Source organism: Taudactylus pleione, unplaced genomic scaffold (genome assembly GCF_031769625.1).
Source record: "Taudactylus pleione unplaced genomic scaffold, aTauple2 ptg000832l, whole genome shotgun sequence".
NCBI classification, from domain to species: Eukaryota; Metazoa; Chordata; class Amphibia; order Anura; family Myobatrachidae; genus Taudactylus; species Taudactylus pleione.
Window position 1 is genome coordinate 711 of NW_028285234.1, and position 576,716 is coordinate 577,426.

The following is a 576,716-nucleotide window of genomic DNA, read 5'->3' on the forward strand; positions in this document are numbered from 1 at the left end:
AGAAGAAGCTGAGGGTGAGCGTACGGGAGAGCAGAGAAGAAGCTGAGGGTGAGCGTACGGGAGAGCAGAGAAGAAGCTGAGGGTGAGCGTACGGGAGAGCAGAGAAGAAGCTGAGGGTGAGCGTACGGGAGAGCAGAGAAGAAGCTGAGGGTGAGCGTACGGGAGAGCAGAGAAGAAGCTGAGGGTGAGCGTACGGGAGAGCAGAGAAGAAGCTGAGGGTGAGCGTACGGGAGAGCAGAGAAGAAGCTGAGGGTGAGCGTACGGGAGAGCAGAGAAGAAGCTGAGGGGTGAGCGTACGGGAGAGCAGAGAAGAAGCTGAGGGTGAGCGTACGGGAGAGCAGAGAAGAAGCTGAGGGTGAGCGTACGGGAGAGCAGAGAAGAAGCTGAGGGGTGAGCGTACGGGAGAGCAGAGAAGAAGCTGAGGGGTGAGCGTACGGGAGAGCAGAGAAGAAGCTGAGGGTGAGCGTACGGGAGAGCAGAGAAGAAGCTGAGGGTGAGCGTACGGGAGAGCAGAGAAGAAGCTGAGGGTGAGCGTACGGGAGAGCAGAGAAGAAGCTGAGGGTGAGCGTACGGGAGAGCAGAGAAGAAGCTGAGGGTGAGCGTACGGGAGAGCAGAGAAGAAGCTGAGGGTGAGCGTACGGGAGAGCAGAGAAGAAGCTGAGGGTGAGCGTACGGGAGAGCAGAGAAGAAGCTGAGGGTGAGCGTACGGGAGAGCAGAGAAGAAGCTGAGGGTGAGCGTACGGGAGAGCAGAGAAGAAGCTGAGGGGTGAGCGTACGGGAGAGCAGAGAAGAAGCTGAGGGTGAGCGTACGGGAGAGCAGAGAAGAAGCTGAGGGGTGAGCGTACGGGAGAGCAGAGAAGAAGCTGAGGGTGAGCGTACGGGAGAGCAGAGAAGAAGCTGAGGGTGAGCGTACGGGAGAGCAGAGAAGAAGCTGAGGGTGAGCGTACGGGAGAGCAGAGAAGAAGCTGAGGGTGAGCGTACGGGGAGAGCAGAGAAGAAGCTGAGGGTGAGCGTACGGGAGAGCAGAGAAGAAGCTGAGGGTGAGCGTACGGGAGAGCAGAGAAGAAGCTGAGGGTGAGCGTACGGGAGAGCAGAGAAGAAGCTGAGGGTGAGCGTACGGGAGAGCAGAGAAGAAGCTGAGGGTGAGCGTACGGGAGAGCAGAGAAGAAGCTGAGGGTGAGCGTACGGGAGAGCAGAGAAGAAGCTGAGGGTGAGCGTACGGGAGAGCAGAGAAGAAGCTGAGGGGTGAGCGTACGGGAGAGCAGAGAAGAAGCTGAGGGTGAGCGTACGGGAGAGCAGAGAAGAAGCTGAGGGTGAGCGTACGGGAGAGCAGAGAAGAAGCTGAGGGTGAGCGTACGGGAGAGCAGAGAAGAAGCTGAGGGTGAGCGTACGGGAGAGCAGAGAAGAAGCTGAGGGGTGAGCGTACGGGAGAGCAGAGAAGAAGCTGAGGGGTGAGCGTACGGGAGAGCAGAGAAGAAGCTGAGGGTGAGCGTACGGGAGAGCAGAGAAGAAGCTGAGGGTGAGCGTACGGGAGAGCAGAGAAGAAGCTGAGGGTGAGCGTACGGGAGAGCAGAGAAGAAGCTGAGGGGTGAGCGTACGGGAGAGCAGAGAAGAAGCTGAGGGTGAGCGTACGGGAGAGCAGAGAAGAAGCTGAGGGTGAGCGTACGGGAGAGCAGAGAAGAAGCTGAGGGTGAGCGTACGGGAGAGCAGAGAAGAAGCTGAGGGTGAGCGTACGGGAGAGCAGAGAAGAAGCTGAGGGTGAGCGTACGGGAGAGCAGAGAAGAAGCTGAGGGTGAGCGTACGGGAGAGCAGAGAAGAAGCTGAGGGTGAGCGTACGGGAGAGCAGAGAAGAAGCTGAGGGTGAGCGTACGGGAGAGCAGAGAAGAAGCTGAGGGGTGAGCGTACGGGAGAGCAGAGAAGAAGCTGAGGGGTGAGCGTACGGGAGAGCAGAGAAGAAGCTGAGGGTGAGCGTACGGGAGAGCAGAGAAGAAGCTGAGGGTGAGCGTACGGGAGAGCAGAGAAGAAGCTGAGGGTGAGCGTACGGGAGAGCAGAGAAGAAGCTGAGGGTGAGCGTACGGGAGAGCAGAGAAGAAGCTGAGGGTGAGCGTACGGGGAGAGCAGAGAAGAAGCTGAGGGTGAGCGTACGGGAGAGCAGAGAAGAAGCTGAGGGTGAGCGTACGGGAGAGCAGAGAAGAAGCTGAGGGTGAGCGTACGGGAGAGCAGAGAAGAAGCTGAGGGTGAGCGTACGGGAGAGCAGAGAAGAAGCTGAGGGTGAGCGTACGGGAGAGCAGAGAAGAAGCTGAGGGTGAGCGTACGGGAGAGCAGAGAAGAAGCTGAGGGTGAGCGTACGGGAGAGCAGAGAAGAAGCTGAGGGTGAGCGTACGGGAGAGCAGAGAAGAAGCTGAGGGTGAGCGTACGGGAGAGCAGAGAAGAAGCTGAGGGTGAGCGTACGGGAGAGCAGAGAAGAAGCTGAGGGTGAGCGTACGGGAGAGCAGAGAAGAAGCTGAGGGTGAGCGTACGGGAGAGCAGAGAAGAAGCTGAGGGTGAGCGTACGGGAGAGCAGAGAAGAAGCTGAGGGTGAGCGTACGGGAGAGCAGAGAAGAAGCTGAGGGTGAGCGTACGGGAGAGCAGAGAAGAAGCTGAGGGTGAGCGTACGGGAGAGCAGAGAAGAAGCTGAGGGTGAGCGTACGGGAGAGCAGAGAAGAAGCTGAGGGTGAGCGTACGGGAGAGCAGAGAAGAAGCTGAGGGTGAGCGTACGGGAGAGCAGAGAAGAAGCTGAGGGTGAGCGTACGGGAGAGCAGAGAAGAAGCTGAGGGTGAGCGTACGGGAGAGCAGAGAAGAAGCTGAGGGTGAGCGTACGGGAGAGCAGAGAAGAAGCTGAGGGTGAGCGTACGGGAGAGCAGAGAAGAAGCTGAGGGTGAGCGTACGGGAGAGCAGAGAAGAAGCTGAGGGTGAGCGTACGGGAGAGCAGAGAAGAAGCTGAGGGTGAGCGTACGGGAGAGCAGAGAAGAAGCTGAGGGTGAGCGTACGGGAGAGCAGAGAAGAAGCTGAGGGTGAGCGTACGGGAGAGCAGAGAAGAAGCTGAGGGTGAGCGTACGGGAGAGCAGAGAAGAAGCTGAGGGTGAGCGTACGGGAGAGCAGAGAAGAAGCTGAGGGTGAGCGTACGGGAGAGCAGAGAAGAAGCTGAGGGTGAGCGTACGGGAGAGCAGAGAAGAAGCTGAGGGTGAGCGTACGGGAGAGCAGAGAAGAAGCTGAGGGTGAGCGTACGGGAGAGCAGAGAAGAAGCTGAGGGTGAGCGTACGGGAGAGCAGAGAAGAAGCTGAGGGTGAGCGTACGGGAGAGCAGAGAAGAAGCTGAGGGTGAGCGTACGGGAGAGCAGAGAAGAAGCTGAGGGTGAGCGTACGGGAGAGCAGAGAAGAAGCTGAGGGTGAGCGTACGGGAGAGCAGAGAAGAAGCTGAGGGTGAGCGTACGGGAGAGCAGAGAAGAAGCTGAGGGTGAGCGTACGGGAGAGCAGAGAAGAAGCTGAGGGTGAGCGTACGGGAGAGCAGAGAAGAAGCTGAGGGTGAGCGTACGGGAGAGCAGAGAAGAAGCTGAGGGTGAGCGTACGAGGAGAGCAGAGAAGAAGCTGAGGGTGAGCGTACGGAGAGAGCAGAGAAGAAGCTGAGGGTGAGCGTACGGGAGAGCAGAGAAGAAGCTGAGGGTGAGCGTACGGGAGAGCAGAGAAGAAGCTGAGGGTGAGCGTACAGGGAGAGCAGAGAAGAAGCTGAGGGTGAGCGTACGGGAGAGCAGAGAAGAAGCTGAGGGTGAGCGTACGGGAGAGCAGAGAAGAAGCTGAGGGTGAGCGTACGGGAGAGCAGAGAAGAAGCTGAGGGTGAGCGTACGGGAGAGCAGAGAAGAAGCTGAGGGTGAGCGTACGGGAGAGCAGAGAAGAAGCTGAGGGTGAGCGTACGGGAGAGCAGAGAAGAAGCTGAGGGTGAGCGTACGGGAGAGCAGAGAAGAAGCTGAGGGTGAGCGTACGGGAGAGCAGAGAAGAAGCTGAGGGTGAGCGTACGGGAGAGCAGAGAAGAAGCTGAGGGTGAGCGTACAGGGAGAGCAGAGAAGAAGCTGAGGGTGAGCGTACAGGGAGAGCAGAGAAGAAGCTGAGGGTGAGCGTACGGGAGAGCAGAGAAGAAGCTGAGGGTGAGCGTACGGGAGAGCAGAGAAGAAGCTGAGGGTGAGCGTACGGGAGAGCAGAGAAGAAGCTGAGGGTGAGCGTACGGGAGAGCAGAGAAGAAGCTGAGGGTGAGCGTACGGGAGAGCAGAGAAGAAGCTGAGGGTGAGCGTACGGGAGAGCAGAGAAGAAGCTGAGGGTGAGCGTACGGGAGAGCAGAGAAGAAGCTGAGGGTGAGCGTACGGGAGAGCAGAGAAGAAGCTGAGGGTGAGCGTACGGGAGAGCAGAGAAGAAGCTGAGGGTGAGCGTACAGGGAGAGCAGAGAAGAAGCTGAGGGTGAGAGTACGGGAGAGCAGAGAAGAAGCTGAGGGTGAGCGTACGGGAGAGCAGAGAAGAAGCTGAGGGTGAGCGTACAGGAGAGCAGAGAAGAAGCTGAGGGTGAGCGTACGGGAGAGCAGAGAAGAAGCTGAGGGTGAGCGTACGGGAGAGCAGAGAAGAAGCTGAGGGTGAGCGTACGGGAGAGCAGAGAAGAAGCTGAGGGTGAGAGTACGGGAGAGCAGAGAAGAAGCTGAGGGTGAGCGTACGGGAGAGCAGAGAAGAAGCTGAGGGTGAGCGTACAGGAGAGCAGAGAAGAAGCTGAGGGTGAGAGTACGGGAGAGCAGAGAAGAAGCTGAGGGTGAGCGTACGGGAGAGCAGAGAAGAAGCTGAGGGGTGAGCGTACAGGGAGAGCAGAGAAGAAGCTGAGGGGAGAGCGTACGGGAGAGCAGAGAAGAAGCTGAGGGTGAGCGTACAGGAGAGCAGAGAAGAAGCTGAGGGTGAGGTACGGGAGAGCAGAGAAGAAGCTGAGGGTGAGCGGTACGGGAGAGCAGAGAAGAAGCTGAGGGTGAGGGTACGGGAGAGCAGAGAAGAAGCTGAGGGTGAGCGTACGGGAGAGCAGAGAAGAAGCTGAGGGTGAGCGTACAGGAGAGCAGAGAAGAAGCTGAGGGTGAGGGTACAGGAGAGCAGAGAAGAAGCTGAGGGTGAGAGTACGGGAGAGCAGAGAAGAAGCTGAGGGTGAGCGTACGGGAGAGCAGAGAAGAAGCTGAGGGTGAGCGTACGGGAGAGCAGAGAAGAAGCTGAGGGTGAGCGTACGGGAGAGCAGAGAAGAAGCTGAGGGTGAGCGTACAGGAGAGCAGAGAAGAAGCTGAGGGTGAGCGTACGGGAGAGCAGAGAAGAAGCTGAGGGTGAGCGTACGGGAGAGCAGAGAAGAAGCTGAGGGTGAGGGTACGGGAGAGCAGAGAAGAAGCTGAGGGTGAGCGTACGGGAGAGCAGAGAAGAAGCTGAGGGTGAGCGTACGGGAGAGCAGAGAAGAAGCTGAGGGTGAGCGTACAGGAGAGCAGAGAAGAAGCTGAGGGTGAGCGTACAGGAGAGCAGAGAAGAAGCTGAGGGTGAGGGTACGGGAGAGCAGAGAAGAAGCTGAGGGTGAGCGTACAGGAGAGCAGAGAAGAAGCTGAGGGTGAGCGTACAGGAGAGCAGAGAAGAAGCTGAGGGTGAGCGTACAGGAGAGCAGAGAAGAAGCTGAGGGTGAGCGTACGGGAGAGCAGAGAAGAAGCTGAGGGTGAGAGTACGGGAGAGCAGAGAAGAAGCTGAGGGTGAGCGTACAGGAGAGCAGAGAAGAAGCTGAGGGTGAGCGTACAGGAGAGCAGAGAAGAAGCTGAGGGTGAGCGTACAGGAGAGCAGAGAAGAAGCTGATGAGGGTGAGCGTACAGGAGAGCAGAGAAGAAGCTGAGGGTGAGCGTACAGGAGAGCAGAGAAGAAGCTGAGGGGTGAGCGTACGGGAGAGCAGAGAAGAAGCTGAGGGTGAGGGTACAGGAGAGCAGAGAAGAAGCTGAGGGTGAGCGTACGGGAGAGCAGAGAAGAAGCTGAGGGTGAGCGTACGGGAGAGCAGAGAAGAAGCTGAGGGTGAGAGTACGGGAGAGCAGAGAAGAAGCTGAGGGTGAGCGTACAGGAGAGCAGAGAAGAAGCTGAGGGTGAGAGTACAGGAGAGCAGAGAAGAAGCTGAGGGTGAGCGTACAGGAGAGCAGAGAAGAAGCTGAGGGTGAGCGTACGGGAGAGCAGAGAAGAAGCTGAGGGTGAGAGTACGGGAGAGCAGAGAAGAAGCTGAGGGTGAGCGTACAGGAGAGCAGAGAAGAAGCTGAGGGTGAGCGTACGGGAGAGCAGAGAAGAAGCTGAGGGTGAGCGTACGGGAGAGCAGAGAAGAAGCTGAGGGTGAGCGTACGGGAGAGCAGAGAAGAAGCTGAGGGTGAGCGTACGGGAGAGCAGAGAAGAAGCTGAGGGTGAGCGTATGGGAGAGCAGAGAAGAAGCTGAGGGTGAGCGTACCGGAGAGCAGAGAAGAAGCTGAGGGTGAGCGTACAGGAGAGCAGAGAAGAAGCTGAGGGTGAGCGTACCGGAGAGCAGAGAAGAAGCTGAGGGTGAGAGTACGGGAGAGCAGAGAAGAAGCTGAGGGTGAGCGTACAGGAGAGCAGAGAAGAAGCTGAGGGTGAGCGTACGGGAGAGCAGAGAAGAAGCTGAGGGTGAGCGTACAGGAGAGCAGAGAAGAAGCTGAGGGTGAGCGTACGGGAGAGCAGAGAAGAAGCTGAGGGTGAGCGTACGGGAGAGCAGAGAAGAAGCTGAGGGTGAGCGTACGGGAGAGCAGAGAAGAAGCTGAGGGTGAGCGTACCGGAGAGCAGAGAAGAAGCTGAGGGTGAGAGTACGGGAGAGCAGAGAAGAAGCTGAGGGTGAGAGTACGGGAGAGCAGAGAAGAAGCTGAGGGTGAGCGTACAGGAGAGCAGAGAAGAAGCTGAGGGTGAGCGTACAGGAGAGCAGAGAAGAAGCTGAGGGTGAGCGTACGGGAGAGCAGAGAAGAAGCTGAGGGTGAGGGTACAGGAGAGCAGAGAAGAAGCTGAGGGTGAGCGTACAGGAGAGCAGAGAAGAAGTTATAGTGATGTATATAGAGTTCTCCTCCAGCTCTTATATGATGAATGTATAATGTGTCTGTCACCTGTCACTCTGTGACTCAGCCCCAGTCATTGGGACACGTGCAATGTCCTCATCTCACAGACAATGCTGGGATTCAGGATGTGGCTGTGAGAACTGGCAGCGAGGACATTCCCAGTCCCCAGCCCTCTGGATTCCACAGGGGAGGGAGACATCCAGCCAGAGAGGCTCAGCAACACAGGCGTAATAGTGAGGTAAGAGGCACTGCATGCAATATAGGGGTGTAATACAGAAGAAACAAGTGCTGTGTGTAATATAACAGTGTAATATAGGGGTAAGAAGTGCTGTGTGTAATATAACAGTGTAATATAGGGGTAAGAAGTGCTGTGTGTAATATAACAGTGTATAATAGGGGTAAGAAGTGCTGTGTGTAATGTAACAGTGTAATATAGGGGTAAGAAGTGCTGTGTGTAATGTAACAGTGTAATATAGGGGTAAGAAGTGCTGTGTGTAATATAACAGTGTAATATAGGGGTAAGAAGTGCTGTGTGTAATATAACAGTGTAATATAGGGGTAAGAAGTGCTGTGTGTAATATAACAGTGTAATATAGGGGTAAGAAGTGCTGTGTGTAATATAACAGTGTAATATAGGGGTAAGAAGTGCTGTGTGTAATGTAACAGTGTAATATAGGGGTAAGAAGTGCTGTGTGTAATATAACAGTGTAATATAGGGGTAAGAAGTGCTGTGTGTAATATAACAGTGTAATATAGGAGTAAGAAGTGCTGTGTGTAATATAACAGTGTAATATAGGGGTAAGAAGTGCTGTGTGTAATATAACAGTGTAATATAGGGGTAAGAAGTGCTGTGTGTAATGTAACAGTGTAATATAATGGTAAGAAGTGCTGTGTGTAATATAACAGTGTAATATAGGGGTAAGAAGTGCTGTGTGTAATGTAACAGTGTAATATAGGGGCAAGAAGTGCTGTGTGTAATGTAACAGTGTAATATAGGGGTAAGAAGTGCTGTGTGTAATGTAACAGTGTAATATAGGGGCAAGAAGTGCTGTGTGTAATATAACAGTGTAATATAGGGGCAAGAAGTGCTGTGTGTAATATAACAGTGTAATATAGGGGCAAGAAGTGCTGTGTGTAATATAACAGTGTAATATAGGGGCAAGAAGTGCTGTGTGTAATATAACAGTGTAATATAGGGGCAAGAAGTGCTGTGTGTAATATAACAGTGTAATATAGGGGTAAGAAGTGCTGTGTGTAATATAGGGGTAAGAAGTGCTGTGTGTAATATAGGGGTAAGAAGTGCTGTGTGTAATGTAACAGTGTAATATAGATGTAAGAAGTGCTGTGTGTAATGTAACAGTGTAATATAGGGGCAAGAAGTGCTGTGTGTAATGTAACAGTGTAATATAGGGGCAAGAAGTGCTGTGTGTAATGTAACAGTGTTATATAGGGGCAAGAAGTGCTGTGTGTAATATAACAGTGTAATATAGATGTGGAAGTGCTGTGTGTAATATAACAGTGTAATATAATGGTAAGAAGTGCTGTGTATAATATAACAGTGTAATATAGGGGCAAGAAGTGCTGTGTGTAATATAACAGTGTAATATAGGGGTAAGAAGTGCTGTGTGTAATATAACAGTGTAATATAGGGGTAAGAAGTGCTGTGTGTAATGTAACAGTGTAATATAGGGGTAAGAAGTGCTGTGTGTAATATAACAGTGTAATATAGGGGTAAGAAGTGCTGTGTATAATATAACAGTGTAATATAGGGGCAAGAAGTGCTGTGTGTAATGTAACAGTGTAATATAGGGGTAAGAAGTGCTGTGTGTAATGTAACAGTGTAATATAGGGGTAAGAAGTGCTGTGTATAATATAACAGTGTAATATAGGGGTAAGAAGTGCTGTGTATAATATAACAGTGTAATATAGATGTGGAAGTGCTGTGTGTAATATAACAGTGTAATATAGTGGGAAGTGCTGTGTGTAATATAACAGTGTAATATAGGGGTAAGAAGTGCTGTGTGTAATGTAACAGTGTTATATAATGGTAAGAAGTGCTGTGTATAATATAACAGTGTAATATAGATGTGGAAGTGCTGTGTGTAATATAACAGTGTAATATAGTGGGAAGTGCTGTGTGTAATATAACAGTGTAATATAGGGGTAAGAAGTGCTGTGTGTAATGTAACAGTGTTATATAATGGTAAGAAGTGCTGTGTGTAATATAACAGTGTAATATAGGGGTAAGAAGTGCTGTGTGTAATGTAACAGTGTAATATAGGGGCAAGAAGTGCTGTGTGTAATATAACAGTGTAATATAGGGGTAAGAAGTGCTGTGTGTAATATAACAGTGTAATATAGGGGTAAGAAGTGCTGTGTATAATATAACAGTGTAATATAGGGGCAAGAAGTGCTGTGTGTAATGTAACAGTGTAATATAGGGGTAAGAAGTGCTGTGTGTAATATAACAGTGTAATATAGTGGTAAGAAGTGCTGTGTATAATATAACAGTGTAATATAGGGGCAAGAAGTGCTGTGTGTAATGTAACAGTGTAATATAGGGGCAAGAAGTGCTGTGTGTAATGTAACAGTGTAATATAGGGGTAAGAAGTGCTGTGTGTAATATAACAGTGTAATATAGTGGTAAGAAGTGCTGTGTGTAATATAACAGTGTAATATAGGGGCAAGAAGTGCTGTGTGTAATGTAACAGTGTAATATAGGGGCAAGAAGTGCTGTGTGTAATATAACAGTGTAATACAGAAGAAACAAGTGCTGTGTGTAATGTAACAGTGTAATATAGTGGTAAGAAGTGCTGTGTATAATATAACAGTGTAATATAGGGGTAAGAAGTGCTGTGTATAATATAACAGTGTAATATAGGGGTAAGAAGTGCTGTGTATAATATAACAGTGTAATATAGGGGTAAGAAGTGCTGTGTATAATATAACAGTGTAATATAGGGGTAAGAAGTGCTGTGTATAATATAACAGTGTAATATAGATGTGGAAGTGCTGTGTGTAATATAACAGTGTAATATAGGGGTAAGAAGTGCTGTGTATAATATAACAGTGTAATATAGGGGTAAGAAGTGCTGTGTATAATGTAACAGTGTTATATAGGGGCAAGAAGTGCTGTGTGTAATATAGGGGTAAGAAGTGCTGTGTATAATATAACAGTGTAATATAGATGTGGAAGTGCTGTGTGTAATATAACAGTGTAATATAGGGGTAAGAAGTGCTGTGTGTAATATAACAGTGTAATATAGGGGTAAGAAGTGCTGTGTGTAATATAACAGTGTAATATAGGGGTAAGAAGTGCTGTGTGTAATATAACAGTGTAATATAGGGGTAAGAAGTGCTGTGTATAATATAACAGTGTAATATAGGGGCAAGAAGTGCTGTGTGTAATATAACAGTGTAATATAGGGGTAAGAAGTGCTGTGTATAATATAAGAGTGTAATATAGACGTGGAAGTGCTGTGTATAATATAACAGTGTAATATAGGGGTAAGAAGTGCTGTGTGTAATATAACAGTGTAATATAGTGGTAAGAAGTGCTGTGTGTAATATAACAGTGTAATATAGGGGTAAGAAGTTCTGTGTATAATATAACAGTGTAATATAGGGGTAAGGAGTGCTGTGTATAATATAACAGTGTAATATAGGGGTAAGGAGTGCTGTGTATAATATAACAGTAATATAGGGGTAAGAAGTGCTGTGTATAATATAAGAGTGTAATATAGATGTGGAAGTGCTGTGTATAATATAACAGTGTAATATAGGGGTAAGAAGTGCTGTGTAAAATATAACAGTGTAATATAGGGGTAAGAAGTGCTGTGTATAATATAACAGTGTAATATAGGGGTAAGAAGTGCTGTGTATAATATAACAGTGTAATATAGGGGTAAGAAGTGCTGTGTGTGATATAACAGTGTAATATAGATGGGATTCAGTGCTGTGTATAATATAAGTGTAATATAGATGTAGAAGTGCTGTGTATAATATAACAGTGTAATATAACAGTGTTATATGTAATATAGGGGAAATGAGTGCTGTGTGTAATATGCCAGTGTAATATAGGGGTAAAATTTGCTATGTACAATATAACAGTGTGATTACCCCTATATTACTCTGGCATATTACACAGAGCACTCATTTACCCTATATTACACTGGCATATTACACTGTTCTATTACACTGGCATATGAGTGCTGTGCGTAATAGAACAGGGTAATATGTCAGTGTAATATAGGGGTAATGAGTGCTGTGTGTAATTTAATATAACAGTGTAATATGCCAGTATAATAAAGGGGTAAGAACTGATATGTAAAATACAAGCGTGTAATGTGTCAGTGTAATACAGAGGTAAGAAGTGATGCGTGTAATACATGGGTGACAGCGTCAGTGTACAGGGTGTCGCATGTACTATACCAGTGTAATACAGAGGTAAGTAGTGATGCGTGTAATACATGGGTGACAGCGTCAGTGTACAGGGTGTCGCATGTACTATACCAGTGTAATACAGAGATAAGTAGTGATGTGTAATACATGGGTGACAGCGTCAGTGTACAGGGTGCCGCATGTACTATACCAGTGTAATACAGAGGTAAGTAGTGATGCGTGTAATACATGGGTGACAGCGTCAGTGTACAGGGTGCCGCATGTACTATACCAGTGTAATACAGAGGTAAGTAGTGATAGGTGTAATACATGGGTGAGTGTGTCAGTGTACAGGGTGCCGCATGTACTATACCAGTGTAATACAGAGGTAAGTAGTGATACGTGTAATACATGGGTGACAGCGTCGGTGTACAGGGTGCCGCATGTACTATACCAGTGTAATACAGAGGTAAGAAGTGATGCGTGTAATACATGGGTGAGTGTGTCAGTGTACAGGGTGCCGCATGTACTATACCAGTGTAATACAGAGGTAAGTAGTGATGCGTGTAATACATGGGTGACAGCGTCGGTGTACAGGGTGCGGCATGTACTATACCAGTGTAATACAGAGGTAAGTAGTGATGCGTGTAATACATGGGTGACAGCGTCAGTGTACAGGGTGCCGCATGTACTATACCAGTGTAATACAGAGGTAAGTAGTGATGCGTGTAATACATGGGTGACAGCGTCAGTGTACAGGGTGCCGCATGTACTATACCAGTGTAAAACAGAGGTAAGTAGTGATGCGTGTAATACATGGGTGACAGCGTCAGTGTACAGGGTGCCGCATGTACTATACCAGTGTAATACAGAGGTAAGTAGTGATGCGTGTAATACATGGGTGACAGAGTCAGTGTACAGGGTGCTGCATGTACTATACAAGTGTAATACAGAGGTAAGTAGTGATGCGTAATACATGGTTGACAGCGTCGGTGTACAGGGTGCGGCATGTACTATACCAGTGTAATACAGAGGTAAGTAGTGATGCGTAATACATGGGTGACAGCGTCGGTGTACAGGGTGCGGCATGTACTATACCAGTGTAATACAGAGGTAAGAAGTGATGCGTAATACATGGGTGACAGCGTCAGTGTACAGGGTGCCGCATGTACTATACCAGTGTAATACAGAGGTAAGTAGTGATGCGTGTAATACATGGGTGACAGCGTCAGTGTACAGGGTGCCGCATGTACTATACCAGTGTAATACAGAGGTAAGTAGTGATGCGTGTAATACATGGGTGACAGCGTCAGTGTACAGGGTGCCGCATGTACTATACCAGTGTAATACAGAGGTAAGTAGTGATACGTGTAATACATGGGTGACAGCGTCGGTGTACAGGGTGCCGCATGTACTATACCAGTGTAATACAGAGATAAGTAGTGATGTGTAATACATGGGTGACAGCGTCAGTGTACAGGGTGCCGCATGTACTATACCAGTGTAATACAGAGGTAAGTAGTGATGTGTAATACATGGGTGACAGCGTCAGTGTACAGGGTGCCGCATGTACTATACCAGTGTAATACAGAGGTAAGTAGTGATGTGTAATACATGGGTGACAGCGTCAGTGTACAGGGTGCCGCATGTACTATACCAGAGGAGACTACGCTGTAAGGGGCCATTTTATTATTACATGTTTGCAGCATTTCCCTGCTAATATTAAATATCCCCTAAATTTACTATGGAGGGATCAGAGCAGATATCACAGCAGGTCCCTCCATCCCCCCCAGGGAGATGTCCCAAGCCTGGGAGAGAGGGGGCGATGTCCCAAGCCTGGGAGAGAGGGGGCGATGTCCCAAGCCTGGGAGAGAGGGGGCGATGTCCCAAGCCTGGGAGAGAGGAGGCGATGTCCCAAGCCTGGGAGAGAGGGGGCGATGTCCCAAGCCCTATAGTGATATAAATCCCCTATACTAGTGATACATCCCGCCCCCTATACTAGTGATACATCCCGCCCCCTATGCTAGTGATACATCCCCCTATACTAGTAATACATCCCGCCCCCTATACTAGTGATACATCCCGCCACCTATGCTAGTGATACATCTCCCCTATACTAGTGATACATCCCGCCCCCTATACTAGTGATACATCCCGCCCCCTATACTAGTGATACATCTCCCCTATACTAGTGATACATCCCGCCCCCTATGCTAGTGATACATCCCGCCCCCTATGCTAGTGATACATCCCGCCCCCTATGCTAGTGATACATCCCGCCCCCTATGCTAGTGATACATCCCGCCCCCAATGCTAGTGATACATCCTGCGTGCTAGTGATACATCTCCCCTATACTAGTGATACATCCCGCCCCCTATACTAGTGATACATCCCGCCCCCTATACTAGTGATACATCTCCCCTATACTAGTGATACATCCCGCCCCCTATACTAGTGATACATCCCGCCCCCTATGCTAGTGATACATCCCGCCCCCTATGCTAGTGATACATCCCGCCCCCTATGCTAGTGATACATCCCGCCCCCTATGCTAGTGATACATCCCGCCCCCTATGCTAGTGATACATCCCGCCCCCTATGCTAGTGATACATCCTGCCCCCTGTGCTAGTGATACATCCCACCCCCAGTGCTAGTGATACATCCTGCGTGCTAGTGATACATCTCCCCCCCTATACTAGTGATACATCTCCCCTATACTAGTGATACATCCCGCCCCCTATGCTAGTGATACATCCCGCCCCCTATGCTAGTGATACATCCCGCCCCCTATGCTAGTGATAAATCTCCCCTATACTAGTGATACATCCCGCCCCCTATACTAGTGATACATCCCGCCACCTATGCTAGTGATACATCTCCCCTATACTAGTGATAAATCCCGCCCCCTATACTAGTGATACATCCCGCCCCCTATACTAGTGATACATCTCCCCTATACTAGTGATACATCCCGCCCCCTATACTAGTGATACATCCCGCCCCCTATACTAGTGATACATCCCGCCCCCTATACTAGTGATACATCTCCCCTATACTAGTGATACAATCCGCCCCCTATACTAGTGATACATCTCCCCTATACTAGTGATACATCCCGCCCCCTATGCTAGTGATACATCCCGCCCCCTATGCTAGTGATACATCCCGCCCCCTATACTAGTGATACATCCCGCCCCCTATACTAGTGATACATCCCGCCCCCTATACTAGTGATACATCTCCCCTATACTAGTGATACATCCCGCCCCCTATGCTAGTGATACATCCCGCCCCCTATGCTAGTGATACATCCCGCCCCCTATGCTAGTGATACATCCCGCCCCCTATGCTAGTGATACATCCTGCCCCCTGTGCTAGTGATACATCCCGCCCCCAATGCTAGTGATACATCCTGCGTGCTAGTGATACATCTCCCCTATACTAGTGATACATCCCGCCCCCTATACTAGTGATACATCCCGCCCCCTATACTAGTGATACATCTCCCCTATACTAGTGATACATCCCGCCCCCTATACTAGTGATACATCCCGCCCCCTATGCTAGTGATACATCCCGCCCCCTATGCTAGTGATACATCCCGCCCCCTATGCTAGTGATACATCCCGCCCCCTATGCTAGTGATACATCCCACCCCCTATGCTAGTGATACATCCCGCCCCCTGTGCTAGTGATACATCCCACCCCCAGTGCTAGTGATACATCCCACCCCCAGTGCTAGTGATACATCCTGCGTGCTAGTGATACATCTCCCCCCCTATACTAGTGATACATCTCCCCTATACTAGTGATACATCCCGCCCCCTATGCTAGTGATACATCCCGCCCCCTATGCTAGTGATACATCCCGCCCCCTATGCTAGTGATAAATCTCCCCTATACTAGTGATACATCCCGCCCCCTATACTAGTGATACATCCCGCCACCTATGCTAGTGATACATCTCCCCTATACTAGTGATAAATCCCGCCCCCTATACTAGTGATACATCCCGCCCCCTATACTAGTGATACATCTCCCCTATACTAGTGATACATCCCGCCCCCTATACTAGTGATACATCCCGCCCCCTATACTAGTGATACATCCCGCCCCCTATACTAGTGATACATCTCCCCTATACTAGTGATACAATCCGCCCCCTATACTAGTGATACATCTCCCCTATACTAGTGATACATCCCGCCCCCTATGCTAGTGATACATCCCGCCCCCTATGCTAGTGATACATCCTGCCCCCTATGCTAGTGATACATCCCGCCCCCTATACTAGTGATACATCCCGCCCCCTATACTAGTGATACATCTCCCCTATACTAGTGATACATTCCGCCCCCTATACTAGTGATACATCTCCCCTATACTAGTGATACATCCCGCCCCCTATGCTAGTGATACATCCCGCCCCCTATGCTAGTGATACATCCTGCCCCCTATGCTAGTGATACATCCCACCCCCTATGCTAGTGATACATCCCGCCCCCTATGCTAGTGATACATCCCGCCCCCTATGCTAGTGATACATCCCGCCCCCTATGCTAGTGATACATCCCGCCCCCTATACTAGTGATACATCCCGCCCCCTATACTAGTGATACATCCCGCCCATGGTGTGTTTGTGTTACAGTGAGTAAAGTGTATTTAGCATTATGGAGACCCAGAACAGGTTCCATTATTAGCACCGTACTAGACCTGAGGACCTGAGCGCCCTCCACAAGGCAGGAGTCACACGTGGATCAGTCTTAGCAAAGGGAATTTCCCCGACAGCCTCCGGTCTGTCATCTGCTCTGTCTGTGATAGGGATCCATGTGCCTGGGGGTGAGGAATGTGGTACAGAGGTGTGACTGACATTCACCTGGGGGGACGTGGACGAGACGAGACTTCCTGAAATAGTAACATCTCCCTGATTGCACCTATCCCCCATTATAATATATATATATATATATATATATATATATATATATACACACATATACACATACACACACATACATACACATACATATATACACACATATATACACACACACACATATACAATTGGGATCATCTCTATGGCGCCATGCAATCTCTATTTGCTATACTGCCTTTTTTCTGCTATACTCTGACATACTAAGATATTGGGGGTTCACTGTACCTCACATCTGCTATTTAAGTGTGAGGACGATCACATACTATATAGCACGGTTGCACACTACACACTGCCATATATAGTGAGGTTACATACTAAGCCTACTAAACGTACGATGATATCTCAGAATCAGATAACTGTGTGGGTCAGGAAGATATCATCTGGGGAAGCAGATCTCTCTCACTCCGACTCAGGAGGTATCCGGTCATTAGGTCTACATTGTGTCGACCTTTAGTGTGTCGACCTACAGTTCGTGTCGACCTTGTTACATGTAGACCTTGTTACGTGTTGACCTTCAGACCCTGTCTATCTATTGCCTGTCCATCTTCCATTGTCTACCGAAACATTGTCTATCTAGACAATGTAGACCCAGAGGCACCGAGAGGGGGGGAGCGGGTACAGATTACCCGGGCCCAGGCTTTCTGAGGGGCCCGGCAGGGGCCCAGGTCCGGCGCCGCCCCCCCAGCGCAGCCACAGCAGTCTCCTATGCCTGTGCGGGGGAGCGATCACACTGATCACGCCACCCCTTTGTCTTCCGCCAGGCTGAGGGGACTCAGAGCGACCCCCCTCTCTATAGCACACAGCGCCGCTGCGCGGCGCTGCAAATTTTATTTTTTGTCTATCGGCAAGGGGGCATGGCCACGCCTCCCGCTATTAGGCCATGACCCCCTATTACCGTAGACCTAATGATCCCCACCCGTCTCAGGAGATGAGGAGCCCCCTCTACACTAAATATACCTGCACTTGTGAGAGCTGTAATATCTGTATTACTAATAGAAGAGAGAGAACCCGCTCCTAAGATAAAACACGCACTGTTTAACCGATAAAAGGTCATTTTACCAGAATTCCCTCACTCTGACCAGCTGTCTGATCACATCAGTGACGCATGGAATATGCCCGGTAATAGGTTTCAGGTACCAAAACGTTAAGTTCCTTTTACCCTCTCCCGGAAAGTGATTGTACTAAACGGGAAGTTCCCCCAGCAGTGGATTCACACGTGACACGCCTAGTTAAGAACGCTACCTTACCCATTCACACTAAACCTCCTTGAAGGAGACTACAGATAGATGGATAGAAGCTTGTCATAAATCTATATACTCTCTTACAGGAGCTATTACTCATCCTGCTAGGGCTACGGCCTGGGTGGCAAAAGCCATTGAGAGTTGGGCAGAGGCCCTAGAAGAGACCTTTCCCCCTGATGCTTTCATGGAACAGCTGTCCTACATATCTCACATTAGAGATGCAGCCTCCTCCTTAGGTGAAGCAGTTCTGGATACAGCTCTCCTGGCCTCCAGGATATCTGCCACTTCGGTAGTGGCCCGCCATATTCTTTGGCTACGTTCCTGGAAAGCAGATTCAGAATCAAAACGGGCTTTAGAGTCTCTGCCTTATGCAGGAGACATCCTATTTGGTCCAGAATTAGATAAAATTATGACTACTTTGGCGACTAACAAGACGGCGTTCCTGCCCTCTGCATATAATACAAATCCGCAGACGTCATCCTTTCGCCCTCAAGGCAAATCCAAGGATCAGTCCTTTCCATGGCAACAGACATCAGCCAAGGCCTCCAAGCCTAGGGGCAAACAGACCTGGGCTACTACTAGACGTCCATCTGCCAAGTCGGAGGACAAGCCTACAGCCTGACAGGACAGGGCTCTCCCTGGGAGCTCCCAAGGTGGTAGGCCGACTTCAATTCGCCCAAGTTTGGCATCAAACTACGTCACATGCCTGGGGAAGAGAAGTGGTCTCCCACGGATATGCCCTCTACTTCCTGAGGCGACCCCAGTTCTTTTGTACAGGACCTCCATCGGACTCAACCAAGACTCTGCTGCTCCAAAAAGCCATTCAGCCCTTACAGAATTCAGGAGTAATAATTCAGGTCCCCTCATAACGAGGCAAGGGCTATTATTCTACCCTTTTCTTAGTTCAGAAGCCCAATGGGTCTCATCGGCCTATCCTCAACCTCAAGTCTCTGAACAAGTTTATCCTAGCTATGGAACCTGGGGATTTTATGGTGTCTCTGGACATTCAGGACAGTTACCTACATGTACCTATAGCACCTTCTCATCAACAATATCTCCGGTTTGCTATGCTACAGCAACATTACCAATTTCAGGCTCTGCCGTTGGCCTTTCAACGCCCCCCCGGGTGTTTACCAAGATCATGGCAGTTATGGTGGGCCTATCTTCGTCGTCAAGAGATCAGACTGCTCCCATACTTGGATGATCTCTTGCTGTTGGCCAGCTCCCCAGAAACTCTTCACCGCCATCTGCAGGTAGCAGTTGCCTTTCTACAAATGCACGGTTGGCTGATCAACTGGAAAGTGTCTTCCCTGACACATTCTCAAAGGATGGTACATTTGGGATCCCTCCTGGACTCTCAAGTTCAAAGAATCTTCCTAACGGCGGACAATATTTCAGCACCACAGCACAGACTACGCAGACTGCTTCACAATTGCATAGTGTCGATTCACTCCTCAATTCAGGCCTTGGAATCAATGGTCTCCACCTTCGACATTGTGGAGTTAGCCCAGTTTCACTCCAGGCCCCTCCAACACCTGATCCTTTCCAGATGGAACTGCTACCCCATCTGCTGAAATCCCAGATAATGAGCCTCCCCCAGAGGTTCGCCTGTCCCTAGCCTGGTGGCTACAGACTTCCCATTTGAACCAGGGTTGTCCCTTTTGGATCCCGGACTGGGCTCTCCTAACCACGGACACAAGCCTCCGAAAGTGAGGTGCAGTAAGTGGCCAGCACTCCTTCCAGGGCCGATGGTCCTCAGTCGAGGCAGTGTTGCCAATCAACATCCTGGAACTTCGAGCCATCTACACAGCGCTCAGTCTGGCTCTGAATATTCTGAAAAACAGGTCAGTACAAGTACAGTCAGACAACGCCAAGGCTGTGGCCTGCCTCAGTCACCTAGGGGGAACTCGAAGTCAGTCAGCAATGACAGAAGTGTCCCGCATTCTCACCTGGGTCGAACACAATCTCCCAGACAACTCTGCAGTGTTCATCCCGGTGATTCTCATTTGGGAGGCAGATTTCCTCAACTGTCACGACGTGCATGCAGGAGAATGGGCTCTACATCCAGAAGTCTTTCAGCTTTTGGTGGACAAATGGAGTCTTCCGGAGGTGGATCTTATGGCCTTCAGACACAACAACACACTTCCAATTTATGTAGCCAGAACAAAGGGCCCTGACGTCACTGATACTCTGATCTTCCTTCCCAAGGTGGTTTATCGCTTCCACCTGAATGAGGAAATTGTGGTTCCGGCCTTTCAATCACCAGACCTCTCGGCAGGTGAGGCCTCTTTGGATGTGGTCTGAAGATCTACATGGACCGTACTACTTCCATCAGGAAATCGGACTCCCTATTTGTCCTATATGGATTCCACAAGAAGGGATGAGCAGCTAACAAACAGACTCTGGCCAGATGGATTCACATGACTATCTCACAGGCTTACCCGCAGTCTGGCCTTCCTGTGCCAGATAAAGTGTCTGCTCATTCTACTCACTCTGTGGGTCCCTCATGGGCAGCACGGCGTGGTGCCTCAGCCTACCAACTCCAAGGCGGCTACATGGTCTTCTGTCCACACCATTTGCCTCTCAGGAGAACCCTATGCCCGAAGGAAGCATCCTATCAGCTCAGGAGCGTCCCCGTCCTTGAACAACTGCTTTGGGACATCCCCATTGTCTCCCCTGTGGAGCCCTATGGACTTTGAGGAAAGAGTTAGCCAAAGTAGGTTTTACCATAACTCTCCACACATACATAATACAAATAATATAAATATATACAAATTATATACACACACACGCGAAACAGTCGGGAAGCCGATGGACGGAATCCTGACTGCCGGCTTCCCGACTGTATAATCGCAGCAAGGGTAAAATGAGAGGCATCGAAATCCCGACGCCTGTCATTTTCCCTACACTGGGAGCCCGACACCCGGCTTACCGATCGAAGGTAGGTTGGGCGACGGGCGCAGACAGCCGTGCGGGGGGGGGGGAGGTTAGGTTTAGGGTTCCCGGGGGACTTGGGGTTAGACACCCCCCCGGGAAGTTAGGTTTAGGCTAGGGGAAGGGGGGGGTTAGGGTTAGGCACCCCTAAGGGAGGGTTAGGGGGTAGAATAGGTTAGAGAATACTTATCTGGGGACGATCGGGATTGTCAGTGCTGTTGGGATTTGAACCGCCGGCCGCATCATACTGAATACACACACATATACATATATACACACATCTATACACATACACACACACACACACACACGTGCAAAAGTTGGTCAGATCAGTTGTACGATTTCCCGTCAGATACAGGACGATTTGTATTTAAAATGCAACTATATCCATACTGTAGGACCATACGATTTGATCAATCGCATCACATAATGTGTGTCAGTTCCTACACGATCAGTTGAGATCTCTCTGCAAAACCATCTGATCTGCGATCCAACTAGACAGCGGGGACGCGCATCAGGGTCGCAGAAGACTCAAAATACAACTATTTCAAGTGATTGGTCTGTCCAACCTCTAGTAACTGCCCAAATCGTGTTACAAATCGTCCCGTGTATGGCCAGCATTAGAATGCCTTCAGAAATAGACGTGTTGATGTTAAAAGTTTATTTTTATCAATTAACAAAATGCAAAGTGAATGAACAGAAGAGAAAGCTAAATCAAATCAATATGTGGTGTGACCACAATCTGCCTTCAAACAGCACCAATTCTCCTAGGTACACTTGTACACAGTTTTTGAAGGAACACGTCAGGGAAGTTGTTCCAAACATGTTGGAGAACTATTTACAGATCTTCTGTGAATGTATAGGTCTGTGCGGGGGGTGCGTATACGCCTGTGCGGGGGGGTGCGTATACGCCTGTGCGGGGGGGGGTGCGTATACGCCTGTGCGGGGGGGGGGTGCATACGCCTGTGCGGGGGAGGGTGCGTATACACCTGTGCGGGGGAGGGTGCGTATACGCCTGTGCGGGGGAGGGTGCGTATACGCCTGTGCGGGGGAGGGTGCGTATACGCCTGTGCGGGGGAGGGTGCGTATATGCCTGCGCGGGGGGGTGCGTATACGCCTGCGCGGGGGGGGTGCGTATACGCCTGTGTGTTGCGCGAGTATATATCATACTTGCCAACTTTCCTGGAACAGCCAGGAGGCCCTTCAGAGGAGCTGCCACCGTGAAAATGTAAATGAACCACCCCTCAGCACACTGAACAACCACCGGGGATGTCAAAGTCGGGACGATCGCGATGTATCGATCATCAATAGTCACATATATTTTTGATATAATAAAAATCGATGTTAATGTTATGGGTTTCAAATTATTATTATAAAAGATAGATAGAGATTATATATATATATACACACACACACATACAGTCAGGTGCATAAATATTGGGACATTGACAGAATTGTCATATTTTGGCCTCTATTCACCACCACAATGGCTTTGAAATGAAACAAACAAGATGTGATTTACCTGCAGACTTTCAGATTTAATTTGAGGGTAATTACATCCAAATCAGGTGAACGGTGTAGGAATTACAACGGTTTCTATATGTGCCTCCCACTTTTTAAGGGGCCAAAAGTAATGGGACAAACTAAACAATCCGAAATCTAACTTTCACTTTTTAATACTTTGTTGCAAATCCTTTGCAGGCAATTACAGCCTGAAGTCTGGAACGCATAGACATCACCAGACGCTGGGTTTCATCCCTGGTGATGCTCTGCCAGGCCTCTACTGCAAATGTCTTCAGTTCCTGCTTGTTCTTGGGGCATTCTCCCTTCAGTTTTGTCTTCATCAAGTGAAATGCATGCTCAATCAGATTCAGGTCAGGGGATTGACTTGGCCATTGCATAACATTCCACTTTTCAGCCTTAAAAAACTCTCTGGTTGCTTTTGCAGTATGCTTTGGGTCATTGTCCATCTGCACTGTGAAGCGCCGTCCAATGAGTTCTGAAGCATTTGACTGAATATGAGCATATAATATTGCCCGAAACACTTCAGAATTCATTCTGCTGCTTTTGTCAGCAGTCACATCATCAATAAATACAAGGGAACCAGTTCCATTGGCAGCCATACATGCCCACGCCATGACATTACCACCACCATGCTTCACTGATGAGGTGGTATGTTCTGGATCATGAGCAGTTCCTTTCCTTCTCCGTGCTCTTCTCTTCCCATCACTCTGGTACAAGTTGATCTTTGTCTCATCTGTCCATAGGATGTTGTTCCAGAACTGTAATGGCTTTTTTAGATGTTGTTTGGCAAACTCTAATCTGGTCTTCCTGTTTTTGAGGCTCACCAATGGTTTACATCTTGTGGTGAACCCTCTATATTCACTCTTGTGAAGTCTTCTCTTGATTGTTGACTTGGACACATATACACCTACCTCCTGGAGAGTCTTCTTGATTTGGCCAACTGTTGTGAAGGGGTTTTTCTTCACCAGGGAAATAATTCTTCTGTCATCCACCACAGTTGTTTTCCGTGGTCTTCCGGGTGTTGCTGAGCTCTCCGGTGCGTTCTTTCTTTTTAAGAATGTTCCAAACAGTTGATCTGGCCACACCTAATGTTTTTGCTATCTCTCTGATGGGTTTGCTTTGATTTTTCAGCCTAATGATGGCTTGCTTCACTGATAGTGACAGCTCTTTGGATCTCTTATTGAGAGTCGACAGCAACTGATTCCAAATGCAAATGTCACACCTAGAATCAACTCCAGACCTTTTACCTGCTTAATTGATAATGAAATAATGAGGGAATAGCCCACACCTGTCCATGAAATAGCTTTTGAGTTGATAGTCCCATTACTTTTGGCCCCTTAAAAAGTGGGAGGCACATATAGAAACCATTGTAATTCCTACACCGTTCACCTGATTTGGATGTAATTACCCTCAAATTAAATCTGAAAGTCTGCAGGTAAAGCTCATCTTGTTTGTTTCATTTCAAAGCCATTGTGGTGGTGACTAGAGGCCAAAATATTAAAATTCTGTCAATGTCCCAATATTTATGCACCTGACTGTGTATATATATCTCTATATATTTATCTATCTGTCTCATGTTGGATAATGTATAAATTGACGTTCTTGACCTAATTCAATCATAAAAAACCTGACAATTTCTGAGCGATTTTCAGAAACGTAGCCGGTTTAGTTAAATCTAATTGGGAATTTGAGGAAAACCGGCTGCTAGCACAGAAAGCGCAGGCTACTGCATGTGTGCCTCATTCTTTCCAAGCATGTACAGAGCCAGCGCACTGTAGGGAATACTAGAGTATAAAGGGAATGGGAGAGTGGTTACTGCGGAGGTCTGCCGGCCCACCCATGTCTATCCCAATACCTCAGTGTAATATGTCATCCCCACATACAGTGCTAGATGGCAGCAGTAACACACAGCTATGTCCCATGTTTATACCATCCAAGGTCACGGGTTCTGCTGTAATCATATACCAGGGGTAATAATGTTGTGTCTTGGAGTTGTAATACTAAGTACAAGGTCCTAAACTTTCCTCTGCAATGTACACTAACAGTATTGCAGCAGAAAGAACACACTGCTACTGTATACCGTATATCAGCATTCAGTGTATCAATACCTGTACCTAGCATTATAGGACATAATATGTATAATAAAGATACACAAACATCACACTGAAGCTCTGCATTATATATGTATGTTTATGGAAAAGAAATATTAATGCACTGAGCATCTGTCAGAGATGCTCTAGGTAATGCTCACTGTATTGTATAGAAGTCAATAGAATGCTCACTGTATTGTATAGAAGTCAATAGAATGCTCACTGCATTGTATAGAGATAACTAGAATGTTTTCTGAATTGTATAGAGGCACTAGAATGTTCTGTCCCTTGTAGTGGTCACTAGAATGCTCTCTGTATTGCATAAAGGTCACAAGAATACTACCAGTAGTGTATAGATGTAGCTAGAATGCTCTCTGCATTGTATAGGAGGTCACTAGAATGTTCTCTGCATTGTATAGGAGGTCACTAGAATGCTCTCTGCATTGTATAATGTCATATACTCGTAGACAGTCTGATGGTTTTACAAAACATACTTGAGGATAAGCAGAGTGGTGATTTAGGATAAGCCTGGAATAAAGGATTTGGGGGTCCCAGCGCAGATGGTAGGTGGGATGTTATTGGTTTACATTATGTGCCATGTTAGGTGGAGCCGCAATCTACAAAGCTGGGCACAAGCTGGGCTCCGGGGGGCCCCTGAGGACACTTTGCAATTAGAGCTCAGGCGCAGAACGGAAATGTAACCACAAGGTTTATCTCCTAATACAGTGTAATAATACATATAGTAACCAATACCCTGACCACAGTCAACACTATCTGTCATGCCTTGGGTCCTCTCGCCGACAGCCATGCTCTCTATAAACCACCCAGAGACGCTCTGTGGTAACGCTACACAGGAAGGCAGCACAGCGCACCAACCAACCACGGTTACACTAGTATAACACTACATTAATGAGCACCTTACACTTGTATGTACAGGTAACGCAGGTATCATGTAGTATATAGAGGCCTCTGAGCGCACACACCTCACACTCTAAGCCAAAGTCCTCTTCTGTTATTACACCCCCTCCATCCACGACTTCTACAAAGCAATGCGCTTTAGTGTGTAGCTGTGTAAGTGACTGTGTGTGTGTATGTGACTGTGTGTAGCTGTGTATGTGACTGTGTGTGTAGCTGTGTATGTGACTGTGTAGCTGTGTATGTGACTGTGTGTAGCTGTGTATGTGACTGTGTGTGTAGCTATGTGACTGTGTGTGTAGCTATGTAAGTGACTGTGTGTGACTGTGTGTGTGTACTGTAGCTGTGTATGTGACTGTGTAGCTGTGTATGTGACTGTGTGTAGCTGTGTATGTGACTGTGTAGCTGTGTATGTATGTGTAGCTGTGTATGTGACTGTGTGTGGCTGTGTATGTGACTGTGTGTAGCTGTGTATGTGACTGTGTGTAGCTGTGTATGTGACTGTGTGTAGCTGTGTATGTGTGTGTAGCTGTGTATGACTGTGTGTAGCTATGTATGAGTGTGTAGCTGTATATGTGAATGTGTTTGTGTAGCTGTGTATGTGTGTGTAGCTGTGTATGTGACTGTGTGTTTGTGTAGCTATGTATGTGTGTGTAGCTGTATATGTGACTGTGTGTGTAGCTATGTATGTGTGTAGCTGTGTGTGGCTGTGTATGTGACTGTGTGTTTGTGTAGCTATTTATGTGTGTGTAGCTGTGTATGTGACTGTGTGTAGCTATGTATGTGTGTGTAGCTGTGTATGTGACTGTGTGTAGCTATGTATGTGTGTGTAGCTGTGTATGTGACTGTGTGTAGCTGTGTATGTGACGGTGTGTAGCTGTGTATGTGACGGTGTGTTTGTGTAGCTATTTATGTGTGTGTAGCTGTGTATGTGACTGTGTGTAGCTGTATATGTGACTGTGTGTTTGAGTAGCTATGTATGTGTGTGTAGCTGTGTATGTGACTGTTTGTGTAGCTATTTATGTGTGTGTAGCTGTGTATGTGACTGTGTGTAGCTATGTATGTGTGTGTAGCTGTGTATGTGACTGTGTGTAGCTGTGTATGTGACGGTGTGTAGCTGTGTATGTGACGGTATGTTTGTGGAGCTATTTATGTGTGTGTAGCTGTGTATGTGACTGTGTGTAGCTGTATATGTGACTGTGTGTTTGAGTAGCTATGTATGTGTGTGTAGCTGTGTATGTGACTGTGTGCTTATGTAGCTATGTATGTGTAGCTGTGTATGTGACTGTGTGTTTGTGTAGCTATGCATGTGTGTGTATCTGTGTATGTGACTGTGTGTGTAGCTGTATATGTGACTGTTTGTGTAGCTATGTATGTGTGTGTAGCTGTGTATGTGACTGTGTGTAGCTGTGTATGTGACTGTGTGTAGCTGTGTATGTGACTGTGTATGTAGCTATATATGTGACTGTGTGTTTGTGTAGCTGTGTATGTGACTGTGTGTAGCTGTATATGTGACTGTGTGTTTGTGTAGCTATGTGTGTAGCTGTGTGACTGTGTTTGTGTAGCTATGTGTGTAGCTGTGTGACTGTTTGTGTAGCTATGCATGTGTGTGTAGCTGTGTATGTGATTGTGTGTAGCTGTGTATGTGACTGTGTGTGTAGCTGTGTATGTGACTGTGTAGCTGTGTATGTGACTGTGTGTAGCTGTGTATGTGACTGTGTGTGTAGCTGTGTATGTGACTGTTTGTGTAGCTATGTATGTGTGTGTAGCTGTGTATGTGACTGTGTGTAGATATGTATGTGTGTGTAGCTGTGTATGTGACTGTGTGTAGCTGTGTATGTGTGTAGCTGTGTATGTAACTGTGTGTAGCTATTTAAGTGTGTGTAGCTGTGTATGTGACTGTTTGTGTAGCTATGTATGTGTGTGTAGATATGTATGTGACTGTAGCTGTGTATGTGACTGTGTGTAGCTGTGTATGTGACTGTTTGTGTAGCTATGTATGTGTGTGTAGCTGTGTATGTGACTGTGTGTAGATATGTATGTGACTGTAGCTGTGTATGTGACTGTGTGTAGCTGTGTATGTGACTGTTTGTGTAGCTATTTATGTGTGTGTAGCTGTGTATGTGACTGTGTGTTTATGTAGCCATGTATGTGTAGCTGTGTATGTGACTGTGTGTGTAGCTATATATGTGACTGTGTTTGTGTAGCTATGCATGTGTGTGTAGCTGTGTATGTGACTGTGTGTAGCTGTGTGTAGCTGTGTATGTGACTGTGTGTGTAGCTGTGTATGTGACTGTGTGTAGCTGTGTATGTGACTGTGTGTGTAGCTATATATGTGACTGTGTTTGTGTAGCTATGTATGTGTGTGTGACTGTGTATGTGACTGTGTGTAGCTGTGTATGTGTGTGTAGCTATTTATGTGTGTGTAGCTGTGTGTGTAGCTATATATGTGACTGTTTGTGTAGCTATTTATGTGTGTGTAGCTGTGTATGTGACTGTGTGTCGCTGTGCATGTGACTGTGTGTTTATGTAGCTATGTATGTGTAACTGTGTATGTGACTGTGTGTGTAGCTATATATGTGACTGTTTGTGTTGCTATGTATGTGTGTGTAGCTGTGTATGTGACTGTGTGTAGCTATGTATGTGTGTGTAGCTGTGTATGTGACTGTGTGTAGCTGTGTATGTGACTGTGTTTGTGTAGCTATTTATGTGTGTGTAGCTGTGTATGTGACTGTGTGTAGCTGTGTATGTAACTGTGTGTAGCTATTTAAGTGTGTGTAGCTGTGTATGTGACTGTAGCTGTGTATGTGACTGTGTGTAGCTGTGTATGTGACTGTTTGTGTAGCTATTTATGTGTTTGTAGCTGTGTATGTGACTGTGTGTAGCTGTGTATGTGACTGTGTGTGTAGCTATATATGTGACTGTTTGTGTAGCTATGTATGTGTGTGTAGCTGTGTATGTGACTGTGTGTAGCTATTTATGTGTGTGTAGCTGTGTATGTGACTGTGTGTAGCTGTGTATGTGTGTAGCTGTGTATGTAACTGTGTGTAGCTATATATGTGACTGTGTGTTTATGTAGCTATGTATGTGTGTGTAGCTGTGTATGTGACTGTGTGTAGCTATGTATGTGTAGCTGTGTATGTGACTGTGTGTAGCTGTGTATGTGACTGTGTGTAGCTTTGTATGTAACTATGTGTAGCTATTTGTGTGTAGCTGTGTATGTGATTGTGTGTAGCTGTATATGTGACTGTGTGTGTAGCTATGTATGTGTGTGTAGCTGTGTATGTGACTGTAGCTGTGTATGTGACTGTGTGTAGCCATGTATGTGTGTGTAGCTGTGTATGTGACTGTGTGTAGCCATGTATGTGTGTGTAGCTGTGTATGTGACTGTGTTTGTGTAGCTGTGTATGTGTGTGTAGCTGTGTATGTGACTGTTTGTGTAGCTGTGTGTGTAGCTGTGTAGCTATTTGTTTGTGTAGCTATGTGTGTGTAGCTGTGTATGTGACTGTGTGTTTGTGTAGCTATGTATGTGTGTGTAGCTGTGTATGTGACTGTTTGTGTAGCTATTTATATTTGTGTAGCTGTGTATGTGACTGTGTGTGTAGCTGTGTATGTGACTGTGTAGCTATGTGTGTGTGTAGCGGTGTATGTGACTGTGTGTGTAGCTATTTATATGTGTGTACTGTGTAGCTGTGTATGTTACTGTGTGTTTGTGTAGCTATTTATGTGTGTGTAGCTGTGTATGTGACTGTGTGTAGCTATGTATGTGTGTGTAGCTGTGTATGTGACTGTGTGTAGCTGTGTATGTGACTGTGTGTGGCTATGTATGTGACTATGTGTAGCTATGTATGTGTGTGTAGCTGTGTATGTGACTGTGTGTAGCTGTGTATGTGACTGTGTGTAGCTGTGTATGTGACTATGTGTGTAGCTGTGTATGTGACTGTGTGTAGCTGTGTATGTGACTGTGTGTGTAGCTGTGTATGTGACTGTGTGTAGCTGTGTATGTGACTGTGTATGTGACTGTGTGTAGCTGTGTATGTGACTGTGTGTAGCTGTGTATGTGGTTGTGTGTGTAGCTGTGTATGTGACTGTGTGTGTGTAGCTGTGTATGTGACTGTGTGTGTAGCTGTGTATGTGACTGTGTGTGTGTAGCTGTGTATGTGACTGTGTGTGTGTAGCTGTGTATGTGACTGTGTGTAGCTGTGTATGTGACTGTGTGTGTGTGTAGCTGTGTATGTGACTGTGTGTGTGTGTAGCTGTGTATGTGACTGTGTGTGTAGCTGTGTATGTGACTGTGTGTGTGTGTAGCTGTGTATGTGACTGTGTGTGTGTGTAGCTGTGTATGTGACTGTGTGTGTAGCTGTGTGTGTAGCTGTGTATAGCTGTGAATGTGTGCGTGTGGCCAGGTGTGGGGTAGGGGGTCGGGTAGGGGGGTCAGGCGTGGAGTAGTGCGGGGGGCCAGACATGGGGTAGTGCGGGGGACCAGGCATGGGGTGTGCAGGATGACGGCTCGGGCCTGTGCTGGGGCTGTAGGGTCACTGGCGTTCTCTCATCACTAGGAATGATCTGCATGTGGTGTGTGGGATGTGCTGCAGGTTGGGGCAATGGTATAATGAATGGATGGGGGCTGGGAAGCAGAGAGTGTCCTGGGGCACTGGCTCCGACCCCCTAATCTCATAGTGATCCGTCATGTGTCAGCGTTTGTGGGGCAGTAACTATGGGGCAGAGCTGGGCAACCGGTGACTTCATCAATTGTGGAACCGCAAGTCCCAGCATTACCGGCACGCGTTACTCAGCACCAGTTCCAGCCGTTGTGTTTGTATTACAGGGCTGTGAATAAGTGCAGCTATCTGCCCCATCTGTTAATGCCCCAATAATTCTCCATCCTCTGTACAGCAACGTAAGTGACAGGACAGGAATGAGCCGGCGCGGTGCAGGAACACTACAAGCTGCTGTATTATATACTTTTATATTAAAATCTACTCTTCTGCCTTTATTTACATTTCTCCATGTTACTCCGGGATCTGGGATATAAGGAGAACGGTCTCACGCCACTGGGTCTCTATGCGGCGGTGGCGGGATGTAGTGATGTCATCATCTGCTCCTCTTCTGTCACAGCTGCTACTGCGTCTTTATGTTGTGCTTCCTATTGAGAGGCCCTCCGTCAGCGGCACAAATGCGCGGACCATCGCCCTGACCATAAAACATTGCAGGCACAGACTGTCCGAAGGGTCATGGCTGCCAGTGTCAGTGGGCGCAAACAGTGACCGACGTGACACACCCACAGCACGATGCCACAGAGCTACAATATTACCCTGCACTGTAACTATAAGGGGCCCAGGCCAAACCATTCTCTGATGGGCCTCGCTTTGTGCCCCGGGGGCATTGTCATGCTGATACAGGAGGGACCTTCCCCAAACTGATACCACAGAGCTGTAATCTCACCATTATACTGTCACTGTAATATTACCCCGCACTGTAACTATAAGGGGCCCAGGCCAAACCATTCTCTGATGGCCTCGCTTTGTGCCCCGGGGGCATTGTCATGCTGATACAGGAGGGACCTTCCCCAAACTGATACCACAGAGCTGTAATCTCACCATTATACTGTCACTGTAATATTATCCCGCACTGTAACTATAAGGGGCCCAGGCCAAACCATTCTCTGATGGCCTCGCTTTGTGCCCCGGGGGCATTGTCATGCTGATACAGGAGGGGCCTTCCCCAAACTGATACCACAGAGCTGTAATCTCACCATTATACTGTCACTGTAATATTACCCTGCACTGTAACTATAAGGGGCCCAGGCCAAACCATTCTCTGATGGGCCTCGCTTTGTGCCCCGGGGGCATTGTCATGCTGATACAGGAGGGACCTTCCCCAAACTGATACCACAGAGCTGTAATCTCACCATTATACTGTCACTGTAATATTACCCTGCACTGTAACTATAAGGGGCCCAGGCCATACCATTCTCTGATGGCCTCGCTTTGTGCCTCGGGGGCATTGTCATGCTGATACAGGAGGGGCCTTCCCCAAACTGATACCACAGAGCTGTAATCTCACCATTATACTGTCACTGTAATATTACGCTGCACTGTAACTATAAGGGGCCCAGGCCAAACCATTCTCTGATGGGCCTCGCTTTGTGCCCCGGGGGCATTGTCATGCTGATACAGGAGGGACCTTCCCCAAACTGATACCACAGAGCTGTAATCTCACCATTATACTGTGACTGTAATATTACCCTGCACTGTAACTATAAGGGGCCCAGGCCATACCATTCTCTGATGGCCTCGCTTTGTGCCTCGGGGGCATTGTCATGCTGATACAGGAGGGGCCTTCCCCAAACTGATACCACAGAGCTGTAATCTCACCATTATACTGTCACTGTAATATTACCCTGCACTGTAACTATATGGGGCCCAGGCCATACCATTCTCTGATGGCCTCGCTATGTGTCCCGGGGGCATTGTCATGCTGATACAGGAGGAGCCTTCCCCAAACTGATCCCACGGAGCTGTAATCTCACCATTATACTGTCACTGTAATATTACCCTGCACTGTAACTATAAGGGGCCCAGGCCAAACCATTCTCTGATGGCCTCGCTTTGTACCCCGAGGGCATTGTCATGCTGATACAGGAGGAGCCTTCCCCAAACTGATACCACAGAGCTGTAATCTCACCATTATACTGTCACTGTAATGTTACCCTGCACTGTAAGGGGCCCAGGCCATACCATTCTCTGATGGCCTCGCTATGTGTCCCGGGGGCATTGTCATGCTGATACAGGAGGGACCTTCCCCAAACTGATACCACAGAGCTGTAATCTCACCATTATACTGTCACTGTAATATTACCCTGCACTGTAACTATAAGGGGCCCAGGCCAAACCATTCTCTGATGGCCTCGCTTTGTACCCCGGGGGCATTGTCATGCTGATACAGGAGGGACCTTCCCCAAACTGATACCACAGAGCTGTAATCTCACCATTATACTGTCACTGTAATACTACCCTGCACTGTAACTATAAGGGGCCCAGGCCATACCATTCTCTGATGGCCTCGCTTTGTGCCCCGGGGGCATTGTCATGCTGATACAGGAGGGGCCTTCCCCAATCTGATACCACAGAGCTGTAATCTCACCATTATACTGTCATTGTAATATTACCCTGCACTGTAACTATAAGGGGCCCAGGCCAAACCATTCTCTGATGGCCTCGCTTTGTGGCCCGGGGGCATTGTCATGCTGATACAGGAGGGACCTTCCCCAAACTGATACCACAGAGCTGTAATCTCACCATTATACTGTCACTGTAATATTACCCTGCACTGGAACTATAAGGGGCCCAGGCCAAACCATTGTCTGATGGCCTCGCTTTGTACCCCGGGGGCATTGTCATGCTGATACAGGAGGAGCCTTCCCCAAACTGATCCCACGGAGCTGTAATCTCACCATTATACTGTCACTGTAATATTACCCTGCACTGTAACTATAAGGGGCCCAGGCCAAACCATTCTCTGATGGCCTCGCTTTGTACCCCGGGGGCATTGTCATGCTGATACAGGAGGAGCCTTCCCCAAACTGATACCACAGAGCTGTAATCTCACCATTATTCTGTCACTGTAATATTACCCTGCACTGTAACTATAAGGGGCCCAGGCCAAACCATTCTCTGATGGGCCTCGCTTTGTGCCCCGGGGGCATTGTCATGCTGATACAGGAGGGGCCTTCCCCAAACTGATACCACAGAGCTGTAATCTCACCATTATACTGTCACTGTAATATTACCCCGCACTGTAACTATAAGGGGCCCAGGCCAAACCATTCTCTGATGGCCTCGCTTTGTGGCCCGCTGGCATTGTCATGCTGATACAGGAGGGACCTTCCCCAAACTGATACCACAGAGCTGTAATCTCACCATTATACTGTCACTGTAATATTACCCTGCACTGGAACTATAAGGGGCCCAGGCCAAACCATTGTCTGATGGCCTCGCTTTGTACCCCGGGGGCATTGTCATGCTGATACAGGAGGAGCCTTCCCCAAACTGATACCACAGAGCTGTAATCTCACCATTATTCTGTCACTGTAATATTACCCTGCACTGTAACTATAAGGGGCCCAGGCCAAACCATTCTCTGATGGGCCTCGCTTTGTGCCCCGGGGGCATTGTCATGCTGATACAGGAGGGGCCTTCCCCAAACTGATACCACAGAGCTGTAATCTCACCATTATACTGTCACTGTAATATTACCCCGCACTGTAACTATAAGGGGCCCAGGCCAAACCATTCTCTGATGGCCTCGCTTTGTGGCCCGCTGGCATTGTCATGCTGATACAGGAGGGACCTTCCCCAAACTGATACCACAGAGCTGTAATCTCACCATTATACTGTCACTGTAATATTACCCTGCACTGGAACTATAAGGGGCCCAGGCCAAACCATTGTCTGATGGCCTCGCTTTGTACCCCGGGGGCATTGTCATGCTGATACAGGAGGAGCCTTCCCCAAACTGATCCCACGGAGCTGTAATCTCACCATTATACTGTCACTGTAATATTACCCTGCACTGTAACTATAAGGGGCCCAGGCCAAACCATTCTCTGATGGCCTCGCTTTGTACCCCGGGGGCATTGTCATGCTGATACAGGAGGAGCCTTCCCCAAACTGATACCACAGAGCTGTAATCTCACCATTATACTGTCACTGTAATATTACCCTGCACTGTAACTATAAGGGGCCCAGGCCAAACCATTCTCTGATGGCCTCGCTTTGTACCCCGGGGGCATTGTCATGCTGATACAGGAGGAGCCTTCCCCAAACTGATACCACAGAGCTGTAATATCACCATTATACTGTCACTGTAATGTTACCCTGCACTGTAACTATAAGGGGCCCAGGCCAAACCATTCTCTGATGGCCTCGCTTTGTGCCCCGGGGGCATTGTCATGCTGATACAGGAGGGGCCTTCCCCAAACTAATACCACAGAGCTGTAATCTCACCATTATACTGTCACTGTAATATTACCCTGCACTGTATATAACGCTGTATCTAATAGCGCAATTACATACAGCATTATATGTAGCGCAGTCTATAATGCTGTATATAATTGCACTGTATATAATACTGTATATAATGCTGTATCTAATTGCAGTGTATACAATGCTGTATCTAATTGCAGTGTATATAATACAGGAAACCTAATTTATTCCCAGTTATTGCAAATGTGAAAGCAGAAGATACTAAAAACCAGCGTGAAGCTTAGTATCCTCATGTCCTATATTATATTATATTATATGTGACTGCTCCCAGACATCTGTATACAGGAATTATTATTATTTATGGGGCCCAGGGGCACTTTCATCTGGGAGGATCATGGGATTAGGACATGAAAGCTGGAATTACCTGTAACACACCTGAGGGGGCGGATCCCTCTCCGGAACCTGCCGAGACAATAGCAAACAATGTCTGCACTCCTGGCCTGACAGGTAACACAATCCCCACATTGTACCTCACAGGGGCAAAGACAAGGCAACACAACCTGCACCACACAGCGCAGCACCAGAGGCGATAGTACTGCCCAGCCCGACCCCAGCCTCATGTGAGGTACCCCTATATCTAACCCCTTCCCAGCCTGACCCCAGCCTCATGTGAGGTACCCCTATATCTAACCCCTTCCCAGCCTGACCCCAGCCTCATGTGAGGTACCCCTATATCTAACCCCTTCCCAGCCTGACCCCAGCCTCATGTGAGGTACCCCTATATCTAACCCCTTCCCAGCCTGACCCCAGCCTCATGTGAGGTACCCCTATATCTAACCCCTTCCCAGCCTGACCCCAGCCTCATGTGAGGTACCCCTATATCTAACCCCTTCCCAGCCTGACCCCAGCCTCATGTGAGGTACCCCTATATCTAACCCCTTCCCAGCCTGACCCCAGCCTCATGTGAGGTACCCCTATATCTAACCCCTTCCCAGCCTGACCCCAGCCTCATGTGAGGTACCCCTATATCTAACCCCTTCCCAGCCTGACCCCAGCCTCATGTGAGGTACCCCTATATCTAACCCCTTCCCAGCCTGACCCCAGCCTCATGTGAGGTACCCCTATATCTAACCCCTTCCCAGCCTGACCCCAGCCTCATGTGAGGTACCCCTATATCTAACCCCTTCCCAGCCTGACCCCAGCCTCATGTGAGGTACCCCTATATCTAACCCCTTCCCAGCCTGACCCCAGCCTCATGTGAGGTACCCCTATATCTAACCCCTTCCCAGCCTGACCCCAGCCTCATGTGAGGTACCCCTATATCTAACCCCTTCCCAGCCTGACCCCAGCCTCATGTGAGGTACCCCTATATCTAACCCCTTCCCAGCCTAAAGTGAGGTACCCCCCCCCCCCATTCCCTGTGTCACCCCCCCCCCCCCCATTCCCAGTGTCACCCCCCCCCATTCCCTGTGTCACCCCCCCCCATTCCCTGGCAGGGGGAGCAGTAGCAGGTGATCTGTGTGTGGCATCTGCTGTATTTCTACTTCTCAACTTCTTTCAGCAAATTGTGTCTGTCAGTGTTGGAGGCAGACACCCCCCCCCCCCATCTCCTCCCTCAGTAAACATTAACAAAGGTTCTCTCTTCTCCTCAGACACAGACACAGCCGGTTACTCCGGAGGATCAGTCACCATGTCCCCGCTACTACTACTACTGCTAGGTATGTATCCTCCTCTACCCGCCCTTCAGTGTACCCCTATTACTGCTGTCTCCCCCTAATACACCTGTACCCCTATTACTGCTGTCTCCCCCTAATACACCTGTACCCCCATTACTGCTGCTCTCATCCTTCCTACACCCCCATTACTGCTGCTCTCCTCCTTCCCACACCTGTACCCCCATTACTGCTGCGCTCCTCCTTCCCACACCTGTACCCCCATTACTGCTGCTCTCCTCCTTCCTACACCTGTACCCCCATTACTGCTGCTCTCCTCCTTCCCACACCTGTACCCCCATTACTGCTGCTCTCCTCCTTCCCACACCTGTACCCCCAATACTGCTGCTCTCATCCTTCCTACACCCCTATTACAGCTGCGCTCCTCCTTCCCACACCTGTACCCCCATTACTGCTGCTCTCATCCATCTTACACCCCTATTACTGCTGCTCTCCTCCTTCCCACACCTGTACCCCCATTACTGCTGTCTCCCCCTAATACACCTGTACCCCTATTACTGCTGTCTCCCCCTAATACACCTGTACCCCTATTACTGCTGCGCTCCTCCTTCCTACACCCTTATTACTGCTGCTCTCCTCCTTCCCACACCTGTACCCCCATTACTGCTGTCTCCCCCTAATACACCTGTACCCCTATTACTGCTGTCTCCCCCTAATACACCTGTACCCCCATTACTGCTGCGCTCCTCCTTCCTACACCCTTATTACTGCTGCTCTCCTCCTTCCCACACCTGTACCCCCATTACTGCTGCTCTCCTCCTTCCTACACCCTTATTACTGCTGCTCTCCTCCTTCCCACACCTGTACCCCCATTACTGCTGCGCTCCTCCTTCACACACCTGTACCCCCATTACTGCTGCTCTCCTCCTTCCCACACTTGTACCCCCATTACTGCTGCTCTCCTCCTTCCTACACCTGTACCCCCATTACTGCTGCTCTCCTCCTTCCTACACCCTTATTACTGCTGCTCTCCTCCTTCCCACACCTGTACCCCCATTACTGCTGCTCTCCTCCTTCCTACACCCCTATTACTGCTGCTCTCCTCCTTCCTACACCACTATTACAGCTGCGCTCCTCCTTCCCACACCTGTACCCCCATTACTGCTGCTCTCATCCTTCTTACACCCCTATTACTGCTGCTCTCCTCCTTCCTACACCCCTATTACTGCTGCTCTCCTCCTTCCTACACCCCTATTACAGCTGCGCTCCTCCTTCCCACACCTGTACCCCCATTACTGCTGCTCTCATCCTTCTTACACCCCTATTACTGCTGCTCTCCTCCTTCCCACACCTGTACCCCCATTACTGCTGTCTCCCCCTAATACACCTGTACCCCTATTACTGCTGTCTCCCCCTAATACACCTGTACCCCTATTACTGCTGTCTCCCCCTAATACACCTGTACCCCCATTACTGCTGCTCTCATCCTTCCTACACCCCTATTACTGCTGCTCTCCTCCTTCCCACACCTGTACCCCTATTACTGCTGTCTCCCCCTAATACACCTGTACCCCTATTACTGCTGTCTCCCCCTAATACACCTGTACCCCTATTACTGCTGTCTCCCCCTAATACACCTGTACCCCCATTACTGCTGCTCTCATCCTTCCTACACCCCCATTACTGCTGCTCTCCTCCTTCCCACACCTGTACCCCCATTACTACTGCTCTCCTCCTTCCCACACCTGTACCCCCATTACTGCTGCTCTCCTCCTTCCCACACCTGTACCCCCATTACTGCTGCTCTCCTCCTTCCCACAACTGTACCCCCATTACTGCTGCTCTCCTCCTTCCCACACCTGTACCCCCAATACTGCTGCTCTCATCCTTCCTACACCCCTATTACTGCTGCTCTCCTCCTTCCTACACCTGTACCCCCATTACTGCTGCTCTCCTCCTTCCTACACCTGTACCCCCATTACTGCTGCGCTTCTCCTTCCTACACCCTTATTACTGCTGCTCTCCTCCTTCCTACACCCTTATTACTGCTGCTCTCCTCCTTCCCACACCTGTACCCCCATTACTGCTGCTCTCCTCCTTCCTACACCCTTATTACTGCTGCTCTCATCCTTCCTACACCCTTATTACTGCTGCTCTCCTCCTTCCCACACCTGTACCCCCATTACTGCTGCGCTCCTCCTTCCCACACCTGTACCCCCATTACTGCTGCTCTCCTCCTTCCCACACCTGTACCCCCATTACTGCTGCTCTCCTCCTTCCCACACCTGTACCCCCATTACTGCTGCTCTCCTCCTTCCTACACCCCTATTACTGCTGCTCTCCTCCTTCCCACACCTGTACCCCCATTACTGCTGCTCTCCTCCTTCCTACACCCCCATTACTGCTGCTCTCCTCCTTCCTACACCCCTATTACTGCTGCTCTCCTCCTTCCTACACCTTTATTACTGCTGCTCTCCTCCTTCCCACACCTGTACCCCCATTACTGCTGCTCTCCTCCTTCCCACACCTGTACCCCCATTACTGCTGTCTCCCCCTAATACACCTGTACCCCTATTACTGCTGTCTCCCCCTAATACACCTGTACCCCTATTACTGCTGTCTCCCCCTAATACACCTGTACCCCCATTACTGCTGCTCTCATCCTTCCTACACCCCTATTACTGCTGCTCTCCTCCTTCCCACACCTGTACCCCTATTACTGCTGTCTCCCCCTAATACACCTGTACCCCTATTACTGCTGTCTCCCCCTAATACACCTGTACCCCTATTACTGCTGTCTCCCCCTAATACACCTGTACCCCCATTACTGCTGCTCTCATCCTTCCTACACCCCCATTACTGCTGCTCTCCTCCTTCCCACACCTGTACCCCCATTACTGCTGCTCTCCTCCTTCCCACACCTGTACCCCCATTACTGCTGCTCTCCTCCTTCCCACACCTGTACCCCCATTACTGCTGCTCTCCTCCTTCCCACAACTGTACCCCCATTACTGCTGCTCTCCTCCTTCCCACACCTGTACCCCCAATACTGCTGCTCTCATCCTTCCTACACCCCTATTACTGCTGCTCTCCTCCTTCCTACACCTGTACCCCCATTACTGCTGCTCTCCTCCTTCCTACACCTGTACCCCCATTACTGCTGCGCTTCTCCTTCCTACACCCTTATTACTGCTGCTCTCCTCCTTCCTACACCCTTATTACTGCTGCTCTCCTCCTTCCCACACCTGTACCCCCATTACTGCTGCTCTCCTCCTTCCTACACCCTTATTACTGCTGCTCTCATCCTTCCTACACCCTTATTACTGCTGCTCTCCTCCTTCCCACACCTGTACCCCCATTACTGCTGCGCTCCTCCTTCCCACACCTGTACCCCCATTACTGCTGCTCTCCTCCTTCCCACACCTGTACCCCCATTACTGCTGCTCTCCTCCTTCCCACACCTGTACCCCCATTACTGCTGCTCTCCTCCTTCCTACACCCCTATTACTGCTGCTCTCCTCCTTCCCACACCTGTACCCCCATTACTGCTGCTCTCCTCCTTCCTACACCCCTATTACTGCTGCTCTCCTCCTTCCTACACCTTTATTACTGCTGCTCTCCTCCTTCCCACACCTGTACCCCCATTACTGCTGCTCTCATCCTTCCTACACCCTTATTACTGCTGCTCTCCTCCTTCCCACACCTGTACCCCCATTACTGCTGCTCTCCTCCTTCCTACACCCCCATTACTGCTGCTCTCCTCCTTCCTACACCCCTATTACTGCTGCTCTCCTCCTTCCTACACCCCTATTACAGCTGCGCTCCTCCTTCCCACACCTGTACCCCCATTACTGCTGCTCTCATCCTTCTTACACCCCTATTACTGCTGCTCTCCTCCTTCCCACACCTGTACCCCCATTACTGCTGCGCTCCTCCTTCCCACACCTGTACCCCCATTATTGCTGCTCTCCTCCTTCCCACACCTGTACCCCCATTACTGCTGCTCTCCTCCTTCCCACACCTGTACCCCCATTACTGCTGCTCTCCTCCTTCCCACACCTGTACCCCCATTACTGCTGCTCTCCTCCTTCCTACACCCTTATTACTGCTGCTCTCATCCTTCTTACACCCCTATTACTGCTGCTCTCCTCCTTCCCACACCTGTACCCCCATTACTGCTGCGCTCCTCCTTCCCACACCTGTACCCCCATTACTGCTGCTCTCCTCCTTCCCACACCTGTACCCCCATTACTGCTGCTCTCCTCCTTCCCACACCTGTACCCCCATTACTGCTGCTCTCCTCCTTCCCACACCTGTACCCCCATTACTGCTGCTCTCCTTCCCACACCTGTACCCCCATTACTGCTGCTCTCCTCCTTCCTACACCCTTATTACTGCTGCTCTCCTCCTTCCCACACCTGTACCCCCATTACTGCTGCTCTCCTCCTTCCTACACCCCCATTACTGCTGCTCTCCTCCTTCCTACACCCCTATTACAGCTGCGCTCCTCCTTCCCACACCTGTACCCCCATTACTGCTGCTCTCATCCTTCTTACACCCCCATTACTGCTGCTCTCCTCCTTCCCACACCTGTACCCCCATTACTGCTGCGCTCCTCCTTCCCACACCTGTACCCCCATTATTGCTGCTCTCCTCCTTCCCACACCTGTACCCCCATTACTGCTGCTCTCCTCCTTCCTACACCCCTATTACTGCTGCTCTCCTCCTTCCTACACCTGTACCCCCATTACTGCTGCTCTCCTCCTTCCGACACCTGTACCCCCATTACTGCTGCTCTCCTCTTCTTCCCACATCTGTACCCCCATTACTGCTGCTCTCCTCCTTCCTACACCTGTACCCCCATTACTGCTGCTCTCCTCCTTCCTACACCTGTACCCCCATTACTGCTGCTCTCCTCTTCTTCCCACACCTGTACCCCCATTACTGCTGCTCTCCTCCTTCCCACATCTGTACCCCCATTACTGCTGCTCTCCTCCTTCCTACACCTGTACCCCCATTACTGCTGCTCTCCTCCTTCCTACACCTGTACCCCCAATACTGCTGCTCTCCTCTTCTTCCCACACCTGTACCCCCATTACTGCTGGCTCCCCCTCCTTCCTACACCTGTACCCCCATTACTGCTGCTCTCCTCCTTCCTACACCCCCCTTACTGCTGGCTCCCCCTCCTTCCTACACCTGTACCCCCATTACTGCTGCTCTCCTCCTTCCTACACCTGTACCCCCAATACTGCTGCTCTCCTCTTCTTCCCACATCTGTACCCCCATTACTGCTGCTCTCCTCCTTCCAACACCTGTACCCCCATTACTGCTGCTCTCCTCCTTCCTACACCCCCATTACTGCTGCTCTCATCCTTCCTACACCTTTACCCCCATTACTGCTGCTCTCTTCTTCCCACATCTGTACCCCCAATACTGCTGCTCTCATCCTTCCTACACCTGTACCCCCATTACTGCTGCTCTCATCCTTCCTACACCTGTACCCCCATTACTGCTGCTCTCTTCTTCCCACATCTGTACCCCCAATACTGCTGCTCTCCTCCTTCCTACACCTGTACCCCCATTACTGCTGCTCTTCTCCTTCCTACACCCCTATTACTGCAGCTCTCCTCTTCTTCCCACACCTGTACCCCCATTACTGCTGCTCTCCTCCTTCCTACACCTGTACCCCCATTACTGCTGCTCTCCTCCTTCCTACACCTGTACCCCCATTACTGCTGCTCTCCTCCTTCCTACACCCCCATTACTGCTGCTCTCCTCTTCTTCCCACACCTGTACCCCCATTACTGCTGCTCTCCTCCTTCCTACACCTGTACCCCCAATACTGCTGCTCTCCTCCTTCCTACACCCCCATTACTGCTGCTCTCCTCTTCTTCCCACACCTGTACCCCCATTACTGCTGCTCTCCTCCTTCCTACACCCCCATTACTGCTGCTCTCCTCCTTCCTACACCCCCATTACTGCTGCTCTCCTCCTTCCTACACCCCCATTACTGCTGCTCTCCTCTTCTTCCCACACCTGTACCCCCATTACTGCTGCTCTCCTCCTTCCTACACCTGTACCCCCAATACTGCTGCTCTCCTCCTTCCTACACCCCCATTACTGCTGCTCTCCTCTTCTTCCCACACCTGTACCCCCATTACTGCTGCTCTCCTCCTTCCTACACCCCCAATACTGCTGCTCTCCTCTTCTTCCCACATATATATATATAAGCACATTAGCTGGCCGCAGACAGAAAACCCAACATTGTCACAATTTTCACGCTACAGTTTCACAATGAGTGGCTCAGGGTTTCTTACACAACACAGTAGTGAATCCGCCTGGTTAGTGCAGAACAGATGTTGGTACAGATAATAGGGGGGTTGGTACCAGGCTGTTAGTACAGATAATAGGGGGGTTGGTACCAGGCTGTTAGTACAGATAATAGGGGGGTTGGTACCAGGCTGTTAGTACAGATAATAGGGGGGTTGGCACCAGGCTGTTAGTACAGATAATAGGGGGGTTGGCACCAGGCTGTTAGTACAGATAATAGGGGGGTTGGCACCAGGCTGTTAATACAGATAATAGGGGGGTTGGCACCAGGAAGGCAGTGGGCTGGTTATTCTGTTCCCTCATTACTTCCATCTTGTCCTCCATATAACACTGTAGTAGTGAGATAAGAGTGTACAGCCCCCGTCCTGGGGGAGAGGTTTCCGGGAGGGGCCGTGTGTAATGTCTGTGGGAAGCGATAGTGTCATATTTATATTATTGTACTACAGTGTAAGATGCAATGACTTTTATATTGATGCAATGACTTTTATATTGATACAGACTATCAGCGGCTCTCTGATACTTACACTGGTTATTTATTTGATTGATTTAGAATTTCCCAGATAATTGATCTGATACAATATACACAGACCCTCCAACATGACCCGTTCCATTAGGTACACAATGCTCTGCTCCTGGAATTCCCACCTAAAGTATGATTGCAGACACCTGTGCTGGAACACCTGTATCATCTATTACCTAGCTCAACACAGGTGGCTGCAGCCATACATTAAGAGGGAAGTCCAGGAGCAGAGCACGGTGTACGAGTGGTCATGTTGGAGGGGAGCAGAGCACGGTGTACCAGTGGTCATGTTGGAGGGGAGCAGAGCACGGTGTACCAGTGGTCATGTTGGAGGGGAGCAGAGCACGGTGTACCAGTGGTCATGTTGGAGGGGAGCAGAGCACGGTGTACCAGTGGTCATGTTGGAGGGGAGCAGAGCACGGTGTACCAGTGGTCATGTTGGAGGGGAGCAGAGCATGGTGTACCAGTGGTCATGTTGGAGGGGAGCAGAGCATGGTGTACCAGTGGTCATGTTGGAGGGGAGCAGAGCATGGTGTACCAGTGGTCATGTTGGAGGGTAGCAGAGCATTGTGTACAAGTGGTCATGTTGGAGGGTAGCAGAGCATTGTGTACCAGTGGTCATGTTGGAGGGTAGCAGAGCATTGTGTACCAGTGGTCATGTTGGAGGGTAGCAGAGCATGGTGTACGAGTGGTCATGTTGGAGGGTAGCAGAGCATGGTGTAAGAGTGGTCATGTTGGAGGGTAGCAGAGCATTGTGTACAGGAAGAGTGATGCTGTCAGTGTTATCATCTATGGTATAATGTAGTGGTGGTGTTAGTGTCTATATATAATATGCAGGAAGAGGGATGCTGTCGGTGTTATAATCTATGGTATAATGTAGTGGTGGTGTTAGTGTCTATATATAATATGCAGGAAGAGGGATGCTGTCGGTGTTATAATCTATGGTATAATGTAGTGGTGGTGTTAGTGTCTATATATAATATGCAGGAAGAGGGATGCGGTCAGTGTTATCATCTATAATATAATGTAGTGGTGGTGTTAGTGTCTATATATAATATGCAGGAAGAGGGATGCTGTCAGTGTTATCTATGATATAATGTAGTAGTGGTGGTGTTAGTGCCTATATATAGTATGCAGGAAGAGGGATGCTGTCAGTGTTATGATCTATGGTATAATGTAGTGGTGGTGTTAGTGTCTATATATAGTATGCTGTAATAAAGTGTCAGGAAGAGGGATGCTGTCAGTGTTATGATCTGTGATATAATGTAGTAATGGTGGTGTTAGTGTCTATATATAGTATGCTGTAATAAAGTGTCAGGAAGAGGGATGCTGTCAGTGTTATGATCTGTGATATAATGTAGTAATGGTGGTGTTAGTGTCTATATATAGTATGCTGTAATAAAGTGTCAGGAAGAGGGATGCTGTCAGTGTTATGATCTGTGATATAATGTAGTAATGGTGGTGTTAGTGTCTATATATAGTATGCTGTAATAAAGTGTCAGGAAGAGGGATGCTGTCAGTGTTATCTATGATATAATGTAGTAATGGTGGTGTTAGTGTCTATATATAGTATGCTGTAATAAAGTGTCAGGAAGAGGGATGCTGTCAGTGTTATGATCTGTGATATAATGTAGTAATGGTGGTGTTAGTGTCTATATATAGTATGCTGTAATAAAGTGTCAGGAAGAGGGATGCTGTCAGTGTTATGATCTGTGATATAATGTAGTAATGGTGGTGTTAGTGTCTATATATAGTATGCTGTAATAAAGTGTCAGGAAGAGGGATGCTGTCAGTGTTATGATCTGTGATATAATGTAGTAATGGTGGTGTTAGTGTCTATATATAGTATGCTGTAATAAAGTGTCAGGAAGAGGGATGCTGTCAGTGTTATGATCTGTGATATAATGTAGTAATGGTGGTGTTAGTGTCTATATATAGTATGCTGTAATAAAGTGTCAGGAAGAGGGATGCTGTCAGTGTTATCTATGATATAATGTAGTAATGGTGGTGTTAGTGTCTATATATAGTATGCTGTAATAAAGTGTCAGGAAGAGGGATGCTGTCAGTGTTATGATCTGTGATATAATGTAGTAATGGTGGTGTTAGTGTCTATATATAGTATGCTGTAATAAAGTGTCAGGAAGAGGGATGCTGTCAGTGTTATGATCTGTGATATAATGTAGTAATGGTGGTGTTAGTGTCTATATATAGTATGCTGTAATAAAGTGTCAGGAAGAGGGATGCTGTCAGTGTTATGATCTGTGATATAATGTAGTAATGGTGGTGTTAGTGTCTATATATAGTATGCTGTAATAAAGTGTCAGGAAGAGGGATGCTGTCAGTGTTATGATCTGTGATATAATGTAGTAATGGTGGTGTTAGTGTCTATATATAGTATGCTGTAATAAAGTGTCAGGAAGAGGGATGCTGTCAGTGTTATGATCTGTGATATAATGTAGTAATGGTGGTGTTAGTGTCTATATATAGTATGCTGTAATAAAGTGTCAGGAAGAGGGATGCTGTCAGTGTTATCTATGATATAATGTAGTAATGGTGGTGTTAGTGTCTATATATAGTATGCTGTAATAAAGTGTCAGGAAGAGGGATGCTGTCAGTGTTATCTATGATATAATGTAGTAATGGTGGTGTTAGTGTCTATATATAGTATGCTGTAATAAAGTGTCAGGAAGAGGGATGCTGTCAGTGTTATGATCTGTGATATAATGTAGTAATGGTGGTGTTAGTGTCTATATATAGTATGCTGTAATAAAGTGTCAGGAAGAGGGATGCTGTCAGTGTTATGATCTGTGATATAATGTAGTAATGGTGGTGTTAGTGTCTATATATAGTATGCTGTAATAAAGTGTCAGGAAGAGGGATGCTGTCAGTGTTATGATCTGTGATATAATGTAGTAATGGTGGTGTTAGTGTCTATATATAGTATGCTGTAATAAAGTGTCAGGAAGAGGGATGCTGTCAGTGTTATGATCTGTGATATAATGTAGTAATGGTGGTGTTAGTGTCTATATATAGTATGCTGTAATAAAGTGTCAGGAAGAGGGATGCTGTCAGTGTTATCTATGATATAATGTAGTAATGGTGGTGTTAGTGTCTATATATAGTATGCTGTAATAAAGTGTCAGGAAGAGGGATGCTGTCAGTGTTATGATCTGTGATATAATGTAGTAATGGTGGTGTTAGTGTCTATATATAGTATGCTGTAATAAAGTGTCAGGAAGAGGGATGCTGTCAGTGTTATGATCTGTGATATAATGTAGTAATGGTGGTGTTAGTGTCTATATATAGTATGCTGTAATAAAGTGTCAGGAAGAGGGATGCTGTCAGTGTTATGATCTGTGATATAATGTAGTAATGGTGGTGTTAGTGTCTATATATAGTATGCTGTAATAAAGTGTCAGGAAGAGGGATGCTGTCAGTGTTATGATCTGTGATATAATGTAGTAATGGTGGTGTTAGTGTCTATATATAGTATGCTGTAATAAAGTGTCAGGAAGAGGGATGCTGTCAGTGTTATCTATGATATAATGTAGTAATGGTGGTGTTAGTGTCTATATATAGTATGCTGTAATAAAGTGTCAGGAAGAGGGATGCTGTCAGTGTTATCTATGATATAATGTAGTAATGGTGGTGTTAGTGTCTATATATAGTATGCTGTAATAAAGTGTCAGGAAGAGGGATGCTGTCAGTGTTATGATCTGTGATATAATGTAGTAATGGTGGTGTTAGTGTCTATATATAGTATGCTGTAATAAAGTGTCAGGAAGAGGGATGCTGTCAGTGTTATGATCTATGATATAATGTAGTAATGGTGGTGTTAGTGTCTATATATAGTATGCTGTAATAAAGTGTCAGGAAGAGGGATGCTGTCAGTGTTATCTATGATATAATGTAGTAATGGTGGTGTTAGTGTCTATATATAGTATGCTGTAATAAAGTGTCAGGAAGAGGGATGCTGTCAGTGTTATGATCTGTGATATAATGTAGTAATGGTGGTGTTAGTGTCTATATATAGTATGCTGTAATAAAGTGTCAGGAAGAGGGATGCTGTCAGTGTTATGATCTATGATATAATGTAGTAATGGTGGTGTTAGTGTCTATATATAGTATGCTGTAATAAAGTGTCAGGAAGAGGGATGCTGTCAGTGTTATGATCTGTGATATAATGTAGTAATGGTGGTGTTAGTGTCTATATATAGTATGCTGTAATAAAGTGTCAGGAAGAGGGATGCTGTCAGTGTTATGATCTGTGATATAATGTAGTAATGGTGGTGTTAGTGTCTATATATAGTATGCTGTAATAAAGTGTCAGGAAGAGGGATGCTGTCAGTGTTATGATCTGTGATATAATGTAGTAATGGTGGTGTTAGTGTCTATATATAGTATGCTGTAATAAAGTGTCAGGAAGAGGGATGCTGTCAGTGTTATCTATGATATAATGTAGTAATGGTGGTGTTAGTGTCTATATATAGTATGCTGTAATAAAGTGTCAGGAAGAGGGATGCTGTCAGTGTTATGATCTGTGATATAATGTAGTAATGGTGGTGTTAGTGTCTATATATAGTATGCTGTAATAAAGTGTCAGGAAGAGGGATGCTGTCAGTGTTATGATCTGTGATATAATGTAGTAATGGTGGTGTTAGTGTCTATATATAGTATGCTGTAATAAAGTGTCAGGAAGAGGGATGCTGTCAGTGTTATGATCTGTGATATAATGTAGTAATGGTGGTGTTAGTGTCTATATATAGTATGCTGTAATAAAGTGTCAGGAAGAGGGATGCTGTCAGTGTTATGATCTGTGATATAATGTAGTAATGGTGGTGTTAGTGTCTATATATAGTATGCTGTAATAAAGTGTCAGGAAGAGGGATGCTGTCAGTGTTATCTATGATATAATGTAGTAATGGTGGTGTTAGTGTCTATATATAGTATGCTGTAATAAAGTGTCAGGAAGAGGGATGCTGTCAGTGTTATCTATGATATAATGTAGTAATGGTGGTGTTAGTGTCTATATATAGTATGCTGTAATAAAGTGTCAGGAAGAGGGATGCTGTCAGTGTTATGATCTGTGATATAATGTAGTAATGGTGGTGTTAGTGTCTATATATAGTATGCTGTAATAAAGTGTCAGGAAGAGGGATGCTGTCAGTGTTATGATCTGTGATATAATGTAGTAATGGTGGTGTTAGTGTCTATATATAGTATGCTGTAATAAAGTGTCAGGAAGAGGGATGCTGTCAGTGTTATGATCTGTGATATAATGTAGTAATGGTGGTGTTAGTGTCTATATATAGTATGCTGTAATAAAGTGTCAGGAAGAGGGATGCTGTCAGTGTTATGATCTGTGATATAATGTAGTAATGGTGGTGTTAGTGTCTATATATAGTATGCTGTAATAAAGTGTCAGGAAGAGGGATGCTGTCAGTGTTATCTATGATATAATGTAGTAATGGTGGTGTTAGTGTCTATATATAGTATGCTGTAATAAAGTGTCAGGAAGAGGGATGCTGTCAGTGTTATGATCTGTGATATAATGTAGTAATGGTGGTGTTAGTGTCTATATATAGTATGCTGTAATAAAGTGTCAGGAAGAGGGATGCTGTCAGTGTTATGATCTGTGATATAATGTAGTAATGGTGGTGTTAGTGTCTATATATAGTATGCTGTAATAAAGTGTCAGGAAGAGGGATGCTGTCAGTGTTATGATCTGTGATATAATGTAGTAATGGTGGTGTTAGTGTCTATATATAGTATGCTGTAATAAAGTGTCAGGAAGAGGGATGCTGTCAGTGTTATGATCTGTGATATAATGTAGTAATGGTGGTGTTAGTGTCTATATATAGTATGCTGTAATAAAGTGTCAGGAAGAGGGATGCTGTCAGTGTTATCTATGATATAATGTAGTAATGGTGGTGTTAGTGTCTATATATAGTATGCTGTAATAAAGTGTCAGGAAGAGGGATGCTGTCAGTGTTATCTATGATATAATGTAGTAATGGTGGTGTTAGTGTCTATATATAGTATGCTGTAATAAAGTGTCAGGAAGAGGGATGCTGTCAGTGTTATGATCTGTGATATAATGTAGTAATGGTGGTGTTAGTGTCTATATATAGTATGCTGTAATAAAGTGTCAGGAAGAGGGATGCTGTCAGTGTTATGATCTATGATATAATGTAGTAATGGTGGTGTTAGTGTCTATATATAGTATGCTGTAATAAAGTGTCAGGAAGAGGGATGCTGTCAGTGTTATCTATGATATAATGTAGTAATGGTGGTGTTAGTGTCTATATATAGTATGCTGTAATAAAGTGTCAGGAAGAGGGATGCTGTCAGTGTTATGATCTGTGATATAATGTAGTAATGGTGGTGTTAGTGTCTATATATAGTATGCTGTAATAAAGTGTCAGGAAGAGGGATGCTGTCAGTGTTATGATCTATGATATAATGTAGTAATGGTGGTGTTAGTGTCTATATATAGTATGCTGTAATAAAGTGTCAGGAAGAGGGATGCTGTCAGTGTTATGATCTGTGATATAATGTAGTAATGGTGGTGTTAGTGTCTATATATAGTATGCTGTAATAAAGTGTCAGGAAGAGGGATGCTGTCAGTGTTATGATCTGTGATATAATGTAGTAATGGTGGTGTTAGTGTCTATATATAGTATGCTGTAATAAAGTGTCAGGAAGAGGGATGCTGTCAGTGTTATGATCTGTGATATAATGTAGTAATGGTGGTGTTAGTGTCTATATATAGTATGCTGTAATAAAGTGTCAGGAAGAGGGATGCTGTCAGTGTTATCTATGATATAATGTAGTAATGGTGGTGTTAGTGTCTATATATAGTATGCTGTAATAAAGTGTCAGGAAGAGGGATGCTGTCAGTGTTATGATCTGTGATATAATGTAGTAATGGTGGTGTTAGTGTCTATATATAGTATGCTGTAATAAAGTGTCAGGAAGAGGGATGCTGTCAGTGTTATCTATGATATAATGTAGTAATGGTGGTGTTAGTGTCTATATATAGTATGCTGTAATAAAGTGTCAGGAAGAGGGATGCTGTCAGTGTTATGATCTGTGATATAATGTAGTAATGGTGGTGTTAGTGTCTATATATAGTATGCTGTAATAAAGTGTCAGGAAGAGGGATGCTGTCAGTGTTATGATCTGTGATATAATGTAGTAATGGTGGTGTTAGTGTCTATATATAGTATGCTGTAATAAAGTGTCAGGAAGAGGGATGCTGTCAGTGTTATGATCTGTGATATAATGTAGTAATGGTGGTGTTAGTGTCTATATATAGTATGCTGTAATAAAGTGTCAGGAAGAGGGATGCTGTCAGTGTTATGATCTGTGATATAATGTAGTAATGGTGGTGTTAGTGTCTATATATAGTATGCTGTAATAAAGTGTCAGGAAGAGGGATGCTGTCAGTGTTATCTATGATATAATGTAGTAATGGTGGTGTTAGTGTCTATATATAGTATGCTGTAATAAAGTGTCAGGAAGAGGGATGCTGTCAGTGTTATCTATGATATAATGTAGTAATGGTGGTGTTAGTGTCTATATATAGTATGCTGTAATAAAGTGTCAGGAAGAGGGATGCTGTCAGTGTTATGATCTGTGATATAATGTAGTAATGGTGGTGTTAGTGTCTATATATAGTATGCTGTAATAAAGTGTCAGGAAGAGGGATGCTGTCAGTGTTATGATCTGTGATATAATGTAGTAATGGTGGTGTTAGTGTCTATATATAGTATGCTGTAATAAAGTGTCAGGAAGAGGGATGCTGTCAGTGTTATGATCTGTGATATAATGTAGTAATGGTGGTGTTAGTGTCTATATATAGTATGCTGTAATAAAGTGTCAGGAAGAGGGATGCTGTCAGTGTTATGATCTGTGATATAATGTAGTAATGGTGGTGTTAGTGTCTATATATAGTATGCTGTAATAAAGTGTCAGGAAGAGGGATGCTGTCAGTGTTATCTATGATATAATGTAGTAATGGTGGTGTTAGTGTCTATATATAGTATGCTGTAATAAAGTGTCAGGAAGAGGGATGCTGTCAGTGTTATGATCTGTGATATAATGTAGTAATGGTGGTGTTAGTGTCTATATATAGTATGCTGTAATAAAGTGTCAGGAAGAGGGATGCTGTCAGTGTTATGATCTGTGATATAATGTAGTAATGGTGGTGTTAGTGTCTATATATAGTATGCTGTAATAAAGTGTCAGGAAGAGGGATGCTGTCAGTGTTATGATCTGTGATATAATGTAGTAATGGTGGTGTTAGTGTCTATATATAGTATGCTGTAATAAAGTGTCAGGAAGAGGGATGCTGTCAGTGTTATGATCTGTGATATAATGTAGTAATGGTGGTGTTAGTGTCTATATATAGTATGCTGTAATAAAGTGTCAGGAAGAGGGATGCTGTCAGTGTTATCTATGATATAATGTAGTAATGGTGGTGTTAGTGTCTATATATAGTATGCTGTAATAAAGTGTCAGGAAGAGGGATGCTGTCAGTGTTATCTATGATATAATGTAGTAATGGTGGTGTTAGTGTCTATATATAGTATGCTGTAATAAAGTGTCAGGAAGAGGGATGCTGTCAGTGTTATGATCTGTGATATAATGTAGTAATGGTGGTGTTAGTGTCTATATATAGTATGCTGTAATAAAGTGTCAGGAAGAGGGATGCTGTCAGTGTTATGATCTATGATATAATGTAGTAATGGTGGTGTTAGTGTCTATATATAGTATGCTGTAATAAAGTGTCAGGAAGAGGGATGCTGTCAGTGTTATCTATGATATAATGTAGTAATGGTGGTGTTAGTGTCTATATATAGTATGCTGTAATAAAGTGTCAGGAAGAGGGATGCTGTCAGTGTTATGATCTGTGATATAATGTAGTAATGGTGGTGTTAGTGTCTATATATAGTATGCTGTAATAAAGTGTCAGGAAGAGGGATGCTGTCAGTGTTATGATCTGTGATATAATGTAGTAATGGTGGTGTTAGTGTCTATATATAGTATGCTGTAATAAAGTGTCAGGAAGAGGGATGCTGTCAGTGTTATGATCTGTGATATAATGTAGTAATGGTGGTGTTAGTGTCTATATATAGTATGCTGTAATAAAGTGTCAGGAAGAGGGATGCTGTCAGTGTTATGATCTGTGATATAATGTAGTAATGGTGGTGTTAGTGTCTATATATAGTATGCTGTAATAAAGTGTCAGGAAGAGGGATGCTGTCAGTGTTATGATCTGTGATATAATGTAGTAATGGTGGTGTTAGTGTCTATATATAGTATGCTGTAATAAAGTGTCAGGAAGAGGGATGCTGTCAGTGTTATGATCTGTGATATAATGTAGTAATGGTGGTGTTAGTGTCTATATATAGTATGCTGTAATAAAGTGTCAGGAAGAGGGATGCTGTCAGTGTTATGATCTATGATATAATGTAGTAATGGTGGTGTTAGTGTCTATATATAGTATGCTGTAATAAAGTGTCAGGGTGCCACAGTTCTGGTATCCTGTAGATCTTACAATGTACATGAGGCTTCCAGCAGCTCAGACATCCGGAGAATGCCCGTCTGAGTGTAGGGGGAACGGACTGAACACCAAACAGGGAGCACTGCCCGAAATTCCACCCCTACACCCCGCCAGCTCCAGTAATTATTTAGTAACAGTTACTTATATAGCGTAGCATATTCCATTGCGCTTTACAATTGGAATCAACATTAATCGAACAAGACTGGGTTGTAAAAGACAGACATAAAGGTAAGAGGGTCCTGCTCACAAGCTTACACCCTATCGGGCAGGGGTTCCCAACCACGGTCCTCAAGGCACACTAACAGTCCAGGTTTTAGGGATAGCCATACTTGAGCACAGGTGACTTAATTAGTACCTATGCTATTTTGATTTGACCATCTGGTGACAATCATGGATATCCCTAAAACCAGGACTGTTACTGTGTCTTGAAGACCTAGTTTGGGAGTCGCTGTTATAGGGCCAAGCTTACACCCTACAGGGCCAAGCTTACACCCTACAGGGCCAAGCTTACACCCTACAGGGCCAAGCTTACACTCTATAGGTTTAGGCCACAAAACGAGACGGTCTTTTTCCACCACACTGCAATACTGGGCCCCTAATCTGCTGAGTAAGGAGACCCCGATGGGCAGAGATCTGCGCCCTGTAGATGCTGCCATCTTGGCTTGCCGATCCATGCCCAGATGCATGGAAGCAGGTGTGTCTGGAACGCGATGGCGTGTAGTTTAATCTGATGTAACATACCTGAGGGCCAGGCGCTAGAGCATTATATTGTGTGGTGACGATAATGTGCTTCTCTCCAGGGATTGTGCCAGGCGTACACGGGTTCTCAATGTGCGGATGGAGGACGCAGCTGGCTGGTGGAAATACCCTGCGCCACTACAGCGGTTCCAGAGACAATACGGTGACTGTGGTGAACACGGCAGACGCTCTGATAGTCATCTCACCGTTTGCGCCCTCTGATAACCTGACCCTGCAGAGCCATCCTGGGAAGTACAGCTTCTGCGTACACTGGGTTCCCGCTCTGCGCATATTCAATATTACCTATGGGGTAACCAAGTCATGGGAGGTCTCATCCAGGCCGGATATGGAGGTCTTCCCAGTGCCCACCCCACTGACCAGCTGTGACCCCCAGTACCCCCTGATCAACGTGACCATCAATGGGCAACAACAGGGAAATTCATGTCTCTTCAACTACTCCGTCCAGGCCCTGAGCTCCGGTAAGGCCCCTGTATATATCTCATATATACCCGGTATGTACTATAGCACATTACATCAGTATGGTCAGCGAGACTTGATTATAGGCCTAGAGTTATATTATGCAGCCAGAGATTCCTATAATGCTGCACCGATACTGGGGTGTGAGTGGTATACTGGGAGTACAGGTGTAGAGGGAGGTGATACTGGGGTGTGAGTGGTATACTAGATGTACAGGTGTAGAGGGGATACTGGGATGAGTGGTATACTGGGGGTACAGGTGTAGAGGGAGGGGATACTGGGGTGTGAGTGGTATACTAGAGGTACAGATGTAGAGGGGATACTGGGATGAGCGGTATACTGGGGGTACAGGTGTAGAGAGGATACTGGGATGAGTGGTATACTGGGGGTACAGGTGTAGAGAGGATACTGGGATGAGTGGTATACTGGGGGTACAGGTGTAGAGAGGATACTGGGGTGAGTGGTATACTAGGGTACTGGTGTAGAGGGGATACTGGGGTGTGAGTGGTATACTGGGGGTAGAGGGGATACAGGTGTAGAGAGGATACTGGGGTGTGAGTGGCATACTGGGGGTACAGGTGTAGAGGGAGGGAATACTGGGGGACATCACAGCAGCGTATGTGTTTCCTGGGAGCCCCATTGGGTGATGTGAGGAGCGCAGAGGCTCGGTGGGTAAGACGTGTCTGGCAGTGTCAGCCTCTGTACATTACCCCACAGCAGTTTCCTGCCCACAGGGCAGCTGTAGTAACAGATGTGGGCTCAGGAAGCCACAGGGTCACACAGATGGGAACTTCTCACCCCACCGCTACATACATCAACATCTCCCCAGTAATGAGGGAAGCCGCACGTCAGCCATAGCTGGGGAGAGGTTACAGCCAGGTGACTCCTGTGTTACTCCTATATAACCCCAGTAATGAGAGGGAAGCCGCACATCAGCCATAGCTGGGGAGAGGTTACAGCCAGGTGACTCCTGTGTTACTCCTATATAACCCAAGTAATGAGAGGGAAGCCGCACATCAGTCATAGCTGGGGAGAGGTTACAGCCAGGTGACTCCTGTGTTACTCCTATATAACCCCAGTAATGAGAGGGAAGCCGCACATCGGCCATAGCTGGGGAGAGGTTACAGCCAGGTGACTCCTATATAACCCCAGTAATGAGAGGGAAGCCGCACATCGGCCATAGCTGGGGAGAGGTTACAGCCAGGTGACTCCTATATAACCCCAGTAATGAGAGGGAAGCCGCACATCGGCCATAGCTGGGGAGAGGTTACAGCCAGGTGACTCCTGTGTTACTCCTATATAACCCCAGTAATCAGAGGGAAGCCGCACATCAGCCATAGCTGGGAAGAGGTTACAGCCAGGTGACTCCTATATAACCCCAGTAATGAGAGGGAAGCCGCACATCGGCCATAGCTGGGGAGAGGTTACAGCCAGGTGACTCCTGTGTTACTCCTATATAACCCCAGTAATGAGAGGGAAGCCGCACATCAGCCATAGCTGGGGAGAGGTTACAGCCAGGTGACTCCTGTGTTACTCCTATATAACCCCAGTAATGAGAGGGAAGCCGCACATCGGCCATAGCTGGGGAGAGGTTACAGCCAGGTGACTCCTGTGTTACTCCTATATAACCGCAGTAATGAGAGGGAAGCCGCACAGCAGCCATAGCTGGGGAGAGGTTACAGCCAGGTGACTCCTATATAACCCCAGTAATGAGAGGGAAGCCGCACATCAGCCATAGTTGGGGAGAGGTTACAGCCAGGTGACTCCTGTGTTACTCCTATATAACCCCAGTAATGAGAGGGAAGCCGCACATCAGCCATAGCTGGGGAGAGGTTACAGCCAGGTGACTCCTATATAACCCCAATAATGAGAGGGAAGCCGCACATCAGCCATAGTTGGGGAGAGGTTACAGCCAGGTGACTCCTGTTTTACTCCTATATAACCCCAGTAATGAGAGGGAAGCCGCACATCAGCCATAGCTGGGGAGAGGTTACAGCCAGGTGACTCCTGTGTTACTTCTATATAACCCCAGTAATGAGAGGGAAGCCGCACATCGGCCATAGCTGGGGAGAGGTTACAGCCAGGTGACTCCTGTGTTACTCCTATATAACCCCAGAAATGAGAGGGAAGCCGCACATCAGCCATAGCTGGGGAGAGGTTACAGCCAGGTGACTCCTGTGTTACTTCTATATAACCCCAGTAATGAGAGGGAAGCCGCACATCGGCCATAGCTGGGGAGAGGTTACAGCCAGGTGACTCCTGTGTTACTCCTAAATAACCCCAGTAATGAGAGGGAATCCGCACATCAGCCATAGCTGGGGAGAGGTTACAGCCAGGTGACTCCTATATAACCCCAGTAATGAGAGGGAAGCCACACATCAGCCATAGCTGGGGAGAGGTTACAGCCAGGTGACTCCTGTGTTACTCCTATATAACCCCAGTAATGAGAGGGAAGCCGCACATCGGCCATAGCTGGGGAGAGGGTACAGCCAGGTGACTCCTATATAACCCCAGTAATGAGAGGGAAGCCGCACATCAGCCATAGCTGGGGAGAGGTTACAGCCAGGTGATCCTATATAACCCCAGTAATGAGAGGGAAGCCGCACATCGCCCATAGCTGGGGAGAGGTTACAGCCAGGTGACTCCTGTGTTACTCCTATATAACCCCAGTAATGAGAGGGAAGCCGCACATCAGCCATAGCTGGGGAGAGGTTACAGACAGGTGACTCCTGTGTTACTCCTATATAACCCCAGTAATGAGAGGGAAGCCGCACATTGGCCATAGCTGGGGAGTGGTTACAGCCAGGTGACTCCTATATAACCCCAGTAATGAGAGGGAAGCCACACATCAGCCATAGCTGGGGAGAGGTTACAGCCAGGTGACTCCTATATAACCCCAGTAATGAGAGGGAAGCCACACATCGGCCATAGCTGGGGAGAGGTTACAGCCAGGTGACTCCTGTGTTACTTCTATATAACCCCAGTAATGAGAGGGAAGCCGCACATCGGCCATAGCTGGGGAGAGGGTACAGCCAGGTGACTCCTATATAACCCCAGTAATGAGAGGGAAGCCGCACATCGCCCATAGCTGGGGAGAGGTTACAGCCAGGTGACTCCTGTGTTACTTCTATATAACCCTAGTAATGAGAGGGAAGCCGCACATTGGCCATAGCTGGGGAGTGGTTACAGCCAGGTGACTCCTATATAACCCCAGTAATGAGAGGGAAGCCGCACATCGGACATAGCTGGGGAGAGGTTACAGACAGGTGACTCCTGTGTTAATCCTATATAACCCCAGTAATGAGAGGGAAGCCGCACATTGGCCATAGCTGGGGAGTGGTTACAGCCAGGTGACTCCTATATAACCCCAGTAATGAGAGGGAAGCCACACATCAGCCATAGCTGGGGAGAGGTTACAGACAGGTGACTCCTGTGTTACTCCTATATAACCCCAGTAATGAGAGGGAAGCCGCACACTGGCCATAGCTGGGGAGTGGTTATAGCCAGGTGACTCCTATATAACCCCAGTAATGAGAGGGAAGCCACACATCAGCCGTAGCTGGGGAGAGGTTACAGCCAGGTGACTCCTGTGTTACTTCTATATAACCCCAGTAATGAGAGGGAAGCCGCACATCGGCCATAGCTGGGGAGAGGTTACAGCCAGGTGACTCCTGTGTTACTCCTATATAACCCCAGTAATGAGAGGGAAGCCGCACATCGGCCATAGCTGGGGAGTGGTTACACCCAGGTGACTCCTATATAACCCCAGTAATGAGAGGGAAGCCGCACATCGGACATAGCTGGGGAGAGGTTACAGCCAGGTGACTCCTATATAACCCCAGTAATGAGAGGGAAGCCGCACATCGGCCATAGCTGGGGAGAGGTTACAGCCAGGTGACTCCTATATAACCCCAGTAATGAGAGGGAAGCCGCACATCGGCCATAGCTGGGGAGAGGTTACAGCCAGGTGACTCCTATATAACCCCAGTAATGAGAGGGAAGCCGCACATCAGCCATAGCTGGGGAGAGGTTACAGCCAGGTGACTCCTATATAACCCCAGTAATGAGAGGGAAGCCGCACATCGGCCATAGCTGGGGAGAGGTTACAGCCAGGTGACTCCTATATAACCCCAGTAATGAGACGGAAGCCGCACATCAGCCATAGTTGGGGAGAGGTTACAGCCAGGTGACTCCTGTGTTACTCCTATATAACCCCAGTAATGAGAGGGAAGCCGCACATCAGCCATAGCTGGGGAGAGGTTACAGCCAGGTGACTCCTGTGTTACTCCTATATAACGCCAGTAATGAGAGGGAAGCCGCACATCGGTCATAGCTGGGGAGAGGTTACAGCCAGGTGACTCCTGTGTTACTCCTATATAACCCCAGTAATGAGAGGGAAGCCGCACATCAGCCATAGCTGGGGAGAGGTTACAGCCAGGTGACTCCTATATAACCCCAGTAATAAGAGGGAAGCCGCACATCGGCCATAGCTGGGGAGAGGTTACAGTCAGGTGACTCCTGTGTTACTCCTATATAACCCCAGTAATCAGAGGGAAGCCGCACATCAGCAATAGCTGGGGAGAGGTTACAGCCAGGTGACTCCTATATAACCCCAGTAATGAGAGGGAAGCCGCACATTGGCCATAGCTGGGGAGAGGTTACAGCCAGGTGACTCTGTGTTACTCCTATATAACCCCAGTAATGAGAGGGAAGCCGCACATCAGCCATAGCTGGGGAGAGGTTACAGCCAGGTGACTCCTGTGTTACTCCTATATAACCCCAGTAATGAGAGGGAAGCCGCACATCAGTCATAGCTGGGGAGAGGTTACAGCCAGGTGACTCCTGTGTTACTCCTATATAACCCCAGTAATGAGAGGGAAGCCGCACATCGGCCACAGCTGGGGAGAGGTTACAGCCAGGTGACTCCTATATAACCCCAGTAATGAGAGGGAAGCCGCACATCGGCCATAGCTGGGGAGAGGTTACAGCCAGGTGACTCCTATATAACCCCAGTAATGAGAGGGAAGCCGCACATCGGCCATAGCTGGGGAGAGGTTACAGCCAGGTGACTCCTGTGTTACTCCTATATAACCCCAGTAATCAGAGGGAAGCCGCACATCAGCCATAGCTGGGGAGAGGTTACAGCCAGGTGACTCCTATATAACCCCAGTAATGAGAGGGAAGCCGCACATCGGCCATAGCTGGGGAGAGGTTACAGCCAGGTGACTCCTGTGTTACTCCTATATAACCCCAGTAATGAGAGGGAAGCCGCACATCAGCCATAGCTGGGGAGAGGTTACAGCCAGGTGACTCCTGTGTTACTCCTATATAACCCCAGTAATGAGAGGGAAGCCGCACATCAGCCATAGCTGGGGAGAGGTTACAGCCAGGTGACTCCTGTGTTACTCCTATATAACCCCAGTAATGAGAGGGAAGCCGCACATCGGCCATAGCTGGGGAGAGGTTACAGCCAGGTGACTCCTATATAACCCCAGTAATGAGAGGGAAGCCGCACATCAGCCATAGCTGGGGAAAGGTTACAGCCAGGTGACTCCTGTGTTACTCCTATATAACCCCAGTAATGAGAGGGAAGCCGCACATCGCCCATAGCTGGGGAGAGGTTACAGCCAGGTGACTCCTGTGTTACTCCTATATAACCCCAGTAATGAGAGGGAAGCCGCACAGCAGCCATAGCTGGGGAGAGGTTATAGCCAGGTGACTCCTGTGTTACTCCTATATAACCCCAGTAATCAGAGGGAAGCCGCACATCAGCCATAGCTGGGGAGAGGTTACAGCCAGGTGACTCCTATATAATCCCAGTAATGAGAGGGAAGCCGCACATCAGCCATAGCTGGGGAGAGGTTACAGCCAGGTGACTCCTATATAACCCCAGTAATGAGAGGGAAGCTGCACATCAGCCATAGTTGGGGAGAGGTTACAGCCAGGTGACTCCTGTGTTACTCCTATATAACCCCAGTAATGAGAGGGAAGCCGCACATCAGCCATAGCTGGGGAGAGGTTACAGCCAGGTGACTCCTATATAACCCCAGTAATGAGAGGGAAGCCGCACATCAGCCATAGTTGGGGAGAGGTTACAGCCAGGTGAACCCTGTGTTACTCCTATATAACCCCAGTAATGAGAGGGAAGCCGCACATCAGCCATAGCTGGGGAGAGGTTACAGCCAGGTGACTCCTGTGTAACTTCTATATAACCCCAGTAATGAGAGGGAAGCCGCACATCGGCCATAGCTGGGGAGAGGTTACAGCCAGGTGACTCCTGTGTTACTCCTATATAACCCCAGAATTTAGAGGGAAGCCGCACATCAGCCATAGCTGGGGAGAGGTTACAGCCAGGTGACTCCTGTGTTACTCCTATATAACCCCAGTAATGAGAGGGAAGCCGCACATCAGCCATAGCTGGGGAGTGGTTACAGCCAGGTGACTCCTATATAACCCCAGTAATGAGAGGGAAGCCACACATCAGCCATAGCTGGGGAGAGGTTACAGCCAGGTGACTCCTATATAACCCCAGTAATGAGAGGGAAGCCACACATCGGCCATAGCTGGGGAGAGGTTACAGCCAGGTGACTCCTGTGTTACTTCTATATAACCCCAGTAATGAGAGGGAAGCCGCACATCGGCCATAGCTGGGGAGAGGGTACAGCAAGGTGACTCCTATATAACCCCAGTAAAGAGAGGGCAGCCGCACATCGCCCATAGCTGGGGAGAGGTTACAGCCAGGTGACTCCTGTGTTACTTCTATATAACCCCAGTAATGAGAGGGAAGCCGCACATCAGCCATAGCTGGGGAGAGGTTACAGCCATGTGATCCTATATAACCCCAGTAATGAGAGGGAAGCCGCACATCGCCCATAGCTGGGGAGAGGTTACAGCCAGGTGACTCCTGTGTTACTCCTATATAACCCCAGTAATGAGAGGGAAGCCGCACATCAGCCATAGCTGGGGAGAGGTTACAGACAGGTGACTCCTGTGTTACTCCTATATAACCCCAGTAATGAGAGGGAAGCCGCACATTGGCCATAGCTGGGGAGTGGTTACAGCCAGGTGACTCCTATATAACCCCAGTAATGAGAGGGAAGCCACACATCAGCCATAGCTGGGGAGAGGTTACAGACAGGTGACTCCTGTGTTACTCCTATATAACCCCAGTAATGAGAGGGAAGCCGCACATTGGCCATAGCTGGGGAGAGGTTATAGCCAGGTGACTCCTATATAACCCCAGTAATGAGAGGGAAGCCACACATCAGCCATAGCTGGGGAAAGGTTACAGCCAGGTGACTCCTGTGTTACTTCTATATAACCCCAGTAATGAGAGGGAAGCCGCACATCGGCCATAGCTGGGGAGAGGTTACAGCCAGGTGACTCCTATATAACCCCAGTAATGAGAGGGAAGCCGCACATCGGCCATAGCTGGGGAGAGGTTACAGCCAGGTGACTCCTTTATAACCCCAGTAATGAGAGGGAAGCCGCACATCGGCCATAGCTGGGGAGAGGTTACAGCCAGGTGACTCCTATATAACCCCAGTAATGAGAGGGAAGCCGCACATCGGCCATAGCTGGGGAGAGGTTACAGCCAGGTGACTCCTATATAACCCCAGTAATGAGAGGGAAGCCGCACATCAGCCATAGTTGGGGAGAGGTTACAGCCAGGTGACTCCTGTGTTACTCCTATATAACCCCAGTAATGAGAGGGAAGCCGCACATCAGCCATAGCTGGGGAGAGGTTACAGCCAGGTGACTCCTGTGTTACTCCTATATAACCCCAGTAATGAGAGGGAAGCCGCACAGCAGCCATAGCTGGGGAGAGGTTACAGCCAGGTGACTCCTGTGTTACTTCTATATAACCCCAGTAATGAGAGGGAAGCCGCACATCAGCCATAGCTGGGGAGAGGTTACAGCCAGGTGACTCCTGTGTTACTCCTATATAACCCCAGTAATGAGAGGGAAGCCGAACATCAGCCATAGCTGGGGAGAGGTTACAGCCAGGTGACTCCTATATAACCCCAGTAATGAGAGGGAAGCCGCACATCGGACATAGCTGGGGAGAGGTTACAGCCAGGTGACTCCTATATAACCCCAGTAATGAGAGGGAAGCCGCACATCGGCCATAGCTGGGGAGAGGTTACAGCCAGGTGACTCCTATATAACCCCAGTAATGAGAGGGAATCCGCACATCGGCCATAGCTGGGGAGAGGTTACAGCCAGGTGACTCCTATATAACCCCAGTAATGAGAGGGAAGCCGCACATCAGCCATAGCTTGGGAGAGGTTACAGCCAGGTGACTCCTATATATCCCCAGTAATGAGAGGGAAGCCGCACATCGGCCATAGCTGGGGAGAGGTTACAGCCAGGTGACTCCTATATAACCCCAGTAATGAGACGGAAGCCGCACATCAGCCATAGTTGGGGAGAGGTTACAGCCAGGTGACTCCTGTGTTACTCCTATATAACCCCAGTAATGAGAGGGAAGCCGCACATCAGCCATAGCTGGGGAGAGGTTACAGCCAGGTGACTCCTGTGTTACTCCTATATAACGCCAGTAATGAGAGGGAAGCCGCACATCGGTCATAGCTGGGGAGAGGTTACAGCCAGGTGACTCCTGTGTTACTCCTATATAACCCCAGTAATGAGAGGGAAGCCGCACATCAGCCATAGCTGGGGAGAGGTTACAGCCAGGTGACTCCTATATAACCCCAGTAATAAGAGGGAAGCCGCACATCGGCCATAGCTGGGGAGAGGTTACAGTCAGGTGACTCCTGTGTTACTCCTATATAACCCCAGTAATCAGAGGGAAGCCGCACATCAGCAATAGCTGGGGAGAGGTTACAGCCAGGTGACTCCTATATAACCCCAGTAATGAGAGGGAAGCCGCACATCGGCCATAGCTGGGGAGAGGTTACAGCCAGGTGACTCTGTGTTACTCCTATATAACCCCAGTAATGAGAGGGAAGCCGCACATCAGCCATAGCTGGGGAGAGGTTACAGCCAGGTGACTCCTGTGTTACTCCTATATAACCCCAGTAATGAGAGGGAAGCCGCACATCAGTCATAGCTGGGGAGAGGTTACAGCCAGGTGACTCCTGTGTTACTCCTATATAACCCCAGTAATGAGAGGGAAGCCGCACATCGGCCATAGCTGGGGAGAGGTTACAGCCAGGTGACTCCTATATAACCCCAGTAATGAGAGGGAAGCCGCACATCGGCCATAGCTGGGGAGAGGTTACAGCCAGGTGACTCCTATATAACCCCAGTAATGAGAGGGAAGCCGCACATCGGCCATAGCTGGGGAGAGGTTACAGCCAGATGACTCCTGTGTTACTCCTATATAACCCCAGTAATCAGAGGGAAGCCGCACATCAGCCATAGCTGGGGAGAGGTTACAGCCAGGTGACTCCTATATAACCCCAGTAATGAGAGGGAAGCCGCACATCGGCCATAGCTGGGGAGAGGTTACAGCCAGGTGACTCCTGTGTTACTCCTATATAACCCCAGTAATGAGAGGGAAGCCGCACATCAGCCATAGCTGGGGAGAGGTTACAGCCAGGTGACTCCTGTGTTACTCCTATATAACCCCAGTAATGAGAGGGAAGCCGCACATCAGCCATAGCTGGGGAGAGGTTACAGCCAGGTGACTCCTGTGTTACTCCTATATAACCCCAGTAATGAGAGGGAAGCCGCACATCGGCCATAGCTGGGGAGAGGTTACAGCCAGGTGACTCCTATATAACCCCAGTAATGAGAGGGAAGCCGCACATCAGCCATAGCTGGGGAAAGGTTACAGCCAGGTGACTCCTGTGTTACTCCTATATAACCCCAGTAATGAGAGGGAAGCCGCACATCGCCCATAGCTGGGGAGAGGTTACAGCCAGGTAACTCCTGTGTTACTCCTATATAACCCCAGTAATGAGAGGGAAGCCGCACAGCAGCCATAGCTGGGGAGAGGTTATAGCCAGGTGACTCCTGTGTTACTCCTATATAACCCCAGTAATCAGAGGGAAGCCGCACATCAGCCATAGCTGGGGAGAGGTTACAGCCAGGTGACTCCTATATAATCCCAGTAATGAGAGGGAAGCCGCACATCAGCCATAGCTGTGGAGAGGTTACAGCCAGGTGACTCCTATATAACCCCAGTAATGAGAGGGAAGCTGCACATCAGCCATAGTTGGGGAGAGGTTACAGCCAGGTGACTCCTGTGTTACTCCTATATAACCCCAGTAATGAGAGGGAAGCCGCACATCAGCCATAGCTGGGGAGAGGTTACAGCCAGGTGACTCCTATATAACCCCAGTAATGAGAGGGAAGCCGCACATCAGCCATAGTTGGGGAGAGGTTACAGCCAGGTGACTCCTGTGTTACTCCTATATAACCCCAGTAATGAGAGGGAAGCCGCACATCAGCCATAGCTGGGGAGAGGTTACAGCCAGGTGACGCCTGTGTAACTTCTATATAACCCCAGTAATGAGAGGGAAGCCGCACATCGGCCATAGCTGGGGAGAGGTTACAGCCAGGTGACTCCTGTGTTACTCCTATATAACCCCAGAAATTAGAGGGAAGCCGCACATCAGCCATAGCTGGGGAGAGGTTACAGCCAGGTGACTCCTGTGTTACTCCTATATAACCCCAGTAATGAGAGGGAAGCCGCACATCAGCCATAGCTGGGGAGAGGTTACAGCCAGGTGACTCCTATATAACCCCAGTAATGAGAGGGAAGCCACACATCAGCCATAGCTGGGGAGAGGTTACAGCCAGGTGACTCCTGTGTTACTCCTATATAACCCCAGTAATGAGAAGGAAGCCGCACATCGGCCATAGCTGGGGAGAGGGTACAGCCAGGTGACTCCTATATAACCCCAGTAATGAGAGGGAAGCCGCACATCGCCCATAGCTGGGGAGAGGTTACAGCCAGGTGACTCCTGTGTTACTTCTATATAACCCCAGTAATGAGAGGGAAGCCGCACATCAGCCATAGCTGGGGAGAGGTTACAGCCAGGTGATCCTATATAACCCCAGTAATGAGAGGGAAGCCGCACATCGCCCATAGCTGGGGAGAGGTTACAGCCAGCTGACTCCTGTGTTACTCCTATGTAACCCCAGTAATGAGAGGGAAGCCGCACATCAGCCATAGCTGGGGAGAGGTTACAGACAGGTGACTCCTGTGTTACTCCTATATAACCCCAGTAATGAGAGGGAAGCCGCACATTGGCCATAGCTGGGGAGTGGTTACAGCCAGTTGACTCCTATATAACCGCAGTAATGAGAGGGAAGCCACACATCAGCCATAGCTGGGGAGAGGTTACAGCCAGGTGACTCCTATATAACCCCAGTAATGAGAGGGAAGCCACACATCGGCCATAGCTGGGGAGAGGTTACAGCCAGGTGACTCCTGTGTTACTTCTATATAACCCCAGTAATGAGAGGGAAGCCGCACATCGGCCATAGCTGGGGAGAGGGTACAGCAAGGTGACTCCTATATAACCCCAGTAATGAGAGGGAAGCCGCACATCGCCCATAGCTGGGGAGAGGTTACAGCCAGGTGACTCCTGTGTTACTCCTATATAACCCCAGTAATGAGAGGGAAGCCGCACATTGGCCATAGCTGGGGAGTGGTTACAGCCAGGTGACTCCTATATAACCGCAGTAATGAGAGGGAAGCCACACATCAGCCATAGCTGGGGAGAGGTTACAGCCAGGTGACTCCTATATAACCCCAGTAATGAGAGGGAAGCCACACATCGGCCATAGCTGGGGAGAGGTTACAGCCAGGTGACTCCTGTGTTACTTCTATATAACCCCAGTAATGAGAGGGAAGCCGCACATCGGCCATAGCTGGGGAGAGGTTACAGCCATGTGATCCTATATAACCCCAGTAATGAGAGGGAAGCCGCACTTCGCCCATAGCTGGGGAGAGGTTACAGCCAGGTGACTCCTGTGTTACTCCTATATAACCCCAGTAATGAGAGGGAAGCCGCACATCAGCCATAGCTGGGGAGAGGTTACAGACAGGTGACTCCTGTGTTACTCCTATATAACCCCAGTAATGAGAGGGAAGCCGCACATTGGCCATAGCTGGGGAGTGGTTACAGCCAGGTGACTCCTATATAACCCCAGTAATGAGAGGGAAGCCACACATCAGCCATAGCTGGGGAGAGGTTACAGACAGGTGACTCCTGTGTTACTCCTATATAACCCCAGTAATGAGAGGGAAGCCGCACATTGGCCATAGCTGGGGAGTGGTTATAGCCAGGTGACTCCTATATAACCCCAGTAATGAGAGGGAAGCCACACATCAGCCATAGCTGGGGAAAGGTTACAGCCAGGTGACTCCTGTGTTACTTCTATATAACCCCAGTAATGAGAGGGAATCCGCACATCGGCCATAGCTGGGGAGAGGTTACAGCCAGGTGACTCCTGTGTTACTCCTATATAACCCCAGTAATGAGAGGGAAGCCGCACATCGGCCATAGCTGGGGAGTGGTTACAGCCAGGTGACTCCTATATAACCCCAGTAATGAGAGGGAAGCCGCACATCGGACATAGCTGGGGAGAGGTTACAGCCAGGTGACTCCTATATAACCCCAGTAATGAGAGGGAAGCCGCACATCGGCCATAGCTGGGGAGAGGTTACAGCCAGGTGACTCCTATATAACCCCAGTAATGAGAGGGAAGCCGCACATCGGCCATAGCTGGGGAGAGGTTACAGCCAGGTGACTCCTTTATAACCCCAGTAATGAGAGGGAAGCCGCACATCGGCCATAGCTGGGGAGAGGTTACAGCCAGGTGACTCCTATATAACCCCAGTAATGAGAGGGAAGCCGCACATCGGCCATAGCTGGGGAGAGGTTACAGCCAGGTGACTCCTATATAACCCCAGTAATGAGAGGGAAGCCGCACATCAGCCATAGTTGGGGAGAGGTTACAGCCAGGTGACTCCTGTGTTACTCCTATATAACCCCAGTAATGAGAGGGAAGCCGCACATCAGCCATAGCTGGGGAGAGGTTACAGCCAGGTGACTCCTGTGTTACTCCTATATAACCCCAGTAATGAGAGGGAAGCCGCACAGCAGCCATAGCTGGGGAGAGGTTACAGCCAGGTGACTCCTGTGTTACTTCTATATAACCCCAGTAATGAGAGGGAAGCCGCACATCAGCCATAGCTGGGGAGAGGTTACAGCCAGGTGACTCCTGTGTTACTCCTATATAACCCCAGTAATGAGAGGGAAGCCGCACATCAGCCATAGCTGGGGAGAGGTTACAGCCAGGTGACTCCTATATAACCCCAGTAATGAGAGGGAAGCCGCACATCGGCCATAGCTGGGGAGAGGTTACAGCCAGGTGACTCCTGTGTTACTCCTATATAACCCCAGTAATGAGAGGGAAGCCGCACATCAGCCATAGCTGGGGAGAGGTTACAGCCAGGTGACTCCTGTGTTACTCCTATATAACCCCAGTAATGAGAGGGAAGGCGCACATCAGTCATAGCTGGGGAGAGGTTACAGCCAGGTGACTCCTGTGTTACTCCTATATAACCCCAGTAATAAGAGGGAAGCCGCACATCGGCCATAGCTGGGGAGAGGTTACAGCCAGGTGACTCCTATATAACCCCAGTAATGAGAGGGAAGCCGCACATCGGCCATAGCTGGGGAGAGGTTACAGTCAGGTGACTCCTGTGTTACTCCTATATAACCCCAGTAATAAGAGGGAAGCCGCACATCAGCCATAGCTGGGGAGAGGTTACAGCCAGGTGACTCCTATATAACCTCAGTAATGAGAGGGAAGCCGCACATCGGCCATAGCTGGGGAGAGGTTACAGCCAGGTGACTCCTGTTTTACTCCTATATAACCCCAGTAATGAGAGGGAAGCCGCACATCAGCCATAGCTGGGGAGAGGTTACAGCCAGGTGACTCCTGTGTTACTCCTATATAACCCAGTAATGAGAGGGAAGCCGCACAGCAGCCATAGCTGGGGAGAGGTTACAGCCAGGTGACTCCTGTGTTACTTCTATATAACCCCAGTAATGAGAGGGAAGCCGCACATCAGCCATAGCTGGGGAGAGGTTACAGCCAGGTGACTCCTGTGTTTCTCCTATATAACCCCAGTAATGAGAGGGAAGCTGCACATCAGTCATAGCTGGGGAGAGGTGACAGCCAGGTGACTCCTGTGTTACTCCTATATAACCCCAGTAATGAGAGGGAAGCCGCACATCGGCCATAGCTGGGGAGAAGTTACAGCCAGGTGACTCCTATATAACCCCAGTAATGAGAGGGAAGCCGCACATCGGCCATAGCTGGGGAGAGGTTACAGCCAGGTGACTCCTATATAACCCCAGTAATGAGAGGGAAGCAGCACATCGGCCATAGCTGGGGAGAGGTTACAGCCAGGTGACTCCTGTGTTACTCCTATATAACCCCAGTAATGAGAGGGAAGCCGCACATCAGCCATAGCTGGGGAGAGGTTACAGCCAGGTGACTCCTGTGTTACTCCTATATAACCCCAGTAATGAGAGGGAAGCCGCACATCAGCCATAGCTGGGGAGAGGTTACAGCCAGGTGACTCCTGTGTTACTCCTATATAACCCCAGTAATGAGAGGGAAGCCGCACATCGGCCATAGCTGGGGAGAGGTTACAGCCAGGTGACTCCTGTGTTACTCCTATATAACCCCAGTAATGAGAAGGAAGCCGCACAGCAGCCATAGCTGGGGAGAGGTTATAGCCAGGTGACTCCTGTGTTACTCCTATATAACCCCAGTAATCAGAGGGAAGCCGCACATCAGCCATAGCTGGGGAGAGGTTACAGCCAGGTGACTCCTATATAATCCCAGTAATGAGAGGGAAGCCGCACATCAGCCATAGCTGGGGAGAGGTTACAGCCAGGTTACTCCTATATAACCCCAGTAATGAGATGGAAGCCGCACATCAGCCATAGTTGGGGAGAGGTTACAGCCAGGTGACTCCTGTGTTACTCCTATATAACCCCAGTAATGAGAGGGAAGCCGCACATCAGCCATAGCTGGGGAGAGGTTACAGCCAGGTGACTCCTATATAACCCCAGTAATGAGAAGGAAGCCGCACATCAGCCATAGTTGGGGAGAGATTACAGCCAGGTGACTCCTGTGTTACTCCTATATAACCCCAGTAATGAGAGGGAAGCCGCACATTAGCCATAGCTGGGGAGAGGTTACAGCCAGGTGACTCCTGTGTTACTTCTATATAACCCCAGTAATGAGAGGGAAGCCGCACATTGGCCATAGCTGGGGAGTGGTTACAGCCAGTTGACTCCTATATAACCGCAGTAATGAGAGGGAAGCCACACATCAGCCATAGCTGGGGAGAGGTTACAGCCAGGTGACTCCTATATAACCCCAGTAATGAGAGGGAAGCCACACATCGGCCATAGCTGGGGAGAGGTTACAGCCAGGTGACTCCTGTGTTACTTCTATATAACCCCAGTAATGAGAGGGAAGCCGCACATCGGCCATAGCTGGGGAGAGGGTACAGCAAGGTGACTCCTATATAACCCCAGTAATGAGAGGGAAGCCGCACATCGCCCATAGCTGGGGAGAGGTTACAGCCAGGTGACTCCTGTGTTACTCCTATATAACCCCAGTAATGAGAGGGAAGCCGCACATTGGCCATAGCTGGGGAGTGGTTACAGCCAGGTGACTCCTATATAACCGCAGTAATGAGAGGGAAGCCACACATCAGCCATAGCTGGGGAGAGGTTACAGCCAGGTGACTCCTATATAACCCCAGTAATGAGAGGGAAGCCACACATCGGCCATAGCTGGGGAGAGGTTACAGCCAGGTGACTCCTGTGTTACTTCTATATAACCCCAGTAATGAGAGGGAAGCCGCACATCGGCCATAGCTGGGGAGAGGTTACAGCCATGTGATCCTATATAACCCCAGTAATGAGAGGGAAGCCGCACTTCGCCCATAGCTGGGGAGAGGTTACAGCCAGGTGACTCCTGTGTTACTCCTATATAACCCCAGTAATGAGAGGGAAGCCGCACATCAGCCATAGCTGGGGAGAGGTTACAGACAGGTGACTCCTGTGTTACTCCTATATAACCCCAGTAATGAGAGGGAAGCCGCACATTGGCCATAGCTGGGGAGTGGTTACAGCCAGGTGACTCCTATATAACCCCAGTAATGAGAGGGAAGCCACACATCAGCCATAGCTGGGGAGAGGTTACAGACAGGTGACTCCTGTGTTACTCCTATATAACCCCAGTAATGAGAGGGAAGCCGCACATTGGCCATAGCTGGGGAGTGGTTATAGCCAGGTGACTCCTATATAACCCCAGTAATGAGAGGGAAGCCACACATCAGCCATAGCTGGGGAAAGGTTACAGCCAGGTGACTCCTGTGTTACTTCTATATAACCCCAGTAATGAGAGGGAATCCGCACATCGGCCATAGCTGGGGAGAGGTTACAGCCAGGTGACTCCTGTGTTACTCCTATATAACCCCAGTAATGAGAGGGAAGCCGCACATCGGCCATAGCTGGGGAGTGGTTACAGCCAGGTGACTCCTATATAACCCCAGTAATGAGAGGGAAGCCGCACATCGGACATAGCTGGGGAGAGGTTACAGCCAGGTGACTCCTATATAACCCCAGTAATGAGAGGGAAGCCGCACATCGGCCATAGCTGGGGAGAGGTTACAGCCAGGTGACTCCTATATAACCCCAGTAATGAGAGGGAAGCCGCACATCGGCCATAGCTGGGGAGAGGTTACAGCCAGGTGACTCCTTTATAACCCCAGTAATGAGAGGGAAGCCGCACATCGGCCATAGCTGGGGAGAGGTTACAGCCAGGTGACTCCTATATAACCCCAGTAATGAGAGGGAAGCCGCACATCGGCCATAGCTGGGGAGAGGTTACAGCCAGGTGACTCCTATATAACCCCAGTAATGAGAGGGAAGCCGCACATCAGCCATAGTTGGGGAGAGGTTACAGCCAGGTGACTCCTGTGTTACTCCTATATAACCCCAGTAATGAGAGGGAAGCCGCACATCAGCCATAGCTGGGGAGAGGTTACAGCCAGGTGACTCCTGTGTTACTCCTATATAACCCCAGTAATGAGAGGGAAGCCGCACAGCAGCCATAGCTGGGGAGAGGTTACAGCCAGGTGACTCCTGTGTTACTTCTATATAACCCCAGTAATGAGAGGGAAGCCGCACATCAGCCATAGCTGGGGAGAGGTTACAGCCAGGTGACTCCTGTGTTACTCCTATATAACCCCAGTAATGAGAGGGAAGCCGCACATCAGCCATAGCTGGGGAGAGGTTACAGCCAGGTGACTCCTATATAACCCCAGTAATGAGAGGGAAGCCGCACATCGGCCATAGCTGGGGAGAGGTTACAGCCAGGTGACTCCTGTGTTACTCCTATATAACCCCAGTAATGAGAGGGAAGCCGCACATCAGCCATAGCTGGGGAGAGGTTACAGCCAGGTGACTCCTGTGTTACTCCTATATAACCCCAGTAATGAGAGGGAAGGCGCACATCAGTCATAGCTGGGGAGAGGTTACAGCCAGGTGACTCCTGTGTTACTCCTATATAACCCCAGTAATAAGAGGGAAGCCGCACATCGGCCATAGCTGGGGAGAGGTTACAGCCAGGTGACTCCTATATAACCCCAGTAATGAGAGGGAAGCCGCACATCGGCCATAGCTGGGGAGAGGTTACAGTCAGGTGACTCCTGTGTTACTCCTATATAACCCCAGTAATAAGAGGGAAGCCGCACATCAGCCATAGCTGGGGAGAGGTTACAGCCAGGTGACTCCTATATAACCTCAGTAATGAGAGGGAAGCCGCACATCGGCCATAGCTGGGGAGAGGTTACAGCCAGGTGACTCCTGTTTTACTCCTATATAACCCCAGTAATGAGAGGGAAGCCGCACATCAGCCATAGCTGGGGAGAGGTTACAGCCAGGTGACTCCTGTGTTACTCCTATATAACCCAGTAATGAGAGGGAAGCCGCACAGCAGCCATAGCTGGGGAGAGGTTACAGCCAGGTGACTCCTGTGTTACTTCTATATAACCCCAGTAATGAGAGGGAAGCCGCACATCAGCCATAGCTGGGGAGAGGTTACAGCCAGGTGACTCCTGTGTTTCTCCTATATAACCCCAGTAATGAGAGGGAAGCTGCACATCAGTCATAGCTGGGGAGAGGTGACAGCCAGGTGACTCCTGTGTTACTCCTATATAACCCCAGTAATGAGAGGGAAGCCGCACATCGGCCATAGCTGGGGAGAAGTTACAGCCAGGTGACTCCTATATAACCCCAGTAATGAGAGGGAAGCCGCACATCGGCCATAGCTGGGGAGAGGTTACAGCCAGGTGACTCCTATATAACCCCAGTAATGAGAGGGAAGCAGCACATCGGCCATAGCTGGGGAGAGGTTACAGCCAGGTGACTCCTGTGTTACTCCTATATAACCCCAGTAATGAGAGGGAAGCCGCACATCAGCCATAGCTGGGGAGAGGTTACAGCCAGGTGACTCCTGTGTTACTCCTATATAACCCCAGTAATGAGAGGGAAGCCGCACATCAGCCATAGCTGGGGAGAGGTTACAGCCAGGTGACTCCTGTGTTACTCCTATATAACCCCAGTAATGAGAGGGAAGCCGCACATCGGCCATAGCTGGGGAGAGGTTACAGCCAGGTGACTCCTGTGTTACTCCTATATAACCCCAGTAATGAGAAGGAAGCCGCACAGCAGCCATAGCTGGGGAGAGGTTATAGCCAGGTGACTCCTGTGTTACTCCTATATAACCCCAGTAATCAGAGGGAAGCCGCACATCAGCCATAGCTGGGGAGAGGTTACAGCCAGGTGACTCCTATATAATCCCAGTAATGAGAGGGAAGCCGCACATCAGCCATAGCTGGGGAGAGGTTACAGCCAGGTTACTCCTATATAACCCCAGTAATGAGATGGAAGCCGCACATCAGCCATAGTTGGGGAGAGGTTACAGCCAGGTGACTCCTGTGTTACTCCTATATAACCCCAGTAATGAGAGGGAAGCCGCACATCAGCCATAGCTGGGGAGAGGTTACAGCCAGGTGACTCCTATATAACCCCAGTAATGAGAAGGAAGCCGCACATCAGCCATAGTTGGGGAGAGATTACAGCCAGGTGACTCCTGTGTTACTCCTATATAACCCCAGTAATGAGAGGGAAGCCGCACATTAGCCATAGCTGGGGAGAGGTTACAGCCAGGTGACTCCTGTGTTACTTCTATATAACCCCAGTAATGAGAGGGAAGCCGCACATCGGCCATAGGTGGGGAGAGGTTACAGCCAGGTGACTCCTGTGTTACTCCTATATAACCCCAGTAATGAGAGGGAAGCCGCACATCAGCCATAGCTGGGGAGAGGTTACAGCCAGGTGACTCCTGTGTTACTTCTATATAACCCCAGTAATGAGAGGGAAGCCGCACATCGGCCATAGCTGGGGAGAGGTTACAGCCAGGTGACTCCTGTGTTACTCCTATATAACCCCAGTAATGAGAGGGAAGCCGCACATCAGCCATAGCTGGGGAGAGGTTACAGCCAGGTGACTCCTATATAACCCCAGTAATGAGAGGGAAGCCACACATCAGCCATAGCTGGGGAGAGGTTACAGCCAGGTGACTCTGTGTTACTCCTATATAACCCCAGTAATGAGAGGGAAGCCGCACATCAGCCATAGCTGGGGAGAGGTTACAGCCAGGTGACTCCTGTGTTACTCCTATATAACCCCAGTAATGAGAGGGAAGCCGCACATCAGTCATAGCTGGGGAGAGGTTACAGCCAGGTGACTCCTGTGTTACTCCTATATAACCCCAGTAATGAGAGGGAAGCCGCACATCGGCCACAGCTGGGGAGAGGTTACAGCCAGGTGACTCCTATATAACCCCAGTAATGAGAGGGAAGCCGCACATCGGCCATAGCTGGGGAGAGGTTACAGCCAGGTGACTCCTATATAACCCCAGTAATGAGAGGGAAGCCGCACATCGGCCATAGCTGGGGAGAGGTTACAGCCAGGTGACTCCTGTGTTACTCCTATATAACCCCAGTAATCAGAGGGAAGCCGCACATCAGCCATAGCTGGGGAGAGGTTACAGCCAGGTGACTCCTATATAACCCCAGTAATGAGAGGGAAGCCGCACATCGGCCATAGCTGGGGAGAGGTTACAGCCAGGTGACTCCTGTGTTACTCCTATATAACCCCAGTAATGAGAGGGAAGCCGCACATCAGCCATAGCTGGGGAGAGGTTACAGCCAGGTGACTCCTGTGTTACTCCTATATAACCCCAGTAATGAGAGGGAAGCCGCACATCAGCCATAGCTGGGGAGAGGTTACAGCCAGGTGACTCCTGTGTTACTCCTATATAACCCCAGTAATGAGAGGGAAGCCGCACATCGGCCATAGCTGGGGAGAGGTTACAGCCAGGTGACTCCTATATAACCCCAGTAATGAGAGGGAAGCCGCACATCAGCCATAGCTGGGGAAAGGTTACAGCCAGGTGACTCCTGTGTTACTCCTATATAACCCCAGTAATGAGAGGGAAGCCGCACATCGCCCATAGCTGGGGAGAGGTTACAGCCAGGTGACTCCTGTGTTACTCCTATATAACCCCAGTAATGAGAGGGAAGCCGCACAGCAGCCATAGCTGGGGAGAGGTTATAGCCAGGTGACTCCTGTGTTACTCCTATATAACCCCAGTAATCAGAGGGAAGCCGCACATCAGCCATAGCTGGGGAGAGGTTACAGCCAGGTGACTCCTATATAATCCCAGTAATGAGAGGGAAGCCGCACATCAGCCATAGCTGGGGAGAGGTTACAGCCAGGTGACTCCTATATAACCCCAGTAATGAGAGGGAAGCTGCACATCAGCCATAGTTGGGGAGAGGTTACAGCCAGGTGACTCCTGTGTTACTCCTATATAACCCCAGTAATGAGAGGGAAGCCGCACATCAGCCATAGCTGGGGAGAGGTTACAGCCAGGTGACTCCTATATAACCCCAGTAATGAGAGGGAAGCCGCACATCAGCCATAGTTGGGGAGAGGTTACAGCCAGGTGAACCCTGTGTTACTCCTATATAACCCCAGTAATGAGAGGGAAGCCGCACATCAGCCATAGCTGGGGAGAGGTTACAGCCAGGTGACTCCTGTGTAACTTCTATATAACCCCAGTAATGAGAGGGAAGCCGCACATCGGCCATAGCTGGGGAGAGGTTACAGCCAGGTGACTCCTGTGTTACTCCTATATAACCCCAGAAATTAGAGGGAAGCCGCACATCAGCCATAGCTGGGGAGAGGTTACAGCCAGGTGACTCCTGTGTTACTCCTATATAACCCCAGTAATGAGAGGGAAGCCGCACATCAGCCATAGCTGGGGAGTGGTTACAGCCAGGTGACTCCTATATAACCCCAGTAATGAGAGGGAAGCCACACATCAGCCATAGCTGGGGAGAGGTTACAGCCAGGTGACTCCTATATAACCCCAGTAATGAGAGGGAAGCCACACATCGGCCATAGCTGGGGAGAGGTTACAGCCAGGTGACTCCTGTGTTACTTCTATATAACCCCAGTAATGAGAGGGAAGCCGCACATCGGCCATAGCTGGGGAGAGGGTACAGCAAGGTGACTCCTATATAACCCCAGTAAAGAGAGGGCAGCCGCACATCGCCCATAGCTGGGGAGAGGTTACAGCCAGGTGACTCCTGTGTTACTTCTATATAACCCCAGTAATGAGAGGGAAGCCGCACATCAGCCATAGCTGGGGAGAGGTTACAGCCATGTGATCCTATATAACCCCAGTAATGAGAGGGAAGCCGCACATCGCCCATAGCTGGGGAGAGGTTACAGCCAGGTGACTCCTGTGTTACTCCTATATAACCCCAGTAATGAGAGGGAAGCCGCACATCAGCCATAGCTGGGGAGAGGTTACAGACAGGTGACTCCTGTGTTACTCCTATATAACCCCAGTAATGAGAGGGAAGCCGCACATTGGCCATAGCTGGGGAGTGGTTACAGCCAGGTGACTCCTATATAACCCCAGTAATGAGAGGGAAGCCACACATCAGCCATAGCTGGGGAGAGGTTACAGACAGGTGACTCCTGTGTTACTCCTATATAACCCCAGTAATGAGAGGGAAGCCGCACATTGGCCATAGCTGGGGAGAGGTTATAGCCAGGTGACTCCTATATAACCCCAGTAATGAGAGGGAAGCCACACATCAGCCATAGCTGGGGAAAGGTTACAGCCAGGTGACTCCTGTGTTACTTCTATATAACCCCAGTAATGAGAGGGAAGCCGCACATCGGCCATAGCTGGGGAGAGGTTACAGCCAGGTGACTCCTATATAACCCCAGTAATGAGAGGGAAGCCGCACATCGGCCATAGCTGGGGAGAGGTTACAGCCAGGTGACTCCTTTATAACCCCAGTAATGAGAGGGAAGCCGCACATCGGCCATAGCTGGGGAGATGTTACAGCCAGGTGACTCCTATATAACCCCAGTAATGAGAGGGAAGCCGCACATCGGCCATAGCTGGGGAGAGGTTACAGCCAGGTGACTCCTATATAACCCCAGTAATGAGAGGGAAGCCGCACATCAGCCATAGTTGGGGAGAGGTTACAGCCAGGTGACTCCTGTGTTACTCCTATATAACCCCAGTAATGAGAGGGAAGCCGCACATCAGCCATAGCTGGGGAGAGGTTACAGCCAGGTGACTCCTGTGTTACTCCTATATAACCCCAGTAATGAGAGGGAAGCCGCACAGCAGCCATAGCTGGGGAGAGGTTACAGCCAGGTGACTCCTGTGTTACTTCTATATAACCCCAGTAATGAGAGGGAAGCCGCACATCAGCCATAGCTGGGGAGAGGTTACAGCCAGGTGACTCCTGTGTTACTCCTATATAACCCCAGTAATGAGAGGGAAGCCGAACATCAGCCATAGCTGGGGAGAGGTTACAGCCAGGTGACTCCTATATAACCCCAGTAATGAGAGGGAAGCCGCACATCGGACATAGCTGGGGAGAGGTTACAGCCAGGTGACTCCTATATAACCCCAGTAATGAGAGGGAAGCCGCACATCGGCCATAGCTGGGGAGAGGTTACAGCCAGGTGACTCCTATATAACCCCAGTAATGAGAGGGAATCCGCACATCGGCCATAGCTGGGGAGAGGTTACAGCCAGGTGACTCCTATATAACCCCAGTAATGAGAGGGAAGCCGCACATCAGCCATAGCTTGGGAGAGGTTACAGCCAGGTGACTCCTATATATCCCCAGTAATGAGAGGGAAGCCGCACATCGGCCATAGCTGGGGAGAGGTTACAGCCAGGTGACTCCTATATAACCCCAGTAATGAGACGGAAGCCGCACATCAGCCATAGTTGGGGAGAGGTTACAGCCAGGTGACTCCTGTGTTACTCCTATATAACCCCAGTAATGAGAGGGAAGCCGCACATCAGCCATAGCTGGGGAGAGGTTACAGCCAGGTGACTCCTGTGTTACTCCTATATAACGCCAGTAATGAGAGGGAAGCCGCACATCGGTCATAGCTGGGGAGAGGTTACAGCCAGGTGACTCCTGTGTTACTCCTATATAACCCCAGTAATGAGAGGGAAGCCGCACATCAGCCATAGCTGGGGAGAGGTTACAGCCAGGTGACTCCTATATAACCCCAGTAATAAGAGGGAAGCCGCACATCGGCCATAGCTGGGGAGAGGTTACAGTCAGGTGACTCCTGTGTTACTCCTATATAACCCCAGTAATCAGAGGGAAGCCGCACATCAGCAATAGCTGGGGAGAGGTTACAGCCAGGTGACTCCTATATAACCCCAGTAATGAGAGGGAAGCCGCACATCGGCCATAGCTGGGGAGAGGTTACAGCCAGGTGACTCTGTGTTACTCCTATATAACCCCAGTAATGAGAGGGAAGCCGCACATCAGCCATAGCTGGGGAGAGGTTACAGCCAGGTGACTCCTGTGTTACTCCTATATAACCCCAGTAATGAGAGGGAAGCCGCACATCAGTCATAGCTGGGGAGAGGTTACAGCCAGGTGACTCCTGTGTTACTCCTATATAACCCCAGTAATGAGAGGGAAGCCGCACATCGGCCATAGCTGGGGAGAGGTTACAGCCAGGTGACTCCTATATAACCCCAGTAATGAGAGGGAAGCCGCACATCGGCCATAGCTGGGGAGAGGTTACAGCCAGGTGACTCCTATATAACCCCAGTAATGAGAGGGAAGCCGCACATCGGCCATAGCTGGGGAGAGGTTACAGCCAGGTGACTCCTGTGTTACTCCTATATAACCCCAGTAATCAGAGGGAAGCCGCACATCAGCCATAGCTGGGGAGAGGTTACAGCCAGGTGACTCCTATATAACCCCAGTAATGAGAGGGAAGCCGCACATCGGCCATAGCTGGGGAGAGGTTACAGCCAGGTGACTCCTGTGTTACTCCTATATAACCCCAGTAATGAGAGGGAAGCCGCACATCAGCCATAGCTGGGGAGAGGTTACAGCCAGGTGACTCCTGTGTTACTCCTATATAACCCCAGTAATGAGAGGGAAGCCGCACATCAGCCATAGCTGGGGAGAGGTTACAGCCAGGTGACTCCTGTGTTACTCCTATATAACCCCAGTAATGAGAGGGAAGCCGCACATCGGCCATAGCTGGGGAGAGGTTACAGCCAGGTGACTCCTATATAACCCCAGTAATGAGAGGGAAGCCGCACATCAGCCATAGCTGGGGAAAGGTTACAGCCAGGTGACTCCTGTGTTACTCCTATATAACCCCAGTAATGAGAGGGAAGCCGCACATCGCCCATAGCTGGGGAGAGGTTACAGCCAGGTGACTCCTGTGTTACTCCTATATAACCCCAGTAATGAGAGGGAAGCCGCACAGCAGCCATAGCTGGGGAGAGGTTATAGCCAGGTGACTCCTGTGTTACTCCTATATAACCCCAGTAATCAGAGGGAAGCCGCACATCAGCCATAGCTGGGGAGAGGTTACAGCCAGGTGACTCCTATATAATCCCAGTAATGAGAGGGAAGCCGCACATCAGCCATAGCTGTGGAGAGGTTACAGCCAGGTGACTCCTATATAACCCCAGTAATGAGAGGGAAGCTGCACATCAGCCATAGTTGGGGAGAGGTTACAGCCAGGTGACTCCTGTGTTACTCCTATATAACCCCAGTAATGAGAGGGAAGCCGCACATCAGCCATAGCTGGGGAGAGGTTACAGCCAGGTGACTCCTATATAACCCCAGTAATGAGAGGGAAGCCGCACATCAGCCATAGTTGGGGAGAGGTTACAGCCAGGTGACTCCTGTGTTACTCCTATATAACCCCAGTAATGAGAGGGAAGCCGCACATCAGCCATAGCTGGGGAGAGGTTACAGCCAGGTGACGCCTGTGTAACTTCTATATAACCCCAGTAATGAGAGGGAAGCCGCACATCGGCCATAGCTGGGGAGAGGTTACAGCCAGGTGACTCCTGTGTTACTCCTATATAACCCCAGAAATTAGAGGGAAGCCGCACATCAGCCATAGCTGGGGAGAGGTTACAGCCAGGTGACTCCTGTGTTACTCCTATATAACCCCAGTAATGAGAGGGAAGCCGCACATCAGCCATAGCTGGGGAGAGGTTACAGCCAGGTGACTCCTATATAACCCCAGTAATGAGAGGGAAGCCACACATCAGCCATAGCTGGGGAGAGGTTACAGCCAGGTGACTCCTGTGTTACTCCTATATAACCCCAGTAATGAGAAGGAAGCCGCACATCGGCCATAGCTGGGGAGAGGGTACAGCCAGGTGACTCCTATATAACCCCAGTAATGAGAGGGAAGCCGCACATCGCCCATAGCTGGGGAGAGGTTACAGCCAGGTGACTCCTGTGTTACTTCTATATAACCCCAGTAATGAGAGGGAAGCCGCACATCAGCCATAGCTGGGGAGAGGTTACAGCCAGGTGATCCTATATAACCCCAGTAATGAGAGGGAAGCCGCACATCGCCCATAGCTGGGGAGAGGTTACAGCCAGCTGACTCCTGTGTTACTCCTATGTAACCCCAGTAATGAGAGGGAAGCCGCACATCAGCCATAGCTGGGGAGAGGTTACAGACAGGTGACTCCTGTGTTACTCCTATATAACCCCAGTAATGAGAGGGAAGCCGCACATTGGCCATAGCTGGGGAGTGGTTACAGCCAGGTGACTCCTATATAACCGCAGTAATGAGAGGGAAGCCACACATCAGCCATAGCTGGGGAGAGGTTACAGCCAGGTGACTCCTATATAACCCCTGTAATGAGAGGGAAGCCACACATCGGCCATAGCTGGGGAGAGGTTACAGCCAGGTGACTCCTGTGTTACTTCTATATAACCCCAGTAATGAGAGGGAAGCCGCACATCGGCCATAGCTGGGGAGAGGGTACAGCAAGGTGACTCCTATATAACCCCAGTAATGAGAGGGAAGCCGCACATCGCCCATAGCTGGGGAGAGGTTACAGCCAGGTGACTCCTGTGTTACTCCTATATAACCCCAGTAATGAGAGGGAAGCCGCACATTGGCCATAGCTGGGGAGTGGTTACAGCCAGGTGACTCCTATATAACCGCAGTAATGAGAGGGAAGCCACACATCAGCCATAGCTGGGGAGAGGTTACAGCCAGGTGACTCCTATATAACCCCAGTAATGAGAGGGAAGCCACACATCGGCCATAGCTGGGGAGAGGTTACAGCCATGTGATCCTATATAACCCCAGTAATGAGAGGGAAGCCGCACTTCGCCCATAGCTGGGGAGAGGTTACAGCCAGGTGACTCCTGTGTTACTCCTATATAACCCCAGTAATGAGAGGGAAGCCGCACATCAGCCATAGCTGGGGAGAGGTTACAGACAGGTGACTCCTGTGTTACTCCTATATAACCCCAGTAATGAGAGGGAAGCCGCATATTGGCCATAGCTGGGGAGTGGTTACAGCCAGGTGACTCCTATATAACCCCAGTAATGAGAGGGAAGCCACACATCAGCCATAGCTGGGGAGAGGTTACAGACAGGTGACTCCTGTGTTACTCCTATATAACCCCAGTAATGAGAGGGAAGCCGCACATTGGCCATAGCTGGGGAGTGGTTATAGCCAGGTGACTCCTATATAACCCCAGTAATGAGAGGGAAGCCACACATCAGCCATAGCTGGGGAAAGGTTACAGCCAGGTGACTCCTGTGTTACTTCTATATAACCCCAGTAATGAGAGGGAATCCGCACATCGGCCATAGCTGGGGAGAGGTTACAGCCAGGTGACTCCTGTGTTACTCCTATATAACCCCAGTAATGAGAGGGAAGCCGCACATCGGCCATAGCTGGGGAGTGGTTACAGCCAGGTGACTCCTATATAACCCCAGTAATGAGAGGGAAGCCGCACATCGGACATAGCTGGGGAGAGGTTACAGCCAGGTGACTCCTATATAACCCCAGTAATGAGAGGGAAGCCGCACATCGGCCATAGCTGGGGAGAGGTTACAGCCAGGTGACTCCTATATAACCCCAGTAATGAGAGGGAAGCCGCACATCGGCCATAGCTGGGGAGAGGTTACAGCCAGGTGACTCCTTTATAACCCCAGTAATGAGAGGGAAGCCGCACATCGGCCATAGCTGGGGAGAGGTTACAGCCAGGTGACTCCTATATAACCCCAGTAATGAGAGGGAAGCCGCACATCGGCCATAGCTGGGGAGAGGTTACAGCCAGGTGACTCCTATATAACCCCAGTAATGAGAGGGAAGCCGCACATCAGCCATAGTTGGGGAGAGGTTACAGCCAGGTGACTCCTGTGTTACTCCTATATAACCCCAGTAATGAGAGGGAAGCCGCACATCGGCCATAGCTGGGGAGAGGTTACAGCCAGGTGACTCCTGTGTTACTCCTATATAACCCCAGTAATGAGAGGGAAGCCGCACATCAGCCATAGCTGGGGAGAGGTTACAGCCAGGTGACTCCTGTGTTACTCCTATATAACCCCAGTAATGAGAGGGAAGCCGCACAGCAGCCATAGCTGGGGAGAGGTTACAGCCAGGTGACTCCTGTGTTACTTCTATATAACCCCAGTAATGAGAGGGAAGCCGCACATCAGCCATAGCTGGGGAGAGGTTACAGCCAGGTGACTCCTGTGTTACTCCTATATAACCCCAGTAATGAGAGGGAAGCCGCACATCAGCCATAGCTGGGGAGAGGTTACAGCCAGGTGACTCCTATATAACCCCAGTAATGAGAGGGAAGCCGCACATCGGCCATAGCTGGGGAGAGGTTACAGCCAGGTGACTCCTGTGTTACTCCTATATAACCCCAGTAATGAGAGGGAAGCCGCACATCAGCCATAGCTGGGGAGAGGTTACAGCCAGGTGACTCCTGTGTTACTCCTATATAACCCCAGTAATGAGAGGGAAGGCGCACATCAGTCATAGCTGGGGAGAGGTTACAGCCAGGTGACTCCTGTGTTACTCCTATATAACCCCAGTAATAAGAGGGAAGCCGCACATCGGCCATAGCTGGGGAGAGGTTACAGCCAGGTGACTCCTATATAACCCCAGTAATGAGAGGGAAGCCGCACATCGGCCATAGCTGGGGAGAGGTTACAGTCAGGTGACTCCTGTGTTACTCCTATATAACCCCAGTAATAAGAGGGAAGCCGCACATCAGCCATAGCTGGGGAGAGGTTACAGCCAGGTGACTCCTATATAACCTCAGTAATGAGAGGGAAGCCGCACATCGGCCATAGCTGGGGAGAGGTTACAGCCAGGTGACTCCTGTTTTACTCCTATATAACCCCAGTAATGAGAGGGAAGCCGCACATCAGCCATAGCTGGGGAGAGGTTACAGCCAGGTGACTCCTGTGTTACTCCTATTTAACCCAGTAATGAGAGGGAAGCCGCACAGCAGCCATAGCTGGGGAGAGGTTACAGCCAGGTGACTCCTGTGTTACTTCTATATAACCCCAGTAATGAGAGGGAAGCCGCACATCAGCCATAGCTGGGGAGAGGTTACAGCCAGGTGACTCCTGTGTTTCTCCTATATAACCCCAGTAATGAGAGGGAAGCTGCACATCAGTCATAGCTGGGGAGAGGTTACAGCCAGGTGACTCCTGTGTTACTCCTATATAACCCCAGTAATGAGAGGGAAGCCGCACATCGGCCATAGCTGGGGAGAAGTTACAGCCAGGTGACTCCTATATAACCCCAGTAATGAGAGGGAAGCCGCACATCGGCCATAGCTGGGGAGAGGTTACAGCCAGGTGACTCCTATATAACCCCAGTAATGAGAGGGAAGCAGCACATCGGCCATAGCTGGGGAGAGGTTACAGCCAGGTGACTCCTGTGTTACTCCTATATAACCCCAGTAATGAGAGGGAAGCCGCACATCAGCCATAGCTGGGGAGAGGTTACAGCCAGGTGACTCCTGTGTTACTCCTATATAACCCCAGTAATGAGAGGGAAGCCGCACATCAGCCATAGCTGGGGAGAGGTTACAGCCAGGTGACTCCTGTGTTACTCCTATATAACCCCAGTAATGAGAGGGAAGCCGCACATCGGCCATAGCTGGGGAGAGGTTACAGCCAGGTGACTCCTGTGTTACTCCTATATAACCCCAGTAATGAGAAGGAAGCCGCACAGCAGCCATAGCTGGGGAGAGGTTATAGCCAGGTGACTCCTGTGTTACTCCTATATAACCCCAGTAATCAGAGGGAAGCCGCACATCAGCCATAGCTGGGGAGAGGTTACAGCCAGGTGACTCCTATATAATCCCAGTAATGAGAGGGAAGCCGCACATCAGCCATAGCTGGGGAGAGGTTACAGCCAGGTTACTCCTATATAACCCCAGTAATGAGATGGAAGCCGCACATCAGCCATAGTTGGGGAGAGGTTACAGCCAGGTGACTCCTGTGTTACTCCTATATAACCCCAGTAATGAGAGGGAAGCCGCACATCAGCCATAGCTGGGGAGAGGTTACAGCCAGGTGACTCCTATATAACCCCAGTAATGAGAAGGAAGCCGCACATCAGCCATAGTTGGGGAGAGGTTACAGCCAGGTGACTCCTGTGTTACTCCTATATAACCCCAGTAATGAGAGGGAAGCCGCACATTAGCCATAGCTGGGGAGAGGTTACAGCCAGGTGACTCCTGTGTTACTTCTATATAACCCCAGTAATGAGAGGGAAGCCGCACATCGGCCATAGGTGGGGAGAGGTTACAGCCAGGTGACTCCTGTGTTACTCCTATATAACCCCAGTAATGAGAGGGAAGCCGCACATCAGCCATAGCTGGGGAGAGGTTACAGCCAGGTGACTCCTGTGTTACTTCTATATAACCCCAGTAATGAGAGGGAAGCCGCACATCGGCCATAGCTGGGGAGAGGTTACAGCCAGGTGACTCCTGTGTTACTCCTATATAACCCCAGTAATGAGAGGGAAGCCGCACATCAGCCATAGCTGGGGAGAGGTTACAGCCAGGTGACTCCTATATAACCCCAGTAATGAGAGGGAAGCCACACATCAGCCATAGCTGGGGAGAGGTTACAGCCAGGTGACTCCTGTGTTACTCCTATATAACCCCAGTAATGAGAGGGAAGCCGCACATCGGCCATAGCTGGGGAGAGGGTACGGTACAGCCAGGTGACTCCTATATAACCCAAGTAATGAGAGGGAAGCCGCACATCGCCCATAGCTGGGGAGAGGTTACAGCCAGGTGACTCCTGTGTTACTTCTATATAACCCCAGTAATGAGAGGGAAGCCGCACATCAGCCATAGCTGGGGAGAGGTTACAGCCAGGTGATCCTATATAACCCCAGTAATGAGAGGGAAGCCGCACATCGCCCATAGCTGGGGAGAGGTTACAGCCAGGTGACTCCTGTGTTACTCCTATATAACCCCAGTAATGAGAGGGAAGTCGCACATCAGCTATAGCTGGGGAGAGGTTACAGACAGGTGACTCCTGTGTTACTCCTATATAACCCCAGTAATGAGAGGGAAGCCGCACATTGGCCATAGCTGGGGAGTGGTTACAGCCAGGTAACTCCTATATAACCCCAGTAATGAGAGGGAAGCCACACATCAGCCATAGCTGGGGAGAGGTTACATACAGGTGACTCCTGTGTTACTCCTATATAACCCCAGTAATGAGAGGGAAGCCGCACATTGGCCATAGCTGGGGAGTGGTTATAGCCAGGTGACTCCTATATAACCCCAGTAATGAGAGGGAAGCCACACATCAGCCATAGCTGGGGAGAGGTTACAGCCAGGTGACTCCTATATAACCCCAGTAATGAGAGGGAAGCCGCACATCGGACATAGCTGGGGAGAGGTTACAGCCAGGTGACTCCTATATAACCCCAGTAATGAGAGGGAAGCCGCACATCGGCCATAGCTGGGGAGAGGTTACAGCCAGGTGACTCCTGTGTTACTCCTATATAACCCCAGTAATGAGAGGGAAGCCACACATCAGCCATAGCTGGGGAGAGGTTACAGCCAGGTGACTCCTGTGTTACTCCTATATAACCCCAGTAATGAGAGGGAAGCCGCACATCAGTCATAGCTGGGGAGAGGTTACAGCCAGGTGACTCCTGTGTTACTCCTATATAACCCCAGTAATGAGAGGGAAGCCGCACATCGGCCATAGCTGGGGAGAGGTTACAGCCAGGTGACTCCTATATAACCCCAGTAATGAGAGGGAAGCCGCACATCGGCCATAGCTGGGGAGAGGTTACAGCCAGGTGACTCCTATATAACCCCAGTAATGAGAGGGAAGCCGCACATCGGCCATAGCTGGGGAGAGGTTACAGCCAGGTGACTCCTGTGTTACTCCTATATAACCCCAGTAATGAGAGGGAAGCCGCACATCAGCCATAGCTGGGGAGAGGTTACAGCCAGGTGACTCCTATATAACCCCAGTAATGAGAGGGAAGCCACACATCAGCCATAGCTGGGGAGAGGTTACAGCCAGGTGACTCCTGTGTTACTCCTATATAACCCCAGTAATGAGAAGGAAGCCGCACATCGGCCATAGCTGGGGAGAGGGTACAGCCAGGTGACTCCTATATAACCCCAGTAATGAGAGGGAAGCCGCACATCGCCCATAGCTGGGGAGAGGTTACAGCCAGGTGACTCCTGTGTTACTTCTATATAACCCCAGTAATGAGAGGGAAGCCGCACATCAGCCATAGCTGGGGAGAGGTTACAGCCAGGTGATCCTATATAACCCCAGTAATGAGAGGGAAGCCGCACATCGCCCATAGCTGGGGAGAGGTTACAGCCAGGTGACTCCTGTGTTACTCCTATATAACCCCAGTAATGAGAGGGAAGCCGCACATTGGCCATAGCTGGGGAGTGGTTACAGCCAGGTAACTCCTATATAACCCCAGTAATGAGAGGGAAGCCACACATCAGCCATAGCTGGGGAGAGGTTACAGACAGGTGACTCCTGTGTTACTCCTATATAACCCCAGTAATGAGAGGGAAGCCGCACATTGGCCATAGCTGGGGAGTGGTTATAGCCAGGTGACTCCTATATAACCCCAGTAATGAGAGGGAAGCCACACATCAGCCATAGCTGGGGAGAGGTTACAGCCAGGTGACTCCTATATAACCCCAGTAATGAGAGTGAAGCCGCACATCGGACATAGCTGGGGAGAGGTTACAGCCAGGTGACTCCTATATAACCCCAGTAATGAGAGGGAAGCCGCACATCGGCCATAGCTGGGGAGAGGTTACAGCCAGGTGACTCCTGTGTTACTCCTATATAACCCCAGTAATGAGAGGGAAGCCGCACATCGGCCATAGCTGGGGAGAGGTTACAGCCAGGTGACTCCTATATAACCCCAGTAATGAGAGGGAAGCCGCACATCGGCCATAGCTGGGGAGAGGTTACAGCCAGGTGACTCCTATATAACCCCAGTAATGAGAGGGAAGCCGCACATCGGCCATACCTGGGGAGAGGTTACAGCCAGGTGACTCCTGTGTTACTCCTATATAACCCCAGTAATCAGAGGGAAGCCGCACATCAGCCATAGCTGGGGAGAGGTTACAGCCAGGTGACTCCTATATAACCCCAGTAATGAGAGGGAAGCCGCCCATCGGCCATATCTGGGGAGAGGTTACAGCCAGGTGACTCCTGTGTTACTCCTATATAACCCCAGTAATGAGAGGGAAGCCGCACATCAGCCATAGCTGGGGAGAGGTTACAGCCAGGTGACTCCTGTGTTACTCCTATATAACCCCAGTAATGAGAGGGAAGCCGCACATCAGCCATAGCTGGGGAGAGGTTACAGCCAGGTGTCTCCTGTGTTACTTCTATATAACCCCAGTAATGAGAGGGAAGCCGCACATCGGCCATCGCTGGGGAGAGGGTACAGCCAGGTGACTCCTATATAACCCCAGTAATGAGAGGGAAGCCGCACATCGCCCATAGCTGGGGAGAGGTTACAGCCTGGTGACTCCTGTGTTACTTCTATATAACCCCAGTAATGAGAGGGAAGCCGCACATCAGCCATAGCTGGGGAGAGGTTACAGCCAGGTGATCCTATATATCCCCAGTAATGAGAGGGAAGCCGCACATCGCCCATAGCTGGGGAGAGGTTACAGCCAGGTGACTCCTGTGTTACTCCTATATAACCCCAGTAATGAGAGGGTAGCCGCACATCAGCCATAGCTGGGGAGAGGTTACAGACAGGTGACTCCTGTGTTACTCCTATATAACCCCAGTAATGAGAGGGAAGCCGCACAGCAGCCATAGCTGGGGAGAGGTTATAGCCAGGTGACTCCTGTGTTACTCCTATATAACCCCAGTAATGAGAGGGAAGCCGCACATCGGCCATAGCTGGGGAGAGGTTACAGCCAGGTGACTCCTGTGTTACTCCTATATAACCCCAGTAATGAGAGGGAAGCCGCACATTGGCCATAGCTGGGGAGTGGTTACAGCCAGGTGACTCCTATATAACCCCAGTAATGAGAGGGAAGCCACACATCAGCCATAGCTGGGGAGAGGTTACAGACAGGTGACTCCTGTGTTACTCCTATATAACCCCAGTAATGAGAGGGAAGCCGCACATTGGCCATAGCTGGGGAGTGGTTACAGCCAGGTGACTCCTATATAACCCCAGTAATGAGAGGGAAGCCACACATCAGCCATAGCTGGGGAGAGGTTACAGCAAGGTGACTCCTGTGTTACTTCTATATAACCCCAGTAATGAGAGGGAAGCCGCAAATCGGCCATAGCTGGGGAGAGGTTACAGCCAGGTGACTCCTGTGTTACTCCTATATAACCCAAGTAATGAGAGGGAAGCCGCACATCGGCCATAGCTGGGGAGAGGTTACAGCCAGGTGACTCCTGTGTTACTCCTATATAACCCCAGTAATGAGAGGGAAGCCGCACATCGGCCATAGCTGGGGAGTGGTTACAGCCAGGTGACTCCTATATAACCCCAGTAATGAGAGGGAAGCCGCACATCGGACATAGCTGGGGAGAGGTTACAGCCAGGTGACTCCTATATAACCCCAGTAATGAGAGGGAAGCCGCACATCGGCCATAGCTGGGGAGAGGTTACAGCCAGGTGACTCCTATATAACCCCAGTAATGAGAGGGAAGCCGCACATCAGCCATAGTTGGGGAGAGGTTACAGCCAGGTGACTCCTGTGTTACTCCTATATAACCCCAGTAATGAGAGGGAAGCCGCACATCAGCCATAGCTGGGGAGAGGTTACAGCCAGGTGACTCCTGTGTTACTCCTATATAACGCCAGTAATGAGAGGGAAGCCGCACATCGGTCATAGCTGGGGAGAGGTTACAGCCAGGTGACTCCTGTGTTACTCCTATATAACCCCAGTAATGAGAGGGAGGCCGCACATCGGCCATAGCTGGGGAGAGGTTACAGCCAGGTGACTCCTGTGTGACTTCTATATAACCCCAGTCATGAGAGGGAAGCCGTACATCGGCCATAGCTGGGGAGAGGTTACAGCCAGGTGACTCCTGTGTTACTCCTATATAACCCCAGTAATGAGAGGGAAGCCGCACATCAGCCATAGCTGGGGAGAGGTTACAGCCAGGTGACTCCTGTGTTACTCCTATATAACCCCAGTAATGAGAGGGAAGCCGCACAGCAGCCATAGCTGGGGAGAGGTTACAGCCAGGTGACTCCTGTGTTACTTCTATATAACCCCAGTAATGAGAGGGAAGCCGCACATCAGCCATAGCTGGGGAGAGATTACAGCCAGGTGACTCCTGTGTTACTCCTATATAACCCCAGTAATGAGAGGGAAGCCGCACATCGGTCATAGCTGGGGAGAGGTTACAGCCAGGTGACTCCCGTGTGACTCCTATATAACCCCAGTAATGAGAGGGAAGCTGTACATCAGCCATAGCTGGGGAGAGGTTACAGCCAGGTGACTCCCGTGTTACTCCTATATATCCCAAGTAATGAGAGGGAAGCCGCACATCAGCCATAGCTGGGGAGAGGTTACAGCCAGGTGACTCCCGTGTTACTCCTATATAACCCCAGTAATGAGAGGGAAGCCGCACATCAGCCATAGCTGGGGAGAGGTTACAGCCAGGTGACTCCTATATAACCCCAGTAATGAGAGGGAAGCAGCACATCGGCCATAGCTGGGGAGAGGTTACAGCCAGGTGACTCCTGTGTTACTCCTATATAACCCCAGTAATGAGAGGGAAGCCGCACATCAGCCATAGCTGGGGAGAGGTTACAGCCAGGTGACTCCTGTGTTACTCCTATATAACCCCAGTAATGAGAGGGAAGCCGCACATCAGCCATAGCTGGGGAGAGGTTACAGCCAGGTGACTCCTGTGTTACTCCTATATAACCCCAGTAATGAGAGGGAAGCCGCACATCGGCCATAGCTGGGGAGAGGTTACAGCCAGGTGACTCCTGTGTTACTCCTATATAACCCCAGTAATGAGAAGGAAGCCGCACAGCAGCCATAGCTGGGGAGAGGTTATAGCCAGGTGACTCCTGTGTTACTCCTATATAACCCCAGTAATCAGAGGGAAGCCGCACATCAGCCATAGCTGGGGAGAGGTTACAGCCAGGTGACTCCTATATAATCCCAGTAATGAGAGGGAAGCCGCACATCAGCCATAGCTGGGGAGAGGTTACAGCCAGGTTACTCCTATATAACCCCAGTAATGAGATGGAAGCCGCACATCAGCCATAGTTGGGGAGAGGTTACAGCCAGGTGACTCCTGTGTTACTCCTATATAACCCCAGTAATGAGAGGGAAGCCGCACATCAGCCATAGCTGGGGAGAGGTTACAGCCAGGTGACTCCTATATAACCCCAGTAATGAGAAGGAAGCGGCACATCAGCCATAGTTGGGGAGAGGTTACAGCCAGGTGACTCCTGTGTTACTCCTATATAACCCCAGTAATGAGAGGGAAGCCGCACATTAGCCATAGCTGGGGAGAGGTTACAGCCAGGTGACTCCTGTGTTACTTCTATATAACCCCAGTAATGAGAGGGAAGCCGCACATCGGCCATAGGTGGGGAGAGGTTACAGCCAGGTGACTCCTGTGTTACTCCTATATAACCCCAGTAATGAGAGGGAAGCCGCACATCAGCCATAGCTGGGGAGAGGTTACAGCCAGGTGACTCCTGTGTTACTTCTATATAACCCCAGTAATGAGAGGGAAGCCACACATCGGCCATAGCTGGGGAGAGGTTACAGCCAGGTGACTCCTGTGTTACTCCTATATAACCCCAGTAATGAGAGGGAAGCCGCACATCAGCCATAGCTGGGGAGAGGTTACAGCCAGGTGACTCCTATATAACCCCAGTAATGAGAGGGAAGCCACACATCAGCCATAGCTGGGGAGAGGTTACAGCCAGGTGACTCCTGTGTTACTCCTATATAACCCCAGTAATGAGAGGGAAGCCGCACATCGGCCATAGCTGGGGAGAGGGTACGGTACAGCCAGGTGACTCCTATATAACCCCAGTAATGAGAGGGAAGCCGCACATCGCCCATAGCTGGGGAGAGGTTACAGCCAGGTGACTCCTGTGTTACTTCTATATAACCCCAGTAATGAGAGGGAAGCCGCACATCAGCCATAGCTGGGGAGAGGTTACAGCCAGGTGATCCTATATAACCCCAGTAATGAGAGGGAAGCCGCACATCGCCCATAGCTGGGGAGAGGTTACAGCCAGGTGACTCCTGTGTTACTCCTATATAACCCCAGTAATGAGAGGGAAGCCGCACATCAGCTATAGCTGGGGAGAGGTTACAGACAGGTGACTCCTGTGTTACTCCTATATAACCCCAGTAATGAGAGGGAAGCCGCACATTGGCCATAGCTGGGGAGTGGTTACAGCCAGGTAACTCCTATATAACCCCAGTAATGAGAGGGAAGCCACACATCAGCCATAGCTGGGGAGAGGTTACATACAGGTGACTCCTGTGTTACTCCTATATAACCCCAGTAATGAGAGGGAAGCCGCACATTGGCCATAGCTGGGGAGTGGTTATAGCCAGGTGACTCCTATATAACCCCAGTAATGAGAGGGAAGCCACACATCAGCCATAGCTGGGGAGAGGTTACAGCCAGGTGACTCCTATATAACCCCAGTAATGAGAGGGAAGCCGCACATCGGACATAGCTGGGGAGAGGTTACAGCCAGGTGACTCCTATTTAACCCCAGTAATGAGAGGGAAGCCGCACATCGGCCATAGCTGGGGAGAGGTTACAGCCAGGTGACTCCTGTGTTACTCCTATATAACCCCAGTAATGAGAGGGAAGCCACACATCAGCCATAGCTGGGGAGAGGTTACAGCCAGGTGACTCCTGTGTTACTCCTATATAACCCCAGTAATGAGAGGGAAGCCGCACATCAGTCATAGCTGGGGAGAGGTTACAGCCAGGTGACTCCTGTGTTACTCCTATATAACCCCAGTAATGAGAGGGAAGCCGCACATCGGCCATAGCTGGGGAGAGGTTACAGCCAGGTGACTCCTATATAACCCCAGTAATGAGAGGGAAGCCGCACATCGGCCATAGCTGGGGAGAGGTTACAGCCAGGTGACTCCTATATAACCCCAGTAATGAGAGGGAAGCCGCACATCGGCCATAGCTGGGGAGAGGTTACAGCCAGGTGACTCTGTGTTACTCCTATATAACCCCAGTAATGAGAGGGAAGCCGCACATCAGCCATAGCTGGGGAGAGGTTACAGCCAGGTGACTCCTATATAACCCCAGTAATGAGAGGGGAAGCCACACATCAGCCATAGCTGGGGAGAGGTTACAGCCAGGTGACTCCTGTGTTACTCCTATATAACCCCAGTAATGAGAAGGAAGCCGCACATCGGCCATAGCTGGGGAGAGGGTACAGCCAGGTGACTCCTATATAACCCCAGTAATGAGAGGGAAGCCGCACATCGCCCATAGCTGGGGAGAGGTTACAGCCAGGTGACTCCTGTTTTACTTCTATATAACCCCAGTAATGAGAGGGAAGCCGCACATCAGCCATAGCTGGGGAGAGGTTACAGCCAGGTGATCCTATATAACCCCAGTAATGAGAGGGAAGCCGCACATCGCCCATAGCTGGGGAGAGGTTACAGCCAGGTGACTCCTGTGTTACTCCTATATAACCCCAGTAATGAGAGGGAAGCCGCACATTGGCCATAGCTGGGGAGTGGTTACAGCCAGGTAACTCCTATATAACCCCAGTAATGAGAGGGAAGCCACACATCAGCCATAGCTGGGGAGAGGTTACAGACAGGTGACTCCTGTGTTACTCCTATATAACCCCAGTAATGAGAGGGAAGCCGCACATTGGCCATAGCTGGGGGAGTGGTTATAGCCAGGTGACTCCTATATAACCCCAGTAATGAGAGGGAAGCCACACATCAGCCATAGCTGGGGAGAGGTTACAGCCAGGTGACTCCTATATAACCCCAGTAATGAGAGTGAAGCCGCACATCGGACATAGCTGGGGAGAGGTTACAGCCAGGTGACTCCTATATAACCCCAGTAATGAGAGGGAAGCCGCACATCGGCCATAGCTGGGGAGAGGTTACAGCCAGGTGACTCCTGTGTTACTCCTATATAACCCCAGTAATGAGAGGGAAGCCACACATCAGCCATAGCTGGGGAGAGGTTACAGCCAGGTGACTCCTGTGTTACTCCTATATAACCCTAGTAATGAGAGGGAAGCCGCACATCAGTCATAGCTGGGGAGAGGTTACAGCCAGGTGACTCCTGTGTTACTCCTATATAACCCCAGTAATGAGAGGGAAGCCGCACATCAGCCATAGCTGGGGAGAGGTTACAGCCAGGTGACTCCTGTGTTACTCCTATATAACCCCAGTAATGAGAGGGAAGCCCGCACATCAGCCATAGCTGGGGAGAGGTTACAGCCAGGTGTCTCCTGTGTTACTTCTATATAACCCCAGTAATGAGAGGGAAGCCGCACATCGGCCATCGCTGGGGAGAGGGTACAGCCAGGTGACTCCTATATAACCCCAGTAATGAGAGGGAAGCCGCACATCGCCCATAGCTGGGGAGAGGTTACAGCCTGGTGACTCCTGTGTTACTTCTATATAACCCCAGTAATGAGAGGGAAGCCGCACATCAGCCATAGCTGGGGAGAGGTTACAGCCAGGTGATCCTATATATCCCCAGTAATGAGAGGGAAGCCGCACATCGCCCATAGCTGGGGAGAGGTTACAGCCAGGTGACTCCTGTGTTACTCCTATATAACCCCAGTAATGAGAGGGAAGCCGCACATCAGCCATAGCTGGGGAGAGGTTACAGACAGGTGACTCCTGTGTTACTCCTATATAACCCCAGTAATGAGAGGGAAGCCGCACAGCAGCCATAGCTGGGGAGAGGTTATAGCCAGGTGACTCCTGTGTTACTCCTATATAACCCCAGTAATGAGAGGGAAGCCGCACATCGGCCATAGCTGGGGAGAGGTTACAGCCAGGTGACTCCTGTGTTACTCCTATATATAACCCCAGTAATGAGAGGGAAGCCGCACATTGGCCATAGCTGGGGAGTGGTTACAGCCAGGTGACTCCTATATAACCCCAGTAATGAGAGGGAAGCCACACATCAGCCATAGCTGGGGAGAGGTTACAGACAGGTGACTCCTGTGTTACTCCTATATAACCCCAGTAATGAGAGGGAAGCCGCACATTGGCCATAGCTGGGGAGTGGTTACAGCCAGGTGACTCCTATATAACCCCAGTAATGAGAGGGAAGCCACACATCAGCCATAGCTGGGGAGAGGTTACAGCAAGGTGACTCCTGTGTTACTTCTATATAACCCCAGTAATGAGAGGGAAGCCGCAAATCGGCCATAGCTGGGGAGAGGTTACAGCCCAGGTGACTCCTGTGTTACTCCTATATAACCCAAGTAATGAGAGGGAAGCCGCACATCGGCCATAGCTGGGGAGAGGTTACAGCCAGGTGACTCCTGTGTTACTCCTATATAACCCCAGTAATGAGAGGGAAGCCGCACAATCGGCCATAGCTGGGGAGTGGTTACAGCCAGGTGACTCCTATATAACCCCAGTAATGAGAGGGAAGCCGCACATCGGACATAGCTGGGGAGAGGTTACAGCCAGGTGACTCCTATATAACCCCAGTGATGAGAGGGAAGCCGCACATCGGCCATAGCTGGGGAGAGGTTACAGCCAGGTGACTCCTATATAACCCCAGTAATGAGAGGGAAGCCGCACATCAGCCATAGTTGGGGAGAGGTTACAGCCAGGTGACTCCTGTGTTACTCCTATATAACCCCAGTAATGAGAGGGAAGCCGCACATCAGCCATAGCTGGGGAGAGGTTACAGCCAGGTGACTCCTGTGTTACTCCTATATAACGCCAGTAATGAGAGGGAAGCCGCACATCGGTCATAGCTGGGGAGAGGTTACAGCCAGGTGACTCCTGTGTTACTCCTATATAACCCCAGTAATGAGAGGGAGGCCGCACATCGGCCATAGCTGGGGAGAGGTTACAGCCAGGTGACTCCTGTGTGACTTCTATATAACCCCAGTCATGAGAGGGAAGCCGTACATCGGCCATAGCTGGGGAGAGGTTACAGCCAGGTGACTCCTGTGTTACTCCTATATAACCCCAGTAATGAGAGGGAAGCCGCACATCAGCCATAGCTGGGGAGAGGTTACAGACAGGTGACTCCTGTGTTACTCCTATATAACCCCAGTAATGAGAGGGAAGCCGCACATTGGCCATAGCTGGGGAGTGGTTACAGCCAGGTGACTCCTATATAACCCCAGTAATGAGAGGGAAGCCACACATCAGCCATAGCTGGGGAGAGGTTTACAGCAAGGTGACTCCTGTGTTACTTCTATATAACCCCAGTAATGAGAGGGAAGCCGCAAATCGGCCATAGCTGGTGGGGAGAGGTTACAGCCAGGTGACTCCTGTGTTACTCCTATATAACCCAAGTAATGAGAGGGAAGCCGCACATCGGCCATAGCTGGGGAGAGGTTACAGCCAGGTGACTCCTGTGTTACTCCTATATAACCCCAGTAATGAGAGGGAAGCCGCACATCGGCCATAGCTGGGGAGTGGTTACAGCCAGGTGACTCCTATATAACCCCAGTAATGAGAGGGAAGCCGCACATCGGACATAGCTGGGGAGAGGTTACAGCCAGGTGACTCCTATATAACCCCAGTAATGAGAGGGAAGCCGCACATCGGCCATAGCTGGGGAGAGGTTACAGCCAGGTGACTCCTATATAACCCCAGTAATGAGAGGGAAGCCGCACATCAGCCATAGTTGGGGAGAGGTTACAGCCAGGTGACTCCTGTGTTACTCCTATATAACCCCAGTAATGAGAGGGAAGCCGCACATCAGCCATAGCTGGGGAGAGGTTACAGCCAGGTGACTCCTGTGTTACTCCTATATAACGCCAGTAATGAGAGGGAAGCCGCACATCGGTCATAGCTGGGGAGAGGTTACAGCCAGGTGACTCCTGTGTTACTCCTATATAACCCCAGTAATGAGAGGGAGGCCGCACATCGGCCATAGCTGGGGAGAGGTTACAGCCAGGTGACTCCTGTGTGACTTCTATATAACCCCAGTCATGAGAGGGAAGCCGTACATCGGCCATAGCTGGGGAGAGGTTACAGCCAGGTGACTCCTGTGTTACTCCTATATAACCCCAGTAATGAGAGGGAAGCCGCACAGCAGCCATAGCTGGGGAGAGGTTACAGCCAGGTGACTCCTGTGTTACTTCTATATAACCCCAGTAATGAGAGGGAAGCCGCACATCAGCCATAGCTGGGGAGAGATTACAGCCAGGTGACTCCTGTGTTACTCCTATATAACCCCAGTAATGAGAGGGAAGCCGCACATCGGTCATAGCTGGGGAGAGGTTACAGCCAGGTGACTCCCGTGTGACTCCTATATAACCCCAGTAATGAGAGGGAAGCTGCACATCAGCCATAGCTGGGAGAGGTTACAGCCAGGTGACTCCCGTGTTACTCCTATATATCCCAAGTAATGAGAGGGAAGCCGCACATCAGCCATAGCTGGGGAGAGGTTACAGCCAGGTGACTCCCGTGTTACTCCTATATAACCCCAGTAATGAGAGGGAAGCCGCACATCAGCCATAGCTGGGGAGAGGTTACAGCCAGGTGACTCCTGTGTTACTCCTATATAACCCCAGTAATGAGAGGGAAGCCGCACATCAGTCATAGCTGGGGAGAGGTTACAGCCAGGTGACTCCTGTGTTACTCCTATATAACCCCAGTAATGAGAGGGAAGCCGCACATCGGCCATAGCTGGGGAGAGGTTACAGCCAGGTGACTCCTATATAACCCCAGTAATGAGAGGGAAGCCGCACATCGGCCATAGCTGGGGAAAGGTTACAGTCAGGTGACTCCTGTGTTACTCCTCTATAACCCCAGTAATCAGAGGGAAGCCGCACATCAGCCATAGCTGGGGAGAGGTTACAGCCAGGTGACTCCTATATAACCCCAGTAATGAGAGGGAAGCCGCACATCGGCCATAGCTGGGGAGAGGTTACAGCCAGGTGACTCCTGTGTTACTCCTATATAACCCCAGTAATGAGAGGGAAGCCGCACATCAGCCATAGCTGGGGAGAGGTTACAACCAGGTGACTCCTGTGTTACTCCTATATAACCCCAGTAATGAGAGGGAAGCCGCACATCAGTCATAGCTGGGGAGAGGTTACAGCCAGGTGACTCCTGTGTTACTCCTATATAACCCCAGTAATGAGAGGGAAGCCGCACATCGGCCATAGCTGGGGAGAGGTTACAGCCAGGTGACTCCTATATAACCCCAGTAATGAGAGGGAAGCCGCACATCGGCCATAGCTGGGGAGAGGTTACAGCCAGGTGACTCCTATATAACCCCAGTAATGAGAGGGAAGCCGCACATCAGCCATAGCTGGGGAGAGGTTACAGCCAGGTGACTCCTGTGTTACTCCTATATAACCCCAGTAATCAGAGGGAAGCCGCACATCAGCCATAGCTGGGGAGAGGTTACAGCCAGGTGACTCCTATATAACCCCAGTAATGAGAGGGAAGCCGCACATCGGCCATAGCTGGGGAGAGGTTACAGCCAGGTGACTCCTGTGTTACTCCTATATAACCCCAGTAATGAGAGGGAAGCCGCACATCAGCCATAGCTGGGGAGAGGTTACAGCCAGGTGACTCCTGTGTTACTCCTATATAACCCCAGTAATGAGAGGGAAGCCGCCCATCAGCCATAGCTGGGGAGAGGTTACAGCCAGGTGACTCCTGTGTTACTCCTATATAACCCCAGTAATGAGAGGGAAGCCGCACATCGGCCATAGCTGGGGAGAGGTTACAGCCAGGTGACTCCTGTGTTACTCCTATATAACCCCAGTAATGAGAGGGAAGCCGCACAGCAGCCATAGCTGGGGAGAGGTTATAGCCAGGTGACTCCTGTGTTACTCATATATAACCCCAGTAATCAGAGGGAAGCCGCACATCAGCCATAGCTGGGGAGAGGTTACAGCCAGGTGACTCCTATATAATCCCAGTAATGAGAGGGACGCCGCACAGCAGCCATAGCTGGGGAGAGGTTATAGCCTGGTGACTCCTGTGTTACTCCTATATAACCCCAGTAATGAGAGGGAAGCTGCACATCAGCCATAGCTGGGGAGAGGTTACAGCCAGGTGACTCCTATATAACCCCAGTAATGAGAGGGAAGCCGCACATCAGCCATAGTTGGGGAGAGGTTACAGCCAGGTGACTCCTGTGTTACTCCTATATAACCCCAGTAATGAGAGGGAAGCCGCACATCAGCCATAGCTGGGGAGAGGTTACAGCCAGGTGACTCCTATATAACCCCAGTAATGAGAGGGAAGCCGCACATCAGCCATAGTTGGGGAGAGGTTACAGCCAGGTGACTCCTGTGTTACTCCTATATAACCCCAGTAATGAGAGGGAAGCCGCACATCAGCCATAGCTGGTGAGAGGTTACAGCCAGGTGACTCCTGTGTTACTTCTATATAATCCCAGTAATGAGAGGGAAGCCGCACATCAGCCATAGCTGGGGAGAGGTTGCAGCCAGGTGACTCCTGTGTTACTCCTATATAACCCCAGTAATGAGAGGGAAGCCGCACATCAGCCATAGCTGGGGAGAGGTTACAGCCAGGTGACTCCTGTGTTACTTCTATATAACCCCAGTAATGAGAGGGAAGCCGCACATCAGCCATAGCTGGGGAGAGGTTACAGCCAGGTGACTCCTGTGTTACTCCTATATAACCCCAGTAATGAGAGGGAAGCCGCACATCAGCCATAGCTGGGGAGAGGTTACAGCCAGGTGACTCCTATATAACCCCAGTAATGAGAGGGAAGCCACACATCAGCCATAGCTGGGGAGAGGTTACAGCCAGGTGACTCCTGTGTTACTCCTATATAACCCCAGTAATGAGAGGGAAGCCACACATCGGCCATAGCTGGGGAGAGGGTACAGCCAGGTGACTCCTATATAACCCCAGTAATGAGAGGGAAGCCGCACATCGCCCATAGCTGGGGAGAGGTTACAGCCAGGTGACTCCTGTGTTACTTCTATATAACCCCAGTAATGAGAGGGAAGCCGCACATCAGCCATAGCTGGGGAGAGGTTACAGCCAGGTGATCCTATATAACCCCAGTAATGAGAGGGAAGCCGCACATCGGCCATAGCTGGGGAGAGGTTACAGCCAGGTGACTCCTGTGTTACTCCTATATAACCCCAGTAATGAGAGGGAAGCCGCACATCAGCCATAGCTGGGGAGAGGTTACAACCAGGTGACTCCTGTGTTACTCCTATATAACACCAGTAATGAGAGGGAAGCCGCACATCGCCCATAGCTGGGGAGAGGTTACAGCCAGGTGACTCCTGTGTTACTCCTATATAACCCCAGTAATGAGAGGGAAGCCGCACATCAGCCATAGCTGGGGAGAGGTTACAGACAGGTGACTCCTGTGTTACTCCTATATAACCCCAGTAATGAGAGGGAAGCCGCACAGCAGCCATAGCTGGGGAGAGGTTATAGCCAGGTGACTCCTGTGTTACTCCTATATAACCCCAGTAATGAGAGGGAAGCCGCACATCGGCCATAGCTGGGGAGAGGTTACAGCCAGGTGACTCCTGTGTTACTCCTATATAACCCCAGTAATGAGAGGGAAGCCGCACATTGGCCATAGCTGGGGAGTGGTTACAGCCAGGTGACTCCTATATAACCCCAGTAATGAGAGGGAAGCCACACATCAGCCATAGCTGGGGAGAGGTTACAGACAGGTGACTCCTGTGTTACTCCTATATAACCCCAGTAATGAGAGGGAAGCCGCACATTGGCCATAGCTGGGGAGTGGTTATAGCCAGGTGACTCCTATATAACCCCAGTAATGAGAGGGAAGCCACACATCAGCCATAGCTGGGGAGAGGTTACAGCAAGGTGACTCCTGTGTTACTTCTATATAACCCCAGTAATGAGAGGGAAGCCGCAAATCGGCCATAGCTGGGGAGAGGTTACAGCCAGGTGACTCCTGTGTTACTCCTATATAACCCAAGTAATGAGAGGGAAGCCGCACATCGGCCATAGCTGGGGAGAGGTTACAGCCAGGTGACTCCTGTGTTACTCCTATATAACCCCAGTAATGAGAGGGAAGCCGCACATCGGCCATAGCTGGGGAGTGGTTACAGCCAGGTGACTCCTATATAACCCCAGTAATGAGAGGGAAGCCGCACATCGGACATAGCTGGGGAGAGGTTACAGCCAGGTGACTCCTATATAACCCCAGTAATGAGAGGGAAGCCGCACATCGGCCATAGCTGGGGAGAGGTTACAGCCAGGTGACTCCTATATAACCCCAGTAATGAGAGGGAAGCCGCACATCAGCCATAGTTGGGGAGAGGTTACAGCCAGGTGACTCCTGTGTTACTCCTATATAACCCCAGTAATGAGAGGGAAGCCGCACATCAGCCATAGCTGGGGAGAGGTTACAGCCAGGTGACTCCTGTGTTACTCCTATATAACGCCAGTAATGAGAGGGAAGCCGCACATCGGTCATAGCTGGGGAGAGGTTACAGCCAGGTGACTCCTGTGTTACTCCTATATAACCCCAGTAATGAGAGGGAGGCCGCACATCGGCCATAGCTGGGGAGAGGTTACAGCCAGGTGACTCCTGTGTGACTTCTATATAACCCCAGTCATGAGAGGGAAGCCGTACATCGGCCATAGCTGGGGAGAGGTTACAGCCAGGTGACTCCTGTGTTACTCCTATATAACCCCAGTAATGAGAGGGAAGCCGCACATCAGCCATAGCTGGGGAGAGGTTACAGCCAGGTGACTCCTGTGTTACTCCTATATAACCCCAGTAATGAGAGGGAAGCCGCACAGCAGCCATAGCTGGGGAGAGGTTACAGCCACGTGACTCCTGTGTTACTTCTATATAACCCCAGTAATGAGAGGGAAGCCGCACATCAGCCATAGCTGGGGAGAGATTACAGCCAGGTGACTCCTGTGTTACTCCTATATAACCCCAGTAATGAGAGGGAAGCCGCACATCGGTCATAGCTGGGGAGAGGTTACAGCCAGGTGACTCCCGTGTGACTCCTATATAACCCCAGTAATGAGAGGGAAGCTGCACATCAGCCATAGCTGGGGAGAGGTTACAGCCAGGTGACTCCCGTGTTACTCCTATATATCCCAAGTAATGAGAGGGAAGCCGCACATCAGCCATAGCTGGGGAGAGGTTACAGCCAGGTGACTCCCGTGTTACTCCTATATAACCCCAGTAATGAGAGGGAAGCCGCACATCAGCCATAGCTGGGGAGAGGTTACAGCCAGGTGACTCCTGTGTTACTCCTATATAACCCCAGTAATGAGAGGGAAGCCGCACATCAGTCATAGCTGGGGAGAGGTTACAGCCAGGTGACTCCTGTGTTACTCCTATATAACCCCAGTAATGAGAGGGAAGCCGGACATCGGCCATAGCTGGGGAGAGGTTACAGCCAGGTGACTCCTATATAACCCCAGTAATGAGAGGGAAGCCGCACATCGGCCATAGCTGGGGAAAGGTTACAGTCAGGTGACTCCTGTGTTACTCCTCTATAACCCCAGTAATCAGAGGGAAGCCGCACATCAGCCATAGCTGGGGAGAGGTTACAGCCAGGTGACTCCTATATAACCCCAGTAATGAGAGGGAAGCCGCACATCGGCCATAGCTGGGGAGAGGTTACAGCCAGGTGACTCCTGTGTTACTCCTATATAACCCCAGTAATGAGAGGGAAGCCGCACATCAGCCATAGCTGGGGAGAGGTTACAACCAGGTGACTCCTGTGTTACTCCTATATAACCCCAGTAATGAGAGGGAAGCCGCACATCAGTCATAGCTGGGGAGAGGTTACAGCCAGGTGACTCCTGTGTTACTCCTATATAACCCCAGTAATGAGAGGGAAGCCGCACATCGGCCATAGCTGAGGAGAGGTTACAGCCAGGTGACTCCTATATAACCCCAGTAATGAGAGGGAAGCCGCACATCGGCCATAGCTGGGGAGAGGTTACAGCCAGGTGACTCCTATATAACCCCAGTAATGAGAGGGAAGCCGCACATCAGCCATAGCTGGGGAGAGGTTACAGCCAGGTGACTCCTGTGTTACTCCTATATAACCCCAGTAATCAGAGGGAAGCCGCACATCAGCCATAGCTGGGGAGAGGTTACAGCCAGGTGACTCCTATATAACCCCAGTAATGAGAGGGAAGCCGCACATCGGCCATAGCTGGGGAGAGGTTACAGCCAGGTGACTCCTGTGTTACTCCTATATAACCCCAGTAATGAGAGGGAAGCCGCACATCAGCCATAGCTGGGGAGAGGTTACAGCCATGTGACTCCTGTGTTACTCCTATATAACCCCAGTAATGAGAGGGAAGCCGCCCATCAGCCATAGCTGGGGAGAGGTTACAGCCAGGTGACTCCTGTGTTACTCCTATATAACCCCAGTAATGAGAGGGAAGCCGCACATCGGCCATAGCTGGGGAGAGGTTACAGCCAGGTGACTCCTGTGTTACTCCTATATAACCCCAGTAATGAGAGGGAAGCCGCACAGCAGCCATAGCTGGGGAGAGGTTATAGCCAGGTGACTCCTGTGTTACTCATATATAACCCCAGTAATCAGAGGGAAGCCGCACATCAGCCATAGCTGGGGAGAGGTTACAGCCAGGTGACTCCTATATAATCCCAGTAATGAGAGGGATGCCGCACAGCAGCCATAGCTGGGGAGAGGTTATAGCCTGGTGACTCCTGTGTTACTCCTATATAACCCCAGTAATGAGAGGGAAGCTGCACATCAGCCATAGCTGGGGAGAGGTTACAGCCAGGTGACTCCTATATAACCCCAGTAATGAGAGGGAAGCCGCACATCAGCCATAGTTAGGGAGAGGTTACAGTCAGGTGACTCCTGTGTTACTCCTATATAACCCCAGTAATGAGAGGGAAGCCGCACATCAGCCATAGCTGGGGAGAGGTTACAGCCAGGTGACTCCTATATAACCCCAGTAATGAGAGGGAAGCCGCACATCAGCCATAGTTGGGGAGAGGTTACAGCCAGGTGACTCCTGTGTTACTCCTATATAACCCCAGTAATGAGAGGGAAGCCGCACATCAGCCATAGCTGGTGAGAGGTTACAGCCAGGTGACTCCTGTGTTACTTCTATATAACCCCAGTAATGAGAGGGAAGCCGCACATCAGCCATAGCTGGGGAGAGGTTGCAGCCAGGTGACTCCTGTGTTACTCCTATATAACCCCAGTAATGAGAGGGAAGCCGCACATCAGCCATAGCTGGGGAGAGGTTACAGCCAGGTGACTCCTGTGTTACTTCTATATAACCCCAGTAATGAGAGGGAAGCCGCACATCAGCCATAGCTGGGGAGAGGTTACAGCCAGGTGACTCCTGTGTTACTCCTATATAACCCCAGTAATGAGAGGGAAGCCGCACATCAGCCATAGCTGGGGAGAGGTTACAGCCAGGTGACTCCTATATAACCCCAGTAATGAGAGGGAAGCCACACATCAGCCATAGCTGGGGAGAGGTTACAGCCAGGTGACTCCTGTGTTACTCCTATATAACCCCAGTAATGAGAGGGAAGCCACACATCGGCCATAGCTGGGGAGAGGGTACAGCCAGGTGACTCCTATATAACCCCAGTAATGAGAGGGAAGCCGCACATCGCCCATAGCTGGGGAGAGGTTACAGCCAGGTGACTCCTGTGTTACTTCTATATAACCCCAGTAATGAGAGGGAAGCCGCACATCAGCCATAGCTGGGGAGAGGTTACAGCCAGGTGATCCTATATAACCCCAGTAATGAGAGGGAAGCCGCACATCGGCCATAGCTGGGGAGAGGTTACAGCCAGGTGACTCCTGTGTTACTCCTATATAACCCCAGTAATGAGAGGGAAGCCACACATCAGCCATAGCTGGGGAGAGGTTACAACCAGGTGACTCCTGTGTTACTCCTATATAACCCCAGTAATGAGAGGGAAGCCGCACATCGGCCATAGCTGGGGAGAGGTTACAGCCAGGTGACTCCTATATAACCCCAGTAATGAGAGGGAAGCCGCACATCGGCCATAGCTGGGGAGAGGTTACAGCCAGGCGACTCCTATATAACCCCAGTAATGAGAGGGAAGCCGCACATCAGCCATAGCTGGGGAGAGGTTACAGCCAGGTGACTCCTGTGTTACTCCTATATAACCCCAGTAATCAGAGGGAAGCCGCACATCAGCCATAGCTGGGGAGAGGTTACAGCCAGGTGACTCCTATATAACCCCAGTAATGAGAGGGAAGCCGCACATCGGCCATAGCTGGGGAGAGGTTACAGCCAGGTGACTCCTGTGTTACTCCTATATAACCCCAGTAATGAGAGGGAAGCCGCACATCAGCCATAGCTGGGGAGAGGTTACAGCCAGGTGACTCCTGTGTTACTCCTATATAACCCCAGAAATGAGAGGGAAGCCGCCCATCAGCCATAGCTGGGGAGAGGTTACAGCCAGGTGACTCCTGTGTTACTCCTATATAACCCCAGTAATGAGAGGGAAGCCGCACATCGGCCATAGCTGGGGAGAGGTTACAGCCAGGTGACTCCTGTGTTACTCCTATATAACCCCAGTAATGAGAGGGAAGCCGCACAGCAGCCATAGCTGGGGAGAGGTTATAGCCAGGTGACTCCTGTGTTACTCCTATATAACCCCAGTAATGAGAGGGAAGCTGCACATCAGCCATAGCTGGGGAGAGGTTACAGCCAGGTGACTCCTATATAACCCCAGTAATGAGAGGGAAGCCGCACATCAGCCATAGTTGGGGAGAGGTTACAGCCAGGTGACTCCTGTGTTACTCCTATATAACCCCAGTAATCAGAGGGAAGCCGCACATCAGCCATAGCTGGGGAGAGGTTACAGCCAGGTGACTCCTATATAATCCCAGTAATGAGAGGGACGCCGCACAGCAGCCATAGCTGGGGAGAGGTTATAGCCTGGTGACTCCTGTGTTACTCCTATATAACCCCAGTAATGAGAGGGAAGCTGCACATCAGCCATAGCTGGGGAGAGGTTACAGCCAGGTGACTCCTATATAACCCCAGTAATGAGAGGGAAGCCGCACATCAGCCATAGTTGGGGAGAGGTTACAGCCAGGTGACTCCTGTGTTACTCCTATATAACCCCAGTAATGAGAGGGAAGCCGCACATCAGCCATAGCTGGGGAGAGGTTACAGCCAGGTGACTCCTATATAACCCCAGTAATGAGAGGGAAGCCGCACATCAGCCATAGTTGGGGAGAGGTTACAGCCAGGTGACTCCTGTGTTACTCCTATATAACCCCAGTAATGAGAGGGAAGCCGCACATCAGCCATAGCTGGGGAGAGGTTACAGCCAGGTGACTCCTGTGTTACTTCTATATAACCCCAGTAATGAGAGGGAAGCCGCACATCAGCCATAGCTGGGGAGAGGTTACAGCCAGGTGACTCCTGTGTTACTTCTATATAACCCCAGTAATGAGAGGGAAGCCGCACATCAGCCATAGCTGGGGAGAGGTTACAGCCAGGTGACTCCTGTGTTACTCCTATATAACCCCAGTAATGAGAGGGAAGCCGCACATCAGCCATAGCTGGGGAGAGGTTACAGCCAGGTGACTCCTATATAACCCCAGTAATGAGAGGGAAGCCACACATCAGCCATAGCTGGGGAGAGGTTACAGCCAGGTGACTCCTGTGTTACTCCTATATAACCCCAGTAATGAGAGGGAAGCCACACATCGGCCATAGCGGGGGAGAGGGTACAGCCAGGTGACTCCTATATAACCCCAGTAATGAGAGGGAAGCCGCACATCGCCCATAGCTGGGGAGAGGTTACAGCCAGGTGACTCCTGTGTTACTTCTATATAACCCCAGTAATGAGAGGGATGCCGCACATCAGCCATAGCTGGGGAGAGGTTACAGCCAGGTGATCCTATATAACCCCAGTAATGAGAGGGAAGCCGCACATCGGCCATAGCTGGGGAGAGGTTACAGCCAGGTGACTCCTGTGTTACTCCTATATAACCCCAGTAATGAGAGGGAAGCCGCACATCAGCCATAGCTGGGGAGAGTTTACAACCAGGTGACTCCTGTGTTACTCCTATATAACCCCAGTAATGAGAGGGAAGCCGCACATCGGCCATAGCTGGGGAGAGGTTACAGCCAGGTGACTCCTATATAACCCCAGTAATGAGAGGGAAGCCGCACATCGGCCATAGCTGGGGAGAGGTTACAGCCAGGCGACTCCTATATAACCCCAGTAATGAGAGGGAAGCCGCACATCAGCCATAGCTGGGGAGAGGTTACAGCCAGGTGACTCCAGTGTTACTCCTATATAACCCCAGTAATCAGAGGGAAGCCGCACATCAGCCATAGCTGGGGAGAGGTTACAGCCAGGTGACTCCTATATAACCCCAGTAATGAGAGGGAAGCCGCACATCGGCCATAGCTGGGGAGAGGTTACAGCCAGGTGACTCCTGTGTTACTCCTATATAACCCCAGTAATGAGAGGGAAGCCGCACATCAGCCATAGCTGGGGAGAGGTTACAGCCAGGTGACTCCTGTGTTACTCCTATATAACCCCAGTAATGAGAGGGAAGCCGCCCATCAGCCATAGCTGGGGAGAGGTTACAGCCAGGTGACTCCTGTATTACTCCTATATAACCCCAGTAATGAGAGGGAAGCCGCACATCGGCCATAGCTGGGGAGAGGTTACAGCCAGGTGACTCCTGTGTTACTCCTATATAACCCCAGTAATGAGAGGGAAGCCGCACAGCAGCCATAGCTGGGGAGAGGTTATAGCCAGGTGACTCCTGTGTTACTCCTATATAACCCCAGTAATGAGAGGGAAGCTGCACATCAGCCATAGCTGGGGAGAGGTTACAGCCAGGTGACTCCTATATAACCCCAGTAATGAGAGGGAAGCCGCACATCAGCCATAGTTGGGGAGAGGTTACAGCCAGGTGACTCCTGTGTTACTCCTATATAACCCCAGTAATCAGAGGGGAGCCGCACATCAGCCATAGCTGGGGAGAGGTTACAGCCAGGTGACTCCTATATAATCCCAGTAATGAGAGGGACGCCGCACAGCAGCCATAGCTGGGGAGAGGTTATAGCCTGGTGACTCCTGTGTTACTCCTATATAACCCCAGTAATGAGAGGGAAGCTGCACATCAGCCATAGCTGGGGAGAGGTTACAGCCAGGTGACTCCTATATAACCCCAGTAATGAGAGGGAAGCCGCACATCAGCCATAGTTGGGGAGAGGTTACAGCCAGGTGACTCCTGTGTTACTCCTATATAACCCCAGTAATGAGAGGGAAGCCGCACATCAGCCATAGCTGGGGAGAGGTTACAGCCAGGTGACTCCTATATAACCCCAGTAATGAGAGGGAAGCCGCACATCAGCCATAGTTGGGGAGAGGTTACAGCCAGGTGACTCCTGTGTTACTCCTATATAACCCCAGTAATGAGAGGGAAGCCGCACATCAGCCATAGCTGGGGAGAGGTTACAGCCAGGTGACTCCTGTGTTACTTCTATATAACCCCAGTAATGAGAGGGAAGCCGCACATCAGCCATAGCTGGGGAGAGGTTGCAGCCAGGTGACTCCTGTGTTACTCCTATATAACCCCAGTAATGAGAGGGAAGCCGCACATCAGCCATAGCTGGGGAGAGGTTACAGCCAGGTGACTCCTGTGTTACTTCTATATAACCCCAGTAATGAGAGGGAAGCCGCACATCAGCCATAGCTGGGGAGAGGTTACAGCCAGGTGACTCCTGTGTTACTCCTATATAACCCCAGTAATGAGAGGGAAGCCGCACATCAGCCATAGCTGGGGAGAGGTTACAGCCAGGTGACTCCTATATAACCCCAGTAATGAGAGGGAAGCCACACATCAGCCATAGCTGGGGAGAGGTTACAGCCAGGTGACTCCTGTGTTACTCCTATATAACCCCAGTAATGAGAGGGAAGCCACACATCGGCCATAGCTGGGGAGAGGGTACAGCCAGGTGACTCCTATATAACCCCAGTAATGAGAGGGAAGCCGCACATCGCCCATAGCTGGGGAGAGGTTACAGCCAGGTGACTCCTGTGTTACTTCTATATAACCCCAGTAATGAGAGGGAAGCCGCACATCAGCCATAGCTGGGGAGAGGTTACAGCCAGGTGATCCTATATAACCCCAGTAATGAGAGGGAAGCCGCACATCGCCCATAGCTGGGGAGAGGTTACAGCCAGGTGACTCCTGTGTTACTCCTATATAACCCCAGTAATGAGAGGGGAGCCACACATCAGCCATAGCTGGGGAGTGGTTACAGACAGGTGACTCCTGTGTTACTCCTATATAACCCCAGTAATGAGAGGGAAGCCACACATCAGCCATAGCTGGGGAGAGGTTACAGCCAGGTGACTCCTATATAACCCCAGTAATGAGAGGGACGCCACACATCGGCCATAGCTGGGGAGAGGTTACAGCCAGGTGACTCCTGTGTTACTTCTATATAACCCCAGTAATGAGAGGGAAGCCGCACATCGGCCATAGCTGGGGAGAGGGTACAGCCAGGTGACTCCTATATAACCCCAGTAGTGAGAGGGAAGCCGCACATCGCCCATAGCTGGGGAGAGGTTACAGCCAGGTGACTCCTGTGTTACTTCTATATAACCCCAGTAACGAGAGGGAAGCCGCACATCAGCCATAGCTGGGGAGAGGTTACAGCCAGGTGATCCTATATAACCCCAGTAATGAGAGGGAAGCCGCACATTGGCCATAGCTGGGGAGTGGTTACAGCCAGGTGACTCCTATATAACCCCAGTAATGAGAGGGAAGCCACACATCAGCCATAGCTGGGGAGAGGTTACAGACAGGTGACTCCTGTGTTACTCCTATATAACCCCAGTAATGATAGGGAAGCCGCACATTGGCCATAGCTGGGGAGTGGTTATAGCCAGGTGACTCCTATATAACCCCAGTAATGAGAGGGAAGCCACACATCAGCCATAGCTGGGGAGAGGTTACAGCCAGGTGACTCCTATATAACCCCAGTAAAGAGAGGGAAGCCGCACATCGGACATAGCTGGGGAGAGGTTACAGCCAGGTGACTCCTATATAACCCCAGTAATGAGAGGGAAGCCGCACATCGGCCATAGCTGGGGAGAGGTTACAGCCAGGTGACTCCTATATAACCCCAGTAATGAGAGGGAAGCCGCACATCGGCCACAGCTGGGGAGAGGTTACAGCCAGGTGACTCATATATAACCCCAGTAATGAGAGGGAAGCCGCACATCAGCCACAGCTGGGGAGAGGTTACAGCCAGGTGACTCCTATATAACCCCAGTAATGAGAGGGAAGCCGCACATCGGCCATAGCTGGGGAGAGGTTACAGCCAGGTGACTCCTATATAACCCCAGTAATGAGAGGGAAGCCGCACATCAGCCACAGCTGGGGAGAGGTTACAGCCAGGTGACTCCTATATAACCCCAGTAATGAGAGGGAAGCCGCACATCAGCCATAGCTGGGGAGAGGTTACAGCCAGGTGACTCCTGTGTGACTCCTATATAACCCCAGTAATGAGAGGGAAGCCGCACATCAGCCATAGCTGGGGAGAGGTTACAGCCAGGTGACTCCCGTGTTACTCCTATATAACCCCAGTAATGAGAGGGAAGCCGCACATCAGCCATAGCTGGGGAGAGGTTACAGCCAGGTGACTCCTGTGTTACTCCTATATAACCCCAGTAATGAGAGGGAAGCCGCACATCAGCCATAGCTGGGGAGAGGTTACAGCCAGGTGACTCCTATATAACCCCAGTAATGAGAGGGAAGCCGCACATCAGCCATAGCTGGGGAGAGGTTACAGCCAGGTGACTCCTATATAACCCCAGTAATGAAAGGGAAGCCGCACATCGGCCATAGCTGGGGAGAGGTTACAGCCAGGTGACTCCTGTGTTACTCCTATATAACCCCAGTAATGAGAGGGAAGCCGCACATCAGCCATAGCTGGGGAGAGGTTACAGCCAGGTGACTCCTGTGTTACTCCTATATAACCCCAGTAATGAGAGGGAAGCCGCACATCAGCCATAGCTGGGGAGAGGTTACAGACAGGTGACTCCTGTGTTACTCCTATATAACCCCAGTAATGAGAGGGAAGCCGCACATCGGCCATAACTGGGGAGAGGTTACAGCCAGGTGACTCCTATATAACCCCAGTAATGAGAGGGAAGCCGCACATCGGCCATAGCTGGGGAGAGGTTACAGCCAGGTGACTCCTATATAACCCCAGTAATGAGAGGGAAGCTGCACATCGGCCATAGCTGGGGAGAGGTTACAGCCAGATGACTCCTGTGTTACTCCTATATAACCCCAGTAATCAGAGGGAAGCCGCACATCAGCCATAGCTGGGGAGAGGTTACAGCCAGGTGACTCCTATATAACCCCAGTAATGAGAGGGAAGCCGCACATCGGCCATAGCTGGGGAGAGGTTACAGCCAGGTGACTCCTGTGTTACTCCTATATAACCCCAGTAATGAGAGGGAAGCCGCACATCAGCCATAGCTGGGGAGAGGTTACAGCCAGGTGACTCCTGTGTTACTCCTATATAACCCCAGTAATGAGAGGGAAGCCGCACATCAGCCATAGCTGGGGAGAGGTTACAGCCAGGTGACTCCTGTGTTACTCCTATATAACCCCAGTAATGAGAGGGAAGCCGCACAGCAGCCATAGCTGGGGAGAGGTTATAGCCAGGTGACTCCTGTGTTACTCCTATATAACCCTAGTAATCAGAGGGAAGCCGCACATCAGCCATAGCTGGGGAGAGGTTACAGCCAGGTGACTCCTATATAATCCCAGTAATGAGAGGGAAGCCGCACATCAGCCATAGCTGGGGAGAGGTTACAGCCAGGTGACTCCTATATAACCCCAGTAATGAGAAGGAAGCCGCACATCAGCCATAGTTGGGGAGAGGTTACAGCCAGGTGACTCCTGTGTTACTCCTATATAACCCCAGTAATGAGAGGGAAGCCGCACATCAGCCATAGCTGGGGAGAGGTTACAGCCAGGTGACTCCTATATAACCCCAGTAATGAGAGGGAAGCCGCACATCAGCCATAGTTGGGGAGAGGTTACAGCCAGGTGACTCCTGTGTTACTCCTATATAACCCCAGTAATGAGAGGGAAGCCGCACATCAGCCATAGCTGGGGAGAGGTTACAGCCAGGTGACTCCTGTGTTACTTCTATATAACCCCAGTAATGAGAGGGAAGCCGCACATCGGCCTTAGCTGGGGAGAGGTTACAGCCAGGTGACTCCTGTGTTACTCCTATATAACCCCAGAAATGAGAGGGAAGCCGCACATCAGCCATAGCTGGGGAGAGGTTACAGCCAGGTGACGCCTATATAACCCCAGTAATGAGAGGGAAGCCACACATCGGCCATAGCTGGGGAGAGGTTACAGCCAGGTGACTCCTGTGTTACTCCTATATAACCCCAGTAATGAGAGGGAAGCCGCACATCGGCCATAGCTGGGGAGAGGGTACAGCCAGGTGACTCCTATATAACCCCAGTAATGAGAGGGAAGCCGCACATCGCCCATAGCTGGGGAGAGGTTACAGCCAGGTGTCTCCTGTGTTACTTCTATATAACCCCAGTAATGAGAGGGAAGCCGCACATCAGCCATAGCTGGGGAGAGGTTACAGCCAGGTGATCCTATATAACCCCAGTAATGAGAGGGAAGCCGCACATCGCCCATAGCTGGGGAGAGGTTACAGCCAGGTGACTCCTGTGTTACTCCTATATAACCCCAGTAATGAGAGGGAAGCCGCACATCAGCCATAGCTGGGGAGAGGTTACAGACAGGTGACTCCTGTGTTACTCCTATATAACCCCAGTAATGAGAGGGAAGCCGCACATTGGCCATAGCTGGGGAGTGGTTACAGCCAGGTGACTCCTATATAACCCCAGTAATGAGAGGGAAGCCACACATCAGCCATAGCTGGGGAGAGGATACAGCCAGGTGACTCCTATATAACCCCAGTAATGAGAGGGAAGCCACACATCGGCCATAGCTGGGGAGAGGTTACAGCCAGGTGACTCCTGTGTTACTTCTATATAACCCCATTAATGAGAGGGAAGCCGCACATCGGCCATAGCTGCGGAGAGGGTACAGCCAGGTGACTCCTATATAACCCCAGTAATGAGAGGGAAGCCGCACATCGCCCATAGCTGGGGAGAGGTTACAGCCAGGTGACTCCTGTGTTACTTCTATATAACCCCAGTAATGAGAGGGAAGCCGCACATCAGCCATAGCTGGGGAGAGGTTACAGCCAGGTGATCCTATATAACCCCAGTAATGAGAGGGAAGCCGCACATCGCCCATAGCTGGGGAGAGGTTACAGCCAGGTGACTCCTGTGTTACTCCTATATAACCCCAGTAATGAGAGGGAAGCCGCACATCAGCCATAGCTGGGGAGAGGTTACAGACAGGTGACTCCTGTGTTACTCCTATATAACCCCAGTAATGAGAGGGAAGCCGCACAGCAGCCATAGCTGGGGAGAGGTTATAGCCAGGTGACTCCTGTGTTACTCCTATATAACCCCAGTAATGAGAGGGAAGCCGCACATCGGCCATAGCTGGGGAGAGGTTACAGCCAGGTGACTCCTGTGTTACTCCTATATAACCCCAGTAATGAGAGGGAAGCCGCACATTGGCCATAGCTGGGGAGTGGTTACAGCCAGGTGACTCCTATATAACCCCAGTAATGAGAGGGAAGCCACACATCAGCCATAGCTGGGGAGAGGTTACAGACAGGTGACTCCTGTGTTACTCCTATATAACCCCAGTAATGAGAGGGAAGCCGCACATTGGCCATAGCTGGGGAGTGGTTATAGCCAGGTGACTCCTATATAACCCCAGTAATGAGAGGGAAGCCACACATCAGCCATAGCTGGGGAGAGGTTACAGCCAGGTGACTCCTGTGTTACTTCTATATAACCCCAGTAATGAGAGGGAAGCCGCAAATCGGCCATAGCTGGGGAGAGGTTACAGCCAGGTTACTCCTGTGTTACTCCTATATAACCCCAGTAATGAGAGGGAAGCCGCACATCGGCCATAGCTGGGGAGAGGTTACAGCCAGGTGACTCCTGTGTTACTCCTATATAACCCCAGTAATGAGAGGGAAGCCGCACATCGGCCATAGCTGGGGAGTGGTTACAGCCAGGTGACTCCTATATAACCCCAGTAATGAGAGGGAAGCCGCACATCGGACATAGCTGGGGAGAGGTTACAGCCAGGTGACTCCTATATAACCCCAGTAATGAGAGGGAAGCCGCACATCGGCCATAGCTGGGGAGAGGTTACAGCCAGGTGACTCCTATATAACCCCAGTAATGAGAGGGAAGCCGCACATCAGCCATAGTTGGGGAGAGGTTACAGCCAGGTGACTCCTGTGTTACTCCTATATAACCCCAGTAATGAGAGGGAAGCCGCACATCAGCCATAGCTGGGGAGAGGTTACAGCCAGGTGACTCCTGTGTTACTCCTATATAACGCCAGTAATGAGAGGGAAGCCGCACATCGGTCATAGCTGGGGAGAGGTTACAGCCAGGTGACTCCTGTGTTACTCCTATATAACCCCAGTAATGAGAGGGAGGCCGCACATCGGCCATAGCTGGGGAGAGGTTACAGCCAGGTGACTCCTGTGTGACTTCTATATAACCCCAGTCATGAGAGGGAAGCCGTACATCGGCCATAGCTGGGGAGAGGTTACAGCCAGGTGACTCCTGTGTTACTCCTATATAACCCCAGTAATGAGAGGGAAGCCGCACATTGGCCATAGCTGGGGAGTGGTTACAGCCAGGTGACTCCTATATAACCCCAGTAATGAGAGGGAAGCCACACATCAGCCATAGCTGGGGAGAGGATACAGCCAGGTGACTCCTATATAACCCCAGTAATGAGAGGGAAGCCACACATCGGCCATAGCTGGGGAGAGGTTACAGCCAGGTGACTCCTGTGTTACTTCTATATAACCCCAGTAATGAGAGGGAAGCCGCACATCGGCCATAGCTGCGGAGAGGGTACAGCCAGGTGACTCCTATATAACCCCAGTAATGAGAGGGAAGCCGCACATCGCCCATAGCTGGGGAGAGGTTACAGCCAGGTGACTCCTGTGTTACTTCTATATAACCCCAGTAATGAGAGGGAAGCCGCACATCAGCCATAGCTGGGGAGAGGTTACAGCCAGGTGATCCTATATAACCCCAGTAATGAGAGGGAAGCCGCACATCGCCCATAGCTGGGGAGAGGTTACAGCCAGGTGACTCCTGTGTTACTCCTATATAACCCCAGTAATGAGAGGGAAGCCGCACATCAGCCATAGCTGGGGAGAGGTTACAGACAGGTGACTCCTGTGTTACTCCTATATAACCCCAGTAATGAGAGGGAAGCCGCACAGCAGCCATAGCTGGGGAGAGGTTATAGCCAGGTGACTCCTGTGTTACTCCTATATAACCCCAGTAATGAGAGGGAAGCCGCACATCGGCCATAGCTGGGGAGAGGTTACAGCCAGGTGACTCCTGTGTTACTCCTATATAACCCCAGTAATGAGAGGGAAGCCGCACATCAGCCATAGCTGGGGAGAGGTTACAGACAGGTGACTCCTGTGTTACTCCTATATAACCCCAGTAATGAGAGGGAAGCCGCACAGCAGCCATAGCTGGGGAGAGGTTATAGCCAGGTGACTCCTGTGTTACTCCTATATAACCCCAGTAATGAGAGGGAAGCCGCACATTGGCCATAGCTGGGGAGTGGTTACAGCCAGGTGACTCCTATATAACCCCAGTAATGAGAGGGAAGCCACACATCAGCCATAGCTGGGGAGAGGTTACAGACAGGTGACTCCTGTGTTACTCCTATATAACCCCAGTAATGAGAGGGAAGCCGCACATTGGCCATAGCTGGGGAGTGGTTATAGCCAGGTGACTCCTATATAACCCCAGTAATGAGAGGGAAGCCACACATCAGCCATAGCTGGGGAGAGGTTACAGCCAGGTGACTCCTGTGTTACTTCTATATAACCCCAGTAATGAGAGGGAAGCCGCAAATCGGCCATAGCTGGGGAGAGGTTACAGCCAGGTGACTCCTGTGTTTCTCCTATATAACCCCAGTAATGAGAGGGAAGCCGCACATCGGCCATAGCTGGGGAGAGGTTACAGCCAGGTGACTCCTGTGTTACTCCTATATAACCCCAGTAATGAGAGGGAAGCCGCACATCGGCCATAGCTGGGGAGTGGTTACAGCCAGGTGACTCCTATATAACCCCAGTAATGAGAGGGAAGCCGCACATCGGACATAGCTGGGGAGAGGTTACAGCCAGGTGACTCCTATATAACCCCAGTAATGAGAGGGAAGCCGCACATCGGCCATAGCTGGGGAGAGGTTACAGCCAGGTGACTCCTATATAACCCCAGTAATGAGAGGGAAGCCGCACATCAGCCATAGTTGGGGAGAGGTTACAGCCAGGTGACTCCTGTGTTACTCCTATATAACCCCAGTAATGAGAGGGAAGCCGCACATCAGCCATAGCTGGGGAGAGGTTACAGCCAGGTGACTCCTGTGTTACTCCTATATAACGCCAGTAATGAGAGGGAAGCCGCACATCGGTCATAGCTGGGGAGAGGTTACAGCCAGGTGACTCCTGTGTTACTCCTATATAACCCCAGTAATGAGAGGGAGGCCGCACATCGGCCATAGCTGGGGAGAGGTTACAGCCAGGTGACTCCTGTGTGACTTCTATATATAACCCCAGTCATGAGAGGGAAGCCGTACATCGGCCATAGCTGGGGAGAGGTTACAGCCAGGTGACTCCTGTGTTACTCCTATATAACCCCAGTAAGGAGAAGGAAGCCGCACATCAGCCATAGCTGGGGAGAGGTTACAGCCAGGTGACTCCTGTGTTACTCCTATATAACCCCAGTAATGAGAGGGAAGCCGCACAGCAGCCATAGCTGGGGAGAGGTTACAGCCAGGTGACTCCTGTGTTACTTCTATATAACCCCAGTAATGAGAGGGAAGCCGCACATCAGCCATAGCTGGGGAGAGGTTACAGCCAGGTGACTCCCGTGTTACTCCTATATAACCCCAGTAATGAGAGGGAAGCCGCACATCAGCCATAGCTGGGGAGAGTTTACAGCCAGGTGACTCCTGTGTTACTCCTATATAACCCCAGTAATGAGAGGGAAGCCGCACATCGGTCATAGCTGGGGAGAGGTTACAGCCAGGTGACTCCTGTGTGCCTCCTATATAACCCCAGTAATGAGAGGGAAGCCGCACATCAGCCATAGCTGGGGAGAGGTTACAGCCAGGTGACTCCTGTGTTACTCCTATATAACCCCAGTAATGAGAGGGAAGCCGCACATCAGTCATAGCTGGGGAGAGGTTACAGCCAGGTGACTCCTGTGTTACTCCTATATAACCCCAGTAATGAGAAGGAAGCCGCACATCGGCCATAGCTGGGGAGAGGTTACAGCCAGGTGACTCCTATATAACCCCAGTAATGAGAGGGAAGCCGCACATCGGCCATAGCTGGGGAGAGGTTACAGTCTGGTGACTCCTGTGTTACTCCTCTATAACCCCAGTAATCAGAGGGAAGCCGCACATCAGCCATAGCTGGGGAGAGGTTACAGCCAGGTGACTCCTATATAACCCCAGTAATGAGAGGGAAGCCGCACATCGGCCATAGCTGGGGAGAGGTTACAGCCAGGTGACTCCTGTGTTACTCCTATATAACCCCAGTAATGAGAGGGAAGCCGCACATCAGCCATAGCTGGGGAGAGGTTACAGCCAGGTGACTCCTGTGTTACTCCTATATAACCCCAGTAATGAGAGGGAAGCCACACATCGGCCATAGCTGGGGAGAGGTTACAGCCAGGTGACTACTATATAACCCCAGTAATGAGAGGGAAGCCGCACATCGGCCATAGCTGGGGAGAGGTTACATCCAGGTGACTCCTATATAACCCCAGTAATGAGAGGGAAGCCGCACATCAGCCATAGCTGGGGAGAGGTTACAGCCAGGTGACTCCTGTGTTACTCCTATATAACCCCAGTAATCAGAGGGAAGCCGCACATCAGCCATAGCTGGGGAGAGGTTACAGCCAGGTGACTCCTATATAACCCCAGTAATGAGAGGGAAGCCGCACATCGGCCATAGCTGGGGAGAGGTTACAGCCAGGTGACTCCTGTGTTACTCCTATATAACCCCAGTAATGTGAGGGAAGCCACACATCAGCCATAGCTGGGGAGAGGTTACAGCCAGGTGCTCCTGTGTTACTCCTATATAACCCCAGTAATGAGAGGGAAGCCGCACATCAGCCATAGCTGGGGAGAGGTTACAGCCAGGTGACTCCTGTGTTACTCCTATATAACCCCAGTAATGAGAGGGAAGCCGCACATCGGCCATAGCTGGGGAGAGGTTACAGCCAGGTGACTCCTGTGTTACTCCTATATAACCCCAGTAATGAGAGGGAAGCCGCACAGCAGCCATAGCTGGGGAGAGGTTATAGCCAGGTGACTCCTGTGTTACTCATATATAACCCCAGTAATCAGAGGGAAGCCGCACATCAGCCATAGCTGGGGAGAGGTTACAGCCAGGTGACTCCTATATAATCCCAGTAATGAGAGGGAAGCCGCACAGCAGCCATAGCTGGGGAGAGGTTATAGCCAGGTGACTCCTGTGTTACTCCTATATAACCCCAGTAATCAGAGGGAAGCCGCACATCAGCCATAGCTGGGGAGAGGTTACAGCCAGGTGACTCCTATATAATCCCAGTAATGAGAGGGAAGCTGCACATCAGCCATAGCTGGGGAGAGGTTACAGCCAGGTGACTCCTATATAACCCCAGTAATGAGAGGGAAGCCGCACATCAGCCATAGTTGGGGAGAGGTTACAGCCAGGTGACTCCTATATAACCCCAGTAATGAGAGGGAAGCCGCACATCAGCCATAGTTGGGGAGAGGTTACAGCCAGGTGACTCCTGTGTTACTCCTATATAACCCCAGTAATGAGAGGGAAGCCGCACATCAGCCATAGCTGGGGAGAGGTTACAGCCAGGTGACTCCTGTGTTACTCCTATATAACCCCAGTAATGAGAGGGAAGCCGCACATCGGCCATAGCTGGGGAGAGGTTACAGCCAGGTGACTCCTATATAACCCCAGTAATGAGAGGGAAGCCGCACATCGGCCATAGCTGGGGAGAGGTTACAGCCAGGTGACTCCTGTGTTACTCCTATATAATCCCAGTAATGAGAGGGAAGCCGCACATCAGCCATAGCTGGGGAGAGGTTACAGCCAGGTGACTCCTATATAACCCCAGTAATGCGAGGGAAGCCGCACATCGGCCATAGCTGGAGAGAGGTTACAGCCAGGTGACTCCTGTGTTACTCCTATATAACCCCAGTAATGAGAGGGAAGCCGCACATCAGCCATAGCTGGGGAGAGGTTACAGCCAGGTGACTCCTGTGTTACTCCTATATAACCCCAGTAATGAGAGGGAAGCCGCACATCAGTCATAGCTGGGGAGAGGTTACAGCCAGGTGACTCCTGTGTTACTCCTATATAACCCCAGTAATGAGAAGGAAGCCGCACATCGGCCATAGCTGGGGAGAGGTTACAGCCAGGTGACTCCTATATAACCCCAGTAATGAGAGGGAAGCCGCACATCGGCCATAGCTGGGGAGAGGTTACAGTCTGGTGACTCCTGTGTTACTCCTATATAACCCCAGTAATGAGAGGGAAGCCGCACATCGGCCATAGCTGGGGAGAGGTTACAGCCAGGTGACTCCTGTGTTACTCCTATATAACCCCAGTAATGAGAGGGAAGCCGCACATCAGCCATAGCTGGGGAGAGGTTACAGCCAGGTGACTCCTGTGTTACTTCTATATAACCCCAGTAATGAGAGGGAAGCCGCACATCGGCCATAGCTGGGGAGAGGTTACAGCCAGGTGACTCCTATATAACCCCAGTAATGAGAGGGAAGCCGCACATCAGCCATAGCTGGGGAGAGGTTACAGCCAGGTGACTCCTGTGTTACTCCTATATAACCCCAGTAATCAGAGGGAAGCCGCACATCAGCCATAGCTAGGGAGAGGTTACAGCCAGGTGACTCCTATATAACCCCAGTAATGAGAGGGAAGCCGCACATCGGCCATAGCTGGGGAGAGGTTACAGCCAGGTGACTCCTGTGTTACTCCTATATAACCCCAGTAATGAGAGGGAAGCCGCACATCAGCCATAGCTGGGGAGAGGTTACAGCCAGGTGCTCCTGTGTTACTCCTATATAACCCCAGTAATGAGAGGGAAGCCGCACATCAGTCATAGCTGGGGAGAGGTTACAGCCAGGTGACTCCTGTGTTACTCCTATATAACCCCAGTAATGAGAGGGAAGCCGCACATCGGCCATAGCTGGGGAGAGGTTACAGCCAGGTGACTCCTGTGTTACTCCTATATAACCCCAGTAATGAGAGGGAAGCCGCACAGCAGCCATAGCTGGGGAGAGGTTACAGCCAGGTGACTCCTATATAATCCCAGTAATGAGAGGGAAGCCGCACAGCAGCCATAGCTGGGGAGAGGTTATAGCCAGGTGACTCCTGTGTTACTCCTATATAACCCCAGTAATCAGAGGGAAGCCGCACATCAGCCATAGCTGGGGAGAGGTTACAGCCAGGTGACTCCTATATAATCCCAGTAATGAGAGGGAAGCCGCACAGCAGCCATAGCTGGGGAGAGGTTATAGCCAGGTGACTCCTGTGTTACTCCTATATAACCCCAATAATCAGAGGGAAGCCGCACATCAGCCATAGCTGGGGAGAGGTTACAGCCAGGTGACTCCTATATAATCCCAGTAATGAGAGGGAAGCTGCACATCAGCCATAGCTGGGGAGAGGTTACAGCCAGGTGACTCCTATATAACCCCAGTAATGAGAGGGAAGCCGCACATCAGCCATAGTTGGGGAGAGGTTACAGCCAGGTGACTCCTATATAACCCCAGTAATGAGAGGGAAGCCGCACATCAGCCATAGTTGGGGAGAGGTTACAGCCAGGTGACTCCTGTGTTACTCCTATATAACCCCAGTAATGAGAGGGAAGCCGCACATCAGCCATAGCTGGGGAGAGGTTACAGCCAGGTGACTCCTGTGTTACTCCTATATAACCCCAGTAATGAGAGGGAAGCCGCACATCGGCCATAGCTGGGGAGAGGTTACAGCCAGGTGACTCCTATATAACCCCAGTAATGAGAGGGAAGCCGCACATCGGCCATAGCTGGGGAGAGGTTACAGCCAGGTGACTCCTATATAACCCCAGTAATGAGAGGGAAGCCGCACATCAGCCATAGCTGGGGAGAGGTTACAGCCAGGTGACTCCTGTGTTACTCCTATATAACCCCAGTAATGAGAGGGAAGCCGCACATCAGCCATAGCTGGGGAGAGGTTACAGCCAGGTGCTCCTGTGTTACTCCTATATAACCCCAGTAATGAGAGGGAAGCCGCATATCAGCCATAGCTGGGGAGAGGTTACAGCCAGGTGACTCCTGTGTTACTCCTATATAACCCCAGTAATGAGAGGGAAGCCGCACATCGGCCATAGCTGGGGAGAGGTTACAGCCAGGTGACTCCTGTGTTACTCCTATATAACCCCAGTAATGAGAGGGAAGCCGCACATCGGCCATAGCTGGGGAGAGGTTACAGCCAGGTGACTCCTGTGTTACTTCTATATAACCCCAGTAATGAGAGGGAAGCCGCACATCGGCCATAGCTGGGGAGAGGTTACAGCCAGGTGACTCCTGTGTTACTCCTATATAACCCCAGTAATGAGAGGGAAGCTGCACATCAGCCATAGCTGGGGAGAGGTTACACCCAGGTGACTCCTATATAACCCCAGTAATGAGAGGGAAGCCACACATCAGCCATAGCTGGGGAGAGGTTACAGCCAGGTGACTCCTGTGTTACTCCTATATAACCCCAGTAATGAGAGGGAAGCCGCACATTGGCCATAGCTGGGGAGAGGGTACAGCCAGGTGACTCCTATATATCCCCAGTAATGAGAGGGAAGCCGCACATCGCCCATAGCTGGGGAGAGGTTACAGCCAGGTGACTCCTGTGTTACTTCTATATAACACCAGTAATGAGAGGGAAGCCGCACATCAGCCATAGCTGGGGAGAGGTTACAGCCAGGTGATCCTATATAACCCCAGTAATGAGAGGGAAGCCGCACATCGCCCATAGCTGGGGAGAGGTTACAGCCAGGTGACTCCTGTGTTACTCCTATATAACCCCAGTAATGAGAGGGAAGCCGCACATCAGCCATAGCTGGGGAGTGGTTACAGACAGGTGACTCCTGTGTTACTCCTATATAACCCCAGTAATGAGAGGGAAGCCACACATCAGCCATAGCTGGGGAGAGGTTACAGCCAGGTGACTCCTAGATAACCACCAGTAATGAGAGGGACGCCACACATCGGCCATAGCTGGGGAGAGGTTACAGCCAGGTGACTCCTGTGTTACTTCTATATAACCCCAGTAATGAGAGGGAAGCCGCACATCGGCCATAGCTGGGGAGAGGGTACAGCCAGGTGACTCCTATATAACCCCAGTAATGAGAGGGAAGCCGCACATCGCCCATAGCTGGGGAGAGGTTACAGCCAGGTGACTCCTGTGTTACTTCTATATAACCCCAGTAATGAGAGGGAAGCCGCACATCAGCCATAGCTGGGGAGAGGTTACAGCCAGGTGATCCTATATAACCCCAGTAATGAGAGTGAAGCCGCACATTGGCCATAGCTGGGGAGTGGTTACAGCCAGGTGACTCCTATATAACCCCAGTAATGAGAGGGAAGCCACACATCAGCCATAGCTGGGGAGAGGTTACAGACAGGTGACTCCTGTGTTACTCCTATATAACCCCAGTAATGAGAGGGAAGCCGCACATTGGCCATAGCTGGGGAGTGGGTATAGCCAGGTGACTCCTATATAACCCCAGTAATGAGAGGGAAGCCACACATCAGCCATAGCTGGGGAGAGGTTACAGCCAGGTGACTCCTATATAACCCCAGTAATGAGAGGGAAGCCGCACATCGGACATAGCTGGGGAGAGGTTACAGCCAGGTGACTCCTATATAACCCCATTAATGAGAGGGAAGCCGCACATCGGCCATAGCTGGGGAGAGGTTACAGCCAGGTGACTCCTATATAACCCCAGTAATGAGAGGGAAGCCGCACATCGGCCATAGCTGGGGAGAGGTTACAGCCAGGTGACTCCTATATAACCCCAGTAATGAGAGGGAAGCCGCACATCAGCCATAGCTGGGGAGAGGTTACAGCCAGGTGACTCCTATATAACCCCAGTAATGAGAGGGAAGCCGCACATCGGCCATAGCTGGGGAGAGGTTACAGCCAGGTGACTCCTGTGTTACTCCTATATAACCCCAGTAATGAGAGGGAAGCCGCACATCAGCCATAGCTGGGGAGAGGTTACAGCCAGGTGACTCCTGTGTTACTCCTATATAACACCTGTAATGAGAGGGAAGCCGCACATCAGCCATAGCTGGGGAGAGGTTACAGCCAGGTGACTCCTGTGTTACTCCTATATAACCCCAGTAATGAGAGGGAAGCCGCACATCGGCCATAGCTGGGGAGAGGTTACAGCCAGGTGACTCCTGTGTTACTCCTATATAACCCCAGTAATGAGAGGGAAGCCGCACAGCAGCCATAGCTGGGGAGAGGTTATAGCCAGGTGACTCCTGTGTTACTCATATATAACCCCAGTAATCAGAGGAAAGCCGCACATCAGCCATAGCTGGGGAGAGGTTACAGCCAGGTGACTCCTATATAATCCCAGTAATGAGAGGGAAGCCGCACAGCAGCCATAGCTGGGGAGAGGTTATAGCCAGGTGACTCCTGTGTTACTCCTATATAACCCCAGTAATCAGAGGGAAGCTGCACATCAGCCATAGCTGGGGAGAGGTTACAGCCAGGTGACTCCTATATAATCCCAGTAATGAGAGGGAAGCTGCACATCAGCCATAGCTGGGGAGAGGTTACAGCCAGGTGACTCCTATATAACCCCAGTAATGAGAGGGAAGCCGCACATCAGCCATAGTTGGGGAGAGGTTACAGCCAGGTGACTCCTGTGTTACTCCTATATAACCCCAGTAATGAGAGGGAAGCCGCACATCAGCCATAGTTGGGGAGAGGTTACAGCCAGGTGACTCCTGTGTTACTTCTATATAACCCCAGTAATGAGAGGGAAGCCGCACATCGGCCATAGCTGGGGAGAGGTTGCAGCCAGGTCACTCCTGTGTTACTCCTATATAACCCCAGTAATGAGAGGGAAGCCGCACATCAGCCATAGCTGGGGAGAGGTTACAGCCAGGTGACTCCTGTGTTACTTCTATATAACCCCAGTAATGAGAGGGAAGCCGCACATCGGCCTTAGCTGGGGAGAGGTTACAGCCAGGTGACTCCTGTGTTACTCCTATATAACCCCAGTAATGAGAGGGAAGCCGCACATCAGCCATAGCTGGGGAGAGGTTACAGCCAGGTGACTCCTATATAACCCCAGTAATGAGAGGGAAGCCACACATCAGCCATAGCTGGGGAGAGGTTACAGCCAGGTGACTCCTGTGTTACTCCTATATAACCCCAGTAATGAGAGGGAAGCCGCACATCGGCCATAGCTGGGGAGAGGGTTCAGCCAGGTGACTCCTATATAACCCCAGTAATGAGAGGGAAGCCGCACATCGCCCATAGCTGGGGAGAGGTTACAGCCAGGTGACTCCTGTGTTACTTCTATATAACCCCAGTAATGAGAGGGAAGCCGCACATCAGCCATAGCTGGGGAGAGGTTACAGCCAGGTGATCCTATATAACCCCAGTAATGAGAGGGAAGCCGCACATCGCCCATAGCTGGGGAGAGGTTACAGCCAGGTGACTCCTGTGTTACTCCTATATAACCCCAGTAATGAGAGGGAAGCCGCACATCAGCCATAGCTGGGGAGTGGTTACAGACAGGTGACTCCTGTGTTACTCCTATATAACCTCAGTAATGAGAGGGAAGCCACACATCAGCCATAGCTGGGGAGAGGTTACAGCCAGGTGACTCCTAGATAACCCCAGTAATGAGAGGGACGCCACACATCGGCCATAGCTGGGGAGAGGTTACAGCCAGGTGACTCCTGTGTTACTTCTATAAAACCCCAGTAATGAGAGGGAAGCCGCACATCGGCCATAGCTGGGGAGAGGGTACAGCCAGGTGACTCCTATATAACCCCAGTAATGAGAGGGAAGCCGCACATCGCCCATAGCTGGGGAGAGGTTACAGCCAGGTGACTCCTGTGTTACTTCTATATAACCCCAGTAATGAGAGGGAAGCCGCACATCAGCCATAGCTGGGGAGAGGTTACAGCCAGGTGATCCTATATAACCCCAGTAATGAGAGTGAAGCCGCACATTGGCCATAGCTGGGGAGTGGTTACAGCCAGGTGACTCCTATATAACCCAAGTAATGAGAGGGAAGCCACACATCAGCCATAGCTGGGGAGAGGTTACAGACAGGTGACTCCTGTGTTACTCCTATATAACCCCAGTAATGAGAGGGAAGCCGCACATTGGCCATAGCTGGGGAGTGGGTATAGCCAGGTGACTCCTATATAACCCCAGTAATGAGAGGGAAGCCACACATCAGCCATAGCTGGGGAGAGGTTACAGCCAGGTGACTCCTATATAACCCCAGTAATGAGAGGGAAGCCGCACATCGGACATAGCTGGGGAGAGGTTACAGCCAGGTGACTCCTATATAACCCCAGTAATGAGAGGGAAGCCGCACATCGGCCATAGCTGGGGAGAGGTTACAGCCAGGTGACTCCTATATAACCCCAGTAATGAGAGGGAAGCCGCACATCGGCCATAGCTGGGGAGAGGTTACAGCCAGGTGACTCCTATATAACCCCAGTAATGAGAGGGAAGCCGCACATCAGCCATAGCTGGGGAGAGGTTACAGCCAGGTGACTCCTATATAACCCCAGTAATGAGAGGGAAGCCGCACATCGGCCATAGCTGGGGAGAGGTTACAGCCAGGTGACTCCTATATAACCCCAGTAATGAGAGGGAAGCCGCACATCAGCCATAGTTGGGGAGAGGTTACAGCCAGGTGACTCCTGTGTTACTCCTATATAACCCCAGTAATGAGAGGGAAGCCGCACATCAGCCATAGCTGGGGAGAGGTTACAGCCAGGTGGCTCCTGTGTTACTCCTATATAACGCCAGTAATGAGAGGGAAGCCGCACATCGGTCATAGCTGGGGAGAGGTTACAGCCAGGTGACTCCTGTGTTACTCCTATATAACCCCAGTAATGAGAGGGAAGCCGCACATCGGCCATAGCTGGGGAGAGGTTACAGCCAGGTGACTCCTGTGTGACTTCTTTATAACCCCAGTCATGAGAGGGAAGCCGTACATCGGCCATAGCTGGGGAGAGGTTACAGCCAGGTGACTCCTGTATTACTCCTATATAACCCCAGTAATGAGAGGGAAGCCGCACATCAGCCATAGCTGGGGAGAGGTTACAGCCAGGTGACTCCTGTGTTACTCCTATATAACCCCAGTAATGAGAGGGAAGCCGCACAGCAGCCATAGCTGGGGAGAGGTTACAGCCAGGTGACTCCTGTGTTACTTCTATATAACCCCAGTAATGAGAGGGAAGCCGCACATCAGCCATAGCTGGGGAGAGGTTACAGCCAGGTGACTCCCGTGTTACTCCTATATAACCCCAGTAATGAGAGGGAAGCCGCACATCGGCCATAGCTGGGGAGAGTTTACAGCCAGGTGACTCCCGTGTTACTCCTATATAACCCCAGTAATGAGAGGGAAGCCGCACATCGGTCATAGCTGGGGAGAGGTTACAGCCAGGTGACTCCCGTGTGACTCCTATATAACCCCAGTAATGAGAGGGAAGCCGCACATCGGCCATAGCTGGGGAGAGGTTACAGCCAGGTGACTCCTGTGTTACTCCTATATAACCCCAGTAATGAGAGGGAAGCCGCACATCGGCCATAGCTGGGGAGAGGTTACAGCCAGGTGACTCCTGTGTTACTCCTATATAACCCCAGTAATGAGAGGGAAGCCGCACATCAGCCATAGCTGGGGAGAGGTTACAGCCAGGTGACTCCTGTGTGACTCCTATATAACCCCAGTAATGAGAGGGAAGCCGCACATCAGCCATAGCTGAGGAGAGGTTACAGCCAGGTGACTCCCGTGTTACTCCTATATAACCCCAGTAATGAGAGGGAAGCCGCACATCAGCCATAGCTGGGGAGAGGTTACAGCCAGGTGACTCCTGTGTTACTCCTATATAACCCCAGTAATGAGAGGGAAGCCGCACATCAGCCATAGCTGGGGAGAGGTTACAGCCAGGTGACTCCTATATAACCCCAGTAATGAGAGGGAAGCCGCACATCGCCCATAGCTGGGGAGAGGTTATAGCCAGGTGACTCCTGTGTTACTCCTATATAACCCCAGTAATGAGAGGGAAGCCGCACATCAGCCATAGCTGGGGAGAGGTTACAGCCAGGTGACTCCTATATAACCCCAGTAATGAGAGGGAAGCCGCACATCAGCCATAGCTGGGGAGAGGTTACAGCCAGGTGTCTCCTGTGTTACTTCTATATAACCCCAGTAATGAGAGGGAAGCCGCACATCAGCCATAGCTGGGGAGAGGTTACAGCCAGGTGACTCCTATATAACCCCAGTAATGAGAGGGAAGCCGCACATCGCCCATAGCTGGGGAGAGGTTATAGCCAGGTGACTCCTGTGTTACTCCTATATAACCCCAGTAATGAGAGGGAAGCCGCACATCAGCCATAGCTGGGGAGAGGTTACAGCCAGGTGACTCCTATATAACCCCAGTAATGAGAGGGAAGCCGCACATCAGCCATAGCTGGGGAGAGGTTACAGCCAGGTGACTTCTATGTAACTGGGGGATGAGGAAGTGGCTGATGGAATCGCTGATTAATCTGTGACATACTAAGCTTGTGTCATCACCCGCTGTCAGGCTATCTTCTGTCCACTGTCTGACACCAATATTAAGACGCGTATGTCAGTGTCTATAGTATGTAATCGATAGATATGTATCTATCTCATATTTATCTATTTCTCCCTCCCCCTCCTATTATTGTAGATTGTCAGGGCAGAGTTAACATTATAAAAGATCAGAGAGCTGTTCCTTTAACCCCTGAGGTGCCAATAAATGTAGATGAAAAATCCATTTTGCTTCACAGCTCAGCAATTTATTCTCCGATCACCGGGGGGCACCTGGTCCATGGTCATGTACTGTACTAGATGGACTATTTTTCGCACAGTGGTCAGTGACCGATCGGTCATAGTAAAGTGTCTTGCACTCATGTCATGTCCTCTCAGTTACATATTCCGCAGCGCTTTACAGATAATATTTACCCATTCACATTAGTTCCTGCCCCAGTGGAGCTTACAATCAAATAGGTTATATTTTGTTAGTAGCCAATTAACCTACAGTATATTATTGGATTCTAGGAGAGAACAGGCGTACGCGCAGGAAACCCACACAGACCCAGGGAGAACATACAAACTTCACAGTTAGGACTGGTTGAAATTGAACCCACAACCTCAGTGCTGAGACAGTAATGCTAACCACTACACCATCTGTGCTGCCAGGGGTGCATTTTTATAATGGGAGCAGGATGTGCGGGCAACAGGGGCCCCTGCGGGACATGCACCGCACTCCCTGCACCAATATTATATTTGCCTCTTCAGAGTCCCACATTGGCACAAGTGTCTGCGCAGTAATAAATGGCTGGAAAGTGACCGCCGAGGCTATTGTCCCGGTGGCCTGCACAATAGACACTGGGCACACACTAGCGTCCCTGTGTGATTGGTGGCAGGTGCTCTACAGCATAATGTACCAAGCTTAGCGTCCCTGTGTGATTGGTGGCAGGGGCTCTACAGCATCATGTACAGAGCTTAGCGTCCCTGTGTGATTGGTGGCAGGGGCTCTACAGCATAATGTACCGAGCTTAGCGTCCCTGTGTGATAGGTGGCAGGGGCTCTACAGCATAATGTACCAAGCTTAGCGTCCCTGTGTGATTGGTGGCAGGTGCTCTACAGCATAATGTACCAAGCTTAGCGTCCCTGTGTGATTGGTGGCAGGTGCTCTACAGCATAATGTACAGGGCTTAGCGTCCCTGTGTGATTGGTGGCAGGGGCTCTACAGCTTAATGTACAGAGCTTAGCGTCCCTGTGTGATTGGTGGCAGGTGCTCTACAGCATAATGTACAGAGCTTAGCGTCCCTGTGTGATTGGTGGCAGGGGCTCTACAGCATAATGTACAGAGCTTAGCGTCCCTGTGTGATAGGTGGCAGGGGCTCTACAGCATAATGTACAGAGCTTAGCGTCCCTGTGTGATAGGTGGCAGGGGCTCTACAGCATCATGTACAGAGCTTAGCGTCCCTGTGTGATAGGTGGCAGGGGCTCTACAGCATCATGTACAGAGCTTAGCGTCCCTGTGTGATAGGTGGCAGGGGCTCTACAGCATCATGTACAGAGCTTAGCGTCCCTGTGTGATTGGTGGCAGGGGCTCTACAGCATCATGTACAGAGCTTAGCGTCCCTGTGTGATTGGTGGCAGGGGCTCTACAGCATAATGTACCAAGCTTAGCGTCCCTGTGTGATTGGTGGCAGGGGCTCTACAGCATAATGTACAGAGCTTAGCGTCCCTGTGTGATAGGTGGCAGGGGCTCTACAGCATAATGTACAGAGCTTAGCGTCCCTGTGTGATAGGTGGCAGGGGCTCTACAGCATAATGTACAGAGCTTAGCGTCCCTGTGTGATTGGTAGCAGGGGCTCTACAGCATCATGTACAGGGCTTAGCGTCCCTGTGTGATTGGTGGCAGGTGCTCTACAGCATAATGTACCAAGCTTAGCGTCCCTGTGTGATTGGTGGCAGGGGCTCTACAGCATCATGTACCAAGCTTAGCGTCCCTGTGTGATTGGTGGCAGGTGCTCTACAGCATAATGTACCAAGCTTAGCGTCCCTGTGTGATTGGTGGCAGGTGCTCTACAGCATATTATACAGAGCTTAGCGTCCCTGTGTGATTGGTGGCAGGGGCTCTACAGCATCATGTACAGGGCTTAGCGTCCCTGTGTGATTGGTGGCAGGTGCTCTACAGCATCATGTACAGAGCTTAGCATCCCTGTGTGATTGGTGGCAGGGGATCTACAGCATAATGTACAGAACTTAGCGTCCCTGTGTGATTGGTGGCAGGGGCTCTACAGCATAATGTACCGAGCTTAGCGTCCCTGTGTGATTGGTGGCAGGTGCTCTACAGCATAATGTACAGAGCTTAGTGTCCATGTGTGATTGGTGGCAGGTGCTCTACAGCATAATGTACAGACCTTAGCGTCCCTGTGTGATTGGTGGCAGGTGCTCTACAGCATAATGTACCAAGCTTAGCGTCCCTCTGTGATTGGTGGCAGGTGCTCTACAGCATAATGTACCAAGCTTAGCGTCCCTGTGTGATTGGTGGCAGGGGCTCTACAGCATCATGTACCGAGCTTAGCGTCCCTGTGTGACTAGACCTAAAAGATTTTCATGTTAAGTCCACATTTCTAACTCACTAAGGGCTCACTACAGGGAAGTGTAGAATTCGGATCATTCTTGTTTGGTTAGTGGTTATTACTTACATATGGCGGCTGCAGCAGTCTTGGTATTAATAGAGAATTTGGTAATAATGGGGAAACAATGCTGCTTCTTTTTGTCAGTTGCTTTTGGAGCAAGAAGAGAGGCTCTAGAAATTTGCTTGTCAGTTTAGAAGAGTAATCCCGATCAATAAAATCCTTGCCCAGTGACGGCATAGTCTCCAGGGCTTCACCAGAATTTGCTGCAATGACGCTGAAGAGTGACTGTGGTAATCCAGCCTCCACAGAAGACAGATGGAAAGTTCAGACATACAAGGTGTTATCCACATCAGTGGGTTTGATAAATAAACTGCATTCATTTGTTTCATTAGAATGTGTCAGAAGTACATCTAAACTATTGATAGTCACGATTCATGTTGAGTCATCTTAACGACTGAGGCTGGGGTATTGATGAGATTAATCAGCTCCACCAAGGTCTCTACATTACCTGTCCACAGCATGAGGACATCATCTATATACAGCTTATGATAGGGCAAAATCAAAGGAACATAAAAGAAGGCTCAAATTCAACCATGTAACTTTTGACATAAGCTGGGCCCAGGGAAGACCCCATCGCAGTGCCTTGCAGCTATAGGAAAAACTCACCTCTAAAAAAAAAACAAAAAAAACAAAATTAATTGATGGTGAGAGGCAATATTAGCAGATTACAGTGAGGAAACAAATAATAATTTGTCTCCTCACTGTAAAGGAGAGAAGATTAGAAATACTGTGCAATTACAAAATAAAATAAAAAGATACAGTTAAACCTCCAGGACACCATATAATTTTGGGGTGCAATTAAATCCTCTAACCCATCTATGTCTCTATTAATCATCATTTATAACCTTGTGTAAACTTGAGATACCATGGACTTGTTTAATTGTCTTTCAAAAGGAGTAATGACATACCTTCATAGTTAGGCTCTGCACCTGTATACCACATGAGGAGGAGGACATAGAATCAGACACATGGTTACACTAGATGTAGTTAGGCTCCTGTATACCACATGGTTACACTAGATGTAGTTAGGCTCTTGTATACCACATGAGGAGGAGGATATAGAATCAGACACATGGTTACACTAGATGTAGTTAGGCTCCTGTATATCACATGAGGAGGAGGACATAGAATCAGACACATGGTTACACTAGATGTAGTTAGGCTCCTGTATACCACACGGTTACACTAGATGTAGTTAGGCTCCTGTATAACATGAGGAGGATATAGAATCAGACACACGGTTATACTAGATGTAGTTAGGCTCCTGTATAACATGAGGAGGATATAGAATCAGACACATGGTTACACTAGATGTAGTTAGGCTCCTGTATACCACATGGTTACACTAGATGTAGTTAGGCTCCTGTATACCACATGGTTACACTAGATGTAGTTAGGCTCCTGTATACCACATGGTTACACTAGATGTAGTTAGGCTCCTGTATACCACATGGTTACACTAGATGTAGTTTGGCTCCTGTATAACATGAGGAGGAGGACATAGAATCAGACACATGGTTACACTAGATGTAGTTTGGCTCCTGTATACCACATGAGGAGGAGGACATAGAATCAGACACCTGGTTACACTAGATGTAGTTTGGCTCCTGTATACCACATGAGGAGGAGGACATAGAATCAGACACATGGTTACACTAGATGTAGTTAGGCTCCTGTATACCACATGAGGAGGAGGACATAGAATCAGACACATGGTTACACTAGATGTAGTTAGGCTCCTGTATAACATGAGGAGGAGGACATAGAATCAGACACATGGTTACACTAGATGTAGTTAGGCTCCTGTATACCACATGAGTAGGAGGACATAGAATCAGACACATGGTTACACTAGATGTAGTTAGGCTCCTGTATACCACATGAGGAGGAGGACATAGAATCAGACACATGGTTACACTAGATGTAGTTAGGCTCCTGTATAACATGAGGAGGAGGACATAGAATCAGACACATGGTTACACTAGATGTAGTTAGGCTCCTGTATAACATGAGGAGGAGGACATAGAATCAGACACATGGTTACACTAGATGTAGTTAGGCTCCTGTATAACATGAGGAGGAGGACATAGAATCAGACACACGGTTACACTAGATGTAGTTAGGCTCCTGTATACCACATGAGTAGGAAGACATAGAATCAGACACACGGTTACACTAGATGTAGTTAGGCTCCTGTATAACATGAGGAGGAGGACATAGAATCAGACACACGGTTACACTAGATGTAGTTAGGCTCCTGTATACCACATGAGGAGGAGGACATAGAATCAGACACATGGTTACACTAGATGTAGTTAGGCTCCTGTATAACATGAGGAGGAGGACATAGAATCAGACACATGGTTACACTAGATGTAGTTAGGCTCCTGTATAACATGAGGAGGAGGACATAGAATCAGACACATGGTTACACTAGATGTAGTTAGGCTCCTGTATACCACATGAGGAGGAGGACATAGAATCAGACACATGGTTACACTAGATGTAGTTAGGCTCCTGTATAACATGAGGAGGAGGACATAGAATCAGACACATGGTTACACTAGATGTAGTTAGGCTCCTGTATAACATGAGGAGGAGGACATAGAATCAGACACATGGTTACACTAGATGTAGTTAGGCTCCTGTATAACATGAGGAGGAGGACATAGAATCAGACACATGGTTACACTAGATGTAGTTAGGCTCCTGTATAACATGAGGAGGAGGACATAGAATCAGACACACGGTTACACTAGATGTAGTTAGGCTCCTGTATAACATGAGGAGGAGGACATAGAATCAGACACATGGTTACACTAGATGTAGTTAGGCTCCTGTATAACATGAGGAGGAGGACATAGAATCAGACACACGGTTACACTAGATGTAGTTAGGCTCCTGTATAACATGAGGAGGATATAGAATCAGAAACATGGTTACACTAGATGTAGTTAGGCTCCTGTATAACATGAGGAGGACATAGAATCAGACACACGGTTACACTAGATGTAGTTAGGCTCTTGTATCAGGCCTGTGGACGCCCATGAGTGACGCTTACTATGTATAGGGCAATAAGGAAACAATGGGCCTCAGGTGTGTAGCGAGTGACTATTAACCCTAGGGAATATGGTTGCTCGAGAAAATAAATGCCCAAATCAAGGATTCCATAGACCGTGAGATAGGCCCTAAATCATCTGACAGCAGCGCTATTGGTGGGATGTATTCACAGGTGCACTTACTCACTGCGCCATGAGATAAGCCCCAATTCATCTCACAACAGAATTAGATGGATATATATATATATATATATATATATATATATATATATCACAGTGTAATGCTGATAGACACCACTGAGACATGCGATAACTGACTCTCACACCATATTACACAGCTGTAAATTGCATATAGCACAGCCACAGAGGAACACTGATAGAGACATGTAATAACTGTGCTTGGAACATTTTATAACCTCCAACTTTCCCTTATTCCGGTTATGTGAACCCCATTATATTCATATGCTGCCCTCACAGAGGAACTGAGGTGTCTGGGAATTGCACTGTACATGAGGGATGACGGTTCTAATGGAGAAAGTATAATATTAGCCTAATGAGGAGCTCCCAGTAGGGGCTTTACCCTCCAGGCCAAACACCAGGGTCTGCCCCAGACCTCTCCCCGCACAGCAGCAATGGAATTCCAGCTGTCCAGAGACTTTGCTAAAACTGGGGACCTCCCACATCCCCCCAGGGTGCCAGGACATAGTGTGTGTGGTGAATGCGATGAAGGGCCTCGGGGGGGGGGGGGGGTCTGTGGTCTCAGGGCCGGGGGAGGGGGGGGGGGAGAAGAGGTCTCAGGGCCAGGGGGGGGAGGGAGAAGAGGTCTCAGGGCCAGGGGGGGGGGGGGGGGGGGAAGAGGTCTCTGCTCTGTGCCAGCAGCAGGCAGTAGCGTTAGTACCTGCAGCTCTCCCTGGCTGAGGGGTGTTGTTCTGTGTTAGTGGCCCCAGCTAACTGCAGGCTATGTGGGGACCATCTATATGTCATCCTTATTTATGGTCTCTACATGTTGTAATGATCCCTACTAGTTGAGGACCATTATTGATGATAGAGGTCCTATATTTATATTTATTTATATCCCCTTCTGGTTAAAATCCGTTATCTCTGGACCCCACTAATTAGATGTGCAGAGGGTGCACTATCCTTACATGGTGACCTGATTATACTGTACAGATATATTAAGAAAAATATTCTCCTTTGGATTTTTTCCTCTAAATTAAGAAAAAAATGACAATTTATCCCAATTCACTAAACAAAAAGGTTTGTAAGAGAAAAAATCTGATTGTCACACTAGCATTATACTAAGGGCCGTATTCAATTAGAGGCAAAGTCCTAATCTGCGGAAAAGTAACACGGATGACGTTATTTTGCCAGGTGGAAAGTTCACGCCATATTCAATTGCATACGCGAAAAGTCAATGTAATCGGCGGAAAAGTTTCGCCTATGAACAGCACGCAGCAAAAAGTGCAGAGTTACGGTTTTGGGGTTAAAACTGTGGGAACCCCCCCCCCCCCCGCTGCCTTGGGACAGTCCCCCAAAGATAAAGACTGTCAAAAAAAAAACACCCCCCCCACACACACACACTAACACCCCCCCCCCCCCCCCAACACCCCCCACACACACACTTTGGAACACCCTTAAAAAGTACATTCATTTTGGGGGTGAAAGTCTAAAGTTGGGGGACAAAGTTAAAAACTAGCGAAATAGACTTCTGGGGGGTCCCCAAGTATAAGACAAGTTATTTTTTACAATTTTAAACTTCACTTTAGCAACTTAAAAATATGCTAGCACCCATTTTCATGTACCCCAAATTTGCTGGGAGTAGTTATTTTCACATTACAATACTGCTTAATGCTATTCTTCTGCACTAGTGTTAATGCTATTCTTCTGCACTAGTGTTAATGCTATTCCTCAGCACTAGTGTTAATGCTATTCCTCAGCACTAGTGTTAATGCTATTCCTCAGCACTAGTGTTAATGCTATTCCTCAGCACTAGTGTTAATGCTATTCCTCAGCACTAGTGTTAATGCTTTTCCTCAGCACTAGTGTTAATGCTTTTCCTCAGCACTAGTGTTAATGCTATTCCTCAGCACTAGTGTTAATGCTATTCTTCTGCACTAGTGTTAATGCTTTTCCTCAGCACTAGTGTTAATGCTATTCCTCAGCACTAGTGTTAATGCTATTCCTCAGCACTAGTGTTAATGCTATTCTTCTGCACTAGTGTTAATGCTATTCCTGAGCACTAGTGTTAATGCACTAATTGGCACAACTGAAGCACCCCAAATACCTTCATTAGGGCTAATCGGGGGCATCTATAGTGATCCCCAACGTTAATGCATCTTTTGGGGGGTGTCAGACGGAGTTACCCATTTTTGACAGGACTTATCGCTTATATCAGTATCGCCGGGTGCCGTTTTCACCTCCTTTATAATTGACTACAGCGAATCGCGGGAGCACGCCCGATACTTTTCCGCATGCAAAACAAGTGATGTAGGCGAGAAGTCCGGCATGCGAAAAAGTATCGCGGGTGCAAAACTAATTGAATACGTCCCTGACTGGTATTTCTAGTGTAACTGTCAGACTAGTGTTTGTTTGTGAGCCCGATGTCTGATATACGTCTGTGTCGGTGTCTGGAGTCGGGTACAGAAAGCTGGCCGGCCTAAGGAGACCTCCTGGCATGTAGTGAAGAACACTTCCCTGACCGGGAATCTAACCCGGGTCTCGGTGGAGAGATGCCGGATCGTACCCACTAGACCAGCAGGGACATCGGTGTTGGAGACACAGAGTTGTTATGTGCAATCAGAGGAGAGAGTGGCAGTAGTGTGACCAGGCCGATACCAGATTAATACTGTAGATATAATAAAACACTTATTACTATAACCGGAATGCTGGATCTTGGCAACGTATTCACCAGGCTGGCACTGGGTTGTCGCTGTAGTCCAGGATCCAGGAGCACACAGATGGTAGCAGGAGCGGATGCAGACAAAACACCGGAATGGGTAGTAGGTGATGATACCAGGAATGGCACCAATGGAGCAGGAACCAGGAACACTCACCATGCAATGAGAATATTATACACAGGCGAGTGGCAGGTTAGGATATCAGGAACAGGCTGAGAGTCTCCGTGCAGCCAGTGGAATAGCTGCCCCAGGTGTAGATCACATGCAGGAATCCATATAACAAAAGGACGTAAAACTGCACAAACGGGATACACATAAGCAACAGGCGCTCAATAGGAACTGAGGTCAGACATTGTACTGGCAACTAGGCAGAGTCAGCAGCTGGGATATATACCCCTGGGTTACCTGGGATAGGCTGAGCAGAGACAGGTGGTGCGGTGAGGCTCAGGCTATCACCTGATTGGCTGTTGCAGACAGGTGATCTGGACTTGTCACTGCAGTACTCTGTAGCAGGCTTAGATCTTGCTTGAGGCCTAGCAGGCCGAGAAACACTGAAGCCTGTGCGTCTGGCATGTAATAGAGAACGATGGCAGAATCGGTGAGTGACGCGGCGGCAGGGGAATCAGACCCGGGTTATAACAGAAACATGCTACTAAATGGTATATACAGTGTAATATGTTCCTAAATGGTATATACAGTGTAACATGCTACTAATGGTATATACAGTGTAATATACTACTAAATGGTATATACAGTGTAATATGTTCCTAAATGGTATATACAGTGTAACATGCTACTAATGGTATATACAGTGTAATATGCTACTAAATGGTATATACAGTGTAACATGCTACTAATGGTATATACAGTGTAATATTCTACTAAATGGTATATACAGTGTAACATTCTACTAAATGGTATATACAGTGTAACATTCTACTAAATGGTATATACAGTGTAACATTCTACTAAATGGTATATACAGTGTAACATTCTACTAAATGGTATATACAGTGTAACATTCTACTAAATGGTATATGCAGTGTAACATGCTACTAAATGGTATATGCAGTGTAACATGTTACTAAGTGGTATATACAGTGTAACATGCTACTAATGGTATATACAGTGTAATATGTTACTAAATGGTATATACAGTGTAATATGTTACTAAATGGTATATGCAGTGTAATGTGCTACTAAATGGTATATACAGTGTAATATGCTACTAAATGGTATATACAGTGTAACATGCTACTAAATGGTATATACATTGTAACATGCTACTAAATGGTATTTACAGTGTAACATGCTACTAATGGTATATACAGTGTAACATGCTACTAATGGTATATACAGTGTAATATGCTACTAAATGGTATATACAGTGTAACATGCTACTAAATGGTATATACAATGTAACATGCTACTAAATGGTATATGCAGTGTAATATGTTACTAAGTGGTATATACAGTGTAACATGCTACTAATGGTATATACAGTGTAACATGCTACTAAATGGTATATACAGTGTAACATGTTACTAAGTGGTATATACAGTGTAACATGTTACTAAATGGTATATACAGTGTAACATGCTACTAAATGGTATATACAGTGTAACATGCTACTAAATGGTATTTACGGTGTAACATGCTACTAAATGGTATATACAGTGTAACATGTTACTAAGTGGTATATACAGTGTAACATGCTACTAAATGGTATATACAGTGTAACATGCTACTAATGGTATATACAGTGTAACATGCTACTAATGGTATATACAGTGTAACATGCTACTAATGGTATATACAGTGTAACATGTTACTAAGTGGTATATACAGTGTAACATGCTACTAATGGTATATACAGTGTAACATGCTACTAAATGGTATATACAGTGTAACATGCTACTAATGGTATATACAGTGTAACATGCTACTAATGGTATATACAGTGTAACATGTAACTAAATGGTATATACAGTGTAACATGCTACTAATGGTATATACAGTGTAACATGCTACTAAATGGTATATACAGTGTAACATGCTACTAAATGGTATATACAGTGTAACATGTAACTAAATGGTATATACAGTGTAACATGCTACTAATGGTATATACAGTGTAACATGCTACTAAATGGTATTTACAGTGTAACATGCTACTAAATGGTATATGCAGTGTAACATGTTACTAAGTGGTATATACAGTGTAACATGCTACTACATGGTATATACAGTGTAACATGCTACTAAATGGTATATACAGTGTAACATGCTACTAAATGGTATATACAGTGTAACATGCTACTAAATGGTATATACAGTGTAACATGTTACTAATGGTATATACAGTGTAACATGCTACTAATGGTATATACAGTGTAACATGCTACTAAATGGTATATACAGTGTAACATGCTACTAATGGTATATACAGTGTAACATGCTACTAAATGGTATATACAGTGTAACATGCTACTAAATGGTATATACAGTGTAACATGTTACTAAATGGTATATACAGTGTAACATGCTACTAATGGTATATACAGTGTAACATGCTACTAAATGGTATATACAGTGTAACATGTTACTAAGTGGTATATACAGTGTAACATGCTACTAAATGGTATATACAGTGTAACATGTTACTAAGTGGTATATACAGTGTAACATGCTACTAATGGTATATACAGTGTAACATGCTACTAAATGGTATATACAGTGTAACATGCTACTAATGGTATATACAGTGTAACATGCTACTAATGGTATATACAGTGTAACATGTAACTAAATGGTATATACAGTGTAACATGCTACTAATGGTATATACAGTGTAACATGCTACTAATGGTATATACAATGTAACATGTTACTAAATGGTATATACAGTGTAACATGCTACTAATGGTATATACAATGTAACATGCTACTAAATGGTATATACAGTGTAACATGCTACTAATGGTATATACAGTGTAACATGCTACTAATGGTATATACAGTGTAACATGCTACTAAATGGTATATACAGTGTAACATGCTACTAAATGGTATATACAGTGTAACATGTTACTAAATGGTATATGCAGTGTAATGTGCTACTAAATGGTATATACAGTGTAATATGTTCATAAATGGTATATACAGTGTAACATGCTACTAATGGTATATACAGTGTAATATGCTACTAAATGGTATATACAGTGTAACATGTTACTAAATGGTATATACAGTGTAACATTCTACTAAATGGTATATACAGTGTAACATGTTACTAAATGGTATATGCAGTGTAACATGTTACTAAGTGGTATATACAGTGTAACATGCTACTAATGGTATATACAGTGTAATATGCTACTAAATGGTATATACAGTGTAACATGCTACTAAATGGTATATACAGTGTAACATGCTACTAAATGGTATATGCAGTGTAACATGTTACTAAGTGGTATATACAGTGTAACATGCTACTAAATGGTATATACAGTGTAACATGCTACTAAATGGTATATGCAGTGTAACATGTTACTAAGTGGTATATACAGTGTAACATGCTACTAATGGTATATACAGTGTAACATGCTACTAAATGGTATATACAGTGTAACATGTTACTAAGTGGTATATACAGTGTAACATGCTATTAAATGGTATATACAGTGTAACATGTTACTAAGTGGTATATACAGTGTAACATGCTACTAATGGTATATACAGTGTAACATGCTACTAAATGGTATATACAGTGTAACATGCTACTAATGGTATATACAGTGTAACATGCTACTAATGGTATATACAGTGTAACATGTAACTAAATGGTATATACAGTGTAACATGCTACTAATGGTATATACAGTGTAACATGCTACTAAATGGTATATGCAGTGTAACATGCTACTAATGGTATATACAGTGTAACATGCTACTAAATGGTATATACAGTGTAACATGCTACTAAATGGTATATGCAGTGTAACATGTTACTAAGTGGTATATACAGTGTAACATGCTACTAATGGTATATACAGTGTAATATGCTACTAAATGGTATATACAGTGTAACATGCTACTAAATGGTATATACAGTGTAACATGCTACTAAATGGTATATGCAGTGTAACATGTTACTAAGTGGTATATACAGTGTAACATGCTACTAATGGTATATACAGTGTAACATGCTACTAAATGGTATATACAGTGTAACATGTTACTAAGTGGTATATACAGTGTAACATGCTACTAAATGGTATATACAGTGTAACATGCTACTAAATGGTATATACAGTGTAACATGCTACTAAATGGTATTTACAGTGTAACATGCTACTAAATGGTATATACAGTGTAACATGTTACTAAGTGGTATATACAGTGTAACATGCTACTAAATGGTATATACAGTGTAACATGCTACTAATGGTATATACAGTGTAACATGCTACTAATGGTATATACAGTGTAACATGTTACTAAGTGGTATATACAGTGTAACATGCTACTAATGGTATATACAGTGTAACATGCTACTAAATGGTATATACAGTGTAACATGCTACTAAATGGTATATACAGTGTAACATGCTACTAATGGTATATACAGTGTAAAATGTAACTAAATGGTATATACAGTGTAACATGCTACTAATGGTATATACAGTGTAACATGCTACTAAATGGTATATACAGTGTAACATGCTACTAAATGGTATATACAGTGTAACATGTAACTAAATGGTATATACAGTGTAACATGCTACTAATGGTATATACAGTGTAACATGCTACTAAATGGTATTTACAGTGTAACATGCTACTAAATGGTATATGCAGTGTAACATGTTACTAAGTGGTATATACAGTGTAACATGCTACTACATGGTATATACAGTGTAACATGCTACTAAATGGTATATACAGTGTAACATGCTACTAAATGGTATATACAGTGTAACATGCTACTAAATGGTATATACAGTGTAACATGTTACTAATGGTATATACAGTGTAACATGCTACTAATGGTATATACAGTGTAACATGCTACTAAATGGTATATACAGTGTAACATGCTACTAATGGTATATACAGTGTAACATGCTACTAAATGGTATATACAGTGTAACATGCTACTAAATGGTATATACAGTGTAACATGTTACTAAATGGTATATACAGTGTAACATGCTACTAATGGTATATACAGTGTAACATGCTACTAAATGGTATATACAGTGTAACATGTTACTAAGTGGTATATACAGTGTAACATGCTACTAAATGGTATATACAGTGTAACATGTTACTAAGTGGTATATACAGTGTAACATGCTACTAATGGTATATACAGTGTAACATGCTACTAAATGGTATATACAGTGTAACATGCTACTAATGGTATATACAGTGTAACATGCTACTAATGGTATATACAGTGTAACATGTAACTAAATGGTATATACAGTGTAACATGCTACTAATGGTATATACAGTGTAACATGCTACTAATGGTATATACAATGTAACATGTTACTAAATGGTATATACAGTGTAACATGCTACTAATGGTATATACAATGTAACATGCTACTAAATGGTATATACAGTGTAACATGCTACTAATGGTATATACAGTGTAACATGCTACTAATGGTATATACAGTGTAACATGCTACTAAATGGTATATACAGTGTAACATGCTACTAAATGGTATATACAGTGTAACATGTTACTAAATGGTATATGCAGTGTAATGTGCTACTAAATGGTATATACAGTGTAATATGTTCATAAATGGTATATACAGTGTAACATGCTACTAATGGTATATACAGTGTAATATGCTACTAAATGGTATATACAGTGTAACATGTTACTAAATGGTATATACAGTGTAACATTCTACTAAATGGTATATACAGTGTAACATGTTACTAAATGGTATATGCAGTGTAACATGTTACTAAGTGGTATATACAGTGTAACATGCTACTAATGGTATATACAGTGTAATATGCTACTAAATGGTATATACAGTGTAACATGCTACTAAATGGTATATACAGTGTAACATGCTACTAAATGGTATATGCAGTGTAACATGTTACTAAGTGGTATATACAGTGTAACATGCTACTAAATGGTATATACAGTGTAACATGCTACTAAATGGTATATGCAGTGTAACATGTTACTAAGTGGTATATACAGTGTAACATGCTACTAATGGTATATACAGTGTAACATGCTACTAAATGGTATATACAGTGTAACATGTTACTAAGTGGTATATACAGTGTAACATGCTACTAAATGGTATATACAGTGTAACATGTTACTAAGTGGTATATACAGTGTAACATGCTACTAATGGTATATACAGTGTAACATGCTACTAAATGGTATATACAGTGTAACATGCTACTAATGGTATATACAGTGTAACATGCTACTAATGGTATATACAGTGTAACATGTAACTAAATGGTATATACAGTGTAACATGCTACTAATGGTATATACAGTGTAACATGCTACTAAATGGTATATGCAGTGTAACATGCTACTAATGGTATATACAGTGTAACATGCTACTAAATGGTATATACAGTGTAACATGCTACTAAATGGTATATGCAGTGTAACATGTTACTAAGTGGTATATACAGTGTAACATGCTACTAATGGTATATACAGTGTAATATGCTACTAAATGGTATATACAGTGTAACATGCTACTAAATGGTATATACAGTGTAACATGCTACTAAATGGTATATGCAGTGTAACATGTTACTAAGTGGTATATACAGTGTAACATGCTACTAATGGTATATACAGTGTAACATGCTACTAAATGGTATATACAGTGTAACATGTTACTAAGTGGTATATACAGTGTAACATGCTACTAAATGGTATATACAGTGTAACATGCTACTAAATGGTATATACAGTGTAACATGCTACTAAATGGTATTTACAGTGTAACATGCTACTAAATGGTATATACAGTGTAACATGTTACTAAGTGGTATATACAGTGTAACATGCTACTAAATGGTATATACAGTGTAACATGCTACTAATGGTATATACAGTGTAACATGCTACTAATGGTATATACAGTGTAACATGTTACTAAGTGGTATATACAGTGTAACATGCTACTAATGGTATATACAGTGTAACATGCTACTAAATGGTATATACAGTGTAACATGCTACTAAATGGTATATACAGTGTAACATGCTACTAATGGTATATACAGTGTAAAATGTAACTAAATGGTATATACAGTGTAACATGCTACTAATGGTATATACAGTGTAACATGCTACTAAATGGTATATACAGTGTAACATGCTACTAAATGGTATATACAGTGTAACATGTAACTAAATGGTATATACAGTGTAACATGCTACTAATGGTATATACAGTGTAACATGCTACTAAATGGTATTTACAGTGTAACATGCTACTAAATGGTATATGCAGTGTAACATGTTACTAAGTGGTATATACAGTGTAACATGCTACTAAATGGTATATACAGTGTAACATGCTACTAAATGGTATATACAGTGTAACATGCTACTAAATGGTATATACAGTGTAACATGCTACTAATGGTATATACAGTGTAACATGCTACTAAATGGTATATACAGTGTAACATGCTACTAATGGTATATACAGTGTAACATGCTACTAATGGTATATACAGTGTAACATGTAACTAAATGGTATATACAGTGTAACATGCTACTAATGGTATATACAGTGTAACATGCTACTAATGGTATATACAATGTAACATGTTACTAAATGGTATATACAGTGTAACATGCTACTTATGGTATATACAATGTAACATGCTACAAAATGGTATATACAGTGTAACATGCTACTAATGGTATATACAGTGTAACATGCTACTAAATGGTATATACAGTGTAACATGCTACTAAATGGTATATACAGTGTAACATGTTACTAAATGGTATATGCAGTGTAATGTGCTACTAAATGGTATATACAGTGTAATATGTTCATAAATGGTATATACAGTGTAAGATGCTACTAATGGTATATACAGTGTAATATGCTACTAAATGGTATATACAGTGTAACATGTTACTAAATGGTATATACAGTGTAACATTCTACTAAATGGTATATACAGTGTAACATGTTACTAAATGGTATATGCAGTGTAACATGTTACTAAGTGGTATATACAGTGTAACATGCTACTAATGGTATATACAGTGTAATATGCTACTAAATGGTATATACAGTGTAACATGCTACTAAATGGTATATACAGTGTAACATGCTACTAAATGGTATATGCAGTGTAACATGTTACTAAGTGGTATATACAGTGTAACATGCTACTAAATGGTATATACAGTGTAACATGCTACTAAATGGTATATGCAGTGTAACATGTTACTAAGTGGTATATACAGTGTAACATGCTACTAATGGTATATACAGTGTAACATGCTACTAAATGGTATATACATTGTAACATGTTACTAAGTGGTATATACAGTGTAACATGCTACTAAATGGTATATACAGTGTAACATGTTACTAAGTGGTATATACAGTGTAACATGCTACTAATGGTATATACAGTGTAACATGCTAATAAATGGTATATACAGTGTAACATGCTACTAATGGTATATACAGTGTAACATGCTACTAATGGTATATACAGTGTAACATGTAACTAAATGGTATATACAGTGTAACATGCTACTAATGGTATATACAGTGTAACATGCTACTAATGGTATTTACAGTGTAACATGCTACTAAATGGTATATGCAGTGTAACATGTTACTAAGTGGTATATACAGTGTAACATGCTACTAAATGGTATATACAGTGTAACATGCTACTAAATGGTATATACAGTGTAACATGCTTCTAAATGGTATATACAGTGTAACATGTTACTAATGGTATATACAGTGTAACATGCTACTAATGGTATATACAGTGTAACATGCTACTAAATGGTATATACAGTGTAACATGCTACTATTGGTATATACAGTGTAACATGCTACTAAATGGTATATACAGTGTAACATGCTACTAAATGGTATATACAGTGTAACATGTTACTAAATGGTATATACAGTGTAACATGTTACTAAATGGTATATACAGTGTAACATGCTACTAATGGTATATACAGTGTAACATGCTACTAAATGGTATATACAGTGTAACATGTTACTAAGTGGTATATACAGTGTAACATGCTACTAAATGGTATATACAGTGTAACATGTTACTAAGTGGTATATACAGTGTAACATGCTACTAATGGTATATACAGTGTAACATGCTACTAAATGGTATATACAGTGTAACATGCTACTAATGGTATATACAGTGTAACATGCTACTAATGGTATATACAGTGTAACATGTAACTAAATGGTATATACAGTGTAACATGCTACTAATGGTATATACAGTGTAACATGCTACTAATGGTATATACAATGTAACATGTTACTAAATGGTATATACAGTGTAACATGCTACTTATGGTATATACAATGTAACATGCTACAAAATGGTATATACAGTGTAACATGCTACTAATGGTATATACAGTGTAACATGCTACTAAATGATATATACAGTGTAACATGCTACTAAATGGTATATACAGTGTAACATGTTACTAAATGGTATATGCAGTGTAATGTGCTACTAAATGGTATATACAGTGTAATATGTTCATAAATGGTATATACAGTGTAACATGCTACTAATGGTATATACAGTGTAATATGCTACTAAATGGTATATACAGTGTAACATGTTACTAAATGGTATATACAGTGTAACATTCTACTAAATGGTATATACAGTGTAACATGTTACTAAATGGTATATGCAGTGTAACATGTTACTAAGTGGTATATACAGTGTAACATGCTACTAATGGTATATACAGTGTAATATGCTACTAAATGGTATATACAGTGTAACATGCTACTAAATTGTATATACAGTGTAACATGCTACTAAATGGTATATGCAGTGTAACATGTTACTAAGTGGTATATACAGTGTAACATGCTACTAAATGGTATATACAGTGTAACATGCTACTAAATGGTATATGCAGTGTAACATGTTACTAAGTGGTATATACAGTGTAACATGCTACTAATGGTATATACAGTGTAACATGCTACTAAATGGTATATACAGTGTAACATGTTACTAAGTGGTATATACAGTGTAACATGCTACTAAATGGTATATACAGTGTAACATGTTACTAAGTGGTATATACAGTGTAACATGCTACTAATGGTATATACAGTGTAACATGCTACTAAATGGTATATACAGTGTAACATGCTACTAATGGTATATACAGTGTAACATGCTACTAATGGTATATACAGTGTAACATGTTACTAAATGGTATATACAGTGTAACATGCTACTAATGGTATATACAGTGTAACATGCTACTAATGGTATATACAGTGTAACATGCTACTAAATGGTATATACAGTGTAACATGCTACTAAATGGTATATGCAGTGTAACATGTTACTAAGTGGTATATACAGTGTAACATGCTACTAATGGTATATACAGTGTAACATGCTACTAAATGGTATATACAGTGTAACATGCTACTAATGGTATATACAGTGTAACATGCTACTAAATGGTATATACAGTGTAACATGCTACTAAATGGTATATACAGTGTAACATGTTACTAAATGGTATATACAGTGTAACATGCTACTAATGGTATATACAGTGTAACATGCTACTAAATGGTATATACAGTGTAACATGTTACTAAGTGGTATATACAGTGTAACATGCTACTAAATGGTATATACAGTGTAACAAGTTACTAAGTGGTATATACAGTGTAACATGCTACTAATGGTATATACAGTGTAACATGCTACTAAATGGTATATACAGTGTAACATGCTACTAATGGTATATACAGTGTAACATGCTACTAATGGTATATACAGTGTAACATGTAACTAAATGGTATATACAGTGTAACATGCTACTAATGGTATATACAGTGTAACATGCTACTAATGGTATATACAATGTAACATGTTACTAAATGGTATATACAGTGTAACATGCTACTAATGGTATATACAGTGTAACATGCTACTAAATGGTATATACAGTGTAACATGCTACTAATGGTATATACAGTGTAACATGCTACTAAATGGTATATACAGTGTAACATGTTACTAAATGGTATATACAGTGTAACATGCTACTAAATGGTATATACAGTGTAACATGCTACTAAATGGTATATACAGTGTAACATGCTACTAATGGTATATACAGTGTAATATGCTACTAAATGGTATATACAGTGTAACATGCTACTAAATGGTATATACAGTGTAATATATTACTAAATGGTATATACAGTGTAATATTTTACTAAATGGTATAAACAGTGTAACATGCTACTAAATGGTATATACAGTGTAACATGCTACTAAATGGTATATACAGTGTAATATTCTACTAAATGGTATATACAGTGTAACATGCTACTAAATGGTATATACAGTGTAACATGCTACTAATGGTATATACAGTGTAACATGTTACTAAATGTTATATACAGTGTAACATGCAACTAAATGGTATATACAGTGTAACATGCTGCTAAATGGTATATACAGTGTAATATGCTACTAAATGGTATATACAGTGTAATATGCTACTAAATGGTATATACAGTGTAATATGCTACTAAATGGTATATACAGTGTAACATGCTACTAAATGGTATATACAGTGTAACATGTTACTAAATGGTATATACAGTGTAACATGTTACTAATGGTATATACAGTGTAACATGTTACTAAATGGTATATACAGTGTAACATGTTACTAATGGTATATGCAGTGTAACATGTTACTAAGTGGTATATACAGTGTAACATGCTACTAATGGTATATACAGTGTAACATGCTACTAAATGGTATATACAGTGTAACATGTTACTAATGGTATATGCAGTGTAACATGTTACTAAGTGGTATATACAGTGTAACATGTTACTAATGGTATATGCAGTGTAACATGTTACTAAGTGGTATATACAGTGTAACATGCTACTAATGGTATATACAGTGTAACATGCTACTAAATGGTATATACTGTGTAACATGTTACTAAGTGGTATATACAGTGTAACATGCTACTAAATGGTATATACAGTGTAACATGCTACTAAATGGTATATACAGTGTAAAATGCTACTAATGGTATATACAGTGTAACATGTAACTAAATGGTATATACAGTGTAACATGCTACTAATGGTATATACAGTGTAACATGTTACTAAATGGTATATACAGTGTAATATTCTACTAAATGGTATAAACAGTGTAACATGCTACTAAATGGTATATACAGTGTAATATATTACTAAATGGTATATACAGTGTAACATGCTACTAAATGGTATATACAGTGTAACATGCTACTAAATGGTATATACAGTGTAATATTCTACTAAATGGTATATACAGTGTAACATGCTACTAAATGGTATATACAGTGTAACATGCTACTAAATGGTATATACAGTGTAACATGCTACTAATGGTATATACAGTGTAACATGTTACTAAATGTTATATACAGTGTAACATGCTACTAAATGGTATATACAGTGTAACATGCTGCTAAATGGTATATACAGTGTAATATGCTACTAAATGGTATATACAGTGTAATATGCTACTAAATGGTATATACAGTGTAACATGCTACTAATGGTATATACAGTGTAACATGTTACTAAATGGTATATACAGTGTAACATGCTACTAAATGGTATATACAGTGTAACATGCTACTAAATGGTATATACAGTGTAACATGCTACTAAATGGTATATACAGTGTAACATGTTACTAATGGTATATGCAGTGTAACATGTTACTAAGTGGTATATACAGTGTAACATGCTACTAATGGTATATACAGTGTAACATGCTACTAAATGGTATATACAGTGTAACATGTTACTAAGTGGTATATACAGTGTAACATGCTACTAAATGGTATATACAGTGTAACATGTTACTAAGTGGTATATACAGTGTAACATGCTACTAATGGTATATACAGTGTAACATGCTACTAATGGTATATACAGTGTAACATGTAACTAAATGGTATATACAGTGTAACATGCTACTAATGGTATATACAGTGTAACATGTTACTAAATGGTATATACAGTGTAACATGCTACTAATGGTATATACAATGTAACATGCTACTAAATGGTATATACAGTGTAACATGCTACTAATGGTATATACAGTGTAACATGCTACTAAATGGTATATACAGTGTGACATGTTACTAAATGGTATATACAGTGTAACATGCTACGAAATGGTATATACAGTGTAACATGCTACTAAATGGTATATACAGTGTAACATGTTACTAAGTGGTATATACAGAGTAACATGCTACTAAATGGTATATACAGTGTAACATGCTACTAAATGGTATATACAGTGTAACATGTTACTAAATGGTATTTGCAGTGTAACATGCTACTAAATGGTATATACAGTGTAACATGCTACTAAATGGTATATACATTGTAATATTCTACTAAATGGTATATACAGTGTAATATTCTACTAATGGTATATACAGTGTAACATGCTACTAAATGGTATTTACAGTGTAATATTCTACTAAATGGTATTTACAGTGTAATATCCTACTAAATGTTATTTACAGTGTAACATGCTACTAAATGGTATATACAGTGTAACATGTTACAAAATGGTATATACAGTGTAACATGCTACTAAATGTTACATACAGTGTAACATGTTACTAAATAGTATTTACAGTGTAACATGCTACTAAATGTTACATACAGTGTAACATGTTACTAAATGGTATTTACAGTATAACATTCTACTAAATGGTATATACAGTGTAACATGTTACTAATGGTATTTACAGTGTAATATGCTACTAAATGTTATTTACAGTGTAACATGTTACTAATGGTATATACAGTGTAACATGTTACTAATGGTATTTACAGTGTAATATGCTATTAAATGTTATTTACAGTGTAACATGCTACTAATGGTATATACAGTGTAACATGTTACTAAATGGTATTTACAGTATAACATTCTACTAAATGGTATATACAGTGTAACATGCTACTAAATGGTATATACAGTGTAACATGCTACTAAATGGTATTTACAGTATAACATTCTACTAAATGGTATGTACAGTATAACATGCTGCTAATGGTATTTACAGTGTAACATGCTACTAATGGTATTTACAGTGTAATATGCTACTAAATGTTATTTACAGTGTAACATGCTACTAATGGTATATACAGTGTAACATGGTACTAATGTTATATACAGTGTAACATGTTACAAAATGGTATTTACAGTGTAACATTCTACTAAATGGTATATACAGTGTAACATGTTACTAAATGGTATATACAGTGTAACATGTTACTATATTGTATTTACAGTATAACATTCTACTAAATGGTATATACAGTGTAACATGTTACTAAATGGTATTTACAGTGTAACATGCTACTAAATGGTATATACAGTGTAACATTCTACTAAATGGTATATACAGTGTAACATGCTACTAAATGGTATATACAGTGTAATATTCTACTAAATGGTATATACAGTGTAACATGTTACTAAATGGTATATACAGTGTAACATGTTACTAAATGGTATTTACAGTGTAACATTCTACTAAATGGTATATACAGTGTAACATGTTACTAAATGGTATATACAGTGTAACATGTTACTAAATGGTATTTACAGTATAACATTCTTCTAAATGGTATATACAGTGTAACATGTTACTAAATGGTATTTACAGTGTAACATGTTACTAAATGGTATTTACAGTATAACATTCTTCTAAATGGTATATACAATGTAACATTCTACTAAATGGTATTTGCGGTGTAACATGCTACTAATGGTATATACAGTGTAATGTGCTACTAAATGGTATATACGGTGTAATGTGCTACTAAATGGTATATACAGTGTAATGTGCTACTAAATGGTATATACGGTGTAATGTGCTACTAAATGGTATATACAGTGTAACATGCTACTAAATGGTATTTACAGTGTAACATGTTACTAAATGGTATATACAGTGTAACATGCTACTAAATGGTATTTACAGTGTAACATGTTACTAAATGGTATATACGGTGTAACATGCTACTAATGGTATTTGCAGTGTAACATGCTACTAAATGGTATATACAGTGTAACATGCTACTAATGGTATTTGCAGTGTAATATGCTACTAAATGGTATATACAGTGTAACATGCTACTAAATGGTATTTACAGTGTAACATGCTACTAAATGGTATATACAGTGTAACATTCTACTAAATGGTATATACAGTGTAATGTGCTACTAAATGGTATATACAGTGTAATGTGCTACTAAATGATATATACAGTGTAACATGCTACTAAATGGTATATACAGTGTAACATTCTACTAATGGTATTTACAGTGTAACATGCTACTAAATGGTATATACAGTGTAACATGCTACTAATGGTATTTACAGTGTAACATGTTACTAAATGGTATATACAGTGGAACATGCTACTAAATGGTATTTACAGTGTAACATGCTACTAAATGGTATATACAGTGTAACATTCTACTAATGGTATTTACAGTGTAACATGCTACTAAATGGTATTTACAGTGTAATATGCTACTAAATGGTATATACAGTGTAACATGCTACTAAATGGTATATACAGTGTACCATGCTACTAAATGGTATTTACAGTGTAACATGTTACTAAATGGTATATACAGTGTAACATGCTACTAATGGTATATACAATGTAACATGCTACTAAATGGTATATACAGTGTAACATGCTACTAATGGTATATACAGTGTAACATGCTACTAAATGGTATATACAGTGTAACATGTTACTAAATGGTATATACAGTGTAACATGCTACTAAATGGTATATACAGTGTAACATGCTACTAAATGGTATATACAGTGTAACATGCTACTAATGGTATATACAGTTTAATATGCTACTAAATGGTATATACAGTGTAACATGCTACTAAATGGTATATACAGTGTAATATATTACTAAATGGTATATACAGTGTAATATTCTACTAAATGGTATAAACAGTGTAACATGCTACTAAATGGTATATACAGTGTAATATATTACTAAATGGTATATACAGTGTAACATGCTACTAAATGGTATATACAGTGTAACATGCTACTAAATGGTATATACAGTGTAATATTCTACTAAATGGTATATACAGTGTAACATGCTACTAAATGGTATATACAGTGTAACATGCTACTAATGGTATATACAGTGTAACATGTTACTAAATGTTATATACAGTGTAACATGCAACTAAATGATATATACAGTGTAACATGCTGCTAAATGGTATATACAGTGTAATATGCTACTAAATGGTATATACAGTGTAATATGCTACTAAATGGTATATACAGTGTAATATGCTACTAAATGGTATATACAGTGTAACATGCTACTAAATGGTATATACAGTGTAACATGTTACTAAATGGTATATACAGTGTAACATGTTACTAATGGTATATACAGTGTAACATGTTACTAAATGGTATATACAGTGTAACATGTTACTAATGGTATATGCAGTGTAACATGTTACTAAGTGGTATATACAGTGTAACATGCTACTAATGGTATATACAGTGTAACATGCTACTAAATGGTATATACAGTGTAACATGTTACTAATGGTATATGCAGTGTAACATGTTACTAAGTGGTATATACAGTGTAACATGTTACTAATGGTATATACAGTGTAACATGTTACTAATGGTATATACAGTGCAACATGCTACTAAATGGTATATACAGTGTAACATGTTACTAATGGTATATGCAGTGTAACATGTTACTAAGTGGTATATACAGTGTAACATGCTACTAATGGTATATACAGTGTAACATGCTACTAAATGGTATATACTGTGTAACATGTTACTAAGTGGTATATACAGTGTAACATGCTACTAAATGGTATATACAGTGTAACATGCTACTAAATGGTATATACAGTGTAAAATGCTACTAATGGTATATACAGTGTAACATGTAACTAAATGGTATAAACAGTGTAACATGCTACTAAATGGTATATACAGTGTAATATATTACTAAATGGTATATACAGTGTAACATGCTACTAAATGGTATATACAGTGTAACATGCTACTAAATGGTATATACAGTGTAATATTCTACAAAATGGTATATACAGTGTAACATGCTACTAAATGGTATATACAGTGTAACATGCTACTAAATGGTATATACAGTGTAACATGCTACTAATGGTATATACAGTGTAACATGCTACTAAATGGTATATACAGTGTAACATGCTACTAAATGTTATATACAGTGTAACATGCTACTAAATGGTATATACAGTGTAACATGCTGCTAAATGGTATATACAGTGTAATATGCTACTAAATGGTATATACAGTGTAATATGCTACTAAATGGTATATATAGTGTAACATGCTACTAATGGTATATACAGTGTAACATGTTACTAAATGGTATATACAGTGTAACATGCTACTAAATGGTATATACAGTGTAACATGCTACTAAATGGTATATACAGTGTAACATGTTACTAATGGTATATGCAGTGTAACATGTTACTAAGTGGTATATACAGTGTAACATGCTACTAATGGTATATACAGTGTAACATGCTACTACATGGTATATACAGTGTAACATGTTACTAAGTGGTATATACAGTGTAACATGCTACTAAATGGTATATACAGTGTAACATGTTACTAAGTGGTATATACAGTGTAACATGCTACTAATGGTATATACAGTGTAACATGCTACTAATGGTATATACAGTGTAACATGTAACTAAATGGTATATACAGTGTAACATGCTACTAATGGTATATACAGTGTAACATGTTACTAAATGGTATATACAGTGTAACATGCTACTAATGGTATATACAATGTAACATGCTACTAAATGGTATATACAGTGTAACATGCTACTAATGGTATATACAGTGTAACATGCTACTAAATGGTATATACAGTGTGACATGTTACTAAATGGTATATACAGTGTAACATGCTACGAAATGGTATATACAGTGTAACATGCTACTAAATGGTATATACAGTGTAACATGTTACTAAGTGGTATATACAGAGTAACATGCTACTAAATGGTATATACAGTGTAACATGCTACTAAATGGTATATACAGTGTAACATGTTACTAAATGGTATTTGCAGTGTAACATGCTACTAAATGGTATATACAGTGTAATATTCTACTAAATGGTATATACAGTGTAATATTCTACTAATGGTATATACAGTGTAACATGCTACTAAATGGTATTTACAGTGTAATATTCTACTAAATGGTATTTACAGTGTAATATCCTACTAAATGTTATTTACAGTGTAACATGCTACTAATGGTATATACAGTGTAACATGGTACTAATGTTATATACAGTGTAACATGTTACAAAATGGTATATACAGTGTAACATGCTACTAAATGTTACATACAGTGTAACATGTTACTAAATAGTATTTACAGTGTAACATGCTACTAAATGTTACATACAGTGTAACATGTTACTAAATGGTATTTACAGTATAACATTCTACTAAATGGTATATACAGTGTAACATGTTACTAATGGTATATACAGTGTAACATGTTACTAATGGTATTTACAGTGTAATATGCTATTAAATGTTATTTACAGTGTAACATGCTACTAATGGTATATACAGTGTAACATGTTACTAAATGGTATTTACAGTATAACATTCTACTAAATGGTATATACAGTGTAACATGCTACTAAATGGTATATACGGTGTAATGTGCTACTAAATGGTATATACAGTGTAACATGCTACTAAATGGTATTTACAGTATAACATTCTACTAAATGGTATGTACAGTATAACATGCTGCTAATGGTATTTACAGTGTAACATGCTACTAATGGTATTTACAGTGTAATATGCTACTAAATGTTATTTACAGTGTAACATGCTACTAATGGTATATACAGTGTAACATGGTACTAATGTTATATACAGTGTAACATGTTACAAAATGGTATTTACAGTGTAACATTCTACTAAATGGTATATACAGTGTAACATGTTACTAAATGGTATATACAGTGTAACATGTTACTAAATTGTATTTACAGTATAACATTCTACTAAATGGTATATACAGTGTAACATGTTACTAAATGGTATTTACAGTGTAACATGCTACTAAATGGTATATACAGTGTAACATTCTACTAAATGGTATATACAGTGTAACATGTTACTAAATGGTATATACAGTGTAACATGTTACTAAATGGTATATACAGTGTAACATGTTACTAAATGGTATTTACAGTGTAACATTCTACTAAATGGTATATACAGTGTAACATGTTACTAAATGGTATATACAGTGTAACATGTTACTAAATGGTATTTACAGTATAACATTCTACTAAATGGTATATACAGTGTAACATGTTACTAAATGGTATTTACAGTGTAACATTCTACTAAATGGTATATACAGTGTAACATGTTACTAAATGGTATTTACAGTGTAACATGCTACTAAATGGTATATACAATGTAACATTCTACTAAATGGTATTTGCGGTGTAACATGCTACTAATGGTATATACAGTGTAATGTGCTACTAAATGGTATATACGGTGTAATGTGCTACTAAATGGTATATACGGTGTAATGTGCTACTAAATGGTATATACAGTGTAATGTGCTACTAAATGGTATATACGGTGTAATGTGCTACTAAATGGTATATACAGTGTAACATGCTACTAAATGGTATTTACAGTGTAACATGTTACTAAATGGTATATACAGTGTAACATGCTACTAAATGGTATTTACAGTGTAACATGTTACTAAATGGTATTTACAGTGTAACATGCTACTAATGGTATTTGCAGTGTAACATGCTACTAAATGGTATATACAGTGTAACATGCTACTAATGGTATTTGCAGTGTAATATGCTACTAAATGGTATATACAGTGTAACATGTTACTAAATGGTATATACAGTGTAACATGCTACTAAATGATATTTACAGTGTAACATGCTACTAAATGGTATATACAGTGTAACATTCTACTAAATGGTATATACAGTGTAATGTGCTACTAAATGGTATATACTGTGTAATGTGCTACTAAATGATATATACAGTGTAACATGCTACTAAATGGTATATACAGTGTAACATTCTACTAATGGTATTTACAGTGTAACATGCTACTAAATGGTATATACAGTGTAACATGCTACTAATGGTATTTACAGTGTAACATGTTACTAAATGGTATATACAGTGGAACATGCTACTAAATGGTATATACAGTGTAACATTCTACTAATGGTATTTACAGTGGAACATGCTACTAAATGGTAATTACAGTGTAACATGTTACTAAATGGTATATACAGTGTAACATGCTACTAAATGGTATTTACAGTGTAATATGCTACTAAATGGTATATACAGTGTAACATGCTACTAAATGGTATATACAGTGTACCATGCTACTAAATGGTATTTACAGTGTAACATGTTACTAAATGGTATATACAGTGTAACATGCTACTAAATGGTATTTACAGTGTAACATGTTACTAAATGGTATATACGGTGTAACATGCTACTAATGGTATTTGCAGTGTAACATGCTACTAAATGGTGTATACAGTGTAACATTCTACTAAATGGTATATACAGTGTAACATTCTACTAATGGTATTTACAGTGTAACATGCTACTAAATGGTATTTACAGTGTAATTTGCTACTAAATGGTATATACAGTGTAACATGTTACTAAATGGTATATACAGTGTAACAAGCTACTAAATGGTATTTACAGTGTTATATGCTACTAAATGGAATTTACAGTGTAACATGTTACTAAATGGTATTTACAGTGTAAAATGCTACTAATGGTATATACAGTGTAACATGTTACTAAATGGTATATACAGTGTAACATGTTACTAAATGGTATATACAGTGTAACATGTTACTAATGGTATTTACAGTGTAACATGCTACTAATGGTATATACAGTGTAACATGTTACTAAGTGGTATATACAGTGTAACATGCTACTAATGGTATATACAGTGTAACATGCTACTAAATGGTATATACAGTGTAAGATGCTACTAATGGTATTTGCAGTGTAATATGCTACTAAATGGTATATACAGTGTAACATGTTACTAAATGGTATATACAGTGTAACATGCTACTAAATGGTATATACAGTGTAACATTCTACTAAATGGTATATACAGTGTAATGTGCTACTAAATGGTATATACAGTGTAATGTGCTACTAATTGGTATATACAGTGTAACATGCTACTAAATGGTATATACAGTGTAACATTCTACTAATGGTATATACAGTGTAACATGCTACTAAGTGGTATATACAGTGTAACATGCTACTAAATGGTATTTACAGTGTAACATGTTACTAAATGGTATATACAGTGTAACATGTTACTAATGGTATATACAGTGTAACATGTTACTAAGTGGTATATACAGTGTAACATGCTACTAAATGGTATATACAGTGTAACATGCTACTAAATGGTATATACAGTGTAACATGCTACTAATAGTATATACAGTGTAATATGCTACTAAATGGTATATACAGTGTAACATTCTACTAATTGTATTTACAGTGTAACATGCTACTAAATGGTATTTACAGTGTAACATGCTACTAAATGGTATATACAGTGTAACATTCTACTAATGGTATATACAGTGTAACATTCTACTAATGGTATATACAGTGTAACATGTTACTAAATGGTATATACAGTGTAACATTCTACTAATGGTATATACAGTGTAACATTCTACTAATAGTATATACAGTGTAACATGTTACTAAATGGTATTTACAGTGTAACATGCTACTAAATGGTATATACAGTGTAACATGCTACTAAATGGTATATACAGTGTAACATTCTACTAATGGTATTTACAGTGTAACATGCTACTAAATGGTATTTACAGTGTAACATGCTCCTAAATGGTATATACAGTGTAATATGCTACTAAGTGGTATATACGGTGTAACATGCTACTAATGGTATATACAGTGTAACATGCTACTAATGGTGTTTACAGTGTAACATGTTACTAAATGGTATATATAGTGTAACATTCTACTAATGGTATATACAGTGTAACATGTTACTAAATGGTATATACAGTGTAACATGCTACTAAATGGTATATACAGTGTAACATTCTACTAATGGTATTTACAGTGTAACATGCTACTAATGGTATATACAGTGTAACATGTTACTAAATGGTATATATAGTGTAACATTCTACTAATGGTATATACAGTGTAACATGCTACTAAATGGTATATACAGTGTAACATTCTACTAATGGTATATACAGTGTAACATGCTACTAAATGGTATATACAGTGTAACATGCTACTAAATGGTATTTACAGTGTAACATGTTACTAAATGGTATATACAGTGTAACATTCTACTAAATGGTATATACAGTGTAATGTGCTACTAAATGGTATATACAGTGTAATGTGCTACTAAATGGTATATACAGTGTAACATGCTACTAAATGGTATATACAGTGTAACATTCTACTAATGGTATTTACAGTGTAACATGCTACTAAATGGTATATACAGTGTAACATGCTACTAATGGTATTTACAGTGTAACATGTTACTAAATGGTATTTACAGTGTAGCATGCTACTAAGTGGTATATACAGTGTAACATGCTACTAAATGGTATTTACAGTGTAACATGTTACTAAATGGTATATACAGTGTAACATTTTACTAATGGTATATACAGTGTAACATGTTACTAAGTGGTATATACAGTGTAACATGGTACTAAATGGTATATACAGTGTAACATGCTACTAAATGGTATTTACAGTGTAACATGCTACTAATAGTATATACAGTGTAATATGCTACTAAATGGTATATACAGTGTAACATGTTACTAAATGGTATATACAGTGTAACATGTTACTAAGTGGTATATACAGTGTAACATGCTACTAATGGTATATACAGTGTAACATGCTACTAATGGTATATACAGTGTAACATGCTACTAAATGGTATTTACAGTGTAACATTCTACTAATGGTATATACAGTGTAATATTCTACTAAAAGGTATATACAGTGTAACATGCTACTAAATGGTATATACAGTGTAACATGCTACTAAATGGTATATACAGTGTAACATGCTACTAATGGTATTTGCAGTGTAATATGCTACTAAATGGTATATACAGTGTAACATGTTACTAAATGGTATATACAGTGTAACATGCTACTAAATGGTATTTACAGTGTAACATGCTACTAAATGGTATATACAGTGTAACATGCTACTAATGGTATATACAGTGTAACATGCTACTAATGGTATTTGAAGTGTAACATGCTACTAATGGTATATACAGTGTAACATGCTACTAAATGGTATATACAGTGTAACATGCTACTAATGGTATTTGCAGTGTAATATGCTACTAAATGGTATATACAGTGTAACATGTTACTAAATGGTATATACAGTGTAACATGTTACTAAATGGTATATACAGTGTAATATTCTACTAAATGGTATATACAGTGTAACATGCTACTAAATGGTATATACAGTGTAACGTGCTACTAAATGGTATATACGGTGTAATGTGCTACTAAATGGTATATACGGTGTAATGTGCTACTAAATGGTATATACAGTGTACCATGCTAATAAATGGTATATACAGTGTAACATGCTACTAAATGGTATATACAGTGTAATGTGCTACTAAATGGTATATACAGTGTAATGTGCTACTAAATGGTATATACGGTGTTATGTGCTACTAAATGGTATATACAGTGTAATGTGCTACTAAATGGTATATACGGTCTAATGTGCTACTAAATGGTATATACAGTGTAACATGCTACTAATGGTATTTACAGTGTAATATGCTACTAAATGGTATATACAGTGTAACATGCTACTAAATGGTATTTACAGTGTAACATGTTACTAAATGGTATATACAGTGTAACATGCTACTAAATGGTATTTACAGTGTAACATGCTACTAAATGGTATTTACAGTGTAACATGTTACTAAATGGTATATACGGTATAACATGCTACTAATTGTATTTGCAGTGTAACATGCTACTAAATGGTATATACAGTGTAACATGCTACTAATGGTATTTGCAGTGTAATATGCTACTAAATGGTATATACAGTGTAACATGTTACTAAATGGTATATACAGTGTAACATGCTACTAAATGGTATTTACAGTGTAACATGCTACTAAATGGTATTTACAGTGTAACATGCTACTAAATGGTATTTACAGTGTAACATTCTACTAATGGTATTTACAGTGGAACATGCTACTAAAAGGTATTTACAGTGTAATATGCTACTAAATGGTATATACAGTGTAACATGCTACTAAATGGTATTTACAGTGTAACATGTTACTAAATGGTATATACGGTGTAACATGCTACTAATGGTATTTGCAGTGTAACATGCTACTAAATGGTATATACAGTGTAACATTCTACTAAATGGTATATACAGTGTAACATTCTACTAATGGTATTTACAGTGTAACATGCTACTAAATGGTATTTACAGTGTAATATGCTACTAAATGGTATATACAGTGTAACATGTTACTAAATGGTATATACAGTGTAACATGCTACTAAATGGTATTTACAGTGTTATATGCTACTAAATGGTATTTACAGTGTAACATGTTACTAAATGGTATATACAGTGTAACATGCTACTAAATGGTATTTACAGTGTAACATGTTACTAAATGGTATATACAGTGTAACATGCTACTAAATGGTATATACAGTGTAACATGCTACTAATAGTATATACAGTGTAATATGCTACTAAATGGTATATACAGTGTAACATGTTACTAAATGGTATATACAGTGTAATATTCTACTAAATGGTATGTACAGTGTAACATGCTACTAATGGTATATACAGTGTAACATGTTACTAAATGGTATTTACAGTGTAACATTCTACTAATGGTATTTACAGTGTAACATGCTACTAAATGGTATTTACAGTGTAACATGCTACTAAATGGTATATACAGTGTAACATTCTACTAATGGTATATACAGTGTAACATTCTACTAATGGTATGTACAGTGTAACATGTTACTAAATGGTATATACAGTGTAATATTCTACTAAATGGTATGTACAGTGTAACATGCTACTAATGGTATATACAGTGTAATATTCTACTAAATGGTATGTACAGTGTAACATGTTACTAAATGGTATATACAGTGTAATATTCTACTAAATGGTATGTACAGTGTAACATGCTACTAATGGTATATACAGTGTAACATGTTACTAAATGGTATTTACAGTGTAACATTCTACTAATGGTATTTACAGTGTAACATGCTACTAAATGGTATTTACAGTGTAACATGCTACTAAATGGTATATACAGTGTAACATTCTACTAATGGTATATACAGTGTAACATTCTACTAATGGTATTTACAGTGTAACATTCTACTAATGGTATATACAGTGTAACATGCTACTAAATGGTATATACAGTGTAACATGCTACTACTGGTATATACAGTGTAACATGTTACTAAATGGTATTTACAGTGTAACATTCTACTAAATGGTATTTACAGTGTAACATTCTACTAATGGTATTTACAGTGTAACATGCTACTAAATGGTATATACAGTGTAATATCCTACTAAATGGTATATACTGTGTAACATGCTACTAATGGTATATACAGTGTAACATGTTACTAAATGGTATATACAGTGTAACATTCTACTAATGGTATATACAGTGTAACATGCTACTAAATGGTATATAAAGTGTAACATTCTACTAATGGTATATACAGTGTAACATTCTACTAATGGTATATACAGTGTAACATGCTACTAAATGGTATATAAAGTGTAACATTCTACTAATGGTATATACAGTGTAACATGCTACTAATGGTATATACAGTGTAACATTCTACTAAATATTGTGTATGTTTACTGATGGGTGTGGTTATATTGGTGGGTGTGTCTTTATTAATGCTATGCGACAATACATTTAATGATTGGATTTTTTTACTGATGGGTGTGGTTATATTGGTGGGTGGGTCTTTATTAATGCTATGCGACAATACATTTAATGATTGGATTTTTTTACTGATGGGTGTGGTTATATTGGTGAGTGGGTCTTTATTAATGCTATACGTCAATACATTTAATGATTTGATTTTCTTACTGATGGGTGTGGTTATATTGGTGGGTGGGTCTTTATTAATGCTATGCGACAATACATTTAATGATTGGATTTTCTTACTGATGGGTGTGGTTATATTGGTGGGTGGGTCTTTGTTAAAGGTTTGCATGGATACTTGTAATGGTTGGTAATTGATGATGGGTTTGGTTATATTGGTGGAGGTTTGCAGTCCTTGACGTTGATGGCACTGTGGCATGGTCCTTCCGGCAAGGGAGCTGGCGCGTGGAGACTGGCATTGTGTGTGTGCGGGGGTCTGCTAGCGTTGGGCTATCCTGGCAAGGGTAAGTCTAGCGGCGTTTCAGTACCACAGATTCATGGGCGCGGCCATCTTGCCTCAGGTCTTGTGATATAGTGGGCCTATCCAGATGCATCAGGTGATCTCTCTAGCCACTCACGTTCCGTTACTGGGTACTTAAGGGTGTTTTAGCGCCCTGTAGTTGCCAGTGCAATGTGTTCACAGCGTAGTTGTGGGAGAGAGGTCTCTGCGCTCCCGAACCTTAGACTTGTGCTCCGGTGCTTGTCCTAGCTCCTTGTCAGCCTCCGGCTCCCTGCATAGCCTGCACCTTCCACCAGACCCACTCCTGCCTGAACCTTGCTCCTCAGTATAACCCATTCCTGCCCAGTCATCCCTCAGCATTTCTGGATTCCCTTCAACCATTATCACAGCATTACTGGATTTCCCTCTCAGTCACTGTTCAGCATACCTGGATATTCACTTTCACAGCCTAATTGGACTCACCTGATCCATCTGTCACTGATCTGGACACTTGTTACTCCCATCCACCTCCGTCTCCTTCAGTCACATATTACTCTGTCATTACTCCCATCCACCTCCGTCTCCTTCAGTCACGTATTACTCTGTCATTACTCCCATCCACCTCCGTCTCCTTCAGTCACGTATTACTCTGTCATTACTCCCATCCACCTCCGTCTCCTTCAGTCACGTATTACTCTGTCATTACTCCCATCCACCTCCCTCTCCTTCAGTCACGTATTACTCTGTCATTACTCCCATCCACCTCCGTCTCCTTCAGTCACGTATTACTCTGTCATTACTCCCATCCACCTCCGTCTCCTTCAGTCACGTATTACTCTGTCATTACTCCCATCCACCTCCCTCTCCTTCAGTCACGTATTACTCTGTCATTACTCCCATCCACCTCCGTCTCCTTCAGTCACGTATTACTCTGTCATTACTCCCATCCACCTCCGTCTCCTTCAGTCACGTATTACTCTGTCATTACTCCCATCCACCTCCGTCTCCTTCAGTCACGTATTACTCTGTCATTACTCCCATCCACCTCCGTCTCCTTCAGTCACGTATTACTCTGTCATTACTCCCATCCACCGCCGTCTCCTTCAGTCACATATTACTCTGTCATTACTACCATCCACCTCCGTCTCCTTCAGTCACATATTACTCTGTCATTACTCCCATCCACCTCCGTCTCCTTCAGTCACGTATTACTCTGTCATTACTCCCATCCACCGCCGTCTCCTTCAGTCACGTATTACTCTGTCATTACTCCCGTCCACCATCATCTCCTTCAGTCGCGTATTACTCTGTCATTACTCCCATCCACCTCCGTCTCCTTCAGTCACATATTACTCTGTCATTACTCCCATCCACCTCCGTCTCCTTCAGTCACGTATTACTCTGTCATTACTCCCATCCACCTCCGTCTCCTTCAGTCACATATTACTCTGTCATTACTCCCATCCACCTCCGTCTCCTTCAGTCACATATTACTCTGTCATTACTCCCATCCACCTCCGTCTCCTTCAGTCACGTATTACTCTGTCATTACTCCCATCCACCTCCGTCTCCTTCAGTCACGTATTACTCTGTCATTACTCCCATCCACCGCCGTCTCCTTCAGTCACGTATTACTCTGTCATTACTCCCATCCACCTCCGTCTCCTTCAGTCACGTATTACTCTGTCATTACTCCCATCCACCTCCGTCTCCTTCAGTCACATATTACTCTGTCATTACTCCCATCCACCTCCCTCTCCATCAGTCACATATTACTCTGTCATTACTGGACTTTAGTTATATTAGTGTTCATGTCTCCCAACATTCACATTAAACATCCCAACTTTCCAACCCGGGTCCACAACAAACACAGGTCCTAACACATACATTTAATGGTTGGTAATTCTTAATGATGGGAGTGGTTATGTTTTGTGGGTGTGGCTTTGTTAATGGTAGGCGTGGATACATTTAATTATTGGTGGGTGTGGCTTTGTTAATTGTCGACATGTATATATTTAATGGTGGGTGTGACTTTGTAGGCATGGATATATTTAATGGTGGGTGTGACTTTGTAGGCATGGATATATTGGTGGGTGTGGCTTAAATGTAGGCGTGGATATATTTAATGGTGGGTGTGACTTTGTAGGCATGGATATATTGGTGGGTGTGGCTTAAATGTAGGCGTGGATATATTTAATGGTGGGTGTGACTGTTAAATGTAGGCATGGATATATTTAATGGTCGGTGTGACTTTAATTGTAGGCGTGGATATATTTAATGGTGGGTGTGACTTTAATTGTAGGCAAGGATATATTTAATGGTGGGTGTGACTTTGTTAAATGTAGGCATGGATATATTTAATGGTGGGTGTGACTTTGTAGGCGTGGATATATTGGTGGGTGTGGCTTTGTTGTATTCGTGGATATATTTAATGGTGGGTGTGACTTTTTAGGCGTGGATATATTGGTGGGTGTGGCTTTGTTGTATTCGTGGATATATTTAATGGTGGGTGTGGCTTTGTTAATTGTAGGCGTGGATATATTTAATGGTGGGTGTGGCTTTGTTAATTGTAGGCGTGGATATATTTAATGGTGGGTGTTGCTTTTGTTAATTGTAGGCGTGGATATATTTAATGGTGGGTGTGGTTTTGTTAATGGCTGTGAATTTTCCTTCCATTATGGTGGAGTGTAGAAATATTATTTTTAATGTGAAAGCTATGAGCCCAAAGGCAGATTTCCTGTATACTGCTACACTAATCGCTGAGTTCCAGGAATCCATATTGTGCCTAATGTACGGTAATAATTTTGTAAAATCCGTGGTTGATATCACAATATTTAAATTTTGTTGTGTAATAATTGTAAAATTATATAAATATCAGCAACACAGTGATTACTTGTTTCTGTGATTTTACGAAGTCCCCCCATTATTAAACTGCGTCTGCCTGTCCCCCCACAGACACGGCCTTTCTGGAACACGAGATCTCGCAGGTCGGCGATTACCTGGACAAGTCAGGGCTCAGCGGTGACAGACGAGAGTAAGTGTCACTGATTATTGTCACCGTAAATCCGCATAGATGAGGAATAACCCGCGTCACTAATTCCCGCACTAGCTCTGCAGTATAATAATAATCCTGATTTTCTAAAAAATAATCTAATCCCTTAAGGACAGCTCCAAGTTGTAAACCCAACTATTTATTTGTACTGGAAAGAGAAGATAAAATCTATTACCTACCGGGCGCTACAAAGGGTTATACTTTCCAAATAGCAGCAGCTGGGGGTAGGAGACCGTCCTCCTTCAGTAAAACAATAACGACTATTAATTTGTCCCTGAATATTGTTCATTAGTGATTTACTGCCCGATATAATGCAGATAATGCCCGATATAATGCCCGATATAATGCAGATAATGCCCGATATAATGCCCGATATACTGCAGATAATGCCCGATATACTGCCTGATATAATGCAGATAATGCCCGATATAATGCCCGATATAATGCAGATAATGCCATGTATTGAATGGAATTCTCATTAATCTGATTTTACTTTCTGAAGCTTTTATCATGTAATGTATATCGACCAAGAATATTAGAAATGCAGAACGCTACATCATAACTACATTCAATAGGCGCATATAATATACACGGAGTTCGGCAGGGACTGTGCTAAGTGTGTGACAGTCAGTGGCGGCTCTAGAGGTGGGGCTGCAGCGCTATCTAAAATTCAAATAGGGAAAACCTCACCAACTGCCACCCCAAATGCTGGCATCACACCAACTGCCACCCCAAATTCTGCCAAACATCGCCGGCCGGGACTCACTAGTAGTTGGTGTGGCGCTTTAGTGTGATGGAAAAGGTCAACAATAAAAAGGTTGACACTAATTTGGTTGACACCAAAAGTCGACCTGGAAGGAGGTTGACACAATAAAAGGTCGACAGTACAGAAAGACAAAAGGTTGACATGGAAATGGTCAACACAGCAATGGTCGACACTTTTTTTTTTCTGACCCTAAACTTCACCCTAACCCTCCCCTTTGTGTAATTACCCTAACCGCCCCTCCTAGTGCCAAACCCTAATACTAATCCTATCCCTAACCCTCCCCTTTGTGTAATTACCCTAACCGCCCCTCCCAGTGCTAATCCTAATACTAATCCTATCCCTAACCCTCCCCTTTGTGTAATTACCCTAACCGCCCCTCCTAGTGCTAATCCTAATACTAATCCTATCCCTAACCCTCCCCTTTGTGTAATTACCCTAACCGCCCCTCCTAGTGCCAAACCCTAATACTAAACCTATCCCTAACCCTCCCCTTTGTGTAATTACCCTAATCGCCCCTCCTAGTGCTAACCCTAATACTAATCCTATCCCTAACCCTCCCCTTTGTGTAATTACCCAAACCGCCCCTCCTAGTGCCTAATCCTAATAGTAAACCTATCCCTAACCCTCCCCTTTGTGTAATTACCCTAACCGCCCCTCCTAGTGCCAAACCCTAATCCTAAACCTATCCCTAACCCTCCCCTTTGTGTAATTACCCTAACCGCCCCTCCTAGTGCCTAATCCTAATACTAAACCTATCCCAAACCCTCCCCTTTGTGCAATTAACCTATCCACCCCTCCTAGTGCCTAATCCTAATAGTAAACCTATCCCTAACCCTCCCCTTTGTGTAATTACCCTAACCGCCCCTCCTAGTGCTAATCCTAATACTAAACCTATCCCTAACCCTCCCCTTTGTGTAATTACCCTAACCGCCCCTCCTAGTGTCTAATCCTAATACTAATCCTATCCCTAACCCTCCCCTTTGTGTAATTACCCTAACCGCCCCTCCCAGTGCTAATCCTAATACTAATCCTATCCCTAACCCTCCCCTTTGTGTAATTACCCTAACCGCCCCTCCTAGTGCTAATCCTAATACTAATCCTATCCCTAACCCTCCCCTTTGTGTAATTACCCTAACCGCCCCTCCTAGTGCTAATCCTAATACTAAACCTATCCCTTACCCTCCCCTTTGTGTAATTACCCTAACCGCCCCTCCTAGTGCCAAACCCTAATACTAAACCTATCCCTAACCCTCCACTTTGTGTAATTACCCTAACCGCCCCTCCTAGTGCCTAATCCTAATACTAAACCTATCCCTTACCCTCCCCTTTGTGTAATTACCCTAACCGCCCCTCCTAGTGCCTAATCCTAATACTAAACCTATCCCTAACCCTCCCCTTTGTGTAATTACCCTAACCACCCCTCCTAGTGCCAAACCCTAATACTAAACCTATCCGTAACCCTCCCCTTTGTGTAATTACCCTAACCGCCCCTCCTAGTGCTAATCCTAATACTAATCCTATCCCTAACCCTCCCCTTTGTGTAATTACCCTAACCGCCCCTCCTAGTGCCTAATCCTAATACTAAACCTATCCCTAACCCTCCCCTTTGTGTAATTACCCTAACCGCCCCTCCTAGTGCCTAATCCTAATACTAATCCTATCCCTAACCCTCCCCTTTGTGTAATTACCCTAACCGCCCCTCCTAGTGCTAATCCTAATACTAAACCTATCCCTAACCCTCCCCTTTGTGTAATTACCCTAACCGCCCCTCCTAGTGCTAATCCTAATACTAAACCTATCCCTAACCCTCCCCTTTGTGTAATTACCCTAACCGCCCCTCCTAGTGCCTAATCCTAATACTAATCCTATCCCTAACCCTCCCCTTTGTGTAATTACCCTAACCGCCCCTCCTAGTGCTAATCCCTAATACTAAACCTATCCATAACCCTCCCCTTTGTGTAATTACCCTAACCGCCCCTCCTAGTGCCTAATCCTAATAATAAACCTATCCCTAACCCTCCCCTTTGTGTAATTACCCTAACCGCCCCTCCTAGTGCTAATCCTAATACTAAACCTAACCCTAACCCTCCCCTTTGTGTAATTACCTAACCGCCCCTCCTAGTGCTAATCCTAATACTAATCCTATCCCTAACCCTCCCCTTTGTGTAATTACCCTAACCGCCCCTCCTAGTGCTAATCCCTAATACTAAACCTATCCATAACCCTCCCCTTTGTGTAATTACCCTAACCGCCCCTCCTAGTGCCTAATCCTAATAATAAACCTATCCCTAACCCTCCCCTTTGTGTAATTACCCTAACCGCCCCTCCTAGTGCTAATCCCTAATACTAAACCTATCCCTAACCCTCCCCTTTGTGTAATTACCCTAACCGCCCCTCCTAGTGCTAATCCTAATACTAAACCTATCCCTAACCCTCCCCTTTGTGTAATTACCCTAACCGCCCCTCCTAGTGCCAATCCTAATGCTAAACATATCCCTAACCCTCCCCTTTGTGTAATTACCCTAACCGCCCCTCCTAGTGCTAATCCTAATACTAAACCTAACCCTAACCCTCCCCTTTGTGTAATTACCCTAACCGCCCCTCCAAGTGCTAATCCTAATACTAAACCTATCCCTAACCCTCCCCTTTGTGTAATTACCCTAACCGCCCCTCGTAGTGCTAATCCCTAATACTAAACCTATCCATAACCCTCCCCTTTGTGTAATTACCCTAACCACCCCTCCTAGTGCTAATCCTAATACTAAACCTATCCCTAACCCTCCCCTTTGTGTAATTACCCTAACCGCCCCTCCTAGTGCCTAATACTAATACTAAACCTATCCCTTACCCTCCCCTTTGTGTAATTACCCTAACCGCCCCTCCTAGTGCTAATCCTAATACTAAACCTATCCCTAACCCTCCCCTTTGTGTAATTACCCTAACCGCCCCTCCTAGTGCTAATCCTAATACTAAACCTATCCCTAACCCTCCCCTTTGTGTAATTACCCTAACCGCCCCTCCTAGTGCTAATCCTAATACTAAACCTATCCCTAACCCTCCCCTTTGTGTAATTACCCTAACCGCCCCTCCTAGTGCTAATCCTAATACTAAACCTAACCCTAACCCTCCCCTTTGTGTAATTACCCTAACCGCCCCTCCTAGTGCCTAATACTAATACTAAACCTATCCCTAACCCTCCCCTTTGTGTAATTACCCTAACCGCCCCTCCTAGTGCTAATCCTAATACTAAACCTATCCCTAACCCTCCCCTTTGTGTAATTACCCTAACCGCCCCTCCTAGTGCTAATCCCTAATACTAAACCTATCCCTAACCCTCCCCTTTGTGTAATTACCTAACCGCCCCTCCTAGTGCTAATCCTAATACTAAACCTATCCCTAACCCTCCCCTTTGTGTAATTACCCTAACCGCCCCTCCTAGTGCTAATCCCTAATACAAAACCTATCCCTAACCCTCCCCTTTGTGTAATTACCCTAACCGCCCCTCCTAGTGCTAATCCCTAATACTAAACCTATCCCTAACCCTCCCCTTTGTGTAATTACCCTAACCGCCCCTCCTAGTGCCTAATCCTAATACTAATCCTATCCCTAACCCTCCCCTTTGTGTACTTACCCTAACCGCCCCTCCTAGTGCTAATCCTAATACTAAACCTATCCCTAACCCTCCCCTTTGTGTAATTACCCTAACCGCCCCTCCTAGTGCCTAATACTAAACCTAACCCTAACCCTCGCCTTTGTGTAATTACCCTAACCGCCCCTCGTAGTGCTAATCCCTAATACTAAACCTATCCATAACCCTCCCCTTTGTGTAATTACCCTAACCACCCCTCCTAGTGCTAATCCTAATACTAAACCTATCCCTAACCCTCCCCTTTGTGTAATTACCCTAACCGCCCCTCCTAGTGCCTAATACTAATACTAAACCTATCCCTTACCCTCCCCTTTGTGTAATTACCCTAACCGCCCCTCCTAGTGCCTAATCCTAATACTAAACCTATCCCTAACCCTCCTCTTTGTGTAATTACCCTAATCGCCCCTCCTAGTGCTAATCCTAATTCTAATCCTATCCCTAACCCTCCCCTTTGTGTAATTACCCTAACCCCCCCTCCTAGTGCTAATCCTAATACTAAACCTATCCCTAACCCTCCCCTTTGTGTAATTACCCTAACCGCCCCTCCTAGTGCTAATCCTAATACTAAACCTAACCCTAACCCTCCGCTTTGTGTAATTTCCCTAACCGCCCCTCCTAGTGCTAATCCTAATACTAATCCTATCCCTAACCCTCCCCTTTGTGTAATTACCCTAACCGCCCCTCCTAGTGCTAATCCTAATACTAAACCGATCCCTAACCCTCCCCTTTGTGTAATTACCCTAACCGCCCCTCCTAGTGCCTAATCCTAATACTAATCCTATCCCTAACCCTCGCCTTTGTGTAATTACCCTAACCGCCCCTCCTAGTGCTAATCCTAATACTAATCCTATCCCTAACCCTCCCCTTTGTGTAATTACCCTAACCGCCCCTCCTAGTGCTATTCCTAATACTAAACCTATCCCTAACCCTCCCCTTTGTGTAATTACCCTAACCGCCCCTCCTAGTGCTAATCCTAATACTAAAACTATCCCTAACCCTCCCCTTTGTGTAATTACCCTAACCGCCCCTCCTAGTGCTAATCCTAATAATAAACCTATCCCTAACCCTCCCCTTTGTGTAATTACCCTAACCGCCCCTCCTAGTGCTAATCCTAATACTAATCCTATCCCTAACCCTCCCCTTTGTGTAATTACCCTAACCGCCCCTCCTAGTGCTAATCCTAATACTAAACCTATCCCTAACCCTCCCCTTTGTGTAATTACCCTAACCGCCCCTCCTAGTGCCTAATCCTAATACTAAACCTATCCCTAACCCTCCCCTTTGTGTAATTACCCTAACCGCCCCTCCTAGTGCCTAATCCTAATACTAAACCTATCCCTAACCCTCCCCTTTGTGTAATTACCCTAACCGCCCCTCCTAGTGCTAATCCTAATACTAAACCTATCCCTAACCCTCCCCTTTGTGTAATTACCCTAACCGCCCCTCCTAGTGTCTAATCCTAATACTAATCCTATCCCTAACCCTCCCCTTTGTGTAATTACCCTAACCGCCCCTCCCAGTGCTAATCCTAATACTAATCCTATCCCTAACCCTCCCCTTTGTGTAATTACCCTAACCGCCCCTCCTAGTGCTAATCCTAATACTAATCCTATCCCTAACCCTCCCCTTTGTGTAATTACCCTAACCGCCCCTCCTAGTGCTAATCCTAATACTAAACCTATCCCTTACCCTCCCCTTTGTGTAATTACCCTAACCGCCCCTCCTAGTGCTAATCCTAATACTAAACCTATCCCTAACCCTCCCCTTTGTGTAATTACCCTAACCGCCCCTCCTAGTGCCTAATCCTAATACTAAACCTATCCCTTACCCTCCCCTTTGTGTAATTACCCTAACCGCCCCTCCTAGTGCCTAATCCTAATACTAAACCTATCCCTAACCCTCCCCTTTGTGTAATTACCCTAACCACCCCTCCTAGTGCCAAACCCTAATACTAAACCTATCCGTAACCCTCCCCTTTGTGTAATTACCCTAACCGCCCCTCCTAGTGCTAATCCTAATACTAATCCTATCCCTAACCCTCCCCTTTGTGTAATTACCCTAACCGCCCCTCCTAGTGCCTAATCCTAATACTAAACCTATCCCTAACCCTCCCCTTTGTGTAATTACCCTAACCGCCCCTCCTAGTGCCTAATCCTAATACTAATCCTATCCCTAACCCTCCCCTTTGTGTAATTACCCTAACCGCCCCTCCTAGTGCTAATCCTAATACTAAACCTATCCCTAACCCTCCCCTTTGTGTAATTACCCTAACCGCCCCTCCTAGTGCTAATCCTAATACTAAACCTATCCCTAACCCTCCCCTTTGTGTAATTACCCTAACCGCCCCTCCTAGTGCCTAATCCTAATACTAATCCTATCCCTAACCCTCCCCTTTGTGTAATTACCCTAACCGCCCCTCCTAGTGCTAATCCCTAATACTAAACCTATCCATAACCCTCCCCTTTGTGTAATTACCCTAACCGCCCCTCCTAGTGCCTAATCCTAATAATAAACCTATCCCTAACCCTCCCCTTTGTGTAATTACCCTAACCGCCCCTCCTAGTGCTAATCCTAATACTAAACCTAACCCTAACCCTCCCCTTTGTGTAATTACCTAACCGCCCCTCCTAGTGCTAATCCTAATACTAATCCTATCCCTAACCCTCCCCTTTGTGTAATTACCCTAACCGCCCCTCCTAGTGCTAATCCCTAATACTAAACCTATCCATAACCCTCCCCTTTGTGTAATTACCCTAACCGCCCCTCCTAGTGCCTAATCCTAATAATAAACCTATCCCTAACCCTCCCCTTTGTGTAATTACCCTAACCGCCCCTCCTAGTGCTAATCCCTAATACTAAACCTATCCCTAACCCTCCCCTTTGTGTAATTACCCTAACCGCCCCTCCTAGTGCTAATCCTAATACTAAACCTATCCCTAACCCTCCCCTTTGTGTAATTACCCTAACCGCCCCTCCTAGTGCCAATCCTAATGCTAAACATATCCCTAACCCTCCCCTTTGTGTAATTACCCTAACCGCCCCTCCTAGTGCTAATCCTAATACTAAACCTAACCCTAACCCTCCCCTTTGTGTAATTACCCTAACCGCCCCTCCAAGTGCTAATCCTAATACTAAACCTATCCCTAACCCTCCCCTTTGTGTAATTACCCTAACCGCCCCTCGTAGTGCTAATCCCTAATACTAAACCTATCCATAACCCTCCCCTTTGTGTAATTACCCTAACCACCCCTCCTAGTGCTAATCCTAATACTAAACCTATCCCTAACCCTCCCCTTTGTGTAATTACCCTAACCGCCCCTCCTAGTGCCTAATACTAATACTAAACCTATCCCTTACCCTCCCCTTTGTGTAATTACCCTAACCGCCCCTCCTAGTGCTAATCCTAATACTAAACCTATCCCTAACCCTCCCCTTTGTGTAATTACCCTAACCGCCCCTCCTAGTGCCTAATCCTAATACTAATCCTATCCCTAACCCTCCCCTTTGTGTACTTACCCTAACCGCCCCTCCTAGTGCTAATCCTAATACTAAACCTATCCCTAACCCTCCCCTTTGTGTAATTACCCTAACCGCCCCTCCTAGTGCCTAATACTAAACCTAACCCTAACCCTCGCCTTTGTGTAATTACCCTAACCGCCCCTCGTAGTGCTAATCCCTAATACTAAACCTATCCATAACCCTCCCCTTTGTGTAATTACCCTAACCACCCCTCCTAGTGCTAATCCTAATACTAAACCTATCCCTAACCCTCCCCTTTGTGTAATTACCCTAACCGCCCCTCCTAGTGCCTAATACTAATACTAAACCTATCCCTTACCCTCCCCTTTGTGTAATTACCCTAACCGCCCCTCCTAGTGCCTAATCCTAATACTAAACCTATCCCTAACCCTCCTCTTTGTGTAATTACCCTAACCGCCCCTCCTAGTGCTAATCCTAATTCTAATCCTATCCCTAACCCTCCCCTTTGTGTAATTACCCTAACCCCCCCTCCTAGTGCTAATCCTAATACTAAACCTATCCCTAACCCTCCCCTTTGTGTAATTACCCTAACCGCCCCTCCTAGTGCTAATCCTAATACTAAACCTAACCCTAACCCTCCGCTTTGTGTAATTTCCCTAACCGCCCCTCCTAGTGCTAATCCTAATACTAATCCTATCCCTAACCCTCCCCTTTGTGTAATTACCCTAACCGCCCCTCCTAGTGCTAATCCTAATACTAAACCGATCCCTAACCCTCCCCTTTGTGTAATTACCCTAACCGCCCCTCCTAGTGCCTAATCCTAATACTAATCCTATCCCTAACCCTCGCCTTTGTGTAATTACCCTAACCGCCCCTCCTAGTGCTAATCCTAATACTAATCCTATCCCTAACCCTCCCCTTTGTGTAATTACCCTAACCGCCCCTCCTAGTGCTATTCCTAATACTAAACCTATCCCTAACCCTCCCCTTTGTGTAATTACCCTAACCGCCCCTCCTAGTGCTAATCCTAATACTAAAACTATCCCTAACCCTCCCCTTTGTGTAATTACCCTAACCGCCCCTCCTAGTGCCTAATCCTAATAATAAACCTATCCCTAACCCTCCCCTTTGTGTAATTACCCTAACCGCCCCTCCTAGTGCTAATCCTAATAATAAACCTATCCCTAACCCTCCCCTTTGTGTAATTACCCTAACCGCCCCTCCTAGTGCTAATCCTAATACTAATCCTATCCCTAACCCTCCCCTTTGTGTAATTACCCTAACCGCCCCTCCTAGTGCTAATCCTAATACTAAACCTATCCCTAACCCTCCCCTTTGTGTAATTACCCTAACCGCCCCTCCTAGTGCCTAATCCTAATACTAAACCTATCCCTAACCCTCCCCTTTGTGTAATTACCCTAACCGCCCCTCCTAGTGCCTAATCCTAATACTAAACCTATCCCTAACCCTCCCCTTTGTGTAATTACCCTAACCGCCCCTCCTAGTGCTAATCCTAATACTAAACCTATCCCTAACCCTCCCCTTTGTGTAATTACCCTAACCGCCCCTCCTAGTGCTAATCCTAATACTAAAACTATCCCTAACCCTCCCCTTTGTGTAATTACCCTAACCGCCCCTCGTAGTGCTAATCCTAATACTAATCCTATCCCTAACCCTCCCCTTTGTGTAATTACCCTAACCGCCCCTCCTAGTGCTAATCCTAATACTAAACTTATCCCTAACCCTCCCCTTTGTGTAATTACCCTAACCGCCCCTCCTAGTGCTAATCCTAATACTAAACCTAACCCTAACCCTCCGCTTTGTGTAATTTCCCTAACCGCCCCTCCTAGTGCTAATCCTAATACTAATCCTATCCCTAACCCTCCCCTTTGTGTAATTACCCTAACCGCCCCTCCTAGTGCTAATCCTAATACTAAACCGATCCCTAACCCTCCCCTTTGTGTAATTACCCTAACCGCCCCTCCTAGTGCTAATCCTAATACTAATCCTATCCCTAACCCTCCCCTTTGTGTAATTACCCTAACCGCCCCTCCTAGTGCTAATCCTAATACTAAACCTATCCCTAACCCTCCCCTTTGTGTAATTACCCTAACCGCCCCTCCTAGTGCTAATCCTAATACTAAACCTATCCCTAACCCTCGCCTTTGTGTAATTACCCTAACCGCCCCTCCTAGTGCCTAATCCTAATACTAAACCTATCCCTAACCCTCCCCTTTGTGTAATTACCCTAACCGCCCCTCCTAGTGCCTAATCCTAATACTAAACCTATCCCTAACCCTCCCCTTTGTGTAATTACCCTAACCGCCCCTCCTAGTGCTAATCCTAATACTAAACCGATCCCTAACCCTCCCCTTTGTGTAATTACCCTAACCACCCTCCTAGTGCTAATCCCTAATACTAAACCTATCCCTAACCCTCCCCTTTGTGTAATTACCCTAACCGCCCCTCCTAGTGCCTAATCCTAATACTAATCCTATCCCTAACCCTCCCCTTTGTGTACTTACCCTAACCACCCCTCCTAGTGCTAATCCTAATACTAATCCTATCCCTAACCCTCCCCTTTGTGTAATTACCCTAACCGCCCCTCCTAGTGCTAATCCTAATACTAAACCTATCCCTAACCCTCCCCTTTGTGTAATTACCCTAACCGCCCCTCCTAGTGCTAATCCTAATACTAAACCTATCCCTAACCCTCCCCTTTGTGTAATTACCCTAACCGCCCCTCCTAGTGCTAATCCTAATACTAAACCTATCCCTAACCCTCCCCTTTGTGTAATTACCCTAACCGCCCCTCCTAGTGCTAATCCTAATACTAAACCTATCCCTAACCCTCCCCTTTGTGTAATTACCCTAACCGCCCCTCCTAGTGCTAATCCTAATACTAAACCTATCCCTAACCCTCCCCTTTGTGTAATTACCCTAACCGCCCCTCCTAGTGCCTAATCCTAATACTAAACCTATCCCTAACCCTCCCCTTTGTGTAATTACCCTAATCGCCCCTCCTAGTGCTAATCCTAATACTAAACCGATCCCTAACCCTCCCCTTTGTGTAATTACCCTAACCGCCCCTCCTAGTGCTAATCCTAATACTAAACCTATCCCTAACCCTCCCCTTTGTGTAATTACCCTAATCGCCCCTCCTAGTGCTAATCCTAATACTAAACCGATCCCTAACCCTCCCCTTTGTGTAATTACCCTAACCGCCCCTCCTAGTGCCTAATCCTAATACTAAACCTAACCCTCCCCTTTGTGTAATTACCCAAACCGCCCCTCCCAGTGCTAATCCTAATACTAAACCTATCCCTAACCCTCCCCTTTGTGTAATTACCCTAACCGCCCCTCCTAGTGCTAATCCTAATACTAAACCTAACCCTAACCCTCCTCTTTGTGTAATTACCCTAACCGCCCCTCGTAGTGCTAATCCCTAATACTAAACCTATACCTTACCCTCCCCTTTGTGTAATTACCCTAATCGCCCCTCCTAGTGCTAATCCCTAATACTAATCCTTACCCTAACCCTCCCCTTTGTGTAATTACCCTAACCGCCCCTCCTAGTGCTAATCCTAATACTAAACCTATCCCTAACCCTCCCCTTTGTGTAATTACCCTAACCGCCCCTCCTAGTGCCTAATCCTAATACTAATCCTATCCCTAACCCTCCCCTTTGTGTAATTACCCTAACCGCCCCTCCTAGTGCTAATCCTAATACTAAACCTATCCCTAACCCTCCCCTTTGTGTAATTACCCTAACCGCCCCTCCTAGTGCTAATCCTAATACTAAACCTAACCCTAACCCTCCGCTTTGTGTAATTTCCCTAACCGCCCCTCCTAGTGCTAATCCTAATACTAATCCTATCCCTAACCCTCCCCTTTGTGTAATTACCCTAACCGCCCCTCCTAGTGCTAATCCTAATACTAAACCGATCCCTAACCCTCCCCTTTGTGTAATTACCCTAACCGCCCCTCCTAGTGCTAATCCTAATACTAATCCTATCCCTAACCCTCCCCTTTGTGTAATTACCCTAACCGCCCCTCCTAGTGCTAATCCTAATACTAAACCTATCCCTAACCCTCCCCTTTGTGTAATTACCCTAACCGCCCCTCCTAGTGCTAATCCTAATACTAAACCTATCCCTAACCCTCGCCTTTGTGTAATTACCCTAACCGCCCCTCCTAGTGCCTAATCCTAATACTAAACCTATCCCTAACCCTCCCCTTTGTGTAATTACCCTAACCGCCCCTCCTAGTGCCTAATCCTAATACTAAACCTATCCCTAACCCTCCCCTTTGTGTAATTACCCTAACCGCCCCTCCTAGTGCTAATCCTAATACTAAACCTATCCCTAACCCTCCCCTTTGTGTAATTACCCTAACCGCCCCTCCTAGTGCTAATCCTAATACTAAACCTATCCCTAACCCTCCCCTTTGTGTAATTACCCTAACCGCCCCTCCTAGTGCTAATCCTAATACTAAACCGATCCCTAACCCTCCCCTTTGTGTAATTACCCTAACCGCCCCTCCTAGTGCTAATCCCTAATACTAAACCTATCCCTAACCCTCCCCTTTGTGTAATTACCCTAACCGCCCCTCCTAGTGCCTAATCCTAATACTAATCCTTTCCCTAACCCTCCCCTTTGTGTACTTACCCTAACCGCCCCTCCTAGTGCTAATCCTAATACTAATCCTATCCCTAACCCTCCCCTTTGTGTAATTACCCTAACCGCCCCTCCTAGTGCTAATCCTAATACTAAACCTATCCCTAACCCTCCCCTTTGTGTAATTACCCTAACCGCCCCTCCTAGTGCTAATCCTAATACTAAACCTATCCCTAACCCTCCCCTTTGTGTAATTACCCTAACCGCCCCTCCTAGTGCTAATCCTAATACTAAACCTATCCCTAACCCTCCCCTTTGTGTAATTACCCTAACCGCCCCTCCTAGTGCCTAATCCTAATACTAAACCTATCCCTAACCCTCCCCTTTGTGTAATTACCCTAATCGCCCCTCCTAGTGCTAATCCTAATACTAAACCGATCCCTAACCCTCCCCTTTGTGTAATTACCCTAACCGCCCCTCCTAGTGCTAATCCTAATACTAAACCTATCCCTAACCCTCCCCTTTGTGTAATTACCCTAATCGCCCCTCCTAGTGCTAATCCTAATACTAAACCGATCCCTAACCCTCCCCTTTGTGTAATTACCCTAACCGCCCCTCCTAGTGCCTAATCCTAATACTAAACCTAACCCTCCCCTTTGTGTAATTACCCAAACCGCCCCTCCCAGTGCTAATCCTAATACTAAACCTATCCCTAACCCTCCCCTTTGTGTAATTACCCTAACCGCCCCTCCTAGTGCTAATCCTAATACTAAACCTAACCCTAACCCTCCTCTTTGTGTAATTACCCTAACCGCCCCTCGTAGTGCTAATCCCTAATACTAAACCTATACCTTACCCTCCCCTTTGTGTAATTACCCTAATCGCCCCTCCTAGTGCTAATCCCTAATACTAATCCTTACCCTAACCCTCCCCTTTGTGTAATTACCCTAACCGCCCCTCCTAGTGCTAATCCTAATACTAAACCTATCCCTAACCCTCCCCTTTGTGTAATTACCCTAACCGCCCCTCCTAGTGCCTAATCCTAATACTAAACCTATCCCTAACCCTCCCCTTTGTGTAATTACCCTAACCGCCCCTCCTAGTGCTAATCCTAATACTAAACCGATCCCTAACCCTCCCCTTTGTGTAATTACCCTAACCGCCCCTCCTAGTGCCTAATCCCTAATACTAAACCTATCCCTAACCCTCCCCTTTGTGTAATTACCCTAACCGCCCCTCGTAGTGCTAATCCCTAATACTAAACCTATACCTTACCCTCCCCTTTGTGTAATTACCCTAATCGCCCCTCCTAGTGCTAATCCCTAATACTAATCCTTACCCTAACCCTCCCCTTTGTGTAATTACCCTAACCGCCCCTCCTAGTGCTAATCCTAATACTAAACCTAACCCTAACCCTCCCCTTTGTGTAATTACCCTAACCGCCCCTCCTAGTGCTAATCCTAATACTAAACCTATCCCTAACCCTCCCCTTTGTGTAATTACCCTAACCGCCCCTCCTAGTGCCTAATCCTAATACTAAACCTATCCCTAACCCTCCCCTTTGTGTAATTACCCTAACCGCCCCTCCTAGTGCTAATCCTAATACTAACCCTAACTAAAAAAGTACCAACCATTTCTGTGTCGACCTTTTGTCATGTCGACCTTCTTCCATATAGACCTTATGGTGTTGAACAAATCATTGTCATCCTTTTCATAGTCAACCTTTTGTATGGAACCCGTATTTGAAGTTTGGGCAGCGCTGCATACGCACCTCTGGTGCCGCCACTGTCTGTCAGTCACTATGGAGGACTTTCCCAACTCCCTGAGCATATACTGTATATACTGTATATCTATAAATACTGTATATACAAAATGCCTCTATCTTGCGCTAGTAGACTGAGCTGCACCTCTCAGTAGGTCCCGTTAGTAGGAATCAAAATAAATATAAATGCAAACAAATATACCAGGGCGCTAAAATGGATTCTAGTGAGGAAATGTTGGGATAATCATCACTTGTAGAAACTTTAATTCACAGCCGACTTTTCTTCTTGAATCTTAGGAGGGTTCTTTTCACTAGAATCACAATAAATGTCCAAATAAGAGATTTGGGTGTAACCGATAGATATCTACAATATATACCCCCTCGCCATAGACCAAAAGGCCAATCAATAATACAGTCTTACAGTATTTTTTTATTTTTATAAAAAAACATATATTTTTTACATACAGTAATGTGACAGCCATTCTTACAGCATAAAGCTGATGTCAACATCCAAAAGGAGAGTGATGGTAAATGATCCGGCCTTCACTGTACGGGTGTGAGCTCTAATGGCAGGAACTTCCCTTGCGGCGCCTATTACCCTACGCGTTTCCTCCGTTAGAATGGACTTCATCAGGGGTTCAAAATGTAATCTAGTAATACATAATCATACATGGAGAAGACAGCATCATAGAAGAAATAATTCTCCCCAACATGGCGGATGAACAATAATTCAGCAACTCAAAGTAGATGTGTTCTCTTGTTTGGACATTTATTGTGATTCAAGTGAAAAGAACATTCAAGAAGAAAAATTGGCTTTGAAATAAAGTTTCTACATGTGATGATTATCCCAACATTTTCTTAATAGAATCCTTTTTAGCTCCCCAGTATATTTTGTGTGCGTGTTCGCATATGTGTATATGTGTGTGTATATGTATATATGTGTGTGTGTGTATATGTGTGTGTATATGTATATATGTGTGTGTGTGTATATGTGTGTGTATATGTATATATGTGTGTGTGTGTATATGTGTGTGTATATGTATATATGTGTGTGTGTGTATATGTGTGTGTATATGTATATATGTGTGTGTGTGTATATGTGTGTGTATATGTATATATGTATGTGTATATGTGTGTGTATATGTATATATGTGTGTGTGTGTGTGTGTATATGTATATATGTATGTGTACATATGTATGTGTGTATATATGTGTGTGTATATGTGTGTGTATATGTATATATGTGTGTGTGTGTGTGTGTTTGTGTATATATATAATATTAGAAAAGAAAAACAAGTGGAATAAGCGCCAATGAACTGTATACCTAAGTGAATACCCCTAAATCTTTATATATTATGTATCTCCACTATCCCTAAGCCCAGAGTGCGGGCGTCAGCTCTTATCAAGAAATAATCAGTAATGGTATATTACTAACAATGTGAATGTTTGTACATGAATTTTGATCTTAGAGCGGCTGGCTAGTTAGTTAATAATAAATACCACCTTTTGATGATAAGTTAAAGAAAAACATTTCAGTATATACAATGTAAAAAAAGTGCTGTGCAATAAAGTGCAGGCGCTGATATCACAATAAACGTGCAATATTGTGTAGTGTAATATTAGGTATGTATAAATATTAAATCACTCACATAGTGTGAAAATGAAGTCACTTATTTAATTAAAACGGATTATAAAATGTGTAAAATCAGTAGAATAAGTGCAAAGCAATAAATAATTTAACACAAAATGTTAATATTCAGTATAGAATTAAAACACCATCAGAAGAAAAGATCGGTAGAGCAGCTTATCTGAGGCAGAGAATAGTCCATGTGGTTGGAGCTTTGTTTTGCCCGTCACATGGACTATTCTCTACCGATCTTTTCTTCTGATGGTGTTTTAATTCTATACTGAATATTAACATTTTGTGTTAAATTATTTATTGCTTTGCACTTATTCTACTGATTTTACACATTTTATAATCCGTTTTAATTAAATAAGTGACTTCATTTTCACACTATGTGAGTGATTTAATATTTATACATACCTAATATTACACTACACAATATTGCACGTTTATTGTGATATCAGCGCCTGCACTTTATTGCACAGCACTTTTTTTACATTGTATATACTGAAATGTTTTTCTTTAACTTATCATCAAAAGGTGGTATTTATTATTAACTAACTAGCCAGCCGCTCTAAGATCAAAATTCATGTACAAATATATATATATTTTACACACACACACACACACAATATATCCGTGCCGTAAGTTACACAATGAATCTGATTGGTCACAGCGGTTGTTTGATGCACATATAACACCTAAATGTTATGTTAGTAAATGATTGGTACAGTCCACGATCACATAAGAAGTTACGCAGTTTATCTAGAACCAGGCGTAGCAGATTATGGGGTAAAATTTACTAAAGTGCGGGTTATTAGAAGTGGAGATGTTGCCCATAGCAACCTATCAGATTCTATTTATCATTTATCTAGCACCTTCTAGAAGATAATAGCTGAAATCTGATTGGTTGCTATGGGAAACCTCTCCTCTTGTAACAACTCTCACGTTAGTAAATATGCCCCTAAGTCTTTATTGCGCTTCTCCATAGCGGATGTGACTTGGTGGCATCGGTACGATGGTTAGATGTGACTCTGCCACATGAGAGTAGAACCAGAACTGTTGTCTTGTTTCAGGCTGCGGCGATGGATCGATTCGGCGCTGTATCAGGTACAGTTTGATGGGGGCAGTCACCATTTTGGGAAGGGGTCTCTGGAGGCAGCGGTTTACAGGCTGGATTCTACTGATGTGGTGAGTGCCCCGGACCCCTTATCCTCAGCCTGAGTTCCCCCAAATCCTGTCATCATCTAATTCCATTGTCACATCCTGATCATACATTATCCTTCTCTTGTTCAGCTAAAATCTATTCCCAAGAGTCTGGGGGTCTCTCTACATTTCCCACCACAACTGTTAGAGACGGCGAAGGATAAACCCGCAAAGAGACTGCACGTGGTCAGAATCCGCGGCCGCGCCCTCTTCCAGGTGACCGTTCATTTCTCTGTGGTAGTACGTGTTCCACACATCACACAGTCCCTGTCCTATCCCGTCACACAGTCCCTGTCCTATCCCATCACACAGTCCCTGTCCTATCCCGTCACACAGTCCCTGTCCTATCCCGTCACACAGTCCCTGTCCTATCCCGTCACACAGTCCCTGTCATATCCCGTCACACAGTCCGTGTCCTATCCCGTCACACGTATCACACAGTCCCTGTCCTATCCCGTCACACAGTCCCTGTCATATCCCGTCACACAGTCCGTGTCCTATCCCGTCACACGTATCACACTGTCCCTGTCCTATCCTGTCACACTGTCCCTGTCCTATCCCGTCACACTGTCCCTGTCCTATCCCGTCACACACATCACACAGTCCCTGTCCTATCCCGTCACACTATCCCTGTCCTATCCCGTCACACGTATCACACTGTCCCTGTCCTATCCCGTCACACAGTCCCTGTCCTATCCCGTCACACTATCCCTGTCCTATCCCGTCACACTATCCCTGTCCTATCCCGTCACACGTATCACACTGTCCCTGTCCTATCCCGTCACACTATCCCTATCCTATCCCGTCACACACATCACACTATCCCTGTCCTATCCAGTCACACAGTCCCTGTCCTATCCCGTCACACACATCACACTATCCCTGTCCTATCCCGTCACACAGTCCCTGTCCTATCCCGTCACACTGTCGCTGTCCTTTCGTGTCACACTGTCCCTGTCCTATCCTGTCACACTGTCCCTGTCCTATCCCGTCACACTGTCCCTGTCCTATCCCGTCACACAGTCCCTGTCCTATCCCGTCACACTATCCCTGTCCTATCCCGTCACACTATCCCTGACCTATCCCGTCACACAGTCCCTGACCTATCCCGTCACACAGTCCCTGTCCTATCCCGTCACACAGTCCCTGTCCTATCCCGTCACACTATCCCTGTCCTATCCCGTCACACTATCCCTGTCCTATCCCGTCACACTATCCCTGTCCTATCCCGTCACACTATCCCTGTCCTATCCCATCACACACATTACACAGTCCCTGTCCTATACTATCACACACATCACACTATCCCTGTCCTATCCCGTCACACACATCACACTATCCCTGTCCTATCCCGTTACAGAGTCCCTGTCCTATCCCGTCACACACATCACACAGTCCCTGTCCTATCCCGTCACACTGTCCCTGTCCTATCCCGTTACAGAGTCCCTGTCCTATCCCGTCACACACATCACACAGTCCCTGTCCTATCCCGTCACACTGTCCCTGTCCTATCCCGTCACACTATCCCTGTCCTGTCCCGTCACACAGTCCCTGTCCTATCCCGTCACACAGTCCCTGTCCTATCCCGTCACACAGTCCCTGTCCTATCCCGTCACACAGTCCCTGTCCTATCCCGTCACACAGTCCATGTCCTATCCCGTCACACTGTCCCTGTCCTATCCCGTCACACTGTCCCTGTCCTATCCCGTCATACTATCCCTGTCCTATCCGTCACACATCACACTGTCCCTGTCCTATCCCGTCACACTGTCCCTGTCCTATCCCGTCACACTGTCCCTGTCCTATCCCGTCACACTGTCCCTGTCTTATCCCGTCACACTGTCCCTGTCCTATCCCGTCACACACATCACACTATACCTGTCCTATCCCGTCACACTATCCCTGTCCTATCCCATCACACTATCCCTGTCCTATCCCGTCACACTGTCCCTGTCCTATCCCGTCACACTGTCCCTGTCCTATCCCGTCACACTCTCCCTGTCCTATCTCGTCACACTGTCCCTGTCCTATCCCGTCACACTGTCCCTGTCCTATCCCATCACACTATCCCTGTCCTATCCCGTCACACAGTCCCTGTCCTATCCCGTCACACTGTCCCTGTCCTATCCCGTCAAACACATCACACAGTCCCTGTCCTATCCCGTCACACTATCCCTGTCCTATCCCGTCACACTATCCCTGTCCTATCCCTTCACACTATCCCTGTCCTATCCCGTCACACTATCCCTGTCCTACCCCGTCACACACATCACACAGTCCTTGTCCTTTCCCGTCACACACATCACACAGTCCCTGTCCTATCCCGTCACACACATCACACTGTCCCTGTCCTATCCCCTCACACAGTCCCTGTCCTATCCCGTCACACACATCACACTATCCCTGTCCTATCCCGTCACACTGTCCCTGTCCTATCCCGTCACACACATCACACAGTCCCTGTCCTATCCTGTCACACACATCACACTATCCCTGTCCTATCCCGTCACACATCACACTGTCCCTGTCCTATCCCGTCACACTGTCCCTGTCCTATCCCGTCACACTGTCCCTGTCCTATCCCGTCACACACATCACACTATACCTGTCCTATCCCGTCACACACATCACACTGTCCCTGTCCTATCCCGTCACACTGTCCCTGTCCTATCCCGTCACACTGTCCCTGTCCTATCCCGTCACACACATCACACTATACCTGTCCTATACTGTCACACACATCACACTGTCCCTGTCCTATCCCGTCACACTGTCCCTGTCCTATCCCGTCACACACATCACAAAGTCCGTGTCCAATCCCGTCACACTGTCCCTGTCCTATCCCGTCACACTATCCCTGTCCTATCCCGTCACACACATCACACAGTCCCTGTCCTATCCCGTCACACTGTCCCTGTCCTATCCCGTCACACACATCACACAGTCCCTGTCCTATCCCGTCACTCTATTCCTGTCCTATCCCGTCACACTATCCCTGTCCTATCCCGTCACACGTATCACACTGTCCCTGTCCTATCCCGTCACACAGTCCCTGTCCTATCCCGTCACACTATCCCTGTCCTATCCCGTCACACTATCCCTGTCCTATCCCATCACACATCACACTGTCCCTGTCCTATCCCGTCACACAGTCCCTGTCCTATCCCATCACACACATCACACAGTCCCTGTCCTATACTGTCACACACATCACACTGTCCCTGTCCTATCCTGTCACACTATCCCTGTACTGTCCCGTCACACAGTCCCTGTCCTATCCCGTCATACAGTCCCTGTCCTATCCCGTCACACAGTCCCTGTCCTATCCCGTCACACAGTCCCTGTCCTATCCCGTCACACTGTCCCTGTCCTATCCCGTCACACTGTCCCTGTCCTATCCCGTCACACACATCACAAAGTCCGTGCCCAATCCCGTCACACTGTCCCTGTCCTATCCCGTCACACTATCCCTGTCCTATCCCGTCACACACATCACACAGTCCCTGTCCTATCCCGTCACACTGTCCCTGTCCTATCCCGTCACACACATCACACAGTCCCTGTCCTATCCCGTCACACAGTCCCTGTCCTATCCGTCACACTGTCCCTGTCCTATCCGTCACACTGTCCCTGTCCAATCCCGTCACACATCACACTGTCCCTGTCCTATCCCGTCACACAGTCCCTGTCCTATCCCGTCACACTGTCCCTGTCCTATCCCGTCACACAGTCCATGTCCTATCCCGTCACACTGTCCCTGTCCTTTCCCGTCACACTGTCCCTGTCCTATCCCGTCACACTGTCCCTGTCCTATCCCGTCACACAGTCCCTGTCCTATCCCGTCACACACATCACACTATCCCTGTCCTATCCCGTCACACTATCCCTGTCCTATCCCGTCACACTATCCCTGTCCTATCCCGTCACACTGTCCCTGTCCTATCCCGTCACACTGTCCCTGTCCTATCCCGTCACACTCTCCCTGTCCTATCCCATCACACACATCACACTATCCCTGTCCTATCCCGTCACACACATCACACAGTCCCTGTCTTATCACGTCACACTGTCCCTGTCCTATCCCGTCACACTGTCCCTGTCCTATCCCGTCACACTGTCCCTGTCCTATCCCGTCACACACATCACACAGTCCCTGTCCTATCCCGTCACACTATCCCTATCCTATCCCGTCACACACATCAAACAGTCCCTGTCCTATCCTGTCACACTATCCCTGTCCTATCCCGTCACATAGTCCCTGTCCTATCCCGTCACACTATCCCTGTCCTATCCCGTCACACTATCCCTGTCCTATCCCGTCACACTGTCCCTGTCCTTTCCCGTCACACTGTCCCTGTCCTATCCCGTCACACTGTCCCTGTCCTATCCCGTCACACTGTCCCTGTCCGATCCCGTCACACTATCCCTGTCCGATCCCGTCACACTGTCCCTGTCCGATCCCGTCACACTGTCCCTGTCCGATCCCGTCACACTGTCCCTGTCCTATCCCGTCACACCGTCCCTGTCCTATCCCGTCACACTGTCCCTGTCCTATCCCGTCACACTGTCCCTGTCCGATTCCGTCACACTATCCCTGTCCTATCCCGTCACACTGTCCCTGTCCTATCCCGTCACACTGTCCCTGTCCTATCCCGTCACACTATCCCTGTCCTATCCCGTCACACTGTCCCTGTCCTATCCCGTCACACTGTCCCTGTCCTATCCCGTCACACAGTCCCTGTCCTATCCCGTCACACACATCACACTATCCCTGTCCTATCCCGTCACACTATCCCTGTCCTATCCCGTCACACTATCCCTGTCCTATCCCGTCACACTGTCCCTGTCCTATCCCATCACACTCTCCCTCTCCTATCCCATCACACACATCACACTATCCCTGTCCTATCCCGTCACACTATCCCTGTCCTATCCCGTCACACAGTCCCTGTCCTATCCCATCACACTATCCCTGTCCTATCCCGTCACACTATCCCTGTCCTATCCCGTCACACAGTCCCTGTCCTATCCCGTCACACTGTCCCTGTCCTATCCCGTCACACTGTCCCTGTCCTATCCCGTCACACTATCCCTGTCCTATCCCGTCACACGTATCACACTGTCCCTGTCCTAACCCGTCACACTATCCCTGTCCTATCCCGTCACACAGTCCCTGTCCTATCCCGTCACACACATCACACTATCCCTGTCCTATCCCGTAACACAGTCCCTGTCCTATCCCGTCACACTGTCCCTGTCCTATCGTGTCACACTGTCCCTGTCCTATCCCGTCACACTGTCCCTGTCCTATCCCGTCACACTATCCCTGTCCTATCCTGTCACACTATCCCTGTCCTATCCCGTCACACAGTCCCTGTCCTATCCCGTCACACAGTCCCTGTCCTATCCCGTCACACTATCCCTGTCCTATCCCGTCACACTATCCCTGTCCTATCCCGTCACACAGTCCCTGTCCTATCCCGTCACACAGTCCCTGTCCTATACTGTCACACACATCACACTATCCCTGTCCTATCCCGTCACACACATCACACTATCCCTGTCCTATCCCGTCACACAGTCTCTGTCCTATCCCGTCACACAGTCCCTGTCCTATCCCGTCACACTATCCCTGTCCTATCCCGTCACACAGTCCCTGTCCCATCCCGTCACACAGTCCCTGTCACATCCCGTCACACACATCACACAGTCCCTGCCTATCCCGTCACACTATCCCTGTCCTATCCCGTCACACTATCCCTGTCCTGTCCCGTCACACTATCCTTGTCCTATCCCGTCACACAGTCCCTGTCCTATCCGGTCACACAGTCCCTGTCCTATCCCGTTACACAGTCCATGTCCTATTCAGTCACACTGTCGCTGTCCTATCCCGTCACACTGTCCCTGTCCTATCCCGTCACACTGTCCCTGTCCTATCCCGTCACACTGTTCCTGTCCTATCCCGTCACACTATCCCTGTCCTATCCCGTCACACTGTCCCTGTCCTATCCCGTCACACATCACACTGTCCCTGTCCTAACCCGTCTCACTGTCCCTGTCCTATTCCGTCACACAGTCCCTGTCCTATCCCGTCACACTGTCCCTGTCCTATCCCGTCACACTATCTTTGTCCTATCCCGTCACACAGTCCCTGTCCTATCCCGTCACACAGTCCCTGTCCTATCCCGTTACACAGTCCATGTCCTATTCAGTCACACTGTCGCTGTCCTATCCCGTCACACTGTCCCTGTCCTATCCCGTCACACTGTTCCTGTCCTATCCCGTCACACTGTCCCTGTCCTATCCCGTCTCACTGTCCCTGTCCTATTCCGTCACACAGTCCCTGTCCTATCCCGTCACACTGTCCCTGTCCTATCCAGTCACACTATCCCTGTCCTATCCCGTCACACAGTCCCTGTCCTATCCCGTCACACAGTCCCTGTCCTATACTGTCACACACATCACACTATCCCTGTCCTATCCCGTCACACTATCCTTGTCCTATCCCGTCACACTATCCCTGTCCTATCCCGTCACACAGTCCCTGTCCAATCCCGTCACACTGTCCCTGTCCTATCCCGTCACACAGTCCATGTCCTATCCCGTCACACAGTCCCTGTCCTATCTCATCACACTATCCCTGTCCTATCCCGTCACACTGTCCCTGTCCTATCCCGTCACACTGTCCCTGTCCTATCCCGTCACACTGTCCCTGTCCGATCCCGTCACACTATCCCTGTCCGATCCCGTCACACTGTCCCTGTCCTATCCCGTCACACTGTCCCTGTCCTATCCCGTCACACTGTCCCTGTCCGATCCCGTCACACTGTCCCTGTCCTATCCCGTCACACTATCCCTGTCCTATCCCGTCACACTGTCCCTGTCCTATCCCGTCACACAGTCCCTGTCCTATCCCGTCACACAGTCCCTGTCCTATCCCGTCAAACACATCACACAGTCCCTGTCCTATCCCGTCACACTATCCCTGTCCTATCCCGTCACACTATCCCTGTCCTATCCCGTCACACTATCCCTGTCCTACCCCGTCACACACATCACACAGTCCCTGTCCTATCCCGTCACACACATCACACAGTCCCTGTCCTATCCCGTCACACACATCACACTGTCCCTGTCCTATCCCGTCACACACATCACACAGTCCCTGTCCTATCCCGTCACACACATCACACTATCCCTGTCCTATCCCGTCACACATCACACTGTCCCTGTCCTATCCCGTCACACTGTCCCTGTCCTATCCCGTCACACTGTCCCTGTCCTATCCCGTCACACTAACCCTGTCCTATCCCGTCACACACATCACACTATACCTGTCCTATCCCGTCACACACATCACACTGTCCCTGTCCTATCCCGTCACACTGTCCCTGTCCTATCCCGTCACACTGTCCCTGTCCTATCCCATCACACTATCCCTGTCCTATCCCGTCACACACATCACACTATCCCTGTCCTATCCCGTCACACTATCCCTGTCCTATCCCGTCACACTATCCCTGTCCTATCCCGTCACACGTATCACACTATCCCTGTCCTATCCCGTCACACTGTCCCTGTCCTATCCCGTCACACTGTCCCTGTCCTATCCCGTCACACTATCCCTGTCCTATCCCGTCACACACATCACACAGTCCCTGTCCTATCCCGTCACACTGTCCCTGTCCTATCCCGTCACACAAATCACACAGTCCCTGTCCAATCCCATCACACTGTCCCTGTCCTATCCCGTCACACTGTCCCTGTCCTATCCCGTCACACTGTCCCTGTCCTATCCCCTCACACTGTCCCTGTCCTATCTCGTCACACTATCCCTGTCCTATCCCGTCACACTGTCCCTGTCCTATCCCGTCACACTGTCCCTGTCCTATCCCGTCACACTGTCCCTGTCCGATCCCGTCACACTATCCCTGTCCGATCCCGTCACACTGTCCCTGTCCTATCCCGTCACACTGTCCCTGTCCTATCCCGTCACACTGTCCCTGTCCGATCCCGTCACACTGTCCCTGTCCTATCCCGTCACACTATCCCTGTCCTATCCCGTCACACTGTCCCTGTCCTATCCCGTCACACAGTCCCTGTCCTATCCCGTCACACAGTCCCTGTCCTATCCCGTCAAACACATCACACAGTCCCTGTCCTATCCCGTCACACTATCCCTGTCCTATCCCGTCACACTATCCCTGTCCTATCCCGTCACACTATCCCTGTCCTACCCCGTCACACACATCACACAGTCCCTGTCCTATCCCGTCACACACATCACACAGTCCCTGTCCTATCCCGTCACACACATCACACTGTCCCTGTCCTATCCCGTCACACACATCACACAGTCCCTGTCCTATCCCGTCACACACATCACACTATCCCTGTCCTATCCCGTCACACATCACACTGTCCCTGTCCTATCCCGTCACACTGTCCCTGTCCTATCCCGTCACACTGTCCCTGTCCTATCCCGTCACACTAACCCTGTCCTATCCCGTCACACACATCACAATATACCTGTCCTATCCCGTCACACACATCACACAGTCCCTGTCCTATCCCGTCACACTATTCCTGTCCTATCCCGTCACACTATCCCTGTCCTATCCCATCACACGTATCACACTGTCCCTGTCCTATCCCGTCACACAGTCCCTGTCCTATCCCGTCACACTATCCCTGTCCTATCCCGTCACACTATCCCTGTCCTATCCCGTCACACATCACACTGTCCCTGTCCTATCCCGTCACACAGTCCCTGTCCTATCCCATCACACACATCACACAGTCCCTGTCCTATACTGTCACACACATCACACTGTCCCTGTCCTATCCTGTCACACTATCCCTGTCCTGTCCCGTCACACAGTCCCTGTCCTATCCCGTCATACAGTCCCTGTCCTATCCCGTCACACAGTCCCTGTCCTATCCCGTCACACAGTCCCTGTCCTATCCCGTCACACTGTCCCTGTCCTATCCCGTCACACTGTCCCTGTCCTATCCCGTCACACACATCACAAAGTCCGTGTCCAATCCCGTCACACTGTCCCTGTCCTATCCCGTCACACTATCCCTGTCCTATCCCGTCACACACATCACACAGTCCCTGTCCTATCCCGTCACACTGTCCCTGTCCTATCCCGTCACACACATCACACAGTCCCTGTCCTATCCCGTCACACAGTCCCTGTCCTATCCGTCACACTGTCCCTGTCCTATCCGTCACACTGTCCCTGTCCAATCCCGTCACACATCACACTGTCCCTGTCCTATCCCGTCACACAGTCCCTGTCCTATCCCGTCACACTGTCCCTGTCCTATCCCGTCACACAGTCCATGTCCTATCCCGTCACACTGTCCCTGTCCTTTCCCGTCACACTGTCCCTGTCCTATCCCGTCACACTGTCCCTGTCCTATCCCGTCACACAGTCCCTGTCCTATCCCGTCACACACATCACACTATCCCTGTCCTATCCCGTCACACTATCCCTGTCCTATCCCGTCACACTATCCCTGTCCTATCCCGTCACACTGTCCCTGTCCTATCCCGTCACACTGTCCCTGTCCTATCCCGTCACACTCTCCCTGTCCTATCCCATCACACACATCACACTATCCCTGTCCTATCCCGTCACACACATCACACAGTCCCTGTCTTATCACGTCACACTGTCCCTGTCCTATCCCGTCACACTGTCCCTGTCCTATCCCGTCACACTGTCCCTGTCCTATCCCGTCACACACATCACACAGTCCCTGTCCTATCCCGTCACACTATCCCTATCCTATCCCGTCACACACATCAAACAGTCCCTGTCCTATCCTGTCACACTATCCCTGTCCTATCCCGTCACATAGTCCCTGTCCTATCCCGTCACACTATCCCTGTCCTATCCCGTCACACTATCCCTGTCCTATCCCGTCACACTGTCCCTGTCCTATCCCGTCACACTGTCCCTGTCCTATCCCGTCACACTGTCCCTGTCCTATCCCGTCACACTGTCCCTGTCCGATCCCGTCACACTATCCCTGTCCGATCCCGTCACACTGTCCCTGTCCGATCCCGTCACACTGTCCCTGTCCGATCCCGTCACACTGTCCCTGTCCTATCCCGTCACACCGTCCCTGTCCTATCCCGTCACACTGTCCCTGTCCTATCCCGTCACACTGTCCCTGTCCGATTCCGTCACACTATCCCTGTCCTATCCCGTCACACTGTCCCTGTCCTATCCCGTCACACTGTCCCTGTCCTATCCCGTCACACTATCCCTGTCCTATCCCGTCACACTGTCCCTGTCCTATCCCGTCACACTGTCCCTATCCTATCCCGTCACACAGTCCCTGTCCTATCCCGTCACACACATCACACTATCCCTGTCCTATCCCGTCACACTATCCCTGTCCTATCCCGTCACACTATCCCTGTCCTATCCCGTCACACTGTCCCTGTCCTATCCCATCACACTCTCCCTCTCCTATCCCATCACACACATCACACTATCCCTGTCCTATCCCGTCACACTATCCCTGTCCTATCCCGTCACACAGTCCCTGTCCTATCCCATCACACTATCCCTGTCCTATCCCGTCACACTATCCCTGTCCTATCCCGTCACACAGTCCCTGTCCTATCCCGTCACACTGTCCCTGTCCTATCCCGTCACACTGTCCCTGTCCTATCCCGTCACACTATCCCTGTCCTATCCCGTCACACGTATCACACTGTCCCTGTCCTAACCCGTCACACTATCCCTGTCCTATCCCGTCACACAGTCCCTGTCCTATCCCGTCACACACATCACACTATCCCTGTCCTATCCCGTAACACAGTCCCTGTCCTATCCCGTCACACTGTCCCTGTCCTATCGTGTCACACTGTCCCTGTCCTATCCCGTCACACTGTCCCTGTCCTATCCCGTCACACTATCCCTGTCCTATCCTGTCACACTGTCCCTGTCCTATCCCGTCACACAGTCCCTGTCCTATCCCGTCACACAGTCCCTGTCCTATCCCGTCACACTATCCCTGTCCTATCCCGTCACACTATCCCTGTCCTATCCCGTCACACAGTCCCTGTCCTATCCCGTCACACAGTCCCTGTCCTATACTGTCACACACATCACACTATCCCTGTCCTATCCCGTCACACACATCACACTATCCCTGTCCTATCCCGTCACACAGTCTCTGTCCTATCCCGTCACACAGTCCCTGTCCTATCCCGTCACACTATCCCTGTCCTATCCCGTCACACAGTCCCTGTCCCATCCCGTCACACAGTCCCTGTCACATCCCGTCACACACATCACACAGTCCCTGCCTATCCCGTCACACTATCCCTGTCCTATCCCGTCACACTATCCCTGTCCTGTCCCGTCACACTATCCTTGTCCTATCCCGTCACACAGTCCCTGTCCTATCCGGTCACACAGTCCCTGTCCTATCCCGTTACACAGTCCATGTCCTATTCAGTCACACTGTCGCTGTCCTATCCCGTCACACTGTCCCTGTCCTATCCCGTCACACTGTCCCTGTCCTATCCCGTCACACTGTTCCTGTCCTATCCCGTCACACTATCCCTGTCCTATCCCGTCACACTGTCCCTGTCCTATCCCGTCACACATCACACTGTCCCTGTCCTATCCCGTCTCACTGTCCCTGTCCTATTCCGTCACACAGTCCCTGTCCTATCCCGTCACACTGTCCCTGTCCTATCCCGTCACACTATCTTTGTCCTATCCCGTCACACAGTCCCTGTCCTATCCCGTCACACAGTCCCTGTCCTATCCCGTTACACAGTCCATGTCCTATTCAGTCACACTGTCGCTGTCCTATCCCGTCACACTGTCCCTGTCCTATCCCGTCACACTGTTCCTGTCCTATCCCGTCACACTGTCCCTGTCCTATCCCGTCTCACTGTCCCTGTCCTATTCCGTCACACAGTCCCTGTCCTATCCCGTCACACTGTCCCTGTCCTATCCAGTCACACTATCCCTGTCCTATCCCGTCACACAGTCCCTGTCCTATCCCGTCACACAGTCCCTGTCCTATACTGTCACACACATCACACTATCCCTGTCCTATCCCGTCACACTATCCTTGTCCTATCCCGTCACACTATCCCTGTCCTATCCCGTCACACAGTCCCTGTCCAATCCCGTCACACTGTCCCTGTCCTATCCCGTCACACAGTCCATGTCCTATCCCGTCACACAGTCCCTGTCCTATCTCGTCACACTATCCCTGTCCTATCCCGTCACACTGTCCCTGTCCTATCCCGTCACACTGTCCCTGTCCTATCCCGTCACACTGTCCCTGTCCGATCCCGTCACACTATCCCTGTCCGATCCCGTCACACTGTCCCTGTCCTATCCCGTCACACTGTCCCTGTCCTATCCCGTCACACTGTCCCTGTCCGATCCCGTCACACTGTCCCTGTCCTATCCCGTCACACTATCCCTGTCCTATCCCGTCACACTGTCCCTGTCCTATCCCGTCACACAGTCCCTGTCCTATCCCGTCACACAGTCCGTCCTATCCCGTCAAACACATCACACAGTCCCTGTCCTATCCCGACACACTATCCCTGTCCTATCCCGTCACACTATCCCTGTCCTATCCCGTCACACTATCCCTGTCCTACCCCGTCACACACATCACACAGTCCCTGTCCTATCCCGTCACACACATCACACAGTCCCTGTCCTATCCCGTCACACACATCACACTGTCCCTGTCCTATCCCGTCACACACATCACACAGTCCCTGTCCTATCCCGTCACACACATCACACTATCCCTGTCCTATCCCGTCACACATCACACTGTCCCTGTCCTATCCCGTCACACTGTCCCTGTCCTATCCCGTCACACTGTCCCTGTCCTATCCCGTCACACTGTCCCTGTCCTATCCCATCACACTATCCCTGTCCTATCCCGTCACACACATCACACTATCCCTGTCCTATCCCGTCACACTATCCCTGTCCTATCCCGTCACACTATCCCTGTCCTATCCCGTCACACGTATCACACTATCCCTGTCCTATCCCGTCACACTGTCCCTGTCCTATCCCGTCACACTGTCCCTGTCCTATCCCGTCACACTATCCCTGTCCTATCCCGTCACACACATCACACAGTCCCTGTCCTATCCCGTCACACTGTCCCTGTCCTATCCCGTCACACACATCACACAGTCCCTGTCCAATCCCATCACACTGTCCCTGTCCTATCCCGTCACACTGTCCCTGTCCTATCCCGTCACACTGTCCCTGTCCTATCCCCTCACACTGTCCCTGTGCTATCTCGTCACACTATCCCTGTCCTATCCCGTCACACTGTCCCTGTCCTATCCCGTCACACTGTCCCTGTCCTATCCCGTCACACTGTCCCTGTCCGATCCCGTCACACTATCCCTGTCCGATCCCGTCACACTGTCCCTGTCCTATCCCGTCACACTGTCCCTGTCCTATCCCGTCACACTGTCCCTGTCCGATCCCATCACACTGTCCCTGTCCTATCCCGTCACACTATCCCTGTCCTATCCCGTCACACTGTCCCTGTCCTATCCCGTCACACAGTCCCTGTCCTATCCCGTCACACAGTCCCTGTCCTATCCCGTCAAACACATCACACAGTCCCTGTCCTATCCCGTCACACTATCCCTGTCCTATCCCGTCACACTATCCCTGTCCTATCCCGTCACACTATCCCTGTCCTACCCCGTCACACACATCACACAGTCCCTGTCCTATCCCGTCACACACATCACACAGTCCCTGTCCTATCCCGTCACACACATCACACTGTCCCTGTCCTATCCCGTCACACACATCACACAGTCCCTGTCCTATCCCGTCACACACATCACACTATCCCTGTCCTATCCCGTCACACATCACACTGTCCCTGTCCTATCCCGTCACACTGTCCCTGTCCTATCCCGTCACACTGTCCCTGTCCTATCCCGTCACACTAACCCTGTCCTATCCCGTCACACACATCACAATATACCTGTCCTATCCCGTCACACACATCACACAGTCCCTGTCCTATCCCGTCACACTGTCCCTGTCCTATCCTGTCACACTGTCCCTGTCCTATCCCATCACACTATCCCTGTCCTATCCCGTCACACACATCACACTATCCCTGTCCTATCCCGTCACACTATCCCTGTCCTATCCCGTCACACTATCCCTGTCCTATCCCGTCACACGTATCACACTATCCCTGTCCTATCCCGTCACACTGTCCCTGTCCTATCCCGTCACACTGTCCCTGTCCTATCCCGTCACACTATCCCTGTCCTATCCCGTCACACACATCACACAGTCCCTGTCCTATCCCGTCACACTGTCCCTGTCCTATCCCGTCACACACATCACACAGTCCCTGTCCAATCCCATCACACTGTCCCTGTCCTATCCCGTCACACTGTCCCTGTCCTATCCCGTCACACTGTCCCTGTCCTATCCCCTCACACTGTCCCTGTCCTATCCCGTCACACTATCCCTGTCCTATCCCGTCACACTATCCCAGTCCTATCCCGTCACACGTATCACACTGTCCCTGTCCTATCCCGTCACACAGTCCCTGTCCTATCCCGTTACATTATCCCTGTCCTATCCCGTCACACTATCCCTGTCCTATCCCGTCACACGTATCACACTGTCCCTGTCCTATCCCGTCACACTATCCCTGTCCTATCCCATCACACACATCACACTATCCCTGTCCTATCCCGTAACACAGTCCCTGTCCTATCCCGTCACACACTTCACACTATCCCTGTCCTATCCCGTAACACAGTCCCTGTCCTATTCCGTCACACTGTCCCTGTCCTATCGTGTCACACTGTTCCTGTCCTATCCCGTCACACTGTCCCTGTCCTATCCCGTCACACTATCCCTGTCCTATCCCGTCACACTGTCCCTGTCCTATCCCGTCACACAGTCCCTGTCCTATCCCGTCACACAGTCCCTGTCCTATCCCGTCACACTATCCCTGTCCTATCCCGTCACACTATCCCTGTCCTATCCCGTCACACTATCCCTGTCCTATCCCGTCATACAGTCCCTGTCCTATCCCGTCACACAGTCCCTGTCCTATACTGTCACACACATCACACTATCCCTGTACTATCCCGTCACACACATCACACTATCCCTGTCCTATCCCGTCACACAGTCTCTGTCCTATCCCGTCACACAGTCCCTGTCCTATCCCGTCACACTATCCCTGTCCTATCCCGTCACACAGTCCCTGTCCCATCCCGTCACACAGTCCCTGTCCCATCCCGTCACACACATCACACAGTCTCTGCCTATCCCGTCACACTATCCCTGTCCTATCCCGTCACACTATCCCTGTCCTATCCCGTCACACACATCACACAGTCCCTGTCCTTTCCCGTCACACTGTCCCTGTCCTATCCCGTCACACTATCCCTGTCCTGTCCCGTCACACTATCCTTGTCCTATCCCGTCACACAGTCCTTGTCCTATCCCATCACACAGTCCCTGTCCTATCCCGTTACACAGTCCATGTCCTATTCAGTCACACTGTCGCTGTCCTATCCCGTCACACTGTCCCTGTCCTATCCCGTCACACTGTTCCTGTCCTATCCCGTCACACTATCCCTGTCCTATCCCGTCACACTGTCCCTGTCCTATCCCGTCACACATCACACTGTCCCTGTCCTATCCCGTCTCACTGTCCCTGTCCTATTCCGTCACACAGTCCCTGTCCTATCCCGTCACACTGTCCCTGTCCTATCCCGTCACACTATCCTTGTCCTATCCCGTCACACAGTCCCTGTCCTATCCCGTCACACAGTCCCTGTCCTATCCCGTTACACAGTCCATGTCCTATTCAGTCACACTGTCGCTGTCCTATCCCCTCACACTGTCCCTGTCCTATCCCGTCACACTGTTCCTGTCCTATCCCGTCACACTGTTCCTGTCCTATCCCGTCACACTGTCCCTGTCCTATTCCGTCACACAGTCCCTGTCCTATCCCGTCACACTGTCCCTGTCCTATCCCGTCACACTATCCCTGTCCTATCCCGTCACACTGTCCCTGTCCTATCCCGTCACATTGTCCCTGTCCTATCCCGTCACACACATCACACAGTCCCTGTCCTATACTGTCACACTATCCCTGTCCTATCCCGTCACACACATCACACTATCCCTGTCCTATCCCGTCACACTGTCCCTGTCCTATCCTGTCACACTATCCCTGTCCTATCCCGTCACACATCACACTATCCCTGTCCTATTCCGTCAAACTGTCCCTGTCCTATCCCGTCACACTATCCCTGTCCTATCCTGTCACACTGTCCCTGTCCTATCCCATCACACAGTCCCTGTCCTATCCCGTCACACAGTCCCTGTCCTATCCCGTCACACAGTCCCTGTCCTATCCCGTCACACAGTCCATGTCCTATCCCGTCACACTGTCCCTGTCCTATCCCGTCACACTGTCCCTGTCCTATCCCGTCACACAGTCCCTGTCCTATCCCGTCACACACATCACACTATCCCTGTCCTATCCCGTCACACTATCCCTGTCCTATCCCGTCACACTATCCCTGTCCTATCCCGTCACACTATCCCTGTCCTATCCCGTCACACTGTCCCTGTCCTATCCCGTCACACTGTCCCTGTCCTATCCCGTCACGCTGTCCCTGTCCTATCCCGTCACACTATCCCTGTCCTATCCCGTCACACACATCACACAGTCCCTGTCCTATCCCGTCACACTATCCCTGTCCTATCCCGTCACACTGTCCCTGTCCTATCCCGTCACACTAACCCTGTCCTATCCCGTCACAGACATCTCACAGTCCGTGTCCTATCCCGTCACACTGTCCCTGTCCTATCCCATCACACTGTCCCTGTCCTATCCCGTCACATTGTCCCTGTCCTATCCCGTCACACTGTCCCTGTCCTATCCCATCACACAGTCCATGTCCTATCCCGTCACACAGTCCATGTCCTATCCCGTTACACAGTCCATGTCCTATCCCGTCACACAGTCGCTGTCCTATCCCGTCACACTATCCCTGTCCTATCCCGTCACACTGTCCCTGTCCTATCCCGTCACACTGTCCCTGTCCTATCCCGTCACACTGTCCCTGTCCTATCCCGTCACACTGTCCCTGTCCTATCCCGTCACACAGTCCCTGTCCTATCCCGTCACCCACATCACACTATCCCTGTCCTATCCCGTCACACAGTCCCTGTCCTATCCCGTCACACACATCACACAGTCCCTGTCCTATCCCGTCACACTATCCCTGTCCTATCCCGTCACACTATCCCTGTCCTATCCCGTCACACTATCCCTGTCCTACCCCGTCACACACATCACACAGTCCCTGTCATATCCCGTCACACTATCCCTCTCCTATCCCGTCACACTATCCCTGTCCTATCCCGTCACACAGTCCCTGTCCTATCCCGTCACACTATCCCTGTCCTATCCCGTCACACAGTCCCTGTCCTATCCCGTCACACACATCACACAGTCCCTGTCCTATCCCGTCACACTATCCCTGTCCTATCCCGTCACACTATCCCTGTCCTACCCCGTCACACACATCACACAGTCTCTGTCCTATCCCGTCACACACATCACACAGTCCCTTTCCTATCCCGTCAAACAATCCCTGTCCTATCCCGTCACACGTATCACACTGTCCCTGTCCTATCCCGTCACACTATCCCTGTCCTATCCCGTCACACATATCACACTATCCCTGTCCTATCCCGTCACACTGTCCCTGTCCTATCCCGTCACACACATCACACTATCCCTGTCCTATCCCGTCACACTGTCCCTGTCCTATCCCGTCACACACATCACACTATCCCTGTCCTATCCCGTCACACTGTCCCTGTCCTATCCCGTCACACTAACCCTGTCCTATCCCGTCACAGACATCTCACAGTCCGTGTCCTATCCCGTCACACTGTCCCTGTCCTATCCCATCACACTGTCCCTGTCCTATCCCGTCACACTGTCCCTGTCCTATCCCGTCACACTGTCCCTGTCCTATCCCATCACACAGTCCATGTCCTATCCCGTCACACAGTCCATGTCCTATCCCGTTACACAGTCCATGTCCTATCCCGTCACACAGTCGCTGTCCTATCCCGTCACACTATCCCTGTCCTATCCCGTCACACTGTCCCTGTCCTATCCCGTCACACTGTCCCTGTCCTATCCCGTCACACTGTCCCTGTCCTATCCCGTCACACTGTCCCTGTCCTATCCCGTCACACAGTCCCTGTCCTATCCCGTCACCCACATCACACTATCCCTGTCCTATCCCGTCACACAGTCCCTGTCCTATCCCGTCACACTCATCACACAGTCCCTGTCCTATCCCGTCACACTATCCCTGTCCTATCCCGTCACACTATCCCTGTCCTATCCCGTCACACTATCCCTGTCCTACCCCGTCACACACATCACACAGTCCCTGTCATATCCCGTCACACTATCCCTCTCCTATCCCGTCACACTATCCCTGTCCTATCCCGTCACACAGTCCCTGTCCTATCCCGTCACACTATCCCTGTCCTATCCCGTCACACAGTCCCTGTCCTATCCCGTCACACACATCACACAGTCCCTGTCCTATCCCGTCACACTATCCCTGTCCTATCCCGTCACACTATCCCTGTCCTACCCCGTCACACACATCACACAGTCTCTGTCCTATCCCGTCACACACATCACACAGTCCCTTTCCTATCCCGTCAAACAATCCCTGTCCTATCCCGTCACACGTATCACACTGTCTCTGTCCTATCCCGTCACACTATCCCTGTCCTATCCCGTCACACATATCACACTTTCCTTGTCCTATCCCGTCACACACATCACACTATCCCTGTCCTATCCCGTCACACAGTCCCTGTCCTATCCCGTCACACTGTCCCTGTCCTATCCCGTCACACTATCCCTGTCCTATCCCGTCACACTGTCCCTGTCCTATCCCGTCACATTGTCCCTGTCCTATCCCGTCACACACATCACACAGTCCCTGTCCTATACTGTCACACTATCCCTGTCCTATCCCGTCACACACATCACACTATCCCTGTCCTATCCCGTCACACTGTCCCTGTCCTATCCTGTCACACTATCCCTGTCCTATCCCGTCACACATCACACTATCCCTGTCCTATTCCGTCAAACTGTCCCTGTCCTATCCCGTCACACTATCCCTGTCCTATCCTGTCACACTGTCCCTGTCCTATCCCATCACACAGTCCCTGTCCTATCCCGTCACACAGTCCCTGTCCTATCCCGTCACACAGTCCCTGTCCTATCCCGTCACACAGTCCATGTCCTATCCCGTCACACTGTCCCTGTCCTATCCCGTCACACTGTCCCTGTCCTATCCCGTCACACAGTCCCTGTCCTATCCCGTCACACACATCACACTATCCCTGTCCTATCCCGTCACACTATCCCTGTCCTATCCCGTCACACTATCCCTGTCCTATCCCGTCACACTATCCCTGTCCTATCCCGTCACACTGTCCCTGTCCTATCCCGTCACACTGTCCCTGTCCTATCCCGTCACGCTGTCCCTGTCCTATCCCGTCACACTATCCCTGTCCTATCCCGTCACACACATCACACAGTCCCTGTCCTATCCCGTCACACTATCCCTGTCCTATCCCGTCACACTGTCCCTGTCCTATCCCGTCACACTAACCCTGTCCTATCCCGTCACAGACATCTCACAGTCCGTGTCCTATCCCGTCACACTGTCCCTGTCCTATCCCATCACACTGTCCCTGTCCTATCCCGTCACACTGTCCCTGTCCTATCCCGTCACACTGTCCCTGTCCTATCCCGTCACACAGTCCATGTCCTATCCCGTCACACAGTCCATGTCCTATCCCGTTACACAGTCCATGTCCTATCCCGTCACACAGTCGCTGTCCTATCCCGTCACACTATCCCTGTCCTATCCCGTCACACTGTCCCTGTCCTATCCCGTCACACTGTCCCTGTCCTATCCCGTCACACTGTCCCTGTCCTATCCCGTCACACTGTCCCTGTCCTATCCCGTCACACAGTCCCTGTCCTATCCCGTCACCCACATCACACTATCCCTGTCCTATCCCGTCACACAGTCCCTGTCCTATCCCGTCACACACATCACACAGTCCCTGTCCTATCCCGTCACACTATCCCTGTCCTATCCCGTCACACTATCCCTGTCCTATCCCGTCACACTATCCCTGTCCTACCCCGTCACACACATCACACAGTCTCTGTCCTATCCCGTCACACACATCACACAGTCCCTTTCCTATCCCGTCAAACAATCCCTGTCCTATCCCGTCACACGTATCACACTGTCCCTGTCCTATCCCGTCACACTATCCCTGTCCTATCCCGTCACACATATCACACTATCCCTGTCCTATCCCGTCACACACATCACACTATCCCTGTCCTATCCCGTCACACTGTCCCTGTCCTATCCCGTCACACACATCACACTATCCCTGTCCTATCCCGTCACACTGTCCCTGTCCTATCCCGTCACACATATCACACTATCCCTGTCCTATCCCGTCACACACATCACACAGTCCCTGTCCTCTCCCGTCACACACATCACACAGTCCCTGTCCTATCCCGTCACACACATCACACTATCCCTGTCCTATCCCGTCACACATCACACTGTCCCTGTCCTATCCCGTCACACTGTCCCTGTCCTATCCCGTCACACTATCCCTGTCCTATCCCCTCACACACATCACACTGTCCCTGTCCTATCCCGTCACACTATCCCTGTACTATCCCGTCACACACATCACACTATCCCTGTCCTATCCCGTCACACTATCCCTGTCCTTTCCCGTCACACACATCACACTATCCCTGTCCTATCCCGTCACACACATCACACTATCCCTGTCCTATCCCGTCACACTATCCCTGTCCTATCCCGTCACACTGTCCCTGTCCTATCCCGTCACACACATCACACAGTCCCTGTCCTATCCCGTCACACTGTCCCTGTCCCATCCCCTCACACAGTCCCTGTCCTATCCCGTCACACACATCACACTACCCCTGTCCTATCCCGTCACACTGTCCCTGTCCTATCCCGTCACACTGTCCCTGTCCTATCCCGTCACACACATCACACTATCCCTGTCCTATCCCGTCACACTGTCCCTGTCCTATCCCGTCACACTGTCCCTGTCCTATCCCGTCACACACATCACACTATCCCTGTCCTATCCCGTCACAGACATCACACAGTCCCTGTCCTATCCCGTCACACACATCACACTATCCCTGTCCTATCCCGTCACACATCACACTGTCCCTGTCCTATCCCGTCACACTGTCCCTGTCCTATCCCGTCACACTGTCCCTGTCCTATCCCATCACACTAACCCTGTCCTATCCCGTCACACACATCACACTATACCTGTCCTATCCCGTCACACACATCACACAGTCCCTGTCCTATCCCGTCACACTGTCCCTGTCCTATCCCGTCACACTGTCCCTGTCCTATCCCATCACACGATCCCTGTCCTATCCCGTCACACACATCACGCTATCCCTGTCCTATCCCGTCACACTATCCCTGTCCTATCCCTTCACACTGTCCCTGTCCTATCCCGTCACACTATCCCTGTCCTATCCCGTCACACTGTCCCTGTCCTATCCCGTCACACACATCACACAGTCCCTGTCCTATCCCGTCACACTGTCCCTGTCCTATCCCCTCACACTATCCCTGTCCTATCCCGTCACACACATCACACTATCCCTGTCCTATCCCGTCACACTGTCCCTGTCCTATCCCGTCACACTATCCCTGTCCTATCCCGTCACACGTATCACACTATCCCTGTCCTATCCCGTCACACTATCCCTGTCCTATCCCGTCACACTGTCCCTGTCCTATCCCGTCACACACATCACACTATCCCTGTCCTATCCCGTCACACATCACACTGTCCCTGTCCTATCCCGTCACACACATCACACTATCCCTGTCCTATCCCGTCACACTGTCCCTGTCCTATCCCGTCACACTAACCCTGTCCTATCCCGTCACACACATCACACTATACCTGTCCTATCCCGTCACACATATCACACTATACCTGTCCTATCCCGTTACACTGTCCCTGTCCTATCCCGTCACACTGTCCCTGTCCTATCCCATCACACACATCACACTATCCCTGTCCTATCCCCTCACACTATCCCTGTCCTATCCCGTCACACTGTCCCTGTCCTATCCCGTCACACTGTCCCTGTCCTATCCCGTCACACAGTCCCTGTCCTATCCCGTCACACTGTCCCTGTCCTATCCCGTCACACTGTCCCTGTCCTATCCCATCACACACATCACACTATCCCTGTCCTATCCCGTCACACTATCCCTGTCCTATCCCGTCACACAGTCCCTGTCCTATCCCGTCACACTGTCCCTGTCCAATCCCGTCACACTGTACCTGTCCTATCCCATCACCCTATCCCTGTCCTATCCCGTCACACTGTCCCTGTCCTATCCCGTCACACGTATCACACTGTCCCTGTCCTATCCCGTCACACAGTCCCTGTCCTATCCCGTCACACTATCCCTGTCCTATCCCGTCACACTATCCCTGTCCTATCCCGTCACACGTATCACACTGTCCCTGTCCTATCCCGTCACACTATCCCTGTCCTATCCCATCACACACATCACACTATCCCTGTCCTATCCCGTAACACAGTCCCTGTCCTATCCCGTCACACACTTCACACTATCCCTGTCCTATCCCGTAACACAGTCCCTGTCCTATTCCGTCACACTGTCCCTGTCCTATCGTGTCACACTGTCCCTGTCCTATCCCGTCACACTGTCCCTGTCCTATCCCGTCACACTATCCCTGTCCTATCCCGTCACACTGTCCCTGTCCTATCCCGTCACACAGTCCCTGTCCTATCCCGTCACACAGTCCCTGTCCTATCCCGTCACAATATCCCTGTCCTATCCCGTCACACTATCCCTGTCCTATCCCGTCACACTATCCCTGTCCTATCCCGTCACACAGTCCCTGTCCTATCCCGTCACACAGTCCCTGTCCTATACTGTCACACACATCACACTATCCCTGTACTATCCCGTCACACACATCACACTATCCCTGTCCTATCCCGTCACACAGTCTCTGTCCTATCCCGTCACACAGTCCCTGTCCTATCCCGTCACACTATCCCTGTCCTATCCCGTCACACAGTCCCTGTCCCATCCCGTCACACAGTCCCTGTCCCATCCCGTCACACACATCACACAGTCCCTGCCTATCCCGTCACACTATCCCTGTCCTATCCCGTCACACTATCCCTGTCCTATCCCGTCACACACATCACACAGTCCCTGTCCTTTCCCGTCACACTGTCCCTGTCCTATCCCGTCACACTATCCCTGTCCTGTCCCGTCACACTATCCTTGTCCTATCCCGTCACACAGTCCTTGTCCTATCCCATCACACAGTCCCTGTCCTATCCCGTTACACAGTCCATGTCCTATTCAGTCACACTGTCGCTGTCCTATCCCGTCACACTGTCCCTGTCCTATCCCGTCACACTGTTCCTGTCCTATCCCGTCACACTATCCCTGTCCTATCCCGTCACACTGTCCCTGTCCTATCCCGTCACACATCACACTGTCCCTGTCCTATCCCGTCTCACTGTCCCTGTCCTATTCCGTCACACAGTCCCTGTCCTATCCCGTCACACTGTCCCTGTCCTATCCCGTCACACTATCCTTGTCCTATCCCGTCACACAGTCCCTGTCCTATCCCGTCACACAGTCCCTGTCCTATCCCGTTACACAGTCCATGTCCTATTCAGTCACACTGTCGCTGTCCTATCCCCTCACACTGTCCCTGTCCTATCCCGTCACACTGTCCCTGTCCTATCCCGTCACACTGTTCCTGTCCTATCCCGTCACACTGTTCCTGTCCTATCCCGTCACACTGTCCCTGTCCTATTCCGTCACACAGTCCCTGTCCTATCCCGTCACACTGTCCCTGTCCTATCCCGTCACACTATCCCTGCCCTATCCCGTCACACTGTCCCTGTCCTATCCCGTCACATTGTCCCTGTCCTATCCCGTCACACACATCACACAGTCCCTGTCCTATACTGTCACACTATCCCTGTCCTATCCCGTCACACACATCACACTGTCCCTGTCCTATCCCGTCACACTGTCCCTGTCCTATCCTGTCACACTATCCCTGTCCTATCCCGTCACACATCACACTGTCCCTGTCCTATTCCGTCAAACTGTCCCTGTCCTATCCCGTCACACTATCCCTGTCCTATCCTGTCACACTGTCCCTGTCCTATCCCGTCACACAGTCCCTGTCCTATCCCGTCACACAGTCCCTGTCCTATCCCGTCACACAGTCCCTGTCCTATCCCGTCACACAGTCCATGTCCTATCCCGTCACACTGTCCCTGTCCTATCCCGTCACACTGTCCCTGTCCTATCCCGTCACACAGTCCCTGTCCTATCCCATCACACACATCACACTATCCCTGTCCTATCCCGTCACACTATCCCTGTCCTATCCCGTCACACTATCCCTGTCCTATCCCGTCACACTGTCCCTGTCCTATCCCGTCACACTGTCCCTGTCCTATCCCGTCACGCTGTCCCTGTCCTATCCCGTCACACTATCCCTGTCCTATCCCGTCACACACATCACACAGTCCCTGTCCTATCCCGTCACACTATCCCTGTCCTATCCCGTCACACTGTCCCTGTCCTATCCCGTCACACTAACCCTGTCCTATCCCGTCACAGACATCTCACAGTCCGTGTCCTATCCCGTCACACTGTCCCTGTCCTATCCCATCACACTGTCCCTGTCCTATCCCGTCACACTGTCCCTGTCCTATCCCGTCACACTGTCCCTGTCCTATCCCATCACACAGTCCATGTCCTATCCCGTCACACAGTCCATGTCCTATCCCGTTACACAGTCCATGTCCTATCCCGTCACACAGTCGCTGTCCTATCCCGTCACACTATCCCTGTCCTATCCCGTCACACTGTCCCTGTCCTATCCCGTCACACTGTCCCTGTCCTATCCCGTCACACTGTCCCTGTCCTATCCCGTCACACTGTCCCTGTCCTATCCCGTCACACAGTCCCTGTCCTATCCCGTCACCCACATCACACTATCCCTGTCCTATCCCGTCACACAGTCCCTGTCCTATCCCGTCACACACATCACACAGTCCCTGTCCTATCCTGTCACACTATCCCTGTCCTATCCCGTCACACTATCCCTGTCCTATCCCGTCACACTATCCCTGTCCTACCCCGTCACACACATCACACAGTCCCTGTCATATCCCGTCACACTATCCCTCTCCTATCCCGTCACACTATCCCTGTCCTATCCCGTCACACAGTCCCTGTCCTATCCCGTCACACTATCCCTGTCCTATCCCGTCACACAGTCCCTGTCCTATCCCGTCACACACATCACACAGTCCCTGTCCTATCCCGTCACACTATCCCTGTCCTATCCCGTCACACTATCCCTGTCCTACCCCGTCACACACATCACACAGTCTCTGTCCTATCCCGTCACACACATCACACAGTCCCTTTCCTATCCCGTCAAACAATCCCTGTCCTATCCCGTCACACGTATCACACTGTCCCTGTCCTATCCCGTCACACTATCCCTGTCCTATCCCGTCACACATATCACACTATCCCTGTCCTATTCCGTCACACTGTCCCTGTCCTATCCCGTCACACACATCACACTATCCCTGTCCTATCCCGTCACACTGTCCCTGTCCTATCCCGTCACACACATCACACTATCCCTGTCCTATCCCGTCACACTGTCCCTGTCCTATCCCGTCACACTAACCCTGTCCTATCCCGTCACAGACATCTCACAGTCCGTGTCCTATCCCGTCACACTGTCCCTGTCCTATCCCATCACACTGTCCCTGTCCTATCCCGTCACACTGTCCCTGTCCTATCCCGTCACACTGTCCCTGTCCTATCCCATCACACAGTCCATGTCCTATCCCGTCACACAGTCCATGTCCTATCCCGTTACACAGTCCATGTCCTATCCCGTCACACAGTCGCTGTCCTATCCCGTCACACTATCCCTGTCCTATCCCGTCACACTGTCCCTGTCCTATCCCGTCACACTGTCCCTGTCCTATCCCGTCACACTGTCCCTGTCCTATCCCGTCACACTGTCCCTGTCCTATCCCGTCACACAGTCCCTGTCCTATCCCGTCACCCACATCACACTATCCCTGTCCTATCCCGTCACACAGTCCCTGTCCTATCCCGTCACACACATCACACAGTCCCTGTCCTATCCCGTCACACTATCCCTGTCCTATCCCGTCACACTATCCCTGTCCTATCCCGTCACACTATCCCTGTCCTACCCCGTCACACACATCACACAGTCCCTGTCATATCCCGTCACACTATCCCTCTCCTATCCCGTCACACTATCCCTGTCCTATCCCGTCACACAGTCCCTGTCCTATCCCGTCACACTATCCCTGTCCTATCCCGTCACACAGTCCCTGTCCTATCCCGTCACACACATCACACAGTCCCTGTCCTATCCCGTCACACTATCCCTATCCTATCCCGTCACACTATCCCTGTCCTACCCCGTCACACACATCACACAGTCTCTGTCCTATCCCGTCACACACATCACACAGTCCCTTTCCTATCCCGTCAAACAATCCCTGTCCTATCCCGTCACACGTATCACACTGTCCCTGTCCTATCCCGTCACACTATCCCTGTCCTATCCCGTCACACATATCACACTATCCTTGTCCTATCCCGTCACACACATCACACTATCCCTGTCCTATCCCGTCACACAGTCCCTGTCCTATCCCGTCACACTGTCCCTGTCCTATCCCGTCACACTATCCCTGTCCTATCCCGTCACACTGTCCCTGTCCTATCCCGTCACATTGTCCCTGTCCTATCCCGTCACACACATCACACAGTCCCTGTCCTATACTGTCACACTATCCCTGTCCTATCCCGTCACACACATCACACTATCCCTGTCCTATCCCGTCACACTGTCCCTGTCCTATCCTGTCACACTATCCCTGTCCTATCCCGTCACACATCACACTATCCCTGTCCTATCCCGTCACACTATCCCTGTCCTATCCTGTCACACTGTCCATGTCCTATCCCATCACACAGTCCCTGTCCTATCCCGTCACACAGTCCCTGTCCTTTCCCGTCACACAGTCCCTGTCCTATCCCGTCACACAGTCCATGTCCTATCCCGTCACACTGTCCCTGTCCTATCCCGTCACACTGTCCCTGTCCTATCCCGTCACACAGTCCCTGTCCTATCCCGTCACACACATCACACTATCCCTGTCCTATCCCGTCACACTATCCCTGTCCTATCCCGTCACACTATCCCTGTCCTATCCCGTCACACTATCCCTGTCCTATCCCGTCACACTGTCCCTGTCCTATCCCGTCACACTGTCCCTGTCCTATCCCGTCACGCTGTCCCTGTCCTATCCCGTCACACTATCCCTGTCCTATCCCGTCACACACATCACACAGTCCCTGTCCTATCCCGTCACACTATCCCTGTCCTATCCCGTCACACTGTCCCTGTCCTATCCCGTCACACTAACCCTGTCCTATCCCGTCACAGACATCTCACAGTCCGTGTCCTATCCCGTCACACTGTCCCTGTCCTATCCCATCACACTGTCCCTGTCCTATCCCGTCACACTGTCCCTGTCCTATCCCGTCACACTGTCCCTGTCCTATCCCGTCACACAGTCCATGTCCTATCCCGTCACACAGTCCATGTCCTATCCCGTTACACAGTCCATGTCCTATCCCGTCACACAGTCGCTGTCCTATCCCGTCACACTATCCCTGTCCTATCCCGTCACACTGTCCCTGTCCTATCCCGTCACACTGTCCCTGTCCTATCCCGTCACACTGTCCCTGTCCTATCCCGTCACACTGTCCCTGTCCTATCCCGTCACACAGTCCCTGTCCTATCCCGTCACCCACATCACACTATCCCTGTCCTATCCCGTCACACAGTCCCTGTCCTATCCCGTCACACACATCACACAGTCCCTTTCCTATCCCGTCAAACAATCCCTGTCCTATCCCGTCACACGTATCACACTGTCCCTGTCCTATCCCGTCACACTATCCCTGTCCTATCCCGTCACACATATCACACTATCCCTGTCCTATCCCGTCACACACATCACACTATCCCTGTCCTATCCCGTCACACTGTCCCTGTCCTATCCCGTCACACACATCACACTATCCCTGTCCTATCCCGTCACACTGTCCCTGTCCTATCCCGTCACACATATCACACTATCCCTGTCCTATCCCGTCACACACATCACACAGTCCCTGTCCTCTCCCGTCACACACATCACACAGTCCCTGTCCTATCCCGTCACACACATCACACTATCCCTGTCCTATCCCGTCACACATCACACTGTCCCTGTCCTATCCCGTCACACTGTCCCTGTCCTATCCCGTCACACTATCCCTGTCCTATCCCGTCACACACATCACACAGTCCCTGTCCTATCCCGTCACACTATCCCTGTACTATCCCGTCACACACATCACACTATCCCTGTCCTATCCCGTCACACTATCCCTGTCCTTTCCCGTCACACACATCACACTATCCCTGTCCTATCCCGTCAAACACATCACACTATCCCTGTCCTATCCCGTCACACTATCCCTGTCCTATCCCGTCACACTGTCCCTGTCCTATCCCGTCACACACATCACACAGTCCCTGTCCTATCCCGTCACACTGTCCCTGTCCCATCCCCTCACACAGTCCCTGTCCTATCCCGTCACACACATCACACTACCCCTGTCCTATCCCGTCACACTGTCCCTGTCCTATCCCGTCACACTGTCCCTGTCCTATCCCGTCACACACATCACACTATCCCTGTCCTATCCCGTCACACTGTCCCTGTCCTATCCCGTCACACTGTCCCTGTCCTATCCCGTCACACACATCACACTATCCCTGTCCTATCCCGTCACAGACATCACACAGTCCCTGTCCTATCCCGTCACACACATCACACTATCCCTGTCCTATCCCGTCACACATCACACTGTCCCTGTCCTATCCCGTCACACTGTCCCTGTCCTATCCCGTCACACTGTCCCTGTCCTATCCCATCACACTAACCCTGTCCTATCCCGTCACACACATCACACTATACCTGTCCTATCCCGTCACACACATCACACAGTCCCTGTCCTATCCCGTCACACTGTCCCTGTCCTATCCCGTCACACTGTCCCTGTCCTATCCCATCACACGATCCCTGTCCTATCCCGTCACACACATCACACTATCCCTGTCCTATCCCGTCACACTATCCCTGTCCTATCCCTTCACACTGTCCCTGTCCTATCCCGTCACACTATCCCTGTCCTATCCCGTCACACTGTCCCTGTCCTATCCCGTCACACACATCACACAGTCCCTGTCCTATCCCGTCACACTGTCCCTGTCCTATCCCCTCACACTATCCCTGTCCTATCCCGTCACACACATCACACTATCCCTGTCCTATCCCGTCACACTGTCCCTGTCCTATCCCGTCACACACATCACACTATCCCTGTCCTATCCCGTCACACTATCCCTGTCCTATCCCGTCACACTGTCCCTGTCCTATCCCGTCACACACATCACACTGTCCCTGTCCTATCCCGTCACACACATCACACTATCCCTGTCCTATCCCGTCACACTGTCCCTGTCCTATCCCGTCACACACATCACACTATCCCTGTCCTATCCCGTCACACTATCCCTGTCCTATCCCGTCACACTGTCCCTGTCCTATCCCGTCACACACATCACACTGTCCCTGTCCTATCCCGTCACACACATCACACTATCCCTGTCCTATCCCGTCACACTGTCCCTGTCCTATCCCGTCACACACATCACACTATCCCTGTCCTATCCCGTCACACTGTCCCTGTCCTATCCCGTCACACTAACCCTGTCCTATCCCGTCACACACATCACACTATACCTGTCCTATCCCGTCACACATATCACACTATACCTGTCCTATCCCGTTACACTGTCCCTGTCCTATCCCGTCACACTGTCCCTGTCCTATCCCATCACACACATCACACTATCCCTGTCCTATCCCCTCACACTATCCCTGTCCTATCCCGTCACACTGTCCCTGTCCTATCACGTCACACTGTCCCTGTCCTATCCCGTCACACAGTCCCTGTCCTATCCCGTCACACTGTCCCTGTCCTATCCCGTCACACTGTCCCTGTCCTATCCCATCACACACATCACACTATCCCTGTCCTATCCCGTCACACTATCCCTGTCCTATCCCGTCACACAGTCCCTGTCCTATCCCGTCACACTGTCCCTGTCCAATCCCGTCACACTGTACCTGTCCTATCCCATCACCCTATCCCTGTCCTATCCCGTCACACTGTCCCTGTCCTATCCCGTCACACGTATCACACTGTCCCTGTCCTATCCCGTCACACAGTCCCTGTCCTATCCCGTCACACTATCCCTGTCCTATCCCGTCACACTATCCCTGTCCTATCCCGTCACACGTATCACACTGTCCCTGTCCTATCCCGTCACACTATCCCTGTCCTATCCCCTCACACACATCACACTATCCCTGTCCTATCCCGTCGCACTATCCGTGTCCTATCCCGTCACACTGTCCCTGTCCTATCCCGTCACACAGTCCCTGTCATATCCCGTCACACACATCACACAGTCCCTGTCCTATCCTATCACACAGTCCCTGTCCTATCCCATCACACTGTCCCTGTCCTATCCCGTCACACTATCCCTGTCCTATCCCGTCACACTGTCCCTGTCCTATCCCGTCACACTGTCTCTGTCCTATCCCGTCACACTATCCCTGTCCTATCCCATGACGCTATCTCTGTCCTATCCCATCACACGTATCACACTATCCCTGTCCTATCCCGTCACACAGTCCCTGTCCTATCCCGTCACACACATCATACAGTCCCTGTCCTATCCCGTCACACTATCCCTGTCCTATCCCGTCACACATATCACACAGTCCCTGTCCTATCCCGTCACACTGTCCCTGTCCTATCCCTTCACACACATCACACAGTCCCTGTCCTATCCCATCACACTGTCCCTGTCCTATCCCGTCACACTATCCCTGTCCTATCCCGTCACACTGTCCTTGTCCTATCCCGTCACACTGTCCCTGTCCTATCCCGTCACATTGTCCCTGTTCTATCCCGTCACACACATCACACAGTCCCTGTCCTATCCCGTCACACACATCACACTATCCCTGTCCTATCCCGTCACACTGTCCCTGTCCTATCCTGTCACACATCACACTATCCCTGTCCTATCCCGTCACACATCACACTATCCCTGTCCTATTCCGTCAAACTGTCCCTGTCCTATCCCGTCACACTATCCCTGTCCTATCCTGTCACACTGTCCCTGTCCTATCCCGTCACACAGTCCCTGTCCTATCCCGTCACACAGTCCCTGTCCTATCCCGTCACACAGTCCCTGTCCTATCCCGTCACACAGTCCATGTCCTATCCCGTCACACTGTCCCTGTCCTATCCCGTCACACAGTCCCTGTCCTATCCCGTCACACAGTCCCTGTCCTATCCCGTCACACAGTCCCTGTCCTATCCCGTCACACAGTCCCTGTCCTATCCCGTCACACAGTCCATGTCCTATCCCGTCACACTGTCCCTGTCCTATCCCGTCACACTGTCCCTGTCCTATCCCATCACACAGTCCCTGTCCTATCCCGTCACACACATCACACTATCCCTGTCCTATCCCGTCACACTATCCCTGTCCTATCCCGTCACACTTTCCCTGTCCTATCCCGTCACACTGTCCCTGTCCTATCCCGTCACACTGTCCCTGTCCTATCCCGTCACACTGTCCCTGTCCTATCCCGTCACACTATCCCTGTCCTATCCCGTCACACTATCCCTGTCCTATCCCGTCACACTATCCCTGTCCTATCCCGTCACAGACATCTCACAGTCCGTGTCCTATCCCGTCACACTGTCCCTGTCCTATCCCGTCACACTGTCCCTGTCCTATCCCGTCACACTGTCCCTGTCCTATCCCGTCACACAGTCCATGTCCTATCCCGTCACACAGTCCATGTCCTATCCCGTTACACAGTCCATGTCCTATCCCGTCACACAGTCGCTGTCCTATCCCATCACACTGTCCCTGTCCTATCCCGTCACACTGTCCCTGTCCTATCCCGTCACACTGTACCTGTCCTATCCCGTCACACTGTCCCTGTCCTATCCCGTCACACTGTCCCTGTCCTATCCCATCACACAGTCCCTGTCCTATCCCGTCACCCACATCACACTATCCCTGTCCTATCCCGTCACACAGTCCCTGTCCTATCCCGTCACACACATCACACAGTCCCTGTCCTATCCCGTCACACTATCCCTGTCCTATCCCGTCACACTATCCCTGTCCTATCCCGTCACACTATCCCTGTCCTACCCCGTCACACACATCACACAGTCCCTGTCATATCCCGTCACACTATCCCTCTCCTATCCCGTCACACTATCCCTGTCCTATCCCGTCACACAGTCCCTGTCCTATCCCGTCACACTATCCCTGTCCTATCCCGTCACACAGTCCCTGTCCTATCCTGTCACACACATCACACAGTCCCTGTCCTATCCCGTCACACTATCCCTGTCCTATCCCGTAACACTATCCCTGTCCTACCCCGTCACACACATCACACAGTCTCTGTCCTATCCCGTCACACACATCACACTGTCCCTGTCCTATCCCGTCACACTATCCCTGTCCTATCCCGTCACACACATCACACTATCCCTGTCCTATCCCGTCACACACATCACACTATCCCTGTCCTATCCCGTCACACTGTCCCTGTCCTATCCCGTCACACACATCACACTATCCCTGTCCTATCCCGTCACACTGTCCCTGTCCTATCCCTTCACACATATCACACTATCCCTGTCCTATCCCGTCACACACATCACACTATCCCTGTCCTATCCCATCACACACATCACACAGTCCCTGTCCTATCCCGTCACACACATTACACAGTCCCTGTCCTATCCCGTCACACACATCACACTATCCCTGTCCTATCCCGTCACACATCACACTGTCCCTGTCCTATCCCGTCACACTGTCCCTGTCCTATCCCGTCACACTATCCCTGTCCTATCCCGTCACACACATCACACAGTCCCTGTCCTATCCCGTCACACTATCCCTGTACTATCCCGTCACACACATCACACTATCCCTGTCCTATCCCGTCACACACATCACACTATCCCTGTCCTATCCCGTCACACTATCCCTGTCCTATCCCGTCACACTGTCCCTGTCCTATCCCGTCACACACATCACACAGTCCCTGTCCTATCCCGTCACACTGTCCCTGTGCTATCCCGTCACACACATCACACTATCCCTGTCCTATCCCGTCACAGACATCACACAGTCCCTGTCCTATCCCGTCACACACATCACACTATCCCTGTCCTATCCCGTCACACATCACACTGTCCCTGTCCTATCCCGTCACACTGTCCCTGTCCTATCCCGTCACACTGTCCCTGTCCTATCCCGTCACACTAACCCTGTCCTATCCCGTCACACACATCACACTATACCTGTCCTATCCCGTCACACACATCACACAGTCCCTGTCCTATCCCGTCACACTGTCCCTGTCCTATCCCGTCACACTGTCCCTGTCCTATCCCATCACACGATCCCTGTCCTATACCGTCACACACATCACACTATCCCTGTCCTATCCCGTCACACTATCCCTGTCCTATCCCGTCACACTGTCCCTGTCCTATCCTGTCACACACATCACACAGTCCCTGTCCTATCCCGTCACACTGTCCATGTCCTATCCCGTCACACACATCACACTATCCCTGTCCTATCCCGTCACACACATCACACTATCCATGTCCTATCCCGTCACACTATCCCTGTCCTATCCCGTCACACTTTCCATGTCCTATCCCGTCACACACATCACACAGTCCCTGTCCTATCCCGTCACACTGTCCCTGTCCTATCCCCTCACACTATCCCTGTCCTATCCAGTCACACACATCACACTATCCCTGTCCTATCCCGTCACACTGTCCCTGTCCTATCCCGTCACACACATCACACTATCCCTGTCCTATCCCGTCACACTATCCCTGTCCTATCCCGTCACACTGTCCCTGTCCTATCCCGTCACACACATCACACTATCCCTGTCCTATCCCGTCACACATCACACTGTCCCTGTCCTATCCCGTCACACACATCACACTATCCCTGTCCTATCCCGTCACACACATCACACTATCCCTGTCCTATCCCGTCACACATCACACTGTCCCTGTCCTATCCCGTCACACTGTCCCTGTCCTATCCCGTCACACTAACCCTGTCCTATCCCGTCACACACATCACACTATACCTGTCCTATCCCGTCACACACATCACACAGTCCCTGTCCTATCCCGTTACACTGTCCCTGTCCTATCCCATCACACTGTCCCTGTCCTATCCCATCACACACATCACACTATCCCTGTCCTATCCCGTCACACTATCCCTGTCCTATCCCGTCACACTGTCCCTGTCCTATCCCGTCACACTGTCCCTGTCCTATCCCGTCACACAGTCCCTGTCCTATCCCGTCACACTGTCCCTGTCCTATCCCGTCACACTGTCCCTGTCCTATCCCGTCACACGTATCACACTGTCCCTGTCCTATCCCGTCACATAGTCCCTGTCCTATCCCGTCACACTATCCCTGTCCTATCCCGTCACACTATCCCTGTCCTATCCCGTCACACTGTCCCTGTCCTATCCCGTCACACTGTCTCTGTCCTATCCCGTCACACTATCCCTGTCCTATCCCATGACGCTATCTCTGTCCTATCCCATCACACGTATCACACTATCCCTGTCCTATCCCGTCACACAGTCCCTGTCCTATCCCGTCACACACATCATACAGTCCCTGTCCTATCCCGTCACACTATCCCTGTCCTATCCCGTCACACATATCACACAGTCCCTGTCCTATCCCGTCACACTGTCCCTGTCCTATCCCTTCACACACATCACACAGTCCCTGTCCTATCCCATCACACTGTCCCTGTCCTATCCCGTCACACTATCCCTGTCCTATCCCGTCACACTGTCCTTGTCCTATCCCGTCACACTGTCCCTGTCCTATCCCGTCACATTGTCCCTGTCCTATCCCGTCACACACATCACACAGTCCCTGTCCTATCCCGTCACACACATCACACTATCCCTGTCCTATCCCGTCACACTGTCCCTGTCCTATCCTGTCACACATCACACTATCCCTGTCCTATCCCGTCACACATCACACTATCCCTGTCCTATTCCGTCAAACTGTCCCTGTCCTATCCCGTCACACTATCCCTGTCCTATCCTGTCACACTGTCCCTGTCCTATCCCGTCACACAGTCCCTGTCCTATCCCGTCACACAGTCCCTGTCCTATCCCGTCACACAGTCCCTGTCCTATCCCGTCACACAGTCCATGTCCTATCCCGTCACACTGTCCCTGTCCTATCCCGTCACACAGTCCCTGTCCTATCCCGTCACACAGTCCCTGTCCTATCCCGTCACACAGTCCCTGTCCTATCCCGTCACACAGTCCCTGTCCTATCCCGTCACACAGTCCATGTCCTATCCCGTCACACTGTCCCTGTCCTATCCCGTCACACTGTCCCTGTCCTATCCCATCACACAGTCCCTGTCCTATCCCGTCACACACATCACACTATCCCTGTCCTATCCCGTCACACTATCCCTGTCCTATCCCGTCACACTGTCCCTGTCCTATCCCGTCACACTGTCCCTGTCCTATCCCGTCACACTGTCCCTGTCCTATCCCGTCACACTGTCCCTGTCCTATCCCGTCACACTATCCCTGTCCTATCCCGTCACACTATCCCTGTCCTATCCCGTCACACTGTCCCTGTCCTATCCCGTCACAGACATCTCACAGTCCGTGTCCTATCCCGTCACACTGTCCCTGTCCTATCCCGTCACACTGTCCCTGTCCTATCCCGTCACACTGTCCCTGTCCTATCCCGTCACACAGTCCATGTCCTATCCCGTCACACAGTCCATGTCCTATCCCGTTACACAGTCCATGTCCTATCCCGTCACACAGTCGCTGTCCTATCCCATCACACTGTCCCTGTCCTATCCCGTCACACTGTCCCTGTCCTATCCCGTCACACTGTACCTGTCCTATCCCGTCACACTGTCCCTGTCCTATCCCGTCACACTGTCCCTGTCCTATCCCATCACACAGTCCCTGTCCTATCCCGTCACCCACATCACACTATCCCTGTCCTATCCCGTCACACAGTCCCTGTCCTATCCCGTCACACACATCACACAGTCCCTGTCCTATCCCGTCACACTATCCCTGTCCTATCCCGTCACACTATCCCTGTCCTATCCCGTCACACTATCCCTGTCCTACCCCGTCACACACATCACACAGTCCCTGTCATATCCCGTCACACTATCCCTCTCCTATCCCGTCACACTATCCCTGTCCTATCCCGTCACACAGTCCCTGTCCTATCCCGTCACACTATCCCTGTCCTATCCCGTCACACAGTCCCTGTCCTATCCTGTCACACACATCACACAGTCCCTGTCCTATCCCGTCACACTATCCCTGTCCTATCCCGTAACACTATCCCTGTCCTACCCCGTCACACACATCACACAGTCTCTGTCCTATCCCGTCACACACATCACACTGTCCCTGTCCTATCCCGTCACACTATCCCTGTCCTATCCCGTCACACACATCACACTATCCCTGTCCTATCCCGTCACACACATCACACTATCCCTGTCCTATCCCGTCACACTGTCCCTGTCCTATCCCGTCACACACATCACACTATCCCTGTCCTATCCCGTCACACTGTCCCTGTCCTATCCCTTCACACATATCACACTATCCCTGTCCTATCCCGTCACACACATCACACTATCCCTGTCCTATCCCATCACACACATCACACAGTCCCTGTCCTATCCCGTCACACACATTACACAGTCCCTGTCCTATCCCGTCACACACATCACACTATCCCTGTCCTATCCCGTCACACATCACACTGTCCCTGTCCTATCCCGTCACACTGTCCCTGTCCTATCCCGTCACACTATCCCTGTCCTATCCCGTCACACACATCACACAGTCCCTGTCCTATCCCGTCACACTATCCCTGTACTATCCCGTCACACACATCACACTATCCCTGTCCTATCCCGTCACACACATCACACTATCCCTGTCCTATCCCGTCACACTATCCCTGTCCTATCCCGTCACACTGTCCCTGTCCTATCCCGTCACACACATCACACAGTCCCTGTCCTATCCCGTCACACTGTCCCTGTCCTATCCCGTCACACACATCACACTATCCCTGTCCTATCCCGTCACAGACATCACACAGTCCCTGTCCTATCCCGTCACACACATCACACTATCCCTGTCCTATCCCGTCACACATCACACTGTCCCTGTCCTATCCCGTCACACTGTCCCTGTCCTATCCCGTCACACTGTCCCTGTCCTATCCCGTCACACTAACCCTGTCCTATCCCGTCACACACATCACACTATACCTGTCCTATCCCGTCACACACATCACACAGTCCCTGTCCTATCCCGTCACACTGTCCCTGTCCTATCCCGTCACACTGTCCCTGTCCTATCCCATCACACGATCCCTGTCCTATACCGTCACACACATCACACTATCCCTGTCCTATCCCGTCACACTATCCCTGTCCTATCCCGTCACACTGTCCCTGTCCTATCCTGTCACACACATCACACAGTCCCTGTCCTATCCCGTCACACTGTCCATGTCCTATCCCGTCACACACATCACACTATCCCTGTCCTATCCCGTCACACACATCACACTATCCATGTCCTATCCCGTCACACTATCCCTGTCCTATCCCGTCACACTTTCCATGTCCTATCCCGTCACACACATCACACAGTCCCTGTCCTATCCCGTCACACTGTCCCTGTCCTATCCCCTCACACTATCCCTGTCCTATCCAGTCACACACATCACACTATCCCTGTCCTATCCCGTCACACTGTCCCTGTCCTATCCCGTCACACACATCACACTATCCCTGTCCTATCCCGTCACACTATCCCTGTCCTATCCCGTCACACTGTCCCTGTCCTATCCCGTCACACACATCACACTATCCCTGTCCTATCCCGTCACACATCACACTGTCCCTGTCCTATCCCGTCACACACATCACACTATCCCTGTCCTATCCCGTCACACACATCACACTATCCCTGTCCTATCCCGTCACACATCACACTGTCCCTGTCCTATCCCGTCACACTGTCCCTGTCCTATCCCGTCACACTAACCCTGTCCTATCCCGTCACACACATCACACTATACCTGTCCTATCCCGTCACACACATCACACAGTCCCTGTCCTATCCCGTTACACTGTCCCTGTCCTATCCCATCACACTGTCCCTGTCCTATCCCATCACACACATCACACTATCCCTGTCCTATCCCGTCACACTATCCCTGTCCTATCCCGTCACACTGTCCCTGTCCTATCCCGTCACACTGTCCCTGTCCTATCCCGTCACACAGTCCCTGTCCTATCCCGTCACACTGTCCCTGTCCTATCCCGTCACACTGTCCCTGTCCTATCCCGTCACACGTATCACACTGTCCCTGTCCTATCCCGTCACATAGTCCCTGTCCTATCCCGTCACACTATCCCTGTCCTATCCCGTCACACTATCCCTGTCCTATCCCGTCACACGTATCACACTGTCCCTGTCCTATCCCGTCACACTATCCCTGTCCTATCCCCTCACACACATCACACTATCCCTGTCCTATCCCGTCACACTATCCCTGTCCTATCCCGTCACACTGTCCCTGTCCTATCCCGTCACACTGTCCCTGTCCTATCCCGTCACACACATCACACTGTCCCTGTCCTATCCCGTCACACTGTCCCTGTCCTATCCCGTCACACTATCCCTGTCCTATCCCGTCACACACATCACACAGTCCCTGTCCTATCCCGTCACACACATCACACAGTCCCTGTCCTATCCCATCACACTGTCCCTGTCCTATACCGTCACACTATCCCTGTCCTATCCCGTCACACTGTCCCTGTCCTATCCCGTCACACTGTCTCTGTCCTATCCCGTCACACTATCCCTGTCCTATCCCGTCACACTGTCCCTGTCCTATCCCGTCACACGTATCACACTATCCCTGTCCTATCCCGTCACACAGTCCCTGTCCTATCCCGTCACACACATCATACAGTCCCTGTCCTATCCCGTCACACTATCCCTGTCCTATCCCGTCACACATATCACACAGTCCCTGTCCTATCCCGTCACACTGTCCCTGTCCTATCCCGTCACACACATCACACAGTCCCTGTCCTATCCCGTCACACTATCCCTGTCCTATCCCGTCACACTGTCCTTGTCCTATCCCGTCACACTGTCCCTGTCCTATCCCGTCACACTATCCCTGTCCTATCCCGTCACACTATCCCAGTCCTATCCCGTCAAACGTATCACACTGTCCCTGTCCTATCCCGTCACACAGTCCCTGTCCTATCCCGTCACACTATCCCTGTCCTATCCCGTCACACTATCCCTGTCCTATCCCGTCACACGTATCACACTGTTCCTGTCCTATCCCGTCACACTGTCCCTGTCCTATCCCGTCACACTAACCCTGTCCTATCCCGTCACACACATCACACTATAAATGTTCTATCCCGTCACACACATCACACAGTCTCTGTCCTATCCCATCACACACATCACACAGTCCCTGTCCTATCCCGTCACACTATCCCTGTCCTATCCCGTCACACGTATCACACTGTCCCTGTCCTATCCCGTCACACACATCACACTATCACTGTCCCTGTCCTATCCCGTCACACACATCACACTATCCCTGTCCTATCCCGTCACACTGTCCCTGTCCTATCCCGTCACACATCACACTATCCCTGTCCTTTCCCGTCACACTGTCCCTGTCCTATCCCGTCACACACATCACACTATCCCTGTCCTATCCCGTCACACTATCCCTGTCCTATCCCGTCACACACATCACACTATCCCTGTCCTATCCCATCACACATCACACTGTCCCTGTCCTATCCCGTCACACTATCCCAGTCCTATCCCGTCACACATCACACTATCCCTGTCCTATCCCGTCACACACATCACACAGTCCCTGTCCTATCCCGTCACACTGTCCCTGTCCTATCCCGTCACACTATCCCTGTCCTATCCCGTCACACTATCCCTGTCCTATCCCGTCACACACATCACACTATCCCTGTCCTATCCCGTCACACATCACACTGTCCCTGTCCTATCCCGTCACACTATCCCAGTCCTATCCCGTCACACACATCATACAGTCCCTGTCCTATCCCGTCACACATCACACTGTCCCTGTCCTATCCCGTCACACTATCCCAGTCCTATCCCGTCACACACATCACACAGTCCATGTCCTATCCCGTCACACTGTCCCTGTCCTATCCTGTCACACTATCCCTGTCCTATCCTGTCACACTATCCCTGTCCTATCCCGTCACACATCACACAATCCCTGTCCTATCCCGTCACACTGTCCCTTTCCTATCCCGTCACACAGTCCCTGTCCTATCCCGTCACACATATCACACTATCCCTCTCCTATCCCGTTACACACATCACACTGTCCCTGTCCTATCCCGTCACACTGTCCCTTTCCTATCCCGTCACACAGTCCCTGTCCTATCCCATCACACTATCCCTGTACTATCCCGTCACACACATCACACTATCCCTGTCCTATCCCGTCACACACATCACACAGTCCCTGTCCTATCCCGTCACACACATCACACAGTCCCTGTCCTATACTGTCACACACATCACACTATCCCTGTCCTATCCCGTCACACAGTCCCTGTCCTATCCCGTCACACTATCCCTGTCCTATCCCGTCACACTGTCCCTGTCCTATCCCGTCACACTGTCTCTGTCCTATCCCGTCACACTGTCCCTGTCCTATCCCGTCACACTATCCCTGTCCTATCCCGTCACACATCACACTATCCCTGTCCTATTCCGTCAAACTGTCCCTGTCCTATCCCGTCACACTATCCCTTTCCTATCCTGTCACACTGTCCCTGTCCTATCCCGTCACACTGTCCCTGTCCTATCCCGTCACAGTGTCCCTGTCCTATCCCGTCACACAGTCCCTGTCCTATCCCGTCACACACATCACACTATCCCTGTCCTATCCCGTCACACTATCCCTGTCCTATCCTGTCACACTGTCCCTGTCCTATCCCGTCACACTGTCCCTGTCCTATCCCGTCACACTGTCCCTGTCCTATCCCGTCACACACATCACACTATCCCTGTCCTATCCCGTCACACTATCCCTGTCCTATCCCGTCAAACACATCACACTGTCCCTGTCCTATCCCGTCACACTGTCCCTGTCCTATCCCGTCACACACATCACACAGTCCCTGTCCTATCCCGGCACACTATCCCTGTCCTATCCCGTCACACTGTCCCTGTCCTATCCCGTCACACTTTCCCTGTCCTATCCCGTCACACTGTCCCTGTCCTATCCCGTCACACTATCCCTGTCCTATCCCGTCACACTATCCCTGTCCTTTCCCGTCACACTGTCCCTGTCCTATCCCGTCACACTATCCCTATCCTATCCCGTCACACTATCCCTGTCCTATCCCGTCACACTATTCCTGTCCTACCCCGTCACACACATCACACAGTCCCTGTCCTATCCCGTCACACTATCCCTGTCCTATCCCGTCACACTATCCCTGTCCTATCCCGTCACACTATCCCTGTCCTACCCCGTCACACACATCACACAGTCCCTGTCCTGTCCCGTCACACTGTCCCTGTCCTATCCTGTCACACTGTCCCTGTCCTATCCCGTCACACAGTCCCTGTCCTATCCCGTCACACACATCACACTATCCCTGTCCTATACTGTCACACTGTCCCTGTCCTATCCCATCACACACATCACACAGTCCCTGTCCTATCCCGTCACACACATAACACTGTCCCTGTCCTATCCCGTCACACTGTCCCTGTCCTATCCCATCACACACATCACACTATCCCTGTCCTATCCCGTCACACGTATCACACTATCCCTGTCCTATCGCGTCACACACATCACACTTTCACTGTCCTATCCCGTCACACATCACACTATCACTGTCCTATCCCGTCACACATCACACTGTCCCTGTCCTATCCCGTCACACTATCCCTGTCCTATCCCGTCACACACATCACACTATCCCTGTCCTATCCCGTCACACTATCCCTGTCCTATCCCATCACACTGTCCCTGTCCTATCCCGTCACACTATCCCTGTCCTATCCCGCCACACTGTCCCTGTCCTATCCCGTCACACACATCACACTATCCCTGTCCTATACTGTCACACTGTCCCTGTCCTATCCCATCACACACATCACACTATCCCTGTCCTATCCCGTCACACACATAACACTGTCCCTGTCCTATCCCGTCACACTGTCCCTGTCCTATCCCATCACACACATCACACTATCCCTGTCCTATCCCGTCACACGTATCACACTATCCCTGTCCTATCGCGTCACACACATCACACTATCACTGTCCTATCCCGTCACACATCACACTATCACTGTCCTATCCCGTCAAACATCACACTGTCCCTGTCCTATCCCGTCACACTATCCCTGTCCTATCCCGTCACACACATCACACTATCCCTGTCCTATCCCGTCACACGTATCACACTATCCCTGTCCTATCGCGTCACACACATCACACTATCACTGTCCTATCCCGTCACACATCACACTATCACTGTCCTATCCCGTCACACATCACACTGTCCCTGTCCTATCCCGTCACACTATCCCTGTCCTATCCCGTCACACACATCACACAGTCCCTGTCCTATCCCGTCACACTGTCCCTTTCCTATCCCGTCACACAGTCCCTGTCCTATCCCATCACACTATCCCTGTACTATCCCGTCACACACATCACACAGTCCCTGTCCTATCCCGTCACACTCATCACACAGTCCCTGTCCTATACTGTCACACACATCACGCTATCCCTGTCCTATCCCGTCACACAGTCCCTGTCCTATCCCGTCACACTATCCCTGTCCTATCCCGTCACACTGTCCCTGTCCTATCCCGTCACACTGTCTCTGTCCTATCCCGTCACACTGTCCCTGTCCTATCCCATCACACTATCCCTGTCCTATCCCGTCACACATCACACTATCCCTGTCCTATTCCGTCAAACTGTCCCTGTCCTATCCCGTCACACTATCCCTGTCCTATCCTGTCACACTGTCCCTGTCCTATCCCGTCACACTGTCCCTGTCCTATCCCGTCACACAGTCCCTGTCCTATCCCGTCACACTGTCCCTGTCCTATCCCGTCACACATCACACTGTCCCTGTCCTATCCCCTCACACTGTCCCTGTCCTCTCCCGTCACACAGTCCCTGTCCTATCCCGTCACACACATCACACTGTCCCTGTCCTATCCCGTCACACTGTCCCTGTCCTATCCCGTCACACTCTCCCTGTCCTATCCCGTCACACACATCACACTATCCCTGTCCTATCCCATCACACTATCCCTGTCGTATCCCGTCAAACACATCACACTGTCCCTGTCCTATCCCGTCACACTGTCCCTGTCCTATCCCGTCACACACATCACACAGTCCCTGTCCTATCCCGTCACACTATCCCTGTCCTATCCCGTCACACTGTCCCTGTCCTATCCCGTCACACAGTCCCTGTCCTATCCCGTCACACTGTCCCTGTCCTATCCCGTCACACTATCCCTGTCCTATCCCGTCACACTGTCCCTGTCCTATCCCGTCACACTGTCCCTGTCCTACCCCGTCACACACATCACACAGTCCCTGTCCTATCCCGTCACACTATCCCTGTCCTATCCCGTCACACTATCCCTGTCCTATCCCGTCACACTATCCCTGTCCTACCCCGTCACACACATCACACAGTCCCTGTCCTATCCCGTCACACTATCCCTGTCCTATCCCGTCACACTATCCCTGTCCTATCCCGTCACACAGTCCCTGTCCTATCCCGTCACACACATCACTCTATCCCTATCCTATCCCGTCACACTATCCCTGTCCTATCCCGTCACACAGTCCCTGTCCTATCCCGTCACACTATCCCTGTCCTATCCCGTCACACAGTCCCTGTCCTATCCCGTCACACACATCACACAGTCCCTGTCCTATCCCGTCACACTATCCCTGTCCGATCCCGTCACACTATCCCTGTCCTACCCCGTCACACACATCACACAGTCTCTGTCCTATCCCGTCACACACATCACACAGTCCCTGTCCTATCCCGTCACACTATCCCTGTCCTATCCCGTCACACGTATCACACTGTTCCTGTCCTATCCCGTCACACTATCCCTGTCCTATCCCGTCACACACATCACACTATCCCTGTCCTATCCCGTCACACACATCACACTATCCCTGTCCTATCCCGTCACACTATCCCTGTCCTATCCCGTCACACACATCACACTATCCCTGTCCTATCCCGTCACACTATCCCTGTCCTATCCCGTCACACACATCACACAGTCCCTGTCCTATCCCGTCACACACATCACACTATCCCTGTCCTATCCCGTCACACATCACACTGTCCCTGTCCTATCCCGTCACACATCACACTGTCCCTGTCATATCCCGTCACACTGTCCCTGTCCTATCCCGTCACACTATCCCTGTCCTATCCCGTCACACTGTCCCTGTCCTATCCCGTCACACACATCCCACTATCCCTGTCCTATCCCGTCACACACATCACACTATCCCTGTCCTATCCCGTCACACACATCACACTGTCCCTGTCCTATCCCGTCACACACATCACACTGTCCCTGTCCTATCCCGTCACACACATCACACTATCCCTGTCCTATCCCGTCACACACATCACACTATCCCTGTCCTATCCCGTCACACATCACACTGTCCCTGTCCTATCCTGTCACACTGTCCCTGTCCTATCCCGTCACACTATCCCAGTCCTATCCCGTCACACACATCACACTATCCCTGTCCTATCCCGTCACACTATCCCTGTCCTATCCCGTCACACACATCACACTGTCCCTGTCCTATCCCGTCACACATCACACTGTCCCTGTCCTATCCCGTCACACTGTCCCTGTCTTATCCCGTCACACTAACCCTGTCCTATCCCGTCACACACATCACACTATACCTGTCCTATCCCGTCACACATCACACTGTCCCTGTCCTATCCCGTCACACTGTCCCTGTCCTATCCCATCACACACATCACACAGTCCCTGTCCTATCCCGTCACACTATCCCTGTCCTATCCCGTCACACGTATCACACTATCCCTGTCCTATCCCGTCACACACATCACACTATACCTGTCCTATCCCATCACACATCACACTGTCCCTGTCCTATCCCGTCACACTGTCCCTGTCCTATCCCATCACACACATCACACAGTCCCTGTCCTATCCCGTCACACTATCCCTGTCCTATCCCGTCACACGTATCACACTATCCCTGTCCTATCCCGTCACACACATCACACTATCCCTGTCCTATCCCGTCACACTGTCCCTGTCCTATCCCGTCAGACACATCACACTATCCCTGTCCTATCCCATCACACACATCACACTGTCCCTGTCCTATCCCGTCACACATCACACTGTCCCTGTCCTATCCCGTCACACTATCCCTGTCCTATCCCGTCACACACATCACACTATCCCTGTCCTATCCCGTCACACTATCCCTGTCCTATCCCGTCACACACATCACACTATCCCTGTCCTATCCCGTCACAAATCACACTATCCCTGTCCTATCCCGTCACACTATCCCAGTCCTATCCCGTCACACACATCACACTGTCCCTGTCCTATCCCGTCACACTGTCCCTGTCCTATCCCGTCACACACATCACACTATCCCTGTCCTATCCCGTCACACACATCACACAGTCCCTGTCCTATCCCGTCACACTGTCCCTGTCCTATCCCGTCACACTGTCCCTTTCCTATCCCGTCACACAGTCCCTGTCCTATCCCATCACACTATCCCTGTCCTATCCCGTTACACAAATCACACTATCCCTGTCCTATCCCGTCACACTATCCCTGTCCTATCCCGTCACACTGTCCCTGTCCTATCTCGTCACACTGTCCCTGTCCTATCCCGTCACACACATCACACTGTCCCTGTCCTATCCCGTCACACACATCACACTGTCCCTGTCCTATCCCGTCACACTATCCCTGTCCTATCCCGTCACACTGTCCCTGTCCTATCCCGTCACACACATCACACTGTCCCTGTCCTATCCCGTCACACACATCACACTGTCCCTGTCCTATCCCGTCACACACAGCACACTATCCCTGTCCTATCCCGTCACACACATCACACTATCCCTGTCCTATCCCGTCACACACATCACACAGTCCCTGTCCTATCCCGTCACACACATCACACTATCCCTGTCCTATTCCGTCACACATCACACTGTCCCTGTCCTATCCCGTCACACTGTCCCTGTCCTATCCCGTCACACTGTCCCTGTCCTATCCCGTCACACTAACCCTGTCCTATCCCGTCACACACATCACACTATACCTGTCCTATCCCGTCACACACATCACACTGTCCCTGTCCTATCCCGTCACACTGCCCCTGTCGTATCCCGTCACACTGTCCCTGTCCTATCCCATCACACTATCCCTGTCCTATCCCGTCACACACATCTCACTATCCCTGTCCTATCCCGTCACACTATCCCTGTCCTATCCCGTCACACTGTCCCTGTCCTATCCCGTCACACACATCACACAGTCCCTGTCCTATCCCGTCACACTGTCCCTGTCCTATCCCGTCACACTGTCCCTGTCCTATCCCGTCACACACATCACACAGTCCCTGTCCTATCCCGTCACACACATCACACAGTCCCTGTCCTATCCCATCACACAGTCCCTGTCCTATCCCGTCACACTGTCCCTGTCCTATCCCGTCACACTATCCCTGTCCTATCCCGTCACACACATCACACAGTCCCTGTCCTATCCCGTCACACACATCACACAGTCCCTGTCCTATCCCATCACACAGTCCCTGTCCTATCCCGTCACACACATCACACAGTCCCTGTCCTATCCCGTCACACACATCACACAGTCCCTGTCCTATCCCGTCACACTATCCCTGTCCTATCCCGTCACACAGTCCCTGTCCTATCCCGTCACACTATCCCTGTCGTATCACGTCACACTATCCCTGTCCTATCCCGTCACACTATCCCTGTCCTACCCCGTCACACACATCACACAGTCCCTGTCCTATCCCGTCACACAATCCCTCTCCTATCCCGTCACACACATCACACTGTCCCTGTCCTATCCCGTCACACTGTCCCTGTCCTATCCCGTCACACACATCACACGGTCCCTGTCCTATCCCATCACACTGTCCCTGTCCTATCCCGCCACACTATCCCTGTCCTATCCCGTCACACTGTCCCTGTCCTATCCCGTCACACTGTCCCTGTCCTATCCCGTCACACTATCCCTGTCCTATCCCGTCACACTATCCCAGTCCTATCCCGTCACACGTATCACACTGTCCCTGTCCTGTCCCGTCACACAGTCCCTGTCCTATCCCGTCACACTATCCCTGTCCTATCCCGTCACACGTATCACACTGTCCCTGTCCTATCCCGTCACACTATCCCTGTCCTATCCCGTCACACAGTCCCTGTCCTATCCCGTCACACACATCACACTATCCCTGTCCTATCCCGTAACACAGTCCCTGTCCTATCGTGTCACACTGTCCCTGTCCTATCGTGTCACACTGTCCCTGTCCTATCCCGTCACACTATCCCTGTCCTATCCCGTCACACTGTCCCTGTCCTATCCCGTCACACTGTCCCTGTCCTATCCCGTCACACTGTCCCTGTCCTATCCCGTCACACTATCCCTGTCCTATCCCGTCACACAGTCCCTGTCCTATCCCGTCACACAGTCCCTGTCCTATCCCGTCACACTATCCCTGTCCTATCCCGTCAAACACATCACACAGTCCCTGTCCTTTCCCGTCACACTGTCCCTGTCCTATCCCGTCACACTATCCCTGTCCTGTCCCGTCACACTATCCTTGTCCTATCCCTTCACACAGTCCCTGTGCTATCCCGTCACACTGTCCCTGTCCTACCCCGTCACACACATCACACAGTCCCTGTCCTATCCCGTCACACAATCCCTCTCCTATCCCGTCACACACATCACACTGTCCCTGTCCTATCCCGTCACACTGTCCCTGTCCTATCCCGTCACACACATCACACGGTCCCTGTCCTATCCCATCACACTGTCCCTGTCCTATCCCGCCACACTATCCCTGTCCTATCCCGTCACACTGTCCCTGTCCTATCCCGTCACACTGTCCCTGTCCTATCCCGTCACACTATCCCTGTCCTATCCCGTCACACTATCCCAGTCCTATCCCGTCACACTTATCACACTGTCCCTGTCCTGTCCCGTCACACAGTCCCTGTCCTATCCCGTCACACTATCCCTGTCCTATCCCGTCACACGTATCACACTGTCCCTGTCCTATCCCGTCACACTATCCCTGTCCTATCCCGTCACACAGTCCCTGTCCTATCCCGTCACACACATCACACTATCCCTGTCCTATCCCGTAACACAGTCCCTGTCCTATCGTGTCACACTGTCCCTGTCCTATCGTGTCACACTGTCCCTGTCCTATCCCGTCACACTATCCCTGTCCTATCCCGTCACACTGTCCCTGTCCTATCCCGTCACACTGTCCCTGTCCTATCCCGTCACACTGTCCCTGTCCTATCCCGTCACACTATCCCTGTCCTATCCCGTCACACAGTCCCTGTCCTATCCCGTCACACAGTCCCTGTCCTATCCCGTCACACTATCCCTGTCCTATCCCGTCACACTATCCCTGTCCTATCCCGTCACACTATCCCTGTCCTATCCCGTCACACACATCACACTATCCCTGTCCTATCCCGTCACACAGTCCCTGTCCTATCCCTTCACACAGTCCCTGTCCTATCCCGTCACACTATCCCTGTCCTATCCCGTCACACAGTCCCTGTCCCATCCCGTCACACACATCACACAGTCCCTGTCCCATCCCGTCACACACATCACACAGTCCCTGTCCTATCCCGTCACACTATCCCTGTCCTATCCGGTCACACTATCCCTGTCCTATCCCGTCAAACACATCCCACAGTCCCTGTCCTTTCCCGTCACACTGTCCCTGTCCTATCCCGTCACACTATCCCTGTCCTGTCCCGTCACACTATCCTTGTCCTATCCCGTCACACAGTCCCTGTCCTATCCCGTCACACAGTCCCTGTCCTATCCCGTCACACAGTCCATGTCCTATCCCGTCACACTGTCCCTGTCCTATTCTGTCACACTATCCCTGTCCTATCCTGTCACACTATCCCTGTCCTATCCCGTCACACATCACACTATCCCTGTCCTATCCCGTCACACAGTCCCTGTCCTATCTCGTCACACAGTCCCTGTCCTATCCCGTCACACAGTCCCTGTCCTATCCCGTCACACATTCCATGTCCTATCCCGTCACACTGTCCCTGTCCTATCCCGACACTCTGTCCCTGTCCTATCCCGTCACACAGTCCCTGTCCTATCCCGTCACACACATCACACTATCCCTGTCCTATCCCGTCACACTATCCCTGTCCTATCACGTCACACTGTCCCTGTCCTATCCCGTCACACTGTCCCAGTCCTATCCCGTCACACTGTCCCTGTCCTATCCCGTCACACACATCACACTATCCCTGTCCTATCCCGTCACACTATCCCTGTCCTATCCCGTCACACTGTCCCTGTCCTATCCCGTCACACTGTCCCAGTCCTATCCCGTCACACTATCCCTGTCCTATCCCGTCACACACATCACACAGTCCCTGTCCTATCCCGTCACACTATCCCTGTCCTATTCCGTCACACTGTCCCTGTGCTATCCCGTCACACTGTCCCTGTCCTATCCCGTCACACACATCACACAGTCCCTGTCCTATCCCGTCACACTATCCCTGTCCTATCCCGTCACACTGTCCCTGTTCTATCCCGTCACACTGTCCCTGTCCTATCCCGTCACACTGTCCCTGTCCTATCCCGTCACACAGTCCCTGTCCTATCCCGTCACACTGTCCCTGTGCTATCCCGTCACACTATCCCTGTCCTATCCCGTCACACTGTCCCTGTGCTATCCCGTCACACTGTCCCTGTCCTATCCCGTCACACACATCACACTATCCCTGTCCTATACTGTCACACTGTCCCTGTCCTATCCCGTCACACTATCCCTGTCCTGTCCCGTCACACACATCACACTATCCCTGTCTTATCCCGTCACACTATCCCTGTCCTATCCCATCACACTGTCCCTGTCCTATCCCGTCACACTATCCCTGTCCTATCCCGTCACACTGTCCCTGTCCTATCCCGTCACACAGTCCCTGTCCTATCCCGTCACACTATCCCTGTCCTATCCCGTCACACTGTCCCTGTCCTATCCCGTCACACTGTCCCTGTCCTATCCCGTCACACACATCACACAGTCCCTGTCCTATCCCGTCACACTGTCCCTGTCCTATCCCGTCACACTGTCCCTTTCCTATCCCGTCACACAGTCCCTGTCCTATCCCATCACACTATCCCTGTCCTATCCCGTTACACAAATCACACTATCCCTGTCCTATCCCGTCACACTATCCCTGTCCTATCCCGTCACACTGTCCCTGTCCTATCCCGTCACACACATCACACTGTCCCTGTCCTATCCCGTCACACACATCACACTGTCCCTGTCCTATCCCGTCACACACAGCACACTATCCCTGTCCTATCCCGTCACACACATCACACTATCCCTGTCCTATCCCGTCACACACATCACACAGTCCCTGTCCTATCCCGTCACACACATCACACTATCCCTGTCCTATTCCGTCACACATCACACTGTCCCTGTCCTATCCCGTCACACTGTCCCTGTCCTATCCCGTCACACTGTCCCTGTCCTATCCCGTCACACTAACCCTGTCCTATCCCGTCACACACATCACACTATACCTGTCCTATCCCGTCACACACATCACACTGTCCCTGTCCTATCCCGTCACACTGCCCCTGTCCTATCCCGTCACACTGTCCCTGTCCTATCCCATCACACTATCCCTGTCCTATCCCGTCACACACATCTCACTATCCCTGTCCTATCCCGTCACACTATCCCTGTCCTATCCCGTCACACTGTCCCTGTCCTATCCCGTCACACACATCACACAGTCCCTGTCCTATCCCGTCACACTGTCCCTGTCCTATCCCGTCACACTGTCCCTGTCCTATCCCGTCACACACATCACACAGTCCCTGTCCTATCCCGTCACACACATCACACAGTCCCTGTCCTATCCCATCACACAGTCCCTGTCCTATCCCGTCACACTGTCCCTGTCCTATCCCGTCACACTATCCCTGTCCTATCCCGTCACACACATCACACAGTCCCTGTCCTATCCCGTCACACACATCACACAGTCCCTGTCCTATCCCATCACACAGTCCCTGTCCTATCCCGTCACACACATCACACAGTCCCTGTCCTATCCCGTCACACACATCACACAGTCCCTGTCCTATCCCGTCACACTATCCCTGTCCTATCCCGTCACACAGTCCCTGTCCTATCCCGTCACACTATCCCTGTCGTATCACGTCACACTATCCCTGTCCTATCCCGTCACACTATCCCTGTCCTACCCCGTCACACACATCACACAGTCCCTGTCCTATCCCGTCACACAATCCCTCTCCTATCCCGTCACACACATCACACTGTCCCTGTCCTATCCCGTCACACTGTCCCTGTCCTATCCCGTCACACTGTCCCTGTCCTATCCCGTCACACTATCCCTGTCCTATCCCGTCACACTATCCCAGTCCTATCCCGTCACACGTATCACACTGTCCCTGTCCTGTCCCGTCACACAGTCCCTGTCCTATCCCGTCACACTATCCCTGTCCTATCCCGTCACACGTATCACACTGTCCCTGTCCTATCCCGTCACACTATCCCTGTCCTATCCCGTCACACAGTCCCTGTCCTATCCCGTCACACACATCACACTATCCCTGTCCTATCCCGTAACACAGTCCCTGTCCTATCGTGTCACACTGTCCCTGTCCTATCGTGTCACACTGTCCCTGTCCTATCCCGTCACACTATCCCTGTCCTATCCCGTCACACTGTCCCTGTCCTATCCCGTCACACTGTCCCTGTCCTATCCCGTCACACTGTCCCTGTCCTATCCCGTCACACTATCCCTGTCCTATCCCGTCACACAGTCCCTGTCCTATCCCGTCACACAGTCCCTGTCCTATCCCGTCACACTATCCCTGTCCTATCCCGTCACACTATCCCTGTCCTATCCCGTCACACTATCCCTGTCCTATCCCGTCACACACATCACACTATCCCTGTCCTATCCCGTCACACAGTCCCTGTCCTATCCCTTCACACAGTCCCTGTCCTATCCCGTCACACTATCCCTGTCCTATCCCGTCACACAGTCCCTGTCCCATCCCGTCACACACATCACACAGTCCCTGTCCCATCCCGTCACACACATCACACAGTCCCTGTCCTATCCCGTCACACTATCCCTGTCCTATCCGGTCACACTATCCCTGTCCTATCCCGTCAAACACATCACACAGTCCCTGTCCTTTCCCGTCACACTGTCCCTGTCCTATCCCGTCACACTATCCCTGTCCTGTCCCGTCACACTATCCTTGTCCTATCCCGTCACACAGTCCCTGTCCTATCCCGTCACACAGTCCCTGTCCTATCCCGTCACACAGTCCATGTCCTATCCCGTCACACTGTCCCTGTCCTATTCTGTCACACTATCCCTGTCCTATCCTGTCACACTATCCCTGTCCTATCCCGTCACACATCACACTATCCCTGTCCTATCCCGTCACACAGTCCCTGTCCTATCTCGTCACACAGTCCCTGTCCTATCCCGTCACACAGTCCCTGTCCTATCCCGTCACACATTCCATGTCCTATCCCGTCACACTGTCCCTGTCCTATCCCGACACTCTGTCCCTGTCCTATCCCGTCACACAGTCCCTGTCCTATCCCGTCACACACATCACACTATCCCTGTCCTATCCCGTCACACTATCCCTGTCCTATCCCGTCACACTGTCCCTGTCCTATCCCGTCACACTGTCCCAGTCCTATCCCGTCACACTGTCCCTGTCCTATCCCGTCACACTATCCCTGTCCTATCCCGTCACACACATCACACAGTCCCTGTCCTATCCCGTCACACTATCCCTGTCCTATCCCGTCACACTGTCCCTGTGCTATCCCGTCACACTGTCCCTGTCCTATCCCGTCACACACATCACACAGTCCCTGTCCTATCCCGTCACACTATCCCTGTCCTATCCCGTCACACTGTCCCTGTTCTATCCCGTCACACTGTCCCTGTCCTATCCCGTCACACTGTCCCTGTCCTATCCCGTCACACAGTCCCTGTCCTATCCCGTCACACACATCACACTATCCCTGTCCTATACTGTCACACTGTCCCTGTCCTATCCCGTCACACTATCCCTGTCCTGTCCCGTCACACACATCACACTATCCCTGTCTTATCCCGTCACACTATCCCTGTCCTATCCCATCACACTGTCCCTGTCCTATCCCGTCACACTATCCCTGTCCTATCCCGTCACACTGTCCCTGTCCTATCCCGTCACACAGTCCCTGTCCTATCCCGTCACACTATGCCTGTCCTATCCCGTCACGCTGTCCCTGTCCTATCCCGTCACACTATCCCTGTCCTATCCCGTCACACTGTCCCTGTCCTATCCCGTCACACTGTCCCTGTCCTATCCCGTCACACTGTCCCTGTCCTATCCCGTCACACTATCCCTGTCCTCTCCCGTCACAGTATCCCTGTCCTATCCCGTCACACTGTCCCTGTCCTATCCCGTCACACTATCCCTGTCCTATCCCGTCACACTGTCCCTGTCCTATCCCGTCACACAGTCCCTGTCCTATCCCGTCACACACATCACACTATCCCTGTCCTGTCCCGTCACACTATCCCTGTCCTATCCCATCACACTGTCCCTGTCCTATCCCGTCACACTGTCCCTGTCCTATCCCGTCACACTGTCCCTGTCCTATCCCGTCACACAGTCCATGTCCTATCCCGTCACACTATCCCTGTCCTATCCCGTCACACTGTCCCTGTCCTATCCCGTCACACTATCCCTGTCCTATCCCGTCACACACATCACACTGTCCCTGTCCTATCCCGTCACACTATCCCTGTCCTATCCCGTCACACACATCACACTATCCCTGTCCTATCCCGTCACACACATCACACTATCCCTGTCCTATCCCGTCACACATCACACTGTCCCTGTCCTATCCCGTCACACTATCCCAGTCCTATCCCGTCACACACATCACACTGTCCCTGTCCTATCCCGTCACACTGTCCCTGTCCTATCCCGTCACACACATCACACTATCCCTGTCCTATCCCGTCACACACATCACACAGTCCCTGTCCTATCCCGTCACACTGTCCCTGTCCTATCCCGTCACACTGTCCCTTTCCTATCCCGTCACACAGTCCCTGTCCTATCCCATCACACTATCCCTGTACTATCCCGTCACACACATCACACTATCCCTGTCCTATCCCGTCACACACATCACACTATCCCTGTCCTATCCCGTTACACAAATCACACTATCCCTGTCCTATCCCGTCACACTATCCCTGTCCTATCCCGTCACACTGTCCCTGTCCTATCCCGTCACACACATCACACAGTACCTGTCCTATCCCGTCACACTGTCCCTGTCCTATCCCCTCACACAGTCCCTGTCCTATCCCGTCACACACATCACACTATCCCTGTCCTATCCCGTCACACACATCACACTATCCCTGTCCTATCCCGTCACACACATCACACAGTCCCTGTCCTATCCCGTCACACACATCACACTATCCCTGTCCTATCCCGTCACACATCACACTGTCCCTGTCCTATCCCGTCACACTCTCCCTGTCCTATCCCGTCACACTGTCCCTGTCCTATCCCGTCACACTAACCCTGTCCTATCCCGTCACACACATCACACTATACCTGTCCTATCCCGTCACACACATCACACTGTCCCTGTCCTATCCCGTCACACTGTCCCTGTCCTATCCCATCACACTATCCCTGTCCTATCCCGTCACACACATCTCACTATCCCTGTCCTATCCCGTCACACTATCCCTGTCCTATCCCGTCACACTGTCCCTGTCCTATCCCGTCACACACATCACACAGTCCCTGTCCTATCCCGTCACACTGTCCCTGTCCTATCCCGTCACACTGTCCCTGTCCTATCCCGTCACACACATCACACAGTCCCTGTCCTATCCCGTCACACACATCACACAGTCCCTGTCCTATCCCATCACACAGTCCCTGTCCTATCCCGTCACACTGTCCCTGTCCTATCCCGTCACACTATCCCTGTCCTATCCCGTCACACACATCACACAGTCCCTGTCCTATCCCGTCACACACATCACACAGTCCCTGTCCTATCCCGTCACACACATCACACAGTCCCTGTCCTATCCCATCACACAGTCCCTGTCCTATCCCGTCACACACATCACACAGTCCATGTCCTATCCCGTCACACACATCACACAGTCCCTGTCCTATCCCGTCACACTATCCCTGTCCTATCCCGTCACACAGTCCCTGTCCTATCCCGTCACACTATCCCTGTCGTATCACGTCACACTATCCCTGTCCTATCCCGTCACACTATCCCTGTCCTACCCCATCACACACATCACACAGTCCCTGTCCTATCCCGTCACACAATCCCTCTCCTATCCCGTCACACACATCACACTGTCCCTGTCCTATCCCGTCACACTGTCCCTGTCCTATCCCGTCACACACATCACACGGTCCCTGTCCTATCCCATCACACTGTCCCTGTCCTATCCCGCCACACTATCCCTGTCCTATCCCGTCACACTGTCCCTGTCCTATCCCATCACACTGTCCCTGTCCTATCCCGTCACACTATCCCTGTCCTATCCCGTCACACTATCCCAGTCCTATCCCGTCACACGTATCACACTGTCCCTGTCCTGTCCCGTCACACAGTTCCTGTCCTATCCCGTCACACTATCCCTGTCCTATCCCGTCACACGTATCACACTGTCCCTGTCCTATCCCGTCACACTATCCCTGTCCTATCCCGTCACACAGTCCCTGTCCTATCCCGTCACACACATCACACTATCCCTGTCCTATCCCGTAACACAGTCCCTGTCCTATCGTGTCACACTGTCCCTGTCCTATCGTGTCACACTGTCCCTGTCCTATCCCGTCACACTATCCCTGTCCTATCCCGTCACACTGTCCCTGTCCTATCCCGTCACACTGTCCCTGTCCTATCCCGTCACACTGTCCCTGTCCTATCCCGTCACACTGTCCCTGTCCTATCCCGTCACACAGTCCCTGTCCTATCCCGTCACACAGTCCCTGTCCTATCCCGTCACACTATCCCTGTCCTATCCCGTCACACTATCCCTGTCCTATCCCGTCACACTATCCCTGTCCTATCCCGTCACACACATCACACTATCCCTGTCCTATCCCGTCACACAGTCCCTGTCCTATCCCTTCACACAGTCCCTGTCCTATCCCGTCACACTATCCCTGTCCTATCCCGTCACACAGTCCCTGTCCCATCCCGTCACACACATCACACAGTCCCTGTCCCATCCCGTCACACACATCACACAGTCCCTGTCCTATCCCGTCACACTATCCCTGTCCTATCCGGTCACACTATCCCTGTCCTATCCCGTCAAACACATCACACAGTCCCTGTCCTTTCCCGTCACACTGTCCCTGTCCTATCCCGTCACACTATCCCTGTCCTGTCCCGTCACACTATCCTTGTCCTATCCCGTCACACAGTCCCTGTCCTATCCCGTCACACAGTCCCTGTCCTATCCCGTCACACAGTCCATGTCCTATCCCGTCACACTGTCCCTGTCCTATTCTGTCACACTATCCCTGTCCTATCCTGTCACACTATCCCTGTCCTATCCCGTCACACATCACACTATCCCTGTCCTATCCCGTCACACAGTCCCTGTCCTATCTCGTCACACAGTCCCTGTCCTATCCCGTCACACAGTCCCTGTCCTATCCCGTCACACATTCCATGTCCTATCCCGTCACACTGTCCCTGTCCTATCCCAACACTCTGTCCCTGTCCTATCCCGTCACACAGTCCCTGTCCTATCCCGTCACACACATCACACTATCCCTGTCCTATCCCGTCACACTGTCCCTGTCCTATCCCGTCACACTGTCCCAGTCCTATCCCGTCACACTGTCCCAGTCCTATCCCGTCACACTGTCCCTGTCCTATCCCGTCACACTATCCCTGTCCTATCCCGTCACACACATCACACAGTCCCTGTCCTATCCCGTCACACTATCCCTGTCCTATCCCGTCACACTGTCCCTGTCCTATCCCGTCACACTGTCCCTGTCCTATCCCGTCACACACATCACACAGTCCCTGTCCTATCCCGTCACACTATCCCTGTCCTATCCCGTCACACTGTCCCTGTCCTATCCCGTCACACTGTCCCTGTCCTATCCCGTCACACTGTCCCTGTCCTATCCCGTCACACTATCCCTGTCCTATCCCGTCACACTATCCCTGTCCTATCCCGTCACACTGTCCCTGTCCTATCCCGTCACACTATCCCTATCCTATCCCGTCACACACATCACACAGTCCCTGTCCTATCCCGTCACACTATCCCTGTCCTATCCCGTCACACTGTCCCTGTCCTATCCCGTCACACAGTCCCTGTCCTATCCCGTCACACACATCACACTATCCCTGTCCTATACTGTCACACTGTCCTTGTCCTATCCCGTCACACTATCCCTGTCCTGTCCCATCACACACATCACACTATCCCTGTCTTATCTCGTCACACTATCCCTGTCCTATCCCATCACACTGTCCCTGTCCTATCCCGTCACACTATCCCTGTCCTATCCCGTCACACTGTCCCTGTCCTATCCCGTCACACAGTCCCTGTCCTATCCCGTCACACTATGCCTGTCCTATCCCGTCACGCTGTCCCTGTCCTATCCCGTCACACTATCCCTGTCCTATCCCGTCACACTGTCCCTGTCCTATCCCGTCACACTGTCCCTGTCCTATCCCGTCACACTGTCCCTGTCCTATCCCGTCACACTATCCCTGTCCTCTCCCGTCACAGTATCCCTGTCCTATCCCGTCACACTGTCCCTGTCCTATCCCGTCACACTATCCCTGTCCTATCCCGTCACACTGTCCCTGTCCTATCCCGTCACACAGTCCCTGTCCTATCCCGTCACACACATCACACTATCCCTGTCCTGTCCCGTCACACTATCCCTGTCCTATCCCATCACACTGTCCCTGTCCTATCCCGTCACACTGTCCCTGTCCTATCCCGTCACACTGTCCCTGTCCTATCCCGTCACACTGTCCCTGTCCTATCCCGTCACACAGTCCATGTCCTATCCCGTCACACTATCCCTGTCCTATCCCGTCACACTGTCCCTGTCCTATCCCGTAACACTGTCCCTGTCCTATCCCGTCACACAGTCCCTGTCCTATCCCGTCACACTGTCCCTGTCCTATCCCGTCACACTGTCCCTGTCCTATCCCGTCACACTATCCCTGTCCTATCCCGTCACACAGTCCCTGTCCTATCCCGTCACACTATCCCTGTCCTATCCCGTCACACTATCCCTGTCCTATGCCGTCACTCTATCCCTCTCCTATCCCGTCACACTATCCCTGTCCTATCCCGTCACACTATCCCTGTCCTATCCCGTCACACACATCACACTATCCCTGTCCTATCCCGTCACACAGTCCCTGTCCTATCCCTTCACACAGTCCCTGTCCTATCCCGTCACACTATCCCTGTCCTATCCCGTCACACAGTCCCTGTCCCATCCCGTCACACACATCACACAGTCCCTGTCCCATCCCGTCACACACATCACACAGTCCCTGTCCTATCCCGTCACACTATCCCTGTCCTATCCGGTCACACTATCCCTGTCCTATCCCGTCAAACACATCACACAGTCCCTGTCCTTTCCCGTCACACTGTCCCTGTCCTATCCCGTCACACTATCCCTGTCCTGTCCCGTCACACTATCCTTGTCCTATCCCGTCACACAGTCCCTGTCCTATCCCGTCACACAGTCCCTGTCCTATCCCGTCACACAGTCCATGTCCTATCCCGTCACACTGTCCCTGTCCTATTCTGTCACACTATCCCTGTCCTATCCTGTCACACTATCCCTGTCCTATCCCGTCACACATCACACTATCCCTGTCCTATCCCGTCACACAGTCCCTGTCCTATCTCGTCACACAGTCCCTGTCCTATCCCGTCACACAGTCCCTGTCCTATCCCGTCACACATTCCATGTCCTATCCCGTCACACTGTCCCTGTCCTATCCCAACACTCTGTCCCTGTCCTATCCCGTCACACAGTCCCTGTCCTATCCCGTCACACACATCACACTATCCCTGTCCTATCCCGTCACACTGTCCCTGTCCTATCCCGTCACACTGTCCCAGTCCTATCCCGTCACACTGTCCCAGTCCTATCCCGTCACACTGTCCCTGTCCTATCCCGTCACACTATCCCTGTCCTATCCCGTCACACACATCACACAGTCCCTGTCCTATCCCGTCACACTATCCCTGTCCTATCCCGTCACACTGTCCCTGTCCTATCCCGTCACACTGTCTCTGTCCTATCCCGTCACACACATCACACAGTCCCTGTCCTATCCCGTCACACTATCCCTGTCCTATCCCGTCACACTGTCCCTGTCCTATCCCGTCACACTGTCCCTGTCCTATCCCGTCACACTGTCCCTGTCCTATCCCGTCACACTATCCCTGTCCTATCCCGTCACACTATCCCTGTCCTATCCCGTCACACTGTCCCTGTCCTATCCCGTCACACTATCCCTATCCTATCCCGTCACACACATCACACAGTCCCTGTCCTATCCCGTCACACTATCCCTGTCCTATCCCGTCACACTGTCCCTGTCCTATCCCGTCACACAGTCCCTGTCCTATCCCGTCACACACATCACACTATCCCTGTCCTATACTGTCACACTGTCCTTGTCCTATCCCGTCACACTATCCCTGTCCTGTCCCGTCACACACATCACACTATCCCTGTCTTATCTCGTCACACTATCCCTGTCCTATCCCGTCACACTGTCCCTGTCCTATCCCGTCACACTATCCCTGTCCTATCCCGTCACACTGTCCCTGTCCTATCCCGTCACACAGTCCCTGTCCTATCCCGTCACACTATGCCTGTCCTATCCCGTCACGCTGTCCCTGTCCTATCCCGTCACACTATCCCTGTCCTATCCCGTCACACTGTCCCTGTCCTATCCCGTCACACTGTCCCTGTCCTATCCCGTCACACTGTCCCTGTCCTATCCCGTCACACTATCCCTGTCCTCTCCCGTCACAGTATCCCTGTCCTATCCCGTCACACTGTCCCTGTCCTATCCCGTCACACTGTCCCTGTCCTATCCCGTCACACAGTCCCTGTCCTATCCCGTCACACACATCACACTATCCCTGTCCTGTCCCGTCACACTATCCCTGTCCTATCCCATCACACTGTCCCTGTCCTATCCCGTCACACTATCCCTGTCCTATCCCGTCACACTATCCCTGTCCTATCCCATCACCCAGTCCCTGTCCTATCCCGTCACACTATCCCTGTCCTATCCCGTCACTCTATCCCTCTCCTATCCTGTCACACTGTCCCTGTCCTATCCCGTCACACAGTCCCTGTCCTATCCCGTCACACTATCCCTGTCCTATCCCGTCACACTATCCCTGTCCTACCCCGTCACACACATCACACTATCCATGTCCTATCCCGTCACACTGTCCCTGTCCTATCCCGTCACACACATCACACTATCCCTGTCCTATCCCGTCACACACATCACACTGTCCCTGTCCTATCCCGTCACACACATCACACTATCCCTGTCCTATCCCGTCACACACATCACACAGTCCCTGTCCTATCCCGTCACACACATCACACTATCCCTGTCCTATCCCGTCACACATCACACTGTCCCTGTCCTATCCCGTCACACTGTCCCTGTCCTATCCCGTCACACTATCCCTGTCCTATCCCGTCACACTGTCCCTGTCCTATCCCGTCACACACATCACACTATCCCTGTCCTATCCAGTCACACACATCACACAGTCCCTGTCCTATCCCGTCACACTGTCCCTGTCCTATCCCGTCACACAGTCCCTGTCCTATCCCATCACACTATCCCTGTCCTATCCCGTCACACTATCCCTGTCCTATCCCGTCACAAACATCACACTATCCCTGTCCTATCCCGTCACACACATCACTCTGTCCCTGTCCTATCCCGTCACACTATCCCTGTCCTATCCCGTCACACTGTCCCTGTCCTATCCCGTCACACACTTCACACTATCCCTGTCCTATCCCGTCACACACATCACACTATCCCTGTCCTATCCCGTCACACATCACACTATCCCTGTCCTATCCCGTCACACATCACACTGTCCCTGTCCTATCCCGTCACACATCACACTGTCCCTGTCCCATCCCGTCACACTGTCCCTGTCCTATCCCGTCACACTAACCCTGTCCTATCTCGTCACACACATCACACTATACCTGTCCTATCCCGTCACACACATCACACAGTCCCTGTACTATCCCGTCACACTGTCCCTGTCCTATCCCGTCACACTGTCCCTGTCCTATCCCGTCACACACATCACACTATCCCTGTCCTATCCCGTCACACTATCCCTGTCCTATCCCGTCACACTGTCCCTATCCTATCCCGTCACACACATCACACAGTCCCTGTCCTATCCCGTCACACTGTCCCTGTCCTATCCCGTCACACTATCCCTGTCCTATCCCGTCACACACATCACACAGTCCCTGTCCTATCCCGTCACACTGTCCCTGTCCTATCCCGTCACACAGTCCCTGTCCTATCCCATCACACTATCCCTGTACTATCCCGTCACACACATCACACAGTCCCTATCCTATCCCATCACACTGTCCCTGTCCTATCCCGTCACACTATCCCTGTCCTATCCCGTCACACTGTCCCTGTCCTATCCCGTCATACTGTCCCGGTCCTATCCCGTCACACTATCCCTGTCCTATCCCGTCACACTATCCCAGTCCTATCCCGTCACACGTATGACACTGTCCCTGTCCTATCCCGTCACACAGTCCCTGTCCTGTCCCGTCACACTATCCCTGTCCTATCCCGTCACACTATCCCTGTCCTATCCCGTCACACGTATCACACTGTCCCTGTCCTATCCCGTCACACTATCCCTGTCCTATCCCGTCACACAGTCCCTGTCCTATCCCATCACACACATCACACTATCCCTGTCCTATCCCGTAACACAGTCCCTGTCCTATCCCGTCACACTATCCCTGTCCTATCCCGTCACACTATCCCTGTCCTATCCCGTCACACTGTCCCTGTCCTATCCCGTCACACTATCCCTGTCCTATCCCGTCACACTGTCCCTGTCCTATCGTGTCACACTGTCCCTGTCCTATCGTGTCACACTGTCCCTGTCCTATCGTGTCACACTGTCCCTGTCCTATCCTGTCACACGCATCACACTATCCCTGTCCTATCCCGTCACACTGTCCCTGTCCTATCCCGTCACACTGTCCCTGTCCTATCCCGTCACACTATCCCTGTCCTATCCCGTCACACTGTCCCTGTCCTATCCCGTCACACATCACACTGTCCCTGTCCTATCCCGTCTCACTGTCCCTGTCCTATCCCGTCACACACATCACACTGTCCCTGTCCTATCCCGTCACACTATCCCTGTCCTATCCCGTCACACACATCACACAGTCCCTGTCCTATCCCGTCACACTGTCCCTTTCCTATCCCGTCACACAGTCCCTGTCCTATCCCATCACACTATCCCTGTACTATCCCGTCACACACATCACACTATCCCTGTCCTATCCCGTCACACACATCACACTATCCCTGTCCTATCCCGTTACACACATCACACTGTCGCTGTCCTATCCCGTCACACTGTCCCTTTCCTATCCCGTCACACAGTCCCTGTCCTATCCCATCACACTATCCCTGTCCTATCCCGTCACACACATCACACAGTCCCTGTCCTATCCCGTCACACACATCACACAGTCCCTGTCCTATACTGTCACACACATCACACTATCCCTGTCCTATCCCGTCACACAGTCCCTGTCCTATCCCGTCACACTAACCCTGTTCTATCCCGTCACACTGTCCCTGTCCTATCCCGTCACACTGTCTCTGTCCTATCCCGTCACACTGTCCCTGTCCTATCCCGTCACACTATCCCTGTCCTATCCCGTCACACATCACACTATCCCTGTCCTATTCCGTCAAACTGTCCCTGTCCTATCCCGTCACACTATCCCTGTCCTATCCTGTCACACTGTCCCTGTCCTATCCCGTCACACTGTCCCTGTCCTATCCCGTCACACAGTCCCTGTCCTATCCCTTCACACTGTCCCTGTCCTATCCCGTCACACATCACACTGTCCCTGTCCTATCCCGTCACACAGTCCCTGTCCTATCCCGTCACACAGTCCCTGTCCTATCCCGTCACACTGTCCCTGTCCTATCCCGTCACACAGTCCCTGTCCTATCCCGTCACACACATCACACTATCCCTGTCCTATCCCGTCACACTATCCCTGTCCTATCCTGTCACACTGTCCCTGTGCTATCCCGTCACACTGTCCCTGTCCTATCCCGTCACACTGTCCCTGTCCTATCCCGCCACACACATCACACTATCCCTGTCCTATCCCGTCACACTATCCCTGTCCTATCCCGTCAAACACATCACACTGTCCCTGTCCTATCCCGTCACACTGTCCCTGTCCTATCCCGTCACACACATCACACAGTCCCTGTCCTATCCCGTCACACTATCCCTGTCCTATCCCGTCACACTGTCCCTGTCCTATCCCGTCACACTGTCCCTGTCCTATCCCGTCACACTGTCCGTGTCCTATCCCATCACACTATCCCTGTCCTATCCCGTCACACTATCCCTGTCCTTTCCCGTCACACTGTCCCTGTCCTATCCCGTCACACTATCCCTATCCTATCCCGTCACACTATCCCTGTCCTATCCCGTCACACTATCCCTGTCCTACCCCGTCACACACATCACACAGTCCCTGTCCTATCCCGTCACACTATCCCTGTCCTATCCCGTCACACTATCCCTGTCCTATCCCGTCACACTATCCCTGTCCTACCCCGTCACACACATCACACAGTCCCTGTCCTATCCCGTCACACTATCCCTGTCCTATCCCGTCACACTGTCCCTGTCCTATCCCGTCACACAGTCCCTGTCCTATCCCGTCACACACATCACTCTATCCCTATCCTATACTGTCACACTGTCCCTGTCCTATCCCGTCACACTATCCCTGTCCTATCCCGTCACACTGTCCCTGTCCTATCCCGTCACACAGTCCCTTTCCTATCCCGTCACACACATCACTCTATCCCTGTCCTGTCCCGTCACACTATCCCTGTCCTATCCCATCACACTGTCCCTGTCCTATCCCGTCACACTATCCCTGTCCTATCCCGTCACACTGTCCCTGTCCTATCCCGTCACACTGTCCCTGTCCTATCCCGTCACACTATCTCTGTCCTATCCCGTCACACTGTCCCTGTCCTATACTGTCACACTGTCCCTGTCCTATCCCGTCACACAGTCCATGTCCTATCCCGTCACACAGTCCCTGTCCTATCCCGTCACACAGTCCATGTCCTATCCCGTCACACAGTCCCTGTCCTATCCCGTCACACTATCCCTGTCCTATCCCGTCACACTATCCCTGTCCTATCCCGTCACACTATCCCTGTCCTATCCCGTCACACTGTCCCTGTCCTATCCCGTCACACTGTCCCTGTCCTATCCCGTCACACTGTCCCTGTCCTATCCCGTCACACTATCCCTGTCCTATCCCGTCACACAGTCCCTGTCCGATCCCGTCACACTATCCCTGTCCTATCCCGTCACACAGTCCCTGTCCTATCCCGTCACACTATCCCTGTCCTATCCCGTCACACTATCCCTGTCCTATCCCGTCACACAGTCCCTGTCCTATCCCGTCACACACATCACACAGTCCCTGTCCTATGCCGTCACACTATCCCTGTCCTATCCCGTCACACTATCCCTGTCCTATCCCGTCACACTATCCCTGTCCTATCCCGTCACACTATCCCTGTCCTACCCCGTCACACACATCACACAGTCCCTGTCCTATCCCGGCACACTATCCCTCTCCTATCCCGTCACACTATCCCTGTCCTATCCCGTCACACAGTCCCTGTCCTATCCCGTCACACTATCCCTGTCCTATCCCGTCACACAGTCCCTGTCCTATCCCGTCACACACATCACACAGTCCCTGTCCTATCCCGTCACACTATCCCTGTCCTATCCCGTCACACTATCCCTGTCCGATCCCGTCACACTATCCCTGTCCTACCCCGTCACACACATCACACAGTCTCTGTCCTATCCCGTCACACACATCACACAGTCCCTGTCCTATCCCGTCACACTATCCCTGTCCTATCCCGTCACACGTATCACACTGTCCCTGTCCTATCCCGTCACACTATCCCTGTCCTATCCCGTCACACACATCACACTATCCCTGTCCTATCCCGTCACACACATCACACTATCCCTGTCCTATCCCTTCACACTGTCACTGTCCTATCCCGTCACACACATCACACTATCCCTGTCCTATCCCGTCACACACATCACACAGTCCCTGTCCTATCCCGTCACACACATCACACTATCCCTGTCCTATCCCGTCACACATCACACTGTCCCTGTCCTATCCCGTCACACATCACACTGTCCCTGTCATATCCCGTCACACTGTCCCTGTCCTATCCCGTCACACTGTCCCTGTCCTATCCCGTCACACTGTCCCTGTCCTATCCCGTCACACTGTCCCTGTCCTATCCCGTCACACATCACACTGTCCCTGAACTATCCCGTCACACTGTCCCTGTCCTATCCCGTCACACTGTCCCTGTCCTATCCCGTCACACAGTCCCTTTCCTATCCCGTCACACACATCACTCTATCCCTGTCCTATCCCGTCACACACATCACACTGTCCCTGTCCTATCCCGTCACACACATTACACTGTCCCTGTCCTATCCCGTCACACACATCACACTATCCCTGTCCTATCCCGTCACACTATCCCTGTCCTATCCCGTCACACTATCCCTGTCCTATCCCGTCACACACATCACACTATCCCTGTCCTATCCCGTCACACATCACACTGTCCCTGTCCTATCCTGTCACACTGTCCCTGTCCTATCCCGTCACACTATCCCAGTCCTATCCCGTCACACACATCACACTATCCCTGTCCTATCCCTTCACACTGTCACTGTCCTATCCCGTCACACACATCACACTATCCCTGTCCTATCCCGTCACACACATCACACAGTCCCTGTCCTATCCCGTCACACACATCACACTATCCCTGTCCTATCCCGTCACACATCACACTGTCCCTGTCCTATCCCGTCACACATCACACTGTCCCTGTCATATCCCGTCACACTGTCCCTGTCCTATCCCGTCACACTGTCCCTGTCCTATCCCGTCACACTGTCCCTGTCCTATCCCGTCACACTGTCCCTGTCCTATCCCGTCACACATCACACTGTCCCTGTCCTATCCCGTCACACTCATTACACTGTCCCTGTCCTATCCCGTCACACACATTACACTGTCCCTGTCCTATCCCGTCACACACATCACACTATCCCTGTCCTATCCCGTCACACTATCCCTGTCCTATCCCGTCACACTATCCCTGTCCTATCCCGTCACACACATCACACTATCCCTGTCCTATCCCGTCACACATCACACTGTCCCTGTCCTATCCTGTCACACTGTCCCTGTCCTATCCCGTCACACTATCCCAGTCCTATCCCGTCACACACATCACACTATCCCTGTCCTATCCCGTCACACATCACACTGTCCCTGTCCTATCCCGTCACACTAACCCTGTCCTATCCCGTCACACACAGCACACTATCCCTGTCCTATCCCGTCACACACATCACACTATCCCTGTCCTATCCCGTCACACTATCCCTGTCCTATCCCGTCACACTGTCCCTGTCCTATCCCGTCACACACATCACACAGTCCCTGTCCTATCCCGTCACACTGTCCCTGTCCTATCCCGTCACACACATGACACTATCCCTGTCCTATCCCGTCACAGACATCACACTATCCCTGTCCTATCCCGTCACACACATCACACTATCCCTGTCCTATCCCGTCACACATCACACTGTCCCTGTCCTATCCCGTCACACATCACACTGTCCCTGTCCTATCCCGTCACACTGTCCCAGTCCTATCCCGTCACACTAACCCTGTCCTATCCCGTCACACACATCACACTATACCTGTCCTATCCCGTCACACATCACACTGTCCCTGTCCTATCCCGTCACACTGTCCCTGTCCTATCCCATCACACACATCACACAGTCCCTGTCCTATCCCGTCACACTAACCCTGTCCTATCCCGTCACACACATCACACTATACCTGTCCTATCCCGTCACACATCACACTGTCCCTGTCCTATCCCGTCACACTATCCCTGTCCTATCCCGTCACACGTATCACACTATCCCTGTCCTATCCCGTCACACACATCACACTGTCCCTGTCCTATCCCGTCACACTGTCCCTGTCCTATCCCGTCAGACACATCACACTATCCCTGTCCTATCCCATCACACACATCACACTGTCCCTGTCCTATCCCGTCACACACATCACACTGTCCCTGTCCTATCCCGTCACACACATCACACTGTCCCTGTCCTATCCCGTCACACACATCACACTGTCCCTGTCCTATCCCGTCACACTATCCCTGTCCTATCCCGTCACACTATCCCTGTCCTATCCCGTCACACACATCACACTATCCCTGTCCTATCCCGTCACACATCACACTGTCCCTGTCCTATCCCGTCACACTATCCCAGTCCTATCCCGTCACACACATCACACTGTCCCTGTCCTATCCCGTCACACTATCCCTGTCCTATCCCGTCACACACATCACACAGTCCCTGTCCTATCCCGTCACACTGTCCCTGTCCTATCCCGTCACACTGTCCCTTTCCTATCCCGTCACACAGTCCCTGTCCTATCCCATCACACTATCCCTGTACTATCCCGTCACACACATCACACTATCCCTGTCCTATCCCGTCACACACATCACACTATCCCTGTCCTATCCCGTTACACAAATCACACTATCCCTGTCCTATCCCGTCACACTATCCCTGTCCTATCCCGTCACACACATCACACAGTCCCTGTCCTATCCCGTCACACTGTCCCTGTCCTATCCCCTCACACAGTCCCTGTCCTATCCCGTCACACACATCACACAGTCCCTGTCCTATCCCGTCACACACATCACACTATCCCTGTCCTATCCCGTCACACATCACACTGTCCCTGTCCTATCCCGTCACACTGTCCCTGTCCTGTCCCGTCACACTGTCCCTGTCCTATCCCGTCACACTAACCCTGTCCTATCCCGTCACACACATCACACTATACCTGTCCTATCCCGTCACACACATCACACTGTCCCTGTCCTATCCCGTCACACTGTCCCTGTCCTATCCCATCACACTATCCCTGTCCTATCCCGTCACACACATCTCACTATCCCTGTCCTATCCCGTCACACTATCCCTGTCCTATCCCGTCACACTGTCCCTGTCCTATCCCGTCACACTATCCCTGTCCTACCCCGTCACACACATCACACAGTCCCTATCCTATCCCGTCACACTATCCCTGTCCTATCCCGTCACACTATCCCTGTCCTATCCCGTCACACTATCCCTGTCCTACCCCGTCACACACATCACACAGTCCCTGTCCTATCCCGTCACACAGTCCCTGTCCTATCCCGTCACACAGTCCCTGTCCTATCCCGTCACACTGTCCCTGTCCTATCCCGTCACACAGTCCCTGTCCTATCCCGTCACACATATCACACTATCCCTGTCCTATCCCGTCACACTATCCCTGTCCTATCCTGTCACACTGTCCCTGTGCTATCCCGTCACACTGTCCCTGTCCTATCCCGTCACACTGTCCCTGTCCTATCCCGCCACACACATCACACTATCCCTGTCCTATCCCGTCACACACATCACACAGTCCCTGTCCTATCCCATCACACAGTCCCTGTCCTATCCCGTCACACTGTCCCTGTCCTATCCCGTCACACTATCCCTGTCCTATCCCGTCACACACATCACACAGTCCCTGTCCTATCCCGTCACACACATCACACAGTCCCTGTCCTATCCCATCACACAGTCCCTGTCCTATCCCGTCACACTGTCCCTGTCCTATCCCGTCACACTATCCCTGTCCTATCCCGTCACACACATCACACAGTCCCTGTCCTATCCCGTCACACACATCACACAGTCCCTGTCCTATCCCATCACACAGTCCCTGTCCTATCCCGTCACACACATCACACAGTCCCTGTCCTATCCCGTCACACACATCACACAGTCCCTGTCCTATCCCGTCAAACTATCCCTGTCCTATCCCGTCACACAGTCCCTGTCCTATCCAGTCACACTATCCCTGTCCTATCACGTCACACTCTCCCTGTCCTATCCCGTCACACAATCCCTCTCCTATCCCGTCACACACATCACACTGTCCCTGTCCTATCCCGTCACACTGTCCCTGTCCTATCCCGTCACACTGTCCCTGTCCTATCCCGTCACACACATCACACGGTCCCTGTCCTATCCCATCACACTGTCCCTGTCCTATCCCGCCACACTATCCCTGTCCTATCCCGTCACACTGTCCCTGTCCTATCCCCTCACACTGTCCCTGTCCTATCCCGTCACACTGTCCCTGTCCTATCCCGTCACACAGTCCATGTCCTATCCCGTCACACTATCCCTGTCCTATCCCGTCACACTGTCCCTGTCCTATCCCGTCACACTGTCCCTGTCCTATCCCGTCACACAGTCCCTGTCCTATCCCGTTACACTGTCCCTGTCCTATCCCGTCACACTGTCCCTGTCCTATCCCGTCACACTATCCCTGTCCTATCCCGTCACACAGTCCTTGTCCTATCCCGTCACACTATCCCTGTCCTATCCCGTCACTCTATCCCTCTCCTATCCCGTCACGCTATCCCTGTCCTATCCCGTCACACAGTCCCTGTCCTATCCCGTCACACTATCCCTGTCCTATCCCATCACACAGTTCCTGTCCTATCCCGTCACACACATCACACAGTCCCTGTCCTATCCCGTCACACTATCCCTGTCCTATCCCGTCACACTATCCCTGTCCTATCCCGTCACACTATCCCTGTCCTACCCTGTCACACACATCACACAGTCTCTGTCCTATCCCGTCACACACATCACACAGTCCCTGTCCTATCCCGTCACACTATCCCTGTCCTATCCCGTCACACGTATCACACTGTCCCTGTCCTATCCCGTCACACTATCCCTGTCCTATCCCGTCACACAGCATCACACTATCTCCTGTCCTATCCCGTCACACACATCACACTATCCCTGTCCTATCCCTTCACACTGTCCCTGTCCTATCCCGTCACACACATCACACTATCCCTGTCCTATCCCGTCACACACATCACACAGTCCCTGTCCTATCCGTCACACACATCACACTATCCCTGTCCTATCCCGTCACACATCACACTGTCCCTGTCCTATCCCGTCACACATCACACTGTCCCTGTCATATCCCGTCACACTGTCCCTGTCCTATCCCGTCACACTGTCCCTGTCCTATCCCGTCACACTGTCCCTGTCCTATCCCGTCACACATCACACTGTCCCTGTACTATCCCGTCACACTGTCCCTGTCCTATCCCGTCACACTGTCCCTGTCCTATCCCGTCACACTATCCCTGTCCTATCCCGTCACACACATCCCACTATCCCTGTCCTATCCCGTCACACACATCACACTGTCCCTGTCCTATCCCGTCACACACATTACACTGTCCCTGTCCTATCCCGTCACACACATCACACTATCCCTGTCCTATCCCGTCACACTATCCCTGTCCTATCCCGTCACACACATCACACTATCCCTGTCCTATCCCGTCACACATCACACTGTCCCTGTCCTATCCTGTCACACTGTCCCTGTCCTATCCCGTCACACTATCCCAGTCCTATCCCGTCACACACATCACACTATCCCTGTCCTATCCCGTCACACATCACACTGTCCCCTGTCCTATCCCGTCACACTAACCCTGTCCTATCCCGTCACACACATCACACTATCCCTGTCCTATCCCGTCACACACATCACACTATCCCTGTCCTATCCCGTCACACTATCCCTGACCTATCCCGTCACACTGTCCCTGTCCTATCCCGTCACACACATCACACAGTCCCTGTCCTATCCCGTCACACTGTCCCCTGTCCTATCCCGTCACACACATTACACTATCCCTGTCCTATCCCGTCACAGACATCACACTATCCCTGTCCTATCCCGTCACACACATCACACTATCCCTGTCCTATCCCGTCACACATCACACTGTCCCTGTCCTATCCCGTCACACTGTCCCAGTCCTATCCCGTCACACTAACCCTGTCCTATCCCGTCACACACATCACACTATACCTGTCCTATCCGTCACACATCACACTGTCCCTGTCCTATCCCGTCACACTGTCCCTGTCCTATCCCATCACACGACATCACACAGTCCCTGTCCTATCCCGTCACACTAACCCTGTCCTATCCCGTCACACACATCACACTATACCTGTCCTATCCCGTCACACATCACACTGTCCCTGTCCTATCCCGTCACACAGTCCCTGTCCTATCCCATCACACTATCCCTGTACTATCCCGTCACACACATCACACAGTCCCCTTGTCCTATCCCATCACACTGTCCCTGTCCTATCCCGTCACACTATCCCTGTCCTATCCCGTCACACTGTCCCTGTCCTATCCCATCACACTGTCCCTGTCCTATCTCGTCACACTATCCCTGTCCTATCCCGTCACACTGTCCCTGTCCTATCCCGTCACACTGTCCCGGTCCTATCCCGTCACACTATCCCTGTCCTATCCCGTCACACGTATGACACTGTCCCTGTCCTATCCCGTCACACAGTCCCTGTCCTGTCCCGTCACACTATCCCTATCCTATCCCGTCACACTATCCCTGTCCTATCCCGTCACACGTATCACACTGTCCCTGTCCTATCCCGTCACACTATCCCTGTCCTATCCCGTCACACAGTCCCTGTCCTATCCCATCACACACATCACACTATCCCTGTCCTATCCCGTCACACTATCCCTGTCCTATCCCGTCACACTATCCCTGTCCTATCCCGTCACACTGTCCCTGTCCTATCCCGTCACACTATCCCTGTCCTATCCCGTAACACAGTGCCTGTCCTATCCCGTCACACTGTCCCTGTCCTATCGTGTCACACTGTCCCTGTCCTATCGTGTCACACTGTCCCTGTCCTATCCTGTCACACTATCCCTATCCTATCCCGTCACACGCATCACACTATCCCTGTCCTATCCCGTCACACTGTCCCTGTCCTATCCCTCACACTGTCCCTGTCCTATCCCGTCACACTGTCCCTGTCCTATCCCGTCACACTATCCCTGTCCTATCCCGTCACACTGTCCCTGTCCTATCCTGTCACACATCACACTGTCCCTGTCCTATCCCGTCACACACATCACACAGTCCCTGTCCTATACTGTCACACACATCACACTATCCCTGTCCTATCCCGTCACACACATCACACTATCCCTGTCCTATTCCGTCAAACTGTCCCTGTCCTATCCCGTCACACTATCCCTGTCCTATCCTGTCACACTGTCCCTGTCCTATCCCATCACACATCACACTGTCCCTGTCCTATCCTGTCACACAGTCCCTGTCCTATCCCGTCACACAGTCCATGTCCTATCCCGTCACACAGTCCATGTCCTATCCCGTCACACTGTCCCTGTCCTATCCCGTCACACAGTCCCTGTCCTATCCCGTCACACTATCCCTGTCCTATCCTGTCACACTGTCCCTGTCCTATCCCGTCACACTGTCCCTGTCCTATCCCGTCACACATCACACTGTCCCTGTCCTATCCTGTCACACAGTCCCTGTCCTATCCCGTCACACAGTCCCTGTCCTATCCCGTCACACAGTCCCTGTCCTATCCCATCACACTGTCCCTGTCCTATCCCGTCACACTGTCCCTGTCCTATCCCGTCACACTGTCCCTGTCCTATCCCGTCACACTATCCCTGTCCTATCCCGTCACACTGTCCCTGTCCTATCCCGTCACACTAACCCTGTCCTATCCCGTCACACACATCACACTATACCTGTCCTATCCCGTCACACATCACACTGTCCCTGTCCTATCCCGTCACACTGTCCCTGTCCTATCCCATCACACACATCACACAGTCCCTGTCCTATCCCGTCACACTATCCCTGTCCTATCCCATCACACGTATCACACTATCCCTGTCCTATCCCGTCACACACATCACACTATCACTCTCCCTGTCCTATCCCATCACACACATCACACTGTCCCTGTCCTATCCCGTCACTCATCACACTGTCCCTGTCCTATCCCGTCACACTATACCTGTCCTATCCCGTCACACACATCACACTATCCCTGTCCTATCCCGTCACACATCACACTGTCCCTTTCCTATCCCGTCACACTATCCCAGTCCTATCCCGTCACACACATCACACTGTCCCTGTCCTATCCCGTCACACTATCCCTGTCCTATCCCGTCACACACATCACACAGTCCCTGTCCTATCCCGTCACACTGTCCCTTTCCTATCCCGTCACACAGTCCCTGTCCTATCCCATCACACTATCCCTGTACTATCCCGTCACACACATCACACTATCCCTGTCCTATCCCGTCACACACATCACACTATCCCTGTCCTATCCCGTTACACACATCACACTGTCCCTGTCCTATCCCGTCACACTGTCCCTTTCCTATCCCGTCACACAGTCCCTGTCCTATCCCATCACACTATCCCTATACTATCCCGTCACACACATCACACAGTCCCTGTCCTATCCCATCACACTATCCCTGTCCTATCCCGTCACACACATCACACAGTCCCTGTCCTATCCCGTCACACACATCACACAGTCCCTGTCCTATACTGTCACACACATCACACTATCCCTGTCCTATCCCGTCACACAGTCCCTGTCCTATCCCATCACACTAACCCTGTTCTATCCCGTCACACTGTCCCTGTCCTATCCCGTCACACTGTCTCTGTCCTATCCCGTCACACTGTCCCTGTCCTATCCCGTCACACTATCCCTGTCCTATCCCGTCACACATCACACTATCCCTGTCCTATCCCGTCACACTATCCCTGTCCTATCCCGTCACACTATCCCTGTCCTATCCCGTCACACACATCACACTATCCCTGTCCTATCCCGTCACACATCACACTGTCCCTGTCCTATCCTGTCACACTGTCCCTGTCCTATCCCGTCACACTATCCCAGTCCTATCCCGTCACACACATCACACTATCCCTGTCCTATCCCGTCACACATCACACTGTCCCTGTCCTATCCCGTCACACTAACCCTGTCCTATCCCGTCACACACAGCACACTATCCCTGTCCTATCCCGTCACACACATCACACTATCCCTGTCCTATCCCGTCACACTATCCCTGTCCTATCCCGTCACACTGTCCCTGTCCTATCCCGTCACACACATCACACAGTCCCTGTCCTATCCCGTCACACTGTCCCTGTCCTATCCCGTCACACACATGACACTATCCCTGTCCTATCCCGTCACAGACATCACACTATCCCTGTCCTATCCCGTCACACACATCACACTATCCCTGTCCTATCCCGTCACACACATCACACTATCACTCTCCCTGTCCTATCCCATCACACACATCACACTGTCCCTGTCCTATCCCGTCACTCATCACACTGTCCCTGTCCTATCCCGTCACACTATACCTGTCCTATCCCGTCACACACATCACACTATCCCTGTCCTATCCCGTCACACATCACACTGTCCCTTTCCTATCCCGTCACACTATCCCAGTCCTATCCCGTCACACACATCACACTGTCCCTGTCCTATCCCGTCACACTATCCCTGTCCTATCCCGTCACACACATCACACAGTCCCTGTCCTATCCCGTCACACTGTCCCTTTCCTATCCCGTCACACAGTCCCTGTCCTATCCCATCACACTATCCCTGTACTATCCCGTCACACACATCACACTATCCCTGTCCTATCCCGTCACACACATCACACTATCCCTGTCCTATCCCGTTACACACATCACACTGTCCCTGTCCTATCCCGTCACACTGTCCCTTTCCTATCCCGTCACACAGTCCCTGTCCTATCCCATCACACTATCCCTATACTATCCCGTCACACACATCACACAGTCCCTGTCCTATCCCATCACACTATCCCTGTCCTATCCCGTCACACACATCACACAGTCCCTGTCCTATCCCGTCACACACATCACACAGTCCCTGTCCTATACTGTCACACACATCACACTATCCCTGTCCTATCCCGTCACACAGTCCCTGTCCTATCCCATCACACTAACCCTGTTCTATCCCGTCACACTGTCCCTGTCCTATCCCGTCACACTGTCTCTGTCCTATCCCGTCACACTGTCCCTGTCCTATCCCGTCACACTATCCCTGTCCTATCCCGTCACACATCACACTATCCCTGTCCTATCCCGTCACACTATCCCTGTCCTATCCCGTCACACTATCCCTGTCCTATCCCGTCACACACATCACACTATCCCTGTCCTATCCCGTCACACATCACACTGTCCCTGTCCTATCCTGTCACACTGTCCCTGTCCTATCCCGTCACACTATCCCAGTCCTATCCCGTCACACACATCACACTATCCCTGTCCTATCCCGTCACACATCACACTGTCCCTGTCCTATCCCGTCACACTAACCCTGTCCTATCCCGTCACACACAGCACACTATCCCTGTCCTATCCCGTCACACACATCACACTATCCCTGTCCTATCCCGTCACACTATCCCTGTCCTATCCCGTCACACTGTCCCTGTCCTATCCCGTCACACACATCACACAGTCCCTGTCCTATCCCGTCACACTGTCCCTGTCCTATCCCGTCACACACATGACACTATCCCTGTCCTATCCCGTCACAGACATCACACTATCCCTGTCCTATCCCGTCACACACATCACACTATCCCTGTCCTATCCCGTCACACATCACACTGTCCCTGTCCTATCCCGTCACACATCACACTGTCCCTGTCCTATCCCGTCACACTGTCCCAGTCCTATCCCGTCACACTAACCCTGTCCTATCCCGTCACACACATCACACTATACCTGTCCTATCCCGTCACACATCACACTGTCCCTGTCCTATCCCGTCACACTGTCCCTGTCCTATCCCATCACACACATCACACAGTCCCTGTCCTATCCCGTCACACTAACCCTGTCCTATCCCGTCACACACATCACACTATACCTGTCCTATCCCGTCACACATCACACTGTCCCTGTCCTATCCCGTCACACTATCCCTGTCCTATCCCGTCACACGTATCACACTATCCCTGTCCTATCCCGTCACACACATCACACTGTCCCTGTCCTATCCCGTCACACTGTCCCTGTCCTATCCCGTCAGACACATCACACTATCCCTGTCCTATCCCATCACACACATCACACTGTCCCTGTCCTATCCCGTCACACACATCACACTGTCCCTGTCCTATCCCGTCACACACATCACACTGTCCCTGTCCTATCCCGTCACACACATCACACTGTCCCTGTCCTATCCCGTCACACTATCCCTGTCCTATCCCGTCACACTATCCCTGTCCTATCCCGTCACACACATCACACTATCCCTGTCCTATCCCGTCACACATCACACTGTCCCTGTCCTATCCCGTCACACTATCCCAGTCCTATCCCGTCACACACATCACACTGTCCCTGTCCTATCCCGTCACACTATCCCTGTCCTATCCCGTCACACACATCACACAGTCCCTGTCCTATCCCGTCACACTGTCCCTGTCCTATCCCGTCACACTGTCCCTTTCCTATCCCGTCACACAGTCCCTGTCCTATCCCATCACACTATCCCTGTACTATCCCGTCACACACATCACACTATCCCTGTCCTATCCCGTCACACACATCACACTATCCCTGTCCTATCCCGTTACACAAATCACACTATCCCTGTCCTATCCCGTCACACTATCCCTGTCCTATCCCGTCACACACATCACACAGTCCCTGTCCTATCCCGTCACACTGTCCCTGTCCTATCCCCTCACACAGTCCCTGTCCTATCCCGTCACACACATCACACAGTCCCTGTCCTATCCCGTCACACACATCTCACTATCCCTGTCCTATCCCGTCACACATCACACTGTCCCTGTCCTATCCCGTCACACTGTCCCTGTCCTGTCCCGTCACACTGTCCCTGTCCTATCCCGTCACACTAACCCTGTCCTATCCCGTCACACACATCACACTATACCTGTCCTATCCCGTCACACACATCACACTGTCCCTGTCCTATCCCGTCACACTGTCCCTGTCCTATCCCATCACACTATCCCTGTCCTATCCCGTCACACACATCTCACTATCCCTGTCCTATCCCGTCACACTATCCCTGTCCTATCCCGTCACACTGTCCCTGTCCTATCCCGTCACACTATCCCTGTCCTACCCCGTCACACACATCACACAGTCCCTATCCTATCCCGTCACACTATCCCTGTCCTATCCCGTCACACTATCCCTGTCCTATCCCGTCACACTATCCCTGTCCTACCCCGTCACACACATCACACAGTCCCTGTCCTATCCCGTCACACAGTCCCTGTCCTATCCCGTCACACAGTCCCTGTCCTATCCCGTCACACTGTCCCTGTCCTATCCCGTCACACAGTCCCTGTCCTATCCCGTCACACACATCACACTATCCCTGTCCTATCCCGTCACACTATCCCTGTCCTATCCTGTCACACTGTCCCTGTGCTATCCCGTCACACTGTCCCTGTCCTATCCCGTCACACTGTCCCTGTCCTATCCCGCCACACACATCACACTATCCCTGTCCTATCCCGTCACACACATCACACAGTCCCTGTCCTATCCCATCACACAGTCCCTGTCCTATCCCGTCACACTGTCCCTGTCCTATCCCGTCACACTATCCCTGTCCTATCCCGTCACACACATCACACAGTCCCTGTCCTATCCCGTCACACACATCACACAGTCCCTGTCCTATCCCATCACACAGTCCCTGTCCTATCCCGTCACACTGTCCCTGTCCGATCCCGTCACACTATCCCTGTCCTATCCCGTCACACACATCACACAGTCCCTGTCCTATCCCGTCACACACATCACACAGTCCCTGTCCTATCCCATCACACAGTCCCTGTCCTATCCCATCACACACATCACACAGTCCCTGTCCTATCCCGTCACACACATCACACAGTCCCTGTCCTATCCCGTCACACTATCCCTGTCCTATCCCGTCACACAGTCCCTGTCCTATCCAGTCACACTATCCCTGTCCTATCACGTCACACTCTCCCTGTCCTATCCCGTCACACAATCCCTCTCCTATCCCGTCACACACATCACACTGTCCCTGTCCTATCCCGTCACACTGTCCCTGTCCTATCCCGTCACACTGTCCCTGTCCTATCCCGTCACACACATCACACGGTCCCTGTCCTATCCCATCACACTGTCCCTGTCCTATCCCGCCACACTATCCCTGTCCTATCCCGTCACACTGTCCCTGTCCTATCCCCTCACACTGTCCCTGTCCTATCCCGTCACACTGTCCCTGTCCTATCCCGTCACACAGTCCATGTCCTATCCCGTCACACTATCCCTGTCCTATCCCGTCACACTGTCCCTGTCCTATCCCGTCACACTGTCCCTGTCCTATCCCGTCACACAGTCCCTGTCCTATCCCGTTACACTGTCCCTGTCCTATCCCGTCACACTGTCCCTGTCCTATCCCGTCACACTATCCCTGTCCTATCCCGTCACACAGTCCTTGTCCTATCCCGTCACACTATCCCTGTCCTATCCCGTCACTCTATCCCTCTCCTATCCCGTCACACTATCCCTGTCCTATCCCGTCACACAGTCCCTGTCCTATCCCGTCACACTATCCCTGTCCTATCCCATCACACAGTTCCTGTCCTATCCCGTCACACACATCACACAGTCCCTGTCCTATCCCGTCACACTATCCCTGTCCTATCCCGTCACACTATCCCTGTCCTATCCCGTCACACTATCCCTGTCCTACCCTGTCACACACATCACACAGTCTCTGTCCTATCCCGTCACACACATCACACAGTCCCTGTCCTATCCCGTCACACTATCCCTGTCCTATCCCGTCACACGTATCACACTGTCCCTGTCCTATCCCGTCACACTATCCCTGTCCTATCCCGTCACACACATCACACTATCCCTGTCCTATCCCGTCACACACATCACACTATCCCTGTCCTATCCCTTCACACTGTCCCTGTCCTATCCCGTCACACACATCACACTATCCCTGTCCTATCCCGTCACACACATCACACAGTCCCTGTCCTATCCGTCACACACATCACACTATCCCTGTCCTATCCCGTCACACATCACACTGTCCCTGTCCTATCCCGTCACACATCACACTGTCCCTGTCATATCCCGTCACACTGTCCCTGTCCTATCCCGTCACACTGTCCCTGTCCTATCCCGTCACACTGTCCCTGTCCTATCCCGTCACACTGTCCCTGTCCTATCCCGTCACACATCACACTGTCCCTGTACTATCCCGTCACACTGTCCCTGTCCTATCCCGTCACACTGTCCCTGTCCTATCCCGTCACACTATCCCTGTCCTATCCCGTCACACACATCCCACTATCCCTGTCCTATCCCGTCACACACATCACACTGTCCCTGTCCTATCCCGTCACACACATTACACTGTCCCTGTCCTATCCCGTCACACACATCACACTATCCCTGTCCTATCCCGTCACACTATCCCTGTCCTATCCCGTCACACACATCACACTATCCCTGTCCTATCCCGTCACACATCACACTGTCCCTGTCCTATCCTGTCACACTGTCCCTGTCCTATCCCGTCACACTATCCCAGTCCTATCCCGTCACACACATCACACTATCCCTGTCCTATCCCGTCACACATCACACTGTCCCTGTCCTATCCCGTCACACTAACCCTGTCCTATCCCGTCACACACATCACACTATCCCTGTCCTATCCCGTCACACACATCACACTATCCCTGTCCTATCCCGTCACACTATCCCTGACCTATCCCGTCACACTGTCCCTGTCCTATCCCGTCACACACATCACACAGTCCCTGTCCTATCCCGTCACACTGTCCCTGTCCTATCCCGTCACACACATTACACTATCCCTGTCCTATCCCGTCACAGACATCACACTATCCCTGTCCTATCCCGTCACACACATCACACTATCCCTGTCCTATCCCGTCACACATCACACTGTCCCTGTCCTATCCCGTCACACTGTCCCAGTCCTATCCCGTCACACTAACCCTGTCCTATCCCGTCACACACATCACACTATACCTGTCCTATCCCGTCACACATCACACTGTCCCTGTCCTATCCCGTCACACTGTCCCTGTCCTATCCCATCACACACATCACACAGTCCCTGTCCTATCCCGTCACACTAACCCTGTCCTATCCCGTCACACACATCACACTATACCTGTCCTATCCCGTCACACATCACACTGTCCCTGTCCTATCCCGTCACACTATCCCTGTCCTATCCCGTCACACGTATCACACTATCCCTGTCCTATCCCGTCACACACATCACACTATCCCTGTCCTATCCCGTCACACTGTCCCTGTCCTATCCCGTCAGACACATCACACTATCCCTGTCCTATCCCATCACACACATCACACTGTCCCTGTCCTATCCCGTCACACACATCACACTGTCCCTGTCCTATCCCGTCACACACATCACACTGTCCCTGTCCTATCCCGTCACACTATCCCTGTCCTATCCCGTCACACTATCCCTGTCCTATCCCGTCACACACATCACACTATCCCTGTCCTATCCCGTCACACATCACACTGTCCCTGTCCTATCCCGTCACACTATCCCAGTCCTATCCCGTCACACACATCACACTGTCCCTGTCCTATCCCGTCACACTATCCCTGTCCTATCCCGTCACACACATCACACAGTCCCTGTCCTATCCCGTCACACTGTCCCTGTCCTATCCCGTCACACTGTCCCTTTCCTATCCCGTCACACAGTCCCTGTCCTATCCCATCACACTATCCCTGTACTATCCCGTCACACACATCACACTATCCCTGTCCTATCCCGTCACACTGTCCCTGTCCTATCCCGTCACACACATCACACTATCCCTGTCCTATCCCGTCACACACATCACACTATCCCTGTCCTATCCCGTTACACAAATCACACTATCCCTGTCCTATCCCGTCACACTATCCCTGTCCTATCCCGTCACACACATCACACAGTCCCTGTCCTATCCCGTCACACTGTCCCTGTCCTATCCCCTCACACAGTCCCTGTCCTATCCCGTCACACACATCACACAGTCCCTGTCCTATCCCGTCACACACATCACACTATCCCTGTCCTATCCCGTCACACATCACACTGTCCCTGTCCTATCCCGTCACACTGTCCCTGTCCTGTCCCGTCACACTGTCCCTGTCCTATCCCGTCACACTAACCCTGTCCTATCCCGTCACACACATCACACTATACCTGTCCTATCCCGTCACACACATCACACTGTCCCTGTCCTATCCCGTCACACTGTCCCTGTCCTATCCCATCACACTATCCCTGTCCTATCCCGTCACACACATCTCACTATCCCTGTCCTATCCCGTCACACTATCCCTGTCCTATCCCGTCACACTGTCCCTGTCCTATCCCGTCACACTATCCCTGTCCTACCCCGTCACACACATCACACAGTCCCTGTCCTATCCCGTCACACTATCCCTGTCCTATCCCGTCACACTATCCCTGTCCTATCCCGTCACACTATCCCTGTCCTACCCCGTCACACACATCACACAGTCTCTGTCCTATCCCGTCACACGTATCACACTGTCCCTGTCCTATTCCGTCACACTATCCCTGTCCTATCCCGTCACACACATCACACTATCCATGTCCTATCCCGTCACACTGTCCCTGTCCTATCCTGTCACACACATCACACTATCCCTGTCCTATCCCGTCACACTGTCCCTATCCTATCCCGTCACACACATCACACTATCCCTGTCCTATCCCGTCACACTGTCCCTGTCCTATCCCGTCACACACATCACACTATCCCTGTCCTATCCCGTCACACACATCACACAGTCCCTGTCCTATCCCGTCACACACATCACACTATCCCTGTCCTATCCCGTCACACACATCACACAGTCCCTGTCCTATCCCGTCACACACATCACACTATCCCTGTCCTATCCCGTCACACACATCACACAGTCCCTGTCCTATCCCGTCACACATCACACTGTCCCTGTCCTATCCCGTCACACTGTCCCTGTCCTATCCCGTCACACTATCCCTGTCCTATCCCGTCACACTGTTCCTGTCCTATCCCGTCACACACATCACACTATCCCTGTCCTATCCCGTCACACACATCACACAGTCCCTGTCCTATTCCGTCACACTGTCCCTGTCCTATCCCGTCACACAGTCCCTGTCCTATCCCATCACACTATCCCTGTACTATCCCGTCACACACATCACACTATCCCTGTCCTATCCCGTCACACTATCCCTGTCCTATCCCGTCACAAACATCACACTGTCCCTGTCCTATCCCGTCACACTGTCCCTGTCCTATCCCGTCACACACATCACACTATCCCTGTCCTATCCCGTCACACACATCACACTATCCCTGTCCTATCCCGTCACACATCACACTATCCCTGTCCTATCCCGTCACACATCACACTGTCCCTGTCCTATCCCGTCACACTGTCCCATCCCGTCACACTGTCCCTGTCCTATCTCGTCACACTAACCCTGTCCTATCCCGTCACACACATCACACAGTCCCTGTACTATCCCGTCACACTGTCCCTGTCCTATCCCGTCACACTGTCCCTGTCCTATCCCATCACACACATCACACTATCCCTGTCCTATCCCGTCACACATCACACTATCCCTGTCCTATCCCGTCACACATCACACTGTCCCTGTCCCATCCCGTCACACTGTCCCTGTCCTATCCCGTCACACTAACCCTGTCCTATCCCGTCACACACATCACACAGTCCCTGTACTATCCCGTCACACTGTCCCTGTCCTATCCCGTCACACTATCCCTGTCCTATCCCGTCACACTATCCCTGTCCTATCCCGTCACACTGTCCCTATCCTATCCCGTCACACACATCACACAGTCCCTGTCCTATCCCGTCACACTGTCCCTGTCCTATCCCGTCACACTATCCCTGTCCTATCCCGTTACACACATCACACAGTCCCTGTCCTATCCCGTCACACTGTCCCTGTCCTATCCCGTCACACAGTCCCTGTCCTATCCCATCACACTATCCCTGTACTATCCCGTCACACACATCACACAGTCCCTGTCCTATCCCATCACACTGTCCCTGTCCTATCCCGTCACACTATCCCTGTCCTATCCCGTCACACTGTCCCTGTCCTATCCCATCACACTGTCCCTGTCCTATCTCGTCACACTATCCCTGTCCTATCCCGTCACACTGTCCCTGTCCTATCCCGTCACACTGTCCCGGTCCTATCCCGTCACACTATCCCTGTCCTATCCCGTCACACGTATGACACTGTCCCTGTCCTATCCCGTCACACAGTCCCTGTCCTGTCCCGTCACACTATCCCTATCCTATCCCGTCACACTATCCCTGTCCTATCCCGTCACACGTATCACACTGTCCCTGTCCTATCCCGTCACACTATCCCTGTCCTATCCCGTCACACAGTCCCTGTCCTATCCCATCACACACATCACACTATCCCTGTCCTATCCCGTCACACTATCCCTGTCCTATCCCGTCACACTATCCCTGTCCTATCCCGTCACACTGTCCCTGTCCTATCCCGTCACACTATCCCTGTCCTATCCCGTAACACAGTGCCTGTCCTATCCCGTCACACTGTCCCTGTCCTATCGTGTCACACTGTCCCTGTCCTATCGTGTCACACTGTCCCTGTCCTATCCTGTCACACTATCCCTATCCTATCCCGTCACACGCATCACACTATCCCTGTCCTATCCCGTCACACTGTCCCTGTCCTATCCCTCACACTGTCCCTGTCCTATCCCGTCACACTGTCCCTGTCCTATCCTGTCACACTATCCCTGTCCTATCCCGTCACACTGTCCCTGTCCTATCCTGTCACACATCACACTGTCCCTGTCCTATCCCGTCACACACATCACACAGTCCCTGTCCTATACTGTCACACACATCACACTATCCCTGTCCTATCCCGTCACACACATCACACTATCCCTGTCCTATTCCGTCAAACTGTCCCTGTCCTATCCCGTCACACTATCCCTGTCCTATCCTGTCACACTGTCCCTGTCCTATCCCATCACACATCACACTGTCCCTGTCCTATCCTGTCACACAGTCCCTGTCCTATCCCGTCACACAGTCCATGTCCTATCCCGTCACACAGTCCATGTCCTATCCCGTCACACTGTCCCTGTCCTATCCCGTCACACAGTCCCTGTCCTATCCCGTCACACTATCCCTGTCCTATCCTGTCACACTGTCCCTGTCCTATCCCGTCACACTGTCCCTGTCCTATCCCGTCACACATCACACTGTCCCTGTCCTATCCTGTCACACAGTCCCTGTCCTATCCCGTCACACAGTCCCTGTCCTATCCCGTCACACAGTCCCTGTCCTATCCCATCACACTGTCCCTGTCCTATCCCGTCACACTGTCCCTGTCCTATCCCGTCACACTGTCCCTGTCCTATCCCGTCACACTATCCCTGTCCTATCCCGTCACACTGTCCCTGTCCTATCCCGTCACACTAACCCTGTCCTATCCCGTCACACACATCACACTATACCTGTCCTATCCCGTCACACATCACACTGTCCCTGTCCTATCCCGTCACACTGTCCCTGTCCTATCCCATCACACACATCACACAGTCCCTGTCCTATCCCGTCACACTATCCCTGTCCTATCCCATCACACGTATCACACTATCCCTGTCCTATCCCGTCACACACATCACACTATCACTCTCCCTGTCCTATCCCATCACACACATCACACTGTCCCTGTCCTATCCCGTCACTCATCACACTGTCCCTGTCCTATCCCGTCACACTATACCTGTCCTATCCCGTCACACACATCACACTATCCCTGTCCTATCCCGTCACACATCACACTGTCCCTGTCCTATCCCGTCACACTATCCCAGTCCTATCCCGTCACACACATCACACTGTCCCTGTCCTATCCCGTCACACTATCCCTGTCCTATCCCGTCACACACATCACACAGTCCCTGTCCTATCCCGTCACACTGTCCCTTTCCTATCCCGTCACACAGTCCCTGTCCTATCCCATCACACTATCCCTGTACTATCCCGTCACACACATCACACTATCCCTGTCCTATCCCGTCACACACATCACACTATCCCTGTCCTATCCCGTTACACACATCACACTGTCCCTGTCCTATCCCGTCACACTGTCCCTTTCCTATCCCGTCACACAGTCCCTGTCCTATCCCATCACACTATCCCTATACTATCCCGTCACACACATCACACAGTCCCTGTCCTATCCCATCACACTATCCCTGTCCTATCCCGTCACACACATCACACAGTCCCTGTCCTATCCCGTCACACACATCACACAGTCCCTGTCCTATACTGTCACACACATCACACTATCCCTGTCCTATCCCGTCACACAGTCCCTGTCCTATCCCATCACACTAACCCTGTTCTATCCCGTCACACTGTCCCTGTCCTATCCCGTCACACTGTCTCTGTCCTATCCCGTCACACTGTCCCTGTCCTATCCCGTCACACTATCCCTGTCCTATCCCGTCACACATCACACTATCCCTGTCCTATTCCGTCAAACTGTCCCTGTCCTATCCCGTCACACTGTCCCTGTCCTATCCTGTCACACTGTCCCTGTCCTATCCCGTCACACTGTCCCTGTCCTATCCCGTCACACAGTCCCTGTCCTATCCCGTCACACTGTCCCTGTCCTATCCCGTCACACATCACACTGTCCCTGTCCTATCCCGTCACACAGTCCCTGTCCTATCCCGTCACACAGTCCCTGTCCTATCCCGTCACACTGTCCCTGTCCTATCCCGTCACACAGTCCCTGTCCTATCCCGTCACACACATCACACTATCCCTGTCCTATCCCGTCACACTATCCCTGTCCTATCCTGTCACACTGTCCCTGTGCTATCCCGTCACACTGTCCCTGTCCTATCCCGTCACACTGTCCCTGTCCTATCCCGCCACACACATCACACTATCCCTGTCCTATCCCGTCACACTATCCCTGTCCTATCCCGTCAAACACATCACACTGTCCCTGTCCTATCCCGTCACACTGTCCCTGTCCTATCCCGTCACACACATCACACAGTCCCTGTCCTATCCCGTCACACTATCCCTGTCCTATCCCGTCACACTGTCCCTGTCCTATCCCGTCACACTGTCCGTGTCCTATCCCGTCACACACATCACACAGTCCCTGTCCTATCCCGTCACACTGTCCCTGTCCTATCCCGTCACACTATCCCTGTCCTATCCCGTCACACACATCACACTATCCCTGTCCTATCCCGTCACACTATCCCTGTCCTATCCCGTCACACTGTCCCTATCCTATCCCGTCACACACATCACACAGTCCCTGTCCTATCCCGTCACACTGTCCCTGTCCTATCCCGTCACACTATCCCTGTCCTATCCCGTTACACACATCACACAGTCCCTGTCCTATCCCGTCACACTGTCCCTGTCCTATCCCGTCACACAGTCCCTGTCCTATCCCATCACACTATCCCTGTACTATCCCGTCACACACATCACACAGTCCCTGTCCTATCCCATCACACTGTCCCTGTCCTATCCCGTCACACTATCCCTGTCCTATCCCGTCACACTGTCCCTGTCCTATCCCGTCACACTGTCCCGGTCCTATCCCGTCACACTATCCCTGTCCTATCCCGTCACACTATCCCAGTCCTATCCCGTCACACGTATGACACTGTCCCTGTCCTATCCCGTCACACAGTCCCTGTCCTGTCCCGTCACACTATCCCTGTCCTATCCCGTCACACTATCCCTGTCCTATCCCGTCACACGTATCACACTGTCCCTGTCCTATCCCGTCACACTATCCCTGTCCTATCCCGTCACACAGTCCCTGTCCTATCCCATCACACACATCACACTATCCCTGTCCTATCCCGTCACACTGTCCCTGTCCTATCCCGTCACACTATCCCTGTCCTATCCCGTCACACTATCCCTGTCCTATCCCGTCACACTGTCCCTGTCCTATCCCGTCACACTATCCCTGTCCTATCCCGTAACACAGTCCCTGTCCTATCCCGTCACACTGTCCCTGTCCTATCGTGTCACACTGTCCCTGTCCTATCGTGTCACACTGTCCCTGTCCTATCCTGTCACACTATCCCTATCCTATCCCGTCACACGCATCACACTATCCCTGTCCTATCCCGTCACACTGTCCCTGTCCTATCCCGTCACACTGTCCCTGTCCTATCCCGTCACACTGTCCCTGTCCTATCCCGTCACACTATCCCTGTCCTATCCCGTCACACTGTCCCTGTCCTATCCCGTCACACATCACACTGTCCCTGTCCTATCCCGTCACACACATCACACAGTCCCTGTCCTATACTGTCACACACATCACACTATCCCTGTCCTATCCCATCACACACATCACACTATCCGTGTCCTATTCCGTCAAACTGTCCCTGTCCTATCCCGTCACACTATCCCTGTCCTATCCTGTCACACTGTCCCTGTCCTATCCCATCACACATCACACTGTCCCTGTCCTATCCTGTCACACAGTCCCTGTCCTATCCCGTCACACAGTCCATGTCCTATCCCGTCACACAGTCCATGTCCTATCCCGTCACACTGTCCCTGTCCTATCCCGTCACACAGTCCCTGTCCTATCCCGTCACACTATCCCTGTCCTATCCTGTTACACTGTCCCTGTCCTATCCCGTCACACTGTCCCTGTCCTATCCCGTCACACATCACACTGTCCCTGTCCTATCCTGTCACACAGTCCCTGTCCTATCCCGTCACACAGTCCCTGTCCTATCCCGTCACACAGTCCCTGTCCTATCCCATCACACTGTCCCTGTCCTATCCCGTCACACTGTCCCTGTCCTATCCCGTCACACTGTCCCTGTCCTATCCCGTCACACTGTCCCTGTCCTATCCCGTCACACTATCCCTGTCCTATCCCGTCACACTGTCCCTGTCCTATCCCGTCACACACATCACACTATACCTGTCCTATCCCGTCACACATCACACTGTCCCTGTCCTATCCCGTCACACTGTCCCTGTCCTATCCCATCACACACATCACACAGTCCCTGTCCTATCCCGTCACACTATCCCTGTCCTATCCCGTCACACGTATCACACTATCCCTGTCCTATCCCGTCACACACATCACACTGTCCCTGTCCTATCCCGTCACTCATCACACTGTCCCTGTCCTATCCCGTCACACTATCCCTGTCCTATCCCGTCACACACATCACACTATCCCTGTCCTATCCCGTCACACTATACCTGTCCTATCCCGTCACACACATCACACTATCCCTGTCCTATCCCGTCACACATCACACTGTCCCTGTCCTATCCCGTCACACTATCCCAGTCCTATCCCGTCACACACATCACACTGTCCCTGTCCTATCCCGTCACACTATCCCTGTCCTATCCCGTCACACACATCACACAGTCCCTGTCCTATCCCGTCACACTGTCCCTGTCCTATCCCGTCACACTATCCCTGTACTATCCCATCACACACATCACACTATCCCTGTCCTATCCCGTCACACACATCACACTATCCCTGTCCTATCCCGTTACACACATCACACTGTCCCTGTCCTATCCCGTCACACTGTCCCTTTCCTATCCCGTCACACAGTCCCTGTCCTATCCCATCACACTATCCCTGTACTATCCCGTCACACACATCACACAGTCACTGTCCTATCCCATCACACTATCCCTGTCCTATCCCGTCACACACATCACACAGTCCCTGTCCTATCCCGTCACACACATCACACAGTCCCTGTCCTATACTGTCACACACATCACATTATCCCTGTCCTATCCCGTCACACTGTCGCTGTCCTTTCCCGTCACACTAACCCTGTTCTAACCCGTCATACTGTCCCTGTCCTTTCCCGTCACACTGTCTCTGTCCTATCCCGTCACACTATCCCTGTCCTATCCCGTCACACTATCCCTGTCCTATCCCGTCACACATCACACTATCCCTGTCCTATCCCGTCACACTATCCCTGTCCTATCCTGTCACACTGTCCCTGTCCTATCCCGTCACACTGTCCCTGTCCTATCCCGTCACACAGTCCCTGTCCTATCCCGTCACACACATCACACAGTCCCTGTCCTATCCCGTCACACTATCCCTGTCCTATCCCGTCACACTGTCCCTGTCCTATCCCGTCACACAGTCCCTGTCCTATCCCGTCACACACATCACTCTATCCCTATCCTATACTGTCACACTGTCCCTGTCCTATCCCGTCACACTATCCCTGTCCTATCCCGTCACACTGTCCCTGTCCTATCCCGTCACACAGTCCCTTTCCTATCCCGTCACACACATCACTCTATCCCTGTCCTGTCCCGTCACACTATCCCTGTCCTATCCCATCACACTGTCCCTGTCCTATCCCGTCACACTATCCCTGTCCTATCCCGTCACACTGTCCCTGTCCTTTCCCGTCACACACATCACACTATCCCTGTCCTATACTGTCACACTGTCCCTGTCCTATCCCGTCACACTATCTCTGTCCTATCCCGTCACACTGTCCCTGTCCTATCCCGTCACACTGTCCCTGTCCTATCCCGTCACACAGTCCCTGTCCTATCCCGTCACACTGTCCCTGTCCTATCCCGTCACACTATCACTGTCCTATCCCGTCACACTATCCCTGTCCTATCCCGTCACACTGTCCCTGTCCTATCCCGTCACACTGTCCCTGTCCTATCCCGTCACACTGTCCCTGTCCTATCCCGTCACACTATCCCTGTCCTATCCCGTCACACAGTCCCTGTCCGATCCCGTCACACTATCCCTGTCCTATCCCGTCACACAGTCCCTGTCCTATCCCGTCACACTATCCCTGTCCTATCCCGTCACACTATCCCTGTCCTATCCCGTCACACAGTCCCTGTCCTATCCCGTCACACACATCACACAGTCCCTGTCCTATCCCGTCACACTATCCCTGTCCTATACCGTCACACTATCCCTGTCCTATCCCGTCACACTATCCCTGTCCTATCCCGTCACACTATCCTTGTCCTACCCCGTCACACACATCACACAGTCCCTGTCCTATCCCGGCACACTATCCCTCTCCTATCCCGTCACACTATCCCTGTCCTATCCCGTCACACAGTCCCTGTCCTATCCCGTCACACTATCCCTGTCCTATCCCGTCACACACATCACACAGTCCCTGTCCTATCCCGTCACACTATCCCTGTCCTATCCCGTCACACTATCCCTGTCCGATCCCGTCACACTATCCCTGTCCTATGCCGTCACACGTATCACACTGTCCCTGTCCTATCCCGTCACACTATCCCTGTCCTATCCCGTCACACACATCACACTATCCCTGTCCTATCCCGTCACACACATCACACTATCCCTGTCCTATCCCTTCACACTGTCCCTGTCCTATCCCGTCACACACATCAAACTATCCCTGTCCTATCCCGTCACACACATCACACAGTCCCTGTCCTATCCCGTCACACACATCACACTATCCCTGTCCTATCCCGTCACACATCACAATGTCCCTGTCCTATCCCGTCACACATCACACTGTCCCTGTCATATCCCGTCACACTGTCCCTGTCCTATCCCGTCACACTGTCCCTGTCCTATCCCGCCACACTGTCCCTGTCCTATCCCGTCACACACATCACACTATCACTGTCCTATCCCGTCACACTGTCCCTGTCCTATCCCGTCACACTGTCCCTGTCCTATCCCGTCACAAATCACACTGTCCCTGTCCTATCCCGTCACACAGTCCATGTCCTATCCCGTCACACTGTCCCTGTCCTATCCCGTCACACTATCCCTGTCCTATCCCATCACACTGTCCCTGTCCTATCCCGTCACACACATCCCACTATCCCTGTCCTATCCCGTCACACACATCACACTATCCCTGTCCTATCCCGTCACACACATCACACTGTCCCTGTCCTATCCCGTCACACACATTACACTGTCCCTGTCCTATCCCGTCACACACATCACACTATCCCTGTCCTATCCCGTCACACTATCCCTGTCCTATCCCGTCACACACATCACACTATCCCTGTCCTATCCCGTCACACATCACACTGTCCCTGTCCTATCCTGTCACACTGTCCCTGTCCTATCCCGTCACACTATCCCTGTCCTATCCCGTCACACACATCACACTATCCCTGTCCTATCCCGTCACACATCACACTGTCCCTGTCCTATCCTGTCACACTGTCCCTGTCCTATCCTGTCACACTATCCCTGTCCTATCCCGTCACACTGTCCCTGTCCTATCCCGTCACACATCACACTGTCCCTGTCCTATCCCGTCACACTAACCCTGTCCTATCCCGTCACACACATCACACTATCCCTGTCCTATCCCGTCACACACATCACACTATCCCTGTCCTATCCCGTCACACACATCACACTGTCCCTGTCCTATCCCGTCACACTGTCCCTCTCCTATCCCGTCACACACATTACACTATCCCTGTCCTATCCCGTCACACTATCCCTGTCCTATCCCGTCACACTGTCCCTGTCCTATCCCGTCACACACATCACACAGTCCCTGTCCTATCCCGTCACACTGTCCCTGTCCTATCCCGTCACACACATTACACTATCCCTGTCCTATCCCGTCACACACATCACACTATCCCTGTCCTATCCCGTCACACACATCACACAGTCCCTGTCCTATCCCGTCACACACATCACACTATCCCTGTCCTATCCCGTCACACATCACACTGTCCCTGTCCTATCCCGTCACACATCACACTGTCCCTGTCCTATCCCGTCACACTGTCCCTGTCCTATCCCGTCACACTAACCCTGTCCTATCCCGTCACACACATCACACTATACCTGTCCTATCCCGTCAATCATCACACTGTCCCTGTCCTATCCCGTCACACTGTCCCTGTCCTATCCCATCACACACATCACACAGTCCCTGTCCTATCCCGTCACACTAACCCTGTCCTATCCCGTCACACACATCACACTATACCTGTCCTATCCCGTCACACATCACACTGTCCCTGTCCTATCCCGTCACACGTATCACACTATCCCTGTCCTATCCCGTCACACACATCACACTATCCCTGTCCTATCCCGTCACACTGTCCCTGTCCTATCCCGTCAGACACATCACACTATCCCTGTCCTATCCCATCACACACATCACACTGTCCCTGTCCTATCCCGTCACACACATCACACTGTCCCTGTCCCATCCCGTCACACTATCCCTGTCCTATCCCGTCACACATCACACTGTCCCTGTCCTATCCCGTCACACTATCCCAGTCCTATCCCGTCACACACATCACACTGTCCCTGTCCTATCCCGTCACACTATCCCTGTCTTATCCCGTCACACACATCACACAGTCCCTTTCCTATCCCTTCACACAGTCCCTGTCCTATCCCATCACACTATCCCTGTACTATCCCGTCACACACATCACACTATCCCTGTCCTATCCCGTCACACTGTCCCTGTCCTATCCCGTCACACACATCACACTATCCCTGTCCTATCCCGTCACACACATCACACTATCCCTGTCCTATCCCGTTACACAAATCACACTATCCCTGTCCAATCCCGTCACACTATCCCTGTCCTATCCCATCACACACATCACACAGTCCCTGTCCTATCCCGTCACACTGTCCCTGTCCTATCCCCTCACACAGTCCCTGTCCTATCCCGTCACACACATCACACAGTCCCTGTCCTATCCCGTCACACACATCACACTATCCCTGTCCTATCCCGTCACACATCACACTGTCCCTGTCCTATCCCGTCACACTGTCCCTGTCCTGTCCCGTCACACTGTCCCTGTCCTATCCCGTCACACACATCACACTATACCTGTCCTATCCCGACACACACATCACACTGTCCCTGTCCTATCCCGTCACACTGTCCCTGTCCTATCCCGTCACACTGTCCCTGTCCTATCCCATCACACTATCCCTGTCCTATCCCGTCACACACATCTCACTATCCCTGTCCTATCCCGTCACACTATCCCTGTCCTATCCCGTCACACTGTCCCTGTCCTATCCCGTCACACACATCACACAGTCCCTGTCCTATCCCGTCACACTGTCCCTGTCCTATCCCGTCACACTATCCCTGTCCTATCCCGTCACACACATCACACAGTCCCTGTCCTATCCCGTCACACACATCACACAGTCCCTGTCCTATCCCATCACACAGTCCCTGTCCTATCCCGTCACACTGTCCCTGTCCTATCCCATCACACAGTCCCTGTCCTATCCCGTCACACACATCACACAGTCCCTGTCCTATCCCGTCACACACATCACACAGTCCCTGTCCTATCCCGTCACACTATCCCTGTCCTATCCCGTCACACAGTCCCTGTCCTATCCCGTCACACTATCCCTGTCCTATCACGTCACACTATCCCTGTCCTATCCCGTCACACGTATCACACTCTCCCTGTCCTATCCCGTCACACAATCCCTCTCCTATCCCGTCACACACATCACACTGTCCCTGTCCTATCCCGTCACACTGTCCCTGTCCTATCCCGTCACACTGTCCCTGTCCTATCCCGTCACACACATCACACTGTCCCTGTCCTATCCCATCACACTGTCCCTGTCCTATCCCGCCACACTATCCCTGTCCTATCCCGTCACACTGTCCCTGTCCTATCCCGTCACACTGTCCCTGTCCTATCCCGTCACACTGTCCCTGTCCTATCCCATCACACAGTCCATGTCCTATCCCGTCACACTATCCCTGTCCTATCCCGTCACACTGTCCCTGTCCTATCCCGTCACACTGTCCATGTCCTATCCCGTCACACAGTCCCTGTGCTATCCCGTCACACTGTCCCTGTCCTATCCCGTCACACTGTCCCTGTCCTATCCCGTCACACTATCCCTGTCCTATCCCGTCACACAGTCCTTGTCCTATCCCGTCACACTATCCCTGTCCTATCCCGTCACACTATCCCTGTCCTATCCCGTCACTCTATCCCTCTCCTATCCCGTCACACTATCCCTGTCCTATCCCGTCACACAGTCCCTGTCCTATCCCGTCACACTATCCCTGTCCTATCCCATCACACAGTTCCTGTCCTATCCCGTCACACACATCACACAGTCCCTGTCCTATCCCGTCACACTATCCCTGTCCTATCCCGTCACACAATCCCTGTCCTATCCCGTCACACTATCCCTGTCCTATCCCGTCACACTATCCCTGTCCTACCCCGTCACACACATCACACAGTCTCTGTCCTATCCCGTCACACGTATCACACTGTCCCTGTCCTATCCCGTCACACTATCCCTGTCCTATCCCGTCACACACATCACACTATCCATGTCCTATCCCGTCACACTGTCCCTGTCCTATCCCGTCACACACATCACACTATCCCTGTCCTATCCCGTCACACTGTCCCTGTCCTATCCCGTCACACACATCACACTATCCCTGTCCTATCCCGTCACACTGTCCCTGTCCTATCCCGTCACACACATCACACTATCCCTGTCCTATCCCGTCACACACATCACACAGTCCCTGTCCTATCCCGTCACACACATCACACTATCCCTGTCCTATCCCGTCACACATCACACTGTCCCTGTCCTATCCCGTCACACTGTCCCTGTCCTATCCCATCACACTGTCCCTGTTCTATCCCGTCACACTATCCCTGTCCTATCCCATCACACTGTCCCTGTTCTATCCCGTCACACACATCACACTATCCCTGTCCTATCCCGTCACACACATCACACAGTCCCTGTCCTATCCCGTCACACTGTCCCTGTCCTATCCCATCACACTGTCCCTGTCCTATCCCGTCACACTATCCCTGTCCTATCCCATCACACTGTCCCTGTTCTATCCCGTCACACACATCACACTATCCCTGTACTATCCCGTCACACACATCACACAGTCCCTGTCCTATCCCGTCACACTGTCCCTGTCCTATCCAGTCACACAGTCCCTGTCCTATCCCATCACACTATCCCTGTACTATCCCGTCACACACATCACACTATCCCTGTCCTATCCCGTCACACTATCCCTGTCCTATCCCGTCACAAACATCACACTATCCCTGTCCTATCCCGTCACACACTTCACACTGTCCCTGTCTTATCCCGTCACTCTATCCCTCTCCTATCCCGTCACACTATCCCTGTCCTATCCCGTCACACAGTCCCTGTCCTATCCCGTCACACTATCCCTGTCCTATCCCATCACACAGTTCCTGTCCTATCCCGTCACACACATCACACAGTCCCTGTCCTATCCCGTCACACTATCCCTGTCCTATCCCGTCACACAATCCCTGTCCTATCCCGTCACACTATCCCTGTCCTATCCCGTCACACTATCCCTGTCCTACCCCGTCACACACATCACACAGTCTCTGTCCTATCCCGTCACACGTATCACACTGTCCCTGTCCTATCCCGTCACACTATCCCTGTCCTATCCCGTCACACACATCACACTATCCATGTCCTATCCCGTCACACTGTCCCTGTCCTATCCCGTCACACACATCACACTATCCCTGTCCTATCCCGTCACACTGTCCCTGTCCTATCCCGTCACACACATCACACTATCCCTGTCCTATCCCGTCACACTGTCCCTGTCCTATCCCGTCACACACATCACACTATCCCTGTCCTATCCCGTCACACACATCACACAGTCCCTGTCCTATCCCGTCACACACATCACACTATCCCTGTCCTATCCCGTCACACATCACACTGTCCCTGTCCTATCCCGTCACACTGTCCCTGTCCTATCCCGTCACACTATCCCTGTCCTATCCCGTCACACTGTCCCTGTTCTATCCCGTCACACACATCACACTATCCCTGTCCTATCCCGTCACACACATCACACAGTCCCTGTCCTATCCCGTCACACTGTCCCTGTCCTATCCAGTCACACAGTCCCTGTCCTATCCCATCACACTATCCCTGTACTATCCCGTCACACACATCACACTATCCCTGTCCTATCCCGTCACACTATCCCTGTCCTATCCCGTCACAAACATCACACTATCCCTGTCCTATCCCGTCACACACATCACACTGTCCCTGTCTTATCCCGTCACACTATCCCTGTCCTATCCCGTCACACTGTCCCTGTCCTATCCCGTCACACACATCACACTGTCCCTGTCTTATCCCGTCACACTATCCCTGTCCTATCCCGTCACACTGTCCCTGTCCTATCCCGTCACACTGTCCCATCCCGTCGCACTGTCCCTGTCCTATCCCGTCACACTAACCCTGTCCTATCCCGTCACACACATCACACTATACCTGTCCTATCCCGTCACACACATCACACAGTCCCTGTACTATCCCGTCACACTGTCCCTGTCCTATCCCGTCACACACATCACACTATCCCTGTCCTATCCCGTCACACTATCCCTGTCCTATCCCGTCACACTGTCCCTATCCTATCCCGTCACACACATCACACAGTCCCTGTCCTATCCCGTCACACTGTCCCTGTCCTATCCCGTCACACTATCCCTGTCCTATCCCGTTACACACATCACACAGTCCCTGTCCTATCCCGTCACACTGTCCCTGTCCTATCCCGTCACACAGTCCCTGTCCTATTCCATCACACTATCCCTGTCCTATCCCGTCACACTGTCCCGGTCCTATCCCGTCACACTATCCCTGTCCTATCCCGTCACACTATCCCAGTCCTATCCCGTCACACGTATGACACTGTCCCTGTCCTATCCCGTCACACAGTCCCTGTCCTGTCCCGTCACACTATCCCTGTCCTATCCCGTCACACTATCCCTGTCCTATCCCGTCACACGTATCACACTGTCCCTGTCCTATCCCGTCACACTATCCCTGTCCTATCCCGTCACACAGTCCCTGTCCTATCCCATCACACACATCACACTATCCCTGTCCTATCCCGTCACACTATCCCTGTCCTATCCCGTCACACTGTCCCTGTCCTATCCCGTCACACTATCCCTGTCCTATCCCGTAACAGTCCCTGTCCTATCCCGTCACACTGTCCCTGTCCTATCGTGTCACACTGTCCCTGTCCTATCCTGTCACACTATCCCTATCCTATCCCGTCACACGCATCACACTATCCCTGTCCTATCCCGTCACACTATCCCTGTCCTATCCCGTCACACTGTCCCTGTCCTATCCCGTCACACTATCCCTGTCCTATCCCGTAACACAGTCCCTGTCCTATCCCGTCACACTGTCCCTGTCCTATCGTGTCACACTGTCCCTGTCCTATCCTGTCACACTATCCCTATCCTATCCCGTCACACGCATCACACTATCCCTGTCCTATCCCGTCACACTGTCCCTGTCCTATCCCGTCACACTGTCCCTGTCCTATCCCGTCACACTGTCCCTGTCCTATCCCGTCACACTATCCCTGTCCTATCCCGTCACACAGTCCCTGTCCTAGCCCGTCACACAGTCCCTGTCCTATCCCGTCACACTATCCCTGTCCTATCCCGTCACACTATCCCTGTCCTATCCCGTCACACTATCCCTGTCCTATCCCGTCACACTATCCCTGTCATATCCCGTCACACTATCCCTGTCCTATCCCGTCACACTGTCCCATCCCGTCGCACTGTCCCTGTCCTATCCCGTCACACTAACCCTGTCCTATCCCGTCACACACATCACACTATACCTGTCCTATCCCGTCACACACATCACACAGTCCCTGTACTATCCCGTCACACTGTCCCTGTCCTATCCCGTCACACTGTCCCTGTCCTATCCCGTCACACACATCACACTATCCCTGTCCTATCCCGTCACACTATCCCTGTCCTATCCCGTCACACTGTCCCTATCCTATCCCGTCACACACATCACACAGTCCCTGTCCTATCCCATCACAGTGTCCCTGTCCTATCCCGTCACACTATCCCTGTCCTATCCCGTTACACACATCACACAGTCCCTGTCCTATCCCGTCACACTGTCCCTGTCCTATCCCGTCACACTATCCCTGTCCTATCCCATCACACTGTCCCTGTCCTATCCCGTCACACTGTCCCTGTCCTATCCCGTCACACTATCCCTGTCCTATCCCGTCACACTGTCCCTGTTCTATCCCGTCACACTGTCCCTGTCCTATCCCGTCACACAGTCCATGTCCTATCCCGTCACACAGTCCCTGTCCTATCCCGTCACACTATCCCTGTCCTATCCCGTCACACACATCACACTCTCCCTGTCCTATACTGTCACACACATCACACTCTCCCTGTCCTATACTGTCACACTGTCCCTGTCCTATCCCGTCACACTGTCCCTGTCCTTTCCCGTCACACACATCACACTCTCCCTGTCCTATACTGTCACACTGTCCCTGTCCTATCCCGTCACACTGTCCCTGTCCTATCCCGTCACACTGTCCCTGTCCTATCCCGTCACACTGTCCCTGTCCTATCCCGTCACACTGTCCCTGTCCTATCCCGTCACACTGTCCCTGTCCTATCCCGTCACACAGTCCCTGTCGTATCCCGTCACACTATCCCTGTCCTATCCCGTCACTCACATCACACAGTTCCTGTCCTATCCCGTCACACACATCACACAGTCCCTGTCCTATCCCGTCACACTATCCCTGTCCTATCCCGTCACACAATCCCTGTCCTATCCCGTCACACTATCCCTGTCCTACCCCGTCACACACATCACACAGTCTCTGTCCTATCCCGTCACACGTATCACACTGTCCCTGTCCTATCCCGTCACACACATCACACTATCCATGTCCTATCCCGTCACACTGTCCCTGTCCTATCCCGTCACACACATCACACTATCCCTGTCCTATCCCGTCACACTGTCCCTGTCCTATCCCGTCACACACATCACACTATCCCTGTCCTATCCCGTCACACTGTCCCTGTCCTATCCCGTCACACACATCACACTATCCCTGTCCTATCCCGTCACACACATCACACAGTCCCTGTCCTATCCCGTCACACACATCACACTATCCCTGTCCTATCCCATCACACATCACACTGTCCCTGTCCTATCCCGTCACACTGTCCCTGTCCTATCCCGTCACACTATCCCTGTCCTATCCCGTCACACTGTCCCTGTCCTATCCCGTCACACACATCACACTATCCCTGTCCTATCCCGTCACACACATCACACAGTCCCTGTCCTATCCCGTCACACTGTCCCTGTCCTATCCAGTCACACAGTCCCTGTCCTATCCCATCACACTATCCCTGTACTATCCCGTCACACACATCACACTATCCCTGTCCTATCCCGTCACACTATCCCTGTCCTATCCCGTCACAAACATCACACTATCCCTGTCCTATCCCGTCACACACATCACACTGTCCCTGTCTTATCCCGTCACACTATCCCTGTCCTATCCCGTCACACTGTCCCTGTCCTATCCCGTCACACACATCACACTGTCCCTGTCTTATCCCGTCACACTATCCCTGTCCTATCCCGTCACACTATCCCTGTCCTATCCCGTCACACATCACACTATCCCTGTCCTATCCCGTCACACATCACACTGTCCCTGTCCCATCCCGTCGCACTGTCCCTGTCCTATCCCGTCACACTAACCCTGTCCTATCCCGTCACACACATCACACTATACCTGTCCTATCCCGTCACACACATCACACAGTCCCTGTACTATCCCGTCACACTGTCCCTGTCCTATCCCGTCACACTGTCCCTGTCCTATCCCGTCACACACATCACACTATCCCTGTCCTATCCCGTCACACTATCCCTGTCCTATCCCGTCACACTGTCCCTATCCTATCCCGTCACACACATCACACAGTCCCTGTCCTATCCCATCACACTGTCCCTGTCCTATCCCGTCACACTATCCCTGTCCTATCCCGTTACACACATCACACAGTCCCTGTCCTATCCCGTCACACTGTCCCTGTCCTATCCCGTCACACACATCACACTATCCCTGTCCTATCCCGTCACACTGTCCCTGTCCTATCCCGTCACACTATCCCTGTACTATCCCGTCACACACATCACACAGTCCCTGTCCTATCCCATCACACTGTCCCTGTCCTATCCCGTCACACTATCCCTGTCCTATCCCGTCAAACTGTCCCTGTCCTATCCCGTCACACTGTCCCGGTCCTATCCCGTCACACTATCCCTGTCCTATCCCGTCACACTATCCCAGTCCTATCCCGTCACACGTATGACACTGTCCCTGTCCTATCCCGTCACACAGTCCCTGTCCTGTCCCGTCACACTATCCCTGTCCTATCCCGTCACACTATCCCTGTCCTATCCCGTCATACGTATCACACTGTCCCTGTCCTATCCCGTCACACTATCCCTGTCCTATCCCATCACACAGTCCCTGTCCTATCCCATCACACACATCACACTATCCCTGTCCTATCCCGTCACACTATCCCTGTCCTATCCCGTCACACTGTCCCTGTCCTATCCCGTCACACTATCCCTGTCCTATCCCGTAACACAGTCCCTGTCCTATCCCGTCACACTGTCCCTGTCCTATCGTGTCACACTGTCCCTGTCCTATCGTGTCACACTGTCCCTGTCCTATCCTGTCACACTATCCCTATCCTATCCCGTCACACGCATCACACTATCCCTGTCCTATCCCGTCACACTGTCCTTGTCCTATCCCGTCACACTGTCCCTGTCCTATCCCATCACACTGTCCCTGTCCTATCCCGTCACACTATCCCTGTCCTATCCCGTCACACAGTCCCTGTCCTAGCCCGTCACACAGTCCCTGTCCTATCCCGTCACACTATCCCTGTCCTATCCCGTCACACTATCCCTGTCCTATCCCGTCACACTATCCCTGTCCTATCCCGTCACACTATCCCTGTCATATGTCGTCACACTATCCCTGTCCTATCCCGTCACACTATCCCTGTCCTATCCCGTCACACTGTCCCATCCCGTCGCACTGTCCCTGTCCTATCCCGTCACACTAACCCTGTCCTATCCCGTCACACACATCACACTATACCTGTCCTATCCCGTCACACACATCACACAGTCCCTGTACTATCCCGTCACACTGTCCCTGTCCTATCCCGTCACACTGTCCCTGTCCTATCCCGTCACACACATCACACAGTCCCTGTCCTATCCCGTCACAGTGTCCCTGTCCTATCCCGTCACACTATCCCTGTCCTATCCCGTTACACACATCACACAGTCCCTGTCCTATCCCGTCACACTGTCCCTGTCCTATCCCGTCACACAGTCCCTGTCCTATCCCATCACACTATCCCTGTACTATCCCGTCACACACATCACACAGTCCCTGTCCTATCCCATCACACTGTCCCTGTCCTATCCCGTCACACTATCCCTGTCCTATCCCGTCAAACTGTCCCGGTCCTATCCCGTCACACTATCCCTGTCCTATCCCGTCACACTATCCCAGTCCTATCCCGTCACACGTATGACACTGTCCCTGTCCTATCCCGTCACACAGTCCCTGTCCTGTCCCGTCACACTATCCCTGTCCTATCCCGTCACACTATCCCTGTCCTATCCCGTCACACGTATCACACTGTCCCTGTCCTATCCCGTCACACTATCCCTGTCCTATCCCGTCACACAGTCCCTGTCCTATCCCATCACACACATCACACTATCCCTGTACTATCCCGTCACACTATCCCTGTCCTATCCCGTCACACTGTCCCTGTCCTATCCCGTCACACTATCCCTGTCCTATCCCGTCACACTGTCCCTGTCCTATCGTGTCACACTGTCCCTGTCCTATCGTGTCACACTGTCCCTGTCCTATCCTGTCACACTATCCCTATCCTATCCCGTCACACGCATCACACTATCCCTGTCCTATCCCGTCACACTGTCCCTGTCCTATCCCGTCACACTATCCCTGTCCTATCCCGTCACACTGTCCCTGTCCTATCCCGTCACACTATCCCTGTCCTATCCCGTCACACTGTCCCTGTCCTATCCCGTCACACTGTCCCTGTCCTATCCCGTCACACTATCCCTGTCCTATCCCGTCACACAGTCCCTGTCCTAGCCCGTCACACAGTCCCTGTCCTATCCCGTCACACTATCCCTGTCCTATCCCGTCACACTATCCCTGTCCTATCCCGTCACACTATCCCTGTCCTATCCCGTCACACTATCCCTGTCATATCCCGTCACACTATCCCTGTCCTATCCCGTCACACTATCCCTGTCCTATTCCGTCACACAGTCACTGTCCTATCCCGTCACACACATCACACAGTCCCTGTCCTATACTGTCACACACATCACACTATCCCTGTCCTATCCCGTCACAAACATCACACTATCCCTGTCCTATCCCGTCACACAGTCCCTGTCCTATCCCGTCACACAGTCCCTGTCCTATCCCGTCACACTATCCCTGTCCTATCCCGTCACACAGTCCCTGTCCCATCCCGTCACACACATCACACAGTCCCTGCCTATCCCGTCACACTATCCCCGTCCTATCCCGTCACACTATCCCTGTCCTGTCCAGTCACACTATCCCTGTCCTATCCCGTCACACTGTCCCTGTCCTATCCCGTCACACTGTCCCTGTCCTATCCCGTCACACATCACACTGTCCCTGTCCTATCCCGTCTCACTGTCCCTGTCCTATCCCGTCTCACAGTCCCTGTCCTATCCCGTCACACAGTCCCTGTCCTATCCCGTCACACAGTCCCTGTCCTATCCCGTCACACTGTCCCTGTCCTATCCCGTCACACTATCCCTGTCCTATCCCGTCACACTGTCCCTGTCCTATCCCGTCACACATCACAATGTCCCTGTCCTATCCCGTCACACACATCACACAGTCCCTGTCCTATCCCGTCACACACATCACACTATCCCTGTCCTATTCCGTCAAACTGTCCCTGTCCTATCCCGTCACACTATCCCTGTCCTATCCTGTCACACTGTCTCTGTCCTATCCCGTCACACATCACACAGTCCCTGTCCTATCCCGTCACACAGTCCATGTCCTATCCCGTCACACTGTCCCTGTCCTATCCCGTCACACAGTCCCTGTCCTATCCCGTCACACAGTCCCTGTCCTATCCCGTCACACAGTCCCTGTCCTATCCCGTCACACTATCCCTGTCCTATCCTGTCACACTGTCCCTGTCCTATCCCGTCACACTGTCCCTGTCCTATCCCGTCACACATCACACTGTCCCTGTCCTATCACGTCACACAGTCCCTGTCCTATCCCGTCACACAGTCCCTGTCCTATCCCATCACACTGTCCCTGTCCTATCCCGTCACACTGTCCCTGTCCTATCCCGTCACACTGTCCCTGTCCTATCCCGTCACACTATCCCTGTCCTATCCCGTCACACTGTCCCTGTCCTATCCCGTCACACACATCACACAGTCCCTGTTCTATCCCGTCACACTATCCCTGTCCTATCCCGTCACACTGTCCCTGTCCTATCCCGTCACACAGTCCCTGTCCTATCCGTCACACACATCACACTATCCCTGTCCTGTCCCCTCACACTATCCCTGTCCTATCCCATCACACTGTCCCTGTCCTATCCCGTCACAGTGTCCCTGTCCTATCCCGTCACACAGTCCCTGTCCTATCCCGTCACACACATCACACTATCCCTGTACTGTCCCGTCACACTATCCCTGTCCTATCCCGTCACACTATCCCTGTCCTATCCCGTCACACTGTCCCTGTCCTATCCCGTCACACTATCCCTGTCCTATCCCGTCACACTATCCCTGTCCTATCCCGTCACACTGTCCCTGTCCTATCCCGTCACACTGTCCCTGTCCTATCCCGTCACACTATCCCTGTCCTATCACTATCCCTGTCCTGTCCCCTCACACTATCCCTGTCCTATCCCATCACACTGTCCCTGTCCTATCCCGTCACAGTGTCCCTGTCCTATCCCGTCACACAGTCCCTGTCCTATCCCGTCACACACATCACACTATCCCTGTCCTGTCCCGTCACACTATCCCTGTCCTATCCCGTCACACTATCCCTGTCCTATCCCGTCACACTGTCCCTGTCCTATCCCGTCACACTATCCCTGTCCTATCCCGTCACACTATCCCTGTCCTATCCCGTCACACTGTCCCTGTCCTATCCCGTCACACTGTCCCTGTCCTATCCCGTCACACTATCCCTGTCCTATCCCATCACACTGTCCCTGTCCTATCCCGTCACACTGTCCCTGTCCTATCCCGTCACACTGTCCCTGTTCTATCCCGTCACACTGTCCCTGTTCTATCCCGTCACACTGTCCCTGTCCTATCCCGTCACACAGTCCATGTCCTATCCCGTCACACAGTCCCTGTCCTATCCCGTCACACTATCCCTGTCCTATCCCGTCACACTGTCCCTGTCCTATCCCGTCACACACATCACACTCTCCCTGTCCTATACTGTCACACTGTCCCTGTCCTATCCCGTCACACTGTCCCTGTCCTATCCCGTCACACTGTCCCTGTCCTATCCCGTCACACTGTCCCTGTCCTATCCCGTCACACTGTCCCTGTCCTATCCCGTCACACAGTCCCTGTCGTATCCCGTCACACTATCCCTGTCCTATCCCGTCACTCACATCACACAGTTCCTGTCCTATCCCGTCACACACATCACACTGTCCCTGTCCTATCCCGTCACACACATCACACTATCCATGTCCTATCCCGTCACACTGTCCTTGTCCTATCCCGTCACACACATCACACTATCCCTGTCCTATCCCGTCACACTGTCCCTGTCCTATCCCGTCACACACATCACACTATCCCTGTCCTATCCCGTCACACTGTCCCTGTCCTATCCCGTCACACACATCACACTATCCCTGTCCTATCCCGTCACACACATCACACAGTCCCTGTCCTATCCCGTCACACACATCACACTATCCCTGTCCTATCCCATCACACATCACACTGTCCCTGTCCTATCCCGTCACACTGTCCCTGTCCTATCCCGTCACACTATCCCTGTCCTATCCCGTCACACTGTCCCTGTCCTATCCCGTCACACACATCACACTATCCCTGTCCTATCCCGTCACACACATCACACAGTCCCTGTCCTATCCCGTCACACTGTCCCTGTCCTATCCAGTCACACAGTCCCTGTCCTATCCCATCACACTATCCCTGTACTATCCCGTCACACACATCACACTATCCCTGTCCTATCCCGTCACACTATCCCTGTCCTATCCCGTCACAAACATCACACTATCCCTGTCCTATCCCGTCACACACATCACACTGTCCCTGTCTTATCCCGTCACACTATCCCTGTCCTATCCCGTCACACTGTCCCTGTCCTATCCCGTCACACACATCACACTGTCCCTGTCTTATCCCGTCACACTATCCCTGTCCTATCCCGTCACACTATCCCTGTCCTATCCCGTCACACATCACACTATCCCTGTCCTATCCCGTCACACATCACACTGTCCCTGTCCCATCCCGTCGCACTGTCCCTGTCCTATCCCGTCACACTAACCCTGTCCTATCCCGTCACACACATCACACTATACCTGTCCTATCCCGTCACACACATCACACAGTCCCTGTACTATCCCGTCACACTGTCCCTGTCCTATCCCGTCACACTGTCCCTGTCCTATCCCGTCACACACATCACACTATCCCTGTCCTATCCCGTCACACTATCCCTGTCCTATCCCGTCACACTGTCCCTATCCTATCCCGTCACACACATCACACAGTCCCTGTCCTATCCCGTCACACTGTCCCTGTCCTATCCCGTCACACTATCCCTGTCCTATCCCGTTACACACATCACACAGTCCCTGTCCTATCCCGTCACACTGTCCCTGTCCTATCCCGTCACACACATCACACTATCCCTGTCCTATCCCGTCACACTGTCCCTGTCCTATCCCGTCACACTATCCCTGTACTATCCCGTCACACACATCACACAGTCCCTGTCCTATCCCATCACACTGTCCCTGTCCTATCCCGTCACACTATCCCTGTCCTATCCCGTCAAACTGTCCCTGTCCTATCCCGTCACACTGTCCCGGTCCTATCCCGTCACACTATCCCTGTCCTATCCCGTCACACTATCCCAGTCCTATCCCGTCACACGTATGACACTGTCCCTGTCCTATCCCGTCACACAGTCCCTGTCCTGTCCCGTCACACTATCCCTGTCCTATCCCGTCACACTATCCCTGTCCTATCCCGTCATACGTATCACACTGTCCCTGTCCTATCCCGTCACACTATCCCTGTCCTATCCCGTCACAAAGTCCCTGTCCTATCCCATCACACACATCACACTATCCCTGTCCTATCCCGTCACACTATCCCTGTCCTATCCCGTCACACTGTCCCTGTCCTATCCCGTCACACTATCCCTGTCCTATCCCGTAACACAGTCCCTGTCCTATCCCGTCACACTGTCCCTGTCCTATCGTGTCACACTGTCCCTGTCCTATCGTGTCACACTGTCCCTGTCCTATCCTGTCACACTATCCCTATCCTATCCCGTCACACGCATCACACTATCCCTGTCCTATCCCGTCACACTGTCCCTGTCCTATCCCGTCACACTGTCCCTGTCCTATCCCATCACACTGTCCCTGTCCTATCCCGTCACACTATCCCTGTCCTATCCCGTCACACAGTCCCTGTCCTAGCCCGTCACACAGTCCCTGTCCTATCCCGTCACACTATCCCTGTCCTATCCCGTCACACTATCCCTGTCCTATCCCGTCACACTATCCCTGTCATATCCCGTCACACTATCCCTGTCCTATCCCGTCACACTATCCCTGTCCTATCCCGTCACACTGTCCCATCCCGTCGCACTGTCCCTGTCCTATCCCGTCACACTAACCCTGTCCTATCCCGTCACACACATCACACTATACCTGTCCTATCCCGTCACACACATCACACAGTCCCTGTACTATCCCGTCACACTGTCCCTGTCCTATCCCGTCACACTGTCCCTGTCCTATCCCGTCACACACATCACACAGTCCCTGTCCTATCCCGTCACAGTGTCCCTGTCCTATCCCGTCACACTATCCCTGTCCTATCCCGTTACACACATCACACAGTCCCTGTCCTATCCCGTCACACTGTCCCTGTCCTATCCCGTCACACAGTCCCTGTCCTATCCCATCACACTATCCCTGTACTATCCCGTCACACACATCACACAGTCCCTGTCCTATCCCATCACACTGTCCCTGTCCTATCCCGTCACACTATCCCTGTCCTATCCCGTCAAACTGTCCCTGTCCTATCCCGTCACACTGTCCCGGTCCTATCCCTTCACACTATCCCTGTCCTATCCCGTCACACTATCCCAGTCCTATCCCGTCACACGTATGACACTGTCCCTGTCCTATCCCGTCACACAGTCCCTGTCCTGTCCCGTCACACTATCCCTGTCCTATCCTGTCACACTATCCCTGTCCTATCCCGTCACACGTATCACACTGTCCCTGTCCTATCCCGTCACACTATCCCTGTCCTATCCCGTCACACAGTCCCTGTCCTATCCCATCACACACATCACACTATCCCTGTACTATCCCGTCACACTATCCCTGTCCTATCCCGTCACACTGTCCCTGTCCTATCCCGTCACACTATCCCTGTCCTATCCCGTAACACAGTCCCTGTCCTATCCCGTCACACTGTCCCTGTCCTATCGTGTCACACTGTCCCTGTCCTATCGTGTCACACTGTCCCTGTCCTATCCTGTCACACTATCCCTATCCTATCCCGTCACACGCATCACACTATCCCTGTCCTATCCCGTCACACTGTCCCTGTCCTATCCCGTCACACTGTCCCTGTCCTATCCCGTCACACTGTCCCTGTCCTATCCCGTCACACTATCCCTGTCCTATACCGTCACACAGTCCCTGTCCTAGCCCGTCACACAGTCCCTGTCCTATCCCGTCACACTATCCCTGTCCTATCCCGTCACACTATCCCTGTCCTATCCCGTCACACTATCCCTGTCCTATCCCGTCACACTATCCCTGTCCTATCCCGTCACACTATCCCTGTCATATCCCGTCACACTATCCCTGTCCTATCCCGTCACACTATCCCTGTCCTATCCCGTCACACAGTCACTGTCCTATCCCGTCACACACATCACACAGTCCCTGTCCTATACTGTCACACACATCACACTATCCCTGTCCTATCCCGTCACAAACATCACACTATCCCTGTCCTATCCCGTCACACAGTCCCTGTCCTATCCCGTCACACAGTCCCTGTCCTATCCCGTCACACTATCCCTGTCCTATCCCGTCACACAGTCCCTGTCCCATCCCGTCACACACATCACACAGTCCCTGCCTATCCCGTCACACTATCCCCGTCCTATCCCGTCACACTATCCCTGTCCTGTCCAGTCACACTATCCCTGTCCTATCCCGTCACACTGTCCCTGTCCTATCCCGTCACACTGTCCCTGTCCTATCCCGTCACACATCACACTGTCCCTGTCCTATCCCGTCTCACTGTCCCTGTCCTATCCCGTCTCACAGTCCCTGTCCTATCCCGTCACACAGTCCCTGTCCTATCCCGTCACACAGTCCCTGTCCTATCCCGTCACACTGTCCCTGTCCTATCCCGTCACACTATCCCTGTCCTATCCCGTCACACTGTCCCTGTCCTATCCCGTCACACATCACAATGTCCCTGTCCTATCCCGTCACACACATCACACAGTCCCTGTCCTATCCCGTCACACACATCACACTATCCCTGTCCTATTCCGTCAAACTGTCCCTGTCCTATCCCGTCACACTATCCCTGTCCTATCCTGTCACACTGTCTCTGTCCTATCCCGTCACACATCACACAGTCCCTGTCCTATCCCGTCACACAGTCCATGTCCTATCCCGTCACACTGTCCCTGTCCTATCCCGTCACACAGTCCCTGTCCTATCCCGTCACACAGTCCCTGTCCTATCCCGTCACACTATCCCTGTCCTATCCTGTCACACTGTCCCTGTCCTATCCCGTCACACTGTCCCTGTCCTATCCCGTCACACATCACACTGTCCCTGTCCTATCCCGTCACACAGTCCCTGTCCTATCCCGTCACACAGTCCCTGTCCTATCCCATCACACTGTCCCTGTCCTATCCCGTCACACTGTCCCTGTCCTATCCCGTCACACTGTCCCTGTCCTATCCCGTCACACTGTCCCTGTCCTATCCCGTCACACTATCCCTGTCCTATCCCGTCACACTGTCCCTGTCCTATCCCGTCACACAGTCCCTGTCCTATCCGTCACACACATCACACTATCCCTGTCCTATCCCGTCACACAGTCCCTGTCCTATCCCGTCACACACATCACACTATCCCTGTCCTGTCCCCTCACACTATCCCTGTCCTATCCCATCACACTGTCCCTGTCCTATCCCGTCACAGTGTCCCTGTCCTATCCCGTCACACAGTCCCTGTCCTATCCCGTCACACACATCACACTATCCCTGTCCTGTCCCGTCACACTATCCCTGTCCTATCCCGTCACACTATCCCTGTCCTATCCGGTCACACTGTCCCTGTCCTATCCCGTCACACTATCCCTGTCCTATCCCGTCACACTATCCCTGTCCTATCCCGTCACACTGTCCCTGTCCTATCCCGTCACACTGTCCCTGTCCTATCTCGTCACACTATCCCTGTCCTATCCCATCACACTGTCCCTGTCCTATCCCGTCACACTGTCCCTGTCCTATCCCGTCACACTATCCCTGTCCTATCCCGTCACACTGTCCCTGTCCTATCCCGTCACACTGTCCCTGTCCTATCCCGTCACACAGTCCATGTCCTATCCCGTCACACAGTCCCTGTCATATCCCGTCACACTATCCCTGTCCTATCCCGTCACTCACATCACACATTCCCTGTCCTATCCCGTCACACTATCCCTGTCCTATCCCGTCACACTATCCCTGTCCTACCCCGTCACACACATCACACAGTCCCTGTACTATCCCGTCACACTATCCCTCTCCTATCCCGTCACACTATCCCTGTCCTATCCCATCACACAGTCCCTGTCCTATCCCGTCACACACATCACACAGTCCCTGTCCTATCCCGTCACACTATCCCTGTCCTATCCCGTCACACTATCCCTGTCCTATCCCGTCACACAGTCCCTGTCCTATCCCGTCACACACATCACACAGTCCCTGTCTTATCCCGTCACACTGTCCCTGTCCTATCCCGTCACACACATCACACTATCCCTGTCTTATCCCGTAACACTGTCCCTGTCCTATCCCGTCACACACATCACACTATCCCTGTCCTATCCCGTCACACACCACACTATCCCTGTCCTATCCCGTCACACACATCACACTATCCCTGTCCTATCTCGTCACACTGTCTCTGTCCTATCCTGTCACACACATCACACTGTCCTTGTCCTATCCCGTCACACTATCCCTGTCCTATCCTGTCACACACATCACACTATCCCTGTCCTATCCCGTCACACACATCACACAGTCCCTGTCCTATCCCGTCACACTGTCCCTGTCCTATCCTGTCACACAGTCCCTGTCCTATCCCATCACACTATCCCTGTACTATCCCGTCACACACATCACACTATCCCTGTCCTATCCCGTCACACTATCCCTGTCCTATCCCGTCACACACATCACCCTATCCCTGTCCTATCCCGTCACACACATCACACTATCCCTGTCCTATCCCGTCACACTATCCCTGTCCTATCCCGTCACACTGTCCCTGTCCTATCCCGTCACACACATCACACAGTCCCTGTCCTATCCCGTCACACTGTCCCTGTCCTATCCCGTCACACACATCACCCAGTCCCTGTCCTATGCCATCACACTGTCCCTGTCCTATCCCGTCACACTGTCCCTGTCCTATCCCGTCACACTGTCCCTGTCCTATCCCATCACACACATCACACTATCCCTGTCCTATCCCGTCACACTGTCCCTGTCCTATCCCGTCACACTACCCCTGTCCTATCCCGTCACACTACCCCTGTCCTATCCCGTCACACTATCCCTGTCCTATCCCGTCACACGTATCACACTGTCCCTGTCCTATCCCGTCACACTATCCCTGTCCTATCCCGTCACTCAGTCCCTGTCCTATCCCGTCACACAGTCCCTGTCCTATCCCGTCACACTGTCCCTGTCCTATCGTGTCACACTATCCCTGTCCTATCCCGTCACACTATCCCTGTCCTATCCCGTCACACGTATCACACTGTCCCTGTCCTATCCCGTCACACTATCCCTATCCCGTCACACTGTCCCTGTCCTATCCCGTCACACTGTCCCTGTCCTATCGTGTCACACTGTCCCTGTCCTATCCCGTCACACTGTCCCTGTCCTATCCCGTCACACTGTCCCTGTCCTATCCCGTCACACTATCCCTGTCCTATCCCATCACACAGTCCCTGTCCTATCCCGTCACACAGTCCCTGTCCTATCCCGTCACACAGTCCATGTCCTATCCCGTCACACAGTCCCTGTCCTATCCCGTCACACTATCCCTGTCCTATCCCGTCACACTATCCCTGTCCTATCCCGTCACACAGTCCCTGTCCTATCCCGTCACACACATCACACAGTCCCTGTCCTATACTGTCACACACATCACACTATCCCTGTCCTATACCGTCACACACATCACACTATCCCTGTCCTATCCCGTCACACAGTCCCTGTCCTATCCCGTCACACAGTCCCTGTCCTATCCCGTCACACAGTCCCTGTCCTATCCCGTCACACAGTCCCTGTCCTATCCCGTCACACTTTCCCTGTCCTATCCCGTCACACTATCCCTGTCCTATCCCGTCACACAGTCCCTGTCATATCCCATCACACAGTCCCTGTCCTATCCCGTCACACTATCCGTGTCCTATCCCGTCACACTATCCCTGTCCTATCCCGTCACACACATCACACAGTCCCTGTCCTATCCCGTCACACTGTTCCTGTCCTATCCCGTCACACTATCCCTGTCCTGTCCCGTCACACTATCCCTGTCCTATCCCGTCACAGTCCCTGTCCTATCCCGTCACACAGTCCCTGTCCTATCCCGTCACACAGTCCATGTCCTATCCCGTCACACTGTCCCTGTCCTATCCCGTCACATGCATCACACTATCCCTGTCCTATCCCGTCACACTGTCTCTGTCCTATCCCGTCACACTATCCCTGTCCTATCCCGTCACACTGTCCCTGTCCTATCCCGTCACACTATACCTGTCCTATCCCGTCACACTGTCCCTGTCCTATCCCGTCACACATCACACTGTCCCTGTCCTATCCCGTCACACAGTCCCTGTCCTATCCCGTCACACAGTCCATGTCCTATCCCGTCACACAGTCCCTGTCCTATCCCGTCACACTATCCCTGTCCTATCCCGTCACACTGTCCCTGTCCTATCCTGTCACACACATCACACTATCCCTGTCCTATACTGTCACACACATCACACAGTCCCTGTCCTATCCCGTCACACTATCCCTGTCCTACCCCGTCACACACATCACACAGTCCCTGTACTATCCCGTCACACTATCCCTCTCCTATCCCGTCACACTATCCCTGTCCTATCCCGTCACACAGTCCCTGTCCTATCCCGTCACACACATCACACAGTCCCTGTCCTATCCCGTCACACTATCCCTGTCCTATCCCGTCACACTATCCCTGTCCTATCCCATCACACAGTCCCTGTCCTATCCCGTCACACACATCACACAGTCCCTGTCCTATCCCGTCACACAGTCCCTGTCCTATCCCGTCACACACATCACACAGTCCCTGTCCTATCCCGTCACACTATCCCTGTCCTATCCCGTCACACTATCCCTGTCCTATCCCATCACACAGTCCCTGTCCTATCCCATCACACATCACACTGTCCCTGTCCTATCCCGTCACACTGTCCCTGTCCTATCCCGTCACACTATCCCTGTCCTATCCCGTCACACTGTCCCTGTCCTATCCCGTCACACACATCACACTATCCCTGTCCTATCCCGTAACACTGTCCCTGTCCTATCCCGTCACACACATCACACTATCCCTGTCCTATCCCGTCACACACATCACACTATCCCTGTCCTATCCCGTCACACATCACACTGTCCCTGTCCTATCCTGTCACACACATCACACTATCCCTGTCCTATCCCGTCACACTGTCCCTATCCTATCCCGTCACACTATCCCTGTCCTATCCCGTCACACACATCACACCGTCCCTGTCCTATCCCGTCACACTGTCCCTGTCCTATCCTGTCACACAGTCCCTGTCCTATCCCATCACACTATCCCTGTACTATCCCGTCACACACATCACACTGTCCCTGTCATATCCCGTCACACTGTCCCTGTCCTATCCCGTCACACTGTCCCTGTCCTATCCCGCCACACTGTCCCTGTCCTATCCCGTCACACACATCACACTATCACTGTCCTATCCCGTCACACTGTCCCTGTCCTATCCCGTCACACTGTCCCTGTCCTATCCCGTCACACATCACACTGTCCCTGTCCTATCCCGTCACACAGTCCATGTCCTATCCCGTCACACTGTCCCTGTCCTATCCCGTCACACTATCCCTGTCCTATCCCATCACACTGTCCCTGTCCTATCCCGTCACACACATCCCACTATCCCTGTCCTATCCCGTCACACACATCACACTATCCCTGTCCTATCCCGTCACACACATCACACTGTCCCTGTCCTATCCCGTCACACACATTACACTGTCCCTGTCCTATCCCGTCACACACATCACACTATCCCTGTCCTATCCCGTCACACTATCCCTGTCCTATCCCGTCACACACATCACACTATCCCTGTCCTATCCCGTCACACATCACACTGTCCCTGTCCTATCCTGTCACACTGTCCCTGTCCTATCCCGTCACACTATCCCAGTCCTATCCCGTCACACACATCACACTATCCCTGTCCTATCCCGTCACACATCACACTGTCCCTGTCCTATCCCGTCACACTAACCCTGTCCTATCCCGTCACACACATCACACTATCCCTGTCCTATCCCGTCACACACATCACACTATCCCTGTCCTATCCCGTCACACACATCACACTGTCCCTGTCCTATCCCGTCACACTGTCCCTCTCCTATCCCGTCACACACATTACACTATCCCTGTCCTATCCCGTCACACTATCCCTGTCCTATCCCGTCACACTGTCCCTGTCCTATCCCGTCACACACATCACACAGTCCCTGTCCTATCCCGTCACACTGTCCCTGTCCTATCCCGTCACACACATTACACTATCCCTGTCCTATCCCGTCACACACATCACACTATCCCTGTCCTATCCCGTCACACACATCACACTATCCCTGTCCTATCCCGTCACACATCACACTGTCCCTGTCCTATCCCGTCACACATCACACTGTCCCTGTCCTATCCCGTCACACTGTCCCTGTCCTATCCCGTCACACTAACCCTGTCCTATCCCGTCACACACATCACACTATACCTGTCCTATCCCGTCAATCATCACACTGTCCCTGTCCTATCCCGTCACACTGTCCCTGTCCTATCCCATCACACACATCACACAGTCCCTGTCCTATCCCGTCACACTAACCCTGTCCTATCCCGTCACACACATCACACTATACCTGTCCTATCCCGTCACACATCACACTGTCCCTGTCCTATCCCGTCACACTATCCCTGTCCTATCCCGTCACACGTATCACACTATCCCTGTCCTATCCCGTCACACACATCACACTATCCCTGTCCTATCCCGTCACACTGTCCCTGTCCTATCCCGTCAGACACATCACACTATCCCTGTCCTATCCCATCACACACATCACACTGTCCCTGTCCTATCCCGTCACACACATCACACTGTCCCTGTCCCATCCCGTCACACTATCCCTGTCCTATCCCGTCACACATCACACTGTCCCTGTCCTATCCCGTCACACTATCCCAGTCCTATCCCGTCACACACATCACACTGTCCCTGTCCTATCCCGTCACACTATCCCTGTCTTATCCCGTCACACACATCACACAGTCCCTTTCCTATCCCGTCACACAGTCCCTGTCCTATCCCATCACACTATCCCTGTACTATCCCGTCACACACATCACACTATCCCTGTCCTATCCCGTCACACTGTCCCTGTCCTATCCCGTCACACACATCACACTATCCCTGTCCTATCCCGTCACACACATCACACTATCCCTGTCCTATCCCGTTACACAAATCACACTATCCCTGTCCAATCCCGTCACACTATCCCTGTCCTATCCCATCACAAACATCACACAGTCCCTGTCCTATCCCGTCACACTGTCCCTGTCCTATCCCCTCACACAGTCCCTGTCCTATCCCGTCACACACATCACACAGTCCCTGTCCTATCCCGTCACACACATCACACTATCCCTGTCCTATCCCGTCACACATCACACTGTCCCTGTCCTATCCCGTCACACTGTCCCTGTCCTGTCCCGTCACACTGTCCCTGTCCTATCCCGTCACACACATCACACTATACCTGTCCTATCCCGTCACACACATCACACTGTCCCTGTCCTATCCCGTCACACTGTCCCTGTCCTATCCCGTCACACTGTCCCTGTCCTATCCCATCACACTATCCCTGTCCTATCCCGTCACACACATCTCACTATCCCTGTCCTATCCCGTCACACTATCCCTGTCCTATCCCGTCACACTGTCCCTGTCCTATCCCGTCACACACATCACACAGTCCCTGTCCTATCCCGTCACACTGTCCCTGTCCTATCCCGTCACACTATCCCTGTCCTATCCCGTCACACACATCACACAGTCCCTGTCCTATCCCGTCACACACATCACACAGTCCCTGTCCTATCCCATCACACAGTCCCTGTCCTATCCCGTCACACTGTCCCTGTCCTATCCCATCACACAGTCCCTGTCCTATCCCGTCACACACATCACACAGTCCCTGTCCTATCCCGTCACACACATCACACAGTCCCTGTCCTATCCCGTCACACTATCCCTGTCCTATCCCGTCACACAGTCCCTGTCCTATCCCGTCACACTATCCCTGTCCTATCACGTCACACTATCCCTGTCCTATCCCGTCACACGTATCACACTCTCCCTGTCCTATCCCGTCACACAATCCATCTCCTATCCCGTCACACACATCACACTGTCCCTGTCCTATCCCGTCACACTGTCCCTGTCCTATCCCGTCACACTGTCCCTGTCCTATCCCGTCACACACATCACACTGTCCCTGTCCTATCCCATCACACTGTCCCTGTCCTATCCCGCCACACTATCCCTGTCCTATCCCGTCACACTGTCCCTGTCCTATCCCGTCACACTGTCCCTGTCCTATCCCGTCACACTGTCCCTGTCCTATCCCATCACACAGTCCATGTCCTATCCCGTCACACTATCCCTGTCCTATCCCGTCACACTGTCCCTGTCCTATCCCGTCACACTGTCCCTGTCCTATCCCGTCACACAGTCCCTGTGCTATCCCGTCACACTGTCCCTGTCCTATCCCGTCACACTGTCCCTGTCCTATCCCGTCACACTATCCCTGTCCTATCCCGTCACACAGTCCTTGTCCTATCCCGTCACACTATCCCTGTCCTATCCCGTCACACTATCCCTGTCCTATCCCGTCACTCTATCCCTCTCCTATCCCGTCACACTATCCCTGTCCTATCCCGTCACACAGTCCCTGTCCTATCCCGTCACACTATCCCTGTCCTATCCCATCACACAGTTCCTGTCCTATCCCGTCACACACATCACACAGTCCCTGTCCTATCCCGTCACACTATCCCTGTCCTATCCCGTCACACAATCCCTGTCCTATCCCGTCACACTATCCCTGTCCTATCCCGTCACACTATCCCTGTCCTACCCCGTCACACACATCACACAGTCTCTGTCCTATCCCGTCACACGTATCACACTGTCCCTGTCCTATCCCGTCACACTATCCCTGTCCTATCCCGTCACACACATCACACTATCCATGTCCTATCCCGTCACACTGTCCCTGTCCTATCCCGTCACACACATCACACTATCCCTGTCCTATCCCGTCACACTGTCCCTGTCCTATCCCGTCACACACATCACACTATCCCTGTCCTATCCCGTCACACTGTCCCTGTCCTATCCCGTCACACACATCACACTATCCCTGTCCTATCCCGTCACACACATCACACAGTCCCTGTCCTATCCCGTCACACACATCACACTATCCCTGTCCTATCCCGTCACACTACACACTGTCCCTGTCCTATCCCGTCACACTGTCCCTGTCCTATCCCGTCACACTATCCCTGTCCTATCCCGTCACACTGTCCCTGTTCTATCCCGTCACACACATCACACTATCCCTGTCCTATCCCGTCACACACATCACACAGTCCCTGTCCTATCCCGTCACACTGTCCCTGTCCTATCCAGTCACACAGTCCCTGTCCTATCCCATCACACTATCCCTGTACTATCCCGTCACACACATCACACTATCCCTGTCCTATCCCGTCACACTATCCCTGTCCTATCCCGTCACAAACATCACACTATCCCTGTCCTATCCCGTCACACACATCACACTGTCCCTGTCTTATCCCGTCACTCTATCCCTCTCCTATCCCGTCACACTATCCCTGTCCTATCCCGTCACACAGTCCCTGTCCTATCCCGTCACACTATCCCTGTCCTATCCCATCACACAGTTCCTGTCCTATCCCGTCACACACATCACACAGTCCCTGTCCTATCCCGTCACACTATCCCTGTCCTATCCCGTCACACAATCCCTGTCCTATCCCGTCACACTATCCCTGTCCTATCCCGTCACACTATCCCTGTCCTACCCCGTCACACACATCACAAAGTCTCTGTCCTATCCCGTCACACGTATCACACTGTCCCTGTCCTATCCCGTCACACTATCCCTGTCCTATCCCGTCACACACATCACACTATCCATGTCCTATCCCGTCACACTGTCCCTGTCCTATCCCGTCACACACATCACACTATCCCTGTCCTATCCCGTCACACTGTCCCTGTCCTATCCCGTCACACACATCACACTATCCCTGTCCTATCCCGTCACACTGTCCCTGTCCTATCCCGTCACACACATCACACTATCCCTGTCCTATCCCGTCACACACATCACACAGTCCCTGTCCTATCCCGTCACACACATCACACTATCCCTGTCCTATCCCGTCACACATCACACTGTCCCTGTCCTATCCCGTCACACTGTCCCTGTCCTATCCCGTCACACTATCCCTGTCCTATCCCGTCACACTGTCCCTGTTCTATCCCGTCACACACATCACACTATCCCTGTCCTATCCCGTCACACACATCACACAGTCCCTGTCCTATCCCGTCACACTGTCCCTGTCCTATCCAGTCACACAGTCCCTGCCCTATCCCATCACACTATCCCTGTACTATCCCGTCACACACATCACACTATCCCTGTCCTATCCCGTCACACTATCCCTGTCCTATCCCGTCACAAACATCACACTATCCCTGTCCTATCCCGTCACACACATCACACTGTCCCTGTCTTATCCCGTCACACTATCCCTGTCCTATCCCGTCACACTGTCCCTGTCCTATCCCGTCACACACATCACACTGTCCCTGTCTTATCCCGTCACACTATCCCTGTCCTATCCCGTCACACTGTCCCTGTCCTATCCCGTCACACTGTCCCATCCCGTCGCACTGTCCCTGTCCTATCCCGTCACACTAACCCTGTCCTATCCCGTCACACACATCACACTATACCTGTCCTATCCCGTCACACACATCACACAGTCCCTGTACTATCCCGTCACACTGTCCCTGTCCTATCCCGTCACACTGTCCCTGTCCTATCCCGTCACACACATCACACTATCCCTGTCCTATCCCGTCACACTATCCCTGTCCTATCCCGTCACACTGTCCCTATCCTATCCCGTCACACACATCACACAGTCCCTGTCCTATCCCGTCACACTGTCCCTGTCCTATCCCGTCACACTATCCCTGTCCTATCCCGTTACACACATCACACAGTCCCTGTCCTATCCCGTCACACTGTCCCTGTCCTATCCCGTCACACAGTCCCTGTCCTATTCCATCACACTATCCCTGTCCTATCCCGTCTCACTGTCCCGGTCCTATCCCGTCACACTATCCCTGTCCTATCCCGTCACACTATCCCAGTCCTATCCCGTCACACGTATGACACTGTCCCTGTCCTATCCCGTCACACTATCCCTGTCCTGTCCCGTCACACTATCCCTGTCCTATCCCGTCACACTATCCCTGTCCTATCCCGTCACACGTATCACACTGTCCCTGTCCTATCCCGTCACACTATCCCTGTCCTATCCCGTCACACAGTCCCTGTCCTATCCCATCACACACATCACACTATCCCTGTCCTATCCCGTCACACTATCCCTGTCCTATCCCGTCACACTGTCCCTGTCCTATCCCGTCACACTATCCCTGTCCTATCCCGTAACACAGTCCCTGTCCTATCCCGTCACACTGTCCCTGTCCTATCGTGTCACACTGTCCCTGTCCTATCCTGTCACACTATCCCTATCCTATCCCGTCACACGCATCACACTATCCCTGTCCTATCCCGTCACACTATCCCTGTCCTATCCCGTCACACTGTCCCTGTCCTATCCCGTCACACTATCCCTGTCCTATCCCGTCACACAGTCCCTGTCCTATCCGTCACACACATCACACTATCCCTGTCCTGTCCCCTCACACTATCCCTGTCCTATCCCATCACACTGTCCCTGTCCTATCCCGTCACAGTGTCCCTGTCCTATCCCGTCACACAGTCCCTGTCCTATCCCGTCACACACATCACACTATCCCTGTCCTGTCCCGTCACACTATCCCTGTCCTATCCCGTCACACTATCCCTGTCCTATCCCGTCACACTGTCCCTGTCCTATCCCGTCACACTATCCCTGTCCTATCTCGTCACACAGTCCCTGTCCTAGCCCGTCACACAGTCCCTGTCCTATCCCGTCACACTATCCCTGTCCTATCCCGTCACACTATCCCTGTCCTATCCCGTCACACTATCCCTGTCCTATCCCGTCACACTATCCCTGTCATATCCCGTCACACTATCCCTGTCCTATCCCGTCACACTGTCCCATCCCGTCGCACTGTCCCTGTCCTATCCCGTCACACTAACCCTGTCCTATCCCGTCACACACATCACACTATACCTGTCCTATCCCGTCACACACATCACACAGTCCCTGTACTATCCCGTCACACTGTCCCTGTCCTATCCCGTCACACTGTCCCTGTCCTATCCCGTCACACACATCACACTATCCCTGTCCTATCCCGTCACACTATCCCTGTCCTATCCCGTCACACTGTCCCTATCCTATCCCGTCACACACATCACACAGTCCCTGTCCTATCCCGTCACAGTGTCCCTGTCCTATCCCGTCACACTATCCCTGTCCTATCCCGTTACACACATCACACAGTCCCTGTCCTATCCCGTCACACTGTCCCTGTCCTATACCGTCACACAGTCCCTGTCCTATCCCATCACACTATCCCTGTACTATCCCGTCACACACATCACACAGTCCCTGTCCTATCCCATCACACTGTCCCTGTCCTATCCCGTCACACTATCCCTGTCCTATCCCGTCAAACTGTCCCTGTCCTATCTCGTCACACTGTCCCGGTCCTATCCCGTCACACTATCCCTGTCCTATCCCGTCACACTATCCCAGTCCTATCCCGTCACACGTATGACACTGTCCCTGTCCTATCCCGTCACACTATCCCTGTCCTATCCCGTCACACGTATCACACTGTCCCTGTCCTATCCCGTCACACTATCCCTGTCCTATCCCGTCACACAGTCCCTGTCCTATCCCATCACACACATCACACTATCCCTGTACTATCCCGTCACACTATCCCTGTCCTATCCCGTCACACTGTCCCTGTCCTATCCCGTCACACTATCCCTGTCCTATCCCGTCACACTGTCCCTGTCCTATCGTGTCACACTGTCCCTGTCCTATCGTGTCACACTGTCCCTGTCCTATCCTGTCACACTATCCCTATCCTATCCCGTCACACGCATCACACTATCCCTGTCCTATCCCGTCACACTGTCCCTGTCCTATCCCGTCACACTATCCCTGTCCTATCCCGTCACACTGTCCCTGTCCTATCCCGTCACACTATCCCTGTCCTATCCCGTCACACTGTCCCTGTCCTATCCCGTCACACTGTCCCTGTCCTATCCCGTCACACTATCCCTGTCCTATCCCGTCACACAGTCCCTGTCCTAGCCCGTCACACAGTCCCTGTCCTATCCCGTCACACTATCCCTGTCCTATCCCGTCACACTATCCCTGTCCTATCCCGTCACACTATCCCTGTCCTATCCCGTCACACTATCCCTGTCATATCCCGTCACACTATCCCTGTCCTATCCCGTCACACTATCCCTGTCCTATTCCGTCACACAGTCACTGTCCTATCCCGTCACACACATCACACAGTCCCTGTCCTATACTGTCACACACATCACACTATCCCTGTCCTATCCCGTCACAAACATCACACTATCCCTGTCCTATCCCGTCACACAGTCCCTGTCCTATCCCGTCACACAGTCCCTGTCCTATCCCGTCACACTATCCCTGTCCTATCCCGTCACACAGTCCCTGTCCCATCCCGTCACACACATCACACAGTCCCTGCCTATCCCGTCACACTATCCCCGTCCTATCCCGTCACACTATCCCTGTCCTGTCCAGTCACACTATCCCTGTCCTATCCCGTCACACTGTCCCTGTCCTATCCCGTCACACTGTCCCTGTCCTATCCCGTCACACATCACACTGTCCCTGTCCTATCCCGTCTCACTGTCCCTGTCCTATCCCGTCTCACAGTCCCTGTCCTATCCCGTCACACAGTCCCTGTCCTATCCCGTCACACAGTCCCTGTCCTATCCCGTCACACTGTCCCTGTCCTATCCCGTCACACTATCCCTGTCCTATCCCGTCACACTGTCCCTGTCCTATCCCGTCACACATCACAATGTCCCTGTCCTATCCCGTCACACACATCACACAGTCCCTGTCCTATCCCGTCACACACATCACACTATCCCTGTCCTATTCCGTCAAACTGTCCCTGTCCTATCCCGTCACACTATCCCTGTCCTATCCTGTCACACTGTCTCTGTCCTATCCCGTCACACATCACACAGTCCCTGTCCTATCCCGTCACACAGTCCATGTCCTATCCCGTCACACTGTCCCTGTCCTATCCCGTCACACAGTCCCTGTCCTATCCCGTCACACAGTCCCTGTCCTATCCCGTCACACTATCCCTGTCCTATCCTGTCACACTGTCCCTGTCCTATCCCGTCACACTGTCCCTGTCCTATCCCGTCACACATCACACTGTCCCTGTCCTATCCCGTCACACAGTCCCTGTCCTATCCCGTCACACAGTCCCTGTCCTATCCCATCACACTGTCCCTGTCCTATCCCGTCACACTGTCCCTGTCCTATCCCGTCACACTGTCCCTGTCCTATCCCGTCACACTATCCCTGTCCTATCCCGTCACACTGTCCCTGTCCTATCCCGTCACACACATCACACAGTCCCTGTTCTATCCCGTCACACTATCCCTGTCCTATCCCGTCACACTGTCCCTGTCCTATCCCGTCACACAGTCCCTGTCCTATCCGTCACACACATCACACTATCCCTGTCCTGTCCCCTCACACTATCCCTGTCCTATCCCATCACACTGTCCCTGTCCTATCCCGTCACAGTGTCCCTGTCCTATCCCGTCACACAGTCCCTGTCCTATCCCGTCACACACATCACACTATCCCTGTCCTGTCCCGTCACACTATCCCTGTCCTATCCCGTCACACTATCTCTGTCCTATCCCGTCACACTGTCCCTGTCCTATCCCGTCACACTATCCCTGTCCTATCCCGTCACACTATCCCTGTCCTATCCCGTCACACTGTCCCTGTCCTATCCCGTCACACTGTCCCTGTCCTATCCCGTCACACTATCCCTGTCCTATCCCATCACACTGTCCCTGTCCTATCCCGTCACACTGTCCCTGTCCTATCCCGTCACACTGTCCCTGTTCTATCCCGTCACACTGTCCCTGTTCTATCCCGTCACACTGTCCCTGTCCTATCCCGTCACACAGTCCATGTCCTATCCCGTCACACAGTCCCTGTCCTATCCCGTCACACTATCCCTGTCCTATCCCGTCACACTGTCCCTGTCCTATCCCGTCACACACATCACACTCTCCCTGTCCTATACTGTCACACTGTCCCTGTCCTATCCCGTCACACTGTCCCTGTCCTATCCCGTCACACTGTCCCTGTCCTATCCCGTCACACTGTCCCTGTCCTATCCCGTCACACTGTCCCTGTCCTATCCCGTCACACAGTCCCTGTCGTATCCCGTCACACTATCCCTGTCCTATGCCGTCACTCACATCACACAGTTCCTGTCCTATCCCGTCACACACATCACACTGTCCCTGTCCTATCCCGTCACACACATCACACTATCCATGTCCTATCCCGTCACACTGTCCCTGTCCTATCCCGTCACACACATCACACTATCCCTGTCCTATCCCGTCACACTGTCCCTGTCCTATCCCGTCACACACATCACACTATCCCTGTCCTATCCCGTCACACTGTCCCTGTCCTATCCCGTCACACACATCACACTATCCCTGTCCTATCCCGTCACACACATCACACAGTCCCTGTCCTATCCCGTCACACACATCACACTATCCCTGTCCTATCCCATCACACATCACACTGTCCCTGTCCTATCCCGTCACACTGTCCCTGTCCTATCCCGTCACACTATCCCTGTCCTATCCCGTCACACTGTCCCTGTCCTATCCCGTCACACACATCACACTATCCCTGTCCTATCCCGTCACACACATCACACAGTCCCTGTCCTATCCCGTCACACTGTCCCTGTCCTATCCAGTCACACAGTCCCTGTCCTATCCCATCACACTATCCCTGTACTATCCCGTCACACACATCACACTATCCCTGTCCTATCCCGTCACACTATCCCTGTCCTATCCCGTCACAAACATCACACTATCCCTGTCCTATCCCGTCACACACATCACACTGTCCCTGTCTTATCCCGTCACACTATCCCTGTCCTATCCCGTCACACTGTCCCTGTCCTATCCCGTCACACACATCACACTGTCCCTGTCTTATCCCGTCACACTATCCCTGTCCTATCCCGTCACACTATCCCTGTCCTATCCCGTCACACATCACACTATCCCTGTCCTATCCCGTCACACATCACACTGTCCCTGTCCCATCCCGTCGCACTGTCCCTGTCCTATCCCGTCACACTAACCCTGTCCTATCCCGTCACACACATCACACTATACCTGTCCTATCCCGTCACACACATCACACAGTCCCTGTACTATCCCGTCACACTGTCCCTGTCCTATCCCGTCACACTGTCCCTGTCCTATCCCGTCACACACATCACACTATCCCTGTCCTATCCCGTCACACTATCCCTGTCCTATCCCGTCACACTGTCCCTATCCTATCCCGTCACACACATCACACAGTCCCTGTCCTATCCCGTCACACTGTCCCTGTCCTATCCCGTCACACTATCCCTGTCCTATCCCGTTACACACATCACACAGTCCCTGTCCTATCCCGTCACACTGTCCCTGTCCTATCCCGTCACACACATCACACTATCCCTGTCCTATCCCGTCACACTGTCCCTGTCCTATCCCGTCACACTATCCCTGTACTATCCCGTCACACACATCACACAGTCCCTGTCCTATCCCATCACACTGTCCCTGTCCTATCCCGTCACACTATCCCTGTCCTATCCCGTCAAACTGTCCCTGTCCTATCCCGTCACACTGTCCCGGTCCTATCCCGTCACACTATCCCTGTCCTATCCCGTCACACTATCCCAGTCCTATCCCGTCACACGTATGACACTGTCCCTGTCCTATCCCGTCACACAGTCCCTGTCCTGTCCCGTCACACTATCCCTGTCCTATCCCGTCACACTATCCCTGTCCTATCCCGTCATACGTATCACACTGTCCCTGTCCTATCCCGTCACACTATCCCTGTCCTATCCCGTCACAAAGTCCCTGTCCTATCCCATCACACACATCACACTATCCCTGTCCTATCCCGTCACACTATCCCTGTCCTATCCCGTCACACTGTCCCTGTCCTATCCCGTCACACTATCCCTGTCCTATCCCGTAACACAGTCCCTGTCCTATCCCGTCACACTGTCCCTGTCCTATCGTGTCACACTGTCCCTGTCCTATCGTGTCACACTGTCCCTGTCCTATCCTGTCACACTATCCCTATCCTATCCCGTCACACGCATCACACTATCCCTGTCCTATCCCGTCACACTGTCCCTGTCCTATCCCGTCACACTGTCCCTGTCCTATCCCATCACACTGTCCCTGTCCTATCCCGTCACACTATCCCTGTCCTATCCCGTCACACAGTCCCTGTCCTAGCCCGTCACACAGTCCCTGTCCTATCCCGTCACACTATCCCTGTCCTATCCCGTCACACTATCCCTGTCCTATCCCGTCACACTATCCCTGTCATATCCCGTCACACTATCCCTGTCCTATCCCGTCACACTATCCCTGTCCTATCCCGTCACACTGTCCCATCCCGTCGCACTGTCCCTGTCCTATCCCGTCACACTAACCCTGTCCTATCCCGTCACACACATCACACTATACCTGTCCTATCCCGTCACACACATCACACAGTCCCTGTACTATCCCGTCACACTGTCCCTGTCCTATCCCGTCACACTGTCCCTGTCCTATCCCGTCACACACATCACACAGTCCCTGTCCTATCCCGTCACAGTGTCCCTGTCCTATCCCGTCACACTATCCCTGTCCTATCCCGTTACACACATCACACAGTCCCTGTCCTATCCCGTCACACTGTCCCTGTCCTATCCCGTCACACAGTCCCTGTCCTATCCCATCACACTATCCCTGTACTATCCCGTCACACACATCACACAGTCCCTGTCCTATCCCATCACACTGTCCCTGTCCTATCCCGTCACACTATCCCTGTCCTATCCCGTCAAACTGTCCCTGTCCTATCCCGTCACACTGTCCCGGTCCTATCCCGTCACACTATCCCTGTCCTATCCCGTCACACTATCCCAGTCCTATCCCGTCACACGTATGACACTGTCCCTGTCCTATCCCGTCACACAGTCCCTGTCCTGTCCCGTCACACTATCCCTGTCCTATCCTGTCACACTATCCCTGTCCTATCCCGTCACACGTATCACACTGTCCCTGTCCTATCCCGTCACACTATCCCTGTCCTATCCCGTCACACAGTCCCTGTCCTATCCCATCACACACATCACACTATCCCTGTACTATCCCGTCACACTATCCCTGTCCTATCCCGTCACACTGTCCCTGTCCTATCCCGTCACACTATCCCTGTCCTATCCCGTAACACAGTCCCTGTCCTATCCCGTCACACTGTCCCTGTCCTATCGTGTCACACTGTCCCTGTCCTATCGTGTCACACTGTCCCTGTCCTATCCTGTCACACTATCCCTATCCTATCCCGTCACACGCATCACACTATCCCTGTCCTATCCCGTCACACTGTCCCTGTCCTATCCCGTCACACTGTCCCTGTCCTATCCCGTCACACTGTCCCTGTCCTATCCCGTCACACTATCCCTGTCCTATCCCGTCACACAGTCCCTGTCCTAGCCCGTCACACAGTCCCTGTCCTATCCCGTCACACTATCCCTGTCCTATCCCGTCACACTATCCCTGTCCTATCCCGTCACACTATCCCTGTCCTATCCCGTCACACTATCCCTGTCATATCCCGTCACACTATCCCTGTCCTATCCCGTCACACTATCCCTGTCCTATCCCGTCACACAGTCACTGTCCTATCCCGTCACACACATCACACAGTCCCTGTCCTATACTGTCACACACATCACACTATCCCTGTCCTATCCCGTCACAAACATCACACTATCCCTGTCCTATCCCGTCACACAGTCCCTGTCCTATCCCGTCACACAGTCCCTGTCCTATCCCGTCACACTATCCCTGTCCTATCCCGTCACACAGTCCCTGTCCCATCCCGTCACACACATCACACAGTCCCTGCCTATCCCGTCACACTATCCCCGTCCTATCCCGTCACACTATCCCTGTCCTGTCCAGTCACACTATCCCTGTCCTATCCCGTCACACTGTCCCTGTCCTATCCCGTCACACTGTCCCTGTCCTATCCCGTCACACATCACACTGTCCCTGTCCTATCCCGTCTCACTGTCCCTGTCCTATCCCGTCTCACAGTCCCTGTCCTATCCCGTCACACAGTCCCTGTCCTATCCCGTCACACAGTCCCTGTCCTATCCCGTCACACTGTCCCTGTCCTATCCCGTCACACTATCCCTGTCCTATCCCGTCACACTGTCCCTGTCCTATCCCGTCACACATCACAATGTCCCTGTCCTATCCCGTCACACACATCACACAGTCCCTGTCCTATCCCGTCACACACATCACACTATCCCTGTCCTATTCCGTCAAACTGTCCCTGTCCTATCCCGTCACACTATCCCTGTCCTATGCTGTCACACTGTCTCTGTCCTATCCCGTCACACATCACACAGTCCCTGTCCTATCCCGTCACACAGTCCATGTCCTATCCCGTCACACTGTCCCTGTCCTATCCCGTCACACAGTCCCTGTCCTATCCCGTCACACAGTCCCTGTCCTATCCCGTCACACTATCCCTGTCCTATCCTGTCACACTGTCCCTGTCCTATCCCGTCACACTGTCCCTGTCCTATCCCGTCACACATCACACTGTCCCTGTCCTATCCCGTCACACAGTCCCTGTCCTATCCCGTCACACAGTCCCTGACCTATCCCATCACACTGTCCCTGTCCTATCCCGTCACACTGTCCCTGTCCTATCCCGTCACACTGTCCCTGTCCTATCCCGTCACACTGTCCCTGTCCTATCCCGTCACACTATCCCTGTCCTATCCCGTCACACTGTCCCTGTCCTATCCCGTCACACAGTCCCTGTCCTATCCGTCACACACATCACACTATCCCTGTCCTATCCCGTCACACAGTCCCTGTCCTATCCCGTCACACACATCACACTATCCCTGTCCTGTCCCCTCACACTATCCCTGTCCTATCCCATCACACTGTCCCTGTCCTATCCCGTCACAGTGTCCCTGTCCTATCCCGTCACACAGTCCCTGTCCTATCCCGTCACACACATCACACTATCCCTGTCCTGTCCCGTCACACTATCCCTGTCCTATCCCGTCACACTATCCCTGTCCTATCCCGTCACACTGTCCCTGTCCTATCCCGTCACACTATCCCTGTCCTATCCCGTCACACTATCCCTGTCCTATCCCGTCACACTGTCCCTGTCCTATCCCGTCACACTGTCCCTGTCCTATCTCGTCACACTATCCCTGTCCTATCCCATCACACTGTCCCTGTCCTATCCCGTCACACTGTCCCTGTCCTATCCCGTCACACTATCCCTGTCCTATCCCGTCACACTGTCCCTGTCCTATCCCGTCACACTGTCCCTGTCCTATCCCGTCACACAGTCCATGTCCTATCCCGTCACACAGTCCCTGTCATATCCCGTCACACTATCCCTGTCCTATCCCGTCACTCACATCACACATTCCCTGTCCTATCCCGTCACACTATCCCTGTCCTATCCCGTCACACTATCCCTGTCCTACCCCGTCACACACATCACACAGTCCCTGTACTATCCCGTCACACTATCCCTCTCCTATCCCGTCACACTATCCCTGTCCTATCCCATCACACAGTCCCTGTCCTATCCCGTCACACACATCACACAGTCCCTGTCCTATCCCGTCACACTATCCCTGTCCTATCCCGTCACACTATCCCTGTCCTATCCCGTCACACAGTCCCTGTCCTATCCCGTCACACACATCACACAGTCCCTGTCTTATCCCGTCACACTGTCCCTGTCCTATCCCGTCACACACATCACACTATCCCTGTCTTATCCCGTAACACTGTCCCTGTCCTATCCCGTCACACACATCACACTATCCCTGTCCTATCCCGTCACACACCACACTATCCCTGTCCTATCCCGTCACACACATCACACTATCCCTGTCCTATCTCGTCACACTGTCTCTGTCCTATCCTGTCACACACATCACACTGTCCTTGTCCTATCCCGTCACACTATCCCTGTCCTATCCTGTCACACACATCACACTATCCCTGTCCTATCCCGTCACACACATCACACAGTCCCTGTCCTATCCCGTCACACTGTCCCTGTCCTATCCTGTCACACAGTCCCTGTCCTATCCCATCACACTATCCCTGTACTATCCCGTCACACACATCACACTATCCCTGTCCTATCCCGTCACACTATCCCTGTCCTATCCCGTCACACACATCACCCTATCCCTGTCCTATCCCGTCACACACATCACACTATCCCTGTCCTATCCCGTCACACTATCCCTGTCCTATCCCGTCACACTGTCCCTGTCCTATCCCGTCACACACATCACACAGTCCCTGTCCTATCCCGTCACACTGTCCCTGTCCTATCCCGTCACACACATCACCCAGTCCCTGTCCTATGCCATCACACTGTCCCTGTCCTATCCCGTCACACTGTCCCTGTCCTATCCCGTCACACTGTCCCTGTCCTATCCCATCACACACATCACACTATCCCTGTCCTATCCCGTCACACTGTCCCTGTCCTATCCCGTCACACTACCCCTGTCCTATCCCGTCACACTACCCCTGTCCTATCCCGTCACACTATCCCTGTCCTATCCCGTCACACGTATCACACTGTCCCTGTCCTATCCCGTCACACTATCCCTGTCCTATCCCGTCACTCAGTCCCTGTCCTATCCCGTCACACAGTCCCTGTCCTATCCCGTCACACTGTCCCTGTCCTATCGTGTCACACTATCCCTGTCCTATCCCGTCACACTATCCCTGTCCTATCCCGTCACACGTATCACACTGTCCCTGTCCTATCCCGTCACACTATCCCTATCCCGTCACACTGTCCCTGTCCTATCCCGTCACACTGTCCCTGTCCTATCGTGTCACACTGTCCCTGTCCTATCCCGTCACACTGTCCCTGTCCTATCCCGTCACACTGTCCCTGTCCTATCCCGTCACACTATCCCTGTCCTATCCCATCACACAGTCCCTGTCCTATCCCGTCACACAGTCCCTGTCCTATCCCGTCACACAGTCCATGTCCTATCCCGTCACACAGTCCCTGTCCTATCCCGTCACACTATCCCTGTCCTATCCCGTCACACTATCCCTGTCCTATCCCGTCACACAGTCCCTGTCCTATCCCGTCACACACATCACACAGTCCCTGTCCTATACTGTCACACACATCACACTATCCCTGTCCTATACCGTCACACACATCACACTATCCCTGTCCTATCCCGTCACACAGTCCCTGTCCTATCCCGTCACACAGTCCCTGTCCTATCCCGTCACACAGTCCCTGTCCTATCCCGTCACACAGTCCCTGTCCTATCCCGTCACACTTTCCCTGTCCTATCCCGTCACACTATCCCTGTCCTATCCCGTCACACAGTCCCTGTCATATCCCATCACACAGTCCCTGTCCTATCCCGTCACACTATCCGTGTCCTATCCCGTCACACTATCCCTGTCCTATCCCGTCACACACATCACACAGTCCCTGTCCTATCCCGTCACACTGTTCCTGTCCTATCCCGTCACACTATCCCTGTCCTGTCCCGTCACACTATCCCTGTCCTATCCCGTCACAGTCCCTGTCCTATCCCGTCACACAGTCCCTGTCCTATCCCGTCACACAGTCCATGTCCTATCCCGTCACACTGTCCCTGTCCTATCCCGTCACATGCATCACACTATCCCTGTCCTATCCCGTCACACTGTCTCTGTCCTATCCCGTCACACTATCCCTGTCCTATCCCGTCACACTGTCCCTGTCCTATCCCGTCACACTATACCTGTCCTATCCCGTCACACTGTCCCTGTCCTATCCCATCACACATCACACTGTCCCTGTCCTATCCCGTCACACAGTCCCTGTCCTATCCCGTCACACAGTCCATGTCCTATCCCGTCACACAGTCCCTGTCCTATCCCGTCACACTATCCCTGTCCTATCCCGTCACACTGTCCCTGTCCTATCCTGTCACACACATCACACTATCCCTGTCCTATACTGTCACACACATCACACAGTCCCTGTCCTATCCCGTCACACTATCCCTGTCCTACCCCGTCACACACATCACACAGTCCCTGTACTATCCCGTCACACTATCCCTCTCCTATCCCGTCACACTATCCCTGTCCTATCCCGTCACACAGTCCCTGTCCTATCCCGTCACACACATCACACAGTCCCTGTCCTATCCCGTCACACTATCCCTGTCCTATCCCGTCACACTATCCCTGTCCTATCCCATCACACAGTCCCTGTCCTATCCCGTCACACACATCACACAGTCCCTGTCCTATCCCGTCACACAGTCCCTGTCCTATCCCGTCACACACATCACACAGTCCCTGTCCTATCCCGTCACACTATCCCTGTCCTATCCCGTCACACTATCCCTGTCCTATCCCATCACACAGTCCCTGTCCTATCCCATCACACATCACACTGTCCCTGTCCTATCCCGTCACACTGTCCCTGTCCTATCCCGTCACACTATCCCTGTCCTATCCCGTCACACTGTCCCTGTCCTATCCCGTCACACACATCACACTATCCCTGTCCTATCCCGTAACACTGTCCCTGTCCTATCCCGTCACACACATCACACTATCCCTGTCCTATCCCGTCACACACATCACACTATCCCTGTCCTATCCCGTCACACATCACACTGTCCCTGTCCTATCCTGTCACACACATCACACTATCCCTGTCCTATCCCGTCACACTGTCCCTATCCTATCCCGTCACACTATCCCTGTCCTATCCCGTCACACACATCACACCGTCCCTGTCCTATCCCGTCACACTGTCCCTGTCCTATCCTGTCACACAGTCCCTGTCCTATCCCATCACACTATCCCTGTACTATCCCGTCACACACATCACACTATCCCTGTCCTATCCCGTCACACTATCCCTGTCCTATCCCGTCACACACATCACCCTATCCCTGTCCTATCCCGTCACACACATCACACTATCCCTGTCCTATCCCGTCACACTATCCCTGTCCTATCCCGTCACACTATCCCTGTCCTATCCCGTCACACTGTCCCTGTCCTATCCCGTCACACACATCACACAGTCCCTGTCCTATCCCGTCACACTGTCCCTGTCCTATCCCGTCACACACATCACACAGTCCCTGTCCTATGCCATCACACTGTCCCTGTCTTATCCCGTCACACTATCCCTGTCCTATCCCGTCACACTGTCCCTGTCCTATCCCGTCACACTGTCCCTGTCCTATCCCGTCACACTGTCCCTGTCCTATCCCATCACACACATCACACTATCCCTGTCCTATCCCGTCACACTGTCCCTGTCCTATCCCGTCACACTACCCCTGTCCTATCCCGTCACACTACCCCTGTCCTATCCCGTCACACTATCCCTGTCCTATCCCGTCACATGTATCACACTGTCCCTGTCCTATCCCGTCACACTATCCCTGTCCTATCCCGTCACTCAGTCCCTGTCCTATCCCGTCACACAGTCCCTGTCCTATCCCGTCACACTGTCCCTGTCCTATCGTGTCACACTATCCCTGTCCTATCCCGTCACACTATCACTGTCCTATCCCGTCACACGTATCACACTGTCCCTGTCCTATCCCGTCACACTATCCCTGTCCTATCCCGTCACACTGTCCCTGTCCTATCCCGTCACACTGTCCCTGTCCTATCGTGTCACACTGTCCCTGTCCTATCCCTTCACACTGTCCCTGTCCTATCCCGTCACACTGTCCCTGTCCTATCCCGTCACACTATCCCTGTCCTATCCCATCACACAGTCCCTGTCCTATCCCGTCACACAGTCCCTGTCCTATCCCGTCACACAGTCCATGTCCTATCCCGTCACACAGTCCCTGTCCTATCCCGTCACACTATCCCTGTCCTATCCCGTCACACTATCCCTGTCCTATCCCGTCACACAGTCCCTGTCCTATCCCGTCACACACATCACACAGTCCCTGTCCTATACTGTCACACACATCACACTATCCCTGTCCTATACCGTCACACACATCACACTATCCCTGTCCTATCCCGTCACACAGTCCCTGTCCTATCCCGTCACACAGTCCCTGTCCTATCCCGTCACACAGTCCCTGTCCTATCCCGTCACACAGTCCCTGTCCTATCCCGTCACACTTTCCCTGTCCTATCCCGTCACACTATCCCTGTCCTATCCCGTCACACAGTCCCTGTCATATCCCATCACACAGTCCCTGTCCTATCCCGTCACACTATCCGTGTCCTATCCCGTCACACTATCCCTGTCCTATCCCGTCACACACATCACACAGTCCCTGTCCTATCCCGTCACACTGTTCCTGTCCTATCCCGTCACACTATCCCTGTCCTGTCCCGTCACACTATCCCTGTCCTATCCCGTCACAGTCCCTGTCCTATCCCGTCACACAGTCCCTGTCCTATCCCGTCACACAGTCCATGTCCTATCCCGTCACACTGTCCCTGTCCTATCCCGTCACACGCATCACACTATCCCTGTCGTATCCCGTCACACTGTCCCTGTCCTATCCCGTCACACTATCCCTGTCCTATCCCGTCACACTGTCCCTGTCCTATCCCGTCACACTATCCCTGTCCTATCCCGTCACACTGTCCCTGTCCTATCCCGTCACACATCACACTGTCCCTGTCCTATCCCGTCACACAGTCCCTGTCCTATCCCGTCACACAGTCCCTGTCCTATCCCGTCACACTGTCCCTGTCCTATCCCGTCACACTATCCCTGTCCTATCCCGTCACACAGTCCCTGTCCTATCCCGTCACACACATCACACTATCCCTGTCCTATCCCGTCACACTGTCCCTGTCCTATCCCGTCACACTATCCCTGTCCTATCCCGTCACACTGTCCCTGTCCTATCCCGTCACACTATCCCTGTCCTATCCCGTCACACTGTCCCTGTCCTATCCTGTCACACATCACACTGTCCCTGTCCTATCCCGTCACACAGTCCCTGTCCTATCCCGTCACACAGTCCCTGTCCTATCCCGTCACACTGTCCCTGTCCTATCCCGTCACACTGTCCCTGTCCTATCCCGTCACACTATCCCTGTCCTATCCCGTCACACAGTCCCTGTCCTATCCCGTCACACACATCACACTATCCCTGTCCTATCCCGTCACACTGTCCCTGTTCTATCCCGTCACACATCACACTATCCCTGTCCTATCCCGTCACACACATCACACAGTCCCTGTCCTATACTGTCACACACATCACACTGTCCTTGTCCTATCCCGTCACACTATCCCTGTCCTATCCCGTCACACTGTCCCTGTCCTATCCTGTCACACTGTCCCTGTCCTATCCCGTCACACTATCCCTGTCCTATCCCGTCACACACATCACACTGTCCCTGTCCTATCCCGTCACACTATCCCTGTCCTATCCTGTCACACTGTCCCTGTCCTATCCCGTCACACAGTCCCTGTCCTATCCTGTCACACTGTCCCTGTCCTATCCTGTCACACTGTCCCTGTCCTATCCCGTCACACTATCCCTGTCCTATCCCGTCACACATCACACTATCCCTGTCCTATCCCGTCACACTATCCCTGTCCTATCCCGTCACACTATCCCTGTCCTATCCCGTCACACTGTCCCTGTCCTATCCCGTCACACTGTCCCTGTCCTATCCCGTCACACATCACACTATCCCTGTCCTATCCCGTCACACTGTCCCTGTCCTATCCCGTCACACATCACACTGTCCCTGTCCTATCCCGTCACACTATCCCTGTCCTATCCCGTCACACTGTCCCAGTCCTATCCTGTCACACTGTCCCTGTCCTATCCCGTCACACTATCCCTGTCCTATCCCGTCACACATCACACTATCCCTGTCCTATCCCGTCACACTGTCCCTGTCCTATCCCGTCACACATCACACTATCCCTGTCCTATCCCGTCACACTGTCCCTGTCCTATCCCGTTACACATCACACTATCCCTGTCCTATCCCGTCACACTATCCCTGTCCTATCCCGTCACACTGTCCCTGTCCTATCCCGTCACACTGTCCCTGTCCTATCCCGTCACACATCACACTGTCCCTGTCCTATCCCGTCACACATCACACTATCCCTGTCCTATCCCGTCACACTATCCCTGTCCTATCCCGTCACACACATCACACAGTCCCTGTCCTATCCCGTCACACTATCCCTGTCCTATCCCGTCACACGTATCACACTGTCCCTGTCCTATCCCGTCACACTATCCCTGTCCTATCCCGTCACACACATCACACTATCCCTGTCCTATCCGTTCACACTGTCCCTGTCCTATCCGTTCACACTGTCCCTGTCCTATCCCGTCACACTATCCCTGTCCTATCCCGTCACACACATCACACTATCCCTGTCCTATCCGTTCACACTGTCCCTGTCCTATCCAGTCACACTGTCCCTGTCCTATCCCGTCACACTATCCCTGTCCTATCCCATCACACTGTCCCTGTCCTATCCCGTCACACACATCAGACAGTCCCTGTCCTATCCCGTCACACTGTCCCTGTCCTATCCCGTCACACACATCACACAGTCCCTGTCCTATCCTGTCACACTATCCCTGTCCTATCCCGTCACACAGTCCCTGTCCTATCCCGTCACACACATCACACTATCCCTGTCCTATCCCGTCACACTGTCCCTGTCCTATCCCGTCACACACATCACACTGTCCCTGTCCTATCCTGTCACACTATCCCTGTCCTATCCCGTCACACTGTCCCTGTCCTATCCCGTCACACTATCCCTGTCCTATCCCGTCACACTGTCCCTGTCCTATCCCGTCACACACATCACACTGTCCCTGTCCTATCCCGTCACACATCACACTATCCCTGTCCTATCCCGTCACACATCACACTATCCCAGTCCTATCCCGTCACAGTCCCTGTCCTATCCCGTCACACTATCCCTGTCCTATCCCGTCACACTATCCCTGTCCTACCCCGTCACACACATCACACAGTCTCTGTCCTATCCCGTCACACACATCACACAGTCCCTGTCCTATCCCGTCACAATATCCCTGTCCTATACATTCACACGTATCACACTGTCCCTGTCCTATCCCGTCACACTGTCCCTGTCCTATCCCGTCACACACATCACACTATCCCTGTCCTATCCCGCCACACTGTCCCTGTCCTATCCCGTCACACAGTCCCTGTCCTATCCCATCACACTATCCCTGTACTATCCCATCACACACAAAACACTATCCCTGTCCTATCCCGTCACACTATCCCTGTCCTATCCCGTCACACACATCACACAGTCCCTGTCCTATCCCGTCACACTGTCCCTGTCCTATCCCGTCACACTATCCCTGTCCTATCCCGTCACACACATCACACAGTCCCTGTCCTATCCCGTCACACACATCACACAGTCCCTGTCCTATCCTGTCACACTATCCCTGTCCTATCCCGTCACACAGTCCCTGTCCTATCCCATCACACTATCCCTGTACTATCCCATCACACACAAAACACTATCCCTGTCCTATCCCGTCACACACATCACACAGTCCCTGTCCTATCCCGTCACACTGTCCCTGTCCTATCCCGTCACACTATCCCTGTCCTATCCCGTCACACACATCACACAGTCCCTGTGCTATTCCGTCTCACGCATCACACTATCCCTGTCCTATCCCGTCACACTATCCCTGTCCTATCCCGTCACACTGTCCCTGTCCTATCCCGTCACACTGTCCCTGTCCTATCCCGTCACACACATCACACAGTCCCTGTCCTATCCTGTCACACTATCCCTGTCCTATCCCGTCACACAGTCCCTGTCCTATCCCGTCACACACATCACACTATCCCTGTCCTATCCCGTCACACTATCCCTGTCCTATCCCGTCACACTGTCCCTGTCCTATCCCGTCACACACATCACACTGTCCCTGTCCTATCCCGTCACACACATCACACTGTCCCTGTCCTATCCCGTCACACATCACACTATCCCTGTCCTATCCCGTCACACTATCTCTGTCCTATCCCGTCACACATCACACTATCCCTGTCCTATCCCGTCACACTGTCCCTGTCCTATCCCGTCACACTGTCCCTGTCCTATCCCGTCACACTATCCCTGTCCTATCCCGTCACACTGTCCCTGTCCTATCCCGTCACACACATCACACAGTCCCTGTCCTATCCCGTCACACTGTCCCTGTCCTATCCCGTCACACTATCCCTGTCCTATCCCGTCACACACATCACACAGTCCCTGTCCTATTCCGTCTCACGCATCACACTATCCCTGTCCTATCCCGTCACACTATCCCTGTCCTATCCCGTCACACTGTCCCTGTCCTATCCCGTCACACTGTCCCTGTCCTATCCCGTCACACTGTCCCTGTCCTATCCCGTCACACACATCACACAGTCCCTGTCCTATCCTGTCACACTATCCCTGTCCTATCCCGTCACACAGTCCCTGTCCTATCCCGTCACACACATCACACTATCCCTGTCCTATCCCGTCACACTATCCCTGTCCTATCCCGTCACACTGTCCCTGTCCTATCCCGTCACACACATCACACTGTCCCTGTCCTATCCCGTCACACACATCACACTGTCCCTGTCCTATCCCGTCACACATCACACTATCCCTGTCCTATCCCGTCACACTATCTCTGTCCTATCCCGTCACACATCACACTATCCCTGTCCTATCCCGTCACACTGTCCCTGTCCTATCCCGTCACACACATCACACAGTCTCTGTCCTATCCCGTCACACACATCACACAGTCCCTGTCCTATCCCGTCACGCTATCCCTGTCCTATCCCGTCACACGTATCACACTGTCCCTGTCCTATCCCGTCACACTATCCCTGTCCTATCCCGTCACACACATCACACAGTCCCTGTCCTATCCCGTCACACTGTCCCTGTCCTATCCCGTCACACTGTCCCTGTCCTATCCCGTCACACACATCACACTATCCCTGTCCTATCCCGTCACACACATCACACTGTCCCTGTCCTAACCCGTCACACACATCACACTATCCCTGTCCTATCCCGTCACACTGTCCCTGTCCTATCCCGTCACACTATCCCTGTCCTATTTCCGTCACACACATCACACTATCCCTGTCCTATCCCGTCACACTGTCCCTGTCCTATCCTGTCACACACATCACACTATCCCTGTCCTATCCCGTCACACACATCACACAGTCCCTATCCTATCCCGTCACACAGTCCCTGTCCTATCCCATCACTCTATCCCTGTACTATCCCGTCACACAGATCACACTATCCCTGTCCTATCCCGTCACACACATCACACAGTCCCTGTCCTATCCCGTCACACTGTCCCTGTCCTATCCCATCACACTATCCCTGTCCTATCCCGTCACACACATCACACAGTCCCTGTCCTATCCCGTCACACTATCCCTGTCCTATCCCGTCACACTGTCCCTGTCCTATCCCGTCACACTGTCCCTGTCCTATCCCGTCACACGTATCACACTGTCCCTGTCCTATCCCGTCACACTATCCCAGTCCTATCCCGTCACACGTATCACACTGTCCCTGTCCTATCCCGTCACACAGTCCCTGTCCTATCCCGTCACACTATCCCTATCCTATCCCGTCTCACTATCCCTGTCCTATCCCGTCACACGTATCACACTGTCCCTGTCCTATCCCGTCACACTATCCCTGTCCTATCCCGTCACACAGTCCCTGTCCCATCCCGTCACACAGTCCATGTCCTATCCCGTCACACTATCCCTGTCCTATCCCGTCACACTGTCCCTGTCCTATCCCGTCACACTATCCCTGTCCTATCCCGTCACACGTATCACACTGTCCCTGTCCTATCCCGTCACACTATCCCTGTCCTATCCCGTCACACAGTCCCTGTCCTATCCCGTCACACTGTCCCTGTCCTATCCCGTCACACTGTCCCTGTCCTATCCCGTCACACTGTCCCTGTCCTATCCCGTCACACTGTCCCTGTCCTATCCCATCACACTGTCCCTGTCCTATCCCGTCACACAGTCCCTGTCCTATCCCGTCACACAGTCCATGTCCTATCCCGTCACACAGTCCATGTCCTATCCCGTCACACAGTCCATGTCCTATCCCGTCACACTATCCCTGTCCTATCCCGTCACACTATCCCTGTCCTATCCCGTCACACAGTCCCTGTCCTATCCCGTCACACTATCCCTGTCCTATCCCGTCACACTATCCCTGTCCTATCCCATCACACACATCACACTATCCCTCTCCTATCCCGTCACACACATCACACTATCCCTGTCCTATCCCATCACACAGATTACACAGTCCCTGGGGCCAGTTTTAGGGACTGTGCACTTGTGTGACCCGGGTTTCAGTTGCAGTACAAAAAAAATGTCAAAAAAAATATTTTAAAACAGATATCTGCCATATACAGATAACTGCCATATACAGATAACTGCCATATACAGATAACTACCATATACAGATAACTGCCATATACAGATAACTACCATATACAGATAACTGCCATATACAGATAACTACCATATACAGATAACTGCCATATACAGATAACTACCATATACAGATAACTACCATATACAGATAACTGCCATATACAGATAACTACCATATACAGATAACTGCCATATACAGATAACTACCATATACAGATAACTGCCATATACAGATAACTACCATATACAGATAACTGCCATATACAGATAACTGCCATATACAGATAACTGCCATATACAGATAATATATTATTGTGTGGATCAGGCTGCATTTGTTATCAGTACCCTGCAGTAATTTTTAGTTCTCCTCATGATCTGCAGATGGCGCTATCACAGCGAGAGCCAACAAATCCTATCTCCATCGGTAGATAGTGCTGCTGTAGGCGGCAGGGACCCATTTTTATAGGTGTAATATGTTGACCCAATGTGAGGCCTCTGTCGGCATTGTCCCGATCTGCCAGGCAGTTTGGAGGTAGTGAAAGGGTGATTGGCGGGGATAATGGACACGTCCATGTCCCCTTTGTAACATTAGCCAGCCCCTTCTGTGGCCTGGCCACGCCCCCTTTGTATCACTGATCAGCCCCTTCTGTGGCCTGGCCACTCCCCCTTTGTAACACTGATCAGCCCCTTTGGCCTGGCTACGCCCCCTTTGTAACTGATCAACCTCTTCTGTGGCATGGCCACACCCCCTGTTCCATTCCTTAGACCAGGGGTAACCAACCCTGGTTCCCACGAGAGCTACCAAAAGTGCATGTTTTCCAGGTCTCCTCACAGGATCACAAGTGAAATAATTAGCTCCACCTGTGGATCTTTTCAAATGTGTCAGTGAGTAATGAATACACCTGTGCACCTGCTGGGTGACCTGGGAAATGTGTCAGTGAGTAATGACTACACCTGTGCATCTGCTGGGTGACCTGGGAAATGTGTCAGTGAGTAATGACTACACCTGTGCACCTGCTGGGTGACCTGGGAAATGTGTCAGTGAGTAATGAATACACCTGTGCACCTGCTGGGTGACCTGGGAAATGTGTCAGTGAGTAATGACTACACCTTTGTACATGCTGGGTGACCTGGGAAATGTGTCAGTGAGTAATGATTACACCTGTGCTCCTGCTGGGTGACCTGGGAAATGTGTCAGTGAGTAATGACTACACCTGTGCACCTGCTGTGTGACCTGGGAAATGTGTCAGTGAGTAATGACTACACCTGTGCTCCTGCTGGGTGACCTGGGAAATGTGTCAGTGAGTAATGATTACACCTGTGCTCCTGCTGGGTGACCTGGGAAATGTGTCAGTGAGTAATGATTACACCTGTGCACCTACTGTGTGACCTGGGAAATGTGTTAGTGAGTAATGAATACACCTGTGCACCTGCTATGTGACCTGGGATATGTGTCAGTGAGTAATGAATACACCTGTGCTCCTGCTGGGTGACCTGAGAAATGTGTTAGTGAGTAATGAATACACCTGTGCACCTGCTATGTGACCTGGGATATGTGTCAGTGAGTAATGAATACACCTGTGCTCCTGCTGGGTGACCTGGGAAATGTGTCAGTGAGTAATGAGTACACCTGTGCTCCTGCTGGGTGACCTGGGAAATGTGTCAGTGAGTAATGAGTATACCTGTGCACCTGCCGGGTGACCTGGGAAATGTGTCAGTGAGTAATGACTACACCTGTGCACCTGCCGGGTGACCTGGGAAATGTGTCAGTGAGTAATGACTACACCTGTGCTCCTGCTGGGTGACCTGGGAAATGTGTCAGTGAGTAATGACTACACCTGTGCTCCTGCTGGGTGACCTGGGAAATGTGTCAGTGAGTAATGACTACACCTGTGCACCTGCTGTGTGACCTGGGAAATGTGTCAGTGAGTAATGACTACACCTGTGCTCCTGCTGGGTGACCAGGGAAATGTATCAGTGAGTAATGACTACACCTGTGCACCTGCCGGGTGACCTGGGAAATGTGTCAGTGAGTAATGACTACACCTGTGCACCTGCCGGGTGACCTGGGAAATGTGTCAGTGAGTAATGACTACACCTGTGCTCCTGCCGGGTGACCTGGGAAATGTGTCAGTGAGTAATGACTACACCTGTGCTCCTGCTGGGTGACCTGGGAAATGTGTCAGTGAGTAATGATTACACCTGTGCACCTGCTGGGTGACCTGGGAAATGTGTCAGTGAGTAATGACTACACCTGTGCACCTGCTGTGTGACCTGGGAAATGTGTCAGTGAGTGATGACTACACCTGTGCTCCTGCTGGGTGACCTGGGAAATGTGTCAGTGAGTAATGATTACACCTGTGCACCTGCTGGGTGACCTGGGAAATGTGTCAGTGAGTAATGACTACACCTGTGCACCTGCTGTGTGACCTGGGAAATGTGTCAGTGAGTAATGACTACACCTGTGCTCCTGCCGGGTGACCTGGGAAATGTGTCAGTGAGTAATGACTACACCTGTGCACCTGCTGGGTGACCTGGGAAATGTGTCAGTGAGTAATGATTACACCTGTGCATCTGCTGGGTGACCTGGGAAATGTGTCATTGAGTAATGACTACACCTGTGCACCTGCTGTGTGACCTGGGAAATGTGTCAGTGAGTAATGACTACACCTGTGCTCCTGCTGGGTGACCTGGGAAATGTGTCAGTGAGTAATGACTACACCTGTGCTCCTGCTGGGTGACCTGTGATATGTGTCAGTGAGTAATGAGTACACCTGTGCTCCTGCTGGGTGGTCTGGAAAACGTGAACTATTAGTAGCACTCGAGGACCGAGGTTGGCCACCCCTGCTTTAGACTGGCAGTAGTACTGTGGCTCACGGGATGGAGAGCAGAGAGGTGTTTGGGCCGTGATGGTGGTCACAGAGGGCATCGTGTAGTACTGGATGGAAATTGCGGGCATGGAGACAGTATGTATAGTTGTACGTGTAGTGCAGTCACAGTGCGCCCCCTAAGTGTGCGCACGTCGTAGCATTATTACTCGTCATCCGTGGACACTCGCATCTCCTTACTGGTGTATTTACACTTCCGTTCATGGCCCGTAGTTGTGTCGCCTCCACCAATCGTTGCCGACATGAGGACGCCCCATTACAGTTACGCTTCTTTAGCCGTAAATGTGTAGTTGCGAATGAGATGCATCGCCTGGCCTTTAATTCGCTTCGTTTTGGCACATGTGCTGTAGGAAAACACTTAAGCCACGTTCCGCAAACATGCCGTTTCGCAAACAGGCGTACATTTAGCTCTGCGTCCGCCCCAAAGGCCAGAAGTGGTCAGTGAGCGCCGATGGCTGGAGGTTAGGGATGGGCAGACACCCGCAGCCGCACCAAAACCTCACATTGCAAATATTATTTAAAACAATACAAAAATGTAAAACTTTACACTGTAAAAAAGTGTTTGAGCCACTTGAACGGCTTGGAGAGAATCCACGTTATGTGCCACGGCCTAGATAGAAGGACTGTGTGTGCCATCTGGTGAGATTGGTGGGGCCCAGGCTCTGGACTGACCGTCTATAAAGTCCCGGTAATACCGTTTTCCATTGTTCTGTGCATAGGACGCCGCAAACAGCACAATCCTCAGAGATCAAGTGGTCGGCATCAGCCTGGAGGACACAAAGGTCTCCAACCTCTGCGAGGACATAGTACTTACCTTTCCACACGAACCCATAAAGGTAACCTTTCTCACCTGTACCTGCTCTCCTACATAACTGTATATTCAGCAGCTGCTGTCCCAGGTGACACCTCAGGGTAATACAGTACTACACCCCTGTTATACCTGTCCCATGTAACCTGCCATATCCAACTACGGCACCTGTAACACCTGTCCCAGGTAGCAACTCCCTGTACTATAACACCTGTCCCAGGTAGCACCTCCCTGTACTATAACACCTGTCCCAGGTACTGTAGCACCTCTCTGTACTATAACACCTGTCCCAGGTACTGTAGCACCTCCCTGTACTATAACACCTGTCCCAGGTAGCACCTCCCTGTACTATAACACCTGTCCCAGGTAGCACCTCCCTGTACTATAACACCTGTCCCAGGTAGCACCTCCCTGTACTATAACACCTGTCCCAGGTAGCACCTCCCTGTACTATAACACCTGTCCCAGGTAGCACCTCCCTGTACTATAACACCTGTCCCAGGTAGCACCTCCCTGTACTATAACACCTGTACCTGCTCTCCTACATAACTGTATATTCAGCAGCTGCTGTCCCAGGTGACACCTCAGGGTAATACAGTACTACACCCCTGTTATACCTGTCCCATGTAACCTGCCATATCCAACTACTGCACCTGTAACACCTGTCCCAGGTAGCACCTCCCTGTACTATAACACCTGTCCCAGGCACTGTAGCACCTCTCTGTACTATAACACCTGTCCCAGGTACTGTAGCACCTCCCTGTACTATAACACCTGTCCCAGGTACTGTAGCACCTCCCTGTACTATAACACCTGTCCCAAGTACTGTAGCACCTCCCTGTACTATAACACCTGTCCCAGGTACTGTAGCACCTCCCTGTACTATAACACCTGTCCCAGGTACTGTAGCACCTCCCTGTACTATAACACCTGTCCCAGGTAGCACCTCCCTGTACTATAACACCTGTCCCAGGTAGCACCTCCCTGTACTATAACACCTGTCCCAGGTACTATAGCACCTCCCTGTACTATAACACCTGTCCCAGGTAGCACCTCCCTGTACTATAACACCTGTCCCAGGTAGCACCTCCCTGTACTATAACACCTGTCCCAGGTACTGTAGCACCTCCCTGTACTAAAACACCTGTCCCAGGTACTGTAGCACCTCCCTGTACTATACCTGTCCCAGGTAGCACCTCCCTGTACTATAACACCTGTCCCAGGTACTATAGCACCTCCCTGTACTATAACACCTGTCCCAGGTAGCACCTCCCTGTACTATAACACCTGTCCCAGGTAGCACCTCCCTGTACTATAACACCTGTCCCAGGTAGCACCTCCCTGTACTATAACACCTGTCCCAGGTACTGTAGCACCTCCCTGTACTATAACACCTGTCCCAGGTACTGTAGCACCTCCCAGTACTATACCTGTCAAAGGTAGCACCTCCCTGTACTATAACACCTGTCCCAGGTAGCACCTCCCTGTACTATACCTGCCCAGGTAACACCTCCCTGTACTATAACACCTGTCCCAGGTACTGTAGCACCTCCCTGTACTATACCTGTCCCAGGTACCACCTCCCTGTACTATACCTGCCCAGGTAACACCTCCCTGTACTATAACATCTGTCCCAGGTAGCACCTCCCTGTACTATAACACCTGTCCCAGGTACTGTAGCACCTCCCTGTACTATAACACCTGTCCCAGGTAGCACTTCTCTGTACTATACCTGTCCCAGGTAGCACCTCTCTGTACTATAACACCTGTCCCAGGTAGCACCTCTCTGTACTATAACACCTGTCCCAGGTAGCACCTCCCTGTACTATACCTGTCCCAGGTAGCACCTCTCTGCCCTTTGTCTGCCACTTATATTAGTGTGACACTTATCTGGGATTCTAAGAGCGTTTGGAGATTGTAATCTCCACATTGAACATCGGATATAGAAGATGTTTGTGGGCAGGTGCAGGTTACACACGTCAGACGTTTATTAACCACAGCTCAGGCACAATACCATGCAACTGTCACATCCTCTCCAGGTGGCCCCAGGCGGTCTCTTTCTTCCCATCTACTCATTGTCCCCTGTGAGTGTGACGAGAGGAGAGAGGGCTGCTGCAAAGAGCGCTGTACGGCTATGAGAGACAGGAGAGCGCTGCACGGATATGAGACATAAGAGAGCGCTGCACGGCTGTGAGAGGAGAGGCAGGAGAGCGCTGCACGGCTGTGAGAAGAGAGACAGGAGAGCGCTGCACGGCTGTGAGAGGAGAGACAGGAGAGCGCTGCACGGCTGTGAGAGGAGAGGCAGGAGAGCGATGCACGGCTGTGAGAGGAGAGACAGGATAGCGCTGCACGGCTGTGAGAGGAGAGGCAGGAGAGCGCTGCACGGCTGTGAGAGGAGAGGCAGGAGAGCGCTGCACGGCTGTGAGAGGAGAGGAAGGAGAGCGCGGCACGGCTGTGAGAGGAGAGGCAGGAGAGCGCGGCACGGCTGTGAGAGGAGAGGCAGGAGAGCGCTGCAAGGCTGTGAGAGGAGAGGCAGGAGAGCGCTGCACGGCTGTGTGTGAGGAGAGGCAGGAGAGCGCTGCACGGATGTGAGAGGAGAGAGAGGAGAGCGCTGCACGGCTGTGAGAGGAGAGGCAGGAGAGCGCTGCACGGTGTGTGAGAGGAGAGACAGGAGAGCGCTGCACGGCTGTAAGAGGAGAGAGAGGAGAGCGCTGCACGGCTGTTAGAGGAGAGACATGAGAGCGATGCATGGCTGTGAGAGGAGAGACAGGAGAGCGCTGCAAGGCTGTGAGAGGAGAGAGAGGAGAGCGCTGCACGGCTGTGAGAGGAGAGGCAGGAGAGAGCTGCACGGCTCTGAGAGGAGAGGCAGGAGAGCGCTGCACGGTGTGTGAGAGGAGAGGCAGGAGAGCGCTGCGAGGAGAGTCAGGAGAGCGCTGCATGGCTGTGAGAGGAGAGGCAGGAGAGCGCTGCACGGCTGTGAGAGGAGAGGCAGGAGAGCGCTGCACGGATATGAGACATAATAGAGCGCTCCACGGCTGTGAGAAGAGAGGCAGGAGAGCGCTGCACGGCTGTGAGAGGAGAGACAGGGGAGCGCTGCACGGCTGTAAGAGGAGAGGCAGGAGAGCGCTGCACGGCTGTGAGAGGAGAGGCAGGAGAGCGCTGCACGGCTGGGAGAGGAGAGGCAGGAGAGCGCTGCACGGCTGTGAGAGGAGAGGCAGGAGAGCGCTGCACGGCTGTGAGAGGAGAGGCAGGAGAGCGCTGCACGGTGTGTGACAGGAGAGCCAGGATAGCGCTGCACGGCTGTGAGAGGAGAGGCAGGAGAGCGCTGCACGGTGTGTGAGAGGAGAGGCAGGAGAGCGCTGCACGGCTGTGAGAGGACAGGCAGGAGAGCGCTGCACGGCTGTGAGAGGAGAGGCAGGAGAGCGCTGCACGGCTGTGAGAGGAGAGGCAGGAGAGCGCTGCACGGCTGTGAGAGGAGAGGCAGGAGAGCGCTGCACGGCTGTGAGAGGAGAGGCAGGAGAGCGCTGCACGGCTGTGAGAGGAGAGACAGGAGAGCGCTGCACGGCTGTGAGAGGAGAGACAGGAGAGCGCTGCACGGCTGTGAGAGGAGAGGCAGGAGAGCGCTGCACGGTGTGTGAGAGGAGAGGCAGGAGTGCGCTGCATGGCTGTGAGAGGAGAGGCAGGAGTGCGCTGCACGGCTGTGAGAGGAGAGACAGGAGAGCGCTGCACGGCTGTGAGAGGAGAGGCAGGAGTGCGCTGCACGGCTGTGAGAGGAGAGGCAGGAGAGCGCTGCACGGCTGTGGGAGGAGAGACAGGAGAGCGCTGCACGGCTGTGAGAGGAGAGACAGGAGAGCGCTGCACGGCTGTGAGAGGAGAGGCAGGAGTGCGCTGCACGGCTGTGAGAGGAGAGGCAGGAGAGCGCTGCACGGCTGTGAGAGGAGAGACAGGAGAGCGCTGCACGGCTGTGAGAGGAGAGGCAGGAGAGCGCTGCACGGCTTTGAGAGGAGAGAGGGGAGAGCGCTGCATGGCTGTGAGAGGAGAGGCAGGAGTGCGCTGCACGGTGTGTGAGAGGATAGACAGGAAAGCGCTGCACGGCTGTGAGAGGAGAGGCAGGAGAGCGCTGCACGGCTGTGAGAGGATAGACAGGAGAGCGCTGCACGGCTGTGAGAGGAGAGGCAGGAGAGCGCTGCACGGCTGTGAGAGGAGAGAGAGGAGAGCGCTGCACGGCTGTGAGAGGAGAGGCAGGAGAGCGCTGCAAGGCTGTGAGAGGAGAGAGAGGAGAGCGCTGCACGGCTGTGAGAGGAGAGGCAGGAGAGCGCTGCAAGGCTGTGAGAGGAGAGAGAGGAGAGCGCTGCACGGCTGTGAGAGGAGAGGCAGGAGAGAGCTGCACGGCTGTGAGAGGAGAGGCAGGAGAGCGCTGCACGGTGTGTGAGAGGAGAGGCAGGAGAGCGCTGCGAGGAGAGTCAGGAGAGCGCTGCACGGTGTGTGAGAGGAGAGGCAGGAGAGCGCTGCACGGCTGTGAGAGGAGAGACATGAGAGCGCTGCACGGCTGTGAGAGGAGAGACAGGAGAGCGCTGCAAGGCTGTGAGAGCAGAGAGAGGAGAGCGCTGCACGGCTGTGAGAGGAGAGGCAGGAGAGAGCTGCACGGCTGTGAGAGGAGAGACAGGAGAGCGCTGCACGGATGTGAGAGGAGAGAGAGGAGAGCGCTGCACGGCTGTGAGAGGAGAGGCAGGAGAGCGCTGCAAGGCTGTGAGAGGAGAGAGAGGAGAGCGCTGCACGGCTGTGAGAGGAGAGGCAGGAGAGCGCTGCAAGGCTGTGAGAGGAGAGAGAGGAGAGCGCTGCACGGCTGTGAGAGGAGAGGCAGGAGAGAGCTGCACGGCTGTGAGAGGAGAGGCAGGAGAGCGCTGCACGGTGTGTGAGAGGAGAGGCAGGAGAGCGCTGCGAGGAGAGTCAGGAGAGCGCTGCACGGTGTGTGAGAGGAGAGGCAGGAGAGCGCTGCACGGCTGTGAGAGGAGAGGCAGGAGAGCGCTGCACGGATGTGAGAGGAGAGAGAGGAGAGCGCTGCACGGCTGTGAGAGGAGAGGCAGGAGAGCGCTGCACGGATGTAAGAGGAGAGGCAGGAGAGCGCTGCACGGCTGTGCGAGGAGAGGCAGGAGAGCGCTGCACGGCTGTGAGAGGAGAGGCAGGAGAGCGCTGCACGGTGTGTGAGAGGAGAGACAGGAGAGCGCTGCACGGTGTGTGAGAGGAGAGACAGGAGAGCGCTGCATGGCTGTGAGAGGAGAGACAGGAGAGCGCTGCACGGTGTGTGAGAGGAGAGACAGGAGAGCGCTGCACGGTGTGTGAGAGGAGAGACAGGAGAGCGCTGCACGGATATGAGAGGAGAGACAGGAGAGCGCTGCACGGCTGTGAGAGGAGAGTCAGGAGAGCGCTGCACGGCTGTGAGAGGAGAGGCAGGAGAGCGCTGCAAGGCTGTGAGAGGAGAGGCAGGAGAGCGCTGCACGGCTGTGAGGAGAGGCAGGAGAGCGCTGCACGGCTGAGAGGAGAGGCAGGAGAGCGCTGCACGGCTGAGAGGAGAGACAGGAGAGCGCTGCACGGCTGTGAGGAGAGACAGGAGAGCGCTGCGAGGAGAGTCAGGAGAGCGCTGCACGGTGTGTGAGAGGAGAGGCAGGAGAGCGCTGCACGGCTGTGAGAGGAGAGGCAGGAGAGCGCTGCACGGCTGTGAGAGGAGAGACATGAGAGCGCTGCACGGCTGTGAGAGGAGAGGCAGGAGAGCGCTGCAAGGCTGTGAGAGGAGAGGCAGGAGAGCGCTGCACGGCTGTGAGAGGAGAGGCAGGAGAGCGCTGCACGGTGTGTGAGAGGAGAGACAGGAGAGCGCTGCACGGTGTGTGAGAGGAGAGGCAGGAGAGCGCTGCACGGCTGTGAGAGGAGAGGCAGGAGAGCGCTGCACGGTGTGTGAGAGGAGAGACAGGAGAGCGCTGCACGGATATGAGAGGAGAGACAGGAGAGCGCTGCACGGCTGTGAGAGGAGAGTCAGGAGAGCGCTGCACGGCTGTGAGAGGAGAGACAGGAGAGCGATGCACGGCTGTGAGAGGAGAGGCAGGAGAGCACTGCACGGCTGTGAGAGGAGAGACAGGAGAGCGATGCACGGCTGTGAGAGGAGAGGCAGGAGAGCGCTGCACGGCTGTGAGAGGAGAGGCAGGAGAGCGCTGCACGGGTGTGAGAGGAGAGGCAGGAGAGCGCTGCACGGTGTGTGAGAGGAGAGGCAGGAGAGCGCTGCACGGCTGTGAGAGGAGAGGCAGGAGAGCGCTGTACGGCTGAGAGGAGAGACAGGAGAGCGCTGCACGGCTGTGAAGAGAGACAGGAGAGCGCTGCAAGGCTGAGAGGAGAGACAGGAGAGCGCTGCAAGGCTGTGAGAGGAGAGGCAGGAGAGCGCTGCACGGTGTGTGAGGAGAGGCAGGAGAGCGCTGCACGGCTGTGAGGAGAGGCAGGAGAGCGCTGCACGGCTGAGAGGAGAGGCAGGAGAGCGCTGCACGGCTGAGAGGAGAGACAGGAGAGCGCTGCACGGCTGTGAGGAGAGACAGGAGAGCGCTGCAAGGCTTTGAGAGGAGAGAGAGGAGAGCGCTGCATGGCTGTGAGAGGAGAGACAGGAGAGCGCTGCACGGCTGTGAGAGGAGAGTCAGGAGAGCGCTGCACGGCTGTGAGAGGAGAGGCAGGAGAGCGCTGCACGGTGTGTGAGAGGAGAGGCAGGAGAGCGCTGCACGGCTGTGAGGAGAGGCAGGAGAGCGCTGCACGGCTGAGAGGAGAGGCAGGAGAGCGCTGCACGGCTGAGAGGAGAGACAGGAGAGCACTGCACGGCTGTGAGGAGAGACAGGAGAGCGCTGCAAGGCTTTGAGAGGAGAGAGAGGAGAGCGCTGCATGGCTGTGAGAGGAGAGGCAGGAGAGCGCTGCACGGCTTTGAGAGGAGAGAGAGGAGAGCGCTGCATTGCTGTGAGAGGAGAGTCAGGAGTGCGCTGCACGGTGTGTGAGAGGATAGACAGGAAAGCGCTGCACGGCTGTGAGAGGAGAGGCAGGAGAGCGCTGCACGGCTGTGAGAGGATAGGCAGGAGAGCGCTGCACGGCTGTGAGAGGAGAGGCAGGAGAGCGCTGCACGGCTGTGAGAGGAGAGACAGGAGAGCGCTGCAAGGCTGTGAGAGGAGAGAGAGGAGAGCGTGCACGGCTGTGAGAGGAGAGGCAGGAGAGCGCTGCAAGGCTGTGAGAGGAGAGAGAGGAGAGCGCTGCACGGCTGTGAGAGGAGAGTCAGGAGAGAGCTGCACGGCTGTGAGAGGAGAGGCAGGAGAGCGCTGCACGGTGTGTGAGAGGAGAGGCAGGAGAGCGCTGCGAGGAGAGTCAGGAGAGCGCTGCACGGTGTGTGAGAGGAGAGGCAGGAGAGCGCTGCACGGCTGTGAGAGGAGAGACATGAGAGCGCTGCACGGCTGTGAGAGGAGAGACAGGAGAGCGCTGCAAGGCTGTGAGAGCAGAGAGAGGAGAGCGCTGCACGGCTGTGAGAGGAGAGGCAGGAGAGAGCTGCACGGCTGTGAGAGGAGAGACAGGAGAGCGCTGCACGGATGTGAGAGGAGAGAGAGGAGAGCGCTGCACGGCTGTGAGAGGAGAGGCAGGAGAGCGCTGCAAGGCTGTGAGAGGAGAGAGAGGAGAGCGCTGCACGGCTGTGAGAGGAGAGGCAGGAGAGCGCTGCAAGGCTGTGAGAGGAGAGAGAGGAGAGTGCTGCACGGCTGTGAGAGGAGAGGCAGGAGAGAGCTGCACGGCTGTGAGAGGAGAGGCAGGAGAGCGCTGCGAGGAGAGTCAGGAGAGCGCTGCACGGTGTGTGAGAGGAGAGGCAGGAGAGCGCTGCACGGCTGTGAGAGGAGAGGCAGGAGAGCGCTGCACGGCTGTGAGAGGAGAGACATGAGAGCGCTGCACAGCTGTGAGAGGAGAGGCAGGAGAACGCTGCAAGGCTGTGAGAGGAGAGGCAGGAGAGCGCTGCACGGCTGTGAGAGGAGAGGCAGGAGAGCGCTGCACGGTGTGTGAGAGGAGAGACAGGAGAGCGCTGCACGGATATGAGAGGAGAGACAGGAGAGCGCTGCACGGATATGAGAGGAGAGACAGGAGAGCGCTGCACGGCTGTGAGAGGAGAGTCAGGAGAGCGCTGCACGGCTGTGAGAGGAGAGGCAGGAGAGCGATGCACGGCTGTGAGAGGAGAGGCAGGAGAGCGCTGCACGGCTGTGAGAGGAGAGACAGGAGAGCGCTGCACGGCTGTGAGAGGAGAGGCAGGAGAGCGCTGCACGGTGTGTGAGAGGAGAGGCAGGAGAGCGCTGCACGGCTGTGAGAGGAGAGGCAGGAGAGCGCTGCACGGTGTGTGAGAGGAGAGGCAGGAGAGCGCTGCACGGTGTGTGAGAGGAGAGGCAGGAGAGCGCTGCACGGCTGTGAGAGGAGAGGCAGGACAGCGCTGCACGGCTGAGAGGAGAGACAGGAGAGCGCTGCACGGCTGTGAAGAGAGACAGGAGAGCGCTGCAAGGCTGAGAGGAGAGACAGGAGAGCGCTGCACGGTGTGTGAGAGGAGATACAGGAGAGTGCTGCATGGCTGTGAGAGGAGAGACAGGAGAGCGCTGCACGGCTGTGAGAGGATAGAGAGGAGAGCGCTGCACGGTGTGTGAGAGGAGAGACAGGAGAGCGCTGCACGGCTGTGAGAGGAGAGGCAGGAGAGCGCTGCACGGTGTGTGAGAGGAGAGACAGGAGAGCGCTGCACGGCGGTGAGTGGAGAGGCAGGAGAGCGCTGCACGGCGGTGAGAGGAGAGGCAGGAGAGCGCTGCACGGCTGTGAGAGGAGAGGCAGGAGAGCGCTGCACGGCTGTGAGAGGAGAGGCAGGAGAGCGCTGCACGGCTGTGAGAGGAGAGGCAGGAGAGCGCTGCACGGCTGTGAGAGGAGAGGCAGGAGAGCGCTGCACGGCTGCGAGAGGAGAGGCAGGAGAGCGCTGCACGGTGTGTGAGAGGAGAGACAAGAGAGCGCTGCACGGCGGTGAGAGGAGAGGCAGGAGAGCGCTGCACCGCGGTGAGAGGAGAGGCAGGAGAGCGCTGCACGGCTGTGAGAGGAGAGACAGGAGAGCGATGCACGGCTGTGAGAGGAGAGGCAGGAGAGCGCTGCACGGCTGTGAGAGGAGAGGCAGGAGAGCGCTGCACGGGTGTGAGAGGAGAGGCAGGAGAGCGCTGCACGGTGTGTGAGAGGAGAGGCAGGAGAGCGCTGCACGGCTGTGAGAGGAGAGGCAGGAGAGCGCTGTACGGCTGAGAGGAGAGACAGGAGAGCGCTGCACGGCTGTGAAGAGAGACAGGAGAGCGCTGCAAGGCTGAGAGGAGAGACAGGAGAGCGCTGCAAGGCTGTGAGAGGAGAGGCAGGAGAGCGCTGCACGGTGTGTGAGGAGAGGCAGGAGAGCGCTGCACGGCTGTGAGGAGAGGCAGGAGAGCGCTGCACGGCTGAGAGGAGAGGCAGGAGAGCGCTGCACGGCTGAGAGGAGAGACAGGAGAGCGCTGCACGGCTGTGAGGAGAGACAGGAGAGCGCTGCAAGGCTTTGAGAGGAGAGAGAGGAGAGCGCTGCATGGCTGTGAGAGGAGAGACAGGAGAGCGCTGCACGGCTGTGAGAGGAGAGTCAGGAGAGCGCTGCACGGCTGTGAGAGGAGAGGCAGGAGAGCGCTGCACGGTGTGTGAGAGGAGAGGCAGGAGAGCGCTGCACGGCTGTGAGGAGAGGCAGGAGAGCGCTGCACGGCTGAGAGGAGAGGCAGGAGAGCGCTGCACGGCTGAGAGGAGAGACAGGAGAGCACTGCACGGCTGTGAGGAGAGACAGGAGAGTGCTGCAAGGCTTTGAGAGGAGAGAGAGGAGAGCGCTGCATGGCTGTGAGAGGAGAGGCAGGAGAGCGCTGCACGGCTTTGAGAGGAGAGAGAGGAGAGCGCTGCATTGCTGTGAGAGGAGAGGCAGGAGTGCGCTGCACGGTGTGTGAGAGGATAGACAGGAAAGCGCTGCACGGCTGTGAGAGGAGAGGCAGGAGAGCGCTGCACGGCTGTGAGAGGATAGACAGGAGAGCGCTGCACGGCTGTGAGAGGAGAGGCAGGAGAGCGCTGCACGGCTGTGAGAGGAGAGACAGGAGAGCGCTGCACGGATGTGAGAGGAGAGAGAGGAGAGCGCTGCACGGCTGTGAGAGGAGAGGCAGGAGAGCGCTGCAAGGCTGTGAGAGGAGAGAGAGGAGAGCGTGCACGGCTGTGAGAGGAGAGGCAGGAGAGCGCTGCAAGGCTGTGAGAGGAGAGAGAGGAGAGCGCTGCACGGCTGTGAGAGGAGAGTCAGGAGAGAGCTGCACGGCTGTGAGAGGAGAGGCAGGAGAGCGCTGCACGGTGTGTGAGAGGAGAGGCAGGAGAGCGCTGCGAGGAGAGTCAGGAGAGCGCTGCACGGTGTGTGAGAGGAGAGGCAGGAGAGCGCTGCACGGCTGTGAGAGGAGAGACATGAGAGCGCTGCACGGATGTGAGAGGAGAGAGAGGAGAGCGCTGCACGGCTGTGAGAGGAGAGGCAGGAGAGCGCTGCAAGGCTGTGAGAGGAGAGAGAGGAGAGCGCTGCACGGCTGTGAGAGGAGAGGCAGGAGAGCGCTGCAAGGCTGTGAGAGGAGAGAGAGGAGAGTGCTGCACGGCTGTGAGAGGAGAGGCAGGAGAGAGCTCCACGGCTGTGAGAGGAGAGGCAGGAGAGCGCTGCGAGGAGAGTCAGGAGAGCGCTGCACGGTGTGTGAGAGGAGAGGCAGGAGAGCGCTGCACGGCTGTGAGAGGAGAGGCAGGAGAGCGCTGCACGGCTGTGAGAGGAGAGACATGAGAGCGCTGCACAGCTGTGAGAGGAGAGGCAGGAGAACGCTGCAAGGCTGTGAGAGGAGAGGCAGGAGAGCGCTGCACGGCTGTGAGAGGAGAGGCAGGAGAGCGCTGCACGGTGTGTGAGAGGAGAGACAGGAGAGCGCTGCACGGTGTGTGAGAGGAGAGGCAGGAGAGCGCTGCACGGCTGTGAGAGGAGAGGCAGGAGAGCGCTGCACGGTGTGTGAGAGGAGAGACAGGAGAGCGCTGCACGGATATGAGAGGAGAGACAGGAGAGCGCTGCACGGATATGAGAGGAGAGACAGGAGAGCGCTGCACGGCTGTGAGAGGAGAGTCAGGAGAGCGCTGCACGGCTGTGAGAGGAGAGGCAGGAGAGCGATGCACGGCTGTGAGAGGAGAGGCAGGAGAGCGCTGCACGGCTGTGAGAGGAGAGACAGGAGAGCGCTGCACGGCTGTGAGAGGAGAGGCAGGAGAGCGCTGCACGGTGTGTGAGAGGAGAGGCAGGAGAGCGCTGCACGGCTGTGAGAGGAGAGGCAGGAGAGCGCTGCACGGTGTGTGAGAGGAGAGGCAGGAGAGCGCTGCACGGTGTGTGAGAGGAGAGGCAGGAGAGCGCTGCACGGCTGTGAGAGGAGAGGCAGGACAGCGCTGCACGGCTGAGAGGAGAGACAGGAGAGCGCTGCACGGCTGTGAAGAGAGACAGGTGAGCGCTGCAAGGCTGAGAGGAGAGACAGGAGAGCGCTGCACGGTGTGTGAGAGGAGATACAGGAGAGTGCTGCATGGCTGTGAGAGGAGAGACAGGAGAGCGCTGCACGGCTGTGAGAGGATAGAGAGGAGAGCGCTGCACGGTGTGTGAGAGGAGAGACAGGAGAGCGCTGCACGGCTGTGAGAGGAGAGGCAGGAGAGCGCTGCACGGTGTGTGAGAGGAGAGACAGGAGAGCGCTGCACGGCGGTGAGTGGAGAGGCAGGAGAGCGCTGCACGGCGGTGAGAGGAGAGGCAGGAGAGCGCTGCACGGCTGTGAGAGGAGAGGCAGGAGAGCGCTGCACGGCTGTGAGAGGAGAGGCAGGAGAGCGCTGCACGGCTGTGAGAGGAGAGGCAGGAGAGCGCTGCACGGCTGTGAGAGGAGAGGCAGGAGAGCGCTGCACGGCTGCGAGAGGAGAGGCAGGAGAGCGCTGCACGGTGTGTGAGAGGAGAGACAAGAGAGCGCTGCACGGCGGTGAGAGGAGAGGCAGGAGAGCGCTGCACCGCGGTGAGAGGAGAGGCAGGAGAGCGCTGCACGGCTGTGAGAGGAGAGGCAGGAGAGCGCTGCACGGCTGTGAGAGGAGAGACAAGAGAGCGCTGCACGGCGGTGAGAGGAGAGGCAGGAGAGCGCTGCACGGCTGTGAGAGGAGAGGCAGGAGAGCGCTGCACGGCTGTGAGAGGAGAGCGCTTCACGGTGTGTGAGAGGAGAGGCAGGAGAGCGCTGCACGGTGTGTGAGAGGAGAGGCAGGAGAGCGCTGCACGGCTGTGGGAGGAGAGACAGGAGAGCGCTGCACGGCTGTGGGAGGAGAGGCAGGAGAGTGCTGCACGGCTGTGAGAGGAGAGGCAGGAGAGCGCTGCACGGCTGTGAGAGGAGAGGCAGGAGAGCGCTGCACGGCTGTGAGAGGAGAGGCAGGAGAGCGCTGCACGGCTGTGAGAGGAGAGGCAGGAGAGCGCTGCACGGTGTGTGAGAGGAGAGGCAGGAGAGCGCTGCACGGCTGTGAGAGGAGAGGCAGGAGAGCGCTGCACGGCTGTGAGAGGAGAGGCAGGAGAGGGCTCCACGGCTGTGAGAGGAGAGGCAGGAGAGCGCTGCACGGCTGTGAGAGGAGAGGCAGGAGAGCGCTGCACGGTGTGTGAGAGGAGAGGCAGGAGAGCGCTGCACAGCTGTGAGAGGAGAGACAGGAGAGCGCTGCACGGCTGTGAGAGGAGAGGCAGGAGAGCGCTGCGCGGTGTGTGTGAGAGGAGAGGCAGGAGAGCGCTGCACGGCTGTGAGAGGAGAGGCAGGAGAGCGCTGCATGGCTGTGAGAGGAGAGGCAGGAGAGCGCTGCACGGCTGTGAGAGGAGAGGCAGGAGAGCGCTGCGCGGTGTGTGTGAGAAGAGAGGCAGGAGAGCGCTGCGCGGTGTGTGTGAGAAGAGAGGCAGGAGAGCGCTGCGCGGTGTGTGTGAGAGGAGAGGCAGGAGAGCGCTGCACGGCTGTGAGAGGAGAGGCAGGAGAGCGCTGCACGGCTATGAGAGGAGAGCCAGGAGAGCGCTGCACGGCTGTGAGAGGAGAGACAGGAGAGCGCTGCACGGTGTGTGAGAGGAGAGGCAGGAGAGCGCTGCACGGCTGTGAGAGGAGAGGCAGGAGAGCGCTGCACGGTGTGTGAGAGGAGAGACAGGAGAGCGCTGCACGGATATGAGAGGAGAGACAGGAGAGCGCTGCACGGATATGAGAGGAGAGACAGGAGAGCGCTGCACGGCTGTGAGAGGAGAGGCAGGAGAGCGCTGCACGGCTGTGAGAGGAGAGACAGGAGAGCGCTGCACGGCTGTGAGAGGAGAGGCAGGAGAGCGCTGCACAGTGTGTGAGAGGAGAGGCAGGAGAGCGCTGCACGGCTGTGAGAGGAGAGGCAGGAGAGCGCTGCACGGTGTGTGAGAGGAGAGGCAGGAGAGCGCTGCACGGTGTGTGAGAGGAGAGGCAGGAGAGCGCTGCACGGTGTGTGAGAGGAGAGGCAGGAGAGCGCTGCACGGCTGTGAGAGGAGAGGCAGGAGAGCGCTGCACGGCTGAGAGGAGAGACAGGAGAGCGCTGCACGGCTGTGAAGAGAGACAGGAGAGCGCTGCAAGGCTGAGAGGAGAGACAGGAGAGCGCTGCACGGTGTGTGAGAGGAGATACAGGAGAGTGCTGCATGGCTGTGAGAGGAGAGACAGGAGAGCGCTGCACGGCTGTGAGAGGATAGAGAGGAGAGCGCTGCACGGTGTGTGAGAGGAGAGACAGGAGAGCGCTGCACGGCTGTGAGAGGAGAGGCAGGAGAGCGCTGCACGGTGTGTGAGAGGAGAGACAAGAGAGCGCTGCACGGCGGTGAGTGGAGAGGCAGGAGAGCGCTGCACGGCGGTGAGAGGAGAGGCAGGAGAGCGCTGCACGGCTGTGAGAGGAGAGGCAGGAGAGCGCTGCACGGCTGTGAGAGGAGAGGCAGGAGAGCGCTGCACGGCTGTGAGAGGAGAGGCAGGAGAGCGCTGCACGGCTGTGAGAGGAGAGGCAGGAGAGCGCTGCACGGCTGCGAGAGGAGAGGCAGGAGAGCGCTGCACGGTGTGTGAGAGGAGAGACAAGAGAGCGCTGCACGGCGGTGAGAGGAGAGGCAGGAGAGCGCTGCACCGCGGTGAGAGGAGAGGCAGGAGAGCGCTGCACGGCTGTGAGAGGAGAGGCAGGAGAGCGCTGCACGGCTGTGAGAGGAGAGACAAGAGAGCGCTGCACGGCGGTGAGAGGAGAGGCAGGAGAGCGCTGCACGGCTGTGAGAGGAGAGGCAGGAGAGCGCTGCACGGCTGTGAGAGGAGAGCGCTTCACGGTGTGTGAGAGGAGAGGCAGGAGAGCGCTGCACGGTGTGTGAGAGGAGAGGCAGGAGAGCGCTGCACGGCTGTGGGAGGAGAGACAGGAGAGCGCTGCACGGCTGTGAGAGGAGAGGCAGGAGAGTGCTGCACGGCTGTGAGAGGAGAGGCAGGAGAGCGCTGCACGGCTGTGAGAGGAGAGGCAGGAGAGCGCTGCACGGCTGTGAGAGGGGAGGCAGGAGAGCGCTGCACGGCTGTGAGAGGAGAGGCAGGAGAGCGCTGCACGGTGTGTGAGAGGAGAGGCAGGAGAGCGCTGCACGGCTGTGAGAGGAGAGGCAGGAGAGCGCTGCACGGCTGTGAGAGGAGAGGCAGGAGAGGGCTCCACGGCTGTGAGAGGAGAGGCAGGAGAGCGCTGCACGGCTGTGAGAGGAGAGGCAGGAGAGCGCTGCACGGTGTGTGAGAGGAGAGGCAGGAGAGCGCTGCACAGCTGTGAGAGTGAGACAGGAGAGCGCTGCACGGCTGTGAGAGGAGAGGCAGGAGAGCGCTGCGCGGTGTGTGTGAGAGGAGAGGCAGGAGAGCGCTGCACGGCTGTGAGAGGAGAGGCAGGAGAGCGCTGCATGGCTGTGAGAGGAGAGGCAGGAGAGCGCTGCACGGCTGTGAGAGGAGAGGCAGGAGAGCGCTGCGCGGTGTGTGTGAGAAGAGAGGCAGGAGAGCGCTGCGCGGTGTGTGTGAGAAGAGAGGCAGGAGAGCGCTGCGCGGTGTGTGTGAGAGGAGAGGCAGGAGAGCGCTGCACGGCTGTGAGAGGAGAGGCAGGAGAGCGCTGCACGGCTATGAGAGGAGAGCCAGGAGAGCGCTGCACGGCTGTGAGAGGAGAGGCAGGAGAGCGCTGCGCGGTGTGTGTGTGAGGCTGCGATGTTACGCCATGTTACCGATGGTGTCACAGTCTTGCTAAGTGTTACGGATGTGTGTAAGATAAGATGGGCGTCCTTATGTTATGCTGCTGCATAGCGCACACAATGGATTAGCGTACTATCACAGTTGAACTGCGTGCGTAATCGCTATTGCATTGTCAGTTGCGATCCGTAATGAATCATGGCCTCTGTTCCTGCCCCTCCTCTATGTGCCGGAACACGTGGGCTCCCTAATTACAGCCTCCTAACCAATGGGTACAGGGGCCCTAGTCATTTATATCAATAACAAGTAGGATGGACCTAAAATATTCCCCAAATGTCCCCTTTGTTCCTTAAAGACACCAGAAATCCTGTTGGGAATCTGCTGAGTTCTCTGAAGTCCGTAATATCCTAATCTGTCATTATGGGAATATTTGGGACTAGTTTTGTTAGAATTTGATAATTCTTTGGTTGTTAATAGAGAATATCTGGAGAAAATGCTAGAAATGGACCATTCTGTTATATAGTGTATATTAGATTGTCAGCTCCTATAGTACAGAGCTTCCCCCTAATACACTGCGCCTTCTCTCTCTGCAGGGAAACCTCTCTCCGTTATGTGTGTTCTGGGACGGTGAGTATAATAATACCTGTTATTAATAGTCGCCCATTATTCCCAGGGGTGTATGACGGCCCCATTAGGGGGGAGAGTCATAAAGTATCAACCAATCAGCACCTAACTGTCACTTTACAGACATCCTCCTTACCTCCTGTTAGTAAATAGCACCCGTTAAGAGCTCCATGCATCCTGTACTGTACTCTTCTCCATATGTACTGTTCTCCATATGTACTGTACCGTACTCTTCTCTATATGTACTGTACTCTTCTCCATATGTACTGTACTGTACTCTTCTCCATATGTACTGTTTTCCATATGTACTGTACTCTTCTCCATATGTACTGTACTGTACTCTTCTCCATATGTACTGTTCTCCATATGTACTGTACTGTACTCTTCTCCATGTGTACTGTACTCTTCTCCATATGTACTGTACTGTACTCTTCTCCATATGTACTGTACCGTACTCTTCTCTATATGTACTGTACTCTTCTCCATATGTACTGTTCTCCATATGTACTGTATTCTTCTCCATATGTACTGTACTGTACTCTTCTCCATATGTACTGTTCTCCATATGTACTGTACTCTTCTCCATGTGTACTGTACTCTTCTCCATATGTACTGTTCTCCATATGTACTGTACTCTTCTCCATGTGTACTGTACTGTACTCTTCCCTATATGTACTGTACTCTTCTCCATATGTACTGTACTGTACTCTTCTCCATATGTACTGTGCTGTACTCTTCCCTATATGTACTGTACTCTTCTCCATATGTACTGTACTGTACTCTTCCCTATATGTACTGTACTCTTCTCCATATGTACTGTACTGTACTCTTCTCTATATGTACTGTACTCTTCTCCATATGTACTGTACTGTACTCTTCTCCATATGTACTGTACTGTACTCTTCCCTATATGTACTGTACTCTTCTCCATATGTACTGTACTGTACTCTTCTCCATATGTACTGTACTGTACTCTTCCCTATATGTACTGTACTCTTCTCCATATGTACTGTACTCTTCCCTATATGTACTGTACTCTTCTCCATATGTACTGTACTGTACTCTTCCCTATATGTACTGTACTCTTCTCCATATGTACTGTACTGTTCTCCATATGTACTGTACTCTTCCCTATATGTACTGTACTCTTCTCCATATGTACTGTACTGTACTCTTCCCTATATGTACTGTACTCTTCTCCATATGTACTGTACTCTTCTCCATATGTACTGTACTGTACTCTTCCCTATATGTACTGTACTCTTCTCCATATGTACTGTACTCTTCCCTATATGTACTGTACTCTTCTCCATATGTACTGTACTGTACTCTTCCCTATATGTACTGTACTCTTCTCCATATGTACTGTACTGTTCTCCATATGTACTGTACTCTTCTCCATGTGTACTGTACTGTACTCTTCTCCATATGTACTGTACTGTTCTCCATATGTACTGTACTGTACTCTTCTCCATATGTACTGTACCGTACTCTTCTCTATATGTACTGTACTCTTCTCCATATGTACTGTACTGTACTCTTCTCCATATGTACTGTTCTCCATATGTACTGTACTGTACTCTTCTCCATATGTACTGTTCTCCATATGTACTGTACTCTTCTCCATATGTACTGTTCTCCATATGTACTGTACTCTTCTCCATCTGTACTGTACTCTTCCCTATATGTACTGTACTCTTCTCCATATGTACTGTACTGTACTCTTCTCCATATGTACTGTTCTCCATATGTACTGTACTCTTCTCCATGTGTACTGTACTCTTCTCCATATGTACTGTTCTCCATATGTACTGTACTCTTCCCTATATGTACTGTACTCTTCTCCATATGTACTGTTCTCCATATGTACTGTACTCTTCTCCATATGTACTGTACTCTTCCCTATATGTACTGTACTCTTCTCCATATGTACTGTACTGTACTCTTCTCTATATGTACTGTACTCTTCTCCATATGTACTGTACTGTACTCTTCTCCATATGTACTGTACTCTTCCCTATATGTACTGTACTCTTCTCCATATGTACTGTACTGTACTCTTCCCTATATGTACTGTACTCTTCTCCATATGTACTGTTCTCCATATGTACTGTACTCTTCTCCATATGTACTGTACTCTTCCCTATATGTACTGTACTCTTCTCCATATGTACTGTACTGTACTCTTCTCTATATGTACTGTACTCTTCTCCATATGTACTGTACTGTACTCTTCTCCATATGTACTGTACTCTTCCCTATATGTACTGTACTCTTCTCCATATGTACTGTACTGTACTCTTCCCTATATGTACTGTACTCTTCTCCATATGTACTGTACTGTACTCTTCCCTATATGTACTGTACTCTTCTCCATATGTACTGTACTGTACTCTTCTCCATATGTACTGTACTGTACTCTTCCCTATATGTACTGTACTCTTCTCCATATGTACTGTACTGTACTCTTCTCCATATGTACTGTACTCTTCCCTATATGTACTGTACTCTTCTCCATATGTACTGTACTGTACTCTTCCCTATATGTACTGTACTCTTCTCTATATGTACTGTACTGTACTCTTCTCCATATGTACTGTACTGTACTCTTCTCCATATGTACTGTACTGTACTCTTCCCTATATGTACTGTACTCTTCTCCATATGTACTGTACTGTACTCTTCCCTATATGTACTGTACTCTTCTCCATATGTACTGTACTGTACTCTTCCCTATATGTACTGTACTCTTCTCCATATGTACTGTACTGTACTCTTCCCTATATGTACTGTACTCTTCTCCATATGTACTGTACTGTACTCTTCTCCATATGTACTGTACTGTACTCTTCTCCATATGTACTAATGGATGTTCTGTTCTGCTGCCAGCGCTGAGTGTTCTTATGGCGCTGTGATTAGGCCACGCCCCCTTCACCTTGGCCCAGCCCGCTCCGTACGCCGCTGCTCCTATGTCAGAGATAAGGGCCTCAGATGTTATCAATATTTATTTTTACACTTACCGTGTCCTGTATCTCCAGCGCCGCATTGCGCCCCCCGGCTGCCATTAACTCTTTCTCCTGTCATTACTAGTGCACTGCTTACAGGACGCCCCTGCTGTCTGTTACTGTCTACTAATAAAGTTGGGTTTGAATTAAAACAAAAACTCAGAGCTGCTTTTATTATTTTTTGTGCTGACCTCAGATGCCACCTCGTCACTGAGCGCATGCGCAACTATGCAGCCGACAAAACACTGACCGCTAACATCCACCCTTACCCTCAGCAGGTTTCTTAGTGAACAGTAGCGTCATTCACTCCACGGTACGCGGAGTGTTAGTCATATTCACTATTTACTGTGTTTGAAAAATGACAGTGAGGAGCTGATTGCTTGGTACTTTATCACTCTCCAGGGCTTATGCTGGATACACATTCAACGATGTATACCCAGCCGATGTCGTCCTGTCGGGGTTCAGGGCATCAGCAAGTGCATACACACTTACTGGGGGCAACTGCGACAGCATGGCCATCGCTGACAATATCACCCGCCGTACCCGTATGCAGGAGCACGCATCCTCAGTGACATAGCTGGGGTGTGCCTGCCTTTAGTGCATCTACCCCTAGGACTGGCGCTGAAAAATGATCAGGCACCTGTTGTGAGAAGTGGATGGGTGGCCAGTGGTTATGTGGGCGTGACCGGGGCAATGTGGGCGTGACCGGGGCAATGTGGGCGTGACCGGGGCAATGTGGGCGTGACCGGGGCAATGTGGGCGTGACCGGGGCAATGTGGGCGTGACCGGGGCAATGCTGTCAGGGGGGTGACCGGTCATCCCTGTGCTGTCAGGGGGGTGACCGGTCATCCCTGTGCTGTCAGGGGGGTGACCGGTCATCCCTGTGCTGTCAGGGGGGGTGACCGGTCATCCCTGTGCTGTCAGGGGGGGTGACCGGTCATCCCTGTGCTGTCAGGGGGGTGACCGGTCATCCCTGTGCTGTCAGGGGGGTGACCGGTCATCCCTGTGCTGTCAGGGGGGTGACCGGTCATCCCTGTGCTGTCAGGGGGGGTGACCGGTCATCCCTGTGCTGTCAGGGGGGTGACCGGTCATCCCTGTGCTGTCAGGGGGGTGACCGGTCATCCCTGTGCTGTCAGGGGGTGTCCGTGCCCTGATGATATTACCTTTCTTTGTTGTCTGTAGTTAGTTCTGCCACCTCTCCTGTTATGTACTGACCACGGCATTGTAAGTACAGAATTTGGCAGGGAATTTATACAGGAAAGCCAGGAATAAAACGTAGAGATTAGGAAACCCCCCCAGCTGTGCTCCCCTCCCTCCCAGCGCCTCTGATCTTCTCTATATGTGTGAGCGATCCCGTTACACGGGCAGCAGTAGCCAGGTCCTACATTCAGAGTGTTGATGTTGACACTAGAATGGCGACATGGTTGACAGTTACTATGTTGCCACGTGAAATGTTGACATTCTGAGGATGCTGACAGTGGAGGATAGGAGCCACCGGGAGGGTTAGGTGTACGCTGCTGGTCGGGGAGTTTAGGGTTAAGCACTAGGGGAAGGGTTAGGGATAGTGGGGAAATACTTACAAAAACCACCAGTCCTTCAATGGTCTGACTCAGAAGTGATGGTCACACGACCACCAGGACCCAGAAGCTGCATTGGAGCCGCTGGGACCACTAGACCACCAGAGACTATTATCCCGTACACATAATGGCTGTCAGTATGATCATGGTCAGCAAATTATAGCGCCAGCACCCTCTCCACACAACATACTCCCTACTTCTATCCTCACCTGCTGCTAACAGGAAGTCCCTACTGGCGCTATACAGACACTCAGATACCAGCACCCTCTCCACACAACATACTCCCTACTTCCATCCTCACCTGCTGCTAACAGGAAGTCCCTACTGGAGCTATACACTCAGATACTGGCACCCTCTCCACACAACATACTCCCTACTTCCATCCTCACCTGTTGCTAACAGGAAGTCCCTACTGGTGCTATACAGACACTCAGATACCAGCACCCTCTCCACACAACATACTCCCTACTTCTATCCTCACCTGCTGCTAACAGGAAGTCCCTACTGGTGCTATACAGACACTCAGATACCAGCACCCTCTCCACACAATATACTCCCTACTTCTATCCTCACCTGCTGCTAACAGGAAGTCCCTACTGGTGCTATACAGACACTCCGATACCAGCACCCTCTCCACACAACATACTCCCTACTTCCATCCTCACCTGCTGCTAACAGGAAGTCCCTACTGGAGCTATACAGTCAGATACTGGCACCCTCTCCACACAACATACTCCCTACTTCTATCCTCACCTGCTGCTAACAGGAAGTCCCTACTGGAGCTATACAGACACTCAGATACCAGCACCCTCTCCACACAACATACTCCCTACTTCTATCCTCACCTGCTGCTAACAGGAAGTCCCTACTGGAGCTATACAGACACTCAGATACCAGCACCCTCTCCACACAACATACTCCCTACTTCTATCCTCACCTGCTGCTAACAGGAAGTCCCTACTGGTGCTATACAGACACTCCGATACCAGCACCCTCTCCACACAACATACTCCCTACTTCCATCCTCACCTGCTGCTAACAGGAAGTCCCTACTGGAGCTATACAGACACTCAGATACCAGCACCCTCTCCACACAACATACTCCCTACTTCTATCCTCACCTGCTGCTAACAGGAAGTCCCTACTGGTGCTATAGACACCGGGATACCGATACCCTCTCCACACAACATACTCCCTACTTCTATCCTCACCTGCTGCTAACAGGAAGTCCCTACTGGTGCTATACAGACACTCGGATACCAGCACCCTCTCCACACAACATACTCCCTACTTCTATCCTCACCTGCTGCTAACAGGAAGTCCCTACTGGCGCTATACAGACACTCAGATACCAGCACCCTCTCCACACAACATACTCCCTACTTCTATCCTCACCTGCTGCTAACAGGAAGTCCCTACTGGAGCTATACAGACACTCAGATGCCAGCACCCTCTCCACACAACATACTCCCTACTTCTATCCTCACCTGCTGCTAACAGGAAGTCCCTACTGGTGCTATACAGACACTCAGATACCAGCACCCTCTCCACACAACATACTCCCTACTTCCATCCTCACCTGTTGCTAACAGGAAGTCCCTACTGGTGCTATACAGACACTCAGATACCAGCACCCTCTCCACACAACATACTCCCTACTTCTATCCTCACCTGCTGCTAACAGGAAGTCCCTACTGGTGCTATACAGACACTCAGATACAAGCACCCTCTCCACACAACATACTCCCTACTTCTATCCTCACCTGCTGCTAACAGGAAGTCCCTACTGGAGCTATACAGACACTCAGATACCAGCACCCTCTCCACACAACATACTCCCTACTTCTATCCTCACCTGCTGCTAACAGGAAGTCCCTACTGGTGCTATACAGACACTCAGATACCAGCACCCTCTCCACACAACATACTCCCTACTTCCATCCTCACCTGTTGCTAACAGGAAGTCCCTACTGGTGCTATACAGACACTCAGATACCAGCACCCTCTCCACACAACATACTCCCTACTTCTATCCTCACCTGCTGCTAACAGGAAGTCCCTACTGGTGCTATACAGACACTCAGATACCAGCACCCTCTCCACACAACATACTCCCTACTTCTATCCTCACCTGCTGCTAACAGGAAGTCCCTACTGGTGCTATACAGACACTCAGATACCAGCACCCTCTCCACACAACATACTCCCTACTTCTATCCTCACCTGCTGCTAACAGGAAGTCCCTACTGGTGCTATACAGACACTCCGATACCAGCACCCTCTCCACACAACATACTCCCTACTTCTATCCTCACCTGCTGCTAACAGGAAGTCCCTACTGGTGCTATACAGACACTCAGATACCAGCACCCTCTCCACACAACATACTCCCTACTTCCATCCTCACCTGCTGCTAACAGGAAGTCCCTACTGGTGCTATACAGACACTCAGATACCAGCACCCTCTCCACACAACATACTCCCTACTTCTATCCTCACCTGCTGCTAACAGGAAGTCCCTACTGGTGCTATACAGACACTCAGATACCAGCACCCTCTCCACACAACATACTCCCTACTTCTATCCTCACCTGCTGCTAACAGGAAGTCCCTACTGGTGCTATACAGACACTCAGATACTGGCACCCTCTCCACACAACATACTCCCTACTTCTATCCTCACCTGCTGCTAACAGGAAGTCCCTACTGGTGCTATACAGACACTCAGATACCAGCACCCTCTCCACACAACATACTCCCTACTTCTATCCTCACCTGCTGCTAACAGGAAGTCCCTACTGGAGCTATACAGACACTCAGATACCAGCACCCTCTCCACACAACATACTCCCTACTTCTATCCTCACCTGCTGCTAACAGGAAGTCCCTACTGGAGCTATACAGACACTCCGATACCAGCACCCTCTCCACACAACATACTCCCTACTTCCACTTGGGATATTAGATGAAGGGGTGGAGAGAGACCATGCACGGGGCACTTACCTGGCGCTTGGTGGACATTTAGCTGCGCACGGTTATATGAAGGACCATTCTGGGTCTTCAGTTCTTGCGATTTGTAAATGACCGTCATTGAGTTGTCAGTTCATTGTTGTATAATCTGCATTATCTGGCAAAGAGGGTTCTTTCTTGGCCATATTCTGCTATAAAGAACATGACTCATTCCCTGGGTAAAGGCCCCCATACATCAGAGAGTGATTGCAGCAATCGTGCAATTTGCAATTGATTGTGTATGAAAAAGGGAAAGATTTTTATACACAATCGATTGCAAATAGCACGATTGCTGCAACTAATCTCTGATGTATGGGGGCCTTAATATGTTGTTCCCTGCTGGATAGCTGTAAAACACAGCTGCTGCACATGGGTGTGATTGGTGTGTGTCTGTCTGCAGCATAAAGCATTCTGGGAGTCCGGGGGAAGGTGCTCCTGACCCTGAATTAGACGGCCAGGTGATAGTGAGCCGCTAATGTTTACCTTAGTGTCAGGGAGCCACATGATGGATGTAAATGTGAAGATATAACATTTTGAACCAATAAAACCATCGGAGAAGTAAACCTGCTATCAAGTACAATCTTACACACTATAGCAACTGGCTGTCCCTACCTATAGGCCTCTCTGTGTAATAATAACCGAAACCAAGGCTTGGCTGTCCCTACCTATAGGCCTCTCTGTGTAATAATAACCGAAACCAAGGCTTGGCTGTCCCTACCTATAGGCCTCTCTGTGTAATAATAACCGAAACCAAGGCTTGGCTGTCCCTACCTATAGGCCTCTCTGTGTAATAATAACCGAAACCAAGGCTTGGCTGTCCCTACCTATAGGCCTCTCTGTGTAATAATAACCGAAACCAAGGCTTGGCTGTCCCTACCTATAGGCCTCTCTGTGTAATAATAACCGAAACCAAGGCTTGGCTGGCTCTACCTAAAGGCCTCTCTATGTGATAATAACAGGAACCAAGGCTTGGCTGGCTCTACCTATAGACCTCTATGTGATAACAGAAACCAAAGCTGACCACATCTTCTCCTGCAGAATCATCCGATGAGTGGAGCACATATGGCTGCCGGACCGACCTCGGCACACACCAGACCGCCTGCCGGTGTAACCATCTGACTTACTTTGCTGTACTGATGGTGAGTTTCTTGATAGGTATAAAATATAGGGGCCTAGTTCAGAGAATACGCCAATACCGCGGCAGCTTCAGTGTGCAAATGGTGCAGACGCCGGCTTTTGTATTGAGATGTCCACAGGTCACCGGTCCTTCCATACCACTGTACAAAAATGAAATACTTCTAATTTGTATCCTTTTACAAATGTGTGTGTGTGTGTGTGTGTGTACGTACGTCAGTAATATAGTCATAGTGAAAAGCGATTTGTAAATAATCTGACATTTTCCTGATACACCATAAATAAATTGTTTCAATTCAATCAATCGCAAATAAGAAAACAAAACATCATACAACAAGCGAAAGTACTATCTCGTATTCATGAGGGAGCTTTCTCCTTGCTTGTACTCCCAGTATCAGAATACACTTAGTACATGGCCTCCAGTGACTACATGGCCTCCACTTAGTACATGGCCTAGACTTAGTGCATGGTCTCCACTTACTACACTAACTACATGGCCTCCAGTGACTACATGACATCCACTGACTGCATGGCCTACACTTACTATATGGCCTCCACTGACTGCATGGCCTCCACTTACTGCATGGCCTCCAGTGACTACATGGTCTCCAGTGACTACACTTACTACATGGCCTCCAGTTACTACATGGCCTCCACTGACTCAGCATTTACAGGTAATCGTTAAACCATGTAATTATCGGCATAAGGTACCTCTCTGAATCAGGCCCATAATCCTGCTCACTGAGATATGTCTTCTACATAACCCAATTCAGACATTATTACGTGTTCCCCTAAACACCCAGCAATATAGTAACTTGTACCCCCAAATCTCCTGTATCTTTCCTGTCCCCCCACTGTCACTCATTACTCACCACTATGTGTACCCCTAACTCCCAGTAATACAGTAACATCTCTCACAGGTAACATACGTACCCCCAAATCTCCTGTATCTTTCCTGTACCCCCCACTGTCACTCATTACTCACCACTACGTGTACCCCTAACTCCCAGTAATACAGTAACATCTCACAGGTAACATACGTACCCCCAAATCTCCTGTATCTTTCCTGTACCCCCCACTGTCACTCATTATTCACCACTATGTGTACCCCTAACTCCCAGTAATACAGTAACCTCTCTCACAGGTAACATCCGTACCCCCAAATCTCCTGTATCTTTCCTGTACCCCCCACTGTCACATTACTCACCACTGTATGTACCCCTAACTCCCAGTAATACAAAACATCTCACAGGTAACATACGTACCCCCAAATCTCCTGTATCTTTCCTATACCCCCCACTGTCACTCATTATTCACCACTATGTGTACCCCTAACTCCCAGTAATACAGCAACATCTCTCACAGGTAACATCCGTACCCCCAAATCTCCTGTATCTTTCCTGTACCCCCCACTGTCACTCATTACTCACCACTATGTGTACCCCTAACTCCCAGTAATACAGTAACCTCTCTCACAGGTAACATACGTACCCCCAAATCTCCTGTATCTTTCCTGTACCCCCACTGTCACTCATTACTCACCACTATGTGTACCCCTAACTCCCAGTAATACAGTAACATCTCTCACAGGTAACATACGTACCCCCAAATCTCCTGTATCTTTCCTGTACCCCCCACTGTCACTCATTATTCACCACTATGTGTACCCCTAACTCCCAGTAATACAGTAACCTCTCTCACAGGTAACATACGTACCCCCAAATCTCCTGTATCTTTCCTGTACCCCCCACTGTCACTCATTACTCACCACTATGTGTACCCCTAACTCCCAGTAATACAGTAACCTCTCTCACATGTAACATACGTACCCCCAAATCTCCTGTATCTTTCCTGTACCCCCACTGTCACTCATTACTCACCACTGTGTGTACCCCTAACTCCCAGTAATACAGTAACCTCTCTCACAGGTAACATACGTACCCCCAAATCTCCTGTATCTTTCCTGTACCCCCACTGTCACTCATTACTCACCACTATGTGTACCCCTAACTCCCATTAATATGGGAACATTCCTGATTTTTCTTTGCTGGTTGTCACCCTGTTATATATATACGTATATGTGGATTAGTGCAGTAGAGAGATATAGGATCCTCACCAGATTCTTTGTGCATTTATTGTTATGTTGCTCATCATATAAAATAGAATCACGTTCTCAGTCTCCCGACCCCACGAGCCCCTTCCTCAGGAGGCACATCTGTGTATAATGAGACACCGTATTCAGCACATATCTCTCATCTCTCCCCTTTCCCTCTCGTAAAGTATGTATATATGTATATATATATATATATATACAGTAAAGTAATATGTGTCCTTATACTCTGTGCCCCCACTAATCTCCGCTCTCACCATGCAGCAAGTGTCCAGTGAGGTTATATCGGAGCTGCACCTCGTGTCTCTCTCTGTACTGACGTTCATTGGATGCAGCATCTCCGCACTGTCCTGTCTCTTCACCATCGGCTGGATGTACTGCGCCAGGTACCGTGACCTATAACATGTTACATGTGTGTTACATGCACCATCGGCTGGATGTACTGCGCCAGGTACCGTGACCTATAACCCTATAGGGGAGAAAGTGCCCAGAGCCACCAATCAGCTTCCGTCTGTCATGTATAAATACTGGCCTGTATAAATGAGTCAGACGCTGATTGGTTGCCACGAGCACTTTATCTCTCTCTAGGACTGGATACATCTCCCCCTATATGACATGTGCGTTATATACATCTCCCCCTATATGACATGTGCGTTATATACATCTCCCCCTATATGACATGTGCACGTTATATACATCTCCCCCTATATGACATGTGCACGTTATATACATCTCCCCCTATATGACATGTGCACGTTATATACATCTCCCCCTATATGACATGTGCACGTTATATACATCTCCCCCTATATGACATGTGCACGTTATATACATCTCCCCCTATATGACATGTGCACGTTATATACATCTCCCCCTATATGACATGTGCGTTATATACATCTCCCCCTATATGACATGTGCGTTATATACATCTCCCCCTATATGACATGTGCACGTTATATACATCTCCCCCTATATGACATGTGCACGTTATATACATCTCCCCCTATATGACATGTGCGTTATATACATCTCCCCCTATATGACATGTGCGTTATATACATCTCCCCCTATATGACATGTGCGTTATATACATCTCCCCCTATATGACATGTGCGTTATATACATCTCCCCCTATATGACATGTGCGTTATATACATCTCCCCCTATATGACATGTGCGTTATATACATCTCCCCCTATATGACATGTGCGTTATATACATCTCCCCCTATATGACATGTGCACGTTATATACATCTCCCCCTATATGATATGTGCACGTTATATACATCTCCCCCTATATGACATGTGCACGTTATATACATCTCCCCCTATATGACATGTGCGTTATATACATCTCCCCCTATATGACATGTGCGTTATATACATCTCCCCCTATATGACATGTGCACGTTATATACATCTCCCCCTATATGACATGTGCACGTTATATACATCTCCCCCTATATGACATGTGCGTTATATACATCTCCCCCTATATGACATGTGCGTTATATACATCTCCCCCTATATGACATGTGCACGTTATATACATCTCCCCCTATATGACATGTGCACGTTATATACATCTCCCCCTATATGACATGTGCGTTATATACATCTCCCCCTATATGACATGTGCACGTTATATACATCTCCCCCTATATGACATGTGCGTTATATACATCTCCCCCTATATGACGTGTGCGTTATATACATCTCCCCCTATATGACGTGTGCGTTATATACATCTCCCCCTATATGACGTGTGCGTTATATACATCTCCCCCTATATGACGTGTGCGTTATATACATCTCCCCCTATATGACATGTGCGTTATATACATCTCCCCCTTTATGACGTGTGCGTTATATACATCTCCCCCTATATGACGTGTGCGTTATATACATCTCTCCCTATATGATGTGTGCGTTATATACATCTCCCCCTATATGACATGTGCGTTATATACATCTCACCCTATATGACATGTGCGTTATATACATCTCACCCTATATGACATGTGCGTTATATACATCTCCCCCTATATGACATGTGCACGTTATATACATCTCCCCCTATATGACATGTGCACGTTATATACATCTCCCCCTATATGTCGTGTGCGTTATATACATCTCCCCCTATATGACGTGTGCGTTATATACATCTCCCCCTATATGACATGTGCGTTATATACATCTCCCCCTATATGACATGTGCGTTATATACATCTCCCCCTATATGACATGTGCACGTTATGTAATCTCCCCCTATGTGACATGTGCACGTTATATAATCTCCCCCTATATGACATGTGCGTTATATACATCTCCCCCTATATGACATGTGCGTTATATACATCTCCCCCTATATGACATGTGCGTTATATACATCTCCCCCTATATGACATGTGCACGTTATATACATCTCCCCCTATATGACATGTGCACGTTATATACATCTCCCCCTATATGACATGTGCGTTATATACATCTCCCCCTATATGACATGTGCGTTATATACATCTCCCCCTATATGACATGTGCGTTATATACATCTCACCCTATATGACATGTGCGTTATATACATCTCCCCCTATATGACATGTGCACGTTATATACATCTCCCCCTATATGACGTGTGCGTTATATACATCTCCCCCTATATGACGTGTGCGTTATATACATCTCCCCCTATATGACGTGTGCGTTATATACATCTCCCCCTATATGACATGTGCGTTATATACATCTCCCCCTTTATGACATGTGCGTTATATACATCTCCCCCTATATGACATGTGCGTTATATACATCTCCCCCTATATGACATGTGCACGTTATATACATCTCACCCTATATGACATGTGCGTTATATACATCTCCCCCTATATGACATGTGCGTTATATACATCTCCCCCTATATGACATGTGCACGTTATATACATCTCCCCCTATATGACATGTGCGTTATATACATCTCCCCCTATATGACATGTGCACGTTATGTAATCTCCCCCTATGTGACATGTGCACGTTATATAATATCCCCCTATATGACATGTGCGTTATATACATCTCCCCCTATATGACATGTGCGTTATAAGCAGCATTGATTGCTTATTGTAGCCTACATAGCGCATGAAGGATTACATACGTGTACTGTCTGGGTGCACAGCGCATGAAGGATTACATACGTGTACTGTGCATAAATATTGGGACATTGACAGAATTGTCATATTTTGTCCTCTATTCACCACCACAATGGCTTTGAAATGAAACAAACAAGATGTGATTTACCTGCAGACTTTCAGATTTAATTTGAGGGTAATTACATCCAAATCAGGTGAACGGTGTAGGAATTACAGCGGTTTCTATATGTGTCTCCCACTTTTTAAGGGGCCAAAAGTAATGGGACAAACTAAACAATCCTAAATCTAACTTTCACTTTTTAATACTTTGTTGCAAATCCTTTGCAGGCAATTACAGCCTGAAGTCTGGAACGCATAGACATCACCAGACGCTGGGTTTCATCCCTGGTGATGCTCTGCCAGGCCTCTACTGCAAATGTCTTCAGTTCCTCCTTGTTCTTGGGGCATTTTCCCTTCAGTTTTGTCTTCATCAAGTGAAATGATGCTCAATCGGATTCAGGTCAGGGGATTGACTTGGCCACTGCATAACATTCCACTTTTTAGCCTTAAAAAACTCTTTGGTTGCTTTTGCAGTATGCTTCGGGTCATTGTCCATCTGCACTGTGAAGCGCCGTCCAATGAGTTCTGAAGCATTTGACTGAATATGAGCATATAATATTCCCGAAACACTTCAGAATTCATTCTGCTGCTTTTGTCAGCAGTCACATCATCAATAAATACAAGGGAACCAGTTCCATTGGCAGCCATACATGCCCACGCCATGACACTACCACCACCATGCTTCACTGATGAGGTGGTATGTTTTGGATCATGAGCAGTTCCTTTCCTTCTCCATACTCTTCTCTTCCCATCACTCTGGTACAAGTTGATCTTTGTCTCATCTGTCCATAGGATGTTGTTCCAGTACTGTAATGGCTTTTTTAGATGTTGTTTGGCAAACTCTAATCTGGTCTTCCTGTTTTTGTGGCTCACCAATGGTTTACATCTTGTGGTGAACCCTCTATATTCACTCTTGTGAAGTCTTCTCTTGATTGTTGACTTTGACACCTATACACCTACCTCCTGGAGAGTGTTCTTGATTTGGCCAACTGTTGTGAAGGGGTTTTTCTTCACCAGGGAAATAATTCTTCTGTCATCCACCACAATTGTGTTCCGTGGTCTTCCGGGTCTTTTGGTGTTGCTGAGCTCTCCGGTGCGTTCTTTCTAACGAGGGAATAGCCCACACCTGTCCATGAAATAGCTTTTGAGTTGATAGTCCCATTACTTTTGGCCCCATAAAAAGTGGGAGGCACATATAGAAACCGCTGTAATTCCTACACCGTTCACCTGATTTGGATGTAATTACCCTCAAATTAAATCTGAAAGTCTGCAGGTAAAGCTCATCTTGTTTGTTTCATTTCAAAGCCATTGTGGTGGTGACTAGAGGCCAAAATATGACAATTCTGTCAATGTCCCAATATTTATGCACCTGACTGTACGTGTACTGTCTGGGTGCACAGCGCACAGGATTCATGGTTTGTATTGTTTATATAGATCCAGCTGTCAGGAAGATTTGGATTCTTCCAGAATAGGTTAATATATAAAAGTCACATATTCAGAGTAGATGTGTATGTACAGTATGTGTATGTATATGTGTGTGACATTATGTACAGTATGTGTATGTATATATGTGTATGTGTATGTATATATGTGTATATATATGTGTGTGTATGTATATATGTGTGTGTGTGTGTGTGACATTATGTACTAACGTGTTTCTCACACACGCTCTCATGGCAGGAAGATGCAGACAAACCCCACGTTGCAGATCCACACAAACCTCCTGGGTGCGGTGTTACTGCTGGACCTGAGCTTCATACTGAGCGCGGTGCTCGGGGCTGTGGAGGAAGAGAATGTTTGTAGAGGCTCCGCCATCGCTCTGCACTTTGCTTTGCTCTGCACATTCGCTTGGATGGCCATCGAAGGCTTTAATCTCTACCAACTGGTGGTCAAAGTCTTCCAATCGTCTTCTGTGTCCACCTTAAAACTTGCCCTCTTGGGCTGGGGTAAGTCCTGGTATGATGGTAACTAGACCCCACCTCCCCATCTCTTTCCATGTTACGTGTGAGAATGCTGTATGTGCTAATTACGCTGGCTATACACGGGACGATTGATCACACGATTTGGGCAGTTTCTACAGGTTGGACAGACCAATCGTTTGCAAATAGTTGTATTTTGAGTCTTCTGCGACCCCGATGCGCATCCCCGCCGTCTAGTTGAATCACAGATCAGATGGTTTTGCAGAGAGATCTCAACTGATCGTGTACGATGTGATACACTTCTATGCATCTTATCTTATGATCTTAGAGATCAATCGTACACCGTGTGACCACACTTATCCCGTTATCGTACACCGTGTGACCACACTTAACCCGTCATCGTACACCGTGTGACCACACTTAACCCGTCATCGTACACCGTGTGACCACACTTATCCCGTCATCGTACACCGTGTGACCACACTTATCCCGTCATCGTACACCGTGTGACCACACTTATCCCGTCATCGTACACCGTGTGACCACACTTATCCCGTCATCGTACACCGCGTGACCACACTTATCCCGTCATCGTACACCGCGTGACCACACTTATCCCGTCATCGTACACCGCGTGACCACACTTATCCCGTCATCGTACACCGCGTGACCACACTTATCCCGTCATCGTACACCGCGTGACCACACTTATCCCGTCATCGTACACCGCGTGACCACACTTATCCCGTCATCGTACACCGCGTGACCACACTTATCCCGTCATCGTACACCGCGTGACCACACTTATCCCGTCATCGTACACCGCGTGACCACACTTATCCCGTCATCGTACACCGCGTGACCACACTTATCCCGTCATCGTACACCGCGTGACCACACTTATCCCGTCATCGTACACCGCGTGACCACACTTATCCCGTCATCGTACACCGCGTGACCACACTTATCCCGTCATCGTACACCGCGTGACCACACTTATCCCGTCATCGTACACCGCGTGACCACACTTATCCCGTCATCGTACACCGCGTGACCACACTTATCCCGTCATCGTACACCGCGTGACCACACTTATCCCGTCATCGTACACCGCGTGACCACACTTATCCCGTCATCGTACACCGCGTGACCACACTTATCCCGTCATCGTACACCGCGTGACCACACTTATCCCGTCATCGTACACCGCGTGACCACACTTATCCCGTCATCGTACACCGCGTGACCACACTTATCCCGTCATCGAACACCGCGTGACCACACTTATCCCGTCATCGAACACCGCGTGACCACACTTATCCCGTCATCGAACACCGCGTGACCACACTTATCCCGTCATCGAACACCGCGTGACCACACTTATCCCGTCATCGTACACCGCGTGACCACACTTATCCCGTCATCGTACACCGCGTGACCACACTTATCCCGTCATCGTACACCGCGTGACCACACTTATCCCGTCATCGTACACCGCGTGACCACACTTATCCCGTCATCGTACACCGCGTGACCACACTTATCCCGTCATCGTACACCGCGTGACCACACTTATCCCGTCATCGTACACCGCGTGACCACACTTATCCCGTCATCGTACACCGCGTGACCACACTTATCCCGTCATCGTACACCGCGTGCCCACACTTATCCCGTCATCGTACACCGCGTGACCACACTTATCCCGTCATCGTACACCGCGTGACCACACTTATCCCGTCATCGTACACCGCGTGACCACACTTATCCCGTCATCGTACACCGCGTGACCACACTTATCCCGTCATCGAACACCGCGTGACCACACTTATCCCGTCATCGTACACCGCGTGACCACACTTATCCCGTCATCGTACACCGCGTGACCACACTTATCCCGTCATCGAACACCGCGTGACCACACTTATCCCGTCATCGTACACCGCGTGACCACACTTATCCCGTCATCGTACACCGTGTGACCACACTTATCCCGTCATCGTACACCATTTCACCACATCTTATGAAGAATTTCAAGGGAAATCGTACAACTGATCTTAACATGTCTCTGTCTTTAGTACATTGGAGGAACTGCAACCCCCAGGATGCTCCCTATAGTTATTTAGTCTTGTATCTCTCAGGATAATGGACAGAGCTGAGCCTGATACATATAGGACATATACAGTACATGCATTCTTTACTATGTGGAATTGTTGGAAATGATCATTTTGTCCCATGTGTAACATCCGTTACTGAGGTCTCTGGTACAGACGTGTCCTCACCCCAGCTCCTGGGAGACTCTGCTACTACTGGGCGTCTTTTCTTTTTGTCAAAAATGGGGGTATTCAATTAGGTGCAAAAAGCCATTTTTCGTCGAAAAGCTTTCGCCGGTGATGTCATTTCGCCAGGTGAAAACTTATCCCCGTATTCAATACCATGACTGGTGCGGAAAGTCCATGCATTGGAATAGGCAAAAAAGATTCTCCTATGAAAGCTGTAAAAAAAAAGTGCAGAATTGGGGTTTTGGGGTGCATACTTGCGGGAACCACCCTGCACCCTTGAGATAGCCCCCCAAAGGTACTGTGTCAAAAGTTTAAAAAAACTTAACACCCCAAAAAAGTAACTTCATTTTGGAGGCAAAAAAAACAAAGTTCGGGGACAAACTTAAAAACTAGCGTAATAGACTTCAGGGGGGTCCCCAAGTATGTCTCAGGTGATTTTAAGATTGCAGGTGCTAGCGGCAGGTGGATTTTTCAAATTTTTTGAAACTTCACATTAGCAACTTCCAAATGTGCTGGCCCCCATTTTCATGTACCCCAAACTTGCTGGGACTAGTTATATTGCAGAAAAATCATTGCCTAACGCATTTCTTCATCACTTATGCAAAGACGCCAACAGCAAGCCCCCCAGAATAGCTCTAATAGGGGTATTAGAAGACCCCTATAGTGATCCCCTATGTTAGTTCAGCTTTTCAGGGGGTACAGAGTGTTTTCCCCATTTTTTACCGGACTTTTCAGTGGTTTCAAATTCGCCGGGTTCCGTTTTTGCCGCTTTCAAATTGAATACAGGAATAAGCGCCGATACTTTTACGCATGGAAAACCAGCGATGATGGCGAAAACTTCTGCATGCAAAAACTCTGGGACTTTTCACACCTAATAGAATACGGCTGTCGCAATGTGACTAGGACAAACTCGCAGACTACTGATTAATGTGATACTTGTATATCTGTGTGTGACAGAGTCTGTATATGTGTACGAAGTACTAATATATAGCAGCCAGTGCCTATTTATTCCAAACACCATTGTGATTCATATACAGACTCAGGAGCACACATATATACAGGTGTCACATATCACATTACTCAGCGCAGTCTCCTATATACAGACTCAGGAGCACACAGATATACAGGTGTCACATATCACATTACTCAGCGCAGTCTCCCATATACAGACTCAGGAGCACACACAGATATACAAGTGTCACATATCACATTACTCAGCACAGTCTCCTATATACAGACTCAGGAGCACACAGATATACAGGTGTCACCTATCACATTACTCAGCTCAGTCTCCTATATACAGACTCAGGAGCACACAGATATACAGGTGTCACATATCACATTACTCAGCACAGTCTCCTGTATACAGACTCAGGAGCACACAGATATACAGGTGTCACATATCACATTACTCAGCACATCACCCATATACAGACTCAGGAGCACACAGACATACAGGTGTCACATTACTCAGTGCAGTCTCCCATATACAGACTCAGGAGCACACAGATATACAGGTGTCACATATCACATTACTCAGCGCAGTCTCCTATATACAGACTCAGGAGCACAATGATATACAGATATCACATTACTCAGCGCAGTCTCCCATATACAGACTCAGGAGCACACAGATATACAGGTGTCACATATCACATTACTCAGCGCAGTCTCCCATATACAGACTCAGGAGCACACAGATATACAGGTGTCACATATCACATTACTCAGCGCAGTCTCCCATATACAGACTCAGGAGCACACAGATATACAGGTGTCACATATCACATTACTCAGCGCAGTCTCCCATATACAGACTCAGGAGCACAATGATATACAGGTATCACATTACTCAGCACAGTCTCCCATATACAGACTCAGGAGCACACAGATATACAGGTGTCACATATCACATTACTCAGCGCAGTCTCCCATATACAGACTCAGGAGCACACACAGATATACAAGTGTCACATATCACATTACTCAGCACAGTCTCCTATATACAGACTCAGGAGCACACAGATATACAGGTGTCACCTATCACATTACTCAGCTCAGTCTCCTATATACAGACTCAGGAGCACACAGATATACAGGTGTCACATATCACATTACTCAGCGCAGTCTCCTATATACAGACTCAGGAGCACAATGATATACAGGTATCACATATCACATTACTCAGCGCAGTCTCCCATATACAGACTCAGGAGCACACAGATATACAGGTGTCACATTACTCAGCGCAGTCTCCCATATACAGACTCAGGAGCACACAGATATACAGGTGTCACATATCACATTACTCAGCACAGTCTCCCATATACAGACTCAGGAGCACACAGATATACAGGTGTCATATTACTCAGCACAGTCTCCTATATACAGACTCAGGAGCACACAGATATACAGGTGTCACATATCACATTACTCAGCGCAGTCTCCTATATACAGACTCAGGAGCACACAGATACACAGGTGTCACACATCACATTACTCAGCACATCACCCATATACAGACTCAGGAGCACACAGATATACAGGTGTCACATATCGCATTACTCAGCGCAGTCTCCCATATACAGACTCAGGAGCACACAGATATACAGGTGTCACATATCCCATAACTCAGCGCAGTCTCCTATATACAGATATACAGGTGTCACATATCACATTACTCAGCGCAGTCTCCCATATACAGACTCAGGAGCACACAGATATACAGGTGTCACATATCACATTACTCAGTGCAGTCTCCTATGTACAGCACACAGACATACAGGTGTCACATATCACATTACTCAGCACAGTCTCCTATATACAGACTCAGGAGCACACAGATAAACAGGTGTCACATATCACATTACTCAGCACAGTCTCCTATATACAGACTCAGGAGCACACAGATATACAGGTGTCACATATCACATTACTCAGCACAGTCTCCTATATACAGACTCAGGAGCACACAGATATACAGGTGTCACATATCCCATAACTCAGCGCAGTCTCCCATATACAGACTCAGGAGCACACAGATATACAGGTGTCACCTATCACATTACTCAGCTCAGTCTCCCATATACAGACTCAGGAGCACACAGATATACAGGTGTCACATATCACATTACTCAGTGCAGTCTCCTATGTACAGCACACAGACATACAGGTGTCACATATCACATTACTCAGCACAGTCTCCCATATACAGACTCAGGAGCACACAGATATACAGGTGTCACATATCACATTACTCAGTGCAGTCTCCTATGTACAGCACACAGACATACAGGTGTCACATATCACATTACTCAGCGCAGTCTCCCATATACAGACTCAGGAGCACACAGATATACAGGTGTCACCTATCACATTACTCAGCACAGTCTCCTATATACAGACTCAGGAGCACACAGATATACAGGTGTCATATTACTCAGCACAGTCTCCTATATACAGACTCAGGAGCACACAGATATACAGGTGTCACATATCACATTACTCAGCACAGTCTCCCATATACAGACTCAGGAGCACACAGATATACAGGTGTCACATATCACATTACTCAGTGCAGTCTCCCATATACAGACTCAGGAGCACACAGATATACAGGTGTCACATATCACATTACTCAGCGCAGTCTCCCATATACAGACTCAGGAGCACACAGATATACAGGTGTCACATATCACATTACTCAGTGCAGTCTCCTATGTACAGCACAAAGACATACAGGTGTCACATATCACATTACTCAGCGCAGTCTCCCATATACAGACTCAGGAGCACACAGATATACAGGTGTCACATTACTCAGCACAGTCTCCTATATACAGACTCAGGAGCACACATATATACAGGTGTCACATATTACTCAGTGCAGTCTCCCATATACAGACTCAGGAGCACACAGATATACAGGTGTCACATATCACATTACTCAGCACAGTCTCCCATATACAGTCTCAGGAGCACACAGATATACAGGTGTCACATATCACATTACTCAGCGCAGTCTCCTATGTACAGACTCAGGAGCACACAGATATACAGGTGTCACATATCACATTACTCAACGCAGTCTCCCATATGGAGACTCAGGAGCACACAGATATACAGGTGTCACATATCACATTACTCAGCGCAGTCTCCTATATACAGACTCAGGAGCACACAGATATAAAGGTGTCACATATCACATTACTCAGCGCAGTCTCCTATATACAGACTCAGGTGCACACAGATATACAGGTGTCACATCACATTACTCAGCACAGTCTCCCATATACAGACTCAGGAGCACACAGATATACAGGTGTCACATTACTCAGCACAGTCTCCTATATACAGACTCAGGAGCACACAGATATACAGGTGTCACATATTACTCAGTGCAGTCTCCTATATACAGACTCAAGAGCACACAGATATACAGGTGTCACATATCACATTACTCAGCGCAGTCTCCTATATACAGCACACAGACATACAGGTGTCACATTACTCAGCACAGTCTCCTATATACAGGTGTCACATATCACATTACTCAGCGCAGTCTCCCATATACAGACTCAGGAGCACACAGATATACAGGTGTCACATATCGCATTACTCAGCACAGTCTCCCATATACAGACTCAGGAGCACACAGATATACAGGTGTCACATATCACATTACTCAGCACAGTCTCCTATATACAGATATACAGGTGTCACATATCACATTACTCAGTGCAGTCTCCTATGTACAGCACACAGACATACAGGTGTCACATATCACATTACTCAGCGCAGTCTCCCATATACAGACTCAGGAGCACACAGATATACAGGTGTCACATATCACATTACTCAGCGCAGTCTCCATATACAGACTCAGGAGCACACAGATATACAGGTGTCACATATCACATTACTCAGCCCAGTCTCCTATATACAGACTCAGGAGCACACAGATATACAGGTGTCACACATCACATTACTCAGCACAGTCTCCCATATACAGACTCAGGAGCACACAGATATACAGGTGTCACATATCACATTACTCAGCACAGTCTCCTATATACAGATATACAGGTGTCACATATCACATTACTCAGCGCAGTCTCCCATATACAGACTCAGGAGCACACAGATATACAGGTGTCACATATCACATTACTCAGCGCAGTCTCCATATACAGACTCAGGAGCACACAGATATACAGGTGTCACATTACTCAGCGCAGTCTCCCATATACAGACTCAGGAGCACACACAGATATACAGGTGTCCCATATCACATTACTCAGCACAGTCTCCTATATACAGACTCAGGAGCACACAGATATACAGGTGTCACATATCACATTACTCACCGCAGTCTCCTATATACAGACTCAGGAGCACACAGATATACAGGTGTCACATATCACATTACTCAGCGCAGTCTCCCATATACAGACTCAGGAGCACACACAGATATACAGGTGTCACATTACTCAGTGCAGTCTCCCATATACAGACTCAGGAGCACACAGATATACAGGTGTCACATCACATTACTCAGCGCAGTCTCCTATATACAGACTCAGGAGCACACAGATATACAGGTGTCACATATCCCATAACTCAGCGCAGTCTCCTATATACAGATATACAGGTGTCACATATCACATTACTCAGCGCAGTCTCCTATATACAGACTCGGGAGCACACAGACATACAGGTGTCACATATCACATTACTCAGCGCAGTCTCCCATATACAGACTCAGGAGCACACAGATATACAGGTTTCACCTATCACATTACTCAGCGCAGTCTCCTATATACAGACTCAGGAGCACACAGATATACAGGTGTCACATATCCCATAACTCAGCGCAGTCTCCTATATACAGATATACAGGTGTCACATATCACATTACTCAGCGCAGTCTCCTATATACAGACTCAGGAGCACACAGATAAACAGGTGTCACATATCACATTACTCAGCGCAGTCTCCTATATACAGACTCAGGAGCACACAGATATACAGGTGTCACATATCACATTACTCAGCACAGTCTCCTATATACAGACTCAGGAGCACACAGATATACAGGTGTCACATATCCCATAACTCAGCGCAGTCTCCTATATACAGATATACAGGTGTCACATATCACATTACTCAGCGCAGTCTCCCATATACAGACTCAGGAGCACACAGATATACACGTGTCACATATCACATTACTCAGCACAGTCACCTATATACAGACTCAGGAGCACACAGATACAGGTGTCACATATCACATTACTCAGCGCAGTCTCCTATATACAGACTCAGGAGCACACAGATATACAGGTGTCACATATCACATTACTCAGCGCAGTCTCCCATATACAGATATACAGGTGTCACATATCACATTACTCAGTGCAGTCTCCTATGTACAGCACACAGACATACAGGTGTCACATATCACATTACTCAGCACAGTCTCCCATATACAGACTCAGGAGCACACAGATATACAGGTGTCACATATCACATTACTCAGTGCAGTCTCCTATGTACAGCACACAGACATACAGGTGTCACATATCACATTACTCAGCGCAGTCTCCCATATACAGACTCAGGAGCACACAGATATACAGGTTTCACCTATCACATTACTCAGCACAGTCTCCTATATACAGACTCAGGAGCACACAGATATACAGGTGTCATATTACTCAGCACAGTCTCCTATATACAGACTCAGGAGCACACAGATATACAGGTGTCACATATTACTCAGTGCAGTCTCCCATATACAGACTCAGGAGCACACAGATATACAGGTGTCACATATCGCATTACTCAGCACAGTCTCCCATATACAGATATACAGGTGTCACGTATCACATTACTCAGCACAGTCTCCCATATACAGACTCAGGAGCACACAGATATACAGGTGTCACATATCACATTACTCAGTGCAGTCTCCCATATACAGACTCAGGAGCACACAGATATACAGGTGTCACATATCACATTACTCAGTGCAGTCTCCTATGTACAGCACAAAGACATACAGGTGTCACATATCACATTACTCAGCGCAGTCTCCCATATACAGACTCAGGAGCACACAGATATACAGGTGTCACATATCACATTACTCAGCACAGTCTCCCATATACAGACTCAGGAGCACACAGATATACAGGTGTCACATTTCACATTACTCAGCGCAGTCTCCCATATACAGACTCAGGAGCACACAGATATACAGGTGTCACATATCACATTACTCAGTGCAGTCTCCTATGTACAGCACAAAGACATACAGGTGTCACATATCACATTACTCAGCGCAGTCTCCCATATACAGACTCAGGAGCACACAGATATACAGGTGTCACATATTACTCAGTGCAGTCTCCCATATACAGACTCAGGAGCACACAGATATACAGGTGTCACATATCACATTACTCAGCACAGTCTCCCATATACAGACTCAGGAGCACAAAGATATACAGGTGTCACATATCACATTACTCAGCGCAGTCTCCCATATACAGACTCAGGAGCACACAGATATACAGGTGTCACATATCACATTACTCAGTGCAGTCTCCTATGTACAGACTCAGGAGCACACAGATATACAGGTGTCACATATCACATTACTCAGCACAGTCTCCCATATACAGACTCAGGAGCACACAGATATAAAGGTGTCACATATCACATTACTCAACGTAGTCTCCCATATACAGACTCAGGAGCACACAGATATACAGGTGTCACATTACTCAGCACAGTCTCCCATATACAGCACACAGACATACAGGTGTCACATTACTCAGCACAGTCTCCTATATACAGCACACAGATATACAGGTGTCACATTACTCAGCACAGTCTCCTATATACAGACTCAGGAGCACACAGATATACAGGTGTCACATATCACATTACTCAGCGCAGTCTCCTATATACAGCACACAGACATACAGTTATCACATTACTCAGCACAGTCTCCTATATACAGGTGTCACATATCACATTACTCAGCGCAGTCTCCCATATACAGACTCAGGAGCACACAGATATATACAGGTGTCACATATCACATTACTCAGCACAGTCTCCTATATACAGGTGTCACATATCACATTACTCAGCGCAGTCTCCCATATACAGACTCAGGAGCACACAGTCATACAGGTGTCACATATCACATTACTCAGCGCAGTCTACATATACAGACTCAGGAGCACACAGATATACAGGTGTCACATTACTCAGCGCAGTCTCCCATATACAGACTCAGGAGCACACACAGATATACAGGTGTCCCATATCACATTACTCAGCACAGTCTCCTATATACAGACTCAGGAGCACACAGATATACAGGTGTCACATTACTCACCGCAGTCTCCTATATACAGACTCAGGAGCACACACAGATATACAGGTGTCACATTACTCAGTGCAGTCTCCCATATACAGACTCAGGAGCACACAGATATACAGGTGTCACATCACATTACTCACCGCAGTCTCCTATATACAGACTCAGGAGCACACAGATATACAGGAGTCACATATCATATTACTCAGCGCAGTCTCCTATATACAGACTCAGGTGCACACAGATATACAGGTGTCACATATCACATTACTCATCGCAGTCTCCTATATACAGATATACAGGTGTCACATTACTCAGCACAGTCTCCTATATACAGACTCAGGAGCACACAGATATACAGGTGTCACATTACTCAGCGCAGTCTCCCATATACAGACTCAGGAGCACACAGATATACAGGTGTCACATTACTCAGCACAGTCTCATATATACAGACTCAGGAGCACACAGATATACAGGTGTCACATATCACATTACTCAGCACTGTCTCCTATATACAGACTCAGGAGCACACAGATATACAGGTGTCACATTACTCAGCACAGTCTCCCATATACAGCACACAGACATACAGGTGTCACATTACTCAGCACAGTCTCCTATATACAGCACACAGATATACAGGTGTCACATTACTCAGCACAGTCTCCTATATACAGACTCAGGAGCACACAGATATACAGGTGTCACATATCACATTACTCAGCGCAGTCTCCTATATACAGCACACAGACATACAGTTATCACATTACTCAGCACAGTCTCCTATATACAGGTGTCACATATCACATTACTCAGCGCAGTCTCCCATATACAGACTCAGGAGCACACAGATATATACAGGTGTCACATATCACATTACTCAGCACAGTCTCCTATATACAGGTGTCACATATCACATTACTCAGCGCAGTCTCCCATATACAGACTCAGGAGCACACAGTCATACAGGTGTCACATATCACATTACTCAGCGCAGTCTCCATATACAGACTCAGGAGCACACAGATATACAGGTGTCACATTACTCAGCGCAGTCTCCCATATACAGACTCAGGAGCACACACAGATATACAGGTGTCCCATATCACATTACTCAGCACAGTCTCCTATATACAGACTCAGGAGCACACAGATATACAGGTGTCACATTACTCACCGCAGTCTCCTATATACAGACTCAGGAGCACACACAGATATACAGGTGTCACATTACTCAGTGCAGTCTCCCATATACAGACTCAGGAGCACACAGATATACAGGTGTCACATCACATTACTCACCGCAGTCTCCTATATACAGACTCAGGAGCACACAGATATACAGGAGTCACATATCATATTACTCAGCGCAGTCTCCTATATACAGACTCAGGTGCACACAGATATACAGGTGTCACATATCACATTACTCATCGCTGTCTCCTATATACAGATATACAGGTGTCACATTACTCAGCACAGTCTCCTATATACAGACTCAGGAGCACACAGATATACAGGTGTCACATTACTCAGCGCAGTCTCCCATATACAGACTCAGGAGCACACAGATATACAGGTGTCACATTACTCAGCACAGTCTCATATATACAGACTCAGGAGCACACAGATATACAGGTGTCACATATCACATTACTCAGCACTGTCTCCTATATACAGACTCAGGAGCACACAGATATACAGGTGTCACATTACTCAGCACAGTCTCCCATATACAGACTCAGGAGCACACAGATATACAGGTGTCACATATCACATTACTCAGCGCAGTCTCCTATATACAGCACACAGACATACAGGTATCACATATCACATTACTCAGCGCAGTCTCCCATATACAGACTCAGGAGCACACAGATTTATACAGGTGTCACATATCACATTACTCAGCACAGTCTCCTATATACAGGTGTCACATATCACATTACTCAGCGCAGTCTCCCATATACAGACTCAGGAGCACACAGATATACAGGTGTCACATATCACATTACTCAGCGCAGTCTCCATATACAGACTCAGGAGCACACAGATATACAGGTGTCACATTACTCAGCGCAGTCTCCCATATACAGACTCAGGAGCACACACAGATATACAGGTGTCCCATATCACATTACTCAGCACAGTCTCCTATATACAGACTCAGGAGCACACAGATATACAGGTGTCACATATCACATTACTCACCGCAGTCTCCTATATACAGACTCAGGAGCACACACAGATATACAGGTGTCACATTACTCAGTGCAGTCTCCCATATACAGACTCAGGAGCACACAGATATACAGGTGTCACATCACATTACTCACCGCAGTCTCCTATATACAGACTCAGGAGCACACAGATATACAGGAGTCACATATCACATTACTCAGCGCAGTCTCCTATGTACAGACTCAGGAGCACACAGATATACAGGTGTCACATATCACATTACTCAGCACAGTCTCCTATATACAGACTCAGGAGCACACAGATTTACAGGTGTCACATATCATATTACTCAGCGCAGTCTCCTATATACAGACTCAGGAGCACACAGATATACAGGTGTCACATATCACATTACTCATCGCAGTCTCCTATATACAGATATACAGGTGTCACATTACTCAGCACAGTCTCCTATATACAGACTCAGGAGCACACAGATATACAGGTGTCACATTACTCAGCGCAGTCTCCCATATACAGACTCAGGAGCACACAGATATACAGGTGTCACATTACTCAGCACAGTCTCATATATACAGACTCAGGAGCACACAGATATACAGGTGTCACATATCACATTACTCAGCACAGTCTCCTATATACAGACTCAGGAGCACACAGATATACAGGTGTCACATTACTCAGCGCAGTCTCCTATATACAGACTCAGGAGCACACAGATATACAGGTGTCACATATCACATTACTCATCACAGTCTCCCATATACAGACTCGGGAGCACACAGACATACAGGTGTCACATATCATATTACTCAGTGCAGTCTCCATATACAGACTCAGGAGCACACAGATATACAGGTGTCACATATCACATTACTCAGCACAGTCTCCCATATACAGACTCAGGAGCACACAGATATACAGGTGTCACATTACTCAGCGCAGTCTCCATATACAGACTCAGGAGCACACAGATATACAGGTGTCACATCACATTACTCAGCACAGTCTCCCGTATACAGACTCAGGAGCACACAGATATACAGGTGTCACATATCACATTACTCAGCACAGTCTCCTATATACAGACTCAGGAGCACACAGATATACAGGTGTCACATATCACATTACTCAGCGCAGTCTCCTATATACAGACTCAGGAGCACACAGATATACAGGTGTCACATATCACATTACTCAGCGCAGTCTCCTATATACAGACTCAGGAGCACACAGATATACAGGTGTCACATATCACATTACTCAGCACAGTCTCCTATATACAGACTCAGGAGCACACAGATATACAGGGGTCACATATCACATTACTCAGCACAGTCTCCTATATACAGACTCAGGAGCACACAGATATACAGGGGTCACATATCACATTACTCAGCACAGTCTCCTATATACAGACTCAGGAGCACACAGATATACAGGGGTCACATATCACATTACTCAGCACAGTCTCCTATATACAGACTCAGGAGCACACAGATATACAGGGGTCACCTATCACATTACTCAGCACAGTCTCCTATATACAGACTCAGGAGCACACAGATATACAGGTGTCACATTACTCAGCACAGTCTCCTATATACAGACTCAGGAGCACACAGATATACAGGTGTCACATATCACATTACTCAGCTCAGTCTCCCATATACAGACTCAGGAGCACACAGATATACAGGTGTCACATATCACATTACACAGCACAGTGTCCTATATACAGACTCAGGAGCACACACAGATATACAAGTGTCACATATCACATTACTCAGCACAGTCTCCTATATACAGACTCAGGAGCACACAGATATACAGGTGTCACCTATCACATTACTCAGCACAGTCTCCTATATACAGACTCAGGAGCACACAGATATACAGGTGTCACATTACTCAGCACAGTCTCCCATATACAGACTCAGGAGCACACAGATATACAGGTGTCACATATCACATTACTCAGCGCAGTCTCCTATATACAGACTCAGGAGCACACAGATATACAGGTGTCACATATCACATTACTCATCACAGTCTCCCATATACAGACTCGGGAGCACACAGACATACAGGTGTCACATATCATATTACTCAGTGCAGTCTCCATATACAGACTCAGGAGCACACAGATATACAGGTGTCACATATCACATTACTCAGCACAGTCTCCCATATACAGACTCAGGAGCACACAGATATACAGGTGTCACATTACTCAGCGCAGTCTCCATATACAGACTCAGGAGCACACAGATATACAGGTGTCACATCACATTACTCAGCACAGTCTCCCGTATACAGACTCAGGAGCACACAGATATACAGGTGTCACATATCACATTACTCAGCACAGTCTCCTATATACAGACTCAGGAGCACACAGATATACAGGTGTCACATATCACATTACTCAGCGCAGTCTCCTATATACAGACTCAGGAGCACACAGATATACAGGTGTCACATATCACATTACTCAGCGCAGTCTCCTATATACAGACTCAGGAGCACACAGATATACAGGTGTCACATATCACATTACTCAGCACAGTCTCCTATATACAGACTCAGGAGCACACAGATATACAGGGGTCACATATCACATTACTCAGCACAGTCTCCTATATACAGACTCAGGAGCACACAGATATACAGGGGTCACATATCACATTACTCAGCACAGTCTCCTATATACAGACTCAGGAGCACACAGATATACAGGGGTCACATATCACATTACTCAGCACAGTCTCCTATATACAGACTCAGGAGCACACAGATATACAGGGGTCACCTATCACATTACTCAGCACAGTCTCTTATATACAGACTCAGGAGCACACAGATATACAGGTGTCACATGTCACATTACTCAGCGCAGTCTCCTATATACAGACTCAGGAGCACACAGATATACAGGTGTCACATTACTCAGCACAGTCTCCTATATACAGACTCAGGAGCACACAGATATACAGGTGTCACATATCACATTACTCAGCTCAGTCTCCCATATACAGACTCAGGAGCACACAGATATACAGGTGTCACATATCACATTACACAGCACAGTGTCCTATATACAGACTCAGGAGCACACACAGATATACAAGTGTCACATATCACATTACTCAGCACAGTCTCCTATATACAGACTCAGGAGCACACAGATATACAGGTGTCACCTATCACATTACTCAGCACAGTCTCCTATATACAGACTCAGGAGCACACAGATATACAGGTGTCACATTACTCAGCGCAGTCTCCCATATACAGACTCAGGAGCACACAGATATACAGGTGTCACATATCACATTACTCAGCGCAGTCTCCTATATACAGACTCAGGAGCACACAGATATACAGGTGTCACATATCACATTACTCATCACAGTCTCCCATATACAGACTCGGGAGCACACAGACATACAGGTGTCACATATCATATTACTCAGTGCAGTCTCCATATACAGACTCAGGAGCACACAGATATACAGGTGTCACATATCACATTACTCAGCACAGTCTCCCATATACAGACTCAGGAGCACACAGATATACAGGTGTCACATATCACATTACTCAGCGCAGTCTCCCATATACAGACTCAGGAGCACACAGATATACAGGTGTCACATATCACATTACTCAGCGCAGTCTCCATATACAGACTCAGGAGCACACAGATATACAGGTGTCACATATCACATTACTCAGCACAGTCTCCCGTATACAGACTCAGGAGCACACAGATATACAGGTGTCACATATCACATTACTCAGCACAGTCTCCTATATACAGACTCAGGAGCACACAGATATACAGGTGTCACATATCACATTACTCAGCACAGTCTCCTATATACAGACTCAGGAGCACACAGATATACAGGTGTCACATATCACATTACTCAGCGCAGTCTCCTATATACAGACTCAGGAGCACACAGATATACAGGTGTCACATATCACATTACTCAGCGCAGTCTCCTATATACAGACTCAGGAGCACACAGATATACAGGTGTCACATATCACATTACTCAGCACAGTCTCCTATATACAGACTCAGGAGCACACAGATATACAGGGGTCACATATCACATTACTCAGCACAGTCTCCTATATACAGACTCAGGAGCACACAGATATACAGGGGTCACCTATCACATTACTCAGCACAGTCTCTTATATACAGACTCAGGAGCACACAGATATACAGGTGTCACATGTCACATTACTCAGCGCAGTCTCCTATATACAGACTCAGGAGCACACAGATATACAGGTGTCACATTACTCACCGCAGTCTCCTATATACAGACTCAGGAGCACACAGATATACAGGTGTCACATATTACTCAGCGCTGTCTCCTATATACAGACTCAGGAGCACACAGATATACAGGTGTCACATATAACCTTCTGCTGGTGCGTTATAGTCACATCACATTGCGACAGTCGCACTTTTGACAAAAACGAAAAGACACCCAACGCCAGCAGCGTAGCGCATGACCTAGCGGCTAACTCATGCCAGGTAAGTCGCACTGTGTAGCATATTGAGGCTAGATGTATGAGGACATATCGGTATATAATTGTTGTATATTTCCGCAGGGGCGCCGGTCCTAATTGTAACTTCTATTATTCTGATTGATGTGGAGAATTACGGTGTTTATTACATTAAAGTGGAGCGACCGTCCTCCCAGAACTCTACCGCTTCAATGTAAGTTTCCCAAATGTTCTTCATACCCCCAAATCTTCAGAGCACCTGGAACATTACTCCTGTGTTTTTCCACAAAAGCAAATGGTCACCAGCTGGAGGGTACAATCAATCGGGCCACCATTCTGGACACATGTTCTGGAGAGGTCTCTCAGGATGGACAGGAAATAGCACAGGAGTATTTGTAGGTTCTCTGTTCCCAACACAGTTGTTCATTAATCTCATTGTCCTCTCGCTGTTGTGACCACAATGTCTCATTGTCCTCTCGCTGTTGTGACCACAATGTCTCATTGTCCTCTCGCTGTTGTGACCACAATGTCTCATTGTCCTCTCGCTGTTGTGACCACAATGTCTCATTGTCCTCTCGCTGTTGTGACCACAATGTCTCATTGTCCTCTCGCTGTTGTGACCACAATGTCTCATTGTCCTCTCGCTGTTGTGACCACAATGTCTCATTGTCCCATTGTCCTCTCTTTTCCTCCTAGATGTTGGCTGACTGAACCCATCATCCATCAGGTTGTGAATTTGGGATTTTTTGCCACTGTTCTCCTATTTAATATCTGTATGCTGGTTGCTATGACCCGGCGGGTGCTGCGTCTATCTGTGCACACTCGGGGCGAGAAAATCCGCCATTGTGTCACGTTGCTGGGTCTAAGCTGCATGTTGGGTCTTCCGTGGGGCTCAGCGTTCTTCTCCTTCGGAGCCCTTTACCTGCCAGTCCAGTACTTTTTCAGCATCCTAAACGCCCTGCAAGGTGAGTGATGGGCCGTATCTTACCCATTAGCCCCCCCATCCCCTGGCAGCACATTATACACATTGTAGTGCTGAGAATGTGAGCTCGGCAGTGTGGTTGGGGGGGGTCCTGTTCCCACTCACATTGGGTAGGGCATTCTATTTATTTTCACGGTGAGTTGTTCTATATCGCATGGTGGAGGGAGGGCGGCTCTGATCCTCGCGCGGCGGGCAGTCACAGTGTCACATACAGCAGAGACCCAGAGAGGGGAACACAGAGAGTGATTAGATAAGTAGGATGAGACACAGGATAGGACAGTGACATGAGGACCTGGGGATGTAGTGTCTGTATGAGGAGAGAGCAGTCACAGTATCACATACAGCAGAGACCCAGAGAGGGGAACACAGAGAGTGATTAGATAAGTAGGATGAGACACAGGATAGGACAGTGACCTGAGGACCTGGGGATGTAGTGTCTGTATGAGGAGAGAGCGGTCACAGTGTCACATACAGCAGAGACCCAGAGAGGGGAACACTGAGAGAGTGATTAGATAAGTAGGATGAGACACAGGATAGGACAGTGACCTGAGGACCTGGGGATGTAGTGTCTGTATGAGGAGAGAGCAGTCACAGTATCACATACAGCAGAGACCCAGAGAGGGGAACACAGAGAGAGTGATTAGATAAGTAGGATGAGACACAGGATAGGACAGTGACCTGAGGACCTTGGGATGTAGTGTCTGTATGAGGAGAGAGCAGTCACAGTATCACATACAGCAGAGACCCAGAGAGGGGAACACTGAGGGAGTGATTAGATAAGTAGGATGAGACACAGGATAGGACAGTGACCTGGGGATGTAGTGTCTGTATGAGGAGAGAGCAGTCACAGTGTCACATACAGCAGAGACCCAGAGAGGGGAACACAGAGAGTGATTAGATAAGTAGGATGATACACAGGATAGGACAGTGACCTGAGGACCTGGGGATGTACTGTCTGTATGAGGAGAGAGCGGTCACAGTGTCATACAGCAGAGACCCAGAGAGGGGAACACTGAGAGAGTGATTAGATAAGTAGGATGAGACACAGGATAGGACAGTGACCTGAGGACGTAGTGTCTGTATGAGGAGAGAGCAGTCACAGTGTCACATACAGCAGAGACCCAGAGAGGGGAACACAGAGAGTGATTAGATAAGTAGGATGAGACAGAGGATAGGACAGTGACCTGAGGACCTGGGGATGTAGTGTCTGTATGAGGAGAGAGAGGTCACAGTGTCACATACAGCAGAGACCCAGAGAGGGGAACACAGAGAGTGATTAGATAAGTAGGATGAGACACAGGATAGGACAGTGACCTGAGGACCTGGGGATGTACTGTCTGTATGAGGAGAGAGAGGTCACAGTGTCACATACAGCAGAGACCCAGAGAGGGGAACACTGAGAGAGTGATTAGATAAGTAGGATGAGACACAGGATAGGACAGTGACCTGAGGACCTGGGGATGTAGTGTCTGTATGAGGAGAGAGCAGTCACAGTGTCACATACAGCAGAGACACAGAGAGGGGAACACTGAGAGTGATTAGATAAGTAGGATGAGACACAGGATAGGACAGTGACCTGAGGATGTAGTGTCTGTATGAGGAGAGAGCGGTCACAGTGTTAGAGCGTAGTCCTGCAAGCAGGGCCCTTATACCTCTGTCTGTAATTATCCGGTTTTGTTTTATTACTGTTTGTTCCCCATTGTACAGTGTAACAGTAAATGCTGTAGATAGATGTAAAATGTTATAGAACCTGGAGTCAGTCGGCTCTTGTCTGTGATTAATGTTCCTCTATAACGGTCTCTTTCCTTCCTTTCAGGCTTCTCCATCTTCCTGTGGTACTGTGCCCTGTCCCAGCCGCACACCAAGCGCCCACTCCCGTCCTCTGAGAGCACCAGCACTGTACCCGCGTCTCCCCGCGCTGACCAGAGCATCAGCAGTGACCACAAGAAGCTGCTGACATGATCCTTCTGGCGTAGCGTCTGGGGTCGCCGCTTGCTGTAGCACTTTAGTCGGAGTCACTAAGCTTTGCCAGGACATATAGACTCTGGGGCAGCAATAAGCTTTGGGGGTATGCCCCTGGTGTCACTAGTCTCTGGTACAGGTATATAGCATCACACATGTCTATGTCAGGGTGTTCTAAGGACCGTGTGATAGAACATGCATCTGCTGGTCAGGTGTGAACTGTTTAGATTGCAAGCTCTTTTGGGGGGGGTTTCTGTGGCATGGATGAAGGGGGCTCTCCTGTCCGTTTGGGAGGTCAGTCACCGGTACACGCTAACATGGCATTTTGCAGCAGAAAACATGAGATCAGGGTTAATAGTAATAATTCACTTTATGGGGCTGGGAAACATTTAATAAAAAAAAAAATTATAAAAATAATTTACAAAGTTATTCTACACTTCCATAGAAAACATAATATAAATTGTATAAGTCCATAGGTGCCACATGGTGGGACAGTCCCAGCTTTTATTATCATCATTTATTTATATGGCGCCACAAATGTTCCGCAGCGCCTTACACAGCACATACACAAGTCGTAGACAAGCGACTTACAATACAGGACCAGGACATGGATAATATATATGGCTACATTAGTGACCATAACACCCAGATAAGCAACAGAGCATAAGCACCAAGTGTTAGGTGCCCTAGTGGGGGGTAAGAAGTAGATGAAACTAAAGTAGGGAGCAGCACAAGAGGGCAGAGGGCCCTGCTCACAAATGTGAGCCTGGAAATATCCCTACTTTTCTGTGCCGTTCCGCCAGCTCTGTATACTGGACGCAGATCCCGCTCTCTACACTTTATTAGAATGGACTACATAAAAAATATTACAGTCTAGCGCTGCTGGTCATTCTGGAGACTGTAGTGCACCAAAATCAATGTATACAATATCGTCTCAAGTACGCTTAGATGCCACAGTGCTGGAACTACGCCTCGCCATCAATTCATTTATTAGTATTTTTTTGTGCACGTTAAAATCAAAATCCAAGGTCACCATCAAAGACATGAATCCAACTTAGGATCCTGTTAGGACAGAATTACCCCATATTCTGACATGTGCCGGCTGGGGGGATTGGGGAGGGGGAGACACAATCAGCGCCCATTGCCTTATAGACCACTTTCCATTCAGGCCTTAAGTATCAGAAACAAGCGCAAAGTATAGGACAGGTCAGGGAGCCATGAGGCTGCTGTAACCTCACTAATCCTCAGTTATTCTGTAACAATAAGGCCCCGAGCCCCCATTATCATAGGGTGGAGGAGGGGGCTGTGGTACTATGACATTGCTGGGAACATGTGTCAGACACGGGTCACAGGACACACACAATACTATGACATTGCTGGGAACATGGGTCAGACACGGGGCACAGGACACACACAATACTATGACATTGCTGGGAACATGGGTCAGACACGGGGCACAGGACACACACAATACTATGACATTGGTGGGAACATGGGTCAGACACGGGTCACAGGACACACAATACTATGACATTGCTGGGAACATGTCAGACACGGGTCACAGGACACAATACTATGACATTGCTGGGAACATGTCAGACACGGGTCACAGGACACACACACAATACTATGACACGGATTTCAGAAATGATTTGTGACATGAATTAGTCACTGACCCAAACACTGGACTCTTCTAGAAATGTTCTATAATATATACAGCTTGTGCCAATGTAATATAGAGCTGTGATAAATGATGTATGTATATATGGGGCACAAATAAAGAGTTTATAACAGCATTGTGTTCTGTCTTATAACACCGGGGCAATTGGCGGTCACATTACTACAGATGGGGCAATGATACAGGGGCACCAGGAGATCAGGACCCTCCTGCACAGACATTTATCCAGGAGACCGAACCCACATCTGCCAGGAGTCACCGGCGTCTTACACGACTTATCCCGAGTCTGTGGGCGGGAGGCGGAGGGGCTACTGCAGCCGCATCTTTAGGTTAATGCGCAGCCTTTGGGCTTCATAGTAGGGATGGCCATTGACTATTCATAATCATCGATGGCCTATAGCCGATGTTGAAAGCTTTTACCATCGATGGGGAGAACCAGATGGTTTCCCTCCATTGATGGAATAGCATAAACAAATGTTTTACTTTTTTGTACAAGGTGCTGGGACACAGAGCAAACACACCCCCCCCCCCCCCCTCAGGTTCTGATTGGCCAGCAATGTTTAGCAACAATGCAATGGATGACCTCGAAGGTTTCACCTACTGATGGTCATCCCTGTTCACGAGCCAGTCAGTCAAAGAACCAAAATGACCATCAGTTGGTGAAACCCGTGGTCAGCAGTTGCATAGTTGGTAACCATGGCTGGCTACGTGCTATATCGCCACCGATGGCCATCCCTACTTCCTAGTGGGCCGCCTCTGGCCACAGCGTCACATTCCACCTACCCTGTGACGGGAACATGGTCCCTGGGGACAGCGCAGTCACTGACCGCGTCACACCTGCGCCTGGCTAACCACCCCCCCATTACCTGCCATAATCATTTGGATCTGCAGGTAATTCGGCTTGCAACGCTTTGCGCTAACCATAGCGACGCACACACACGCTGAAAGCTGGCTGCAGCGTCATTACGTGCACGTTTTATTGGAGTTAAAGATTTTAAGGGGTACAAATGCAGAATGTAATGGAGGTGAAGCATGTAAGGGATTTAGGAGCCTATTCATCAAAACATAATTCTGGTTTGAACTCGCTGCGAGTTCAGAGTTTAGGAGGCATGCCCCACGCCCCACGCCCCAAACCATCACTTCCGAACTACTCACATTTCTACCAAGCAGTTTTTCATTAGTGAGACCCTTTTCTCTTTAAATTCAGTACATTCTTATTGAAATTATATAAAAATTACACCCAAATAAAAAGTATACAGTAGCATAATGTTCACAGCACACACAAATGACTTGAAATCGATATGCACATTACATCGACATATGTGACACAACCAACTCCAAAATACTGATATCTTGGTGCCACCCAAAGGCTCCATCCGGATCCGCACATCATAAATGAAATGGAGAACTGGTCTCATCCTCACACTATATACTCAACAAAAGTGACCACAAAGCAGGATATATAAAAAAAAACTAAAATATAAAACTATATCCACCAAACAATCACAATTCAAATATATAAAAAAAAATAAAAATACAACCCCCTCCCCTACCCCAGAACAAACCACCCCATAGCCCCCCACCCTGTATAACCTAGCCCCAACCCATGCATACTTGAATCCCCTCCCAGCCCAAATAAAGGAGTATACTGTAATTATATAAATGACCCAAGCAACAGACTATTAATGCCCTCAGCTACGCAGACTGGCCCCAGCCCTCCCACAACATTTGAAAATTTAATACATTCCAACGGAGAAATAGCAATAAATTACAAACCTAAATATACCCCTATAACAAAGGAGAGAAGGTGAATGAAGCATTACACAGGATATATAGAATTACCAGCAGCTGAACATAACATACTAATATTTAGCAGTATTCCGCTCTCCCGTATTCTACATATACTGTAACAGCTCCCATAGGATTCAGCATTTATGTCACAGATATACAAATATCACAGTGCACATGAAATAAAATGTAAAGATTAAAACAGAATATACGACGTACACATTGAGAGTAGCAATAAGTATGGCCTGATATTAGGCTGCCTGACCAGAGGATAAAATAAAGGAACAGACCCCATACCAGCTCGCTTCAGGGGAAATTGTAAATCTATTGCGAGTTTTCCTGACAGTGTTGGATATAAAAAAAAAATAAAACAGATAAAACAGGATATTCAGGCCTCTGTCCCTTGAGAAAATAAAAGTGAAGGAACAGTCTCTGACCAGCTCATCTGAGGAGAAACCAGGAAAAGACACAATATACCGAAAAAATAGATCCCGTATTATCAGTGCACCAAATAGGATTATGGGGGAATTTTGTGAAGACCCACATTTATATCAAACTCCCCCAGGGTACAGGTGGCCATATCCACTGCGACATCCGCAGAGTCAGGCATCAGGTGAGTATCCAGCTTTCACAGGACCCCCGAGGGGCACAGCAGGGAGAAACAACGTCCGATGATCTGGTGTCTAGCTGACTGAGAAGTCTCTGCAGAGGCATTGATAGCATGAAGTATTAATTGTAGGGGAGAGTAGACAGCCGCTAGAGAGCCACAGGAATTATACAATCTCTGTAACCAAAGCCAGCAAATTAACACGAGTAGTTGACCAAATGCAGCAATTTCAAAACAGCAGAGAGATGAAACCAAACCAGCGGCTATAAGGAAGCCGCTGCTACAAGATGGCTGCGGGTAGCACACCGCCAAAATGCACCAGCAGAGTCCACAAAGGGGACAAGTAACCATCGCCAGGGATAAGATAGCAGCCGCTGATCCACAACACGTCTCATACCACCAGGACTGACCAGTGAAATCAGAGGGACAGTGAGCAGCAGCAACAAGCAGCGTAGCCAGACCACCGGAGAACGCTGCCAGGAAACAGGAGGGAGCGGCCCAGCACACGAGATCAGCCGCCAGAGCAAGAAAGGCCACGCCGCGGGACCCAGCCATGAAGATCAGCAGACTACAGCAGGTAGGTATTGAAGAAATATGTCACCGGTACTTCACACGAGATCAGGAGAGTACCACGCCAAAGCTGGAGCGGGTACGTCCAGGCAAACAGGAGAGTACCACACCAAAGCTGGAGAGGGTATGTCCAGGCAAACAGGAGATGCAGGAGAGTACCACACCACCACGCCAAAGCTGGAGAGGGTACGACCAGGCAAACAGATGCAGCAGAGTGTATCACACCACCAGGCCACAGCTGGAGAGGGTACGTCCAGGCAAACAGGAGATGCAGGAGAGTACCACACCACGCCAAAGCTGGAGAGGGTACGTCCAGGCAAACAGATGCAGAGTGTACCACACCACCACGCCAAAGCTGGAGAGGGTACGACCAGGCAAACAGGAGATGCAGGAGTGTACCACACCACCACGCCAAAGCTGGAGAGGGTACGACCAGGCAAACAGGAGATGCAGGAGAGTACCACACCAGGCCACAGCTGGAGAGGGTACGTCCAGGCAAACAGGAGATGCAGGAGAGTACCACACCACAGCTGGAGAGGGTACGTCCAGGCAAAAACAGGAGATGCAGCAGAGTACCACACCACAGCTGGAGAGGGTACGTCCAGGCAAACAGGAGATGTAGGAGAGTACCACACAGGGGAGTTTCTAGAGAGGGGGCCCGTGTGCAGTCTCTGACAAGTGCCCCCTCCTCTCCGCCCCGCGGCACACTGAGCTGTGCGCGGCCAGCGCTGGATTTATAGACTCTGGGCACTAGATTGTGCCCAGAGTCTATAGTGTATGCACAGGTCACTGGGAAAATGGCCACATGGTCATTTTCCCTGTACTGTGCATACAACGGGAAATTGTAGGGTCAGCACTCACTGTATGAGATTAAAGCCTCAGGCATGTATTTGTGCTGCAATATCCCTGCTGTAGTCTGGGATTAAATAGACCAGGACTCAGATTACAGTCCATTATGTCAAATGTTAAACAACCCCCTTTACGCTGAAGAGCCTTACACCCTGGCGCATCAGTGAGTCACTGTTAACTGTTAGTTTCCCCTTAGGTGGTTCAGACTATACCAGAGCAAATGCCATGAGAGTAAATTGCCTACAACACCCAACTGGGCTGCAGAACGAGAACCATTCCTACAGCACATCCAGATTCTAGCTGGCACCTTACACCTAATCCTAGGGTGACACTATCTGGAGAAGTCTACTGCCCCACTGCTACAGCCAGGTAACCCTACCACCATGGCATCATCCCCAACGGCACTGAGGAAGCAACACGTATCAATGCACAACCCAAGAGGGTCTCGCTGTGGTAAGAAGGACCAGCCCTAGATGTACCAGATAGCCAGTTGAGAGTCTAAGGTCACTGCCCCAAGGACTCTAACCACCCATGGGTCACCTGGCATTACAGCTCAGAGTCTGGAGGAAGTGGCCATGTCCTTGGCAACAGCCACCTAGACTACAAAATCTCCTCACTAGTACTTTATGCATGGACACGTGGAATATAAAATGGGCAAGTGCAGGGGATCCGTGATCAGCTAAAAGTCAACACTAGTGACTAATGCAGAGAGAGGGGGGGGTGGATTGTGCCAGAGCTCAGGGGTGCCCATACGCTGTACACCAGCACCCCATACCGGCCTACGTTTGACAAAAGCATTTCAGGGAGAGTGAGAGCAGCACCTATGAGTGCAGCAGTACAGTGGGCGTGTCCTGCTCCATCTGAGAGGCGTGTCCTGCTCCATCTGAGAGGCGTGTCCTGCTCCATCTGAGAGGCGTGTCCTGCTCCATCTGAGAGGCGTGTCCTGCTCCATCTGAGAGGCGTGTCCTGCTCCATCTGAGAGGCGTGTCCTGCTCCATCTGAGAGGCGTGTCCTGCTCCATCTGAGAGGCGTGTCCTGCTCCATCTGAGAGGCGTGTCCTGCTCCATCTGAGAGGCGTGTCCTGCTCCATCTGAGAGGCGTGTCCTGCTCCATCTGAGAGGCGTGTCCTGCTCCATCTGAGAGGCGTGTCCTGCTCCATCTGAGAGGCGTGTCCTGCTCCATCTGAGGCGTGTCATCCATGTGATGGGTGTGTACTGCTACATCTGAGACTATGTAGCAGTACACATGCATCATGTACGTGAGCCCCAATGCAGTCAGTAAGATCTACTTGATGAAAACTAAGACTTCAGAAAAGTCATGTAGCCATAGGGATCATTCTAGGAGTATTATAGAGGGGGCCAGTGATCCCTCACCGTCTGGGGCCCCCTCTCCCCCTGGCTGAGATCAGCAGTGGTAGACTCTGGGCACTAGAGTGCAGATCACTGGGGAAGTTCTCCTGGCCATTTCCTACTGCGCATGACACCAGGAAAATGGCGGCTGGACATTTCCCAGGCGTTTCCTGTAGCACAGCTCTGTGGGACATCGGAGTGGCAAGTATAAAGACAAAAATGAAGTGCCTTATAACCAATGAAGGAAAATAACACAATAATGGGGTAAGGCACAATGAGGGAGAGTTGTAGAGTATACAGCAGCCATTCCCCACCCACAACAGGTTCTGTATACTCCACAGTATGGCTGTATTAGTCAATTTTGTCCAATCCAGACAGTTTCAATTCCCCTCCCAAAATACACCTTACAGGGTGTTAGGTTACACCTGCCCTAAATGTCACCATGTAACTGAGTCTGAGACAAGAGACAGAGACCATGGAGGTTACAATAACTAATGTTTATTAAGGACTTGGGGGGACAGTATAGCAGAGGGCGGCCATCTTCTGCTTGGCAGACTTCTTCATTGCTTTTGCAACAGCAACAAAACAGAGGAGAAGGAGTATTGCTCCGGCTGCAAAGGATCCTGGGAGAATAAGTGGGCCGAAACCTGAAATGATGGAGAACAGGTTACAAACAGAACCAGACAACATGGTGGCTGAGAGAGCACCAGGGACATTCCATGCTATGTGGTATAAGCAATGGACACAATGCCAGCCAGCTCTTTGTAGAGCACTTGGCACCTAGACTGACAGTGTGGGCAGAACATTCCATCAATTAATTAGGGTTCAACTCCTTAAGGATATCAGGAGGGGAAGCGTGTGAAGTGAGGGCGCCATTTCATGGTGTACAGGCTATGTTACAATTATACAAGATGGCCGCCATCATTCTACAGATTTCACTCTACACCAACTGGTGCTTTTATTCAGGACTGAAAACCAATCAAAATGCAAGGAAGGCACAGACATCAGGTGTTCCCACCCTGCATTAATGCCCACCCAGCAGCAGAAACTAATGCAAAGGGAGTTAAGATATGTCCTTGTAAGACCAGGACCAGCCCTTGTGACAGATTTAGAATTGACAGCTTGAACACTTACCAGATTCTGGGTTTTCAACACTGGACACCACATTTCTGGGCAATCGTATGGGCCCACAAGACACCACCTTCCTGTATGGGTCAGTCAGGTCTCTCCTAAGTCGACTAGTCTTGGGTCTAGGCTGTAAGGAAAACATCCATTCGCTTAACAGTTCTGAAGACCTTGCAAGATTACACTGCTAACCACAGCCATGTCCCACCCACCAGGATATGAAACCATCATGTACAAACCCAAGGGACAACCTGCAAGCCAGGAATTATGGTTGGAAATATAAAATTGCAACTGTTAGGGACTAACAAAGCTGAGATCTGCTACATTTGTTATTTCAGGGTCCTCAAAACACATTCTATGTCTGTGGCTGATTAGTGCTCTCAGAAAAGGCACTGGGCCGTGTCACCACCTGGTACAGAACCATCAACAACCTGGCAGGAGCTGGGCAGGGGGGGGGGGGGTCATTGAAGTAGAGGACCCTCCCTGTGCGCTCAGCTAATGGAATATTTGAGGTTTCTCATACACATCTCCTGTACAGCACAATCAGACACCCCAAATGCGAGACTTTCATTGTACTTTATGCAGCTCAATTCATAACCCTACTATTAAGGGTCACAGCGATAAGTGGCTGAGGGTCCTGAACACAGTAGTTTGTCCATATTAGTTTGTCAAGTCCATCATGAGTCACTTCCAAGAAGTTATACAATAGAAACATCCCAGTTTGAGTTGGACTCCAGCAAGAGACAGGTGAAAGCCACCCAGCCTTATGGCCAGGCATTGTACGGTGACATTACTGGGGAACTCACCTGCTCACAGCATTGGGTGGTGTTTGGCTGACACAACCAGATTCGGCAGTGCACATAAAATTCGGGGTACTTCACAAAGTGGAACATCTGCAAAGAGAAGCGGCTCAGGGACCTGTTTTTCGATGGGATTATGGCCACAGTGGAGTCGTTGCGGTGCCTGTAAGGAGCGCAAAGCATTTCATTAGTGTACTCAAGTTAAATCAGTAGAAGAGACCAGGGACAATGACCTGTGACTGTGGGAAAGGCAGGGTCCTGGTTAGGAATCAATTATAACAGCAAGATCTAGTGCTTCCAATAGCTTTAAGGACCTCAAATTCTACCAAAGGCCCTGGTTTAATACTTTACATAGACCAAAAGGTTGTTTTTTTCTTGGAATGAGCAGCCTCAGATGGCCAAGGTATTTGTGCAACAAGACATACACTACAAGATAACGCCAATAAGAATGCCTATTTCACCATCTCATCAGGTGACCCAGGAGAAGCCTGGCATATTGGTGACACCCAAGGGCTATACTTCATCTTGGATCTATAGGCTATAAAGCAGTCGTTATGCAAAAGCCATAACTTCCCATTAGCTTGGAGATACAAGCCCAGAGCTCCGACCAGAGTGAGAAGAAATCCAGGACGATGTGTCCTCTAACCCTCACCCATTGGAGATTAGGAGATGTCGGATCTTGCTACTGTGATTAGGCCCTGGGGTGGCCCAGCACTCCTCCAGTTTCAGGGTGAAGTAGTCTTGTGGGCCATGTCCGTGTATCTGTAACTGGATATAGAGCTGATGTGTCAGCGGGATGATGGGTGGCTGCTCATATGGGTCCAGGAACTCTGCCGTTGGGTGGAGCGTCATGGTAACGTTGAATTCCCCTTCCTTCACAAAGAAGGTAACCAGCCTGATCAGAAGGATACATTGTTATAGTAATACAGCCTCTAGTATGACCAAGAGCCCTGTACAGCAGTCACTCTCTCCTGGTGATCACTATTACACCACTCAGTTATCCTGGTATAGGGCACCTAGACTATACACAGCACTATCAGTGATTAGTAATACAGCCACCTATTGTGTCTCTACAAGAGCCCTGTACAGCAGTCACTCTCATGGTGATCACTATTACACCAATCACTCATTTATCCTGGTATAGGGCACCTAGACTATACACAGCAATTTATTGATTAGATACCCATTTCTAGCAAAGCCTGTTACTCACTGGCATCAGAGATCATCCTTTATTAGCATTAGATATACCCTATAAACATGTGGATGGAACATGACAGTACCCTGCCCTGAGGTCAGCACATGGGATCTGTTACAATAGTCAGACATTCACCCAGGGGCAGAACTGTCCTGCAGAAAACTTTGGTAGGTCATTCTGCCTGACCACATAAGGTCCATGTCACATTTGTGGTTCTCTAGCCTATTGATGACCAAGAACCAGGGCTTTTGTCCAGACAGGTTTCATTCCATCTCCAGAAGACCTAGGACAGTGGTTCTCAGACTTGGTCTTCAGGACCCCACGTAGTTCACATTTTCCAGGTCACCCAGGAGCATTCATTACTCACTGATAAATTTTAAAAGATCCACAGGTTGAGCTAATTTCACTAGTGATTGTGAGGAGACCTGGAAAACATGCACTCTTTGGGGTCCTGAGGACCAAGTTTGAGAACCTGTGACCTAGGTGAACCAAATAGGTCTGAGTGGCCACTATTGCCCAGATACCTACGAGGCACTTGTGAGCAGCGGGAAGGGCAGTGACACAACACGGTCATAGTGATACACGCAGGAGAACTTGATCTGAAGGTCAGCGGATCTGGATATTAGGTCTTCAGGAGTCTCTCTCTGCTCTGAGAAAGTGCTTGTAGTCAGCTCATTGGAATAGATCAGATGGGTACCGTTTACCTGCCAGAATCAAGACAGATATTAGAGCCATGAAAACATCCTTATGGGTCCCACTGAAGAGCAAGTTTCCCCTTCTAGACAGCCATCTAAGGCCACAAAATATCCTTCCCATGGTACACTGTATAGTGGTACCCAGGTATGAGCCAGTGTCTAGCTGTACAATACTGGAGGGGCAGTTATGAAGCCAGACACCATTCTGTGGCTCCAGGTATCTATCACTACAAAAAGCCCTATTACAGGCCATCAAAGAAGCCCAGACTGAGGGCAGTAATCAGTGTTAATTTGCCCCGAGCTTTAGATAACAGACAGGAAGGCTAAGGATGCTTTTTACCTTGACATGGGTGCCACAGAGCGTGTGGTTATCATGTGTCAGTGTGACAGAGACATACAGATCAGACTTGTCCTGCACTTTACATTTTGGGTTGGATGTGTGTAGGATGGAGGAGTTCACACTCAGCTCATTGAGGATGCTCTTCAGGACTTTCAGTGTCATACCATCATGGTCACAGCTCAGGTCCAGTTTCATATCTGGAAATAAAGACAAATGTCTGAGTCCCCTTTACTGATGTCCAACTACAGAGCTCAGACAGTCATACAGGACATTAGGAACCCACCACATGCCCAGTCCCTTCCTGCTCTACCTTGGCAATTGTAGTCAATGAAGCCTGGTTTACAGAGACATTGAGGTTGTCCTCTGATCATACGACAGAAGCCTCCATTCCTGCACATATTGGTGGGACAGATTCCTCCTGCCAAGGTCACTGCACTTCTTATACCCTGCTCCTGGGGAAAGTGTTCCGTGTAATGCACATCCACATTATCCTCAGCTTCTCCTACTGAGGAGAGAAGATAAACCAGTGTTACATAACTAGTGCCCCAACAGTATGACACCACCATCCTGGCAGTGTGTTACATAACTAGTGCCCCAACAGTATGATCATCAAGGGTCGTGCAGGAATAATCCATCCACACCGGCTGAGGAAACTACAGTACTTACTGTTACCAGCCGAGTCACTGATCCAGCAATAGGAGACATTACAGCTACAACTTCACAGATCACACAGGATGAATTTACCATCTGTTCAGAGATTTGCAGGACATCCTCCCAGCAGCAGATACCCACATATATATTAAGCATCCCCTAGACGTATGTGCTGGAGTTCCCAGATATCTGTTGGGGTCCCCAATAGGTTTCTATGGAGGCTGCAAGATGGTCAAATGTACCAAGGTCTGGAATGCCAAGCATGTGGAGCTTCTCCCGAGTTATCCATTGATAGGGTTAAACTCTGGGTATTGGTTTGTTCAAATTTATGCTGTGCACCTATTGTGAGGAGTATATAATATATATATATATATATATATATATATATATATATATATATATATATATATATATATACATACATATACACACACATATACATATACACATATACATATACATACAGAGTGTCCGCACTTGCAGCACCAGAATCAACTTGGGGGTGCTCAATTAAGGACAAAACAGCCCATGAAATATAAAAAAAATGAGAAGAATTGGCACTCACCAGGTAGCTGACAAGAAAATTGGTTTTTAATTACCCATCTTGAGGGAGAAAGTGCATAGAGCCATAAAGTGCAATAGTCATAGTCTACGTTTCGGTCCTATGTAGGACCTTCTTCAGGACATCACAGCAGACATGTTTCAGCTTGAAAACCAAAGACAAGCTGAAACATGTCTGCTGTGATGTCCTGAAGAAGGTCCTACATAGGACCGAAACGTAGACTATGACACTTTATGGCTCTATGCACTTTCTCCCTCAAGATGGGTAATTAAAAACCAATTTTCTTGTCAGCTACCTGGTGAGAGCCAATTCTTCACATTATATATATATATATATATATATATATATATATATATATATATATATATATATATATATATATATATATATATATATATATATCTCTAGTATTTACTACTTAATACAATGTTGCCCTCTGGTGTTAATACAAATAAAATGTACAGTTTATATGTGACATAATTAAATTGTTAATACACATGCCTAGAAATAGAACTACTATGAAGAAGCTATACTAGTGCTCGACACCACATAACGTTTAGAGTATTGTTTGACACCATTGCTGTGTCTGCCTGCCGCCATTAACCCTTTCCAGACAGCCTGGTTACTGACAACTTGATGTTATCACCATGGACCACAAAACGGGCAGAGGGATCCATGTAACCCCTTTCCAGTAATGGCCACTCACACATCTGTGGTCTGATAACCATACGTAGTAACGCAGCCAGATCCCAAACTTGGAGGTAAGGTGATCGTAGGGAGAGACCCGCTCCTGCATGTAAATAAATGCAAACCATCATTTCTTTCTAAAGTGATAAGTGCAGTACATGCAATAAGCAGGTACAGATACTCCTGTCATTTGGGTGTAAGCTGGAAGAAGCTTACCTACAGTTACTTAATGCCCCCTCCCCACCTACTTGCAGAGAATGAAGACATTTTACAGAATTAAATGTAATACGGTATCAAGACAGAGGAGCAGATTCATACACGCTCGAAGCCGCTGGCCCCTCGCTTGTAATGTGGGCGTTTTTTTTCCTTCCGGCCGCTCGCAAAGCTGTGGGAGACAACCCATAGCTTGTGCGAGCGGCCAAGAGTCAATCGGCCTTGCAACAGGACCCTGCGGTAGGGTCTAGCCTGTAACAAGGCCAAGTGGACTTCCTGCTCTAATAGAGCAGGAAGTCCACTACTGACATCACTAGTGATGTCAGTAACCCCTCCTAAGGGAACACCTGTGTTTGTCCAGCCACCCCCACCTACAAAACGGGGCAAGCTGTAACTCACCATCAACAGCCGCACCGTCTTGTTGAGAGCCCCGTAGCGACTGAAGTTCAGTCGCTCTGCGGGGCTCACGCACGCCGGACGGACAAGGACTCAGGCACAAAGTACCTCATGTCACCTAGTGGAAGGCTATAAGTTGGTCATAACCCTTGTGCAGGAACAGTGGAGGCACCTGAGCAGAGAGTAAGACCAGCACTATGGCACTGCCAGTCCCTGCAACACTTTCTGTACCCACCAGCCACAGAGCACTACTGATCTGCCTTACAGGTGGTGCATCCCTTATTGGTAGCCCTAAGGCACAGGGGAAGCTTTGTCAGAAAGGGGCTCATAAGCCTTGCAGAGGTCAGTAGGACTAGGTATTTGAAGGACCCATAGCAAAAGGTTGTAAGGGCCCCTATGTACCATCCAAAGGTGAAAAATGTATACAACATGTAACTGACAAGGAAGAGTTAAACACTGAAAGGGACTGGGAGCCAGGACATGGAGCACAGGAAGGCCCTGCCCATGGGAGAGAATTTACATATGGAGGAAACCATATACTGAAGAGCGGTCATACGCAAGGATTTGATTTACCACCTGGTAATTTGAACCACACTAGAGGAGGATCACATCTACAGCATGGCCACCTTACACAGTGAGGTCTTCTAGTAGTGGTCCAAGTTTGGGCCTTGGCTAGCTATATAAAGAGGTGGACCACCACTAGGTGGTGCCAATGAGTCACTCGTCAATGCTGGAATGATCAGATCCTCCCAAACAAGACTGGGAAGTGGAGTAACCACACCTAGGGAAGGCTGTCAGCTGGCACAGAGCTGAGGGAAGCAGGCAATCCTGCAAGAGGAGAAGATCTATCCCACAGGGACTGGAGCCCATCAGAGTGAGGACTAGCTGGAGATCTATCCCACAGGGACTGGAGCCCATCAGAGTGAGGACTAGCTGGAGATCTATCCCACAGGGACTGGAGCCCATCAGAGTGAGGACTAGCTGGAGATCTATCCCACAGGGACTGGAGCCCATCAGAGTGAGGACTAGCTGGAGATCTATCCCACAGGGACTGGAGCCCATCAGAGTGAGGACTAGCTGGAGACAGATTATGAAAGCTGCTCCTGAGAAAGACACTTAGCAGAGGAGCTGAGCGCTCAGAGTGGCCCATTGCATGTAAAGGCTGCACAGCCCTGTGAGACCATGAGGCAATGATGCAGACGCGCTGCCCATCCAAAGACAGGGGCGTTGGGGAAGTAGGGAGATAATGCCCTGATTGGGAGCTGGAGGTTTAGCATTTTCTGTGATCTTATACAACATTAAAAAAAAAAAAATTATATATATATATCTCCACCCGGCGGCACTCAGGACGACTTGTAATAAACACTTTACAGCCCGCTGTTTCTTGTGGGCTGTAAAGTGTTTATTACAAGTCGTCCTGAGTGCCGCCGGGTGGACAGACAATGCAGAGTAAGTGGTCAGTATAAAAGGGTACGGTGATGGTATACAATTGGCAATACACTACTATAAGATAATGGGAATGGAAATAAGAGTTAGCACACAGCTCCGAGACTACAGGAGGAGCAGGAGACAGTGAATGACAGGTGACAAATAGCCAACAATAATGGTAGGGGAGTAGATTAGCTGAGAACAATGGCTAACAATATACAGGGAAAAATTATAATAGTCTGCTAAGACAGTGGCTCCCATACTAGGTACCGTGGGACACTTGCAGGGGTGTCACATGTTCATCCAGGACCATATAAGTTTATGTCTATGCGATAGGTAAAACCAGTGCTTGTGGCCACCATCCATAAGATACTGTCAGACAGAAGCACATCCCACCCACCACCACGTACCTGTCCCTAAGGGTGACAGATCAGCTCACATTACTGAACCTGATCACTTTCTGGATTTCGCAAAAGGAAAATTGTGGCCTAGGGGGCGCTGTGAGAAAAATGCTGATACTCTGGGGCAAGTAAGAGGGTTTGGGAACCACTGGTATAAGCCAATAGGGAGCCTTCAAGATGCAAACATCCCAGCTGCACATTCTTCAGAGAAGGAAAGTGTTCAGCCTTACCCGTATCGGAGCTGGCCAGAGCCAGGGCACCAATTACAGCAACAAGCAGCCTGGTTAGGTCCAAGATCATCTAGAGAACAGAAAGGAGATGGTCAGCAACTACACACCAATAGTATACACCAGAGATTACCAAACCTGGTCCAACAGCTCAGGTTTTAGAGATATCCATAGCTGAGCACAGGTGGTTAGAGCAAATTGACTGAGGTACCAATTGTCACCTGTGGTCAAGCATGGATTATCCTTAAAACCTGGACTGTTATGGTGCCTTGAGAATATAGTTTAGGAACCTCTGGCTTACACTCTAACTGTGCACCAACACAGCCCTGTATAGCACCCCCTACACTGGTAGTATCCACTATCCCTATATCACACACCCTCTAACTGCCCCAACATAGCCCTGTATAGCACCCCCTACAATGGTAGTATTCACTATCCCTATATCACACACCCCCTGTAACTGTGCACCAACACAGCCTTGTATAGCACCCCCTACAATGGTAGTATTCACTATCCCTATATCACACACATCCCTGTAACTGTGCACCAACACACCCCTATATAACACCTACTACTACACTGCTATTAGCCACTATCCCTAACACACACATCCCTGTAACTGTGCACCAACACAGCCCTGTATAACACCCAGTACTACACTGCTATTAGCCACTATCCCTAACACACCATATCCCTGTAACTGTGCACCAACACAGCCCTGTATAACACCCACTACTACACTGCTATTAGCCACTATCCCTAACACACCATAGCATTGTAACTGTGCACCAACACAGCCCTGTATAACACCCACTACTACACTGCCATTAGCCACTATCCCCAACACAAACCATATCCCTGTAACTGTGCACCAACACAGCCCTGTATAACACTGCTATTAACCACTATCCCCAACACACATCCAAGATGTCTAATTGTGCAAAACAGATACAGAGATCAAAAAGCAATAACCAGATATACAGAATAATCCAATATAAAACAATAGCCTAATTAATATAAAAGCATAAGGACATTATCAAAGACAAAAACAATTGAGGTGTAATAAATGTTTAAATGTATTAAAAAAATAAAGAAATCTTGTACACAGCAACCTGAGACCAAGCTGTACATGCAAGCACCCAGCAGTTCTCTAGACTCACCTTGTAGCCCTCTCTGCACTCATAATTGCCTCCTTCTGTGCTGCCCTTATATTAGGAGGCAGCTGTCACTCATCAGCTTAATAACCCTTCCCTCCCCACAGCCCAGTGCAGCACAGCCTAAAGGCCCCCATACATCAGAGGTTGATTGCAGCAATCATGCAATCCGCAATCGATTGTTTAAAAAAATCTTCCCCTTTTCCAATCGTTTGCAGATTGCAGAATTGCCACAATCGATTGGACAGGGAAAGATTTTTATACACAATCAATTGCAAATTGCACGATTGCTGCAATCAATCTCTGATGTATGAGGGCCTTTAGTCAGGGGAAATCAGCAATAATAATAATATATCAACTCAGACTGTGTAATAATCAGTGTATACGTCAGTGACAGGAGATAATAATAACATATAAGGTCAGACTGTGTAATAATCAGTGGATACGTCAGTGAAATGGAGATAATAATAACATATAAGGTCAGACTGTGTAATAATCAGTGTATACGTCAGTGACAGGAGATAATAATAACATATAAGGTCAGACTGTGTAATAATCAGTGGATACGTCAGTGACAGGAGATAATAATAACATATAAGGTCAGACTGTGTAATAATCAGTGTATACGTCAGTGACAGGAGATAATAATAACATATAAGGTCAGACTGTGTAATAATCAGTGGATACGTCAGTGAAATGGAGATAATAATAACATATAAGGTCAGACTGTGTAATAATCAGTGTATACGTCAGTGACAGGAGATAATAATAACATATAAGGTCAGACTGTGTAATAATCAGTGGATACGTCAGTGACAGGAGATAATAATAACATATAAGGTCAGACTGTGTAATAATCAGTGTATACGTCAGTGACAGGAGATAATAATAACATATAAGGTCAGACTGTGTAATAATCAGTGTATACGTCAGTGACAGGAGATAATAATAATATATAAGGTCAGACTGTGTAATAATCAGTGTATACGTCAGTGACAGGAGATAATAATAACATATAAGGTCAGACTGTGTAATAATCAGTGTATACGTCAGTGACAGGAGATAATAATAACATATAAGGTCAGACTGTGTAATAATCAGTGTATACGTCAGTGACAGGAGATAATAATAACATATAAGGTCAGACTGTGTAATAATCAGTGTATACGTCAGTGACAGGAGATAATAATAATATATAAGGTCAGACTGTGTAATAATCAGTGTATACGTCAGTGACAGGAGATAATAATAACATATAAGGTCAGACTGTGTAATAATCAGTGTATACGTCAGTGACAGGAGATAATAATAACATATAAGGTCAGACTGTAATAATCAGTGTATACGTCAGTGACAGGAGATAATAATAACATATAAGGTCAGACTGTGTAATAATCAGTGTATACGTCAGTGACAGGAGATAATAATAATATATAAGGTCAGACTGTGTAATAATAAAAACTGTTTATATATCAGTGTTCCCCATCCTCAGGGAGCACTAGCAAAGCAGTGTTTCCATGTTTCCCAGCAGGTGCACAGGTGTAGTCATTACTGGCTGACTCATTATAAAAGACCCTAAGGTGGAGCTAATGATTTAATTTGGGATTCTGTGACAAGAACTGGAAAACATGCCCTGTCTGAGCTTCCTGAGGAATGAGTTTGGGAAAACATGCCCTGTCTGAGCTCCCTGAGGAATGAGTTTGGGAAAACATGCCCTGTCGGTGCTCCCTGAGGAATGAGTTTGGGAAAACATGCCCTGTCGGTGCTCCCTGAGGAATGAGTTTGGGAAAACATGCCCTGTCGGTGCTCCCTGAGGAATGAGTTTGGGAAAACATGCCCTGTCGGTGCTCCCTGAGGAATGTGTTTGGGAAAACATGCCCTGTCGGTGCTCCCTGAGGAATGAGTTTGGGAAAACATGCCCTGTCGGTGCTCCCTGAGGAATGTGTTTGGGAAAACATGCCCTGTCGGTGCTCCCTGAGGAATGAGTTTGGGAAAACATGCCCTGTCGGTGCTCCCTGAGGAATGTGTTTGGGAAAACATGCCCTGTCTGAGCTCCCTGAGGAATGAGTTTGGGAAAACATGCCCTGTCGGTGCTCCCTGAGGAATGAGTTTGGGAAAACATGCCCTGTCGGTGCTCCCTGAGGAATGAGTTTGGGAAAACATGCCCTGTCGGTGCTCCCTGAGGAATGAGTTTGGGAAAACATGCCCTGTCGGTGCTCCCTGAGGAATGTGTTTGGGAAAACATGCCCTGTCGGTGCTCCCTGAGGAATGTGTTTGGGAAAACATGCCCTGTCGGTGCTCCCTGAGGAATGTGTTTGGGAAAACATGCCCTGTCGGTGCTCCCTGAGGAATGTGTTTGGGAAAACATGCCCTGTCGGTGCTCCCTGAGGAATGAGTTTGGGAAAACATGCCCTGTCGGTGCTCCCTGAGGAATGTGTTTGGGAAAACATGCCCTGTCTGAGCTCCCTGAGGAATGAGTTTGGGAAAACATGCCCTGTCGGTGCTCCCTGAGGAATGAGTTTGGGAAAACATGCCCTGTCGGTGCTCCCTGAGGAATGAGTTTGGGAAAACATGCCCTGTCGGTGCTCCCTGAGGAATGTGTTTGGGAAAACATGCCCTGTCGGTGCTCCCTGAGGAATGTGTTTGGGAAAACATGCCCTGTCGGTGCTCCCTGAGGAATGTGTTTGGGAAAACATGCCCTGTCGGTGCTCCCTGAGGAATGTGTTTGGGAAAACATGCCCTGTCGGTGCTCCCTGAGGAATGAGTTTGGGAAAACATGCCCTGTCGGTGCTCCCTGAGGAATGAGTTTGGGAAAACATGCCCTGTCGGTGCTCCCTGAGGAATGAGTTTGGGAAAACATGCCCTGTCGGTGCTCCCTGAGGAATGTGTTTGGGAAAACATGCCCTGTCGGTGCTCCCTGAGGAATGAGTTTGGGAAAACATGCCCTGTCGGTGCTCCCTGAGGAATGTGTTTGGGAAAACATGCCCTGTCGGTGCTCCCTGAGGAATGAGTTTGGGAAAACATGCCCTGTCGGTGCTCCCTGAGGAATGTGTTTGGGAAAACATGCCCTGTCTGAGCTCCCTGAGGAATGAGTTTGGGAAAACATGCCCTGTCGGTGCTCCCTGAGGAATGAGTTTGGGAAAACATGCCCTGTCGGTGCTCCCTGAGGAATGAGTTTGGGAAAACATGCCCTGTCGGTGCTCCCTGAGGAATGAGTTTGGGAAAACATGCCCTGTCGGTGCTCCCTGAGGAATGTGTTTGGGAAAACATGCCCTGTCGGTGCTCCCTGAGGAATGTGTTTGGGAAAACATGCCCTGTCGGTGCTCCCTGAGGAATGTGTTTGGGAAAACATGCCCTGTCGGTGCTCCCTGAGGAATGTGTTTGGGAAAACATGCCCTGTCGGTGCTCCCTGAGGAATGAGTTTGGGAAAACATGCCCTGTCGGTGCTCCCTGAGGAATGTGTTTGGGAAAACATGCCCTGTCTGAGCTCCCTGAGGAATGAGTTTGGGAAAACATGCCCTGTCGGTGCTCCCTGAGGAATGAGTTTGGGAAAACATGCCCTGTCGGTGCTCCCTGAGGAATGAGTTTGGGAAAACATGCCCTGTCGGTGCTCCCTGAGGAATGAGTTTGGGAAAACATGCCCTGTCGGTGCTCCCTGAGGAATGTGTTTGGGAAAACATGCCCTGTCGGTGCTCCCTGAGGAATGTGTTTGGGAAAACATGCCCTGTCGGTGCTCCCTGAGGAATGTGTTTGGGAAAACATGCCCTGTCGGTGCTCCCTGAGGAATGTGTTTGGGAAAACATGCCCTGTCGGTGCTCCCTGAGGAATGTGTTTGGGAAAACATGCCCTGTCGGTGCTCCCTGAGGAATGTGTTTGGGAAAACATGCCCTGTCGGTGCTCCCTGAGGAATGTGTTTGGGAAAACATGCCCTGTCGGTGCTCCCTGAGGAATGAGTTTGGGAAAACATGCCCTGTCGGTGCTCCCTGAGGAATGTGTTTGGGAAAACATGCCCTGTCTGAGCTCCCTGAGGAATGAGTTTGGGAAAACATGCCCTGTCGGTGCTCCCTGAGGAATGAGTTTGGGAAAACATGCCCTGTCGGTGCTCCCTGAGGAATGAGTTTGGGAAAACATGCCCTGTCGGTGCTCCCTGAGGAATGAGTTTGGGAAAACATGCCCTGTCGGTGCTCCCTGAGGAATGTGTTTGGGAAAACATGCCCTGTCGGTGCTCCCTGAGGAATGTGTTTGGGAAAACATGCCCTGTCGGTGCTCCCTGAGGAATGTGTTTGGGAAAACATGCCCTGTCGGTGCTCCCTGAGGAATGTGTTTGGGAAAACATGCCCTGTCGGTGCTCCCTGAGGAATGTGTTTGGGAAAACATGCCCTGTCGGTGCTCCCTGAGGAATGAGTTTGGGACACAGGAGTCTCTGACACAGGGAAACTACATCTCCCAGAGGCCACTGCAGCTCCCAGCTTCCTGCTTCCTGTCCTGTTACCACGGTAACCTGATGCACGCACAGTGCTGTAACCACTAACCAGTGTAACCAGTACAGGAAACCAGACACAGGTGCAGTATAACTACTACTATCATATTATACTATATATCCTTATTCTACTATATATCCTTATTATACTATATACTGTGTCCTTATTATACTATATATCCTTATTATACTATATACTGTGTCCTTATTATACTATATATCCTTATTATACTAAGTATACAGTATATAGTATAATAAGGATACAATGTACTATGTATCCTTATTATACTATGTATCCTTATTATACTATATATCCTTATTATACTATGTATCCTTATTATACTATGTATCCTTATTATACTATGTATCCTTATTATACTATATACTGTGTCATTATACTATATATCCTTATTATACTATGTATCCTTATTATACTATATACTGTGTCCTTATTATACTATATATCCTTATTATACTATGTATCCTTATTATACTATATACTGTGTCATTATACTATATATCCTTATTATACTATATACTGTGTTCTTATTATACTATATATCCTTATTATACTATGTATCCTTATTATACTATATACTGTGTCATTATACTATATATCCTTATTATACTATATACTGTGTCCTTATTATACTATGTATCCTTATTCTACTGTATACTGTGTGTAATTATTATACTATGTACTATATATCCTTATTATACTATGTATCCTTATTATACTATATACTGTATACTATGTACTATATATCCTTATTATACTATGTATCCTTATTATACTATATATCCTAATTATACTGTGTGTCCTTATTATACTATATACTGTGTCCTTATTATACTATGTATCCTTATTATACTATATATCCTTATTATACTATATACTGTGTCCTTATTATACTATATATCCTTATTATACTATGTATCCTTATTATACTATATACTGTGTCATTATACTATATATCCTTATTATACTATATACTGTGTCCTTATTATACTATATATCCTTATTATACTAAGTATACAGTATATAGTATAATAAGGATACAATGTACTATGTATCCTTATTATACTATGTATCCTTATTATACTATATATCCTTATTATACTATGTATCCTTATTATACTATGTATCCTTATTATACTATATACCGTGTCATTATACTATATATCCTTATTATACTATGTATCCTTATTATACTATATACTGTGTCCTTATTATACTATATATCCTTATTATACTATGTATCCTTATTATACTATATACTGTGTCATTATACTATATATCCTTATTATACTATATACTGTGTCCTTATTATACTATATATCCTTATTATACTATGTATCCTTATTATACTATATACTGTGTCATTATACTATATATCCTTATTATACTATATACTGTGTCCTTATTATACTATATATCCTTATTATACTATGTATCCTTATTCTACTGTATACTGTGTGTAATTATTATACTATGTACTATATATCCTTATTATACTATATATCCTTATTATACTATATATCCTTATTATACTATATACTGTGTCCTTATTATACTATATATCCTTATTATACTATATACTGTGTCCTTATTATACTATATATCCTTATTATACTATGTATCCTTATTATACTATATACTGTGTCATTATACTATATATCCTTATTATACTATATACTGTGTCCTTATTATACTATATATCCTTATTATACTAAGTATACAGTATATAGTATAATAAGGATACAATGTACTATGTATCCTTATTATACTATGTATCCTTATTATACTATATATCCTTATTATACTATGTATCCTTATTATACTATGTATCCTTATTATACTATATACTGTGTCATTATACTATATATCCTTATTATACTATGTATCCTTATTATACTATATACTGTGTCCTTATTATACTATATATCCTTATTATACTATGTATCCTTATTAAACTATATACTGTGTCATTATACTATATATCCTTATTATACTATATACTGTGTCCTTATTATACTATATATCCTTATTATACTATGTATCCTTATTATACTATATACTGTGTCATTATACTATATATCCTTATTATACTATATACTGTGTCCTTATTATACTATATATCCTTATTATACTATGTATCCTTATTCTACTGTATACTGTGTGTAATTATTATACTATGTACTATATATCCTTATTATACTATATATCCTTATTATACTATATATCCTTATTATACTATATACTGTGTCCTTATTATACTATATATCCTTATTATACTATATACTGTGTCCTTATTATACTATATATCCTTATTATACTAAGTATACAGTATATAGTATAATAAGGATACAATGTACTATGTATCCTTATTATACTATGTATCCTTATTATACTATATATCCTTATTATACTATGTATCCTTATTATACTATGTATCCTTATTATACTATGTATCCTTATTATACTATATACTGTGTCATTATACTATATATCCTTATTATACTATGTATCCTTATTATACTATATACTGTGTCCTTATTATACTATATATCCTTATTATACTATGTATCCTTATTATACTATATACTGTGTCATTATACTATATATCCTTTTTATACTATATACTGTGTCCTTATTATACTATATATCCTTATTATACTATGTATCCTTATTATACTATATACTGTGTCATTATACTATATATCCTTATTATACTATATACTGTGTCCTTATTATACTATGTATCCTTATTCTACTGTATACTGTGTGTAATTATTATACTATGTACTATATATCCTTATTATACTATGTATCCTTATTATACTATATATCCTTATTATACTATATACTGTGTCCTTATTATACTATGTATCCTTATTATACTATATATCCTTATTATACTATATACTGTGTCCTTATTATACTATATATCCTTATTATACTATGTATCCTTATTATACTATATACTGTGTCATTATACTATATATCCTTATTATACTATATACTGTGTCCTTATTATACTATATATCCTTATTATACTAAGTATACAGTATATAGTATAATAAGGATACAATGTACTATGTATCCTTATTATACTATGTATCCTTATTATACTATATATCCTTATTATACTATGTATCCTTATTATACTATGTATCCTTATTATACTATATACTGTGTCATTATACTATATATCCTTAGTATATAGTATAATAAGGATACATAGTATAATAAGGATATATAGTATAATGACACAGTATATAGTATAATAAGGATACATAGTATAATGTGTCCTTATTATACTATATATCCTTATTATACTATGTATCCTTATTATACTATATACTGTGTCATTATACTATATATCCTTATTATACTATATACTGTGTCCTTATTATACTATATATCCTTATTATACTATGTATCCTTATTATACTATATACTGTGTCATTATACTATATATCCTTATTATACTATATACTGTGTCCTTATTATACTATATATCCTTATTATACTATGTATCCTTATTCTACTGTATACTGTGTGTAATTATTATACTATGTACTATATATCCTTATTATACTATGTATCCTTATTATACTATATATCCTTATTATACTATATACTGTGTCCTTATTATACTATATATCCTTATTATACTATGTATCCTTATTATACTATATACTGTGTCATTATACTATATATCCTTATTATACTATATACTGTGTCCTTATTATACTATATATCCTTATTATACTAAGTATACAGTATATAGTATAATAAGGATACAATGTACTATATATCCTTATTATACTATGTATCCTTATTATACTATATATCCTTATTATACTATGTATCCTTATTATACTAAGTATACAGTATATAGTATAATAAGGATACAATGTACTATGTATCCTTATTATACTATGTATCCTTATTATACTATATACTGTGTCATTATACTATATATCCTTATTATACTATGTATCCTTATTATACTATATACTGTGTCCTTATTATACTATATATCCTTATTATACTATGTATCCTTATTATAGTATGTATCCTTATTATACTATATATCCTTATTATACTATGTATCCTTATTATACTATATACTGTGTCCTTATTATACTATATATCCTTATTATACTATGTATCCTTATTATACTATATACTGTATACTATGTACTATATATCCTTATTATACTATGTATCCTTATTATACTATATATCCTTATTATACTATGTATCCTTATTATACTATGTATCCTTATTATACTATATACTGTGTCATTATACTATATATCCTTATTATACTATGTATCCTTATTATACTATATACTGTGTCCTTATTATACTATATATCCTTATTATACTATGTATCCTTATTATACTATGTATCCTTATTATACTATATATCCTTATTATACTATGTATCCTTATTATACTATATACTGTGTCATTATACTATATATCCTTATTATACTGTATACTATGTATCCTTATTATACTGTATACTGTGTCCTTATTATACTATGTACTATATATCCTTATTATACTATGTATCCTTATTATACTATGTATCCTTATTATACTATATACTGTGTCATTATACTATATATCCTTATTATACTGTATACTATGTATCCTTATTATACTGTGTCCTTATTATACTATGTACTATATATCCTTAGTATACTATATATCCTTATTATACTATGTATCCTTATTATACTATGTATCCTTATTATACTGTATACTATGTATCCTTATTATACTGTATACTGTGTCCTTATTATACTATGTACTATATATCCTTAGTATACTATATATCCTTATTATACTATGTATCCTTATTATACTATATATCCTTATTATACTATATACTGTGTCCTTAGTATACTATATATCCTTATTATACTATATATCCTTATTATACTATATACTGTGTCCTTATTATACTATGTATCCTTATTATACTATATACTGTGTGTAATTATTATACTATGTACTATATATCCTTATTATACTATGTATCCTTATTATACTATATATCCTTATTATACTATATACTGTGTCCTTATTATACTATATATCCTTATTCTACTGTATACTGTGTGTAATTATTATACTATGTACTATATATCCTTATTATGCTATGTATCCTTATTATACTATATACTGTGTCCTTATTATACTATATATCCTTATTATACTGTATACTATGTATCCTTATTATACTGTATACTGTGTCCTTATTATACTATGTACTATATATATCCTTATTATACTATGTATCCTTATTATACTATATATCCTTATTATACTGTGTGTCCTTCTTATACTATAAATCCTTATTATACTATATATCCTTATTATACTATATACTGTGTCCTTATTATACTATATATCCTTATTATACTGTATACTGTGTCCTTATTATACTATGTACTATATATCCTTATTATACTATGTATCCTTATTATACTGTATACTGTGTCCTTATTATACTATGTACTATATATCCTTATTATACTATGTATCCTTATTATACTATATATCCTTATTATACTGTGTGTTCTTATTATACTATAAATCCTTATTATACTGTATACTGTGTCCATATTATACTATATATCCAGATTATACTATGTATCCTTATTATACTATATACTGTGTCCTTAGTATACTATATATCCTTTTTATACTATGTATCCTTATTATACTATATACTGTGTCCTTATTATACTGTATACTGTGTGTAATTATTATACTATGTACTATATATCCTTATTATACTGTATACTATGTATCCTTATTATACTGTATGCTGTGTCCTTATTATACTATGTACTATATATCCTTATTATACTATATATCCTTATTATACTATATACTATGTCCTTATTATACTATATATCCTTATTATACTATGTATCCTTATTATACTATATACTGTGTCCTTATTATACTACATATCCTTATTATACTATATACTGTGTCCTTATTATACTATATATCCTTATTATACTATGTATCCTTATTATACTATATACTGTGTCCTTATTATACTATATATCCTTATTATACTGTATACTGTGTGTAATTATTATACTATGTACTATATATCCTTATTATACTGTATACTGTGTCCTTATTATACTATGTACTATATATCCTTATTATACTATGTATCCTTATTATACTATATATCCTTATTATACTATGTATCCTTATTATACTATGTATCCTTATTATACTATATACTGTGTCATTATACTATATATCCTTATTATACTGTATACTATGTATCCTTATTATACTGTATACTGTGTCCTTATTATACTATGTACTATATATCCTTAGTATACTATATATCCTTATTATACTATGTATCCTTATTATACTATATATCCTTATTATACTATATACTGTGTCCTTAGTATACTATATATCCTTATTATACTATATATCCTTATTATACTATATACTGTGTCCTTATTATACTATGTATCCTTATTATACTATATATCCTTATTATACTATATACTGTGTCCTTATTATACTATATATCCTTATTATACTGTGTGTAATTATTATACTATGTACTATATATCCTTATTATACTATATACTGTGTCCTTATTATACTATATATCCTTATTCTACTGTATACTGTGTGTAATTATTATACTATGTACTATATATCCTTATTATACTATGTATCCTTATTATACTATATATCCATATTATACTATATACTGTGTCCTTATTATACTATATATCCTTATTATACTATGTATCCTTATTATACTATATACTGTGTCATTATACTATATATCCTTATTATACTATATACTGTGTCCTTATTATACTATATATCCTTATTATACTATGTATCCTTATTATACTATATACTGTATACTATGTACTATATATCCTTATTATACTATGTATTCTTATTATACTATATATCCTTATTATACTATGTATCCTTATTATACTATGTATCCTTATTATACTATACACTGTGTCATTATACTATATATCCTTATTATACTATGTATCCTTATTATACTATATACTGTGTCCTTATTATACTATATATCCATATTATACTATGTATCCTTATTATACTATGTATCCTTATTATACTATATATCCTTATTATACTATGTATCCTTATTATACTATATACTGTGTCCTTATTATACTATATATCCTTATTATACTATGTATCCTTATTATACTATATACTGTATACTATGTACTATATATCCTTATTATACTATGTATCCTTATTATACTATATATCCTTATTATACTATGTATCCTTATTATACTATGTATCCTTATTATACTATATACTGTGTCATTATACTATATATCCTTATTATACTATGTATCCTTATTAAACTATATACTGTGTCCTTATTATACTATATATCCTTATTATACTATGTATCCTTATTATACTATGTATCCTTATTATACTATATACTGTGTCCTTATTATACTATATATCCTTATTATACTATGTATCCTTATTATACTATGTATCCTTATTATACTATATATCCTTATTATACTATGTATCCTTATTATACTATATATCCTTATTATACTATGTATCCTTATTATACTATATACTGTGTCATTATACTATATATCCTTATTATACTGTATACTATGTATCCTTATTATACTGTATACTGTGTCCTTATTATACTATGTACTATATATCCTTATTATACTATGTATCCTTATTATACTATATACTGTGTCATTATAATATATATCCTTATTATACTGTATACTATGTATCCTTATTATACTGTGTCCTTATTATACTATGTACTATATATCCTTAGTATACTATATATCCTTATTATACTATGTATCCTTATTATACTGTATACTATGTATCCTTATTATACTGTATACTGTGTCCTTATTATACTATGTACTATATATCCTTTGTATACTATATATCCTTATTATACTATGTATCCTTATTATACTATATATCCTTATTATACTATATACTGTGTCCTTAGTATACTATATATCCTTATTATACTATATATCCTTATTATACTATATACTGTGTCCTTATTATACTATATATCCTTATTATACTATGTATCCTTATTATACTATATATCCTTATTATACTATATACTGTGTCCTTATTATACTATATATCCTTATTCTACTGTATACTGTGTGTAATTATTATACTATGTACTATATATCCTTATTATGCTATGTATCCTTATTATACTATATATCCTTATTATACTGTATACTATGTATCCTTATTATACTGTATACTGTGTCCTTATTATACTATGTACTATATATCCTTATTATACTATGTATCCTTATTATACTATATATCCTTATTATACTGTGTGTCCTTCTTATACTATAAATCCTTATTATACTATATATCCTTATTATACTATATACTGTGTCCTTATTATACTATATATCCTTATTATACTGTATACTGTGTCCTTATTATACTATGTACTATATATCCTTATTATACTATGTATCCTTATTATACTGTATACTGTGTCCTTATTATACTATGTACTATATATCCTTATTATACTATGTATCCTTATTATACTATATATCCTTATTATACTGTGTGTCCTTCTTATACTATAAATCCTTATTATACTATATATCCTTATTATATTGTGTGTTCTTATTATACTATAAATCCTTATTATACTGTATACTGTGTCCATATTATACTATATATCCTTATTATACTGTGTGTTCTTATTATACTATAAATCCTTATTATACTGTATACTGTGTCCATATTATACTATATATCCAGATTATACTATGTATCCTTATTATACTATATACTGTGTCCTTAGTATACTATATATCCTTTTTATACTATGTATCCTTATTATACTATATACTGTGTCCTTATTATACTGTATACTGTGTGTAATTATTATACTATGTACTATATATCCTTATTATACTGTATACTATGTATCCTTATTATACTGTATGCTGTGTCCTTATTATACTATGTACTATATATCCTTATTATACTATATATCCTTATTATACTATATACTATGTCCTTATTATACTATATATCCTTATTATACTATGTATCCTTATTATACTATATACTGTGTCCTTATTATACTACATATCCTTATTATACTATATACTGTGTCCTTATTATACTATATATCCTTATTATACTATGTATCCTTATTATACTATATACTGTGTCCTTATTATACTAAATATCCTTATTATACTGTATACTGTGTGTAATTATTATACTATGTACTATATATCCTTATTATACTGTATACTGTGTCCTTATTATACTATGTACTATATATCCTTATTATACTATGTATCCTTATTATACTATATATCCTTATTATACTATGTATCCTTATTATACTATATATCCTTATTATACTATGTATCCTTATTATACTATGTATCCTTATTATACTATATACTGTGTCATTATACTATATATCCTTATTATACTGTATACTATGTATCCTTATTATACTGTATACTGTGTCCTTATTATACTATGTACTATATATCCTTAGTATAGTATATATCCTTATTATACTATATACTGTGTCATTATACTATATATCCTTATTATACTGTATACTATGTATCCTTATTATACTGTGTCCTTATTATACTATGTACTATATATCCTTAGTATACTATATATCCTTATTATACTATGTATCCTTATTATACTATATATCCTTATTATACTATATACTGTGTCCTTAGTATACTATATATCCTTATTATACTATATATCCTTATTATACTATATACTGTGTCCTTATTATACTATGTATCCTTATTATACTATATATCCTTATTATACTATATACTGTGTCCTTATTATACTATATATCCTTATTATACTGTGTGTAATTATTATACTGTGTACTATATATCCTTATTATACTATATACTGTGTCCTTATTATACTATATATCCTTATTCTACTGTATACTGTGTGTAATTATTATACTATGTACTATATATCCTTATTATACTATGTATCCTTATTATACTATATACTGTGTCCTTATTATACTATATATCCTTATTATACTGTATACTATGTATCCTTATTATACTGTATACTGTGTCCTTATTATACTATGTACTATATATCCTTATTATACTATGTATCCTTATTATACTATATATCCTAATTATACTGTGTGTCCTTCTTATACTATAAATCCTTATTATACTATATATCCTTATTATACTATATACTGTGTCCTTATTATACTATATATCCTTATTATACTGTATACTGTGTCCTTATTATACTATGTACTATATATCCTTATTATACAATGTATCCTTATTATACTATATATCCTTATTATACTGTGTGTCCTTCTTATACTATAAATCCTTATTATACTATATATCCTTATTATATTGTGTGTTCTTATTATACTATAAATCCTTATTATACTGTATACTGTGTCCATATTATACTATATATCCTTATTATACTGTGTTCTTATTATACTATAAATCCTTATTATACTGTATACTATATATCCTTATTATACTATGTATCCTTATTATACTATATACTGTGTCCTTAGTATACTATATATCTTTATTATACTATGTATCCTTATTATACTATATACTGTGTCCTTATACTGTATACTGTGTGTAATTATTACACTATGTACTATATATCCTTATACTGTATACTATTTATCCTTATTATACTGTGTCCTTATTATACTATGTACTATATATCCTTATTATACTATATATCCTTATTATACTATGTATCCTTATTATACTATATACTGTGTCCTTATTATACTATATATCCTTATTATATTGTGTATCCTTATTATACTATATATCCTTATTATATTGTGTATCCTTATTATAATGTATAACCTTATAATACTATATATTATGTTTGCTTATTATATACTATTATCCTTTATGATGGTTGTGAAGGTTGGTGACAGCAGATTATCTCAGCACAGTTACTTTCTCTTTTCTGCTATACTCCCACCTCAGAATCAGGCTCTATATGTTACCGTGTGTTACTGTGCTCCTCATAGTGACTATAGGAGATGCTGCTCAGTGATGGTGACTATATGTGACACACTGTCCCTGTTACCATGTGTTACTGTGCTCCTCATAGTGACTATAGGAGATGCTGCTCAGTGATGGTGACTATATGTGACACTGTCCCTGTTACCATGTGTTACTGTGCTCCTCACAGTGACTATAGGAGATGCTGCTCAGTGATGGTGACTATATGTGACACTGTCCCTGTTACCGTGTGTTACTGTGCTCCTCACAGTGACTATAGGAGACGCTGCTCAGTGATGGTGACTATATGTGACACACTGTCCCTGTTACCATGTGTTACTGTGCTCCTCACAGTGACTATAGGAGACGCTGCTCAGTGATGGTGACTATATGTGACACACTGTCCCTGTTACCATGTGTTACTGTGCTCCTCACAGTGACTATAGGAGACGCTGCTCAGTGATGGTGGCTATATGTGACACACTGTCCCTGTTACCATGTGTTACTGTGCTCCTCACAGTGACTATAGGAGACGCTGCTCAGTGATGGTGACTATATGTGACACACTGTCCCTGTTACCATGTGTTACTGTGCTCCTCACAGTGACTATAGGAGATGCTGCTCAGTGATGGTGACTATATGTGACACTGTCCTGTTACCATGTGTTACTGTGCTCCTCACAGTGACTATAGGAGACGCTGCTCAGTGATGGTGACTATATGTGACACACTGTCCCTGTTACCATGTGTTACTGTGCTCCTCACAGTGACTATAGGAGACGCTGCTCAGTGATGGTGACTATATATGACACACTGTCCCTGTTACCATGTGTTACTGTGCTCCTCATAGTGACTATAGGAGATGCTGCTCAGTGATGGTGACTATATGTGACACACTGTCCCTGTTACCATGTGTTACTGTGCTCCTCATAGTGACTATAGGAGACGCTGCTCAGTGATGGTGACTATATGTGACACTGTCCCTGTTACCATGTGTTACTGTGCTCCTCACAGTGACTATAGGAGACGCTGCTCAGTGATGGTGGCTATATGTGACACTGTCCCTGTTACCATGTGTTACTGTGCTCCTCACAGTGACTATTGGAGATGCTGCTCAGTGATGGTGACTATATGTGACACTGTCCCTGTTACCATGTGTTACTGTGCTCCTCACAGTGACTATAGGAGATGCTGCTCAGTGATGGTGACTATATGTGACACACTGTCCCTGTTACCATGTGTTACTGTGCTCCTCACAGTGACTATAGGAGACGCTGCTCAGTGATGGTGACTATATGTGACACTGTCCCTGTTACCATGTGTTACTGTGCTCCTCACAGTGACTATAGGAGATGCTGCTCAGTGATGGTGACTATATGTGAGACACTGTCCCTGTTACCATGTGTTACTGTGCTCCTCACAGTGACTATAGGAGACGCTGCTCAGTGATGGTGGCTATATGTGACACTGTCCCTGTTACCATGTGTTACTGTGCTCCTCACAGTGACTATAGGAGACGCTGCTCAGTGATGGTGACTATATGTGACACACTGTCCCTGTTACCATGTGTTACTGTGCTCCTCACAGTGACTATAGGAGATGCTGCTCAGTGATGGTGACTATATGTGACACACTGTCCCTGTTACCATGTGTTACTGTGCTCCTCACAGTGACTATAGGAGACGCTGCTCAGTGATGGTGACTATATGTGACACACTGTCCCTGTTACCATGTGTTACTGTGCTCCTCACAGTGACTATAGGAGACGCTGCTCAGTGATGGTGACTATATGTGACACTGTCCCTGTTACCATGTGTTACTGTGCTCCTCACAGTGACTATAGGAGACGCTGCTCAGTGATGGTGACTATATGTGACACACTGTCCCTGTTACCATGTGTTACTGTGCTCCTCACAGTGACTATAGGAGACGCTGCTCAGTGATGGTGACTATATGTGACACATTGTCCCTGTTACCATGTGTTACTGTGCTCCTCACAGTGACTATAGGAGACGCTGCTCAGTGATGGTGACTATATGTGACACACTGTCCCTGTTACCATGTGTTACTGTGCTCCTCACAGTGATTATAGGAGAAGCTGCTCAGTGATGGTGACTATATGTGACACACTGTCCCTGTTACCATGTGTTACTGTGCTCCTCACAGTGACTATAGGAGACGCTGCTCAGTGATGGTGACTATATGTGACACTGTCCCTGTTACCATGTGTTACTGTGCTCCTCACAGTGACTATAGGAGACGCTGCTCAGTGATGGTGACTATATGTGACACACTGTCCCTGTTACCATGTGTTACTGTGCTCCTCACAGTGACTATAGGAGACGCTGCTCAGTCATGGTGACTATATGTGACACACTGTCCCTGTTACCATGTGTTACTGTGCTCCTCACAGTGACTATAGGAGATGCTGCTCAGTGATGGTGACTATATGTGACACTGTCCCTGTTACCATGTGTTACTGTGCTCCTCACAGTGACTATAGGAGATGCTTCTCAGTGATGGTGACTATATGTGACACTGTCCCCGTTACCATGTGTTACTGTGCTCCTCACAGTGACTATAGGAGACGCTGCTCAGTGATGGTGACTATATGTGACACACTGTCCCTGTTACCATGTGTTACTGTGCTCCTCACAGTGACTATAGGAGACGCTGCTCAGTGATGGTGACTATATGTGACACTGTCCCTGTTACCATGTGTTACTGTGCTCCTCACAGTGACTATAGGAGACGCTGCTCAGTGATGGTGACTATATGTGACACTGTCCCTGTTTCCATGTGTTACTGTGCTCCTCACAGTGACTATAGGAGATGCTGCTCAGTGATGGTGACTATATGTGAGACTGTCCCTGTTACCATGTGTTACTGTGCTCCTCACAGTGACTATAGGAGACGCTGCTCAGTGATGGTGACTATATGTGACACTGTCCCCGTTACCATGTGTTACTGTGCTCCTCACAGTGACTATAGGAGATGCTGCTCAGTGATGGTGACTATATGTGACACACTGTCCCTGTTACCATGTGTTACTGTGCTCCTCACAGTGACTATAGGAGACGCTGCTCAGTGATGGTGACTATATGTGACACACTGTCCCTGTTACCATGTGTTACTGTGCTCCTCACAGTGACTATAGGAGATGCTGCTCAGTGATGGTGACTATATGTGACACTGTCCCTGTTACCATGTGTTACTGTGCTCCTCACAGTGACTATAGGAGACGCTGCTCAGTGATGGTGACTATATGTGACACTGTCCCTGTTACCATGTGTTACTGTGCTCCTCACAGTGACTATAGGAGACGCTGCTCAGTGATGGTGACTATATGTGACACACTGTCCCTGTTACCATGTGTTACTGTGCTCCTCACAGTGACTATAGGAGACGCTGCTCAGTGATGGTGACTATATGTGACACTGTCCCTGTTACCGTGTGTTACTGTGCTCCTCACAGTGACTATAGGAGACGCTGCTCAGTGATGGTGACTATATGTGACACTGTCCCTGTTACCATGTGTTACTGTGCTCCTCACAGTGACTATAGGAGACGCTGCTCAGTGATGGTGACTATATGTGACACACTGTCCCTGATACCATGTGTTACTGTGCTCCTCACAGTGACTATAGGAGACGCTGCTCAGTGATGGTGACTATATGTGACACTGTCCCTGTTACCATGTGTTACTGTGCTCCTCACAGTGACTATAGGAGATGCTGCTCAGTGATGGTGACTATATTTGACACACTGTCCCTGTTACCATGTGTTACTGTGCTCCTCACAGTGACTATAGGAGACGCTGCTCAGTGATGGTGACTATATGTGACACTGTCCTGTTACCATGTGTTACTGTGCTCCTCACAGTGACTATAGGAGACGCTGCTCAGTGATGGTGACTATATGTGACACTGTCCATGTTACCGTGTGTTACTGTGCTCCTCACAGTGACTATAGTAGAAGCTGCTCAGTGATGGTGACTATATGTGACACACTGTCCCTGTTACCATGTGTTACTGTGCTCCTCACAGTGACTATAGGAGATGCTGCTCAGTGATGGTGACTATATGTGACACTGTCCCCGTTACCATGTGTTACTGTGCTCCTCACAGTGACTATAGGAGATGCTGCTCAGTGATGGTGACTATATGTGACACACTGTCCCTGTTACCATGTGTTACTGTGCTCCTCACAGTGACTATAGGAGACGCTGCTCAGTGATGGTGACTATATGTGACACTGTCCCTGTTACCATGTGTTACTGTGCTCCTCACAGTGACTATAGGAGACGCTGCTCAGTGATGGTGACTATATGTGACACACTGTCCCTGTTACCATGTGTTACTGTGCTCCTCACAGTGACTATAGGAGAAGCTGCTCAGTGATGGTGACTATATGTGACACTGTACCTGTTACCATGTGTTACTGTGCTCCTCACAGTGACTATAGGAGACGCTGCTCAGTGATGGTGACTATATGTGACACTGTCCCTGTTACCATGTGTTACTGTGCTCCTCACAGTGACTATAGGAGATGCTGCTCAGTGATGGTGACTATATGTGACACTGTCCCTGTTACCATGTGTTACTGTGCTCCTCACAGTGACTATAGGAGACGCTGCTCAGTGATGGTGACTATATGTGACACACTGTCCCTGTTACCATGTGTTACTGTGCTCCTCACAGTGACTATAGGAGACGCTGCTCAGTGATGGTGACTATATGTGACACATTGTCCCTGTTACCATGTGTTACTGTGCTCCTCACAGTGACTATAGGAGACGCTGCTCAGTGATGGTGACTATATGTGACACACTGTCCCTGTTACCATGTGTTACTGTGCTCCTCACAGTGACTATAGGAGATGCTGCTCAGTGATGGTGACTATATGTGACACACTGTCCCTGTTACCATGTGTTACTGTGCTCCTCACAGTGACTATAGGAGACGCTGCTCAGTGATGGTGACTATATGTGACACACTGTCCCTGATACCATGTGTTACTGTGCTCCTCACAGTGACTATAGGAGACGCTGCTCAGTGATGGTGACTATATGTGACACTGTCCCTGTTACCATGTGTTACTGTGCTCCTCACAGTGGCTATAGGAGATGCTGCTCAGTGATGGTGACTATATGTGACACACTGTCCCTGTTACCATGTGTTACTGTGCTCCTCACAGTGACTATAGGAGACGCTGCTCAGTGATGGTGACTATATGTGACACTGTCCTGTTACCATGTGTTACTGTGCTCCTCACAGTGACTATAGGAGATGCTGCTCAGTGATGGTGACTATATGTGACACTGTCCCTGTTACCATGTGTTACTGTGCTCCTCACAGTGACTATAGGAGATGCTGCTCAGTGATGGTGACTATATGTGACACACTGTCCCTGTTACCATGTGTTACTGTGCTCCTCACAGTGACTATAGGAGATGCTGCTCAGTGATGGTGACTATATGTGACACACTGTCCCTGTTACCATGTGTTACTGTGCTCCTCACAGTGACTATAGGAGAAGCTGCTCAGTGATGGTGACTATATGTGACACTGTCCCTGTTACCATGTGTTACTGTGCTCCTCACAGTGACTATAATAGACGCTGCTCAGTGATGGTGACTATATGTGACACTGTCCCTGTTACCATGTGTTACTGTGCTCCTCACAGTGACTATAATAGACGCTGCTCAGTGATGGTGACTATATGTGACACTGTCCCTGTTACCATGTGTTACTGTGCTCCTCACAGTGACTATAGGAGACGCTGCTCAGTGATGGTGACTATATGTGACACTGTCCCTGTTACCATGTGTTACTGTGCTCCTCACAGTGACTATAATAGACGCTGCTCAGTGATGATGACTATATGTGACACTGTCCCTGTTACCATGTGTTACTGTGCTCCTCACAGTGACTATAGGAGACGCTGCTCAGTGATGGTGACTATATGTGACACTGTCCCTGTTACCATGTGTTACTGTGCTCCTCACAGTGACTATAGGAGATGCTGCTCAGTGATGGTGACTATATGTGACACTGTCCCTGTTACCATGTGTTACTGTGCTCCTCACAGTGACTATAGGAGACGCTGCTCAGTGATGGTGACTATATGTGACACTGTCCCTGTTACCATGTGTTACTGTGCTCCTCACAGTGACTATAGGAGAAGCTGCTCAGTGATGGTGACTATATGTGACACACTGTCCCTGTTACCATGTGTTACTGTGCTCCTCACAGTGACTATAGGAGATGCTGCTCAGTGATGGTGACTATATGTGACACACTGTCCCTGTTACCATGTGTTACTGTGCTCCTCACAGTGACTATAGGAGACGCTGCTCAGTGATGGTGACTATATGTGACACTGTCCTGTTACCATGTGTTACTGTGCTCCTCACAGTGACTATAGGAGACGCTGCTCAGTGATGGTGACTATATGTGACACTGTCCCTGTTACCATGTGTTACTGTGCTCCTCACAGTGACTATAGGAGACGCTGCTCAGTGATGGTGACTATATGTGACACACTGTCCCTGTTACCATGTGTTACTGTGCTCCTCACAGTGACTATAGGAGACGCTGCTCAGTGATGGTGACTATATGTGACACTGTCCCTGTTACCATGTGTTACTGTGCTCCTCACAGTGACTATAGGAGATGCTGCTCAGTGATGGTGACTATATGTGACACACTGTCCCTGTTACCATGTGTTACTGTGCTCCTCACAGTGACTATAGGAGACGCTGCTCAGTGATGGTGACTATATGTGACACACTGTCCCTGTTACCATGTGTTACTGTGCTCCTCACAGTGACTATAGGAGACGCTGCTCAGTGATGGTGACTATATGTGACACACTGTCCCTGTTACCATGTGTTACTGTGCTCCTCACAGTGACTATAGGAGAAGCTGCTCAGTGATGGTGACTATATGTGACACACTGTCCCTGTTACCATGTGTTACTGTGCTCCTCACAGTGACTATAGGAGACGCTGCTCAGTGATGGTGACTATATGTGACACTGTCCCTGTTACCATGTGTTACTGTGCTCCTCACAGTGACTATAGGAGACGCTGCTCAGTGATGGTGACTATATGTGACACTGTCCTGTTACCATGTGTTACTGTGCTCCTCACAGTGACTATAGGAGATGCTGCTCAGTGATGGTGACTATATGTGACACTGTCCCCGTTACCATGTGTTACTGTGCTCCTCACAGTGACTATAGGAGATGCTGCTCAGTGATGGTGACTATATGTGACACACTGTCCCCGTTACCATGTGTTACTGTGCTCCTCACAGTGACTATAGGAGACGCTGCTCAGTGATGGTGACTATATGTGACACACTGTCCCTGTTACCATGTGTTACTGTGCTCCTCACAGTGACTATAGGAGACGCTGCTCAGTGATGGTGACTATATGTGACACTGTCCCTGTTACCATGTGTTACTGTGCTCCTCACAGTGACTATAGGAGAAGCTGCTCAGTGATGGTGACTATATGTGACACTGTCCCCGTTACCATGTGTTACTGTGCTCCTCACAGTGACTATAGGAGATGCTGCTCAGTGATGGTGACTATATGTGACACACTGTCCCTGTTACCATGTGTTACTGTGCTCCTCACAGTGACTATAGGAGACGCTGCTCAGTGATGGTGACTATATGTGACACACTGTCCCTGATACCATGTGTTACTGTGCTCCTCACAGTGACTATAGGAGACGCTGCTCAGTGATGGTGACTATATGTGACACTGTCCCTGTTACCATGTGTTACTGTGCTCCTCACAGTGACTATAGGAGATGCTGCTCAGTGATGGTGACTATATGTGACACACTGTCCCCGTTACCATGTGTTACTGTGCTCCTCACAGTGACTATAGGAGATGCTGCTCAGTGATGGTGACTATATGTGACACACTGTCCCTGTTACCATGTGTTACTGTGCTCCTCACAGTGACTATAGGAGACGCTGCTCAGTGATGGTGACTATATGTGACACACTGTCCCTGTTACCATGTGTTACTGTGCTCCTCACAGTGACTATAGGAGACGCTGCTCAGTGATGGTGACTATATGTGACACACTGTCCCTGTTACCATGTGTTACTGTGCTCCTCACAGTAACTATAGGAGACGCTGCTCAGTGATGGTGACTATATGTGACACACTGTCCCTGTTACCATGTGTTACTGTGCTCCTCACAGTGACTATAGGAGACGCTGCTCAGTGATGGTGACTATATGTGACACACTGTCCCTGTTACCATGTGTTACTGTGCTCCTCACAGTGACTATAGGAGACGCTGCTCAGTGATGGTGACTATATGTGACACTGTCCCTGTTACCATGTGTTACTGTGCTCCTCACAGTGACTATAGGAGACTCTGCTCAGTGATGGTGACTATATGTGACACTGTCCCTGTTACCATGTGTTACTGTGCTCCTCACAGTGACTATAGGAGATGCTGCTCAGTGATGGTGACTATATGTGACACTGTCCCTGTTACCATGTGTTACTGTGCTCCTCACAGTGACTATAGGAGATGCTGCTCAGTGATGGTGACTATATGTGACACTGTCCCTGTTACCATGTGTTACTGTGCTCCTCACAGTGACTATAGGAGATGCTGCTCAGTGATGGTGACTATATGTGACACTGTCCCTGTTACCATGTGTTACTGTGCTCCTCACAGTGACTATAGGAGATGCTGCTCAGTGATGGTGACTATATGTGACACTGTCCCCGTTACCATGTGTTACTGTGCTCCTCACAGTGACTATAGGAGATGCTGCTCAGTGATGGTGACTATATGTGACACACTGTCCCCGTTACCATGTGTTACTGTGCTCCTCACAGTGACTATAGGAGACGCTGCTCAGTGATGGTGACTATATGTGACACACTGTCCCTGTTACCATGTGTTACTGTGCTCCTCACAGTGACTATAGGAGACGCTGCTCAGTGATGGTGACTATATGTGACACTGTCCCTGTTACCATGTGTTACTGTGCTCCTCACAGTGACTATAGGAGAAGCTGCTCAGTGATGGTGACTATATGTGACACTGTCCCCGTTACCATGTGTTACTGTGCTCCTCACAGTGACTATAGGAGATGCTGCTCAGTGATGGTGACTATATGTGACACACTGTCCCTGTTACCATGTGTTACTGTGCTCCTCACAGTGACTATAGGAGACGCTGCTCAGTGATGGTGACTATATGTGACACACTGTCCCTGATACCATGTGTTACTGTGCTCCTCACAGTGACTATAGGAGACGCTGCTCAGTGATGGTGACTATATGTGACACTGTCCCTGTTACCATGTGTTACTGTGCTCCTCACAGTGACTATAGGAGATGCTGCTCAGTGATGGTGACTATATGTGACACACTGTCCCCGTTACCATGTGTTACTGTGCTCCTCACAGTGACTATAGGAGATGCTGCTCAGTGATGGTGACTATATGTGACACTGTCCCTGTTACCATGTGTTACTGTGCTCCTCACAGTGACTATAGGAGACGCTGCTCAGTGATGGTGACTATATGTGACACACTGTCCCTGTTACCATGTGTTACTGTGCTCCTCACAGTGACTATAGGAGACGCTGCTCAGTGATGGTGACTATATGTGACACACTGTCCCTGTTACCATGTGTTACTGTGCTCCTCACAGTGACTATAGGAGACGCTGCTCAGTGATGGTGACTATATGTGACACTGTCCCTGTTACCATGTGTTACTGTGCTCCTCACAGTGACTATAGGAGACGCTGCTCAGTGATGGTGACTATATGTGACACACTGTCCCTGTTACCATGTGTTACTGTGCTCCTCACAGTGACTATAGGAGATGCTGCTCAGTGATGGTGACTATATGTGACACTGTCCCTGTTACCATGTGTTACTGTGCTCCTCACAGTAACTATAGGAGACGCTGCTCAGTGATGGTGACTATATGTGACACACTGTCCCTGTTACCATGTGTTACTGTGCTCCTCACAGTGACTATAGGAGACGCTGCTCAGTGATGGTGACTATATGTGACACACTGTCCCTGTTACCATGTGTTACTGTGCTCCTCACAGTGACTATAGGAGACGCTGCTCAGTGATGGTGACTATATGTGACACTGTCCCTGTTACCATGTGTTACTGTGCTCCTCACAGTGACTATAGGAGACTCTGCTCAGTGATGGTGACTATATGTGACACTGTCCCTGTTACCATGTGTTACTGTGCTCCTCACAGTGACTATAGGAGATGCTGCTCAGTGATGGTGACTATATGTGACACTGTCCCTGTTACCATGTGTTACTGTGCTCCTCACAGTGACTATAGGAGATGCTGCTCAGTGATGGTGACTATATGTGACACTGTCCCTGTTACCATGTGTTACTGTGCTCCTCACAGTGACTATAGGAGATGCTGCTCAGTGATGGTGACTATATGTGACACTGTCCCTGTTACCATGTGTTACTGTGCTCCTCACAGTGACTATAGGAGATGCTGCTCAGTGATGGTGACTATATGTGACACACTGTCCCTGTTACCATGTGTTACTGTGCTCCTCACAGTGACTATTGGAAATGCTGCTCAGTGATGGTGACTATATGTGACACACTGTCCCTGTTACCATGTGTTACTGTGCTCCTCACAGTGACTATAGGAGATGCTGCTCAGTGATGGTGACTATATGTGACACTGTCCCTGTTACCATGTGTTACTGTGCTCCTCACAGTGACTATAGGAGACGCTGCTCAGTGATGGTGACTATATGTGACACTGTCCCTGTTACCATGTGTTACTGTGCTCCTCACAGTGACTATAGGAGAAGCTGCTCAGTGATGGTGACTATATGTGACACTGTCCCTGTTACCATGTGTTACTGTGCTCCTCACAGTGACTATAGGAGAAGCTGCTCAGTGATGGTGACTATATGTGACACTGTCCCTGTTACCTTGTGTTACTGTGCTCCTCACAGTGACTATAGGAGACGCTGCTCAGTGATGGTGACTATATGTGACACACTGTCCCTGTTACCATGTGTTACTGTGCTCCTCACAGTGACTATAGGAGACGCTGCTCAGTGATGGTGACTATATGTGACACTGTCCCTGTTACCATGTGTTACTGTGCTCCTCACAGTGACTATAGGAGACGCTGCTCAGTGATGGTGACTATATGTGACACACTGTCCCTGTTACCATGTGTTACTGTGCTCCTCACAGTGACTATTGGAGATGCTGCTCAGTGATGGTGACTATATGTGGGTAGCAGCATTTAGGACAGATTGTAGTGGAGAGAGGTGGGAGCCAGGGAGGCCAGATAGGTGAGGTAAGAGGACTATGGGTAGCTGGTAAAAGGACGGTGGGTAGTTCTTGAGAGGGGTGGTGGGTAATTGGTGAGAGGACGGTGCATAGTCATTTGGTAGTTGGAGAGAGGACGGTAGGTATTGAGAAGGAAGTGGGCAGTTGGTGTGAGGAGGGGAGGGAGATAAGTAATTGGGGAGAGGTTGGTGCATGGTCAGTGGGTAGTTGGTGAAATGATAACAGGTAGTTGTTGAGAGGGCAGGGGGTAGTTGGTGAGAGGATGTTGCATAGTCGGTGGGTAGTTGGTGAGAGCATGGTGGATAGTTGGTGAGTGCATGGTGCATTGTCGGTCTATAGTTGGTAAGAGGGCGGTGGGTAATTGAGAGGACTATAATCAGTGGGTAGTTGGTGAGGTGGTGGGTAGTTTGTGAGATGGTGGTGGGTTGTTGGTGAGGGGAAGGTGGGTAGTTGGTGAAAGTATGGTTTGTAATTGGTGAGTGGTCGGTAGGCAGTTGGTGAGAGAGCGATGGGTAGCTGGTGAGAGTTCGGTGGGTAGTTGGTGAGAGGGTAGTGGACAGTTGGTGAGAGGATGATGAGTAATTGGTGAGAGGACAAAGGGGTAGTGGGTAGTTGGTGAGAGGATTGTGCATAGTTGGTGAGAGTTCGGTGGGTAGTTGGTGAGAGGATAGTGAACAGTTGGTGAGAAGACTATGAGTAATTGGTGAAAGGACAAAGGGGTAGTGGGTAGTTGGTTAGAGGATTGTGCATAGTCGGTGGGTAGTTGGTAGAGGACGTTGGGTAATTGGTGAGATGGTAGTTGTGAGAGCACAGTGGGTAGTTGTGAGAGTTAAATGGGTAGTTGGTTAGAGCAGAGGTTCCCAGACTCCTCCATTACAGTCCAGATTTAAGGATATACTTGAGCACGGGTGACTTAATTAGCGCTTTGGTAAATTTGATTTAACCATCTGTGCTCAAGCATGGTTATACGTAAAACCTGTACTGTAATGGCAGAGTTTGGTAACCTCTGGATTAGAGGGTGGTGGGTAGTTGGAAAGAGGACAATGGGTAGTTGGTGAGAGGGCAGTGCATTGTCAATGGGTAGTTGGTGAAAGGACAGTGGGTAGTTTATAAGGGGGTGGTGGGTAATTGTGAGAGTTCTTTGGATAGTTGGTAAGAGGATGGTAGAAAATTGGTGAGATGACGGTGCGTAGTTGATTGGATGGTGGGTAGTTGGTGAGAGGGTGGTGGGTAGCTTGTGAGAGGTTGGTGCATAGTCGGTGGGTAGTTGGTGAGAGGATGGTGGGTAGCTGGTGAGAGGACAATGGGTACTTGGTGAGAGGGCAGTGGGTATTTGGTGAGATGACGGTGGGTAGTTGATTGGATGGTGGGTAGTTGGTGAGAGGGTGGTGGGTAGCTTGTGAGAGGTTTGTGCATAGTCGGGTAGTTCGTGAGAGGACGGTGGGTAGCTGTTGAGAGGACAATGGGTACTTGGTGAGAGGGCAGTGGGTATTTGGTGAGATGACGTGGGTAGTTAGTGAGTGGGTGGTGGGTAGTTGGTGAGAGGATGGAGAGTAATTGGGGAAAGGACTGTGGGTAGTTGGTGAGAGGAGGGTGGGTAGTTGGCGAGAGAGCGGTGTTTGGTTGGTGAGAGGACGGTGCATAGTCGGTGTGTATTTGGTGAGAAGACTGTAGGTAGTTGGTGAGAGTTCGGTGGGTAGTTGGTGAGAGTTCGGTAGGTAGTTGGCAAAAGGGTGATGAGTAGTTGTTGAGAGGATGGTATGTAATTGTGTGAGGATGGTGTGTAGTTCCTGAGTGGATGATGGATAGTTGCCGAAAGGGTGATGGGTAGTTTGTGAGAGGTTGGTGCATAGTCGGGTGAGAGGATGGTGGAAGATGAGAGGGCAGTGGGTAGTTCGTGGTAGTGGGTAGTTGGTGAGAGGACAATGGCTACTTGGTGAGCGGGTGGTGGGTAGCTGGTGAGAGGACAGTGGGTAGTTAGTGATTGTGTGGTGGGTAGTTGGTGAGAGGATGGTGAGTAATTGGTGAGAGGGCTGTGGGCAGTCGGGTATTTGAGAGGATGGTGGTAGTTGGCAAGAGGGCGGTGGATAGTTGGTGAGAGGGTGGTGCATTGTCACTGGGTAGTTGTGTGAGGATGGTAGGTAGTTGTGAGTTCGGTGGGAAGTTGGTGAGAGGATGGTGGGTAATTGGCGAGAGGGTGGTGAGTAGTTGGTGAGGGGGTGGTGGGTAATTGGTGAGAGGATGGAGGATAGTTGGTGAGCTGATGGGGAGTTCGTGAGAGGGTGGTGGGTTGTTGGTTCAGGGGTAGTTGGTAGCTGGTGAGAGGACAATGGGTACTTGGTGAGAGGGTGGTGGGTAGTTGGTGAGAGGACTGTGGGTAGTTGGTGAGAGGACGGTGGGTAGTTGGCAAGAGGGCGGTGGGTAGTTTGTGAGAGGATGGTGCATAGTCAGTGGGTAGTTGTGTGAGAACGGTAGGTAGTTGTGAGAGTTCGATGGGTAGTTGGTGAGAGGGTGGGTAGTTGGTGAGAGGATGGTGGGTAGTTGGTGAGATGATGGGTAGTTGGTGAGAGGGTGGTCGGTAGTTGGTGAGAGGATGGTGGATAGTTGGTGAGAGGGTCGATAGTTGGGGAGAGGATGGTGGTTAGTTGGTGAGATGATGGGTAGATAGTGAGAGGGTGGCTGGTAGTTGGTGAGAGGATGGTGGGTAGTTGGTGAGATGATGGGTAGTTGGTGAGAGGATGGTGGGTAGTTGGTGAGAGAGTGGTCGGTAGTTGGTGAGAGGGCGGTGTGTAGTTGGTGAGTGGACAGTGGGTAGTGAGAGGGCGGTGTGTAGTTGGTGAGTGGACAGTGGGTAGTGAGAGGGCGGTGTGTAGTTGGTGAGAGGATGGTGGGTAGTTGGTGAGATGATGGCTAGTTGGTGAGAGGATGATGGTAGTTGGTGAGATGATGGGTAGTTGGTGAGAGGATGGTGGGTAGTTGGTGAGATGATGGGTAGTTGGTGAGAGAGTGGTCGGTAGTTGGTGAGAGGGTGGTGGGTAGTTGTTGAGTGGACGGTGGGTAGTGAGAGGGCGGTGTGTAGTTGGTGAGTGGACGGTGGGTAGTGAGAGGGCGGTGTGTAGATGACAGTTGGCGAGCGGGTGGTGGGAAGTTGGCGAGAGGGCGGTGGTTGTTACTTATACATACCTTTTTAGCTTGGTGTACACATTGTGATATTACATTGTGTCCGTCACTCACAGTATTATAACACTTTGGCGTCTTTCAGGGTGAGATGGAGGTCCTGGAAGAAAGTCTGGTGGAGCAGCAGCTACAGGATGCAGAACAGGATGATGTTCTGAGTGAGATCCAGGAGAACCTGTCGCTTACTGATGTGTCTGACGTGGACAGCACAGAGTGAGTACTATGGGGCTATATTAGCCGCTCATCACAATTTATAAATTATATTATAGCTGTATTTGTATGTTGGGCTCATCAAAAGCTGGGTCGCTAGTTATCGTGACAGGCGCTGCAGGGTTTTAGTCCCCCGTCTCTCATCTCTGTTGGTTCATAAACCAGTGTATCACACCCCGCTCCTCTCCTTCATATACCAGCGTATCACACCCCGCTTCTCTCCTTCATATACCAGTGTATCACACCCCGCTCCTCTCCTTCATATACCAGCGTATCACACCTCGCTCCTCTCCTTCATATACCAGTGTATCACACCCCCGCTCCTCTCCTTCATATACCAGCGTATCACACCTCACTCCTCTCCTTCATATACCAGCGTATCACACCCGCTCCTCTTCTTCATATACCAGTGTATCACACCCCCGCTCCTCTCCTTTATAAACCAGTGTATCACACCTCGCTCCTCTCCTTCATATACCAGCGTATTACACCCCGCTCCTCTCCTTCATATACCAGCGTATCACACCCCGCTCCTCTCCTTCATATACCAGTGTATCACACCCCGCTCCTCTCCTTCATATACCAGCGTATCACACCCCGCTCCTCTCCTTCATATACCAGCGTATCACACCTCGTTCCTCTGCTTCATATACCAGCGTATCACACCCCGCTCCTCTCCTTCATATACCAGCGTATCACACCCCGCTCCTCTCCTTCATATACCAGCGTATCACACCCCGCTCCTCTCCTTCATATACCAGTGTATCACACCCCCGCTCCTCTCCTTTATAAACCAGTGTATCACACCTCGCTCCTCTCCTTCATATACCAGCGTATTACACCCCGCTCCTCTCCTTCATATACCAGCGTATCACACCCCGCTCCTCTCCTTCATATACCAGCGTATCACACCCCGCTCCTCTCCTTCATATACCAGCGTATCACACCCCGCTCCTCTCCTTCATATACCAGCGTATCACACCTCGTTCCTCTGCTTCATATACCAGCGTATCACACCCCGCTCCTCTCCTTCATATACCAGCGTATCACACCCCGCTCCTCTCCTTCATATACCAGCGTATCACACCCCGCTCCTCTCCTTCATATACCAGCGTATCACACCTCGCTCCTCTCCTTCATATACCAGCGTATCACACCTCGCTCCTCTCCTTCATATACCAGCGTATCACACCCGCTCCTCTCCTTCATATACCAGTGTATCACACCCCCGCTCCTCTCCTTTATAAACCAGTGTATCGCACCTCGCTCCTCTCCTTCATATACCAGCGTATCACACCTTGCTCCTCTCCTTCATATACCAGCGTATCACACCCCGCTCCTCTCCTTCATATACCAGCGTATCACACCCCGCTCCTCTTCTTCATATACCAGCGTATCACACCCTGCTCCTTCTTATACCAGTGTATCACACCCGCTCCTCTCCTTCTTATACCAGTGTATCACACCCCCGCTCCTCTCCTTCATATACCAGTGTATCACACCTGCTCCTTCATATACCAGCGTATCACACCCCGCTCCTCTCCTTCATATACCAGGGTATCACACCCCGCTCCTCTCCTTCATATACCAGCGTATCACACCCCACTCCTCTCCTTCATATACCAGTGTATCACACCCGCTCCTCTCCTTCATATACCCGTGTATCACACCCCGCTCCTTCATATACCCGTGTATCACACCCCGCTGCTCTCCTTCATATACCAGCGTATCACACCCCGCTCCTCTCCTTCATATACCAGCGTATCACTCCCCGCTCCTCTCCTTCATATACCAGTGTATCACACCCCGCTCCTCTCCTTCATATACCAGCGTATCACACCTCGCTCCTCTCCTTCATATACCAGCGTATCACACCCGCTCCTCTTCTTCATATACCAGCGTATCACACCCTGCTCCTTTCCTTCATATACCAGTGTATCACTCCCCGCTCCTCTCCTTCATATACCAGCGTATCACACCCCGCTCCTCTCCTTCATATACCAGTGTATCACACCCTGCTCCTCTCCTTCATATACCAGTGTATCACACCCTGCTCCTCTCCTTCATATACCAGCGTATCACACCCTGCTCCTCTCCTTCATATACCAGTGTATCACACCCCGCTCCTCTCCTTCATATACCAGCGTATCACACCTTGCTCCTCTCCTTCATATACCAGTGTATCACACCTCGCTCTTCTCCTTCATATACCAGCGTATCACACCCACTCCTCTCCTTCATATACCAGCGCATCACACCCCGCTCCTTCATATACCAGCGTATCACACCCCACTCCTTCATATACCAGTGTATCACACCCTCTCCTCTCCTTCATATACCAGCGTATCACACCCCGCTCCTCTCCTTCATATACCAGTGTATCACACCCCGCTCCTTCATATACCAACGTATCACACCCCGCTGCTCTCCTTCATATACCAGCGTATCACACCCACTCCTCTCCTTCATATACCAGCGCATCACACCCCGCTCCTTCATATACCAGTGTATCACACCCCACTCCTTCATATACCAGTGTATCACACCCTCTCCTCTCCTTCATATACCAGCGTATCACACCACGCTCCTCTCCTTCATATACCAGTGTATCACACCCCGCTCCTTCATATACCAACGTATCACACCCCGCTGCTCTCCTTCATATACCAGCGTATCACACCCCGCTCCTCTCCTTCATATACCAGCGTATCACTCCCGCTCCTCTCCTTCATATACCAGTGTATCACACCCCGCTCCTCTCCTTCATATACCAGCGTATCACACCTCGCTCCTCTCCTTCATATACCAGCATATCACACCCCGCTCCTTCATATACCAGCGTATCACACCCCACTCCTTCATATACCAGCGTATCTCACCCCGCTCCTCTCCTTCATATACCAGCGTATCACACCCCGCTGCTCTCCTTCATATACCAGCATATCACCCCTCCGCTCCTCTCCTTCATATACCAGCATGTCACACCACGCTCCTTCATATACCAGCGTATCACACCCCGCTCCTTCATATACCAGCATATCATACCACGCTCCTCTCCTTCATATACCAGCGTCTTGCGTGTGCCATAAGAGTCTGTCTTTTCAGCAACAAACGTCTGTAGGACGGCCAGTAGACAATGAAGAGATCACTACAGCAATGTTGCAGAACTTAATGCCTGAGTTTGACTTCCTAGTTGTAGTGTTGGAGACATCCATAGCAAAGCTAACCACATACACAATCAATGCAAAGTCACTACAGATCCAAGAATGTGTCATGTGAATCAAGTGCGGAGACTACTGCATTGTATACAAAAAGTGAAAAATTCAGAACGTTTAAATTCAAGTGCTATAAATATCACAAGATAGGTCACAAAGCATTTGAGTGAAAGCAAAAGAATGTGAATCCAATCCAAAGCAATAAATGTGATGGCAAAGATGATGCACAGAAAAGCTTGTTGGTTTATTGGTTCAGGTGCAACAAGGCATTTCAGATACAACTAGGAATGGTTTACTAAGTTAGTCACATGTGACCTTTTCACAATCAAAGGAATTGGCAATCAAGTTCTCACAGCTACAAAAATTGGAACAATTAATGGCCGGCTTGATGTTTGGGACAATAAAGTCACAGAAATCTGAGACCTGCTTTATTCACCAGAAATAGGAACAAATCTTATAACCATCAGTGTGCATTGTACAAAACAGAAAAGGGACAGTAATGGCTACAGGCACAAGTTGTCAGCAATTGTACATCTTTGATACACAGCACTGTTATGCTATGATGACTCCAAAAGAGACACAAGGGGGCTATGATGACAACAGAGTCTCAGTCACTAGAACTCTGGTTTAGAAGGTTTGGTCACCATGGATACAACATTGGCCCTCATTCAGAGCCGTTCGCTATTTGCGGTCGTTCGTTCAAAAACAAGGGGTGGCTATTCAAATGATCCGTTCGCAAATTGCAGTCTGTTCACACCTCTAAGTCTGAACGAGCGAGCAAAACATACGCTCGTTTATTTGTTAAAAACGCCCCCTGGCCGCTCGCACCATACGTCATGTCCGCTATTTATTAGATTAATCGAGTACATCGACCAGCGTATGAACTGCTCGCTATTCTTGTGGTTGGTGTTTGCTACCACAAATTTGCGAGCAGTTCTGGCTATAAAATAACCCAGTGACGTGGTCAATGACGCTGCTGTATTAATTATGCACACCCATAATACGCCCGTTTTGACCTTTAAGCACGCCTGCGTTCGGATCTCCACTCCCCGTTTTCAAGCACCTTCCCCTGTTACCACCCACATACGCCTCATTCTGTCACTCAAAATAGCAGGCACTCGCTATATAGCGTACACACGATTTTTGGCCGCACTGACTGGTTCGCGCATGCGTACTAAAAACCGTACGCATGCGCAGATGTGCAAACATCGCTCGGAACGAGCGTACTGCCGCTAACGAGCGGCTCTGAATGAGGGCCATTGTTCAAATGCTACAGAATGGGATGGTCGCAGAAATGTCAGTGATTAGTACAGAGAAACCCATATGTGAGAGCTATATATTAGGGGAATGTAACTGCTGGGGACCTGGAAAATGTGACCTGTGTGGGGTCCTGAGGACCGAGTTTGAGAACCACTGCCCTAAAGGACATAACACCTATTGAGACCTGGTCAAAGAGAAAACCAAGTGTAATATTCTGAAATCTAGCTGTCAGTCATTTCCAGAATCAGCAAATAGAGCTACAAAACCACTTGAGATAGTACATTCAGACATCCTGTATGTGGTACTTTGTAACATTCATGACATCACAAGAATGACACATGTATACTTCATAAGAGGAAAATCTGAAGTAGCAAAAACAATTGCAGACTGCAGAAAACTTCTAGAAAATCAAACCGGTCACAGACTTAAGACCATGAGATCTGATAATGGTGGAGACTATTTCAACAGAAAGGTGAAATCCCTCTTGAGAAAATGACGAATAGAGCATCAACTGACCATTGCCCATACTCCTGAGCAAAATGGTGTAAGTGAACAAGCAAACTGTACAATAGTGGAAAGAGCAAGATGTAAGTTAAAGGATGCAGGCCTAGACAAGCAGTTTGGGGCGGAAGCCCTGTCCACAGCAGTTTATCTAAAAAATAGTTCTCCTACAGTTGCCCTAGAGCACAGGTTCTCAAACTCTGTCCTCAGGACCCCAAACAGTGCATGGTTTCCATGTGTCCTCACAGAATCACAAGTTAAATAATTAGCTCCACCTTTGGATCTCTTAAAATGTGTCAGTGAGTAATGAGTGCACCTGTGCACCTGCTGGGTGACCCGGAAAATGTGATCTGTGTGGAGTCCTGAGGACCGAGTTTGAGAACCACTGCCCTAAAGGACATAACACCTATTGAGACCTGGTCAAAGAGAAAACCAAGTGTAAGACATCTCAGAACTTTTGAAAGCACCGCTTACGTGCACATACCAAAGGAAAGATGATGCAAGCTGTATTCAAAATCCGTAAAATTCTTCATGCTTGGCTACTACAATGAAAGCAAAGGCTACAGATTATGGAATCAAAGTACCAAAGGCTTGTCAAATCCAGAGGTGTTCTATTCAAGGAAACATAAGCGTAAAGAGCTGGATGTTGACATGCAGAACAGGTATGTGTCACTGGACATGCCAGCAGCTGAAGATGTATCTGAACCAGAAGCTTCCAGCATGGAAATTCAACCACATAAAAGTTTAGTGCCTAACCCCTAACCTTAAGAGTGCGGAGTGTGAGGCCGATGTGTGTCCTACAAGAGAAGACTGCTCTTAGAGAATCTAAGGAGAGCCTAAGCCACAAGGCGGCCAAGTGAGGGGGCTGTAATGTGATCTGCAGGAGATAGGCCAGAGAAGCTGCAAGCAGACAAAATCCAGACTGACAGGTGATCAGCTCGACCTGTCCTATAGAGAAAGAGAGACCACAGTGACGGCTGAGGAGTTTCCCCGGCTAAATCAGGGCCTGGGGTTCCCGGATGCAGCTACCAAAGAAAGTGGAAAGCAGCCCGCTGCCCACTAGCTGTACTTTGGTGTTCGCAATGAATATATATTTATATAATGTTTGTATGTTCCTCCTATTTAGACATTTTCTCACTTCTGTAATTTTTTTAAATACTGTATTGAATGCAAAAGGTTTTAAAGAATTTAGTCATTTGTGTTGCAGTGAAGCTATAGTGGAGGCCATGACATTCCCATTGTCCTACACCAGTAATTCAGCACAGGAACAGATGCTGCTATGTTTGGCTGAGAACTTCTGGCGTCAGTACACACACCTCTATCCCGACAGAAGGCCCTTATTCATCTCTCCACTGAATGAGTGTGGTGTGGAGGTGAGTCAGCACACTGTCAGATTTAGGGTGTCTGGTGCTCTCTCCTCTGTGTATGATGGAGGGTGTCTGGTGCTCTCTCCTCTGTGTATGATGGAGGGTGTCTGGTGCTCTCTCCTCTGTGTATGATGGAGGGTGTCTGGTGCTCTCTCCTCTGTGTATGATGGAGGGTTTCTGGTGCTCTCTCCTCTGTGGATGATGGAGGGTGTCTGGTGCTCTCTCCTCTGTGGATGATGGAGGGTGTCTGGTGCTCTCTCCTCTGTGTATGATGGAGGGTGTCTGGTGCTCTCTCCTCTGTGTATGATGGAGGGTGTCTGGTGCTCTCTCCTCTGTGTATGATGGAGGGTGTCTGGTGCTCTCTCCTCTGTGTATGATGGAGGGTGCCTGGTGCTCTCTCCTCTGTGTATGATGGAGGGTGCCTGGTGCTCTCTCCTCTGTGTATGATGGAGGGTGTCTGGTGCTCTCTCCTCTGTGTATGATGGAGGGTGTCTGGTGCTCTCTCCTCTGTGTGAGATGGAGGGTGTCTGGTGCTCTCTCCTCTGTGTGAGATGGAGGGTGTCTGGTGCTCTCTCCTCTGTGTATGATGGAGGGTGTCTGGTGCTCTCTCCTCTGTGTATGATGGAGGGTGTCTGGTGCTCTCTCCTCTGTGTATGATGGAGGGTGTCTGGTGCTCTCTCCTCTGTGTATGATGGAGGGTGTCTGGTGCTCTCTCCTCTGTGTATGATGGAGGGTGTCTGGTGCTCTCTCCTCTGTGTATGATGGAGGGTTTCTGGTGCTCTCTCCTCTGTGTATGATGGAGGGTGTCTGGTGCTCTCTCCTCTGTGTATGATGGAGGGTGTCTGATGCTCTCTCCTCTGTGTATGATGGAGGGTGTCTGGTGCTCTCTCCTCTGTGTATGATGGAGGGTGTCTGGTGCTCTCTCCTCTGTGTATGATGGAGGGTGTCTGGTGCTCTCTCCTCTGTGTATGATGGAGGGTGTCTGGTGCTCTCTCCTCTGTGTATGATGCAGGGTGTCTGGTGCTCTCTCCTCTGTGTAAGATGGAGGGTGTCTGGTGCTCTCTCCTCTGTGTATGATGCAGGGTGTCTGGTGCTCTCTCCTCTGTGTATGATGGAGGGTGTCTGGTGCTCTCTCCTCTGTGTATGATGGAGGGTGTCTGGTGCTCTCTCCTCTGTGTGAGATGGAGGGTGTCTGGTGCTCTCTCCTCTGTGTATGATGGAGGGTGTCTGGTGCTCTCTCCTCTGTTCATTTTGTTTCTACAGAAGTTTGTCTGCACCACACTGAGTCCAACACTTCTCCCATACCCTGAGCTGTATAGCTGGGCTGAGTGCGCCCATTTTGTGTCTGAATTTCTAACCATGCAGCCGTTGGAGCCTCCATTAGAGCTGGTAAGGTTCTTTCAACTGAATGCGTTTGTGCTTTACCCCAAGATAACTCTAGACCTTCAACTTCAATATCTCTACATTTCCAACTATTTACTGTTCCCTGATCTTCATATTTATCAGCAATCCATTCATCTTCTCTTCTGCATTACCTCCATAACATCTATCCATTCATCTTCTCTTCTGCATTACCTCCATAACATCAATCCATTCATCTTCTCTTCTGCATTACCTCCATAACATCAATCCATTCATCTTCTCTTCTGCATTACCTCCATAACATCAATCCATTCATCTTCTCTTCTGTATTACCTCCATAACATCAATCCATTCATCTTCTCTTCTGTATTACCTCCATAACATCAATCCATTCATCTTCTCTTCTGCATTACCTCCATAACATCAATCCATTCATCTTCTCTTCTGCATTACCTCCATAACATCAATCCATTCATCTTCTCTTCTGCATTACCTCCATAACATCAATCCATTCATCTTCTCTTCTGTATTACCTCCATAACATCAATCCATTCATCTTCTCTTCTGTATTACCTCCATAGTTCTGATCCATTTCTCTTCTCTTCTCACTGTCCTCCATAGTTCTCATCCATGCATCATCTCTTGCCCCTGTCCTCCATTGTTTTGATCCATTTATCTTTTCTTCTCCCTGTCCTCTATATATCTGATCCATTTGTCTTCTCTTTTCCCGGTCCTCCATAGTTCTGATCCATTTATCTTCTCTTCTCCCTGTCCTCACATAGCTCTAAATCAATTATCTTCTCTTCTCACTGTCCTCCATAGTTCTCCCCCATTTATCTTCTCTTCTCACTGTCCTCCATAGTTCTCCCCCATTTATCTTTTCTACTCACTGTCTTTCATTGTTCTCCCCCCCGCCCAATTATCTTCTCACTGTCCTCCATAGTTCTCATCCATGCATCATCTCTTCCCCCTGTCCTCAATTGTTTTGATCCATTTATCTTCTTTTCTCCCTGTTCTCCAAAGTTCTCATCCATGCATCATCTCTTCCCCCTGTCCTCCATATATCTGATTAATTTATCTTCTCTTCTCCCTGTCCTCCATAGCTCTCCCCCATTTATTTTCTCATCTCCCTGTCCTCCATAGCTCTCCCCCATGTATCTTATTTTCTCACTGTACTCCATAGTTTTCATCCATGCATCATCTCTTCCCCCTGTCCTCCATTGTTTTGATCCATTTATCTTCTCTTCTCCCTGTCCTCCATAGTCCAGATACATTTATCTTCTCTTCTCCCTGTTCTCCATAGTCCAGATCCATTTATCTTCTCTTCTCCCTGTTCTTCATAGTTCTCCCCCATATATCTTCTCTTCATTGTTTTGATCCATTTATCTTCTCTTCTCCCTGTCCTCCATAGTTCTGATCCATTTATCATCTTTTCTCCCTGTCATTTATAGTTCTGATACTTTTATCTTCTCTTCTCACTGTACTCCATACTTCTTATCCATGTATCATATCTTCCCCCTGTCCTCCATATATCAGATCCATTTATCTTCTCTTCTACCTGACCTTCATAGTTATGATCCATTTATCTTCTCTTCTCCCTGTCCCCCATAGTTCTCTCCCATTTATCTTCTCTTCTCACTGTCCTCCATAGTTTTTTCTCCAATTCCCTTCTCTTCTCCCTGTCCTCCATTGTTCTCTTCCATGTATTTTCTCTTCTCCCCCAATTATCTTCTCACTGTCCTCCATAGTTTTCATTTTTTATTTATTACCAGTTATTTATATAGCGCACACATATTCCGCAGCACTTTACAGAGAATATCTTACCATTCACACAAGTCCCTGCCCCAGAGGAGCTTACAATCTATATTCCCTACCACATGCTCACAAACATACACACTATGGTCAATTTTGTTGGGAGCCAATTAACCTACCAGTATATTTTTGGAGTGTGGCAGGAAAACGGAGTACCCGGAGGAAACCCACGCAAGCACAGGGAGAATATACAAACTCCAAACTCATCCATGCATCATCTCTTCCCCCTGTCCTCCATTGTTCTGAGCCATTTATCTTCTCTTCTCACTATCCTCCATAGTCCACCCCCCCCCCACCATTTATCTTCTCTTCTCACTGTCCCCCATAGGTCTCATCCATGCAATATCTCTTCTCCTTGTCCTCCATATTTCTGATCTATTTATCTTCTCTTCTCACTGTCCTCCATAGTGCTTCTCCATTTCCCATCTCCCTGTCCTCTATAGTTCTGATCCATTTATCTTCTCTTCTCTCTGTCCTCCATAGTTCTCCCCCATTTATCTTCCTTTCTCACTGTCCTCTGTGGTTCTCATCCATGCATCATCTTTTCCCTGTACTCCATTGTTTTTATCCATTTATCTTCTCTTCTCACTGTTCTCCATAATTTATCGACTCTTCTAACTGTCTTCCATACTTCTAATCCATGCATCATCTCTTCTCCCTATACTCCATAGTTCTACTCCATTTCCCTCCTTCCTGTTCTCTATAGTGATCCATTTATCTTCTCTTCTCCATGTCCCCCATAGTTCTCCTCCATGTATCTTCTCATCTCCCTGTCCTCCATAGTTCCGATCCATTTATCTTTTCTACTCCCTGTCCTCCATAGTTATCATACATGTATCTTCTCTTCTCCTTCCATAGTTCTCGCCCATTTATCCACTCTAATGGGTGAGAACTATGGAGGGAATAATCTTCTCTTCTCCTTGATTTTCATAAATCATCTTCATGCTTCAGACCTATTCTCCATCTTTTACTCCCTTTCATTAGATGTTCTTCTCCCTGGTCACTATAACTATTCATGATGTCCATAATCCCCATCCATACATTACTGTTTCCCCACCATTCCCTTATCTTCTCTTCTGCCTGATCTCTGTATATGAGCTCTCCTCCTCCTCCTCCTCCTCCTCCTATATGACTCTTGCAAGTTCCTTTTTCCATCCTCTTCCTCATATCATGTATTATCTCCATATTTTCCCCTCTTCAGCCAAGTCACCTGTTCTCCTCCTGGTTTGTGCTGCAGAAACAGAAGGGGAATTGCTTTGATTTCAGTGTGTTGCTTTGCTCTCTGCTGCTGGGCGCTGGCTATGATGCCTATTGTGTCAGCGGCTATGCCAGTCGTGATATGTGTCTGATGGATGAAACGAGAGAGGTCTGTCCTTTGCTCAGGAAACCAGAAGAGGTGAGAAATTCATCCATTCTCCTTCTGTGTGAGATGCAGAAATGTTATCGCAGTTAGAGCTGCAAAGACCGTTCTCATTTTAGAGCCTATTTTCTAAATCTTTCCATTTGGACCAATAATTAACATAATTATTAACTTCGACTAGAGCATTGGAGAGGCCGCTGTAAAGCTCCCAAAGAAGTACAGTGTGAAGAACCCCAGACAACTACTCAGTAGATTTGAGCTCCAGCAAGAAGCCAAACAAGAGACAAAGATGCCGACATCATGTCTCAAACAGCAGGAACATGAGGAGCAGTGCCTGGCGGTCAGTATAATAAGTATTAGCAAGTTCTAGGGAAACCAGGAGGAGGAGAGGTGACAGGCTGGCAGTATAATAAGTTCTAGGGAAACCAGGAGGAGGAAAGGTGACAGGCTGGGAGTATAATAAGTTATAGGGAAACCAGGAGGAGGAGAGGTGACAGGCTGGGAGTATAATAAGTTATAGGGAAACCAGGAGGAGGAGAGGTGACAGGCTGGGAGTATAATTATAGAGAAACCAGGAGGAGGAGAGGTGACAGGCGGGGAGTATAATAAGTTATAGGGAAACCAGGAGGAGGAGAGGTGACAGGCGGGGAGTATAATAAGTTATAGGGAAACCAGGAGGAGGAGAGGTGACAGGGTGGGAGAATAATAAGTTATAGGGAAACCAGGAGGAGAGGTGACAGGCTGGGAGTATAATAAGTTATAGGGAAACCAGGAGGAGGAGAGGTGACAGGCTGGGAGTATAATAAGTTATAGGGAAACCAGGAGGAGAGGTGACAGGCGGGGAGTATAATAAGTTATAGGGAAACCAGGAGGAGGAGAGGTGACAGGCGGGGAGTATAATAAGTTATAGGGAAACCAGGAGAAGGAGAGGTGACAGGCTGGGAGTATAATTATAGGGAAACCAGGAGGAGGAGAGGTGACAGGCGGGGAGTATAATAAGTTATAGGGAAACCAGGAGGAGGAGAGGTGACAGACGGGGAGTATAATAAGTTATAGGGAAACCAGGAGAAGGAGAGGTGACAGGCGGGGAGTATAATTATAGAGAAACCAGGAGGAGGAGAGGTGACAGGCTGGGAGTATAATTATAGAGAAACCAGGAGGAGGAGAGGTGACAGGCGGGGAGTATAATAAGTTATAGGGAAACCAGGAGGAGGAGAGGTGACAGGGTGGGAGTATAATTATAGAGAAACCAGGAGGAGGAGAGGTGACAGGCGGGGAGTATAATAAGTTATAGGGAAACCAGGAGGAGGAGAGGTGACAGGCTGGGAGTATAATAAGTTATAGGGAAACCAGGAGGAGGAGAGGTGACAGGCGGGGAGTATAATAAGTTATAGGGAAACCAGGAGGAGGAGAGGTGACAGGCGGGGAGTATAATAAGTTATAGGGAAACCAGGAGGAGGAGAGGTGACAGGCGGGGAGTATAATAAGTTATAGGAAACCAGGAGGAGGAGAGGTGACAGGCGGGGAGTATAATAAGTTATAGGGAAACCAGGAGGAGGAGAGGTGACAGGCGGGGAGTATAATAAGTTATAGGGAAACCAGGAGGAGGAGAGGTGACAGGCGGGGAGTATAATAAGTTACAGGGAAACCAGGAGTTATTACTATAAGGAAACTAAGGACTTGAGTTGTCTGTTTTATAAGCTTTCATCTGTATTCACAATAAAAGATATTTTAAATTCAAACCTATTTGTTGTTTGACACTATAGAGGGTTATAGTGTACAAGTGTAATATGTACTTATACGGATGATCCTGATAACATGACAATAATCCGTATTGATTACACGTAGTACTGTCAGGCCGGTGTTAGGGTGTTGGCAGCCCCCTGCCCGGCCTATACATTAGTGCCCTCTTACACACACGTCCTCTTGTCAGGTCTCTTTACAATGTTTCATATTTTGAAACGTAACGAGGAATATGTTGTAAAATAAGTGATGTGACCCGTTTCTGTACTCACCTCGTATATTGCTCCAATACAAGTTGTTTCATTTTACCATTTTATATATATATATATTAATCGTATGCTCAGTCATATGCGATGTACAGTAATCGTATGCTCAGTCATATGCGATGTACAGTAATCGTATGCTCAGTCATATGCCATGTACAGTAATCGTATGCTCAGTCATATGCCATGTACAGTAATCGTATCCTCAGTCATATGCCATGTACAGTAATCGTATGCTCAGTCATATGCGATGTACAGTAATCGTATGCTCAGTCATATGCCATGTACAGTAATCGTATGCTCAGTCATATGCCATGTACAGTAATCGTATCCTCAGTCATATGCCATGTACAGTAATTGTATGCTCAGTCATATGCCATGTACAGTAATCGTATGCTCAGTCATATGCCATGTACAGTAATCGTATCCTCAGTCATATGCCATGTACAGTAATCGTATGCTCAGTCATATGCCATGTACAGTAATCGTATGCTCAGTCATATGCCATGTACAGTAATCGTATGCTCAGTCATATGCCATGTACAGTAATCGTATGCTCAGTCATATGCCATGTACAGTAATCGTATCCTCAGTCATATGCCATGTACAGTAATCGTATGCTCAGTCATATGCCATGTACAGTAATCGTATGCTCAGTCATATGCCATGTACAGTAATCGTATGCTCAGTCATCTGCCATTGATGTACAGTAATCGTATGCTCAGTCATATGCCATGTACAGTAATCGTATGCTCAGTGGTTTCCACGGCACTCCTTGGCCAAAAATGTCTTATTGAGAAATTCAGAACAGCAAACCACACACACAGAGAGCGGACGTGCATGCACGGCATAACGCCATTGCGCACGACGCGCGTGTAAACTGCCGGCCTACAAGGCAGGGGAACAAACTAACTCTTCCCGCTCAGGGCCAGGCAAGAAAATCAGTTCATTTAAATTCAGACGGACCACCCATTAGCCAGACCACCAATCTGCCCTGAGTACAGTGAATGTTACAGGAGGTAAGTAGTATATAATATTATAGAGTAAAGAAATGTCTTACATGAGTCCTTGCTCTGTGTCTTAGGGATGAGGTGACACAATGGCCTGTAGGTGTATTGACATGTTTTATGCCAGCAGGATACAGATACGCCTGGTGCAGACCCCTTGTATGGGCAGCGAGTACACTGCTGGGTGATGGTTCTGTCTGGGAAGAGAGAGGTCCCAGAGAACTTCTTCATCGATGCCCTCACGGGCAGTGCTTACAGGACTGCAGATGACCATTTCCTGGGCATCGAGAGTCTCTGGAATCAGGAGAATTACTGGGTTAACATGCAGGATTGTCGGAATGCGTGCAAGGTACCACCCTCCACTAAGCTCTCACTGGCTGCCTGGCCCCTGAACACAACCAATCTTCTCCCCCCCTGCAAACATGCCCCACCCCCAACCTGGCCAGCTTAAAATGACCAAAACCTGACACACCCGCCCCCCTGGAGGAGACTAGGTCCCAACCTTCCTCCCTCTACAGCTTCAAGTGAAAATATGGGAAGACCAGAGAGATAGATGAAGAAATGACTGGGAGAGGGTAATGGGAGGAAAGAGGGGATGAGAGGAGGAGAGAGGAAGGGAGGGAGAGCAGCCTATAGGGTGTAGACACAGACTGGGAGAGTGCAGCCTCTAGGGCGTAGGCACAGACGGGGAGAGGGCAGCCTGCAGGGCATAGGCACAGACGGGGAGAGTGCAGCCTCTAGGGTGTAGGCACAGACGGGGAGAGGGCAGCCTGTAGGGCGTAGGCACAGACTGGGAGAGGGCAGCCTCTAGGACGTAGGCACAGACGGGGAGAGTGCAGCCTATAGGGTGTAGGCACAGACGGAGAGAGTGCAGCCTGCAGGGCGTAGGCACAGACGGTGGAGAGTGCAGCCTGCAGGGCGTAGGCACAGACGGGGAGAGTGCAGCCTCTAGGGCGTAGGCACAGACGGGGAGAGTGCAGCCTGCAGGGCGTAGGCACAGACGGGGAGAGTGCAGCCTCTAGGATGTAGGCACAGACGGGGAGAGTGCAGCCTCTAGGGCGTAGGCACAGACGGGGAGAGTGCAGCCTATAAGGCGTAGGCACAGACGGGGAGAGTGCAGCCTATAGGGCGTAGGCACAGACGGGGAGAGTGCAGCCTGCAGGGCGTAGGCACAGACGGGGAGAGTGCAGCCTCTAGGGCGTAGGCACAGATGGGGAGAGTGCAGCCTGCAGGGCGTAGGCACAGACGGGGAGAGTGCAGCCTGCAGGGCGTAGGCACAGACGGGGAGAGTGCAGCCTGCAGGGCGTAGGCACAGACGGGGAGAGTGCAGCCTCTAGGATGTAGGCACAGACGGGGAGAGTGCAGCCTCTAGGATGTAGGCACAGACGGGGAGAGTGCAGCCTCTAGGGCGTAGGCACAGACGGGGAGAGTGCAGCCTATAAGGCATAGGCACAGACGGGGAGAGTGCAGCCTATAAGGCGTAGGCACAGACGGGGAGAGTGCAGCCTATAGGGCGTAGGCACAGACGGGGAGAGTGCAGCCTGCAGGGCGTAGGCACAGACGGGGAGAGGGCAGCCTGCAGGGCGTAGGCACAGACGGGGAGAGGGCAGCCTGCAGGGCGTAGGCACAGACGGGGAGAGTGCAGCCTGCAGGGCGTAGGCACAGACGGGGAGAGTGCAGCCTGCAGGGCGTAGGCAGAGACGGGGAGAGTGCAGCCTGCAGGGCGTAGGCACAGACGGGGAGAGTGCAGCCTCTAGGATGTAGGCACAGAGGGGGAGAGTGCAGCCTATAAGGCGTAGGCACAGACGGGGAGAGTGCAGCCTATAGGGCGTAGGCACAGACGGGGAGAGTGCAGCCTATAGGGCGTAGGCACAGACGAGGAGAGGGCAGCCTGCAGGGCGTAGGCACAGACGGGGAGAGGGCAGCCTGCAGGGCGTAGGCACAGACGGAGAGAGAGCAGCCTGCAGGGCGTAGGCACAGATGTGGAGAGGGCACGGATGTAGGGGTTGATGAGGAGAGTGTAGGGGCTGATAAGGAGAGTGTAGGGGTGTAGGGGCTGATGAGAGTGTAGGGATGTAGGGGCTGATGAGGAGAGTGTAGGGGCTGATGAGGAGAGTGTCTGGATGTAGGGGCTGATGAGGAGAGTGTAGGGGTGTAAGGGCTGATGAGAGTGTAGGGATGTAGGGGCTGATGAGGAGAGTGTAGGGGTGTAAGGGCTGATGAGGAGAGTGTAGGGATGTAGGGGCTGATGAGGAGAGTGTAGGGATATAGGGGCTGATGAGGAGAGTGTAGGGGTGTAGGGGCTGATGAGAGTGTAGGGATGTAAGGGCTGTTGAGGAGAGTGTAGGGATGTAGGGGCTGATGAGGAGAGTGTAGGGATGTAAGGGCTGATGAGGAGAGTGTAGGGATGTAGGAGCTGATGAGGAGAGTGTAGGGATGTAGGAGCTGATGAGGAGAGTGTAGGGATGTAGGAGCTGATGAGGAGAGTGTAGGGATGTAGGGGCTGATGAGGAGAGTGTAGGGGTTGATGAGGAGAGTGTAGGGATGTAAGGGCTGATGAGGAGAGTGTAGCGTGTAGGGGCTGATGAGGAGAGTGTAGGGATGTAGGGGCTGATGAGGAGAGTGTAGGGGTTGATGAGGAGAGTGTAGGGATGTAAGGGCTGATGAGGAGAGTGTAGGGTGTAGGGGCTGATGAGAGTGTAGGGATTTAGGCGCTGATGAGGAGAGTGTAGGAATGTAAGGGCTGATGAGGAGAGTGTAGGGATGTAGGTGCTGATGAGGAGAGTGTAGGGGCTGATGAGGAGAGTGTAGGGGTGTAAGGGCTGATGAGGAGAGTGTAGGGATGTAGGGGCTGATGAGGAGAGTGTAGGGATATAGGGGCTGATGAGGAGAGTGTAGGGGTGTAGGGGCTGATGAGGAGAGTGTAGGGATGTAAGGGCTGATGAGGAGAGTGTAGGGATGTAGGGGCTGATGAGGAGAGTGTAGGGATGTAGGGGCTGATGAGGAGAGTGTAGGGATGTAAGGGCTGATGAGGAGAGTGTAGGGATGTAGGGGCTGATGAGGAGAGTGTAGGGTGTAAGTGCTGATGAGGAGAGTGTAGGGTGTAGGGGTTGATGAGGAGAGTTTAGGGATGTAAGGGCTGATGAGGAGAGTGTAGGGATGTAGGGGCTGATGAGGAGAGTGTAGGGATGTAGGGGCTGATGAGGAGAGTGTAGGGATATAGGGGCTGATGAGGAGAGTGTAGGGATGTAGGGGTTGATGAGGAGAGTGTAGGGATGTAAGGGCTGATGAGGAGAGTGTAGGGGCTGATGAGGAGAGTGTCGGGATGTAGGGGCTGATGAGGAGAGTGTCGGGATTTAGGCGCTGATGAGGAGAGTGTCGGGATGTAGGGGCTGATGAGGAGAGTGTAGGGATGTAAGGGCTGATGAGGAGAGTGTAGGGGCTGATGAGGAGAGTGTCGGGATGTAGGCGCTGATGAGGAGAGTGTCGGGATTTAGGCGCTGATGAGGAGAGTGTCGGGATGTAGGGGCTGATGAGGAGAGTGTAGGGATGTAAGGGCTGATGAGGAGAGTGTAGGGATGTAGGTGCTGATGAGGAGAGTGTAGGGATGTAAGGGCTGATGAGGAGAGTATAGGGATGTAGGGGCTGATGAGGAGAGTGTAGGGATGTAGGGGCTGGTGAGGAGAGTGTAGGGATGTAAGGGCTGGTGAGGAGAGTGTAGGGTGTAAGGGCTGATGAGGAGAGTGTAGGGATGTAAGGGCTGATGAGGAGAGTGTAGGGATGTAGGGGCTGATGAGGAGAGTGTAGGGATGTAGGGGCTGGTGAGGAGAGTGTAGGGATGTAAGGGCTGGTGAGGAGAGTGTAGGGATGTATGGGCTGGTGAGAGTGTAGGGATGTAGGGGCTGATGAGGAGAGTGTAGGGTGTAAGGGCTGATGAGGAGAGTGTAGGGTGAAAGGGCTGATGAGGAGAGTGTAGGGTGAAAGGGCTGATGAGGAGAGTGTAGGGTGAAAGGGCTGATGAGGAGAGTGTAGGGATGTAGGGGCTGATGAGGAGAGTGTAGGGATGTAGGGGCTGATGAGGAGAGTGTAGGGATGTAGGGGCTGATGAGGAGAGTGTAGGGATGTAGGGGCTGTTGAGGAGAGTGTAGGGATGTAGACGCTGTTGGATGGCCACTCTGTAAATGTTTGTGAGATGGTGAATGGGGACAGAACAAATAACAGACCTATTTTATTTATAGGATTTGACCTTTGACCTGGGTGACCCTGTGTGCTGGGAATTTATGCTGCTTTGCACATGGAAGCCTCTTCTCCTTATCCCTGAAATGGAAGACGAAGATGAGGAGGATGTGGAGGATGCGAATGGATATCAGGTGAGACCTTGGGAAAATGAATGAGAATTGTCACACTCAGGGTTCCTTATCACATGTGAGCCTCTAACAAACCAGCTAGCTACCACCTAATAAGGGGCGGTCTACATAAACCTTCCTTGTTCCCTACAGCATGGCCTGAATATCATCTCTCCCTGTAGGAATTGCTGCAGAAGACCTCTGCTAATTCTACCACCCTGCCAGTTACATTCAGTGCTCCATTCTACAATCTCTAATGCTGCAGTGTCTCTCCATCTACGGGCCTGATTCAGTGCTCCATTCTACAATCTCTAATGCTGCAGTGTCTCTCCATCTACGGGCCTGATTCAGTGCTCCATTCTACAATCTCTAATGCTGCAGTGTCTCTCCATCTACAGGTCTGATTCAGTGCTCCATTCTACAATCTCTAATGCTGCAGTGTCTCTCCATCTATGGGCCTGATTCAGTGCTCCATTCTACAATCTCTAATGCTACAGTGTCTCTCCATCTACGGGCCTGATTCAGTGCTCCATTCTACAATCTCTAATGCTGCAGTGTCTCTCCATCTACGGGCCTGATTCAGTGCTCCATTCTACAACCTCTAATGCTGCAGTGTCTCTCCACCTACGGGCCTGATTCAGTGCTCCATTCTACAATCTCTAATGCTGCAGTGTCTCTCCATCTACGGGCCTGATTCAGTGCTCCATTCTACAATCTCTAATGCTGCAGTGTCTCTCCATCTACGGGCCTGATTCAGTGCTCCATTCTACAATCTCTAATGCTGCAGTGTCTCTCCATCTACGGGCCTGATTCAGTGCTCCATTCTACAATCTCTAATGCTGCAGTGTCTCTCCATCTACGGGCCTGATTCAGTGCTCCATTCTACAATCTCTAATGCTGCAGTGTCTCTCCATCTACGGGCCTGATTCAGTGCTCCATTCTACAACCTCTAATGCTGCAGTGTCTCTCCATCTACAGGCCTGATTCAGTGCTCCATTCTACAACCTCTAATGCTGCAGTGTCTCTCCATCTACAGGCCTGATTCAGTGCTCCATTCTACAATCTCTAATGCTGCAGTGTCTCTCCATCTATAGGCCTGATTCAGTGCTCCATTCTACAGTCTCTAATGCTGCAGTGTCTCTCCATCTACGGGCCTGATTCAGCTTGGATCGCAGTTGTTAATACGCACGCAATCGGGCGATTGTCATGTACTGCGCATGAGTACGCATCGCAAGTGCGCGTGCGTGAACCGGCCACTGCAATTGGGACTGTGCAGAACCAGCGCAGAGTGATTGACAGGTAGTACCGTTTGTGGGTGGTGACGGGGCGGTGGTCGGGGGAAAAGCCGACGTGTCAGTGCATTTGAACGCCGTTGCAGGGACATGCATAAATTATCCACTGCGATGCCGTACGCAGCCTGAGGCCTCATAGCGTGCGCTGAAGTTAGCAATTTCTGAGTAAGGTCAGAGCTTGTGCAAATGTGCGTGAGGCTGCGATGGTACTCACTGTTACCGATGTTTTCGGATGTGTGTAAGGTAAAGTGGGCGTCCTTCTGTAGTGCTGCGGCGGCATAGCTGTCGCAATGATTTAGCATACTATCGCAGTTGAACTTCGTGTGCGCAAGCGCAGCTGCGATTGCTATAGCGATACTTGCTGAATCAGGCACTACATCCGCTGCTCCCGCAGTCTCTTCTAATTGCTACATATTCATCTTTGCTGCATCTTTCCAACTACATGCACTGCTCCCGCAGTGTCTCTCCCCCAATTGCTGCATAGGCTTCTCCGCTGTATCTCTCCACTACATGTGCTGCTCCCGCAGTGTCTCTTCTAATTGCTGCATATTCCTCTCCGCTGTATCTCGCCAACTACATGTGCTGCTCCCGCAGTGTCTCTCCCCCAATTGCTGCATAGGCTTCTCCGCTGTATCTCTCCACTACATGTGCTGCTCCCGCAGTGTCTCTCCTAATTGCTGCATATTCCTCTCCGCTGTATCTCTCCAACTACATGTGCTGCTCCCATAGTGTCTCTCCCCCAATTGCTGCATAGGCATCTCCGCTGTATCTCTCCAACTACATCCACTACTCCCGCAGTGTCTCTCCTAATTGCTGCATAGGCTTCTCCGCTGTATCTCTCCAACTACATCCACTACTCCCGCAGTGTCTCTCCTAATTGCTGCATATTTCTCTCCGCTGTATCTCTCCAACTACATCCACTACTCCCGCAGTGTCTCTCCTAATTGCTGCATATTCCTCTCCGCTGTATCTCTCCAACTACATCCACTACTCCCGCAGTGTCTCTCCTAATTGCTGCATAGGCTTCTCCGCTGTATCTCTCCACTACATGTGCTGCTCCCTCCTAACTGCTGCATATTCCTCTCCGCTGTATCTCTCCAACTACATCCGCTACTCCCGCAGTGTCTCTCCCCCAATTGCTGCATAGGCTTCTCCGCTGTATCTCTCCACTACATGTGCTGCTCCCGCAGTGTCTCTCCTAATTGCTGCATATTCCTCTCTGCTGTATCTCTCCAACTACATCCACTACTCCCGCAGTGTCTCTCCAAATTGCTGCATAGGCTTCTCCGCTGTATCTCTCCAACTACATGCGCTGCTCTCGCAGTGTCTCTCCCCCAATTGCTGCATAGGCTTCTCCGCTGTATCTCTCCAACTACATGCGCTGCTCTCGCAGTGTCTCTCCCCCAATTGCTGCATAGGCTTCTCCGCTGTATCTCTCCACTACATATGCTGCTCCCGCAGTGTCTCTCCTAATTGCTGCATATTTATCTCTGCTGTATCTCTCCAACTACATGCGCTGCTCTCGCAGTGTCTCTCCTAATTGCTGCATATTTATCTCTGCTGTATCTCTCCAACTACATCCACTACTTCCATAGTGTCTCTCCTAATTGCTGCATAGGCTTCTCCGCTGTATCTCTCCACTACATGTGCTGCTCCCGCAGTGTCTCTCCTAATTGCTGCATATTCCTCTCCGCTGTATCTCTCCAACTACATGTGCTGCTCCCAAAGTGTCTCTCCCCCAATTGCTGCATAGGCTTCTCCGCTGTATCTCTCCAACTACATCCACTACTCCCGCAGTGTCTCTCCTAATTGCTGCATAGGCTTCTCCGCTGTATCTCTCCAACTACATCCACTACTCCCGCAGTGTCTCTCCTAATTGCTGCATATTTCTCTCCGCTGTATCTCTCCAACTACATCCACTACTCCCGCAGTGTCTCTCCTAATTGCTGCATATTCCTCTCCGCTGTATCTCTCCAACTACATCCACTACTCCCGCAGTGTCTCTCCTAATTGCTGCATAGGCTTCTCCGCTGTATCTCTCCACTACATGTGCTGCTCCCGCAGTGTCTCTCCTAACTGCTGCATATTCCTCTCCGCTGTATCTCTCCAACTACATCCGCTACTCCCGCAGTGTCTCTCCCCCAATTGCTGCATAGGCTTCTCCGCTGTATCTCTCCACTACATGTGCTGCTCCCGCAGTGTCTCTCCTAATTGCTGCATATTCCTCTCTGCTGTATCTCTCCAACTACATCCACTACTCCCGCAGTGTCTCTCCAAATTGCTGCATAGGCTTCTCCGCTGTATCTCTCCAACTACATGCGCTGCTCTCGCAGTGTCTCTCCCCCAATTGCTGCATAGGCTTCTCCGCTGTATCTCTCCAACTACATGCGCTGCTCTCGCAGTGTCTCTCCCCCAATTGCTGCATAGGCTTCTCCGCTGTATCTCTCCAACTACATGTGCTGCTCCCACAGTGTCTCTCCCCCAATTGCTGCATAGGCTTCTCCGCTGTATCTCTCCACTACAAATGCTGCTCCCGCAGTGTCTCAACTAATTGCTGCATATTTATCTCTGCTGTATCTCTCCAACTACATGCGCTGCTCTCGCAGTGTCTCTCCTAATTGCTGCATATTTATCTCTGCTGTATCTCTCCAACTACATCCACTACTTCCATAGTGTCTCTCCTAATTGCTGCATAGGCTTCTCCGCTGTATCTCTCCACTACATGTGCTGCTCTCACAGTGTCTCTCCTAATTGCTGCATATTTATCTCTGCTGTACCTCTCCAACTACATCCACTACTCCCGCAGTGTCTCTCCTAATTGCTGCATAGGCTTTTCCGCTGTATCTCTCCAACTACATGTGCTGCTCCCGCAGTGTCTCTCCTAATTGCTGCATAGTCCTCTCCGCTGTATCTCTCCAACTACATCCACTACTCCCGCAGTGTCTCTCCTAATTGCTGCATATTCCTCTCCGCTGTATCTCTCCAACTACATCCACTACTCCCACAGTGTCTCTCCTAATTGCTGCATATTTATCTCTGCTGTATCTCTCCAACTACATGCGCTGCTCTCGCAGTGTCTCTCCTAATTGCTGCATATTTATCTCTGCTGTACCTCTCCAACTACATGTGCTGCTCTCGCAGTGTCTCTCCTAATTGCCTCCTCTCTGTCCCTTTACCCACGGTGACCTGTGTAGGGGGAGCAAGGGGTATTGAGGCAGAGCACGTTCAACCACTGCTCTTCATAACAGGGACAGCCTGGGTTGCTGAGAAGAAGAAGAGAGGGACACTACTTGCCCGGGCTAGTTGGAAGGGCCCAACAGAGGTGCGCACTGCTCTGCCAACTCCCTGATATCCTGATGTGTGGTACTAATAGTAGAATAATAATAAGCAGGACACTGCTGTGGTGTCATGTGTCAGCCGCTAGATACAGTATTATACTGTAACATCACTAATATACGGGTGTGTGATAGTAATAGCAGAATAATAGTAAATTAGGACACTGCTGTGGTGTCATGTGTCAGCCGCTAGATACAGTATTATACTGTGACATCACTAATATACGGGTGTGTGATAGTAATAGCAGAGTAATAATAAGCAGGACACTGCTGTGGTGTCATGTGTCAGCCGCTAGATACAGTATTATACTGTGACATCACTAATATACGGGTGTGTGATAGTAATAGCAGAATAATAATAAGCAGGACACTGCTGTGGTGTCATGTGTCAGCCGCTAGATACAGTATTATACTGTGACATCACTAATATAGGGGTGTGTGATAGTAATAGCAGAATAATAATAAGCAGGATACTGCTGTGGTGTCATGTGTCAGCCGCTAGATACAGTATTATACTGTGACATCACTAATATACGGGTGTGTGATAGTAATAGCAGAATAATAGTAATTAGGACACTGCTGTGGAGTCATGTGTCAGCCGCTAGATACAGTATTATACTGTGACATCACTAATATACGGGTGTGTGATAGTAATAGTAGAATAATAATAAGCAGGACACTGCTGTGGTGTCATGTGTCAGCCGCTAGATACAGTATTATACTGTGACATCACTAATATACGGGTGTGTGATAGTAATAGCAGAATAATAGTAATTAGGACACTGCTGTGGTGTCATGTGTCAGCCGCTAGACACAGTATTATACTGTGACATCACTAATATACGGGTGTGTGGTAGTAATAGCAGAATAATAATAAGCAGGACACTGCTGTGGTGTCATGTGTCAGCCGCTAGATACAGTAATATACTGTGACATCACTAATATATGGGTGTGTAATAGTAATAGCAGAATAATAATAGTAATTAGGACACTGCTGTGGTGTCATGTGTCAGCCGCTAGGTTCAGTATTATACTGTGACATCACTAATATACGGGTGTGTGATAGTAATAGCAGAATAATAATAATAAGCAGGACACTGCTGTGGTGTCATGTGTCAGCCGCTAGATACAGTATTATACTGTGATATCACTGTGATATCACTAATATACGGGTGTGTGATAGTAATAGCAGAATAATAATAACAAGCAGGACACTGCTGTGGTGTCATGTGTCAGCCGCTAGATACAGTATTATACTGTGACATCACTAATATACGGGTGTGTGATAGTAATAGCAGAATAATAGTAATTAGGACACTGCTGTGGTGTCATGTGTCAGCCGCTAGATACAGTATTATACTGTGACATCACTAATATACGGGTGTGTGATAGTAATAGCAGAATAATAATAATAAGCAGGACACTGCTGTGGTGTCATGTGTCAGCCGCTAGATACAGCATTATACTGTGACATCACTAATATACGGGTGTGTGGTGGTAATAGCAGAATAATAATAATAAGCAGGACACTGCTGTGGTGTCATGTGTCAGCCGCTAGATACAGTATTATACTGTGACATCACTAATATACGGGTGTGTGATAGTAATAGCAGAATAATAGTAATTAGGACACTGCTGTGGTGTCATGTGTCAGCCGCTAGATACAGTATTATACTGTGACATCACTAATATACGGGTGTGTGGTAGTAATAGCAGAATAATAATAAGCAGGAGACTGCTGTGGTGTCATGTGTCAGCCGCTAGATACAGTATTATACTGTGACATCACTAATATACGGGTGTGTGGTAGTAATAGCAGAATAATAATAAGCAGGAGACTGCTGTGGTGTCATGTGTCAGCCGCTAGATATAGTATTATACTGTGACATCACTAATATACGGGTGTGTGATAGTAATAGCAGAATAATAGTAATTAGGACACTGCTGTGGTGTCATGTGTCAGCCGCTAGATACAGTATTATACTGTGACATCACTAATAAACGGGTGTGTGGTAGTAATAGCAGAATAATAATAATAAGCAGGACACTGCTGTGGTGTCATGTGTCAGCCGCTAGATACAGTATTATACTGTGACATCACTAATATAAGGGTGTGTGGTAGTAATAGCAGAATAATAATAATAAGCAGGACACTGCTGTGGTGTCATGTGTCAGCCGCTAGATATAGTATTATACTGTGACATCACTAATATACGGGTGTGTGATAGTAATAGCAGAATAATAGTAATTAGGACACTGCTGTGGTGTCATGTGTCAGCCGCTAGATACAGTATTATACTGTGACATCACTAATAAACGGGTGTGTGGTAGTAATTGCAGAGTAATAATAATAACCAGGACACTGCTGTGGTGTCATGTGTCAGCCGCTAGATACAGTATTATACTGTGACATCACTAATATACGGGTGTGTAATAGTAATTAGGACACTGCTGTGGTGTCATGTGTCAGTCGCTAGATACAGTATTATACTGTGACATCACTAATATACATATACGGGTGTGTGATGGTAATAGCAGAATAATAATAATAAGCAGGAGACTGCTGTGGTGTCATGTGTCAGCCGCTAGATACAGTATTATACTGTGACATCACTAATATACGGGTGTGTGGTAGTAATAGCAGAATAATAATAAGCAGGACACTGCTGTGGTGTCATGTGTCAGCCGCTAGATACAGTATTATACTGTGACATCACTAATATACGGGTGTGTGATAGTAATAGCAGAATAATAATAATAATAATAAGCAGGACACTGCTGTGGGGTCATGTGTCAGCCGCTAGATACAGTATTATACTGTGACATCACTAATATACATATACGGGTGTGTGATGGTAATAGCAGAATAATAATAATAAGCAGGAGACTGCTGTGGTGTCATGTGTCAGCCGCTAGATACAGTACTATACTGTGACATCACTAATATACGGGTGTGTGGTAGTAATAGCAGAATAATAATAAGCAGGACACTGCTGTGGTGTCATGTGTCAGCCGCTAGATACAGTATTATACTGTGACATCACTAATATACGGGTGTGTGATAGTAATAGCATAATAAAAATAATAATAAGCAGGACACTGCTGTGGGGTCATGTGTCAGCCGCTAGATACAGTATTATACTGTGACATCACTAATATACGGGTATGTGGTAGTAATAGCAGAATAATAATAAGCAGGACACTGCTGTGGTGTCATGTGTCAGCCGCTAGATACAGTATTATACTGTGACATCACTAATATACGGGTGTGTGGTAGTAATAGCAGAGTAATAATAATAACCAGGACACTGCTGTGGTGTCATGTGTCAGCCGCTAGATACAGTAATATACTGTGACATCACTAATATACGGGTGTGTGATAGTAATAGCAGAATAATAGTAATTAGGACACTGCTGTGGTGTCATGTGTCAGCCGCTAGATACAGTATTATACTGTGACATCACTAATATAAGGGTGTGTGATTGTAATAGCAGAGTAATAATAATAACCAGGACACTGCTGTGGTGTCATGTGTCAGTCGCTAGATATAGTATTATACTGTGACATCACTAATATACTGGTGTGTGGTAGTAATAGCAGAATAATAATAAGCTGGACGCTGCTGTGGTGTCATGTGTCAGCCGCTAGGTACAGTATTATACTGTGACATCACTAATATACGGGTGTGTGGTAGTAATAGCAGAATAATAATAAGCAGGACACTGCTGTGGTGTCATGTGTCAGCCGCTAGATACAGTATTATACTTTGACATCACTAATATACGGGTGTGTGATAGTAATAGCAGAATAATAGTAATTAGGACACTGCTGTGGTGTCATGTGTCAGCCGCTAGATAAAGTATTATACTGTGACATCACTAATATACGGGTGTGTGGTAGTAATTGCAGAGTAATAATAATAACCAGGACACTGCTGTGGTGTCATGTGTCAGCCGCTAGATACAGTATTATACTGTGACATCACTAATATACGGGTGTGTGATAGTAATAGCAGAATAATAATAAGCAGGACACTGCTGTGGTGTCATGTGTCAGTCGCTAGATATAGTATTATACTGTGACATCACTAATATACGGGTGTGTGGTGGTAATAGCAGAATAATAATAATAAGCAGGACACTGCTGTGGTGTCATGTGTCAGTCGCTAGATACAGTATTATACTGTGACATCACTAATATACGGGTGTGTGGTAGTAATTGCAGAGTAATAATAATAACCAGGACACTGCTGTGGTGTCATGTGTCAGCCGCTAGATACAGTATTATACTGTGAGATCACTAATATACGGGTGTGTGGTGGTAATAGCAGAATAATAATAAGCAGGACACTGCTGTGGTGTCATGTCTCAGCCGCTAGATACAGTATTATACTGTGACATCACTAATATACGTGTGTGTGATCGTAATAGCAGAATAAAAGTAATTAGGACACTGCTGTGGTGTCATGTGTCAGCCGCTAGATACAGTATTATACTGTGACATAAGTAATATACGGGTGTGTGATAGTAATAGCAGAATAATAGTAATTAGGACACTGCTGTGGTGTCATGTGTCAGCCGCTAGATACAGTATTATACTGTGACATCACTAATAAACGGGTGTGTGGTAGTAATAGCAGACTAATAATAAGCCGGACACTGCTGTGGTGTCATGTGTCAGCCGCTAGATACAGTATTATACTGTGACATCACTAATATACGGGTGTGTGATAGTAATAGCAGAATAATAATAAGCAGGACACTGCTGTGGTGTCATGTGTCAGTCGCTAGATATAGTATTATACTGTGACATCACTAATATACGGGTGTGTGGTGGTAATAGCAGAATAATAATAATAAGCAGGACACTGCTGTGGTGTCATGTGTCAGCCGCTAGATACAGTATTATACTGTGACATCACTAATATACGGGTGTGTGATAGTAATAGCAGAATAATAATAAGCAGGACACTGCTGTGGTGTCATGTGTCAGCCGCTAGATACAGTATTATACTGTGACATCACTAATATAGGGGTGTGTGATAGTAATAGCAGAATAATAATAAGCAGGATACTGCTGTGGTGTCATGTGTCAGCCGCTAGATACAGTATTATACTGTGACATCACTAATATACGGGTGTGTGATAGTAATAGCAGAATAATAGTAATTAGGACACTGCTGTGGAGTCATGTGTCAGCCGCTAGATACAGTATTATACTGTGACATCACTAATATACGGGTGTGTGATAGTAATAGTAGAATAATAATAAGCAGGACACTGCTGTGGTGTCATGTGTCAGCCGCTAGATACAGTATTATACTGTGACATCACTAATATACGGGTGTGTGATAGTAATAGCAGAATAATAGTAATTAGGACACTGCTGTGGTGTCATGTGTCAGCCGCTAGACACAGTATTATACTGTGACATCACTAATATACGGGTGTGTGGTAGTAATAGCAGAATAATAATAAGCAGGACACTGCTGTGGTGTCATGTGTCAGCCGCTAGATACAGTAATATACTGTGACATCACTAATATATGGGTGTGTAATAGTAATAGCAGAATAATAATAGTAATTAGGACACTGCTGTGGTGTCATGTGTCAGCCGCTAGGTTCAGTATTATACTGTGACATCACTAATATACGGGTGTGTGATAGTAATAGCAGAATAATAATAATAAGCAGGACACTGCTGTGGTGTCATGTGTCAGCCGCTAGATACAGTATTATACTGTGATATCACTGTGATATCACTAATATACGGGTGTGTGATAGTAATAGCAGAATAATAATAACAAGCAGGACACTGCTGTGGTGTCATGTGTCAGCCGCTAGATACAGTATTATACTGTGACATCACTAATATACGGGTGTGTGATAGTAATAGCAGAATAATAGTAATTAGGACACTGCTGTGGTGTCATGTGTCAGCCGCTAGATACAGTATTATACTGTGACATCACTAATATACGGGTGTGTGATAGTAATAGCAGAATAATAATAATAAGCAGGACACTGCTGTGGTGTCATGTGTCAGCCGCTAGATACAGCATTATACTGTGACATCACTAATATACGGGTGTGTGGTGGTAATAGCAGAATAATAATAATAAGCAGGACACTGCTGTGGTGTCATGTGTCAGCCGCTAGATACAGTATTATACTGTGACATCACTAATATACGGGTGTGTGATAGTAATAGCAGAATAATAGTAATTAGGACACTGCTGTGGTGTCATGTGTCAGCCGCTAGATACAGTATTATACTGTGACATCACTAATATACGGGTGTGTGGTAGTAATAGCAGAATAATAATAAGCAGGAGACTGCTGTGGTGTCATGTGTCAGCCGCTAGATACAGTATTATACTGTGACATCACTAATATACGGGTGTGTGGTAGTAATAGCAGAATAATAATAAGCAGGAGACTGCTGTGGTGTCATGTGTCAGCCGCTAGATATAGTATTATACTGTGACATCACTAATATACGGGTGTGTGATAGTAATAGCAGAATAATAGTAATTAGGACACTGCTGTGGTGTCATGTGTCAGCCGCTAGATACAGTATTATACTGTGACATCACTAATAAACGGGTGTGTGGTAGTAATAGCAGAATAATAATAATAAGCAGGACACTGCTGTGGTGTCATGTGTCAGCCGCTAGATACAGTATTATACTGTGACATCACTAATATAAGGGTGTGTGGTAGTAATAGCAGAATAATAATAATAAGCAGGACACTGCTGTGGTGTCATGTGTCAGCCGCTAGATATAGTATTATACTGTGACATCACTAATATACGGGTGTGTGATAGTAATAGCAGAATAATAGTAATTAGGACACTGCTGTGGTGTCATGTGTCAGCCGCTAGATACAGTATTATACTGTGACATCACTAATAAACGGGTGTGTGGTAGTAATTGCAGAGTAATAATAATAACCAGGACACTGCTGTGGTGTCATGTGTCAGCCGCTAGATACAGTATTATACTGTGACATCACTAATATACGGGTGTGTAATAGTAATTAGGACACTGCTGTGGTGTCATGTGTCAGTCGCTAGATACAGTATTATACTGTGACATCACTAATATACATATACGGGTGTGTGATGGTAATAGCAGAATAATAATAATAAGCAGGAGACTGCTGTGGTGTCATGTGTCAGCCGCTAGATACAGTATTATACTGTGACATCACTAATATACGGGTGTGTGGTAGTAATAGCAGAATAATAATAAGCAGGACACTGCTGTGGTGTCATGTGTCAGCCGCTAGATACAGTATTATACTGTGACATCACTAATATACGGGTGTGTGATAGTAATAGCAGAATAATAATAATAATAATAAGCAGGACACTGCTGTGGGGTCATGTGTCAGCCGCTAGATACAGTATTATACTGTGACATCACTAATATACATATACGGGTGTGTGATGGTAATAGCAGAATAATAATAATAAGCAGGAGACTGCTGTGGTGTCATGTGTCAGCCGCTAGATACAGTACTATACTGTGACATCACTAATATACGGGTGTGTGGTAGTAATAGCAGAATAATAATAAGCAGGACACTGCTGTGGTGTCATGTGTCAGCCGCTAGATACAGTATTATACTGTGACATCACTAATATACGGGTGTGTGATAGTAATAGCATAATAAAAATAATAATAAGCAGGACACTGCTGTGGGGTCATGTGTCAGCCGCTAGATACAGTATTATACTGTGACATCACTAATATACGGGTATGTGGTAGTAATAGCAGAATAATAATAAGCAGGACACTGCTGTGGTGTCATGTGTCAGCCGCTAGATACAGTATTATACTGTGACATCACTAATATACGGGTGTGTGGTAGTAATAGCAGAGTAATAATAATAACCAGGACACTGCTGTGGTGTCATGTGTCAGCCGCTAGATACAGTAATATACTGTGACATCACTAATATACGGGTGTGTGATAGTAATAGCAGAATAATAGTAATTAGGACACTGCTGTGGTGTCATGTGTCAGCCGCTAGATACAGTATTATACTGTGACATCACTAATATAAGGGTGTGTGATTGTAATAGCAGAGTAATAATAATAACCAGGACACTGCTGTGGTGTCATGTGTCAGTCGCTAGATATAGTATTATACTGTGACATCACTAATATACTGGTGTGTGGTAGTAATAGCAGAATAATAATAAGCTGGACGCTGCTGTGGTGTCATGTGTCAGCCGCTAGGTACAGTATTATACTGTGACATCACTAATATACGGGTGTGTGGTAGTAATAGCAGAATAATAATAAGCAGGACACTGCTGTGGTGTCATGTGTCAGCCGCTAGATACAGTATTATACTTTGACATCACTAATATACGGGTGTGTGATAGTAATAGCAGAATAATAGTAATTAGGACACTGCTGTGGTGTCATGTGTCAGCCGCTAGATAAAGTATTATACTGTGACATCACTAATATACGGGTGTGTGGTAGTAATTGCAGAGTAATAATAATAACCAGGACACTGCTGTGGTGTCATGTGTCAGCCGCTAGATACAGTATTATACTGTGACATCACTAATATACGGGTGTGTGATAGTAATAGCAGAATAATAATAAGCAGGACACTGCTGTGGTGTCATGTGTCAGTCGCTAGATATAGTATTATACTGTGACATCACTAATATACGGGTGTGTGGTGGTAATAGCAGAATAATAATAATAAGCAGGACACTGCTGTGGTGTCATGTGTCAGTCGCTAGATACAGTATTATACTGTGACATCACTAATATACGGGTGTGTGGTAGTAATTGCAGAGTAATAATAATAACCAGGACACTGCTGTGGTGTCATGTGTCAGCCGCTAGATACAGTATTATACTGTGAGATCACTAATATACGGGTGTGTGGTGGTAATAGCAGAATAATAATAAGCAGGACACTGCTGTGGTGTCATGTCTCAGCCGCTAGATACAGTATTATACTGTGACATCACTAATATACGTGTGTGTGATCGTAATAGCAGAATAAAAGTAATTAGGACACTGCTGTGGTGTCATGTGTCAGCCGCTAGATACAGTATTATACTGTGACATAAGTAATATACGGGTGTGTGATAGTAATAGCAGAATAATAGTAATTAGGACACTGCTGTGGTGTCATGTGTCAGCCGCTAGATACAGTATTATACTGTGACATCACTAATAAACGGGTGTGTGGTAGTAATAGCAGACTAATAATAAGCCGGACACTGCTGTGGTGTCATGTGTCAGCCGCTAGATACAGTATTATACTGTGACATCACTAATATACGGGTGTGTGATAGTAATAGCAGAATAATAATAAGCAGGACACTGCTGTGGTGTCATGTGTCAGTCGCTAGATATAGTATTATACTGTGACATCACTAATATACGGGTGTGTGGTGGTAATAGCAGAATAATAATAATAAGCAGGACACTGCTGTGGTGTCATGTGTCAGCCGCTAGATACAGTATTATACTGTGACATCACTAATATACGGGTGTGTGATAGTAATAGCAGAATAATAATAAGCAGGACACTGCTGTGGTGTCATGTGTCAGTCGCTAGATATAGTATTATACTGTGACATCACTAATATACGGGTGTGTGGTGGTAATAGCAGAATAATAATAATAAGCTGGACACTGCTGTGGTGTCATGTGTCAGCCGCTAGATACAGTATTATACTGTGACATCACTCATATACGGGTGTGTGGTAGTAATAGCAGAATAATAATAAGCAGGACACTGCTGTGGTGTCATGTGTCAGCCGCTAGATACAGTATTATACTGTGACATCACTAATATACGGGTGTGTGGTAGTAATAGCAGAGTAATAATAATAACCAGGACACTGCTGTGGTGTCATGTGTCAGCCGCTAGATACAGTAATATACTGTGACATCACTAATATACGGGTGTGTGATAGTAATAGCAGAATAATAGTAATTAGGACACTGCTGTGGTGTCATGTGTCAGCCGCTAGATACAGTATTATACTGTGACATCACTAATATAAGGGTGTGTGATTGTAATAGCAGAGTAATAATAATAACCAGGACACTGCTGTGGTGTCATGTGTCAGCCGCTAGATACAGTATTATACTGTGACATCACTAATATAAGGGTGTGTGATAGTAATAGCAGAATAATAATAATAAGCAGGACACTGCTGTGGTGTCTTGTGTCAGCCGCTAGATACAGTATTATACTGTGACGTCTCTAATATACGGGTGTGTGATAGTAATAGTAGAATAATAATAAGCAGGACACTGCTGTGGTGTCATGTGTCAGCCGCTAGGTACAGTATTATACTGTGACATCACTAACATTCGGGTGTGTGGTAGTAATAGCAGAATAATAGTAATTAGGACACTGCTGTGGTGTCATGTGTCAGCCGCTAGATACAGTATTATACTGTGACATCACTAATATACGGGTGTGTGGTAGTAATAGCAGAATAATAATAAGCAGGACACTGCTGTGGTGTCATGTGTCAGCCGCTAGATACAGTATTATACTGTGACATCACTAATATACGGGTGTGTAATAGTAATTAGGACACTGCTGTGGTGTCATGTGTCAGCCGCTAGGTACAGTATTATACTGTGACATCACTAATATACGGGTGTGTGGTAGTAATAGCAGAATAATAATAAGCAGGACACTACTGTGGTGTCATGTGTCAGCCGCTAGATACAGTATTATACTGTGACATCACTAATATGCGGGTGTGTGATAGTAATACTAGAATAATAGTAATTAGGACACTGCTGTGGTGTCATGTGTCAGCCGCTAGATACAGTATTATACTGTGACATCACTAATATACGGGTGTGTGGTAGTAATAGCAGAATAATAATAAGCAGGACACTGCTGTGGTGTCATGTGTCAGCCGTTAGATACAGTATTATACTTTGACATCACTAATATACGGGTGTGTGATAGTAATAGCAGAATAATAGTAATGAGGACACTGCTGTGGTGTCATGTGTCAGCCGCTAGATACAGTATTATACTGTGACATCACTAATATACGGGTGTTTGGTGGTAATAGCAGAATAATAGTAATTAGGACACTGCTGTGGTGTCATGTGTCAGCCGCTAGATACAGTATTATACTGTGACATCACTAATATACGGGTGTGTGATAGTAATAGCAGAATAATAATAATAAGCAGGACACTGCTGTGGTGTCATGTGTCAGCCGCTAGATACAGTATTATACTGTGACATCACTAATATACGGGTGTGTGGTGGTAATAGCAGAATAATAATAATAAGCAGGACACTGCTGTGGTGTCATGTGTCAGCCGCTAGATACAGTATTATACTGTGACATCACTAATATACGTGTGTGTGATAGTAATAGCAGAATAATAGTAATTAGGACACTGCTGTGGTGTCATTTGTCAGCCGCTAGATACAGTATTATACTATGACATCAATAATATACGGGTGTGTGATAGTAATAGCAGAATAATAGTAATTAGGACACTGCTGTGGTGTCATGTGTCAGCCGCTAGATACAGTATTATACTGTGACATCACTTATATACGGGTGTGTGTTAGTAATAGCAGAATAATAGTAATTAGGACACTGCTGTGGTGTCATGTGTCAGCCGCTAGATACAGTATTATACTGTGACATCACTAATATACGGGTGTGTGATAGTAATAGCAGAATAATAGTAATTAGGACACTGCTGTGGTGTCATGTGTCAGCCACTAGATACAGTATTATACTGTGACATCCCTAATATAGGGGTGTGTGGTAGTAATAGCAGAATAATAAAAATAAGCAGGACACTGCTGTGGTGTCATGTGTCAGCCGCTAGATATAGTATTATACTGTGACATCACTAATATACGGGTGTGTGATAGTAATAGCAGAATAATAGTAATTAGGACACTGCTGTGGTGTCATGTGTCAGCCGCTAGATACAGTATTATACTGTGACATCACTAATAAACGGGTGTGTGGTAGTAATTGCAGAGTAATAATAATAACCAGGACACTGCTGTGGTGTCATGTGTCAGCCGCTAGATACAGTATTATACTGTGACATCACTAATATACGGGTGTGTGATAGTAATTGCAGAATAATAATAAGCAGGACACTGCTGTGGTGTCATGTGTCAGTCGCTAGATATAATATTATACTGTGACATCACTAATATACGGGTGTGTGGTGGTAATAGCAGAATAATAATAATAAGCAGGACACTGCTGTGGTGTCATGTGTCAGCCGCTAGATACAGTATTATACTGTGACATCACTAATATACGGGTGTGTGATAGTAATAGCAGAATAATAGTAATTAGGACACTGCTGTGGTGTCATGTGTCAGCCGCTAGATACAGTATTATACTGTGACATCACTAATATACGGGTGTGTGGTAGTAATAGCAGAATAATAATAAGCAGGAGACTGCTGTGGTGTCATGTGTCAGCCGCTAGATACAGTATTATACTGTGACATCACTAATATACGGGTGTGTGGTAGTAATAGCAGAATAATAATAATAAGCAGGACACTGCTGTGGTGTCATGTGTCAGCCGCTAGATACAGTAATATACTGTGACATCACTAATATACGGGTGTGTGGTAGTAATAGCAGAGTAATAGTAATTAGGACACTGCTGTGGTGTCATGTGTCAGCCGCTAGATACAGTATTATACTGTGACATCACTAATATACGGGTGTGTGATAGTAATAGCAAAATAATAATAATAGTAATTAGGACACTGCTGTGGTGTCATGTGTCAGCCGCTAGATACAGTATTATACTGTGACATCACTAATAAACGGGTGTGTGGTAGTAATAGCAGAGTAATAATAATAACCAGGACACTGCTGTGGTGTCATGTGTCAGCCGCTAGATACAGTATTATACTGTGACATCACTAATATACGGGTGTGTGGTAGTAATAGCAGAGTAATAGTAATTAGGACACTGCTGTGGTGTCATGTGTCAGCCGCTAGATACAGTATTATACTGTGACATCACTAATATACGGGTGTGTGGTAGTAATAGCAGAATAATAATAATAAGCAGGACACTGCTGTGCTGTCATGTGTCAGCCGCTAGATACAGTATTATACTGTGACATCACTAATATACGGGTGTGTGGTAGTAATAGCAGAATAATAATAAGCAGGAGACTGCTGTGGTGTCATGTGTCAGCCGCTAGATACAGTATTATACTGTGACATCACTAATATACGGGTGTGTGGTAGTAATAGCAGAATAATAATAAGCAGGACACTGCTGTGGAGTCATGTGTCAGCCGCTAGATACAGTATTATACTGTGACATCACTAATATACGGGTGCGTGATCGTAATAGCAGAATAAAAGTAATTAGGACACTGCTGTGGTGTCATGTGTCAGCCGCTAGATACAGTATTATACTGTGACATAAGTAATATACGGGTGTGTGATAGTAATAGCAGAATAATAGTAATTAGGACACTGCTGTGGTGTCATGTGTCAGTCGATAGATACGGTATTATACTGTGACATCACTAATATACGGGTGTGTGATAGTAATAGCAGAATAATAATAAGCAGGACACTGCTGTGGTGTCATGTGTCAGCCGCTAGATACAGTATTATACTGTGACATCACTAATATACGGGTGTGTGATAGTAATAGCAGAATAATAATAATAAGCAGGACACTGCTGTGGTGTCATGTGTCAGCCGCTAGATATAGTATTATACTGTGATATCACTAATATACGGGTGTGTGATAGTAATAGCAGAATAATAGTAATTAGGACACTGCAGTGGTGTCATGTGTCAGCCGCTAGATACAGTATTATACTGTGACATCACTAATATACGGGTGTGTGATAGTAATAGCAGAATAATAATAATAAGCAGGACACTGCTGTGGTGTCATGTGTCAGCCGCTAGATACAGTATTATACTGTGATATCACTAATATACGGGTGTGTGATAGTAATAGCAGAATAATAGTAATTAGGACCCTGCTGTGGTGTCATGTGTCAGCCGCTAGATACAGTATTATACTGTGACATCACTAATATACGGGTGTGTGATAGTAAGAGCAGAATAATAATAATAAGCAGGACACTGCTGTGGTGTCATGTGTCAGCCGCTAGATACAGTATTATACTGTGATATCACTAATATACGGGTGTGTGATAGTAATAGCAGAATAATAGTAATTAGGACCCTGCTGTGGTGTCATGTGTCAGCCACTAGATACAGTATTATACTGTGACATCACTAATATACGGGTGTGTGATAGTAATAGCAGAATAATAATAATAAGCAGGACACTGCTGTGGTGTCATGTGTCAGCCGCTAGATACAGTATTATACTGTGATATCACTGTGATATCACTAATATACGGGTGTGTGATAGTAATAGCAGAATAATAGTAATTAGGACACTGCAGTGGTGTCATGTGTCAGCCGCTAGATACAGTATTATACTGTGATATCACTGTGACATCACTAATATACGGGTGTGTGATAGTAATAGCAGAATAATAGTAATTAGGACACTGCTGTGGTGTCATGTGTCAGCCGCTAGATACAGTATTATACTGTGACATCACTAATATACGGGTGTGTGATTGTAATAGCAGAGTAATAATAATAACCAGGACACTGCTGTGGTGTCATGTGTCAGCCGCTAGATACAGTATTATACTGTGACATCACTAATATAAGGGTGTGTGATAGTAATAGCAGAATAATAATAATAAGCAGGACACTGCTGTGGTGTCTTGTGTCAGCCGCTAGATACAGTATTATACTGTGACGTCTCTAATATACGGGTGTGAGGTAGTAATAGCAGAATAATAATAAGCAGGACACTGCTGTGGTGTCATGCGTCAGGCGCTAGATACAGTATTATACTGTGACCACTAATATACGGGTGTGTGATAGTAATAGTAGAATAATAATAAGCAGGACACTGCTGTGGTGTCATGTGTCAGCCGCTAGGTACAGTATTATACTGTGACATCACTAACATTCGGGTGTGTGGTAGTAATAGCAGAATAATAGTAATTAGGACACTGCTGTGGTGTCATGTGTCAGCCGCTAGATACAGTATTATACTGTGACATCACTAATATACGGGTGTGTGGTAGTAATAGCAGAATAATAATAAGCAGGACACTGCTGTGGTGTCATGTGTCAGCCGCTAGATACAGTATTATACTGTGACATCACTAATATACGGGTGTGTAATAGTAATTAGGACACTGCTGTGGTGTCATGTGTCAGCCGCTAGGTACAGTATTATACTGTGACATCACTAATATACGGGTGTGTGGTAGTAATAGCAGAATAATAATAAGCAGGACACTACTGTGGTGTCATGTGTCAGCCGCTAGATACAGTATTATACTGTGACATCACTAATATGCGGGTGTGTGATAGTAATACTAGAATAATAGTAATTAGGACACTGCTGTGGTGTCATGTGTCAGCCGCTAGATACAGTATTATACTGTGACATCACTAATATACGGGTGTGTGGTAGTAATAGCAGAATAATAATAAGCAGGACACTGCTGTGGTGTCATGTGTCAGCCGTTAGATACAGTATTATACTTTGACATCACTAATATACGGGTGTGTGATAGTAATAGCAGAATAATAGTAATGAGGACACTGCTGTGGTGTCATGTGTCAGCCGCTAGATACAGTATTATACTGTGACATCACTAATATACGGGTGTTTGGTGGTAATAGCAGAATAATAGTAATTAGGACACTGCTGTGGTGTCATGTGTCAGCCGCTAGATACAGTATTATACTGTGACATCACTAATATACGGGTGTGTGATAGTAATAGCAGAATAATAATAATAAGCAGGACACTGCTGTGGTGTCATGTGTCAGCCGCTAGATACAGTATTATACTGTGACATCACTAATATACGGGTGTGTGGTGGTAATAGCAGAATAATAATAATAAGCAGGACACTGCTGTGGTGTCATGTGTCAGCCGCTAGATACAGTATTATACTGTGACATCACTAATATACGTGTGTGTGATAGTAATAGCAGAATAATAGTAATTAGGACACTGCTGTGGTGTCATGTGTCAGCCGCTAGATACAGTATTATACTATGACATCAATAATATACGGGTGTGTGATAGTAATAGCAGAATAATAGTAATTAGGACACTGCTGTGGTGTCATGTGTCAGCCGCTAGATACAGTATTATACTGTGACATCACTTATATACGGGTGTGTGTTAGTAATAGCAGAATAATAGTAATTAGGACACTGCTATGGTGTCATGTGTCAGCCGCTAGATACAGTATTATACTGTGACATCACTAATATACGGGTGTGTGATAGTAATAGCAGAATAATAGTAATTAGGACACTGCTGTGGTGTCATGTGTCAGCCACTAGATACAGTATTATACTGTGACATCCCTAATATAGGGGTGTGTGGTAGTAATAGCAGAATAATAAAAATAAGCAGGACACTGCTGTGGTGTCATGTGTCAGCCGCTAGATATAGTATTATACTGTGACATCACTAATATACGGGTGTGTGATAGTAATAGCAGAATAATAGTAATTAGGACACTGCTGTGGTGTCATGTGTCAGCCGCTAGATACAGTATTATACTGTGACATCACTAATAAACGGGTGTGTGGTAGTAATTGCAGAGTAATAATAATAACCAGGACACTGCTGTGGTGTCATGTGTCAGCCGCTAGATACAGTATTATACTGTGACATCACTAATATACGGGTGTGTGATAGTAATTGCAGAATAATAATAAGCAGGACACTGCTGTGGTGTCATGTGTCAGTCGCTAGATATAATATTATACTGTGACATCACTAATATACGGGTGTGTGGTGGTAATAGCAGAATAATAATAATAAGCAGGACACTGCTGTGGTGTCATGTGTCAGCCGCTAGATACAGTATTATACTGTGACATCACTAATATACGGGTGTGTGATAGTAATAGCAGAATAATAGTAATTAGGACACTGCTGTGGTGTCATGTGTCAGCCGCTAGATACAGTATTATACTGTGACATCACTAATATACGGGTGTGTGGTAGTAATAGCAGAATAATAATAAGCAGGAGACTGCTGTGGTGTCATGTGTCAGCCGCTAGATACAGTATTATACTGTGACATCACTAATATACGGGTGTGTGGTAGTAATAGCAGAATAATAATAAGCAGGACACTGCTGTGGTGTCATGTGTCAGCCGCTAGATACAGTAATATACTGTGACATCACTAATATACGGGTGTGTGGTAGTAATAGCAGAGTAATAGTAATTAGGACACTGCTGTGGTGTCATGTGTCAGCCGCTAGATACAGTATTATACTGTGACATCACTAATATACGGGTGTGTGATAGTAATAGCAGAATAATAATAATAGTAATTAGGACACTGCTGTGGTGTCATGTGTCAGCCGCTAGATACAGTATTATACTGTGACATCACTAATAAACGGGTGTGTGGTAGTAATAGCAGAGTAATAATAATAACCAGGACACTGCTGTGGTGTCATGTGTCAGCCGCTAGATACAGTATTATACTGTGACATCACTAATATACGGGTGTGTGGTAGTAATAGCAGAGTAATAGTAATTAGGACACTGCTGTGGTGTCATGTGTCAGCCGCTAGATACAGTATTATACTGTGACATCACTAATATACGGGTGTGTGGTAGTAATAGCAGAATAATAATAATAAGCAGGACACTGCTGTGCTGTCATGTGTCAGCCGCTAGATACAGTATTATACTGTGACATCACTAATATACGGGTGTGTGGTAGTAATAGCAGAATAATAATAAGCAGGAGACTGCTGTGGTGTCATGTGTCAGCCGCTAGATACAGTATTATACTGTGACATCACTAATATACGGGTGTGTGGTAGTAATAGCAGAATAATAATAAGCAGGACACTGCTGTGGAGTCATGTGTCAGCCGCTAGATACAGTATTATACTGTGACATCACTAATATACGGGTGCGTGATCGTAATAGCAGAATAAAAGTAATTAGGACACTGCTGTGGTGTCATGTGTCAGCCGCTAGATACAGTATTATACTGTGACATAAGTAATATACGGGTGTGTGATAGTAATAGCAGAATAATAGTAATTAGGACACTGCTGTGGTGTCATGTGTCAGTCGATAGATACGGTATTATACTGTGACATCACTAATATACGGGTGTGTGATAGTAATAGCAGAATAATAATAAGCAGGACACTGCTGTGGTGTCATGTGTCAGCCGCTAGATACAGTATTATACTGTGACATCACTAATATACGGGTGTGTGATAGTAATAGCAGAATAATAATAATAAGCAGGACACTGCTGTGGTGTCATGTGTCAGCCGCTAGATATAGTATTATACTGTGATATCACTAATATACGGGTGTGTGATAGTAATAGCAGAATAATAGTAATTAGGACACTGCAGTGGTGTCATGTGTCAGCCGCTAGATACAGTATTATACTGTGACATCACTAATATACGGGTGTGTGATAGTAATAGCAGAATAATAATAATAAGCAGGACACTGCTGTGGTGTCATGTGTCAGCCGCTAGATACAGTATTATACTGTGATATCACTAATATACGGGTGTGTGATAGTAATAGCAGAATAATAGTAATTAGGACCCTGCTGTGGTGTCATGTGTCAGCCGCTAGATACAGTATTATACTGTGACATCACTAATATACGGGTGTGTGATAGTAAGAGCAGAATAATAATAATAAGCAGGACACTGCTGTGGTGTCATGTGTCAGCCGCTAGATACAGTATTATACTGTGATATCACTAATATACGGGTGTGTGATAGTAATAGCAGAATAATAGTAATTAGGACCCTGCTGTGGTGTCATGTGTCAGCCACTAGATACAGTATTATACTGTGACATCACTAATATACGGGTGTGTGATAGTAATAGCAGAATAATAATAATAAGCAGGACACTGCTGTGGTGTCATGTGTCAGCCGCTAGATACAGTATTATACTGTGATATCACTGTGATATCACTAATATACGGGTGTGTGATAGTAATAGCAGAATAATAGTAATTAGGACACTGCTGTGGTGTCATGTGTCAGTCGCTAGATACAGTATTATACTGTGACATCACTAATATACGGGTGTGTAATAGTAATAGCAGAGTAATAGTAATTAGGACACTGCTGTGGTGTCATGTGTCAGCCGCTAGATACAGTAATATACTGTGACATCACTAATATACGGGTGTGTGGTGGTAATAGCAGAATAATAATAAGCAGGACACTGCTGTGTTGTCATGTGTCAGTCGCTAGATACAGTATTATACTGTGACATCACTAATATACGGGTGTGTGGTGGTAATAGCAGAATAATAATAAGCAGGACACTGCTGTAGTGTCATGTGTCAGCCGCTAGATACAGTATTATACTGTAACATCACTAATATACGGGTGTGTGATAGTAATAGCAGATTAATAGTAATTAGGACACTGCTGTGGTGTCATGTGTCAGCCGCTAGATACAGTATTATACTGTGACATCACTAATATACATATACGGGTGTGTGATAGTAATAGCAGAATAATAATAGTAATTAGGACACTGCTGTGGTGTCATGTGTCAGCCGCTAGATACAGTATTATACTGTGACATCACTAATATACGGGTGTGTGATAGTAATAGCAGAATAATAATAATAAGCAGGACACTGCTGTGGTGTCATGTGTCAGCCGCTAGATACAGTATTATACTGTGACATCACTAATATATGGGTGTGTGGTAGTAATAGCAGAATAATAATAAGCAGGACACTGCTGTGGTGTCATGTGTCAGCCGCTAGATACAGTATTATACTGTGACATCACTAATATACGGGTGTGTAATAGTAATTAGGACACTGCTGTGGTGTCATGTGTCAGCTGCTAGGTACAGTATTATACTGTGACATCACTAATATACGGGTGTGTGGTAGTAATAGCAGAATAATAATAAGCAGGACACTGCTGTGGTGTCATGTGTCAGCCGCTAGATACAGTATTATACTGTGACATCACTAATATACAGGTGTGTGATAGTAATAGTAGAATAATAGTAATTAGGACACTGCTGTGGTGTCATGTGTCAGCCGTTAGATACAGTATTATACTGTGACATCACTAATATACGGGTGTGTGATAGTAATAGCAGAATAATAATAAGCAGGACTCTGCTGTGGTGTCATGTGTCAGCCGCTAGATACAGTATTATACTGTGACATCACTAATATACGGGTGTGTGATAGTAATAGTAGAATAATAGTAAGCAGGACACTGCTATGGTGTCATGTATCAGCCACTAGATTCAGTATTATACTGTGACATCACTAATATACGGGTGTGTGATAGTAATAGCAGAATAATAATAAGCAGGACACTGCTGTAGTGTCATGTGTCAGCCGCTAGATACAGTATTATACTGTAACATCACTAATATACGGGTGTGTGATAGTAATAGCAGATTAATAGTAATTAGGACACTGCTGTGGTGTCATGTGTCAGCCGCTAGATACAGTATTATACTGTGACATCACTAATATACGGGTGTGTGATAGTAATAGCAGATTAATAGTAATTAGGAGACTGCTGTGGTGTCATGTGTCAGCCGCTAGATACAGTATTATACTGTGACATCACTAATATACATATACGGGTGTGTGATAGTAATAGCAGAATAATAATAGTAATTAGGACACTGCTGTGGTGTCATGTGTCAGCCGCTAGATACAGTATTATACTGTGACATCACTAATATACGGGTGTGTGATAGTAATAGCAGAATAATAATAATAAGCAGGACACTGCTGTGGTGTCATGTGTCAGCCGCTAGATACAGTATTATACTGTGATATCACTAATATACGGGTGTGTGATAGTAATAGCAGAATAATAATAATAAGCAGGACACTGCTGTGGTGTCATGTGTCAGCCGCTAGATACGGTATTATACTGTGACATCACTAATATACGGGTGTGTGATAGTAATAGCAGAATAATAGTAATTAGGACACTGCAGTGGTGTCATGTGTCAGCCGCTAGATACAGTATTATACTGTGACATCACTAATATACGGGTGTGTGATAGTAAGAGCAGAATAATAGTAATTAGGACACTGCTGTGGTGTCATGTGTCAGCCGCTAGTTACAGTATTATACTGTGACATCACTAATATACGAGTGTGTGATAGTAATAGCAGAATAATAGTAATTAGGACACTGCTGTGGTGTCATGTGTCAGCCGCTAGATACAGTATTATACTGTGACATCACTAATATACATATACGGGTGTGTGATGGTAATAGCAGAATAATAGTAATTAGGACACTGCTGTGCTGTCATGTGTCAGCCGCTAGTTACAGTATTAAACTGTGACATCACTAATATACGAGTGTGTGATAGTAATAGCAGAATAATAGTAATTAGGACACTGCTGTGGTGTCATGTGTCAGCCGCTAGTTACAGTATTAAACTGTGACATCACTAATATACGAGTGTGTGATAGTAATAGCAGAATAATAGTAATTAGGACACTGCTGTGGTGTCATGTGTCAGCCGCTAGTTACAGTATTAAACTGTGACATCACTATTATACGAGTGTGTGATAGTAATAGCAGAATAATAGTAATTAGGACACTGCTGTGGTGTCATGTGTCAGCCGCTAGATACAGTATTATACTGTGACATCACTAATATACGGGTGTGTGATAGTAATAGCAGACTAATAATAAGCCGGACACTGCTGTGGTGTCATGTGTCAGCCGCTAGATACAGTATTATACTGTGACATCACTAATATACGGGTGTGTGATAGTAATAGCAGAATAATAATAAGCAGGACACTGCTGTGGTGTCATGTGTCAGCCGCTAGATACAGTATTATACTGTGACATCACTAATATACGGGTGTGTGGTGGTAATAGCAGAGTAATAATAATAAGCAGGACACTGCTGTGGTGTCATGTGTCAGCCGCTAGATACAGTATTATACTGTGACATCACTAATATACGGGTGTGTGATAGTAATAGCAGAATAATAGTAATTAGGACACTGCTGTGGTGTCATGTGTCAGCCGCTAGATACAGTAATATACTGTGACATCACTAATATACGGGTGTGTGGTGGTAATAGCAGAATAATAATAATAAGCAGGACACTGCTGTGGTGTCATGTGTCAGCCGCTAGATACAGTATTATACTGTGACATCACTAATATACGGGTGTGTGATAGTAGTAGCAGAATAATAGTAATTAGGACACTGCTGTGGTGTCATGTGTCAGCCGCTAGATACAGTAATATACTGTGACATCACTAATATATGGGTGTGTGGTGGTAATAGCAGAATAATAATAAGCAGGACACTGCTGTGGTGTCATGTGTCAGCCGCTAGATACAGTATTATACTGTGACATCACTAATATACGGGTGTGTGGTGGTAATAGCAGAATAATAATAAGCAGGACACTGCTGTGGTGTCATGTGTCAGCCGCTAGATACAGTATTATACTGTGACATCACTAATATACGGGTGTGTGGTGGTAATAGCAGAATAATAGTAATTAGGACACTGCTGTGGTGTCATGTGTCAGCCGCTAGATACAGTATTATACTGTGACATCACTAATATACGGGTGTGTGGTAGTAATAGCAGAATAATAATAATAAGCAGGACACTGCTGTGGTGTCATGTGTCAGCCGCTAGATACAGTATTATACTGTGACATCACTAATATACGGGTGTGTGGTGGTAATAGCAGAATAATAGTAATTAGGACACCGCTGTGGTGTCATGTGTCTGCCGTTAGATACAGTATTATACTGTGACATCACTAATATACGGGTGTGTGATAGTAATAGCAGAATAATAATAAGCAGGACACTGCTGTAGTGTCATGTGTCAGCCGCTAGATACAGTATTATACTGTGACATGACTAATATACGGGTGTGTAATAGTAATAGCAGAGTAATAGTAATTAGGACACTGCTGTGGTGTCATGTGTCAGCCGCTAGTTACAGTATTATACTGTGACATCACTGATATACGGGTGTGTGATTGTAATAGCAGAATAATAATAAGCAGGACACTGCTGTAGTGTCATGTGTCAGCCGCTAGATACAGTATTATACTGTAACATCACTAATATACGGGTGTGTGATAGTAATAGCAGAATAATAATAAGCCGGACACTGCTGTGGTGTCATGTGTCAGCCGCTAGATACAGTATTATACTGTGACATCACTAATATACGGGTGTGTGATAGTAATAGCAGATTAATAGTAATTAGGACACTGCTGTGGTGTCATGTGTCAGCCACTAGATACAGTATTATACTGTGACATCACTAATATACGGGTGTGTGATAGTAATAGCAGAATAATAATAAGCAGGACACTGCTGTAGTGTCATGTGTCAGCCGCTAGATACAGTATTATACTGTAACATCACTAATATACGGGTGTGTGATAGTAATAGCAGATTAATAGTAATTAGGACACTGCTGTGGTGTCATGTGTCAGCCGCTAGATACAGTATTATACTGTGACATCACTAATATACATATACGGGTGTGTGATAGTAATAGCAGAATAATAATAGTAATTAGGACACTGCTGTGGTGTCATGTGTCAGCTGCTAGATACAGTATTATACTGTGACATCACTAATATACGGGTGTGTGATAGTAATAGCAGAATAATAATAATAAGCAGGACACTGCTGTGGTGTCATGTGTCAGCCGCTAGATACAGTATTATACTGTGACATCACTAATATACGGGTGTGTGATAGTAATAGCAGAATAATAATAATAAGCAGGACACTGCTGTGGTGTCATGTGTCAGCTGCTAGGTACAGTATTATACTGTGACATCACTAATATACGGGTGTGTGGTAGTAATAGCAGAATAATAATAAGCAGGACACTGCTGTGGTGTCATGTGTCAGCCGCTAGATACAGTATTATACTGTGACATCACTAATATACAGGTGTGTGATAGTAATAGTAGAATAATAGTAATTAGGACACTGCTGTGGTGTCATGTGTCAGCCGTTAGATACAGTATTATACTGTGACATCACTAATATACGGGTGTGTGATAGTAATAGCAGAATAATAGTAATTAGGACACTGCTGTGGTGTCATGTGTCAGCCGCTAGATACAGTATTATACTGTGACATCACTAATATACGGGTGTGTGGTGGTAATAGCAGAATAATAATAATAAGCAGGACACTGCTGTGGTGTCATGTGTCAGCCGCTAGATACAGTATTATACTGTGACATAAGTAATATACGGGTGTGTGATAGTAATAGCAGAATAATAATAAGCAGGACACTGCTGTGGTGTCATGTGTCTGCCGCTAGATACAGTATTATACTGTGACATCACTAATATACGGGTGTGTGGTGGTAATAGCAGAATAATAATAAGCAGGACACTGCTGTGGTGTCATGTGTCTGCCGCTAGATACAGTATTATACTGTGACATCACTAATATACGGGTGTGTGGTGGTAATAGCAGAATAATAGTAATTAGGACACTGCTGTTGTGTCATGTGTCAGTCGCTAGATATAGTATTATACTGTGACATCACTAATATACGGGTGTGTGGTGGTAATAGCAGAATAATAATAAGCAGGACACTGCTGTGTTGTCATGTGTCTGCCGCTAGATACAGTATTATACTGTGACATCACTAATATACGGGTGTGTGGTGGTAATAGCAGAATAATAATAAGCAGGACACTGCTGTGTTGTCATGTGTCAGCCGCTAGATACAGTATTATACTGTGACATCACTTATATACGGGTGTGTGGTGGTAATAGCAGAATAATAGTAATTAGGACACCGCTGTGGTGTCATGTGTCTGCCGTTAGATACAGTATTATACTGTGACATGACTAATATACGGGTGTGTAATAGTAATAGCAGAGTAATAGTAATTAGGACACTGCTGTGGTGTCATGTGTCAGCCGCTAGATACAGTATTATACTGTGACCTCACTAATATACGGGTGTGTGATTGTAATAGCAGAATAATAATAAGCAGGACACTGCTGTGGTGTCATGTGTCAGCCAATAGATACAGTATTATACTGTGACATCACTAATATACGGGTGTGTGATAGTAATAGCAGAATAATAATAAGCAGGACACTGCTGTAGTGTCATGTGTCAGCCGCTAGATACAGTATTATACTGTGACATCACTTATATACGGGTGTGTGATAGTAATAGCAGATTAATAGTAATTAGGACACTGCTGTGGTGTCATGTGTCAGCCGCTAGATACAGTATTATACTGTGACATCACTAATATACATATACGGGTGTGTGATAGTAATAGCAGAATAATAATAGTAATTAGGACACTGCTGTGGTGTCATGTGTCAGCCGCTAGATACAGTATTATACTGTGACATCACTAATATACGGGTGTGTGATAGTAATAGCAGACTAATAATAAGCCGGACACTGCTGTGGTGTCATGTGTCAGCCGCTAGATACAGTATTATACTGTGACATCACTAATATACGGGTGTGTGATAGTAATAGCAGACTAATAATAAGCCGGACACTGCTGTGGTGTCATGTGTCAGCCGCTAGATACAGTATTATACTGTGACATCACTAATATACGGGTGTGTGATAGTAATAGCAGAATAATAATAAGCAGGACACTGCTGTGGTGTCATGTGTCAGCCGCTAGATACAGTAATATACTGTGACATCACTAATATACGGGTGTGTGGTGGTAATAGCAGAATAATAATAAGCAGGACACTGCTGTGGTGTCATGTGTCAGCCGCTAGATACAGTATTATACTGTGACATCACTAATATACGGGTGTGTGGTGGTAATAGCAGAATAATAATAAGCAGGACACTGCTGTGGTGTCATGTGTCAGCCGCTAGATACAGTATTATACTGTGACATCACTAATATACGGGTGTGTGGTGGTAATAGCAGAATAATAGTAATTAGGACACCGCTGTGGTGTCATGTGTCTGCCGTTAGATACAGTATTATACTGTGACATCACTAATATACGGGTGTGTGATTGTAATAGCAGAATAATAATAAGCAGGACACTGCTGTGGTGTCATGTGTCAGCCAATAGATACAGTATTATACTGTGACATCACTAATATACGGGTGTGTGATAGTAATAGCAGAATAATAATAAGCAGGACACTGCTGTAGTGTCATGTGTCAGCCGCTAGATACAGTATTATACTGTGACATGACTAATATACGGGTGTGTGATAGTAATAGCAGAATAATAATAAGCAGGACACTGCTGTGGTGTTATGTGTTAGCCGCTAGATACAGTATTATACTGTGACATCACTAATATACGGGTGTGTGATTGTAATAGCAGAATAATAATAAGCAGGACACTGCTGTGGTGTCATGTGTCAGCCACTAGATACAGTATTATACTGTGACATCACTAATATATGGGTGTGTGATAGTAATAGCAGAATAATAATAAGCAGGACACTGCTGTAGTGTCATGTGTCAGCCGCTAGATACAGTATTATACTGTGACATCACTAATATACGGGTGTGTGGTAGTAATAGCAGAGTAATAATAATAAGCAGGACACTGCTGTAGTGTCATGTGTCAGCCGCTAGATACAGTATTATACTGTGACATCACTAATATACGGGTGTGTGATTGTAATAGCAGAATAATAATAAGCAGGACACTGCTGTAGTGTCATGTGTCAGCCGCTAGATACAGTATTATACTGTAACATCACTAATATACGGGTGTGTGATAGTAATAGCAGATTAATAGTAATTAGGACACTGCTGTGGTGTCATGTGTCAGCCGCTAGATACAGTATTATACTGTGACATCACTAATATACATATACGGGTGTGTGATAGTAATAGCAGAATAATAATAGTAATTAGGACACTGCTGTGGTGTCATGTGTCAGCCGCTAGATACAGTATTATACTGTGACATCACTAATATACGGGTGTGTGATAGTAATAGCAGAATAATAATAATAAGCAGGACACTGCTGTGGTGTCATGTGTCAGCCGCTAGATACAGTATTATACTGTGACATCACTAATATACGGGTGTGTAATAGTAATTAGGACACTGCTGTGGTGTCATGTGTCAGCTGCTAGGTACAGTATTATACTGTGACATCACTAATATACGGGTGTGTGATAGTAATAGCAGAATAATAATAAGCAGGACACTGCTGTGGTGTCATGTGTCAGCCGCTAGATACAGTATTATACTGTGACATCACTAATATACAGGTGTGTGATAGTAATAGTAGAATAATAGTAATTAGGACACTGCTGTGGTGTCATGTGTCAGCCGCTAGATACAGTATTATACTGTGACATCACTAATATACGGGTGTGTGATAGTAATAGCAGAATAATAGTAATTAGGACTCTGCTGTGGTGTCATGTGTCAGCCGCTAGATACAGTATTATACTGTGACATCACTAATATACGGGTGTGTGATAGCAATAGCAGAATAATAGTAATTAGGACACTGCTGTGGTGTCATGTGTCAGCCGCTAGATACAGTATTATACTGTGACATCACTAATATACGGGTGTGTGGTAGTAATAGCAGAATAATAATAAGCAGGAGACTGCTGTGGTGTCATGTGTCAGCCGCTAGATACAGTATTATACTGTGACATCACTAATATACGGGTGTGTGTTAGTAATAGCAGAATAATAATAATAAGCAGGATACTGCTGTGGTGTCATGTGTCAGCCGCTAGATACAGTATTATACTGTGACATCACTAATATACGGGTGTGTGGTAGTAATAGCAGAGTAATAGTAATTAGGACACTGCTGTGCTGTCATGTGTCAGCCGCTAGATACAGTATTATACTGTGACATCACTAATATACGGGTGTGTGGTAGTAATAGCAGAGTAATAGTAATTAGGACACTGCTGTGCTGTCATGTGTCAGCCGCTAGATACAGTATTATACTGTGACATCACTAATATACGGGTGTGTAATAGTAATAGCAGAGTAATAGTAATTAGGACACTGCTGTGGTGTCATGTGTCAGCCGCTAGATACAGTAATATACTGTGACATGACTAATATACGGGTGTGTGATAGTAATAGCAGAATAATAATAAGCAGGACACTGCTGTGGTGTCATGTGTCAGCCGCTAGATACAGTATTATACTGTGACATCACTAATATACGGGTGTGTGGTAGTAATAGCAGAGTAATAATAATAACCAGGACACTGCTGTGGTGTCATGTGTCAGCCGCTAGATACAGTATTATACTGTGACATCACTAATATACGGGTGTGTGGTAGTAATAGCAGAGTAATAGTAATTAGGACACTGCTGTGCTGTCATGTGTCAGCCGCTAGATACAGTATTATACTGTGACATCACTAATATACGGGTGTGTAATAGTAATAGCAGAGTAATAGTAATTAGGACACTGCTGTGGTGTCATGTGTCAGCCGCTAGATACAGTAATATACTGTGACATCACTAATATACGGGTGTGTGATAGTAATAGCAGAATAATAATAAGCAGGACACTGCTGTGGTGTCATGTGTCAGCCGCTAGATACAGTATTATACTGTGACATCACTAATATACGGGTGTGTGGTAGTAATAGCAGAATAATAGTAATTAGGACACTGCTGTGTTGTCATGTGTCAGCCGCTAGATACAGTATTATACTGTGACATCACTAATATACGGGTGTGTGGTGGTAATAGCAGAATAATAGTAATTAGGACACTGCTGTGGTGTCATGTGTCAGCCGCTAGATACAGTATTATACTGTGACATGACTAATATACGGGTGTGTAATAGTAATAGCAGAGTAATAGTAATTAGGACACTGCTGTGGTGTCATGTGTCAGCCGCTAGATACAGTATTATACTGTAACATCACTAATATACGGGTGTGTGATAGTAATAGCAGAATAATAATAGTAATTAGGACACTGCTGTGGTGTCATGTGTCAGCCGCTAGATACAGTATTATACTGTGACATCACTAATATACGGGTGTGTGATAGTAATAGCAGAATAATAATAAGCAGGACACTGCTGTAGTGTCATGTGTCAGCCGCTAGATACAGTATTATACTGTGACATCACTAATATACGGGTGTGTGATAGTAATAGCAGAATAATAATAATAAGCAGGACACTGCTGTGGTGTCATGTGTCAGCCGCTAGATACAGTATTATACTGTGACATCACTAATATACGGGTGTGTGATAGTAATAGCAGAATAATAGTAATTAGGACACTGCTGTGGTGTCATGTGTCAGCCGCTAGATACAGTATTATACTGTGACATCACTAATATACGGGTGTGTGGTAGTAATAGCAGAATAATAGTAATTAGGACACTGCTGTGGTGTCATGTGTCAGCCGCTAGATACAGTATTATACTGTGACATCACTAATATACGGGTGTGTGGTAGTAATAGCAGAGTAATAATAATAACCAGGACACTGCTGTGGTGTCATGTGTCAGCCGCTAGATACAGTATTATACTGTGACATCACTAATATACGGGTGTGTAATAGTAATAGCAGAGTAATAGTAATTAGGACACTGCTGTGGTGTCATGTGTCAGCCGCTAGATACGGTATTATACTGTGACATCACTAATATACGGGTGTGTAATAGTAATAGCAGAATAATAATAAGCAGGACACTGCTGTGGTGTCATGTGTCAGCCGCTAGATACAGTATTATACTGTGACATCACTAATATACGGGTGTGTGGTGGTAATAGCAGAATAATAATAAGCAGGACACTGCTGTGGTGTCATGTGTCAGCCGCTAGATACAGTATTATACTGTGACATCACTAATATACGGGTGTGTAATAGTAATAGCAGAGTAATAATAAGCAGGACACTGCTGTGGTGTCATGTGTCAGCCGCTAGATACAGTATTATACTGTGACATCACTAATATACGGGTGTGTGATAGTAATAGCAGAGTAATAGTAATTAGGACACTGCTGTGGTGTCATGTGTCAGCCGCTAGATACAGTATTATACTGTGACATCACTAATATACGGGTGTGTGATATTATTATTCTGCTATTACTAATAAGCAGGACACTGCTGTGGTGTCATGTGTCAGCTGCTAGATACAGTATTATACTGTGACATCACTAATATACGGGTGTGTGATAGTAATAGCAGAGTAATAGTAATTAGGACACTGCTGTGGTGTCATGTGTCAGCCGCTAGATACAGTATTATACTGTGACATCAGTAATATACGGGTGTGTGATAGTAATAGCAGAATAATAATAATAAGCAGGACACTGCTGTGGTGTCATGTGTCAGCCGCTAGATACAGTATTATACTGTGACATCACTAATATACGAGTGTGTGATAGTAATAGCAGAATAATAGTAATTAGGACACTGCTGTGGTGTCATGTGTCAGCCGCTAGATACAGTATTATACTGTGACATCACTAATATACGGGTGTGTGATAGTAATAGCAGAATAATAATAATAAGCAGGACACTACTGTGGTGTCATGTGTCAGCCGCTAGATACAGTATTATACTGTGACATCACTAATATACGAGTGTGTGATAGTAATAGCAGAATAATAGTAATTAGGACACTGCTGTGGTGTCATGTGTCAGCCGCTAGATACAGTATTATACTGTGACATAAGTAATATACGGGTGTGTGATAGTAATAGCAGAGTAATAATAAGCAGGACACTGCTGTGGTGTCATGTGTCAGCCGCTAGATACAGTATTATACTGTGACATCACTAATATACGGGTGTGTGATAGTAATAGCAGAATAATAATAATAAGCAGGACACTGCTGTGGTGTCATGTGTCAGCCGCTAGATACAGTATTATACTGTGATATCACTAATATACGGGTGTGTGATAGTAATAGCAGAATAATAGTAATTAGGACACTGCTGTGGTGTCATGTGTCAGTCGATAGATACGGTATTATACTGTGACATCACTAATATACGGGTGTGTGATAGTAATAGCAGAATAATAATAAGCAGGACACTGCTGTGGTGTCATGTGTCAGCCGCTAGATACAGTATTATACTGTGACATCACTAATATACGGGTGTGTGATAGTAATAGCAGAATAATAGTAATTAGGACACTGCTGTTGTGTCATGTGTCAGCCGCTAGATACAATATTATACTGTGACATCACTAATATACGGGTGTGTGATAGTAATAGCAGAATAATAATAAGCAGGACACTGCTGTGGTGTCATGTGTCAGCCGCTAGATACAGTATTATACTGTGACATCACTAATATACGGGTGTGTGATAGTAATAGCAGAATAATAATAATAAGCAGGACACTGCTGTGGTGTCATGTGTCAGCCGCTAGATACAGTATTATACTGTGATATCACTAATATACGGGTGTGTGATAGTAATAGCACAATAATAGTAATTAGGACACTGCTGTGGTGTCATGTGTCAGCCGCTAGATACAGTATTATACTGTGACATCACTAATATACGGGTGTGTGATAGTAATAGCAGAATAATAGTAATTAGGACACTGCTGTGGTGTCATGTGTCAGCCGCTAGATACCGTATTATACTGTGACATCACTAATATACGGGTGTGTGATAGTAATAGCAGAATAATAGTAATTAGAACACTGCTGTGGTGTCATGTGTCAGCCGCTAGATACCGTATTATACTGTGATATCACTAATATACGGGTGTGTAATAGTAATAGCAGAATAATAATAATATGCAGGACACTGCTGTGGTGTCATGTGTCAGCTGCTAGATACAGTATTATACTGTGACATCACTAATATACATATACGGGTGTGTGATGGTAATAGCAGAATAATAATAATAAGCAGGACACTGCTGTGGTGTCATGTGTCAGCCGCTAGATACAGTATTATACTGTGACATCACTAATATACGGGTGTGTGATAGTAATAGCAGAGTAATAATAATATGCAGGACACTGCTGTGGTGTCATGTGTCAGCTGCTAGATACAGTATTATACTGTGACATCACTAATATACGGGTGTGTGATAGTAATAGCAGAGTAATAATAATATGCAGGAGACTGCTGTGGTGTCATGTGTCAGCCGCTAGATACCGTATTATACTGTGACATCACTAATATACGGGTGTGTAATAGTAATAGCAGAATAATAATAATATGCAGGACACTGCTGTGGTGTCATGTGTCAGCTGCTAGATACAGTATTATACTGTGACATCACTAATATACATATACGGGTGTGTGATGGTAATAGCAGAATAATAATAATAAGCAGGACACTGCTGTGGTGTCATGTGTCAGCCGCTAGATACAGTATTATACTGTGACATCACTAATATACGGGTGTGTGATAGTAATAGCAGAGTAATAATAATAAGCAGGACACTGCTGTGGTGTCATGTGTCAGCTGCTAGATACAGTATTATACTGTGACATCACTAATATATGGGTGTGTGATAGTAATAGCAGAGTAATAATAATAAGCAGGACACTGCTGTGGTGTCATGTATCAGCCGCTAGATACAGTATTATACTGTGACATCACTAATATACGGGTGTGTGATAGTAATAGCAGAATAATAATAAGCAGGACACTGCTGTGGTGTCATGTATCAGCCGCTAGATACAGTATTATACTGTGACATCACTAATATACGGGTGTGTGATAGTAATAGCAGAATAATAATAATAAGCAGGACACTGCTGTGGTGTCATGTGTCAGCCGCTAAATACAGTATTATACTGTGACATCACTAATATACGGGTGTGTAATAGTAATAGCAGAGTAATAATAAGCAGGACACTGCTGTTTTGTCATGTGTCAGCCGCTAGATACAGTATTATACTGTGACATCACTAATATACGGGTGTGTAATAGTAATAGCAGAGTAATAATAAGCAGGACACTGCTGTGGTGTCATGTGTCAACCGCTAGATACAGTATTATACTGTGACATCACTAATATACGGGTGTGTGATATTATTATTCTGCTATTACTAATAAGCAGGACACTGCTGTGGTGTCATGTGTCAGCTGCTAGATACAGTATTATACTGTGACATCACTAATATACGGGTGTGTGGTGGTAATAGCAGAATAATAATAATAAGCAGGACACTGCTGTGGTGTCATGTGTCAGCCGCTAGATACATTATTATTCTGTGACATCACTAATATACGGGTGTGTGATAGTAATAGCAGAATCATAGTAATTAGGACACTGCTGTGGTGTCATGTGTCAGCCGCTAGATACAGTATTATACTGTGACATCACTAATATACGGGTGTGTGATAGTAATAGCAGAATAATAATAATAATATGCAGGACACTGCTGTGGTGTCATGTGTCAGCCGCTAGATACAGTATTATACTGTGACATCACTAATATACGGGTGTGTGGTAGTAATAGCAGAATAATAATAATATGCAGGACACTGCTGTGGTGTCATGTGTCAGCCGCTAGATACAGTATTATACTGTGACATCACTAATATACGGGTGTGTGATAGTAATAGCAGAGTAATAATAATAAGCAGGACACTGCTGTGGTGTCATGTGTCAGCCGCTAGATATAGTATTATACTGTGACATCACTAATATACGGGTGTGTGATAGTAATAGCGGAATAATAATAAGCAGGACACTGCTGTGGTGTCATGTGTCAGCCGCTAGATACAGTATTATACTGTGACATCTCTAATATACGGGTGTGTGATAGTAATAGCGGAATAATAATAAGCAGGACACTGCTGTGGTGTCATGTGTCAGCCGCTAGATACAGTATTATACTGTGACATCACTAATATACGGGTGTGTAGTAGTAATAGCAGAATAATAATAATAAGCAGGACACTGCTGTGGTGTCATGTGTCAGCCGCTAGATACAGTATTATACTGTGACATCACTAATATACGGGTGTGTGATAGTAATAGCAGAATAATAATAATAAGCAGGACACTGCTGTGGTGTCATGTGTCAGCCCCTAGATATTGTATTATACTGTGACATCACTAATATACTGGTGTGTGATAGTAATAGCGGAATAATAATAATAAGCAGGACACTGCTGTGGTGTCATGTGTCAGCCCCTAGATATTGTATTATACTGTGACATCACTAATATACTGGTGTGTGATAGTAATAGCGGAATAATAATAAGCAGGACACTGCTGTGGTGTCATGTGTCAGCCGCTAGATACAGTATTATACTGTGACATCACTAATATACGGGTGTGTGGTAGTAATAGCAGAATAATAATAATAAGCAGGACACTGCTGTGGTGTCATGTGTCAGCCGCTAGATATAGTATTATACTGTGACATCACTAATATACGGGTGTGTGATAGTAATAGCGGAATAATAATAAGCAGGACACTGCTGTGGTGTCATGTGTCAGCCGCTAGATACAGTATTATACTGTGACATCACTAATATACGTGTGTGTGATAGTAATAGCAGAATAATAATAAGCAGGACACTGCTGTGGTGTCATGTGTCAGCCGCTAGATACAGCATTATACTGTGACATCACTAATATTCGTGTGTGTGATAGTAATAGCAGAATAATAATAAGCAGGACACTGCTGTGGTGTCATGTGTCAGCCGCTAGATACAGTATTATACTGTGACATCACTAATATACGGGTGTGTGATAGTAATAGCAGAATAATAATAAGCAGGACACTTGGGAAGTTCAGCTTCTTCCCCTGGTGGTAGCGGCTCTGCCCCCTCAGATGTCACATGTTCGGGGGGCAGTGCCAGCACAGGGTGCACTGTTGATTGGCTACAACCCTGGGCCTTGGGACCACATGTAGGGCCCTGAAAATATAACCTGTTGGCAGGGGTATAGATATCTGGCCTGGAGAAAGGGGTGTGGTCTAACCATGGGAGGCGTGGCCACGCCCCATATGGGAGAAACTTTTTTTTTGCAGTGCTGTGTGTTGGGGAGAGGGGCACTGTGAACCCCTTAGCCCGGTGCAAATCCTGGTGCGGGGACGTGGTCAATGTGATCTCCCCCCCCCTACCAGCAGGGAAGACTGCTCCCGCTCATTAGCTGTCCCCCACTGCAGCCCAGCACACAGCAGCATGTGCTGGGCTGCTGACAGGTGGGGGGAGGGGGGTTGGCGTTGGACCTGGGCCCCCACCGGGCCCCTCCAACAAGCCTGGGTCCAGGTTATTAGTACCCGCCCCCCCTTCTGCGCCCCTGACCGATGGCCAAAGGAAATCATGGTTGTACGAGGGTGAAATAAAGTAACAATACACATATATAGGATACATAATGAAATCATTCCATAGCCTGCACTCTCATCAATAAACTTGACGTTCAATATTTGGAGTGCAGTCCTCAAACCATATAATATGGCAAAATATACATCCAAATGTCTTTCCCAGGTGTGGAAAATGACAGAGGGCACATAGTGTATATATTCCTGCTGACCCGCTGACTATATTCTCATACGATGTATGGGTTGAACCTAAGCTTAGAGATAGACGCGGGGCCTGTGTCAGAGACGAACGCTATTGCCGTTGCTGAGACTTTGTACGCAGAGGATATGTGACACCAGGATATAAAGGCGCCCAAACAAATCCAAGCATCTGCATACACTAATACACAGCCGCATACACAGATCCTTCAGCAATCGTCCTCCGGAGTTACCCTATGGTCGCCGGAGCCATGTTTTGTGCGTACAGGATGGTAAGCGCAGGCAGTGCACGCCCCGGAAATGGTTGCCGCATGCCTGTGTTTTTAGCGGTATATTGAGTCACCTCCCCCAAACGCCCCTTAACTGTCAGTCACTGTGACTAAATGTCGCTGCTTGCAACTATGGTAATGGACTTTGACACATACACAATGCGACTCACATGCGCAGATAGCCGATAATCACTCAACTGCGATAACACCGGCGTAACGTACTTCTCTGAATCCGGCTCACAGACCGGGGGAGGAGAACCACAGTAATTAGTTGTGTAACTATGACCGATTTCTTCTCTCTCGCAGGAACAGGACAGTAAGAAGATCTCGCAGTTGCCGCCATCTTGGGTTCTGCCCATTGTGATAACGGCAAAAGGTTTGTAGCTGGCACTGAGGGTCTCTGGGAGTATTTGCAGAACAGTACACTAGCATTTTATAGGTTGGTTAAATGGCATCCATTGCGGCATGGGACGATCCTGTGTGGGCTGATGCGTGATCTGCGCTAGAGGACAGGCACATTCATGCTGCTATGGGGCCTAGTAACATCATTCTGGCTGTAAATCGACTGTTTAACGCATTTAAAGAAGATTTACGTTTCTCCCCTATTTAAGAGGGCTAGAAAGCAGGAGATATCGGAGATAAACTGAGGGAACCAGTCCTATAGTGTTCTGTGGAGACAACGCTATTGAGCTATTTAATAAGCCCCAGAAAATGGAGCTTTCTTAGCCCGTCCATTAATGAACACCTCCTGAGGAGCTCTAGTGCCATGGGGACACCTCCTGAGGAGCTCTAGTGCCATGGGGACACCTCCTGAGGAGCTCTAGTGCCATGGGGACACCTCCTGAGGAGCTCTAGTGCCATGGGGACACCTCCTGAGGAGCTCTAGTGCCATGGGGACACCTCCTGAGGAGCTCTATTGCCATGGGGACGCCTCCTGAGGAGCTCTAGTGCCATGGGGACGCCTCCTGAGGAGCTCTAGTGCCATGGGGACGCCTCCTGAGGAGCTCTAGTGCCATGGGGACGCCTCCTGAGGCGCTCTAGTGCCATGGGGACGCCTCCTGAGGAGCTCTAATGCCATGGGGAGGCCTCCTGAGGAGCTCTAGTGCCATGGGGACGCCTCCTGAGGCGCTCTAGTGCCATGGGGACGCCTCCTGAGGCGCTCTAGTGCCATGGGGACGCCTCCTGAGGAGCTCTAGTGCCATGGGGACGCCTCCTGAGGAGCTCTAGTGCCATGGGGACGCCTCCTGAGGAGCTCTAGTGCCATGGGGACGCCTCCTGAGGAGCTCTAGTGCCATGGGGACGCCTCCTGAGGAGCTCTAGTGCCATGGGGACGCCTCCTGAGGAGCTCTAGTGCCATGGGGACGCCTCCTGAGGAGCTCTAGTGCCATGGGGACGCCTCCTGAGGAGCTCTAGTGCCATGGGGACGCCTCCTGAGGAGCTCTAGTGCCATGGGGACACCTCCTGATGCCTCTCCACTGGCTGGAGCTCTTCCCAATGCACATGGCAACTGTTCCAAACATTTACTAATTGCTGGGACGGGCTCTAATTGGAGCTCATGTCCTGACATTGGACCCTTGATCAGTTGCCCAGAAAACACAAATCACCAGGTTACGTGGCGATAGTGTTTCTGATTTCTGGCTCTTAGCGTAGTTCTTAGAGAAGCCACCAGGTACATTGGGGCCTATTACTAACTACATGAGGAAATAAATAACGACCCCTCAGAGTGAAGTACTGATGTATTGTTGGTCCTTCCCTGTGACCTATAACTCAATCAGCGCAGGCCAGCGGACTGCTGCCATCCTCTCAGGTTTCGCCATGAGACAGAAGCCAGCGTGTGACATCCTGTACAAGGTTTTACAAACACGCGGGAGGAGGGGCACCTGAGGTATACCCAGCTATGGCACCAGGACTTATCCCACTGCTATAATCAGGTCATTGTGAGGAGGGGCACCTGACCCAGGGCACATGAGGTATACCCAACTATGGCACCAGGACTTATCCCACCGCTATAATCAGGTCATTATGAGGAGGGGCACCTGACCCAGGGCATGAGGTATACCCAGCTATGGCACCAGGACTTATCCCACCGCTATAATCAGGTCATTGTGAGGAGGGGCACCTGACCCAGGGCACATGAGGTATACCCAGCTATGGCACCAGGACTTATCCCACCGCTGTAATCAGGTCATTGTGAGGAGGGGCACCTGAGCCAGGGCACATGAGGTATACCCAGCTATGGCACCAGGACTTATCCTACCGCTATAATCAGGTCATTGTGAGGAGGATGCCCAGATAACTACCCTCTGAGGTTCCACTACTATTACCATGCCGCAACCTAGATAGTAATCCTGTCCACACACTCTCCCAGTATATGGTGGGGCGCACTCCCTTCCTTCTAGAGTAGCCGGGGTCCGTGGACAGTCTCCATGCTGCCCCCACCCCCCTCTTGCCAGCACATGAGCTGAGTAGACTCTGGAACTGCCACTCTACCACACATACGCAGATCTCCAGGAAAATGTCACTGGCGCCATTTTCCCGGTGATTTTTGCACCCACTGGTGGAGAGGTAAGTATAGTCTATGGGTGCAGGGTGTGCAGTGTGACCCTGCTAATCCCAGGGGTCCGTGTGCACCGCACACCCTGCACCCATTATAGATACACCCAGGTTCCATGACATGATGTAACATGAACATGAGGAAAAGGACTGATATAGGAGAGGGTGTGAGAGCTCAGACCAGTGCGGTATCGGTGCCCCCTCCCCTTCCAGCGCCATCCCCTGACATCCCTCACCCAGTGCGGTATTGGTGCCCCCTCCCAGCGCCATCCCCTGACATCCCTCACCCAGTGCGGTATCCGTGCCCCCTCCCCTCCCAGCGCCGTCCCCTGACATCACTCACCCAGTGCGGTATCCGTGCCCCCTCCCCTCCCAGCGCCGTCCCCTGACATCCCTCACCCAGTGCGGTATCGGTGCCCCCTCCCCTCCCAGCACCATCCCCTGACATCCCTCACCCAGTGCGGTATCGGTGCCCCCTCCCCTCCCAGCACCATCCCCTGACATCACTCACCCAGTGCGGTATCCGTGCCCCCTCCCCTCACAGCGCCGTCCCCTGACATCCCTCACCCAGTGCGGTATCCGTGCCCCCTCCCCTCCCAGCACCATCCCCTGACATCCCTCACCTAGTGCGGTATCGGTGCCCCGTTCCCTCCCAGCACCGTCCCCTGACATCCCTCACCCAGTGTGGTATCGGTGCCCCCCTCCCCTCCCAGCGCCATCCCCTGACATCACTCACCCAGTGCGGTATCGGTGCCCCCTCCCCTCCCAGCACCGTCCCCTGACATCCCTCACCCAGTGCGGTATCTGTGCCCCCTCCCCTCCCAGCACCGTCCCCTGACATCCCTCACCCAGTGTGGTATCGGTGCCCCCTCCCCTCCCAGCACCATCCCCTGACATCCCTCACCTAGTGCGGTATCGGTGCCCCGTTCCCTCCCAGCACCGTCCCCTGACATCCCTCACCCAGTGTGGTATCGGTGCCCCCTCCCCTCCCAGCACCGTCCCCTGACATCCCCCACCCAGCGTGGTATCGGTGCCCCCTCCCCTCCCAGCACCGTCCCCTGACATCCCTCACCCAGTGCGGTATCGGTGCCCCCTCCCCTCCCAGCACCGTCCCCTGACATCCCTCACCCAGCGCGGTATCGGTGCCCCCTCCCCTCCCAGCGCCGTCCCCTGACATCCCTCACCCAGTGCGTTATCGGTGCCCCCTCCCCTCCCAGCACCGTCCCCTGACATCCCTCACCCAGAGCGGTATCCGTGCCCCCTCCCCTCCCAGCACCGTCCCCTGACATCCCTCACCCAGCGCGGTATCGGTGCCCCCTCCCCTCCCAGCGCCGTCCCCTGACATCCCTCACCCAGTGCACATGACATCATAACGTCACAGATGAGGCCGGGAGCAGGAAGCTGGGCAGACGAGCCACTGATTCCAGGCACCCCAAAAGCTGGGGACAGGTGCCACCGCCAGGTATCACACTGATCTCAGTACCGCCCTGGCTCATACTTCTTCCTGCTTTATACTCTCTTTTTACATTTCATCTGAATTACCAAAATCACAAATAAACACATCAGAAGCAAATTTATTGTTTCCCTCTTCAGAGAGCAACATAAAGTTAATATGAATAATTTGGAAGTCATTGTTTTATTAGGCGGTCCTAGGAAATGCAGCCGGTGCATCACATATTGTGCTATACGGCTGCTAGCCGGTACTCAGCGTTACATGACTGACAGTACTGTGTCGTCGTCCCCCAGAGTTTGAGTCTCGCTGTCCCCAAGGGAAGAAGCTTGTACAATACAAGAAGGCAAAGCTGGAGAAGTGGGCTCCGTACCTGCAGCCGGATGGGCAGGTTTCCCGCCTCACTCTGTACCAAGACACACAATGTAAGTAACCAGACGTGACCACAAGATGGAGATAGACCATCATTTACTTACTAAGCTGTCTCCTCGTGTGTAGGCTCCCAGGAGCTGGAAGTCCAGGACTGGTTTGAGAACCGCCTGGACAAACTGGCCATGAGACAGCAGCAGAAGAAAGAGGCCAGGCTGACCACTGATTCCTTCTCTCCAGGACGAGGCGATGCTCTGAGGGGTAATGACTAATGTAGGAATGTTGGGCTCCATCAGAGCTGGGTCACTGTGATTACATGTCTTCATCTCCTTTCAGTGCACACCTATCTCGCCCTGCCCCCGGAAACTGAGCGCACTATGCAGTTTTACAGTGAGGCTCGTCTGGACGGACTACAGAGATGTGAGGAGAAACCAAAGGAGATGACCCAGACCTTCCAAGGCCGACAGGACTTCCTTTATTACAGGCACACCGTGTTTGGGAAAAGACCAAAGAAGGTGGCAATAGCTGGAGGACCTACAGAAATCAATCCAAGACCAATACTGGTACTGACCGCACAGTTTCCATAATCTATAAGAGGCAGCATGCTCAGTGTACTTCTATAGTCACCTTATTACATGGAGTCACCACCTACTGGGCAGATATGAATATTCATGAGTATAATGAGATAGGGAACAGCCCATGTACTGGCAGGAGCATGCTCAGTGTACTTCTATAGTCACCTTATTACATGGAGTCACCACCTACTGGGCAGATATGAATATTCATGAGTATAATGAGATGGGGAACAGCCCATGTACTGGCAGAAGCATGCTCAGTGTACTTCTATAGTCACCTTATTACATGGAGTCACCACCTACTGGGCAGATATGAATATTCATTATAATGAGATAGGGAACAGCCCATGTACTGGCAGGAGCATGCTCAGTGTACTTCTATAGTCACCTTATTACATGGAGTCACCACCTACTGGGCAGATATGAATATTCATGAGTATAATGAGATAGAGAACAGCCCATGTACTGGCAGGAGCATGCTCAGTGTCCTTCTATAGTCTCCTTATTACATGGAGTCACCACCTACTGGGCAGATATGAATATTCATGAGTATAATGAGATAGAGAACAGCCCATGTACTGGCAGGAGTGAGGTAGGTAAAGGGGGACCGGTTAGAGAGTGAGGTAGGTAAAGGGGGACCGGTTAGAGAGTGAGGTAGGTAAAGGGGGACCGGTTAGAGAGTGAGGTAGGTAAAGGGGGACCGGTTAGAGAGTGAGGTAGGTAAAGGGGGACCGGTTAGAGAGTGAGGTAGGTAAAGGGGGACCGGTTAGAGAGTGAGGTAGGTAAAGGGGGACCGGTTAGAGAGTGAGGTAGGTAAAGGGGGACCGGATAGGGAGTGAGGTAGGTAAAGAGGGAAGAGATTGATGGAAAAGAGGAGAAATAATGAGAGGTGAGGGGGAATGAGGTGGTAACAAGGATGAGGTGTGAGTTGCTAATATTGAGCCCAGCACCATAAGTCATTTCAAAAGATATTTGATAAGCCACAATATACCATCGTGTTCCCCCTGGAAGAAGGTGTTTCTGGGTGCCAAGCAGCAATGGCTGATGCTATGTATATTTGCTGCTCTATGCCACTTACTCTACGCTAGTTTTGCACGTCCATGCACTATTTTCTGCACTTTTTGTGAACTGATGGCTCTGGTTTTTGATGTTCTTGTTCTCTCTCTCATATATATATATATATATATGTGTATAATTATATATAGCTAGTGACCCACCACATTCTTAGGAGAAACTGCGGGGTGGTCCGCGGGTGCACCGGCCAACCCATTAGAATCACGTCTGCATTTGAAAAAAATAAAATCTATTTGATGTGGCCGAGGATTAGCTCCGCCCCCTGTAGTGCACTCTGACTGCTCAGCATCTCTCTGCCGCCGGGGAATGGACACTGGACACAGTGAGTGGACAGAAGTGAGCTCTGGGGTGGGGGCGGAGCTGCTTTATGACTCATCGTACTACTGTAAGCTGAACTGCTTCAGTCATCATAGAAGCCCCGCCCCGTTGGAGCTCAGCCTGTACACAGTCCCCGCCCGGCAGCAGACATGACAGGACAGAAGGAAGAAGCTGACTCAGTCGATACCCACGAGGACGGGATGCAGTCAGGAAGCCGACCGCCGGCTTCCCAACTGTCAAATCCCGGCAAGGTACTAATGACAGGCGTCGAAATCCCGACAGCTGTCATTACGCCGGGAGCCCGACATCCGGCATAATGATCGAAGGTGTAGCGGGTGCGGACAGCCGCGGGGGTAGGGTTAGGTTGGGGCTCCCGGGGGGACTTAGGGTTAGGCAGCCCCTCGGGAGGGTTAGGGTTACGGGAAGGGGGGATTAGGCACCCCCACGGGAGACTTTGGTTTAGGCTGCGGAGAAGAGGGGTTAGGTTTAGGCACTTAGAGGGTGGTTATGGTTAGGCACTTGGGCGGGAGGTTAGGGTTAGGCACCCCCTAAAGGACGGTTAGGGTAGGGAATTAAGGGCCTGATTCAGAGCCGGACGCTATTTGCGGTCGTTCGTTCTGAAAAAAGGGGTGGCTATTCAAATGAACCGTTCGCTCTTTGCGGTCTGTTCACGCCTCTGTCTGAACGAGCGAACAAAACTTGCGGTAGTTTTTTGGATAACTACGCCCCCTGGCCGCTCGCATCCTACGTCATGTCCGCTATTTATAAGATTAATCGAGTACATAGACCAGCGTATGAACTGCTCGCTATTCTTGTGGTTGGTTTTTGCTACCACAATCTTGCGAGCAGTTCTGACTATAAAATAACCCAGTGACGTGGTCAATGACGCTGCTGTATTAATTATGCACACCCATAAAACGCCCGTTTTGACCTTTAAGCACGCCTGCGTTCGGATCTCCACTCCCCGTTTTCAAGCACCTTCCCCTGTTACCACCCACATACGCCTCCTCCTGTCACTCAAAATAGCAGGCATTCACTATTTAGCGAACAAACGATTTTCGGCCGCACTCACTGGTTTGCGCATGCGTATTACGATCCGTACGCATGCGCAGTTGGACAAATATCGCTCGGAACGAACGAGCGGCCGCTTACGAGCGGCTCTGAATCAGGCCCTAAGTTAGCAGTCGGGATCTGCACCCCTGCCGGGCTTCTGCTGTCGGGAGTTGAACCATGGCCGTAAATCATACTGATTCCCCGAGGACACAGTACTTTAAAAGAAAAAAAAATACAATCTGTTTTTATTGTAACCAAATCAGCACAACATACATACATACATACAGTAAGGCCAAAGATGGTCCATGTCAGAACACATTGAGAATAAATAGCAATGCAGATACAGGGCAGGCAATAGAACCAAATATCCATATGCAACTATAAAAAGTATTGGCATCACAGTAGAATATACGGCTGATTAAAGAAAAAAAGATACATTGTAAAACAATATTGAAAGGAAAAGATAAAGTAGAGCAAGAAGAGAGGAGAAGAAGAGAGAAGCCGAAAGGGGAAGAAGGAAGGAAACTTCACCAGTGCTAATTAAGGTATGACGAGGGAGGGGGTAATATGTCTGCCATACTCTGCAGTCTCCCTAAATCTCAACCAACTTTGCCAGGTGGCTGTAATATCAGAAGAAGGAGATTTCAAGGAGGAGGTGAGATCTTCCATGAGCATGTAATGGTCTATTCTCTGGAACCAGCGAGAGACAGGAGGGCAAGCCGAGGACCTCCAGAAGTATAGTCTCATATATAGTCTGAGTATAGTCTCAGCACTGGACACTACCACCAAATGTGGAGAGGAGAACCCAGCACCTGACCACATCTCCAGCATAGAGCAGACACATTTGGGCACATTTGATGAATGCGCGTGGGGCACCTGTACCACCTCGCCAGAATCTTATACTGAGTCTCTAGGACTTGGAGTGAGGAGTAACCAAAGTAAAAGAAAAAATTTGGGGCCATTGTTTTTCCGTCAGCTCTCTCGCTAACTCTCCATGCCAAGCAGAAGCATAGGAAGGCAAAGAGGTAGTGCAGTGATCAAGACACAGTTGGTACAACGATGAGATACTGGCAGTAGCCAGACCAACAGCTCCTCTGGAACTAGAGTGCCAAACACCATGGTGACCACGGTGACCTCACTGCCTGAATCCATTACCGCTAACACATCCTCTTCACAAATAGTAGTTTCATGCTGGCAAATATTCACACTGCGTAAACACTTATTTCTCTCCAAGGACACAGCATAAACATGACACATTTGCACTTTGCACATATTTTCCACATGTTCAGATAAACCGTTTTTTACATGCCGGTTACCCTCACTGACCCAGCCTGGCAGTGTCTGCTCTCTGCCAGGGATGTAGTTATAAGACCACCGGTCTCAATCCCAACAGCATAATCCCGGCAAGGGATTTAACATGGGCATCGAAATACCAACACCTATGTTAATCCCAACGCCGAGGACGCCGGACCGATCATCCTCTCTGCCGGGTAAGTATACACTTAGTCTGGGGAGGAGGGTGTTAAGTTTAGGGACCCCCGGGGGGACTTAGGGTTAGGTAACCCCCCCCGGGGAAGGTTAGGGTTAGGCTACAAGAAGGGGGGGTTAGGGTTAGGCACTAGGGGCGAAGGTTAGGGCTAGGCACCCCCAGGAGGGTTAGATTTAGGGTGCGGGAAGTGGGGAGTTAGGCTTAGGAATCCATGGGGGGGAGGTTAGGGCTAGGCACCCCTAAAGGAGGATTGGGGGGGGAGGGGAGGAATAGCATACTTACCACCGGGCGTCGGGATCTTCAAATGTCGGCCTGTCACTGTCAGGATTTGAACCGGCGGCTCTTCACCCGCCGGTATTTCAATCCCATTCCCTCTGACAATTGGGATGCGGCCGGCAGAAGTATCCCACAAATGACAGCACTGTGTAAGGAATCTGGTTACAAAGAACAACTCTTGTCACTGATCTGTTATGTTTGATGGTTCAGGAACTGTAGGTGGAGCTATAGAAAAACAATTATATGTATATAAATTATACAATCCTCCAGCACTCCAATAACAAAAGGCATATAGCATAACTGGCTCTGGTGCCCTCCTTATGGGGTCAATGCCCCCAATCCATATAATCCATAGCGAAAGGCGGCACTCAGAGTCTTATAAATCCAAATACCCTCACCAGAGGGATTTATTAATGCAGACCAACGTTTTGGTGTCTTCCACCCCATCCCCAGGACAACATGGTGAGTGCCGCCTTTCATTATGGATTAGATATACATTATATATATGTATATATATATATATATATATATATATATATAGTGGTGACATAATCAACCTAATTCCACATGAAGTAAATGTGGAATATCCAGATCTCCCAGGTTTAGTAGAGCAAAGGCATTAGGAATGTGAAATGTCCAGTTCAGGTGTTGCCTCAATCAGAGTCTGGAGATGCAGCTGATTACAGACACCTGTGTGAGGCTGGTTTAAGAGCTGCAGAGACACTGGGGAAACTGATCCTGACGGTGAGGTAGTCGCCCAGGTTATAGGCCCAGGGGTGACTAGTGTTAGGGGTCCTGGACCTGAGAGTCCACTAAAGAAATATATTGCTGTTTGGAAGACTTTGTGTAACATCTCGCCTGTGAAACTGGCGTATCCTGTATACCTGACTGTGGTGAGAAATAAAGCTACTGATGGATTTTACTCGGTCTATGTGATTCTTGTCACAAAATATATATAATTACCCCAAACAACTATCTTGCATAGGGCCCTGTGGGACCTCAATCTACCCATGTGCCTAATGTCCATGTGTTGACATAATAACAATAACAGAGCATCAAGTGACTGATATACTAACCCTCACCTGCCGGCACAGGAGCTTATTACAGCTCTTAGTATCCTCATTGTATAATAGTACAATTTAGGCCACATACCCTCAGGCAGGTGTATCCCAGGTACAGCAGGATCCGTGTGGGCGGTGAATCCAGCTCTATACACTAATATGTCTGACCTGCACCTTTATTTCTCACAATTGCAGAAAATCACTGAACGTTACCATAGAAACCCCAAAAAAACAGCCAATGAGGATGTGGCTGAGCGGCTCTTCCTGATCACAGAGGATCGCATACATGTCCGCTGCCACCGACAAGATGACCGCATCACTGCATCCTACTGGGAGTTCCTGAAACCAGCCAACCTGGGAGAGAAGGGGACACATGTTGCGCTGAGCCCAGAGACTTGTATCTCCTACCAGGTGATGAGAATACTGCCATTATGGGTGGTCACATGTGCCTGATTGTGCTGAGCCCAGAGACTTGTATTTCCTACCAGGTGATGAGGACACCGCCATTATGGGTGGTCACATGTGCCTGATTGTGCTGAGCCCAGAGACTTGTATTTCCTACCAGGTGATGAGGACACCGCCATTATGGGTGGTCACATGTGCCTGATTGTGCTGAGCCCAGAGACTTGTATCTCCTACCAGGTGATGAGAACACCGCCATTATGGGTGGTCACATGTGCCTGATTGCGCTGAGCCCAGAGACTTTTATCTCCTACCAGGTAATGAGGACACCGCCATTATGAGTGGTCACATGTGCCTGATTGTGCTGAGCCCAGAGACTTGTATCTCCTACCAGGTGATGAGAACACCGCCATTATGAGTGGTCACATGTACCTGATTGTGCTGAACGCGTTTCCCCATTATCTCTGGCTTTCTCAGTGGGCAGTGTTTAACTACCATATTGTGATGTTGTTTGAAGTCTTCTAATGATGCTGTAGTGGGACAACTTATGACTGAATTAAGTGAAAATCTATATAATTGTGGATGTCTGTCATGTCTCTTATATTCCTGTGGTGCATGTCCAGCCTCAACTGCTCCCACCACAAATGGAACATGACAGCCGAGAGGTGAATAAGTATAGCGGTGACAGAGCCCTCGTGGGATGGGTCCAAAACTACTAGTTTATTCTACAAGTTGTTTCCCAGAGCTCCACATAATGTGCCATTTATCTAAGATTTGTATTTGTGTTTCCTTCACCAGGTGGATCCTCCCGGGAAGTTTGGCAAACAGCTATATGTGTATGAGACCCTCACTCACCTGCAGCAAGAAGAGCTGCGATCACAGGATGCCGTCAGAAAGTCTGAGGCAGAGGTAACCTGAGTGCAGTTATTATACGTCTATATGTGCAGGGCTGCTGTGTATATTATACATTGATAGGTGCAAGGCTGCTGTGTATATTATACATTGATAGGTGTAGGGCTGCTGTGTATATTATACATCTATAGGTGCAAGGCTGCTGTGTATATTCTACATCTATAGGTGCAGGGCTGCTGTGTATATTATGTGTCTATAGGTGCAGGGCTGCTGCATATATTATGCGCAGCGCCCGGTGCCTACATTATACATGTGTATGCGCGGCGCCCAGTGCCTACGGTATACATCTGTACTATATAAAACGCAGCACCGCTGAGACTGATGACATTGGATAGAGGACGGATTCCCCTATGATGCATCGTGTACTATGTAAAATGCGGCACCGCTGAGACTGATGACTTTGGATAGAGGACGGATTCCCCTATGATGCATTGTGTACTATGTAAAACGTGGCACCGCTGAGACTGACCAGACATCATTTCTCTGTCCTCCTCCTTATGGCAGGTACTAGACATCCTCTGTGCTCGGGCTCATGAAGAAGCAAATCCTCAGCTCACGGTTTCCATATATGACACTGAGAGAAATGAGAAGAGCAAAGAGCAGAGAGAGGCTGAGGTGAGGCCCTGGGTGACGTGGGGCGGGATGGCGCGAGGCAGAATGTGTCCTCTCTTTATGTACTATCATTACCCTGTTACAGGAGCGCTCTCTGCAGGAGGAGCGTCAGCGGCGTGCAGTGCTGGAGCTGGATTACCTGGCACCATTCTTAGCTCAGGTGGGAGATCCAGAGAAGCTGATGCGCTGGCAAGCTCACCAGGTGAAGGAGGACTGTCTGAGTGACCTCAAGCAGAGGCTAATTGAAAAAGCAAATCTCATCCAGGCTCGGTTTGAAAAGGTAACTGAGAGAGACCATAGCCAAATAGAGCTGGGCAGCCTGGTGGCACGGTGGCCAGCATGGCCCCCTCACTGCGTGGGCCACTGGCTCTATTCTGAACAGTGTTTGGTGGGTTTCCTCTGAGTCCCTCCCACCATCCAGGAACATACCGGTAGGCTAAAAGCAATAAATCCAGTCCTAGGCTTGTGAAGAGTTTTGGGTTTTAATCCATAGAGCAAACTCTGTCCTCATCGAACCCCTACAATGCATGTTTTCCAGATCATCGAGATGGAGCACAGGTGTGTGACTAACACAACAGATCTACAGGCAGCACTAATTATACCTGAGGACACCTTGAAAACATGCACAGTTAGGGTTCCATGAGGGGCGAGCTGGAAAAACACATAGGAATGTAATGTTTGAAATCTACAGCATTCTATTCCATCCAAAGCTGGACCCCGGTGTTTCCCGATAGGTGCGCAGAATGCGTGATGTCACTGCGCTGTGCTGGAGGTGTAAGGAGTGCCTTAGTAACTAGAGCCAGCACTAACATTGTGTTACAGCATGCAGGGGGTACCTGGCATTGTAGGAACCAGACCCAACCTATTCTACACAAGTCTGATACATCTATAGGGGTACAAATATAGCGCGCGCACACACACACACAAATATAGCGCGCACACACACAAATATAGCGCGCACACACAAATATAGCATGCACGCACTCACAAATAAGTATAGAACACACACACACATATAAAGCACACACACACAAATATAGCACACACACAAACAAGTATAGAGCACACACACACACACAAATATAGCGCGCGCACACACACAAATATAGCGCGCACACACAAATATAGCATGCACGCACTCACAAATAAGTATAGAACACACACACACATATAAAGCACACACACACAAATGTAGCACACACACAAACAAGTATAGAGCACACACACACACACAAAAATATAGCACACAAACACAAATATAACACACACACTAACAAGTATAGCGCACACACACACAAATATAACACACACCCACACACACACAGACGGTAGTGGGGACTTTGGACGTCTCTGTGATCCCACCTAGATCCTGACTTTAATGTGGCCCTTGTCTGCTCCCCAGGAAACTCAGGAGCTGCAGAAACAGCAGCAATGGTACCAGCAGAACCAGCTGTCCATGTGTAAGGATGAGGAGGAGACCTATCTGGAGTATTGCTCTGAGGCCATGTTCCGCATCCAGATTCTGGAGACCAGGCTCAGCAGGTAACCTCCGCTGTACCCAATGTCCAGGCGTCATTCTCATCTACATCAGCCATAGTATAATTCCATAGACAAAAAACCTTATAGTTTCACATGTTCCATTAAGGCTTTTTAGACATGATCTGAAATTTCACAAAACCTATTGAATTTCTGCCACTCAAGCTTCAAAAAGCAATGAAATCACGATCATTAAGTCTGAAGCCTTAATGGACGTGTTCCTTATGTAATACAGATATGTAGGGGGAGGGGCCCTATATTGTACACCCTAAGCACAATGGAGCTCATTCAGACCCATTCGCAAGTGGCCGCTCGTTCGTAAGTGACCGTGCATGCGCACGCTTCGTTCTGCTCATGCGCAAACTACTTGGAGCAATTGCAATCCGCTCGCTCGCCCAGCAAAAGACGGCCTCTCCTGTCACTCATTACACTGGGCTGTTTGTGGGTGGTAACAGGGGCAAGACACTAATAACGGAGAGTGGAGGAGTGAACGCAGGTGTGCCTGAGTGTAGCAACGCCGTTTCAGAGGCGTGCATAATTATCAGCCAGTGTAACAGTACAAGTCACCTGCCTGTTTTTTACACAGTAGTCCTCGCAGTGCTTTCGGTAAGGTAAGGCAACCACAAGTGCTGCGATCCCTTCTGATGGTCCTCGATGTACCAATGTTTTAATACACTTCCTGGAGATAACGTGCGCTAATGGGCGTCTATAGACACAAAGTGATCGCTCGCCAAGACAAAGTGGGCATGCTTATGCCTTTTTTGAGCCAGCACCTACCAAGCTATCACTTAGCCGAATTTGCATACGCTGGGGGCGAGCGATCGCATCTGAATGAGCTCCAATGTGAGGTGCTACCTGCTGAGACTTGTAGTGCTGCAAGCATAAAGAGACAAATGCAAGTGCACAATGTAACCATGATTCATTAAGGATCGCAGCTGCAACCATGCTCGCAGTTGGCCGATTATTGCATACTGCGCATGGATCTCAGTGAGCGAACGCATCACTCCTATCGCACTGCAATTACAGAGACCACACAGAGGCTCTGCAATTACAAGACCACACAGAACCATCGCACTGCGATTACAGAGACCACACAGAGCCATCGCACTGCGATTACAGAGACCACACAGAGCCATCGCACTGCGATTACAGAGACCACACAGAGCCATCGCACTGCGATTACAGAGACCACACAGAGCCATCGCACTGCGATTACAGAGACCACACAGAGCCATCGCACTGCCATTACAGAGACCACACAGAGCCATCGCACTGCGATTACAGAGACCACATAGAGCCATTGCACTGCCAATACAGAGACCACATAGAGCCATCGCACTGTCATTACAGAGACCACACAGAGCCATCGCACTGCGATTACAGAGACCACACAGAGCCATCGCACTGCCAATACAGAGACCACATAGAGCCATCGCACTGCGATTACAGAGACCACATAGAGCCATCGCACTGCGATTACAGAGACCACACAGAGCCATCGCACTGCGATTACAGAGACCACACAGAGCCATCGTACTGCGATTACAGAGACCACACGGAGCCATCGCACTGCCAATACAGAGACCACACAGAGCCATCGCACTGCCAATACAGAGACCACACGGAGCCATCACACTGCCAATACAGAGACCACACAGAGCCATCGCACTGCCAATACAGAGACCACACAGAGCCATCGCACTGTCATTACAGAGACCACACAGAGCCATCGCACTGCGATTACAGAGACCACATAGAGCCATTGCATTGTGATTACAGAGACCACACGGAGCCATCACACTGCCAATACAGAGACCACACAGAGCCATCGCACTGCGATTACAGAGACCACACAGAGCCATCGCACTGCCAATACAGAGACCACATAGAGCCATCGCACTGCCAATACAGAGACCACACGGAGCCATCGCACTGCCAATACAGAGACCACACAGAGCCATCGCACTGTGATTACAGAGACCACACAGAGCCATCGCACTGCGATTACAGAGACCACATAGAGCCATTGCATTGTGATTACAGAGACCACATAGAGCCATCGCACTGTCATTACAGAGACCACACAGAGCCATCGCACTGCCATTACAGAGACCACACAGAGCCATCGCACTGCGATTACAGAGACCACACGGAGCCATCGCACTGCCAATACAGAGACCACACGGAGCCATCGCACTGTCATTACAGAGACCACACAGAGCCATCGCACTGCCATTACAGAGACCACACAGAGCCATCGCACTGCGATTACAGAGACCACACAGAGCCATCGCACTGTCATTACAGAGACCACACAGAGCCATCGCACTGCCAATACAGAGACCACACAGAGCCATCGCACTGCCAATACAGAGACCACACAGAGCCATCGCACTGCCAATACAGAGACCACACAGAGCCATCGCACTGCGATTACAGAGACCACACAGAGCCATCGCACTGCGATTACAGAGACCACACAGAGCCATCGCACTGTCATTACAGAGACCACACAGAGCCATCGCACTGCCAATACAGAGACCACATAGAGCCATTGCACTGTCATTACAGAGACCACATAGAGCCATTGCACTGTCATTACAGAGACCACACAGAGCCATTGCACTGCGATTACAGAGACCACATAGAGCCATCGCACTGTCATTACAGAGACCACACAGAGCCATTGCACTGCCAATACAGAGACCACACGGAGCCATCGCACTGCCAATACAGAGACCATATGGAGCCATCGCACTGCCAATACAGAGACGACACGGAGCCATCGCACTGCCAATACAGAGACCACACGGAGCCATCGCAATGCCAATACAGAGACCACACGGAGCCATCGCACTGCGATTACAGACCACACAGAGCCATCGCACTGCGATTACAGACCACACAGAGCTATCGCAGAGTGATTGACAGGCAGTGAGCGTTTGTGGGTGGTGACGGGGGAGTCAGAGAAACGCAGGCGTCTGGCCGTTTGAACGGCCGTTGCATGGGTGCGTATAAATTAGCCAGAGTGATTGCCTACTCAGCCTGAGTACTTACTGCGTGCAATGAGGTTAGTAATTTCTAAGTAGGGTCAGGGCGTGAGGGGCCGATGGTACTCGATGTTACCGATGTTATGGAGGTATGCAAGGTATTACGGATGTGAGATATCGGTAGTGGGAGGCAGTGGGCATCTCTATGCTGGGAGTGCGATAGCAATCATTAGCGTATTCTCACAGCAGACCTGCGTGCAATTACGGAGCTGCCATCACAACAGTGATCCTTAATGAATCAGACCCATAGAGCGGACCCACCTTTATATTTCCATTCTGTGGGGCCCTATACAGCTCCTACAAGACAGAGATCTGGTGCATGTCTGATGTATTTTCTCTCTACTCAGACACAAGGAGCTCGCCCCCCAGAAATACCTGGCTATGGAGGATCGGCTTAACAAGGACCCCCGCCTGAGTGACCCGCTGCTCCTGCCCTAGTCTGTACAGATGTCTCAGACCCTCTTCTGCTCACTATTTACTAATACAAAATAAGATTAACTAATACTCTGACTCTTGTGCTTACATCTGTCCAACATATTTCTCTGCATCATCACGGGGGCGCAATAAGAACAGAAGCCAATTGCAAACAATGGAATCTGCTACCACTATATAAATAAATGTCATTAAATAATAACTAGGAATAGACTCCAACTGAATTGCTGCACACTCATTAACATGATTGTACAATATATAAAGTTATATTATACAGTAACATAATTATATACTATATAGAGCAGTGGTCGAAGTGGGGCGGTATACGGCGGTATGACATACCGCTACTTTTTGACCACACTTCATTTTAGCCGCAGAAAAGAATGCACCAGCGCTGGGATGCAGTATGGCAGTATGGCATCCCAGCGCTGGAACAGCGGCGGAAATGTGTAGAGATGTGTCCCGCAGGGGACACATCTCGATCGGCGGCAGCGGACACGCTGGCATGTAGCCGGGACAAAGCATCCGGTCCCGGCTACAGTCAGCACACACTGGCCGCCAGCCAAGCGCAAGGCTCGCGGCCGCAAGCCAATCATGGGGCTCGCAGCCGCCAGCCAATCACAGGGCTCACGGCCGCCTGCCAATGAGAAGCTGGCAGCTTCTCATTGGCTCGCACAACTGCACCAGCAACGTGGGACCCGGTGCTCCTGAGTCCTGGCAGCTCCGTTCCAGCAGCGCACTGAGCGCAGGACAGAGGTAAGTGAGAGGGAATAGAGAGAGGGGCAGACAGTGGGAGCAGGCAGTTAGTATTGTAGGGGGTGACAGAGAGGGAATTAGTGAGAAGGGCAGGGTGTGAGAGAGGGGAGCAGGCAGGGAGAGTGGGGGGGGGTCTCGTACAATGGGGTGATATGGAAGCAGGGGCCCAAGGGGAGGGGGGGGGGAAGATTCATTCGCCTTACCCCCACCTCTAAATTCCCACTTCGAGCACTGATATAGAGTAATATTATACAATAACATGATTTTACACTATATAGAGTAAAATGATACATTAACATTATACACTATACAGAGTAGTATTATACAGTAACTTTATACACTGTATAGAGTAATACAGAAATATGATTATACACTATACAACGTATTATACAGTAACAATTGTATACTAGAGTAGCAATATATAGAGTAATATTCTATAGTAACATAATTATACAGTATATAGAGTAGTATTATACAGTAACATAATTATATACTATATAGAGTAGCATTATACAGTAATATTATACACTACATAGAGAAATATTATACAGTAATATAAATATATGCTATATAGAATAGCATTATACAGTAACATTATACACTATACAGCGTATTATTTTATAGTAACATAATTAAATACTATATAGAGTAACATTAGACAGTAACATACACTCTATAGAGTAATATACAGTAACATGTATATACTATATTGAGTAATATTATACAGTAACGTAATTATATAGTGTATGTTACTGTATAATGCTTCTCTATACAGTTTATAGAGTACTATACAGTAACATTATATAGTATATCATTGAGTATTATACAGTACCATTATACACTATACAGAGTAATATTACTCTATATAGTATATAATTGTTACTGTATAATATTATACAATAACATGCTTATACACTATATAGAGTAAAATGATACATTAACATTATACACTATCGAGTAGTATGATACAGTAAGTTTATACACTGTATAGAATATACAGAAATATGATTATACACTATATAATGTATTACACAGTAACATAATTGTATACTAAATAGGAGTAGCATTATACACTATATAGAGTAATATTATATAGTAGCATAATTATACACTATATAGAGTAACATTATACAGTAACACTATATAGAGTAATATTATACAGTAACATAATTATATACTATATAGAGTAGCATTATACAGCAACATTATACACTATATAGAGTAATATTATACAGTAACAATTATATACTATATAGAGTGACATTATACACAATATAGAGAAATTATACAGTAACAATTATATACTATAGTAGAATTCTACAGTAACATACACTACATAGAGAAATATCGTACAGTAATATAAATATATACTATATAGAGTAGCATACAGTAACATACATTATATAGAGTATTATACAGTAACAATGATATACTATATAGAGTAATATACAGTAACATAATGATATACAGGTTGAGTCTCCCATATCCAAAATGCTTGGGACCAGGGGTATTTTGGATATCGAAATATTCCGTATTTTGGAATAATTGCATACCATATTAAAATGTCTTAGGTATAGGGCCCAAATCTAAACACAGAATGTGTTTATGAGTTATATACACCTTATACACACAGCCTAAGGTAATGTTATACAATATTTTCAATAATTTTGTACCTCAAACAAAGTTTGTGTACATACATGAAATTTATTTATGTGTCATATACACCTTATACATACAGCCTATAGGTCAATTTATACTTTATTTTTAATAATTGTGTGCCTTAAACAAAGTTTGTGTGCATTGAACCATCAAAAATCAAAGGGCCTGATTCAGACCCACTCGCGAGCGGCTGTCCGCTCGCAAGTGGGTCGATGTTATGCACTGAGCATGCGCACGACGGAGGGAGCTCCGTCGTGCGCATGCGCCAGACGCGACGAGCGAAGGAAAGTCCTTCGCTCGTTGTGTCCGATCAAAGGGGGCGTGCTGTCAATGTTGATTGACAGCACGCCCCCTTTGGTGGGCGTGCCGGGGGCGTGCCTCCCTGACGGGGGCGTTCCCACGGGAACGCCTCCCGTCAGAAGCCGGCCCACAGACATCACTAGTGATGTCAGTGGGAGTGATTTTGGCTCTGATAGAGCCAAAATCACTCCGGAGCTTGCGGTTGAAAACCTCAACCGCAGGCTCCGGCTCGCAATTTCGATGGTCGCGATGGTCTCGACCATCGCGGCCATCAAAAAGCACGCTCGTATAGCCTGTGGGTGGTGACCCACAGCTATACGAGCGTCCAGGAGGACGCTCCATGAAAATGGAGCCCGGCCCTCATTCAGAGCGTGCGCTCTGCTCAGAGCGTACGGCTCTGAATGAGGGCCAAAGTTTTCAGTATCTCAGTCATGCTAAAAATATTCCGTATTTCGGAATATTTGGATATGGGATACTCAACCTGTACTATATAGAGTAACATTATACACTGTATAGAGTAATAATACTGTGGGCAGCACAGATGGTGTAATGGTAGCATTACTGCCTCACAGCACTGAGGCAGTAACGGATGTGAATGGCGGAATATTCTCTGTAAAGCACTGCGGAATATGTGTGTGCACTATATAAATAACTGGTAATAAATAAATAATAATAAATATACAGTAACATACTATACAGAGTACTATTATACAGTAACATACACTAAATTGAATAAAACTATACAGTAACATGAGAATACACTATATAGTGTAATATAATATACAGTAACATTATACACTAGAGCAATTATACAGTAACATACTGTATAGCATAATATACAGTAACAATGATATACTATATAGAGTAGCATTATACAGTAACATACACTATATAGAGCACAAATATACAGTAACAATGTATAGATTATTATACAGTATATAGTATACAATTATGTTACTGTATAATATGAATCTATTTAGTGTATGTTACTGTATAATGCTACTCTATATAGTATATAATTATACTATATAGAGTAATATTGTACAGTAACATAATTATATACTATATAGAGTAATATTATACAGTAACATACACTATATAGAATAATATACAGTAACATGATTATACACTATATACTGTAATATTATACAGTAACACATATAGAGTAATATATAGTAACATGATTATACACTATATAAAGTAATATTTTACAGTAACATAATTATTCACTATATTGAGTAATATACAGTAAAAATTATATACTATTTATAGTATTATACAATAATGATTATATACTATATAGAGTAGCATTATACAGTAACATAATTATATACTTTATAGGGTTGCATTATACAGTAACATTATACTGTACACTATATACTATACACTGTATAGAGTAGTATTATACAGTAATATAATTATATACTATATAGAGTAATATTATACAGTAACATTATACTGTACACTATATACTATACACTGTATAGAGTAGTATTATACAGTAATATAATTATATACTATATAGAGTAATATTATACAGTAACATTATACACCATATAGAGTAAAATTGTACAGTAACATACACTGTATAGAGTAATATTATACAGTAACTTAATTATATACTATATAGAGTAATTGTCAGGAATGTGATCACCAGGTCCTGATGCAAAGCCCAGTCAGCTTCGTTATGTACCTCCGGTCTCTGGTTAACGGGCGCTGAGCGCAGGTCCCTTCATCCCAGATCTTTTCTTCTATGCTGACTGATGTTTCTCATGCAGTGATGCGTCATCCTCCAATACTATTAGCGGGGATTTTGGTTCATGGGCGTGGCCATCTTGCTTCAGTCATGTGATTCAGGATATTCCAGTCAGATCGGGTTCTCAGGTCAGCTGGGAATCAGTCGCCAATCAGCGACAGGCGTTGCCTATATAAACTCTCCATGGATGCTCATTCAGTGCCTGTACAACGTCTCTTCAAGTTATAGTATTTGGCTCCTGTTACTTTCCAGTCTTGGACTTCCTATGCATCTCCGTGTATCGTCCTTTGACCAAAGACGCTACCTGGTGTACTATTCCGGAGCACCAAAGACGCTACTTTGTGTATATCCCGGAGCACCTAAGACGCACACCTGTGTACTCTATCAATATCCAGGGACGCATCTCGGCATACCACACCAGGTGTTGCGACGCACCTTTGAGTACTAGAGATCATACACTCACTTCAAGCCAGCATTAGCGCACAGTCTATCTGGATACACCTCAGTATCTTTGACCAAGGATCTCCGTCTCGTCTAGCTGGGTATACCCCAGTGAATATGAACCATGATTCCTTCACCCATCTAGCTGAGGATAATTCAGTGTCATCTGACTAATGTTCTGCTTGTCGCTGTGTTCGTGCATCGGTACCAGTCCTCCTACTCCAATTACCATGTTACCTTCCAGTTACAGATTCTCCGGATTTATGTGCTGAAGTCGTTCTTTCATTTTGGACTTTAGTTCTGCTTCTACTACGCATTGCTCCAATCAGTTCTGTGTTACTCAATAAAGCCTCCTATTCTTTATCCTCAAGTTTAGCTATCATTTTATTCTTCTATGAGGAAAAGCTATCTGATACCTCCTCAGTTTCTGCTGCCAGTATCCCAGCCAGCAGAGTCTGGTCCATCACAGGAGGCCAATTTTCCTAGAGTCGTGACAGTAATATTATATGGTAACATAATGATATACTATATAGAGTAATATTATATGGTAACATAATGATATACTATATAGAGTAATATTATACAGTAACATAATGATATACTATATAGAGTAATATTATATGGTAACATAATGATATACTATATAGAGTAATATTATACAGTAACATAATGATATACTATATAGAGTAATATTATATGGTAACATAATGATATACTATATAGAGTAATATTATACAGTAACATAATGATATACTATATAGAGTAATATTATACAGTAACATAATGATATACTATATAGAGTAATATTATACAGTAACATAATTATATACTATATAGAGCTGTGGTCGAAGTGGGGCGGTATGACATACCGCCACTTCCCGGCCCCACTTCATTTTAGCCGCAGAAGAGAATGCAACAGCGCTGGGAGCAGCAGCGGCAATGTGTAGAGATGTGTCCCGCAGGGCACACATCTCGATCAGCGGCTGGCATATAGCCGGGACAAAGCAGCCACCTGGTCCCGGCTGCATTGTAAGCAGCGCACTCTGGCTGCCAGCCAATTGCAGGGCTCGCGGCCGCCAGCCAATCACGGGGCTCGCGGCCGCCAGCCAATCACTGTGCTCGTGGCCGCCAGCCAATCACGGGGCTCGCGGCCGCCAGCCAATAAGAAGCTGCCAAATGGCAGCTTCTCATTGGCTCGCACTACTGGAGCAGCAACGAAGACCCGGTGCTCCTGGCAGCTCCGTTCCAGCAGCGCAGGACCGCAGGTAAGAGGGTAGTAGAGAGAGGGGAGGATGTGAGAGAGGGGCAGACAGAGGGAGGCAGGCAGTTAGTATTGTAGGGGGTGAGGGAAGAGAGGGATTCAGTTAGAAGGGCAGGGTGTGAGAGAGGGGAGCAGGCAGGGAGAAGTGTGGGGGTGGGGTGAGAGACGTACAATGGGGTGACATGGAAGCAGGGGCCCAGGGGGGGAAGTTCAGTCTCCATACCCCCACCTCTAAATTCCCACTTTGAGCACTGATATAGAGTAATATTATACAGTAACATACCCTGTATAGAGTAATATTATACAGTAACATAATGATATACTATATAGAGTAATATTATACAGTAACATACCCTGTATAGAGTAATATTATACAGTAACATAATGATATACTATATAGAGTAATATTATACAGTAACATACCCTGTATAGAGTAATATTATACAGTAACATAATGATATACTATATAGAGTAATATTATACAGTAACATACCCTGTATAGAGTAATATTATACAGTAACATAATGATATACTATATAGAGTAATATTATACAGTAACATACCCTGTATAGAGTAATATTATACAGTAACATAATGATATACTATATAGAGTAATATTATACAGTAACATACCCTGTATATAGTAATATTATACAGTAACATACCCTGTATAGAGTAATATTATACAGTAACATAATGATATACTATATAGAGTAATATTATACAGTAACATAATGATATACTATATACAGTAATATTATACAGTAACATACCCTGTATAGAGTAATATTATACAGTAACATAATGATATACTATATAGAGTAATATTATACAGTAACATACCCTGTATAGAGTAATATTATACAGTAACATAATGATATACTATATAGAGTAATATTATACAGTAACATACCCTGTATAGAGTAATATTATACAGTAACATAATGATATACTATATAGAGTAATATTATACAGTAACATACCCTGTATAGAGTAATATTATACAGTAACATAATGATATACTATATAGAGTAATATTATACAGTAACATACCCTGTATAGAGTAATATTATACAGTAACATAATGATATACTATATAGAGTAATATTATACAGTAACATACCCTGTATATAGTAATATTATACAGTAACATACCCTGTATAGAGTAATATTATACAGTAACATAATGATATACTATATAGAGTAATATTATACAGTAACATAATGATATACTATATACAGTAATATTATACAGTAACATAATGATATACTATATACAGTAATATTATACAGTAACATAATGATATACTATGTAGAGTAGCATTATACAGTCACGGAATTATATACTATATAGAGTAAAATTATACAGTAACATAATTATATACTATATAGAGTAATATTATACAGTCCTCCTCCCCACTGTCTCACAGCCTCTTCTCTAGTACTCTGTTTATATTTTGGTTACTGTATTGTAATATAATGTTCTGTGTACCCTGTACTGTATGTACGGTGCTGCGGACCACTTGTGGCGCCCTATAAATAAAATGTAATAATACTATATAGAGTAATATTATACAGTAACAATTATATACTATAGAGCAGCCTTATACAGTAACATACATTAGAGTAAAATTATACAGTAACATTATACACTGTATAGAGTAAAATTATACAGTAACATACTGTACAGACCCTCCAACATGACCCGTTCCATTAGGTACAAAATGCTCTGCTCCAGGACTTCCCTCTTAATTTATGATTGCAGACACCTGTGCTGAAACACCATTCTCATCAATTACCTAGTTCAACACAGGTGACTGCAATCATCGATTAGGTGGGAAGTTCAGGAGTAGAGTGTTTTGTACCTAATGGAATGGGTAATGTTGGAGGGTAGGACTGTATAGAGTAAAGTTATACAGTAACATACACTGTATAGAGTAATATTATACAGTAACATGATATACTATATAGTGTAGCATTATACAATCATAATTATATACTATGTAGAGTAGCATTATACAGTCACATAATTATATACTATATAGAGTAATATTATACAGTAACATAATTATATACTTTATAGAGTAGCTGTGGCCGGAGGCCGGCCCCACGTGTATAATGGTGGCCGTGGCACTGAAGGGGTTAACCCCCATGCTGTGGTGCCATTTTTAAAAGTACAAAAGGCGCCGAGTGTTTAAAAATAAAAACGCATTTAAAATGGTCCAATAGGTGCAGCAGTGAGCCAGGACGGCAGGGTACAAAGCCTAATGCTGTGCACAGACATGAAATGTGAATGTATGTACAATGTATGATTTTACATGTATATTTTGTATATAAAATGCACTTCTTGGATATTCCTGTATAATACAGGAAATTAGATGCTGATTGTCATCTCCTAGCAGGAGGTCTGAGGAATAGACCTGTTGTGGTCAGTGATCTCCAGGTGAGACCTGGCTGGGAGGTCTCTGTGTGAAGGTGTGATAGTGTCATCTGGCCAAACCCTTCATGTACAGAACTTCCTGTAAAAGACAATTTGTTTGTATTTAAGAAACTCCTTTTGGAGGTCACTGAATGTGTAAAGGTTGGAAACGCCAAACTGATAGTAAATGACATTCATCCTTCCCAATGGGAGGATCTATTTCCTTTGAAATGTTATATCAACATTTTAGGAGACTTATAAATAAATCAGTTTATATGTAGGTTTGGGCGGTAGATTAGAAAGGATGAAATTGAGTGACTCCTTTGAAATGTATGTAACCCCCCTTCAGTGTGCGGTGTGGTACATAGGTGCATTTTTCCAGGGTGTGGGCAATGCCTGAGAAGGGGGTCCCTGCCCATGCAGGCTGTATAACAGTCACACATATAGATACAGGTATAGATAGACACATGCAGGCTGTATAACAGTCACACATATAGATACAGGTATAGATAGACACATGCAGGCTGTATAACAGTCACACATATAGAAGGTATAGATAGACACATGCAGGCTGTATAACAGTCACACATATAGATACAGGTATAGATAGACACATGCAGGCTGTATAACAGTCACACATATAGAAGGTATAGATAGACACATGCAGGCTGTATAACAGTCACACATATAGATACAGGTATAGATAGACACATGCAGGCTGTATAACAGTCACACATATAGATACAGGTATAGATAGACACATGCAGGCTGTATAACAGTCACACATATAGAAGGTATAGATAGACACATGCAGGCTGTATAACAGTCACACATATAGATACAGGTATAGATAGACACATGCAGGCTGTATAACAGTCACACATATAGATACAGGTAGAGATAGACACATGCAGGCTGTATAACAGTCACACATATAGATACAGGTATAGACACATGCAGGCTGTATAACAGTCACACATATAGATACAGCTATAGATAGACACATGCAGGCTGTATAACAGTCACACATATAGATACAGGTATAGACACATGCAGGCTGTATAACAGTCACACATATAGATACAGGTATAGACACATGCAGGCTGTATAACAGTCACACATATAGATACAGGTATAGATAGACACATGCAGGCTGTATAACAGTCACACATATAGATACAGGAATAGATAGACACATGCAGGCTGTATAACAGTCACACATATAGATACAGGTATAGATAGACACATGCAGGCTGTATAACAGTCACACATATAGATACAGGTATAGATAGACACATGCAGGCTGTATAACAGTCACACATATAGATACAGGTAGAGAAGACACATGCAGGCTGTATAACAGTCACACATATAGATACAGGTATAGACCCATGCAGGCTGTATAACAGTCACACTTATAGATACAGCTATAGACACATACAGGCTGTATAACAGTCACACATATAGATACAGGTATAGATAGACACATGCAGGCTGTATAACAGTCACACATATAGATACAGGTATAGATAGACACATGCAGGCTGTATAACAGTCACACATATAGATACAGGTATAGATAGACACATGCAGGCTGTATAACAGTCACACATATAGATACAGGTATAGATAGACACATGCAGGCTGTATAACAGTCACACATATAGAAGGTATAGATAGACACATGCAGGCTGTATAACAGTCACACATATAGATACAGGTATAGATAGACACATGCAGGCTGTATAACAGTCACACATATAGATACAGGTATAGACACATGGAGGCTGTATAACAGTCACACATATAGATACAGGTAGAGATAGACACATGCAGGCTGTATAACAGTCACACATATAGATACAGGTATAGACACATGCAGGCTGTATAACAGTCACACATATAGATACAGGTATAGACACATGCAGGCTGTATAACAGTCACACATATAGATACAGGTATAGATAGACACATGCAGGCTGTATAACAGTCACACATATAGATACAGGTATAGACACATGCAGGCTGTATAACAGTCACACATATAGATACAGGTATAGACACATGCAGGCTGTATAACAGTCACACATATAGATACAGGTATAGACACATGCAGGCTGTATAACAGTCACACATATAGATACAGGTATAGATAGACACATGCAGGCTGTATAACAGTCACACATATAGATACAGGTATAGATAGACACATGCAGGCTGTATAACAGTCACACATATAGATACAGGTATAGACACATGCAGGCTGTATAACAGTCACACATATAGATACAGGTATAGACACATGCAGGCTGTATAACAGTCACACATATAGATACAGGTATAGACACATGCAGGCTGTATAACAGTCACACATATAGATACAGGCATAGATAGACACATGCAGGCTGTATAACAGTCACACATATAGATACAGGTATAGATAGACACATGCAGGCTGTATAACAGTCACACATATAGATACAGCTATAGACACATGCAGGCTGTATAACAGTCACACATATAGATACAGGTATAGATAGACACATGCAGGCTGTATAACAGTCACACATATAGATACAGGTATAGATAGACACATGCAGGCTGTATAACAGTCACACATATAGATACAGGTATAGGCTGTATAACAGTCACACATATAGATGATACAGGTATAGATAGACCCATGCAGGCTGTATAACAGTCACACATATAGATACAGGTATAGACACATGCAGGCTGTATAACAGTCACACATATAGATACAGCTATAGATAGACACATGCAGGCTGTATAACAGTCACACATATAGATACAGGTATAGATAGACATATGCAGGCTGTATAACAGTCACACATATAGATACAGGTAGAGATAGACACATGCAGGCTGTATAACAGTCACACATATAGATACAGGTAGAGATAGACACATGCAGGCTGTATAACAGTCACACATATAGATACAGGTATAGATAGACACATGCAGGCTGTATAATAGTCACACATATAGATACAGGTATAGATAGACACATACAGGCTGTATAATAGTCACACATATAGATACAGGTATAGATAGACACATGCAGGCTGTATAACAGTCACACATATCGATACTGGTATAGACACATGCAGGCTGTATAACAGTCACACATATAGATACAGGTATAGATAGACACATGCAGGCTGTATAACAGTCACACATATAGATACAGGTATAGACACATGCAGGCTGTATAACAGTCACACATATAGATACTGGTATAGACACATGCAGGCTGTACCACAGTCACACATATAGATACAGGTAGAGATAGACACATGCAGGCTGTATAACAGTCACACATATAGATACAGGTAGAGATAGACACATGCAGGCTGTATAACAGTCACACATATAGATACAGGTAGAGATAGACACATGCAGCCTGTATAACAGTCACACATATAGATACAGGTATAGACACATGCAGGCTGTATAACAGTCACACATATAGATACAGCTATAGACACATGCAGGCTGTATAACAGTCACACATATAGATACTGGTATAGACACATGCAGGCTGTATAACAGTCACACATATAGATACAGGTAGAGATAGACACATGCAGGCTGTATAACAGTCACACATATAGATACAGGTATAGACACATGCAGGCTGTATAACAGTCACACATATAGATACAGGTATAGACACATGCAGGCTGTATAACAGTCACACATATAGATACAGGTATAGACACATGCAGGCTGTATAACAGTCACACATATAGATACAGGTATAGACACATGCAGGCTGTATAACAGTCACACATATAGATACAGGTAGAGAGAAACACATGCAGGCTGTATAACAGTCACACATATAGATACAGGTAGAGATAGACACATGCAGGCTGTATAACAGTCACACATATAGATACAGGTATAGATAGACATATGCAGGCTGTATAACAGTCACACATATAGATACAGGTATAGATAGACACATGCAGGCTGTGTAACAGTCACACATATAGATACAGGTAGAGATAGACACATGCAGGCTGTATAACAGTCACACATATAGATACAGGTAGAGATAGACACATGCAGGCTGTATAACAGTCACACATATAGAAGGTATAGATAGACCCATGCAGGCTGTATAACAGTCACACATATAGATACAGGTATAGATAGACACATGCAGGCTGTATAACAATCACACATATAGATACAGGTATAGATAGACATATGCAGGCTGTATAACAGTCACACATATAGATACAGGTATAAATAGACACATGCAGGCTGTATAACAGTCACACATATAGATATAGGTATAGACCCATGCAGGCTGTAAAACAGTCACACATATAGATACAGGTAGAGATAGACACATGCAGGCTGTATAACAGTCACACATATAGATACAGGTATAGATAGACACATGCAGGCTGTATAACAGTCACACATATAGATACAGGGATAGACACATGCAGGCTGTATAACGGTCACACATATAGATACAGGTATAGACACATGCAGGCTGTATAACAGTCACACATATAGATACAGGAATAGATAGACACATGCAGGCTGTATAACAGTCACACATATAGATACAGGTATAGACACATGCAGGCTGTATAACAGTCACACATATAGATACTTGTATAGGCTGTATAACAGTCACACATATAGATACAGGTATAGATAGACCCATGCAGGCTGTGTAACAGTCACACATATAGATACAGGTATAGATAGACACATGCAGGCTGTATAACAGTCACACATATAGATACAGGTATCGATAGACACATGCAGGCTGTATAACAGTCACACATATAGATACAGGTATAGGCTGTATAACAGTCACACATATAGATACAGGTATAGATAGACCCATGCAGGCTGTATAACAGTCACACATATAGATACAGGTAGAGATAGACATATGCAGGCTGTATAACAGTCACACATATAGATACAGGTAGAGATAGACACATGCAGGCTGTATAACAGTCACACATATAGATACAGGTAGAGATAGACACATGCAGGCTGTATAACAGTCACACATATAGATACAGGTATAGATAGACACATGCAGGCTGTATAACAGTCACACATATAGATACAGGGATAGACACATGCAGGCTGTATAACAGTCACACATATAGATACAGGTATAGACACATGCAGGCTGTATAATAGTCACACATATAGATACAGGTAGAGATAGACACATGCAGGCTGTAAAACAGACACACATATAGATACAGGTATAGACACATGCAGGCTGTATAACAGTCACACATATAGATACAGGTATAGATAGACACATGCAGGCTGTATAACGGTCACACATATAGATACAGGTAGAGATAGACACATGCAGGCTGTATAACAGTCACACATATAGATACAGGTATCGATAGACACATGCAGGCTGTATAACAGTCACACATATAGATACAGGTATAGGCTGTATAACAGTCACACATATAGATACAGGTATAGATAGACCCATGCAGGCTGTATAACAGTCACACATATAGATACAGGTATAGATAGACACATGCAGGCTGTATAACAGTCACACATATAGATACAGGTAGAGATAGACATATGCAGGCTGTATAACAGTCACACATATAGATACAGGTAGAGATAGACACATGCAGGCTGTATAACAGTCACACATATAGATACAGGTAGAGATAGACACATGCAGGCTGTATAACAGTCACACATATAGATACAGGTATAGATAGACACATGCAGGCTGTATAATAGTCACACATATAGATACAGGTAGAGATAGACCCATGCAGGCTGTATAACAGTCACACATATAGATACAGGTATAGATAGACCCATGCAGGCTGTATAACAGTCACACATATAGATACAGGTATAGACACATGCAGGCTGTATAACAGTCACACATATAGATACAGGTATAGATAGACACATGCAGGCTGTATAATAGTCACAGATATAGATACAGGTATATACACATGCAGGCTGTATAACAGTCACAGATATAGATACAGGTATAGACACATGCAGGCTGTATAACAGTCACACATATAGATACAGGTATAGACACATGCAGGCTGTATAACAGTCACACATATAGATACAGGTATAGATAGACACATGCAGGCTGTATAACAGTCACACATATAGATACAGGGATAGACACATGCAGGCTGTATAACAGTCACACATATAGATACAGGTATAGATAGACACATGCAGGCTGTATAACAGTCACAGATATAGATACAGGTATAGACACATGCAGGCTGTATAACAGTCACACATATAGATACAGGTATAGACACATGCAGGCTGTATAACAGTCACACATATAGATACAGGTATAGATAGACACATGCAGGCTGTATAACAGTCACACATATAGATACAGGGATAGACACATGCAGGCTGTATAACAGTCACACATATAGATACAGGTATAGATAGACACATGCAGGCTGTATAACAGTCACACATATAGATACAGGGATAGACACATGCAGGCTGTATAACAGTCACACATATAGATACAGGTATAGATAGACACATGCAGGCTGTATAACAGTCATACATATAGATACAGGTATAGATAGACACATGCAGGCTGTATAACAGTCACACATATAGATACAGGGATAGACACATGCAGGCTGTATAACAGTCACAGATATAGATACAGGTATAGACACATGCAGGCTGTATAACAGTCATACATATAGATACAGGTATAGACACATGCAGGCTGTATAACAGTCACACATATAGATACAGGTATAGACACATGCAGGCTGTATAACAGTCACACATATAGATACAGCTATAGATAGACACATGCAGGCTGTATAACAGTCACACATATAGATACAGGTATAGACACGTGCAGGCTGTATAACAGTCACACATATAGATACAGGTATAGACACATGCAGGCTGTATAACAGTCACACATATAGATACAGGTATAGACACATGCAGGCTGTATAACAGTCACACATATAGATACAGGTATAGATAGACACATGCAGGCTGTATAACAGTCACACATATAGATACAGGTATAGATAGACACATGCAGGCTGTATAACAGTCACACATATAGATACAGGTATAGATAGACACATGCAGGCTGTATAACAGTCACACATATAGATACAGGTATAGATAGACACATGCAGGCTGTATAACAGTCACACATATAGATATAGGTATAGATAGACACATGCAGGCTGTATAACAGTCACACATATAGATACAGGTATAGATAGACCCATGCAGGCTGTATAACAGTCACACATATAGATACAGGTATAGACACATACAGGCTGTATAACAGTCACACATATAGATACAGGTATAGGCTGTATAACAGTCACACATATAGATACAGGTATAGATAGACCCATGCAGGCTGTATAACAGTCACACATATAGATACAGGTATAGATAGACACATGCAGGCTGTATAACAGTCACACATATAGATACAGGTAGAGATAGACACATGCAGGCTGTATAACAGTCACACATATAGATACAGGTATCGATAGACACATGCAGGCTGTATAACAGTCACACATATAGATACAGGTATAGGCTGTATAACAGTCACACATATAGATACAGGTATAGATAGACCCATGCAGGCTGTATAACAGTCACACATATAGATACAGGTAGAGATAGACATATGCAGGCTGTATAACAGTCACACATATAGATACAGGTAGAGATAGACACATGCAGGCTGTATAACAGTCACACATATAGATACAGGTATAGACACATGCAGGCTGTATAACAGTCACACATATAGATACTGGTATAGACACATGCAGGCTGTACCACAGTCACACATATAGATACAGGTAGAGATAGACACATGCAGGCTGTATAACAGTCACACATATCGATACAGGTAGAGATAGACACATGCAGGCTGTATAACAGTCACACATATAGATACAGGTAGAGATAGACACATGCAGGCTGTATAACAGTCACACATATAGATACAGGTATAGACACATGCAGGCTGTATAACAGTCACACATATAGATACAGCTATAGACACATGCAGGCTGTCTAACAGTCACACATATAGATACTGGTATAGACACATGCAGGCTGTATAACAGTCACACATATAGATACAGGTAGAGATAGACACATGCAGGCTGTATAACAGTCACACATATAGATACAGGTATAGACACATGCAGGCTGTATAACAGTCACACATATAGATACAGGTATAGACACATGCAGGCTGTATAACAGTCACACATATAGATACAGGTATAGACACATGCAGGCTGTATAACAGTCACACATATAGATACAGGTATAGACACATGCAGGCTGTATAACAGTCACACATATAGATACAGGTAGAGAGAAACACATGCAGGCTGTATAACAGTCACACATATAGATACAGGTAGAGATAGACACATGCAGGCTGTATAACAGTCACACATATAGATACAGGTATAGATAGACATATGCAGGCTGTATAACAGTCACACATATAGATACAGGTATAGATAGACACATGCAGGCTGTGTAACAGTCACACATATAGATACAGGTAGAGATAGACACATGCAGGCTGTATAACAGTCACACATATAGATACAGGTAGAGATAGACACATGCAGGCTGTATAACAGTCACACATATAGAAGGTATAGATAGACCCATGCAGGCTGTATAACAGTCACACATATAGATACAGGTATAGATAGACACATGCAGGCTGTATAACAATCACACATATAGATACAGGTATAGATAGACATATGCAGGCTGTATAACAGTCACACATATAGATACAGGTATAAATAGACACATGCAGGCTGTATAACAGTCACACATATAGATATAGGTATAGACCCATGCAGGCTGTAAAACAGTCACACATATAGATACAGGTAGAGATAGACACATGCAGGCTGTATAACAGTCACACATATAGATACAGGTATAGATAGACACATGCAGGCTGTATAACAGTCACACATATAGATACAGGGATAGACACATGCAGGCTGTATAACGGTCACACATATAGATACAGGTATAGACACATGCAGGCTGTATAACAGTCACACATATAGATACAGGAATAGATAGACACATGCAGGCTGTATAACAGTCACACATATAGATACAGGTATAGACACATGCAGGCTGTATAACAGTCACACATATAGATACAGGTATAGGCTGTATAACAGTCACACATATAGATACAGGTATAGATAGACCCATGCAGGCTGTATAACAGTCACACATATAGATACAGGTATAGATAGACACATGCAGGCTGTATAACAGTCACACATATAGATACAGGTAGAGATAGACACATGCAGGCTGTATAACAGTCACACATATAGATACAGGTATCGATAGACACATGCAGGCTGTATAACAGTCACACATATAGATACAGGTATAGGCTGTATAACAGTCACACATATAGATACAGGTATAGATAGACCCATGCAGGCTGTATAACAGTCACACATATAGATACAGGTAGAGATAGACATATGCAGGCTGTATAACAGTCACACATATAGATACAGGTAGAGATAGACACATGCAGGCTGTATAACAGTCACACATATAGATACAGGTAGAGATAGACACATGCAGGCTGTATAACAGTCACACATATAGATACAGGTATAGATAGACACATGCAGGCTGTATAACAGTCACACATATAGATACAGGGATAGACACATGCAGGCTGTATAACAGTCACACATATAGATACAGGTATAGACACATGCAGGCTGTATAATAGTCACACATATAGATACAGGTAGAGATAGACACATGCAGGCTGTATAACAGACACACATATAGATACAGGTATAGACACATGCAGGCTGTATAACAGTCACACATATAGATACAGGTATAGATAGACACATGCAGGCTGTATAACGGTCACACATATAGATACAGGTAGAGATAGACACATGCAGGCTGTATAACAGTCACACATATAGATACAGGTATCGATAGACACATGCAGGCTGTATAACAGTCACACATATAGATACAGGTATAGGCTGTATAACAGTCACACATATAGATACAGGTATAGATAGACCCATGCAGGCTGTATAACAGTCACACATATAGATACAGGTATAGATAGACACATGCAGGCTGTATAACAGTCACACATATAGATACAGGTAGAGATAGACATATGCAGGCTGTATAACAGTCACACATATAGATACAGGTAGAGATAGACACATGCAGGCTGTATAACAGTCACACATATAGATACAGGTAGAGATAGACACATGCAGGCTGTATAACAGTCACACATATAGATACAGGTATAGATAGACACATGCAGGCTGTATAATAGTCACACATATAGATACAGGTAGAGATAGACCCATGCAGGCTGTATAACAGTCACACATATAGATACAGGTATAGATAGACCCATGCAGGCTGTATAACAGTCACACATATAGATACAGGTATAGACACATGCAGGCTGTATAACAGTCACACATATAGATACAGGTATAGATAGACACATGCAGGCTGTATAATAGTCACAGATATAGATACAGGTATATACACATGCAGGCTGTATAACAGTCACAGATATAGATACAGGTATAGACACATGCAGGCTGTATAACAGTCACACATATAGATACAGGTATAGACACATGCAGGCTGTATAACAGTCACACATATAGATACAGGTATAGATAGACACATGCAGGCTGTATAACAGTCACACATATAGATACAGGGATAGACACATGCAGGCTGTATAACAGTCACACATATAGATACAGGTATAGATAGACACATGCAGGCTGTATAACAGTCACAGATATAGATACAGGTATAGACACATGCAGGCTGTATAACAGTCACACATATAGATACAGGTATAGACACATGCAGGCTGTATAACAGTCACACATATAGATACAGGTATAGATAGACACATGCAGGCTGTATAACAGTCACACATATAGATACAGGGATAGACACATGCAGGCTGTATAACAGTCACACATATAGATACAGGTATAGATAGACACATGCAGGCTGTATAACAGTCACACATATAGATACAGGGATAGACACATGCAGGCTGTATAACAGTCACACATATAGATACAGGTATAGATAGACACATGCAGGCTGTATAACAGTCATACATATAGATACAGGTATAGATAGACACATGCAGGCTGTATAACAGTCACACATATAGATACAGGGATAGACACATGCAGGCTGTATAACAGTCACAGATATAGATACAGGTATAGACACATGCAGGCTGTATAACAGTCATACATATAGATACAGGTATAGACACATGCAGGCTGTATAACAGTCACACATATAGATACAGGTATAGACACATGCAGGCTGTATAACAGTCACACATATAGATACAGCTATAGATAGACACATGCAGGCTGTATAACAGTCACACATATAGATACAGGTATAGACACGTGCAGGCTGTATAACAGTCACACATATAGATACAGGTATAGACACATGCAGGCTGTATAACAGTCACACATATAGATACAGGTATAGACACATGCAGGCTGTATAACAGTCACACATATAGATACAGGTATAGATAGACACATGCAGGCTGTATAACAGTCACACATATAGATACAGGTATAGATAGACACATGCAGGCTGTATAACAGTCACACATATAGATACAGGTATAGATAGACACATGCAGGCTGTATAACAGTCACACATATAGATACAGGTATAGATAGACACATGCAGGCTGTATAACAGTCACACATATAGATACAGGTATAGATAGACACATGCAGGCTGTATAACAGTCACACATATAGATACAGGTAGAGAAGACACATGCAGGCTGTATAACAGTCACACATATAGATACAGGTATAGACCCATGCAGGCTGTATAACAGTCACACATATAGATACAGCTATAGACACATACAGGCTGTATAACAGTCACACATATAGATACAGGTATAGATAGACACATGCAGGCTGTATAACAGTCACACATATAGATACAGGTATAGATAGACACATGCAGGCTGTATAACAGTCACACATATAGATACAGGTATAGATAGACCCATGCAGGCTGTATAACAGTCACACATATAGATACAGGTATAGACACATACAGGCTGTATAACAGTCACACATATAGATACAGGTATAGGCTGTATAACAGTCACACATATAGATACAGGTATAGATAGACCCATGCAGGCTGTATAACAGTCACACATATAGATACAGGTATAGATAGACACATGCAGGCTGTATAACAGTCACACATATAGATACAGGTAGAGATAGACACATGCAGGCTGTATAACAGTCACACATATAGATACAGGTATCGATAGACACATGCAGGCTGTATAACAGTCACACATATAGATACAGGTATAGGCTGTATAACAGTCACACATATAGATACAGGTATAGATAGACCCATGCAGGCTGTATAACAGTCACACATATAGATACAGGTAGAGATAGACATATGCAGGCTGTATAACAGTCACACATATAGATACAGGTAGAGATAGACACATGCAGGCTGTATAACAGTCACACATATAGATACAGGTAGAGATAGACACATGCAGGCTGTATAACAGTCACACATATAGATACAGGTATAGATAGACACATGCAGGCTGTATAACAGTCACACATATAGATACAGGGATAGACACATGCAGGCTGTATAACAGTCACACATATAGATACAGGTATAGACACATGCAGGCTGTATAATAGTCACACATATAGATACAGGTAGAGATAGACACATGCAGGCTGTATAACAGACACACATATAGATACAGGTATAGACACATGCAGGCTGTATAACAGTCACACATATAGATACAGGTATAGATAGACACATGCAGGCTGTATAACGGTCACACATATAGATACAGGTAGAGATAGACACATGCAGGCTGTATAACAGTCACACATATAGATACAGGTATCGATAGACACATGCAGGCTGTATAACAGTCACACATATAGATACAGGTAGAGATAGACATATGCAGGCTGTATAACAGTCACACATATAGATACAGGTAGAGATAGACACATGCAGGCTGTATAACAGTCACACATATAGATACAGGTAGAGATAGACACATGCAGGCTGTATAACAGTCACACATATAGATACAGGTATAGATAGACACATGCAGGCTGTATAATAGTCACACATATAGATACAGGTAGAGATAGACCCATGCAGGCTGTATAACAGTCACACATATAGATACAGGTATAGATAGACCCATGCAGGCTGTATAACAGTCACACATATAGATACAGGTATAGACACATGCAGGCTGTATAACAGTCACACATATAGATACAGGTATAGATAGACACATGCAGGCTGTATAATAGTCACAGATATAGATACAGGTATATACACATGCAGGCTGTATAACAGTCACAGATATAGATACAGGTATAGACACATGCAGGCTGTATAACAGTCACACATATAGATACAGGTATAGACACATGCAGGCTGTATAACAGTCACACATATAGATACAGGTATAGATAGACACATGCAGGCTGTATAACAGTCACACATATAGATACAGGGATAGACACATGCAGGCTGTATAACAGTCACACATATAGATACAGGTATAGATAGACACATGCAGGCTGTATAACAGTCACAGATATAGATACAGGTATATACACATGCAGGCTGTATAACAGTCACACATATAGATACAGGTATAGACACATGCAGGCTGTATAACAGTCACACATATAGATACAGGTATAGATAGACACATGCAGGCTGTATAACAGTCACACATATAGATACAGGGATAGACACATGGGCTGTATAACAGTCACACATATAGATACAGGTATAGATAGACACATGCAGGCTGTATAACAGTCACACATATAGATACAGGGATAGACACATGCAGGCTGTATAACAGTCACACATATAGATACAGGTATAGATAAACACATGCAGGCTGTATAACAGTCATACATATAGATACAGGTATAGATAGACACATGCAGGCTGTATAACAGTCACACATATAGATACAGGTAGATAGACACATGCAGGCTGTATAACAGTCACACATATAGATACAGGTATAGACACATGCAGGCTGTATAACAGTCACACATATAGATACAGGTATAGACACATGCAGGCTGTATAACAGTCACACATATAGATACAGCTATAGATAGACACATGCAGGCTGTATAACAGTCACACATATAGATACAGGTATAGACACGTGCAGGCTGTATAACAGTCACACATATAGATACAGGTATAGACACATGCAGGCTGTATAACAGTCACACATATAGATACAGGTATAGACACATGCAGGCTGTATAACAGTCACACATATAGATACAGGTATAGATAGACACATGCAGGCTGTATAACAGTCACACATATAGATACAGGTATAGATAGACACATGCAGGCTGTATAACAGTCACACATATAGATACAGGTATAGACACATGCAGGCTGTATAACAGTCACACATATAGATACAGCTATAGATAGACACATGCAGGCTGTATAACAGTCACACATATAGATACAGGTATAGACACGTGCAGGCTGTATAACAGTCACACATATAGATACAGGTATAGACACATGCAGGCTGTATAACAGTCACACATATAGATACAGGTATAGACACATGCAGGCTGTATAACAGTCACACATATAGATACAGGTATAGATAGACACATGCAGGCTGTATAACAGTCACACATATAGATACAGGTATAGATAGACACATGCAGGCTGTATAACAGTCACACATATAGATACAGGTATAGATAGACACATGCAGGCTGTATAACAGTCACACATATAGATACAGGTATAGATAGACACATGCAGGCTGTATAACAGTCACACATATAGATACAGGTATAGATAGACACATGCAGGCTGTATAACAGTCACACATATAGATACAGGTAGAGAAGACACATGCAGGCTGTATAACAGTCACACATATAGATACAGGTATAGACCCATGCAGGCTGTATAACAGTCACACATATAGATACAGCTATAGACACATACAGGCTGTATAACAGTCACACATATAGATACAGCTATAGATAGACACATGCAGGCTGTATAACAGTCACACATATAGATACAGGTATAGATAGACACATGCAGGCTGTATAACAGTCACACATATAGATACAGGTATAGATAGACCCATGCAGGCTGTATAACAGTCACACATATAGATACAGGTATAGACACATACAGGCTGTATAACAGTCACACATATAGATACAGGTATAGGCTGTATAACAGTCACACATATAGATACAGGTATAGATAGACCCATGCAGGCTGTATAACAGTCACACATATAGATACAGGTATAGATAGACACATGCAGGCTGTATAACAGTCACACATATAGATACAGGTAGAGATAGACACATGCAGGCTGTATAACAGTCACACATATAGATACAGGTATCGATAGACACATGCAGGCTGTATAACAGTCACACATATAGATACAGGTATAGGCTGTATAACAGTCACACATATAGATACAGGTATAGATAGACCCATGCAGGCTGTATAACAGTCACACATATAGATACAGGTAGAGATAGACATATGCAGGCTGTATAACAGTCACACATATAGATACAGGTAGAGATAGACACATGCAGGCTGTATAACAGTCACACATATAGATACAGGTATAGACACATGCAGGCTGTATAACAGTCACACATATAGATACTGGTATAGACACATGCAGGCTGTACCACAGTCACACATATAGATACAGGTAGAGATAGACACATGCAGGCTGTATAACAGTCACACATATAGATACAGGTAGAGATAGACACATGCAGGCTGTATAACAGTCACACATATAGATACAGGTAGAGATAGACACATGCAGGCTGTATAACAGTCACACATATAGATACAGGTATAGACACATGCAGGCTGTATAACAGTCACACATATAGATACAGCTATAGACACATGCAGGCTGTATAACAGTCACACATATAGATACTGGTATAGACACATGCAGGCTGTATAACAGTCACACATATAGATACAGGTAGAGATAGACACATGCAGGCTGTATAACAGTCACACATATAGATACAGGTATAGACACATGCAGGCTGTATAACAGTCACACATATAGATACAGGTATAGACACATGCAGGCTGTATAACAGTCACACATATAGATACAGGTATAGACACATGCAGGCTGTATAACAGTCACACATATAGATACAGGTATAGACACATGCAGGCTGTATAACAGTCACACATATAGATACAGGTAGAGAGAAACACATGCAGGCTGTATAACAGTCACACATATAGATACAGGTAGAGATAGACACATGCAGGCTGTATAACAGTCACACATATAGATACAGGTATAGATAGACATATGCAGGCTGTATAACAGTCACACATATAGATACAGGTATAGATAGACACATGCAGGCTGTGTAACAGTCACACATATAGATACAGGTAGAGATAGACACATGCAGGCTGTATAACAGTCACACATATAGATACAGGTAGAGATAGACACATGCAGGCTGTATAACAGTCACACATATAGAAGGTATAGATAGACCCATGCAGGCTGTATAACAGTCACACATATAGATACAGGTATAGATAGACACATGCAGGCTGTATAACAATCACACATATAGATACAGGTATAGATAGACATATGCAGGCTGTATAACAGTCACACATATAGATACAGGTATAAATAGACACATGCAGGCTGTATAACAGTCACACATATAGATACAGGTATAGATAGACACATGCAGGCTGTATAACAGTCACACATATAGATACAGGTATAGATAGACACATGCAGGCTGTATAACAGTCACACATATAGATACAGGTAGAGATAGACACATGCAGGCTGTATAACAGTCACACATATAGATACAGGTATCGATAGACACATGCAGGCTGTATAACAGTCACACATATAGATACAGGTATAGGCTGTATAACAGTCACACATATAGATACAGGTATAGATAGACCCATGCAGGCTGTATAACAGTCACACATATAGATACAGGTAGAGATAGACATATGCAGGCTGTATAACAGTCACACATATAGATACAGGTAGAGATAGACACATGCAGGCTGTATAACAGTCACACATATAGATACAGGTAGAGATAGACACATGCAGGCTGTATAACAGTCACACATATAGATACAGGTATAGATAGACACATGCAGGCTGTATAACAGTCACACATATAGATACAGGGATAGACACATGCAGGCTGTATAACAGTCACACATATAGATACAGGTATAGACACATGCAGGCTGTATAATAGTCACACATATAGATACAGGTAGAGATAGACACATGCAGGCTGTATAACAGACACACATATAGATACAGGTATAGACACATGCAGGCTGTATAACAGTCACACATATAGATACAGGTATAGATAGACACATGCAGGCTGTATAACGGTCACACATATAGATACAGGTAGAGATAGACACATGCAGGCTGTATAACAGTCACACATATAGATACAGGTATCGATAGACACATGCAGGCTGTATAACAGTCACACATATAGATACAGGTAGAGATAGACATATGCAGGCTGTATAACAGTCACACATATAGATACAGGTAGAGATAGACACATGCAGGCTGTATAACAGTCACACATATAGATACAGGTAGAGATAGACACATGCAGGCTGTATAACAGTCACACATATAGATACAGGTATAGATAGACACATGCAGGCTGTATAATAGTCACACATATAGATACAGGTAGAGATAGACCCATGCAGGCTGTATAACAGTCACACATATAGATACAGGTATAGATAGACCCATGCAGGCTGTATAACAGTCACACATATAGATACAGGTATAGACACATGTAGGCTGTATAACAGTCACACATATAGATACAGGTATAGATAGACACATGCAGGCTGTATAATAGTCACAGATATAGATACAGGTATATACACATGCAGGCTGTATAACAGTCACAGATATAGATACAGGTATAGACACATGCAGGCTGTATAACAGTCACACATATAGATACAGGTATAGACACATGCAGGCTGTATAACAGTCACACATATAGATACAGGTATAGATAGACACATGCAGGCTGTATAACAGTCACACATATAGATACAGGGATAGACACATGCAGGCTGTATAACAGTCACACATATAGATACAGGTATAGATAGACACATGCAGGCTGTATAACAGTCACAGATATAGATACAGGTATAGACACATGCAGGCTGTATAACAGTCACACATATAGATACAGGTATAGACACATGCAGGCTGTATAACAGTCACACATATAGATACAGCTATAGATAGACACATGCAGGCTGTATAACAGTCACACATATAGATACAGGTATAGACACGTGCAGGCTGTATAACAGTCACACATATAGATACAGGTATAGACACATGCAGGCTGTATAACAGTCACACATATAGATACAGGTATAGACACATGCAGGCTGTATAACAGTCACACATATAGATACAGGTATAGATAGACACATGCAGGCTGTATAACAGTCACACATATAGATACAGGTATAGATAGACACATGCAGGCTGTATAACAGTCACACATATAGATACAGGTATAGACACATGCAGGCTGTATAACAGTCACACATATAGATACAGCTATAGATAGACACATGCAGGCTGTATAACAGTCACACATATAGATACAGGTATAGACACGTGCAGGCTGTATAACAGTCACACATATAGATACAGGTATAGACACATGCAGGCTGTATAACAGTCACACATATAGATACAGGTATAGACACATGCAGGCTGTATAACAGTCACACATATAGATACAGGTATAGATAGACACATGCAGGCTGTATAACAGTCACACATATAGATACAGGTATAGATAGACACATGCAGGCTGTATAACAGTCACACATATAGATACAGGTATAGATAGACACATGCAGGCTGTATAACAGTCACACATATAGATACAGGTATAGATAGACACATGCAGGCTGTATAACAGTCACACATATAGATACAGGTATAGATAGACACATGCAGGCTGTATAACAGTCACACATATAGATACAGGTAGAGAAGACACATGCAGGCTGTATAACAGTCACACATATAGATACAGGTATAGACCCATGCAGGCTGTATAACAGTCACACATATAGATACAGCTATAGACACATACAGGCTGTATAACAGTCACACATATAGATACAGCTATAGATAGACACATGCAGGCTGTATAACAGTCACACATATAGATACAGGTATAGATAGACACATGCAGGCTGTATAACAGTCACACATATAGATACAGGTATAGATAGACCCATGCAGGCTGTATAACAGTCACACATATAGATACAGGTATAGACACATACAGGCTGTATAACAGTCACACATATAGATACAGGTATAGGCTGTATAACAGTCACACATATAGATACAGGTATAGATAGACCCATGCAGGCTGTATAACAGTCACACATATAGATACAGGTATAGATAGACACATGCAGGCTGTATAACAGTCACACATATAGATACAGGTAGAGATAGACACATGCAGGCTGTATAACAGTCACACATATAGATACAGGTATCGATAGACACATGCAGGCTGTATAACAGTCACACATATAGATACAGGTATAGGCTGTATAACAGTCACACATATAGATACAGGTATAGATAGACCCATGCAGGCTGTATAACAGTCACACATATAGATACAGGTAGAGATAGACATATGCAGGCTGTATAACAGTCACACATATAGATACAGGTAGAGATAGACACATGCAGGCTGTATAACAGTCACACATATAGATACAGGTATAGACACATGCATTCTGTATAACAGTCACACATATAGATACTGGTATAGACACATGCAGGCTGTACCACAGTCACACATATAGATACAGGTAGAGATAGACACATGCAGGCTGTATAACAGTCACACATATAGATACAGGTAGAGATAGACACATGCAGGCTGTATAACAGTCACACATATAGATACAGGTAGAGATAGACACATGCAGGCTGTATAACAGTCACACATATAGATACAGGTATAGACACATGCAGGCTGTATAACAGTCACACATATAGATACAGCTATAGACACATGCAGGCTGTATAACAGTCACACATATAGATACTGGTATAGACACATGCAGGCTGTATAACAGTCACACATATAGATACAGGTAGAGATAGACACATGCAGGCTGTATAACAGTCACACATATAGATACAGGTATAGACACATGCAGGCTGTATAACAGTCACACATATAGATACAGGTATAGACACATGCAGGCTGTATAACAGTCACACATATAGATACAGGTATAGACACATGCAGGCTGTATAACAGTCACACATATAGATACAGGTATAGACACATGCAGGCTGTATAACAGTCACACATATAGATACAGGTAGAGAGAAACACATGCAGGCTGTATAACAGTCACACATATAGATACAGGTAGAGATAGACACATGCAGGCTGTATAACAGTCACACATATAGATACAGGTATAGATAGACATATGCAGGCTGTATAACAGTCACACATATAGATACAGGTATAGATAGACACATGCAGGCTGTGTAACAGTCACACATATAGATACAGGTAGAGATAGACACATGCAGGCTGTATAACAGTCACACATATAGATACAGGTAGAGATAGACACATGCAGGCTGTATAACAGTCACACATATAGAAGGTATAGATAGACCCATGCAGGCTGTATAACAGTCACACATATAGATACAGGTATAGATAGACACATGCAGGCTGTATAACAATCACACATATAGATACAGGTATAGATAGACATATGCAGGCTGTATAACAGTCACACATATAGATACAGGTATAAATAGACACATGCAGGCTGTATAACAGTCACACATATAGATACAGGTATAGATAGACACATGCAGGCTGTATAACAGTCACACATATAGATACAGGTATAGATAGACACATGCAGGCTGTATAACAGTCACACATATAGATACAGGTAGAGATAGACACATGCAGGCTGTATAACAGTCACACATATAGATACAGGTATCGATAGACACATGCAGGCTGTATAACAGTCACACATATAGATACAGGTATAGGCTGTATAACAGTCACACATATAGATACAGGTATAGATAGACCCATGCAGGCTGTATAACAGTCACACATATAGATACAGGTAGAGATAGACATATGCAGGCTGTATAACAGTCACACATATAGATACAGGTAGAGATAGACACATGCAGGCTGTATAACAGTCACACATATAGATACAGGTAGAGATAGACACATGCAGGCTGTATAACAGTCACACATATAGATACAGGTATAGATAGACACATGCAGGCTGTATAACAGTCACACATATAGATACAGGGATAGACACATGCAGGCTGTATAACAGTCACACATATAGATACAGGTATAGACACATGCAGGCTGTATAATAGTCACACATATAGATACAGGTAGAGATAGACACATGCAGGCTGTATAACAGACACACATATAGATACAGGTATAGACACATGCAGGCTGTATAACAGTCACACATATAGATACAGGTATAGATAGACACATGCAGGCTGTATAACGGTCACACATATAGATACAGGTAGAGATAGACACATGCAGGCTGTATAACAGTCACACATATAGATACAGGTATCGATAGACACATGCAGGCTGTATAACAGTCACACATATAGATACAGGTATAGGCTGTATAACAGTCACACATATAGATACAGGTATAGATAGACCCATGCAGGCTGTATAACAGTCACACATATAGATACAGGTATAGATAGACACATGCAGGCTGTATAACAGTCACACATATAGATACAGGTAGAGATAGACATATGCAGGCTGTATAACAGTCACACATATAGATACAGGTAGAGATAGACACATGCAGGCTGTATAACAGTCACACATATAGATACAGGTAGAGATAGACACATGCAGGCTGTATAACAGTCACACATATAGATACAGGTATAGATAGACACATGCAGGCTGTATAATAGTCACACATATAGATACAGGTAGAGATAGACCCATGCAGGCTGTATAACAGTCACACATATAGATACAGGTATAGATAGACCCATGCAGGCTGTATAACAGTCACACATATAGATACAGGTATAGACACATGCAGGCTGTATAACAGTCACACATATAGATACAGGTATAGATAGACACATGCAGGCTGTATAATAGTCACAGATATAGATACAGGTATATACACATGCAGGCTGTATAACAGTCACAGATATAGATACAGGTATAGACACATGCAGGCTGTATAACAGTCACACATATAGATACAGGTATAGACACATGCAGGCTGTATAACAGTCACACATATAGATACAGGTATAGATAGACACATGCAGGCTGTATAACAGTCACACATATAGATACAGGGATAGACACATGCAGGCTGTATAACAGTCACACATATAGATACAGGTATAGATAGACACATGCAGGCTGTATAACAGTCACAGATATAGATACAGGTATAGACACATGCAGGCTGTATAACAGTCACCCATATAGATACAGGTATAGACACATGCAGGCTGTATAACAGTCACACATATAGATACAGGTATAGATAGACACATGCAGGCTGTATAACAGTCACACATATAGATACAGGGATAGACACATGCAGGCTGTATAACAGTCACACATATAGATACAGGTATAGATAGACACATGCAGGCTGTATAACAGTCACACATATAGATACAGGGATAGACACATGCAGGCTGTATAACAGTCACACATATAGATACAGGTATAGATAGACACATGCAGGCTGTATAACAGTCATACATATAGATACAGGTATAGATAGACACATGCAGGCTGTATAACAGTCACACATATAGATACAGGGATAGACACATGCAGGCTGTATAACAGTCACAGATATAGATACAGGTATAGACACATGCAGGCTGTATAACAGTCATACATATAGATACAGGTATAGACACATGCAGGCTGTATAACAGTCACACATATAGATACAGGTATAGACACATGCAGGCTGTATAACAGTCACACATATAGATACAGCTATAGATAGACACATGCAGGCTGTATAACAGTCACACATATAGATACAGGTATAGACACGTGCAGGCTGTATAACAGTCACACATATAGATACAGGTATAGACACATGCAGGCTGTATAACAGTCACACATATAGATACAGGTATAGACACATGCAGGCTGTATAACAGTCACACATATAGATACAGGTATAGATAGACACATGCAGGCTGTATAACAGTCACACATATAGATACAGGTATAGATAGACACATGCAGGCTGTATAACAGTCACACATATAGATACAGGTATAGATAGACACATGCAGGCTGTATAACAGTCACACATATAGATACAGGTATAGATAGACACATGCAGGCTGTATAACAGTCACACATATAGATACAGGTATAGATAGACACATGCAGGCTGTATAACAGTCACACATATAGATACAGGTAGAGAAGACACATGCAGGCTGTATAACAGTCACACATATAGATACAGGTATAGACCCATGCAGGCTGTATAACAGTCACACATATAGATACAGCTATAGACACATACAGGCTGTATAACAGTCACACATATAGATACAGGTATAGATAGACACATGCAGGCTGTATAACAGTCACACATATAGATACAGGTATAGATAGACACATGCAGGCTGTATAACAGTCACACATATAGATACAGGTATAGATAGACCCATGCAGGCTGTATAACAGTCACACATATAGATACAGGTATAGACACATACAGGCTGTATAACAGTCACACATATAGATACAGGTATAGGCTGTATAACAGTCACACATATAGATACAGGTATAGATAGACCCATGCAGGCTGTATAACAGTCACACATATAGATACAGGTATAGATAGACACATGCAGGCTGTATAACAGTCACACATATAGATACAGGTAGAGATAGACACATGCAGGCTGTATAACAGTCACACATATAGATACAGGTATCGATAGACACATGCAGGCTGTATAACAGTCACACATATAGATACAGGTATAGGCTGTATAACAGTCACACATATAGATACAGGTATAGATAGACCCATGCAGGCTGTATAACAGTCACACATATAGATACAGGTAGAGATAGACATATGCAGGCTGTATAACAGTCACACATATAGATACAGGTAGAGATAGACACATGCAGGCTGTATAACAGTCACACATATAGATACAGGTATCGATAGACACATGCAGGCTGTATAACAGTCACACATATAGATACAGGTATCGATAGACACATGCAGGCTGTATAACAGTCACACATATAGATACAGGTATAGGCTGTATAACAGTCACACATATAGATACAGGTATAGATAGACCCATGCAGGCTGTATAACAGTCACACATATAGATACAGGTAGAGATAGACATATGCAGGCTGTATAACAGTCACACATATAGATACAGGTAGAGATAGACACATGCAGGCTGTATAACAGTCACACATATAGATACAGGTAGAGATAGACACATGCAGGCTGTATAACAGTCACACATATAGATACAGGTATAGATAGACACATGCAGGCTGTATAACAGTCACACATATAGATACAGGGATAGACACATGCAGGCTGTATAACAGTCACACATATAGATACAGGTATAGACACATGCAGGCTGTATAATAGTCACACATATAGATACAGGTAGAGATAGACACATGCAGGCTGTATAACAGACACACATATAGATACAGGTATAGACACATGCAGGCTGTATAACAGTCACACATATAGATACAGGTATAGATAGACACATGCAGGCTGTATAACGGTCACACATATAGATACAGGTAGAGATAGACACATGCAGGCTGTATAACAGTCACACATATAGATACAGGTATCGATAGACACATGCAGGCTGTATAACAGTCACACATATAGATACAGGTATAGGCTGTATAACAGTCACACATATAGATACAGGTATAGATAGACCCATGCAGGCTGTATAACAGTCACACATATAGATACAGGTATAGATAGACACATGCAGGCTGTATAACAGTCACACATATAGATACAGGTAGAGATAGACATATGCAGGCTGTATAACAGTCACACATATAGATACAGGTAGAGATAGACACATGCAGGCTGTATAACAGTCACACATATAGATACAGGTAGAGATAGACACATGCAGGCTGTATAACAGTCACACATATAGATACAGGTATAGATAGACACATGCAGGCTGTATAATAGTCACACATATAGATACAGGTAGAGATAGACCCATGCAGGCTGTATAACAGTCACACATATAGATACAGGTATAGATAGACCCATGCAGGCTGTATAACAGTCACACATATAGATACAGGTATAGACACATGCAGGCTGTATAACAGTCACACATATAGATACAGGTATAGATAGACACATGCAGGCTGTATAATAGTCACAGATATAGATACAGGTATATACACATGCAGGCTGTATAACAGTCACAGATATAGATACAGGTATAGACACATGCAGGCTGTATAACAGTCACACATATAGATACAGGTATAGACACATGCAGGCTGTATAACAGTCACACATATAGATACAGGTATAGATAGACACATGCAGGCTGTATAACAGTCACACATATAGATACAGGGATAGACACATGCAGGCTGTATAACAGTCACACATATAGATACAGGTATAGATAGACACATGCAGGCTGTATAACAGTCACAGATATAGATACAGGTATAGACACATGCAGGCTGTATAACAGTCACACATATAGATACAGGTATAGACACATGCAGGCTGTATAACAGTCACACATATAGATACAGGTATAGATAGACACATGCAGGCTGTATAACAGTCACACATATAGATACAGGGATAGACACATGCAGGCTGTATAACAGTCACACATATAGATACAGGTATAGATAGACACATGCAGGCTGTATAACAGTCACACATATAGATACAGGGATAGACACATGCAGGCTGTATAACAGTCACACATATAGATACAGGTATAGATAGACACATGCAGGCTGTATAACAGTCATACATATAGATACAGGTATAGATAGACACATGCAGGCTGTATAACAGTCACACATATAGATACAGGGATAGACACATGCAGGCTGTATAACAGTCACAGATATAGATACAGGTATAGACACATGCAGGCTTTATAACAGTCATACATATAGATACAGGTATAGACACATGCAGGCTGTATAACAGTCACACATATAGATACAGGTATAGACACATGCAGGCTGTATAACAGTCACACATATAGATACAGCTATAGATAGACACATGCAGGCTGTATAACAGTCACACATATAGATACAGGTATAGACACGTGCAGGCTGTATAACAGTCACACATATAGATACAGGTATAGACACATGCAGGCTGTATAACAGTCACACATATAGATACAGGTATAGACACATGCAGGCTGTATAACAGTCACACATATAGATACAGGTATAGATAGACACATGCAGGCTGTATAACAGTCACACATATAGATACAGGTATAGATAGACACATGCAGGCTGTATAACAGTCACACATATAGATACAGGTATAGATAGACACATGCAGGCTGTATAACAGTCACACATATAGATACAGGTATAGATAGACACATGCAGGCTGTATAACAGTCACACATATAGATACAGGTATAGATAGACACATGCAGGCTGTATAACAGTCACACATATAGATACAGGTAGAGAAGACACATGCCGGCTGTATAACAGTCACACATATAGATACAGGTATAGACCCATGCAGGCTGTATAACAGTCACACATATAGATACAGGTAGAGAAGACACATGCAGGCTGTATAACAGTCACACATATAGATACAGGTATAGACCCATGCAGGCTGTATAACAGTCACACATATAGATACAGCTATAGACACATGCAGGCTGTATAACAGTCACACATATAGATACAGGTATAGATAGACACATGCAGGCTGTATAACAGTCACACATATAGATACAGGTATGGATAGACACATGCAGGCTGTATAACAGTCACACATATAGATACAGGTATGGATAGACACATGCAGGCTGTATAACAGTCACACATATAGATACAGCTATAGACACATGCAGCCTGTATAACAGTCACACATATAGATACAGGTATAGACACATGCAGGCTGTATAACGGTCATACATATAGATACAGGTATAGATAGACACATGCAGGCTGTATAACAGTCACACATATAGATACAGGTATAGACACATGCAGGCTGTATAACGGTCACACATATAGATACAGGTATAGACACATGCAGGCTGTATAACGGTCACACATATAGATACAGGTATAGATAGACACATGCAGGCTGTATAACAGTCACACATGTAGATACAGGTATAGATAGACACATGCAGGCTGTATAATAGTCACAGATATAGATACAGGTATATACACATGCAGGCTGTATAACAGTCACACATATAGATCCAGGTATAGACACATGCAGGCTGTATAACAGTCACACATATAGATACAGGTATAGATAGACAAATACAGGCTGTATAACAGTCACACATATAGATACTGGTATAGACACATGCAGGCTGTATAACAGTCACACATATAGATACAGGTATAGATAGACACATGCAGGCTGTATAACAGTCACACATATAGATACAGGTATAGATAGACACATGCAGGCTGTATAACAGTCACACATATAGATACAGGTATAGATAGACACATGCAGGCTGTATAACAGTCACACATATAGATACAGGTATAGATAGACACATGCAGGCTGTATAACAGTCACACATATAGATACAGGTATAGACACATGCAGGCTGTATAATAGTCACACATATAGATACAGGTATAGATCGACACATGCAGGCTGTATAACAGTCACACATATAGATACAGGTATAGACACATGCAGGCTGTATAACAGTCACACATATAGATACAGGTATAGATAGACACATGCAGGCTGTATAACAGTCACACATATAGATACAGGTATAGATAGACCCATGCAGGCTGTATAACAGTCACACATATAGATACAGGTATAGATTGACCCATGCAGGCTGTATAACAGTCACACATATAGATACAGGTATAGACACATGCAGGCTGTATAACAGTCACACATATAGATACAGGTATAGATAGACACATGCAGGCTGCATAATAGTCACAGATATAGATACAGGTATATACACATGCAGGCTGTATAACAGTCACAGATAGAGATACAGGTATAGACACATGCAGGCTGTATAACAGTCACACATATAGATACAGGTATAGATAGACACATGCAGGCTGTATAACAGTCACACATATAGATACAGGTATAGATAGACACATGCAGGCTGTATAATAGTCACAGATATAGATACAGGTATATACACATGCAGGCTGTATAACAGTGACAGATATAGATACAGGTATAGACACATGCAGGCTGTATAACAGTCACACATATAGATACAGGTATAGATAGACACATGCAGGCTGTATAACAGTCACACATATAGATACAGGTATAGATAGACACATGCAGGCTGTATAACAGTCACACATATAGATACAGGGATAGACACATGCAGGCTGTATAACAGTCACACATATAGATACAGGTATAGATAGACACATGCAGGCTGTATAACAGTCACACATATAGATACAGGTATAGACACATGCAGGCTGTATAACAGTCACACATATAGATACAGGTATAGATAGACACATGCAGGCTGTATAACAGTCACACATATAGATACAGGTATAGACACATGCAGGCTGTATAACAGTCACACATATAGATACAGGTATAGATAGACACATGCAGGCTGTATAACAGTCACACATATAGATACAGGTATAGATAGACACATGCAGGCTGTATAACAGTCACACATATAGATACAGGTATAGATAGACACATGCAGGCTGTATAACAGTCACACATATAGATACAGGTATAGATAGACACATGCAGGCTGTATAACAGTCACACATATAGATACAGGTATAGACACATGCAGGCTGTATAACAGTCACACATATAGATACAGGTATAGATAGACACATGCAGGCTGTATAACAGTCACACATATAGATACAGGTATAGACACATGCAGGCTGTATAACTGTCACACATATAGATACAGGTATGGACACATGCAGGCTGTATAACAGTCACACGTATAGATACTGGTATAGACACATGCAGGCTGTATAATAGTCACACATATAGATACAGGTATAGATAGACACATGCAGGCTGTATAACAGTCACACATATAGATACAGGTATAGACACATGCAGGCTGTATAACAGTCACACATATAGATACAGGTATAGATAGACACATGCAGGCTGTATAACAGTCACACATATAGATACAGGTATAGATAGACCCATGCAGGCTGTATAACAGTCACACATATAGATACAGGTATAGATTGACCCATGCAGGCTGTATAACAGTCACACATATAGATACAGGTATAGACACATGCAGGCTGTATAACAGTCACACATATAGATACAGGTATAGATAGACACATGCAGGCTGCATAATAGTCACAGATATAGATACAGGTATATACACATGCAGGCTGTATAACAGTCACAGATAGAGATACAGGTATAGACACATGCAGGCTGTATAACAGTCACACATATAGATACAGGTATAGATAGACACATGCAGGCTGTATAACAGTCACACATATAGATACAGGTATAGATAGACACATGCAGGCTGTATAATAGTCACAGATATAGATACAGGTATATACACATGCAGGCTGTATAACAGTGACAGATATAGATACAGGTATAGACACATGCAGGCTGTATAACAGTCACACATATAGATACAGGTATAGATAGACACATGCAGGCTGTATAACAGTCACACATATAGATACAGGTATAGATAGACACATGCAGGCTGTATAACAGTCACACATATAGATACAGGGATAGACACATGCAGGCTGTATAACAGTCACACATATAGATACAGGTATAGATAGACACATGCAGGCTGTATAACAGTCACACATATAGATACAGGTATAGACACATGCAGGCTGTATAACAGTCACACATATAGATACAGGTATAGATAGACACATGCAGGCTGTATAACAGTCACACATATAGATACAGGTATAGATAGACACATGCAGGCTGTATAACAGTCACACATATAGATGCAGGAATAGATAGACACATGCAGGCTGTATAACAGTCACACATATAGATGCAGGAATAGATAGACCCATGCAGGCTGTATAACAGTCACACATATAGATACAGGTATAGATAGACACATGCAGGCTGTATAACAGTCACACATATAGATACAGGTATAGATAGACACATGTAGGCTGTATAACAGTCACACATATAGATACAGGTATAGATAGACACATGCAGGCTGTATAACAGTCACACATATAGATACAGGTATAGATAGACACATGCAGGCTGTATAATAGTCACAGATATAGATACAGGTATATACACATGCAGGCTGTATAACAGTGACAGATATAGATACAGGTATAGACACATGCAGGCTGTATAACAGTCACACATATAGATACAGGTATAGATAGACACATGCAGGCTGTATAACAGTCACACATATAGATACAGCTATAGACACATACAGGCTGTATAACAGTCACACATATAGATACAGGTATAGATAGACACATGCAGGCTGTATAACAGTCACACATATAGATACAGGTATAGATAGACACATGCAGGCTGTATAACAGTCACACATATAGATACAGGTATAGATAGACCCATGCAGGCTGTATAACAGTCACACATATAGATACAGGTATAGACACATACAGGCTGTATAACAGTCACACATATAGATACAGGTATAGACACATGCAGGCTGTATAACAGTCACACATATAGATTCAGGTATAGATCGACACATGCTGGCTGTATAACAGTCACATATATAGATACAGGTATAGATAGACACATGCAGGCTGTATAATAGTCACAGATATAGATACAGGTATAGACACATGCAGGCTGTATAACAGTCACAGATATAGATACAGGAATAGATAGACACATGCAGGCTGTATAACAGTCACACATATAGATACAGGTATAGATAGACACATACAGGCTGTATAACAGTCACACATATAGATACAGGTATAGACACATGCAGGCTGTATAACAGTCACAGATATAGATACAGGTATAGATAGACACATGCAGGCTGTATAACAGTCACACATATAGATACAGGTATAGATAGACACATGCAGGCTGTATAACAGTCACACATATAGATACAGGTATAGGCACATGCAGGCTGTATAACAGTCACACATATAGATACAGGTATAGATAGACACATGCAGGCTGTATAACAGTCACACATATAGATACAGGTATAGATAGACACATGCAGGCTGTATAACAGTCACACATATAGATACAGGTATAGACACATGCAGGCTGTATAACAGTCACACATATAGATACTGGTATAGACACATGCAGGCTGTATAACAGTCACACATATAGATACAGGTATAGACACATGCAGGCTGTATAACTGTCACACATATAGATACAGGTATAGACACATGCAGGCTGTATAACAGTCACACATATAGATACTGGTATAGACACATGTAGGCTGTATAACAGTCACACATATAGATACAGGTATAGATAGACACATGCAGGCTGTATAACAGTCACACATATAGATACAGGTATAGACACATGCAGGCTGTATAACAGTCACACATATAGATACAGGTATAGATAGACCCATGCAGGCTGTATAACAGTCAGACATATAGATACAGGTATAGATAGACCCATGCAGGCTGTATAACAGTCACACATATAGATACAGGTATAGATAGACCCATGCAGGCTGTATAACAGTCACACATATAGATACAGGTATAGACACATGCAGGCTGTATAACAGTCACACATATAGATACAGGTATAGATAGACACATGCAGGCAGTATAATAGTCACAGATATAGATACAGGTATATACACATGCAGGCTGTATAACAGTCACAGATATAGATGCAGGTATAGACACATGCAGGCTGTATAACAGTCACACATATAGATACAGGTATAGATAGACCCATGCAGGCTGTATAACAGTCACACATATAGATACAGGTATAGATAGACACATGCAGGCTGTATAACAGTCACACATATAGATACAGGTATAGATAGACACATGCAGGCTGTATAACAGTCACACATATAGATACAGGGATAGACACATGCAGGCTGTATAACAATCACACATATAGATACAGGTATAGATAGACACATGCAGGCTGTATAACAGTCACACATATAGATACAGGTATAGACACATGCAGGCTGTATAACAGTCACACATATATAGATACAGGTATAGATAGACACATGCAGGCTGTATAACAGTCACACATATAGATACAGGTATAGATAGACACATGCAGGCTGTATAACAGTCACACATATAGATACAGGTATAGATAGACACATGCAGGCTGTATAACAGTCACACATATAGATACAGGTATAGATAGACACATGCAGGCTGTATAACAGTCACACATATAGATACAGGTATATACACATGCAGGCTGTATAACAGTCACACATATAGATACAGGTATAGATAGACACATGCAGGCTGTATAACTTTCACACATATAGATACAGGGATAGACACATGCAGGCTGTATAGCAGTCACACATATAGATACAGGTATAGATAGACACATGCAGGCTGTATAACAGTCACAGATATAGATACAGGTATAGACACATGCAGGCTGTATAACAGTCACACATATAGATACAGGTATAGATAGACACATGCAGGCTGTATAACAGTCACACATATAGATACAGTGATAGACACATGCAGGCTGTATAACAGTCACACATATAGATACAGGTATAGATAGACACATGCAGGCTGTATAACAGTCATACATATAGATACAGGTATAGACACATGCAGGCTGTATAACAGTCACACATATAGATACAGGTATAGACACATGCAGGCTGTATAACAGTCACACATATAGATACAGGTATAGATAGACACATGCAGGCTGTATAACAGTCACACATATAGATACAGGTATAGATAGACACATGCAGGCTGTATAACAGTCACACATATAGATACAGGTATAGATAGACACATGCAGGCTGTATAACAGTCACACATATAGATACAGGTATAGATAGACACATGCAGGCTGTATAACAGTCACACATATAGATACAGGTAGAGAAGACACATGCAGGCTGTATAACAGTCACACATATAGATACAGGTATAGACCCATGCAGGCTGTATAACAGTCACACATATAGATACAGCTATAGACACATACAGGCTGTATAACAGTCACACATATAGATACAGGTATAGATAGACACATGCAGGCTGTATAACAGTCACACATATAGATACAGGTATAGACACATACAGGCTGTATAACAGTCACACATATAGATACAGGTATAGACCCATGCAGGCTGTATAACAGTCACACATATAGATACAGCTATAGACACATACAGGCTGTATAACAGTCACACATATAGATACAGGTATAGATAGACACATGCAGGCTGTATAACAGTCACACATATAGATACAGGTATAGATAGACCCATGTAGGCTGTATAACAGTCACACATATAGATACAGGTATAGACACATACAGGCTGTATAACAGTCACACATATAGATACAGGTATAGACACATGCAGGCTGTATAACAGTCACACATATAGATACAGGTATAGACACATACAGGCTGTATAACAGTCACACATATAGATACAGGGATAGACACATGCAGGCTGTATAACGGTCACACATATAGATACAGGGATAGACACATGCAGGCTGTATAACAGTCACACATATAGATACAGGTATAGACACATGCAGGCTGTATAACGGTCACACATATAGATACAGGGATAGACACATGCAGGCTGTATAACGGTCACACATATAGATACAGGTATAGATAGACACATGCAGGCTGTATAACAGTCACACATATAGATACAGGTATAGATAGACACATGTAGGCTGTATAACGGTCACACATATAGATACAGGAATAGATAGACACATGCAGGCTGTATAACGGTCACACATATAGATACAGGTATAGATAGACACATGCAGGCTGTATAACGGTCACACATATAGATACAGGTATAGATAGACACATGCAGGCTGTATTACGGTCACACATATAGATACAGGTATAGATAGACACATGCAGGCTGTATAACGGTCACACATATAGATACAGGTATAGATAGACTCATGCAGGCTGTATAACGGTCACACATATAGATACAGGTATAGATAGACACATGCAGGCTGTATAACGGTCACACATATAGATACAGGTATAGATAGACACATGCAGGCTGTATAACGGTCACACATATAGATGCAGGTATAGATAGACCCATGCAGGCTGTATAACGGTCACACATATAGATACAGGTATAGATAGACACATGCAGGCTGTATAACGGTCACACATATAGATACAGGTATAGATAGACACATGCAGGCTGTATAACAGTCACACATATAGATACAGGTATAGATAGACCCATGCAGGCTGTATAACAGTCACACATATAGATACAGGTAGAGATAAACACATGCAGGCTGTATAACAGTCACACATATAGATACAGGTATAGATACATGCAGGCTGTATAACAGTCACACATATAGATACAGGTATAGATACATGCAGGCTGTATAACAGTCACACATATAGATACAGGTATAGATAGACACATGCAGGCTGTATAACAGTCACACATGTAGATACAGGTATAGATAGACACATGCAGGCTGTATAACAGTCACACATATAGATACAGCTATAGACACATGCAGGCTGTATAACAGTCACACATATAGATACAGGTATAGATAGACAAATACAGGCTGTATAACAGTCACACATATAGATACTGGTATAGACACATGCAGGCTGTATAACAGTTACACATATAGATACAGGTATAGATAGACACATGCAGGCTGTATAACAGTCACACATATAGATACAGGTATAGATAGACACATGCAGGCTGTATAACAGTCACACATATAGATACAGGTATAGATAGACACATGCAGGCTGTATAACAGTCACACATATAGATACAGGTATAGACACATGCAGGCTGTATAACAGTCACACATATAGATACAGGTATAGATAGACAAATACAGGCTGTATAACAGTCACACATATAGATACTGGTATAGACACATGCAGGCTGTATAACAGTCACATATATAGATACAGGTATAGACACATGCAGGCTGTATAACAGTCACATATATAGATACAGGTATAGACACATGAAGGCTGTATAACAGTCACACATATAGATACAGGTATAGATACATGCAGGCTGTATAACAGTCACACATATAGATACAGGTATAGATAGACACATGCAGGCTGTATAACAGTCACACATGTAGATACAGGTATAGATAGACACATGCAGGCTGTATAACAGTCACACATATAGATACAGGTATAGACACATGCAGGCTGTATAACAGTCACACATATAGATACAGGTATAGATAGACAAATACAGGCTGTATAACAGTCACACATATAGATACTGGTATAGACACATGCAGGCTGTATAACAGTCACACATATAGATACAGGTATAGATAGACACATGCAGGCTGTATAACAGTCACACATATAGATACAGGTATAGATAGACACATGCAGGCTGTATAACAGTCACACATATAGATACAGGTATAGATAGACACATGCAGGCTGTATAACAGTCACACATATAGATACAGGTATAGACACATGCAGGCTGTATAACAGTCACACATATAGATACAGGTATAGATAGACACATGCAGGCTGTATAACAGTCACACATATAGATACAGGTATAGACACATGCAGGCTGTATAACAGTCACAAATATAGATACTGGTATAGACACATGCAGGCTGTATAACAGTCACACATATAGATACAGGTATAGACACATGCAGGCTGTATAACAGTCACACATATAGATACAGGTATAGATAGACACATGCAGGCTGTATAACAGTCACACATATAGATACTGGTATAGACACATGCAGGCTGTATAATAGTCACACATATAGATACAGGTATAGATAGACACATGCAGGCTGTATAACAGTCATACATATAGATACAGGTATAGACACATGCAGGCTGTATAACAGTCACACATATAGATACAGGTATAGATAGACACATGCAGGCTGTATAACAGTCACACATATAGATACAGGTATAGATTGACCCATGCAGGCTGTATAACAGTCACTCATATAGATACAGGTATAGACACATGCAGGCTGTATAACAGTCACACATATAGATACAGGTATAGATAGACACATGCAGGCTGTATAATAGTCACAGATATAGATACAGGTATATACACATGCAGGCTGTATAACAGTGACAGATATAGATACAGGTATAGACACATGCAGGCTGTATAACAGTCACACATATAGATACAGGTATAGATAGACACATGCAGGCTGTATAACAGTCACACATATAGATACAGGTATAGATAGACACATGCAGGCTGTATAACAGTCACACATATAGATACAGGGATAGACACATGCAGGCTGTATAACAGTCACACATATAGATACAGGTATAGATAGACACATGCAGGCTGTATAACAGTCACACATATAGATACAGGTATAGACACATGCAGGCTGTATAACAGTCACACATATAGATACAGGTATAGACACATGCAGGCTGTATAACAGTCACACATATAGATGCAGGAATAGATAGACACATGCAGGCTGTATAACAGTCACACATATAGATACAGGTATAGATAGACACATGCAGGCTGTATAACAGTCACACATATAGATACAGGTATAGATAGACACATGCAGGCTGTATAACAGTCACACATATAGATACAGGTATAGATAGACACATGTAGGCTGTATAACAGTCACACATATAGATACAGGTATAGATAGACAGATGCAGGCTGTATAATAGTCACAGATATAGATACAGGTATATACACATGCAGGCTGTATAACAGTGACAGATATAGATACAGGTATAGACACATGCAGGCTGTATAACAGTCACACATATAGATACAGCTATAGACACATACAGGCTGTATAACAGTCACACATATAGATACAGGTATAGATAGACACATGCAGGCTGTATAACAGTCACACATATAGATACAGGTATAGATAGACACATGCAGGCTGTATAACAGTCACACATATAGATACAGGTATAGATAGACCCATGCAGGCTGTATAACAGTCACACATATAGATACAGGTATAGACACATACAGGCTGTATAACAGTCACACATATAGATACAGGTATAGACACATGCAGGCTGTATAACAGTCACACATATAGATTCAGGTATAGATAGACACATGCAGGCTGTATAACAGTCACATATATAGATACAGGTATAGATAGACACATGCAGGCTGTATAATAGTCACAGATATAGATACAGGTATAGACACATGCAGGCTGTATAACAGTCACAGATATAGATACAGGAATAGATAGACACATGCAGGCTGTATAACAGTCACACATATAGATACAGGTATAGATAGACACATACAGGCTGTATAACAGTCACACATATAGATACAGGTATAGACACATGCAGGCTGTATAACAGTCACAGATATAGATACAGGTATAGATAGACACATGCAGGCTGTATAACAGTCACACATATAGATACAGGTATAGATAGACACATGCAGGCTGTATAACAGTCACACATATAGATACAGGTATAGGCACATGCAGGCTGTATAACAGTCACACATATAGATACAGGTATAGATAGACACATGCAGGCTGTATAACAGTCACACATATAGATACAGGTATAGATAGACACATGCAGGCTGTATAACAGTCACACATATAGATACAGGTATAGACACATGCAGGCTGTATAACAGTCACAAATATAGATACTGGTATAGACACATGCAGGCTGTATAACAGTCACACATATAGATACAGGTATAGACACATGCAGGCTGTATAACTGTCACACATATAGATACAGGTATAGACACATGCAGGCTGTATAACAGTCACACATATAGATACTGGTATAGACACATGCAGGCTGTATAACAGTCACACATATAGATACAGGTATAGATAGACACATGCAGGCTGTATAACAGTCACACATATAGATACAGGTATAGACACATGCAGGCTGTATAACAGTCACACATATAGATACAGGTATAGACACATGCAGGCTGTATAACAGTCACACATATAGATACAGGTATAGATAGACCCATGCAGGCTGTATAACAGTCACACATATAGATACAGGTATAGATAGACCCATGCAGGCTGTATAACAGTCACACATATAGATACAGGTATAGATAGACCCATGCAGGCTGTATAACAGTCACACATATAGATACAGGTATAGACACATGCAGGCTGTATAACAGTCACACATATAGATACAGGTATAGATAGACACATGCAGGCTGTATAACAGTCACACATATAGATACAGGGATAGACACATGCAGGCTGTATAACGGTCACACATATAGATACAGGTATCGATAGACACATGCAGGCTGTATAACGGTCACACATATAGATACAGGGATAGACACATGCAGGCTGTATAACGGTCACACATATAGATACAGGTATCGATAGACACATGCAGGCTGTATAACAGTCACACATATAGATACAGGTATAGGCTGTATAACAGTCACACATATAGATACAGGTATAGATAGACCCATGCAGGCTGTATAACAGTCACACATATAGATACAGGTATAGATAGACACATGCAGGCTGTATAACAGTCACACATATAGATACAGGTAGAGATAGACATATGCAGGCTTTATAACAGTCACACATATAGATACAGGTAGAGATAGACACATGCAGGCTGTATAACAGTCACACATATAGATACAGGTAGAGATAGACACATGCAGGCTGTATAACAGTCACACATATAGATACAGGTATAGATAGACACATGCAGGCTGTATAATAGTCACACATATAGATACAGGTAGAGATAGACACATGCAGGCTGTATAACAGTCACACATATAGATACAGGTATAGACACATGCAGGCTGTATAACAGTCACACATATAGATACAGGTATAGATAGACACATGCAGGCTGTATAACAGTCACACATATAGATACAGGTATAGATAGACACATGCAGGCTGTATAACAGTCACACATATAGATACAGGTAGAGATAGACACATGCAGGCTGTATAACGGTGACACATATAGATACAGGTATAGATAGACACATGCAGGCTGTATAACGGTCACACATATAGATACAGGTATAGATAGACACATGCAGGCTGTATAACAGTCACACATATAGATACAGGTATAGATAGACACATGCAGGCTGTATAACAGTCACACATATAGATACAGGTATAGACACATGCAGGCTGTATAACAGTCACACATATAGATACAGGTATAGATAGACACATGCAGGCTGTATAACAGTCACACATATAGATACAGGTATAGATAGACACATGCAGGCTGTATAACAGTCACACATATAGATACAGGTATAGATAGACACATGCAGGCTGTATAACAGTCACACATATAGATACAGGTATAGATAGACACATGCAGGCTGTATAACGGTCACACATATAGATACAGGTATAGATAGACACATGCAGGCTGTATAACGGTCACACATATAGATACAGGTATAGATAGACACATGCAGGCTGTATAACAGTCACACATATAGATACAGGTATAGGCACATGCAGGCTGTATAACAGTCACACATATAGATACAGGTATAGACACATGCAGGCTGTATAACAGTCACACATATAGATACAGGTATAGACACATGCAGGCTGTATTACAGTCACACATATAGACACAGGTAGAGATAGACACATGCAGGCTGTATAACAGTCACACATATAGATACAGGTAGAGATAGACACATGCAGGCTGTATAACAGTCACACATATAGATAGAGGTATAGACACATGCAGGCTGTATAATAGTCACAGATATAGATACAGGTATAGACACATGCAGGCTGTATAACAGTCACACATATAGATACAGGAATAGATAGACACATGCAGGCTGTATAACAGTCACACATATAGATACAGGTATAGATAGACACATGCAGGCTGTATAACAGTCACACATATAGATACAGGTATAGACACATGCAGGCTGTATAACAGTCACAGATATAGATACAGGTATAGATAGACACATGCAGGCTGTATAACAGTCACACATATAGATACAGGTATAGATAGACACATGCAGGCTGTATAACAGTCACACATATAGATACAGGTATAGATAGACACATGCAGGCTGTATAACAGTCACACATATAGATACAGGTATAGATAGACACATGCAGGCTGTATAACAGTCACACATATAGATACAGGTATAGATAGACACATGCAGGCTGTATAACAGTCACACATATAGATGCAGTAATAGATAGACACATGCAGGCTGTATAACAGTCACACATATAGATACAGGTATAGACACATGCAGGCTGTATAACAGTCACACATATAGATACAGGTATAGATAGACCCATGCAGGCTATATAACAGTCACACATATAGATACAGGTATAGACACATGCAGGCTGTATAACAGTCACACATATAGATACAGGTATAGGCTGTATAACAGTCACACATATAGATACAGGTATAGACACATGCAGGCTGTATAACAGTCACACATATAGATACAGGTATAGATAGACCCATGCAGGCTATATAACAGTCACACATATAGATACAGGTATAGATAGACACATGCAGGCTGTATAACAGTCACACATATAGATACAGGTATAGATAGACACATGCAGGCTGTATAACAGTCACACATATAGATACAGGTATAGACAGAAACATGCAGGCTGTATAACAGTCACATATATAGATACAGGTATAGACACATGCAGGCTGTATAACAGTCACATATATAGATACAGGTATAGACACATGAAGGCTGTATAACAGTCACACATATAGATACAGGTATAGATACATGCAGGCTGTATAACAGTCACACATATAGATACAGGTATAGATAGACACATGCAGGCTGTATAGCAGTCACACATATAGATACTGGTATAGACACATGCAGGCTGTATAACAGTCACACATATAGATACAGGTATAGATACATGCAGGCTGTATAACAGTCACACATATAGATACAGGTATAGACACATGCAGGCTGTATAACAGTCACACATATAGATACAGGTATAGATAGACACATGCAGGCTGTATAACAGTCACACATATAGATACAGATATAGACACATGCAGGCTGTATAACAGTCACACATATAGATACAGGTATAGACACATGCAGGCTGTATAACAGTCACACATATAGATACAGATATAGATAGACACATGCAGGCTGTATAACAGTCACACATATAGATACAGGTATAGATAGACACATGCAGGCTGTATAACAGTCACACATATAGATGCAGTAATAGATAGACACATGCAGGCTGTATAACAGTCACACATATAGATACAGGTATAGACACATGCAGGCTGTATAACAGTCACACATATAGATACAGGTATAGATAGACACATGCAGGCTGTATAACAGTCACACATATAGATACTGGTATAGACACATGCAGGCTGTATAACAGTCACACATATAGATACAGGTATAGATACATGCAGGCTGTATAACAGTCACACATATAGATACAGGTATAGACACATGCAGGCTGTATAACAGTCACACATATAGATACAGGTATAGATAGACACATGCAGGCTGTATAACAGTCACACATATAGATACAGATATAGACACATGCAGGCTGTATAACAGTCACACATATAGATACAGGTATAGACACATGCAGGCTGTATAATAGTCACAGATATAGATACAGGTATAGACACATGCAGGCTGTATAACAGTCACACATATAGATACAGGAATAGATAGACACATGCAGGCTGTATAACAGTCACACATATAGATACAGGTATAGATAGACACATGCAGGCTGTATAACAGTCACACATATAGATACAGGTATAGACACATGCAGGCTGTATAACAGTCACAGATATAGATACAGGTATAGATAGACACATGCAGGCTGTATAACAGTCACACATATAGATACAGGTATAGATAGACACATGCAGGCTGTATAACAGTCACACATATAGATACAGGTATAGATAGACACATGCAGGCTGTATAACAGTCACACATATAGATACAGGTATAGATAGACACATGCAGGCTGTATAACAGTCACACATATAGATACAGGTATAGATAGACACATGCAGGCTGTATAACAGTCACACATATAGATGCAGTAATAGATAGACACATGCAGGCTGTATAACAGTCACACATATAGATACAGGTATAGACACATGCAGGCTGTATAACAGTCACACATATAGATACAGATATAGATAGACACATGCAGGCTGTATAACAGTCACACATATAGATACAGGTATAGACACATACAGGCTGTATAACAGTCACACATATAGATACAGGTATAGATAGACCCATGCAGGCTATATAACAGTCACACATATAGATACAGGTATAGACACATGCAGGCTGTATAACAGTCACACATATAGATACAGGTATAGATAGACCCATGCAGGCTATATAACAGTCACACATATAGATACAGGTATAGATAGACACATGCAGGCTGTATAACAGTCACACATATAGATACAGGTATAGATAGACACATGCAGGCTGTATAACAGTCACACATATAGATACAGGTATAGACAGAAACATGCAGGCTGTATAACAGTCACATATATAGATACAGGTATAGACACATGCAGGCTGTATAACAGTCACATATATAGATACAGGTATAGACACATGAAGGCTGTATAACAGTCACACATATAGATACAGGTATAGATACATGCAGGCTGTATAACAGTCACACATATAGATACAGGTATAGATAGACACATGCAGGCTGTATAACAGTCACACATATAGATACTGGTATAGACACATGCAGGCTGTATAACAGTCACACATATAGATACAGGTATAGATACATGCAGGCTGTATAACAGTCACACATATAGATACAGGTATAGACACATGCAGGCTGTATAACAGTCACACATATAGATACAGGTATAGATAGACACATACAGGCTGTATAACAGTCACACATATAGATACAGGTATAGATAGACACATACAGGCTGTATAACAGTCACACATATAGATACAGGTATAGATAGACACATACAGGCTGTATAACAGTCACACATATAGATACAGGTATAGATAGACACATGCAGGCTGTATAACAGTCACACATATAGATACAGGTATAGATAGACACATGCAGGCTGTATAACAGTCACACATATAGATACAGGTATAGATAGACACATGCAGGCTGTATAACAGTCACACATATAGATACTGGTATAGATTGACACATGCAGGCTGTATAACAGTCACACATATAGATACAGGTATAGATAGACACATGCAGGCTGTATAACAGTCACACATATAGATACAGGTATAGATAGACACATGCAGGCTGTATAACAGTCACACATATAGATACAGGTATAGATAGACACATGCAGGCTGTATAACAGTCACACATATAGATACAGATATAGACACATGCAGGCTGTATAACAGTCACACATATAGATACAGGTATAGACACATGCAGGCTGTATAACAGTCACACATATAGATACAGGTATAGATAGACACATGCAGGCTGTATAACAGTCACACATATAGATACAGGTAGAGATAGACACATGCAGGCTGTATAACAGTCACACATATAGATACAGGTATAGACACATGCAGGCTGTATAACAGTCACATATATAGATACAGGTATAGACACATGAAGGCTGTATAACAGTCACACATATAGATACAGGTATAGATACATGCAGGCTGTATAACAGTCACACATATAGATACAGGTATAGATAGACACATGCAGGCTGTATAACAGTCACACATATAGATACTGGTATAGACACATGCAGGCTGTATAACAGTCACACATATAGATACAGGTATAGATACATGCAGGCTGTATAACAGTCACACATATAGATACAGGTATAGACACATGCAGGCTGTATAACAGTCACACATATAGATACAGGTATAGATAGACACATGCAGGCTGTATAACAGTCACACATATAGATACAGATATAGACACATGCAGGCTGTATAACAGTCACACATATAGATACAGGTATAGACACATGCAGGCTGTATAACAGTCACACATATAGATACAGGTATAGATAGACACATGCAGGCTGTATAACAGTCACACATATAGATACAGGTATAGACACATGCAGGCTGTATAACAGTCACACATATAGATACAGGTATAGACACATGCAGGCTGTATAACAGTCACACATATAGATACAGGTATAGACACATGCAGGCTGTATAACAGTCACACATATAGATACAGGTATAGATAGACACATGCAGGCTGTATAACAGTCACACATATAGATACAGGTATAGACACATGCAGGCTGTATAACAGTCACACATATAGATACAGGTATAGATAGACACATGCAGGCTGTATAACAGTCACACATATAGATACAGGTATAGATAGACACATGCAGGCTGTATAACAGTCACACATATAGATACAGATATAGACACATGCAGGCTGTATAACAGTCACACATATAGATACAGGTATAGACACATGCAGGCTGTATAACAGTCACACATATAGATACAGCTATAGATAGACACATGCAGGCTGTATAACAGTCACACATATAGATACAGGTATAGATAGACACATGCAGGCTGTATAACAGTCACACATATAGATACAGGTATAGATAGACACATGCAGGCTGTATAACAGTCACACATATAGAAGGTATAGATAGACACATGCAGGCTGTATAACGGTCACACATATAGATACAGGTATAGACACATGCAGGCTGTATAACAGTCACACATATAGATACAGGTATAGATAGACACATGCAGGCTGTATAACGGTCACACATATAGATACAGGTAGAGATAGACACATGCAGGCTGTATAACAGTCACACATATAGATACAGGTATAGATAGACACATGCAGGCTGTATAACAGTCACACATATAGATACTGGTATAGATTGACACATGCAGGCTGTATAACAGTCACACATATAGATACAGGTATAGATAGACACATGCAGGCTGTATAACAGTCACACATATAGATACAGGTATAGATAGACACATGCAGGCTGTATAACAGTCACACATATAGATACAGGTATAGATAGACACATGCAGGCTGTATAACAGTCACACATATAGATACAGGTATAGATAGACACATGCAGGCTGTATAACAGTCACACATATAGATACAGGTATAGACACATGCAGGCTGTATAACAGTCACACATATAGATACAGGTATAGACACATGCAGGCTGTATAACAGTCACACATACAGATACAGGTATAGATAGACACATACAGGCTGTATAACAGTCACACATATAGATACAGGTATAGATAGACACATGCAGGCTGTATAACAGTCACACATATAGATACAGGTATAGATAGACACATGCAGGCTGTATAACAGTCACACATATAGATACAGGTATAGATAGACACATGCAGGCTGTATAACAGTCACACATATAGATACTGGTATAGATTGACACATGCAGGCTGTATAACAGTCACACATATAGATACAGGTATAGATAGACACATGCAGGCTGTATAACAGTCACACATATAGATACAGGTATAGATAGACACATGCAGGCTGTATAACAGTCACACATATAGATACAGGTATAGACACATGCAGGCTGTATAACAGTCACACATATAGATACAGGTATAGATAGACACATGCAGGCTGTATAACAGTCACACATATAGATACAGGTATAGATAGACACATGCAGGCTGTATAACAGTCACACATATAGATATAGGTATAGACACATGCAGGCTGTATAACAGTCACACATATAGATACAGGTATAGATAGACACATGCAGGCTGTATAACAGTCACACATATAGATACAGGTATAGATAGACACATGCAGGCTGTATAACAGTCACACATATAGATACAGGTATAGATAGACACATGCAGGCTGTATAACAGTCACACATATAGATACAGGTATAGATAGACACATGCAGGCTGTATAACAGTCACACATATAGATACAGGTATAGATAGACACATGCAGGCTGTATAACAGTCACACATATAGATACAGGTATAGACACATGCAGGCTGTATAACAGTCACACATATAGATACAGGTATAGACACATGCAGGCTGTATAACAGTCACACATATAGATACAGGTATAGATAGACACATACAGGCTGTATAACAGTCACACATATAGATACAGGTATAGATAGACACATGCAGGCTGTATAACAGTCACACATATAGATACAGGTATAGATAGACACATGCAGGCTGTATAACAGTCACACATATAGATACAGGTATAGATAGACACATGCAGGCTGTATAACAGTCACACATATAGATACTGGTATAGATTGACACATGCAGGCTGTATAACAGTCACACATATAGATACAGGTATAGATAGACACATGCAGGCTGTATAACAGTCACACATATAGATACAGGTATAGATAGACACATGCAGGCTGTATAACAGTCACACATATAGATACAGGTATAGACACATGCAGGCTGTATAACAGTCACACATATAGATACAGGTATAGATAGACACATGCAGGCTGTATAACAGTCACACATATAGATACAGGTATAGATAGACACATGCAGGCTGTATAACAGTCACACATATAGATACAGGTATAGACACATGCAGGCTGTATAACAGTCACACATATAGATACAGGTATAGATAGACACATGCAGGCTGTATAACAGTCACACATATAGATACAGGTATAGATAGACACATGCAGGCTGTATAACAGTCACACATATAGATACAGGTATAGACACATGCAGGCTGTATAACAGTCACACATATAGATACAGGTATAGATAGACACATGCAGGCTGTATAACAGTCACACATATAGATACAGGTATAGATAGACACATGCGGGCTGTATAACAGTCACACATATAGATACAGGTATAGATAGACACATGCAGGCTGTATAACAGTCACACATATAGATACAGGTATAGATAGACACATGCAGGCTGTATAACAGTCACACATATAGATACAGGTATAGATAGACACATGCAGGCTGTATAACAGTCACACATATAGATACAGGTATAGACACATGCAGGCTGTATAACAGTCACACATATAGATACAGGTATAGACACATGCAGGCTGTATAACAGTCACACATATAGATACAGGTATAGATAGACACATACAGGCTGTATAACAGTCACACATATAGATACAGGTATAGATAGACACATGCAGGCTGTATAACAGTCACACATATAGATACAGGTATAGATAGACACATGCAGGCTGTATAACAGTCACACATATAGATACAGGTATAGATAGACACATGCAGGCTGTATAACAGTCACACATATAGATACTGGTATAGATTGACACATGCAGGCTGTATAACAGTCACACATATAGATACAGGTATAGATAGACACATGCAGGCTGTATAACAGTCACACATATAGATAAAGGTATAGATAGACACATGCAGGCTGTATAACAGTCACACATATAGATACAGGTATAGACACATGCAGGCTGTATAACAGTCACACATATAGATACAGGTATAGATAGACACATGCAGGCTGTATAACAGTCACACATATAGATACAGGTATAGATAGACACATGCAGGCTGTATAACAGTCACACATATAGATACAGGTATAGATAGACACATGCAGGCTGTATAACAGTCACACATATAGATACAGGTATAGATAGACACATGCAGGTTGTATAACAGTCACACATATAGATACAGGTATAGATAGACACATGCAGGCTGTATAACAGTCACACATATAGATACAGGTATAGATAGACACATGCAGGCTGTATAACAGTCACACATATAGATACAGGTATAGATAGACACATGCAGGCTGTATAACAGTCACAGATATAGATACAGGTATAGATAGACACATGCAGGCTGTATAACAGTCACACATATAGATACAGGTATAGATAGACACATGCAGGCTGTATAACAGTCACACATATAGATACAGGTATAGATAGACACATGCAGGCTGTATAACAGTCACACATATAGATACAGGTATAGATAGACACATGCAGGCTGTATAACAGTCACACATATAGATACAGGTATAGATAGACACATGCAGGCTGTATAACAGTCACACATATAGATACAGGTATAGATAGACACATGCAGGCTGTATAACAGTCACACATATAGATACAGGTATAGATAGACACATGCAGGCTGTATAACAGTCACACATATAGATACAGGTATAGATAGACACATGCAGGCTGTATAACAGTCACACATATAGATACAGGTATAGATAGACACATGCAGGCTGTATAACAGTCACACATAGATACAGGTATAGACACATGCAGGCTGTATAACAGTCACACATATAGATACAGGTATAGATAGACACATGCAGGCTGTATAACAGTCACACATATAGATACAGGTATAGACACATGCAGGCTGTATAACAGTCACACATATAGATACAGGTATAGATAGACACATGCAGGCTGTATAACAGTCACACATATAGATACAGGTATAGATAGACACATGCAGGCTGTATAACAGTCACACATATAGATACAGGTATAGATAGACACATGCAGGCTGTATAACAGTCACACATATAGATACAGGTATAGACACATGCAGGCTGTATAACAGTCACACATATAGATACAGGTATAGATAGACACATACAGGCTGTATAACAGTCACACATATAGATACAGGTATAGATAGACACATGCAGGCTGTATAACAGTCACACATATAGATACAGGTATAGATAGACACATACAGGCTGTATAACAGTCACACATATAGATACAGGTATAGATAGACACATGCAGGCTGTATAACAGTCACACATATAGATACAGGTATAGATAGACACATGCAGGTTGTATAACAGTCACACATATAGATACAGGTATAGATAGACACATGCAGGCTGTATAACAGTCACACATATAGATACAGGTATAGATAGACACATGCAGGCTGTATAACAGTCACACATATAGATACAGGTATAGATAGACACATGCAGGCTGTATAACAGTCACACATATAGATACAGGTATAGATAGACACATGCAGGCTGTATAACAGTCACACATATAGATACAGGTATAGATAGACACATGCAGGCTGTATAACAGTCACACATATAGATACAGGTATAGATAGACACATGCAGGCTGTATAACAGTCACACATATAGATACAGGTATAGACACATGCAGGCTGTATAACAGTCACACATATAGATACAGGTATAGACACATGCAGGCTGTATAACAGTCACACATATAGATACAGGTATAGATAGACACATGCAGGCTGTATAACAGTCACACATATAGATACAGGTATAGATAGACACATGCAGGCTGTATAACAGTCACACATATAGATACAGGTATAGATAGACACATGCAGGCTGTATAACAGTCACACATATAGATACAGGTATAGATAGACACATGCAGGCTGTATAACAGTCACACATATAGATACAGGTATATACACATGCAGGCTGTATAACAGTCACACATATAGATACAGGTATAGATAGACACATGCAGGCTGTATAACAGTCACACATATAGATACAGGTATAGACACATGCAGGCTGTATAACAGTCACACATATAGATACAGGTATAGATAGACACATACAGGCTGTATAACAGTCACACATATAGATACAGGTATAGATAGACACATGCAGGCTGTATAACAGTCACACATATAGATACAGGTATAGATAGACACATGCAGGCTGTATAACAGTCACACATATAGATACAGGTATAGATAGACACATGCAGGCTGTATAACAGTCACACATATAGATACAGGTATAGATAGACACATGCAGGCTGTATAACAGTCACACATATAGATACAGGTATAGATAGACACATGCAGGCTGTATAACAGTCACACATATAGATACAGGTATAGACACATGCAGGCTGTATAACAGTCACACATATAGATACAGGTATAGATAGACACATGCAGGCTGTATAACAGTCACACATATAGATACAGGTATAGACACATGCAGGCTGTATAACAGTCACACATATAGATACAGGTATAGATAGACACATGCAGGCTGTATAACAGTCACACATATAGATACAGGTATAGACACATGCAGGCTGTATAACAGTCACACATATAGATACAGGTATAGATAGACACATGCAGGCTGTATAACAGTCACACATATAGATACAGGTATAGATAGACACATGCAGGCTGTATAACAGTCACACATATAGATACAGGTATAGATAGACACATGCAGGCTGTATAACAGTCACACATATAGATACAGGTATATACACATGCAGGCTGTATAACAGTCACACATATAGATACAGGTATAGATAGACACATGCAGGCTGTATAACAGTCACACATATAGATACAGGTATAGACACATGCAGGCTGTATAACAGTCACACATATAGATACAGGTATAGATAGACACATACAGGCTGTATAACAGTCACACATATAGATACAGGTATAGATAGACACATGCAGGCTGTATAACAGTCACACATATAGATACAGGTATAGATAGACACATGCAGGCTGTATAACAGTCACACATATAGATACAGGTATAGATAGACACATGCAGGCTGTATAACAGTCACACATATAGATACAGGTATAGATAGACACATGCAGGCTGTATAACAGTCACACATATAGATACAGGTATAGATAGACACATGCAGGCTGTATAACAGTCACACATATAGATACAGGTATAGACACATGCAGGCTGTATAACAGTCACACATATAGATACAGGTATAGATAGACACATGCAGGCTGTATAACAGTCACACATATAGATACAGGTATAGATAGACACATGCAGGCTGTATAACAGTCACACATATAGATACAGGTATAGATAGACACATGCAGGCTGTATAACAGTCACACATATAGATACAGGTATAGATAGATACATGCAGGCTGTATAACAGTCACACATATAGATACAGGTATAGATAGACACATGCAGGCTGTATAACAGTCACACATATAGATACAGGTATATACACATGCAGGCTGTATAACAGTCACACATATAGATACAGGTATAGATAGACACATGCAGGCTGTATAACAGTCACACATATAGATACAGGTATAGACACATGCAGGCTGTATAACAGTCACACATATAGATACAGGTATAGATAGACACATACAGGCTGTATAACAGTCACACATATAGATACAGGTATAGATAGACACATGCAGGCTGTATAACAGTCACACATATAGATACAGGTATAGATAGACACATGCAGGCTGTATAACAGTCACACATATAGATACAGGTATAGATAGACACATGCAGGCTGTATAACAGTCACACATATAGATACAGGTATAGATAGACACATGCAGGCTGTATAACAGTCACACATATAGATACAGGTATAGATAGACACATGCAGGCTGTATAACAGTCACACATATAGATACAGGTATAGATAGACACATGCAGGCTGTATAACAGTCACACATATAGATACAGGTATAGATAGACACATGCAGGCTGTATAACAGTCACACATATAGATACAGGTATAGACACATGCAGGCTGTATAACAGTCACACATATAGATACAGGTATAGATAGACACATGCAGGCTGTATAACAGTCACACATATAGATACAGGTATAGATAGACACATGCAGGCTGTATAACAGTCACACATATAGATACAGGTATAGATAGACACATGCAGGCTGTATAACAGTCACACATATAGATACAGGTATAGATAGACACATGCAGGCTGTATAACAGTCACACATATAGATACAGGTATATACACATGCAGGCTGTATAACAGTCACACATATAGATACAGGTATAGATAGACACATGCAGGCTGTATAACAGTCACACATATAGATACAGGTATAGACACATGCAGGCTGTATAACAGTCACACATATAGATACAGGTATAGATAGACACATACAGGCTGTATAACAGTCACACATATAGATACAGGTATAGATAGACACATGCAGGCTGTATAACAGTCACACATATAGATACAGGTATAGACAAATGCAGCAACAGTTCTTTTGAATAACTTGGGCACCAGACCTTCTCTTTTTTTTTTTCCAACATATTTTTTATTAAGGTATATTAAAATGAAAATACACAAAAAAGAAGCAAGGCATTGCAGACCTCATAACAAATACAGCTTGTCCATATAGAGTAAGTTCAAAAAGAAAGAACATATCATCTAGAGGTCTTTCAAAATCAGTTTACATAAATATACCAACATTTTCTAAACTTTTATATATTTAACTAATCATTACTATAATATAGAGATTTAGACATTTATAATTATCTCTATTGGATAATATTGAAATAAAAATGTAAATGTAACAATTTCAACCTTAACCTGTGCTCATCTACACACAAGGTCGTTGATCCATCCATGGGATAAAAAGAGGGAAAAAAAAAAAAGAAATATGACAGATATATAGAGAGAGGGGGGAAAGCAGATGTGCCCGGCTGTGGTGTAGAGGAACAAACAATTTAGGTGGTGATAGACGTTTGGTTATCCAATAATTGGTAAGAGTACCACAAAGTGAATTGAAAGCACCGTTGTGTTGCCAGTTTAGTTGAGGAGGGTAATGTTTGGGTGTATTTGCCCCAGCACTGAAAAAGCGCAGGGGTTAGCGTTTCCTTATCTAAAGATGCCTCCAGCCAATCCATATTAAACAAAAAGAGTCGTCTAGAAGTGGCCATACAGACAGTTGGTGGTGAGTTATGAATCCATTGTTGCAGGATGACTTTCCGACCCACTGCTGATAGGATCACTATAAGTTGTTTATCAGATTTGGGGATCTCGGGTTGGTCAGCTAGATGGCCAAATAGAGCCCATGACGCAGTACATCTAAAAGGTATGCCCAGCACCTCAGACCCATAGTGATGTAACTCACTCCAAAACTTCCTTATGTGTCGGCATTCCCAGAGGCAACGCATGATATCTGCGTCTGTAGTAGAGCATTTGGTGCATCTCGACTCGTCCGATATACCCATCAAATGACGTTTTTTGGGCGACAAATATGCCCTATGTAGTAGTTTATATGCCATCTCTTGGTAGGAGCTGGCAGGAATGAGCTTTAAGTTAGTTTGAAAAGTCTCCAAAATTAGATTTGGGGACATAGGTAAATGGTCCTCCCAGATTCCTTCTAATTCCAAAAGTTCGGTTTCTGGATCTATTTCTGTGCGTATACGTGTGTATATCGTTGAGATGGAATATGTAGTGGTGCATGTGAGAGAATCTAGGGGGTTTACATAATCCTGTTCATCCAATTGGGGAAGGATAGAACGTAGATAATGGATAGCTTGGTAATAAAAGAATTTGTGTTGGGGTCTAAGTTCATATTTTTCCATGGCTTCATTGAAGGTGAGGGGGAGGTGTGAGTCGTTTAAGAGTGTTCGTAAATTTAAGATTCCAGAAGAGCGCCAGGTGGAAAAGGGCAATGATGTCTCACTCTTCTGAAAGTCTAGATTGCCAATAAACGGTAGTGCTAGGGGGTGGAATTGTTGGAGTTTGAGTCATTTTCTAGAGGATTGCCATGCCTGGATGGTAGATATGAGGAGAGGGTTATTCAAATTAAGTGACTGCAATCTCGACATCCGCATATGTAGCGAATAACTAAGAGATAGAGGAGCGCATACCTGAGACTCCAACTCAACATCTGTGTATATATTGTTTTCAGTGATCCAATCTATAGCGAAGCGTAGAAGACAGGCTAAATTATACTGTCTAATATTCGGTAAGTTTACTCCCCCCCTCGGTATGGTTTGAGACAGTTTCTTTTGGCTAATTCTAGGTCTTTTATTATTCCAGATAAATTTAGAGACGGTGGTGTTGAGTAAAGATAGATCTGATTTTGTAAGTAGAAGAGGAGTCATCTGCAGGATATACAGCAGTTTTGGGAAACAAGCCATTTTAAATAAATGACAGCGTCCTAACAAGTTAATAGGTAGATTTTGGCACAGACTAAGTTCGGTTTTTATTTTGCGAATAATTGGATCAATATTTATAAGGTGGTTGTTTGCCCACTGAAAAGGGAATGTACCACTCCATCCCCTCTCCACCTGTCTAAATATGGCCAGAGCTTCTGATTTTTCAAAATTAATATAAAAGCCAGCAAAGGAGGAGAACCTAATTATGGCCCCAATTATAACTTTGTTTGCACTCTGCTTCTCCTTTGTCTCTTCTTAGACAATATACAGAGCGTCTCATACCCGGTCTGTCTCTCTCTGCTCCCCTTCTCTATCCCGTGGGACAGCACTATACAGAGCGTCTCATACCCGGTCTGTCTCTCTCTGCTCCCCTTCTCTATCCCGTGGGACAGCACTATACAGAGCGTCTCATACCCGGTCTGTCTCTCTCTGCTCCCCTTCTCTATCCCGTGGGACAGCACTATACAGAGCGTCTCATACCCGGTCTGCCTCTCTCTGCTCCCCTTCTCTTCCCGTGGGACAGCACTATACAGAGCCTCTCATACCCGGTCTGCCTCTCTCTGCTCCCCTTCTCTATCCCATGGGACAGCACTATACAGAGCGTCTCATACCCGGTCTGCCTGTCTCTGCTCCCCTTCTCTATCCCATGGGACAGCACTATACAGAGTGTCTCATACCCGCTCTGTCTCTCTCTGCTCCCCTTCTCTATCCCATGGGACAGCACTATACAGAGCATCTCATACCCGGTCTGTCTCTCTCTGCTCCCCTTCTCTGTCCCATGGGACAGCACTATACAGAGCGTCTCATACCCGGTCTGTCTCTCTCTGCTCCCCTTCTCTGTCCCATGGGACAGCACTATACAGAGCCTCTCATACCCGGTCTGTCTCTCTCTGCTCCCCTTCTCTGTCCCATGGGACAGCACTATACAGAGCCACTCATACCCGGTCTGTCTCTCTCTGCTCCCCTTCTCTGTCCCATGGGACAGCACTATACAGAGCCTCTCATACCCGGTCTGTCTCTCTCTGCTCCCCTTCTCTGTCCCATGGGACAGCACTATACAGAGCGTCTCATACCCGGTCTGTCTCTCTCTGCTCCCCTTCTCTGTCCCATGGGACAGCACTACACAGAGCCTCATACCCGGTCTGTCTCTCTCTGCTCCCCTTCTCTGTCCCATGGGACAGCACTACACAGAGCCTCTCATACCCGGTCTGTCTCTCTCTGCTCCCCTTCTCTATCCCATGGGACAGCACTACACAGAGCGTCTCATACCCGGTCTGTCTCTCTCTGCTCCCCTTCTCTATCCCATGGGACAGCACTACACAGAGCGTCTCATACCCGGTCTGTCTCTCTCTGCTCCCCTTCTCTATCCCATGGGACAGCACTACACAGAGCGTCTCATACCCGGTCAGTCTCTCTCTGCTCCCCTTCTCTATCCCATGGGACAGCACTACACAGAGCGTCTCATACCCGGTCTGTCTCTCTCTGCTCCCCTTCTCTATCCCATGGGACAGCACTACACAGAGCGTCTCATACCCGGTCTGCCTCTCTCTGCTCCCCTTCTCTGTCCCATGGGACAGGTTACAGAGCGTCTCATACCCGGTCTGTCTCTCTCTGCTCACCTTCTCTGTCCCATGGGACAGCACTGTACAGAGCCTCTCATACCCGGTCTGTCCCTCTCTGCTCCCCTTCTCTTTCACTATACAGAGCGTCTCATACCCAGTCAGCCTCTCTCTGCTCCCCTTCTCTATCCCATGGGACAGCACTCTACAAAGCGTCTCATACCCGGTCTGCCTCTTCCTGCTCCCCTTCTCTATCCCATGGGACAGCAATATACAGAGCGTCTCATACCCGGTCTGTCTCTCTCTGCTCCCCTTCTCTATCCCATGCGACAGCACTATACAGAGCGTCTCATACCCGGTCTGCCTCTCTCTGCTTCCCATGGGACAGCACTATACAGAGCGTCTCATACCCGGTCTGTCTCTCTCTGCTCCCCTTCTCTATCCCGTGGGACAGCACTATACAGATCGTCTCATACCCGGTCTGTCTCTCTCTGCTCCCCTTCTCTATCCCGTGGGACAGCACTAAACAGAGCGTCTCATACCCGGTCTGTCTCTCTCTGCTCCCCTTCTCTATCCCGTGGGACAGCACTATACAGAGCGTCTCATACCCGGTCTGTCTCTCTCTGCTCCCCTTCTCTATCCCGTGGGACAGCACTATACAGAGCGTCTCATACCCGGTCTGTCTCTCTCTGCTCCCCTTCTCTATCCCGTGGGACAGCACTATACAGAGCATCTCATACCCGGTCTGTCTCTCTCTGCTCCCCTTCTCTGTCCCATGGGGCAGCAATATACAGAGCTTCACTTCCACGGTCTGTCTCTCTCTGCTCCCCTTCTCTGTCCCATGGGACAGCACTATACAGAGCGTCTCATACCCGGTCTGTCTCTCTCTGCTCCCCTTCTCTATCCCATGGGACAGCACTATACAGAGCCTCTCATACCCGGTCTGTCTCTCTCTGCTCCCCTTCTCTATCACTTGGGACAGCACTATACAGAGCATCTCATACCCGGTCTGCCTCTCTCTGCTTCCCTTCTCTCTCCATTGGGACAGCACTATACAGAGCGTCTCATACCCGGTTTGTCTCTCTCTGCTCCCCTTCTCTGTCCCATGGGACCGCACTACACAGAGCGTCTCATACCCGGTCTGTCTCTCTCTGCTCCCCTTCTCTATCCCTTGGGACCGCACTACACAGAGCGTCTCATACCCGGTCTGTCTCTCTCTGCTCCCCTTCTCTATCCCATGGGACAGCACTATACAGAGCGTCTCATACCCGGTCTGTCTCTCTCTGCTCCCCTTCTCTATCCCATGGGACAGCAATATACAGAGCGTCTCATACCCGGTCTGTCTCTCTCTGCTCCCCTGCTCTATCCCGTGGGACAGCACTATACAGAGCCTCTCACACCCGGTCTGTCTCTCTCTGCTCCCCTTCTCTCTCCCATGGGACAGCACTACACAGAGCATCTCATACCCGGTCTGTCTCTCTCTGCTCCTCTTCTCTATCCCATGGGACAGCACTATACAGAGCGTCTCATACCCGGTCTGTCTCTCTCTGCTCCCCTTCTCTATCCCGTGGGACAGCACTATACAGAGCGTCTCATACCCGGGCTGCCTCTCTCTGCTCCCCTTCTCTATCCCATGCGACAGCACTATACAGAGCGTCTCATACCCGGTCTGCCTCTCTCTGCTTCCCATGGGACAGCACTATACAGAGCGTCTCATACCCGGTCTGTCTCTCTCTGCTCCCCTTCTCTATCCCATGGGACAGCACTATACAGAGCCTCTCATACCCGGTCTGTCTCTCTCTGCTCCCCTTCTCTATCCCATGGGACAGCACTATACAGAGCCTCTCATACCCGGTCTGTCTCTCTCTGCTCCCCTTCTCTATCACATGGGACAGCACTATACAGAGCGTCTCATACCCGGTCTGCCTCTCTCTGCTTCCCTTCTCTCTCCCATACCCGGTCTGCCTCTCTCTGCTTCCCTTCTCTCTCCATTGGGACAGCACTATACAGAGCGTCTCATACCCGGTCTGTCTCTCTCTGCTCCCCTTCTCTGTCCCATGGGACCGCACTACACAGAGTGTCTCATACCCGGTCTGTCTCTCTCTGCTCCCCTTCTCTATCCCATGGGACAGCACTATACAGAGCGTCTCATACCCGGTCTGTCTCTCTCTGCTCCCCTTCTCTATCCCATGGGACAGCAATATACAGAGCGTCTCATACCCGGTCTGCCTCTCTCTGCTCCCCTTCTCTATCCCGTGGGACAGCACTATACAGAGCCTCTCACACCCGGTCTGTCTCTCTCTGCTCCCCTTCTCTCTCCCATGGGACAGCACTACACAGAGCGTCTCATACCCTGTCTGTCTCTCTCTGCTCCTCTTCTCTATCCCATGGGACAGCACTACACAGAGCGTCTCATACCCGGTCTGTCTCTCTCTGCTCCCCTTCTCTATCCCACGGGACAGCACTATACAGAGCGTCTCATACCCAGTCTGCCTCTCTCTCTCTGCTCCCTTTCTCTATCCCACGGGACAGCACTATACAGAGCGTCTCATACCCAGTCTGTCTCTCTCTGCTCCCCTTCTCTATCCCGTGGGACAGCACTATACAGAGCCTCTCATACCCGGTCTGTCTCTCTCTGCTCCCCTTCTCTATCCCGTGGGACAGCACTATACAGAGCGTCTCTTACCCGGTCTGTCTCTCTCTGCTCCCCTTCTCTATCCTGTGGGACAGCACTATACAGAGCGTCTCATACCCGGTCTGTCTCTCTCTGCTCCCCTCTCTATCCCGTGGGACAGCACTATACAGAGCGTCTCATACCCGGTCTGTCTCTCTCTGCTCCCCTTCTCTATCCCGTGGGACAGCACTATACAGAGCGTCTCATACCCGGTCTGCCTCTCTCTGCTCCCCTTCTCTCTCCATTGGGACAGCACTATACAGAGCGTCTCATACCCGGTCTTTCTCTCTCTGCTCCCCTTCTCTATCACATGGGACAGCACTATACAGAGCCTCTCATACCCGGTCTGTCTCTCTCTGCTCCCCTTCTCTATCCCATGGGACAGCACTATACAGAGCGTCTCAAACCCGGTCTGTCTCTCTCTGCTCCCCTTCTCTATCCCGTGGGACAGCACTATTCAGAGCGTCTCATACCCGGTCTGTCTCTCTCTGCTCCCCTTCTCTATCACATGGGACAGCACTATACAGAGCGTCTCATACCCGGTCTGCCTCTTTCTGCTCCCCTTCTCTATCCCATGGGACAGCACTATACAGAGCCTCTCATACCCGGTCTGCCTCTCTCTGCTCCCCTTCTCTATCCCATGGGACAGCACTATACAGAGCCTCTCATACCCGGTCTGTCTCTCTCTGCTCCCCTTCTCTATCCCATGGGACAGCAATATACAGAGCGTCTCATACCCGGTCTGTCTCTCTCTGCTCCCCTTCTCTTTCACATGGGACAGCACTATACAGAGCGTCTCATACCCGGTCTGTCTCTCTCTGCTCCCCTTCTCTTTCACTATACATAGCCTCTCATACCCGGTCTGCCTCTCTCTGCTCCCCTTCTCTATCCTATGGGACAGCACTATACAGAGCGTCTCATACCCGGTCTGTCTCTCTCTGCTCCCCTTCTCTATCCCGTGGGACAGCACTATACAGAGCGTCTCATACCCGGTCTGTCTCTCTCTGCTCCCCTTCTCTTTCACATGGGACAGCAATATACAGAGCGTCTCATACCCGGTCTGTCTCTCTCTGCTCCCCTTCTCTTTCACATGGGACAGCACTATACAGAGCGTCTCATACCCGGTCTGTCTCTCTCTGCTCCCCTTCTCTATCCCATGGGACAGCACTACACAGAGCGTCTCATACCGGTCTGTCTCTCTCTGCTCCCCTTCTCTATCCTGTCGCCTCTCATACCCGGTCTGTCTCTCTCTGCTCCTCTTCTCTATCCCGTGGGACAGCACTATACAGAGCATCTCATACCCGGTCTGTCTCTCTCTGCTCCCCTTCTCTATCCCGTCGGACAGCACTATACAGAGCGTCTCATACCCGGTCTGTCTCTCTCTGCTCCCCTTCTCTATCCCGTCGGACAGCACTATACAGAGCGTCTCATACCCAGTCTGTCTCTCTCTGCTCCCCTTCTCTATCCCATGGGACAGCAATATACAGAGCTTCTCTTCCACGTCTGTCTCTCTCTGCTCCCCTTCTCTGTCCCATGGGACAGCACTATACAGAGCGTCTCATACCCGGTCTGTCTCCCTCTGCTCCCCTTCTCTATCCCATGGGACAGCACTATACAGAGCCTCTCATACCCGTCTGTCTCTGTCTGCTCCCCTTCTCTATCACATGGGACAGCACTATACAGAGCGTCTCATACCCGGTCTGCCTCTCTCTGCTCCCCTTCTCTGTCCCATGGGACCGCACTACACAGAGCGTCTCATACCCGGTCTGTCTCTCTCTGCTCCCCTTCTCTATCCCATGGGACAGCACTATACAGAGCGTCTCATACCCGGTCTGTCTCTCTCTGCTCCCCTTCTCTATCCCATGGAACAGCACTATACAGAGCCTCTCATACCCGTCTATCTCTCTGCTACCCTTCTCTATCACATGGGACAGCACTATACAGAGCGTCTCATACCCGGTCTGCCTCTCTCTGCTTCCCTTCTCTCTCCCATACCCGGTCTGCCTCTCTCTGCTTCCCTTCTCTCTCCATTGGGACAGCACTATACAGAGCGTCTCATACCCGGTCTGTCTCTCTCTGCTCCCCTTCTCTGTCCCATGGGACCGCACTACACAGAGCGTCTCATACCCGGTCTGTCTCTCTCTGCTCCCCTTCTCTATCCCATGGGACAGCACTATACAGAGCGTCTCATACCCGGTCTGTCTCTCTCTGCTCCCCTTCTCTATCCCATGGGACAGCAATATACAGAGCGTCTCATACCCGGTCTGCCTCTCTCTGCTCCCCTTCTCTATCCCGTGGGACAGCACTATACAGAGCCTCTCACACCCGGTCTGTCTCTCTCTGCTCCCCTTCTCTCTCCCATGGGACAGCACTACACAGAGCGTCTCATACCCGGTCTGTCTCTCTCTGCTCCTCTTCTCTATCCCATGGGACAGCACTACACAGAGCGTCTCATACCCGGTCTGTCTCTCTCTGCTCCCCTTCTCTATCCCACGGGACAGCACTATACAGAGCATCTCATACCCAGTCTGCCTCTCTCTCTCTGCTCCCTTTCTCTATCCCACGGGACAGCACTATACAGAGCGTCTCATACCCAGTCTGTCTCTCTCTGCTCCCCTTCTCTATCCCGTGGGACAGCACTATACAGAGCCTCTCATACCCGGTCTGTCTCTCTCTGCTCCCCTTCTCTATCCCGTGGGACAGCACTATACAGAGCGTCTCTTACCCGGTCTGTCTCTCTCTGCTCCCCTTCTCTATCCTGTGGGACAGCACTATACAGAGCGTCTCATACCCGGTCTGTCTCTCTCTGCTCCCCTCTCTATCCCGTGGGACAGCACTATACAGAGCGTCTCATACCCGGTCTGTCTCTCTCTGCTCCCCTTCTCTATCCCGTGGGACAGCACTATACAGAGCGTCTCATACCCGGTCTGCCTCTCTCTGCTCCCCTTCTCTCTCCATTGGGACAGCACTATACAGAGCGTCTCATACCCGGTCTTTCTCTCTCTGCTCCCCTTCTCTATCACATGGGACAGCACTATACAGAGCCTCTCATACCCGGTCTGTCTCTCTCTGCTCCCCTTCTCTATCCCATGGGACAGCACTATACAGAGCGTCTCAAACCCGGTCTGTCTCTCTCTGCTCCCCTTCTCTATCCCGTGGGACAGCACTATTCAGAGCGTCTCATACCCGGTCTGTCTCTCTCTGCTCCCCTTCTCTATCACATGGGACAGCACTATACAGAGCGTCTCATACCCGGTCTGCCTCTTTCTGCTCCCCTTCTCTATCCCATGGGACAGCACTATACAGAGCCTCTCATACCCGGTCTGCCTCTCTCTGCTCCCCTTCTCTATCCCATGGGACAGCACTATACAGAGCCTCTCATACCCGGTCTGTCTCTCTCTGCTCCCCTTCTCTATCCCATGGGACAGCAATATACAGAGCGTCTCATACCCGGTCTGTCTCTCTCTGCTCCCCTTCTCTTTCACATGGGACAGCACTATACAGAGCGTCTCATACCCGGTCTGTCTCTCTCTGCTCCCCTTCTCTTTCACTATACATAGCCTCTCATACCCGGTCTGCCTCTCTCTGCTCCCCTTCTCTATCCTATGGGACAGCACTATACAGAGCGTCTCATACCCGGTCTGTCTCTCTCTGCTCCCCTTCTCTATCCCGTGGGACAGCACTATACAGAGCGTCTCATACCCGGTCTGTCTCTCTCTGCTCCCCTTCTCTTTCACATGGGACAGCAATATACAGAGCGTCTCATACCCGGTCTGTCTCTCTCTGCTCCCCTTCTCTTTCACATGGGACAGCACTATACAGAGCGTCTCATACCCGGTCTGTCTCTCTCTGCTCCCCTTCTCTATCCCATGGGACAGCACTACACAGAGCGTCTCATACCGGTCTGTCTCTCTCTGCTCCCCTTCTCTATCCTGTCGCCTCTCATACCCGGTCTGTCTCTCTCTGCTCCTCTTCTCTATCCCGTGGGACAGCACTATACAGAGCGTCTCATACCCGGTCTGTCTCTCTCTGCTCCCCTTCTCTATCCCGTCGGACAGCACTATACAGAGCGTCTCATACCCGGTCTGTCTCTCTCTGCTCCCCTTCTCTATCCCGTCGGACAGCACTATACAGAGCGTCTCATACCCAGTCTGTCTCTCTCTGCTCCCCTTCTCTATCCCATGGGACAGCAATATACAGAGCTTCTCTTCCACGTCTGTCTCTCTCTGCTCCCCTTCTCTGTCCCATGGGACAGCACTATACAGAGCGTCTCATACCCGGTCTGTCTCCCTCTGCTCCCCTTCTCTATCCCATGGGACAGCACTATACAGAGCCTCTCATACCCGTCTGTCTCTGTCTGCTCCCCTTCTCTATCACATGGGACAGCACTATACAGAGCGTCTCATACCCGGTCTGCCTCTCTCTGCTCCCCTTCTCTGTCCCATGGGACCGCACTACACAGAGCGTCTCATACCCGGTCTGTCTCTCTCTGCTCCCCTTCTCTATCCCATGGGACAGCACTATACAGAGCGTCTCATACCCGGTCTGTCTCTCTCTGCTCCCCTTCTCTATCCCATGGAACAGCACTATACAGAGCCTCTCATACCCGTCTATCTCTCTGCTACCCTTCTCTATCACATGGGACAGCACTATACAGAGCGTCTCATACCCGGTCTGCCTCTCTCTGCTCCCCTTCTCTCTCCATTGGGACAGCACTATACAGAACGTCTCATACCCGGTCTGCCTCTCTCTGCTCCCCTTCTCTGTCCCATGGGACCGCAGTACACAGAGCGTCTCATACCCGGTCTGTCTCTCTCTGCTCCCCTTCTCTGTCCCATGGGACCGCACTACACAGAGCGTCTCATACCCGGTTTGTCTCTCTCTGCTCCCCTTCTCTATCCCATGGGACCGCACTACACAGAGCGTCTCATACCCGGTCTGTCTCTCTCTGCTACCCTTCTCTATCCCATGGGACAGCACTATACAGAGCGTCTCATACCCGGTCTGTCTCTCTCTGCTCCCCTTCTCTATCCCATGGGACAGCAATATACAGAGCGTCCCATACCCGGTCTGCCTCTCTCTCTCTGCTCCCCTTCTCTATCCCATGGGACAGCACTATACAGAGCGTCTCATACCCGGTCTGTCTCTCTCTCTCTGCTCCCCTTCTCTATCCCATGGGACAGCACTATACAGAGCGTCTCATACCCGGTCTGTCTCTCTCTGCTCCCCTTCTCTATCCCGTGGGACAGCACTATACAGAGCGTCTCATACCCGGTCTGCCTCTCTCTGCTCCCCTTCTCTGTCCCATGGGACAGCACTACACAGAGCGTCTCATACCCGGTCTGTCTCTCTCTGCTCCCCTTCTCTATCCCGTGGGACAGCACTATACAGAGCGTCTCATACCCGGTCTGTCTC

The 576,716-nt window shown here is 47.5% G+C and overlaps 3 protein-coding genes across 5 annotated transcripts; 2 read left to right on the plus strand and 1 right to left on the minus strand.

The window, feature by feature from the left end:
* Nucleotides 1–7,262: 7,262 nt before the first annotated feature.
* Nucleotides 7,263–382,197, plus strand: LOC148474553 (adhesion G protein-coupled receptor G1-like). Its single transcript, XM_088458431.1, has 14 exons — nt 7,263–7,361; nt 35,782–35,847; nt 53,021–53,437; nt 165,205–165,283; nt 182,275–182,389; nt 182,495–182,620; nt 328,055–328,171; nt 344,039–344,072; nt 352,699–352,799; nt 355,169–355,290; nt 359,840–360,105; nt 377,593–377,701; nt 378,184–378,452; nt 380,286–382,197. The coding sequence occupies exons 2-14, from the start codon at nt 35,820–35,822 to the stop codon at nt 380,429–380,431; spliced, it is 1,929 nt and encodes a 642-aa protein (XP_088314557.1). The 5' UTR covers nt 7,263–7,361; nt 35,782–35,819; the 3' UTR covers nt 380,432–382,197.
* A 5,553-nt stretch (nt 382,198–387,750) lies between these two features.
* On the minus strand, nt 387,751–397,177 carry LOC148474554 (zona pellucida glycoprotein D-like). The gene is made up of 9 exons (XM_088458426.1): nt 397,153–397,177; nt 395,996–396,065; nt 391,738–391,932; nt 391,428–391,624; nt 390,921–391,096; nt 389,850–390,092; nt 389,204–389,360; nt 388,407–388,527; nt 387,751–387,919 (listed from the first exon to the last, which is right to left on the minus strand). The coding sequence occupies exons 2-9, from the start codon at nt 396,063–396,065 to the stop codon at nt 387,774–387,776; spliced, it is 1,305 nt and encodes a 434-aa protein (XP_088314552.1). The 5' UTR covers nt 397,153–397,177; the 3' UTR covers nt 387,751–387,773.
* A 4,464-nt stretch (nt 397,178–401,641) lies between these two features.
* Nucleotides 401,642–503,645, plus strand: DRC7 (dynein regulatory complex subunit 7). Of its 3 annotated transcripts, XM_088458427.1 has the most exons (18): nt 401,642–401,709; nt 427,382–427,509; nt 433,690–433,855; nt 435,113–435,238; nt 438,225–438,419; nt 438,565–438,723; nt 441,527–441,745; nt 445,635–445,766; nt 486,531–486,600; nt 490,524–490,652; nt 490,726–490,857; nt 490,933–491,159; nt 496,638–496,853; nt 497,643–497,753; nt 498,261–498,371; nt 498,454–498,648; nt 499,771–499,910; nt 503,302–503,645. In XM_088458427.1, the coding sequence occupies exons 2-18, from the start codon at nt 427,388–427,390 to the stop codon at nt 503,390–503,392; spliced, it is 2,541 nt and encodes an 846-aa protein (XP_088314553.1). In that variant the 5' UTR covers nt 401,642–401,709; nt 427,382–427,387; the 3' UTR covers nt 503,393–503,645. The 3 variants fall into 3 exon arrangements, with proteins under 3 accessions (XP_088314553.1, XP_088314554.1, XP_088314555.1); XM_088458428.1 differs by lacking the exon at nt 490,726–490,857; XM_088458429.1 differs by lacking the exon at nt 441,527–441,745.
* The last annotated feature ends 73,071 nt before the right edge of the window (nt 503,646–576,716 follow it).

Excerpts from the sequence above, each read along its gene's own strand:
- LOC148474553 (XM_088458431.1), top strand. The coding sequence starts at position 35,820 with ATGTCCCCGCTACTACTACTACTGCTAG. Across the intron at positions 182,621-328,054 it reads GCGGCCGCGCCCTCTTCCAG|GACGCCGCAAACAGCACAAT; the intron begins GTGACCGTTCAT and ends TTCTGTGCATAG. Across the intron at positions 360,106-377,592 it reads ACTTGCCCTCTTGGGCTGGG|GGGCGCCGGTCCTAATTGTA; the intron begins GTAAGTCCTGGT and ends ATATTTCCGCAG.
- LOC148474554 (XM_088458426.1), bottom strand. The coding sequence starts at position 396,065 with ATGATCTTGGACCTAACCAGGCTGCTTGTTGCTGTAATTGGTGCCCTG. Across the intron at positions 391,933-395,995 it reads TCTGGCCAGCTCCGATACGG|TAGGAGAAGCTGAGGATAAT; the intron begins GTAAGGCTGAAC and ends TTCTCTCCTCAG. Across the intron at positions 391,097-391,427 it reads TCTGTGGCACCCATGTCAAG|GTAAACGGTACCCATCTGAT; the intron begins GTAAAAAGCATC and ends TGATTCTGGCAG.
- DRC7 (XM_088458427.1), top strand. The coding sequence starts at position 427,388 with ATGGAGGTCCTGGAAGAAAGTCTGGTGGAGCAGCAGCTACAGGATGCA. Across the intron at positions 435,239-438,224 it reads TGGAGCCTCCATTAGAGCTG|CCAAGTCACCTGTTCTCCTC; the intron begins GTAAGGTTCTTT and ends TCCCCTCTTCAG. Across the intron at positions 490,858-490,932 it reads ACGAGGCGATGCTCTGAGGG|TGCACACCTATCTCGCCCTG; the intron begins GTAATGACTAAT and ends ATCTCCTTTCAG.